This window comes from Meriones unguiculatus, chromosome 6 (assembly GCF_030254825.1).
Source record: "Meriones unguiculatus strain TT.TT164.6M chromosome 6, Bangor_MerUng_6.1, whole genome shotgun sequence".
In the NCBI taxonomy this organism is placed as follows: domain Eukaryota; kingdom Metazoa; phylum Chordata; class Mammalia; order Rodentia; family Muridae; genus Meriones; species Meriones unguiculatus.
In genome coordinates this window covers 110,460,889-111,037,604 of record NC_083354.1, presented here as the reverse complement: position 1 = coordinate 111,037,604, position 576,716 = coordinate 110,460,889, and the positions used below count along the sequence as shown (strand labels likewise).

The window sequence follows — 576,716 nt, the reverse complement described above, 5'->3', positions numbered from 1 at the left end:
TTGATGTGGCCAAACAAGTAGGTGTGATAAAGTGTCTCGGTAACTCGTTGTGGCTTTGATCTGCATTTCTCTGGTAAACAGTTGGATTGAGTGCCATTCCCTGTGCCTGTTCTGGCCATCTGTATACCTTCTCTGGAGAAATGTCTATTCATATCTTCTCTCCATTTCTTACAGTTGGTTTCTTTTTCTTTTTTATTATTGACCTAGAAGTTTTTAACTATTCTAGACACAGTTGCCTTAACAGCTGTATGATTTACAAATATATTCCCTTATCCTGTGGGGAATCTGTTTTACTTTCTTGATGCTGTCCTTTGATACAAAAGTTTTTAATACTAATGAAACCCAATTTATTTGGTTTTCCCCCATTGCCCACATTGCTTAGTGTAACACCACAATGATCTGTGAGCATGCTTGTTTCTAGGGATACTGTAAGCCTTGGTACAGCCACATCTAATGAAAACAGCAAAAATCATAAAACCTGCACAGCTGCTTGACAAAGATCCAGAAAAGCTGAGCTGAGTGGTGAAATCGCTGTGGTGCAGTCTCCCATTCTTTTGGCCTTGATCCTTGATCTTTATGTGTCACATGCTTGGGTGTTTAAAAAGACTGTTCATACAGTCTCCCCTTGAATAGTGTTGATGCCCTGATCAGCCTGTTGATGGGGATCCAGCAAATAGCAAAGTAGATAAATCACTTGTCTCACAAGCCCGACAGCTAGACTTCAGATACCCCACACCAGGCTGACCTCAAACTCACAGAGATTCATCTGCCTCTGCCTCTGCCTCTGCCTCTGCCTCTGCCTCTGCCTCTGCCTCTGCCTCTGCCTCTGCCTCTGCCTCTGCCTCTGCCTCCCGAGTGATGGGATTAAAGGAGTATGTCACCATCTCCTGGCTCTATGGCTTTCTTCCATCTTCCCATTCTGCTGCTGAGACTGCAGACACAGTCTCCCCCCCCCCCCCAGTTTCCAAGGCCAACAGTCCACAAGGGAGTGGGTACTGAGAGCAGTCTGGGCTGCTGTGCCACTCACTTAGTTGAAGCCTCTCCTAGTTCACTTTCTTAATGCTCAAAAAAAAAAAAAAAAGCAAACAAACAAACAAAAACACCCTCTAATCCTAACACAGGACCATCTCTCCAACTTCCTCAGTTTACAGAGCAGATTTAAAAAAAAAAAAATGAGTCTCTAAGATGAGTGACTTCAAACAATAACTGGCTAATAATGTCACAGGTGGACTCTCAAGTGCTCTGATTCTAACTAAAAGAGAGGGCAGGATCTGTTCAGGGAGCCCAGACTAGCCTAGAGCTTGGGCGCTTCCTGCCTCAGGCTTCCAGGTGTTAAGATTACAGGCATGTGCCTTCACACCTGGCTTCACACCTGGCTTCTCAGGGCTGAGGTTATAAATCCAGTATTCCAAATCTGTGTCACTTCCAGAACCACACATTTAAATCATGAAGTTTTGTTCCTTCTGCTGATTATATTTTTTCAAGCACTTAAGCTATTGTTTTCTCTGGAAATATGTGTTCAATTTTATTAGTGAAAGAAAAATCGTTTTATCTATAGAAACTTGGTATACAATTTATTCTTCTAAATTCCATTTATCTCAAAAGTGAAAGGATTTTAGACCAATTTTCTTCCTATAGCTCAAATTTCCTTCCAAAACTTAAACATTACTATATTCCATCATGTAAGGTACTTATGGAAAAGTGAATTCCTCGATAAAAAGGATAAAAAGGTTAACTACATTTATATCATTGCCATGGTGATGGCACATAGTGAGTCCCAGGTCAGCCAGGGCCACATAATAAGAAACAATCTTATTATTTATTTATTTGTTTGTTAGTTTTTATCTTTTCTTTTTTTGTTTGTTTGTTTTAAGACAGGGCTTCTGTGTGTAGTCTTGGCTGTCCTGAACTCTCTTTGTAAACCAGGCTGGCCTCAAACTCACAGAGATACACCGGCCTCTGCCTTCCCAAATGCTGGGATTACAGGCATGCTCCACCACACCCAGCTCATTCTTTTAAAAAAAAATTAAATTAAATTAAAAATTCCATTCTATAGCAGTAGCTATTTAACTTTTTGTATCTCCTAAAGAATTTGGTATTTACATAGTATATATTTTAAATAATTTTAAGGAAGATGTTACTGCTACTCTATATAAAACAAATATATACTAAGTATCCTACAGGAGAAATTTATACCTATCATGTTTCTAAATGTCACTTAAGTCAGAACACAAACTAATTAGAGCATCTTTTTGCAAATACAGCTTATAAAAGGACAATGACTCCAAGAATCTGGCAGATTGAAATCTGATTGTTCTAAGGGTAAGATGGCTACTGGAGTCTGTACTGTGCCTCTGGCTGGGGGAAAAAAAAAAACAGCATGAGCAGAAACTGAGCCTGCCAGCATAACAATTTTTCTGTGGTCCACTCTGCGATGGTTCAGGTTACAAAAAGACATCGCTTCACCTTCTAATAATGGCTTAGCATGTTTTATTATTTCTATAAAAAGAGTAAGGTATTTCTTGTCTGTGTGGTAGCAAGCATTTCTTGTCTACACTGAAGAGCCAAGGCATTCATTAGCTGTGGATGTGATTTTTATGTGTTACAGAAATCAGTTCTGAGGAAATGAGAGAGGATGGAATGTGCTGGAAGTGAGAACAATTTGTCATTAGCCCTGTGAGGCCAGCCCTTGTAGGCCAGGAGAGCTTAAACAAGTACCTGCTTCTTTATTTACTTGCCTATAACTGGGATATTACACTCTGATCTTTTACATCCTCTTATGTGTGCTTGATGAAAGCAGAAAGGGGACCACGAGAAGACAGAAACATATTCCAAGGGAAGGGAGAGAGTTAAAACATAGAAGCAGAAGGGGAGGACATTTGGGGGGGAGGGGACCAACAAGAGGGAAAGGAAAAAAAAATGGGGAAAAGGGTGGGGTGGCAAGGTGAATAAGAAAAAAGGAAAATGATGAATAATAAAAATGCCATAGTGAAACCCACTGCTTTGTATACGAACTTAAATATCAAAAAATGTTGTATGTTCAAGTTCCAAAGAAAGGAAGCCTCCAGCAGTCCTCTGCAGCTATGACTCCTATGAACCGCAATAACCAACAGTGTGGCCCAATCCTAAGGATGCAATAGTGACATGTGTATTTTAGCAGGAACCAACAACTCTCTAACTGGACTCAAGATTTGCTCCACAAGAGGGATAGTTTATTCCTGGTACTCGAAACCTAACGAACTACCCAGTACTAGTGAAATAATGGGTCACTAAAACAACATATTTCCTAGCTGCATTCTAAGCACTTGTCCTTATAAGCCCAGGTATGTATAGTCCTCAACTCTCTATTAGAAGACTCTTCTTCGCAATAGATAGAGACCACTAGCTAAAACCATAACCCTGTCAAAATGCAGAGTTGTGGATCTCAGTTCCAACTGAAACATCTACAAAATGACTCTTGGGCTTCACGCAGCACTGTAGATGAAGATGCAGAAAGATCTTAAGAGCCAAAAGGTCACGGAAATAGATGTGAGATTATATCTCGTAGTATCTTCAGAAGCTACATCCATAAAGTCTCACCAATATAACAAGGATGGCACCAATAGGCATGTAAAAGTAACTTGTATTCACCTGATCTTACTGTCATCTTGGAGGCATATAGCCTCCTCTACTAATGTAGGCCTAGTCTTGGAGCATTTAGCCTCTATACAATCTAATTTAGGTCTGGAATGGTTTCAGTCTCTGAGACTTACTGCTAAATAAGCTCACCCTTTCTTGTTCTTTCTGAATTCTGGCTGGCTGGTTCAATTCAGCTGTTCTAGCTTAAACTCCTTTCCAAGATGACTGATTCAATCTGGCTTCTCTCATTTCTCACTGAATTGCTTTGCTTGGCCTCAAACTAACTCTAGCAATCTGTTCTAATCTTCTGGCTCTTTCTCATTCTCTGGCTCATTCTGTTTTCACTTGTGTCTAGCTTGTTCTCTCTTCAACCTCTCTGTAAAACTCTCCCCCATAAAACTACCTTTGAATTCCACAAACTGAACTCCACTGCACTGCCTCTCAACTCACGGACTTAACTCAACAGAACTCACTAGAATCCAGAGATGTGCATGCCTCCGTCTCCTGAGTGCTGGGATTAACGGCTGGGATTAACCACCACACCTGGATCTAAACTGGCCTTGAACTCAGAGATCTGCTTACCTCTGTGTCCTGGATTAAAGGTGTCACTGTATTCCGGCCAGACCACACAGACCTAGAAAGTCTTTGGATGTGATCTCTTGCCATGTTCTGAATTAAAATTCCTCTACATAGGCATAGCAAAGTAGATAGAGAAAGCTCACATGGCTTCCACCCCACACAAAGAACATTAGGCAACTGAAGAATGCTGAGTGGAAGAAATAGTCTTCCCCAGGGAAGAGCATACCAATTGGCTATCCAACACCAAATGGTAAGCCCTGAAAAACATACATGAGTACTGTTTTTTTTTAAATTATTTTTTTATTTCTTTTTTTTTCTATAATTTTATTTTTCTCATTAGTTACATCTTGTTAATTCTGTATCCCAGCTGACATGAGTACTGTTATACATACTGCTCAGTTTATATTTAAGAATATTATATAATACCTATATCAACAATTAATCTTAAAAAAAAAAGAAGCCAACAATTTGGAAGAGAACAAAGGGGGAACTTTTGGAGTAAGGAAGCAGAAAATAATGTAATTGTATTATAAACTCAAAAATAAAAAAGTAAATAAAAATGATTGGTGTATTATAGTACATTTATGTATAATTGTTATTACTTTATATGGAGGTAAATCTATGTATTCAGAAACAAAAGAAGAATAAATCAGTAAAAATGGCTTCTGAGGGAGGAAAGAATCGGAGGAAACCAAGATGGAATCAAAGCTTCTCTGAACGTACTTTTTTGTACAGCTTCTATTTTTTTTTTTTAAATCCTACAATATTTTCCGCAGTTTAAAACATAAAAAGAATGTCCTCTCTCAAAGCTGGAAACAAACAAACTCACAATATGTCAGACACAACCAAACAAACCAGGATTATTTCAAGCAGAGTTAAGACACCGCTTGTGTGTGTGTGTGTTGGTGGTAAGAACCTTCATAATTCAAATAACAGGAGCCCCAAAGCTACAACTGGTCTTCCTTTGTTGATTGTGTACTGAGAGTGCGCTTGGATCCCTACGTACGTGTGCACATGTCGATGTGAGCTTGCACAAAGTGACTGTGTTAAAGTCATTAGGGAAATGATTTTCAGCACAGAGGAAAGACATTATGATAGAATACTGTAATAGTTTGTACAGTTATTATTAGTTAATACTGTGTGTGTATTATATACAATATAATACTGGATCGCATCATTGCTACGATGAAATAGCTTATAAAATCAGCTTAGGAAAGGAGGAGCTTTTCTGGTTCACAATGTGACGCTACAGTTTGTCGTGGCAGGGAAGCGCTGGTGGCAGGAGTCTGAGGCATCTCCTCACACGATGTCTACCAGCAGAGAGATGAGTACTCAGGATCAGCTCACTTCCTCCCATTAATCAGTCCAGAATCCCCGCCCAAGGAAGGGCTACCTAAGGTATGGCTGGCCCTGCTTCCCCCAATTAATCTAAATTAGAGAACCACTCATAGCATGCCCAGAGGTTATCTCCTACCCAGTTCTAGATATTTGAGTTGATAACATTAGCCACCATGAATATCAAAGAAATAAAGTCATAATCATCCATAACCTCAAGTTGGATGGCCCAATATCATGATTTTGTCTCTTCCTTTTTTCATTATTGAGATAAGGTCTCAGTTAGCCCAAGCTGATCTTGAACTTCTGATCACTTTGCTTTTGTTGTCAAATCACAGGTGTAGTATATGCCAAACATGGGCCACCACACCCAGTTTCTACAATACTGGGGACTTAATCCAGGAAAAGCACAATAAAATCTGAACCACATTGCCAGTTCTTCTCTCTCTCTCTCTCTCTCTCACACACACACACACACACCAAACACACATATACATTATATATATATATATATATATATATATATATATATATATGACATAAATAATATCAACCTTGTAGCAAGGAGCAGACTTCCTGTCCAGATAGAAGGTTGTTTCCAAATACCGCTTTCTTTACAAGGCACCAAGATTCCTTAAAAACATCTAACAGAAGCCCTCTATGGTAGGCTCCTGTCAGGTTTGGGATAGATATATACAAAGCAAAAGTCATTTCTGTCATGTCAGAAACCATGAAGACCACTGAGGTTGTGCAGAAAGGGTACTTGATAATCAATGTAAGAAGAGCACGTCAAACATAGAAAGCCATGAGCTTCCATAGCAATATTGTTTTAAATTACTGGTCACTGTATGAATTTACTCTTGAGTCAGCTTGACTCCAAAACTTTAGTAATAAAGATAAAGGAGAACAAACACACACACACACACACACACACACACATACACGCACAGTGATAAATTGGTAATTTGATAACCTGGCCACCCAGAGGCTACAGCTGGTGAGTTGATGAAGAGCCATCAAAAAGACACACAAAGAGAACCATAATCCACTGTAAGCATGAGTATCCTTCGGCAAATCCCTTGCTGTCTCCTGCCATCAATGCTATCTGCTGCTCTACTCCAATGACCAATATTTAAAAGAAAAAAAAGCTGGAGAGATGGCGCAGCAGTCAGGAGTACTGGCCACTCTCTCAGAAGCCAGCGACATGGCTCAGCAGGTAAAAGCACTACACCCCTACACGCTACATGCTTAATTCAGGGTCGACATGAGTTCAATCCTGAAACTCATATAAAGATGGAAAGAAAGAAGCAACTCCAAAAAGTTGTCCTCTAACCTCCACACACATGTATAATATTCATACAACCATATCAAACACAAACACACACACAAGCACATGCATGCATGCACACATACACTCACACAAACACACACACAGAGATGCACACACAGATGTGCACACTTATACACACAGACACTCTCACAATCACATGCACCCACACATACACAGGTGCACACACACAGGCATGAGCACATACAGACACACATGTACACACTCTCAGACACATGCACACACACAGAGACACATATAATAAACACCTCCCCAGACACAAGAATAATAAAAAATTTTAAATTAAAAAAAAAAACTTTTTTTAGAGACAGGGTTTCTCTATGTAATCTTGCTTATCCCGGACTCACTTTCTAGACCAGGCTGGCCTTGAACTTACAGAGATCTGCCTCCCCAAGTGCTGGGATTACATGAAGGCGCCATCGCATGCAAACAAAACAAAAAAACCAAAGAAACAACAAAAAATACTTTTCTTGAGCACTAAAGATAAATACTTCTGGGTGTCATGAATGTCTCTCTACTCAAAGACAAAGAGCCCTTTATAGTTCCTACAGCCCATGGGATTAGTGAGAAGACTCTAGCCGTCTTGCTGTCTTGCAAGCTGTCTTGCAAGCACAGTCCTCTTCCTTCTCTCTTAGATGCACGGGTTTCTATGTGGTACCAGCAAGGCTCTCGGAGTCAATGCCATTGCTTAACCTTGGAAAGCAAAAGGATTCTGGAGCATCCTTACTCTCTATTTAAAACAAAACATCAATGCTCAAAAGAAAATATATGCCTGTGTTTATAAAATTACTGAAAAACTGAATGTTTAGCTATCTTTGTAACATGAAAGAACTAGCTTTAGGAGAGCTGCAAATGCGACACAAGTCTAAGGAGGTGCAAGCTGGCCCTGTGTCTAAGATGTGGCGATTGTCAAAGGCTTCCGTGTAAGCTCTGGGGTACTGTTTTATTTTAGCTACTACAAATCAGTAACTAAGATATATATAGCAAAGCTAAAACAATAACAACAAAATCCTGACCTAATCTTCTTCCTACAGTAATGGATTTGATTATTCTAGACTGGAGGGACAAAACAATTCTCCGGAGTTACTGTAACATACGTTTGTGTCTAACTTTTTGTCACTATGTACACCCAAGGGTAGGATGACAGGCAAAGGTGACACAGAAAGGTCACAATGCTTCAGAGAAAAAAAAAAATGCTGCTGACCCAGCTCAGCAGTGAGGACTCCTGCAGAACAGGACAAAAGCAAAGCACCATCAGAACATGTCAGAACAGTGAAAAACTAAATGAACATGATGACCATAACGTGTGCCTTTCCTACTGTTTCGGCTAAGGCAATGTGATGGCCAAGAAATACACAACTCCAGCATTTATTTGCCTTTAAGCAAGTTCCTTAAGCCTCCCAGATGTTGTTTCCTTCTTTGGAAAAAAAAAATAGGCATAATTAACAACACCTACAGCACAAGCTTTAATTACATTGATTAAACAACGCCCATCATAGGAAAATACTTAGTGTCTCATACTTTGTGTGCAAGAAATGCCATGTGTAGGTATGAAATTAGAAGGGAGAACATAAGAGAGAAGGAATTGCTCTCAGGGTAGGACCAGGAAGCTGCAGGTGCCTGTGGTGTGAAAATAGAAGGGGAGAGACTAGTAAAAGGTCACAGTGTCCAACTGGTATTTCACGGTTCTTCCCACCAAAAATATCAGCTTCACAGTACTTTATCCAAGCAGTGTGACTCTGATTGGGTTAGCAAGGAGACTGAGCACATAGGAAGCGGGTCCTGAGAAACAGCCCTGCCACTGGTTAGACATCCACACAGGACTGCTGCGGGTCAGAGTTCACTGTGAGATGACAGTCTCATCAGGGACTGACATCATCATCTGTACAGGGGTCCTCCAGAGTGACCATCGTAAAGCAAAGTAGTACTGCCACTCGCTGAGAAAGCCCTCAGGCCCCCATGACTGAAAGTGTGCTCATAGCTGCCTGCCTGCCTGGCTCCTCTATTTCCCACCTTCCAGGAACTGCTCTCATTTATTTTTTTCTTTATTCCCCTCCCCCCCCCATAGAACCAGCCTTATCTTCTCCCCTCTCTTACCCTCTACCAATCTGCTTTACTATTTCTGCTCTCCCAACCCCAAATAGAGTATTTGATAGATTATTAGATAGATATTTGACTATTAGATAGATAGATAGATAGATAGATAGATAGATGATAGATTAGATGATAGGTAAATTGATAGATTCATACATACGTATATACATAGATGATAGAGATGATCAATAGATAAATGATAGATAGATGATAAAGATGATAGTTGGATAGATAGAAATATAGATAGATGATAGAGATGATAGATAAATAGAAGATAGTAGATGATACATACATACATTCATAGCTTGGTTATAGATGTTTTTGTCATGAAAGCCACTCAGACATCATTACCAGCCAAAATGATGATCTCTGGAGCCCAAATCTTCTATCAAAGCAACCTGGTGGGGGTGTCTATTTTTAGTTATAAAATGTAATTAAACATTTTTATATGGGGTAAAGTGATATGCCCATATACATACATTTCATTTAATTATTAAATAAAATATATCCATAGTGCTAAAGTGTTCTTTTGGTAATGAGAATATATAAAACCCCCTTTAAGGAATATCTAAGCACGTATTAACGGTTGCCTGTAGCTGGCGTTCTGTAAGTCAGCTCCTAAGCAGCCTTTCCTAACTTACTTCGTAAGTTTTGTCTCTCCTGCCAGCCCCATAAGCAATGGTAGGCCTGGTCAGGTCTTTATATTTTCCAGTCCTCTCCAAGGCACTGAGCCCCATCCAGTGCTGGTGTGGAGTGACAACATGAATGAGCCAGTGTTTACAGACTTGCGGGGCAGTTTTTGATCCTATGACACAACACGAGAAATTTTGTGGGTTGAGATAATTATCCAATACCTTTCCAAAAATGAAGGATAAGTCCAGGGTGATGGAGGGCTAGGTGATGGAGGACATTCCAGCACACATGGTACCCTAGGTTCAACCAATCAATAACAATGAAAGGATAACTTAAATTAAAAAAAAAGTTAGGTCAGAAATTAACAGTATTGTAAAAATCTTTTTTTTTCCCTAGAAAAATTTCATGAATCTTCATTTCATTCTGCACATATAGAAAGGGCTTCAGAGAATAAAACAAAACAAAACGATGACGACAAAAACATCAAAGTCCTTCAAAAAATTAAAATCTATGCCCAGAGGGTGGGAAGAACTGATTTATGACAAGGCAGAAATCCCAAAAGGAGTTTTAAAGAAAACATTATTCTTTTAGTCTCAGTGTAACTTATTAAAGCACCTCTGTCCTGAAATATTCTTGAATTTGCTTTTTGTCCACGCGTCAAAGGACAATAGTCAAGAGAAAGCACTCTTGGGCCATTGGGAAGCACAGGAGACTGTGACCACTGTGAAAAGCACTGACCATGATTTTAAAACGGAAGAACCGCTGACGATAACGGCCGGATACTGCCGGATGCTGTGCCGAGAGTGGAACTGTGCTTGGTCACGGGGCTTCGCTCACCCTGGAGTTATACCGCCAGGGAAGGGTAAACCGCCTTCATGAGCTAGCCTCGTCTGGACAAGTGTCTCTACCCCACAGCTGGGGTCTCTACCCATAACCCTCCAGATCCCACTCAAGTTTTTCCTCCACTTTTTTCTCAAAGAAAAATTGTCTAGCTAGCCTCTCCTCTATCTGCACTTAAGAGGTGGCCGCATTCGTCTGCGTTCAGTTCTCTTCAGCTGCACACTGCCCTGGAGGCCGGGAGTGAAAACTGTAGAGGGGAACGGCACACACAGTTCTGTACTTCCTGTCTAGGATAGGGACACATGTGATTGAATCCCCACATTTCGCCAAAGAAAAACCGTTAGCTGGAGAGATAGGTTTCTGTACAATCTGATGGCTCACACACATATGATCCCTGAGGCCAGAACTTCACAGGTTCCAGGCCATCCTAGCCGCACAGGGAGCTCACTTTCAAAACAAATTAAATGAAATACTGAGACAGTGTCTGTCGGTCTGTCTTTCTTTCAGACACATACACACACATGCGCACTAAATAAGTAACAATGGCATCCTTCCCTGATGAATAAATAAAAGGCTGCTTTGCAGCCCAGTAAGCCTGGAGAAACACCCCCTCGGGGTCTCCCTCTGGGAGTCTCACAGAGCATGGTGACATGCTAACGGTGACTGAAAAAAGAGGATCTGCCCTGAGGAACCCTGTAGCGCTTGCTTTAACGCAGCAAGCACTAGATCTACTTGGCCATGAACCTTCTTCCCATTCGCACCTTTTCGTATGAAAACTGAGGTTGGGGACCATTTGCCTGAGCTTTGACTCTAGTCCCAGCAGCAATTAGCTCCCCTGCCCAGGACTCACCGTTCAACAGAGGCCAGCGTGAGAATTACTGTAGGAACAGGGGCCTTTGATTTTCTGTGAGCCAAGCTGAAATGTGATCTGGGGATGTTACAGCAAGAGAGGAAAGCATTTTTGAAGGCAAAGAGGGCAAAAACACATTCTAACTCACAAGGTACAGCGGCCCACAGCGATATGTTACTTAGCAAACAATTTACAACCTCGGACACACAACCAGTTTACACGCCCTTCTCTATACAATATGAAGCACACAGAGTGATTGCCAGACAAGCTAACAGACATTTCAAATCAACTTCTCTTTTTACAGGATATAGGTTGTTGGGTTTTTTTTTTTTCAGTTTATTTTTAGATAATCCAAGCCTGCTGGGTTTATATGTAGGAATAAGAAGGAAACCACGCTGTGTGAAAACTTAATATTATGCAAAATATTGACTCCTCCTTTGTTGATAAACTGAACTCTCCGCAGGTGGAGTCATTGGCCGCCTTTACTACTACAAAGGAAGTATTTAGAATATCACGTAACCCCCTAGCCCCCCCCCACCAATATCTGAGACTCAGTTTCCCCACGTTCCTAGGTATCGTATTTACCATCAGAGGAGGCTTAAGGGCTAGTCCCCTACACAGCACACGCATCGGAGACTTAAAGGGTCAGCTTGACTAGACACACATCATCGAAGCCGACGTTCGGAAGACGTCCTTTAAACGTCTTGCGTGGAATCTACGCAGGTTTAGGGACGGAAAACCCCGACACCTGAACGTTTTTACGATCCGCGTTAACCCACGAGAAGATCCACACATGTTTAAACTCGAATCTCGTCGCGTATCACAAAAACGCACACATAGGCAGTACCCTCCTCTCCCCAAAACACAGTTAGCAAAGACATCCCAGGAATGTAGTCAGAATCTAAGAAAGCGCATCCCGTCACATCCCCCGCGGCGGCAGGAGCCCGCGCAGCGCGCTCCTTTGGGTGTGAGGCCGGACTTGACCACCACTCACTCCGCCAAGTCTAGGACCGTGTTGCCACGTCGCCCTAGTGGCAGTGCCTTACCAGTGTAGATGCTGGCATTGGAAGCTGGGATACCAAACTGTGACTCGATGAACTTGGGGATGAAGGTAATGAAAGCAGTGACAATGGCACTCTCGGCTGTGTACGACAAACTCACAAAAAGGAATGTCATGTTGCTTAAGATCCTGACAGCTGCTCTCGGTAGGTCTACAAAAATGACAAAAATGACACATGCATGTTATAAACAATGGATGGGAAACAGAAGAAAACTGAGCTTTTTTTTTTCTTTTTTAAGATTTATTTAATGTATACAGTGTTCTGCCTGCCTGCCTGCCAGAAGAGGGCACCAGATCTCACTTTAGATGGTGGGGAGCCACCCTATGGGTGCTGGGAATTGACCTCTGGAAGAGCAGCCAGAGCTCTTAACCTCTGAGCCATCTCTCCAGCCCCTTGTTTTTGTTTTTTAACGAACTGAAAATAATCTCAGGCAACATTCGCCACAATAGAGTAAAAACAGAAAGGTCTGATGACAGTTTTTTGTTTGTTTGTTTGTTTGTTTTTTGGAGAGGGGGGTTTCGAGACAGTTTCTTGGTATAGCCCTGGCTGTCCTGGAACTCACTATGTAGAACAGGCTTGAGTGAAACTCAGAGGTATGTCTGCCTCTGCCTGCTAAGTGCTGGGATTAAAGGAGTGTGCCACCATTACCCTGCTTCTGATGACACTTGAAACCAGCTCTGTTCACAGAGTTGGGTTTCTTAATTCTCAACCAGAATAATGAATGAAAAGGCATATAAAATTGTACCCAGGCACAAATGTCTTCATAAACAGTATTCAGCCTATCTATGATGCCTACTTTTTAAAAAATGTTTAAAATGAATTATTTGTTTTTTCACTAATTAAAACACGTCTTTAGATCCTGAAAGTTGTTTAATATACAAAGTACTTGTGAATTAATCCTATATTATACTTTCCAGTTCACCCAGCTACCACTATCCTGAAATGATGCATTCCTCTTTTTTTTAATCCAATATATATTTACTGTGTTTGTGTGTGAGAGAGAGTTCGTGTATGAATAAGTGTGTATGGGTGCTCTAGGAAGCAGGAAGAGGGTAATAGATCCCCTGGAGCTAGAGTTACTGGTTGTTGTGAGTCACCCGAAATGAGAGCAGGGAACTGAGCTCAGGAAGCGCACCAAGCACTCTTTGAGCCTGAGCTGCATTTCAGAGTCAGCATGTCATTGGTCCCACACTGCAGATGCCCAAAGCAGAGCAGCAGGATGGTTGTGGACATTCTTTCGGCCTTGTTTATGAAACAGGAAATATTCATAGCTAAAGCAATGGCAAGGCCTGACATTGGGTCAGGCACTCCCCAGTACTTTGAATTGAAGAACAAAAGGCCACAACATCCAAAGGGGACAGAGAACCCAGAGATGATACTCTATGCCTTCTGGGCAGCCTCTCGAGGAGGAAGATCTCATCCTTAGGTGTAGGTACTTACTTCGTAGAATGTGCTACAGATGCATCATTTGTAATCTAAGAATGTGGCATGGCTAAATGACCATCAATGAGAAATGCTTAAACAATTATATGGTATAGCCATATAATTGAATATGAAGTGGTCATTAACAATGAAACAGATGTATGTGCTAGCACAAAAGAATTTTAAAAAGTAATACTGGTAAGTAAAGCAAGCTATGGAAACACACATAAATATAGCCATATAGCCATATTTAAGTAAAAATAAAACAGCCAAAAGAATGTGTTTGTAGAAGATCAAACGAGGGCTTCTTAATACATTAATACCAAATACCTAAGGGCTAAAGCTGTGAAACCGTGACTAAGTCCAAGAGGGGGGTAAATGGAAACCTATAAATTTCTACATTTTTTGTTTTTACAAAATGAGTGGACGCATACTTGTATAATCGTTGTGCCTCCGTGGAAAAGATCATCTTAGAAAACACTTATCTCTTACATCACAATAGTAAGGTAGGATTAGCCAATTTTTATTGACACTATAATTCATAACCTCCCACTAACCAGAATCTAAGATTTAGAAAGCAGAGAGTATTAGCTAATATCATTTCAAAATATAGTGAAATGTAATATTCTGGGTCTTATCTAGTCTTATAAGGTTCAAGATGTTAAGGGGAAAGCTAATATGCAGACTTGACCTTTAACAAAGATAACCATTTCATATTTTATCCTATAGACCTTAAATTAAAACCATCATATCCGAAATTTCTAAGTTGATAAATTAAGTTTATCAACATTCAAAGATTCTAGTTAAGTTTAGCTGGCAAAAGATTGAATCTGAAACATCTGGGGGGAAGGGGAGAGAAGAAAGGCTAAACACACAAGATGATAACACTTGTATCACGAATATTTTAAATCATATACATCACCTCACATTGTTGTTTTGTTTCCTAACATGTTTGTTGTTAATTGTGTGCACTGTGTATGTCTATGTGTAGACATAGGCACACACATACAGGTGCCCTCGGAGGCCAGAGGAATCAAGATGCCCTGGAGCTGGAGTTACAGACACTTGCTTGCACAGGTTCTGGGAACTGAAGGCCTGTCCTCTGCAAGAGCTGTATATGCTTGTAGCCTGCTGAGCCGCCCCTCCAGCTCCTATATTGGCTTCCCTTTAGAGACATTCAACTTGATAAAATGGTCTTTTAGCTTCAAGGGTAAGAATGTGTGTGTGTGTGTGTGTGTGTGTGTGTGTGTGTGTGTGTATACATACATATGAATGTCCACTCATCTATTAAAAATATATTAGATAACTAAATCTAAATAAATAAAACCAAAGTCAGTTGTTATTTAAGAAGAATCAACAAAGTTCAGACTTCCAATAACTCTTCCTCTCACCCTCCATATCCATTGACTGGGGCTTGGTTTTCTGCCCAAATGCCCTGAAGAAGCCAAAGGATGTAGGACCGTATCTTAAGCTGGTGCCACTGAGTATTTTTACATGTTGAAACTGAGTTAATAACTATAATGAAGAGTAATGGAAATTAAAGATCACTAACTGCCAGAAAAGAAGTGTGGAAAGAACCAGATAGATCCTAGAAAGCGCTCGGATAAATCAGTTAGAGGAGCAGATGCGCAGAGAAGTGATAAATACATCAGATGGTAATAGACGGATGGGTAAATAGATATGATACATAGATGATAGATAAATGATAGGATATGAAGGGCTCCATGACACGGTACGATAGAACAGATTGATTGGCAGATTTGATTGACAGACAAAAGACCTAACAGGTTGGCAGACAGGTAGCAGATAGATGCGTACACACATGCATGTGTCTGGGTGTGTACGTGTGTCTGGGTGTGTGCTCGCACTCTCACGAACAGGACTTTGACATGAAAACGCCCCAGGAGGAGGGAGCCCACTCACCATGAAGTTCTCGGTTTTTAAAAGTTATTTTCTACTAAAAGGAACAGAGACATGTCAGACTTCAGAGTTGGAAGACAGAAACCACAAGATGAGCACCGAAAACCTTATTGACAAAGAGAATCACTTCAATGGACATTGACTTTTTCTTTTTTCCTAGTTCGATGGATGCTAAAAGAAGTGTGCGAAAATCCAACGGGAGCAGTGTACATCCAATTTGTGTATTGTACCGGCCAGTTTAGCTCCTTGCTAAAATCTACTCGTAAGCCTAAAAATTAATACTTGTTGCACTTTCACAACCACACCCAGGACAGCAAAAGCTCAAGTCATCCACACTTCCTTTCCTGGCATATGGAAAACGTGTTCGGCTCTGATTGGTAAAGATGGGTCTTTGCCATAATAGTTTGTCAGTTTTCTCGTTATGTTTTTTTTTGTTGTTGTTTATTTAAAAGGTTCTTAATATCATACTTCTATGCCTCCAGTACTTAGAAGGCTAAGACACAAGAACCCACTAGTTGAGGGCCATCCTTGTCTATACAGCAAGACTTTACCTCCAAAGCATAAAAGGTAAAATAAGGAGCCGCCAAGGGAGTCACCCGTGATGCCCCTAACTTCAGGGGGCTGTGATGAATGAGTTCAGGGGGAAATACATACTCAGGCATGGGTACTCAGGCATGACTTCCAGGCATTTGGTATAACCTCAAACTTAATGAACCCAGCAGCCATTACATGTGAGTGATTAAATACAAAATGAGGTCACGTGCAGATGAGCAGTTGATCACATGTGACAGAGCCACCCCTGTGTATTCTCTAGAAACAGTACTTCCATGTTTGCTGATGATGGTGTTCATGGTGATGTCACAAAGCATAATGGCTATGAAGAACGGGAGTTCGTTGGTCTTATGTAGCCTCGAAATATTCTTCTATAAGGCACTTATAAATTATGTATTGGTTTATTACTCTACTAACTAACTTTCGCATGGAGAAACCTAGCAAATGCAACCTTGTCCAGGAATCAAAGGGTTAATCTATCAGATTAATGGGCAGATATCTGCCTGGTTAGAGTGTGTTCAGGGTAACATTGATTTTGTGCTAAGCCTTAAAAAGCACCTAGACCAGAAGACAGCACCAAACCCCCAGGAATAGGCTTTGAAGATAACAGCCTACGCTTTTGAGAAAAGGTTAAGATTGAAGAACTGGAAGATGAGGATCTGACCAAGACTAAGAGAGACCCCCAAAGACTAGGTACATGTCGAAGGATTGGCCCTTGAACATAAAGGGCACCTTTGGGGAGGCAGGCCTGTGGTTTAGATAGTGAAAATAGTTCATATCTCTGAGTTTTGATGGCTGTCCAATGGGCATGCAGGAAGGTGCCCTTGCACTGAGGAAAAACACAGGAGAGTGTGAAGAGTGTGGGTGAGTGTATGTCTGCAACTTCCAGGAGACTCAAAATGGCGCTAAGTAGCCAAGACTCCGTGCGTCTTCCTGCAGCCTTCACATGGACCTAACAGCATTTCAGAGGCATAGCTTTAACAAGTGAGTTAGCTAAGAAGTTGCTAAGTCTATGGATTTGCAATCCAATATCTAATCTTAAATGCTACAAACTATATTTTAGATTTGTTCCTTGGTGCCATGTATAATGTGTTCTTATACAATCAAAGATGCCGTGAAGACCGAGAGAGAGAGAGAGAGAGAGAGAGAGAGAGAGAGAGAGAGAGAGAGAGGTGTTTGGGAATGACGAATGACAATGATGATCAGGCTTCTGATCATTTGATACGAGAAAAAAATTTCAACTTCAGGGCTGACAAGACAACTAACAGGTAAAGAAAGATGTGTACCACCAAGCCAGATTCGGTGTTAAGGTGAAGCCAACGCTAAAACCAAGAGATGGCCTTCTTCCTTACATAGAAGTAATTGTAGGAAGAAACATGCAAGGAGAGGCAGCAAAACTCGAGAGAACGTAGCATAAAATGGTCAGTATCTAGAAAACACTTGTGGCCAGACCTGAAGAAGACACCTTGAATCCCAGCACCCAGAAGACAGATACAGGTAGATTTCTGTGAATTCTGAGGTCACCCAAGGCTATGAAGTGAGACACTGGTTTTGTTTTGTTTTTTTAAAAAAAGAAAAAAGAAAAGAAAGAAAACACTTGTAAAAGACATATTAACCGTGTTGGCAGGTCCGCTGCTCCCTCCAGACAGATGCCAACGGCAGTTCGGGTGACCCTCCCATCACGCACATTTAGACAAAAAGGTCAACTGCATTCTACTCACCAAAGGGGTAAGCTGCAATGAATCTGATGGGTTTTTCTCAATGACCTTGCAAATCTTTAGTCAAAGTTTTAGAAAACCTGAGATGTAGTGTGAGGATGTTCTTGTGGAAATTGACAAGGGACATTACTTATGAGAGACAGATCAGGTCCCATTGCAGGTGAAACTATAGCCCGTGAGACTGCAGCTGGTTCTGACCAGCCCCAATGCTGGGACTGATCAGTGGGCCTGATCAGTCTTGATTCAGGTGAGACTACAGTTGTTTCGGACCCACCCCGCTATGGGTGGAGCTACAGCTGGTTCTTCTCTGAAATCTCGTAAACAGCAGATATTGGCATGCTCTCCGTGACCCAACCACTTGGCAAGCATGCTCCAAGACATATGAATGTTTTAAGTAAGACAGGGCTGAAGCATGTTAGACGAACATGCTTTGAAAGCAGCAAGCCTCAGATGGCAGTCATTTGCAGCAAAGACAAAGGTACAGCCATCTTTTCAAGAAGAGAGGCACTTACGAAGAACTTACTCTCAGTGGGAAACACATCCCTTTGTCGAGAGAAGTGTGAGCACCTGTCACCCTAAAGACCCCTCACCGTAGCTGCTCCCGCTAAAGCCACAGTGGCTTTTATCGTGAGCCCACAGGAGGCACTAAAACATCCTTAGGGTGTATTTATTCACTAGTGTTCTTTATTATACAACAGCAGTGTATAGTAAAAATGACGTCTGTGTATGAGAAAATGAAATGAATGGGCCAGTGCACCATTTCCTTATGGGAAATGGGTAGTTCAGAGGGTGCTGAGTTATGTGTTGAAGGGCTACACGGGACACACTGAGGGCTGCTCCATACGTCAAGTCCATTGAAGAATAATTACAATGCTCTTAAGGGAATGCCGTATTCACGAATCCGGTGTTTTGTTTATACGGCACATAGGTGGGAGAGGTCTTCCATAAGCTTCGGTTGTGAGTAACTGAGTAATCGCCTCTGTGAAGCACCAGCCCCAGGATACTGACAATCTGGCTGGTAATACTAGACAATCCGTAATTTAATCCGACATCTTCCTCTAGATCCGAATTCATGAGTATGAATGCTGATTACTTGGTGCTACGCTCAGTATATTTTAACCGTCCATTTACATTCTGATTTTTTTTTCCTTTTTAGTTACAAGAATTCCTGCCCTATGATCTGCTTGTGTGTTCCTTTCCTCCCATTGACATCCAGCTTCCTCTGTCACATTTTTCTTTCTTTTTTTTTTAATTTTATTTTATGTACATTGGTGTTTTGCCTGCAAACATGAGGTGGTCTAATCCTCTGGGATAGGAGTGACAGACATTAGTGAGCTGCCATGTGGCTGCTGGGAATTGAAACAGGGTACTCTGGAAGAGCAGCCAGTGCTCTTAACCCCTGAGCCATCTCTCCAGCCCCCATATTTTTCTAAAAGTAAATATAACCCATCAATTTTATTCTTTCAATATTTTTTTTCTAATTTTACTTTCCCGAAGAAACCCCGATTATGGCTCTGATCTAGCTTTTGGCCGCACTCCTATTTCTGCCTCCTGGGCAAACCCGCTACCTTCCACACCTAAGGGCCCTGCAAGGTGTGCTAGCCTCTTCAGTGGCCTTGGCCTCTCTGCAACCACTCACTATCTACACATTAAAAATCGCTTTAGAGTAGCTTTGTTGAACATCTCTTCCTGAAATCTCCTGGCTCTCTCTTTGACAAGTACTGGACGTGTGACACTTTCCCCTTATTTCACTTATTACTGTACTTTTAAATCCGTTACTCTGTTATGCTTGTAGCCAGGAGCCTAGCATAACTTCTCTGAGTGGCTTCACCCAGCAGAGGATGGAAACAGGTGCAGAGACCCACAGCCAAACATTAGACAGAGCTCAGGGAGTCCTATGGAAGAGTTGGGGGGAGGATTGAGGGAACCAGAGGGGTCAAGGACTCCACAAGAAGACCTACAGAGTCAACTAACCTGAGCCTGTAGGGGCTCACAGAGACTGAACCATCAATAAAAGAGCATGCATGGACTAATTCTAGGGACCCTGCACATGTGCAGCTTGGTCTTCATGTGGGTCCCCCTACAACTGGGGCAGGTACCCTTTCTGACACTGATGCCTGCCTTTAGATCCTCTTTTTCTAACTGGGCTGTCTTGTCTGTCCTCAGTGGGAGTGGATGTGCCTAGTCCTGCAGGGACTTAATGTGCCAGGGCAAGTTGATACCGATGGAGGAGAAGAAGGGAGAATGGGGGTAAGATATGTGTGAGGGGAAGACTGGAAGGAGAGGAGGGGTGCTGCAATCAGGATGTAAAGTGACTACAGAACTAAAACAATGGAAAAATATTGAAAAGGTCTTTATAAAAAGTCCATGGAGGAGTCAAAAAAAAAAAAAAAAACCTGGTGGAAACACCAACCAGCATCAGATTTATCTTGCATTATGAGTGTTATCCCCACTTCCAATACATTATCCTTGAAACCAATAACTCTAGGGGCTCCCCAAAATTAAAACCCTACAAAAAAATCCTAACTCCTGAGCCTCCCCTCCAAGGCACTGTGCACAGCATCCTCTGCTCTGCATTGCAGTGACCTTGCAGTCTAGCTGCAGAATCCCCGAGCCATTAAGCTAGAAACACAGATGGAAATGGAAATGCCAGGCCCAAAGGGCATCTGTAAGAATCAACAGACCATGGCATGCCCTTGCTTCTTAGATGCAGCAACAATGAGCCCTGTCATCTGTCTTTCTCGGTGGAAACTTGTCATGTGAGTAAATCCACAGTCACTTTGTCCTGGGCATTAAATTTCATCCCTAGGGCCTCTTTGCCAGGCCTGTTTTCATCTGCCTTTTAGCTCATAATTTATATGCCCAAATAAAGGAAGGGAATTAAACATGGCCGCAAGACTGAGCCTCCTGGTCAGCAAGGTAAAAGGTTATCCTCCATCATCATCATCATCATCATCATCATCATCATCATCATCATCACTCTAATTTCTTTGTGGAAAACAAAGCCTTTCTCATTATTGTATATTAAGAAGCAATGATCTTTTCTGTGGTCTTGTAACCCACTGGTCCCTCAACCCACCGCACCAGTGAGACCTAGGTAGCTGTTTAAGATGCTAAGGTCCAGCTCCCCTGAATCAGGAATCCTGGAGCTTCCTGGTGATGCTAACATGGGATGAATTTGAGTGTCACTGTGTGAAGAAGGCTTCTGAAAAGTATTTACCCTTGTGTAAGTACTGGGTCTCCAACAACAGCCTTCAATTAAAGGTGCTAAACAAAAAAAAAAAAAAAAAAAAAAAAAAAACTACAGGGCAGCCCAGTGACTCTCACACACAAGATGGCCAAGGCAGTGCAACCCAAGCTGCATTGCTGCAGCATTTTGGGAGCTACCTGTTGAGCTAAAACCTTGGCTTGACATTTTAGTGCTGTACTTTCTTTGCAGCACTTAGCAAAGGCCTCGCACACTAAGGCTGGGTAGTTTCGGAAAATCCCAATTCAATTCTGTCCTTCTGCCTCTCTCTGCTAATCCCTGTGCCTGTTATCTGAGCTTGAAACCCTGGTACAACTTCTCCCCTATCTGTGATGGTCAAGTATCACTGTCAACATGACTGGATTTAGACTTAACCTAGAAGACAAACACCCCAAGCTTACCTGTGACGCTGTTTCCAGGGAAGTTTATTTAACTGAGATGAGAAGACCCATCCTGAATAAGGGAGGGATCATCCTATGAGCTAGGGAGAGAAAGACAGAGACAGAGGGGAAAGGACAGGGGAGGGGAGGGGAGGGGAGGGGAGGGGAGGGGAGGAGAGGAGCAGGTAAAGGCAAGTATAGTCTGAATACAGGCATTCGTCTCTCTGCTTCCTGCTTCCTGTGTAATATGACCAGCCACCTCATGATCTGCTGCCATGCCTTCTCCACCATAACAGAGACCAGCCCTCCAAACTATGAGTCAAAAGTAATCCCCTTTCAACCCCCTTTTCTTCAGGTTTCTTCTTGTCAGATATTTGGTCACAGCAATGAAAAAAAGCAACTAATCCACATCATTTCCACGTCAGCTGTCACAGCCCACAGGAATGACCTTTCTTCCTTTCTCTCATTCAACAACTCATTGTGCAGGAAAGTATTTTAAAGACAGGTGTGTGTGTGTGTGTGTGTGTGTGTGTGTGTGTGTGTGTGTGTGTGAAGATGGAACCCAGGGTCTTGAACATGCTAATAAGCAAGCATTGTACTACTGAGCTACATTTTCAGCCCTGGAAACATAAATTTTCATCCTACAACCCATAGTAGGAAGAGCCCTCAGTTATGAGTGGCTTTATGAAGCAGAGTTAAAAACTAACATAGAAGAAGAGAAGTAAGAGAAGATCTGGGTTCATTTAGTCTGCATGATAATGATGTACTCTGTGCTGGAGTGAAGGTTCCCTGATATTTTTATTGTCTCCATGGCTTCCGGGAATTATACAATGCTGTGTAAATTATATAAGAAACGACAGAGATCCATTTTGATGACTCTGAATGTTTTCAGACCTTAAAATAAATGCTAAGTTGAACAATTGTTCATTAAATATTTACTGAGTTCCACTTTGGGATTAACTCAGCAGTGTAATATGACGAGGGGGGAGAATCTTTGCCTTGGTGGGGCTGGCTTTCTCACAGGAGAGAAGACAAAGTAATGATACAGGGAGGTTCCAGTCAGCCCTGAATCACCCTGGGCTCTGCATCTGTGATCTCAACCAACCACAGAGCAAAAACAAAGGGAAAAAAATGCATCTGCGCCAAGCATGTTGGGACTTCCCTTGTCATTGTTCATAAACAATGTAGCCTGTGTGGTCCTTATGTTGTGATGAGCGCTATCAGAAATCTAGAGATAACCCAACGTCTATAGCAGGGTGTCAAAATGTATGTGTAAACACTACACCTTGAGTCTTCCTGGAGCCTGTGTCTCACGGACACCTGTGCATCTGCTGCTGCAAAGGGGTCAGCATATGTCCGGAGCAGAACTGAGCCCTATGTAGTTGAAGCACGCTTTATAGGTGAGACTGAAATAAGGAAATGGCATGGAAAATACAGCCAGGGGTTAGATCCAGGATGTCCTGTGGGGCAGGTGGCTTTGAGTGTGGTGACAGAAGATGGAAGCTGTTAGCTGAGGAGTTATGTTTACCTGGAGCCTCTGGCAGCTGAGCGAAAAGCGCCTGAACAGGCAGGGGCCAATGCCACAACCAGGCTTTTTTCCTTGCCTTCTGGGCAAACCTCACCTAGGTTCTGTGCACAGCTTTCTCCTTGGGCCCTTCGTCCATTGCACTCCTTTACCTAGATCTGCCTCTCACAATGTTTTTGGCAGCTGTCTCGGAGAGAGGAATTCCAAGAAAGGCTGGAGAAAGGAATTCCAAGAAAGGCTGGGGTTCCTGAAGGCAGGTGCTTCACAATACGACCCCCAGCACACACACACACACACACACACACACACACACACACACCCATCCCAAGCCTTACCACGCCAATTTGTTCAATGTGTCAAGCGTAAGAAAACTATTCATCATTTCCAAACACATCTAACCTCTGTGCTTCATTCTCTACCTGGGGTGTTTGGCTCTCCCATCTCTACAGGGATCAGGTGGCCTGCTGTGTGTCCTCTTTCCTGATTCCTCCATTAAATGCCCTGTCTCCTGCCCTCAGGCAGTCCTATCCCCCTTTCTGGTTCTCTTGTGGTGCTGGGGGATGGAATCCAGAGCCTTGTGCATGTCACACTGTACTCTCTTTGTGCTCCTCCAGTTGTCCCCCGTTCTTCCCCCCAGAGAAACACAGCTCACTCACTTCATTACAGCCACAACCAAGTCTGAAACCATCTATGGGATCTGCTTATCCTCATCCCAACCCCGCCACACCCACACCAAAACTGCACTGAGTGTGCACTGAAAAACTCCAATTTTACAGATTCTGGAGGTCCAAACCCAGATCCTCATGCTTGCTCAGCAGGCATTTTACTGCCTCAGCTTTCTCTCAGGCCCTAACATTATCCTTTAATGGCAATAATAGTGATAATAATAATAAATCTATAACCTTTAGTAATTCTTTTAAAATCAACTTATCACCTCAAACTAACATTGCCTTTTGGTTAGGCTTAGAAACATATTGCACAGCAACACAGACAGAATTTTAGCTAGAACAAATTCCATTTATACTAAATTAATAATGCCAAACAATTAAAAGTAGGCACAAAGGAAAACTGACAGACACCATTTTCCCCCTATACAGGAAGATGTTCAGTTAAATGGAAAAAGTTTTAAAATTCTAGGCCTCAAACCGCAGGAAAATTGATCCGATTAAGTATTTTAAGTGTTTATTTTTGTTAAGATTTCACTGGAGTCAATGTTAATCTCTTTGTTGAAAGGCGGCAGAGACACACTGAGATTTTGGCTATCCTCTTTGTGGTGTTTTACAACAGCCTCATTCTACATAATTTATAAGAATCTAGGAACTTGAGTCAGATTTTCCAATGTCGGAATCAAAATGGGGAAGCAGAAAATAGAAAGGAGAAGGGGTTTTCTTCAGGCATCCTCAGCAAGAGAGCTTCTAAAAGGCACCAAGCTAGCAAGTGTGCTGGCCCTCCTCATCCCAGGTACTTGGGAGGCTTAAGCAAGAGGTCACCTAAACCCAGGGGGTTCAAAGCCAGCTTGGGTGACCCAGCAAGACCCTGTGTACAAACAAAAACAAACCAAAAAAGGCACCATTCTAGAAAGCCTACATCGTTTTCTTCTTAAGGAAGTACAGATCGATAGCTAAGCTATCTATCTCCTCTTTAAAGGAGCTGGTATTGATGAGCACAAGAAGTAAAGAGGAAAGGAAACGCTGCTTCAGAAAACAAGAGTATGTGGGAGTCAAACTCAGATTTTAACTCAGAATGAAATCTAGACCATTTTGCAAGACCTTCCCTAGGAGCCTCAGCTCTGTAACGTGAATCATGCCAAGCCTGAGTTCATACCCAAAGGTTTTATTTGTCCTTCTGCAGGCTGGATTAAATAGTACAATGTCACTTCTGACAGCTGCTTTGCAGCAAGTACTCTAAGGGAAACCAGTGTGTACAAGATAAGTGAAGTGATTCAAATACCTTAATTAAACATCATTCCAATAACATAGTGTGGTTTAAGTCATTTTTAAGCAAGATCTTTCCAGTCAGTCCCATTAAAATAGTGTTACTGTTTAATAAGAAAAAGTGAACCATGGCGGGAGTGGTGGCATGTGCCCATAATCTGAACATTCAGAGGCAAGAGGACCAGAGGTCCAAGGGCAGTTTCAGCCATATAATGGGTTTAAGGCCAGCCTAGGCTACATGAGACTCTGTCTTGAACTCCCAATCTACAAGCAGCTAGAGAATCCATTCTGCACAAGTAGAGAAGTGAATTACCAGTGTATCCCATCTAGGAGGTTTACCCAAAAGTGAGGTCGCTCATCACAATCCAGAAAGGGAGAATTTACCAGAAATATGAGCAAGAAAATCAGACCGGAAACTGATTTCATAAACCAATAATACACAACATGTTCAGAACACACATACACACACACATACACCTGTAAGGAAAGCCAGAAACTCACAATACGGTACAAGAAACTAACTAATAAGTCTTAAATACCAGAACAAATTCTTCTCATGTTGATATGATAGTAAAACCCCCCAGGAAGAGCTCTGGAAGTTTTTGAGAAGCATTGGGAAGAGAACATGGCAGAGATCCGTGAAAAGAAAGGGCAGCTGAAGCATCTAGAAAGAGACTCTGGGACTGGAGAAATGGCTTAGCAGGAAATAGTACTTTCTGCTCTTGCAAAGGAGCAGGGTCTGTTTCCCAGTACCCACCTAGCCGCTCACAACTTGTTATTTCTGTTCCAACAAACTTGTTATTTCTGTTAATTCTGGCCCTGCACCTGGCCTCTGCCGGCAGCAGACGCACAAGTAGTGTACAGAGAAGCATGCAGGCAAACACTCAGACACATAAAATATAATTAATAAATCTTTAGAAATAATATCAGCATTTGTATGGGGTTCCTGTCCACTTGATACATTTCACATTAAAGTCTTAATTTACAAACTATAAATACTTTCTAACCATACCTTATCTCTTCTTTTGAGTCAACCTTATATTCCCCCAAATTAAGATTCTAAGTATATTTGTATGTTTTAAATTTCTTAGCACTGAGCTCATCTCAATTAAGTTGTAAAAACCAGTTGTGGGGGCTGGAGAGACGGCTCGGTGGTTAAGAGTGTGTGCTGATCTTGTAGAGGACCCAAGTTGAATTTCCACATCTAGTATCTTATAGCCACTTGTAACTTGATCTCCCAGAGACCCAGTGTCCTCTGGACAGGTACCCATACCCACACACACACTCAAACACACACACACACACACACACACACACACATGCATAATTAAAAGTGAGTAAATCTTTAAGAAAAATTAGTGTGTGGTCATCACAATGGTCCCTAACACAGCTGTGAAAATGATGGGCTGGCCTACACCAGAAGTGCTACCTGAGCATCCAGAGAATTCCTTTAGGTTACTGGAGTATCAGAAGTCAGTTTAGCAGTTACAGAAGAACACATTGTCACAAAGTCATGAGAAGGAAGAAGATCAGATCTACAACTTCAATGGAAAGAAACAGTATTTTCCAAATGCTGATAATGATGTTCCAGTCTACCATCCTGCTTAGGCTGTAGGGACAACTCTTATGGAGTATTAGTAATTCTACCCCACCCCTCTGTCTCACTGTGCACAGTCAAAATGTCACAGTCATTTCACCATGAGCATTTGACAAACACCATGCTCTATAATCTCTATAAAGATGAACTAAGAGAATTTAGGAAATAAGACTGAAGAAAATGAATGGATTTACTGTAGGTTCCTTAAACAAAGGGGACTTGTTGTCATTCAGTGGATCAAAGATTGGCTACTTAGAAACAATCTATGTTGTTCAGGTTTTACATTGTTCAATTTAACTTTAGTGAACTCTTTGTTGTTGTTACTGCCATCATTTCCCTCTTTGCAACAGTGTTGCACTGGCTAGCTCTGTCTGGCTTGGAATTCCCTATATACACCAGGCTGGCCTCAAATCCTCAGAAATCTTCCTCTCTCTGCCTCTGCCTCACAGAAATCTCCCTGCCCCTGATGCCCTGCCCAATTGATAGAGCCAACAAAGAATGACGATCCTTTCTAGTGAATTTTCATACTTACATAAGGATCACTCGTACTACCATACTGCTTCCCTAAAACAGCAAATCTTTACACAATGTAGTCACGGGGTTAGAAATCACACATCAATAATTGCTGCAAGTGCTATATCTGGATACAGGTGTCTTTATGACCTAAAGCAACGATTCTCAAACTTCCTTCAAGGTGGACCATTTCTTATATTATTTAATCTATTATCTACTAGTAATTTTGCAAAACACTTGAATTGGGTTGTTAGAATTTTTTCTTTGCTCTGGATTTTTTTTTTAACTTTTCACTATTAGTGTGTGTAAGTGTGTATGACGTGGGCTCAGCAGTGCCAGGCCTGTGTCAGAATGCATGTGTTGAGATCAGAGGGCATTCCTTGAGAGTGTCTCTCTCCTCCCACCATGGGGTTCAGAAATGCAGCTCTGGTCCTGAGGCTAGCCCTCCTTTTAAAGACTTGCAAAATAAAAGCCTAACTTTTTATTACCATTATCAAATTCAACAGATAAAACTATTCCCTAAAGTTCTGTTTTTAAAATTAACTTACAAATTAATTTGTTTATAGCTTTTTTATGCACACACATATCTACATATATATGTATATATATATATACATATATATAAATGCATATACATATATGCCAGTATGTTTTGCTCTTATTTGTCCCTCTCTTTGACTGCTGCTCTGTGTCACAGCCAGACCTGCGAGTGCTGTTCCCTCCTCCCCTCAAACAGGCCATTCTCTTAAATTTCTAAAGTGACGCTCGCACGATTACCTCGCAAATCTAATACATATCTGGCCAGCCATCACCAATCACCTCCGAGGGACACTGGTGTGGGGCCACACAGTTCATATTTAGGGGTCCTGCTGAGCATCACACTCAAAGCCCCAGCCCTAGCCCCTACCGCTGAGCCACACTTGACAGAGCGCTGGCCTAAAGCACCATGCACGTATTTACTTAAGAGATGTACTTTACCTCTGACATTCTTTCCAAAGCCCATTGAAGATACTTTTTTGTCCACTTGTTCGCTTGTCTTTGATTTCTCCTTGATGATGTCATCGTCACTAGTGACGCCAGCAGAAAATTTTTTCTTTTTCTTGTGTCGAGGCGGAAGCTTTTTTGGAAAAGTAAACATGGGGAATATCACAAGAAACATTGCAATGGCACAAAGGAGGAATCCACTCCACCTAAAAAATTGGGAAATGTGAGTAGCATTTATGGCTTCATTTTTGGGAGTAAGAACAAATCAGAGAAACAAGTTTGTCAGGATAAAACTGCAGAGAAACAGTGTCACCTTCATCAATTAAAAGGCAGAAGAAAATCAAACAAACTGAGAAAAATAAAGATATTTGCCTCTCTCTGGTATGAATGGAAAAAATTCCTAATTATGCTAGGACTGTAGTGACTATTGTAATCAACATCTTGATTAGAATGTCATTCAAGAAGTCTGGGTAGCTATGGATGTGCCAGTATGGGATGTGCCAGTATGGTCAGTTCGCTACAGTGTGCACTTCATGATAGTTTTGTTTTGCTTTGTTTTGTCTGAGCCTGAGTCTCAGGTAGTACAAACTAACCTAAACTAACCTCAATAGATTATCACTTCAGGGTGACCTTGACTTATCTGCCTTCCTCTACATCCCAAGTGCTAGGGGTGACAGGCATGAGCCACCACACCGGGCTACAGTAAGTTTACTAGGGGAAAAAAATAAAAGACAATACCTTGAAAAGCACCACGCTGTTTTGTTTTGTTTTTGTGGTGTTTTTGTTTTTGCGTTGTTTTTTTTTTTTTTTAAGTTTTTCAAGACAGGGCTTCTTTGTGTAGCCTTGGCTGTCTTGGACTCACCTTATAGATCAGGCTGGCCCATTACTCAGTGATCAGCCGGCCTCTGCCACTTTAGAAGTGCCAGAAATAAAGGCATGCGCCACCACCACCCAGCACACCCTTTTTATTTCTTAAAAGAAAACAAATAACTCACATGAATTGTGTTTTGTTTGTCTGTCTTTTTGATGCTAGCAACTGAAGCTAGACCCCCTAACTTCATGTCTAGTATAGTTTTGATTTCAGATGGGGTTCCAATACTTTTGCAAGTACTTAAGAATGTATTGCTTGCCCCCACTTATCTACTCCTCACAGTATTTAACAAACATGATGGACAGCAAGACATTTAGAATTGACCTTTGTCATGAAGAACTTAAAGCTACTGTAAGCCAAAGCCATAAGAAAAAAAAAACCTCTCAGGAGTACAAGAAAGTATACAGCTGAGCTTGAATCTCATTTTGTAGTTTGTATGCCAGAAAGCTTCCTAGGGGGTGTATTATTGGCAATTTAGTGTTTGTGGAAGGTTAGGGATTGAAAAAAAAATTGTTCAATACATAAATTGAAAGAAATTGGTTTAAAATGGAAGGTAGGTATCAGTGTTGGGGAACATAGCTAAATGAGCATAGCTCCTTCAGAACTTGGCTGTTCACAGGTTTTCATCAGTCACTACCCCTAGCACATCCCTCTTTACCCTCTGTCATTAGAGTTCTCCATGCCCCCTCAGGAGCTAACCCTCACACACACCCTACTTGAGAGGGCAGGCAGTGAGCTCAGGACATCCCTGAGCTGCGCCTTAGATACATCTGGTTTTGGATCCTGTCCTCACCGCTTACTGACTATAACACCTTGGGGGAATTATTTTCCTTTTCCCAGTTGAAGTTCTCATCTGAAAAGAAGGTGAAAAAATGCTTCTGAGAGTCCTCAGATTTAAATAAGATGGTGCTTATAGTAGACCTAATGAAATACCCACTCCAAACCAGCAGTTAATGTGCAGATCAAATAGATATGATCTTGAAATGGATTTCCAAACTTCCTCTAGCCTGTGACAATGCAAAATTTCAGAAAATCATTCAAGGTACTCTCTCTCTCTTTTTAAATTTCCAGATGTTTATTTAATACCAGTGTGTTTTGATATGGGGTAGTGCACATGTCACATGACATGTGTGGAGGTCAGAGGACAACTCTGTGGAATCAGTTCTCTTCTTCAACCTTTATATAGGTTCTGGGGAGTGAATTCAAGTAACCAGGCTTGCACAGCAAGCAACTTTACCCACTGAGCTATTCTGCTAATCCATGAGAGACACTCAAATGTATTCCCAGAAGGGAAGAACTATAGCAAGGAAATAAAAAAGGGACAGCTTGCAAAGCAAGGCAAACCAGCTCATATTCTTCAGCTTCAAGAGTGGCCATATGAAATGAGATAAGGCCATCCCCTGAGCACACTGCTCAACAGGATTCCGAGAGAAGCCATGACAGGAGAATGTCCAGCGTTCGCTGGAAAAAATTCAACCCAATAATAGTTAACATTGAGAGGCCCACATATCTAAGCCCCTTTTGTGAGCCATTATTCAGGCCAGCCACAAGGTAGGCAGTAGACTGACAAATGGCTCCATTCCTGTCATTTCCTTCACCCAGCACACCACACTGAGGCTTTATTCAAGTAATTCAACTCACCTAATAGTAATTTCCTGACTTATAATGTGTGTGATGTTAAAGGCTACACTTGATTGTTAAAATGGCTTAAATGAATATGTGTATAAAGTTCTTAGTATAATGCTGGACACAGAGTAATAAATACCAGCATGTTTAATAAATACCAGCATGATTTCTCCCTTCAGTCCCTCACTTCTCTTTAATAAAAATTCATCTTTGCTGTTGAGTACTGCATTCAATGGGAAACCTATTACCGGCAAGACTACTGAATAGGAAAAAATTCAAATTCATTTTTAAACAGACTTGGATAGTTCTAAACTGACAATCATTTCTAGAACTAAGATTTAGACATCAAGCAGATAGATAAAATTATCTGAATATTGGTAAAATTCAAAGCACTGAAGGTGCCTTCATCGGGCAGTGCAGGTCCATAATTCCAACTACTCAGGAGGCTGAGGCAGGCAGACTGCAATTTCAAGGCCAGCCTTGGCTACAAGTGAGTTCAAGGCCAGCCTGAGCGACTTGGTGAGACTGAGTCTAGAAATAAAAAGCTAAAAGAGAAAGCTGGGAACGTATCATGGGGATAGAGCGCTTGCCAGGTTTGTGTAGGACCCTGCATTCAACCCCCTTTTGAAATGAAAACAAAACAACAACAACAAAAAATAAAAATAAAACAGACCTGAAGGCCAGGACGTACTAGACATCCAAAACAAGACAAACTCAAGAGCTCTCCATAATCAACTCGTTCCTCACAATAACCCTCTACAACCAGGCACCCCAAGTCCACAAGTCTAGGAACACACTAGAGAAATGAGACATTAGTCTATGCTCCACATAGAACCATTTTGCCACTGGTTGGCTAAGCCCCTACCCACTAGAAAACTGGTAAACAACAGCATAGGGAACAATCGGGCTAAAGCCATCCTTTCATCCCGTTACCCTGCCATTGCTCCTTCTGTCCTTTTCTCCCTGTGTTCCCTTCCTACCACCCTCATCTCCAGTTGTCTAAGTAGGACACTGGGCATACATGGACATTCGTCAGTATGTTTTAGAAATCTGTTTTCTAATAATGAAAAACTATTCCTATTCTGAGTCATTCCAGAACCGCAGTGAAAACAGCTGAGATCAAATTTTTCACTATCAGTCAAGCCGTCAAAGCCCATGTTATTCCCCCGCCACTGACATGCATGCTACTCTTCCTAGTATGACTCAAACACTCCCCAGGCCAAGTCCACGTGGCTTAGTCCATCAAGGTTTGATGAAGATTACAATAAAAACCAAACTGTCGAACGGCCTCGTAAATATCTGTTAACTGCTTAGAAATTTGTGTTAAGCGTATTTCTCACCAATCATGGGAGTTACAGGGTTCTCATCCTATAATAAAATAGGGTAAAGCTTCTAAGCACCCCTTCAGAAAGTAATTATATGACACATGTAATTGCTAATACAAAAATATTGTTTCGCCATAAGATGAAAATCTGTCAGTATAGACCTGCTATGGATCCTGCAACATGAACTCAGGACAACAATATTTTTAGTTAGTGGCTTTGCTGTCATGAAGAAATAACCTGTTTTACTGAAGCTGAGGACTGTGAAGAACTAAAACTTAAATCTGGCTATGCAGGTAAATAGTGCACCACCTAATATTGAGAGTCCTGAGCATCACTTCTATGGCAGGACTCTTAACGTCTAGCAAGTGAGGGAACAGCTAAGTGTACAGCCCATCTTAGGAAAACAAACTATTCCCCAAAAGAAAAGATGTTCGCAGAGGGGAGCAAAGGAAAAGGGGGGCTGGAGATCGAGCCAGAGAGGGCACGCACTTTTTAGTCTTGTCAGCGTCATACCGACCAGAGTCACCAGGAAAGGACTGTCAGCTGGAGAATTGCCTCCCTCAGACTGGTGGGCACTTTCTCTGTCCATGATGGTTTTGAGGGGACCCAGCGTACTGCGGGTGGCAGGTAAAGCTGTAAGCTGAGTGAGCCAGGAGGAGCATGTCAACAAGCAGCATGCCTCCGTGTTTTCTGCTTCAAGCTCCTGCCTTAAGAGTTTCTGTCTTAGCTTCTCTCAATGGAACTGCAAACTGACACAAATCTTTTGTTCACCACCACTACCACCCCCCAAGTTAGTTTTGATCAGTGTTTTATCACAGCAACAAAAACCTAAGTAGAACAGAAAGCACTTTTTTTTCTCTCTCTCTAAAACAGAAAAAAAGATAACGGGAGATATGGTTTAAGCAGCTTCCCAGGAAAGTCCCCTCGGGGTCACAGATGTCCTCTTCGCATACTCTGCTTTAGACACAGTAGCCCAAACACCTCTGTGTTCGTTTCCTGTTGCTGACATCACAAGCTATCCCACGTGGAGCAACTTCCACAACACAAGCGGAACAGCTCCAACAACACACTGGATCAGCTCCCAGTTCTGGGCTCGCATCTACACATCTGAAAATCCAGGCTGAGGAAGAGCCCTTTTTTCCTTTCTAACTTCGAGAGGCCCCGCCTGTATTCTTCAGTTCACAGCCCTTCCTCCGTTTGCAAAGTGAACTTCCATGATCTCCACTCTAATCAGCAGATCTTCTGAATCTGGGTGTTTCTCTCCCTCTTCACCTAAGATACTCCTCCCCTCTCCCCCCCCCCCAATAATTACTAATTTGATCCCTTCTTCAAAGTCCTCTCACCACATAAGGTCCCATATTCATGAGCTCTGGAGATAAAGAAATGCTGGTTTGTTTGTTTGTTTGTTTTTGGGGGGGGAGGTTATCCTGCCTGCCAACTGTTACAGGTAAAATCTCCACACGTTTTCCCTCTTTGCTGGAGAGATTATACCTACAGAGAACTACTGACTGGCCGCCTGTAGTAAGAGATGGGATGCAAAATGTGGGAGACACTCACCAGTTTCCGATGAAACGAGGGTCGTTCTGGTCAAGGTGAACGGGGTTTCTGGGATCGACATAAAAGCCAATGAGCAGCCCACCCAGCAGGTACCCTACTGCAGGGCCAAGTGCTCCCATGACGTACATGATGGCTGAGGAGACAGAAGGGGAAGGTGACAGATAGCAACATCACACAGAGCTGAACGTTCTCTGCCCTTACTGTCACGCTGAGTATGTCACAGCTGCGTTCACTGGCTGTCACTGGCTGTCTTCTGACACGCTCACTATGACCTCAGCCTCCACGCTTTGCCCTTTCCTGCGCGGGTGCCTATTGCCTTCTTTCAGCATCAGAGTCACTTATGGAGCTTTGCAGTTGCTTCCGTTTGACTTTAAGATGTGATTCCAAGCCCCACCTCAGAACCACCAGATTAAAACTTCTTTTTTAATATTAGCATATGTTGACTGTGTATAATAATGCATTTCATTGTGACATTTCATGCATGATGTGTTTTTATTATAGTCACGCCCCTTACCTCTTCTGTTCCCTTCATGCCAACCCCCTCCTCTTCCCACCTAGTCCCTCCACTACTTTACTTACATGCCTTTATTTATTTTTTTATGACTTCATAAGTTTCATCGGGGTTGCTTACAGGGTCCTGGGTGAGGGATTTAAATTCAATTTTTGAGAGAAGTGTCCCAAGCTAGTTAATGAGACCATCGTTGGCTAACCAGGGAAAAGGGAAGGGAAGAGAAGGGGAGGGGACAGGAGGGCAAGAGAGGGGAGGGAAGGACAGGAGAGGGAAGGGAAGAGAAGAGAAGGGGCGGACAAGAGGGGAAGGAAGGAGAGGGGAGGGGACAGGAGAGGGAAGGAAAGGAAGGGAAGGGAAGGGAAGGGAAGGGAAGGGAAGGGAAGGGAAGGGAAGGGAAGGGAAGGGAAGGGAAGGGAAGGGAAGGGAAGGGAAGGGAAGGGAAAGGAAAAGGAAAAGGAAAATGGAAAAGAAAGAAAAGGAAATATCCTCCAAGAAGAAAAACAATGGGTATTATTTGTCACCTTGGAAGATTGTAGCAAGATGACAAATTTGGGGGGCAGAGTTGTCCTGAAGGCTGGATTCGGTTGAACTGGCAGGCATTGTTCAAGTGCCCACCACCTACTAATATTTTTGCTAACTACCATTTTACAATCAAATAACATATTAGAATCTATTCAGTTCATTGCTAATTGAGGAAGCTTACTTTAAAAAATATAAACATCCCTAAATGACACTACTTAGAAGGTCTAAGTGGGAAACATCAACCACAGATGGACCAGAAAATAGTTTGTTAAAACCCATCTAAACAGCCAGGTCAGGATGTCTCACTGTACAGGAATAACAAACACCGGGGTTAAGCGTTTCTCGTTTCTACCAGTGTTGTAACCACCAAACAGATAGGATGTTTAAACACCTAAACGGCAGACGGTCACCAGAAAATTATCAGAATGGCTTCGCTCTACTTTATTCTCTACACCTGAATAAATGTTGACCTCGTCGCTGCTGTTAAGGTCGTGGACGAGACCACGACTGCAATTCAACACCTTCTCTCACCTTTCACAGTGAGAGAAATTACAAATATAAATCACAGTACTCGCTGAACAGAACCATCCACAGAACGAAGCACGACTGTGGGTGCTTCCATCCCCAGTGAGAGTGGAGAACGGAGATGAGCCTCGGATAAGCAGCACTCCTCCAGAAGCATGTTTTTCATAGATAAAATTGGGATTTTTTACAAACCCCTTGATAATAGCCCCGTCTACAGCCTCTACTGTCAATCAAAAACAGGAAGCACTTCTTTAAGGTATGGGCGGTCGTGCATGCACAGGAAGGTAAAATTAATGTTTACCACTCCGAGCAAGCCACACCCACATAGAACTTAACACTGTATTGAGGCCAAAGCGGGACATAAGCCACCATCCCCAAACAATTCTGCTGTGGGAGAAGCTGTCTTGCACACACAGACCCGGAAGGGGTACTGTGGCCTTGCCGTTTACACCTGGACGCATGGCATGGACGAGTGAAGAAGAGCACGTGTGTACAGCAAGCCCACACAATTGCTCAGGGGATGGAGAATCCATCAGAGAACAGTCACCGGAAGACCTCAGCTACTCTATAAACTAAAGCTGAAACTTTTAAAATCCAGGGACTTAATAAGAAACATTTGCTCTTACTTCGCAGTAAGCACATGAAGTCCAACAGAATCACATATGCACACATATGCTCATGCACATACATGCACACGCATGTACATACGCACAGCACATGCACATGTGCACACGAATGCACTTGAACATACACACTCATGCACTCACTCAAGTACACACACAACACACATATGCACACACTTCTGCCTTTGCCAAGCTCCCCCTCCCTAGCCAGGGTTTTCTCCGAGCCTCACAGCCTTCTTGAAACTGGAATGGATTTCCGAGCCATCATTGATCTGTCATGTATCGACTTCTGCCTCTAAGTCTGCTCCCCGCCTCCAGCTTCTCACTGCTCTTTGCATATAGCTCCTGGTGTTCCCACTGGGCCAGGACTTAACCTTCTCAGCTGCCTCATGCGACCATCACTAATCTCAAAAAAGACCTGATGCAGACAATGAGCTATAAATGCGAGTTAGGTCCAGGCTCAGAATCGGGGCTTGCACCTAAAACCACAGACTCATCCTTAGGTCCTTAGATGCCTACTGAACCCAGCATGGGACACAGTAATGGAAGGGCACCTCTGCCTCTGCGGATGCTTAGTGACACAGCTACAGGAGACAAGAAAGCAACCCACACTCCTCGGCAGCCATACCAGCTCTCATTCTGATTACATTCAAGTTCCTGGAAGACTGCCAACACACTCCATTGTATCAGGGCCCCAAATTTAAAGAAAATGTTCCTTCCCTCGTTCCTTCCACTCACCAGTACAGACAGGGATAAGGGCCCTTTATTCTCAGTTATTTTGAGAAGTGATTCTTTCCCCCTTTTAAAAGATTCAATTACTTTGACACAGACCTGACAGCAAAAGACCAGCTGCCACAGCAGTAGGGGAACAGTCTGTCACTTGCTAAGGCAACCAGGGAGCATCTCGGGTCATGAAGGAGAGGGGCAAAGAAGGCCTTAAATAGATTCCTTGCTTCTCCTGCTAGCAGCAGCCACTGGTTCACATCAAGAACCATCCTGTGCCTTTTCCTCCTACTGGGCTGCCTTGTCCAGCCTCATAGGAAGGTTTGTGCCTAGTCTTATTGTAACTTGTTAGGCCATGTTCGGTTGATATCGATGGGAGGCCTGATCTTTTCTGGAGAGACATAGAGGAGTGGAACTTGGGGAGAGGAGAGAGGAGAAGAAAAGACTGGGATGAGAGGAGGGACGTGAAACTGAGGTGAGGATATCATATATGAGAGAAGAACAAATGAATACATTAATTTCAAAAAGAGTTGTCCCATAGAAATCTGAAAATTGTTTAGGGTGTAACTTGTCCTCTCAAAGATAACGTGCAAGAATCCATTTGCCCTTAATTAGTATCTGGGGCCTAGACGGAGGCTTGTCCAGGTGCTGTGACTTCAAAGCGTCAATGTGGCCACCTGTGAGTATGCACAACCTGTGGCCAAGGACAGGCCCCAAAGACAGCTGTCAGGAAGGCTGAGAAAGGTTAGCCCATTTTTCAATTTTTTTCCCCGCTCTCAAAGTACCTCGATTTTTATTAGTGAGCTAGGAGAAAGGAAGAAGGAAACAAATCGACAGTTTTATAAAAAGGTAAGAATGAGTTCTCTAATAATTCAAACAGCAACTGCACAAAGCTCATCAAAAGACTAGTGAAAAATATGAGAGAGAGAGAATGCCAACAGTAAAATGTGAAGCTAACCGGTAGCCAACAGAGAGCGGACTAGCGACTCTTACAGGTACCTGGTGCAGCCCTGTGCAGGCAACCTCTTAACGTGCTGATGCACGTGGGTGCAGGTATGTCCCTTGAGGTTTGAGACCGCCTCGTGTCTTCCAGCCTGACTTTCAGCTGGAGAGCTGAAGACAGCTTTGCGGTCCCAAGTATCCACATTCCCCTGATGCTCCCGCTTGAGTCATGCAAGGCATGCTGGGCACGTACGCCACCACCTGAGCTCCAGCCCAAAGACAGCGTTCATCATTATGCTCTGTACATAGGGAGACACAGGCGACAGCCGTAGCAGGGAGACCAAGTAAACAGAGGGACGGAGAGTGGCTGTTAATATCAATAGTTAGGAAAAGCTTTTTACCTTGGGAAAGTACTTGTCCCTAAAGTGTGAGTGAAAATAAAGAATACAAAGTACTTTGACAGTGTGGTTATATGTTTTCCAGAAACATAAACTTAAATTAAAAATGCAAATTTTTTAAAAATCAATATACGTAAATAAAGTTTAAAAAACAAGTTCATAAAAGCCAGGCGTGATTGTGCACGCACCCTTAATCCCAGCACTCAGGGAGGTAGAGGCAGGCAGATCTCTGTGAGTTCAAGGCCAGCCTGATCTACAAAGTGAGTCCAGGACAGCCAAACCTACACAGGGAAACCCTGACTTGAAAGAATAAAAAAGTTCATAGAGGTAATAAACAAGTTTGGAAAGAGTGAAAGATACAGATGAATATTAAAATCTACTATATATATATGATATGTATTTTATATATATATGCAATGATCAGGAGCTCAATACCATTTTCAAGGGCATCAAAAATATAAGAATGCAAAGTATGTTGGAGCATATGTATTATATATGTTACATACACTATATGTATCTACACAGACATACACAGTGAGCGGTGACAAGATGGTTCAGTAAATAAAACTGCCTTCTACCCAAGCCCAATGACCTGAGTTCAATCCCTGGAACCTACACCAAAACGCCAGATGCAGCAGCCTGCTTTTGTAACCCCAGCACTCTACAGTGAGATGAGAAACAGAGACACAGGCCTGGAGACTTGTGACCTGGCCTGAATTACATAGCAAGGCAGAAACCAGAGAGACCCTGCTCCAAACCAAAGTGGAAGGAGAGAAAAGATATATACTTTATTCATGGCTTGGAATGGTCAATGTTGGTAAGCCTTCAATTCTCCCAAAATTGGTATATAAATGCAATGTGATTCCAGACAAAATCCCAACAGTGTTTTTGCAGTATCTGACAAACTCATTCTAAATTTTGTATAAAATACAAAGGACAGGAAACCTCCAGTAATTCAGGTGGAAAATCTAGACACTTCAAGATTTTTACATGTCACTCTTGGGCCAGTGTGATACAGGCCCACATAGAGACATATAAAGCCAGGAGATGGAAAATAAAATGTAAAGACAGACCAAAATAACCGTGTATACAACTAACTGGCTTTTGACCAAGACACAAACATAATTCCCTGGAAAGGGAACAGTATTCTTAAGAAACAAAGTTGAAACCAGTAGATCGGCACAATTCAAACCAAGACAAATCATAGAGTGAAACATTTAAAGCCTGGGATAGTCAAAGCTTAGGAGGAGATAACTGGGGAACATATAATTGAGCAGAAACATTACAAAGAAGACTGTGGGTGGCAATCAAGAACATGGAAATGTTCGGGATCTTCGGTCAGGAAAACACACACGAATTATTTACTTTTCCGTTGCAGTGATAAAACTCTCTGTCAGGCAACCAGAAGGAAGCGCTTATGCTCCCAGGGAAAGCCTGTCTTGGGGGAGGCATGGCAGCAGTGGGGCAGAGCAAAAAGCTGGGAGCTCGCTCCTTCAACCACAAGAACTGAAGCAGAGAGGTGGAGGGGAGGGGACGTGGGCTACCTCCAAAGCCCAGGGATGTGCTTCCTCCAGAAGCCCCACCTCCTAAACCTCCCCAAATAGCGCCTCCACTCTGCCACCACGTGTCCCTGCATCAGCCTAGAGGGAACATTTCTCACTCAAACACTACAACACATTAAAAGCCACAATTAAATACTATGAAAATAAAGTTAAACAGCAAGCACCTGTTCAGATGGTAAAAATCCCAAGATAGTAAAGTAACTAGAATGCTTACATGATGCTGTAGGAACATAAAATGGTACAGTTGCTCTAACACTCTGGTGGAGTCCTCGTGAACTAAATACATACCTCATGGACGATACTCCTTGCGTTTTGTTTTTCCACACAAGAAATAAAAGCACATATGCGTACTAGAAACAACCAAAGTGTCCATCTCAAAGAGAAGAGGAAAGTTACAAACGTTTCTTACACCACAATGCTGGTTATCATCACGGAGGAATGTTTAGTGACGTACACTAAAACCTGGATACATTTCAAGGTAAGTGAAAGAAAGACATTTTAAAAACACGTCTTACGTGATTTAACGTAGGAAATTCTAGGTAACTCAAGCTGGTCCCTAGTAATAAAGGCATATCTGTGGCTGAGGACCATGTTAAAAGACACACAAGGAGGCTTTTCATAATACTGGATATGTTCACGGACAATTTCCATGAGTATGAGGCTGTCAAATCTTTTCAAACTGTATGTTTATTTATATCCATAATTATTTTAAGTCAATTTTTAAAACTTTTTTCTCCCTTATTTCAGTTGACTTACGTGTAGTGTTTTGCCAGTATGTAGGTCTATCTATGTACCATGTGGGTACAGTGCCTAACGAGAGCAGAAAAGGGCATCGGGTTCCCTGGAACTAGAGATGGAAAAGATCATTTTCTGTCTGGGAATGCTGCTCAGTTGCTAAGAGTGCTTGCCTAGCATACACGAAGCCCTGGATCCCGTCCCGAGCACCACATAAACTGGCCATGATGATATGTACCTGTAATCCCAGCACGCAGGAAGTAGGGGCTGGAAGAGCAGAAGTTCAAGGCCAGCTCGGGGCGCCAAGTCCTAGGGAAGTTGAGGAGCATCTAGCAAGTGGTACAGTTTTAGGACCAGGGCAAAGCCTGCCCTTGTTCCAATTAGGATCGAGTGTCTTCAAACTACAAAACAGTGGTGAAAACTTAATAAGTAGCACCCAAGTGTCTATGGCTGAAGAAAGTATAAGAACTGGGACTTTCTAAATGTTTTTGGAAGAAATCATAAGAGCATCCTCAGTGAAAAGGAAGCTCGTTCAGATTTCCATCCGTCTCCAGTGTTATCACTAATTGGCTGCCATGGGATGGCAGGAAAAGACGCATTATCTGAAAAACACATTCTAAGTATGTTGCATGACATTTTCTCCAGTAATTACAGGGAACACTCAGCAAAGCACTCCAGATGTTTAATTTGCCTCTTGGGAAGATTAAGTCACTGCCAGGAAACCCCTTCCAGGTAAACAGGCACAGAGTGACACAGCCGAAGCGCCATCTCCATGGGAACACCTAGGCACAAGTGGAGTGATGTCATGTGCAAATATTGCTACAGGCTGCTGGTAGTTAGTCAGCGCCCACAGTTATGGAGAGGACAGCATTATAATCCTAAAAGCTAATGTTGGACCTTTATTAGTGTAAGATCATAAGACTTCAAATGTGTCTCCTCAGTTATCTTCAGAACAGCATATATTTAACTATTCCAATTTAAAACATTTCCTTCGTAAACCCTTCACTTTGTTAGTCAGGGAGTTTTCTTAAGCTAATACACCTAATCTTTTAGCATTTCCTAGTGATATAGTAAAGATGGCAAATGACCAAACGAATACCTAGGATTTTATTTTAAAATAAAAAATAAGGGCAAAGAGATAGCTCAATTGATAAAACGCATGCCTAGGATGTACAAAGCTCTGAGTTTCATCCCTAACTTCATTCCTGAACACATAGTAAGTTCACAGCCAGCCTGGGATACATGTCTCAAAAAAACATGTGATTAAAATAATACGCAGTATTCCATGGTCAATGACCACTCAACCCAACATTCAAGTGGCTCATAAGAACTCAGACTACTGTATCAGATGTCCATGTAGGTCTATTTGGGAAACTAGTTCTGGGATCCCATAAAATTACTCGATCTCACTGGTTAAGAGTGGATTATAAATTTTCTGCTTCTGTTAGAAGCAAAGCTTAATTTCTGTGGCAGAGGAACGCACAAACAACGCAAGAGTGCCTGGCAAGGCAATCCTTTTTTGTAAAAGAGGTATACCAGAACTCAAAGTAGGCCATCAGCACCCTGTAGCCAAAATAGCTCCCATCTTTTATTCCTGATGTTGGTGGTGAGCTTGGTCTCATCTCATTGGAGGAAGGTTGACTTTTCAATCTAAGGTGATTGACTAATCAGCACAAAGGGAAAGGTTCAGGAAATATGAGTTAGTCGGGCTAACTACCTCAGATTGAAAAAGTAAAGCCATTTCTCACACTTCCAACAGTTACTGAGGCAAGAAAAAGCAGAGAAGGACCAGTATCAGTATCAGCTGTAACAATGATTATTATTATTATTATTACGGTTTCTATCATCACCTTTAACTCCACAGTTACAGTCTGGGTCTGTAAATGATCTTAGAGTAGTTTCAGAGCCACCAAAGAATGATGACAATAAACAATGGTATATACGCATTTCATGGTCAAGTGTATGTCATCATTACCAAAGTCTATAAATATGGAAGTTTCACATCTGATTTTCTAATAACCAGAATTTTCATTTACTCACAACCCCCTGTTGTCCAATCATTAGTCTATCCGTCGTTATAAAACTTAGCTATGCTTTGTATGGAGCTTTTTGCTCTGGTCATAACAAGCTGCCATTCTTGGACTGTGCTCTTGTTGCCATAGCAACTAGACTGGGCTAATAGAGTAGTGGCCGGGTCTTTGATAATGGCAGTACAGCTATAGACTCTTTCTAGGAAAGGTCAGGAGACCTAGCCTGGGATTCCAGCTATTACTCTCCCTGTGCACCTCTGCAAGTGACCCTAAAACGCTTTCACCCGGCCACAGTTCTCAAAATGTAAGTTTAATTAGTTCTTACTTTATAAAGGAACTAGCCTTTGAAATGCTAAGAAATATATACCCAAGTCCCAAGATTAATAAGGCATGAAATGCAACCCATTGTCTTCCTAAGTCCAAGCATTCACACTTTACTGTATCCTGAGTGATCTGAATAAATCCATGAATGAGATAATACCTTGAGCCCAACAAACATCGAATTCAAATCATAAAAAGCAATCAACCTACCATTAGCACCCTCCCAAGAGGAAGACAGCAATCTGTACAATGGAGAAATCATGCATAAGGAATGTCAACACCAAGCCATTGTCTTTCATACAGAAAATCCTGAATTATCACACAAGCAGTTACAATCTTCACCGCAAAAGCATCTTAGAGATATTTTTTTTCATGAATTTGTAATATTACATTTTCCAGTTTACTTATTTGCTCTTGGGGACATTTCCAGAATTGTCTCACCGAGAAAGCATTCATTCTGGGAACCGGTTAGAAAGAATAGAGCTGTCATGAAATATTTAACAGTTCAAAATGGGACGTTAACAGTTCTAAAAGTACCGAAGGAGCTAGCATGAAAAATGTCAGCTGTGAACACCAGAATTTGCTCTTTGGAAGAAACACCAAGAATGGCCTAAATCCAGTGACATCCCAGACCAAGGTAGCACCTCTAGCCATCTCAATCTATTCTCAACACACAGATAGCCTCTGCTCTGTGAACTCCACAATCCAGACAATTCCCTTCAGCTTCCCTTTGGCAAATCTCATTGATGGCAAATATGGTGCCAAAGGATGGAGGGACACTGACTATGAGGATTAAAAATAATTCTAAGCAGGACATGATGGGAGGCAGAGGCAGGCAGGTCTCTGTGAGTTCGAGACCAGCCTGGTCACATACTGAGTTTCAAAGCAGACAGCTACATAGTGAGACCATCTCAGAAAAAAATAAAAATACTAAACCTAAGTTGTACCTGGCAGGCTTCAGTACTTAAAAAGCAACATTTAACTCATGCCAGCACCAGCTCTTTGTAGCTGCCATGTGTTCACAGCTGAATGAAAGGGGTTTTTGTAACGTACCCATCAGAAAGAAATTCTGGAAATGACCAAATATTCATCCCTCCCAGAAGAGTTGCCTTGGGACAGCAAAATGGCTCAGAGTATAAGAGGGAACAAGTCAGGAGCCTGACACAGAGGACCTCGGAAAGGCTCTGCCCTGCAGACTATCAATGCAGACGCTGAGACTTATGGCCAGCCTTTGGGCAGAGTGCAGGGAATCTTATGAAAGAAGTGGAAAACAGTAAGATCTGGAGAGGACAGGAACTCCACAAGGAGAGCAACAGAACCAAAACATATGAGCACAGGGGTCTTTCCTGAGACTGATGCTCCAACTAAGGACCATGCCTGGAGATAACCTAAGACCCCTGCACAGATGTAGCTCATGGCAGTTCAGTCTCCAAGTGGGTTCCATAGTAATGGGAACAGGGACTGCCTCTGACATGAACTGATTGGCCTGCTCTTTAATCAACCCCCCTGACGGGGAAGCAGCCTTACCAGGGCACCGAGGAAGACAATGCACCCACTCCTGATGAGACCTAATAGACATGGATCAGAAGGAAGGAAAAGAAGACCTCCCCTATCAGTGGACTTGGGGAGGGGCATGCGTGCAGAGGGGAGAGGAAGGGAGGGATTGGGATGGGAGGAGGGAGTGAGCCACAGGTGGGATACAAAGTAAATAAAGTGTAATTAATAAAGAATTTTTTAAAAAAGCAATTGTCGCTGTGCCCAACAACCCGAGTTTGAGAACCGAAATTCCCATGATGGAAGTCAAGAACTGACTCCACAAGTTGTCTTCTGCTCTCCCCATGCACGATGGCACACCCAAACGCTCACACCCACACTTGTGCATAGACACACTAAATAAATTCTAAAAATGGAGAAATGGAGAAATAGAGAAATATAAATATTGAAATAGAAAAGGAGAAATAGAGAAAAAAAGGGGGCCAACAGGATGGCTCAACAGATAGACACTATGTCAAGCCTGATGACTTGAGGTCAGTTCCTGGCCCCACACGGAGGAAGAGAGACCCGACTCCCTCAGGCTGTCCTCTGACACACACGTGTGTGCACTGCAACACGTAAATGTGCACACAAACAGCTAAGTAAACGTAACAAAGATTTGTTTCTAGTACATGACCTTTTCATAAGTCATCAAGTTTTCACAGACACAAAACAGCAGGAAGATATATATATATATCTATATATAGATATATCTATATATATATATCTATATAAGATATATATATATATATATATATATATATATATATATATATATGTAATCTGTTGGTAGGAATTGAAATTAATATGGCTGTTATGGAAAACAGTGCAGAGATTCCTCAGCAAATCCAAACAGAATAACTATGTGACTCGGTAATCACAATATTGGCTATGTGTCCAAAGGATTTCAAATCCCATGGCAGGTGAATTCTTAAGCTCGTTGCTTGTTGCAGCATCACTCGTAAGAGACAAGCTGTAGATTCAACTTAAGTGTCTATCAGTGGCTTAAAGAGGACAGAGTTTCTTTGCCTCACAGCTTCAGAGATTCCAATCTATCGTCAGTTGATGCTGTATAAGCAGAATATCACAGTGGAGTGTATCGGAAGCAAAGCTGGGAAGCGGGAAGAGAGCACCGGGTGGCAGTGGGAAGCTGGAGAATTGGAGAGTGAAGAGGAAGGAAGGGGAAAGCAGGAGTGGTCTCTAAAGGGCACAGATTCAATGAGCTAACTCCCTCCATTCAACTCCCAAGAGTTCCTCTCCCTTCCAACAATGCCACAGGCTGATGACCAACACAAGGCTGTTAGAAGGCACCGAAGTACCAAACGGTTACACTTCTGAATGAGTTCCTTCCAGCCGCTGACCTTGGGAGAAACCATCAGCTTCATAGACAGCCTTCAGTACAGTAAGCTCTCGTGCTTCCGCACCACCATAATTTACAAGACTGCCTAGACTGCATGATAACATCAAGTCATGTCTACAGGCCCTTAGCCTAAAACCTTAGAGCCATATGTGTCCCGGAACTCAATGGTTCCCCGTTCTACAAGTGTAGTGATTTAATGAGCCATCCTGGTATATGCTTGGAAGACAAGAATGCTGAAAGAAAAGCAGACAGTGGTGGCCAAGTTCCTGAGATTTCAGAGGAGGACAAAGACTCTATCAGGAACTTGGCTTGGGGCCATTTGTGTGATATTTTGTCCAAGAATCTGACTTCATTTTGCCCATATCCTGATAATTTCTTTCTTCCTCCACTCTAAATCTTGTGTGTGTGTGTGTGTGTGTGTGTGTGTGTGTTAGTATAGTGTATGCCTATGCCTCTGTCTGTGTGTGTCTCTGTCTGTGTGTGTCTATCTGTGTCTATGTGTCTGAGTGTGTGTGCTGTGTGCATGTGTGTGTATGTAGATACACGTGCACATGTGTGTGCTTGTGGAGGATTGAAGTTCACTTTGAGCATCTTCCTCGTCATGCTTCATGCTATGTTTGGAGTCAGGGTTTCTCTGAAGCAAGGGCTCCCTGATCGGATACATCCACTCTTCCTCAGAGTTTCAGGTGTTCCCAGCCATGGTGGGGAGGACAAAGCAACACAATCATGGAGAAGAACAAGTACAGAGGGGAAACGACTATGTCGGGCTTTCTCTTTTCCCCTCTGGAATGGTGCTGGCCTCGTTCTGGTCAGATCTTTTCTGCTTAGATAACCCTCTTGGGTGATTTTTACTTAACCTGCCATGCACTTCATAAGCGCATTGAGATGATGGAGAAAGAACTCAGAGGTGTAAGCCGTGCTGACTCAGGTCACAGGTGTGACCCAGCCCTGGCCCCCTCAGGCCCCAACCACATTTTGAAGGAGGTGCTATTGCCAACCTCCCTGACAGTGCAGACTGCCAAATGCAACTGCCTTAAGTTTAAATCCTTAACAAATAGCCCTGTGTCCTCCTCACCCGCCACACTCTGTAGCTGAAGCGATCACGAGGCCGGAAAACACCGACTTCAAGTAATTCCATCTGGTAAAACACTAACATCCAAGAGTTTTATTATTTTTGGTTTGTTTGTTTTATTTAATATTGTTTTCATTCTTTCAAAAAATTCCGAAGAGATCCCTGGATATGGTCCCAGAACTGGTGAGGTGGAAGAGGGAGGACAGGTTACTCGGGGTTTTCCTTAGCTACACAGTGAGTGTGAGACCAGCTTTGGCTACATGAGACCCTAAGCCCCTGCTCCAACCCATCCTGCCCTCCAAAAGAAAAGGAGGCGGGGAGGAAGAAAAAAGAAAGTTCGCCAGAAGCACAGAGGGAAAGAAAAGCCACTGCTAATGAGCATTACTGTTTATATTCGAGGCAGCAATGGGCTGTGCAGGAGTGGAGGAGCTCTCTCACAACATTTTCCCACACAGTTCGTTACCATAGAACTGAGTCTTTATGTGTTTCTTATTTCCTTTACCAACAAGCTTACGATTTAGAATCCCATACCCGCTGACAGACTTTATTTTAATGACTTCTCTGCTAAGGACTGACTCATTTGCAAGCAACAAATAATCTCCACAGAGACACCTGATGAGTTTGATTTTCGTGCGCCTCTCCCGGTGTTTAAAAAAAAAAAAAACTCAGTACCATTGTTCATAGTGCCCTGAGGGACCTCCAGGAGCAGGGAGTACTTGAACCCCAGGACTACAGAGGCAAAACATCAGAGCACAGACCAAAACCTACTTTAGCCCTAAAAAGCCAGGTTCTTGCTCTCTGCCTCCGTCGCCCAGGTCTCTTGAAAGGCACACTTAACACTGACCTACTGCTATTTCCCAAGCGCATATCAAAGCACACCAGCGTCTGAGGTGGCTGTGGGATTAAAAGTTTCCCAGCGGCGCAAATTTGAGAAAGGTAAATATCTTAGTCTTCCCTAGTAAAGTGATACCAGTGCAGCAACGGTGCTCTGGTTTAGGTAAGGGGTGTCCCCACAGTTCCTTGTATTGGAAGCCCAGTCCCCAGTGTGGTGATCTTGAGAAGCATTGGGGGCTGGAGAGATGGCTCAGAGGTTAAGAGCACCGGCTGCTCCTCCAGAGGTCCTGAGTTCATTCCCAGCAGCTACTGGGCGGCTCACAACCATCTACAATGGGATCCAGTGCTCTCTTCAGGCGTGCAGGTGCACACATAGGCAAAGTACTCACGCATATAAAATACATAAAGAAATAAGTCTTTAAAAAAAAAAGAATTGTTAGGACAGTTAGGAGGTGGAAGTGGAAGGTTTTCTGAGGGCATGTGGGACATTGCCCTCTGAAGGGACCCACACAGCTCTTGTGGGGATTCAGTCTCCTTCTGGCATTCTGACTCACCACGAGATCTCTTCCTCTCTCACACACACACTGCCACAGTGACTCCATACACCATGAGGTGACAAGCCAACAAGGCCCTAGCCGGAGCCCGTATGGATTTTTAGCAACTAAAACTATCATTTAAATTGAAAATTTATCATCTCTGAATTACCCAGCTTTGGGTATTTTAAGATATTGATTTTTAATAGACTTAATACAAAGGTTTGAATAAAACCTGGCTGTTGATGAAACCAGGATTTCATTAACTTTTGGGCCCAAGAGTGAGCCTTGTTCTTCCGTTGCCTTCTCTGTCCCATCTCCTGCCATTTTCTACTTCAAGATTAGTCTCCTTTCTAATGTTTCGGCATTTTGTTCAAACGCACCCAACACCTTCTAACCCGAGGCTCTCACACCAAGCTGCTGCCAATTGGGCTGACCTCCTCCTTGAATCTTCCCTGGCCTCCGCTCTTCTAACAAAGTGTCCCCTTTGCTTGGCTTTCCTTCATAACCCTCATCCCCACTGAACACAGCTCCATGCACCTAGTCTCATTTTGTGAGTTTTAGTGCTTATAAGAGAAAATGGTGCTGGCAAAATAAAAACAAACCCCACTTCCTAGGAAACTCCTCTACAATTTAGCCTTTTGACACGACTCTCCATCACGTCACACACCCGCTTATTATCTGTCAAGTGCACTAACCTAGGGGTTCCTGGAGCCGGGAACTCTGCCCTCATGTCACCATAACCCCAGCTATTTAAACACCATCTGCAGATAGCAGGACTGACTTAGTAACTGCTAAGTCAATGAAGACCCACTGCTGCGGTCACCTCACGCTCTGGCCTCCCGTGACACTTGGTCTCTCACTGGGAATGCAGCTTCTCAGGCCCCGCCCTCAGGCTGCTGTCGGAATCCCAGTGTTTGCTGGTGTCAGAGCTCCTGTCATCTTCAGACATCTTCAGGCTGCACCAGCCACAGATTTGTAAAATCCTGTTGTCTGTGAGCAATGCTCTTCAGCTACTCTGAACATCTAAGGGAGGAATGAGCAAATTCCCAGTTTCGTTAGTCCTAGGATTGTCATATACAGCAGCACGCTAGCATACTGATTTCCCTGACAATCGAAATAACACTTTAATTAGTACACAATGTCCCCCTGAGAATTAATCAGCTTACCAGCTACCCCAAAACACTCGAGGGCTAGTTTACCATCTGCTCTAACTTAAAAAAAAAAATCAGTTACCCCAGAACAATTAAAGTCTAACAAAAGTCATGTTCCTCCAAAATAAGAAACATTCACAACACACGAGCGCGCACACACAAACATATACAGATATACAAACACAATCTTTCTCATCCCAAGACAATCATTTGGTTATACTGCCAATGATAATGCAAAAAAAATTGATTAATGTTAATATAAAGAAACACTCACGAGAATAACATTTTGTCGCTTTTACTTATTTTCCTTTTCAATAACAAGTTATTGAAGTTAGCAGTTAGCAGTAGGTCAATCTTTTTTTCTTTTCTCACTGGAAGACACTAAGTACATGTCATTAAGACTGTGTACAAACCACAATGACTTCTAGAGCATTCTATACCCTGACAGGAGTACTAGGGCCAAGCATGTCCAGTAAGTCCTGCTTTTCAGCCCCTTCTCCTCATTTGGTCACATGACCCTCTCTCCCTTCTGCTATGGACCAGGCTTTAACGCCCCAGCAGGCGCGCTGCATGATGGGAAACTACTGTGTACTGTTTGGAGGACGGACGGGAGGGCACTTTCCGGTGCAGGTGTTGGGATTTTTGCCTTGTAATGCTGCTACCGTGAACACTGTGAGCTGGCCGGGGAAGCTGAGTGCATCTTTAAAGGGGGGTGTGTACGCGTGCCCGTGCGCGCGTGCGCGTGTGTTCACTTGTGGGCATGTGGAAGACAGAGCTTGTCATTCTGTGAAAGCAAACGTGCAGCTTTTTCACTGTACTTCTGCCTTCTTCCTAACTTTGATTTATTTTGCAATATTTGGTAAAACTGGTTTAAGAGATGATAGCAGGGAAAGCTTTTCTCTTGGGATCTGCGGGTCTATAAGAGCCCAGTGTGAGCCCTGGGGACAGGGAACCAGGAGTACTTCCGCTTGACTATTCCTCCTGGGGCGTGTAGGAAGCTGGGAGCCGTACATATGTGAACACAGACTAGCTGCTGGGACTTGCCCTTGAGAGGTTTTTTTGTTGTTGTTGTTTTGTTTTGTTTTGGTTTTGGTTTTTGTTTGTTTGTTTGTTTGTTTTTTTGTGCTCCTGTGTATATTTCAACGATTCTCTCTTGCTTCGAGCTATATTTTCCAAAGATTGGTTGCTAGCAGCCTGGTAGTGGGAAGGTGTGGCTAGACACTGATAATCTTTTGAAATTCGACTTCTGCTTCAGGGGACAACATTCTCTTTTCCATTTTTCCATGTGAGCTCGGTAATGTGCTGCCAGCCTGCCTGCCTGCCTCCTAAAGCAGGCAAGACCCTGTCTCCAAAATGCTTTCATTCTGATTTTAACAACAATAAGGTAAGAACCTTGTCCATTAAGGAGAAGGGATACCTTGTGAACCGAGCCTTTGACATGACTGCTCTGTATGTGGAGAAAACCTATTTCATCACAAGAAGTACAAGTTTCATAAAAGCACAAGCCATTGATAAGCTTATTAGCACACTGCCAACTAGTTCTTCTTGGTTGGTTGGTTGGTTGGTTGGTTGGTTGGTTGGTTGGTTGGTTGGTTGGTTTAGTTTCTTGACACAAGGCTGGTTTCTTTGTGTAGCTCCGGCTGTCCCGAAACTGACTCTGTAGACCAAGCTGGTCTTGAACTCAGAGATCCGCCTGCCTCCTGCCTGTGCTTCCCAAGTGCTGGCATTAAAGGCATGCCCATCTCTGCCTGATTAATTCATTTCAAAGAAACTAGTGAATTTTTAAATAATATTGGCTCTAAAATGTATATCTAATGAAAATTCCCAACGAAAGGATAGCACATTAGAGACAAAAGATCATAGCAAATTGGGTAATAAAGCTGGCAATGAAATATCTAGCCATTTTAGGGGGAGATGGGGCTTTTATTAAGTACATTAGCAGACACAGTCACCTAAGAGTGGTCTCCTGGGGTCCACTTGGAAACATTAATTCAGATTGACTCACATTAGAACACACAGAAGCCTCACATCAGTAGGAGTAAATTCAAGCAAAGGGTATAATCAAGCAACAATGACTGAGGAGGTGCGGAAGATCCCTGTGGGAAACCACAAATTCAGCAGTTAAGACTGTGCTGTGGCCTTGATAAAAGGATTAATAGCCCTCAAATTAAAATCCCAGAAGATAAAGAAAAGGAGGAAACCCAAGAATGAAAGAGCCATTCATTGGCCAGATTCTGTGGTTGGTAAGAAATAAACCCCTAGATTGAACATACACTTTAGCAAATGGACACCCTCCTGGAAGCTACACACAATTACACAAGTGTAATTGTGAATTGTCTTAGCTAAAGGAACCCAAACCAAAGCAAAAAAGCCCGATTCCTATTCCATGTATAGTTATTTAGGTTTATGTTATTTATCTTTATAAGAAGTTCACCTTTCTATCTGAAAATATTACATATTCTGTTTTTATTTTTTGTCTCTCAGTGTTTCTCAAAAAGGGCAAATGTGTAGAAGTTCAAAAATGAGCCAGTATACTCTAAGATCAAGTGTTTAAATAAATGTGTCATAATCACCTTGTGCTTTTTAATAATTCAGACGGGTTGACAATCCATCATTTAAAAGTGTCTGAAAGTATATCAACACCAAAGACAAATGGAATCATTAAATTTCTTTCTTTAACCTAAAACATCTGCCACCAAAGCAAGAATGACAATGTCTCACACAGATTTTTTTTTTTGGGGGGGGGGGGTTGTTCTGATTTTCTGAAACAGTACCTTGCTGTGCACCCCAGGCTGGCCTTGAACTCATGGTCCTCCTGCCTTGGCTTCCTGAGGCTAGAAGTAAAGGCATGTGCCACCATGCCCAGATCTTGCCTGTCAATTTTAAAATGTGAAGAACGACAGGCAATCAAGCCAGATGTAGACAAATTTGCCGAACAAAATGTGACGAAGACATAAAATTGCCTGAGTCCTTTAAAACCAGCCTGGTCAGAATGTTTAAAAGCCCTGCCTCCCCAGAGCTGCTTACAAGATGACTGTAATCACCATATCAGAGGTGCGATGCCAGTTGATTATTATTATTATTATTGTGTTATCTTCTGTGTACTGAAATACCGCCTCTGGCCCAGGCTGGGTGCATTCTTGTATCTGGGTTTGGGTTTTACCTTTGCAGCAGGATGGGTGAGTCCGTCCCATCTTTCCTGCCTCCTAGAGATAGGCAGCTCCGTCTATAAGTTGAAGACAAGGCCAAAACAGTGCAGTGGCGTCCTGACTCACAGAGAGCTCACACCCAGGGTCACAAACCTTATTTACACCTGCTCTGAGCTCACTAGCCACTGGCACAAGACAACGCCAACTGAGGACCATAGCTGCCTATGCAGAAAGAAGCACCTGTGCACGCTTTTCCTATCTGAAATCCAGACCAGGTAGGGGTGCGCAAGTACCCTAAACCCAGTGAGTGGCAGAGAGCTTGACAAGGTCACCAACAGCGGGACGGCCCAAGCTTTAGGGATGGCAACAGAGACTGAAGTCAGCAGTCTGGAAAGGTCACTAATTCCATCTGCGAAAACCGTCTTCTGGGATCCACAGGGACCCAGCTGAAAGCGGAAACGGAAGCCCTGGGCAATGAGCCTAAGGTGAGACGCACTCGGGCAGAGCAGAGGTAGAAAATCTGCCGGTAGGAAGTGGAGCCTGCAAAGACAGCCTCGCAGACGGCTGAGAGGTATCGCTGCAGTCACGTGGGGGCAGGACAGAAGCCGGTCGGGTGCCTGCGTCACCAGAGAAAAAAAGAAAAGGTAGCTTGTCTCTGGAACTAGGTGACCTGGAGTTAGCCCAGCGCTAACTGGGCTTAGCCCAGAATCAATGATGAGCCTCATCTCGGACGATGTTCTCGCTAAACCTTAGGAGAGGACTTAAGGAGAAAACTCAAGTGATCGGGCCTTGACTCCCTTGATTTGCAAGGGAGATCCGAGACATGGTAAACTCAATGACTTAGAGGAAGCAGGGGAGACTTCGACATTAATCTATCAGCTATAGACTCACCCTGAAGAAAGACGGTTTGAAGCAAGCCAGAAACCGTTCTAGAGCCATTTCCTATTTAGTTTTGCCTCTGTGCCCTCAACTCTGCCGCTCACAGTCACGTGCTTATTACACACAGAGGGATGATGTGCCTCGGTAAGGGCAGTGGAACAGGAAGACTCAAGCCTGATTCTGCTTCTCTGGATTGTCTTTCCCAGCGTCCCGCTTACACCAAAGCTCATGAGTCAATGCACCATCCAGTGAACTACGGGCGTGATCAAAGGCCCATCCCAGAAACTGCAAAAACTGAGGAGAGACCCAATCAGAGATATTTAAATATCTCTGAATATAAGATAGAAAAGGGCTAAGAACAGCCTGAGTGTCTGCGTTTAGGGATGCCTCCCTATGCTCCTTAGCAATTAAACTTGATTATAGCCCACAGCTCACATCGTAATTATCAGGGGCCTATAGCAAGAGCAGCTCTCCTTAGGAAGCTATTTATAATCTGTCTTTACTTTTATAGAAGGGTTATCAGCAATCACCTCAGACACAGGACAGCAAGCCCCAGGCATCCCTGGGGATGGGGTACACATTCCTGTAGAACGGCAGCTTGCCCTGCCAAAAACATCCTGATGGACAAAAACCTCATGTTCAGTCCCTTCTGGCCCAGGGTCAGTCGAAAACACAGAACCCACAGTAAACACTGACGCACCGTGAGGCAAGCAACCAGTTCAAAAGAACCACAGTCCTTCCCTGCCAGCTACAACACAGCTCACACCACTCTCTTCTGGGGGGAAAAAGTTTTCTCTTTTTATTTTAGTCCTTTGTAAAGTTTATTTATGTGTTTATTTGTGTGTGTCCACGTGAGGAAGGGGGTGAGGATTCGCATGTGCCCACCAGAGGATAACTTGCAGAAATTCCTTCTCCCCTTCCACTCTATGGTCCCAGAGATTGAACTGCGGGCTTGGCGCTGAGCACCTTTACCTGCTGAGCCATTTTGAGGGCTCTGATTTCTTTTTTTTCGTTGAGTCTTCAATCACTTGCCAGGCCTAACCTTGTCTCAAGTGCTTCATATTCGTCAACATCCTAAGGCAGACGACCATCCATGTATTAATAGGGGCTGAGATATTATGGCTTCTATCCCCTGTTAAACCACCAGCCAGGACAGAGCTGGGGTCGGGGGTTGATTGGAACCTAGGCAGCCAAGTTCAACCAATCACAAGTGACAACTCCCTTACATCTACTTCACCAGCATCTATAGCACGGTAGGTGTGGGAGAAATAGAACTCTGCCTCTAATGCAGTTCTGCCCATTTACCAATGCCCAACCTGAAACCCAATGTATCATGTGACATGCAGGAGTCCGCACAGCCGACAATCATTCCAATCATCCAGTTAATGGTGCCAGAGAAACCATCAGACTAGACACTGAATTTCCACTGGGTCAGGAACTCACCTCGGCGCTCGTGTTAGAAGCGACACCCACACCCAGTGTTTCCCACCGTCCCTACTCAGACCTTACAAACCACAGATTAGATGAGAAGGTGACTGAGAAAATGTGCTTGGCAGGAAAGAAGAGCAAACTGCCAAACTGCCAAAAGGTTACATAGTTTGCTCAGTCATGGAACTGAGTACAGTTGAGTTTCTGTGAGATGACAAGCCAGCCACCTGTCTAGAGCTGACCATTGCTGAACAGAATGACCAACAAAGGTCAAGGCCTGACTAAACCACTTCCAAGATGCAGCGAGCCTCTCATAAAAGTCAGTGTGTGTGTGTGTGTGTGTGTGTGTGTGTGTGTCCCACCAGAATCCTCGGGAGGGTCCTGATGTCCTCTCTCTAGCAATAGTCACCAGGCTACCAGGAAAAACAAAAACAAACAACAACAACAACAACAAAAAAAAAAACATTCCACACCCAGAACCATGAGCCCAGTGACTCAGAAAAGCGCAAGCATGGGTGTTCACGAGCCCGTTCCCTCACCTCGGGTGTTATTCTCCTATCTCTCTTTAGCCTGGAATGCACCAATTAGGCGAAGGTTGCCAACAAGCATCAGGGATGGTGAGTCTATGCCTCAGTGGTGCCAGGACTACAAGCATTTGTCACCACATGCTGCTGGTTATTTTCTTTTCTCTTTTGAACTAGGCTCTGGGGCTATCCTTGTGCCTGCAAGGTAAGCGCTTTACCTGCTGAGTGTGGCCACAGTCCTGTCAGTGTTAGCACTGTCAGCACCAGTCCTGAGAAAGAAATCAAACTGCATTTCCCTCCGAACGTTTCGCAAGACCAGAAAACAAAATACTAGAGGGAAAAAAAAAAAAATGTCAGAGCCATGATTCTAAGAATCTTTTTCTATTCATTTTGTTTCCTTTTTTTTTTACCTTCAGTCTTTCCCAGAGGTGATTTCTCAGACTTCTCTCTGAAAGTTTCCCATCTGTTCAAAAGTTGCTGCTGTCTTCCATCATAAGAGTAACCATTAAAATGCAGTTCGAATTAGGATGTGTGGGAAATTAAACACAGGCGGTATAAGCATATTTCTAGGCAAACCTCTTTTGCCCAATAATACAAAGACACTACCAGACGGGGACAGTTGTTCTGTCAATATGCAACATTGATCACAAATCATTTAACAGCCAGGACATTTAAGATCTAGGGTTCACTAGAATCCTGTTCAGTCAAACCCCTCCCCTTACTCAAGACAAAGCATCTTTAAACCATCTCTGACCTTCATCAGAATTCAAGTCTGAAAACAAGAAAAATACTTAATAAGACCAAAACCTACTGTTATCATCATCAAAGCTCTATAGCTAAAAGTCTGGAATACAGGAATGCCAGGGGCAGTAGAATTCTGTTTCAGTCACTTGCGGATTATTTAATTTCATCCTGCTGTGAATATTAACTACATGAGTATGCTCTTTACTTTTAAGGGAGAAGAGCCTGCACCTGCCTTTCTAGGTTATATTTGGTTCCAGGGACCAGTGGTTTCTGCAGGGTGGGAGCCTCTCAAGGAATCTCATCTCCCAGGAGGGGAAACAGTCTACATTTACCATCAGGTGATACACAGCTGCTGGAAAAAAAGATCCACAAAGAATGTCTGAGTCCCAGAAGACAGCTGTCACTCGGCAACTGCGATGCAGCTCAAGCCACCAGGGTGGCTTGAAAAGTCCTCAAGGAATAGGCTCCAGATGGCTCCCGGAAAAGCAGGCTGCCTCCACATCCTTCAGACCAGAGTGCCAGGTTCCAAGAGGGGTGAGGATCGGGGGGAACCATAAGCCAAGTGGTTTTGTTTTTTTTGTTTTGTTTGTTTGTTTAAGGCACTAGACAGTATAAGGGGTGACAGGAATCAAGAAAGTTGTTTTGGCTGCCTCCTTTGCAAATGTTGGAAAGTCCATTACCTGTGTCCCCTCTGAGGTCAATGACTACAGCTTTGTAGCTGCAGCTTTGCATGAAGCCTTTGAGTCCAGATTTCGATGGTTTTGGGGGTGACTTTGCTTAACACATTGCTTAACCTTGATTTCTTCAACTGTTAAATGGGCTCTGGGTTGGGTAGCTGTGGACCAGAGCTCTTTTATAGATAATATGTAACAGTGACACATGTGTAATGATGGCATGTTTTATACACCAAAAATTTTGCTGGGCAAACAGCCCTTGTCAGACTTCTCCCATTTGAAACTACATCAAAGTTTTTGTTGATGTTGTTGTTTTTGTTCCTGGCTGTCCTGAAACTTGCTTTGTAGACCAGGCCAGGCTCGAACACACAGAGATCCGCCTGTCTCTGCCTCCCAAGTGCAGGAATTAAAGTTCTGTGCCGCCACGTCCAGCTAAAGTTGTTTTTGTTGTTATTGTTCATCTTAGGGTTCTGTTTGTTTTGTTTTTCAACAAACCAAGCACTCAGTTATTTTAAGAAAAGTTAGGTCTTTTATCCCCCACCCCATTAAATCCATCCTACATCTCCTCTGAGGGACCAATTATTTAGGGTGTAAGTTCTGTTTTAAATACTGACTGGCTGTTTTAAAGTTTTGCAGAATCCCTTGCCTAAATGTTTTAATTAAAGTCAGCATTTCTAAGAGAGAGCTTGGAAATGGAGATGCTTCCCCACTTTTTTTTATTAGACAGTTACACACATACATACATACACACACACACACACACACACACACACACACACACACATACCAAGATCACAGTATTCTCTACTCTAAGAATGTGGTCCAGAAAGTCTAAGGTCACCATAGAAATCATGAAAGCCTCAGTATTTTTGCATCCACTAACTATGATGCACTACAGAGACTGAAGAAATGGCTCAGCAGTTCAGAGCTTATGCTGCTCTTGCAGAGGACCTGAGTTCAGTTCCCAGCACCCACGTCAGGCAGTTCACAATGTCTTGTTAGAGCCCAACCTAGTCTACATATCCAATTCCACGCTAGCCAGGGATACAAAGTGAGAGAGACCGTGCCTCAAATAATAATACTGATAATAATGAAGAGGAAGAGGAGAAGGAGGGAGAAGAAAAGGAGGAAGAAATCTTTTAGCTTTTTAAAAGTTTTGTGCTTTAAATATGTGTGTTCCATTCAGAATACCCACAAAGGTTAGGTAGGTTAAGGGACCAGGAGGAGAAGAGGATCTTCCAAAGAAGGGGGAATGGAATATGGTGTTATAAAGGGATGAAGGAGAAGCTAGAACAGAAGAATTAAAGAGGTGGAAGTAGGAGGACAGGGTAGAGGAGGGAGTATGGGGGAATAACTAATGATAAAGTCCTTCTAAAAAGCCATGTGAAAATGTGCTATTATAGGAGCTTCCTAAAATACACACATGTATAAGGTGAACTTAAATGGAGTCACCATGTAATGGGGTGGGGACAATACCTCCCAACTAATATCATATGCCACCAACTAAAACTTATAGTTTTTAGTTGCGTTTGTCTTTCTGTTTTGTTTTGTTTTGTTTTAAGAGCAAAAAAAAAAAAAAAAAAAGAACATGAAGTTGTATAGGGAGAGAAGAGAGGACTGTCTGGGAAAGACTGGAAGATGGAAAAGAATGTGATAAGAAACATTGTATGAAATTCTCAAAGAATAAATAAAATAATAATAATAAAACAAACATTTAAAAATAATCCACTATCACATATTGTCTTTTAGCACAATACAATACAGTATAGACCTACATATAGCAGGAAATAGTACAAATAATTTATGCTTCCTCTCTGACTTGCTAGAACGCCTTCCTGTTTATGTACTTTCTTTTCTTGATGCTCTTTTTCATTCAATGAGTTCAATCTTTTTGAGCCTATGACCTAGAGACTTTTATGAACATGACACAGAGTTCCAAAGAACTCAGGAAATCATAGTTAGTCTGAAAAGTTAAAAAAAAAAGGTGTCACTACTGACAATTCTCTGTTGGCTAAATCATTGAAGTGAGTCCCTTTGGGGTCATTGTAGCATAGTTAACAGCATCGATAGCCTAAACATCACTAAATGCCAGTGGGCCTTCTCCATGTTGTGAGAATCAAAAGTGTCTCCCACACTGCCTTATGTCCCTAGAATACGGGTGAAAAGTCACACTGACTGAGAAATGCTGATTTGGAATGAGCTAAAACTTCTGTAGTTTTCCACAGGGACACAGCTTCAGAACCAGCAATCCCTGGCTGTTAACTTCCCGGTGATTTCCCAGAACTACCAGGCAGCGGTGGAATCCCCATCTTTTTCGACTGTGGAATCCCCTACCTGATTTTTTTTTTCCTGGCAATGAGAAACTGAAAACGCAGGATCCCAGCACGAGTTACAAGGGACACAGCAGCACCTACTGACATCAGTCTCACCATCCCAGACTCGCTGGAAGAACCCTGGGCCCTTCCTCTTGCCTCCTGCGTTCTCTGCCTGATTGCTGCCCTAAAATACCTGCTCTAAACCCTCCTTTCCCAAACCCTGCTTCTGCTTCTCAAACTCATGCCCAAAAGGAATGCAAAACTTCCACATACTCTTGGAAAAATAATTCTCAGAGCTGAAATAAAGACATGCATTGGCTGACACAGGTTGCACGGGCTCAGAGGTAAGTCTAGCACCCCAAGACTTGCACTCTTCAGAATTTCTATGCTAACAGCACTAATGACTTTGGAAAAGACATTTGGGTTCATCCTCCATACACCAAGCCGTGGTGATGTTTAAGACCTGGATGGATCCTTTAAATGTTTATCCACCTTCACCCCCTTTAAGCCCACAGTCAGTGACATCAGTATATTCAACGTCATCGGACGTTCAATCACCAGGACTTTCACCTTGCAAAAAAACCTCTCTGGCTGTTCCAAAACTAACTTCCTAGCTGCCTCTCTTCTCAGCCGCTGGCAATCATTGATTTCTGTTTCTAGGAATTAGCCACTTTAGACAGTGTATAAACGGAATCATGCAGCTTGCGGCTTCGTGTGAATGGCTAATTTCACTAAGACTTTTGCGGCTATGCCGTGCTGGGTGTCAGAATTCCCTCCTTGGCGTGGTTGAATGATATTCGCCGTCTGTATGCACCACAGTTTCTCCTCTGCTAGTAGACATTGATTTCCAATGAGGCTACTGGTATGCAAATATTTCAAAACTCTGCTTTCAACTTTTTTTTGTTTGTTTTAAATACATACCAGAACTGGGGCTGTCGGGTGGTGTTGAGGAAAGACGACACTGTTCATAACACTAATATTGTAATCCATTGGAAGCTTTGTTTCTTTGCCCATTGGATCATAGTTTTTTTACAAATGGGACTGAATGGTTTGAACCCTAAATCGCATCTTGACTTGAATCCTATAGCGCTGAAAAGATTCTCTGCATGGGGCCAACACATCCCCCTTTCTGTGTGAACACTCTATACTGTCCCTCGTTGTCCAAAACTTCATGCAATACAGACCTCATGTGTCTTCCCAGCGCCCTCAATGTACTGTAATTGTTTCTAGATTATCAAGAAAGAAACAATCAGCCCAGACAGACAGATTATACCTGTAGTCCAGCACTTGGAGGGTATGAGAAAATGATCAAGAGTTTAAGGCCAGCCTTAGCCACCTTGCCTCAAAACACTAAAACACAGAGACAGGAAAGAAGCAGAAATGAGCTGTGGGTGCACTGGTATTCCCCACCTTCAGCTGCAGTCTGGCGGCACCAGGAGCCCCACCCACAGAGGGAAATGCAACTGCACACAGCCTCTGCTGAGAAGGAGAGAGGAAGTGCGGCCTGCCTGCCTCCTGACATACAAGAGGCATTCTATGCACTGAGCGGGTTGTCTCTATGTGTTTAGGAACATACACATATGTAACAGCAATTTTCTAAACTCCACGAATTTGAAAGAGCAAGGGGATGGTACATGGGAGAGCTTAGAGGAAGGAAAGAGAAGGGCGAAACAATGTAGTTACATTATAATCTCAAAAAGAAAAACAAAATTGAAAAGGAGCACCATTTGTTCCAAGTTGGTTCTCTCACTGAACCCTCCTGTCATCATGCTATCACACAACTGTGCCATTCTGAGAAGACACCAAAACCTAGGAAGTACCCCAAATCGACTTATTGCTTTTGGAGTCATGGGAAGAAACCGTGGTTTTATTCTAGGACTGCAAACAGTGGCTGGCCTTACTGTGGTGGCTCCAACTCCCAGGCTCCAATGGGAATGTCCCAACTGAGTTGTAGAGCTCTGGGCTGCTGATTCTACATGCTCAAACTGACCAACTTCAGTAGCATCACCCAAGTGCCTATCAGAAAGACAGCATCTAAAAAGACCACTCTCTTTATCAGCAGACAGGCTGAAAAGAAAAAAGAAAAAAAATCAGCATGCACCCAGCAACGGACTTCTCCACTGAGAGCAGAAACTCACACTGTTCAGCTTGACCCTAAAGTGGTTCACTGCTCAGCCTCATCGAGCTGATGACCTGCCTCAGAGGCCCAGACCAATAAAGACACCAGCATACCAGCCAGCAGACAAGTCCAGGCCCTGCTAGACACATGTGATCTAACACAGCTTAGCTGTCCCCAGTATGTGAAGAGCTCTTGCCCAACCTCCCAGGGCACTCCTGCCTGTCCCCAGACCCCAGCTGTCCCAAGCTCTTCTCGTGGATTTTCTCCATGAGCCTGAATTTGTTTCCTGTTCTTCCCTAACATTCATTCTCTCACACACTCATTTTCAGTGGAGAATTATTTTTTTTCCATTTACTCAAGATTTACACAAAGCCTACTTCCAAAAAGATCTTAGATGGTTCAGAAAGACAAATGTATTAGAGGAGAGTATTAGGCAGAGTTTTTAAACTACTCAAAGGTCTTTAGAGAAAATACATTCCTACTCAGATGCTTCCCTTCTTGATTCCCACCCATCTTCTCCCCTTCTTCCAGAAAGACAGGTCTTTGTTACTGTGCCTCTTCTTGCTTCTTGAAAGTGACGACACACCCAGGAAGTAAACTCTCAGCCCAGCCCCTTCCTGCTTCCCAGGTTGCTGCAAGCTCCCTGGGGCTAGAAGGCCACTATTATAAATTACATTTGTTCAAAGCATAGTCCACATAAAAAATAAACAGTGGTGAAACTGGGCCACCCCAAACGCCTCACACTTAAGGAGCTTTTGTTGTGTTGCACAAGACATGAATGCACTTGGTGACGTACATTAAAGAAAGACAGTCACCCAAGATTGACATGGTGGCAGGGCCTTTAGTCCCCATAAAATGTAGAAAGGAAACGGCATTGCTGAAATGATGGTCATGACTTTCCAGTGTTCTGTTCTGAGGGAGTGATTTCCTCCACAATCCTTTGATCTCTTGTGCAATACTTCTTTCCTCTTTCTTATTATTAGAGAAGACACATGCAGTAGCAATCCGCCATTTACGCCATGGTCCATAGTCTAGGCTGAGCTTGAATTCTGCCTTGACACGAAGTGGGAGAAGTGAAAGATTGTGTAAAGTGCTCCAGAGCAACATCAGGATAGAATGTGGGCCTTTGCCTCCTACTCAAGAGCCCTGTCTATATGGTTTGAACCAACTCCAGTCCTTCCAGAGATGTGAGCCAGGGCTGATGATGAAGGAGTAGCGCCAGGGAGGCATCAAAGCTGCTGCCTGCACTTGCTTGACCGCCAGCCAGCCCATCCCAATCACCATTTATCATGATCGGCATCCAAGTGTTCCAGTAGATTTTAAAAGGGTTTTAGTGTGCGTCGTTTATTTTGTTAGGGGTGGAAGAGGGGGGCATGTGATGTGACATGTGTGTGGAAGTCAGATGACAGGAATAATTTTTCTCCTTCTACAGGGTGAGTCTCAGGGATCAAACCCAGGTCATCAGACTTGGCAGACAAAGCTTTTAACCACCAAACCATCTTGCCAGCCCCACCAGTGACATTATTCGAGAAATGTATCCTTTCTTTCTATTCCCATAGGTTGTCCTCCCCCCCCCCATCTTTTCCCTGTGGTTTTGGTTTGGTTTGGTTTGGATTTTTGGCCAATGAAATATCACACACACGCATACACCCCTCTGAGATATAATTACAAATCATGGTCTAGTTGTCCAGCCCACTTCTTAACAGTACTGACAGTGCTTTCTCTATATAGCAGGGTCAGGGCGGTTAGTGAGTAAAGCCCTGTTCTCAAATCTATGTCTTCATTTCTTCTTCAGCAAAAGCTACCAGAATGCTAACATGGAGCCTTGCCAAGATGAAGATGTACCACTATATCCCCATCCATTATATTGATGGTTTTAATGTTGCTTTGGATATTTGTTCCTGGCCACAGTTTGTAAGTTTGCCTTAGGTTTTCTTGTTGCTATTTGATGGAAAGACTGACTAGAAGGGTCAGAAAGGAGGGGAGGAAGATGGGTGATATAGAACATCAGTTGTATGAAGAAAATAATATGAGGTGTTTCCCCATCATTACTCGCTAGAAAGGAAATCACACATTTGGACTGGTTACCATTGTTTGTATCCTGGGGAAGCCGTCATCTCCTGATCTTAGATTGTTCAGAAGGAGCCTAGAAAGCTCATTTTAAAGGTTTTGGATCAGGTGTGTTGGTGTGTGTCTGTAATCCTAGTATCCAAGGAGCTCTGAGACAGAAGGACTGCAAAATGTAAAGCCAGCCTGTACTTCATAATGAATCCTGGACAGCCTGGACTACATCATGAATCCTGGACAGCCTGGACTACAACATGAATCCTGGACAGCCTGGACTACATCATGAATCCTGGACAGCCTGGACTACATCATGAATCCTGGACAGCCTGGATTACACTATGAGCCTCTTTCTAAGAAAAAAAAATATATATCCTGTTTTGATTACTAAAATTCACTTTATGTAAATCAGAATTATCATGGGTTTCCTTAAGAATGTATCCTAAGGCAGTCACCAACTTAAAATTACTTCAAAAAAAGAAAGAAAGAAAAAAAAAGCAATTCAGACAACACCTTTTTAAAAAGAAAGAAAGAAAAAAAAAGTGTCACTTCACACCTGTCCTGAAAACTTCTCAAGTGTTATGATTCATGACATTTCCTTTTTCTCAAATGAGCATGGAGCTGGAGGTGCAGCTCAGTGGTAGAGCACATGGGAAGCACAGGAAAGCCCTGGAGCCTATCTTGCACGGCTATGTATGAATATGTATTTAATGTGTGTTTGCTCTTTTCTCCAGAAAAATCAACTCTCAGCATTCTGACACTAGATGTGTTCCCTTTACACGAAGCCCGTGACTCTGATGGAGGAAGCCTGTGTCCATGACAGTTGAGTGCCTAAAGCAGGATGGAAGGGAGCTGATGTTTCCATGTTAATGGAAATAAAGGCCAGCAGAAATATGGAAACGTCCTGCGAGAATCACACGGATGTGAGACATCACTCTGAAAATTACAGATTATTCTTAAAAGGAGGAAACTATTTCTCCATTGGATAATCATCCACTCCGTTAAGTGATTAAATTTAGCATCACCAGTGAATGTCCAGATGGAGGTAATATAAGAGATACAGCATCACCTATCAAATGGTCTGACCCAAATGATCTCACTGAGTTTATAGCCACCACAGTGAAATGATCAGATAAGACAAGAATGTGAACATTCTATCAGTCAGCTGGCCTTCACCCCTCAAAAAGTCTAAGACACATACATACATACAACAGTTGAAACACTATTTTGCATTATGGAAGCTACAATGACAAATGGCCAAACATAATTATATTAATAAGTGTCCTTTATGGAATTCTTGATTTCAACATTAGTAAGAAAAAACATTATTAAAAAAAAAACATTATTAAAAACATTATTTAAAAAACAAAAGGGTGGCAATTGAAATCTGAATTTGAAAAGGTGCTTGATGGTATCGCGGTAACGGTTCTAAACTTCCTTAGCTGGTATGGAAAAGAATGGATTTGTTGGGTTTCCCTGTTTGTTTGTTTACATTATTGGTTGTGCTGGAGAGCAAATCCAAGGCATCTTTCATGAGACTAGCTCTCTACAGCTCAGCTGCACTCCAATCCCAGAACGCCTTTATTTCTACAAGAGGTACCTGCACACTTGGCTTAGTTCTGCACATCAAATACACACACACACATGTATTTGGGAAGAGGTGCTGGTGAGCATGACAAAATGAGGGTTTTGTTGTTGTTTAAGACTGTATCTCACCAAGTAGCCCTGGTTGGCCTGGTACTTACCATATAGGCAAGGGTGACCTTAAACTCATAGCAATCCCCTTACCTCAGCCTCCCAAGTGCTGGAATTACAGGTGCAGGCCACCATACACAGCTGATCAAATGAGGAGTTGTTAAGCCTAGTGAGTGGATATACTAATATTTATTATACAGTTGTTAAAATTCTCCACATTAAATGATAGTACACAGGGAGACACAGTAACCAGTCTCCTCCATACGCAGGAGAAATCTTGTACTGACATTTAATAACAAAGTTAAGTTATAAGCACTGCACTGGGCCAGTTATTGGAGAGACAATTCAGAGGCTTGTTAAGGGCAGTGGATGTACTGAGGACAGAGTATAGCCCTCTTGCATTGACCACCTTTTTCACTCTCTTTGAAAACCTAACTCACTCATCAAGGTTCCTACTAACACATAGCTAAGAAGTTACTAAGTAAAAGAACTTTTACACTGGCCAACCAACCTAGCCACTTGGTGAGTTCTAGGCCACGAACCCTGTCTCCGGGGAAGCAGGGGTAGGGAGGAAACCTGATTAACAACCCCCAACTATACACACACACACACACACACACACACACACACACACACGCAGAGCCTTTAGGTGTTTTAAGTGTTTAGGTGAACTCCAGTAGAGAAACAGAAAAACAGAGCACTCAGCTAGTATAACACTGATCCTTTCCAGGGCTTCAAGTTCATCTTTTAGTACACTTTTGAGCAGTTACTAGTTACAGAGAGACACTGATGACCATCAAAGTTTCTTCTAGGAAGTCAATTAGCCCTGTCCTTACCTGCCTGGCCTACCATGGGCACCCCACAAACACGTCTGTCCACTGATGCTCTTAAATGCAAGACAAGGAACCAAACCCTAGAACCTGTCTGTATTCTTCAGGAGAAAGCAGTGAGGTCTCCAAATTCCAAACACTGAGGTCTTCTAAGCAAAATGAGAACAGCCTTGGATAAACCTCACAGACTGTACTGTTGCTTCTTCGTGAGCAGATATGACTTACTGTTATATCTGTTATATCTATAAGCTGCTGTTATTCAGGCTTTGTTGGTGTTGGGTGATGGAGACATGTTCAGAATACAGGGATGGGAGTGATACTGTGGTCTGGCTACCCCGTCTTCTGCTACTGGTGATGAGAAAGAGACGTAAAAAGGAAAGCAATGTCTCAAAACTGCTGTGAGCCCTCTTGTTTTCTAGTCTCTTCTACGAAGAACATCTCTTAGAAGAGAAACTTGACAAATTATAGAGATTTCCCAAAGGTGGATGGCAAGAGAAAAGGGCCCTGTACCTACCTCATTGTTGAGAGTTTGTATGGGGTGGGAAAGCACAAATGGGAAGTGCATCTGAAAATTAGCTCCAAGAACTCTTTACCCCAAACTGAAAACATCACACCAAAAATAGAACTTAAAGCCGGGCGCGGTGACACACACCTGTGATCCCAGCACTCAAGGAGGGCAGAGGCAGGTGGATCTCTGTGAGTTCAAGGCCAGCCTGGTCTACAAAGCCAATTCCAGGACGGCCAAGACTACACAGAGAAACCCTGTCTTGAAAAGAAAAATAGAACTTAAAAGGCGTGAACTATAGCGCTTATTGTATTTGAAAATACAACAGATCATGTCCCTTTGCATTCGGGAAGAGAAGGAAAAATCTCTGTGCGCCAACTACGTGACTGAGAATAGCAAGTCTTACCTAGGTACAAGGATGCGTTGTCTTTCTTGACATTGTCATCTAAATAGGTTGGTCCCAGGGTGTAAATAGGTGTGGAGCCCATTCCAATGAGAACCTGTGCACAAACGAATAAAGCCACATACACCCAGTGACTGTTTCCTCCGGAGTCCTTGGGACAGGGGGGAGGATCTAAGGTAGCCGTGGAGTTGCCATTCTGACAAAGGCCATCGTTGGAGGCAGAAGCGTTCAACTCTTGGATTTGGTAGGGAGGTGAGATGAAGTGAGGTAAGGCGAAGAGGGCAGCCCCGATGGCGATGAGAAGTCCACCCACCGCCAGCCATAAGGGCCTTCGCCCGCGGCCGCCGAAGTAGCTGACAAAGACCACCACTACCAGGTTTCCTATGTCGAAGCAGCTGACCAGCAGCCCTGACTCAGAACTCTTGAGGCTATAGCGCCTTTCGATGGTGGTGATGACACTGCTCAGGTACCCGGAGACCATCAACGCCTGGATGAAGGTCAGAAAACACATGCACACTAGGAAGCAGCGAGAATCGGTGAGGACCACATAGAGACACCTTCTCTCCTGGAGGGCGGCCAGAGTCGAAGACACCGACACGGGTTTGCCCGGGTCCACCCTGTGGTTACAGTCCATGAGTTCCGCTGCAGTCCCTGCCGAAGTGGATGGGGCGGAAGGACTAGGGACTATCAAGCTCCTTCCTTGATGCTTCTCCCGGTCACCCATAGCTTCAGGGCGGCCCAAGGCCAGGTTGACGTCTGCATTCTCAGCCCTGAGATTCTGCCGGCAGGAGGCACTGTGCAGGACCGGTAAACTCTTCGACCTGAAGGTCTCTGACTCACACTTCCCTTGGACAGCTCCTACCTGGGCAGGTGCCTCCAGCTGCTCTTGGCCCGGGGACTGCGCAGCCCCTTCGTCCATGGCTCTTAAAAGTTGATCTCTGATCCCATACAAGAAGGTCTCCGGCACAGTTCATCCACCTACACAAGGGGGCTGGAGCCGGGCCCGCTCAGTCGTGCCCACCTGAGACCGGGGATGGCGATGGCAGGATCTCGTAGCAGAACATCTCAGCAGCACAGAGCATCCTGAGCGGAGGCGCCGCGGCGAGGTTTCGCCACCTCGTGCCGGGGGAGGTAAAGGTCCGCGCGGTCCTTCGAGGAGCCCCGCTCGGTGTCCACCTCCCGGGGATGGCTCGCGGCAGGCGCTCTGGGCGTCCCGTGCTCATCCCCACCGCCGCCGCCGCCTCTCGGACGGTGGCCGGAAGCTCGAGCGCCCTGCGCCCAGCTTGGGTCACTTAGCTCCGCTGTCCGGACGACATCCCGTTGGTGGTCCCGGGGATGTTCGGTGTCCACCGCAAGGCTTGAGACACACTGGGTCGCCAAGCTGCCGAGCTGCAAAGCAGAGAAGGAACGGTCAGGGAAGGGGGCAGCTGGAACTGGCGTCCCCGCGCCCCGGGGGCTAGATCTAAGGTAACCCCGCGGTCCCCAGAGGGACCGAGGTGCTAGCCTGGAGCTGAACCCTGCAGGAGGAACCCTCCGAGGCCGCAGCCTCAAGTCCCGGAACAATGAGCAGCAGGCGGTCCGCCGAGGCTCTCGCTCATTGTCTGCGGCAGGCCTGCCCCCGCCCCGCCCCTTCTGCCTTAAACACCGCGTTTGCTTTTATATGTTAATAATTATCAACCCCGGCAGCTCTGACTCAGAGGCGTCTTTTCTTCGAGTGAACTAATTGCAACCTTTTTTTATACTCCTACTCCGTGACTCAAAATAGAAGATCCCCAAAGAACAAAGGAAACTTTCTCTCTCTCTCTCTCTCTCTCTCTCTCTCTCTCTCTCCTACAAACACACAGTGCATTCCCGGTCTCAAATTTTAAAACGCACCCCCCCCCCCCAGCGGTAGAAAGAAAACTGCGTGTGCACGCCTGTACTCCGGCACGTGGGAGCGACGAGAAATGGATTTGCCTGCTCCATCAGACACCTACTTATTCAAAGCCGGAGGCAGCCGGAGGGGAGGGGTGGAGGGCTGGGGTAGAGGAGGAGGAGGAGGAGGAGGAGGAGGAGGAGATCAACATGCTCGCCTGGTTATTCTCCACACTAAAAATAGCCCCCTTGCCGGAAAGAACTATTCAATTACAAGTAACGAGGGCATTCAAGGCTGCGGCCCGCGTTAGGTCCCAGAGCGCGAGGTTGAGCGAAACCGAAAATCAATTTGCCTTGCAGATGCCTGGGCGAAGCCACAACCAAACAAAGAGACGCCGGCGTGCGCGGGGAAACCCACTGAAGCGACTCGGCACGGGCGCGCTGGCTGGCGGGGAGGTGTGCTATTTACTGAGCGCACCCCGAGAGCGTGGGCCCTGAGCCGTGTGGACGCCTGCGCGGACACACATGCGCGCGCGGGCACACACACACACAAACACTTGCACACACGAGTTCCCGTTGCAACTGCTGGCGCGATCCAGCACGCGGCTTGGATTCGGCGCGCCCCCTCCCACCCCCGGCTGTAAACCCCAACCCTAATTTTGGGGAGCCCTCCCCTCCTCCCGCCCCGCGGCGACGCGCACCGGGTGGGAGGGATCGGAGCTCCGCGGCGCTGGGGTTCGACCTAAGCTTTTTGTGGTGCTGCTGAGAAAAGGAATAAGAGAGAGAGGGGCGGAGAGGCTGACCGGGGGTGGGGGGGCGGCCACCGCATCTCCCAGGACTGTCCCGGACTCTCGCCCGCTCCCGGCCTGCCGGCGGCTCGCAAACCAGCTTTTGGGGCTCCGCCCGCTCGCCCCTGCGCCTTCCCAGGGAACTCCACCCGTGGCTGCGCGCCCGACTGGGGAATCCCGGCGTCGGAGCCCCTGCTCCGGGGGAGCAGCCGCAGCGCATCGCGGCGCAGACTCGGATGGGATGGACGCGCCGGTCCCCGCCCGGAGCTCGCGGAATCCCAGGGACACCCACTGCGCGCACAGGCACACGCACACACACACACACGCACACACACCCAGCCCGTGGGAGGACAGAACCTCCGGGGACGGCTCTCCGCTCCTCCGGGCGCGCGAGCCTCCGCCACTCACTAGCGAGGGTGACGACCCGTCGGTCTGCCGGGCTGGGAGATGGAGCGGCCGCGGTAGGACGGCGGCGGTGCGGGAAGGTGGGCCAGCCTCTTGCGGTCCCGCCGCCGAGAAATCAGGGAGTGAGACTGCCACTCGGGCGGGCTAACTCTTCCCCCAACCCCTGGCCTGTCACCCAAGCCTCTTCTCTCCAGACGGACACACGCGCGCGGAGACGCGCCAGGACTGGAGCAGCAGAGGGCGCAGGCGCGCGCGGGCCAACCCAGCCCACAGGCAACCAGCCATCCTGCTGCCCTTCACCTGCATGTTGGGGAGACGACCCGCTCCAAAGCCCAAGCGAGCGGGTGTCTTAAAAAGCCATCAGCTGGGGCAGAAAGGCTGTTTCATGTAAAGTATTTCTGTTCGTTTTCACCATGTTCACATGCGCTGTGTCTTTTCTGCCATAGCAGATTCTGGGGACCAAAGTGGAACCGAGATCCCTGATGTACGGGAACTTGTCTTGCCAAGAAAAAAATTTTTAAAAATCCACGTAAATGGCTTGAACCCATGCGGTACCTTCTATAGAGGCTGCTCTTGAGGAACCAGGCACCCATTAACCTTCGTTTCCAGAGCAAGAAGGGGGCTGGCACGAAGACAAGTAGATTGGAGAGACGGGGCAGAGGACCGGGCCGGTTTCATGACTTGTGTAAAGTCAGTCCCATGCTGTCATGACGTTCTACCCTTCTTACCAGAAATATCTTTGTCAATGAGTAGACTACTGTAAAGTACGGAGACAAGCTAGGTGGAAATACGAGTAAGTGACTCTGTGATGAGGCAGGGGCCAGGGAGATGTCAAAAAAAGGTAAGGTAGATGTGGATAGCTTAGCTAGGCCAATGCAGGGGGACTCCGGATGAATAAAGCTCAATCAAAACATGAGAGGAAAAACGAACCGGTTGGTCTCACTTTATGACGACAGTTGAGTTTGAAATGACACACCTGGTAAGCTACTGCATACAAGATGCTCAGGGGGGGTTGGACTAAGCATGTAAATTAGCCACTAAGATCGCATGAGAAAAGATAAGTGGATAAGGCAGATTCCAAACCGGGAAGAGGTGCAGGCTAAAGTTGGGCCCCTGGAAACATTAAGATCTGAAGAGAAAAAAGAAACTTAAGAAAGGGGAGGGAAATGTAGAAGCAGGAACCGAGAATTACAAAAAAAGTTGAAAAGAATAGGTGTCCTTGAGGCTAGAGGAGCAGGCAGATTAAAGAGGGGAACAGAATGGGGAGGGCCTGCTTGAAGAAAGAAAGAAAGAAAGAAAGAAAGAAAGAAAGAAAGAAAGAAAGAAAGAAAGAAAGAAAGAAGCTGTGGAGCCTGGAGAGATGCTCACTTCAGAGGCCCCAGGTTTGATTCTCAGAACCCATACGGTGGGTTGCAATGATCTGTAACCCCTCAGATCCTAGTTCCCGAGGATGGGATACCATCTGGCCACCAAGGGCACTGCACGCCCATGGAGCACGGACATACATGCAGGTCAAACACATAAAAATAAGTTAATCTTAAAAAAAAAAAAAAACTATTATGTAGCCCTGTCTTTCCATTCTCTTCCCTCTCGCTGGCTGGTATCTTGACTTGTGGCTCTTGAGAATCGTACTTCAGCCAAACAACTGCCATGTCGATAGTCTTTAAAGAGCAAATGAGATCAGGGGACACCTACGAAGAGCCCAAGAGTGCTTGTAGCCACACAGAGGCAGCACTGACCTGGCAGGGGCCAGACTGACTGATAGTTCTTTCCTCCTTCCTTGTCATTCATTGTCCACGCAAGCCTGTGGTCACTTATCCCCAACTGACAGTATGACCCCAACTGCCCCTCCCTTATTAGACCCTACTTCACTCTACTGATGAACAAAAACATGTACTTCCTGTACCTGACTATTTTTCAGAGCTTATTCTGGATCTAAACAGAATTGATCTGCATTGTCTTATCTCCCTCTAAACACTTTGTCCCATACTCTCTGTCTCCAGACATCAGCTGTTCTGTAGCAAATTTGATCTCCTACATCAGGGCTTCCCTACTGAAAGCTAAACAATCGTGTTCCTGGAACCCCGCTGTGTTTAGTCATGGTCAATTACTATACTCGAACTAGAAGTGATTCTAAGAGCCTACAGGATTGTGTTATTGTTTAGCCAGTTAACATAAAGGTCATAACTTATAGACAGAATTTAAAAGGTCCAATTAGTTGCTCAAATAAGAAACATTCAGGATGAAACATATCCCTGTGTGTCTCTGCTAGTTCATGTGTAATGAACATTATGGTGGGAACAACGTGTAATGAGCAATATAGCTCACTTCATGGTGAACAGGAGACAGTGAAAGAGAGAGAGAAAGAGGGGGGACAGGAAGGGAAAAGGAGAGAGAGAAAAGAGTTGGGACAAAATACACCTTTTTGTAGCACAGACCTCAGTGACACAGCATTCCATTCTCCTAAAACTTCCGTCACCTCTGGAGACAATACTGCCATTAAATAAGAATTGCTTAAATCAGAGTTGTCATGATTAAACGGCCTCACAAGAACTGGACCCATTAGGTAGGGGCCAATTCTTCAACACAGGAGCCTTTTATGAGAACACTTCAGATCTGAACCATGGCATCAAGTCTGCCTTTATCAACCCCAATCTTCGGTTTAACAGAAAGAAATGGAATCAGATTACAGAGTTCTGCTACCCTGTGCCTTCTTTCATTCTGAATGTGGTTGCTTTGTTTGATACGTTGGTAGAGGAGGCATGTGACCAGAAACTCCCTTCAACATTCTAAGTTTTCTGAGTTTCTTCTAAGTCACTTGAGAACTGTAACAGGGCCCCAAACCCTGAACACAACTGAGTCCATGATGGATGTACCATCCAGGCTGTAAAACTCAGCAGGTAGACAGCACTACCTGCTAAAACTAAAACCAAGGCCTAACCAATCAAAGCCCTGATAGTTCTGGGAAAGTCTCAAAATGTGTTAACCTTGCTTTTTAACTTCTGTAGTTTCTCTTCTGACTAACTGTGCTTGTTAACTGAAATATGTCAACCCAGAACATGACTTTTAAAGCTCGCTCTGAGAAAAGCTCAGAGCTACACTGGGATCCTGAACACCCAGTATAGTTGCCAGCCCAGCTAATGAAGACTTTCTATTGGTTTAAACCCATGTCAGAGCAGTCTTCTCTGACAAATACCCCACAACAGGAACAACAGACACTATAAAAATAAGCCGGGCCTGGTGCTGCGTGCCTTTAGGACCAGCACTCAGGAGGCAGAGGCAGGCAGATCTCTGTGAGCTGGAGGCCAGCCTAGTCCACAAAGCAAGTTCAGGACAGCCAGAGCTACACAGAGAAACCCTGTATTGAAAAAAAAAAAAAAAAAAAGACTATAATAATCTGGCCATTCAACACAGGAGGGTGAGGAAAGCAGGAGGAAGAGCTCATTACACCTCTCTCTCTCTCTCTCCTTCCAGCCACTCGGCGCAGCTTTCGGGAGGAAAACTGAGTTTTACTGAAAAAGGGTTTCTGAGCAGAAAACAGAACTGAACTATAGTAGTTAATCTTCATTGTTACCTTGGTTAGATCCAGACACTCCCAAGAAGCTGCCTCTGAGTGCGTCTGTGGGGGTGTTTCCAGAGACACTTAACTGATGAGGGGAAAATACAGCCCACACCGTCCCCTAGGCTGGAGCCAGGGCCTGAATAGAAAGGAGGAGGAAAGATGAGCACCAGCACCGGTCTCTGCTTCCTGACCGTGGAAGAAGGCAGCCAGCTGACTCACACTTCCGTCTGTCACCATGATGCTGTGCCATGGTACACTGTATCCCCACCGTGAGACACAGTGAGACAAAATAAACCCTCAAGTCTCTTCTCACAACGTTTGTGCACAACAACAACAACAAAGCAACTAATACACTTGATATTATCATTGAACTAAGCACTGGTTGTTTATGACGTAAAAAAAACCCGTTTCCCAGGAAGGAACTTCACTGCATTCAGCATTTATGCTCACCCTTAGAAATGAACTCCAAGCTGGATGAATCAAAAGAGGGACAACTCTAAGACGGTGGCCCACCGTAAATCGCCAGGAGATGCTGCAAGTGATAAAGAAGTAGAAAGTCACACATGTTCACTTTGATGCTGTGAGCCCCGAACCCTAAGACACTGCAGCCACAGTCCCACAGAGGAGCCAAGCAGAGAGTCAGCCTGCACCACATCAGTCACAATAAAAGAATCTACTTTGGATCCCTTAATAAGATTAGGCCAGGTGCTCCAAGGTTTGTCATGAGGATGATTTGCCTATGAAGAAGAGATACTTGTCCAAGAAGCTTCATGTTCCCTTGAAGATTATTCCGTAAGCTGGGTGTTATGGTTGGGTACCAGCAACAGGAAGTAGAGGCAGGAGGATCAGTCATTCACACTCGTCCTCGGCTGCATAGCAATTGAGAAGCCAGCGTGGGCCACATGAGATCCTGACTTTAAACGGAAAACAAAGCATTTCATAGCTACCACCTGGGCCTAGGAAGGACAGAGGCAGAGCACAAGTGATTAGGAAAGAGGTCGGGAGACAGAACACTCTTCTGGTATATTCCTAAGAGTTCACAGCCCTAAGTGCTCCTTGCCCAGGCCATTCCTCAAGCATATTTGATGCCAACAATCATGAGGGATGACCAAGACTTGCTAGTCCATTACCAAAAAGCAGTCTTCCTCCCTGTGCCATGTGCACAAGCATGAATAATGAGCTCTTCACACCACCCCATGAAACCTCCTGACACTACAGGACCTTCTGATACTGTAATCCCCAGTACCAGGAAGCAGTAGCAGCCAGACTCACCCTATTGTCCATGGGGTTACTTTCCAGACCCTAACAGTTCTTAAAAGATACTGCCCAATAGAACACACTCCACCAACATACTAAATTACTTTATACTGGGCAATGTAGCTCAAATCCCAATGTAGCTCAAGACCTGGGATTTGAAACAAATCTTTCCTTGATTGACCTTAAGCATGTTCTTTCTTAAACCATGATGTATGGAAAGTTAGCTTTAAAAAAAAAAATGGCTAGGCAGTGGTGGCGCACACCTTTGATCCTGGTACTTGGGAGGCAGAGGCAGGAGTATCTTTGTGAGTTTGAGGCCAGCCTGGTCTACAGAGGGAATGCCAGGACAGCCAAGACTACACAGAGAGACCCTGTCACAAAACAAAATAAAACAAAAAAATCATCACACCCTCCAGACCTGGGTGCGGATGAGGCTTTAAGAATGGAAGCACCAGGTGAGTGTTGGAAGGCGGGAGGAGGCATGGCCACGTTTTCAGATGTCTCACAACAGCAAGCACCTCATGAAGATGTGGCTCTTTTCTGCTTGGACAACCTACAGTCCAAGTCTGGCTTCTCGGTGTGAAGAGGCCAACACAGCGATGACCACTTCCGACCTTTGTCTTGGGCCACAGCAGAAAGTCCTGTGAGGCCTCTAGTTCCCCATCCTCCAGGCAGTAGAAGAGGTACCAGGCTCCCTGTCAGAATGCCTCTGAGTATGCCAACCGTCCTCCCTAAATAGCATCTGTCAGGCCCTTCTGGACATTCGGTGGTTCTGTAACGGTTTCTGTAACCAGCCCAGGCAAAGATCATCACTCTGGATAGCAGAACACTATGTCCCACTCACCTGCAGTTTGAGGGCTCTCCTCCCAACTCTTAGCTTCCCTGTCTGCAGAACAAGCATTTTGAGTCCTTATTAGGACCGACCTCAGAGCCATCGGGACCTCCTATTGGAGAGTCTAAATCTACATTAACAAAGCAGAGCCCAAGGACAGCCTGGATTGCTCTGTCCAGCCTCTCTTCTGACTCTCTTGCCAGAGCACATGCCTCCTTCCTCCATGACAGGAAAGAGTCATATTTCAGGGGTGAACTGGCCGCTATGACCTCATCCCAGGGCATAAGACAATGAACTAAGGTGCTAAAAAGGGGACACCATCCCGACAGTGCATGCTGGCGTACCACCTTCAGAGCAGGCAGGCCACCTGGAGGGTTCCAAGTTCCTAACACCTACTCAAAAGAAGGAAGCCCCGGCCTTCCTCAACACACAGCTGTGATCCCGAGATTGCCAACCGCGCTCCGCTCTAGTCCAGAAGTGGTTTCATTTGTGGGTCAAAGCAGAGCGGTTAGGAATCAGGGTGCTGGCACAAGCCATTTAGCTCTAACTAACCGTCTAGGAAAGGGCAGGTGTGTCACTTGCTCCACCATCATTCATTAAGAGGAAGCTGCCCCAGTGCTGACGAGTACTGTTAGCCTGGGGCCTGCTGTCATTTACAGCTGTTGGGCTGTGGTCAACTTATCAACCCACTCCATCTCACTTTCCAAGTCGGGCTCACTTCCAGCACCAATGTTGTAACACCGATGAAGGCATCAGATAGGTGATCACATGCATGGTACATACGGGACGGGATCTGGACCAAACAGATGTTTTATGAATGTTCATCATCATCATAGCTGGGAGATGAGTCTTGTGTCCTCTCAGTCTTGTATCTTGTCCCTGATTTGGGGGAACAAGAGACCCATGTGTTTTAGATGGGCTATCACTTCTCTAGGGCCAGCTCCTGCCAAAAGGACTGTCAGATTAATTATATCTTATTATTATTATAGAGCTATAATAATATATTCTTATATAATATATTATAATATATTAATAATATATTAATAATATATGTTAATAATTAATATATTAATAATTAACAATATATAATAATTCTTTTGAGTGCAGAATTTAGTTGTTTATTTTGTATTGTTTTTACTCATCAGCTTTCTTGTGATTAATGCACTCAAATTGAGCAGAAAGTGTCTCTCCCGTTTATCAGATCGTCAGCACAGGCTTCCCACGTATAAATCCTCTTCACAAACAGGTAGATGCTTCCTCCTGCTGCTCCTCCCTCTACTCTTCCTCCTCCTTCTCCTGACTCTACTCCTCCTGCTCCCAATGCTCCCTCCCCCCCTGCTCCTCCTGTGCTTCCTCCTTCTGCCTCTCATCCTGCTCTTCCTCCTCCTCCTGCCTCTGCTTTTCCTATTCCCCTGCTCCTCCTTCCCTTTTGTCCCCCCTCTCTCCTTCTTCCCCCCTACTCCTCCTCTTCCTTCTTTTGTTTTTACATTCATTTGTGATTTTGTTTTCATGAGACAGGCTCACATAGCCCAAACTGGTGTCCATCTCACTGTGTTGCTAAGGATGGCTATGATCAAATGATTTTCCTGCATCTCCTTCTCCTTCCCAAGTGTTTAGACCACCAGCACACACACACACACACACACACACACACACACTGCCTTCATGTCCTGCTCTTAGGCTTTTGACAGAGTGACTGACTTTTTAACTCCGGCCCACCTGTCATGCATAATCTTTCTCGCTCAGCCACCTGGATGCTGAGATGACAGGTTCCTGAACCATCACCCCAGGTTGGCTCAATCCCTTTTACAGAAGATGGAGTTGAGGGTAAGAGGTGACTAAGTCACACAGAGCAGAAAATGTGAAGAGTGATCTAAGAGCAGAGCCACCCTCTACAGAACTGACACTTTGGCTGCCTCGCTCGTGAGACTCCCAGTTTTGCTGTAATCTTAGAAAGCCCCATTGGTCAAGCAATGCAACTCTCTAGGCATGATGTCCTGCCTACACGGCAGAAGCCTCCTTGCATATCTTCCTTACTGGAGAGCCAGAGACTGCCAGAGCCTTCCAAAACAAAGATGTAGTAAAATACACCCCCTAGAGCACTGCTATGCCACATCCCCCATAAGCTAAGAAATTACTAGTTATCCTGAGGAAAGGGAAAACTTGACCTTGTCCCCTGAGAGTGAGCCTTATAAAAAAAAAAAAAAGAACTGGAATTAACCATGGCTTCCTGAAATCTTGAATCACAAAGGCCATATAAGACAACTTTTCTCCACAACAGCACCCCATGGAAATGTGGGAACAGTGCCCGACAACCAAAACTCACCATTTAGAAGCTGCACGGCTGATCGTCATCAAATAATAGCACTTAAATAAGAAGTGAGTTGTCACACCCCTCTCCCTCTGTGGACACTGGAGCTGCTAATGTCCACGTGGGGCGGGGCTGAGCTGAGAGATGGAAATGGACGCATCTGTTGACGGGGTGGAGATGTCATACCTGCTTAGACAGATCTGCTGCTCTTGCTTTATTTGGCTGCATATGTGACATTCCAAACCAGGAGAAAACTGGATTTCCAAAATGAGTCATTGTGACAGTCAGGTCACATTATATAAGATGGATTAGACCTAGGGGATGCTGTGACATATGCTCCGAAAAGAAATAGTAAAAGGACACATACACCTTGCACCCATGCTTAATGCCTTCTTCTTCCCTTGTTTGTTTGGATCTGTGTTGCTCTGGTTGGCCTGTTATTCCCTACACAGCCCAAACTGGCCTCGAACTCACAGGAGTCCTCCTGCCTCAGCCTCCCCAGTGCTGAAGACTACAATCATACATGTTTAGCTTACTTCATCACTCCTTTTTTGCATTTGGACTTTATTTATTTTTGATAAACTACCTAGACTATGAATAGTTATTAAACAATCAGGAAAGCCATATTTAAGAGTCACATCCAAAATGTTTAGCTCATTTGTATTTGGCCACCTTGAAGAAAATACTATCCTATCTGGGTGAGTCCAGAGTTTTGTACCTAAATCATTCTCTATCACATCTTATCTTTATCAACTTCAAAAATGTCTTTCTAGACCTTAAAACATTTTCTTAAGTCCTAAACAACTTAAGCCTTACTGTGAAACTGTAACTATCTAGTCTTCTAACCCATCAGAGACTTGTTAAAAAGCTGCTACTACAAACTGTCCAAGATAATTAACTTATGCAAGTTAGTGGTTAATCAGTCAAACTCATGGCCATGTCAGATACTACTTTATCACAGAAATATACATCCTAGGTTAAACAGATAGTAAATATTTAGAAACAAGCAATATTGGCCTATTTAGATTTACTATAAATAGACTGATGATAGATAGATAGATAGATAGATAGATAGATAGATATGATTATACACTATGTAAATATAAATGCAAATAGATAGAAGGTCCTCAAAAACTTCAGAGACCTACAGGGTGTGGCATTTAAAGATTTTTTTTAATTAATTTAAGGCCTTTTTGACTTGAAACATTTCAGCTCTTGGCAACACCCCCTGCCTCCCTCAATGAAGATGATAAAATCTTCTTCTGGAGATAGCTTCATTAATGGAAAGCTAGCCACTGGGCAGAACTGTTCCAACTCTCTCTACAGACAATACGCTGTCCAAAATGGAAAAGACTCGCGCATAGGCTGAGTTGACTGCCGAGCTCTGCCATGACAGGATGAGCAAGCCCTTCATATTTCTTTGCTTCACAAACATGTCTGCCAGATAGAGTGGGCCAGAAGGCTGAAGATGATGCTCCAGCGTTACAGAGAGAGAACGGGAGACTGGCCAGGCAGTAAACCGTCTCTTTCATTTCTTAATAGTTTTGGAAGCTGCTCGCTAGCACTTCCTACTTAAGCAATAATTTTATTCCAACTTCTTCACTCTTTAAGGAAAAAAATTATTTCTAGAAAGAAAGGTTAAGAATTTAGATAACTGTTTTTACTGCCCCTAGAAAATATCTTTTTAAAAATTAATTAACGGTTTTAACAAAAATGACCAAACCAAGAACAACCGAGAAAATCCAATCTTTTTTTTTTTTTTTTTTTTTTTTTGAAAATCCAATCTTAAAAAAAAAAAAAATCAACTAACAAAATTAGCTCCAGCACAGGCTGGAGATGCTTGAATACAAGCCCGACTTGTGCCAGATACGGAGATACAGTGCAGGACACGTACAAATGAAGAGGAGTCCCTGCCAATCAACAATCCACCATGGGCTGAGGAGCCAAAACAAACCTCCTTTCATGCAAGTTAATTTCCTTGAGTGTTTTGTCACATGTACGAAACACTGACGGGCGCAGACAGCCCAACACCTGATAAGGTAGCCTGGAATAGAAACAGACGCTCTTGGCAGGATGTGGCACCAACAGCTGAACTGTTGGCAGCGCTGGAACTTTAAGGAGAAAAACGGCAATTAAGGTAGGAAAGCTGGTCTGCTCTGGCGTAGCCGAGCAGTGGTGGGGCTCGCCTGGAGTCCCAACACTCGAGGGGCAGAGGCAAGCAGATTGCTGAGGTCAGCTTTGTCTACAACGTGAGTTCGAGGACGGACAGGACTACACAGAGAAACTCCGTCTCAGAGAACAAAAAGAAGTCTAGAGTCTCATGTTTAGGAGATAGAAACCCATCAGGGCTTTCTAACCAGAGCAGGGACTGTGGCAGGCAGAAACTTGGTGAAGATTTAAGTTCTCATGAAAGAACAGGAAGGAGCAGAGTAGAAGAGGGTAGAAAACCGCGCCTGTTTCTGTCCGAAGCTCCTTCTTCAGGTGTCGGGCTGCCTTCGCCAGTCACTTTTCCCTGCCTGCAAGACTCGAGATAATTAACTTATATGAAAGGAGGATTGGTTTTGACTCTTCCACCATGTCAGCGCTGGGAATTGAACCCAGCTCCTCTAGAAGAGCATCCGGTGTACTGACCCACTGACTCAACTCTCCAGCCCCAGTATTTCAGTATTTTATGGCAACAATTTCCTTGGATCTCCTAAAACAACTGAAAGTGGATTTGAGCTGACACTGTATTTTAAATTCCTACAGAATTCAAATTCTGGCTGTTTCCATCTCTGACCACCCTTTTTTGTGACATAAAGTCTAACCTTTTTGCAAAAGAGTCCCAGTAAATTTGGGAAATGGTGGTAGGAATAGAAGTGACATTTAGCATTCCGAATGTTCTACTTTGGAAGGCGCAGCACTCCTCAGGTTGAAGACATTTTAAAATGTCTTTTAATTAATCTGCTTTTAATTAATCCTCTTGGTGTCGAACACATGACAGGGGCTTTGCTTGGTCACACTTTTCTCTTTTTACTTTTCAGTTCTTGTTTTGATAGAACCTCATTGTGTAGCTCAGACTGGCCTTGAACTTGGGATCCTCCTAACTCTCCCTTCATTAAGTACTGAGGTTACAGACATAGACCACCATGTCCTGATTAACAAGTGACAGTGACATCAGATCACCTAATGGTAAGCAAAACATACAACCACTCCACCACTTTTGGCTCCTACTGTAGTTCTTGTGCTTGGAAGCTTTCCAAAGAGGCCTCTGGGTGGTGGATCTTGTAAACACAGGGGCTGGATGCCTCAAAGTGGGACCTCTCTTAAAACAAGCACTAATTGGCAGCATTCAGGAGGCAGAGGCAAGGGGATCTCTGTGAGTCTGAGACCAGAGTTCCAGGTCAGCCAGGCTGAACAGTGAGAGCTTGTCTCAAAAAAAAACTAAAACCATATAACCTGAACCAGTCCCCGTTTCCCCCTTCGGTTTAATTGGCTTCTTTCTGAGATTCTAATCCAAATCCAATCTTGATCTAAAAATCAAGTTTTAATTTATAATCTGCACTGCATATTCTTAGATAATGTTTGGAGCTTGTACAATTTTTTTTTCTTGCCAAGACAAAACTGGACAAAATCCACAGCATAAGTCAAAGTTCACACAGTTCTCCTTTCAGAATATGGAACTCTCCTTACAGATGGAAGAGAATTAATGTTAGACTTTGCCCATAGTGAGTATTTTGGGTTTTGTTGTTGTTATTGCTTTGTTTGGTTTTGGTTTGTTTTTTGTCGTTGTTGTTGTTGTTGTTTTTCTGGTACTAAAGACTGTACCCCAGGCCTCAAGCATGCTGGGTAACTGCTCCAACCACTGAGGCACTCTTCTGCCTCATTTCTTCATTCTTGTAGGAAGCATCAGATTTATATTTAGGAAGAACTTGGAAAGGATAAAGACCATTTTAATCATACTACCTTAAATAACTGAGAAGCCATTTTGCAAATATGAGCTCGCTGTTGAGTGGCAGAAGGGCTTTAGATTACAAATCATCTTGCAAACCTCGAAAAGAATCAGTGATGGTCCATTGCTTGCTCCCTCGACCTTGGGGACAGATACACAAAATACAGTGTGAGGGATGAACTTCAAAGTGATACTTGCCGCGTCACCTAAAAGGTGCACCTCAGGCTTTTCCAGAAAGAGATCGCTGAGTAGGAAATACCCACCCTAACATGAGCAATCCTGTCAATTGGTTGAGGTCCTGCACCAAAGGAAAGAGGAAAACAGACAGACCAGTACATGCCTCACGATTAAGAGCACTGACTGCTGTTCCAGAAGACCCAGGTTCATAGGCATCTGTAACTCCAGTTCCAGGGGACCCAACACCCTCTTCTGGTACACAAACTGTGCAAGGACATACAGGCAGGCAAAGCACGCATACACATGAAATAAAAAATAAGTTGAAAAGGAGAAAAGGAGCTGGGTGTGGCGGCCCAGTGGAAACAAGCCCTTTCTTCCTCAGGACGTTTTTGTCAGGTGTTTTGTTTTTTGTTTTTTGTTTTTTGTTTTTTGTTTTTTGTTTTCTGCAGCCATGAGAAAAGCAACTAACGCACACACTAATTGCCAGTAAGGCACCCTCAAAAAGTTGGTGGCTAAAGAGGAGTGCTTTAAAATTCTAACACAGAAAGTGCACTATTTATATTCAATTTTTATGCTGCTGTGGCAGAGCAGTTAAGCCCATGGAGCAGTTTGGAGACCAAAGGTAGAACATGGGGGTTTATAATCAGCCTAAAAGGCGACTGTGTTGACGTGAATGTCAAGGTCAAGCTAGCCTAAAAGCTTCTAAATGTAGCCGTTCTATTTTAGGTAAAATTGTCCCTTCTGTTTCCATAGCTTTATGTAAAGTATGTTCCACATTTATTCCTAAAGCTCTACTATTTAAATGAACAAGAGTCAGAAGCGCATCTTAAAACTCTGCTTCTGCTTAAAGGCTCGAATAACGAGTCCTAGCAGATCTTTCTTCGGGTTCCCGTGGCCGGGAATCATCCATAGGAAGGTGTGTGCTTGGCTGTGGGTGTGGGGGGTGTGGCTGAACCCAAGGTCATGCCATGCCAAGAAAACGCTGTACAACGGAGCTATGTATCAGTCCCTTAGAAACCTAAATGTGTTTGGTTTGGTTTGGTTTGGTTTTGTTTTCTAATTTAAAATGTTTCATTTTTGGAGAAAGAGAGAGGTGGCGGGTACAGACACACATGTGCCATCCCAGCCCTCAGAAGGCTGAGGCCGGAGGATCATGACATTGAGGCCAGCCTTGGCTATGTAGCAAAGGTACCTAAAAATTTGAAAATCTGAAATAGAAGCAGTGTGTATATTAATGAATATCCTGAAGACTTTAGTAGGAAAAAAATGAAATTAAGAGAAAGAAAGAAAGAAAGAAAGAAAGAAAGAAAGAAAGAAAGAAAGAAAGGAAGGAAGGAAGGAAGGAAGGAAGGAAGGAAGAAAGAAAGAAAGAAAGAAAGAAAGAAAGAAAGAAAGAAAACAGAAATGTCCCCGCAGTAGGCCACAGCCTAGGTGATGAGTGGCATCACAGTTAGTGTGAATGGAATCATGGGCCACCAGTCCTTTTATAATAGTCAACATACAGATGTCCCTTGGTATTCACAGAAGACTGGCTCCAGCATACATTGTTGAGGCATTGCCCCACACCCAACTAGTGGATCTAGTCATTGAGACGTGTTTGGAACTTGAAGGCTCTGACCTAATCAACTGATTAATCTATTGACGAACTCATAATTTGGTGACCTGGCTGGAGTTTGTAGAAGGAGCTCACTGGGGTCTGTCTTTGAAGATGGGCATACCCTGTCCTTGAACTCTTCGATTTTGCCTATTCACAGCCCAGAAAGCAATGGATGCAGTTTACCATGGGCCAAAACCCAATACAGGCTAACGGTTACACCCTAGGATAAAGAAACTGAAGACGCAATGGTCTGAATGTACATTGCAGTTTGGGAAAATATTCTGAGACACGGTATTGGGTAGCTCCACCTGGCCTTGAACTCTCTGTGTAGCAGAGGATGACCTTGAACTCCCGATACTCCTGCTTCAATCTCCCAACTGCTGGGATTACCAGCATATGCCACCATGCTTGGCCTTCTGCATTGCATTTTAATAGTTAATCTTTTACCATCTCATTTCACAATCTTAAAAATCTTGTGTGATGCATGTTTCCATAGTGGGATTATAAATCTTAAACTTGAAGTACCTAGTGAACTCCTATAAGTATTTGTCAGATTGAGTGTATAAAAGCCATATATTGCTATCAAAAGAAAAAAAATCTGCTACTGATGTTCTCCCTGCAGGCTACTGTGTAAGACCACAGAATAGTCATGGACATGAATGGTGCCACCAACACAGGGGAGCTAACATTCACTTTCACGCTTTAAGCCCTGATGCCTACTCCCGCGTCAGTGTGTATTCCCTGCCTCTTTTCTCCATCCTTTGGCCTACTTTCCCACTGTTGCTGTCTTATCTAGATGTCCACAATATCTCTCTCTCGCCTCTCTCCTCCCCCCAACAACAGTAGCTTCCTAAACGTCCCTTCTCCTTGGCTTGACCTCCAACCATCCTTCACACCACTGGACATTTTTCCCTGAAGCTTGTCCCAACCCAACCCATCACTCTTCCCAACCCAACATGAGATGACCATATCTCCCCAACACATTTCCATATTTCCCCAATGCTGTCTATAGTAGCACAACTGTGTTTTCCCATCATTTCTTTCATTTCTTCTTCCATTTCCTTTTTCCTGGAGGGAAAGATTGAACCTTCTGCCTTACCATTCCCTCTGCTCTAACTCAGGACTTAGCAGACAAGGCGTGATAAGACCTCAAAAAAAAAAAAAAAAAAAACCAAGGAAACTGTATGGAAAAAAGACTTCAGTTTGAGAAGAGAAACATCGGACACCACAACTCAAAACCTAGACAACTAGGAACTGGCTGGAAGGTCTAGGGTGAGCTCTGCATGAATCAGGCAGGGGCCCACATCGGAGATAAAAGCAGGCGAGCAGATTCAGTTGCTGTAGACTGTCCTTAATCTACTGTAGCAGATCCTCTTTTCCATACTCCTACAGAATAGCAAGGAGATTAAGGAGCCCCTGCGCTTTTCAGTTACCAGGTACTGACCTAGGAGATTTTGATAAAAGTGACGCCAGAAGTATAAAATGGAAATTAGTTTATTAAGTCCTAAAGGATCAGAAACAGAGGAGGGAGGAAGAAACTTCCGGAAGAAACACGTCATATTTTAAATGAGTCAGGGGAACATGGAAAAAAAAAAAAGAGATGCTTTGAATTTGTCCAGTTTGAGGCCAGGAAAAAAAAACGGAAGAGATTAGGCCGCGCTTCATTCAGCATGCGCAGTTCTTGTGAGCTGAGCTGGTTGCCTAACTGGACCCCAGGGAATCTCGGTTAACATTCATTACCATGGAGAATCCAGAGCCTGGGGACACTGCGCAGTGGACTGTGAAGTCACGTACTGTCTCCAAATCGCTTTTCTGGGGAGGGTCTGCACAGCTGGGAAGATCTGCCTTTGCGTCTGGTGACAGAGGACGGCAAGACCCCACGGTAGCCGAAAAGCGACCAAAGAAAGGCAACCCAGCTCTCCCCTGCTTTTGAAAGGCTAAGGGTGTCCTTTGGCTCTGTCTAGCTCCAGAAATTATACACTCCGATAACCGCTCGGCAGCCTCAGACAAAGGAGACCTATTTTTCCATTCTTCATCCATCCTTACTCCAGTCCTCTGGGGCAAAAATAGGCTGCCGTCGTAACGCTGGCCATAACAAGGAAGGGAATGCCTCGGGCAAACTCATCAAGGGAAAAAATGCATTCCATTCAGCTTATAAAAGCCGCAGTCGCGGTTTGCACAGCATTGACAGAAATAAAATGATAGCTGCACACCGATGAGCAGGCCTCACCGAGTCAACAGTCTTAATGAAGGAAACGTCAGTGAAACGTCTCATCATCTGCTTCCTGTCTTAATTAAAAAGCACTGTAAGCACATTGTAAAGTCTTCACTGTTTTGTTTTCTTTTTTTTAGTACGTTGACGTGGGTGGGGTGCGTTTGCAAGTGTACCCCACTCGCAGAGGTCTGAGGACAACTTGCTGTAGTCTGTTGTCTCCTTACACTGTGTAGGTCTTGGGGCTCAAACTCAGGTCACCAGGCTTGATAGCAAAAAAAAAATAAAAAAAATCCCAAGTCTTCACTGATTCGTCAGGACAATGACTATAGATTGCCACCATCATCTCCCAAGTGAAAGTTTAAACAGTGAAAAACAAAATTCCAGAGGAATTCTGCGGAGCCTTAGGTGCAGGTAGGAAACGGCTCCCTGACACGCGGAGCTGTGACCAGATAGATGGGAAGAGCTGCCAATCAAGGCTCGATGCCTCACTGCCCCAGGTCTGTTGGTGCTGCCACCACGCCCTCCGCCCTCCACCCTCCGCCCTCTGCCAGAAAAGCTGGTTTAGAGAGCTGGGAGTGCAAGTTTTATAAGTTTTCTTCACAAAGACCAGTTCTTTAGTCTTAAAACTAAGATGGGAACATGGCTCTGTAGATGAAAGTGCCTGCCATGAGACCTGACAATCTTAGCTCAGCCACTGGCACCCACGTGTAGAAGGCAGGAAGCAACCAGTGACAAGTTGTTCTCTGAGCTCTACACATGTACAACACACACATACAACACACACATACACACACAAATAAATGTAATTTTTTAATATAAGATTTATATGGTCTGTAAAGAAGCCAGAGCATAGGATACGTAATTTTATAAATTTTTTAATATTTTGACAAATTCTGTTAACCAAACTGCCAGAGAAATAAGTGGCTGGGATCCAACAATGTTGACACAAAAGCATTTAGGAGAAATATATGCCCTGTGGACCTAAATCCCCACTGTTTTAAAAATTCTTTATAATCCTCGGATTAGATGAAAATTCCACTCTAGGAAAAGAACTGTAGCCATCTTTAAATAATGGCTGTATTTTATATAGATGGACATGGTAATATAAAATCACCATATACTATACAAATAATTATATTATATGTGTATGTCACATGTAAATAACTACCATTATTTTGTATGAGTATATGGCCTCCTATTTAACAAGCAGCAAATGTGAAAAATGAGAAATCCTCTGTCCTAGTTTCATTCTGATACTATGATAAAACACACTCCTGACCAAAAACAGCCTGGAGGAGGAAAAGGCTTATTCCAGTTCATGCTTCTGGGTCACAGTCCATCATTGATGGAAGTTGGAGCATGAAGGAATGTGTGTGTGTGTGTGTGTGTGTGTGTGTGTGTGTGTGTGTGTGTCTTTCTGTCTGTCTGTCTATCTGTGTCTGTGTCTCTCTGTCACTCCCCCCTCTTCCCCATCTCTCATACGCATAAGAAATGAAATATCTTTAACACTTCGAAAAGACGCAAGCAATTGTCACTAAGAGACAATTTGCTCAATAATATCTGAAAAGAATGATTATCTTCAATTCATAATAGCAGAAGTACACATTAAAATGCACTGAGATATCATTTCAAAGACAGGCAAATTCTCAGAGCTTGCCGGTCCACTGGGAGGGTGAGGCTCAGGGGCCTGGTTCCTTCCTCTACAGTCTGATGAGATAAATGACTTGGGTTTACTATGAGCCCATGGTCTTACTTTCAGGAAACCACACTGCAGCTATGTAAACACCAAACAATATACAAGGTCAGTCATGCATGGTGTTGTAATTGCAAATGTTTGGAAACAACACAGATGTTTACCAAAAAGGAACTGAATGGCTGGAAAAACCTTTAAGAGACTTCAAAAAAAAAAAAAAAAGTAAGAAGTTCCCAGACTTTAAATTCTTCTTGGAAATGTATATATTGTTTGCAGCTTAGATTCCCAGTGTTTAACAAGATACCTGGCCCATGCTATCCACAAAAATGGGTGATACTTGCTACAGTGAAGACTCCATCCCACAACTCTCTGTCTCTTCCATAGCACAGGATAACGTTTTAGTTAAAGAGAGCAGTGCACAGAATCAAGACCACATTTCCCAAGCCTGCTTTGATTAGAGTAGATGTGACCATATCAGGAAGTTCTGACCGATGGTACAAAACAGAAGTATCATCTAATTTCCTCATTGTTTCCTCCTTCTTACTTGCTGGAAAACAAAAAGTCTGGGACTCCACCAGCATCCTGTACACTGAGCAGTTACATGAGAGGGGTAGAGCCTGAATTCCTGACCCACGGGGTTCATGAGAATCCAGGGGAGCTCTTCCTTGGGTCAGGCATGGTGGCATATGCCTTTAATCTCAGCACTCTGGAGCCAGAACCAAATGAATCTCTGTGGGTTCAATGTCAGCCTGATCTACAGATCGAGTTCCAGGACAGCTACACAGAGAATCTCTTATCTCAAAACAACAACAACAAAATCCAACGGAGACAAGCTTACACATTCATATATGTCAATAAACCTCTGTTTTCCTTAAGTTGCTAATATATGGGGCCAAGGGACTTTATAGATGCAACTGACCCATGAACTCACCACCTTAGGTCTCCGGTATTTCAAAAGAAATTAAGGCCCAGCATGGTGACACCCATCTTTGATCCTACCAATCTGGAAGCAGAGGCAGACAGATCTGTTATGAGTTCCAAGCCACCCTGATTTACATGGCAGGTTCTTAGATGAGCCGAAGAGACGTGGTGAGAACTTGTCTCAAAAGAATAAAAAGAAGCCTAGCACAGGCAGGGAGAAGACACCCAGAAACTCACCAGACACTTGGCCCTCCTGCAGTGGGAGCCACTATGATAAGCAAGTACGTGGTGGAGAGATGGAAGGGGAAGAGAAGCCAAACAGTTTCTACACTATGAAGAAAGGCAGAGCAGGAGACTGGAGATGAAGTGGAATGGCCCTCTGTGGGTAGCCTGCACTGCTACCTGAAGCCACGGTGAAGTCCTGGCCCTTGCAGCCACTGAGGGCCGTGTCTGGGAACATGGCCATTCTGCAGCGGAGGTCTGTGTCAATGTCGGTGGCTCCTACTACCACCAAAAGCCATGGGGAAGTCCCTGGTCTGGGAGGTCTCCTGGGACAATGTTGAGGTCCTAGTGCTTCAAAGGGCTGCCCCCACCCCTTACTGGCTGCTGTACTCAAGAAGAGCAAGCCATGGGCCTCCCCTGGGCAGCACAGCCGAACTGCCCTGGTGGCAGGGGTGTAGGTGAGCGGGTGAGGAAGTGAGAGCGGGAGAGCTGGCCCTGCCCATTGTCAGCTGAGGCATTGGGCAAGCTGGCCAGGGCACTGCTGGAGAGTCTGCCCTGGTGGTGTGGGCGCAGCAGTGCTGGAGAGAGATGGCCTGACCAGCTCAGCTACCCCGCCCGGGCCCAAACGCAGGGCTTTGAGTTGGCCCACCCCAGCATCTACCCCAACTATGAACTTCTGGAACCTGTGAAGTAGCAGGTCCACAAAATCTTCATGACTCAGGGCAACGACAGTATATCAGAGAGGAGGCCCACTGAGGATCCAGTATTGATGGTGTAGCAGAAACCAAAGGCCTCAAACCAGACTAATGACTCATTGCAATGAACATTGCAAGTAAAGATGTGTGGGCAAAAAAGTACAATGGGTGACATACTGTGACACACTGAAGCTTCCACAACAAGACCTTTTTTTTTTTTTTTTGGTTGGTTGGTTGGTTGGTCTTCTTCTTCTTTCTTCTTCTTCTTCTTCTTCTCTTCTTCTTCTTCTTCTTCTTCTTCTTCTTCTTCTTCTTCTTCTTCTTCTTCTTCTTCTTCTTCTTCTGTGGGAACAGTTGCTAGGGTGGGTGATGGAATCAATAAAAAGTTAAAAAAATAAAGGAGGAGGGGCAGGGAGGAGGAGGAGAAAGAAGCACGGAAATGAAAATTAGTGAAGAAAAGTGGATTTACTTCAAACCAGGAGAAAGTCTATTAATTTTAAGAATGCACTGATGCTGGTCCTTTACCATAACTAGATGGTAAGACCCTATCGCTGAAAATGTCATATGCCTTCACTGCAGGGCGTGGAATCTCACGGGAACTTGGATGGAAGCTTCCTTCCTGGTGCCAATCTTCATCCATCCAGAAACTGCTAGGCAGGCTGGAGAACTGCCATCAACAGTATTGCTCAGTTGTGGACACTAAGTGCGAGAAAACTGACGAGCTGGACAAGGTGAGCCAACCGGTACAATAGTGGCAAGTCTGTGGGAGGATAACCAACCACTTTCTGATGGGGTTTAATGCACATTCCATGGGAGGAAATTCACATCTGGGATTACAAAGCAAGCCATAGGTCCGTGGCCAGGGAGGTCATCGGTCCTACTGAGGAAGCCAATGCCGTTGTTTTCATAAGTGGACAAGAAGTGCCCACCAGCCTGCATTCTAAATAACTATCTGTGTCCATAGTGGTGCTGCAGCCAGGTTAGGTCAGAGAAGGTTCTGCCAAGAACAGCGGTGACTATAGAGACTCACAGCTAGTCAAAGGACTGAGAATAAATAACCATTGAATGCTCAACCGTCAAAGAGGCATCTGTATCCAAGGCTCAGGAAACATCTTGAAAGAAGAGCACAGAAAGAAAGTGGGAGTGGGTGGAACACTGACTTCCGGCAATCACACAGCCGTTACAGCCTGGAGCTCGCAGCAGCCTTGAGCTGTAGAAGATCTGCACAAGATTTGGGCTCACCAACAAGCAACCTGTCACAGAGGTGGGAGGGAGGACTCATAGAGTCCCATGTCTTCCCTGAGGATACAAGAGGAGAGGCATTTCCTTCAGTGATGTGTCCACTGGTAAAGTCCCCATGCTCCTGTAAACAGACCCTCAACTTGTAGACAAAGCTAATGGAACTCACTGGGTCACAAAAGAGAAAAGAAAAAAGGACATGAAAGTCGAGGGAGGGCCGATAGTTGGGAAGAGGAAGGGATTTAGCAAGAGCTGAAAAGGAAAAGAGAGTATATGAGGGAAATAGATTATGCGTGTGACTGAAAACATAATGAAACTCATTATTGTGTGCATATTTTAAAATTTATTATCACCATTTGTGTGTGTTGTGTGTGTGTCATGGGTCCACTGTAGAGATCAAAGAGCAGTTTTTCAGGAGTCCCTCGTCTTCTTCCTCCATGGATTCCAGGGACTGACTTCTTCGTGGTCGGGTTTGCCATGCAAGTGCTTTTATTTGCTATGCCATCTGGAAGGCCCTACCATGTTTAATTAATATACACTAATGAAAAGCATTTTTTAAAAGACTCCTAGTTTCTATCACTCTCATGCCAGTGTTATGATTTTATAGAAGAGATAGAATGAAATCGGGGAAACGAACATATCTTAATTAAACTTTGAGATAAACCATCAAAACTTCTTGACAACTCTTCCTAGGAGGCTAGGTGCTCCTGGGGTGCCAAGACAGCAGCTTTTCTCTCCCCTGCACAGGGTTTCTAGTGGAATTTTATTTCTTTGAAGTCTAGCGTTTTAGGATTCCTACTGCAATTCCCAGTCTTGTTTATTCCTCAAATCCAAGTGACGTCAGAGATACTGTGCCATTTGTGGAAATGTGAAAGGTCCCTGAGATGTGTCTGAAGCTGAAAAATATCATGGGTAGAATGCAAATAGGAGCCATAGTTAGAAGACATCTGTTAGTGTCAGGTTGCCACACTTGAGGACCTTCTCCTGTGTCCTCTCCACTTCCCTTACTCTTTCTTTTTTTTTAAGATTTATTTATTTTATGTACATAAGTACTCTATTTGCATGCATACCTACATGCCAGAAGAGAGCATCAGATCATATTATAGATGGTTGTGAATCACGATGTGGGTGCTGGGAATTGAACTCAGGACCTCTGGAAGAGCAGTCAGTGCACTTAACCACTGAGCCATCTCTCCAGCACTTCCCTTACTCTTAAGAGCAAAGGCTGCGGCGGCGGCGGCTCCACCATCACTGCCGTTTTTCCTCTCTTGTCTCTAAACAATTTTCTCTGAGGATGGAGCTGCTTAACCATCCCCCAGTTCCATTTCTAACTGTTCTTCACCCCAGGATGAGGCTTCTTCCTCGTTGACACAATCCTGCAGCAGAAGGGGGAATGGCAGGCAGGCAGGGAGACTGTACCACAGAGCCTTTCCTTGGCCAATCAGGCAACTGAGAAGTCTACAAAGAAAGGCTGTGTTTACCTGGGCATTCTGAAGAATAGCGGGTGTCCCGGTGGAAAGGGTCCTGTTCTTTCTGCACTTGGCGGAGTCCTTTGTCTCTAGATCCATTTACCTTTTCTTTGACAGGTAATGAGAGGTGGGGTGGGGAGAGGGTCCTTATCTTTCTTGCTTTGAATGTCAGCTTTAGTTCAGCCTCCTGGGCTATGGGTCAAGTACATTAACTTCAGCAAACGACAGCTACAAAGGTTTAGAAGGAAATGACAAAGCAAACTAAGACCGCTTTAGCGATTTACAGAACAGCGTTCTTAGTTTACTATACCTAACCTGTCGCCCGGAGAGCTTTGTTTACTGAACCTAGCAAAGCAGCAGGAGTTGGAACCAGCAGCTGAGCCTTTCAAGCTATTGCAGCAGCACTATCCAAATGTGGCAAGCTCAGGCACATCTTCCTCAAAATGCTCATCTTAATATATTTGGGAGCACCCATCTGTCACAAACGCTCGTCACTGTTAATAATTTCATTAGTACGACACCAGCCTCAAACAGCATTTGGAAGCTTTGCATACTAGAATTGTCTACAGGAGCATCATAGGCTTATCAAGAAAGCAGCAGCATAGCTGTAGAATTCTTAGTTTTGAAGCAGAATTTAGACCATTTAAAGTTTTCAGACACCTTACAATTTAAATGGTGTCAGTGACCATAAACGAACCTAACACACAAGAGCACCTCACATGTGTGATGGTCTTTATCAACGACAGCTATAAAGCGCTCATTTGAAAACTCTACCGAAAGAGCTGGAGAGATGGCTCAGATATTGAGTGCTGACTGTTCTTCCAAAGGTCCTGAGGTCAAGCCCCCGCAGCGACTACATGCTGGCTCACAACCGTCTATAGTGAGATCTGGTGACCTCTTCTGGTGTGCAGGCAGAATATGTTTTTTTGGAAACAGGGTTTCTTTGTAAACAGTCACGGCTGTTGTGGAACTCTGTAGACCAGGCTGACCTCAACGTACTGGGACTTAAAGCCCAGCTACTTTAAATAAAAAAATAAAAAACACTATGTACTCTGGCTAGCTTGGAACTTGCTGTCTAGGCTCGCCTGGAACTCACAGATATTTGCAGCTGTTACCTTTATTAATGTAGATTAATATTCTAAGGAAGCTGTGGAGATTCAATTGAGAAATGTAACCACTCAGTACCCTAGTTAATAGTGATGGTTGGACAGGTTACAGAACCTGTGGGGGGTGTGGCCTTGCTGGAGGAAGCATGTCACTGGGCGTGGGCTTTGTCTGTATTGCCTTACCTTCAATTCTCTTTTTCTGCTTCCTGTTTTCCATTGAGATGTGACCTCTAGCTGTCATTTTTGGCTGTCCACTGTCTTACCTCATCCACCAGTATGAACTCTTCCTCTGGATCCATGAACCAAAATAAACTTTTTCTTCCATAAGTTGGTATTTCGTCATGGTATTTTATTACAGAAAAAAAAAAAAAAAACTTAACTAATGCAAAATATAAAGTTTACGTATAAAGCATTAGAAAATCTTATAAACATTTTAATTATAGCCAGCATAACTACATATATTTTCTCACAAAATTTATTCTCTATCTCCTCTTTTAGCTTTATAAAACTTCTGTAACTGATTCAGACAGATCTTTTAATATAATCCTCAGATTGCTATAAAGTTATTTTGTCCCATAAATCAGAAAGTGTGTTCGTGCTGTAGTGTTATTTCTTGTTTATTTATTGATTTATTTGGTTGGTTTGTTGGTGTCATCATTGAGAGTTTTAGTATGTAGTCCTAGCTATCTTGGAATGCTCTGTGCAGACCAGAATAGCCTCAAAGATGCAGCTATCCTCCTGCCTCTGCTTCCTGAGCACTGAGATTACAGGTGTGCAGCCCCCCCCTTCAGTATCCATTAAATTATTGTTTTGCTTTGTTTCTTTTTTTTTTTTTTTCAAACGTTGCTTTGGGGAAAATTAAGAAAGAAAGAAAGAAAGAAAGAAAGAAAGAAAGAAAGAAAGAAAGAAAGAAAGAAAGAAAGAAAGATGGGGAGGAGAAGAGGGAAGGGAGTGTCCTACCAGGATGTAAAGTAAATAAATTAACTAATTAATGAAATAAAAAGATAGATCAAGTAAAATGAGACCTTTCTCAATATAATAATTCTAATATTATGTTTCAACACACTTAAGCACTAAACCTTCAGAATTTCAGTTTATGTCTAAATTTAATGCAATACTCATATGAATTCATCTATACTCAAGACAAATTCTGGATATAATCTACTGATGCAAACATTATATATTAATTAAAAATATAACCTCTGGGGTGTGAAAGTCAAAGACTTTGTTTCTACGTCTTTTTACATAGTGATGTTTGGCAACATGGATATTTTTTGTCATGTAAAGAATTATGTGCACTAGTTCACACTTATTTGTAAATCACTAACAAAAATTAACAGAAAGTCTAATAACGTTTCCATCCTGTTGCGGACTCCCTTGCACAGCACCGTGCTGTAGGACATCTGTATTAGATGAGCTGCATTGCATTACACACCGTATAAGCACATGTCCTATTTACAAACACGAAGATTGAGTCCAAAGATCTAATGAGCTTAGAGACTTTAACTCTAATGCCACATTTTGGCGGACAATGATGTTTTGTCTTCGTAATCTTGTAATGTACATTTTCACAAGATGTAATTTTGAATCAGTTAATATTGAGTAGTAAACTTTATCAGCCCAATACAAAATAACCTAAATATACACATAGATAGAACATACACACAGAGAGACCTACACACACACACGTTTCATATGAAACAAAGTCCAATAGCTATGAAAATCTCTCTTCACACACAGAATGAGTTTTTAAAATTTTTTTATCTTTTATCTCTTAAATTTGCATTTTAAGTTAGTCTAGCAAAAAAGCAGCTGAAACTTTTTCTGAGTGTTTAATAAGACTATTATAATAATTTAATTTAAATCAACCCTTACTTTTTTTTTTTTATTTACTATGCTCTGGGTCTACATACATGTGTGGGTGCATGTTATCACAGTGTGCACATAGAAGTCAGAGGACAACTGCAGGAGTCTTCTCTCTTTCCATCATGTGCATTTGAGGCTTCAGGCTTGGCGCAAGTGCCTTCACCTGCTAAGCAGCCTGTGGCCTATTAGAAAGCTCCCTTCTTCTTCTCCTTCTTCTCCTTCTTCTCCTTCTCCTTCTCCTTCTTCTTCTTCTCCTTCTTCTTCTTCTTCTCCTTCTTCTCCTTTTTCTCCTTCTTCTTCTTCTTCTTCTTCTTCTTCTCCTTCTTCTTCTTCTCCTTCTCCTTCTTCTTCTTCTCCTTCTTCTTCTTCTTCTTCTTCTTCTTCTTCTTCTTCTTCTTCTTCTTCTTCTTCTTCTTCCTCCTCCTCCTCCTCCTCCTCCTCCTCCTCCTCCTCCTCCTCCTCCTCCTCCTCCTCCTCTTCTTCTTCTTCTTCTTCTTCTTCTTCGTGTTTTTCAAGACAGGGTTTCTCTGTGTAGCCTTTGCTGTCCAGGACTCACTTTGTAGACCAGGCTGGCTTCAGACTCACAGAGATCCTCCTGCCTCTGCCTCCTGGAATGCTGGGATTACAGGCATGCACCTTCTCTTCCTGCTTAGAAGCTCACTTCTTGGTAAGATCTAATAACATTGCTATTTTGCCCATTATAGGAAATATTAAAGCTTGCCCAGTCCTTGAATTTCACTGCTTGTAGCGGCTAGACTCTTCTATAATCCCATCACAAAATAAAAACAACATAAAGATTGATAAAAAATACATATCTTTGATTTTGTAAATGTCACAGCTTTAATGAAAATCTCACATTTATCAATTACACATAAAAAATAACTATTCCTGCCAGGCGTGGCAGCACAAGCCTTTAATCCCAGCTCACAGGAGGCAGAGGCAGGTGGATCTCTGAGTTCTGGGACAGATTGGTCCAGACATAAGGTTCTAGTACATCCAGGGCTATATAGTGAGACCCTGTCTTTAGAAGAGAAGGAGGCTGGAGAGATGGCCCAGCAGTTAAGAGCACTGGCTAAGTTCTTGTAGAGAACCCACATGACCGCTTACAACCATCTATAACCTCAGTTCCAGGGAATCCAATTTTCTGAAGTCTTCAGGTGCCAGGCATACATGTGGTGCACAGATATGCGTGTAGACAAACTACATTCATACATACACACAAAAAATACATACATACATACACAAAGTCATTCATACACACACACAAAAAAAAATTAGTAATTCTAAGCATTCTGAAAAGAAAAACCACATGAATAATTGACTAAAATAATTTTGTATTTACTTATTTATTTGTCTGTGCATATGTCCATGGAGGTCAGAGGTCAACCTGTGGGAGTCAGTCCTCTCCTTCCATCATCTACATTGTGGAGATTGAACTTGAGTTGTCAGGGTTGGTGGCAAGGCCACCTCAAAGACCTAAAGGCCTTCCACTATACATCATTTAAATGTATAATTATTTTTAATTAAATAGTAATATAGTTGTATGTCACTGAAAACTCATCATTGGTGCCCTCCATACATCCAAAAACTGTCACAAAGCAGTTATACTTGGGTTATTAATATGTCAGATTTGTGGAGGGTGGTTTGTTTGTTTGTTGTTTGTTGAGACATAGTCTCACGTAGCCTAGGTTAGCCTCAAACTTACTATATAGCTGAAGATGATCTTGACCCTCTCTGCTCCTTCCTCTTTCTCCCAAATGCCAGGGCCACAGGTGTGTGCCACACAATTTTTTGCCCTTTTGAAGACTATCCTCTTTTCTTAATGTTGACACTTTTTTAAATGAAGTACTTCATTCTCAACTCCTTCACTTTATTCTTCAACCTGACGCTCTCACTTTCTGGCTTCCCCCCGTATTTCAGTAGTTCTAGAGCTCTAGAGTTAAGATAAGCTCTTGCTTATCTTAACTATCAATCCTGTGATTGTATTCTAAAAATGTTTTGTTTTGTTTTGTTTTCTTGAGGCATGGCCTCTTGTAGCCCAAGCTAACTTCAACTGCCTGTAGCCAAGGTTGTCCTTGAGCTCCTGGGCCTCCCAAGAGCTAGGATTTGGACATGCACTGTCCCTCCCTGGTGACCCAATTCCTTCAGCCTTCCCTTCTCCCTACTTTGTTCCCACTCCCATACATTATTCTCCTTTTTGGTTTTTTGGTTGTTGTTATTGTTTGGTTTTTTATTTGTTTGATTGGTTTTGGCTTTATTGAAGTGGGGTTTCCTCTGTGTAGTTTGGCTATCCTGGACTCTAGCCTCGAACGCACAGAAATCCACCCACAGAAATCTGCCTCCCAGAGCACTGGGATTACAGGCGTCCACCACAGCGCCTGGCTGTTGTCTGCCTTTTTCATTCTACTCTTATACACGATCGACTTTTCTTAGTGCAACAAGAGAGTGCGACAAGCTGAGTTCCATGCTGCTGCCTGTAATTCCAATACTTGGACAGCAAACAAGGACAACTGAGCAGGAGACGCCAGCCTGGGCTCCATCGTGGGATCCCATCTCAGTTTCCAAAACCTAAGGCACCACAGTCAACTCGCTTTAAAATTAAAATAATTGGGCTCGAGAGATGGATCAGAGGTTAAGAGCACTGGCTGTTCTTCCAAAGGTCCTGAAGTTCAATTCCCAGCAACCACATGGCGGCTCATAACCATCTATAGTGAGATCTGCTGCCTTCTTCTGGCCAGCTGGCACACGTGCAGGCAGAACACTGAATAAATAATAAATATATTTTTTAAAAAAATTAAAATACCTTAAAATGTCTAGACATTTGCCAGCTGCCAACCAGGGAAACTGCTAACTTGAAGCGGTTCACAGTTTCAACATTAATACCTATGCTCCTTTTTGAAAGTGTCCTAGGTTTTCCAGTTTCACTGATAAGAAGCAAGATTGCACAGACATGAGCATAGAACAGGAATCAAGGGCATCAGTGTCCAATCTATTCTAAAGCAGAGTCCAAGGTACACGCATCCTATTTTGTTGTGTTTTGAAGGTATTTTTTGTTACATTTACTTGTTGGAGGAAGGGATGACCTCCCAAGCCTCAGCACTCACGTGCAAGTTTCTTTCTACCATGTGGGTTCTGGCAATCAAACTCAGGCTATCAGCCTTGGTGGCAAAGGCCAATCAAGGTGCTGCACTATCCCAGCAGTTTTGTTTTGTTTTGTTTTGTTTTGTTTTGTTTTTTTTGTCCTTTCAATTAATTTATCTGTTTGTTAATTTTTCCTTTATTTATTTACTTTACATCCTCTCCTCCAGGTTCCCCCCCCCCTCCTAGTCCTTCCCTCTCACTTCCCCTTCTTCCCCCTGCAGTGCACAAATTGTTGTTACAGCTATTTAATAAAGTATAATTATTTCTTTTAACCTTTTCACGTACATATTTTTAAAGAATGTCTAATGTCATTACTGGTTGTAACTGGGGAGGTTTGAGAACTCCTTCTGTCAGGAGTTTACTCCAGAAATAAAATGTCAGTTCTGAGTGGCATATGTTTTATTTTACATTGTATGTTAATTGTGAGTAATATTCCTAAGACATAGTTCATGCTCTCTATGGATAGAGAGAACCCACAGTTCTCATTCTTAAAGAAAATATAAAGTAGTTTGTTCTGGAGCCCTTTTTGTGTGACCACAACCTGGGAACACAGATTTAAGTTACCTCTAATTCCATGTTCCAATGTGGAAGTAGTTTCATGAAGTTTTAGTTTTACAGAACAACAACAACAACAACAAGAAAAAAAAAAACCCAAATCAAGACATGATTAAAATACATTAGTGACGACATCAGAAAGGCAGGTACAGCAAGATGCCTCAGGCCCAAGCTGTTATCTGATGACATTCTTACCTTTGGGGTTTTTTGGAAACTAGTAGTCTGCTAAGAGACCCAGAAGTGGGCAGGCAATTGCTGTTCCAGAGGGCTAAAACTAGCCCAAGATAAGACAATTAGGTCTGGACTTGAAACATTCCAATCCCTCCACAGTACTGAAATTCTGATCAGTCAGTCAGTGTCTGCAGGGACAGCTTCTTTTCCAAGAACTATCCTTCACATGTGCAAATTACAGTGCATTATTAGATGTGCCAATTCTTAAGCAGTTTTAGAAGCTTGGTGCTATCAACTCAACCTAGTTCTGAAGAGTTGATGGTGGACTGAACGCTCATTCTACTGTTTATAGGTTGCAGTCCTATAAACAGTATTTAGAGACAAGGCCCTTAAGGGTAATCATGTTGAAAACAGGCCATGAGGGCAGGACCCATGGTGAGATTAATGTCTCTTCTATTTTCTTTTTTGTTGATAGGAGCCTAACTCCGGAGAGGAAATGGGTTGTTTTGGTTTTTGTTTGTTTGGTTGGTTGGTTTTGTTTTTTTCACTTATACTTCCAGGTCCCAGGCCAACACTGAGGGCAGCCAGGGAGGGAACTAAAGCAGAAACCACGGAGGAACTGCCAGAGCCCGCCAACAGAGTCGGGAGTGAGGATTAAAATTAAAACAAGTTAACACACAACACATGGGACCTTTCCGCGAGGCTCTAGTGGAGACTAGACTCGACCATCCCCTTGGCTTTATTTCAGAATGCTTTTAAACCGGAGTAAAAACAGCTCAGCACAATGAATTAAATTCACAAGGAGGTGAAACAAGAGGTGTGATTTTGACAAGCTATCCCACCTGCTGTCACAAACAAAAGGAGATGGTGTTGGAAATTCTTCCCTGACTTCAGTGAAGGCCTGGTAAAACCAGTCTTTCTGCGGAGATTTAAATATCAAAGCAGCTGCTAGAACAGCGGCTCCCAACAGGGAACCTTACATGCCAGTTCACTTAGAGGGACTAGGCCAGGACCATTGCCCAAAAACCTGGGCTGCTCACAGTGGGCTGGGCCCTCCTTCATCAGTTAACAAGACAGCTCCTACAGCAGGTCTTCAGGCCAGTCTCTTCTGAGAACTCCACCAGCTCAGACTCCTTTCTAGACTGTGCCAAATTAACCGTTAAAGCTAACCATGGAGACACCTTTACTCCTTCCCCAAGGTCCTCTCCCTTCCCTGCCCTCCAGTAGTCTATCAGCTATGAAGTGGAGCCTTTACATAAACTAAACCCTGCAGGACCCTGGTCTTGAACTTAGAGGTACCTTGGTTTTGGTTTCTTTAAAAACTTATTTATATAATGTAAATATGTTTTGTTTTAATCCCAAGCGTGGGATTTTAGTTTGGGCTTTAGTTTGTCCACAGCTGATAACTGCCTCCTGCAGGGTTTGATCTTTGCCAGGTGGTAAAAATCTTTGCCTCAAGCAGCATGGAGAGGGGCGTGGTCTAGGACTCTGAGGGATATAAATATGGGATCCCAGAAAGAGAGGCTGTGGCAGTTTTGGAGAGAACCAGAGACAGTGTGGCAGCTTAAAGGAGACAAAGAAAAAATGCTTCAGCACAGCTGCTTGGAGAAGACTGCTTGCTGCATTCGTTGATGAAGAGTGGTATAGCCCCCCCCCAAAAAAAAATTTATCAACCCTAAACAGCCGGGAGTAGTAAAGGGGTCCGCCCCCCCAACTAACATTCTCTCTCTTACCTATGGTTAAAGGGTTGGTGGAAGGGAGGTAGAAGCTTAAATATCCCAAATAAAATAGATTTTTGAAACAAGCACAACAGTACCTAGCCTGTGGTCCTCTGTTGGGGTGCCCTGACCTGACATAGGACATTTCAAAAAGACTATACAAGGACAGTAACAGAAACAGACGTTACTCAAGGTAGGAGTGGATTGAAAATGAAAAAGGATCGAAGTAGATTTATCACTCCCCTTCCTCAGATGCTTCCAGAGCAGAATCAAGAGCAGACTTGATGGGATTCCTCCAGACAGCATCTGTGATGCTGGGGCCTAGCTGTCAGGTTGGCACTCCTGACTGGAGGGAACCTCAGCTGAGCAACTGTCACCGTCAGACTAGCCTCTGGACATGAATGACTGAGGGGGCCCTTTCTTGATTGCTAATTGATGTAAGCTGTGCCATCGCTGGGCAGGTGGGACTCGGCCGTATTAGAAAGGTTGTGAAGCAAGCCAGGACAGGCAAGCCAGTAATCAGTGTCCTTCCGAGGTCCCTGCTGCAGTTCTTGCCCTCGGGTTCCTGTCTTGAGTTCCTGCTTTCTCTCCACTTGATGACAGACTGGTAACCTCTAAGCAAAATAAGCCCTTACCTCCAAGCTGCTTTTGATCAGTGTTTTGTCATAGCAACAACAACAACAAATCCAAGAGCAGCATCTAGGCAGAGATTCGGGGGAGGTAGGGACAGGTGGTACCAACCCAGCACCACGGGGAGAAGCAAAATTGAAAGAAATGGCTCAAACTGAGAGATTTAGGGAGGTGTAAGATCCATTCTTGAGGGGGCTTTTTAAACAGATGATGTAATTAAGCATTATACAGAAGCTGGTTTACAGTTTCTTCTGTCGTCCCTTAGCTACAGTTTAATTTTCTAAGATTTTCTAAGTCACTCTCCATCAGCCTTTGTATTTCGAGACAGGGTCTCATCATGTAGCCCTAGCTGTCCTGGAACTCACTCTATAGACCAGGCTGGCCATGAACTCAGAGATCCGACTGCTTCTGCCCCCGGGATTAAAGATGTGTGCCACCATGCCTTGATCCAAAAAAAGTTAAATAGAAAATCACAGAGGTAAACAATTTATAAGTTTTAAATAGATAGAAGGGCTGTGCACGTCTTCAGTTACAGCAAATGGGAACTAAGGCAGGGCAGTTGAAAGTTCAAGCCTAGCCTGGGCTACACAGTCTGGCCCTGTCTCAAAGAAGCAAGCAAACAAAAGGCTACAAATAGCTGTTATTAACACATGGTGTTCTGACCGCTCTACTGCTGGTTATTAACTTCTCACTGTGTCCAATTCAAAAATACCCTTTGTCTCGTATATCTGTGAGGAGACATTATAGTTGCATGGCTAGCAGTGTAGCTCAGTGGTAGAGAATATACCTTATACACAACAGGTTCTGGGGGTGGGGGCGTCTATCACCAATGCCAGAGCAGAAAAAAAAAAAATTGTGTATGTGGAACTGGCACATGTTCAATCCTCAGCACCAAGACTGATGCACACAATAATGGTCCCAACTTAGAAAGATGTGGCTTATAATGTATCATTCTGATGATGGGAGTATTAAATCCATTACCTACTTACTTACTTACATACATACATACATACTTAAAATATCACTGTTGGGATGTAATCCCATGGCCAGTCATGGAGTTCACAATGATTGGTACTTCTTGTTTCAGACTAACACTGAGATGCTCCTTCATATGTCTGCTCCTGGCTATTTTCGTGTGCGGTGTTTTAGAGATGTGGTCTGTGACTAACCACGATAGCATCCTCTTGGCTTCCACAGTACCCTCGCTGACCTCTCCAATCAGAACTGGGCCTAGCTCCAGAGTCCTTGATCTGCCAAGCACACGGTTCTGCTCTCTGCAAAGTTTATGTTCTGTCTAGACAGTTTAAGCATGTCATCCAGGTTTTCTATAAACTCTGTTCCTAGTTCACACAAATCACTGATACATTGGTGTGTTCTGAGAAAGTTTTGGGACACTCTTTTTAAAACTCTTTTATTACCCGTGAGTATGTGTTTCACAGCGGAAAGGGGAACTAAGAAGCAATGTAAAGGCAAAACCACATGGCCACTGCCATCACTGACTCACAGCAGCCCGGGATGCCTGCACTAGGCCTCGGGAGACCTAGCCCTCACTACTGAACTGTTTGCTACAGGTGGATTCAGAATGAGGGGGGAATCAGTGTCCTCAGTTGAGTGCTCACTGATGACTCTTCTGGGCTTCAGCGGACACTTCCAATCCAGTGTTCACACAGTTGGTCCTGGTTAAAATGAATGCATCGCCAAAAAATGAAACCAAAATTCATGAATCTGTCTCAGTGCAGTAGTGTAAGCCTTTAATCCCGGCACTTGAAAGACCGAGAGAGGAAGATGGATCTCTATGAGTTCTAGGCCAGTCTGGCCTCTAGATCAAGTACAAGGCCACCCAGGGTTACACAGTGAAAATCACACAAAAACAAAACAAAAAAACCGAAGTATAGAGAGCTGTATGTGGAGACACATGTTTTAATCCCAGTACTTAAAGGACCCAGGCAGGAGAATTGCCAACCTGGGCTACCGAGGGCTAGCCTGTCTCAAGGTAGAGAAAGTCTAAGAGAAAATAATGTACAAAGGTCATAGGCAGAGTGTACAGCATTTTACATAAGTGACTGGGTTTTGGCATCCACAGAAGATCCTTGAGTCAATTTCCCAGGGGTATCATTAATCAACCATAATGACAAATTCCTTAGGGGTAGGTGTGAGATCTGAGATGTTGAAGGACCCACCAGAGAAAACATGAACGTTGAAAGAGTATTCTGATCCAGTGTGTGGGACACAGGCTCCATGTTCTTCATACAAAATCTGTCACTGAGGGGCTTGAGTGGGACACAGGATGTCCAGAGTATCCAAGTGATAGAGTGCCAGCAGAACAAAGGGTGCTCAATGGCTGTAGAGGAAACTGAGTCACAGACAGAAGAATGTTCTTTGGAGCTGGCCACTGGGCCGAGCCCACGGCCACCTCCTCTCCATTATCCAAACAAGTCCCTGCCAAAGGTAACCATAACACAAGTGAGCCAGGTCACTGCCAACGAGGAAAGGGTTGTTCGAGAAAAACTCCAAAACGAAATGTAAGCACAAAGGCCTAAGACTCACTTTATCTCTATGGAACATACATTTGTCATCATATGCCTTTCAGCAATTAATAGTGCCATCCTCAAAGAGAATGGATTGCTAGAAGGATTAGGAAATCTTCAAGAGAGCTGTAGGAGTCACTCAGTGGAAGAGAGCTTGCTGAACACACGCAGTGCTCTCAACTAAGTCCCCAACACCACACACACACACACACACACACACACACACACACACACACACGGAGGGGGTTGATGGGGGGTAGAAAGATGGAAAGTAAAGACACACCCTTCTACTTTGGAAGAGCTATCCCTGTCTCCTACTTGGGAAGTTTTTAATTAGTAAAACCATATTTCGGACTCCTGATGTCCAATATGTATGAAAACTAGAAAGCAGCATTCCTAGATGACCAGCTTTTTCATGAGGTGTATTTTTGTTTTTAGTACACGGACGCCAATGATGGTGCTCACCTCAAATCCCAGCACCCTGGAGGCAGAGATCCTGGGATTGCCAGTTTGAAATCCATTGGGGCTACAGAGTGAGACTTTCACTCAAAAAGTGTCAGGGACAAAACTAAATTTAAGCAATATTTGAACAGCAACCCAGCCCTACAGAAGATACTAGAAGGAAAATTCCAATCCAATGAAAACAAATACACCCAAGAAAACATAGGTTAAAGATAATTTCCAACAAAAGTCAAAAGCAAAGAAGCAATGATTCACAGTAACATCCATCGCCAACTCCACAATAATAGGAAATAACATTCAATGGTCATTATTATCTATCAACATCAATGGACTCAACTCTCCAATAAAAAGACACAGACTAACAGAATGGGTGCGGAAACAGGAACCAACATTCTGCTGCATCCAAGAAACACACCTAAGCAACAAAGATAAACATTACCTCAGGGTAAAAGGCTAGAAAACAGTTTTTCAAGCAAATGGACCCAAAAAAAACAAGCAGGAGTGGCTATCCTAATATCTAATAAAACAGATTTTCAACCAAAACTAATCAAAAAAGACATAGAGGGGCACTACATTTTCATCAAAGGAAAAATTCACCAAGAAGACATCACAATTCTAAACATCTATGCCCCAAATACAAGAGCACCCACATTCATAAATGAAACATTATTAAAGCTTAAACCACACATTGATTGCAATACCCTAATAGTGGGTGACTTCAACACCCCACTCTCACCAAGGGACAGATCAACTAGACAGAAACCAAACAGGGAAATAAAAGCACTTACAGAGTCCCTAAGTCAAATGGACCTAATAGACGTCTACAGATCTTTCCACCCAAACTCAAAAGAGTATACCTTCTTTTCAGCACCTCATGGAACCTTCTCCAAAATAGACCATATAGTTGGTCACAAAGCAAGCCTCAACAGATATAAAAAGATTGAGATAATCCCTTGTATTCTATCGGACCACCATGGACTAAAGCTGGACATCAACAACAACAAACAACAAAAAGCCGACACGCACATGGAAACTGAACAACTTACTACTCAATGACAGCTGGGTTAAGGAAGAAATAAAGAAAGAAATTAAAGACTTCTTAGAATTCAATGAAAATGAAGGTACAACATACCCAAATTTATGGGACACATTGAAAGCAGTGCTCAGAGGAAAATTTATAGCACTAAGTGCCTTCAAGAAGAAATTTATAACATCACATACAAGTAACTTAATGGCCCAACTGAAAACCCTAGAAAAAAAAGAAGCAGATACACCCAAGAGGAGCAGAAGGCTGGAAATAATCAAACTCAGGGCTGAAATCAATCAATTAGAAACAAATAAAACTATTCAAAAAATCAATGAAACAAAAAGCTGGTTCTTTGAGAAAATCAACAAGATAGACAAACCCCTAGCCAAGCTAACTAAAAAGCAGAGAGAATCTATGCAAATCAGCAAAATCAGAAATGAAAAGGGGGACATAACTACAGACACTGAAGAAATCCAAACAATCATTAGGTCATACTACAAAAGCCTATACGCCACAAAATTTGAAAATTTAAACGAAATGGACAATTTTCTTGATAGATTCCGTCTACCAACATTAAGTCAAGATCAGATAGAAAGACTGAATAGCCCTATATCCCCCAAGGAAATTGAAGCAGTCATTAACAGTCTCCCCTCCAAAAAGAGCCCTGGGCCAGATGATTTCAACACAGAATTCTACCAGACCTTCAAAGAAGTGCTAATACCAATTCTCCTCAAACTATTCCACAAAATAGAAACAGAAGGAACATTACCAAACTCATTCTATGAAGCGACAGTCACCTTGATACCCAAACCACACAAAGACCCAACAAAAAAAGAGAACTTCAGACCTATCTCTCTTATGAATATTGATGCAAAAATACTCAATAAAATACTTGCAAACCGAATCCAAGAACACATCAAAGATATCATCCACCATGACCAAGTAGGCTTCATCCCAGGCATGCAAGGGTGGTTCAACATACGGAAATCCATCAATGTAATCCACCACATAAACAAACTGAAGGAGAAAAACCACATGATCATCTCCTTGGACGCTGAAAAAGCATTTGACAAAGTTCAACACCCATTCATGTTTAAAGTATTGGAGAGATCAGGGATACAAGGCACATACTTAAACATAGTAAAGGCAATATACAGCAAGCCTACAGCCAACATCAAACTCAATGGAGAGAAACTTAAATCAATCCCACTGAAATCAGGGACAAGACAAGGCTGCCCACTCTCTCCATACCTCTTCAACATAGTACTTGAAGTCTTAGCCAGAGCAATAAGACAACTAAAGGAGATCAAGGGGATACAAATTGGAAAGGAAGAGGTCAAAGTGTCACTATTCGCAGATGATATGATAGTATACATGAGTGACCCCAAAAATTCAACCAGAGAACTCCTTCAGCTGATAAACACCTTCAGCAAAGTGGCTGAATACAAAATCAACTCAAAAAAATCAGAAGCCCTCCTGTATACCAAAGACAAAAGGGCCGAGAAAGAAATTAGGGAAACAACACCCTTCACAATAGCCACTAATAACATAAAGTACCTTGGGGTGACACTAACCAAGCAAGTGAAAGACCTGTTTGAGAAAAACTTCAAGTCTCTGAAGAAAGAAATTGAAGAAGATCTCAGAAGATGGAAAGATCTCCCGTGCTCATGGATTGGTAGGATTAACATTGTGAAAATGGCCATCCTGCCAAAAGCAATCTACAGATTCAATGCAATTCCCATCAAAATACCAACTCAATTCTTTTCAGACCTTGAAAAGAAGATTCTCAGCTTCATATGGAGAAACAAAAAAACCTACAATCTCCAAAACAACCCTGTACAACAACAGATCATCTGGAGGTATCTCCATTCCCAATCTCAAGCTGTACTACAGAGCAATAGTAATAAAAACTGCATGGTATTGGCTTAGAAACAGAAAGGAGGATCAATGGAACCGAATAGAAGACCCAGAAATAAACCCACGTACCTATGAATATTCAATTTTTGACAGAGAAGCCAAAACCATTTAATGGAAAAAAGGTAGCATCTTCAACAGATGGTTCTGGTCTAATTGGATGTCTACATGCAGAAAAATGAAAATAGATCCACATTTATCACCCTGCACAAAACTAAAGTCCAAGTGGATCAAAGACCTCAACATAAAACCAGATACACTAAATCTGTTAGAAGAAAAAGTGGGGAACAGCCTAGAACTCATTGGCACAGGAGACAACTTCCTGAACAGAACACCAACAACACAGGCTTTAAGAGCAACAATCAATAAATGGGACCTCATGAAACTGAAAAGCTTCTGTAAAGCAAAAGACACCGTCATCAAAACAAAACGACTGCCTACAGATTGGGAAAGAATCTTCACCAACCCTTTATCTGACAGAGGGCTAATATCCAGTATATATAAAGAACTAAAGAAGCTGAAAAGCAGCAAACCAAGTAATCCAATTAAAAAATGGGGAACAGGGCTAAACAGAGAATTCTCTGTAGAGGAATATAGAATGGCAGAGAAACACTTAAAGAAATGCTCAACGTCATTAGCCATTAGGGAAATGCAAATCAAAACGACCCTAAGATTTCACCTTACACCCATCAGAATGGCCAAGATGAAAAACACAAATGACAACACATGTTGGAGAGGTTGTGGAGAAAGGGGAACCCTCCTCCATTGCTGGTGGGAATGTAAACTGGTACAACCACTTTAGAAGTCAATCTGGCGCTTTCTCAGACAATTAGGAATAGCGCTTCCTCAAGACCCAGCTATACCACTGCTAGGCATATACCCAAAATTTGCTCAAGTACACAATAAGGACATTTGCTCAACCATGTTTGTAGAAGCTTTATTTGTAATAGCCAGAACCTGGAAACAACCCAGATGTCCATCAACGGAGGAATGGATACAGAAATTGTGGTATTTTTACACGATGGAATACTACTCAGCAATCAAAAAGGAGGAAATCATGAAATTTGCAGGCAAATGGTGGGATCTAGAAAAGATCATTCTGAGTGAAATATCCCAGAAGGAGAAAGACAAACATGGAATATACTCACTTATATAGACCTAAAAGATAGGATAAACATAATGAAATCTATACACCTAAAGAAGATAATCAAGAAAGTGGACACAGAGTATGATGATCCATCCTCATTTAGAAAGACAAATGGGATGTGCATTGAACGTATGACAGGAGTCTACCGCAAAAAGCATCTGAAAGACTCTACCTAGCAGTGCTCCAAAATAGATACTAAGACTCACAACCAAACCTTCGGCAGAGTGCAGGGAATCATATGAAAGAAGGGGAGTTTGATGTGGAAAGGATAGGAGCTCCACAAGGACCAAACATATCTGGGCACAGGGTCTTTTCTGAGATGGACACTCAACCAAAGTCCATGAGAGGATAAAACCTAGAACCTCTGCTCGGATGTGACCCGTGATAGCTCAGTAATCAATTGGTTTCCCATAGTAAGGGGAACAAGGACTATTTCTAACAGGAACTCAATGTCTGGCTCTTTGACCTCCCCACCTCCCAAGGGAGGAGCAGTACTGTTAGGCCACAGAGGAGGACTTTGCAGCCAGTCCTGAAAATACCTGACAAAAGGGAGTCATATGAAAGGGGAAGAGGTCCTCCCCTATTAGTGGACTTGGAAAGGAGCAGGGAGGAGATGAGGGAGGGAGGGTGGGATTGGGGAGGGAATGAGGGATACAGCTGGGATACAGAATTAACAAAATGTAACTAATGAGAAAAATAAAATTATGGGGAAAAAAAGTGTCAGGGAGCTCACAACAGCCTTCAAGTCAGATGCAGGTGATCCAACACCCTCTTCCACTAGACATGGGCACCTGTACTCATGCCTGCACACACATATATACAAACGATTTAAAAATAAAATAAACATTTTGAAATATCCTTTTCCCAAAAGGGCAAAACCACCCAAAATATGAAGGTGCAAAAGGAATTAGATTGGAAGCTGCGCTCTATTTGAGCCTCAACATGGATAGAGACTAGAACAACCCAAACAATAATCCACCGGGAGAGTCAAATCGGAAGAGAAAGGAAGAAGTGAAGGGTGAAAGGTCAGGCAAGGAGAAAGATAAGAAAAGAAACAGTCAGTGAAAGGCCACATCCTGCAGCAGGCACGTCCTCAAATATTATTTCCAAATTGCATGACCGTAAAGTCAGAAATAGTCCCTCTGACATTAATCACATCGAACAGGGCCAGCTTTTTTTTTTTTTTAAAAAAAAAAAAAAAAAAGCCTTCCTAAAGCTTTGAGCACGAATTAATTTGTTCTCTAAATCCAGGTCTCTCTTCAACAAATGTTGCTAATGCATCTGAGTGTTATGGGATCCAGAGCCGGGGAGTGTATTTAAATTCTTAGTCCTGCGTCAATTCCAAAATAGATGTCCAGTAGAGAGCCTTTAAATCTGCTTAAGGGGTGTGTGTGTGTGTGTATGTGTGTGTGTGTGTATGTGTGTGTGGTGTGTTTTCTTTCCCCATTTCTGTTTTCTGGGTAAGAGAAGACAGAAATGGAAAAAGAAAACACCTCTACCTCTGATAGGCAGAAGATGCTGAACCCTCACTATTTTTTGTTGTTAAAGAGCCTCGATCACTCTTAACCTTAATTTGTCTATGTCATATGAGTCTCTCTCAAGAGCGAACTAAAGAAATTAGAGCTGTGTGTGCCTTTGCGAAGGCAGATGTGACTGGCGTCTTCGGATACTTGGAGGACTGACTCTGAAGCTATTTCATACTGTGTCTCTACAGAGCTCAGGGGCAGGACCTGGAAAGATCAGGAGCTTGGGACAGCATGGTTCTGATAGGTCCCCATAGACCCTCGTGTTACAAGCTTGGCCCTCAGCTGTATGTAGCACCATTGGCACAGCTGAAACTTTTTAAGAGCCTCTGTCCTAGAAATAAAGACAAGAACAAGGCCAGGATTTTCCCCCAGAGCTCACTTGGCTGAGCTTGGAGGCCTGTTCTAGGTTCTGAGATGGCTCAGAATTGAGCCTTCCTCACTTGCCACTGTGGCCGTCTCTTCCATGAAGGGCCAGCGTCAGGAGATAATGACACTTGTTCTTTGGTAACAAATTTAGTTGGCAGAAGAAAAACAATCACTATTCCGCCAGCTGCTCCAGTGTTCTCCTCTATTGTTGGATCAAAGGAATGAATTTGAGAAACCACTAGATAAAAATAAGTTTAAAACGCTTCCAGTTGAGGATGAAGAGCTCACTTGCACTCTTAGAGGTGACCCTGGCTCTACCCACTGCAACCACACACTCCCTCATTCCCACCTATAGCTCCAGTTCCAGAGGGATTTCTTCAGCACCTGGAAATCATCATCCGGCATACTTACAGACAGGTAGGCAAACACTTGCACACATAAAGCAGAAGTTTAAAATCTCTTTAACATTTTTTGTCCGGTTATTAAGGCCCAAACCACAGCCATCCTCGCATCTGCCTTTTCCCTAATGCTCCCATCAACCGTCACCCTGGCATGTCCATTCCCTGTCCACACTTTGTCCCCTTCCCTTCTGCATAGTTTCCCCAGCCCAAGCCCTCACTATCTCCCGACGAGCACTATGACAGGTTCTCGACAGCATCCTTGACTCCACAGTTCAACCCCCGCTTCGGTTCACTCCTGTTCAGCAGCTAGAGCAAGAGGAAATGCCAACTAAGTCGTGGTCTCCCCTTAAAGCCCCTGACTGTCTCCACAGTCCACTTAGGGTGAGAGCAGAAGGCCTCATAGCTTTTGTTTGTTTGTTTTTATATTGCTGTGAAGAATGATGACTTATAGGAGAAACAGTTTCTTGAGCGCTTACAGTTCAGAGGCTAAGTCCATGGCTACCGTCAGCAAGCAGACTTAGCACTAGAGCAGTAGCTGAGGGCTTACATCCCAATCCACAAACAGGCGCTAAAGGGAAAGGGCATGGGCTTTCGAAACCTCAGAGTCCACCCTCAGTGACTCACTTCCTCCAACAAGGACACACCTCCTAAACCTTCCCAAATAGTTTCACCGACTAGAGATCAAGTACTCAAACACATGAACCATTGTTGGCTTAGCTGGACCACAGCCTGTAATTTATTTTAATAACTCTCTCTCTCTCTCTAGATATATACATATATATATATACATACATATACATATATATACTTACATATGTATGTATACATCTAGAGAGAGAGAGAGAGTTCTGCTCCTCTAGAAACTCTGATTAACACACCAGTCTCATGTCAGGCCATCAAGGATCTCAAGCTGTTTCTGGCCTTTGGTGGGATCAGCTTCTGATGTCTTTCCAGCCTCTCAACATAGCAAAGACAAAAGAGGGAAGGCCGTCTTCATTCCTTCCTCCCGCAGTGATTAATTCCAGTAATGTATCTGTAATGTGCTATCATTTTCCATAATGCAGGCCAATTTTTAACTTTTGTGAAACAAAGCATAGCCTAAAAATATGCAAAAAAAAAAAATTGTTGCAATAGTGACAGGAAAACAGAAGAGGAATTCTCCCTTATTATCACAGCCAGCTGCTGCGCAATGACCTTGCCAATGGGCCGAGGGGTCAGGAATTCTTTTAGAAAATAATGCACCCAGCTGGCAAGCACCTGTCTTAATTAGGTTTTCTATGGCTGTGCAGAACCTGTTAGACTCGAGCTAAGTAACAAATGCCTGGCATGTATGTGTATGAAATGAGTGTGGAGGTGGTGGGAGTAGCCTTGCCTAATCTCTAATTAAGATGATCCTAGAGTTCATCTTTTTTTTCTAGTGATTGAAGTTTATAATAGCTCAGAGGCTATGGTTATCTTAGTCATTGCATTGTTGCACTCTGTTTAATATAGTGCCTGATATGTTTAGTAGGTGTCTCAGGTTTATTGCTGTGAAGAGACGTCACGACCATGGCAACTCTTACAAAGGAACACGTTTAGTTGAGTATTGCTTACAGTTTCAGAGGTTTAGTCTGTAATCAGCATGGCCAAAAGCATAGTGACCTGCAGGCACACATGGTGCTGGAGAAGGGGCTGAGAGTTCTACATCTGCAGAAAGCAGGGAGAGAGAGAGACACTGGGCCTGGCTTGAGCTTTTGAAACCCCAAAGAGCACCACCAGTGACACACTCCCTCCAGCAAGGCCACACCTCCAAATACCGCTCCCTGAGCATTCAAATAGACTCTGTTTATATTTAAACCACTACAGCACCATTGCCTGCCTATAACCCCAGGGAAATAGATTCAGAGGATTTCTGAAGCAAGCTGGCTAACCAGACCAGCAGGACAGCAAGTGCAAGATTCAGTGAGAGATCCTGCCTCGTTATGTAAAATGAAGAGCAGTTAGATTCAGCCGCTACATTCACGCACACATATATGGCACATGTACATACATACATACATACATACATACATAAAAAATTAAAATAAGGGGACTGGGGAGACGGCTCAGCAGTTAAGAGCACTGGCTGCTTTTACAGAGGACCCATTTTTAGTTCCCAGCACCCACATGGCAGCTCACAACTGTCCAGTTCCAGGGCATCCAACACCCTCACACAGACATACATGTAGGCCAAATACCAAACATACATAAAAATAAAAGAAATAGAGCCAAGTAATTGTGGTAATGATACTTGCTTTTTTGCCCAATGCCGGAATGCTAGTGAATTTAGGTATGCCCTGGTTACTCGCATGCCTCACTGGGTGCCTGTGCCCGTTGATGCCCCTCACGCTATGACTCTCTTCAGACAGAAAAGGGATCTTGGAATTACAGCCGCCATTGTTACTGCCATCTCATTGGCGGCTGTTGGAGCTACCACCAAGGCATTAGCCATGAGTCATACTATGCAGACTGCTCAGACCCTAAATAATCTTTTAGCCAATGTAGCTTATGCTTTAGATGTACAAAAAGGAATTAATGCTCAACTAAAAGGAGACTTGATGGTATTCAATCAGAGGATTGATCTCGTGCAGGAGCAAATTGATACCCTATGGCAAATCGCTCAACTTGGCTGTCAATGGAAGTATGCTGGACTTTGAGTCACTAGCATACAACATGAGAATTTTTCCTGTGCTGCAAATCTGTCTAAACAATTGTCGAGCTATATTTTAGGTAATTGGACTGGAGAATTCGATACTACGATGGAGCAGCTGAGAGTGGCCATTGTCACAGTAAATTCTACCAGAGTGGACGCAGGACTAGCCACAGGATTATCAACATGGATTGCTGCAGCCATGAATCATGTGGGGGAATGGGCGGGCATGGGAGCGTTGGCGGGCCTTCTGGTGTTGGTCTCCTTGGTTTGCCTGTGGTGTATATGCAAGATTAGAGTCTCACAACAGCGTAATGCAGCCATGATCATTCAGGCCTTTACAGCCATTGAAGCAGGACAGTCTCCCCAAGCATGGTTGGCTACCATAAAAAGCTAAAATGTTATGCTCAGGATGCGAGGCTAAGCACTGCACTCAGGGTCAGCCGCTTTGGACCCAGAGAAGAGCATGTCTGATTGCATGCGGGTTGATGCCCCAGGTCCCGCCTCTGAGAAAAAGGTATCGGACGGGTCTGATGCTCTTTGGGTTGATGACACCTAAATGAACATTGGTACAAAGTCCCAATTTATTTCTAATATCAGAGATCAGACCTCTACTCTTGCCTGATGCGTCTAAAACAAAAAGGGGGAACTGTAGAGAGCTGCGTAATGCCTCGCCTTAAAGATGGAGCTTGTTTCTGCCTTCCACCTTCCCGATGGTGAGTGCTCTCTGTCACAAACAACTCCATATTTGGCTAAGGCTGAGGATCTGGCTTGCTTCCGTGTATGTGGACCTATCTGCATTGCCCACGTGGCACGCTAGGGTTGGCTACCCAGAGGCTATTTAAGCTGTGGGCTGGCTTTCCCCAGGGTCAGAAGATTGTTCAAGATTCCTGAATAAACTGCATTGAGAAGAACAAAAAAAAAAAAAAAAAATCAGAAAGAAGGAGAGGAGGACCTCCCCTATCAGTGGACTTGGGGAGAGGCATGCATGCAGAAAGGGGGGGAGGGTGGGACAGGGAAGGGAGGAGCGAGGGGCTTATGGGGGATACAAAAGGAATAAAGTGTAATTAATAAAAGTTAAATAAAAAATTAAAAAAGAAATAAAGAAATAGATAAATAAATAATTAAAAAGTAGAACTTCATTTAAACTAAATAAATAAAAATTAAGTGTTTTTAGATTAAATGATAAATTTATATATTTTTTTTCAGATAGGGTTTTTCTGTTTAGCCCAGGCTGTCCTGGAACTCACTCTGTAGATCAGGCTGGCCTACTCATAGACGTCTTCCTGCCTCTGCCTCCCAAGTGCTTGAACTAAAGCATGCACCATGCACCACCCACCATCACCTGGCTTGTTATTGTGTTTTATTATTGTTTTTATTATAGTCTGAATGACAATGGCCTCGTAGGTGTCATTCTGTGTCCAGAGGGAGCCTGGGCTTTGTCGGGCACTGTCCCGGGAAGCTCAGGGTTCCATCCAGCACCAAACAGGAAGTACACTCTCTGGGCAGAAAAGCGCAGGGTCAAAGGAGACAACCTGAGCCAGGAGGCAACAAGGGCCTGGCTTGACCTGGGTGAGTCAGTGGCTGTTCAAGGAGGCTCACTCAGAGCTCTGAAACCAAGAGGGGCAGAGGTGGAAGCCCGGTTTTGTTAGGAACAGCCAGCCGCTCGTTCCAGTAGGTGGGCACTGTGGAGGGCAGAGGGTCCGTAGAAAGATGGCGGCAGTGATGTGGGCTGGCACAGAATGGTGGACGCTCGCAGCGGCTGGCAGTGTGTGCCTGCCTTACTAGAAGTCAAGCCCGGGGCGTCCAGCAGCAAATTCTTCAGGGAGGAATGGAGCCCATCCTTCCCCCCAGAATAAATGACGAGTCTCCAGCAATTGTGGTGGAGGAATGGAGTGAGAGAGCTAGCATTTATTTTGTGAATCTTGGGCCGAAGGAGGGGTTTGGCGGGTGACTGTGTTTGATTTGCTGAGTCTGAGGGTTCTAAGGTACTTCATTTCCATGCAGCAGTACAGTCCTGTCATAAAAAGGGGACCACAGTACTTAATTATCCTATGGGTTGGGGGAACAACTCCAGGTAAAGTCAAAGGTCATTCGTTGAAAGCCAAGACATCTCATTAACATGGAATGGATGTTTCCAGGATTCCCCACTGGAATCCTGAAACACACTGGATGTGTTTCTTATCAGGAAAGGATGGGGCCTGTAATTTTCCCATAAGGCTAAGTGACTTTCCTTAGTGGACCTAGGGTTTCCCCAGATCAGGGGGAGAGAAGAGAACCCAGCTGAGGAAGGGACTCTGTCATTTTTGCACCGAGCTCAGGGGCTATCCAGTAATTCCAGACTTCAATCTTACCAGCAGGGTCCAACACATAGGCTCACAGGGTGTTGCATTATTAGGAGGTGTGGCCTTGTTGGAAGAGGTGGATTACACGTAGGAGGCGGGGTTTGAGGTCTCAAATGCTCAAGCCAGGTCTAGGGTAACATTTACTTCCTGCTGCCTGCAGAACCAGTTAGAGAATTCCCAGAGTCTTCTCCAGCACCATGTCTGTCTGCCCACCCCACCATGGCAATAGCGGACTAGACATCTGAACCGGCCAGCCACAATTAAGTGTTTTGCTTTGTAAGAGCTGAATGATGGGTGTGAGAAAGCTGCCCCAGCCCCTGGCCTGAGCAGCCTGGGAGCTGGCCCCACCCATCGCTGGGGTGGTGTGGGAGACATATCCCTGCCCCTCACTGGCTGTAACACTCAGGAGAGCTGGCCCCACCCCTTCCTGGCTTCTGCGGTAGGTGAGATAGAGGGTGCAGCGCTGGAGACTCGGCCCTGGTGATGCAGGCGCAGGAAAGCCGACAACTGACCAACTCGGCTGCCACCCAGGCCCAGATCCAGGGCTCTGAGTTGTCCAACCCCAACATCTACCCCACCTGTGAGCTGCTAGAGTACGTGAAAGGGCCAGTCCTACAGAACCAAAGCTGCAGGATCTCCATGACACAGGGCGATAGCAGGGTACCCGAGAAGAATTCTGATGAGGATCCAGGACTGACGGTGTGGCAGAAGCCAAAGATCTCAGACCACACCAATGACTCATGGCAATGAACATTTGCAAGTAAAGCTGCTTGGATAAAAGGGTATACTCTGTGACATACTGCGGCCCCCACAGTGAGATGTTTTCTTCCCTTCTTTCTTTCTTTTTATTATTTATTTATTAATTTATGGGTTTGTTGTTGTTGTTGTTGTTGTTGTTGTTGTTTTGAGACAGGGTTTCTCTGTGTAGTCTTGTTTGTCCTGGAAGTTGGTCTGTAGACCAGGCTGGCTTCAAGCTCAGAGAGAGACCCACCTGCCTCTGCCACCCAAGTTCTAGGATTAAAGGCCTGTGTCACCACAACCCAGCAGATGTATGGATTCACGGCAGATAGGGATGGAGAGATGAGTAGGATTGAGGTGCATGATGCGAAATTCACAAAGAATCAGTAAAATGATATTTACAAAAAAAAAGAGGTGCCATCGTCATGATCTCTTCACAGCAAATAAAAACCCTAAGACAATTTGTATGTTCAACGCATATGACTAAACTTTTCTATGTATTTTCACATATAAGTAATTATGTCAGAATTAAAGTCTGAGGAGCTCTCTATTGACTTTGGTTTCCCTTAGGAATAGATATAACAACATATATTGAAAATAATACTAAATTATACACTTACTTATTGAACAAACTATATATAAACAATGCCTAAAGGATAAGCTTTCATTTATTTAACCAAAATATAAAGATAATAAACACTGTGAATAAATAGGAGGAGTGGGGAGAAGTGTGAAGGTGGCTGGACATATAGCTCAGTGGTCGATCATTTGCCTAGCATGCTTAAGACCTTGGATTCCATCTGCAGACTCTCTCTCTCTCACACACACACACACAATGGGAAAGAGGCATTCTCCACTGTCCAAGTGACATCCAGAGAGCCTCATTCAGAAGCTTGAAAAGCTCAGGACAAGTCCACAGCCACTAAGCACAGGACAACCACTCCATCGTCATTAACAAAATGGAGGAGCAGAGGCTGCCCGTGGTCTGGACTCTGCGCACATGCCGAAGCTGCCAGGTTTGAGATCAATTTCATAATGGCCAGCATTAATGGATTGGCGTGGAGAGCCTAGAGACAAATTCCTTTTATAGAATGTGGTCTTGCTCCAGGGGATGCTGCAGGCTGGCTTCAGATTACTGTCTGGCTTTTGCTTCTGGAAGATCTGATAAGCAGGTTTTCAGCTTCTGCTTTTCCAAGATGAGCTGCAAATTTAAGTAAATGGCTGCTCTGGGATGTGGGCATTCCTACTGCTGTGGCAACTGTACACACCTGAATGAGGAGAAAGTAGATAAATAAATATACATACACGTACACATACATATATGGCCTTGTATTTGTAGTGTTTTATTATTTTATTTCATTGTGTGTTGCCTGCATATATATATATATATATATATATATATATATATATATATATATGCCTATATGTTTGTGCCACACGTGTATAGTGCCTATAGAGGACAGAAGAGGGCATTGTATCCCCTGGAACTGGAGTACCAGAGGTTGGGAGTTGCCATATGGGTGCTAGGAACTGAACCTGTGTCCTCTGGAAGAGCAGCTTTTGCTCTAACTCCTGAGCCGTCTCTTCAGACCCCAGGACTTGAATGTGTAATCCTCCTGACTCAGCCTCTTGAGTGCCTGGGATTCTAGGACTTGCATCCAGGCCCATCCTATCTGGGTGACTTTAAAAGAGCTACACAAACACATGCCAATAACACACCCCTTAAACTTGCTTGCAACATCTCTGACATTGCATACAGGAAATAGTGCCATGCCCTGAGTAACTTCAAACCCCAGCAATCCTCCTGCCTCAGTTCCCTGAGTAGTGGGATTACAGGTATGAGCCATCGTTCCTGGATTAGGAACTTCTTTTTTTTTTTTACCATAAATTCTAAGATTATTATTATTATTATTATTATTGAACTGTGATCATCACCAAGACCCCAGTGGTGGGGTAATCTTGACCATCAACTTGACAGAATTAAGAATCACGGGAGAGACGCATCTTTGGATATCGGTGTGTTTTCAGGAAAGTTGAAAGAAGACCTTCCCTTTCTGTGGCCAGTGTGACCCTGTGGGCTGGAGCCTGCCCCAAATGAAAGACAACGCTAGCTTGAGCACAGGCATTCATCCCGGACTGTGTCTGAGGACTCAGTGTGGCTGGCTTCTCACAGTCCTGCCACAGAGCCTTCCCCAACGCCATGGCCTGTCCCGCAAACCTCAAGCCAAACATAACCCTTCCATCCTTAAGTGGCTGCTACCAAGTGTTTTGTTGCAGCAATTAGACAGGTAACCAATGGACCCAATTTTTTAAGGGAAAACGCAAATAATACAAATGTCTGCTATGTCAGTACTGAGCACTCCAGGAAAACGGCTGAACCCCCAGAAAAGGGAGTTCCTCCCACCACCGCTGACGACAACATAAACAGGAATTCACTTTGTCTTGAGGACTGAGAAAAAAACATTCTCCCCTCCCCCCACCCTTAAAAATGAGCGAAGAACACGCACAGAGCAGAACTCTTTCCCTGCCAGGGGTCTCGATGTTCCAAGGTCTCAGCAAGTCTTTAGAGCAGAAAGACAAAGAGCAATGCCTGCTCTACAAATGAAAGTCTTTAGAGCACTTTCATACAGAGGGGGGTTAGACAGACTTAAAAACAGATGGATGAGCTGGGCATGGTGGCGCACTCCTGTAATCCCAGCACAAGGGAAGCACAGGCAAGCAGATCTCTGTGAGTTTGAGGCCACTTTAGTCTACAGATCAAGTCCAAGACAGCCAAGGCTACATAGAGAAAACTTGTCTCGAAAAAGGAAAAACAAAACAAAACAAAAAATAGATGAATGTCACAGAACCAACTAACCAGGGCTCGTAGGGGCTCACAGAGCCTGAGCCGACAATCAGGGGGGCCGCATGGGTCTGACCTAGGCCCTCTGCATATAGGTTATGGTTGTGTAGTCTGATATCATTATGGAACTTCTACCAGTGGTAGCGGGAGCTGTCTCTGACTCTTTTGCCTGCTCTTGGGACCCTTGTCCTCTTACTGGGGTTGCCTCATCCGGCCTTAATATGAGAAGAGGTGTCTAGTCTTATTGCAACATGGTATGCCATGTTTGGTTGATATCCCAGGGAGGCCTGCGCCTTTTGGAAGGGAAACAGAGGAGGGGCACATCTAGGGGAGAAGCAAAGTTGTTGGGGCCTGGGGCTTACAGGAGAAGAGGGAGGGGAAACTGCAGTCCAGATGTAACATATGAGAAAAGAATAATTAAAAGAAAAAGATGAATGAATAAAAATATGTGGCATCCCCATGAAAGAGCACACTGATTGGTTGTCCAGTGCCAAACGGTCAGCCTTGAAAACACACATACAAGTAACATAATATGTACTGAGCAATATATTTAGGAATATATGTATGTAAATACCTAGGCATATATGCATGCAATAACAAATAAATGAAAAATAGGCCAGGAATGTGAAGGAGAGTAGGGTGTATGGGGGGTTATAGAGGAGAAGGAAAGAAGAAGTGTTGTAATTATATTATTATCATCACAAAAAATAAGTAAATAAACTTTTAAATATGGCACATACACACTGGGATTTGACTCAGCTGGAAAGAAAAATAAAACATGGCATTTGCGGTGAAGTGGATAGAACCAGAGAGCATCACATTATCCAAAAATGGTAAACTCGGGAAGTGACAGAAATACTGAGTATAGACCATTTGAGAGGAAGAAGGGTACCAGCAAGAGAGGGGGAAGAGGACAAGGGGGCAGTAGGGGGGTGAATTAAAAAGGAACAAAGTACAATAAGATATTTGTGTGTGAAAATGTCACCGTGAAGCCCATTTCTTTATATGCCAGCCAAGAATTAATATTAAAAAGCCACAGTTCTAACCCCCTCCCCTTTATCTACTGAACTCACTTGTCATTGGCAGGATGGGGTAGGTGGCAGGATCTCACTTCGTGGCCGAGTTCTAGCTTGGGGCACTCCTGTTTTCTGTCCACATGCTGGCATGCACAGACTGGCATTTCCGTGCCCAGCTTTACAGACTTCGGTCCAGGGTCGGCACTGCACAGTCAGCGAGGATCAGGGTTCTTTATCTTGAAAGATAGGCTGTGTGGCAAGGAGCAAACAGCCTTTCCAAGTTGGCCATTAAGGAGATTAATTTTGCTTTATTGTTTACAGGAAATGTTTACTGCTGAGGCCAGCCTGGCATCCCTAAGCAAAGCAGTAGGAAACCAGAACCCAGGCCTCTGTGTGACTGGCAAGGAAATCAAAAAGATCCAGGCAGACCCACTAGGAGAGGATCCGCCTCCTCTATATCCACTGCACAGCGGTGTTGCAGGCATCGGTGTCAAGGGGATTTGGCTTTGAGAGCACGTGCTGGCTAGTTTTATGTCAGTGTGACACAAGGTAGGGTCACTGGGAGGAGGAAGCCTCAACTGAGAAAAAATGACTACCTAAGATCAGGCTGTAGACAGGCCTCTGGGGCATTTTTTAAATTAGTGACTGATAGGGGAGGGCCCAGCCCATTCTGGGTGGGTTCACTTCTTGGTTCTCTAAGGAAGAAGGCTGGGCTAGCCATGTGGACAAAGCCAGTAAGTGGCAATCCTCTGTGACCTCCGCATAAGCTCCTGCCTCCAAGTTTCTGCCCAACTTCCTTCAATGATTTGTGGTTTAGAATATGTGAGCCAAATAAACGTTTCCCTCCCCAAGTTACTTTTGGCCATAGAGTTTCATCACAGAGGAAAAAAAAATTTTTTTTTAAATAGTTGATTATGCAAAGCAGTTTCTTTTTTGAGACAGTCTGGTATAATCCAGGCTAGCTTCAATCTCTACTCACTACATAGCTAAGGGTGATCCTGAACTTCTGATTCTCTCCCTTCCACCTCCCGAGTGAGTGCTGAGGTGATGAAAGGACACCATCATGTGAAGGTTTATGAGGCCGAGCTGGCCCTGAAGTTGTGACATCAGGGAGCTAACCCCGCCTCTCACAGGCTGCAGCTCTCTGGAGAGCAGGCCCTGCACCTCCCCTAGGCAGCACAGTAGAGCAGGCCCTGGTGGCAAGGTCACAGGAGAGCTAGACCCAAGGGTGTGAGAGCGAGACAGCTGCTCCCCCCACCCCCACCTGACCCCCGTGAGCTCATAGAGGTAGTGCTGGAGAGCTTCTCTGGCCCTAAATACTCTTTTGATGACAGGGTTTTCCCAGGTTCCAGCCATTGTTCCAAATAAAAACCTCACCGTACACTCTTCCTTTTCTGTTTTTGGTTTTGGTGTTGTTTTTCCAAAGGCAGGGTTTCAATGTGTAGCCCTGGCTGTCCTGGAACTTGCTCTGTAAACCAGGCTAGTCTTGACCTCACAGAGCTCCACATGCCTCTCTCTCCCAAGTGTTGGGATTACAGGCATGAAAATGATAAACAGCTGAATGCATAGCCACCTCAAAACATTCTTTGAATTGTTTTAACAAAATTGTTTCTAAAAATAAAAATCCTAATGTACCTAGGCATGTATTTCTAATATTTCTAATCCTATAATTTAGGAAGCTGAGACAAGACTGAGACTTGGAAGCTATCCTGGGTTGCAATGGTAAAGCCTTGAATCAAAACATAAAAACTCCCTTTGTGCTTTGTCCTAGATTTCTGCTCTCTCACGAGAACAACCCACAAGGCTGGGCATAGTGGTGCACACTTTTAAACCCAGCACTTGGGAGGCAGAGGCAGGTGGGTCTCTGAGTTTGAGGCCAGCCTGGTCTACAGAGAAAGTTCCAGGACAGCGAAGAAGAAGAAGAAGAAGAAGAAGAAGAAGAAGAAGAAGAAGAAGAGGAGGAGGAGGAGGAGGAGGAGGAGGAGGAGGAGGAGGAGGAGGAGGAGGAAGAAGAAACAACCCCAGGCAGAAAGAAGAAACTCCACAAGCCAGGCAGCTTGCTGGAGATGAGAGAAGCCATAGGAAGCAATATCAAGTTATCCTAGCCAAGGCTAGCCCCTTGCCAATATCTGAACAGAGATTAGCCAAGACTGATGCAGGTTCACTTAAATGTTTCACATCAGTGAATGATTTCTCACATTGTCACACTCTCTCCAGCAGCAGACATAAGGGCAAAGTTTTGCCAACTACATGAGCAAAAACAATAATTCATTATTAAGACATTGGAGAGTATAGGAAGCCAAGTCAGGAAGGTCAGGAGTTCAAAGTCAGGGGCTGGAGAGGTGGCTTTGCAGTTAGGAGCACTTGCTGATCTTGCAGAACACCCAGGTTCAGTTCCCAGCACCCACACGGTGGCTCAGAGCTGTCTATTAACACCAGTTCCAGGGGAATCCAAATGCCCTCTTCTGATCCCTGTGGGCACTGCGTGCAAAAACAGTCACACTTTTAAAATAAAAATAAGTATATTAAAAGAAGAGTCTCCTTATCGGCAGTGGGTGCTCGTTGCCAAGGCTGACAGCCTGAATTTAATCCCTGGCACCTACATGGTGGAAGGAGAGAAGCAACCTCTATGTGATCTCAGCACTCATGCCCCACACACAGGCACACACAAGATCAATCAATCAGCCTTCTAAGGGTGCGAGGGTCTGACCTAGGCCCTCTGCATCTGTTACCAGTGTGTGCTGTCTCTGACTCTTTTGCCTGCTCTTGGGACCCTTTTCCTCTCACTGGGTTGCCTCATCTAGCCTTCATATGAGGGGAGATGCCTAGTTGCACTGCAATTCGTAGGCCATGTTTGGTTGATGTTTCTGGGAGGGACTGAGAGGAAAGAAGAAAGAGGAAACTGTGGGCAGGTTGTAACATGAAAAAAGAATAAATTCATTCATTAATTTTTTTTTAAGAGAGTGCATGTGTCTTAGTTACTTTTCTATTGCTGTAAAGAGACACCAGGACCAAGGAAACTTATAAAAGAAAGCTACTTTCTTTTTTTTTTTTTAATTTAAATTTTGCTTCTTCAAAACAGGATTTCTCTGCATAGTCCTGGCTATCTTGGGCTCACTTTGTAGACCATGCTGGCCTTGCACTCACAGAGATCTGCCAGCCTTTGCCTCCCAGAAGGTTGGGAATACAGGTGAACACCACCACTCTCAGCAAAGAAGGCATTTCATTGAAGGCTTGCTTACAGTTTCAGAAGGTGGGTCCGTGGCAATGTGGCAGAAAGCATGATAGTAGGCAAGCAGCCCTGGTGCCAGAAAAGTAGGTAAGAGCTTACATCGTATCCTCAAGTTGGAGGTGGAAAGAGACTGGACTTGGCATGGGCTTTGAAACCTCAAAGCCCACACCCCCAGTGACACACCTGCTCCAATAAGGACACACCTCCTAATCCTTCCCAAGCACTTCCAATAACAAGGGACTGAGCCTTCAGATATATGAACCTATGGGGGCCATCCTCATTCAAACAGCCACAGCCTATATTTACCTAAATCAATATTCAGCAAATAACTTGATTGTTTGCTAATGCACCAAGTGCTAAAAAGTAACCTTGGTGTTGGGGACAAATTTGGAGACTTCATATAAGGAATTCCTAGTTAACAGGAGTTCTGCTGTAGTTAATCATATCAGAAAATAAGCAATTTTCCGTCAACGTTTGTGAGAATAATAAAAAAAAGACTTCCTCTTAATTGCAGAGGTCTGCCTCCTCCCAGCTGTGAAGGAGAGTGATGCCAGGCTGCCGTTGAGCAGGTTGCTCTTCTACCTAGCAACAGATAAACAAAGAAAAGAGCTTTTCATCATTGGCAGGTCTGTTTTTAGCTATTTGGCAACTGGCATGAACACACTTGTCTTAATTTTAGCTCCTGGCTCTGCTTCTTAGCACAGAGATGGGGAAGAATGTACTTTTTTTTTTTCTTTCTTTCTTTTTGAGAAAGGATCTCATGTGGGCTTTGAATTGGCTTTATAGTCTAGGATGACCTTGACTTTCTGATCCTTTTACCTCTCAAAAGCTAGGATTATAGGTGCATGCTAACACAGTTCACAAGTTTGGAGTGCCAGCCCCATGGTTTACCCAGTGCTGGGGATCAAACCCAGGGCTTTGAGCGTGATCAGTAAGCACTCTGTAATCTGACCTCCATCCTCAGCCCGAGAGTACAACTGCCTCTAACCAGTGTGAACTCCACTGGTTAGTGGGCTACTGCAGACAAAGGAAGAGGAAGAAAAGGCCTGCTGCTGCCTCTTCAGGACACATTCAGAACTGTAAGTCAGACATTTGGCCTAGTCCTAAACCTCAATGTGGAACCAGGGAAAGGCTTTCAAAAGCAATGGCAGGGCTGAAGAGATGGCTCAGAGGATAAGAACACTGGCTGCTCTTCCAAAGGAGCAAGATTTGCGTCCCAGAACCTACCCATATGGAGGCTCACAATCACAGGGAACTCCAGCTCCAGGGCATCTGGCACCTTCTTGCTTCTGGCTTCTGTAGGCACTGAACATACACGGTGCCCACATGTACATACAGGCGAAACACCTGCACACATAAAATCATAAAATTCAAAAACGGCTTCCCTTCCTATTTGCTATAAGACAAGAAGAGCTTATCACAGACCTTGTGGAGAAGGCCCTGCGCTGCCTGGTGGGGGGCGGGAGGTGGGAGGCAGTTTCAGGTAGGCAGCAATGGGGGGGTAGGCTTCTCTGGAGAATTCCCAAAGTTAGCACTGCCAGACTTACCATGAACATTGCACAAGACATCCAGTTAAAGCTGAAGTTTGTGTAAGCAAAGCTGGTTAGGTGGTAGAAATACCGCCCATACACTATATGGGACACGCATGTACTAAGCATGTATTCCTTGGTTTGGGCAGAATCTTGGGAGGTTTTGTTTAGGTTGAGTTTTTGGTTGGTTGTTGTTTCGTGGTTATTGAGATAGAGTCTCACTAGGTAGCTCTGACAGGCCTGGAACGGACTTATTTGGTGTGGGTTGACCCCAAACTAACAGAGATCCACCTGCCTCTGCCCCCAAGGCGCTGGCATTAAAGACATGCACCCCCATGCCTGGCATTATCAGTCATCCATGTGTTTAATGTCCGACACCCAGATTAACCGAGTGCCCTTCCTTGTATCTGGTGGTCCACCGCCACCATTTCTACACCAGTGCCCACAGATCTAAACACGTGAAGAAGAGGAAACTCACTCGGGACAGAGAAGCTGCCCCCACATGCTTTTCCTTCCAGCACCTGGGAAGGTAGGCCCCAAACGGGATCTGTAAAATACTGCCCTACCCCTTCTACCAGAGAATTCAGCTTCTTGGTATTTTGGTTGTTGATGGAGGAGGAATGGGATATATCTAAGCAGTTATGTGCCTTAGGGGGGGCCTTTGTGTGTGTTTGTATATATACTTGCTCTCTCCCTTTCTCTCTCTCTCTTTCTCTCTCCCTCTCTCTCTCTGCTTTTCTGTCACTGGGATTACACTGAACATACCCACACTGGCCTCTTCACATGGGTTCTCCGGATCACACATCATGTTCCATAGTAAAACACTTTACTGACTGGGTCATCTCCAGGCTTCTTCGCTATCTGATGTTGAGGGGCCCAGCTGCTTGGGAGTCTGCAGGAGAAAGATCAGCTAAGCCCAGGAGTTCAGAGCTAGCCTGGGCAACTTGCCAAAATTCATCCCCACCTCCTAAAACAATTTTTGAATTGATTTATGCCTATCAGTTGCCTTTTTTCCTAATTATTAAAAAGGTGTGAAATTTTCACAGATGGCTTCATTGACAACCTCCAGTCTCACCTTTGTAATGTGACTGAAAGACATTTTTTGTGCCTCTTTGCCCCTTAATATGATTTGTCTGCTGAAGTGACCACTATGAAACTGCCAAGGCTAAGCTAGAGTAGGCCATCCAGAGGGCTGGAGAGATGACTCAGAGGTTAAAGACACTGGGTGCTTGCTCTCCTGTGGGACTCAGATGCCTGCTCCATATGGGGTCTAGCAACTGTCTGCAACTCACTGGCTACAACTCTAGTCACAGAAGAGAGAGAGCCTCTTTTGGCCTCATGGGCACCAGGCATGCACACAGTACACAGACAAGACACAGATAAGATATCCATATACATAAAAAAAAAATAAAAAAGGAGTAGGTTTTGTTTTACTTTGTTTTTCCTTAAAGAGGAGAGCCAGGAGAGGTGACATACATCTTTAATCCCAGTGCTCAGGAGACAGAGGCAAGCCGATCTGTGAGTTCAAGGCCAGCCTGGTCTACAGAGTGAGTTTCAGGACAGCCAAGGCTACACAGAGAAACCCAAGCTCAAGGCAGTGGGGGAAGATGAGGAAGAAGAAAAACTCGAAAAGTGGGTTTGTTAGGTGGAAAGGCCCGTATATATTTTTAGTGCTGTTTGTTTGTTTGCTTGTTTGTTTGTTTCATTCCTGGATGCTGAGGATAGGACCTGGGGCCTCAGGCACGTCAGGCAAGCACTGTACCTCTGAGCCACACCCCAACCCTGGCCTGCATAGTTACTGACACCCTTGAGACACATACACGTTTTCCCCAAGAATCGAGTACTCTTTTTGCTAATTGATTAAAATCTTCTCTGTCCTTACAGCAACAGTGGAAGGCGACTCGTGTTTTCACACTGCCACTGGCAACAGACACTCCGTGTGCATGGCAGAAGTCGATGGCGGTTGTCTTCCTCGGTTTTTCTTCACCTGTCGGCATCCGGGTTTCACACGATCTGGGCCTTGCCAGTTCTGTCAAGCCAGCTGGCCGATGAACTCCAGGGAGCCTCCAGTCTCTGCCTCCTGTACACTCCAGGGTCTCCTAGAACCAATGATCCTCCTGCTTGCTGCAATTACAGGTGTAAGACACTACACCCTACTTATATTTCTTTGGGGGCAAAATTTACTTATGTTCTTTTTCCATTTTTCTACCGAAATGGTCTTCCTAACCTGGCAAAATATCCCAGAGGGTAAAAGCACTTGCCACTGAGACTGACAACCTGAATTTCATGCCCAGGACTCACACGTTAGAAGAAAAGAACTGAATCCTACAAGCTGCCCTCTGACCTCTACAGGAGCACCGGGGCATGTGCTCCCCACAGACATGAAAATAAATGAATCAATGTGAAATCAGTGATTTCTGAGCACTCTTTGAAAGGTAATTTTGTTGATCCTCTCTCACACATGCAGAAATTAAGTTTTAAGTTGGTCAGTTTGTCCTTTATTGAATATCTAGTTAAAGGTTTGTTTTATTTTTAGGTGTGTGTGTGTGACAGTAGAAGCAGAGGCATCATCAGATCGCCTGGGGCTGGAATTGCAGGTGTCTGTGTGCCACCTGAGGTGAGTGCCAGGGATTGAACTCTGGTCCTCTGGAGGAGCATCAAGTGACTTTCTGGATGTGGCGACCCACGCATTCGTTTGATCCCAGCATGAGTGAAGCTGAGGCTGGGGGATTCCACGAGGTAAGGCTGAGGTGAGGAGCTGAGGTGAGTTCCAGATAATGAATCTGGGCTGGAGGAGGTGGAGGAGGAGGAGGAGGAGGAGGAGGAGGAGGAGGAGGACACATGATTCTTCCTCCAAAGTAGCAGTTCTAAACCTGTAGGTTGGGACCCCCTCCCTAGGGAGTCCTAAACTTCTATCTCAAAAAGAAAAAAATACATTATGATTGATAACAATTGCAAAACACAGCCATGAAGTAACAACAAAAATAACTTTATGGTTGGGGTCACTGCAACAAGTATGAAAGGGTCGCAGCATTAGGAAGGTTGAGAACCTCGGCTTCAGGTGTTGGAGGAAACTGGGCTGAGGGTGAGACCCACAGAGGCGGCTGCGCAGGAGAGTGGGGTTATGATGTCACTGGCTCACAGCCTCCACACTATAATGGGAGATTAGAACTTCTTGTTCCAAGCTTTCAACACTTTCACGCAGATCATTTAATTTTCTGCTCAAGGTCAGAGAGACTCCACACCCTTTGGGTTGCGTGTGTTACAGCTGAGCATTGAGTTCAGTTCCCAACCACCTATAATGATTTCTGGTATCCTTTTCTGGTCCAGTACTCAGGGAGGCAGAGGCAGGAGGGTTGCTGTGAGCCAAAGCGAGTCCAGGACAGCCAAAGCTACACAGAGGAACCTTGTCTTGAAAATATGTATTTATTTTGTTTGTTTAAATCATGTCATAATATGATGTCCCATACAAGGCAGGAGAAATCAGGCATGCTGGCACAAATTTATAATCCCTCCAGAGGCCGGGCAGGGGATCAGGAATTCAAGGCTTGCCTGGACTGCGTGAGACCCAGCTTCAAAGGAAGCGGGGAAAGGGATGGGGCTGGGTTTGGGCCGGTAGAGTGCTTGCCTGCTTGCCTAGCACACATTCAATTCTGGGGTCTGCGCCTCCGCAGCGCTGTAGCACCCTGGTGGGATTACACACATAATCCCAAACCAGAAGTTTGAGGCCCGCCTGGGCCAACCAGACCTTGTCTCAAAACAGCACGAAAACCTGTCTTTTCCTCTCAGCTTTCCCCGCCGGTTTATACTTGAGGCCAGTTCTGAGCGGTGACTCTGGTCCCTGGCAAATCTCATCTTTGCGTTTCCATCAGTTCAAAAGAGACCTGTGAACTGGCTTCGCTGCTCAACCAGAGCAGGGTGTGGCTTCAAGCTCTCGCTGACGACGGAGTCTGATGCCCTGAGCTCGTGTTTACACGGCTCGGTTACCCCGGGTGACCTCTTCCTCCCCACACGGTCTATCCTGCTCCTTCCTGCTCCTGCCCCTTCCACAGCGATGGGGCGGCAAGGATCCTGGATGAGGATGGGCGTCTCCAGTATCCGCTTCACCCCGAAGCACGGCGCCTCCTGCAGGATGCTCTCAGCCACAAGACAGAACCGAACCCACCGCCCGAAATGCCAGCTTCACGGGCGAACTGCGTCCCCACGCGAGGGGGAGAGGTCTCAAGGAAGAAGTGGGAATGCTTATCTTTCCCCACACTGAGGAAAAGGGACCACCTTCCCTGCTAAGCGGGAGAAAGGGCCAGTTCCTGGAGTCTTCTTTTTCTCCCTCGGGACTCTCCTTACGTTGCCTGAACTGCTGTGGAGGCTCTAGGCTTAAACGCTGCTTCTGCCCCAGCCTCCCCATCAGCTGAGTTTTCAGCAGCTGCGCACAGCGTCCAGTTTAGGAAACCAAACCGTGGTCGCTATTTCTAGACATGTCCAGCAGAGGGCGCTCCGGGTCAGGGAGCCCGAACAACGAAGCCGTCCAGTTTCTGGGACGCAAACTCCAGACGACTAGTTCTGCTCATCAGAGTTTGCAGAATGTGTGTGAACGAGCCTGAGGTCGCAATCCAAGGCGAGTGGGGTTGCACGGGCAAATCGCTGCCGTCGTTTAGAACGAGCCTGAAGCACAGAGAGGTGGCTGACTGTAACCCTAGCACTTTGGCCAGCCTGGGCTACCGAGCGAAACCCTGCCTGGGATGGAGGGGAGGGAGGGAGGGCCACCTGGGGTGTTCTTAGTACTCGTTAGTGGTTTCCTTTTTTCTGAAAGACGGTGCTGGGTTCCTACCTTTCTTCTGTAGTCCGTTTTCACGTAGGTCAGCAGGTTGGCATCACACTTGTGACAATCCTCCTGCCTCGGTCTATTCAATCCTGGAGAGACAACGCTTCGAAGGGGCAAACTATTCATGATTGGTGCCGGTTCGTTTTAGTTTTCCTGTCAGTTTGACACAGCTGGAGTCATCTGAGGAGAGAGAACCGGAGTTGAGGTTTGCCTCCCCTCAGATTACCTGTACGTCTGTGGGGAATTTTCTTAATGAATGGTTATGGGGGAGGGCTCAGACCTTTCCGGGCGGTACCACCCCTGGGCTGACGGCCCTGGGTGGCACGAGAAAGCAGCTCTAGCAAACCTTGGAGAATAAGTCACTGAGCAGCCCTCCTCCGCAGGCCCTGCTTCCCTTTCTCCTCTCTCCTCGTTTGGCTAACCGAAGGACTGTGCCCTGGAAGCCACGTAAACTGTCCTCCCCAGGTTACATTTGGACTTGGCTAGCTTTTAATTGTTGCTTTAGTGTATCTTATGTATATGGGTGTTTTGCTTGCAAATGTATCAGGGTCCCACATTCATGCACACTGGTGCCCAGTGATTCCAGAAGAGGGCGTTGGAGCCCCTGGACCTGGAGTTTCGGACAATTGTCAGCTTCCCTGTGTGTGCAGAGAATCAAACTCTGGCCTTCTGGGAGAGCAGCCAGTGCTCTTAACTGCTGAGCCATCTCTCTAACCCCTTGTTCGTGGTGTTAATCACAGCAGACGAAAGCAAACTAGGACATGATCTAAAAGAGTCAAAAGCTTAGTCGAAGGATTTGGGGGGATGGAAAAGGAGACTTTTGTTAAGTTGAGCCTGACATGCTCCCCCAGAAGCAGGGGGCCCTCTCTTTCCTTTCTTTCTCAAAACCAGTAGCTACCATCCATCCACATTTTTTGTGTGTGTGTGTGACTGCGTTATTTCTCAATGGCCTCAAGAAAATGAAGCGCCTGGTGCGTTTCTTCTCTGAAAATCCTGTAGGTGGCGCACAAACACCAGTTTCAATTGAGGGATCCCAGCTTTGACTCTTTAGCCAAGTCTGGTCCTCTAATCCTGCCAGGACTACAGGAATGCTCTTGGCTCTGAGCTGTTCTGTGGGAGTGAGAAAGCAAGCAACACCCGCAGCTTCCCTGCTGTCACCTTCTAACAGGCTGTGCTCCTCCTGGGAGGACACAGCAGAGTCACCGAAGGGGACCTCTTAGCTCCCTCTTAGCACCTCTCGGAGGCTAAATAGCAGAGGAACCTTGCACCATCCCCTAACCTTAAGGCTCATAGTTTCTCTAGAGAGCAACCAGGGTGGTCTGGAGAAACACTACGTCCCTCCTGGCTCCTGAGTTTTATTCGCCCCCTACATAAAAGCAAGAATTCTAAATGGTCTCTGAGAAAAAAAGACTGGAATTTGTGATACTGGAATCAAAACGTGTTATTACGGACCCAGCCCAAAGGCTAGTCTTGCCCTGGAAATCTTTCTTCTATTATTATTTTTTACTGAGGTGGAGTCATCAGCTCATTGACTCACAAGGGGGACTTCTTAAAGTCTTCTACGATGGAACTCCAACCATGTTGGTCCTAACCCTTCACTTGAGGGAGAGCCTTGCTCCTCTTCCAAGGACCAACTTGTTAATTGGCAGAAACAGAAACCCTGTGCAGTCCCTGCTTTACAGCCGAATGGTCATGGCTCTTCCAGCTGCTGAGACAAAACGGACAGCAATTTAAGGAAGTGAGGATTAATTGGGGCTTGCTGGATTTTGTTGCTTGCTTTGTTTTGAGCCAGTGTCTCACTATGTATTTCTCCCCACCAGCCTGGGACTCCCTAGGTAGACCAGGCTGGCCTCAAACTGACCAAGATCCCCCTGCCTCTGCCTCTTAAGTGCTGAGATGACAGTACATCCCTCCTGGTGGAAAGGCTTGGTAGCAGGAAGTTCCAGGAAGAGGGTCACTTTGCATCCAGCAAAGACAAAAGCTGGTGAGAACTGGTTCTCAGCTCCACTTCTTTTCACTAAAGCTGGAACTCCACCTCAGAAAATGTGCTGCCTCCATTCAGGGTGGGCCTGCGTGCCTCAGATAGACCTTTCTAGGAACATCCTCTTAGACTCACCCAGAGGTGTGTTCCTTGGTGACTCTTGGTTTTGGTTTTTGAACCAGGGTTTCCGCTCTCTCTGTTATAGCCCAAGTTGGCCTGGAAATCACTACCTATCCTAGGCTGGCCTAAAACTTCTGGCCATCCTTTTTGCCTGGTGAGGCTAAGATTACAAGTGAGGGCCAGCATCTAGAACCAAGATGATTCTAAATACAGTCATCTTGATAACGTAGGCTCACCATCGCATCAACTGAGGAATGGACTCCATTGAATCGGTCCTGAGCATGTCTGGGGGACACTTTCTTGGTTAATGATTGACTAGAGGCAGTGTAATTTCTATGTGGGTGGTCCTGGGTTATGTAAGAAGGTAGGATGAGCAAGCCAGTAAGCAGTGTTCCTCCATGGTCTCTGCTCCAGCTCCTGCCTCAGGTCTGCCTGGAGCTACTGCCCTGGCTTCCTATAATGATGTCCTGTAAGCCAAAACCTCCAAGTTGCTTTCAGTCCCACAGCAACAGAGAAACAGACTAGAATGCCATACAGATACCAGTGGGAGCTGAGGGCCCTGGGGATTGGGAATATGAGCAAGGTCTTGGACAGGTCTGTAAGTTACACTCTTGAGGCATCTAACAAGACAAAAACTACACATCAGCTGAGAGAATTAGACTCTGGCCTGAAAAGGGGGTTTTCAGACAACAGTGTGACAAGTACAGGGGCCACCACAGCTTGGAAGGTAAGAGCTAAGGCTTCTCCTCCAGTGAGCTTGCGCTGTGGGGTCAGGCAGCCTGGATGGACATTCAGCCTGAGCCTGCATTTACCTTCAGCTCTCAGTTCGGGTCACCTCGCTCATCTTAAGATCACAGGTGCCTAAAGTCAGAGGAGCCTTGGACATCCTTTCACTCTAAGTTCTGGGCTATTCTGCATTGCCTAGGCAAATTCAACAATTCTACTATCCAGTGGTGGCTAAAATTCACCAGCAGAAGGCTCACTATGCCGTGAGAACATGCCACATTTGCAAAAATGCCTGACCACCCCATCCCCTTTCCTTATAATAAGAAGAAATCTGCCTTTCTGGTGCGGAGGGAAACAGTATTTGTTGAGACAGTGTTTCTTACTCTGGAGCCAAAGTTGTCCTAAGGAGTCCAAATTGACCTTGTGCTCATGGCAATGTGTCTGCCTCAGTCAACACCACCTACCCAACCTTCCTGTCCTTCCACACCATCTACCTACCTACACACACACACACACACACACACACACACACACACACACATGAGCACACAGCAGTGTTGAGGTTACAGACATGAGCCACCCTATCTAATATGAAGTCTGCTTTCTTGCAGCCACTGTTTGCTATCTCTCCTCTAAGTAAACCTAATTCTTTAGCATAACTCTCACCTTCCTTTCTTTTATTCTTTCTTTTTACATATCCATTTGTAAATCTTCTTTATTCTTCGACAATATCCCTCCCCCTCCAGGGCTGGGATCAAAGGCATGCCCCACAAGCCTCCAGCATCCTTTGACAATTTCATACATGTCTATACTATAGTTTAATCAGACTTACACACATACCCTATTTCCCAATACATGCCTTCCTGCTTTCCTGTGTTTTTGTATAACCCACAGCATTTGCTGTCTACAAGACAGCGTTTCACAGCACTCTTCCTAATCATCTGCCTTCTACATTCTTTCCACCCCGTCTTCCTCACTGTTCCCTGAGCCTTTGGGGCTGGAGGGGTTATGACCCCGTTTGTGGCTGAGCATTGAGCAGTGTTAGGGCTCCAGTGGAAGACAGAGCTGCAAGTGTGCACTCTATCAGGAAAGCCCTCTACCACTCAGACTCTTTCTGTAGTCCTTGGGTACGCACACCACATGCCCAGACACAGACACATAATTAAAAACAAAATGAATCCTTAATTTTTATTTTTATTTTTATTTATTTTTTTTTCAGAAAGGAGTAGATGGAAGACCAAAAGAACCCAGAGCTATTGTAGCAGGAGCACTGGCTGGGTGCGGTGGTGCATGCGTGTAATCCCGGTGACATTTGAAAAGGGGAAGCTGGAAGACACCTGTGTGTTCAAGGCCGCCCTGAGTTGTATAGTGAGAAATCTTTCAAAACAAAAAAGAGAAAGAAAAATGTGGGAGTGGGCTTGGAGAGTTAAGCAAGAGCGAGAGATCTGCATCTTTTTTCGGTCACAGAAAGTACTCATAAACTTTAGTGTCGTCCACTCACCCCGTGTCAGCTCACAAGCGAAGGATGTGCCTTGGGTCTCAAAGCAGCCATTGGGATGGTTTCAGGGCATCAGAGAGTCTAAGAATGAGGATTTCCAAAAGCCCAGGCTTAACCCTGGAATTTCCTCTATCACAGGTCAGAGGTCATTAGCACAGAATGGTTCTGAGGCAGCCTGGCTTATATGGAGGCATCGCCCCAAAGAAATGGGTATGGTAAACAGGTAAAGCAATCCTTTCACTCTCCCGGCCGCAGTAATATCGGGGATGTGAGACTGCAAGGCAGTCTATTCTCTAATTGAAATTACCCAAAGACAGCAGGGTGATAAAGTGCTTTGCACACAGAAGCTGCAGAGAGAGAGAGATCCATTTTCCAATCCAACTAGGAGGCTAATGATTTTGTGTCACTTTGGAAAACCATCACCCCTTTGTCGAAATGAAAACAAGTCCAAATATATGTTGTGTTGTGTTGTGTTATGTTGGGTTGGGTCAGACCCAGGAACCCATAAGAGGAGCATCAAAACCCCACCCCTTGCCCTCAACAGAAGAGCAAAACCCTGCATACCAGCTGGCTCTAATGTGTAGAACATCCTGTGTGAGAGAGGAGGCCCTAGATGGCCAGTGTGGTGACCACAGAGAAGGAGGGTGCCTCCAGGACCCACCAGGTGAAGTCTAAGAGGCCAGGGACACTGCAAAATTTGTTTCTGTGACTCTTGAAGCCAAGGGAACCTGTGCCTAAGTGGGCACAGGAATGTGAAATGTGAAAAGTAGGGTACTTGTTTTCCAGAACGGCTCTTGAACAAAGTATAACCCGAGCACTGCAGCAGCTTGACGTGTGTGTGTGTGTGTGTGTGTGTGTCTGTGTGTGTGTGTGTGTGTCTGTGTGTCTGTGTGTGTGTGTGTGTGTGTCTGTGTGTATGTGCTCAAGTAAGCAAATGCAAGCATGCATACTGACCTGCTTTTCTGCCTTAGAGAGAGACTTTGATCCTCAGCCCCCTCATCTACAAAACAGACAATAAATGGCATCCAGGTCAGAAGGAACAAGGGTGAAGACCTGAGGCACAGAAAAAAGGGTACCATCTTGAGGAAGCTTTCGAACAGGCCACTTGATGGTCAGCAGCAGAATCAGGACCTTTGTCAACAGACACAGCCTCGTGGAGCATTGGACAAAGACCTCCCTGGGTCTGTAACCGAACAGAATATTTAATAATCGAGGAAGCTCCTGGGTGAGAACCTACAGTGACTCATCAGTTCCGCCTCCCCCTTCCACAGCAGCAAGCCAAAAGCAGGAAGGAAGAAACACTAGGTGCTGGTGACACAAAAAAGAAGGCTTGTGAGATGCCTCATCAGGAAAGAGAGCTTGCTGTGCCGTACCCCACCATGGAAGGAGAGAAAACACACACACATTTATTTTTAAAAATATTGTACGGAAGCCCTGATCCCATAGTTCTTATGCACGGGTGAGAGACAGAGATGAGACAGAATAAATCAGGGTTAAGTACCCTGCAAAGGAGTAAGTATTGGCAGGAGCAGTGGGCTAAGGAGCTGAGGACTACAAGGGAAGCATTGTAGTTAAGTGAGGAAGAAGACCTCAGGTTCCAAGACACTAACACTCAGAGAACTAAGTGATAAGGAAACTGGGTGCTCACCCAGGAACAAGGATGGCAAAGGGCCTGAGGCAGAGAGAGAGCTTGGGAGTTGGTGTAGGGAAGCCCGCTGGGCTGGAGATGAGCAGGAAGGACCATCCAGGCGGCTTCTCTCAGCTACTGCTTCCTCTTTTCAGAGAGCGGGTCACCTTTTACAAACCTTTTGATTTACACTTGCATTGTATTTGTTTTCACTCTCAACTGCTTCAGTGATCCATCTCAAATATCTAAAACTGGTCCTCCACAGGGCACAGAGCATGCAACAAACAGCCATGAAAATGGCCTGAAGGACAAAGTAAAGCCTGGGGCGTTATCCTGGCGGGAAGACTGAGCAGGAAAATGACATGAACAAATGTATAGAGTTTGTTTAACAATTTGTTTTTATTTCATGTGCGTTAGTGTTTTGCCTACATGTGTGTCTGTTGGATCCCCTAGAACTGGAGTTAAAGACAGTTGTGAGCTGCTATGTGGTTGCTGGGAATTGAACCCAAGTCCTCTGGAGAGCAGCCAATGCTCTTAACTGCTGAGCTATCTCTCCAGCCCATCAAATGTATAGTTTTGATGGTGTTGGGAAAACAAAGGAGAAACAAAGACTGAATGGGGAAAAAGGGAAAGAGGGATGAATGAGTGGGTGGATGGATGGATGGATGATGGCTGAATGGATCCCAAAGGTCATCCTTCTAGATTTGGGAAGGAGGGCTTTTCAGATGCATTTTAAACTGGAAGCTACCATGCTTCATTTGAAAGTTGAGGGGTATTCCCACCCTTTTCCCGTGCTTTGGATAGATATCAGTGAGGAACTCAGGCAACAGAACAAAGGAGGCAGGTAATCCTCCTCAGATCAGGTGAGGGCTTTCCTAACCCAGCAGACCCGAGCAGCTACAGAGACCACATGGTGTCTGGTGTGAATCACCATGGAGCTGCAGAGAGAAACCAGGGAAGAGGCAGTGCAGCCTCTTGTGGAGACCTGGGATGCAGATGCTTGTGTCTGGTCCTCCGACAAGATCCATGCTCTCTTGAGGAACTGGAGCTCCATGCCAAAGCCACACTCTAGGGTCTGTGGTTCATCCTCTCCTGCTTCAGCCAATAATAGTTCAAGAAACAGGTCTGGCCAACTGGAAAAGAGCTATTCTTATAAACTTTACTGATATCACTACAAAGCCTCAGGGAGGCAGAGGCCAAAGGATGATTGTGAGTTCAAAGCCAGCCTGGTCTACAAAGTGAGGCCAGGACAGCCAAGGCTACACAGAGAAACCCTGTCTCAAGAGCTGACAACTTCATGGGCTATAGGTTATTGAAATTTACCTTTTTATTTTCCTTTCTAAAAAGGGCCTCACAGTGTAGCCCACCCCAGCCATGAGCTGTCAACAGCACCCTTCTTCAGTTCTGGGGTTACAGTATGAGCACAGGTATTTCTTGGGGAGAGAGGAAGGTAGAGTATCACAAACACACACAAAGGCTCTTACAGGGGGTCAGCATTGCCTGAGAGAAGGGAGACATGGGGGAGCCAGAGCAGTGTCCTGGCAGGGACAAGCTGCCCAACATTCCTTTTCTCTGCTGGATCCACAACTACCACCATTGGAGTCCCTGACACCCTCTTGTCTGCCTGCTAGCCGTGACGCAGCACCCTCAGTGATGGAAAATTCCTACAAAGACTCCGATGTTGAAGAGAAATGCCCCCTCCCCTAGAACAGTGTCTTCCTACAGTCCAGGCTCTGAGGGTCCAACACACTGTCCCTGCCAGGTGATTTTCAAGTGTCTTGCTCTGTGTTAAGTCCCAGACCCTGGAACAAATGGCTGAGAAGCCCATTTCACGTCTCAAAGTGGACCTGGCCACCAGGCTCTCCCAGAATGTCCCTCAGACCCTACCTGTTACAGAATATGGCTGGCATAACTCACCCTCCACCCTGAACTCTCCAGCCCAGGGGCTGGGCTGCTCTTCCCCCAGAGACTCTTCCCTACCATAGTCCACCTCTTTTGGATCTTTGACCTCCTGACTGCTGCACCTGGTTCCTGTCTCTTCCCTCCCTCTTCCCCTTCCCCCCTCCCCAGCAAGCTCAGCCTGATCACTTCTGCTCTGGACTCTACCAGATGCCTCTGTCCCTGCCTCTGACTATGTCCTCCTGCGTATCTATAATAACTTTCTCCTCCGCCATACTTAGAACCAGTCCTTTTTTTTTTCCTTTTCATTCACTCTGCACCCCAGGCAGGCCTGAAACTCACTGTAGCCCAGGCTAACCCCTGTCAGTCAGCCTTCCAGGGGCTGGGATAACGTTCTTGTTTCATTTTCAGTCCCTCGATCCATGTCGGCCTTTGCTCTAATTAAGCGAATGCTCGCTTGTCTGTTAGAAAGAACTCAGGCAGGTGCGATCAGAGGAGTCAGGAGGATGCTGCTCCTCCCAGCAACCACGTTGTTCTTGCTCCTTTCGGCTTTCTTATTTCCTCTGTGGGCATCCGTGATCTTGTGCAAGGGTTTCTTCACATCTGCTAAAGCCCTTTAAAATAAACCCGACAGTATCATCCTTCTCGTCCTGAAGAAGAAATTGCAGTCTTGTCTTTTACTCACATCATTTTATGGACCATTAATTGAATAGATGTTTCTAAGCAAAGGTTGAAGGGTCATTTACTATTTCAACTTGACAATTCCCAGAGATCATGACAGAGTGATCCGGGGAGCCTGTAACACACCGGGCTGTTGCTAAGAGCTCAGATCTGAGTAGAATTAGAAAGTGCTGTGAGCTTGCGTTTACATGTGAGCCGGACTCCTGATTTCTCCACTCAAATGAATTTCTGTTTAAGTTGAAAAGTCTCAATGTAAAGGAATATTTTTGGAAAGAAGAGGGTGTGTTCTGCTTTTTTTTAAGATTCAACAAACAAAACCAGAAAAACGACTCCGTGAGAAAAATGGCTTGCCAGCCAGCACAAGCCTGAATTCAGTCCTCAGAACCCACAGAAAGGAGGAGAGACCCGGCTCCAAAAGGTTGGCCTGTGACTTCCACAGGAGAGCTGCGGCACACAGGTTCTCACACACACACACACACACACACACACAGGCTGAACAAAGCAAAATAAGGGTAGGGTAACGTTTAGAGATACCTTTAAAAAATATTCTAGAAGTTAACAAAATCATCCCCAAAAAACTCACATTTCCAACGCCCAGCCCTCTGCGAGGGTCTGTTTCTAGGTAAAGACTCAAGGGTGGAAGGGTTTTCCATCCCAGTTCAGAATGAGCCCTTGCGACTCTCCAAAATGAGCACTTGCAAGTGCCCAGGGCAAAGGGAGGAAAGCCGTTCTGTCTTAGGAAGAAGCTAAGCACACAAAATAAGACATCTCAGCCAAAATTGAATGCAGACAACATAAACTGTACTGTCAAATCACCTTCCCTCCCCTTAACCTCCTCCTCCTTCCTTTCTCCCCTCCCCTTTGCCCCCACCATCCCTTTGGTGGGAATTTAACTCATTGCACATGGCACGAGCATCTCCAGGCGAGGGCTTCACTATGTAGTTCCTGCTGGCCTAGAACTTGAATCCTCCTGCCTCCCCAGTACTAAAATCAGAGGTGTGTGCCACTGCCTTTTTTTTTTTCCTAGATCACACTGTATAGCTCTGGCTGGCCTGAAACTCGTCCTGTGGACCAAGCAGGCTGTGCCCCAGCTCACAGGGCTCCTCTTCTCTAACTCCCAGCTGCTGGGATTAAAGGCATGCTCCACAACAACAGGTCCAGTAACCTTGGATCATCACAGGATACTTTGTAACCATCTCAAGCAAGTCTTTGGGGAAACAGAGGCCGGCAAGTCTCTCTGAGTTTCAGAGACTAGCCTGGCCTACAGAACTAGTTCCAGGACAGCCAATGCTACACAAAGAAACCCTGTCAAATAAATAAATAAATAAATAAATAAATAAATAAATAAATAAATAAATAAATAAATAAATAAATAAATAAACAAATAAATAAAAAGGCTAGAAATAATCTCCTAATCTCCCACCCACATGGCACCGCTACACCATTCCTTGGTATTTACCAAGGAACTCTGCTATGGGGAATCTGAAGAGGAAATTCTCTAGAGGCCTAAGTAAGTCATATGGAGTCTTTATTCACCTCTGGTGTGGGGCTGTCCCAGGCAAGTCTGACCTCCAGTTTGCCTAAATCAGCTCATTACAGACACTTATACATAAAGGTTGACTGTAGCTAAGATACGGAACCAGCCGAGGAATCCATTGGCAGAAGGTAGAGAGAGAAAAATGCAATACATATACACAAAGGATATTTTTCTAACGTAAAGGAACAAAGTTATATCATTGGCAAGAAAATGGATGTAACTGAAAATAATATTAAGAGGATCATGTCATAAAATGCTATATAAATATAGCATTTTCTCTTACTACTTCCTATATTTCATATGGTACATTTATACTAAAAGAGGAATGTAACTAATCTGGGGAGGGAGGGTGCTGGCCAGTCTTAAGTCAACTAGACACACAAACTAGAGTTAAGAAAATGTCCCACAATTTGCCTGAATCAGCACATTACAGACACTTGAACATCAGTGTAGACTGTGGCTGAGATGTGGAACCAGCCGAGGAATCCATTGACCGAAGGTGCATAGAGAAAATTCACTAATTGAGAAAATGTCCTGATAAGATCCAGCTGTAGGACATTTTCTTTATTAGTGATTAATGGGGGAGGGCCCAGCCCATGGCCGGTGGGGCCATTCCTGGGCTGGTGATCCTGGGTTCTATATGAAAGAAGGCTGAGCAAGCCACGGGGAACAAGCCAGTAAGCAGCACCCCTCCATGGCCTCTGCATCAGCTCCTGCCTCCAGGTTTCTGGCCTGGTTGAGTCCCTGTCCTGATTTCTCTCAATAGTGACCAGTGCTGAGGAAGCGTAAGCTTTTTGGTCATGATGTTTGGTCACGGGGGTCTCAATAGAAACCCCAATTATTGCAGGGCAGGGCAAAGGAGGCGTGTCTCCTTTCTTTGTGTTTTATTTCATAGCTATGGGAGTGGGCACACATGTGAAGGTCGCAGGACAGCTTGCAGGAGTCCATTTTCTCCTGCCAGTATGTGGGTGCCAGGGATCAAACTCAGGTCCTGGTATCTCCAAAGTGAGCGCTGTCCTCTCTGAGCTATCTTGATGGCTTTTTCTTTTTCTTTTTTTTTTTCTTTTTTTTTTTTTTTTTTGGCTTCAATGGGCTTGTGTTAAATTTGAGACAATCTTACTTCAGCCCAAGGAGCAGGGATGCAGGAATGTGTCACCAGGATCAGCTCCTGAGGCTCTTCACCTATCTAAACCTTTTCATACTTTCTTTGCTCGTTAGTATTCGCTGGCTTTTTGTGCTTTGTGTCGTTCTTCCTGTAGACCTGGCCTCCAAGGTCACACGAGTTCTTTAATATCTGGGTGTTATCCGGGTGTAAATGTCATATAGAAGATAGGCTACCTCACAGCAATAACACACAGCCTCCACTTTGCATAACAGACACAGCACACAATGCTGAATATTTTGCCTCCGTCTCCTCAATCCTCTCACAGTTTCTCCAGTCGGTTGTTGTCTCTGCTGTACTGAGGAGAGCCTGAAGGTGACTAGTTGAGGAGCCAGCCCGAAGTCACACACTCATTAAGAGAATGAAAGGGGCCAAGATAAGAGCACAGTGCTAAAACAGGACTGTCAGAGGCTGCTTTTCACACCTGCCCTCTAAGCAACACCCACCAGACAGCCAAAGTCTTTGAAATGTGTCCCGAAAGCCACCAGAAGCATCTCCTGGCCCCAGCCCTAACAATAGCGTCTGAAAGTAAAACTTGAAATCTTTCTTCTAGGTTTGATGCTATTTAATGCTTCAGCTCATCACTTCCCCTTTACCCCAAGACAGGGTTTGGCTGTCCTGGACGCACTTTGTAGACCAGGCTGGTCTAGAATTCACAGCGATCCATTTGCCTCTGCCTCCCAGAGTGCTGAGATTACCGGCATAAGACACCACATTGGCTTTCATTAAAAAAAAAAAAAAAAAAAAAAAAAAAAAAAAAACTTTTTTTTTTCCAATGCAGTTTATTCAGGAACCTTGAACAATCATCGGACCCTGGGGAAAGCCAGCCCACAGCTTAAATAGCCTCTGGGTAGCCAACCCCAGCGTGCCTCGTGGGCAATGCAGATAGGTCCACATACATGGAAGCAAGCCAGATCCTCGGCCTTAGCCAAATGTGGAGTTGTTCGTGACAGAGAGCACTCACCATCGGGAAGGTGGAAGGCGGAAACTAGCTCCATCTTTAAGGCATAGCATTCCGCAGCTCTCTACAGTTCCCCCTTTTTGTTTTAGACGCATCAAGCAAGAGTAGAGGTCTGATCTCTGATATTAGAAATAAATTGGGACTTTGTTCATTTAGGTGTCATCTACCTCTTTCTTTAAAAAAAAATCAAAATGATAAATTATGGGTGATAGACTATTTCTTACACAGCCCAATCACAGCCAAGAAGTTAAAAAAAAAAAAAAAAAAAAAAAACAAAAAAAAACGAGTCCTTTACGGTTGGGTCCCTAACTAGAGGGATGGAGTGCTTAGCTAGAACAAGCCCTAGGGCCTAGCCTCAGGACGGCGTTAACCTGGGAGAGGTAATACATGCCTGAATTGCAGCAAATTCGAGGCCAGTCTGGTTTACGGAGTAAATACTAAGGCCAGCGGGACTGCGGAGGAAGGCCTTGTCTGAAAAACAAAACAAAACACCCAAAACAAAACAAAATCATAATAATAATAAACCGAACAAAACAAAATAAAAAAAAAAAAAAACGAACAAGACAGGGGAGCTGAGGCACACCCCTTTGACTCCCCAGCACAGGGAAGGCAGAGGCAAGTGGATCTCGGTGGGTTTAAGGCCAGCCTGGTCTACCAACAACAGAGTTCTAGGACAGCCAGGGCTACAAACCAACAAGCAAACAGAGTGTCACTGTGTGGAGATACAATGTACTCAGACTCTCCTGCTCTCCCTCTTCTTCCTGGCTCTGTAACAACACAGCAAGCAAGTGCCCAGCTATGGAGGCACACAGACCTGCCAGCCCATCCTTGGGCAGTTTTATCTCCACAAATGAAGGACAGTAGTAATTTCCATCTCTACTTATTAGGATGAAAATCTAGTGTTAACAACCCCCACAAATGCTTCTGTATCACCTCCACCACTCCAAATAGTCTACTATCGAATGGCTAGGGACATTAAATTTAAAACATTTTAACGGCTTCTTTTTCCGGGTATGGTGACGTTTGTCTGTAATCTCGGGAGACAGAAAACAGAAAATTGTGCATTCTAAATTACCCTGTGCTACTCGATCTTTAAAAGAAAAAAGAAAAAAAGACAAACAAAAACAGAACAAAAAATGTAAAAAACCCAAACCTCTTTTTCTTGTACAGTTACTTGCCAATTTACTTAACAAAACCTTCTTAGTCACCTGTTCAGTCTTGAGAAGAAACCCCAGGGAACGAATTTGCAAGCAGACAATAGCTCAAAGGGATGGGGCTGTTGGAAAGTGGGTGCTTTTTCTTTGTTTCAAAGGTGGCCTGAGTGCTTCATTTTAAACTAAATAGATCCCCACAAACACGGGCAACTTGACAGCGAGGATCCCAGCCACACCTTCAGGCAAGTACAATTAGGCGTAGACCTCCGAAAACCCCTGAAGGTTTTCAAAACTTCCCCCACACACTCTGCCTCCAGACCCTCACCAATCACTGTTCCCGAACCTACAGGCATTTTAACACCAACACAAGACGTTTGTTAGTTCTTCCAAGCATAGGCCCGGTCTTTCCTAAAGCAACAACCAAGAAGCTCGATCTGTAGGTTATTAGCCAAGTGGGTCTAATAAGCGTCCAGAAAGTTCATCCGACCTTTCTCCTTTCTCCATGGCGTGGCAGTCAATGAATAGATTAATAGGGCCACAGAGGAAAAGAGGCACTCGTGAGCTGTACTTTCTCCTCTAAAGAAGTGATTAGCTGACAGAGCCTATTGAATGTCGAAATCTAACATCAGATTTTATTCTTAAACTGATTCAGCTTAGTACAGTAATTATAAAATAAACATTTTTATTAGCCCACGGAGAATGCCTAGAGATACTTGGCATAAGCTCGATTCAATGCTCATGATATTCAATTAATCTCTCTCTTCTCTCCTCCCTCCCTCTCTCTCCTCCTCTACCTTCTCTCCCTCCCTCTCTCTTCTCCATCTATCTGCCCTGCAGGCGGAATCCAAGGCCTCAGGCATGCCAGGCACTACCCCCTCTATCTCAGCCAATCTTTTAATGTCCGTGTGTGGACTAGTTCACAGCCACCTGAGCACTGTACAAAACTTCCTGGGGGCACATCTTCCCACAATCCTCACCAGCGACCCTCCCAGGCTGTGTCCTAAAACTCACTATCTTTAGCCGAAGCTGGCCTTAAATTCTCAATCCTCCCACTTCAGCTTCCAAATTCCGGCGTGGCCCCGACCTTGCCGCCCCCCCATGCTCACCCCCACTGTGCGGACAGATCTGTTCTCTAGTTCTTTTCCTATCCCACCAACAAAGCTGAATCTTAGACTCTTCTCCAGCCTCAAGGCAAGGCCAAAGCAACGCCGGCAAGTTTCCTGAGAGGGGGAACAGCTTTGCAAACTGGGTTGGGGCTTTTGCTTCTGTCTGTGTGTTTTGGGGGGTTCTGGAGATGGACATCAGGGCTCTTGAAAGCCCAGTACACTGTGCCACCCCGCTATACCATCCTGCAGGACGTCCATTTTGCTGGATTTTTTTTCTAATGTCTTTAAGTCTGATTTCCTCTGGTTTGTTTTTTGTTTGCTTGTGTGTTTGTTTGTTTGTTTGTTTTTCAAGACACTCCTTGTTTTTCAAGGTTTATTTGTGTAGCCTTGGCTGTCCTGGACTCACTTGCACCAGGCTGGCCTCGAACTCACAGAGATCCAGCTGCCCCTGCTTTCGGGAGCCCTGGGATTGAAGGTGTGTGCCACCATGCCCAGCAGCTTGTTTAGGTTTTGAGACAGTGCCTCCCTCCGTAGACTGAACTGGACTTGAGCTTTTAAGGGTCCACCTTGCCTCAGCCCACCTAGGGCTACGCACACAGCTGAGAGCTACTGTGCTGTCTCTCTGCTTAGTTCTTACAAGTCCAGTTCCCATACACCTTTTCTTTTAAGCGTCTCGTTCATTATATTCTCATGACAATCCACTAGAAAGTCCTAAGAGCAGCCAGATTTCGGGCGTAGCAACTCAAAGGCAGCTTCAGCTACGTAGCAAGTTCAAGGGCAACCTAGGCTATGTAAAGTCTTTCAAAAAATAAAATATAATAATAATAATAATAAACCCTAAAAAGAAAAAAAAAGGCAAAACACCAAGACCTGATTAAATGGCATATTCCTAGAGTAACAGCAGTAGGGGAGCAGGGATGGAGGCAGGGGGATTGCTCAGCCTGAGGAATAGGCTCAAGCACTCAGCTCAGTTTATGCCCTCATTCTCCAAAAGGTGAAGTCTCCAATATTTATTTTTCTTTGATATAAATATGCCTTTTCTTCCTAAACGTAAAGTCATAAATGAGCATTTCTGAATTTCTTTTTTGATAAGTTACTTTCTTTTCCTAAGGTTTACACCTTCATTTCACACAATTAACGGTTTCACTAATACTCCTGTTTCCCCTCACGTACCTGCTGGGCCTTCAAATACAATGTTGCTCCCAGATCTGATTATCTCTAAATGTGAGTGGGTTCATATGAATTTTCTCTGTGTGTTTTCTTTTCTTGTGCTTTTAGACAAACAACTCTCTGGGTGGCTCTGGCTATCTAGAGTTCACTATGGACAAGGCCAGCCTCAAACTTTCAGCCACTCTCCTGCCTCTGCCTCCTGAATGCTTGGGTTTCAACTGTGTGCCACCGTGCCAAGCTACTATAAGTTCTGTTGATGATATTTCTATTCCAGAGAGGGAAGGTCTAAGAAAGTATCATCACTCCAGGCAGTCCTGAAGAGACTTGACAAGCCCTGGGCAGATGGCAAAGGAGGAGAACTCCCCCTTTCAGTGGACTAGAGGAAGGGGATGGGGGAAAGAGGAAGGGAGGGTGGGACAGGGAGGAGTTGAGGGAGGGGGCTTCAATCAGGATATATAATGAATAAAGTGTGAAAAAAAAGAAAGTATCATCACCGTTCCACAAATGATAACTACGTTAAACCATTACCTGCATTGTTTTTCACAAAAGTTACTTTAATTGTACGTATGCGCTCGTACACATTAGGCCAGACTAAATTAACATCTCGTTCCTGGCCAGAAGGAAACTAAGCAACTAAAAGGTAATGAGTTTTATTAACTCATAATGTCTCCGGGAGCCCTGCATCTCTGAATCGGATCCCCTTTTAGTCACTCCCCAGTGAGCTGCTCACAGGACTCACACACACTCATGCATAATTGACCAGCCGCAGGCAGAAGCACTTTGCTTCCAGTCAGAGGTTAATTTCCCAGTCTGTGAGTCTGTGAGAAGGCCAGCCAGCCAGCTCTCAGTACTGTTCTGGGATGGGCCAGACCTCTTCCAAATCCTTACATAAACCTTTTTTTTTTTTTTTTTTTTTTTTTTTTTTACAAAAAATTGCCCTGTTGCATCTGAGGAATGTAGGGTAATGGCAGAGCTCATGCGTGAGGTGAGAAAATAAATGGTTTAATCTCCAGCACTGAAAATTAATTACTAATTCCATTAGGTAAGAAAAGCAGAAAAGCAGATTTGGGGCTGGAGAGGTGACTCAGTGGTTAAGAGCAATGGCTGCTCTTTCAGAGACCCAGGTTCAATTTTAGTTCCCAACACACACACACACACACACACACACACACACACACACACACACACAGTGACCAACAATTACCTGTAACTCCAGTCCCAGGGAATTTAGCACCCTCTTCTGGCTTTCTTGGGCACTACATGCGTGACACAGACACACAGGTTAAAACACATACACATAAAATAAAAATAAAGGTTAAACAGGGCAAGGTGGCGCACACCTGTAATTCCAGCACTCTGATAGGCAGAGGCAGGTGGATCACTGTTAGTTCGAGGTCAGCCTGGTCTACAAAGCAAGTGCAAGACAGTCAAGACTACACAGAGAAACCCTGTCTGGAAAAACAACAACAATGAAACAAAACAAAAAGGTTAAAAACAGTAAAATTAGACTAAGAAAAGCAAAACAGACTGCACTCTGTCAGGAGGCTGGAGATATCAGTCTTCCCTAAACACCCTCTCTCTTTTAAAAAATATATTTATTTTTATGTATATGAGTGCTCTATCTGCATGGATACCTGCACGCCAGAAGAGGGCTAATCACATCATAGATAGTCATGATCCACCATGTGGTTGTCCGGAATTGAACTCGGGACCTCTAAGGAAGAGCAGCTAGTGCTCTTAACCTCTGAGCCATCTCTCCAGCACCCCCTAGGCATTCTCTAGTCACTATGTCTGTGCATATGCTTATTTGTTTAAGACAGGGTCTCACTATGTAATCGAAGCAGGTATCAAAATATCACAATCCCCCTGCATCAACCTCCCTGTTCTGGAGTTATGGGAAGCCTGATTACTGTGGAGTTTGGCCCAAGTCACACAAGTGTGGCCATTTATCTGCCTCACCCATCACTGTTTCTTCTGAAGGTTAACTGACTTTCCCAAGACACCACAGAACTAGGCCAGACATGGAGCTGTAAGGTACTCAGAACAGCAGCCTAGAACCTGACTGAAAAAAATGCAATTTTAGGGGGCTATCCCAGGCTGAATAAAACTCCAAGGGTGGCGCCAACAGTTTAGAGTTGTTTCCAGAACTCCCTAGATGGTAAAAACAAAAAACAAAACCCTAGGGTTACCATAAAACTTTAAGGCTCAAGAGTCACCCAGAGAAGAGGTTTGTATCTGTTTGAAACAGGATCCCACTGTGCATTCTAGGCTGGCCTGGAACTCACTAGGTGGGCTTGAACTCATGGAGGTCCACTCTTCCCTGGCTCCTAAATGCTGGGATTAAAGGCCTGTGGCACCTTATCTGCAAAATAAAAGTGTGGTTTACTCAGCAGCCCATGTCTTTTCACCTGAGCTGAGTTCACAGGGAGCTACTTCTTGATCGCCCGCCTTCCCATAGTTGGCTGATTTTGAAAACAAAGAGGACAAAAGTGAGAATGAACCAGGCCTAGAGGGAACCTTCCTTTCAAGCTGTGCAAGGAAGGAGGAGACTACCAGAGGCAGGTAAAGAGATTGCGTTTCTATTGGCTGAGTCCCCTTGGCAGGCAGTTTTTTGGGGAGAAAACAAGTGGAAGGCAGACTTTAGTCAAGCACAGAAGTGGCCTCACGCACCATTCACCTTGACCTTTCAGCTAGACAAAATATTTCTCAAGCAGGTGGCACTCTGTCCCAGCCACTGTTACCTCCAAAGGTAAAATGGAGCACAGGTAGAAAATATTGTGTTTTTGTAAGGCAGAATTTGTTTCTGGTTTTGTTGTTTTTGTCTTGTCCTGTTTTTGAGACAGGAATTTTTTGTACATAGCCCTTGGCTGTTCTTGGATTCAAGGTATGTGCCACAATGCCTGACTTTTTTTTTTTTTTCCAACTAAATAAAAGTATTTGCATGAACTAGGTGTGGTGGTGCACACCTGTGATCCCAGCCATCTGGGAGGCAGGAGCAGGCAGATCTCTGAGTTCAAGGCCAGCCTGGTCTACAAAGAGAGTCCAGGATAGCCGACGCTACACAGAGAAACCCTGTCTCGAAGAAACCAAAACAAAAAACAAAAAAGTATTTGCATTACTTTACATTACTGTATGTTATAGGTGATCTGGCAATAGTAGTGGAGATGCTATGTGAAAGCAGAGGCTTTTGCAGCTAACCAGGGCTATGGTTGCCCTGCCCCAAAACTAAACACATAGGCCAGTCGGGTCTACAGAGCAAGTTCCAGGACAGCCAGGGCTGCACAGCGAAACCCTGAGTGGGGGACCAAATCCTGTAATTAACTAATGAGCTTAAATACACAAAAGAGGCGTGCAGACACTAAGACATGTTACATAAGCAATGAGCATCAGGGGAGGCTGGTCTCTGCAGGGCTCCTGGGGTCCGTACAGCAAGGGGTACCACCATTTCCTCACCACAGCTCTGCCACTTTCTGTTAGCATTTGCTGTTTTCTCTTTTCACACGTATTTATTTATTTTGTTTGGGTGTGAGTATAGGTGGGCTCAGCCGTGCTGCAGTATACCTGTGCGGTTCGGAGTACGGCTTGAGGGAGTCCGTTCTCTCCTCGGTCATACATGTTCTGGGAAGCAGAATCAGGTCATCAGGCTTGGCCATTAGCACCCTTGCCAGCCAAGTCATCTCTCTGGCCCTGCTTAGTTTGTTAAGACAGGGTCTCTTGTATCCCGGGCTGTTGAACTCCTGATCTTCTTCCATCTACCTGGACCACAGGCAGTAGAAGCTGGGGACTAGGGATGGGGTACAGTTAGTAACTCGAGGGTTTGCCTAACTTAAGCCTGGGGTTCAATCTCTGGCACTCTGTAAACCAGGTGTGGTGGTCCATGCCTGTAATACCAGGAAGGTAGGTACAGGTAGGAGGACCAGGAGTTCAAGGTCATTCTCAACTACATGTGAGTTCTAGGTAACCTGTGATACACTGAGATAGTGTATGAAAGAAAGAAGAAAGGGATAGGGAGAAAGGAGGAGGGAAGGAGGGAAAAATGATGCCTAAACAAAGGTTAGCTTATCTAAAGAAGTCTGCTACTGATCCTGTAATGTCCAACCCTTGTTTTGTTTTTACCAAGCCTGGCACAGAGCTTAGGGCCATTCACACCCAGACCAGCACCCTGCCACGACTGCACCCCAGGCCCCGCCCACTGCAGCAAGGAGCAGACCACCAGACCCGGCTAAGGAAAAGATGTCTGCTGTCTGAGGCGGTTTAAGAGAGCTTTTAGTGCTGTCTTGTTTGTTTAAAATGGATAGAGAACCAGGTTAGAGGGGATGAGGATAAATAATAAATGAGTGACAGCTCAAAACCGCAATTAGACCAAGGTTAATAAGCTTCAATCCCAGAGGGTAAATCTCTGGCTGCAGAAAGAGCAACTACATCATTCATCTTACTGTTATACCTGATGGTGCATTTAGCACTTAAAAACAAAACTATATATATATATATATATATATGTGAGGATATATATATATTTTTTTCTTTTCTATGAAATTCAAGAGCCCATTGGATTTTTGTCAGTTAATTTCTTTGGGAAATAAACAGAAATATTCATTCATTCATTTTTATTTCATTTTAGAGACAGGTTCTCACTCTATGTTTAAAGTTAGCCTGGGCTGCAGTGCAAATCCTAGTCTCAAAGAAAACAAAGAGAAGGGGCATTGAGATGGCTCACTCAGCAAGTTAAAGGCATTTGTGGGCCAGCCTGACAGCCAGGACCCGCGGGGAAGATGAGAAAAATGACTCTTGCAGGTTGTTCTCTGATCTCACATGCTCTCCACGATGCAGACCCTGGAACCCCAGTACAGAGTCCTTGTTCACAGAGCTTGTGGACCTGGGCTCAGACTCTAGAGCTCAAGTACAAAGTGGAGCATTGCCGTGCGTTTACAAACCCAGCCCTGGGGAGACAGAGACAGGCTGGATTCGATGGCCAGCGGTCATAGCCCAATCAGTGAGCAGGCCCATATCAAGCCAATATATCCCCATGTCACAGGTATTTTAAATATTTTATTTATTTTGGAAGATTACTTTTTTGGTTTTAAAACCCTTTTGGTTTTTATTTACTTTTTTTATGTGTGGGGGTATTTCTGCCTGCATATATGTTTGTGCAACATGTATGTGCTTGGTACCCTCAACAGACAAGAGCCTTGGGTCACTTGGAACTGGAGTCACAGAGACCGTTGTGAGCTGATATGTGAGTGCTGAGAATTGAGTAGGGGTCCTTGGGGGAGAGGAGGCAGTGCTTTTAACTGCTGAGTCTTCGCTCCAGCCTGTTTCTTAATTTTTAGTGTGTGTTCTGTATGTACATACGCCATGCACATGCAGGTGCCTTTGGAGGGCGCTGGGTCATCCAGATTCGGAGTTACAGGCAGCTGTGAGCCACGCACTGTGGGTGCTAGACACTGAGCCAGGGTCCTCCGAAGATGCAGCAAGCGCTTCTTAACCTCAGAGCCTTCCCTCCTGCCCAAGGTGTGTATTCGGATAACTGAGGCAAGACATGCAAACCTTTGGTTAGGCCAGTGAGTGAGTGAGTGTGTGTGTGTGTGTGTGTGTGTACAGGCAAAAGTGTGTACCCACTTTGCCTTGGAAAACTTGTGAGAAAGTTAGTTCTGCTCTTCTACCGTGTAGGCTTCCGGGTTGTACTCAGGTTTTGAGACGTGGCAGGAAGTGTTTTTACCCACCGAGCTCTTTGAGTTCCAGCCTCTTAAAAGTAAAAAAAAAAAAAAAAACCCAAATGCATGAGACCACAGTTATGCTGGTCATGGGCTGATTAGACGCCAGTCCATCTTATGTAAGGGGAACATACGGACAGCGATACACTTCATGCCACCTAAGCACCGATGGTACCAGATGCCAGGTAAAGACTCGGGCTGGTAACCCCCGAGTTAACCCACCAACTTCATGGTTCTTGAAGCCAGAAGTCTGATAGCGAGGCACTGAGCAGGGAGGGTGTCCTGCCAGACTTTCAGAGGGAAACCTTTGTCCTTCCACCTTTTAATGGCTCCTGACACACTGGGGTTTCAAAATTCCAGTCTATCTGAGTCAGGATGGCACACACCTATAATTTCAGCACTTGGGAGCTAGAGGCAGGACAAACAGGAGCTCAAGGACAGCTTCAGCTACATACTTACTGAGATCTGAGGCTTGCCTGGGCTTTATGACACCGTGATTCTAGATAGATAGATAGATAGATAGATAGATAGATAGATAGATAGATAGATAGATAGACAGACAGATAGAGCCATAGAAATTCTAGCTTCTGACTGCATCTTTTAAAAAAATATTTCTCATTGTATACACTACAATAGGACAATTTTACAGAAAACTGCACTTCAGGGGCTGGCAAGATGGCTCAGTGAGTAAAGGTTTCTGCCACCAAGCCTGATGACTTCTTTCTGCTCCCAGGACTCACACAGTGGGAGAAGAGCTCCAACTTTCATAAGTTGTCCTCTAACCTCCACAACATGCATGCACCCTGCATGTGTGTGCGCACACACAAATAATTAAACAAATAAGTGCGATATAATGAATTAATTTCTATAAAGGAACGCAGCGTAGGACAAGCATATCCCTGCGTCCCCACCCACCTGTTTCTTACTCCTCCCCCTCCCATTAGATGTTCTTGCTGCACTAGACAGTTTCTTTTCTTTCTTTCCTTCCATTTTCTTCCAATGCCTGTCAGCATCTCCTCACCACCTTTTCCTTCCCTGCGGCTGTATTCACCACCCAGGTGGGTAATCCATGAAGGGTCATCAGAATGCTCTTCTCTTGAGTACATCCAAAAATAACAGGGGTTTGTTTTGGCTTTGGTTCTGTTAAAATCCAGACAGGCTGTTGTTGGGCAGCCCAGCCTGGTTTTGAACAAGAACAGTCCTGCTTCGGCCTTAGCCTTGCTGGGATTTTAGGCCAGCAAGATCAGGCCCAGAGGCAAAAATTTTCTCCAGTAAGGCAAAGCTTGTGGGAGTTAAGACACGACACATTTTGGAGAACACTGTTCAACCACTAAACTATTGACTATTTATTCCTATGCATGAAAAACATTTTAGTCTTAGATGAAAAACAAAAATAAGTGCAGTGACAAAGCACAACAAAAGACAAGCTCCATGATTAGACACAGCACAGAGAAACTAGGGCAAATGCCTTGAATACACTCATTTATATCTTCTGGCTACTTCTTTCTTATTTTTAGACAAAAGCAAAGTCAACTAAAACTGGAGTAAGCGATGACAGCCAAAAACCAGTGACAATAAGACCTTCATTGTTTGATTCTTATGATATTCTTTATTATAAAATTCAAAACAGTGGATGCAATTTGGGGGCCTCTCAAGATCCCCCCCCTTCAATTATAGGAATAAAAATAGCTAACACTTCATGAACTTGCATGCCATCCCTGTCTGCAGAAGGGACTGTGCTACTCTTCTCTCTCCATCCCAGTTTTAGAATACGTGCTGCTGAAGCGAGCGCCGACAGCAAAGCCACTTCTCTTTTTCTTTCTTCCTTTCTCTTTCTTTCTTTCTTTTTCTTTTTTCCCGATATTCTGGCTCATGTAGCCCAGACTCGTCTTAAAGACGGAAAAACCAAAGGTGACCGTCAGTGTCTGATCCGCCCACATTACAGGTTTGCATCACCACACTCAGTTCACGAGGCTCTAGGGACTGAGCCCAGGGAGTCTAGCGTGCCAGGCAAGCGCCCTGTCAGCGAGCTACATCCTCAGCCTCAGAAAGTCTTCTTTATTTTATTTTTTGACTTTTCTAACATTTCCCTTCCATCCTTACACAGGGGCTAGAGTCTATGGCTTCGCTAGGCATGTGCTTTCCCACTGAGCTACACCTCAGCCCTCCAGCACCTTTATTGGGATCTGCCTGTGCCCTGCTCTAAATTCCTCCATTGTGTGTAAAATGCTGTCTCTCTAGTTCCCTCCCTCCCTCCCCTCCCAATCCCTCCCTTCCTCTCCCTTCTCCATGAACTAGAGAGGGGATACAAAGTAAATAAAGTATAATTAAAAATAAAATAAAATAAAAATTTAAATAAATGTGTAAAAGTGTGTGTGTGTATATATATATACATATATTCAAACAATGAATGATAAATGTACACATAATTATCAATATGTTTTATATGTTATTTTCACATACATGACAATTATGATATGACATTATAAACAATAGTATAATGAATATATATGAATAATAATTATGGCAAAATACATCTTAATTATTGAAGAACACTTAATTATTGAAGAATTTAATTACTGAATTCAGTGCATGTAAGATGTTGAGAAGAGCAGGAGAGAAAATTTAACCTTTAATAGCTTTGCTCTGTAAACTTTCTTCAGACCACTAAATTTTTCTCAGAAATCCTTTGAAAAAAAAAAAAAAACAAAACAAAACAGAAAAGTAGAAATAAAGGAGTCTCAGGCACTTTAACAAATATTTAAATTTTTTTCTTATCAAGTCTCCAAACTTCTTAGTCTGTTTCAGTCATATATGTATAGCCTTGTATATTTGGATTGAGTTAATTTAATCTTAGCTACCACAATATCATATTCCTGGTGTTTGTCTTAATTATTGCTATTTTATATTGAGTAGCATATTTACTGTGATAAAATAGATTATTATTTACTAAATATCAAAAGAGTACAGATCCAAAAGGGATCAACTTGACCCTTTAAATTGTCAAAAGAAATATTCATCTTTACAAAACTGAATTACCATAGGCACTGTGGGATAGACTATTGTATGCCAGCTGTTTTATTATACTCACTGTTTCCTAAAATGTTTCTATGTATATTACTGTTTGATGTATTTCAGAAACGGTGGCTGGTTTTATTTCTGTTACCTACAGTAAAATTTTCTGACATGCCTTAAAAAAAAAAATGCTGTCTCTCAGACTGTGCCTTGTCCTGAAAGATAACATTTTATGAGCAGCTTGTCACTTTGTGGGGTATCCACCAGAGAAGACTGCTAACACGTGGGTTTAAGCCACCAGAAAGTCTTTATTAGCCAGTCAGGGCCTCTACTGGATGTTCAGGATCCCACTGTAGCCCCCAGCCTTTCTCAGGGTGAATTTGTCTGTTGTTTTTAGAGACAGGCTTTCTCTGTGTAACGTTGGCTGGCCTGGACTTGCGTTGTAGATCAGACTGGCCTCAGACTCACAGAGATCCACCTGCTCTGCCTCCCCCAAGTGCTGGGATTACGGGTGTGCACCACCACGCCCAGCTTTCAGGGTGAGATTTTTTTGTTTGCTTTTCAAGACAAGGTTTCTCTGTGTAGCCTTGGCTGTCCTGGACCTCACCTTCTAACCTGGCTTCTATTTGCAATCTTACGCCTATAATTAAGTGTGCAAAATAATCATAGTTATTATAAGAAGGAATGTAGAAGCAGAAAAATGATTATACAGTCCAATCAACTCAAAACGCAGAACTACCCTCCCTTCCTCCTACTAAACCCATAAGCCTCCTGCTCTTGAGGCCCATACAAGAAAGCCTACGCACTAATCAGGCTCTTGAGGACTGGCAGTCATGTTGCTGGCTGTCCATCTTTGCAGCATGTACCTCTAATCTGTACTATCAGTTTGCTTTGAGTAATGCATTCTTGGTATTTTTTCGAGTCTGTATGTGCCTTTGAGTAGGAAGAAGAAACGGGAAGCCCTGACCATCATAATAATCAGAATCTTCAGTCACCGAGAGGAAACCTTTTTTCCCCATTTATTTGCTTGTTTTTTTATTATTTTTACAATTTATTCATCATATATCCTGATTGAAGCCCCCTCCCTCAACTTCTCCCTGTCTGTCCTTCCTTCCTCTTCCCCCATCCCCTTCCCCTAGTCCATTGAAAAGGGGAGTTCTCTTTATAGACATATAACATAGGATAAACCTACTAAAATCTGTACACATAAGGAAACTAATCAAGAGGGAGGACTCTGGCTAAAATGCTCAATCCCCATCCAGAAAGGCAAAGAGGGTGAACATCAGAAGAAGGAGAAAACAGGGAACAAGTTAGGAGCCTGCCACAGAGGACCTCTGAAAAGCTCTGCCCTGCAGACTATCAAAGCAGACGCTGAGACTTACGGCAAACGTTTGGGCAGAGTGCAGGGAATCTTATGAAAGAAGTGGAAAATACTAAGATCTGGAGAGGACAGGAACTCCACAAGGAGAGCAACAGAACCAAAATATCTGAGCACAAGGGTCTTTCCTGAGACTGATACTCCAACCAAGGACCATGCATGGAGATAACCTAGAACCCCTGCACAGATGTAGCCCATGGCAGTTCAGTGTCCAAATGGGTTTCATAGTAATGGGAACAGGGACTGCCTCTGACATGAACTGATTGACCTCCCCCTGAGGGGGAAGCAGCCTTACCAGGCCACAGAGGAAGACAATGCAGCCACTCCTGATGAGATCTGATAGACATGGATCAGAAGGAAGGAAAAGAAGACCTCCCCAATCAGCGGACTTGGGGAGGGGCATGTGTGCAGAAGGGGAAGGAAGGGAGGGGCTGGGATGAGAGGGGGGAGGGCACTATGGGGGGACACAAAGTGAGTAAAGTGTAATTAATAAAAAATTAAATTAAAAAAAGACATCCAGGTTGTTTCCAGATTCTGGCTATTACAAATAAAGCTGCTATGAACAGAGTTTAGGAAATGTCCTTGATGAATGGTAGAGCATCTTTTGGGTATATGCCTAGGAGTGGTAAAGCTGGATCTTGAGGTAATGCTATTCCCAATTTTCTGAGAAAGCACCAGACTGATTTCCAAAGTGGTTATACAAGTTTGTGTTCCCACTAGCAATGGAGGAGGGTTCCCCTTTCTTCACATCCTCTCCAGCATGTGTTGTCATAATGAGTTTTTGATCTTAGCCATTCTGATTGGTGTAAGATGGAATCTCAGAGTTGTTTTGATTTGCATTTCCCTGATGACTAAAGGATGTTGAGCATTTCTTTAAGCATTTCTCTACCATTTGGTATTCCTCTGTTGAAAATTTTCTGCTTAGCTCTGTACCCCATTTTTTAAATTGGATTATTTGGTTTGTTGGTGTCTAATTTCTTGAGTTCTTTATATATTCTGGATATTAGCCCTCTGTCAGATGTAAGGTTGGTAAAGATATTTTCCAGTCTGTAGGCTGGAAAAATACAATGGAAAAAAGATAGCATCTTCAAATGGTGCTGGTCTAACTGGAAGTCCACGTGTAGAAAAATGCAAATAGACCCATATCTATCACCCTGCACAAAATTAAAGTCCAAGTGGATCAAAGACCTGAACATTAAACCTGTTGGAAGAAAAAGTGGGGAAGAGCCTTGAACTCACTGGCACAGGAGACAACTTTCTGAACAGAACACCAATAGCTCAGGTTCTAAGAGCAACAATTAATAAATGAGACCTCATGAAACTGAAAATCTTCTGTAAAGCAAAGGACTCTGTTGTCAGAACAAAACAAGGAAACCCTTTTTAAACTGGTTTTCCTCACTCATATTGGTTCAATCCAAAATTTAAATTAAAATGGCTCCAGGTGGAAAGCAGAGCTGTTCTCCATTGTACATGACAGTCTTTAATTTCTAGTCTTTAATTTCTTTTTAGCCTGGGGCTAGTTGCTTTGCAAAAAAAATGATAGTAGTTTTCAAACTCAGAAAAAAGTAAAAATTAAGATAAAGTCTCCCTGTGTTGCCTTGACTGGTGTGGAATTCACTGGACCAGGTTGGCCTCAAGTTCATAGAGATCTGCCTGCCTCTGTCTTGGTGCTGAGACTAAAGGCGAGGGAGGACACTACCAAACCCCATGATGAACAACCAGAGATTCTCCTCCATCCCGTCCTTCCTTCCTTCCTTCCTTCCTTCCTTCCTTCCTTCCTTCCTTCCTTCCTTCCTTCTTGTCTTTTTTTAAAGACAGATCTCACTATATAGATCTGGTGGCCTAGAACTCACACTGTAGACCCAGCTGGCCTTGAACTGATGGGATCCTTCCATATCGGTGCTAGGATTACATGCATGTGCTAATACAAGCCAGTCCAAAACAATAAACTCTGTACTCACTGCAGAGAGAGAGGAGAAAAAGAACATGTTCGAGAGCCTCCTCTACTTTCTGCTGTCCCTGGTAGTAGCAGATGGTCAGGCTCTAACTCTCCTGTACAATCTTGGTCCAGGTACACAGTAGAGGGCTCTGTACCCAATCAACCTACAGGAGTAAGTATTGGTGTTCTTAAAGGTTATGGGGGTTTTGCTGGAGAGAGGTTGTGGGCCCTTGGGCAGGTTGCTTAAGCTCTAGCTCTATATATGTCCAGCTTTCTTCATTTGTAAAAGAATACAGCATTGCTTTAAACATAACTGCCCGGCTTTGATTTTTGTACCTAGGCTTTGCAAGATATGAATTTCAGGAAAACCAGAGCGAGGGTTTGTTAAGAGTTGCCTGCAGTACATTTCAGCTCTGCTGAAAATACTGTGTCAACTGCAGGTGGTTTCCAGGGAAGGAAAATGCCCCCTTCCCATTTTGTTGGATTTTCTTTCTTTCTTTCTTTCTTTCTTTCTTTCTTTCTTTCTTTCTTTCTTTCTTTCTTTCTTTCTTTCTTTCTTTCTTTTTTGGAGACAGGATTTCTCTGTGTAGCCTTGGGGGTCCTGGACTAGCTTTGTAGACACCCTTGAGCTTGCAGTTCAACTTACACTGATGCCGGCCATCTTTAGGTGCATATCAAAAAGTGGTTTATTGGTTGGTTCTCTGGTTTGTTTGAGACAGTGTCTCATTTTGTATGTAGCCTAGGCTGACCTAGAAATCACTGTGCAGCCTAGCTTGGCCTCACACAGAAACAATCCTTAAGCTACACCTAATCTTCTCCTTTTTTTTTTTTTAACTTAGTTTTTGGTAAGACAGGGTCTCACTGTGTATGCCTTGCTGCCTTGCTGTCCTGGAACTTGCTGTATAAACCAGGATGGCCTCAATCTCACAGAGAGCTGACTGCCTCTGGTTCTGAGCAGTGTTTGTTTGTTTTGTTTTAAATTCAGCAGCTTCAGTTGTTTTTTTCCTTCTATGGCCATCCACCTGTCTTCACTCATCGTAAGCTAGTGCTCACATGTGCTGATAATCACGTTCACAGAGCAAAGCGATTCTTAGCTTAAGGAGAGGCCAACTGAAACATTCTTGGGGGAACAAGATGAGTCAGTTAAGGAGCCTCATGGCCTGGCCTTGATCCTCACAGTGTACATGGCTGGTGGAAGGGGACAACCAACTCCCCAATATTGTCCTCTAACTCTACATGCATGTTGTGGCATGTTCATAAACACACAAATAAATGTAATAATATAAAAAGAGCTTCTTGTTGCCTTGTACACTGATGCCGCCATCTTTAGATGCATATCAAAAAACAAAAAACAAAAAACATCTAGTTGGCTTTAATAATTAATGATGCTACAATCCCAGCCCCTGGAATTTTGATCTGTCAGATCTGGGTAGGCTGGACTCCCATCAACTGAAAAATTGTAGGTGTATTTCTCTCTGACAGGTAAGAATAGCATGGCTCATCAGGGTGGGTTATATTTGTTATCTTAGAATTTGAGAGTCTGAGAGATGCTGCCGTGAAGGCTACAGACCCTCTGTTCAGAGAGACAGGACAGCAAGGCTCTTCTGCAGGAAGCAGTTTTATTACGTGTTCACTCAGACTCGTTGGAGTACTCACTGAAGGACAGAGTGCTGAGCACAAAGGGACCTGCGCACAAAGAATGGCCCCCATGGGCCTGTGTATTTGAATGCTTAGTCACCAGGAGCGGCACTATTTGAAAGGATTAGGAGGTGTGGCCTTGTTGGGGGAAGTGTGTCACTTGGGTCGGGCTTTGAGGTTTCAAAAGCCTATGCTAGACCCAGTCTCTTTCTGCCTGCTGCCTATCCATCAGGATGTAGCTCTAACACCATGTCTGCCTGCATCCCGCCATGCTCCCTGTCATGAAGATAATGGAAACTGTAAGCTGGCTCCAGTTAAATGCTTTATTATATAAGAAGTGCTAGGCTGGAGAGGCGGCTCAGAGGTTAAGAGCACTGTCTGCTCTTTCAGAAGTCTTGAGTTCAATTCCCAACTACCACATAGTTGTTCACATCTATCCTGGGACCTGGTGCCCTCTTCTGGTGTGCAAAGTATACATGCAGAGCATTCATATACATAAGATAAATAAATTTTTAAAAATAAAGAAAAAAGAGTTGCCTTGTTTATGGTGTCTCTTCACAGTAGTAGAACAGTTGTTAAGATAGGACCACTCATTTTCCTGGAACTGTGGGTGTTGGGAATCAAATCTGGTCCGTAGTATTCCCAACCACTGAACCATCTCTCAAGCCCCAATGATTGTTGTTTTGTTGTTTTATTTGTTTTGTTTTGTTTTGTTTTTCGAGATAGGGTTTCTTTTGTAGCCTTGGCTGTCCTGGACTTGCTTTGTAGATCAGGCTGGCCTCAAACTTACAGCCATCCACCTGCTTCTGCCTCCCTGAGTGCTGGGATTAAAGACATGTGCCACCACACCTGGATGCAACTGGGTATTTTATTTTATTTTTTTAAGATTTATTTATTTATTATTTATACAGCGTTCTGCCTACTTGTGTGCCTGCAGGCCAGAAGAGGGCATTAGATCGCATAGATGGCTTTTAACCTCTGAGCCATCTCTCCAGCCGACTGGGTATTTAACTTCCGGTTTGGAAGGAAAAAAAAGACTGAACACGAAGGGAAGGGGAGGAGTGGCAAAGTTGCACGTTCACACTAGACACTGGGTGGATCATGTGGTTCTCCTGCCTCGGCCCCTGGGGACTCCTACCACACAAGTTCCAGACTAGCCTGAGCTTCAGAATATCTCAAAAACAAAACAACAACAACACATTCTGCCCTCAAGCTTCAGACTCACTCATTTTGAGCACATGGGTTTTTGGTCTCAGGTCGAGCTGCCGTGGGCTAAGACTCATTCAGGCGTCTGGCTGATTTTCGTTTTATTGTATTGATCTGGCCTCCAATAAGCATCTTTCTGTTCCTATGTTATTAAAAGCTCTCACGGCCTCTGCTTCATTCCCTGGGAAGGTGTCTAGAGGAAGTTTCCCTGACCTTAAGCAACTTCACCCGAGGACTCCTGTGTTCTTCCGCAGCAATAACTAGTGAGTATGCAATGACTTAGCCACTTTGCTTTTCAATATTTAATCATGTGTATGTTTGTATGAAAGGGAGCGTGTGTGCCGGAGTGTGTGCCCTCAGAGGCTAGAAGAGGGTGTTATAGTCCCTACAAGCTGTTACGAGCTGCCTAATTTCGGTGCTGGGAACTGAACTCAGATTGCCTGCTAGAGCAGTACGTGTTCTTAAAAGTGTGCTGGCACATTCCTTCAGTCACAGCACTCAGGAGGCAGAGGCAGGCAGATTGCTGTGGGTTCAAGGCCAGCCTGATCTACATAGAGAATTCCAGGCCAGTCAGAGCTACACGGTGAGATTCTGCCTTGAACAACAACAAAAAAAATATTTTAAAGTTTTTTTTTCATACGTTCCTGTGTGGATGAGTGTCTATGTGTGTCTTTGAGTGTGGCATGTGTGCATATGTGACGATTTGTGCTCATGGTTTCAGGCCAGGAGAGGACACTGAGTGTCCTCTGCTGTCACTCTGCCTTACCCCTTTGAAATGGGGAATCCCTTTGCTTCAACGGCTCTTCTTTCCCAGCTAGGCTGGCAGTCAGCAAGCCCTTGTCTCAGCTCTCTCTCAGTGTTTATGGTGTGCTGGTTACACAGAGAAACCTTGTCTCAAAAAAACAAAAAAAGAAAAAAAAAGACTTTCTATGAATATCTTTTATCTATTCTTTGACAATTTCATACATGTATACAATGAATCTTGGTCATATTAATTCCAACCTCACTCCTATTTCCCTCAAATACCCCTCAACACATCCCACCGTCCTGCCCTCCTTTCCCTCCTTCTGAGTCCCTCAGACTGAGTCTAATTACTACTGTTTGATGGAACACTGGCTGGTCTCATTGACTTGTTCGGGTCTTGTGCACCTATCTGTGGCTACAGTGAGTTCGTGAGGGATATGTCCATTGTCTCAGCTAGGGATTCTATTGCTATGATGTAACACCGTGACCATGGCGTATGCTTCTACATCATGGTCCGTCCCTGAAGGAACTCAGGACAGGGAACACAAACAGGCCAGGAACCTGGGCGCAGGAGTCATGGAGGGGTGCTGCTTACTGGCTTGCTCCCCATAGCTTGCTCAGCCTTCTTTCTTATAGAACCCAGGACCAAACCCGCTGGGGTGGGCCCTCTCCCATCAGTCACTAATTAAGAAAATGTCCTGTAGGCTTGCTGAGAGCCCAGCCTGATGGGAGCATTTTCTCAACTGAGTTTCCGTCCAATCTGATGACTTTAGCTTGTGTCAAGTCGATAGAAGACTGCCCAGCACAGCCATGCTTATGTCCAGGAAAAAACAGCACGACAGACACAACATTCCTCCAATGCTCTAGCTCTTAGCTCTTACAGTTTTGGCCCTTCTTCCATGCTGTTCCCTGAGCTTTCGGGGAGGAGGACTGATAAAGATGCCCATGTACGGCTGACTACTCAACAGCCACAGAGTCTCTGCACTTTGCCCAGGTAGGAGTCTAGGCTTGGCTGTCCACTGCAGAAAGGGCTTCTCTGATCAAGGCTGATAGTAGCGCTTCTATCTATGGCTATAAATGTAAGTCTTTAGACGGCAGATTAGTGACGTGACCATTTAGCAAAGCAATGTTAATAGGTTTTCTCCCAGCCTGGATGATGTCTCCAGCTTTGGTCATGTTTACAGTCATGAACGTGCTCCTGTGCAGAAGGCCTCAGGTTTCACCTGAAGCGGCTGGTTACCCCGAAAATCTTGATGCCATTATTGGACCAGTGGGCAAGCTTGCCTGGAAGGTTAGTGCAGTAGTGTTCAGTGTGTAGGCACTGGGTAAAATCGTTGATGACTCTTCTCCTCCAGCAGACTGCACAGCATCTTTCAGCACTATGAAAGCTAGCCAGGAGGCTTTCCAGTTTGATTTCCATAAGTCCAGCCACCAAAGTACGTGGTACATTCAGTAATAAGGCCTTCCAATCTAGCTGTGGTGGCAACTAAGAGCAGTGGCAGCTGGGCAGTGGTGGTGCACACCTTTAATCTCTGTCTCTCAAGAGACAGAGGCAGGCAGATTTCTATGAATTCAAAGGTAGCTTGGTCTACAGAGAGATTTCCAGGACAGCCAAGGCTACACTGAGAAACTCTGTCTCAACAACAACAAAGAGCAGTAGAGGTACCCTGCGATATTTGCAGGGGGCTTCTGGAATGTCCCTAACCAATAACTGGCTGGGAGGTATCCCATAGCTAACACTGGGATATTCACTTAATAATGCATGTCTTTGTGAGGAAGCTCTGTCTATCCATGCAAGATCCGTTACGTTCAAACTTCTTTTTTTTTTTTTTTAATTATACTTTAATTGGCATACAAAGCAGTTGGTAGCCATAAAAGGTTTGTTTATTTTTTTCATATATTCTTGGGCTTTTCTGTCTTTATTCTTACTTCAGTATTGCAAATTGGACACATCAGGCAAAGGTATGTCTTTGCTCATCTGTATCCTTGCCCTCGGCTGCTCCTCTGTTGCCATCCTATCCTGACAAACAAGACAGTTATTAAAAAGCCAACGCAACTGATGTTTATGAACCTTGAACCCAACCTGGAAGCCCCATTTGTTGTATGGATGGAAGTCTCTTATACATTTGGATTTCCAGGGCAATTAATCTGTCACTTTTTGACATCTGATCAATTTTCTGATAATTAAAGTTTAAGAGGAATGGGTCTTTGTACTCAAGCTGTATGAAAATAACACATGGATGAATTTCCCTGGTCACCAAAGCTCCTATCATCAAAACTTCTAATCAACTGATAAAGATTTTAATGGAAAGAAGGCACAATTATGCATACTTATAATCCCAGCATTTGGGAAGTGCAGAAAGGAGGATGAAGAATTCTGGCCAGCTGTGGCTACATGAGACCCTTGTCTCTGTCTCTCTGTCTCTGTCTATCTCTGTCTCTCTTTGCATCTCTCTCTCTCACACACACACATACACATTTTACTGTAACAACCAAAGGATCAGAGTTTTCTGTGAGACTGTGTCTCCTAGTAATTTCAGAGGCCACATCCATAAGGTCTCAGCAACACAACTGCCTAAACACGAGTTGAACAAGGACAGTGCACATGCCAAAGTGAACAGGAAAAATTTCACAAGGCCCTCATACTCTACAGAGAACTGGCATGCTGGGAGAGAGAGTAATAGTCTTCTTTGGGGAAGAGCACACCAGTTGGGTATCCAACACCGAAAGGACAGCCCTGGAAACATATATACAAGTAACATTATACAGACTGAGCAGGTTCTATTTAGGAATACAAAATCATAAACATATATATGCATACAGCAATAATAATGCAAAAACATGAATTTTATAGAGAGCACGGGGGAGCATTATGGGAGTGTTTGAAGGGAGGAACGGGAAGGGGGAGGTAATGTAATGATATTATAATCTCAAAAATAAAGGAAATATCAAAAATGTTGTTTTACACAGAAATCACTCTAGAAGGGGACCTATAACTGTACCCTCAAGAGAAAGTCCCTCCCTTAGGGAGTTTCACTTCACATACTGAAAACGAAACGTGCCTACCCTACGGGTGAAGGAAGCCATTTGAACACTCAGAGGAAAGGAAAACACGAGTTAGCATTCAGCCATGGCCACCAGCTGCAGGCTTTGGAGAAGAGCCTTGCAGAGTCTCCACTGACCTCCCACACCCTTGTCGGGACTGCTCTGCTTGTTTCCCAGGCAGGGAAGGAGCCTTTGGGAGCAGCACCCTGAAGACTCCTTGTTGGTGATCCTCTCTCTACCTGGCAACCTCACTGTCTTTTCACTATGACTCTCAGCACACGCCGTCTGCATTCGAACGTCTGAGCATCCAGCGTGGCTGCCTACCCCTCCCTGTGGCAAAAAGCCTATGTAAATATCATAACCTAAAAACCTTTCATTCAAAAGACATTTTATGTGACTTGGAATAATGTGATGCCAGAACTTGCGACCAGGAAGCTTTGATAAAAGCTAGAACTCTCAAGCAAGCCCCTGGCAGGCCACCAACAGTTCAGTTTTCTCTGTGTATCCCTGGTTGTCGTGGAACTTGCTCTGGAGGCCAGGCTGTCCTTTAACTCAGAGATCTTGCCTGCCTCTACCTCCCGAGTGCTGGGATTAAAGGTGTGTGCTACCATGGCCAGGCTTGTTTTTAAATTTTATTTGTGTGAGTATGTGCAGGAATGTTTAGCCTGCATGTATGTGTATGCTCCGTGTGCATGCCTGATGTCTGCAGAAATCAGAAAGGGGTTTCGTGTCCACTGTAACTGGAATTATGGATGGCTGTGAGCCACTGTGTGGGTGCTGAGACTGGAACCTAAGTCTTGTGCAAGAACAATTAGTGCTCTTACCCAGAGAACTATCTCTTCCTCTCACACACTGCTTTTTTTTTTTTTAATTATTTTATGCATACGGGTATTTGCCTGCATGTTTGTCTGTGTATCTTGTATGTGTCTTGTACCCACTGAGTCCAGAAAGACGATGTTGGATTCCCTGGAACTGGGGTTACAGACAGTTGTGAGCTACCTATGAAGGTACTGGGAAGCGAACCCTCAATATTGGACCCTAGTCCCCTGGAAGAGCAACCAGTGCTCTTAACTGCTGAGCCAGCCTTCCAGTCACCCCTCTCCTTCTTATGGAAGGGTCTTCCACAGCACAGGCTTAACCTCAAAATAGCTTCGCGGTGAGAATGCCTCAGCTGCCCAAGTGCCCAAGGGTGTGGGACTTACCCTGACTTACTATAGTTTTGCAAAACATTTTAATGTTTCTTTGGGCTTTGCCTTTTATCTACTTATTTTCAGAAATTTCCCCGCTAACCTGGGACATTTACTTACATTGACTAAATTCTTAAATTGACATAATTCTCATTCACATTTTAATGAGATTTGGTACATTTTAGAGGCAACCAAGGAGTTATTTGACTGGAGAAAAATAAGGAGAATTCTAACGTTTATCCATTCCACCAGTTCACACTGACACTGTGCTGGAAGAGAAAGAAGGAGAATGGGGAGACTTTAAGGAAAAGAGGCAGGCAGACAGACAGGCAGCCTCCATCCCCCTGCAACCTGGGTTCTGTTTTCCCCAAACATTGGAATGTTCATAAAAAGGATTCTGTGTTTGTTTTCTTAGAACACTGAGAATAGTCCCCAAAACGCCACAATGCTTTGCAGAGGGCTGTTGTTACTGTTAAGATCAGAACAGTTTCAGTGGCCACACCCCTCTTTCAGTCTGTCTTTTAAGCCCCAGGTATCTAATTCACACATAACAAAATTACCTCTACTTTTACTCCAGGCTCCTTTCCTTCACATCATCCCCATTCCATTCTTGCTATCTTGAAAGGAAGCAAATGTGGAGAGAGATGGCAACGTTTACCTTTTAGCATGTTGTATGTGAATAAATGCCTACAGTTTGCCTTATAGCATGACGTACCTGAACACCCATTGTTTGAAAGGTCTCGGGTGTGCTGCATGAGTCTGGAGGCAGGATGCTGAGAGTTCACTGAATGACCAACTACTGAATTATTTATCGCTTGATTGTCAAAATCGCTGTAGCCCTTAATGACAACTGCAGGTTATCCTAAGGAACTCATTTCTGCAGAACCTGGCAAGGACTGTATTTGTTATCCACAAGTACAGTTTCATTGACATTTAGTCTAGGCCAAGTAAATGACCCAATGAAGTGATTTATACATTCATCCAGCCTAATTCTCTGATAGGAAGCTGAGTGATGCTCTGTGATCATTGGGGCTGATTTATACCAGAAAAGTGTACGAAAGAAAATGGAGGTTCTCTATGTCGCTCGGGCCTCTCCCGGGCTCCGGATACTATATAACAGGCATCCTTTTCTTTTAATTACCTTCTTCATGGCTTGAGAGCTTTGATGACTTGATTAAGCCTCGCAGTGCAGTTCCAGGCCCTACCCATCTGATTCATTAGCCCAGACCTTATTAACTTCCTAATTCTGATCAATAAGCTAGTGGTGCTAAGCTGTGCAAGGACAAACTAAGGAGGCAATTTTATTTCGAGACAGAGCCCCCCTGATGTTTGTAAAATTGGTCTTTTCTTTATTTTACTTTTAAGCATTGGCCGTATCCCGTATAGTGAGGCCAAGGTCATTCAATCTATGAGGGTGGCACACAGCTGTTTCTCTTGCCACAACTGTTCTACTTCATAATTAGAATCAGGGTAAATTTGCTTTTATTTAAAGATAGATGATGATGATGATGATGATGATGATGATGATGATGATGATGGCGGCGAGGACTGTCCAAGATAAACAAAGCACATCACAGCAAGTAGTTGAAGGCCAGCTGAAACCTTGCTTAGAACAAATAAATAAATAAATACATTCCAGTAGTCCCATGTTTGTTTTTCTCCCAGACCCCCATGTAGAGTGCACTTTTCCAGCATTGCGGGACTATTTCAATATTCGATATCCCAAACCAGTCTTCTCCAATGGAACTATTTAACATATTCAAAGCTAGGCACGGTGGCACACACCTGTAGTCTCAGCACTTGGGAGGCAGAGGCAGGTGGATCTCCGTGTGTCTGAGGCCAGCCTCATCTATACATCAAGTTCCAGGTCCATGAGATCTTGTCTCAAAATAAAAATAAATAAAGCTGGGACATGTTAATGTATGCATAGAACCCCAGCAACCAGGAAGTGGTGGCAGTAAGATCAGGGATTTAAAATCATTCTGGGGTGGGGGGTGGATCTAGAGAGATGGCTCAGAGGTTAAGAGCACTGGCTGCTCTTCCACAGGTCCTGAGTTCAAGTGTGAGCTCACAACTATCTATAATGAGATCTGGTGCCCTCTTCTGCCCTGCAGGTGTATATTCATACATAACATTGTATACATAATAAATAAAATAAATCTTTAAAAGAAATAAAAAATAAAATAAAATGATCCTTGGTACAAGGCAAGCCGACAAGTAAATGCATCTGATGAACAGTGGTGGCACACACTCAGTCCCAGGAGACAGAAGAAGGTGAATCTCTGTGAGTTTAAGGCCAGCCTGGTCTACAGAGTTAGTGGCACAGCAGGGCTACACAGAAAAACCTGGTCTTGAAAAGCAAAACAATAACTAAATCCTGAGAGTAATTATTGTTGATGTTTGTTTCTTGAGATGGGGTCTTACGTGGCTCAGACTGGCCTTGAACCTTGATAATGCAATTTTCCTATCTCAACTACCAATGCTAGGGGATTGCAAATGAGTGCCATCATGCCTGGCTAACTGTCACATTTTATGTTTTTAGTTTTATTTATCTGTATGAGGACTTGCTTCTATGTAGGTAGGTATGTGCACTACGTGTGTGCAGTACCTGTGAAGGCCAGAAGAGGGTGTTTGGTCCCCTGAAACTGTAGTCTCAGACAGTTGTGAACCATCATATGCAAACTTAACCTGTGTCCTCTGCAAGAGCAGCATGTGCTCTTAACCACTGAGCCATCTCTCCAGCCCCTAATAGTCACATTTGAAAAGTTAGGCTGGAGGTGTAGCTAAACTGTAAAACACTTGCCTAGCATGCGTAAGACCCTGGGTTGAATCTCCAGCACCACAATGATGATGATGATGATGATGATGGTGATGGTGATGGTGATGGTGATGGTGATGGTGATGGTGATGACTTCTTGTTATTATTATAAGTGAAATGAACTTGAATAGTATATACTCTATATAATCATAACTTATCAAAATATTATCATTGTAGCATGCAACCTAAATAAAAATTAGTAATGAGCGTGAGCTAGTGTGCTTCCTTTTCCTACGCTAAATCTTTTTAAAGGGGGGTATGTATTTTATATTTTCAGCTCACCTAAATTATGACTAGCCACATTCTGGAACTCAGTGACTACATCTAGTTAATGGCTACCATGCTATCCAGACAGCTCCTGGCCAGGGCCTCAAACTATCTGAGTTTATGGACGACTCCTGGACCTCATTCCCAGCATGTTTGATACGGGGTAAACTTATGCAAGAAAACTGGCATTTCTTTGAAGTTCTACACCTGCCTCTGGGGCTGCCTTGAGAACCATACCAGCACTGACCTCCACCTGTCCTCCCCAGCTCGCAAGACTTTTACAAAGTCTTTCCTCCATCAACACTGGTTGAGAACTTAATTTTGATTGTATCTCTGTCACTTCTGGAGTGGTTCCAGCTTTGACCATCTAATTTGTTCCTAGATTACATTGTTCTGTGTGGCTTCATCAAGTGAACAAAGAATATGAGTATGAGAAAAAAAAATCCGAGTACCTTTCCTGGAGAGAGGTAGGAAACTAGCCTTTCACCTACTTCAGTGGATACAGAAATTAGCTTCATTTTACAGCTCATCACACTCAGCTTAAGCGTCAACAAATGGATCCCTGTGCCCAGAGACCAGTAAAATCCTTGTCTCCCCTGGGGAGTCTCTGCAGCATTTGGTTTAGGACATTAATGGATGTTCCAACCAGCCCATGCTTCCTAAAGCAATGACACTTCAAGGTCATTCTCTGAAGACGAGGCATGTTCGATAGGATGACTGCAGAACGCCATGTCTGTGCAGCACGCAGACGTCTCTGACTGTGCTCATCATTCAAATCACTTTTTTTCCCAATATGAAATATAATGGGAATTTTTATCCTAAGAGACATTTTGAAAAGCAACAAATCAATTTCTAGTAAGGAGCCTTTTGTTAGAGTTAGCGCAAGTATTTAGTCATTGCCTAGGGTTTGTGCAGAAAGCTGGAAAATGAAAGTACCAATGTCTTTCTTTCTTTTATTAAAAAAAAAAAAAGTTAGCAGGGAGGTGGTAGTGTACACCTTTAATACCAGCACTTGAGAGGCAGAGGCAGGTGGATATTTGTGAGTTTGAGGCCAGCCTGATGTAAAGACTGAGTTCTAGGACACCCAGAGCTACATAGAGAAGCCCTGCCTTGAAAAACCATTAAATACTAATAATAAAAGTTAAAGAGGAATGTCTTCTAAAAAATTAGGCCCCAAATAAAAAATTTAAAAATTATCATCTGGGGCTGGGGAGATGGCTCAGAGGTTAAGAGCACTGGCTGCTCTTCTAGAAGTTCTGAGTTCAATTCCCAGCAACCACATGATGGCTCATGACCATCTATAAAGTGCTCTTTTCTGTCATGCAGGCAGAACACTGTATAATAAATAAATAAATAAATAAATCTTTTTAAAAAAGATTCCCATCTCTGCCAAACTGCTTCTTACCATCAAATTTCTAAGCTGGGGAATGGTGGCTTGTGTCTTTTTTTTAAGATTTATTCATCATTTATATAGTATTCTGCCTGCAGGTGTGCCTGGTGGCTTGTGTCTTTCATGTAGCACTCCAGAGGTTGCTAGGCGGGAGTTTCAAATTCAGAGGCTAGTCTGCATTACACAGTAAGTTCTAAGTTCTAGGCCAGCCAGGACTATAAGGACTCTGTGTCAATGGAAGAAAGGAAGGAAGGAAGGAAGGAAAAAATCAAGAAATCAGGCTGGAGAGATGGCTCTGAGGTTAAGACCATTGGCAGCAACCACATGGTGGCTCACAGCTATCTAGATTTGGCACCCTATTCTGATGCACAGGTGACATGCAGACAGAACATTGTATGCATAATAAATACATAAATATTTAAAAAAAGAAAATCAAGAAATCAAACAATTTTCTATAACAATTCTTTTTTGTTTCTTGTCTAGGAAAATTATTTCTATATGTTTGGCCTAGGGAAATGAATTGATCAGTAAGGATGAAGAATGAAACATAGTTCACCACAGAGGCTGTGATTTTTAAAAAAAGGGATAAGAGAAATGCCTGAAATAAAAGGGGAAATAAATGAGAAAGATACAATTTGGAATTTGAACATGGTAAAGTCAGGCCTTGGGGAAGGGCCTTTGATCCCAGCACTTGGGGTTCAGAGGCAGGTAGATCTCTTTAGAGTTCGAGGCCAGCCTGTTCTATATAGTTCTAGGACAGCCAGGGCTATGGAGAAAGACTGTGTCTGAAAAAAAAAAAAAAAAAAAAACAACAAAACTAAGTAAACAATGAAAGAAATAATGGTGAAACTGTGCAAACATGGCACAGTAACTCATAGAAAGGGCCTTCCAGATGCTATAGAAAATCTCTACCACTGAGCTACATCACCAGTCCCAGCTCTCTGCACGAACATGACAAGTAGACTAACAAGAATAACTCAGGTGAACAGTATATATATATATGTGTGTATATATATATATATATATATATATATATATATGGGCTGGGGTGTAGCTCACTTGATAGAGTACTTTCCTAGCATTCAGGAATCCGTGGGCTTGATCCCCAGAACCCATAAACTGGATGTGGTAACCTGTGCTTGTAATCCCAGCGCTCGGGAGGTAGAGGCAGGAAGATCGGAGTTCAAGGCCACCCTCCTCCGATACACAGAGAAGTTGAGGCCAGCCTGACATAAATAATCGATAAACAATAACAATAATGAAATAGAAATCAGTACCTGTGTAACTTGGATGTGTGTAGATGGCTTTATCCTACTGATAGTTGGATAGCCAGGTTTGGGGCGCTTTTAACATTTATTTTTACCTTCTGTATGTGAGTGTTTGCCTGCATTTAAGTATGTGTGTGCCATCCAGAGCCTGCCCAGGTCCGAGGTCTGAAGAGTGAAGCAGATTGCAGAGCATTGTGGTCTGCCTGTGGACTTGAACAGGATGCTTGTAACCACCACTGAGCCATCGCTCCTGCCCAAACGGGGGTACTCTATTTCTCTCTCTCTCTCTCTCTCTCTCTCTCTCTCTCTCTCTCTGGGATTGATCACAGTCTTTCACACGTGTGGGGCAACCATTCTACCCCTGAGCTATATGTCCCCAGAATAACAACAGAATTTCTTTTACTCTGTCTTCAAATAAGCTGCTGGGAAGTGGGGGATGAAGAGGTAGCTCAGCAGTGAAAGACCAAAAGGCTCAAATAGGCTGCTTCTGAGTGGTGTGATTATTAATGTATACTTGTCACTCACTGTCTGGACTAGAGAGGAGCCGCGGGCTGGAGTCACACGATCGCTCTAAACTGTCTGCAGCTTTGATTGTCCTATGGCTAAGTAAGATTTTATCATTGGAGGAAATGAGGAGAACAGCACGTGAGAATTCGATGTAGTATTTTAAAAAACCTTTTGATGGGCTTTTAAACGTTTTATTTGTGTGTGTGTGTGTATGTGTAAACGTGCTCGTGTACCTGAGCGCGTGAGTGCAAGCGTGCTAGTAGGTTCCTCTCGAGCTGGGGTTACAGATGGTTCTGGGAAGAAAAGTTGGGTCCTGTGCAAGAGCAGCGCCGTGTTTTCAAAGCAAGTCTGGGTGTTTCGGGATGCAGGATGAACAGGGGGAAGGAGGGGAGGCGCTGGGCTTGGGCTGCGCGAGCTGCCGGGGTGGCGAGCACCCGAAGTGGGCAGCTCTGCAAGGAGAAAGAGAAGGGAGCCAGAGGGAGCTTTGAAAGAGCGACGCTGGCCTTCGCCGCCCGGGGCCAATCCCTGGCCACACCCTGGGCGGAGCCGTCTGGCCCTGGGCGTCACCTGCGCAGGACCCCGTGAGCCCCGTCGGTGTTTTTCTGCCTCCCTAGTCTCACCAGCATTTGCGGCTAGTGTTTCCTACCGCGGGAAACTGTGGATAATCAATAAAGTGCAGGTTTATTTTTTTCAGGGCTCAGCACCTGCGTGGCTCCCGAGGCTCGACCTGATCTTTCGGGGAGCGGAGGGGGAGCCAGGGAAACAGCCACCGGGACTCCGCGCTTGACCTGTAGTTCCCCCTACGCGTCCTTCCGCGCACCCCATCTTTTACCCTCTCTCTCGCTAGGTTCGTTTACGGTTTGGGGACGTACTGGAACGGAAAGCCATCGAGACGTAGGCAAAGGTCCCCAAGGAGGTTTACTGTTTGAATGATACTAAAAACTGGAAGCTACCGAAGTGGCTAGCAGGCAGCTGATTTTGAATAGCGGTGATACTGTACGTGGAACGTCACGGACACGTCCGAGGGGATTTTAAAAGAGAGTACTAACGAAGAACCGCCAGCACGTCCAGTCTTCTCTGCCTGTTAAGCTGTTAACTGAACCAGTCCCGGTGGAGGGGGAAGAAAGGGAGGAGGGAAAGTTCACAGAAAATGGTCACTATTTATCAAATTCGCAGAAAATGATCACAATATAATAATATCAAACACGGGGGCATTTGCAATTCTGGTTTTAAAGGAATGCAAATAATTTTTTTGTACGTAAAATAAAAAAATAATAATAATTTAGAGCCGGACATGGAAGCGCACTTCTTTAATTCCAGCGCTCAGGGAGCGAGAGGATCCTAAAATGCCCCAAGCCAGCCTGGGCTACAGACTGACCCCCAGACCCGCCTCCCAGACGCACCGACGTCTCTGGAAAGCAGAGCGGGCTGGAGATGTATTTCCAGTGGCTGGGTAGCATGGCATAAAAGGCCCCGGCGAAGCGTGCACACTTAATCTCTGCTACAAGCCAGTGGGCTACGGGAGAAATGTCTCAAAAACACCCAGAGAGGGAAGAAAAAACAAACAAAACACACACACACACATACAACCTTAAGTGGACATTAAGAATGGGAAGTTTCTGGATTTCGAAGGTCTCTCCCTCCGCTCTGGCTGGGTGGGGTCAGGAGCTGCAGGGAAAGAAAAGGCTGTTTTGGCCCTTAGGAGTTGTTGCACAGCTGGCCTGCTGGTCCCACCCAGATCCTGGCATCAGCTCCCCTCCACTCCGCCCTTCTCTAGGCTGCCCTCGAAAGGACTCAAAGGCTGTGCGTGCTCTAAAGCGCGCTGAATTCGGGAATCGATGAGAAACTACAAGGCCAATTAAAACGTCCTCCGACTTAGAGCTCTGATGGGGCCTGAAAAGGTTCCAAATGGCCCCTTGGTCCCTAGGGGGCTCCTCCTCGGTGACCTTTCCTGTCCCCTATCCAGAAATCTTCCATGGTTATCACTGAGCTTGAGAGAGGACAGTGCAGCTGCCTCTACCTGGGGCACGTTCCTGCAGCTGACGCTGGGGACCAGAAAACTTAAGGAAAGGTGAGCCCAAGATGGCCCGGGGTCCCAGAACACAGCTCTGAGAGGGTGTTTGGGCCTTCCGCTGCCAGGGAGCCATGGTATATTGTCTTGCACCCCAAAACTGGGACACCTCCGTCTGTAATTCTGTCTCAGTTGCTTGCTTGGAGACTGCTAGTGGCAAGGAAGTAAAACACAAAAACACCGACCTTTCTTGAGTTTTTTATTCAAATGCCCTTCGATTTTTCCTGCTGCCTTACCATTTATATGAAGCCACAGGGCATGGTACGTTTCTATACTTATTTACTTACGTACTTGTTCAGTTTTTGTTGTTGTTGGGTTTTGGGGATTTTGGGGGTTTTTTGGGGGGAGGAGAAGAAAAGGGGGTCAACACAGGGGCTCACTATATAGCCCTGGCTGTCCTGGAACTCACTATGTAGACCAGACTGGCTTCGAACTCAATGTGGCTCTGCCTCCTGAGGGCTGGGATTAACAGCGTTCACCACAGCACCTGTCTTTAAAATATTTGAATTTTATTAATTAAATGTGTGTGTTTGCGTGCACGTGTGTGTATATAATTGTATACCTGAGTGCAGTGTCCTCAGAGGTCAGAAAAGTGTATCAGACCCCCCTGGAACAAAACACAGAAAAGTCAAGTCAAATTCTAAACCCTTATCTCAGAAAACAGGGTGGTACTTCACCTCCTTTCTCTGAGTCACCTTTTGAATTACTAATCCCTAAATCTTCCCCAGCAAAACTGATCGTGCCAATCACCGGGGCCCAGCTGTGCAAGTCACCGGTGACCGGAAACAGTTCAAATTATGTACTGATTGATCGTAAGAGGACAGAGGGAGGAAGAGAGGAAGCAGGCAATCCTTCTAGCAAGGAGCTCAGTTTAGTGGAAATCTGCTTTTAGAAATTTAGCCAGGTATGGCGCGGTGGCACACGCCTTTAATCCCAGCGCTCAGGATGCTGAGGCAGGGAGATCACAATGAGTTCAAGTTTTAGGTCAGCCAATGCTACAGAGTGAGACTCCTTTGTCTCAAACTAATAAACAAGAAACATAGCTAGTTGCAGTAGCACACATATCAAATCCCCAGTATTTCAGAGACTGAGGCAGAAGGATCAGTTCAAGGCTAGCCTTGGCTATAGAGTGAATTCTAGGATGGCCTGAGCTATAGTGTGAGTCTTCTATCTAAAGGGGAGGGAGAGGGAGAATGAAAATGATAAGGTTCTTATTTCCTAAGAAGGTAGATGGAAAAAAATCTTTAAGTGCTCTTTATATTCATATATGTATGTATGTATATATATATATATATAGTATTTTTTTAATTTTATGTGCATTTTTGTTTTGCCTTTAAGAATGTCTGTGTGAGGATGCCAGGTCTTGAAATTACACAGTTGTGAGCTGCCATATGGGTGCTGGGAATTGAACCCAGGTCTTCTGGAAGAGCAGCCAGTACTCTGAAGCCATCTCTCCAGCCCCTCTTTATGTGCTCTTAAGTAAATGTAAAATGCTTTACATGACATGAATAATTTGAATCTGTTGGAAATTTGAAGGAAGACTCAACTCATTCTGTGTCATAGCAGGTAAGCCTATTTCGCTCTAACAGCTTTTCAGCCATTTTATCAGCCAATCATTAACTGAATTAACACTAAACTCAGAGAATGCTGATGGCAGTGCTAGGCTCAGATACGCTAGTATGTGCAATAGCCAAATGAACAGATTTTCCCTGAGTGGAGTCTGTCCTGAAGATCGTAGTTTTTTCCAAAAAGGAATCACTTCAGAACCTAGAGAGTGCACAGCACTGATGTTGAGCCCTGGGTCCGGTGTGTGGGCGGGAGCCTGAAACCCATTTGCTTTGGCAAAGATTGTTATTGAATGAAACCGGGGGCGTTTATGAGCCCATCTGCTAAGAGCCCAGAGCTACCATTGAAGAGCCTTCCCTCCACCTCTGTGGCTTTTAGGGAATCGATTACAGGTAGTATGTCATCGGTGGTCATCAGCTGTCTCAGAGGAAGAAATGAAAAGTGACGGGTAGCCACTTAGAGGGTCTGGGATGGACACTCTGAAAAGTGTGGTTCCTGTCCAGGGGAGTATCTGGCCCTCTGACTGCAGCCAGGGCCGGGTTATGACCCCAAGGCAGTAGGAGCTCCAGCTGGACTCCCTTTTTAGGACCCCAGAATTCAGTGGCCTTGTCCACTTCTACCATTTACGTAAGTACCGCTTTTTAAAAACTATTCAGAAACATTCCAAGGTTCATACATACTTCTAAAGAAATAGCTCAGCTGTCAAGAACACTTGCTGTGCTTGCAGAGGGCTAGAGCTGGATTCCCGGCAGCCCCATCAGGTGGCTCACAGACACCTGTTACTCCTTCAGGGCATCCTAGGCCCTCTCCTGACTTCCTGGGCACCACATCCCATGCATACACATACCCTATAAAATGCCCCTTTTAAACGAAAACAAGACAAAACAAAACAAAAAATTCTACCGGATGCACAGATATCAATCAGCTCAGGTATGGAAAAGAAGCATGAGCCGAGAAGCTGATGTAGCAATATCTCACTTCCGCACTGCTGGAGGGTCACTCCATTGCTGTGGTGTCCCCAGTCTCCCACAGCAAAGCAATCACGTGATCTGGGATCCTCAGCCATTGCACTCTGCATTCCGAGGCTTTCTTCTTGTGGTTTCTCGAAGCCCCCTTGCTGCTAAACTTCACCCGCTGCTCTAGTTAAGAACTGGGGAGCCCCAAGGCAATGGTTCCCAGACTTAGCGCAGACTGCTGTCTACCTCCACTTTCTGATCCGCAGAGAACACCGTTCATTTCTATTTGGAGACTGTGCATTTTAAACAAGTCCCCGGGTGATGTTGACAGTCAAGGAACTATGTTTTTGAGAATTGATAGAACGTGTATCATCAATAAAATTCATATAATTGTCTTTATTTTTCCTTAACAGGTCTGAGGGAACACTTAGCAAATATCCAGCATTCATATGCTATCATTTAATTCTTCTAAAACTTTACGACATAATTACTGTATTATTATAGGCGAAGACATTAGACCTCAGACAGCAAACTACTTGCCTCGTGCTTGTACACGGAGGAAAGTTGGTGAACGGGAACAAGTCTGTCTTCCTCTACTGTCTGTATTACTAAGCTATTGAACTGTATTAGCTCACAGTTGTAACTAAGCTATTGAACTGTATTAGCTCACAGTTGTAACCCCATTCAGCTTTGTAAGTTCTGTTTCCCCACGAGATGCTTGTGCTCTCGTCTAGCCTCTTCATTGTTATTAGCCGGCTCAACTCACCACTAGAAGAGGTGACTAAAGTCTAACTTCTGAAGAAGTAACCCCAAGTGTTTCAGGTGATCAACTCCAGAAACTCACTATGTCCTCAAAACTGAGACATACAGGGCCAAACCTCCCAAAGCCAGAGTGAAAGAAACGGCCCTTAAATTCTCCGTTAGTATGGAAATGTATGGGTTATGTTAGCACATGATCCAGTGTATTTGGCATGCACAGTGACGATTAGAAACCACACACACACACACACACACACACACACACACACACACGCAAAACCTTTCTGCTTTTTTCTATTCAAGTTCAAAACAACAAAATGCCCTATCTGGTTTATTTAATGAGTGAAAAAATAAATAAAGACCGTTGAGTTGTCTTACTGTTTGATTTAAAAATAACATTCAAACCCCTAAACAGTAAGAAAATGTTTCAAGCAATATATATATTCGGGAGCCAGCAGTCAAGGAAGGCTGCTTAATTACACGATGAGTCCAGGACCTTCTCAAAAGACCATTGTTCTGAGTTAATTAACATGAATTAAAACAGTCCTAAAACAACAGGGCACATTCCCATTAGGGTCAATTACTCAGCCCTAGTCAAGGCAGCAAGGAATTCCCCAGAGGAAAATCTGTCACGGCTGTTCACCTGTGAGACATCCATTGCTCACTCAGAGGGCTGCCCTACAGCCGCAGACATCTGCTCCATATTGAATTTGCTGCACCGATGGGCATGCGTCCTGGGTGGAGGTGAGGCCAGTGGCCTAGGCGGTCAATAGATCCCCCTGCAGGGGTAGGAAACATCCCTAGTGGTTTGCTTGTCCAGGGAGCACTTCCGCCTCGCTTATTCTGGCTTCAGGCTTGCTATATGAATAGTAACGTGAGTTTGTGGTTGCAAAGCGATGAACGGGCAGGGAAAGGCTCCTCCCTTCGCTGGGTCCAGCAATGGTTTCCTAAGAGTTTGGCCTTTGAAGGAGGGGGCGTGGCTTTAACTCAGGGACACGTGACTCCCTGCCACTTTCTCCTTCTCTCAGCTTCCGTATCATCTGTAGTGGGGCAGACACAGGGTTGTTTTAAACCGATAAGGCTCAACTTCAGCCTTTTTTCATTCAGCGGGCTGTGTCACCCGCTCAACAGGTTTATCTCCGCATTAGCGACGTTGACTGCGCACTCAACGCCAGCCTGGAGCCATCTTGCCCATTTTCTTCCCTTTTTTTATCCTAAGGTCTAACCCTATAGTTCTGGATGGCCTTGAAGTCAAGGTGATTTTCCTGCCTCGGCTTCCTATTGGCCAGAATTCCAGATGTGAGTTACCACACCTGGCTAAAGCATAGCATCCTTTTCAGCTGGTGGCTCCCCCTCCTGTATTACCAGGAGCCACTCCATTAAAGAGTTGAGGAAAAATAAAATATACTTATAAAAAATTTAAATAGAAGTTAAAAAAAAAAAAAAAAAAGGAAAGAGGAGCCAGGCAGTTGTGGCACACAGGAGGCAGAGGCAGGCAGATCTCTGAGTCTGAGGCCAGCCTGGTCTACACAGAGAGTTCCAGGACAGCCCGGGCTACACAGAGAAAGCCTGTCTTGCCCTAGTTGTCCTGAAACTCACTCTGTAGACCGGGCTGGCCTTGAACTCACAGAGATCCATTTGCCTCCATGCCTGGCTGAGAAACCCTATCTTGAAAAAGCAAAATAATAAAAAATATAAAAAAAGTAAAAGGGAAAGAAAAAAAAGGAATCAGCTTTAAAACGAGAGTAGCATACATGTTTATTTTCAGCCTTTTTTCATTCAGATATAATTTTTCTTTCCCAGTTGGTAAAAATTAGATGTCAACAAGAATACCTGTGCCCTGGAAGTGATTTTGTCTGTGCTAGATGTATTAGTTGGCATTTTTTTCGTGTGGTCAGCTAGGAGAGAAAGGAATGAAAATGAAGATGAAACAGTAATACACCTCAGAAGATTTATAACGTATTAACATATTGAATCTCTAGCTAGTATGAACTTGCTCAGGTGTGATACCTTATTCCTATAATCCAGCACTTGTGAAAATAAAGAGGATCAGGAGTTCAAGGTCACTATCAGGTATATCACAGATGTAAAGCCAGCGTGGGCGACCAAAATAAGACAGGGGGAGAGAGAGAGAGAGAGACAGAGAGACAGAGACAGAGACAGAAAGATAGAGAGGCCAAACCAACAATAACACTAAACCAAAACCCAGAACCAGGACCTGGAGAGATGGCTCAGCAGTTCAGAGCACTGGCTGCTCTTGCCGAGGACCCGTGTTCAATTGCCAGTACCCACATGGTGGCTTGCAACCATCCATAAATGCAGTTCCAGAGGAGCTGATGGCTTCCTTTGGCCTCCACGTGCACTAGGCATGCAGCTCACATACACACGAGGCAAAACACGCATGCTCAGAAAATAAAATCAAATCTTTAAAACAAAACACCTTTTGTCGTTGCTCTGAAGAAAATAGTCACCAGCTACGGACATTTTATAACTGGGCATTCAAGGCAAACAGGAGAGGAAGGGCCTTCTTTTCTGTTATCACAGGATCCAGGACCTTATTCCTAGGGTTTCAGGCCAACCACTCCATTCTCAAAGTTCTCACTGAACACCACAACCATCTGTCCTTGTGTCACAAGCCCGTCAGCAATTAGTCCCTGGTCTTCCCCTGGCTCTGCCCTTGGAGAGCCATCAGGCTTTATGAAGCTTCATGTGGGCATAGAAAGCATCTTGATCCAGGAAGCCTTTCCCACAAACACTGCAGGAGCTGTGGTCATCCTCCTTGTGTGAGCGCCGGACATGGCTGTCATGGGCGGCGTGGGATGCGAAAGGCTTACCGCAGTGCTTGCACTTGAAGGGCTTCTCGCCGGAGTGCTGGCGGATGTGTGTGCGAAGGATGCTGGAGGCGGTGAACTTCTGCAGAGGGCAGAAAGGGGAAAAAGCCAACTTTGCACCATTCAGCAAAGGGGTTCATTTCACCAGAATGGGCAATCGGCCTTTTATTTCTTTAGATTGAAAATTCTGATTATGCATGGCGGTGGTGGCACACACCTTTAATCCTAGCACGTGGGAGGCAGAAGCAGGTGGATCTCTGTGAGTTCGAGGCCAGCAAGGTGTACTGAGTTCCAAGAGAGTCAGGACTACATGAAAAAAATCCTGTCTCCAAAAACCAGAGAGAGAGAGAGAGAGAGAGAGAGAAGCTCTGATTTTAAATCTATAGATAACATTTGTGGCCAACAGCTGTGAATTTAATGAGCCTACCACCAAGCCCAATGACTTACGTTTGATCCTTGGGACAAAACAATAAGGAAACTAATTAGAACCTGATGGATTCGCTTAAAATGTGCATTGGCTGGTAATCTGATGTCTACCCAAGCTGAATTAGTTACAGGTGAGGCTTTATGCTCCCTGTTACAGATGGCTGGTGCCAAAGGAGGTCTCACCTACCTTGGTACAGTACACACACTGGTACGGCCTGTCGCCAGAGTGGACTCTCATGTGCTTGTTCAGGCTGGAAGACTGAGAGAAACTTTTCCCACAAGTTGAACACTATGGAGAAAACAAAAAACAGGGTTGGAATTTCATCTTCCCCCAACAGTTCTGTCTCAATATATTTGTCATTTGTTTGTTAGAGAAAGGGTCATTCTAGGTAGCCCTGGCTGTCCTGGAACTCTCACTAAGGTAGACCAGGCATGCCACAAACTCACAGAGACCTGCCTGCTCTGATGCCCATGTCTGTGTCTGGCTAAAATGTACTTAACATTAGTGTGTGTGTGTGTGTGTGTGTGTGTGTGTGTGTGACATGGTACATGTGTGGAGATCAGAAAACCAAACCACGGTTGGTTTCCAGAATCGAACTCAGGCTGCCAGGCTTCCAGGGCAAGCATTTTAACACAGGCTGCCAGACTGACAGCCCGAGAACTCTTTTCTTCATCCCATGCACATCTATGGGTGTCCACGCTACTGGCTGAGTGTGCCAGGCTTGCCTGAGACCAAAAAGCTCAGGTCAGCCTTGAAGCCGCCTCAGGCATTCCCAGCTGTGAGACTGCAGAGCTCCCACATCTGGCAGAATGAAGGTGTCAAGGAGGCACCCCGCATCTTTTGATGTTAGCCCTTGGCTGTTGCTCAGTGGTGGGGCACCTGTTCAAAATGTGCTCAAACTGCGTGCAACTACTAATACCCAAACTGAAAACAAACCCGATATCCAAAGTTCTGTGAGTCTGTTTCTTCTCCCTCTGGTGAAATCAAGTATTAATGTTGACTTTTAAAAACAAACAAAAAGCCCATGAACTCCCAGGACAGGACTGTCATGGGAAATCAAGGGAAATTCAGGGTGTGGCATTCTTGGAGTGGCCTCTTGCTTTTGGGAGGCATCTTGGGTGGAGATTTAAAACCCAGGGTTGACCAGCGCTTGAAGGAGGAAGCAACTTGGCAAACTCCTGTGAAGAGAAGGGACCCAAGAACCTTCCCGTGGCTGGGGAGATGCAAAATTGGGTACAAAAGCATTGAGGGGTATGTCTTCAAAACCCCAGCAGCCATTTAAACAGGCAGGTGTGTGTGTGGCCAACCACATCTTTTAACCCCAGGGATCTGGGAGGCAGAGACAGGATGGCTGGGCTTTGCTGACTGCCAGGCAAGGTCCAAGTTCAGCAAGAGACCCTTTCTCAGAAGACTACGCGGAAAGTGACAGAGAGAAAATAGGCTCCAAAAAGTCACACCACCCCCATACATACACACACACACACACACACACACACACACACACACACCTGGGGCAGCTGGCTCTGGTGAAGAGCACTTGACTTGCTATTCTAGCTGAGGACGTACTCTGGTTCTAGTATAAAATGTTTATCAAAAACTACTACAAGGGGCCGGAGAGTCAAATTGGTTGTTAAGAGCATGAACTGCTCTCTCAGAGTACCCAGGTGGCTCACAACCATCTGTAACTCCAATTCCAGGGGATGCACTGGCCTCTTCTTGCCCCTCAAAGCACTCTAGTCACACATGCACAAACCCACACCTATGCACACAACTTTAAAAATACTGTAACAAAACCACATAACCTCATCTTTCTCTAAGGACAAGGTTGATTTTGTCCTTTTGACCGAGCCTGTCAGACCAATGGGCATCCAGGTTGGAAGGTGGTGGCCGCCTGGCACTGTCGCTGCTTCTCATCCTCACAAAGTCTACAGTCTGTGATAGTAGCCGTCCTTTCTTTGGAACCTTTCAATGCTTCCTCTGTGCCTGTGGCTTGACTATCTAATGCCTGACTGGGTTGAAGCAAGGCACAGTTACCGAGTCCTTTCCCAGCTCCAGGACAATCTCTGCCCTTCTGTGCTAGACTCACCTCCAGGGCCGAGCACCTCTCCTGACCCGGGAGCCCACTCCTGCCGCTCTCTTCTCCTCTGTCCTGGGCACAGAGCCTGACACAGGCCCACCTGCCTCCTCCACAGTGCCATGGTGAGGTGGGCATTGAATCTTCCCACCAGCCTCATTAACTCTTCTACATGTGTTCAGGAGGATAGGGGGAGTGGGAAAAGGGAAAGAGGGACATTAACACCACCAACTGCTCACCAGGTAGGGCCGGTGCCTCTCGTGGACATGGAGAACGTGGATCCGGAGTCGGTCACGCTTCTCAAAGGATCTTTGACAGAAAGAACATGGAAACTTCCTGTCCCCCTTGTCCACGCAGGGAGTGTACTTGAGGTGCTTGTCTCTGTAGTATCTGTATGTAAACACCTTTCCACAGCGTTCGCATCTGTAACCTTCTGCAGACTCTGTCAAACACAGGGATGTGAGGGATGGAGGGCGCGTTAAAGCATCGTTCCCCCGCCCTTCACTGCCTCAAACAGGATCTGAAAAACTATAAATAGACACCATAGCTGAGCACTGTGGCGCACACCTATGAACCCAGGCAGAAGAGGAGTGCAAGGCCATTTCTGGCTGCATAGGACGTGTGAGGTCAGCCTGGACTACACCATCAGACATTGAAAGGATCTTGCTTCATTAATTCACAGGTGCTGATTCTAACAGTTACTGAGTCTTAACATGCCCCTCCCTCCAAAAAAATCAAATGCAGGCCTGGAGATCAGTTCAGTGGCACAGCGTCTTTGTGGCATTCTAGCATAGTCTGAAGATTCAGCACCACGCTTCCCTTAAAAACAGCAGAGGCCAGAGAATTATTTCTACAGCAGGTTGGTCATCCTCTATATCCTTACCACTCAGATCTAATCCAGGGACTGGCAGTGTCCCCTGGAAGCTGAGAAAGATGCATAGAGTCTCAGGCCCCACACATGACTAGAACTAGCTAGCATCTCTACACACACACACACACACACCCAAAGCTCAACAGTTGGAAGCACTTGGGAAGCTAGGGTAGAAGTTTCCAAATTCAAGGCCAGTCTGAGCTATAGAGTGAGACCGTGTCAATAAGAAGAAGAAGAAGAAGAAAAAAAAAAAAAAAAAGACCAGGTTGGTCTCAAACTCAGAGATCTTCCTGCCTCTGTCTCCCAGGCGCTGGGATTAAAAGCGTGCGCAAAATCCCGGTTTAGAGGCTAGAAGTATATGTAGCTCAATGATATGTGTATAGGAAGCAAGAGGCCTCAGTCAGAGAAAAATACAGTATTAACTGGATACATGATGCTATGTATAATGCATCTCTATAAAACAAAAGGTTAACTACGCTTACTATTTCTTAAGTGATTCTCATCAATATTTCCTATTTTCTTTTCTTTTTTTTTTTTTTCTTTAATGCCGGCCTCAATCGCTAAATTGATTTTCCACCCCCACTAAGTTCCTGCAGCTCACCATTCGAGAAAGCTAGCCCGAGCAGGGATGAATCAAACTGGCTCACCCACAGTATAACTGGCACGCACTCATTTATTTTACTTTTTTTTATTCTGGGGTGGTGGTGGTGGGGGAATGATAGATATTCATAAAAAGAGAAGCTGCAGGAAGATGGCAACACTCTGTCTCCACCGAGCAGTCTTATTTGGTTTCCCTGAATTCCAGTTAGGAGTCTTTAGGGAACAAGCCTAGCCTAGGTTCTCGCTGGACGGGTCAGGCAGGCACTCACCCTCAGCCGGCTCAGGCAGCTGCTTGCATGGCTCCGAGGCGACCTGGAGGCTCATGGGAATGTCCAGAAACTTCTCGTAGCAGCTCCCGTACCACACCAGCAGCTCCTGGTTCTGGGAGATGTCTTTGCAGCTCTCATAAAATATCTGCCCTTGATGCTGCAGGGCGGCCAGGTTCTGCTCCATGGGGAACCGGGCGCAGTTGACGTAGGACATCCAGTTCCCAGAACCTTTCCCGTCGATAAAGTGGCTCAGGTGGCCATCCTCAAAAATCTAAATGGAATAAGATTAGAAGTAGCACATAAACATTTTTATTTTTATGCTTTTGGACCGGCTTTCCTACAGGGCTGTACAGGGCTGGGGACTGAACGCAGCATTTCAGGTAGGGCAGGCAAGCGGATCTCTGCAGTCCCTCCACAGATTAGGTAACACACTTTAAAATGGATTTATGCCCTTATCACATTCTTGATTCCTGCGTTTCTATGGTTATCTTATGTTAATTTAGTTGGGCTTGGTGGTGCAAGGCTGTAATCCCAGTACTCTGGGAAGTAGAGGCAGGTAGATCTCTATGAGTTCAAGGCCAGCCTGGTCTTTTAAAAAAAAAAAGCCTATGGATAAAGGTAAGAGAAATAAATGGGTTTTCTTTGACCGCGGCTCTTAAAGGGTTCTGAGGCGTTATCTTGCGTCTAGTGAGCAGGCACTGGAATGAAGCTAGGGTTTGACCCAGTGCAGCAGCTTTTCGTGGTTTAGTGTAAACAACTGTTCAATCCCGGTCCTCCACAGTGCCAGAATTTCAGAGTATCTTCCTAAACTCTATTCCTAGAAGCTCAAGGCCAAAGCATTTAGAAGATTTTAAGTTACCTGGTACATTCTGTCAAACGGTTCCTGCAAAAAGCTGCCACCTCAGTAGCCTCCCTGAGGCAGCCACTAACTTGGAGAGTGTTGGCTTCTCTTTGTTTTGTTAGTCCTTGGCTAATTTTACAAGAAAGTAATATGAGAGTCTACAATTTATTTCTTCCCTTTTAGCACTCTGCCGTAATGAAATCACTTGGTTTTGTTTGTAAATATAACATGGAATCCTTAACCGGATTCCACACTGAGCGGTGCTGGTTTGAGGGAGCCCCAATTGTCTTTCTCAGCAGGGGGTGAAGGGCCTTCAAGCTACCGGTCCCTGCCCCCACCACCACATCAGGTCTTTCAATTTCATCAGACCCATCCATCCCCAACACACTTACTTCCCACATCCGAGAATTGTCCCTGTGGGTCTTCACTTCGCTGGCATTGACCACTTTACCCTGGAAAGGCCCAAACCTCACTCCTTTGGCAATGAAGTTGCTACAGAACACGCCAAAGTGTGGGACATCACCAAACGCTGTCTGCATGAGGCAGAGACCTAGGCGAACCCAAGGCAGGAGAGGAGAGGAGAGGAGAGAAGAATGAGCAGAGCGGTGGAGCATTAGTTCTGGGAAATAAATCCAGGCAAAAAGTGCAGCCTACCTTCTGGAAGCTGAAGAGGGTCTTTGTCCGGGGTTTTATTAAGATGATTAGACCCTGGAAAAAGACAACCTTAAATTATTCTAATTAAAACTAAACGTATGAAGAATTGCCTTCCTGAGAGGGTTCCCTCAGTCCTTAGAGACTGCTTTAGATTCAATGTGTATTATCTATCCTTGCTCCTTTGACAAAGGCTTTTTTGTACACAATTGTTCCTTTGAGACTCAGAACACCTTTCGAGGCAAGGTTCGGTAGGCAATGGACTCCTATTTTGCAAACTTGAGAATCATAGGCAATGCTTTTCTGAGGCAGAGAGCTGCCAGGTAGACATTTCTAGAGGCCATCGCGTAGATACTTTGTACATCCCCAAAGCCCACCCAGCGAAACCATTTTGCTCCTAGTCCTCAGGGCTCACTAAAACCAGCCTCAGGAACTACACATTTGAGCAAGGAGGACCCGAGAAGCCAGCCTAGAGCCCGAGGTTTCCAGGTACACATAACCCAGACAGAGATCACCTTTTAAACACCGCATGGCTAGGACCTGATCCACCCAGCCCCGACCGCCTTCCCCCTCCCCCCATGCAGATGTCCTTACCAGAGCCGTCTGTGGGAACCAGGATGCCTGAAATTGCGTGGTGTAGGCCGGCCGGGTGCCCCGGGGTAGCGATGGCTCCGTACAGAACGAAGCGCAGCTCCTCCTCTGTGAAGCTGAAGCCGCAAAGAGGCGGCTTCCCTTCTTGGTTCAGGGTTTGGGGGGCAGGTAGTGACTGCGAGGTCTTAAAATCAGTTGGTAGAGAAGCAATACTCGGGGATGGCAGACGTAAAACTTCTGCTCCCCACCACTGACTTCTGTTGCTTTGGCCACCGACGGGGACCAAATTCTGGCTGCTGGAACCGCAGTCAGTGCTGTACAGAAACCGTGGGACCTCAGGAGCAAAGCGAGGAATTGGGTACCAAGGTGACAACTTGTTGAACCAGGGCAGATTGTAGAGCGCCTCGCTCTGCAAGGGAGGAGCCATCATCCGAAAAGCATTGAGGGGGGCCATCGCCTGAGACGCAGACACTGCAACCGCCAGCTTCCGAGGCTGAAAATCCTCCTCGGTGGCCGCGAGGTTCCCGCAATGGCCATAGCCAGAGAGAGGGGCGTAGCAGGCAGCCAGGTGCTGGCGGGGTGCTGGCAGGTAGCTCGCCTGGTCCTGGGACTCGGTCTCACCCGGAGGCGGCAGGGCCATCGCAGGCTGAGCTTCACGGACCTGTGGGAAACCGAGGTCGCTGAGTTCGGGAGCCCAGCCAGCCCCAGGTCAAAGCCAATGGGCAAACTTCCCAGCTCCATCCCGCCAACCCTAACTTGGAAAAATAATGCAAAAGGCACACGTTGTTATATATATAATCTCACTGGACATGGTGATACACCCCTTTAACACCAGTACTCAAGAGAGGCAGAGCCAGGCGGATCTCTGAGTTCGAGGCCAGCCTGGTCTACAAAGCGAATCCAGGACATCCAGGGATACACAGAGAAACCTTATCTTGGAAATCAAACCAACAAAAAAAGTCGTTTGATTTTTCCCAAGTGAAGACTCGGGATCCAGATGCCGGGGTGAAAACCTGCTAGCTCAGAGGGGCAACCAGCTGAACCTCCCTACTCCGAAGGGGGGAAAAAAACCAAAACGTAAAAGCTAAAAACCAAAAGCTCAAAGCCCTAAAAGCCAAAAGCGTGCTACTTCACCCCCAAAAGCCAAAGAGCTCTTCTTCTTCACACTGTCTTAAACACTCTTCTCTAAAAGTCCTTCCTTTTTGTTTGATCCCCGCCGTCTGCCTCAGCGTCGCCAGACGGGATGGTGCTGGCTCAGGTCGCCTTCTCCTTTGCCCCTGAAAGTACCTTGGACCAAGGAACGCCTGTTTCCGATACCTCCTGTCCACACCGACCCCGCAGCTTGGCTCCTCCTCCCTTCTAACTCTCGCTCCACGCTCCGCACGGGCCCCTTCCACCCTTCTTCAGCCGAGATCCTAGGGCAAGACCGCGCACCGGCTTCGGAGCAGGCGGTGGTTCCGGGCGCTCTGGAGTACCGGGCCGAGAGAGCGGAGGTGTGGGCTCCGGGTGGCACAGGGCAGATGGGGTCCCGAGCCGACTCCGAGGCGAGAGCCAGCAGGTCCCGGTAGCACTTAGAGGAGCAGGTACGCGTCGCCTCCCTAGAGATCCAGCCGCCCTTCTCGCCACATCTCGAGTCTCCCAGTAACCCCAGCCATCTCAGCCCAGGTCTCCTCTGGCGACCCAGCGACGGCAAGTCCCAGGCCAGGCAGCAGAAGGCGCCTCGGTGGTCGCCGACCTTCCTCCGCCGCTGCGGCACTGGCTGCGTCTGTCTTGTTGACCACGCCGGTTGAGGAGCGAAGACCCCCTTCAGGGCCAGCCGGCCCCGGGGGGGCAAGATCAGCGCGTCCAGTAAGAGAACCACCGGGGTCGTGACTCCGAGCGTCAAGAACACAGGGTCAGGGAGAGGGGTCAGCCCCCGCGCGGGCCTCTGCCCGCCTCCCCTTGAGCCTCGAGGGGCGCCGGCTCCAGCTCCAAGGACGTGCAGCCCCGGAGGTGGAGAGTCCACATTCAATGCCCAAAGTTCAAAGCCAAAAACCAACCAACCGATCAAATCCACGACTGCAAAACGAACTCCGAGAGCTATTGTAGAGCCCGGTGCCGGGGTCGCGTGGGAGCTCGCGGCCCTCGGGGGTCCTTCCCGCGCAGCGCCCCAGGGACCTGCCTCCCGGGTGCTGGGAGGCACCCGCTGAGTACTGAGACCCCGGACTTCCGAGAACCCCCCACCCCACTCCGAGGGCAGCGCGGACTTTAAGGCGTGCAGACAGGGCCTCAGGGCACTTGGAACCGGTAAGGGAGGTCAGGCCCACGACGGTCCCGCTGCTGCTCTTCTCCCCGCCCACCACAGCCATTGGCGAGCGCCCGATTCGTCCTTAGGTCCCCAGCTGCCACCTACTTAACCCAACAGTTCTGCAGACCGGTCCCCAGCCTTCCGTGAAGAGCGATTGCCCGTCTTGCTCAGGCAGGCGCTGTCGCTGCCCTGGCGGCGTCAGAGAGCCAGCGTGGGGCAAATGTTGCCCAGGGTCCACCGTAAGCCCTTCTGTGCGCACACACACATCCAGAGTTGGCGTCGTGAGACCCGAACAAGCCTTCCTGGGGGAGGGGGGCGCCCAATAAATTCTTCTACCACCTCACGCACAACAATACCCTAACGTGGTGGGTGTCAGAGGCCGAGAGGGACCAATGACACCTATACACAACCCCTACCCTCACCACACCCTGAAGTGACCTGGGGAGCTGAGCGCAGGACAAGTGTTGCCCATGGTCCACACCACACACACACACACACACACACACACACACACACACACGTTGGTTGCTTCTGGCTCTGGACTCTCGTGGAGCTAAGAGTCTTCTGGAGTCTCGGTCAGCTTTGCCAGCGAACCTGCTGAGGAGATGGGCATAATCCCAAAGGCCAGAACCTGGCGCGTCCGGAGAAGGGACAACTGAGCTGGTGGGCCCCGTGCTCCCGACCCTTCCAATGTTGCAGGGTCCCTTAGCCCTCTCCGCGGCCTTTACTTCTTGGGGACCGAGAGCCTCACAGCACCCCTCCCCGACCAACCGAGCCATTGTGACCTTGACCCGAGGCTCCGAGAACCTAGGTCCTGACTTGTTCGATTGCATTTCTATTCCCCTCGCAAGCGATGAATAGAGAGAAAGGAGCGCTTAATCCCACCCTCAACCGCAAATCAAAGCACCTAGGGTGGAGAGGACCGCAGCTGGTGACCTTGGCTAGGTTCCTCAGCACTGCAGTTACCTCTTCCTCTTGGAGGAACAGGGCCAGCCCCCTGCCTCGGGGAGGGCTGAGAGCAACGGGAAGAGAGACTCACTCTCACCTAGGGGCCGCCTGGCAGTTTTTAAAGCTGGCGGAGGATGGAGGTCCCCTCGGCCCCTTCAGAGCCCGGGAGAACGGATGCTGCGGTGTGTGAGAAAGGCAGGAAGGCACCCGACCCTAAGGTCCTTCCTGCCCAGCAGCGCTCTCCCCCCGGCTGAGCTCCCAGCCAGGTCCCCAACCCCGCGCATCAAATGCGGCCGCGAGGTTTGCACGACAGATCCGAGGCAGCGCATTCTTTTCCCAAGCGAGGTGGGAACGACCAGAGACTCAGGGACCCGCCCTTGCCATGAGATAACCACTGTGGCGAATATATCCGTACATAGTCCAGGCTGGTCTGGTCCTAACGGCCAAGTACCTCTGGGGAAAGGTCATTTACTAGGAGAAGGAAGGAAAGTTCCGCCGAGGGTCTTCACCTTCGGGCTGGTGGGTTCTGGGGGGAGGGAATCAAGGCTTGCACTGCAAAGCGTTTAAAAAAGTGGGACTTGGGGATGCAGGTCGTTAATCCCAGGACTGAAGAGGCAGCAGCAGTTGGATCCCGGTAGCCAGCAAAGCTACCTAGAGACCTGGTCTGAAAGGGGGTGGGGGGCGAGCAGACCCGGAAGCAACACTGAGAACGGTTTGGTTACCATTCTTTGTCCCCTTCCACCTCTTCTCTTCTTCCTTTTCTTTTCAGCTGGTCTCACCCTGTAACCCAGACTTACCCTCCTGCCTCAGTCTTCCAGTTGCGAGGGTTAGAGGGGTACATTACCATACAGCACTTAAAGTAGAAGACAGAATTATACTTTATATTTTAAGACTTAACATGTGTGGGTAAACTCTGGTCTCTGGAACTGCATTTAGAGCTCTTGATCAAGAAGCCTGTCACCCCTGCCTACTCTTTGCTGCACTTCTTCTTGGCATCTAGATGTCACCATCCTCATTAGTATGTTAGGATCAACATTATCCCTACTGACAGCTGTGTGGCATTTAAACTGTTGCCATTCTTACAATGCGCCAAGCAACCTCTGGGAACAGCTATACAAACATCAACCTGTGTGTTCCCCAACCAGCCTTGAAGCAATTCCTAGATATAAAACTGCTGGCTTCCTCAATTTCAACACCAAACTTTTATTTTTATGGTAACTTTATAAATTTTATTAGTTCTTTGGGAATTTTGTACAATGTGTTTTGATCATATTTATCCTGTCTCCCAACTCTTCCAGGTTCACCCCTCCTTCCCTGTCCACCAAAAGTTGTGTTTAAAAACAAACAAACAAAGAAAAAGCCAGGCTTGGTGGTGCTCATTTTTTTTTTTTTTAAGATTTATTTATTTATTATGTATTCAGTGCTCTGCCTGCATGTATGCCTGCTCACCAGAAGAGGGCACCAGATCTCATTATGATGGTTGTGAGCCACGGTGTGGTTGCTGGGAATTGAATTCAGGAATTGAATTCCTCTGGAGGAGCAGGCAGTGCTCTTAACCTGAGCCATCTCTCCAGTCTGGTGGTACTCATCTTTAATCCCAACGCTCAGGAGGCAGAAGCAGGCAGGTCTCTGTGTTCAAGGCCAGCCTGGTCTACAGAGCGAGTTCCTCAGACAGTTCCTCATGTTTGGTGGCCCCAACTATAAAATTACTTTTCTTGCTACTTCATAACTGTAAGTTTTCTACTGTTACATGCTTTTTTGTGCTGTTGTTTAGTTTTTTTAGAAACAGGTTTTCTCTGTGTAGCTTTGGCTGTACTGGACTCACTTTGTTGTCCAGGCTGGCCTTGAACCCACAGAGATCCACCTGTCTCTGCCTCCCAGAGTGCTGGGATCACAGGCATGAGCCACCATGCCCGGCTTCTGTTATAAATTATAATGCAAATGTCTGTGTTTTCCAACCATCTTATGCAAGGAAACTTTCTGTGGAAAGTTCCTTGGACTCTCCAAGGGAATGCTTTAACAAATGTCCTTAGCAGTCAGTTTAATACTATGCTCAATTAGCAAAGTAATAGGTTCTCCTCTAGGGCCTATCACCTGCCTATATAGGTTCTTGGTTGCATATTCACACAGAACTTTTGTTTTGTTTGCCTTTTTGAGAGTGTCTCTCATATATAGACATGGCTGTCCTGAAGCTTGCTATGTAGACCAGGCTAGCCTCAAACTCTCTAACATTTTCCTCTGCCTCCCAAATGGGGGGATTAAAGGCATGTGCCACCACACCAGTCACACAAACCTTTTTTAGGGTCATCAGTATGTTTCATCCCTAAAAAAACTTTGACTATATGTTTAAAAGTTAATATTTATGTAAACATTTGTTGTCTGTTTTTCTAATTTTTTTATTTACTATTTATACAGTATTCTGCCTGTGTGTATGCCTACACACCAGAAGGGGGCACCAGATCTCATTATAGGTGGTTCTGAGCCACCATGTGGTTGTTAGGAATTGGACTAAGGACCTTTGGACCAACAGCCAGTGCTCTTAACCTCTGAACTATTTCTCTAGCCCTGTCGATCTGTTTTGACACGAAGGTCTTGTGTAGCTTAGGCAGCCTTGAGCCTGGTATATAGTTCAGGATGGCCGACACCTGTAACCCAGCACGTAGGTGTCCGAGGCAAAAGGATAGCTGTGAGTTTGAGGACAGCCTGGGGGGGGAGGGATGGGGGGGATGGTGAGTTTATGTCCTTCCCAAGTAATTCTTGCCTCTACTCCCAACAACAACTGTTGTTTTTTTCTTCTTCTTTCCCCATTGACAATTGTCTTCCCCTCCATTCTCCTTCATATAAAGAAAATCATATAGTAAGTACTTCTCTCTTTCCTGCCTTTCTTCTAAGACAGGGATTCTCTGTGTATCCCTAGCTGTCTTGGAACTCACTCTGTAGAGCTGACTGGCCTTTAACACAGAGATCTTTAACACAGAGATCCAAGTGCTGGAAATAAAGGAGTGAGGTACCATGCCAAGACAGCGGGTATGCTTTAAGGAAGTGCCAAGGCCTTACTTAGCTCTTTCATAGGGAGATGTTTTTAAGAAAGCAAACAGCGATGAGCCCATATTCATACTTCCCCACAGGGGGCTGAGTTTGCTGATAGAACCTTTGCATTCTTTCATGCATGAAGCCCAGAGTTTGATCTCTAGTAGGAACCAGTCTAGAGGGCTTGCTCTTGGCTCACACCAGCCTTTAATGTCTTGACTTCCCAGGAATGATGGGACAGCAGACGAGACATTCTCTGCCACAGTCTCAGAGTTTAGAATGAGACCTGCTAGGTCTCAAAAGCTTCTCCACGAAGAAAGCCCTTGTACTTGCAAGAAGCTGTAGCATCCCCGAGAGCACAGTTTGCATCCAGATCTGACTCCACACCTTTTAGAGATAATCATAGCCAAGTCAAGCCTTTGGCTGCTTTGGATTTGCTCGGGTTCATTGGGTTTGGAGTTAGGTTGGTGTCCAGTGCTTTTGTAAAGGAGTCTGGCTTTGGGTAAATGATTGGACAGGACACTTCCCTTAGCAGTTAGATTGAATGAAAAAATAAAAAAGAAAAGGAAAGGAATATGATTAGTCCTGAATTTTGTCACCAGATGAATGAAGAAAGAAAGAAAGAAAGAAAGAAAGAAAGAAAGAAAGAAAGAAAGAAAGAAAGAAAGAAAGAGGCCAGAGGCAGGGACATTGGGGAGAGTCCAAAGCGGACATAACTAGACTATGCTGTACTATATGTGTGTGTGTGTGGGGGGAGAAGCGGTGAGGAGGAGGGAAAGAAAGGGGAACCAGGTGCAGCAGTCAGGAGGCCCAAAGGTGCAAAAGACAGGGGTGGGAAGGGGGTAACCGAAATGGTTGGATTATATAGGAAAGAGCAGCCCAGACCCCTGGGCTGGAGAGTTCAAGGTAGGGGGCCTGCCAGGAGGATCTGAGGGATTGTTGGGTAGGCACTGAGGGAAGCAGGGAGAACCTAGCAGCCAGGTCTGCTATGATACTTTAAGTGGGCACAGCAGCCATTTGTCCTGGGTTTGAATCCTAACCTAGACCATACTAGATGCTACTATAGTAGAGCATTTTACAAGTCTTTGACCTTGACTGGAATCTGCTCTAAGCTAGCCCGCCTATTTCCAGGGCATTCCAGTATTTTAGATGGCCCAAGCAGTATGCAGTATCTGACTGTATTAGTTACATTTCTCTTTTCTTCAAGGAGAAAAAATAAAAATTTTTAAATGCTTTTTTATTAAGCATGTATACGGCAGGAATGAGCATTAGACATAGTCCGGCTTAGCATTTTCTGTTTCAGAAAAGGAATGTTGGGTTATTGAAGAAACTACACGGACGGATGGAGAGAGCTGTAAGTGAAAGGAAAGTATTCGTAGGATCTAAGCTAGTTCAACCGTGAACAAGCTATAGTTTATTACACAGCTGCAATGACATAGTTTGGGTCCAAGGAAGTTTCTAAAGCTGCAACTCTAACTGCCACAGGTGACGCAGGTCAGTAGTCCCAGTACTCTGGGAGGCAAGGCAGAGGCAGAGGCAGAGGCAGAGGCAGGCAGCTGGAAAAAAACAAAAACAAAACCAAACAAAAACAAAAACAAAATAAACACCCAACCTGCTATAGCCTCCAGCAAGGTAAATAAATACTTTGTTAAATCCTATGTTGCTGGAGGGGGTGGCTACGCTGAGGGAGGGCTCAGGCAGCTAAATTGAAACAAGGAAGACTTGATCAGATTGTTTGTGAACAAACCAAAGTTTTGAGGTAAGACGACCCCAGGACAGAAAGGTGTTGGAGATATGCTTATGCCGGCCTTCCCAGAAGCCTCTGTTGCCGAGGACAGGAGTCAGGACAAGCAAGCAGCTTCAGAGAAGTTGGGTCTAGAATCCCTCTAGGCCCAGCAGGCTTCTCTCAGTTGAAGGGGGGCTTGCCTGAGCCAAATAATATCCTAGAAAGTGAAAGAATTGAAAGAATTTGAAAGAATTGCAAGATTTTTTGGGGGGGACACCTACAGCCTTTTCTGCTAAAACATTTGGGGTAGATAGAATTTATTTTTACTGAATATCTAATCTTTTTTAATCTTTATTTTTTCTTTTCAGTGTCGGGAATTGAACAAGGGGCCTGTACACTCTCACTATGTACTTTGCCACTGAGTGTGTTGGATAGTTTTTATGTCTCCTTGACATGGGCTGTTTTGGAAGAGGGAGCCTCAACTGAGAAAACGCACAGCAGCCTATTGCATTTTAATTAGTGATGGATGTGAGAAGGCCCAGCCTCGTGCAGGCTCTCTTCTGGGGCCGTGGTCTGGGGTGCTGTAAGAAAGTCTGCTGAACAAGCCAAGAGAGGCAAGCCAGTAAGCAGCACCCCTCCATGGCCTCTGCGTCACTTTCTGTTTCCAGGTTCCTGCCCTGAATGCCCTCAGTGGTAAAGTGCGAGTTGTAAACTGAAATAAACCCTTTCCTCCCCCACTGCTTTTGGTTATGGTGTTATCACAGCAATAGAAACCCCAAGACACTGGGCTCTACTCCCAGCTTTCAGCTTGCTTGTCCAGTATGGGTTTTATTTGTTTACAGAATTTTGGTAGTGTTTGTGTTTTGAGACAAGGTCTCATCTAGCCCAGGCTTAATATGAAAACTAAAATAGAAGAATAATTAAACATTTAAAGTGGACATGGTGGTACATACCTATAATCCCGTTATTTGGGATGCAGAGGCAGGAGGATCAGGAGTGCAAGGGTCTCCTTGGCTACAGAACAAATTTAAAGCCAGCCAGAGTTATATAAACGCCTGTTTTGAACAAAACAAAACACCAACCAACCGTACTGTTAGCTTTCAGTCCCGGGACGAATGGCTGGGATTAAAGGCGTGACCTACCAACAGGAGGTTGCACTTTTTACAAAGATTTGTTTTTTATTATTTTAAATTATGGGTGGGACTGCGTGTCTGGTCCATCTGTGGTGGTACACACCTTTAACCTCAGCACTTGGAAGGCAGAGGCAGGAAGATCTCTGAGTTCAAGGCCAGCCTGGTCTACACAGAGAAACCCTGTCTCGAAAAGCCAAAAACCAAAAAAGTGTTTGTGTCTGTGGGTGTGCACATCAGTGCAGGTGCCCCAGAGGGGGGCCACAGCCATGAAGTGCCGCCGCCGGAGCCACAGGCGGTTGTGAGCCTGTGGGTGCTGTGAACCGGGTCCTCTGCGAGAGCCCGGAGCACACACCGTCTTTCAGCTCTTTGAGTAATTTATTAACACATGATAAATTGCTCTTACGTGCAACGCTACCTCAATGAACATTTCCCCTCCCCTTTCCACGCTGGACAGCTATAAAAAGAGACAGGTTTGTCCATCTCTGTTGATGGCTGGGTGCAAGAAAGAAACTATACAATGATCTGCCCTGGAAAACTCAATACAAAGAACGGAGAACAGTGGCTCACAGATCGCAGCAACAGCAGTTACAGCGTGCGGTCACGTAATATACTGTCGTGTGACGCCTTATCTATCTACCGCTCCACACGCTGTGGGCTGAGAGCTGGAGCTTGTGGAGAGTTCATCTGTGCCTACTGAAGGGCAGACCAGTTCCTGGGGTGTTCCACCAGCGGAAGCTGCTGCAAAAGCGTCCTCTGGTGGACCGGAAGGCTGTTCTCAGGACCGCGTCCAGTGGAAGTCCAAGGCTTCAGGCCTACTCCCTGCAACTTCTCTCCAGCGCCCTCTGTTGGTCATAGCCAGAACCAGCAGGCCAAGCATCTCCCTGAAGCTGCCAAACTGGGTGAATTGGAGAACTAAGCCCTTTATTCTTTCAGATCTGTTTTAGCCCCTACCTTTTATAAGAATGAGTGATATAACTTCTGAATTCAATCCTATTAAGTCATATTTGACTGGGGTTTTGTTGTCGCTTATTCCTGGGGACAGGGGCTTGCTGTACAGTCCTGAGTGGCCTCTGACTTGTGGACCTGCTACCTCTCCGCTCCTGATGTCAAGATAACAATTGTGTGCACTAACATCTGTTATTATTATTATTATTATTATTATTATTAATGTTTTTTTTCAAGACAGAGTTTCTTTGTGTAGCTTTGGCTGTCCTAGACTCACTCTGTAGATCTGGCTGACCTCAAATTCACAGAGATCCACCTGCCTCTGCCTCTGTAGTGCTGGGATTTAAGGCGTGCACCACCACCACCTGGCTTCATTATTATTTTTAAACCATATTAGTATTGAACTCTTGTCTGCCATTCTTTTTTTTTAAGTGTAATTTAGACTTTTTTTCCATTTAAAAAATTCTATTTATTTAACCACTTTACAGCCTCATCCCAACCCCCTCCTCCTCTCCTTCCAGTCCTGCCCTCACACCACCCCTCCCCCCACTTTCCCCCCTCTTTCTCCTCAGAGGAAGGAAGGCCCCTAAAGGGTAGGAACCCACCTTGGGACCTCAAGTTTCAGCAGGACTAAGCTCATCCTCTCCCACCGAGGCCAGACAAGGCAGCCCAGCTAGGAGAAAGGGATCCAAAGGCCGGAAGCAGAATCAGAGACAACCCCTGTTCCCATTGTTAGGGGACCTACATGATGACCACGCTGCTCATCTGCTACATACGTGTGTAGGAATCTAGGTCCAGCCCGTGTAAGCTCTTTGATTGGTGGTTCAGTCTCTGTGAGCCCTCGTAGGCCCAGGTTAGTTCACTCTGTAGGTCTTCTTGTGGTCCTTGACCCCCCAGGCTCCTTCAGTCCTGCCTCCCACGCTTCCACCCAACTCCCTGAGCTCGGCCTATTGTTTGGCTGTGGATCTTTGCATCTGTTTCCATCAGCTGCTGGGTGAACTGTCTCAGAAGACAGTTATCTAGGCTCCTGTCTCCAAGCATAGCAGAGTGTCATTAGTAGTGTCAGGTGCTGGCTCTTTCCGTCTCAAGTTGGCTGGCCATTTCCTTAACCCCTGCTCCATTTTAAAAAAAATATTTTATTTATACACTATGTGGCCTGCATCATGCCTGCATGCCAGAAGAGGACACCAGATCTCATTATAGATGGTGTGAGCCACCATGTGCTTGCTGGGAATTGAACTCAGGACATTTGGAAGTACAGCCAGTGAGTGCTCTTAACCTCTGAGCCATCTCTCCAGCCCCCCTGCTCCGTTTTTATCCCTACACTTCTTGTAGGCAGGACAAATTTTGGGTAGAAGGTTTTATGGGTAATTGGTGTCCCCCTCCTTCCACTAGAAGACCCACCTGGCTATAGGCGGTGAGTTCAGGCTCCTCCATGTTTGTCTGCCTCCCCCCAGGCAGGGTTTCTCTGTGTAGACTTGGCTGTTCTGGACTCACTTTGTAGACCAGGCTGGCCTCACTGCGCTCAGTCTGCCTCTGCCTCCCTGAGTGCTGGGATTAAAGGCATATGCCACCACACCTGGCTTTGTCTGCCTTTCTTCATTCCCCCTTCCCAGCTTCTGCCTTCCAATACAGGGTTTCTCTCTGTGTCCAATACTAACTTTGTGGATCAGGCTGGCCTTGAACTCACAGAGATCAGCCTGCCTCTGCCTCTTGGGACCAGGTGTCACTGTGAAGATCAGCTTAGTTTTCAACTCCTGATTCTGTGTCCTAAACTTCCTGATGCTAGAATTACAAGCCAGGGCCAACATCCCTGTCCTTTGTTACTTTAGCTGGTTCAAGCATTTCCATCTCTTGGAAAACAAGGACACACAGATTTGTTTGTTCTAGGTTCCCTTGCTCATGCCTGTTAGGGACTGTTCCTGTTCGGGCTGAAGATGGGGCTCGGTTGACATCCTTGCTTAGCATGCCCAAGCAGAGCTCTCGGTGGACACTCCATTTCTATTCCCTTCCAGGCTCTGCCTGCCGTGCTTCAGGGGCATGTCCAGATTTCCCCCAAACTCCTGACTTCTGCTACAGGAACCCCACAGAACCCCTCTGCCATCCTGTGTGACTCTGGTGTCATCGCTCCTGCTCCCACACGAACATTTCTGACTGCGGACTGGCTGGAGCGCAAAGGATGCAGAGTGACCTGCTGAGCTGCTCACACAGGAGCAGCGGACCCCATTGGGCTTGTTGCTGTCGTTTTTAAACATACCTTGTTGGCATGTCCGTATCCAGTCAATCAGAGCCCAACTGGGCACAGCTGGTATCCTATAGATGCAGTCTTCAGACCCTGGAAGAAACTTCTGTAGGAGCCCACTGAGAAGGAGGCACTCAGACTGCATGCCTCTGGGCCAGTAGCCATGTTCCCATTCTCTTTAGGAGAAGCCTAAAGAACTGAGAATGTAGCTCTCGGCTGGCTCACTCATTGGAGAGGAAAGACCATCCAGGAGCAGGAGAGTTCCCATACATGAGGCTTCTGCCCCAGGCAGGGAGCTTGCCTCAGCCAACCTCCAAGGCTCCTTCAGCGGCTTCGGGTAGTAGGGACTCCTTCTAAGACTGCACACTTCAGCCGCCAAGAGTGGGGGGATCCATATACCTGGGATCAGAAACAGATCAGCCGGGCACGGTGCCACGGGACTTTAATCCCAGCACTAGGGAGGTGGAGGAAGGCAGATCTCTCTGAGTTAGAGGCCAGCTTGGTCTACATAGGGAGTTCCAGGACAGCCAGGGCTACTAGAGAGATCCTACCTCAAAACCCCCAAACAACAAACAAAAGCATACACAAAACAAACAAACAAACAAACAAACAAATAAAAACCTAAACCTAAATAACACCAACAAAAATACCAGAGGTCTTAGTCACCGACATAGTGTTCTAGTAACTGTAAGAGGTTTTGTCTGGCCACCTGGCAATGAGTACCCCAGGGCACAGGCACATACAAGGGCTCTGATTTACTGGGGCCAGTGACCGTTTGTTTTGTTTTGAGTTGTGGTCTCACGTAGTCCAAGCTGCCCTCAAGCTTGCTGTGTAGCCAAGGCTGGTCTTAAATTCCTGATGCACTTGCTTCTGCCTTCTAGTGCTAGAACACGCATCACCCTGGCTGGCTTGTGTCGTTTTGTGAAAACCTCAGTTACAGGTAAGTAAAAACATGAGGAGATGTTTTGGCTTCACTGTCTGTAAATTGTGAGTGATTCTGGGAAGTCAGGGAAACAAGATGTTCTTTGTACTAAAATGATAATCTCAGGGGATGTCAAGTGAATTATTTTATTTTTGAATTATTTTATTTTATTTTATTTATTTTTGAGATACATTTCATTCTCTCTGGGATTAAAGATTTATGACAAGATGCCTGGCTTAAGTAATGTAATTTTTTTAAAGACCTCAGGACTTTTAAAGTTATACTGTTTTGTATTGTGACATTTACCTGAGATCTTGGTGATAAACCAGAAAGGAAAGTTTCCGGTTTAATAGTGGTGTGTTTGTCAAGTAGACAAGGGGTCTATAGCGCCTGTTAGTTTTTGCCACAAACTTGACACAAACTTAGAGTCACCAGGAAGAGGAAACCTCAGTTAAGGAAGGACTTCCACCAGTCTACCCTGAGGGCTTGTCTGTGGGGGCATTTCCTGATTAATGATTGATGCGGGAGGGCCCAGCCCACTGCTGCCTTGCTCTGCAGTATCCCTGACTTTCCTTGGTGATGAGTGATTACCTGGCCATGGAAGATAAGTACCCTCCAACCCCCTTCTCCCGCAACCTCAGGTTTCCTTTGGTCATTTTTTTAAATTAAATTTTTATTTTTTTTATATTAATTATACTTTGTATCCCAGATATAGCCCCCTCCCAATCCCACCCTTCCTCCCTCTTCTCCTCCCATGCCCTTCTCCAAGTCCATGGATAGGGGAGGTCCTTCTCCCCTTCCATCTGACCCTAGCCTATCAGGTCTCAACAGGACTGGTTGCATTGTTCTCCTCTGTAGCCTGGCAAGGCTGCTCCCCTCTCAGGTGGTCAAAGAGCTAGCCACTGAGTTCATGTCAGAGACAGTCCCTGTTCCCTGACTAAGGTACCCACTTGGAGACTGAGCTGCCATGGGCTACATCTGTGCAGGGGTTCTAGGTTATCTCCATGAATGGTCCTTGGTTGGAGTATCAGTCTCAGAAAAGACTCCTGTGCCCAGATATTTTGGTTCTGTTGCTCTCCTTGTGGAGCTCCTGTCTTCTCCAGGTCTTCCCATCTAGCCTTCTTTCCTAAGATTCCTTGCACTCTGCCTAAAGTTTGTTTATGAGTCTCAGCATCTGCTTTGATGCTTTGGTCATTTTTATTACAGCAACACAGAAGCAAAGCAGAAAAGCCAGGATGGTGGGGGGGAGGGCAGGGTTGGGATGGCAGGAATGGACAGGACACGGAAGGACAAGTACAAGTATGTACACAGACTGACATATGGGGACTGGATGGGACAGGACAGGACTGGAATGGACTGGATGGGATAGGACAGGACCAATGGACACAGGCTGAGATGTCTTGTTCAGAGCAGGGTCTAGGTTACAATTCTCTGTGAGAAGTCCCTGGCGAGGAGTATTATTTACCAGAGGATCTCCTGAAGAGTCAAGCAGGCATCTCCCGCCAGGCTAGGGGAAAAGGAAGCCTTTAAAGGAAAGACCAGGGAGCAGATCTTGCCAAATGAGCCGTCAGCTACATGCTGGGACACGCGGCCACCCTTGCAGCTCTGCTCCCTCTTCTGGTCACCAACTGATGTTTACTTAGCTTAGCGTTTGGGGCCCCCCAGTGGGCAAGTGTTCTGCTGTCTTACTGGGTTTATTGCCGTTCCTAGAATGCGTCTCGCAAGCTTAACAAGTGGATCGCCTCCCTTAGAGAAAAGCCTCACCACTGGGCAATGCATGGGCTCTGTCTTGGCCACTCGGGTCGCACCATTCCTGGGCCAGCCATGACTGCAGAGGCTGGTGAGGCCGCCTGGCTTGTGTCAGCCAGCCAGCGACCAGTCTCCCTGGCTGTGTGTGGTGCTGTTCTCCACTCGGAAGTGCTTGAGTCCACACCCTTGTTCCAGAATGTGGCCTTCTCAAAGCACCTGTCCTGGTTTTCTGGTTTCAAGCCTCCGATCACATGGTCTGACCATGGGCCATCATGACCCAGGGCACCTTTTTTTTTTTTTCCACATCACACTCTTGGCATAGACTAGCCTGGAACTCACCACACCAGGTGTCTTGCTTCAAGGTCCTGGCAATCCTCCTGCCTCAGCCAGCTCAGTATTGAAATTACAGCTGTGAGTAACCAGGCTGGGTGAGGAATTTACACTCAGTTTAGGCCACTTTTCCTCCTCTTCCTCCTTCTGCTTCTAATGATTTTTAAAAATTTATTTACCTTTATTTTTTTATGTGCACTGGTATTTGTCCTGCATGTATGTGAGAGGGTCAGATCTTGGAGTTACACACAGTTGTAAGCTGCCGTGTGGGTCTGGGATTCGAACCTGCGTCCTTTGGTTCAAATACACTCTGGTTCAAGTATACGCAGGTCCTGATGTGTATACTAGGCCTGGGCTTTTCATTCTTCTTGCAGGTCATACAGCTCCCTCTGGAAGGCAGGGCATGGAGTCACAGCAGGAGCATTGCTGCACCTGGGGCATCCACTCATACAGCTTCCTTGTACATTTTAGCTTTTGTGAGGACTTGATTTTTTCCCCCCATTTATTTATTTTAGCAGGAGGAAGTGCCCACACTAGCACCTGTGTGCTAGGTCAGTGGATGTGTGGGCTAGTTTTACGTCAAATTGATACAAGTTAGAGTCATCAGAGAGGAGGGGAGCCTCAACTGAGAAAATATTTCTGTAAGATTGGCTGCAGGCAAGCCTGTAGGCATTTTCTTAATGATGGCGGAGGCCTAGCCCATTGTGGGTGGTGTCACCCCTGAGATGGTGGTCCTGGCTCCTCTAAGAACAAGCCATAGGAAGCAAGCCAGTAAGAGGTACCCCTCCATGGCCTCTGCATCAGCTCCTGCCCTACTGGAGTTCCCGTAACTTCTTTTGATGAAGAACTGTGATGTGGGTTCATAAGCTGAATAAACGCTTTTCGCACCAAGTTGATTTAAAAAGATTTATTTATTTATTTATTATGTATACAGTGTTCTGCCTGCAGGTCAGAAGAGGGCACCAGATCTCATTATAGATGGTTGTGAGCCACCGTGCGGTTGCTGGGAATCGAACTCAGGACCTTTTGGAAGAATAGCCCACTCTTAACCTCTGAGCAACCTCTCCAGGCCACCAAGTTGCTTTGGTCACAGTGTTTCATCATAGCGGTGAGGTCCTAGTAACCCCATCTAGGACAGAGGACAACCTGCAGGAGTCAATCTACCATGTTGTTCCTGGGGATTGAACATGGGTTGTTAGGCTTGGTGGCAAGTGCCTTTACCTGCTACCTTGCTGGATCAGAAAGGATCGTGATTAAACCATTCCTATTTTATGATGCTGCTGGGCACACGTAACTTGGCAAGCAGTAATTCCCCCGGCTGCCAAGTTCTCCTTCCTCATTACCATGTCACCAGGCCCTGGGTACAACTTACTGGGTCCAAGAGAACCCAGTTTCCATCAGTCGCTTATGGACATATGGAGGACTGGCATTTGAGGTTGCAGGAACACATCAGCGGTGTTTCTCGGAGAGGACATAGCCAGGCTGTGATGAGGCACACTAGTAATCTCAGCACGCAGGAGACTGATGCAGGAGGAGCTCACATTTCGGATGCAGCTGGGGGAGGGTGGATATGACAATCCATGCCTTCTGTAAGCTTTTTTTTTAATTTTTAATTATGTGTATGGGTGTTTCTCTGTATGGATACGTGCACCTGAGTGCAGTGTCTCCAGAGGCCAGTAGAGGGCACGGGTCCACCTGGCACTAGAGTTACAGGCACCCCGAGCCTTCTGACCTGGGTGCTGGGAACTGAAGCCAGGTCCTGGAACTTCATCTGTAGACTAGGCGGCTTTGAACTCACAGAAATCTGTCTGCCCCTGCCTCCTGAGTGGTGGGATTAGCTAAAGACGTGTATTACCGTTCATGCCTGGTTCAAGAAATTCTTAAAGGACCGTCAAATCTTTCTTTGAAAGTTTTCTAAGGTCTATAAGTAGTTTGTTCACATGAAAACTGCACCATGAGGTGCTGATGCCTGTGGCAGCCGGAAGAGGGGGTTAGATCCTCTGGAACTGGAGCTACAGATGATATTGAGATGAATCTGTGGGTGCTGGGAATTGAATCTGGGTCCTCTGAAAGAGCCGTCAGTGCTCTTAACCACCGAACCAGTATTTCTCAGGTACAAATTTAAAAGCTTAAATTCCAAAAGAAAATACGGTGTCACCACATTAAAATCTCTAAAGCCATGTAAAACCCGAAGGCATTAAAATTTATTAAATGATGCAGTAACAACAGATTCTTTATTTACAATAGCATTATTTAACATCAAATAAGCAAATAGCATCAGCAAAGCAATAGTAACTTGCATAAATGTATTTAAAATTTCTCTGAATATATCTACCTTTGCATAAACTGCTCACACTAGAAATACAAACATCAATGCAGATGAACAAAGTGATGCTCAGAGTCAACTCTGTTTTGAAAATAAATCCACAACCTGAAACACTGTAAGCTTTCTCCTGAAGAACCATAGTGAATATATTGCTTAAGTTTACCCTTGTATAATCTTTTCATATACACATATCTCAGATGCAACTTCATGAGGAACTGTACAAATAAAACCCACGAATGACAAAGAAAAAAAAATGACAGTTAAATGTCTGAAGAAATGGGTCGTCATCACTGCTCAATAACATACGGGTAAGTGATGACGTACTTATTCAAAAATTGTACACAATTCACTATACAAATATAATACATTGGACAGCTATGTAGGAATATACAGGACTTAAAAACAGATCTAAGGCATTATGCTAGGTTTTAGCATTTTGAGGTTCTTGCACATAGCTTTTACCTGTAGTAAGAAACTTAAAAGATTTTGTTTTAGTCTATAAAGAAACACCAGGGAGAAAATTCTAATTAAAATCGAAGCCACTACAGTATTTTCTTTTGTGCAGAGAATGCTTTGCTCTTAGGCAGCGTACTACCATACAAACACTAGAAAATTTTAAGTTCACACCAACAATTAGTTAATGGCTTAAGTTGCATTTCAAAATTGATTGTGTATCTTTGGGTTCTGCAAGTGGATCTGTGCCTCCCAGTTCATGTGTCAAGCCCGTGGGAACTCCGCTTTGAAACACAGATGAAAAGCTGCAGCTTCAACTGCAAAAGACCATTGCTTTCAATTATTACAGGTCGTAAGAGATACACGTGGGGTTGTTTTAGTCTTCGTGTCAAACGAGTCTGCTCTAGTGGCACAGCTCACTTCACTTTTAAAACCACGCTACACGAACACTTGAGTGGGTCATACAACCAAGGTGAGGTGTGTATGCTTTTCACATTATGTTTTTCACATTGAGTAATATAAGAAAACACTGATTATATGTTCCGCTAAACAAAAACCAAGGACAAATTTATTGTGTGTAGCATGAGAAATACTGATGATGAAGGGAGTCGATTTGGCATTTGCTTCTATGGTAACATGATCAGATGGCTCCTTCACTCATTTTATTCTAATTAGATGTCAAATAAAATGCATTACTACTGCTTGGAACTGTGAGAGAATGTACGTGCTCTTCTTCATGTCATAATCACAGGCTGCTCTAACTGCCAGGCTGGTACACTTGTCTGGCTTGGGATCGCCATTAGAGAACAGTGGTGGATTGGATGAATGTTGACAGATGTTATGGCTGGTGTTATAGTGAAATGGGATTTAAGATTCAAAACAAAACAAATCTGTCTTAAACTCCATCTTCTCTTGGGCTGTGTGAAGTTAAAAGTTATCCTGCCTCCCATATTTCTAAAAAAATGATCTGAAAATGGGTCGTGCTCATTCCTGGGGCGGGGTCTTGGAGTTGTGGGCTTCTTCTGCTCCCTTTACAGCACAGCTGTGCTGTTTTGGTGGAGAAAAGTGGAGCCTCGAGCAGACACATGAACTGGTGCCCACTGGGAAGTATTGTTCCTTGGCCACCTCCCTGCACTGAGATTCCTCTCAAAGCAGAAAAAGGTCTCGAAATGCAAATTTCCAGAAAGTTCTTTAGCATGAAGCAACACTTTCAGATGACTGACCATTTGTCTTCGGGCCATATCTCTTTCTATATTTCCACAATCTGTAGATATATAGGGAGATACACATATAAATAGGGTAGTTTATGTTTTTTACCCTGCCAGGAATAAATAATTTCAAGGAAAAACTTCTCTGTTCCTAGAAAGCTTGGATAATGAGATATTATAAAATGCTTTGTTTTTAGACTTCAAAAAGATATCATTCTGAAATTTAGGTAAGAAAGTATCAGGGGTTGGGGAGAATTGAAAGGTCTCAGTTCTGGGTACTGCAGTTGTCTGAAACTGACACCAATTACTAAAGGTTATCCCCGACAGAGAGGGCAGAAAAACAACCATAAAATGGGCTGCTTAGTAACGTAGTCTTTCTAAGGTTTATTAAGAAAGAATATAAACATATAAAATCAAGACTTGGTTCCTATAGCGGCTGCATATCATATAGATTAGATACGTGATTCGTGAGCAGAATCTTAAGGTTTAGAAAACAAAAGGTCTTAAGTCTACAAATCAGGTCTAATCAAGGCATTGGCAGCCTTTACAAAACGCCTTTAGGAGACATTGCTATGAAGATATCTAATTTAATACTGAAGTACCTCATTTTTTGAGTCAATCCCACAATATGTATACCTCACAAAATTATACAATTAAAACACTTAAGTTCAGAACTTAAATTATTGCTTGTTTACATATAAATTGGATTTTTATGTACCTTACAAAACTTCGGCTTTATCAGCACTGCTAAAAAACAAAATAAAAAAACACATGGCAGAGGTTATATCTGTCGTGATGTCTGCTGTCGGTTTCATTAGCATGTTCTCTCATTTTGGAGGCCTGAGGTGACAGGGCGGCCCAGGCTTCGCAAGGGTGTCGGAGCCTGACCGCACCACACCCCCACTTTGCCCCTCTCCTTCACAGGAGATACTTTCCATGGTAAGCTGCTGTAAGTGGCCGGCAAAACACGGACAGAAAGGAAGGGCTTACCTGGTTTCTACAGTTTATGCTGTTGCTATTTTAAAAGAATACAAGTGGGAGGGACAAGAGAAGGCAGGGAGGGGCAGGGAGAAGTCAGGATCGAGAGGGGCGGCGGATGTCAATTAAAACTATGGGATCAATCTAAAAACACCGAATTTAGAAATAAGTATTTCTTTCCGATTCATGATTTGGGGGAACTAGTTTGGTTTTAACAGAGAGAAAAAGTAGAACAGATACTTGTCGATGTTAGCTGCCTCTTTCAGGAGCCTTTCATCTGTTCAGGAACCGACACTCCTTCCGGCACGGTTGTCAGCTTTGTGTAGGACAGAACTCTGCATGTGTCAGCTGTCGGCCACTGGCTGGGTCAGCACCCACGGCATTGTCCACAGTGTCTGCCCTGCTTCCATCCCAAATGCAGGCTTGAGCTTAGAACACCTGGTGTCTGACTGTTAAGATGCCTTTCTTTCCCCTAGATAAGACCATAATGTTTTGTACTAGACTGATTAGCCACAGAAAACAAAGCAAGAAACCAGTGTCTGGAGCCGAACAGGAACAGAACGAGAGCATGGTTCTCCTCAGATACACACATTTAAATACATTCAATCTGAATGGGGATGAAGTTTGCCTGTCGACATTTACTTTGCAGGAGATCTAAGTTGCACTAAGGTGAATGCAGTGAACAGACTGCGGGGTGGTCTGGAGGCTAGCTGCAGGCTGTCAGGAGAGGCAGCTCTTCCGGTGGCAGCCAGGCCGCCAGGCCAGCGCGCTCGATGCTGGGGGCCAGGGCCCGACTGTCCTGATTGTGTCCTGGGAGAACTGGTGGTAGGTCAGGAGGCTCCAAACAGACGCAGCTTAACCAGACTGGTTAAGTGTTTTGAGCAAGTAGCGCCCAGTGGGTTGAAGAAAGAAGAAAACAGCCTCCCGCAGGGTCAGCAGTATTTCTGGAGGGAAACAGAAGAAAGGCAGTATGAGAACAGAGGGCTCTTTATGTTTAGTTGGCTGTTTTTGTTGCCACTCTCTGGCCTATCTCAAACTCTCCATCCCCTTGCACTAGTCTTTCAAATGTGCACACCACCATACTGGCAATATCAAGAATTTTCTTTTTTTTCCTTTTTCTTTTTCTTAATGAAAACAATGCAACGACCACCACAAAACACAAAATGTTGGCTTACTATAGAGAACACAAATCATGAAGGCCCCACATTTAATGAGTAGATGTGTTTCTGACACAGGAATGCAGCCGGTGAACACGACACGTACAAGCCCACCAGAGCCTCGTAAAGCTTCCTGCAGGTTGCAGTCGGGATGGACTGTAGGTCTCTGCAGAATGAAAATGACTTCTGCTTTCTCATCAAACATGTCCCTCCAGCCAGGCACGGTGGTGAAGCCCATAATCACAACTCAGGCTGGATGCACTGAGCTTGAGTGATCTGCCCGCTCCTCCACTCTTCCAAGGGCCTGGCTTACTTACAGTGTGTGCTCTCGTGGCCAGCTTTTTAGTTGGGAGCCGGGGATTTGAACTTAGATCCTCACACTTGCCTAGCAGGTACTTTACTCAGCCAGCCTTCCCCAGCTCCAGAATATGCCTTTTGACGTCTGTTTGTTGGTTGGTTGGTTTTTGAGACAGGGTCTATGTGGTCCTAACTACCCTGGAACTCACTCTATAGACAAAGCTGGCCTTGGTCTCACAGAGATCCTACTTTTGTCCCCTAGGTGCTGGGATAAATAAATGTGTCACCATGCCTGGCTTCTTTTGACTTAAAAAAAAAAAAAAATCATTGGGGCTGGAGAGATGGCTCAGTGGTTCACAGCACTGTCTGTTCTTCCAAAGATCCTAAGTTCAATTCCCAGCAACCACACAGTGGCTCATAACCATCTACAGTAAGAGCTGGTGCCCTCTACTGGTATGTATGCATATATGCAGGCAGAGTACTGTATAAATAAATCTTTAAAAAAAATTACTTACACCAACATGCATAAAATAAAAATAAATAAAAAAGGGAAAAAATTATTTAAAAAACTTAATTTGTATGTGTGCATCACACACACATACACACACACACGTCCAGAAAAGGGTGTCTAAACCCCTGGAAGTAGAGTTCCAGGCAAGTGTGAGCCACGGACGTGGGTGCAGAGCACTGAGCCATCTCTCAAGTTCCCCTCCCTACTATTTAAGGCAGGGCCTTGGAACTCTACATAGACCAGGCTGGCCTCTAACTCAGAGTCCACCTGTCTCTGCTTTGAGTACTGGGAATAAAGGTCTGGGCAGCCTCCCACTCCCAGCCCATTGTTGAGCTGCTTTCCAGGTTTAGGGAGGGTGTGCTCCCCCTGGCTTCATTAAGCTAAACACACCCTATCCTCAACTTACACTCTAGATGACTACATGCCAAGGCCAAGGCTGAACTGAGCGGGAGGTACTTGAGGGCCGAGAGGTTATCTATTTGGAGAAGGAAAGACGCCAGCCTGAAATAATATATGTACCTTTAGTGTCCTCACTAAGAGTACTGGGCAATCTACAGCCAGATCATGTATGACTTCTAGTAATCAAGGGTGGGATTCCCAGCTGGGCACATGGTGCCCGCCTGTGACTCCAGCACTCAGGGAGGCAGAGGCAGGCGGATCTCTGTAAGTTAGAGGCCAGTCTAATCTAAAAGCAAGTCCAGGACAGCCAAGGCTACACAGAGAAACTATCTCAAAAACAACAACAACAAAAAAAAAAAAACAAAAAACAAAACCGGGTGGGATTTCCTTAGCCTGGCCAGAAGAATCCTCGTGTTGAGGTTTCTTGTGACACAGTCAATGCTTGAGGCTCGCTACCTCAGCTGGGTTGGCTGGGTGATCTTGGGCAGATTCCCCCAGTCCTCTGAGGGTGTCTCCTGGACTGAAGATGCCGAGATCCCCTGATATCCATGTACGGCCTGGCAGAGGCCGAAGGGGACACTCTGTCATGGCTTTGGGGCTCTTCCCTCCTGAGGCGAAGCAGCTGGATGCCTGAGAGGTAGTTAGGGCTTTGCTGGGTCTCCTTGACCCTGCCTTCCTTCAGGGCCCGAGTAGAAAGAGGGGGAAGGGTGCAGAAGAAACACGGTGCCCCTTCGGGCTTCTCCACTGAGGTTGCAGAAGCCTGTAGAAAACCCTCATGAGAACCCAGCCGGCTCTCTGGGGAGTGCGCAGTAGGGTTCAGGTTAAGAAAGGACATTCAGAGCTTGGCTTACTTGGGCTTGCATTCTGACCTCTCCAGACCTTGGGCAAGTTGTTATAAATAAGGCAGTAGTTTGTACCAGACAGTGTGGTCTTGACTAAGGGTTGGCTCCTCATGCGATTTTCTTTTTCTTTCTTTCCTTCTCTCCCTCCATTTTTGAGACGGAGTCTCACTATGTAACGCTGGCTGGCCTAGAAAACTCTATGTAGACCAGGCTGTCCTTGTAGCAACCTTCTTGCATGTGCCACTTATGCTTGGCTGCTTCTGCAACATTCAAAGACATAACACGGACTTCCACATTCGATTTACAGGATCTAAACTCCTCCTTCTGGAGGCAGGAGCGCAGAAGACACAAGGCAGGGCAATTCCTAGACAACGTCTGGGCCTTTGTGCTTTGGAGGGCTTGGCTGGCAAAGGGCCCTTTCTGGATAGCTGTTCAAACGCTAGCTGGCCCAGGCCGGCGGTCGCATGCTGAGGTGAGGGAGGCTGAGCTGTACTGTGCCACCCTTACGGATGGAAATGAGACCCTGTCCTCAGAGGACGGTATACTCTGCTGTTAGGCTTCCCTGGGCTGTCCTCTCGAGGGCCTGACTGTCACCTGCTATCACTGTGCCTCAGGCTGCAGGCCTCTGCTTTTGCAAGTAAAGTCACCCCTGAGCTCTGTGCACTCGCTTGCTAAGAAAACTGTGGCTTCAGGGGAGGTGTCGGATGCTGGGAGGCGATAAACTCCAGATGAAACATGTGCTCAATATGGAATCGACCCCAGCGTCTGACATACATCTGTACCTAGGAAAGGCTTCTAAGATCTAGTAACTTTGGTGTACCTAACCCTACATTACCCTGTCAGCATCTCCGAAACCCATGATCTGGGCTGCAAAATCCAGAAAAGCTACAGGGAGAAAACAAATATGAGACATTTATAGAACATGGGCTAGGTTTATTCTAAACCTGAATACTGTTATTAACAAAAGCACCGGCACCAGGAGTAAGGAAACTCAACATTCATTTAATACTACATTTTCTCCACTGGATCAAGTTATTGTTTGTTTTTTATATATCCCTGGGTGGGCCTAAAAGGCTGTTTAGTTAAGGATGTTATTTTAGTTATATGCGTTTGTGTGCAGGCATTCAAATGGAGGTCTGAGGACAACTTTTGGGAGCTGGTTCTCTCCTCCTCCTGGGAGTTCTGGGGATTGAGTTCAGGTATCTCTCCGGCCCTTGCTCCATTTTTTTGAGACAGGATCTCTTGTAAACTGGGCTGGCATAAAATTTGCTAATGCTCCTGAATTCTTGCTCCTCCTCCCTCTACTGGACAGGACAAACTTTTTTTAAGAGCTGGGCATGGCAGTGCATTGCTCTGATTCCAGCATTTGGAAGGCTGAGACAGGCAGATCTTCTGAGGCCAATGCAGTCTGCAATAGCAAGCTCCTGGACAGCCAGGGCTACAGGAGAGCTCCTAGCTCAACAAACAAAGCAAAACAGAAGTTCTTATCCATGAGGTGGGGGTGAGAGGAGGTGGAGGGAGGGCCCCAGCTTTTTCTTCCTTTTTTGTGGTGCTGAGGAGTCAACGCAGGACCTCATGCTAGTCAAGTTCTCATATCCCTAGCTACAAACCCAACCTTAAACAAAACAAACAATGGAAACAACTGGCATGACAGCACATGCCTGCAATTCCACCACTTAAGAAGCAGAGACAGGAGAATCAGGAGTTCAAGACCAACCTGGGCTACCCCATACTCTATATTAAAACAAACAAAAAGGCCAGGCGTGGTGGCACAAACCTTTAATTCTAGCACTCGAAGGCAGAAGCAGGCGCATCTTGGAGCTGAAGGCTAACCTCATCTACAAAGCAAGTTCCATCACAGCCAGAGCTGCTACAGAGAAACCCTACATTGAAAAACCAAATCAACCAACCAACCAACCCAACCAACCAACCAACCAACCAACCAACCAACCAACCAACCAACCAGAAAACCAATGCCCCCACCTTGAAAAAAACAACAAAGTAACTATTTACACAAAAAGCAGTCTAAGACAAATGAAATTAGGAAGAGCTTTACATGTCTGTCTGATGTGCTGACTGAACAGAGCACTTTGTAGGCCCGTTCCGGCCTACAGAAGGTCCCCAGCCGCCTGGGCTGCGTGCTCATGGCTCCTGCTGCTTACCCGGGACGTATCTCCCTCCTGTTTGATCATGTCCATTCCAGGCAGTGGGTTTGGGAAAAGGCTGCCTCCCCTCAGAGCAGGGTCATTTACCTAAGGGTGACAACACATGGCATATTTCCAGTTTACTGTTATGTCCCCGGGGAAAACAGGCTCTGTCTCAGTGACTTCATGGGCCTAACCACTCTCCCGTGTGCACATCTGTGGTAAGACAGAGGAGGCTGAAGACATACCGGTGGTATGATGCGGTGCTACTTGCCTTCAAAAGTAAATCGTATTTGCACATTTTCATTTATAGCTTTTTTTTTTCAAGCTGGTTCGAATTAGGCTGGTGACTCATTCCTGTGACTGAAGCGCCTGAGATGCTCCCGACACCTTTGCTGCTCAGGCAGTTATTAATTAGCAGGAGCGATGTGTGAAGAGCCAAACAGAGCCGGCTTTTGTGAGCAGACTGGCCAAATAAACTCCTCATTAGCATTTATAGACTTCCTTAAAAACTTTTCTTGTCAGGCAATGGCAGTGCATGCCTTTAATTCCAGCACTTGGGACCCAGAGGCGGCTAGATCTCTATGAGTCCGTCCTGGTCTACAGAGTGAGTCCCAGGACAGCCAGAGCTATACAGAGAAACTCTGTCTCAAAAAATCAAAACCAACCATCCAAACAAACAAATACAAAACAAAACAAACCTTTTCTTTTTATTACTTTCGGGTGTGATGGGGCATGGTTGGGAGTGGAGGCAGAGGTGGGTTCTCTGTGTTGTGGGGGTTCTGGGGACTGTTCTCAGGTTGTAAGGATTGCTGGCAGTGAGCCATCCCACTAATGCTAACAGGGAAGGGTTTTTTGGAAGACTAGCTAGAGTTGTGCTTTTCTGGCTTCTCCATTAACTCTGCTACTCTAAAGACTTAACCCCACGCGCACATGGTCTGGCTGCTGCGTGCATTAAGCTGTTCCTTGGTAGGCTTGCCTGTGACCATGGGGCCGTGCCAATGTGTGCCTCACTCTGAACACATGCCTGACAGAGCAATTCAGAAACCTCTACTGTCCATTTGTGTGGGCTCTTCAACAGCAGCCTCACAGGCTCTTTCTCTTTCTTTCCTTTCTGTGATACGGTCTCATGTGGTCCAGGCTGGCCCTGAAGTAAAGTGCTGGGATTACAGGCATGGGCATACAAAACAAAAAATTCAAAACAAACTGTAGAGAACCTGTGCTGCAGCTGCGGAGAGGGGCAACAGTGTGTCAGTCTTCTCGTGGAAATACAGGCAGTGTGGCTCCTGCCACCGTGCCCGGCAAAAAAGTGGTTCCTAGCCTCCATGGCATTTACACTCCATTTCTGAATTCCCCAAGTCATAAAAAATGATGTCAATGATGTGAAAGTTAAGAAATAAAAACAAAACCAAAGCAAACCCTCAATCCTTAGCAGCCAGGAATCCTCTTCAAAAGTTACTTCATCATTAACAAGTACTTCTGCTAAATCTCACTAGCACAGGTGAAAATAAGGTGAAAAAACACTTTCAAAATAGATATGGGACTTGAGGTAGAAACAGACAAAAAGCAAAGACTGGAAACCTCCGAGCTGCTTCCCTGAGGTGCTCACCTGCTCGGGACCCATGGAGGACAGCCCCGATGTAGGCACGGAGGTCACTGAGGTCATGCTCATCTGTCCTGTCATCTGGTTCATGGTGCTCAAGCCAGCTGTGTTGGTTGCCATGGACACACTAATGTTCATGTTGTTATTGTACATGCTGGTGTTTGCTTGCTGCCCGAAGTGTGGAGGAGACTGCTGTGAAAACATGCTGGAACACAGGGAAAAGGTGTTAGACCCTGATGATGGACTGAGAAGAGTCTTGAATGCTCGCTCTAGAATGAATGCAGCTAGATGTCGTGAGGCCAGGGCAGGCCTGTGATGCTGGGGCAGAAGCATCAAGCCTGCTTTCTCCCTTGCATACGTTACTGAGAGGGCACACATCCTTTATGTTCCCGGCTGCTGGGGCTTGCTGTTTGCTTTTTATCATAGGCACTGATAAGGCCTAATTCTGTGTCACTGAAGAACAGGAGGCTCTACCGTTAGGAGTGGAACCCGCTTAGAGGGACTGCTTTCGCTCCAAACCAAGAGCACTATCCTAGGCTTCTGTGGACTTGTGCTAAGGAGTAAAATGGCTTCATTTAGCAGTTCACTTATGATGATTGCTCTAGCAAGACTAACCCAAGAGTCATCTCTCCTATCCCTCGAGCAAACACATTTTAAAAAATATGGATGAAAGGGCTGACTATTCTGTAGAGTTTAGGGCGATCGTTTCGATCAGACTCAGCGATGTGATGTTACCTGTTCCCACCCATGCTGCCCTGTGCCCATCCGTTCATGTCTGACGGGGGCTGGTAGGCTGGGTTGGCTGGAGACTGCTGCATCATGGGACTTTGGGTATGCGCCATCCGGGGAGACATCAGAGGACTCTGGGGAGTCGTAGCTCCAGTAAAGCCGGGATCAGGTTGCTGACTTATTCCTGAAAAACAATACAGAAGTCCAAAGGAGACGGTCAGCGGAATCACAGGGGGAATATTCTAAATTAAGTATACACAGAAAAATTACTTTCAAATACCTGATTATGTGCAATTAATTACAGTCAAAAGATTCAAACTGAGACAGAAGTGCATGGAGAAAAGTCTCCATACTTGAAATCTACTACAAGGGTCACAGGAGGCCTAGCACAGACTGAACATCAGGACAAGAGTCAGAGAAAGGACACTGTTTCCTTAATCCCTGTCTAAACTGACAGTACTCAGCTATGTATACTTCCAGTTTATCTGAAATAGTCAGAATTTCTAAAAAAGTATCACTGTAATTGTGTTGTTTAAATTTAGGTTAAGCTCATTAAATTCAACTATATAGTGAAAGTCAACATATGAATAACTTTACATGAAATTAACTTAACTTATATCATCCCAGTATGAGATGATGTATTTTAGAAAATACATATGTACATGCACAGTGGCTTGTTTTGTTCTGAAAAGGGCTTGTGGTACTTGAGTGCAGTCAGGATTAGCATTCGGGGACAGTCAATGTGTCGTTTAGTTTCAGGGTAAAGAACTCACAGTAAAAGGTAAGAATTCGCAGGAGATTTTCCTCCTGTGGAAACCCAGCAGAGGAAGGGGTAGAGGAGGAGGGTGTGAAGGGCGTTTCAGGGATGGAGTAAGAACATGTTTGCTTAAAACTTATGTAGCACTTAATGTTTAAGGTAGCCACAAAAGAAAAGTTTAAAGAGGGAAAAAACAACGCACCATGTCTGCCCTTTAAAGAGGAAGGACATCTGTACAAGGCAACATGGTCACTCCAGAGCACTCAGAGCCACGTGCCACATTTAATGTCCAAGGAAGCACTTATGTTTACCAATAATCCCACTACTAATTATAATATTAATACCTCATCTCTTAAAGAACAAATCAATACTAAATAAAGTACGAGGTCTCTCACTGTGGCTCTGTGTAACACTCTAAGAATTACCTATTCCGTAAAGATTTGGTATAATCGTTAAAGTTTTTATTTTCTTTTTTCATAAGTATCATCAGCAACAAACTTTTATTTTTCAAAAGTTATAGGGTATCTGTAATATTTAAATTGATTTACGTCTTCCAACATTTCATATCTAGCTATTGATTTCTTTGTGTCAGACTCACACACTCAAATGTAAGGAGTGTATGTTTGTGTATGTATTATGTTCATAGACACAGACCTGGCAGATACCCTCATGCATGCTCATATGTCCAGAGACACAAACACACTTAACTCTGGTCATTCTTAAAGTAAGGTCTGCAACCAGAGATGGGGCAGGGGAGGGCCTGAGCTAAGAGGTAGGCACTGTGCCTGACCTGGAGACCCCTGCCAGGCCCCAACTGTCCTCCCAAGTTCCCCATCCCTGGTTTGCCATGCCTACGGCAGCTGAGAAGAGAGCTGTGACCCAGGACAGAGGGGAGCAGGAGAAAGGATGGACGAAGGGCGGCCATCTAAGTTCAGTACCGTAGTTTGGAGGAAATGGAAACTGCTGGGCATTGGCCTGGGGAATCCGGGGATTGCTCATGGCTGCTGGTATACCACTAGGAGCCACCATGCTTGGGGTCATATTCAACCCTTGTCCTCTCATCATCAAAGTTCGCTGCTGCACCTGCTGCTGCTGATGTATTTGTCTCTGGCGGAGATGCTGGTTGAGGATTTCCCGCTGCCTCTGGGCCAGCATCTGGGCATTAATAGGAGCCTGAAAGGGGGAGACAACCGTGAAGGAAAACCAATTGACAGACAGGTTAGACAGGGTCCCAACAGCATGCTGCATGGACAGTCATCTGGAAAGTAAGGTTACATGAACGGTGGAACAACTGGAGCGAGCACGCGTTTCTTAGTTTAGCCTGTGTGGTGATCCTGTCATCCTGCTGATACTGACTGGATCGTTTTTTGAGGACATAGTCAACCAAAGGACTTCAAAAGAGCACAGGCCTTTCTACATGAAGACTCGTCTTGGTTTTTGGGTTTGTTTGTTTGTTTTTGTCTTGTTTTTTTGAGACAGGGTTTCCTGTGTAGCCCTGGCTGTCTTGGAAGTGGCTTTGTAGACCAGGCTGTCCTTGAACTCAGAGATCCACCTGCCTCTGCCTCCTGAGTGCTAGGATGAAAAGTGTTCCCTACCACTATGCAGCTATAGGAAGACTCTTTGTTAATTTTTTGTAACCATTTGAATACAAAATATTTTTATTTATTATTTTTTCTTTGTTAATTTTTAAAACTTATTTTATGTGTTATACATTATGTGTATGCAGTGCTCACGGAGGCCAGAAGAGGGCATCCAATCACCAGGAATTGGAGTTACAGGTGACCATAAATTGCTATGAGGCTGGTTGGAATTGAACCCTGATTCTCTAGAAGAGGAACCATCTCTCCAGCTCTAAGTAGCTCAATTTACCATCAACTCTATTCTATTCCCTCAGCCTCCTGAGTGCTGGGATTACAGCCTGTGCCTGGCTCAAGACTCTGCATAACTTGAGGACACAGTTTATAGAGTCTCTTTTAGGAAACACTCAAGTCTAACAAGAAAGCATCACTGCCAAAGGTGACTTGGTGCACATCACAGAGATGGAGGTGGGGTGATCCGACAGTGACTTTTGTCACTTCACTGATGTCCAGAGCTGATTCAGTTGGCTGCCCAGGTGCCCCCTGCGACCCTTGCCATTTAAGCCAAAGAGGATGACCCTTCCCAGGAGAGAAATGTTGTTGAGTAGTCCTGGCCTATGGCTGCAGCAGCCTGTGTGCACCTGATTGAGGAATGTCTCCTGTGAGAAGCCAGAGAAGTAAGACGGATGAAGAGTGGGGCCCTGGCCTTGCGGTAACTAAGCTGTGAGGTTGTGTACTGGCGCTGGAAGGGCATATCCTCGTCACTTGTGAGGCCTCCTACGCTCAAGTATTTGTAATGCTGACATCACATGCACAGCATTGCCATGGCCACTTAGGACCGCGAGGCGGCGGTGAAAGACTTCAGATGCTGAGCATGCGCATCTCCTGCCTTCTTGCTTATGCTCAGAACAGTACTGAGGTTTCTTATGTGGCCCAACAGAACCTGACAGGCTTTGTGCTGGTGCCGTACTGTCCAGTGTTCTGAAGTGGAAGACACGGGTGTGCTTACGGAGAAAGCCCAAGTGTCAGACGAGTTTAAGTTAATGAGTAAATCAAACACACGTAAAATGTCTTCAAACAGAAGCTCCCGTAGAAATAGGCTACAAATGGATGTGCTGAGAACAAGGATGTGATCGGAGGCCTGTAGGCCAAGCCGATGTTCTTAGGAGCACTGGCCAGCACTCACAATCCAGGGTTGGCTGACACTTTCTGCAACACAACTCTTGTGGATATCAATATCAGTTGACCCTGGCAATGAAGACCTAAGAACTAAAATGGAGCCAGAGGAACTAGGAACAGATAGGCTGGGGTGAGCAAAACCAGGGTACAAAATCACTCAGCCTGTCCAGGAGGAAGGACGACAGGAAGAAGCTGGCTGGACACAGTGGACGCAGGCAGCGGGTGGGCTCCTCACCTGTGTGGGCACTCCAGGCCTCAGCGTCAAGTTCACATTTGAAACGTTGCTGATTTGATTCATAATAGGCTGGCGATTCTAAATACAAACATGTACAAATCAATACTTTTTTAGGAGAGGGAGGGGTAAATTGAGACAGGGTCTTACGTACAGGCTGACTTAGAATCAATCTCTCTAAAGCTTTTGAGACAGGATCTCTCTATGCAGCCCTGGCTGTCCTGAAACTAATTCTGTAGACTAGGTTGGCCTCGAACTGAGATCTGCCTGTCCCTGCCTCTTGAGTACTGGGATTAAAGGTGTGCCTCACCACATACAGCTCCAGGCCTTGAATTCTCCATCTTCCTGCCTTGGCTCTCAAGTGCTAAAATTAGAGGGTATGTGGCCATTCCGAACTCGGTACATTTACAAATGGGGAAACACTTCCTTCAAATCACCTTTTCCAATTAACAGCTCTTGTTAACTCAACTCTAAGGCTCCACTGCTACTCCAACCACCACTACTCTTCCTGAGCCCCAGCCACTGGCGGCCCCCAGCTCGGAAGGTCCCATGAAGAACTAACCTGCTGTGCTTGGAGGCGATGCTGAAGCTGAAGTCTCAGTTGGTTTGGCTGGTTCTGCACGAGGCCGGTGGGCCTGAGGCCTGGTCGGGGCTGCATTCGGAGTGTGGTGTAGTTAGGCCGCTGGCCCATGCTGTGAAAGTTTGGATCTTGCATGGGATTATAGCTCCCCTGGGCCATTTGTGCCTGAGATGCGTACTGCTGTGGGAAAACAGGGGCCTTCTGCTCCAGCATCATGTTGGACTCTTGGCTGGAGAACTGCTCTGGATCTACAGCTTGACTCTGAAAAGAAGCCCAGATGAGCACATAAATAAAGCTGCTAACAACAGTGTTCTAAATGCAAGGCTGCTTTCTCTCCCTCCTATATGTGGTGTTTAAAAATACTGTACCCATTACACCAAGGTATTTTTCAGCTTGCCTCTACTTTTCCTTCTACACAAGGCCTCTCTGCAATTACCCAAGGGAGGAAGCAAGGGTCAAGGCCACCTCCCTGCAGCACTTCCTCCAGGGGGTCGGAGGAAGGGGCTGTGACTAGGCAATGCTCCTACTCTCCCCAGTGACAACCTGGCAGCACCGCAGTGGGCAGGCTCCTGCAAGTGCTTCCGCCTTTGACTGAGCACACAGACCTGTGTCAATCATTTCATTCAATGTTAGCCTTAGTCAGCATTAGCAGTGTTGGGGAGCCGGCCACCACTGTCCTCTCTCTCTAGCTAACAGAACAGACTTAGAAACACGAAGGAAACTGTAGGAGGTCTTTCTGGCTAAGAGAAGGTAGGCTGTGGTCCACACTATGATGTGGGCCCTGAACGCCTCAGTGAGGTGATATGCTGCCTGTTGTGTTTGGGGTAGGGACAATTTGATAGAGTCTTGCATAGCTCAAGTTGGCCTCTTAACTTACTATGCGGCCCGGGTGGGTTTCAAGCATGCGCTTCGGCCTCCACCTCCCGAGTACTGAGACTACAGGTCAGTGTCACCACGCCTGCCTCACACTGTTCCGTTCGCTCAGCTGTTCCGTAGGGCTGGCAGAATTTCTAACATGCCCACACTTTGCTACCATTCATTTACTACATGCTAGACATAATCAATGTGCTTGTCATTTTTTTTCTTTTTTATCTTTATTATTATTATTATCATTTATTACAATTTATTCAATTTGTAACCCAGCTGTAGCCCCTTCCCTTGTCTCCTCCCAATCCTCCCTCTTCTCCCCCTATGCCTGGTCCCTAGTCCACTGATAGGGAAGGTCCTCCTCCTCTTCCCTCTAACCCTAGCCTATCAGGTTTCATCAGGACTGGCTGCATTGTCTTCCTCTGTGCCCTGGTAAGGCTGCGCCCCCCGAGTGGAGGTGATCAGAGAGCCTGTCACTGAGTTCACTGTCATTTGTTTTTTAAACTGCTGCTTCTCCCACCAAAGACCTACAGAAGGAAAGGAAGGGAAGGAGTAAAGATGTTTAGCATATCCTCCCTTGACTGTATCTGACAGAATGTCTGCAAGACTGGCTAGTATGTATTTGGCTAATTTAATTGTCTGAGAGCTGTAACTCTCCTTCTCCCCCTGATAAAACAAGCACTTATTATGTAGCCCTGGCTGTCCTGGGACTCGCCATGTAGACCAGGTTGGCCTCAAATTCACAGATTTGCCTCTCTCAGTGAGTACTGGGATTAAAGGCATGAGCCACCATTCCTGGCTGAGCTGTGTCCTACAGAGAGAGCCGCATAAACTCCAGCTGCGCCTTGTATTAGCTGTGCAGTTTTTAGGAATGCGTGTGCACACGTGAGTGTGTGTGCGGGTTAGAGGACTTCTAAGGATGCATGCAGTTCTCTTTCACTGTGTTTCTGAGGTAAGGTGTGTCGTCCGTCATTTCCGCCACTGAGCTACACGGGAAGCTTGTGGCGGATTCTCCTGTTTCTACACATAGGAAATCTAGAGCGTTCTCATGGAAAGTGTTTTAAACCTATGCAGCCCCAGGTGTAAATGTGAAGCTCTAATAAACCCGGCCAGTCCTTGTCCACTTAGAAGCCCCTGCTACAAATCTGATGGTCTTTAGAAGGGCAAGACCTCAGCAGCCATAAAGTCTCAAGCCGCCTTCAGTTTACTGCCAGGGCAGCCTGAGTCCTGGCTGCACAGCATCTTAGGGCAGATAGCACTGGCCGTGGCCTGCAGTCAGCAGGACAGCTTCAGCACACTGCCATTCCCCTGTGCATGGAGTATGAGCAGGGGATCATTCATTGTTGACATAGCTCAGGACTTTCTATTTGCCCATTTTTAATAGAAAAAAAAAATACCTAACTTTCCACATTGATCTATTTAGTTTTGTCTGTTTGTCTGAGACAGGACTTTCTTTAGTGTAGACCTCACTGATTACTCCAGACTGGCTGGTAAGCCGGCGTGGTATCTTCCTGTTTCCACCCGCACACTGACCCACTGCTGGGGTGGAGTGTGTGCTGAGCCTGGTGTCTTCTCTTGGGTTCTGGGGAGGTTTATTGACTGTGCTGTCACCCAGCCAGCATTTTCAACCCTGTATGCAACTCTGGCTATTATTAAGTACACATCGGTATCACAATTCTCCCACTCTACCTAAGAATGCCATCTACAGTTCAGCTTAAATGACATGGCAACCGACCTAAGGAGATGTTAGAGAGCATATAAATTAAAAAGGGAAGCAAAAACGCTGTGATGACGCGACACTTGTTTTAATTTTTTAAAAAAGTATTCTAATATTTTAGAGGACAAGACAGGTGAGCTGCCACAAGTCTGAGGTGAGGCTGGGCTAGGGATGAGATAATCTCTTAAAAACAAAAACCCTTCCAGCCCCTCTAGCCCCACAAGTGTTACAAATCACTCAGCAACTCCAAGAACACTTAAAAATGTCACTTGGACAAACTCAAGAATAATCATAGAGAGCCGAATTCTAGCTGACGGCAAAGGCAAAGCCACCCATTTCCACAGGAAACAGTTACCCCTTTTCCTTTCCGGCTTTACTTTGGGGTATACCATGTAACCGCCAGTCATTTCTTTCCATGATGCTGTTTTCAAAATGACTCGACAAGTCTGAACTCCCACTTGTGTCTGCTAAACCATGGGAATTATGACAAGTCTATTTTTAAGGTCTCAGAAAAAGTCTCCAATTACTCCATGTCACCTTCCTAAGGTGTAGTGACATGCTGGAGGCCCAAGGAGGCTGGCCTTGGGAGGTACTTCTGACAAAAGGATGAGTGATGCTGAAAGGAAAGGAAGGCAACAAGGGCAGGAGGGCTTCTCTTGGTCCTTCTACCTACAGCCAACCTGGAAGCTGTATCACAGGAAGGCAGCTGCAGGGGCAGCTTCAGACACTGCCTCAGCAGGGACACAAGGTTAGTTAGCACAGCAGCACAGGTGTTCTCAAATCAGTGCAAAGAGTTAGGGAAGTTTATTACTTCTTCAAAGAAACTAACCCGGAAGAAGAGAGCTAAGGAAAGTCACTTTGTTGGTTGACATCTGTATACTCTTATTTGTTTAAATAGTCTTAAAATTGTTATGGGTGACACCCACATAAGGGCCAGAGTGTTTAGTGACATCTATGATTCTGACTCCTGCCAACTATGTGAGGGACAGTGCTTTCTAAGTAGTGGCTGCCTGCCTCAGTGCACAGGCCTGAGCAGAATGGCGGACTGTGCTCACACTGTCTCCCTTCCCAGAGGCTGCTAGGAAGCGGAGCCTGTGATTTCTCTAACCTCTTTTCCTCATATGCTCTATCAGCAAGGATGGACAAGAGGCTCTGGGCTTTAGCTTCTGCCTTCCTGCTGTAACTCAGGTCTTATGTAATGGGCATCCCCAGGTATTTGCTTCTTGGGTCAGTTTTCGAGAGAGCAGTGGAGGAGGAGGAAGAGGAGAGGGAGGAGGAGAGGCTAAGGGCAGGCCACCCTGTTGGGAGACAACAGCACCCCATAGAGCAGCTTTTAAGAAGGGAGGGGCACCTTCCACCTATGGAGCCTGTGGCCCCTGCAGTGCGCTGGCCTACCTGGCTGACCAGTTCTGGTATCCCCAGAGCTCTATCAATCTCCTCGAGGCCATCGAAGTTCCGCAAGGCCAAATACAGCTGGTCTAGAAGAGCGCCCTCATCACTAGGCGACTCTGCCGCAGGATGTGGACACAGCAGGTCATCGGGGGAGCTGCCAAATGGCTGCCTGCAAAGAGACAAACTTCACCACGGGCTCATGGAAATGCCAGTTGACTTCCAGGGTCTCCGCAACAAACTTCCTTCAGCGGAGCAATGAACTAAATGAAGACTTTTGAGAATACGCACCTGAAAACGCCACTCTATTTAGTGCTAGTAAAGACCAGATACTAATCAAAGCAGTTTTCTCTCTATATCCTCGCACTTTATAAGCTATCCAAGTAGGGGGTTAGCCCAGCCAGGTGCCCACAGCTGTGCACAGTCCGAAAGGCTCTGCCACAAACGCTACTTAGATATGCCTGTGTTCAGGGCTCACCTGCCTAACTCAACAAACCTGCACTGTTCTCCAAGTGCATCTACTTTGCATTGACAGGAAGAAATATTCTGGAGTTTTTGGCGGGAAGCAGTGGCCTGTGTCACAGCCATTTCTATAGGAGGCTACCACATAGGAGAGAAGAGCAAATCACAGCACAAAAGTTACACTCACTCGAACTCAGTCCGGCTCCAGTGAACTCAGCTGAGCTACTAGGAAATGTCGTATTTGTGCAGAAGCAGAATTTGCAAGCATTTACTAAAACTCTCAAAAAGTGTAACTGTTAGCCCTTCTGAGTTGGGTGCCAAGGGAAGGGAATCACAAACTTTCTAACCATAATCGCTACAAGGCAATACAAGATATCATCTTGACATGCATGGAATTGCCATTTCTTTGGTATATAAAATTATAATTAAATTACTGAACAAATTAGAAGAGCTTCAAGTCACGTGAACCTGATTGAGGAAATGATACTCATATTTCATCAAAGCCTCTTTTGCGCTGTAGACGTACTATCTAGTACTGTGGAGAAAACAGAAGTTTACCGATGAGCTAACTTACTTTTATTGTGTGTGGTACTGAAAACTGAACCCAGGGCTTCGTGTGTGCCAAGCAAGCTGTGTTCTAATCCAAGAAAACTCATTCTTAAACAAGTGGGAATACATTTATCAAGGGACAAAGTTGTCTGGCCCAACTCAGTATGTTGTATTTTCTTAGGCAGTCTAACACATTACTTTGACTTAGAGCTGTAATATGATTTCCTGCTGGGCACTGAAGCCAACAATTAATTTCAAACGGTGACAGTAGAATGCATCAATGTGCAGTCTATATTCCCCATCTGGTTCCACTTTTAAGAGAAAACCACCCAGTTGAGTGTCCCTTTGATGCCTCTTCTCACTTGCTGTCCCTGCTACATGACACAGTCCCACTGCTTCTGAGCCGTGGTCAGCTGGCTGGGAGGCCAGCCAGGAGTACCACAGGCTGGAGGTACTGGGCTCATCCCTGCCCTGGCCTTCTCCTGCTGCTACGAGGCTTGTGGAAGAACAGCTTGCCTGCACTGGACATGTTCAGAATGTGCCACCCACTTCTTTCCCACAGTCCGCACTCCTCCAACTAATCTTTAAAACACAGATTCGATCAGATGTCTATTATAATTTAGGAGCCGAAGAAAGAAACAGTTACAGAGAAATGGCACAGTGAGGAAGAAAACCACATAAGTGCACATCATGTGTGGGGTGTGAGGAGAAAACCCCAATACGAGGGCCCAACAACTGGGCAGAGTGGGGCCCATAGAAACTTCTCGTGGCCAAGAGCCAAGGCTGGTCTTGATGGTGTTCCCTCATGCCTGGGAAGCTACTTAGTAAGACACTGAAGTGTCACCTCTGTGCTGGACAGTTTTGTGTCAACTAGGCATGGACTACAGTTGTCAGAGAGGAGGGAGCCCCCGCTGAGAAAATGCCTCCCTGAGATCCAGCTGCGGGCAAGCCTGAAGAGCATTTTCCTGATTAGTGATTGATGTGGGAGGGCCCAGCTCATTGAGGGGTGTGACCCCTGGGCTGCTGCTCCTGGGTTCTATAGGAAAGCAGACTGAGCAGGCCGTGAGGAGCAAGTTAGTAAGCAGCACCCCTCCATGGCCTCTGCATCAGCTCCTGCCTCCAGGGTCCTGTGCTGCCTGGGTTCCTGCCTTGAGTTCCTTCAATGATGGACTATGATATGTAAGTGTAAGCTGAATAAATCATTTCCTCCCCAAGTTGCATTTGGTCACGGTGTTTGTGGCAGCAGTGATAACCTAAACTAGGGCAGCCTGTATCCAGCTGTGTTAACAGTTGTCAGCTTCTGTGAGAAGCTGCACTGCAAAGCAGTGTCCCTCCACTGACGGGAGACAGGCAGTGTGAAGTCTAACCATGAGAGACTATTTGGAATCTGTATCCCATTGAAGCTAGGTAGCTCAGGGAGACCTAGTTCAGCCTCATCCTGTAAAGGATGACCGCTTGATCCTGCAGCAACCGAATACTTACAGCAGAGGACAGATGTGCATGCTTATCCAAGTCAAACACACCCTGCTCCAAATAAAATACTTTTTTGTTGTGTTTTTCTGAGGAAGGGTCTCACTGTGTAGCCCTAGTGGGCTTGAAACTCACTATGTAGGAAAGGCTGGCTTTGAAACTGCAGAGATTCACCTGCTTCTGCTTCCCAAGTCCTGACTGGTTTTTTTTTTTTTTTTTTAAACTAAACCGGCTGGGGCTGGAGAGATGGCTCAGTAGTTAAGAGCAATGTCTGCTCTTCCAGAGGACCTGGGTTTAATTCCCAGCACCCACATAGTAGCCCAAAACTATAACTCTGGTTCCAGGGGATCTGACAGCCTCACACAGACATATATTCAAGTAAAAAAACACCAATGCACATGAAATAAATATAAATAATAAAAAAAATAAATAAAAACTCCAAACATATATAATGTGCTAAAAAGCAAAGCAGGCTCAGTGGGTGGGAGCTTGCAAAAGCACACAAGGCCCTGGGATTGATCTTTAGCCCTGGGGGAAACACAGAACCCCAAAGTAAGGCAGCACACGCAGCCCCCTTCCACTGTGGTCCAGGCTTGGGACCTATCCCACTGCTGTCTCTACGACTCTAATACAAGGTCCTCAGCTGCTTCTTCCCAATCACATTTTACTGACACACTGTACTAAGCTCTAGATGGAAAATGTCGAGGTACCTGGGGCAGGGTGATGGCGGTGAAATGCAGAGACAAGCCTGTGGTCGTATCAGACCTTTCCATAAGTCACACAAGAAATTCCCACGAGTCTTAGCCACCCTGGGTAACATCCTTCTGATGAGGAACACAAACACACATACTTCCTACTTGTCTCTCTCACACCTCACAGGCACTCCTGACTGCCCGACTCTCTTCTTATACTAGACCACCGGCTGAGTGGACACGGCACAAGTGTTCAAAATTAGGCTGTGTTGAGGTAGAAATTTTATGTCCTACCTCTGTGCTGACCTGGTGCTAGAAAGTAAACCATATACTTCTAGGCATTTTCTACTCGACGAAAACAAAAGATTCCTGGTTCGGCTGGATTAGCATGTTACCAAGCATGTATTACTAAGACAGGTACACTTTGCCCTGGCTCAGTGTACAACACATACTTCTCTAGTCCCCTCAGAAACAAGGTAGCGCTGGGGAGATGGTGGCCCAGGCCTTTAATCCCAGCACTTAGGAAGCAGAGGCAGGCAGACATCTGTGAGTTTGAGGCCAACCTGGTCCATAGTAGTTCTAGGGCAGTCAGTGTTACAGAGAAACCCTGTCTCGAAAACCTAGCATTTACAATGTGAAGGCAAGTCCTCTGCTTTCTGAGACCAGCTCCTGCTACACAGCCAGGGGCTGTGTACTCACTACTTGTAAGAATCCTCGTCCGCATGCTGCAGTCAAGCAAGTACAGGACTGTAGGTATGTGGAGATGGCTCAGTGGTTAAGTACACTTTCAGTGAGCCAGGGTTGAGTTTCCAGCACCTGCATGATAGCTCAGAACTATACCTCCAATTTTAGGGGATCTGGTACCCCTCAGACCTCCATGACTGAATGAAGGACAACAAATGAATGGGGGAGAGGGAACAGCCAGAATTTGGAAGTGTATCTTTAAATAATAAATAGGGTTGCAAAATGTACTACATATTAGTGGCTTTAATGGCTGTATCTTTGAAATGAATGCATAAACCAATTCTGGACTCATAAAACACTAAAGAGGCTGTGGAGATGGCTCAGCAGGTAAAAGTTCTTGCCACCAAACCTGAGATCAATCCCAGGACCCACCAGGTAGACGGAAAAAACTTCACATGCATGCAGGTTCACTCCTAGCATATACATGTAGTAATTAAAAACATATTCCTAAATATTAACTGATGACCCGTGCTTGTAGTTCTAGTACTTGGGAGGTTAGCTAGGAGACTGTCACCTAATTTAGGATCATTCCGGGATACACAGTGAGGTTGAGGTCAGTCTGTGAGACACAGCAACATATTATGCTTCAATAAATACAAATCTAGACTTCGTTTTATTTTTCGAGAGAGGGTTTCTCTATAACTTTGCCTGTTCTGGACTGGCTTTGTAGACCAGGCTGACCTCAAACACACAGTGAGCCAAGTGCCTTCCCAAGTGCTGGGATTACAGAGGTGTGCCACTAACTGAAATACTTACAATGGAGACTTAAAATTAAAGGGCACTTATTTTTTCTTTAACGAAAAAAATATTTAACCTTTAATGAAAGGTTAAATCTCTAGTCTATTACTTTTGAATTTTCATGAAAGTATATTTTTTACTACCTTATAAAGTTGGTCATTCATTTCTTCTAAACTAGACTATTTAAAATAAGTGAGATAAATGGTTTATAAATCTGAAATAACTTCAGAAGTGGTGAGACATTCTGACAACTGTCACAGAAGAAACAGCGGACTGGGCAGTGCTGGGTTCAGGACATTGGACTAAGTACGATTCTAGAATTAGTTCTGTCTTTGCCTATAAAACTCACAGTTGTCTGTTTAGCAGTAAAAATCTGAACTTTAGGCCTAGTTTCCTTGAAAGCTGATCTTTGGTTTCATGTAAAAACTATGAGATACTACTGTTTAATTATTACTGATTTGTATTCTGTAAACACTTCTATCAAATAAATCCCATTCATTCACTGTCACAATGGAATAGGGTCAAAGATCTGAAGGACCCTGAGGAGTTACCACCTATAGAGTCACCGTGGCTTTGTGATGCTGTCTGCAGCCTATAGCAGCCAGGAATTCTCAGGAATAGTAGACAATCTCAGGAATAATAGACAATCAGAGACAAATAGGGTGGGGCAGGAGACCTCAAAGATATTCAAGAAAACAGTGTCCACTGTCTCTAACAGTCAGTCTCTGGGGAAGCATCCTCAGTTCAGAACCCAGGTATCCCACTGACCACGATTAACTATGAGCCCTAAGGAAAGGGCATCTAAACGCTGGAAGGGACCAGAGGGAGGAAGGAGTAAAGAGGGGTAGGTAGACATGATCAATGGATGATTTATCTACATACGGATGGCTCAGTCAATCCCATCTGTGCAGTTCTGCTAATTACAGTAAACTAAAAAGTAGCAAATATGCAAAGTTTAAAACAAAACATTCACAGAAACAGGCCATCAGGGGTGAGATTCAATATTCGGATTTAGAACACCAAAGAAGCACTAGATTAAGAGATTTAGAAAATAACTATGAAGACACAAAGATGGAATAATAATAATAATAATAATAAAAGACCAAGTAAGCCACAAGAGTTTCTAAAAAAAACAACTAGGCAAGCAACTGTTAAAAAGAAAGATATAATTATATTTAATGTAGTTATATATAATTAATATACAGGATGCAGTTAGGGATAAATTATACTGAATATTATGTATAGAAATTAAAGTAGCAAAACTATATTAATTAAGAAATATTAGCTGATTGTGGTGGGGCACACTTTTAATCCCAGCACGGCAGAGGCAGAGGCAGAGGCAGAGGCAGGCAGATCTCTTAGTTCCAGGTCAACATGGTTTACCTAGAAAATTCCAGGCCAGCCAAAAACAAACAAACAAAAAACAAACAAAAGAAAAACAAAATTTACAGTCCCTCTGCCTGGGCCTCCTGAGTTCAGGAGTTACAGGTATGTACACTAGGCCTTAATAAGTCATTTTTAACAGTTCTACAAGACTTTCAGCCACTTTATGTTTCCACACTTCCCTTTGTTTTCACAGTTCTTTGGAGGATTCTGACAGATTCTGTCAAACCTCTTTATTTCATCCACACATACTGTTTTCCTTTTTACAACACTTGTTTTATGTGTTCCTCTGCCTCCTCAGAGCTGGGATTACAAACACATGCCACTACAACTGGCTTTCACAGGGGTTCTGGACTCTCAACTCAGGTTTCCATCTTTATGCAACAAGCACATTATCAACTGTGTTATCGTTCTAGCTCCTGCTTCAATTACATCATTTCTCCCTTCAAACCCTCCCATACACCCCTCCTTGCTCATGTCAAGTTTACAGTTTCCTTTTTCATTAGCTGTGACATGCACTTATGTGTATGTGCATAGACATATATTCATACATATGACCCACTCCGTCTGTATAATGCTACATTTGCAGGTGCTTTCAGGGCTCACCATTTGGTACTGGATAACTAACTGGTGTGCTCTTCCCTGGGGAAGACTTTCTCCTGTTCTCAGCATCCCTAAGAGGCCTGTACTTCTTAGTGTAGGGTTGAGGTCTCAGGGTCTTTCTCCAACTCCTGTCCACGGTTGTCCTCATGTTTAGGCAGTTGTCTTGGGTGTAGCCTCCTGATACTACCAGGAGACACAGCCTCTCCCTGATATCTGGAGAGATCAAACTTTCCATTTCCTCTTTCACAGTGTTCCTTGAGTCTTAGGTGTGGGTGTGTCTTGCAGATGTGTCCATTGAGACTGGGAGGGTTCCACAACTCTGCATTTTGATTGGTTGTGGTTTTCTGTAATGGTTTCTGTCTGCTGAAAGTTTCCTTGATGAGGGGGTGAAGACTACACTTACCTAGCTAGACCCTGAGGAGGAGGTGGCTGCCCTGTTTTGTTTTGTTGTTGTTAATTGTGGTAAAATATAAATACAAAATGATCATTTTCTTTTATCCTAAACATACGATGTAACCCCTAGGCAGGCATGGTGCTGCTCTGTCGTGAGTACTGGGCTGTTCTGCCCCTGCACTGGTCTCCAAGACTCTGAAACCTTGTCTGGGAGGTTTGCTGGACAAGCTACTGAAACACAGTTACCCCCTCACAGCATCTATACTAGGCACTGCTGCTTAATTCTGCTTAGCATCACCAACACATTTTCCCCACCATTGTCAGGTGTTTAAAGGAATGTCTGGGTCACCCTGGTTTCTGTATCTTCCCTCCTTTCAGCCCATGTCTAGTGGATGACTTGGTCTGAAGAAATGACAACTAGGTAAGTACCATTTGGGCAGAAGGAATTCATTCAGACATATGTGAAACAACTAATGGAACCCATGAGCCCTGAGCTAACACCCTTTCAGCTCTCCTGGTGCCCAGACTCACCTGTTCTGGCTGGCGAAGGATGCCTGGTCTATAGGCAGGATGCTCTCAGGCCATGGGGCAGTTTGGTTTGGAGGAGCCTGCTGTTGGTTATACTGAGGACCTCCCATGTTCATCTCTAATTCAGAAGGCCCTAAAAGAGGGAGGACAGAGAGAAAAAAAAACCTAAATCTTGTATCTTATAATTTAGAAAGCACACATGTTTATTGCGTAATAGCAAATAAAACTGCTGGTTGATGGAAAATACAAAGGCTTCTGTTACACAGAACAATTACACTGTTCTGGTGTGAAGTACAAATGAAAGCAGTAAATACCCAGGTTCATAAACCCACTTACCTTAGGGCTTATCCAGATCAGCAGTAACAGCAGGAATCTCTATGCTCTTACTTGAAGCTTTTGTTTGTATGGAAAAAATACTAACTCATTTTTTTTAAGATCATGAAAATATGAACGTAAGTAACTATGGTTTTTATGGCATGGTTTAACACTTGTGCAAGAGTTTGCACATTCAGATTAACAGAACTCCCAGCTCACTTCCACCCTGCAGCCACAGTGCGAGACTCCTGCCAGACTCCACTGGGTGCCTGCGGAAGATGGAAATGAAGAGACCTCCTATCTGCTATGCGGTGCACACAGCCAAGGTTCTGCAGACGCGCTGCAGGGCCCAGAGGAGCAGCACCTGCTCCAGAACCTTCCCAAGTGGCACCTCAGGTAGCTCCTCCACAGCAGGGCATGCGCGCGCGCACACACACACACACACACACACACACACACACACACACACACACACTTCTTTCTCTGAGGTTCTGTTTGTGGCCGCGAAGCACCATGAGCTTTCAAGTTACTCCCTTATCCATCAGCCTGACCTCCACTACAGCACACAATCTTCTGCTGGGCTGAATTCACAGCTTTGTTGAGTTTATTCACAGCTACAGAAATTCAGCTACATACTAAACCTAACAGAACCATCCCCATTAGCAAGGACTGGGAATAAATTAAATGTCTTTATATGAAACCTCTTACTGTGACCTTTATAAACATCTTAACAATGTTGCTGTTTAATTTTCCATAGAAATGTTTTTGTTTTTAATTTTTGGCATTTCAAACGGTACAAATTTAAGTTTGGGAACTACTTATTACTTTGAGTATATATGTAGAAAAGTAATTATAAATGTCACTCTCAGAAATACTGCGTCAAAACACACACAGCGCTTCAATACCTATGGAAGGAGCCTGATGTCAGAGTTCTGGCCAGAAGCCTGCTATTCTGTCAAAACAATCTTGCATTTTCCTGTGAATGAGTTAGTACTTCCTGTGCAGTATCTAACATGAAAGTTTACAAAGACAGACTCTTCAGAACTGAGCTAATGTACAAGATCAGAGGAAGGTCCTATGTCTGTAGGAGTTGTACAGACCACATCTTTTCTCCCTTCGAGGCACAGTCTCAGTTAGCTCCATCAGGCCTCCAATTTGCTATGCAGCTGAGGATGAAGCCCTGATCCTCCTGTCTCCACCTCCCAAGGGTTGGCATTAGAGGTGTGCACACTAAGATTTCAATAACAAGTTTTCCGACATAACTCATGCATCGTGCAGTTCATGAATTTCAAGGGTGGTATCCACTTGTATCAATATGTTCAGGTGTACACCACTACCACATCCATGCTGGCGCAGCCGCGCCTACCCAAAACAAACAAACAAACAAATAAACAACACTAATTGTTGCTAGGCGCCGCTTCCCACTTCTCAGGCCTTCAGCCGTAAGCGACCAGTGATGATCAACACTTCACATGAAGGTTTTGCGGGACGCACAGCAAAGGTCATCTCAATAACAGGCAAACTGTCTCCAAATAGAATCCTAGAGGTCCTTGGGTGGTGTGCCACGTTCTCCAAGAGGCAGTGTTTTCAGTGAGGCCAGGGATGACTGAACTATCTCTTTACCTTTAAACTATCATATGCATGCTAATATGTGTGTGTGTGTGTGTGTAGCATTTATAATGTACTTTTGCCTCCAAATTAAAATTAGGCAATTATTCTACGATTTTATAGGGTTCTAGCAAAATGCCAAAATGCTTCACAGCAGAGGATTACCTATGTTCCAAGCCAGAAGCAGGTCCTGGAGGGACTCATGGAGCCGACAGTTCATTTGAAGAAAGGTAAAGTGAGCAAAGAACGCTGTGCTGCCTTACCTATGTTCATGACCTGAGACTGGAGCATCTGTCTTTGGCCAGGCTGGTTGTTGGCTCGCATGGGGATGTTGGCTGTTGGATTCCGAATCATGCCTCCTTGTATTGGCCGGTTCATGGCACCAGTGGTCGCAGCGCAAGTAACTCTCACAGCCGAACTCTGTGGTGCCCATTCCCCAGAAGGCATGGTGGGCCGGGAAGTGCTACTGCCAATCATTCCTGCATGCAAAGCAGAGGAAGCTGAGAGACACAGACACTGACAACAGCGCATAAATGAACGCCAGACCTACCTACCTACCTACCTACCAAGACTCAGGCCATGACTGTAAACTGCAGTCACCCAACAGCAAACACCCTCCCTGGGGCAGGTGTGGGCCCTTGGCTGAGAAATAAGAATTGCCAATTACTACAGCTTTCACAAAGTGAACCTGCTACTCTGTACGGTTCAGAAGAGCTGTTCAAAGTGCTCCCATTTGTACTCAGAACAGGTGCTGCCGCAAGTGGATAACCCCAACTTCCTTCCTCAGGAAGTGAATCACATTAGCTGACACACACGTCAGAGCCCTACTTTCCAAAAGAGAGGTGAGGAGGAACAAGCTGCGGACCGATAATCAATTCCACAACCATAGACCCTAATCAGAGAGCATCCCTCGAAGCCTTCGCGAGAGGTAAACGAGCTCACATTCCTTTCAGTTTATCTAACTTCTGCAGCATGCAGGCGTGTCCACTGTACGAGCAGTAAGCCAGGCTGGCACACACACACACACACACACTTTTGCCTGTATGGGATACTTCAGCAACAACTTCTATTAAAAAAAATTGGTAAATTTAAAAATTTACCAAGGGTAAGCCCCTAAGTCCGAGTGAAATTAAAGAGCTTTCTGATACAGTCCTTGTAGCTAAGGGGTTCCATACTCTTGGGAACACTGCAGTCTACTGCACAGAGGCAGGATGGTTAGGGTCGGTGTGAGAAAATTCTTTCACACTTGGCATAGGAGCACATGGGACAATTCGGGGGCTGTTCTGTTAGTGTCTAGGATGTTGGTAGTGGCCAAACAAACGCTGCCCAAGACTTGCTGAAGGGGAAGCCTCAGAAATGACATTTCTGTTTTGAAATGCGTCATACAGGGAATATAAAGATTTGCTGTCAAATGTATGGCTTGCTTTCATTTACTTTATTTGGGGTAAGCAACTACAAATTTGGTATAATTAGCATGTGGACATAACATGGGTGTTTCCTCACATGTGAGATGAGGGACGTGCTAATGGTGTTAAAGGACAAAGGGTAATTAGAAGAGTTTAAGAAATTGCCACAATATTAACACATATTTAAAGCCATTTTATATTATATTTGAGCTATACAAAGATATTATGAAAGAAAAGGCATTTTCTTTTTCAAAATCATCTACTACTGACATAGCATAACAAGATTATAGACAGTAGGAGGGTGAAATTATCTGTAACTCAGCAGTATCAGTGTAAGGAAGTAAATGATGTTCCTTTTGTTTGTTTTCAGGAACAGAGGAAGCCCACCCTGTGATCGTTATAGCCTGGGTACCGGTAGGCCCAGGGACACCCAGTTTGGGGGAGCCTGTTCCCATGGCCCTACATAGAACTTCTCCAACAGTGCAGGCCTCCCTGCAGGCACGATAGGGAGCTGCTCTTCACGAGCAGCCAGCCGCTGTTTATACCAACGATATTCACACAAACCAGTGTATCATTTTTAAGACCGACAAAGTGAATATGACACTGGTTTTGTGAATCTATAATCCAGTGAGGTAGCCAGCACATGGCACGTAAGTAAACAGTATTTGATGAAGTAAATGGATACAGTTCGGCTCATGCTTCCCATTAATTCTATCTCAGTAACAGGAAATCAAACATTCCCCTTAAATAGAACTCTCATCTTCACTTAACTAAAACGGCAATGTACAGGGGTTACAGACTGAGCTAAAAATAAAACAGCAAGAATTGAAACTCCCACAACTCTAAGTTCTTTTTATAATATCTACTTATTTCTATGCCCAAGCCTCCACTCTGTCATTGAGACAAGGGAAGAAAGCTATACATTATAAGCAGCTCTCCTTTAGAAAAGCTGGCATGCTCCCAGATCCATAAAGGATGCTGTGCCAAGGCTTGGGCGCTGTGAGTTCAGTCTGAAGTCTATGGCCACTGCGGCAGAAGCACGCATCACTTGGGAAACGTCCCTGGGTAACATGGAGGACTTTAGCAGGTCAAAGTGCCAGCTCGATCACAGGTAACCTCTTCAATGTCCAGAAAGGTGCCTTGAATTAGGGCAAACCACTAAAGTCACTATTGTTATGACAATTTTGAAACGGTGTGGTCTCAAACAAGTGTGCTCATTTCATTTTGCCCTGACCCAAAGCTATTAAAATGCATTCAACATTAAAAAGACCAGAAGGCAAAAGCCAATAAAACAAAACACAACAAAATCTACGGCTCAAGTAGACCTCCAGATGCAGCCCCCTGAATAGCTCAGACTACAACAGAAATGCTGAAAGATACGCAAAGAGGTCTTCACTATTCTTTTCTTTTCTTTTCCTTTTTTTTTTTTAACCTGAGTGGAAACAAAACCTGGAATTGTGAAGGAATGATGAAATTTTAAACTTCCTTTCTGAAACATTCCAAATACATCAACACAATTTTGGGGGCATCAGCAAGATCACCACTGGACGCCAACAGGCACCAGTTATTTTACACACACTCTTCCATTTATTTTGCATTCATTTCCCATGCTGGAAGTGAATTAGGTCTAGACAAGAAGACTGTTTAGAAACCTCCTCAACACAGCAGTTGAAGAATGACCTGGTTAGCTTGCTGGAGCGGCTTCTCACAGGGGATCCGGGGGGTTTCGCATTGCACCTGGGAGCCTCAATAAGGCTCTGGTGAAGTTCCAGCATTCTGATGTGGATACACACATTGTGAAATTATACAACCCACCAGGAAGCGGCAGTGCCGTTGAGCCCTTACCTGTGCTATTGTTCCCTAAGTTTCCTTGGCTTCCTAGCATCCCTTGGTTACCCATCATTCCTGGCTGAGGTATCACTGAGTAGGGACTATTGTTTCTGATTGGTGGGAAAGGTCCAGCACCAGTTGGGCTTTGCAATGTGATGTCAAGTGGTAAATTCTGGTTTGGCAATAACCTGCCCAGCTGCCCTGGTCGTGGGTTATTAAAAGCTAAGGAGAAAACAAATGAAAATTGAAGGTTAATAAAGGACAATGGAAAAGAATATGAACAGTAGTAGTGTTTAGGGGGAATGTCGCCTGTAAAATGACGGAGATGCACACCAGGGGCCAACTAGTGACACAGAAGACAGCTCACACACAGAAACATATGCAGCACTCTATGCAGTATCCTCTAGGTCTCAACGGCCTTGCAAGAAGGGACTATGTTTCTCTCTCCAGTAGTTTTAATACTGAAAAGTTTTTACTAAATAAACTATAAGTATGATGTCGTTCATGTGCTATTATTCAAACTTTGGTGTGTGGTCTTTTTCTTCTTCTTAGTTTTTCCTAGGCAAGGTCTCCCTCAAATTTGCGATGCTCTTGCCTGGTTCAGGAGTACTGATTTTTACAGCAATTAATTATAAACATCTCTTGTGTGCAGCAGCAAACCTACACATGTGGCCTGGCTGTCAGATTATTATGTCTTAATTGGGCTTTCAGGGCTTAGCATGAAGTTACAGGTGGATACTTTTATTAGAAGTCGAAATCTTTGAGTATACACTGTGTTATCTGAATCAATACTACAGGTTATGACTACGAGTATGGCTTCTTTAAACTCCGGGCATATATTTAGTTTTGAAATTATTTTTATGGCTAGTTCACAAGAATGGACTGTGTACTGAGCAATAATCTAGTGTCAATTAGATGACCTGTAATTTTATAACAATTACTAAAAAATTTAAATATTATACACACAATTTACAGAGCTCCTTTATTAGGTAATAATCAAATATTTCACTTTCTTTTAATTTTATAAACATAGACTGCAACAGCACAGTTAAGAGAAGGAGGACTTAACAAGCTATGGTAGAAATAAAACATTCAGAAAAGCCAAGGCTGGGAATGGACATTATTTATCACGCTCAGTCCTGCCTTCCTGGGAGTCAGTTACCTGGCCTCTATTTACTAACCCAAGTCCCATTGGGAGTTCCAGAGAGTAGTAGCTATGAGCCCCTACCATTTTCTTTGCTAGTTCTATGGGTTAATGTGTAGTATCTCATATTTTTTTTGTTTTGTTTTTTACCATATTCTCTCAAATTTTGAGCTTTGTGATTGTCCTAGTCAAACAAAAACTCATTTTTCTTTTTTTTTCTCCCTTTTCAGAATGGTCAGGAACCACCCAAGAAAGGATTTGGTTTCTAAAGTACTCATCTCTGATTTGGCTGTGGCTTGCCTTGCTGGTAACAGTGCTAGGCACCGGCTGAGACTCCCTGAGGTGGAGACCGTCGTGTCCCCAGCACCTGGAGAGGCTGACTTTCTGTAAAGCATGGCTGCGCTCTGGAGAAGCTGCCTTCACTCAGAACTGGACCCTCAGCCACAGGCACGTTCGTTTGTAATCTACTCAGAGTGAAGAGCATTTTTTTCTTCGCTCAAACAAATTTAAAGTAAGACTGCTAGATGACAGAGCAAGGAAAAGAATCAGCTTCTTTTCTTTGAGATAGGGTCTTACTATGTAGCTCAGCTTGGCCCTGAACTCACCATCCTCCTGCCTTAGCCTCACGTCTGGGACTACAGGCATGAAGTACATGCCTTGCTTGGATTTTCCTCCCCAAAGGGAACTGTGACAGTCAGCAGTCTGAGCACTTCCTGACAGACCGGGACAGTAGATGGTGCTGTTTTATCACAAACAAAACAAAACAAAACAAAAACCCCCAAAGCCTCCAAGGAACTAAACTGTTTGAGGCAGACTTTAATGATCTCTCTCTGATGGAGACTAACCGGGGAATCTCTGAGCAACAGTGCATACTCACTGCTCTGTGACATTCGCAGCGCTGTTTTCTGGGCTCCAACAGGTGTGACGGGACCGCTGTCAGCGGTGAGTTGCATGAGGTCATTGATGATGGCTTGCTTGTCCACTGACCCAGCGGGGGCCCCTGGCCTTGTGTCTGGGAAAAGCTGTGGTAACTGACTATTCTGCAGATCATCCAAAATCTCTTCCAAGTTGTCCAGCTCGCTGCCAGGCTGCAGTCAACAGACAGAAGTATACATCCAGGCTCATGTGACAAGTGGGCGCCCCAACCCCGTCCAGCCATTGGCTACTACAGACCTAACCATCACAAGGCATCCCAGCCAAGAGAGAAGAGCAGGTATGTGCAAATGTCAGGACTAAGCATGCGTCGACCACCTTTCATAACTAAATCTACCAAAGGCTGCAATCTAATCTCTGGACCCTGACTCCCTCACCTAGAAACCTGGTGTGGCTGAATTAGAAAGAAAGCTGTTTCCTGCTTTGTGACTCACCGGCACCTTATGTATGTGAACCACCCCCTTAATGATGAATATACATTTTTATGCAATTTTTATAATTGGACTATGATTTACCGTTTGGGTCTAGAATTGGTGCTTAAGTTTTCCTAAGAAACAACAACAAAGCTAGTGTAAAATATGGAACAAATAAAAATGGCTACTTCCCTTGTGTGTGTGTAAGAGAGACAGATGGCGATTGATCTTGCTGGTCCTGGGATATCTCTTGACTAGACACATGTTAAGTAAGTAAGTTACTGGTTGATGTGACTCTGAATTTGGTTCTTTTCAGAGGCAGCTGCTTAAGCAATGAACTTAGCAACTCATTTTTCAGGGACTTCCTCACGTACTCCAAGAACAAGAAGACCATTTTTGTGTCACCCATTTCCAACAGAAAGATAAGCTCTTTCTATGGGACAGACAGGTCATGTAACCCTTAAAGCTCCTGAGGAAGGGACAACACTGCACGGCCCAGAGCAGCATAGTTTTCCATCAGAGCCTGGATCCCTTTGTTGCTTTGACTGACAGGTCCTTCAATGGTAATGCTTGTAGTGTAGGGTGGCACGCAGTCAAAAGATGAATTCCTCTCATTATTAAAATGAAAACAGAAGTTCCTACAGCCTCCACTGACTCCTCAGAGAAGGGTTTCACATGCTGAGACACTGTGATAACTGTCTGTATAGTTTGTCTTCTCACATGACAACAGGCCTCCGACAAGCCATCTCTGTCTTTGAAGCAGTGTCCTATGACAACAACGCCTCTTCTCCTGAGGACTTGTAAAGATCAGTGTGCAGGTGGGGGAGAAAGTGGAAACAAATGATAAACTGCCTCTGGAAAAGCTCGGCACGTTGCCCATGAGGAGGATTATCCAAAATAGCCTCATGCAAACAAACCCAGAAGTGTGTGTGTTCATCATCTTGGTGGATGCACTTGAATTTGCCTGCAACTAGAGCCATGACAGAGTGTTTCCCTGTCATAGCCTACACAAACAAAATTAGGAACCACCTTAAACAGAATAAAAACCTTTTCTTTTTGAGACAGAGGTCAGTGAGTCCAGGCTGGCCTTGAACTTGACATGTTGTACTTAGCCTCCTGGGAGCTGGGGTTATAGGCACAGAATTCTAGTGACAAGAACCATGGCTCCTAGCTCTTTCTTGCTCTCTCTCCTTCCTTCCTAGAGTCTCTCTCTGTCAGTGGTTCCCACCTTTCCTAATGCTATGACTCTCTACAGTTCCCTGTGTTGTGGTGGCCCCAACTATAAAATTCTTTTGTTGCTATGTCCTAACTGTAATTTTGTTACTGTTATGAATTATGATGTAGGTATTTGTGTTTTTCAATGGTCTTCGGTGACCCTCCAAAGGGGTCTTGACCCACAGGTTGGGAACTGGTGCTCGATGTAGTCCTGGAACTCTCTGCATAGACCACGCTACCTACTTCCTCCTGAGTGCTGAGATTAAGGGCGTGCACCACCATAGCTGGCCCTTCTTTTGTAATCTATGCTTTACACAGACATGTTAAGATACACTTGAGTAACTAAAATCAAGTTATTTAGGAAAAAATTCTGAGACAGGCTCTCATGTAGCTGGACTTCAACTTCCTATCAGCAGAGACTGGCCTTTAATTCTTGATCTTCCCAGCTCTATCCTCAAGTGCTGGAATCACAGGAACGAGGAAAACATCTAAGCTCAAATAATTTCTAAGTAAAAAATTTCATAGCCATCATACATATCTGATCAATGTAAAGTTTTTTTTTTTTTTTTTAATTTATGTATGTATTCATGCAATGCTGGGGACCAAACCAGCTTTGTGCGATATGTGCTGAGCTATCCCCAAGTGTTATTTTTTTTAAAAGAAATGCAACGTCTTCTAGCTTTTGATTTGTCTGATTTATGAGTTAATCAACCATCTGTGTGGGCGCGGCAGTAAGTCAGTGGTAAAGCCTGTACAGGAGGCCATGGGGTCAGTTTCCATTAGAGGAAAGGAGAAAGGAAGGGAAGGAGGAGAAAGTAGCATAGTTCTGACTAGAGCAGCAGCACGTTTGGGTGCCCTGGACACTGTCTGAATTCACTCTGGGTAACACACCAAGATGCACCAAGAATGTTTAGAGTTTACTCCTTGACAATTTTTGTCAGTTTAAATTTCTTTTTTCCTGAGATGAAGTTGATCTTGAATTTACAATTCTCCTGTCTCAGTCCTGGAGTGCTGGGATGACAAAAACACACCACCATGTCAGGCTTTTTTTTTTTTTTTTTTTTGGTAAAATGATTCAGTTAGTATGTCCTAATATACGACAATGTAGTCTTTTTATTTCAGTTATTTGGATGAAAGAAAAAAATGGAATTATATATAGTATATGTCTCCCGAAGTCATGTTTGTTGGCTTTTTCTTTTTTTAAATTTATTATAATTTATAATTCATCACTTTGTATCCCAGCTGTAGTCCCCTCCCTTCTTCCCTCCCAATTTTACCCTCCCTCCCTCTTCTCCTCCCACACCCCTTCTCCAGTCCACTGATAGAGGAGGTCTTCCTCCCCTTCCATCTGACCCTAAGTCTCATCAGGACTGGCTGCATTGTCTTCCTCTGTGTAAGGCTGACACCCCATCCCTACTTCCTCAGGGGGAGGTGATCAAAAAGCCAGCCCTGAGGTCATGTCAGAGACAGTCCCTGTTCCCATTACTAGGGCACCCACTTGTAGATGAAGCTACCATGAGCTACATCTATTCAGGCGTTCTAGGTTATCTCCCATACACGGTCCTTGGGTGGAGTATCTCAGAAAAGACCCCTGTGCCCAGATCTCTTGGTTCTGTTGGTCTCTTGAGGAGCTCTGTCCCCTCCAGGTCTTTTTATCACCACCTTCTCTCATAAGATTCCCTGCACTCTGCCCAAAGTTTGGCCATGAGTCTCAGCATCTGCTTCGATACCCTGCTGGGTAGTCTTTCAGAAGCCCTCTGTGATAGGCTCCTGTCCTAGTCTCTGTTTTCTCCCTCTTCCAATCAATGTCTATCCTGTTGGCCTTTATGAATGAGTGTTGAGCTTTTTACTCAGAGTCCTCCCTTCTTGCTTAGCTTCTTTAGGTGTACAGATTTTAGTATGTTTATCCTATATTAAATATCTAATATCCACTTATAAGTGAGTATATGATATGTCTTTCTGCTTCTGGGTTACCTCACTCACAATGATCTTTTCTAGTTCCCACCATTTGCCTGCAAATTTCATCATTTCCTTGTTTTTAATTGCTGAGTAATATTCCACTGTGTAAATGTACCACACTTTCTGTATCCATTACTTAGTTGAGGGACATTTGGGTTGTTTCCAGGTTCTGGCTATTACGAACAAAGCTGCTACAAACATGGTTGAGCAAATGTCCTTGTTGTATACTTGTGCTTTGTATTTCTATCTCTCAGCAGTTCTTTTAGACCCTACCCACTTTGCTGGGCACATTTCCTTTGCAAGACAAAGAGATCAATGATTTCCTTTAAAAGACCTCACACACACTTCAAAGTTTCACTTGGGCATCTATGAATGTTCAGATTAGCCACATCAGTTTGGATAGTTTGTTTCAACTATTTCTGGCAGAGAATGAGTCAGAACAAGCTTTTACAAAGTTTTACAAAAGAAAAAAATACTTGATTTCTTTAATCTTTCTGTTTTTATGATATTTCATGTGTCAAATCAACTCGTTCTCCGGAGGAAATAAAGCAACACATGAGTTTTAATGACAAGCATTCTAATAAATTACAAAGTACCATTTGAAAATATTTTAAATAAAAATATAGTATTACACCATTTGCTTAGCACAGGGTTGTGAAGGAATTCTAGTGTACAGGGAAACTTCTCTGGGCCCTACCAGTTTCAAGCGTGGTTTGCCTCCTGAAGGGATTCGAGCAATACGAGAGCATTTCCAAGCCTTCATTGCAGAGCATTAGAAGAAAAGCTGGAGTCGAGAGTCTCGCCTGGCTGGGTACCAGCCGGACTCTACTGTGTCAATAAGCACATGACTTACAGCAGTAAACACACTGGAAACACTGTCAGTTTCTGTTTCCTGTTGGCTAAGAAATGTCGTAGAAGCATCGTGTTTAAATGCTCTACCCAGTAAAAATGTGCTATTTTAGGTATGATAATACAGCACCTTTGAAGCACTTCCTGGCCTTAAAAAAGCTAGTAATACTTAAACACACATCCAGTTTAAAAAAAAAATTTTTTTTTTCAGTCAAAATAACAACACGGTCAATTGTAATCCAGGCTCACTCTCCGTTCTTGTTTACTAAACAATTATTGCATCCCTCTGCAATGAAGAAAAAGCCTAAATGACCCTTGGCAGGTGTGAGGGGATCTTCCTTAGAAAACAAGGCAAGAGAGCAGGAGGTGAAAGAATCATCATTTTTTTTTCTTTCCTCATGCTAACTTTGATCTAAATTTAGGTAAATCATACTTCCTGTGGTAACTCTTCTCCGTGCTAGGTTTTTGATGCTGAAATGGCTCTGAAGAGCTGTATTTCAGATGGTGTTTGGGAGAGAGTGGAAGGAAGGTGAGCAAGGCGCTAGATTTTATTAAGGAAAAGAGACTTCCTGTATGTGTGCCTGTGTACCCAGCTTTATTTCCTTCAAACAACAGATCTATACTTATTACACACTAGTCTTTGTTTCTTGGATAATTCTGATTAGAAAATTATTTCTTCCAAATAAGGAAACACCAAGAGATTCAAATACTTGAAAAACAAAACAAAACAAAAAAAACCAAACCACAAATCTTTTCTTGTTGGCGAAACTATATGCTATATATAAACTATATATAAAGTAATGACAAAATGATTCCTTTCATTGTTCCTCTAAGTCTGAAACAAATTCTGCTTTTGAAGGAGGGGCAGCCAGGTTCTGTGCTGAGCGTCACTAATCTGCCCTCTAGCGTGTAAAGACACTATCTGTGCCTGCCGTTCTGAACTGCCACTATCTGTGTCATTCAATCCAGTAAATCTCCAAAGATGAAAATACAAGTTGTCAACAAGGCTTTCCACTTCGCATCACACAAGACATTGCTACTAACTTTCTGCTGAGGCCTCACTGCTCCAGCTAACAGTTTCACAGCATTAGAAAATAACTGTCGCACAGACCCCAGTGCTGACACCCAGCACCAAAAACGTTAACGTAATTTTAGTCTGCCTCCCGTGTAAGCAGCTCGGATGCCTGCACGATGGTATCTGTTCTTAGGAATGGCAGCAGCCATCCACATCAAAGTGAAAGAAACAGGAGGTCAAGTTCTCAGAAGCTGCTGGCTGCAGGGACTGGCTTGAAGAACACGCGGCCTTTGTAGGCACGACATTCCAGCCTCTGTGGATTCAGGGGGCTCACAGGCAGTGTGGGATGAGGGTGCGGCCCTCTTGGAGTTGGTGACACACTACCTTCCTACTTGTAGCACATCTTTCAAGGGCAAACTATCCGCCATTTTAAGACAGGGGCCCTGGTGACTTTCTCACGGTTTAACCAATCATGACTCAAAAGAGTCTGCCAGACAGGACATTTTTCAGACTCGGGAAGGCAAGGGTGGGTCACTAACCTTTATCCAGCCAGGGCTTCCACCGAAACAGTTGCTTTTTTAAGTAAGGGAAAGTATCAATGGTTTACTTCCTCACTGTGGTGCCGTTCTCACCAATGAGTACTATTCAGAATGGCGGAGGGGCCAGGGTAAAATGTTGGAGAGGGCTCAAAATTTCAGTCTGGATGAAAACATCGCAGAGATCCGTTTGTACAGCATGGTGGAAACAGTAAGAAGTGTGCATTGCAGACCACTGAGTGTATTTTTAAAAAGTATTTGTGCCTTTGTACCACAAAATGACCAGCACATGAGGTACTAGATTGTGTTCATGAGTCTGAGTGCTATTCTGTGGTAGATCATATTGTGATTGTGAAAATTTCTTTTTGTCAAAAAAAAAAAAAAAAGATGATTCTGAACATTACTTCAGGTCTCCTGGGCTGTTTTCAAGATGTTAACTTTGGAGACAAGAGCAGGACAGAAGGTAAGCCATTACTTTGGTTTTGAATCACTACATAATGGCTTCCATACGTCTATCCATTTCTTATAAACCAGCGGTCAATGAGATTCTGTACATTACTCACAAGTGTTCACGCAGAGGCAGAAGGATCTTTAGTGCGTGCGCATGAGAAGCAGCTGAACTCTGCTCACAGTGAGGCATCGGGGAAGGAGACGTACACCTGCTCTGACAAAGCCCTAACCAAGGGAAGGCTTGCCACCGGTTCAGGGCTCAGCTAACAGCAGCCAGTCTGCAGCTCCTCCTGCCTCCCCTTGTCTATATATATAACCTATGACCTAAGGATGAACTTATTTTCATCACAGCAACAATAATGACACCCTCCTTCCAAAAACCAATCACAAGAATACTTTGTGCCCAGCACAACCATCTATTCAGGTTCCGTAGGTAAAACCGTGTCAGCATACAGCCACAATTACTTGCGCAGTATCCACAGCTGCTCTGGCCAACAGTGGCAAGGGGTAAATGTCTGAGAGGCAAGCTACAAACGATGTCACTCTTTGCTAGGGGGAGTGTGCAGAATACAATTTGCTGCAAAGTAACTGTTATAAGAAAAGGTCCACAAACAAAAACACTTTTTTACAGAGTCACAGACTGTTTCCTTGGAGAAAATCTATGATACAGATGAGCAAACCTGGGAGACATTAGAAAACTCACCTGGTCACTGGGCTCAAAGCTCACCTCCTCCTTCACAGTTTTCATAGCGATTAGCTTTGTGTTACTGGCAGGCTCTGTCTTACTGTCCAGTCGCTCAAGTTTGGGGGTTATTTCCGGTAAACCGATATCTTTAGTATCATCTTTATCGAGCAAATATCGAAGTAGTGCATTCTCTTTCTTCTTGGGGCTCACGGGCTCCTGTTTGACAGTCACGTCTGACCCAGGAGCTGTGCTGCTGGACTCCTGGCTCAGCTCTTTGCCCGTGGCCTCTGCTGTTAGCTTGGCCAAGTCCACAGGGGAACTGCTGTCCTGTAAGAGTCTGTGCAAAATCTTATGCTTCTCCTTGAGCGAGGTGCCATGTGTGGACCCAGGCCCAGGCAAGCTACCCGCAGAGTCCTTATTTGTGTCCGACAAAGAGCTGGGCAAGGGTGAGGGCTCCATCTGGTCGGACTTGGTGGTCAGCAGCTGTAGGAGCTTGGTCTGCCCTTTGCTGTCATGCAGCCGGCTGTGTCCCTCAGCCCTGTCCCCACTGGCCGCCTGGGGCATGCTGGAGTCGTTGGGCTCCTTTTGTTCTCCAGGATGGCAGCTGGTCTCTGCTTGTCCAGTTGTACCTTCTGGTGGCTCCCCATAAAGTCCAAAACAGTCTTTGGAGTCCAAGCTTCCCATCTTGCTGAGTGGGGGAGGATTCATATTAACTGGGGAGTTTTGCAAATTGCCCATTTTTAGGTCCGGTGAAGCCAACGATGACCCTAATGAGACCCCATGGCCCTCACTGAGGGCTTGCAGTGCATTGAGGGAACTGTTGGTATAACTATGGCTATTTCCTGTGCTGCTGCAAACTCCCACAGGGGAATGCAAGCTTCCTGCAGGGGAAAACTGACTGGGTGGGATGCGAGGACTGCCAGCCACGCCGGGGCTCATGCGATGCCTTGGTGAGAGCATGGAGGTGGGCTGCCCTGGGTTCATGCCGGGGCTGCTTTGTGAGGGACTGTTCATTTTGAGTGCATAGTTACTACCCTGAGGAGTGGTTGCTTGCATGCCTGATACATGGTTCATGCCCCCAGAACCACCAAACCTGCCCATCGGCATGCCCATTTGTTCCTTTGGGCCATTCATGGGAAAATTTATATTGCTACTGAGGGTCATATCCTGACCTGGGTTCCCACTGCACATGGCCTGATGGGCAGGGCTGCTAGAGCTAATTGGATTCAATGGCTTCCCCATCGCTTGTCCAGTCAGATCCGGATTCATTACACATACATTCTGCTCTCTGTATAATGAGGAAAGAAACATGTATCAGATAAAAGGAAAAACACAGAGTAAACTGTTATTAATTTTTAAAAAATGGGAGGGTCTCTTTTCTTTACAAAAGCAGACTACATCTACAGGATAGGAAGACTTGGATGAAAACACCTGCAATTACAGGCTAGACTGAACATGTACAGTTCTGGACCAAGAGGGATGTTTTTCAGGCAACTCATCAAAACATCTGTGGTTTTACTGAAGTGTATGTGTGGGGGAGGGGGTTAAATCTGACTACTTCCATATTGAAATTTCAGTAAGTAAACAGGATATTAGGAAGATTCCAGTTATACATCTCCTTCATGAGCGCAAGTGAGAGTTTGCGCAGCCTTAAAGAAATCACCCATGTAAGTATTCCTCGATTCAACTATTTGCCACAAACTTTCAGCTCCCAGCAGTGTGCGCATCTGTATGCCTAGAGGTTCTGATCTGTCACTTGCTTCCTGGTGGACAGAGGCCAGGTAGAGAGATGGCCAGTTCCACACTCAGCAGAGTTATTCTGACCAGTATTAGGCACATCACCTTGCTTGACAGATTCCTGCTCCTCTCCCAATTCAAGGAAGACAGAGAGTAGCTGTGGTGGGGTCCTGGGTTGACAGTGTGTGACTCTATCTTCCACCCCCATTCCAGGAAACTTCCAATCCATCTTCCTAACTGACGCTTACAAGCAGGTCTCCAAGCCCCACGGGCTTTTGCTTCAGCCTTGGCAGTTGCTCATGAGTTAGCAAACATGTTCAGCAATTGTCAGGTACCAGCTGCAGTTGGGCTGGGCGGGTGGGGGAACCTGCCACCTCACAATCACTTCCAAACTGTTTCAGTTTGAGGTCAGATTTACCAATAGTTGGCCATCAAGCCTGTTTCATAGTTTTTATCCCTGTCCTAGAAAGCAACATAACTGAGAAATGCAATAAAATAGGACTCTTTAGGCAGAGCAACTGTATATATCTCCTGGCGACACCTCATAAAGTTTCCCTCAGCGTATACATAAACATTTATAGAATTTGAAATTCAATCATTTCCCCAAATTAGTATCTTTAACAATATGCTCTATGACATTTATTTTAAAATCAACATTCAATTTGCTTTCTTTTACTACAAAAATGGTAATTCTTTTTCTGTCTTTTTTTTTTTTTAAAGACATGGTTCTCTGTGTAGCCTTGGCTGTCCTGGGCTCGGTCTGTAGACCAGGCTGGCCTTGAAATCACAAAGCTCCGCCTGACTCTGCTGGGATTACAGACATGTGCCACCAAGCCCTGCTTAGTAATGGTAATTTAAATTCTAATGTGAGGAAATTAATTTAAATCCAAAGAACAAAAACCAAACTAGTCTGCAGATATACATTTGAAAGTTTAAGCATATAGGATTAGAAATCTTAGCAATGGCTTCAATTTTTCTGCTCCTGACTGCACTGACCTTCTTGAGTGTAACAGGAAGGTGCAGCCAAGCCCTGAGGGTTCTTTTTCTGTTTGTTTGTTTCTTCCAGACAGGAGCACTTTATGGAGTCCTGGCTTTCCTGGAGCTTGCCCTGTAGATCAGGCTGGCCTAAAACTCTCAGGGATCCACCTGCCTCAGTCTCCAAGCATTGGCTCAAAGGTGCCCGGGCCTAATCCCTGTGTTCTTAAGAGCAGCCTGCCTTGGCTGGTACAGTGAGGTGTTTTTTAGCCAACACTTGAGAGCAATCTCATTTTACATTTTATAAAGCCTTAATCAAAAGGCAGGAGCCTGGGGACCAGAGGCTCTTTGATGGCATATTGCTTTTGCAGCACGTCTCTCAACATGGAAGGGAAACTGAGGCTTAGGGTACGATTACCTGTGAAGCATGTGTAAAGATATTACAAGCTGAGGCTCATTAGTAGTCTGAGAACGGATGAGTTTGCTCTTCGTTTGTGCAGCAACAAGAGTGCCATCAGACAAAGAAAAACGGTAGATTTGACTGAATGCCAATCCTTGTCTCAGAACTGCAGGCAAAAAAGAAAATAGAAGGCAGGCATATTAAGAAGAAAACTAAAAAAGAAAGAAGGAAAGAATCAGAAAAGTGGAATAGGGTAGACCGCCAAAGGCATAATCCTAGTGATAAACTTCATTATATTTTCTACCTGCACGTTAAAACGATACTGGTCATGAAACATCCACTTTAAAAGCACATTTACTTTTTATTCAAAATACCAAACAGTGGCTTGTTTTTTTTTTTCCCTGTATGACAACGAGTAACAGCTTGAAAACTCAGACTGTCTTCTATTTTTTTAAGATTTGTTATTTTTACTTTTAGATTTATTTTTATTTTATGGACGAGTATTTTGCCCAAATACATGTAAGTGGAACAGGAGCTACAGATTGTTGTGAGCCTTCTATCATGTAGGTGCTGGGAACCGAACCGCAGTCCTCAGGAAGAGCAGCTAGTGCTCTTAACCTCTCTCTGGGCCATCTCTCCAAGCCCCCGAACTGCTCTTTCTTAAATCAAACTATCTTCATTAGGTAAAGAGAGTGTAAGCTGTTTATCAGGTCAAAAAAAAAAAAAAAAAAAAAGCCTTCCCATAATTTCTTAGTGATATTAGAAAACACTGCAATTGCAACACAACCCCAAAACATGGTATCTCTGAGTATAATCTGCCTTTGATTTCCTTTACAGTGTAACGATCAGGATGAGACTTAAGACACTGCACTGTCTGAATAATCTTCTCCAGGTGACCTATCCAACCCATCACCTCTAACTGCTTTTTCTCAATTTTGTTTCTCACAGTGTAGTAAGTATTCTTTCCAGGCTTAGGACAATAAGAAGCAAAGTACAAACCATCATCTGGCAGAAGAAAATGCTAAACAAAACTGAAACCCAAGCATAGACCTAAGTGAGTGCAATTGCTTTAACTTTTAGATAAAGGCTAGATGCTTCTATTTTTAAAGACAAGAAATACAAAGCAAATCAACTAGCTTAATTTAATTTCTCTTAAAATAACCTTTAGATTTATGTTCTCACAGACCTGGACTTTACAATGAACATCTTACATAAAAATTTGGCTTCAATTCATAAAAACAAAACAGTGATAAGGCTTAGCTGTTTCTTAAATAATTTTAAGAAGACTGCCATGTTCCTAAGACATAACTGTTGTATTGTTGTGGGTTAGACTACTAGCCCCAAGGTGACCAAGGACATCCACCATGCCAGAGACTTAAGAGCTTCACTCTTGAGTTTGTCAAACAGACCCTCCAAACAACCCCAGGTAGACACACTATTGGCCATGGCTGTCTGCTCTACGCTTCTGCCTGCAGGGATGCTGAAGGAGATGTCCCGGGAATCAGTTACTGTGTGTGTTGTGTCTTACTCAATAAGCATGCGTCTAAAGGTAACAGAATCACAACTGTGGAAAAGACTAACATTTCAGTGACTTATAATTTTAGATTTTCTTCTGACGTTGGCTGTGCTCTCTAAAGATTTCGATTCCACTTGGTCTGTATGCTACAGAGCACTTCCCCGACTCAAAGAAACGTTTCTAGCATGCTGCTACTACCCGGGCAGGTGGAGACTTCTAGAATTACATGCTTCCTTATAAAAATATTTATATTCATTTTTGTTTTGCTATGTATGAGAGTATATATATATACATATACATACATACATACATATATGGTATGAGTGCACCTGCGTGTGCCTAGAAAGCCCTAGAAATCTTGTCTCTACCCACTACAGTGCGGAGTTACAGGTGAGCATGCAACCATACCTGGCTTTTTAAATGAGTTCTTGGGATCTGAACTCAGGTCCTCATGACTGACAGCAAGTACTCTCACCCACTGAGCATCGCCCTGGGCTCTGGCATCACCCAGGTTGTACTCTATGTGCGGTTTCCTCCCAGTGGGTCTGTCTCTCTAAACCTAGTGGAGCACCTGAGCATCTATGTAGACTCTCCCGTGATGAACCAGGAAGCTAGGGAATTAAACATAGGGCATTCAGGACCCAGGGACACTCAACATGTTTGCCAAGGGCAGTTCCTTAATTTATGCTTTTATTCCAAGCCATTATCTAGAGAAACGGTAGGTTAATCACTGATTTATGTCAAATGTAACATCTTTCTTTGCCTTTATTCTAACAGTAAAAACATATATGGGAAGGAACACAATGTTTGATTATTTGCTTAAGTTTTAAGAAATTAGGGTGAAAAAGATGCAGGTGTGGGGAGCAAATGGAAGTAAGAGTACATTTAGTATGTCTGTGCTTCTTCACTTAGTGGCCTCAAAAGCGTAAAGCTTCAATACACAAACCTTACTAGTCAAAAAGCCAAGGTCACAGATGCACACTCACTACAGCTCCATTTGCCACATATTAGTTACAGATTGTTTTCTGCGGAGGCAGACCATTGTCCATGCTGAGTGCTGAGAGGCCTTGCTCTGCCAGCGGAGCGCATGCTGACCAACTGCACGCTGACCAGGCCTCCTTCGCCGCTCAGCACTTGTTAAAGCAAAAGATTCTTTGCTTTGTTTTCAGCTCTTTAAGAGAAAATCAAAACGTGCATGAGAAAAAGCGGCTTTGGGAGAACATGCAGTGTGGCCAGCAGAGTGGGTTTGTGGCTCAGTGCAGATGTCATCAGCAGACTCTGAATGCTCAGGAGCTGGTCACGTCTCCTGCCTGGGCCTCCCGGGAGGGCACAGGGGGGAGGGCTGGGATGTCTATCTCACTGGCTTGGTGTGGGGGTCCATAAGATGACAAAGGACAAGGCCATGCAAAGGCAGTGTTCATTCAGGGCTGGAATGAGTTCGTTTCCAGCTGTCCTCCTGGTCTGTGACCCAGAGCAGAGGAGGCCGTCTGGAAACATCGAGAGTCTACTGTTTGTACCTTGAGCTTTAGACGTACTCATTCTTACAAATTTCATCTCTTCCTCCTTTTAGGCTGCCCTTAGGCTCTTGTTTCATTAGATGACACAGAACTCTGTTATCTTGTCATACATCTACAAGTATGAGGATTACAGAAAAGGACCTCTTTCTCTGTCCATCTTTGTGACATTAGCACCCCTTGCTTTAGTTCTTCAAGTAGCTTACTGGCCAGGCAGGGCCAGCACAGGGCACAGAAGCTCTGTGAGGGAACTCATCTTAAGGGAACTCCCCCACAGGAAGCAGCCATGTGAAATTCGTATAAAGTAGCGCACAGAGAGGCCTACCTTCATGATGATGCCTCTTGGCGTATGACAGAGACTCCCCTTCGTGCTGTGTGTGGAATTTCTGAATGCATCGCCTCACCAGATCTTCCCAGCCCGGTTTCATGGCGGCTCTCATGGTGCTAGTGTCCAGAGAAGTGATCTTGCCTATGAGATAATGGCAGGCAGTACATTCATGATACCTGTTTTTTCTAGACAAACAATTAACATTCAGGAGCACACATATTTCCCCAGTCATTGCCTGCATCTGTGGGGGTGGGCATGAGGCTTCATGGATCCTGAAGTGCACCGGCACTAAAACTTCTCATGTGAAATGGCAAAGGATGTGTGTGTGGCCTCTGTCACCCCATGTAGTTTTTGTTTTATTCATCTTATTTATTTTGATTTTTTAGACAGATTTTTTAGATAATCTGGAACTCTGCCTAACCTTCCGAATATGGGTTTGGTTTCAGACATGCGCTATCATGTACTGCGAATCACTGTATATTGTAAACACTGCAAATCACCTCTAATTGATATTAAACACAGAGCAATGACGGTTCGGATCGTCTGATCTGGGGTTGCTGGACAGAGCCGCTCTGTGGAGCTGGCAGCGCACCTCCAGGGAGAAACACAGTGAGGGCAGTGGCTCCCTCTGTGCAGAGCCTGCTGCTCCCCAGCACACCCACCCTGGCAGGCAGCACTATCACAACTTCTCAATGCAGTGGAGACAGTCACCTCACCGTTTTCAGTGACCTGGCTGTTTTGAAATGACCGCTGAGGTGTTCTCTGACAAGAATTTACCTTGGAGGTCCTGGCGGGTGGTAAAGCTCTCTGATGAGGGAAGGGCCGGCCTTTCCTTCATGGGGACTCTCCGAGCCACACAAATCAAGCAGGACTGCAAATCTTAAAGAAGACAGAGTTACTCATCACACTGACATTTTTATTGTAGTGATCAAAGCGACGTAAGTATCTATGACAGCACTGCCTGCATCAGTCCGAGCTGCCACAGCCCCCAGCCTCTCACTGGCTTAATTCTGGGGTCAACTATAGTGGGGGGCTGCTGCTAGGACGAGCGGGAGCTGAGGGAGGATGCTGACATTCCACAGCACACGTGGTTAAGAGTCCACCCAGACAGCTAGGGACTGCAGACCACCTGCCGGGTGAAGAGAAAGTACGGGCTTCATTTTTGTAAAAGCAAAATTAATAAATTAGTTCATAATGAAGTAAACAAACCACAACGATGAAACTAAAATCAGATACTGCTGCAAAGTTCTTAGCTTCAGGGTCACACTTAACAAACTATGTAGGCACTTGACAATGGCAAGATGAATTTTAACCGAGGACTGTGAACTGCATCTGGAAGCTGATTCAGAGCACAACTCCACTGTACCTAGCAGATGCACCAGAACCACCGCCCTCCAGCTCAGCAGCTGGGCATGGCGAGCTCCTCACACAGCCAGTGTGAAGCCAGTGTCAACACTTCAGTTGTTTTAATTTTTATTTTGTTTGTTTGTAGAGCTGTTTTGCCTGCAGGTCTATGTAGAGCTTACATGCCTGGTGCCTGTGATGCTCAGAAGAGGTTGACAGATCCCTTGGAACTGGAGTTGCAGATGGTTGTGGGCTACCACATGGATGCTGGGAATTGAACCTGGGTCCTCTGGAAGAGCAGCCAGGGCTCTTCACTGCTGAGCCCTCTCTCCAGCCCCCACTCTCACTGTTTTCTGCATGGGGCTCACTTCTGGAGAATAGTGACACGTCTTAATGTTTTATATACCCATATCACATGTAGAGCATACTGTATGGCTCTTTCAAGTAAAAAAAAAAAAGGCCCGACAAAAGGCTACTTCAAAAATAAAACAGACTGGGAAGGAATGAGGGAGTGGGACACGGCTGGGATACAGAGTTAATAAAATGTAACTGATAAGAATAAAATAAAATTCAAAAAATAAAAAATAAAACAGGCTCTTCACGCTTTTTTATACCACTGGTCTGTAACAATTCACCTTTATATTTGGGAAGTGTTCTTTCTTTCTTTTTTTTTTGGGGGGGGGGAGAGGAGAAGAAGATTTCAAATAATAGCCAGTATCTTTAGATTAAAATGTAGTCTTCATGGGACACATGGCTCAGGGATTGAACACTCCCTACCATGATTAAGGCGGTGAGTTCAACCCTCAGTATTGCAGCTACAATAAAAGGAAGAGAAAAAATGGAAAAGAAGCCCTGGCTACATTTTATAAACATACAGAAACTTTTTCTTTAAAGGTAGGAGTCTTGCTATGTCCCTCTGGCTTGCCTGGAACTCACTTGTAGACCAGCCTGGCTTCATACTTACAGTGAAGCTCCGGCCTCTATCTCCTGATCACTATAGTGGTTCTATCTTAAATGCACCTGATCACATCAAAGGATTAGGAGTGAGGAACACCACCACCCTCTGCCTCCACATCCAGTCTCATTAACTTACGGTAAGTCTTCTACATCTCAAGCTGCCGTCACACTGTGTGGCCAAGCATCACCTTGACTTTTCTGACTCACATGTACCTATCTCCAGGATCCTAAGAAATATGAGTACATCACAATGCCTGATTTTACGTGGTTTGTGGAACTGAGCCCAGAGGTCTGCGTGCTAGGCAAGCAGTTTACCAGAAGGGCTACCCCTCAGCCAGAAGCCACATGTTTTTATCAGCACGGCTGTACCATCTCTGCCTTTGGAGTATCATGGATGAGTCTGCAGGCTTCCCTTTTGTTGAATGAACAGAATGAAACTGATGGTCACACCTAAGCAAAGGCTGATTTTAAAATATATATTTCTACAATAGCTCTTCAGAATTCCTTTCTGAAAAAAATGTAAAAACACTGACATATTTTTATTAAAAAGTACTAAGCTGGTAATCAGTGGCAACGATAGCTCAGCCATAATCCTAAGCAGAACTCATGGCCTCATGTATGTCAGGTAAGCACTCCACCCCCAGCTGGCATGCAGCCCCACGCTGTACCATAGTCTGATATTGGCAATTTGACTTAAAACCTTGGTACAGAGCGAAGAGAAAGAATTTGTCCACAGCCGGAGCTAACGGTGGCAGTGGGGGGCGGGCCTGCCTGATTACCTGCTAGACCATCTCCATGCACTGGCAGTCAAGGCTCATGCCCCTGTGTTACTCACAGTGGTCTCTCCAATGCCATTGGGGACAATCGGCTGTGTGGGGTGGTCTGGCATCAGGATCTCAGCATGGGGAGCAGCCTGGTAAGATTGCGCATATGAAAGCCCTCCATGCTCACTCCCATGTCTGTGTACCCTGCTGTTACACACAATGAAGGCCTGGTGTCCACAGGTAATTACAGGTACTCAGTTACTCCCTGGAAAATCTGTGAAAAATGCTGGTTGTACCCATGTATGTTTTTCTGTGGCTATGGCAAATAAGGTTTACTTTAGGTAAGGTATTCAGAGTGACCCTGGACCCCCTACACAGCCCCTGTCAGCTGCAGAAGTGCCATGGTCACCAGGAACAAGTGCTATTTAAATGACCACTGAACTGGAAACAATCGGGCCCCTTGGTTGTGCCACTGCTGGTTCAAATGTGAATCGTGGCTGCTGTGCTGGGCCAGAGATGTGGCACAGACCATTTTCACATGGAGAGCAGCTTAGAGGGAGAACACTGCTTAGCATGTGCAAGTCCAACCCCAGTGTTATAGAGGAAAAGAACTGATATGCAAAACTAGTCAAACATGGGAAAGAATCAAGACATGGCTTCCTGCTCTTCTCTGCTATGAGCAGCAGTGCATGAGAATAAGCCCGAGACCAGCAGAGCAAGAAGGTACACAGCCGTGTGTTCTCTCTCCCAGGCCCAGTCCTACCTTCTCCTTCCTCCTTGATAGACTTTGGCTGAGAAACAGCGAAGCACTGCATAGTCTCGTATTTCTGGTGTGCTTCTTGATTATCATGGCCTTCCTCTTCTGAGTCTGGCAAAGGCTTCACCAGCATTCGACAGTTGAAGGTATGGCTGTTCCGCCTGGGAGGTTCTCCAGACCAAGATCCTCCATTCACTGCGAGGCAAAAGGGACCCGGATTACAAGGAGACAATGGCTGTAGGGCTGCTAAGGTATGAAGAGGGCGCAGGAAAAGCCCAGGAGTTTACACCGCAGGAACATGAGCTTTTTAACATGTCTTTATCTGGAGCTTCCACCCTGGCCACTTCTCTCCAAGGTCATGCCCTGACTATCTATTACGACGATGCTGCGCCCTCTATTTTTGGGCTTCCATCTTTGATTTCTTGGAAATTTAGCTCAGTAAGCCACCTTCTGGTTTTCAAGGTGCAAACTCCACTCAAAACTGTGCATAATTTTTCAGAGGACTTGGACTGTGGGAGACAGAGACACGAGAGTAATCTCAACATATAATCAAGCCTCACTGAGCAGCCTCACCCATGCAGTTGGTTGGATTGTCCACGTCCAACCCTTAGTAGCACATGGATGTCTGTCCTGCTGTTCCTGCTGCCGTTTTTCCCACCTGAGCTACAGCGTACCGTGCCAGGGTGCTCTGTGAGAGACACCCCAGCATCTCGGGCCTCCTCTCATACAGACTGCTGTCAGAGTGCTCAAACTTTACAGTGTTCTTTCTGCTGTATCTGCTCCTGACCCACCTGATTAGAGCCTCTCAGTGCTTCATGGAGACCTTCTCAGTGGGACTGAAAATTCTCATGGGCAAAGTGCTGACACTGTGTCAAGTGAAAACAACTCTACTTCCTGTTCTAGTGTCCAAATTATTGTATATATTAAGAAAGAGTTGCTGAACTAAAGGAAAGATATCAATGTCTTCTGAGACACATTAGAAAAACCAACAAAAGAAAGGAAAGGATGACTGAAGTATGGGCTGCTAAAGAGTGTGGACAGGTCAAGAGAGAGAAAACTGACCTCCAGAGAAACTTGCAGCTATCGGAAAAGCCCAAGTCGAATTATCTTAACTCATTCTGGAATTCTTTTCTTTAACCTCACCCCATGGAAATGGAAACCTTAAGAAAAGTCACTGGCTGGATAACATGAGGGACACTGGTTGCCACAGGGGACCTAGGCTAAAGCCTGCTCACAGGCTGGAAGGAAAGTAGCTCTGGAGAGCAGAAAGTCATGTTCCCGCTAGCCATTGCTGTAGTTATCCAGGGAGACAAGCTAGCTTTAGGCCTGTCTGAAGACGAGAAAGCTCATTGCACTAGCACTTGTGAAATCTATTTACATAATGGAGACTACACAGAACTATCAAAGAAGTTCTTATTAGTTTTGACTAGGAAGTAGTGGGCACTAAAAGAAAAGGTACAACGTGAAGCACGTGGAGTAAGAAGCCTAAGTCCTCAGAGGAATGGAAAATTACTTCAGAGACTGAAAAATTGGGTACTTCAACCACAATATCCATTCTTATACATTTAGCAGAGACTGAGACGGAAGAATCCCATCCAAGTGCTCACACAACTTAGATGAGTGTCGCAGTTGCGGAAAACACAGGGTTTTATGATCATGAGGCAAAGCTGGTCATAATGCTAGATAAGCAAGATCTTGTCCTATTTACTGGCTAATTTTAAGACCATCACATACAGTTTTAAGAAAAAGAGAAAGACTTTCCAATTCAGGAGTGACATTACAACACATGGAAACATGCATCCCATTTTATCTGTGAAGATGTTCTTAATGGTTTAAGTGAGAATGTTAATGAACCACTAAGTGGGGACAGCGATCCTCTAAGGCAGGTCCACACCCATCACATGCAATTCTGCACAGTATCTCTGAAGCAAGCGGAAGTCAGGGAACTTGAGGAGCAGAATGACATCCAGCAGATGGACACAGATGGGCAGAGGAGGCTGTGCCTTCCAATGACATCTGCAAAGCTGCTCAAGAAACTAACATGAAAGAGCCCACTGGGTCAATCTGCCCACTCTGTACCACTGTGCCTCAGTGTGCATTTTTAGAATGCTCCGTACACACGTCACTTCCTTTTTGTACACAGAACTCAGCGGCAGTCAAATCTCAAACATGCCATGGTCCACTTTTTAGATGCCAATAAGCAAAATGGATTATCAAAGTTGGTAGGCAGCGGGAGAAGGTTGTAACTTGTTTTAAAATATAAAAAATACCTCTGCCAGTAGTTGCTAGAAGTACTCTCCATAGTTTATATATAAGATCAGCATGGTCATGCATTTAGGACCAGCACCTGCAGATGTCCTTTCCATGACTCCTGTCTTGGATACTTACAGTTGCTGACATGTCTATGACACAACAAGCCCTCCTGACTCACTCTCATCCAGCAAGTATGTGAGAGGAGGTAGTAGGATCAGCTGACATTTACCTATGGACTTTGGCAGCAGATTCTTGACAAATTCAGTGTGGTCCCCGACATGCAGGATGCTGTACACACTTTTGTTCATCAGTTCTTCCTGATTATACCTTAGATACTGTGTCACGTTCTCGGAGACGAACACCACATTGCCTTCCAGGTTCACTACGAAGAAGAACCCATCGAGGGCCTAAGGAAAGAGACCAACCATGTCAGAGAGGCCACAACATAAACACATGCAGCTGCTATACAGGGAACCTGCTCTTCAGGGGACAGAGCTCTTGCTTGCCCTTCTAGTTTTCAGAAACAACTAACACACTTGCTCTTGGGAAATAGAAACTAGTCCATTCTAGTCAATGGAAAAAAGGCTAGATAAGGGTCTCTTGTTAGAATAACAACAACAACAATTAAAAACAAACAAACAAACAAACAAACCAAACCAAAACATTAAGTTTGTTAATCTACCCAGAGATAATTGTTGGCAAATAAACACGCATAGGCCTTCGTGTGCTTCTCAGAGCAGAATGGAAGGACTTGAGGGCTGAGCTCACACGTCACAGCAGCAGCCCACACACCATCACTCTGCTCCATACTTCTGCATGGTATGCCGTGAGAGGAAGGGGCCAGCGATAATTATTTTTCTCAGTTTAAAAATAAGTATCAGAGAAAATTCCCTGAAGTTTTCCAACTTTTCAAGTGGCCAGGGTTTAAGTGAAGTCACAGATCGTCTCAGACCTTCCAAGCAACACCCGGCCTTCATTGTCTGGTGCGCAGGGAAGGACCTGAGTGAGCAGGGCTTCTGGCATGGTGCATGAATGGGATGGCAGTCTGGGCTGAGGGTGCCCCAGATTAAGAAGTGTGTGCCTATGTTATCTAAGAATTGGTAGCACACATCTTGTAACAGGCTCACTGTCTCACTCTGTGTCACTTTGGTCTAGGTTACAGAAGGAGATGAGTATAAACATTATAGGAAGTGAAGATAAATGGTAGCTGTGGGGCATGTTTACTCTGTCGTGGGCACACCGTGTTCTTCCAACGTCCTCTTTCCAAGTTACAGGAGGGGAGTTAGGGTTTACAACCATTCATTGGTCAGTAGCAGAGCTGCTGCTGAATCCAGAGAAAGCGGAAGCCTAACCCTTTCAGGCTGCACTGTGATGGCTCAGTGTCTGGCTGCTTCTTTCCTACTCTTGATACTTGCTTCTCAGCATTGTTTCATAGGCCTAGTAATATTCTGGACTGAAAAAGGCTGCACACGATCACAGCTAAACTCCAATCAGTTCTTATGATACATTCCTATCATATCTGTAGCATGAATGTAACTTGCCCAGTGGTCCATCCTAGCCTGTTTATGTAAGAGGCTTCTGTTTTGTCAGTTGCTTTGGAATAATATATTCCACCTTTAATTCAGTTTTCACCACAAAACTAGGTACTCTCTCAATCTAAAACTGATTCCATGTATAAGTGAGAAGCTGTTTAAGAAAAGGTAAACTGGATATGGTGGCACACATCTCTAATCCTAGCACCTGGGAGGCTAAGGAAGCACAATTACTAGGAGTTCAAGGCCAGTCTGGGCTACAAGTCAAGAGCCTGTCTTGAAACAGTAACAACAGCAAAAGCAACAACACAAGCAAAGACCCAAACCAAATCAAACAACACTGCTTGGATTTAGAGTTTTCTTAAATACTCTCTTTGTTTTTCTCTATAATATAAACCATATACAGGGTCAAGCAAGACTATACATACACACACACACACACACATGTGCGCGCGCACACGCACACATACACACAGCCACTTACAGACCTTGTGTCCCTTCACCTCACTGCTGCTGCTGGACACTCAGCAGAGCTTTTCAGGCTTTCAATGCTGCATTACTAGTGCTGGCTTTGGAAGCACATTTGTCTTCTTATGGCATAGTACCTTCAGAAGAAGGTTGATTTGTGGCCTAATAAAACTGAAAGATGAAAGTGGCTCATCTTCTGAAACTGTTTGTGTTTTCTGAAGCTCACTGTGAGATGCTCTGATGAAAAAAGCTGACATTAGCTTGTTGCCTAGCAACCACTATGCTATGATGCAAGCATGAGTGTGCATCTATGCCTGGGAAGAGCTCTACAAGAACATGCTTTCCCTGTTTAAATGATTACATGCAAACAGGGCTAAAGGCTTCAATTGAAGCCATAAGCACTGGATTCAGGCACTTCCTCTCTCATATTTATTTAGTACCAGGACCCTATGCAGGTATTGCTCCACGCACTCAATTCTCAGGAGATTATTTTCAAACAGCAAAAATCTTGGTTTGGTTTTATAAGATCAGGGTCACTGACATCTAGCAATTCAATTTCTACAATTAATGAACTTGTTCTCAAAGGGCTGACCTTGTTCTCTGAAAGTTACTCTAAGTTACTGTGGTTACTCTAAGCATTCCTTTTTAGAAGCCTCAAAGTCTTCCTAGGTGTTCTAGTGTTATTTCCCACTCCCCCATCATGAAGAATAAACATAGTTATATGGAAAAATTCTCATCAAATTTCTGCTTACAATTCAAAAGTTTTCGTAAAAGACGCTGCCCATTTTTTTTACGTGATTTTAAATAGTCACCTAGACACAAACCTCCTTTACTGCTTGTCAGAAGAACCAAGTGGGAAGTGCCCCTCTCTGGCTGTGATGACTATGGAAAATCCAATTAAGTGTTGGGCCCCTGAGCCCCAGGGCAAACCTGGGTCATTCAACACAGGTCCAGCCCTGGGGAATGAATTTTTTTATATCTAAATGCAACGACTGGGTCAGCTGAGCTTCCTTCTCCCATCTCCAGCCCCCAATTATACAGCAGATTTCCAGGGAACTAGGTTTTCTAAAAACAAAAGCTGTCTTGTGAGAAAAGGGACTATAAGGTCGAGGGAGTACTAGCTAGCTTTGTTTTAAAGATCCTAGTCTCACTTCCACGTGGCCGCTGCTGCAGGCACAGTGCAGGCAATGCCGCAGCTCTGGCCACGTGGTCCTCTCAGCTCAGAATGCCATTAGCACAGCAGAGTACCCAGAGAACTGACATAATTTATGTCTCAGGCATCTCTGTTTCTTTATTCAGTGATATTTCTTCTCTCATCTTACCATATCCCCCACGTCTTGAATTTTAATTTTGTGTTTAGTCCTACTTAATAAAAACAAGGAAGATTTTATAAGGCTGAGACAGTAGCTGTCCTAAGGCTGCTAATATCAGACAGTCCGTTCAAAAGGTTCCTTGTTTCTATTTCAACCTTTAATTTTATGAGAAAAAAAAAAAAAAAAAGCTAGTTTGAAGTAACAGCCCTGAAAAAAAAAACATAAACCTCTTTGGTTCTCACATTTTAAGCTGTCTATACAGGCAGAGGTATACGGCCCACATGGTCCTTGAACCAGAGGATCAGGATCCCACAGAACTTAACAGGACTTAGAAGTGCTCAACCGACAAACAAAACCTACTGCTTTGCATTCTCATCTAATTTAATTCCTATGTTTAACATACATGTGCTGGAGGTAAGAGCTCAAACACAGAAATATCCGCATACATCAGTAAGCGCAAGTGCAAGCGCATAGATTCTCCTTAAATTAAATGAAGCAGGTGAACACTGAAAACATTTGCAATGCAAAGCCAACTGAGTGTGTGGTACCTCGAGCATCATGGGCCCCAGTGCATCCTTGTCGATGACGCCCTGCCCTGTGGACGACACGTCTGCCTTCTGTACTTCATCTATGTTGGCAGCTGCTGCTTTCTCTGCAACAAACATAAGAGCAAATTAAATAGTGGTGCTATTTCAAGGCAGACTAACACCAAAATCTCCAGTGGGGTCAGATGTGCCTATAAATGAATTAGAGTGCATCCCAACTGCCCCTGGAGGACAGGAATGGCTGGGAGGAGGAGGCAGATGGTACCTTTCACCTCCAGAATGTATGCGTCGGATCCCCTTTCAGGCTTTTGAGAAAATGAGGTTAGAGGTTTCATGCCATCCCTAGCAGACATTTAAAAAATATAGATTATGAAACTGTAGTATCCTATGTCACAATTAGTTTCCACTCAAGAGATTCTCCAAACTGGGGTGTACGTGTTGTGAGTCGTGTTGCTAAGAGTTCAATAGCATAATTAGGGACATATCTGTAGACATTCGAGGAAGAAACAACGTGAGCTTTGACTGAACCTCAACAAAGGACTCAGTCACTGAAAGTAGAGGGAAGAGCGTCCCCCTCAGGCCATCAGAGGGCATGGATGGCTCAGCTCTGAGTTTGCATAAAGGAGCTGCGCAGCATTCCTGGGCCCAGTCTCTCAGGGCTGAGGACCTGCCATCAGCATGAAGTCACTTTGTAAAAAAGCTCACAAGAGAAGAGATGTGTAGATATCAATACATGTGTAAATGAGTTCCTTCAAGGATGGCAAAGTGAGTTTACAGCATAACATACACAGCCATAACCTGCTAGAAAACAACACAAAGGGAATGTGCCAATTACTTGTAAACTGAATAAATTACATCCTTGTTTACGCTGCATGTTTTCATTATAATTAAATGCAAAAAAAAAAAAATTAAAATCCCAACCAACAAACTAACTCAATTTAGCATTAACAATCAACTTGCTTTTCCATGACTATAGTAACTTGTTTTTGGTAGAAACAATTTTATGCAGTATTTTAAAAATCTGTTAAGGCCCAATTTATGGAACCTAAAAATAGCTGGGAATTATGTAGATCCTCCCAATCTTGCTGCTCGCAATGGGAAGTGCTCATGCCGTGTGTCTGCGGCATAGAGAAGATGACTATGTAGCTCAAGTTCAAGAGCACTTAGTAGGAGTAGAGCCTGGAGAAAGGCACCAAAGACCTCACTTTCAGTGTCTGCCACTGTGCATGAAGGCTTGGGCCAATGAGAAGTGAAAACATGTAAAATACACATTGGAAGGGTGAGATGGCTCAGTGGATAGAGAGCCTGCTGTCATGCCTGGCGATGAGAGTTTGGCATCTGAGACTCCCATGGGAGGAAAGAATCAACCCCTGCCATTTTGTCTTCTGATCTCCATTCTTTCTCATGCACTCACATAAAATAAGAAGCAAAACAAAAACACTCAGGGTTGCTTACAAAGATGACTGCTAACGCATACAGCGTTTGTATTTCATTCTCTTATTGGTCTCACAGGCAATGTTTTCTTGAGGGCTGACCAACGGCACACCATGCTTGCTTCTCTGAACCACACCATCTTACCTGTGGCATCTTTTGCTTCCTTCCCTACTAATTCCCTAGAAGCTGTCTCTCCACAGGCTTTGTCTCAACCTAGCAATCCTCAGAGTGCAAGAAGCATCATAGGACAGGAGACTAGCTCAGTTGCTTATGGACTCCCTTCTCCCTGCTATGTAAATCTTAAACAAATGCATAGAGGCATACTTTGATTTGCAGCCAGTATCCTCACTCTTGTACCCGTAAGTACAGGATCAGGCCCTGTGCTATCACACCCTCTGCTGAACTTCTCAGGGGACCCTTGGCTGAGGCGCTGAGCACCCCCATGCTGTGCTATGTGCAGTCCTCCCCCCCCCCCCCCCGCCGCACTGCTTTACGGAGGCCTTTGCGTGCTTGGTATTAAGCCTCTGTGCTCCAAAATTCATGCATCGTGATTGTGGGTTTTCAAGGCCCTCTGTGCTGTGCAACCTTACTTGGTTTTCAGTGTGGAGGAGCAGGGTGCTGATGACCCTTGCTCAGGATGACTACACTGTGGTCTTTTCCTCACCGAGGGCTGTGAGGAACCAGCAGCATTCCTCAGCAGCAGGATTTTCCAGCAAAAGGGTACAGAGGAGATACCCTCCATGTAGGCCTCAGACCATAGGGATATGGGTACGGGCTGGAAAGCCTGCCCTACAGGAGAGTGTGATATACGTCTAGAGCAGGGGTTCTCGCCCTTCCTAATGTGCAAGCCTTTAATACATCTCATAATGTGGTGATCCCAACAATAAAATTATTCTAGTTGCTACTTCATAACCATAGTATTGCTAGTTAGGAATTGTAATGTAAATATCTGTATTTTCTGATGGTCTTAGGTGACCCCTGTGAAAGGGTCATTCACCCCCCCCCCCAAAGGGGTCATGACACTCACAGGTTGAGAACCACTGGGTATCTGCATGTTCCTTGCCTCCTTCAGTCCATAAAACAGAGCACTGCAACAGGATGCTGGCCCTCTGGAAGGCTGCCCCATTTGAAGACACATTAATCAGAAAGAGAGCCACACCTGTATTCTCACTGTAGGTCAGGAATGTCGCTAATTACTGATGTCTGGCTGATAAACAGGACTCTCCCTGGTCCTAACTCCCACAAAAGTGAGAATAAGGGAACTGAAGGTTGATGGGGATAAGAAATTATTCTTCCCTTTGTTTCCCTACCCCTTCAAGATGCAGGCAGAAGACTGGGAAGAGAAGAGATGGGCAGGGTTTAAACAAAAACAAAAACAAAACATGGTTCAGGGTTCCTAGAGAATCAGCTCTGAAGAGATTCATTTGTCTGGACATAGTAAATGTCAAAGCATGTCAACCTCTGTCACAGTTCATTCTTCCACTATTAAATTTCTTTATCCTGCAGGGTGCGGTGGTGCACACCTTTAATCCCTGTGCTTGACTGGCAGAGGCAGGTGGATCTCTGTGAGTTCCAGGGAAACCTGGTCTACAAAACCAGGGTGATTACACAGAGAAACCTTGTCTCGAAAAACAAACAAACCAACAAACAAATCTCTTCACCTCTTTCCCTTAAACAATGGACTTTGGTTTGGCATGCAGCTCAGTGGTAACCATGAGGCTCAGGTCAGAGAAGGAAATGTGGAGACACTTGATTGAAGTTAATGTTGGGGGAGAGTGAAAGATGAAGCTGCTCATTGAAAGGAAGCTCTGTACCTGTCACTGGCATTTCCAAGAGGGTAGCCAGTGTGCTCAACTCTGGATCCTTCTCCCCAGCCCCTAAAAGGTTTTAATCTTAAAATGAAAAACAACCAACATTTAGCTGGGCACGGTGACTCACGCTATAATTCCAGCACTCGGGGGAGGCAGAGATAGGTGGATCTGTGTGAGTTTGAGGCCAGCCTGGTCTACAAAATGAGTCGAGGACTACACAAGAGAAACCCTGCCTTGAAAAACCAAACAAAAGCAAAAAAACCCCAAACCAAACCAAAACCAAAAAAAAAAAATAACAAAAACGAAAAGAACAAACAAACAAACAAACAAAAAAAACCCAAAAACAACCAAATAACATTTTCTCCCTAAATCCAATAATACTACTTGAACTTAGGAGTACGAAAACTAGTGTCAAAGAAAATAACCCTCAAATATATGTTACCCTGTGTGTGAGGTACTTTTTGAGGGTCCATCCACACAGCGGAGAAGGCAGTGGTGATGATGGCAGAGCCTGAGGCAGCTGGCTACAGTCAGGGAGCAAGCATATAGGTGAGGGCTGGGGCTCAGCTTTTCCTCCCCCCCCCACTTTCTAACTGCCTGCTAGAAAACCTAAGGCTGTTGTCATATGAGATAACACAGAGGAGTGAATTATTCCTTTCTGTGGGGGCTGCATTGCTGTTGCTTTAAGAGTAAATAGATATGGCTTACTAATGTTTGGAACAGTTGTCAATGTGATCTCTCCAGTTTATGAGATGTATATCTAAAGGACACAATATATTTCTGAGGAAGCAAATTCATCTATTAATAGTTTTGTGTAATTTACACCACTTTCTTGATGATCATTTAATCAGGCCAGTACCTCCAACACTTAGAAGCCTCATGCCTGGGTGCTGTAAATGTTGCGGCAACCTGCTCAGACAGAGCATTTTACACCTTTAGGAAAAGACACAGATAGGAAGAAGTAAAAGCAAATCGGTACCAAAATTTGTTTTTTGGGATTATCAATCAGATATCATGTGGAACAAGGGCCAGGAGATGACTCACCTCTGATAACATCTGTGTATGGGAGACTTCTGGAAAGCTTGAATAAAAGCAAGTATTCCCTGAAAAACTGTTTATAATAACAAAATATGCTGTGTTTTCTCTTTATAATTTTCACCTGGTAAACCCTTAAAAGGAACAAGCTAGCAGGTGATTCTAGTTTCAGAGTCCACCTGAGGAAGTGGAGATGAGCCTATGAGCATCAACCATCTTTATTGGCCAAGAGCTCACACTGCCACCAGGAGGTCAAAACAGGTGCCATTCAACAGAACATGAAAAATGGAGGGCTGACCTGCAAGCAACCACTTTTAGTTCAGGGAAGGAGGAATGGGTGGGCACGGGTGAATGTGTTTCATGTATGGTGAGATTGGGTATATGGATGGGTGTCATCAGGCCACCAGAAGTCTCAGGCAGGCCTTAAAAACCAATATTCTTAAGTGTCATCAAATGACCTAAACTAGAGCTAGTAAGTGATAACAAAAAACAACCAAGATGAGAATGAAGTTCTATTAATGGACACGTGGCTTGAAAGAAAACACAGAAGGCGTACAGAGAAGTGGCAAGGCTAGCTGTGCTGAGAGCACGAGAACTTTCTGTTGCTCACTGTCAGACAGATAAAAGCCAGACGGGAAGAAGCCAGCTTTTCAGTCCTATAGCCCTGAGTGTTTGAAACATGCATTTTCGAGACAATTTTTTGTGTTCTTCAGTTCTGCATTGAATTTATGCCTGGGTCACTTCTCAGGAGTAAAATAAAACAGGGGGGATACAAAGTGAATAAAGTGTAATTAATAAAGAAAAAAATAAATCATAAAAAAAGAGTAAAATGAAAAGTAGTCAGTAATATGAAGTGATGCAAAGCACCCAGAAACATGGCTTTATTAATGCAACTGGAATAAAAATTAGACTGGTCCTGAATTTATGATATTTGGGTACTTTTCACTTCTGTTCAATGTGCAGGGAGGCAGAAGAGGTATGGAGAAAACAGAGGGAGGAGGGGGAGGAAGCTGAAAAAGGAGGGGGGAGGAGGGCTCCTCTGAGACGGTGTTAACTGGACACATTCTGTATCTGGACAATGCAGCGATGGCATGCTCTTTGTATGCACCATATGAAAATAAGCTTCAATTCTCAGGTATTTATACTTGCATAAGTACACAATTACTATACTAAAACATACGATTTAATAATTTTAAATTAGGCAGTTTTCTCAGCGGTCATAAACTATATTTAGTTTTCTATATTTTGCATCCATTAACTATAAAAATACATTGTTATAAAAATATCCTTCAGTAGAGGCACCACAGTGGAAGGTTTGGTTCCAGATTTCACATGATCACGACTTATGATTTATCTCTTCGTAACACTGGAGAAAGGGATGCTAACATTTAAATTCCAGCCTCTGTGCTTTGACTTCATCATGTGGTCCCTGCTGTGCTTTAGCCATTATGGTCAGTTTTTTTAGATAAAGAATATGACCTGAGAGAGTAATAGTGAACGTCATAATTTTCTCATTTTATTTTTCATTCTCTAAGATTTTTGAAAAGCATGAAAAGCTGTTTAACAGCTCTGTTTTACAAACTCTGAACCCCGACTAGAGAGCCCCTCCTACCACCCTTCCAGTGCCTTTTGACTGCCCTTGTCCTCCTGGGTGGCTGCCTAGACGTCCTGCCTGCCCTCTCCCTTCTCCATTTGCCTGCACTCCAGAAATCCAATACCAATTAATTAGATTTCCAGTTTCAAAGCAAAGAACAAAGTCTCTTCAGGGACTGTGCTAAGATGAGTCATACCACAAACTGGGGGAAATCATTAATATTAAATTCCATATTTTTTCATAAGTAATTATTATTCGTGCTTTCTCTGAGAACAAAAGAAAAGGTGGGGCACTTGAGCTCTAGAAACAAAACTGACTTAACAATACAGAAAAACATTTCTTTGAAGCAGCTGGATTAAATTGCTCTTTATCACTGCCATGTAAAGGCATAAATTTGAAAGTAAAATTCCAGTTTTCTGGTGAGAACAGCAATAAATCAGAAATACAGCCTAGCCAAAAAAATTAATCTGTTTTTAAAGAAAGTATAGGAGGTATTTGGGAATATGAAGTGGTTTTGATTTTCCAAGCCCTTTATACATTCCTCTGGGTGTATTCACTGGCCTGTGGCCGTGTACCGACGCCTGTGCATCACTCTTGTGTGTTTGTTTACTATCCAAGTGCATCGAGAATGTGAAAGCTCAGTCTGTCCACAAAACACTGCCAGAACTGAAGGACCCCTCCCTTCACAGGGTGACTGTGCTGATGGCTGGTCACATGACTGTTCTAACTCTGGCAGGGCAGTGGCAGCCATCAGGGGTCGCTTAGGAACCTAGATCCCACTTTATGCCTACCCATTACAAGGATAAGGTGATGCATCCTCATGGGAGAAGCGGATGCTCATTCCTTCTCTACTTTCTTCTTCTTTTTAAACAAAATAACAGAAAGCGGATGTGGAAAGCCTATGGACATCAGCTTTAGAAAGACAGAATTCAGACAGCAGCCACTCTGTGAAGTGTTGTTGGCTGAAGGAGAGCCCATAGAATTTACACACGGAAATATTCCCAAGATGCTCGAGTGGAGATCCACCCTGGTGGGAGAGCCAATTAAAAGTTCCAGTGACTTTCACATGAGGCCAAGCGTGAAGGGAACTGCCTTCACTGCAGTTATTTAGGGCATCAGAATCCCTGGCTAAAATGAACCAGATACACTGTATAGGCTCTAGAATTAATTCCACTGCTTTAAAATAAGTAAACGCACTTACTCAGAAACCTACCAATTTTTCAGTGGGCTGATGTCAAACACAAGTCTAAACACCTCCACAGCAAATGCTAAGATCCTACTGGGATGCACTCAGGGCCTGGTTGGTCTCAGATGCAGTGATTTCTGGGAAACCCAGCATCAGTTCAACCTGTGCAGACCCAGGCGTGACAAAGAAGTCATGGAAACGGTGACAGGCGGTATCTGGCCAGGCACCACGGACTCAATGTTATAAGAAGTTATGCAGCATCTCAAAGGTTCTAGAAGGTAAAAGCAGAGAATTATGCATCTGCACCCAACTAAAATTAGAAAAGCTGCCATATGGCTCCGTGAAGGCGGCAGCACATTCTTATTCATTAGGAAGCATTCTGCTAACATAAAAACACAAGGCCCTTCCTGAGCTCTCCAAATGTGTTTATCTTTTCAGCATTAATGCACTATATATCATCATCATGCTGCTGAAATCTCCTGCCGTGCATATTAAAAAACTCGCAGCTGCACTTTAGCAGTGGCAGGAACCTCAGCCCCAAGTGGCCTCCCTCACTTTCAACATTGAGTTTCTGTACTAACCTAGCAAACTCAACCGATTTCAAGGCCATTTCCACCCATCTTCAGAGAAAGAAGCCTTGGTTTCACTTCAGTCTTAATTAGGGTTTCTATTGCATCAATGAAACACACTGACCAAATAGCAAATTAGGGAAGAAAGCATTTATTTGGTTCATACTCCTACACTGTAGTCTATTATTGAAGGAAGCCAGGACAGGAACACAAATGGGGCAGGAACCTGAAGGCAGGAGCTGAAGCAGAGGCCATGGAGGGGTGCTGCTTACTGGCTTGCTCCTCATGGCTTACTCAGCCTGCTTTCTTGTAGATCCCAGGACCACCAGCCTAGGTATGGCATCACCCACAGTGGGCTAGACCATCCTCCATTAATCACTTAAAACAAAAAAGAAAAATCTATAGTCTTGCTCACAGCCAAATATTATGGAGGCATTTTCTCAATTTAGAAGCATTTTCTCAACTGTGGATCTCGCCTCTCTGATGACTAAATCTTGTGTTGAGTAGTCATAAAACTATGAAGCACAACTCGTTTTAAGACAGTATACTACTACACTTATCAAGGGAGGTCTCAGGGTAAAGCTGCTGGAACCTGCCTGCATCCCTAAGAGCTTTATCCACTCTTCTATATCTACAGACAATATTTTTTAATTAAATTATTATTTTTTAAATATTAGTTACAGTTTATTAACTTTGTATCTCAGCTGTAGCCCTCTCCCTCATTTGCTCCCAAGCCCACCCTCCCTCCCTCATCTTCTCCCTGCCCCTTTCCAAGTCCACTGATAGGGAAGGACCTCCTCCCCTTTCATCTGACCCTAGCTTATCAAGTATCTTCAGGCCTGGCTGCAATGTCCTCCTCTGTGGCCTAGCAAGGCTGCTCCTCCCTCAGAAGGGGGGGGGGGGTGTCAAAGAGCCAGCCATTCACAGATAATATTATTTAGCACCCACACCTCACCTGTTGGGACTCACTGACAGGTAACATGGACATTGGGTCATCTTTCTCTTGAAGTCATGTGAGTGTTTAATAATTTGCTCAAAGCGTTCTCTTTTATATAATTTACATTCCTGTGTTTGCATTGCTTAGGTCCTGAAGGAGCTTAAAAACACATCACAGAGGGGAAAAAGGAAAAGGGAAACAAAAACCCATCAGGTGAGCAATAAACCACATCGGTACCGGAGGCCCATAGACCCATAGACTTGGCCCAAGAAGTTCTTCAAGGGAATAAACCCAGAGGCAACAGACACACACCAAGCTTGTCATGGAATTATCCAGTACTGAATTTATGATGTGTGCACCTCTAGCTCTGCTTCTATCAATCACGTTTCCACTGATCGCCTGAGTGAAACTGTCCCTTCATCTTCCAGAGCAAGAGTTTGAGAGGCAAAGGTTAACCACCCATGAAAACTACTTGTTTAAAGTATGGACCACGGAGGTGGCTCAACTCCACCAGCACCAAGCCTGCTGGCTTGAGCCCGAGCCCAGGGACTCACGTGGTGGAAGAATAGACTCCCACAAGTTGTCCTCTCCCTTCCACATGTGTGCCTGGTACATGCTTGCACACACCGACATGTGCACTCAAAAGAAATAAAACTGTAATTAGTGGAGGCTTAAGTAGCTCTCTGAACAGGAAGTAGAAGACTCATCATTTATTTAGCAGGTGGAAGGGCACAATGAAACTAGAAAGAGAGACAGAGAAAACACAAACTCTCAAAGGACCAAACTGCAAACATACCCTTCTTACAAACATCATGCTGCTGGCTGTTTTTTTGGAGGACCCAGGTTCCACTCCCAGAACCCACATGGTCTCACCAACAGGTGTAACTCAGATGCCCTCTTCTGGCCTCTGAGGGCACTGTACACACATTGTGCAAATACACACAGCCTCCCCACCCCCCATTATAAATGCTAGCTCAACAGCGAGGTTCATAAAATTATACTACAGAAACACAAAAAGCTTCTCAAAAATAGGTTAAACTATGGAAACTAATATGGTCACGACAGCTCAGTTGGAAGGGCATTAGACCGAAAAACAGAAATTGCCTAAGAAGTTATTTCTAAAATCTTGAAAGACAGGGCTAAGTCATGCAAACATTTTGTTCAAATTGTTGTCCTGCTCATCACTATGGAAAACCCTTTCCACACTCTGCTCTACTAGCACTTGTGCTCAGGAACATGGTAATACTGAGCAGTTCAAGGCAGATGCTGAAATTGAACTCAGTTTAGTCAGGATCCACAAATCCTGGGCAAATGTATTTTACAGAGCTGTCCTGTGTTGTGACACAGCTGGCCAGAGGTGTATGTGAAGACTGATTTTGAGTCATCATAATAAGAAGAAAGTGAAAGGCAGAGCCATCCACACTTACTCCTAAGGCTGTGGGGCTCAGGAAAAAGCATTCCTGAGGAAGAAAGCGCTCCAGAGGTCACCCTACACCTTCAGAGGGCAAGATCCCAACAAACCAATTTTAATAAACTTCATCTAGGGAGCCACAATATATTAAAAAGTCATTTGGGTATCATAGGCTTTTTACCAGACCAGAGCCTTTCTTAGTCACTCACAGCTCTTAAGAAAATAAATCCAGCTAGGTGCGGTGGACCACATCCTTAATTCTAGCACCCAGGAGGCAGAGGCAGGTGAATCACTGAGTTTGAGGACAGCTAAGGCTACAAAAAGACCAAAAGGTTAAAAAGAAAAAAAAAGAAGAAAAGAAGAAGAGAAGGAAGAGGAAGAGGAAGAGGAAGAAGAAGAAAAAGAAAGAAAGAAAGAAAGAAAGAAAGAAAGAAAGAAAGAAAGAAAGAAAGAAAGTAAAAAAATAACCCTGGGGGATGGGCTCGATGGTAGATTACTTAGAACACATGAAGCCACGAATATAGCCCCCAAAACAGAAGGTAGAAGAGGAAGGGCATCTATGGTAAAAGACAGTGCTACTCGTTTCCTGTCCTTTCTAAAGCTGGAAGCTTTGGCCAGTAAAGATAAAGCCATGCCCAAGAACTATCTAAAACAGTTGATCTCAGCCTGTGAGGGTCTCCTTACATAGCTCAGTGTCACCTCTTCAAGGAAGCACCCAAATCGTCCCGGAGCACCACGGGAGACCGGAGACCCAGCCTGGCTCCTGAGCCATACTCTCTCAGGGTCTCACTGCTCCTGAGTTTTGGTTGAACTTGACTCAGACCAGCTTGCTTTTCTCTCAGTGTCTTCTCTGTCTGGGTATCTCTATTCTAGTTTTTCTCCACAGCATCACACCGGATTCCATTCTATACTGCAATGACCAGCTGTGTGTATTTTCTGTTTCCCTCCCTGGGTCTAGCAATGTTGTAGGGGCTGAAACTCCCTTCTGTTTACTACTGTCTATCTCCAACCTTTGCACATCCATGGGAGCACCTCACGACCCAGTGGTTTAAAAGCAGGTGTTCCCACTTGAAAGCCCCTATTACAAAAAGCTAATAATTAAGCAGAGAATCATCTAATTTAGAGACCTCAAACATCAAATTATGCCAAATCACACCATAAGAACAGAGAATGCAGCACTGACAAGGAAGGAGCATGGTTTGGCCACTCCAGAGTTTAGCTAAGCTATAATACTAATCACTGAAACAAAGGCAGTGGCAGGAAGGCAAGGCGGGGACAGTGCCTCGTGTTTGGAGATCCTCAGAAACGGACGAAGAGGACCAGGTCTAATAGAATCCACTCCCAGGGTCACAGGTCACACAGTGAAGGAGGGGTTTTGTTCCAGAAAAAGCTTATACACAGTAGCTCAGGCTAACTCTGAACTCATTCTGTAGCCCTGGCTGCTGGAGAATCCTGTGGCAATCTAGTTGCCTTAGTCTCTGGGGTGCAGGAATTACAGATTCAAATCAGCACACTAGTTCTCTAGAAAATCTTACAATCTGAGAGTACCAAGTCTTTCACAGTCTAGCAGATAAGAACCTGGTTTTATCTGGTTCTCTTCAACAAAATGATAACCAAGACAAAAGAATATGAGTCTAGACAAACATGTAGTGACTAAGAAGATGTGACAAAAGTTACTGTGGGCGGAGCTTATAGCTCAGCGCCTCCTCTGGTCCTCTGTATGTTTGCTTTCGCTTTGGTTCACAAAGAAATGTGTGTGCACACACGCACACTGTTTTTGTTTTTTGTTTTTTAGACAGAGTCTCACTATGAATCCATTGCTGGCCTGGATTCATCACTTAGACCAGGCAGACCTCTGACTCACAGTGATCCCCTGGTCTGCCTCCTGAGTGCTGGGATTAAGACATGTGCAAGCATTGCCAGCTGGTAAAGACTATAAAACAACTCTGTTAGGAACCATTTACAAGAAGGAGGCCATCTAACACTTGATAGGCAGGCAGGCAAGTATACACAAACGATGTGAAAAAGAATCTCAATCCTCACTATAGAGAAACACAGCTTGGAAAAAGAAAAATCTCACATTTATTCTTCTGAAAGAAAGAAGGGATAAAAAGTGTCTCATCCTGGGAGGTGAACTGTGAAAAGGTATTCTACTTTTCTGTCTTTTGAAAGTTAGAAATGGTGATTATTTCACTCGGGTTGCGCGCATGTGCAGTGTGGAGGTCAGAAGGCACTTTGTGGGTGTTGGTTCTCCTTCCACCATGTGGGTTTTGGGGATCAAATTCAGGTTTGGCAAATCAGGGGACTGAATCAGGCTTGGTGGCAAGCACCTTTACCTGATGAGCCATCTTGTAGGCCCTGTCTTTTTTTTTTTTGTTTGTTTGTTTTAACATAACAAAGAAAATCTACTTTGCATCTGTTGATTTTCTGATAAGTACACTCAAAGTATGGTTGCAGAGAACATCACTACATTGGGTAGTGGCCAGGTGACCAGTGCAGACTTAAAAACAAAGTGGCATGGCAATCCTCTCCACGGGGGTCTTCTGCATTTGCTGACAGTGGGTGTTTCCGTAACTACAGACAGTGTACCTGTGTTCCTTGGACATCCTAGGAAGAAGGTCTACCGAGTCGTTACTCAGTAGGCACCACAGGGAGACAACAGGGTGCACTGAAATCAATGTTTACAGTGACCCTTCCAATTGTTCACAGCACAGTCTCTCTAACTGTAACTGAAGCAGGAGAGGCAGTGACCAAACCATGAAGCAGATGTTCCCAAGTACTTCAAGCAGCAGGCAATTGCAAAACAAGCGAGTGGCCAGCTTGCCTCGGAGCCTGCCATGTTTCAAACAGGTGGCAGAAGCAGGGAGAACCTTGCTGGCACCTGCATATTTCAGAGTCCAGGGAAACTACAGGCAAAGAAGTGGCCAATTTGCATGCTGAGGTCAAAATGAAACTAACTAAGGTCCCTTTACAAAGTTTGCTAAATTTGGGGTCATAGCTACTTCTCTCTACCCAGGTATTTTCCTTTTCATGTGCATGCCATTCTCCAGCAAACTTTGAAAGTTTGAAGGGAACATACTGCACGTTGATAATTCCCTAGGGTTTTATAAAGGTTCTATGCTCCAAAATACATGGACTTTTAAGCAGCCAAATCCACTTGCAGGAAATCAGAACAACTGTCCTATGACAGTTTAGGCTCCAGTAATGTCTCCAGGAAAGTTTACACTGACACAGGTGTACAGGTCACCAGTATCCTGGTTATCTGATGGTTACGACAGAAAGACAATCCCTCAGAAGGTGAGAGGCCGGAACACATCACAGTTTAGTAGCCATGAACAGGAAAATATACCCCAGCAAATGAAGCTGTCACTAGCAAATTCACGTGCTTAAATGAACTAAAAGCTATTATTATTTTTTATATAAGTTGACCATAAGGGATGTTTTCCCAACATTGTTAACTACTTTAATAATGAACTAAAAGTTAAACCTGATAAAATGTGTTCTTCTTTGAATTTTAATAATGACATTTTGAAACCAGTGTAGTCTCAGCAAAGATGGACAGTTTGCAAGTAAGACAGACACCTGTTTGGAAATGTGGCCTACCAGGTGATGGCTTGCAAGTGAGCTAGACAATACAGCTGAAGATGTGATAGGGTGGGAAGACCCAGTCAGAGTCCCTCCGAAAGAAAGAGGCAGCCCTGCTCTGCAGATTTCTACCCCAGACTACAGGAGACTCTGGCCCCATGTTCCCTGAAATCACGTGACTATCGAGACCACACACTGTCAGATATGCTTCTTCAAAATGTGCTGTTTGTTATCTTTTTTAAAAAAATTGCATCAATGATCAAGCGCACTTGTGAGAAAAGAGAATAGTGGCAGGTGTCAGCTTTGAATTGCCAGGGAAAATATTTAGTTGCATACTGGGTTTCCCCAAGAGCAAGTTAGTACATGACCTCAATCTTTTCTGAGCTTATCATAATGCTGTAAGGCTGTGATGACTCAGCAAAGCAACCCCTAATCGCTTGCAAAATGCCCTGCTTTCCTGGGGTATTATTAGGCTTCAGGAAATAATGCATGCAGACTGTGTGAGCTCCTATGGAAGACAGGTGCCAAGCAGTGTGACTCTGCATGTATGATTACAAACAGCCTTAGAAAAACAAGTCTCTATCTATGGGAGCTGTTCACAAATTACAAATAAAAAGAGACGCTGAAAATGTAAAGACAATTTTATAGCAAAATCTGAAACTATTCAGGCTTAAAAATGGAATGGACAGCTTATAATTTTAAGTCACAGAGGACATAGACAGGTTTCTTTAGAGGGAAAAAGCATGGCACACCTTTGTAATGAGACCAAGACTGAATCAGGAAAACATATTGTCAGAATCATTTTGAGACACTGCTATTATTGAAGCATTTCTACAGTTCTTCTATCAATAAATGTAAAGCCAAAGTCAGCAAAATAATAGCTTGTCTTTTCTTTAGTTATCAATAATCAATAATAATCTTGAACAGCGAATACTAAGACAATACAGGAATACTTTACTGAAAGTAATTTTCATTTAAAAGAATGACACTGTGTGAGACCTGTGGATTTCACAGCATAACATGTGGGCTGGGTTCTCCCCTACCACATTGAGTCCTGGATGCAGCTTGTCCAGCAGGGCCTCTTCCCTGCTAAGCTGTATCACCAACTCACAGATTTCTTTTTAAAATATTACAGTAATGTTGCTTTTGAATAATAACATTTATCTTAGATGGGGAAAGCCCTCTGTCACTTCCCTCTGGACAAGACCAGTCAAGGTCTCCTACAGCTGGAGAGGTCCAACTGAGTGGGCTGGGTTAAAGCTCCAGCACGGTGGGGTCAGGAGCCATGTCTTCCCTGGATGCTGACATAGCACTTTTTATTCAGCTGGTGCCATTTCCTCCAGGAAATCTAAAAAATCCAAATTGGTTTCCCTGTGCATGCCCTTAACATGGCTGAGGGTGTTTGCTATGTCATATGGAAGCTATCTAGCTGAATCTGGATAGTATCAGAGTTCCCAAAGGACTGTCAAGTCTCAGAACCAGACGTTGGTTTTCCATCTTTGACTCCCTGCAACCCTCACAATTGCTGACCATGTAAACACACCAGAAGAGCATCTACTCTTTGAAAACAAAACAAAACAAAACAACAAAACAAAACAGAATTCTTCACATGTGATCAACTTTAGACCCAAGCACACAAATCAGCTGAGGAATCTGATTGTGTAATTTTCATTCCAAAAAAGTACTATTTTCTATTTTTGGAGGACTCATGATATTGAGCAGTAGGAGAGCAAAACCCAAAACGAACAAGGCTTTGTCCTGCTGCGAGTCTGAGCGTACTGCCACAGTTAAGGTGAGCACTGCAGTAGAGTGAGCTATTTTTAACTAACGCATGGATGCTTTATGTGTTTAGCTGGGAGAGCCAATTGTCTGAACAGCTGAGTTTAGGAAACTGCACTGATCAGGAAGCCCAATGAAGAGACGCTAATTCTCTAAGATCTCTTCCAAGAATGCTTTCATCTGAGAGGGAACATGGCAAGGCTGATTACTTAGCTCAAAATAACCTTCCATCAGTGTGCTAGAACAATGCACACACCTCAGGATGCTAACAGGATCCAATCAGTTCTCTCAAGCGTAGCAGTTCAAAGTTTTGGAATAGAAAATGTGAAGGCTAATAATGATCTCTTCTGTTACCCTTTCTAGATAAATCCAACTGAAAAGGAAATTAGGCAATTGTCTCAAAAATTCAGATTAAAAACAAACTCTATAGGGATAAGACTAATTTGTTAAATTCCCAAAGTTAAACTCAGTTGAGTTATGGACTTAAAGAACAATGCAGTCTCACTTAATGATCAAAGTCTCTATAAGCAATGAAGATCTCTCCCAGAAAAGCTTGAGCTACTAAATCCAGAGTAAAACAGGAACACACACATACCCAGCTTCTCTGTATGTGTGTGTGTGTATCTTAATATGAAAGCTGGAAACACACTTGGAATCTTGATCTTCAAAAGAGATGTTTTAGGTTCCGTGGACAATATCCAAAGGGCTGACCCAGAGGACAATGAAGACGAGCTATGTGGCATTATCTCCTTCTAGGAAGAAAAGCTGAGGACAACTGGGAGAAGAGGAGCACTCAGCTCGACTATTTGATGGAAAAAGGAAGTGGGGGTGGGGAATCTAAAGGACTCCTGGGGAATAACAGGTGATTTGGGTAAATACTCACTAGAAAGGAAACTAGCCAAGGTGGTCATGACAGGCACATGGTCCTGGGACTAATGCTCTGTACCCTGAATTCATATACAATCCCTTTCTCTCTACCCAAAATATCATTGCAAGAAAAAAAAAATCTAAACTGTTCATGACTGGTATACTTAAAATATATGGAAATAGCTCTGTCATGTCCTACAGGCTGACAATAAAACAGTAACAGATGATTGTCTAGTATACTGGATCAGAAATAAAACTGCCAGGCTTTGGAAAACACTAAGGCAGGGATCCCGACCTCTAATGTCCATCTCAGTCAGATAGTGTGTACACACTTCAGTATTGGAAGATCAAACATCAGCCGGAAAGACTGTAGCTTCCTCCACACCTCTCAGATTGTAGAGGCTTCTTCCACGTCTCAGTCCCCCATAGGTAATATCTTTTGGCAAAGAACCTCCCAAGAAACCAGCCTGCAGTGCCTTTGAAAACAGATGGCCCTTTCTTAAAATTCTTCAGTGTAATCCAAGACTCACTGGCATGCTCCCTCAGCAGAACCTGAGGAAAAACAGCTAGGCATGTGGTGCAGGCTGGAATCCTAGCAACTTGCGAAGCTCAAGAAGGAGGACTGTGGGTTCAAGGACAGGCTGGGGCTACATAGTGAGTTCCTGGCCAGCCATGGTTATATAACAAAAGCTTGTCTCAACCCTACCCCTCTGGGGGCAGGGTACACTAAGAAAATGGACAGGAGACAGATAGAGTGGGGAGGCAGAGACATGGAGACAGACAGTCAGGTGCGTATTCACAGAAAGCAGGCGGTGCCTACAAACATCTCTGGTGAGATGATATGGAGCAAACTGAGTTTCTAAAGATGAAGAGGAGCATGGAGACAAAGATCACTGACATTTCAGAGAACATCTGGAGAAGGACCCAAGCGAGGTCTTAAGACTTCCATAAATGCTGGCTTTCCATCTGATTTTATGTGTTAAACTTTCCTTTTCACTACAAGCAACAATCCTGGAACAATCACAAAGAGTTGAGCATTTTGTTGAGGACAGGGGCCAATCCAAACTTGTGGCAAACCAAAAAAAGAAAAAAAAAATTTCCCAGAAGTGAAAAGAATGATTAGAAGAAGACCAGCAGAAAGGGAGGAAGCTAGCATATACTGGGGAAATGGCACTGTTTCAGTTGTTGAGGTCTGTTGCCCCATCAGGACACATGGTGCCCCTGGTCTGTACACTGATCACACCCATGTCTAGACCTTACCCCCACCACTTGCCCTTCTGAAGAGAACTAATATCCTCAGACTCTCAACCCGTGATGGAAAGGCGAAACCAAGATGGAAAGAGAAACAGCAGAGAAAGGAAGGAAGAAGCTGTTTTTAAGGCCTCTCCGGAAAGCCAGAACACATCTTTCTCAGAATTATAGCAGTGTGTGATGGATTAGCCAGTTTCATGCACATCAGTGTATAATAAACACCAGGAAGTGGATCCATACCTGAGGGTATAAGGGTTCCTTCCAACACTGATAAAAGTGGAGGGCACAGGATCACACCTGGACTTGGATACGACGGGAAGAGCTGATAGTAAACTCAGCAATATCTCTAGTGTATGGTTTGCTTATGTCTGTAGAATATCTCCATACATTTACTCCTCATAGAACAAAAGATGCTCAAGGCAGAAGCCTTATTGGTGTTAACGGACTTTAGGGAACTGGTTCAAGAATCTAATCACCCACTCATTTACCCACACACACTTACACACACAGACAGGCACTCACTCAATCCCCAAAAGTAAAACAATAACAAAATCCCACTATATTGTTTTGATGGAAAAATAACTTCTGTCCCAAACTACTAACTTACAAGTAAATCTTAGGAAAGAATAGTTTTTAGGTTGAAGACTGCTACTTAAGAAAATAAGACAAAGGGAAAAACAGACTCACAAATCCAATCAGAAATGAGATTAGTTTCATTCAATCTAGGAACCATTAAAAAAATACTTTGTTTCTTTTAATCTGATAATTTAAGCTGTTTTCCTTTCCTGACCTGATCTGACATTAGATCAGGGTCTATCAAATTTTAAGAAGGCGAGCTTAATTTTGGAGTGGTTTAGAGTTATCACGTTAATATAAAGGCTGAACCCCCACCAGATTGATAAGCTAACTATAACATTTAGAATCTTACAAAATGCAGTGATGTGCACACATCTATCGGTAAAGACAGACATAAGCAAGGAATCATGACTATACTGAGAGACTCTTCAGGCCCAGAGAAGAAGAGAAAACACACCCAGAAATGGCGTAGGAATTGTGAACGTCCACCACTGTCCGTGAGGGTGCCAGGACAATACGGGCATTTCTTATTTCACTTTCCTTTCTCTACCCTGGACAGAAGGTGTTACTTATGCAGTAGACAGGTCCAGCGGACCACTAATTCCTGCAGATAAGACGGACTGAGCCTCCTCTCTCTCCCGGGTACTCAGTGTTCTTCTGGCTGTGTGACATGTTAAATAGTGGCTCTCTTTTGAACAAAATGACAAAAAGAAGAAACACAGGCATGCTGTTACAGATACTGAAAATTTAAGCATAAATACCTGAAATCTATAATGCCATTTGCTAAGCAGCACTTTACACAGCACTGCACTTTAGAGTTTGCTAGAGAATGGCCCAATCTTTTCCCTCACAAGCAGTTTTTACTTTTGGCTCCTAAGGCAATGACTACTGAGGTGGTCACATTGATTGCCAGCAAGATCTGCTCTGTCCCCAATATACTTCCTGAAATGGGAGCACATGGCTTCTTATCAAAGCCAGACCTGCCGTGAATCTGCTCAAGTAAGATGGAAAGATAAAATGATGAGACAATAGAGCTCTACCCTGACAGACAAACGCCTTCTTTACCACTAACAGGGAACAAAACAAACATCCTAAAGCAAGTGTGGAATGCAACACTTTTGGATAATACCCAGAAGGTTTTTCTTTTTCTTTTCCCTCCCACACACAGCATTCTTCTTGGGATTTTTTTTTCTCCCCAAACCACTTGTGTGTGTGTGTGTGTGTGTGTGTGTGTGTGTGTGTGTGTGTGCGCACAGGCACTAAAAACCTGACCTGCCTTGAACATGCACACTATCCTTTAAAACAGAGATCTGTAAGAAATATTCTTCTCAGTAACTGGAGCAGCCTAAATAATAGCCGAGTCCATACTTACCCAATTCACCCAGAACAACTTCCTCCAAATGGCAGACAAAACCGCAAGAGCAGAGCTGGATGCCAGGCTCACTACCCTACCCTGGACACACAGGCGTGAGAACTGGATGGAGATCTAGATCTGAGCCCTAGCTCTTAGCTGTGTAGCTTTGGACAAGACTAGCCCTGACCCCTGAGGCCTTCTGAAAAACTGGGAGAGTAAGTGAGCTTACTCTACAGAGTATCATACAGATGAAAGGATGTGACAGGGAGGCGCAGCAGTGCCGAGGACAGAGTAAGCACTCTGCCAGTATGGTCTCTCACCTCCATGGTGGCAGCTGACCCTGGCCTTTTGATGAGGGCAAATTAGAGACAGATAGTTATGGAACCTACAAATCATAGGTACAAAACTGGAATAACAGAGGGAAGGGCTCTCCTTAGGACAAGTATAAAGGTTGGCATTTACACAGATGAGAAAAGAAACAGTCCTGTATCAATAGAGCTTTGTTAATTTGCATCTGTCTTCTGAGGTCTCTGTAGATAGGTATCTGAAATGCATATGAGGTGTTTCCTGACTGACATGAGGACTGTTTCTAGAACAGCCTGTGACCCAGCACTGATGGGATCTGTGTGAGCAGGGTCCTGTCACTTTAGCTCCATCACTATCACAGAGGCAACAAATTCTCCCATTTTAAAGTCATGCAAGTCTCTTGCTTGTAAAACTCATTATATTTTATGTCCTGTATCTTATCTTTGTGTGTCCAAATTCCTGATATTTAAATGGCCCTAAATATAAGTGGTCACATGAAGTGCTGCGTTATCTGGAGAGCCCTGATAGCTGTGTAAATCCCTTTCCTGCTTTCCATGCTAAATGCTGTGCCTTATTTCCAGGAGTTCTCTTATCACATCACTCTCCTACCTTCCCAAGACTCAAAAAAAAAAAAAAAAAAAAAAAAAAAAAGGAAAGAAAGAAAGAAAAAAAATGCGCAGATGGGAAGAACATGCAGGATCCCAGGCTACAGATGCTCTATCATACCCTGGAGGTGCTATTGGTGTGTTCCCTCCTCAGCGTCTGGAGCCCCATGGCCCTAGCATACATGGAGATAAGACTGGAAACACTGAGTGTAAAATCATCAAACTCTGTTCTCAGTATCATAAGTAAAACTACCTCTATTCCCACTGAACTAACTCCTATCAATCTTGCCTTTAGCTGGTTTTGGAATTACTCGGTGGAACACTATTTTCTCTCCTAAAAAAAAAAGGAAAAGTTTCAAACATGACTATGATTCTCAGAGGCAGGTGCTGGAATACAGTAGAGAGTGTACAATCTTTGCAAATACCAAGAATTCTACTGGTCTGAATTCTACTTTAGAGGAAGAGAAAGGGAACAAGCAACTGCATCAACATGGCCACAACAGTCTTTTAATACTGCTGAATAAAAATGTATCATTGGGGGCTGGAGAGAGGAGCACTTTATACTCTTGTGGGGGATCTGAGTTTGATTTCCAGCACCCACGTAGTGCCTTACAACCACCCCTAACTCTAGTTCCAGGGGATCCAATGCCCTCTCCTCATCTCCTTGGATACCATGCACACACACAGTGAACAGACATACATGTAGGCCAGACACTCACACAGAAGATAAAATAACTCTTTAAATAATTAGTTAAGTAGCCTTGCCTACAAAGAATTCTGATTCTTAGGCTGAGTGTATTTAAGCATTACCCATGTGGCAGACTGCCGTGTCCTATTTCCTTCTTCCTTCCTTATCCCACCTGCCTGCCTGCTTGTTTGCTTCCCACTTACTGCTTTGTTGTGATTCTATCTCTCTTATTCAATTCAAATATTGGCTCCGTCACTTACCAAACACAGGTGCCAACCCTGCTGGACAAGCTCAGGCTGCACTAGGGAGAGCTTGCAAACCGGGGCAGAGGATGAACTGAAGATGAAACACGTGCTCCCATGGGGCTGTCTGGGGCAGACAAGCTCGGCTGGAGGGCTACTGCTCTGCCTCTCCTCATGCTCCCGGAAGCCTATGGCTGTACATGGCATATAAGCCATCTGTATATGAGTGAGAATACATGAGAAATGTCAATTGTTTAAGGAGGCTAGTTAAGGCAAGGCTCTTGGTCATTCCTTGACAATTGACACAGAATTTTATTTCAAACTGACAAGGAGATGATGATGTGTAAATGCTGCTAGCCCCAGGCTATTCATAGCTTCTTTAGAATGAAGAAATTATTGAGTTTCTTGCTCCTTGAACATCTTCTCTAAGCCCTGCATATCTCCTATGTGTGAGAAAGGCCGAGAAGAAAAGACATAAAAATTAATAAGTGGAGGTCCCTCCTGAGCTTGTGGTAGGAGGGAGTTCGGTGTTTTCTTTTCAGCTTAGACTCTATTACAAGCCAACATGAAATGTGTGCTTTATGATTCAGTGGCACTATAGCTGGGCAGCTACCAGCTCAGTGCTCATTAAGGTTTGAAGATTGCTTTAGAAACAGGGTCGTCAGAGGGAAAGGGCAGAAGACTGCTCCCAAATATGCTAGGACAGACGGTGAAGGCCTTGAACACCATTAGAAAGACATTTTACTGTTTTCCACAGATAGCCTCACAAAGTCCCCCAAACAGGCATTCCAAATCCAGTCTATTTTTAGGGTGCTACTGTTGGTTGGGAAGGGGATGGGTTATAGAAGCAGAAGCAGGGAAAGTTGATGGTAGAGATGTCTTAGACACTGAGGGCGAGAACTGGGCAAGGGGGCTCTTATCACAGTCAGTGAGCTGGGGGCAGCAGTAACGGGTGGAGTTGGAGCGGCTGTAACCAGAATGCAGGTGTCGAGCCTAAAAAAAGCAAAGCAGCTGTTGAGTGTGCAGCAGTGGCAGGCACTAAGACTGGCCCTGGGAGAAAGAAAAAGTGACCCTGGGGAGTGACAGTTTATGGTGTCTATGGCGCATCCCTGGATACCTGGAGTCTAGATGGACAGCTAAACGACATGGGTGTGGGACCTGCAAACAGGCTCTCAGCGTGTGGGAAAGGTCAAGGTTGGCAATTTAGTGCTGCAGGAATGAGCGAGATGTGAGGACAAAGGCCCTGGTCCTGAGAGAGTGGAGAAAAGGCTGTGGGCAGACGAGGAGAGTCATGGCTACCAGAGGGAAGGCTGCAGGGCAGGAGGGGAGCCACTGCTGCGGTGGTCAGGAAGGACGTGCGGACTTCCGAGGCACTGTAAGGGCCGGGGGTTTTCAGGGAGTCTGGCAGGAAGGGAAGAACACGGAAGAGCATAGAGAGAAGGACACCATCAGAAGACCTCCCAGCCACCTGGGTTGCTCTTGGTCTTAGGTCAGGCTACAAGAACTCTCTACTTTCTTTTTATTAGCTGTAAGGTTAACTGCATTCACAAAGACCCTACCCGGCAAAAAAAAAAAAAAGCTTCTTTTCTATCTCATTCCATGAGGCTTTTCCTTTTGCTTATAAGTGGTGTGTGTGTGTGTGTGTGTGTGTGTGCGCACAAGCGAGTGTGCCAGCCACAGGAGGTGCACATTATACCATATGCCTTTGAGGGAGTGTCTTTCACTGAAAACGGAGCTCAACTGGTGGTCAGCAAACTCCAGAAATCCTCTTGTCTGGAGCAGCCTAACAGTGCTAGGGCTACAGGCAGAAGCACACCTGGCCTCTTCCATGGGTTGGGCACTAGGAATTGAATTCAGAGCGCTATGTTTACACGGCAACATTCTCACCATTTTTCTGTGCCCCTAGCAGTATTTTAAACGTGTCTACAATGTATTCAAGACAATGTCTCTACTTTAATTCAGTTGCGTGCATATGCCGTTATATATATGTGTATACACTATGTATATGTATGTACGTATGTTGCGAACTTAATTCTGCCTTCCGTTTTCATTTCTAGCTGAGAGGGCAAAGACTACCTGCTCTAATACCCTTGCTGGCCATGGTATAAAGTGTGAAGTGGAACAGTCTGTAAAGTAGCCTTTAATCCCAGTGCTCAGGAGATACAGGCAGGTGAATCGCTTTGAGTTCCAGGCCAACCTGGGTTACACAGTAAGTGTCTGTGTGCATGCATGCACGTGACATTTACTTTTCTGTGATCAGGTTTTGCTTCTACCAGACTGCAAGCCCATGAGAGTGGCAGCCTGTCCCTCCAGACACTCAGCAAAAAGAGACATTTAAAAAGTCTTTTCTAGCTGACACTGTGCATGGATAATTCTGACTTGATGACCTACTCAGGAGGCAGGACGGATGGTACAATTGCTACAGCATGTCCAAATTCAAGGACTTCACACTAATGAAATAAACGGGCCATACAAAGTCAAGGAATCATGATTCTTCCACTTACATGAGGTGCTCAGAGTAGCAAAGTCACAGAAGGTAAGTACTGCTAATGGCTGTACAGCAATCCGAATTTCCTTACCATCACTGACCTACATACTTAAAAATGATCACTGCTATATTACATATAGTTATCATAATAAAAAGGTCAAATTAAAATCAATTCTCAGGTGAAGTTAACTGGTATCTAGAGCTGCTAATCAATAAGTATTAAAAGAAGTGCAGTTCTTGTAATATACTCAACAGCTCCATGGTCTTAGAAACCTGTAACCAAATGTGACTCAAAATATGAAGTACTGATAATAGCAACTCCGGAGTAAAACCTGGAGTTTAAAAAAAAAAAAAAAATCCCAGCAATTATGATCTCAAAGGGTAAAACTACAAAAGGTATGTTTCCATTGAACTTTGCCCTGATGGAAAGAACAGGCTATGTGAGCCTAATTTCTAAGAACAGAGCTGGCCCTGAAAAAACCAAAACACTATTATTGTTTCCCTAGAGTTATTACCTCAAAAACTTTTTTTTTTTGGAGGCATCAAAAAGAGGTTCCAACACTTAACAGAAATTCCCAGTCATCAGTAAAAAGTAAAATCTTCTAAGCAGAAATGAGTGAAAACACTTCAGAGTAAACAAGTCCTAGGAAGGAGGAAAGCACCGAGAGAGATGATGTGGTCATCCTTCCCCCCTAAGATGGTAGAAGATGAGCAGAGAGATACTGCTGTGGTCTCTGCAGCCACACAGAACCCGTCTGCAGTCTAGGGGAGGAAGCCTCGGGTTGTGAAAAGCATTAAGAAGGAAGCACACTGTCCAGAAGAAAGGTCTCCACACTGTTGTGGCTTTCTCTCATTGTCCAGCTGACCTCAGATACGCTTCCTTCCTGCACTTGAGAACATCTTCTCTGTAGCCTGGCCGAGTCTGGTGCCCTGAACCACTGAGCAGCCATCAGGCATGATAATCCGTTATCTGAGCACACAGGCATTCTGCGCTGCAGTGCCACACGGTCTTCCACGGGAATGCTCTCTTGGGAAGTAAGTTCAACATTATCAACCCCTGAAAAATGCAATTTCATAACGGGATATGATCCTCTGACCCACAGGATAGTTAGAGTCACACATATCCTCACCCCAAACAATAGGGGTGGCAAGAGTGTAGATAGGCAGAAAGTGGAATTATATACATTACTGGTGAAATGGAAAAACAGTGCAGATGTTATGGAAAGCACTATGCCCTTCCTTAAAATATTACAAACAGAATTACCATATATATCTATCTCATACACACACACACACACACACACACACACACACACACACACACACACCCCAAGTTGTGGAGACAGTATCTTAATGAGAATCTTTAAGATACCCATGTCCAGGGCAGCATCACAATCTCTACGGAAGCAACTACAATGTCCATTCACAAGTGAGTAGATAAACCAAGCCTATGATCCCAGCAGCAAGATATGGTGACAGGATACCAACAAATTTGAGGCCTGCTTGGGCGACATAGTGAGTTCACAGTCAGACACAGTCTTAAAAACAAAGGACTGGGTATGTGGTTCAGTGGCAGTGTCCATAAGGGTGATCCATAGTACCACAAAGAAAAAAAGATATGGTTGCACTTACGACAGGCATCCAAAGCGTCCAACTTCAATGAGTAGAACATAGACAGAATTCTGTAACAGAGGCTAGGGAGGGACGGGAGTAGAAGGTGATAGGCCACTCAGTAGGTCCTACTGCAATCCTGCCAGAGGGAAAGAACCTGGAGACTGATAGAGACCAACTGCCACTGGCAACAACACTAACTCCAATACTCACAGGTTCTTAAGAGAGGAAGTGTGTGCAAAGTGCTCCCCCACCTCCATTTGTCTCCCCACAAATTATCTTCTTGGGAGGAACAGTTAAAATAGGTGTAATTATTGCTGGCTAAGTCATCTTGGCCTAAAAGTTAAGTTTAAGCTTAACGCTCACAGAGACAGTCACATCCCCCGCTCTTGTTTTAACAGAACAGCAAGGTGGATGGCAACACAGTTCTCACCTGTTTATAAGGGAGCAAAAGCCAATACACTTAAGAAGAAAAATGCATTCAAAGTAAACATACCGATAAAGGATAAGGAAAAGAGCAAAGCTCCCATCTGAGCCCCCAATACCTTTTCTCCTACACTTAAATTACTACATACACTTTTAATCCTGGCACTCCCAAAGCAAAGGCAAGTAAACCATGGTGAGTTTGAGGCCAACCTGGTCTATACAGTAAGCTCTAGGCCAGTCAGGTCTACATAGTGATAACTCTATCTCAAATTTACAAACAAGCAAAAAAAAGTAAATATCCATCCATCCATCCATCCATCCATCCATCTATCTATCAGGTAGGGCCTCGCTATGTAGTCCAAGTTTGCCTCAAACTTACAACCTCCTTGCCTGACCATGCCCAACTTTCATGTAAACTAAGGTCATTAAAATATAAACATTCCTGAAAAAATCATAGCCATGAGTGTTAATATCTACAGAGCACTAATATCGAATATGAACTTGCTATCATGTATTACAGACTGATACAAAATGTCTAATTTAAGTAAATTAATTTCATTTACTTAATTTAATTTAAAGGTTATAATTAATTTTAATTAATTTAAAGGTCATAATAAAATAATTATAATACATTTCTTAGGATTTCAAAATATACTCTAGTTGATAAGCTGGTTAGTAACAAGGGTTCCATGGCTAAACTTGTCAAGAGCTTGTTAACAGTTTGTCTCATGTTGCTTTTTAAAAACACTAATTTGCTTCTAAGAGGAAACCTAAAATACGAATATTTGCCATGCAAGGCTGAAATTGGTAATCCTTGTACAAGAATGAAAGTACTCAAACCCTAAAATTTACAGCCAGTATGAAACCATCACACAAGGCTAGGCATCAGAATAATGACAAATGCTCATTTCACATAAACCACAACAAAATTTACACTTAGAACTATGACAGGTGCCACCAAGAAATGTCCACCAGCTGGAAAGACAGAGAGGACACACAATCAGAATAAAGCTAGACCACACATAAATGGCGTCAAGTGTCACACAGTAGGTAAGCTTATTTTGCTCAGGTGATTAATAAATGCTTTATGAAGAGGTGGAAAATGAATAGTAGGACAGAAGGAGGAAACGGGCATTTCAGGTAGGGAGGAAAGAGTGTGAAAAACAAGATACAAAGGCATGAGCCCCTATTTGAAACAGTGCTGCTCTAGAGAATTCTCAGGGCAAGCACTCCAGCGAAATGCAAGAATGTGGGGGTTGGCCACACTGCTCAGAGCTGAGCTCTGGGGTCTTGCTAAAGTCTTCCACTGCCCCTCATCCTCGGTTCTGTCACAGTGTTTTAGAATAGAGAGTGATACAACACTCCATATTTTAAGTAAGGGAAGGAGAGGCAAGCACCTCAGGCAGGAAGATCATACACGGGCCCGGCGGATGTTGCAGTGCTGTCTATAGATACGATGGGTAATGGCTCTTATCTCGACTCTTGCTTATAGCTACACTGGCAGTCAGTATAGCGGGGCCACAGCAGAATGAGGAGTTTGGATCACTGAGTGAGCAGGGAAGTTAGGAAATGTCCTTAGCTGGTTCTTGTGGTGGAATGGGCCCTTCCCTGAGGCATAATTCTTCCCTTGGGTTCAGAATTCTTCTCTTGGGTATAGGACCCCTCCCCTGAGGTGCAATGATGATGTCACTATCTCTGAGCTCAGACAATGAAAGAAGCAGGCATGGATGCCATACTGACTCAGCTCCTTTGTGGGCACCGCAGTGGGACTGAACAGTCAGGAAATATGTGTGCACTTACCATAAAGCTGTGGTGGGTCAGGACTGAGGGGAGGGCTGGTGCTGAGTAAGGTTTAGCCCAATATTCTTCTGTGTGTGCCTACAGTTAGCACATTGAGTCATTAGTGGATGCTTCCGTACTTTTAAGTGTCAGAATCTGACTCTGCACAAGAATGCTCTGAACATTTCTGCTGTCATTCTCACTGCTGTCCAGGTCACTGTCGGTCTGTCCTTGTGATCTACCTTACTGCTGTTCTCGGATCTGCCATTTCCAACTCCTACAATATCCTCCTAATTCTAAGTTCCCTTCACAAGTTACAATAAAATACTAAAACTAGTTGTTTCTGTTATTGTTACTATTTTTAACCTAGGGTCTTATTACATAGCCCAAGCTAGTCTTGAACACACAATTCTATTGCCCCAGCTTTCATGGCTTGAAAGGCTGTTTTATTAAAACAGCATTCATTCTTTCTTGTTGGAGGTAAATAACGCATGTTATGCTTTGCCAGTTTTTTAACTATGTAGCCTACACCTCCAAGCTTTCAATAAACTCTAACTATTGCCTATTCTTACTAGACTCTACATAGATCCAATAGAGCATGGGAGGCAACCAGAAGCCAGACGTGCAGTGCTGACCGCCCCAGCCAGCCTCAAATGTTACTTTCAATAGCCAACTGCTTGAAATACGCTTTACTGGATGACACTGTGTGCTCCTGTGCCCCACTCGGGTTCCTCTATGTCCTGTTTGCGATGTCTCTTCCTACACCAAGCTTACACTTTCCTACTTACTAAAACCCTCGCCTGACACAAGGCCCAGCTCAGCCTTGTCTTGAAAGGGTGCTGCTCTTCTTTTATCATTTCTACTGCCGCTGATGGTCCCACAGCTAACTATTAATGAGCTCTTTCCCCTAAATGAATGAATGCTCCAAGAAAAAGAACTGCAAACCTCCACATCATTGGACTTCCCTCAGTGAGTAGCATGCCTTCCAAGTATCTACTCAGTACATATTTAGAAAATGAATGTTTGCAATTGGATACTGTATATTATATATCTTACATATGTTATACATTTATATATACATATATAAAATGGGGTATCAGAATTAACTTCCTTTCACACTAGCACAAGGTAATCATTGAAACAAGGGAACAAGGGAGTCTACTTTCTACTGGGAGACAGCTGACATCTTGATTGAGAGCTCATATCATATCCTAAGGCATCAGGGAACACTGAATGATTTAAATCCTCTTTACCCAAAAGCTATCAAACCAAGCCAATCTTCTAAGTACTTAAGAGATAAAAGAAAACAATGGGGAGGGAGTTTCCTATGAAGAAAGAAGGACAAGAATTGTACCCCTAGCTCACTGATTTTAAAGACTTCATGAATAATGTGAGCCATTGGTCCCTATTCAAGTCTGAAAGTGAAGTGTATGCAATGCAGGGGGAAATGCCTCATTTCCACCAACAACTGCAATGTCAGTGATGCACTGTTGACACTGGTTAAATTACTACTGACGGAAGAAAATTTAGTGGTTTTTCTGGTGGCAGGAAACACAATAATTTCTGATCTTTAAAGGTAATCAAGGGGCCAGATTCTTTTCTGCATTGAGTGAAAACTGCCAACACTCTAGACCTTCTTAAACTACAATTCTCGTAACTGTCACCAAAGCAAGGTAGATAGCAAGACAGCCAGGTAGCAGAAACAGCTATTGGCAAGTGGTCAAGGCAGTAACACAAACAATCCAATCTAATTTCTGTCTCTGACTGAACACTTGGATAATTTCTATTTACTTATTTTTGTATTTAAACAACATGACATAAACATGGGCTTAAAATGACAGCACACAGAAGACATAAGAATGGCTTGTTTCCTTATCAATATGGAGGCCTTTGAAAGAGAATACTGGTTTACTGGAAGACACCTCCAAGTACAGATGTATTGGTACAGTATGAAATTACTGCCAATGAAATAATCCAATCTGCCAAGCATGAGGGAGGCTTTATAAGCCTACCTTTCAAAAGGACTTTATGAATCAGGCATTATTATCCCAAGATAATAATGATCCCAAGACGTTAACAGAGCTGCATGTGGTCTGTTAAAGATAGAATCTCCAGATTTTAAATAAAGACCTTATTCTTAATGGGCGCATTAAATGGAGAATTTCAATTTATGCAATCAACTGGATTTGGGGCATAAGCTGCTCTGTCTGCACACAATATTCTGTCGGCCCAGGTTTACATCTGGCTGACTTTGACCACTTAAAGATGCCCAATATTAAGAGTAGGCAGGGTAAGAAAGCTAGTAATTGAGACTTAAACTGCATGTAGCGTAAAAAGGATTTCTTTTTGAAAGGAAAGTTAGAGTACATGTCATTGCAGTCTCCTGTCATTCTCCAAATACTGAGGTCTTTGTAGTGTCACATCTGACAGGCAAGCCAAAACTCTGAGCCCTACCCTTAGTATGAGCATCTCCAGGTGCATGCCAACTACCTGTCAAGTCTGATAACTCAGCCCTTCCAGCAGATACTTGCCCACCACTGTACGGTTTCATCACATGGCATATAAGCCATGATATAAAGCCGCCCCTCCCCCAACCTGACTTACACACAGCTCCACTGTGAAAGGGAGTTGCCATTAGTCGTTTTTGTTAGGTTGTTTGGTGACAGCTGTGACAATTTGGCTCTGAGTAACGAAACTCCTACCCTAAGAGCTTTGTGCACTTACCATGGCGCAGGGAGAGAATGGAGAAGAAGGGAGTGTAAGTTTAACAGCTCCGCACTTTGTTTATATTGCTGCAGTTAGCTCATTTCCACTACTACTTCCTCCAAGTTTTAAGAAATTCTGTTAGTTCATGATTTCCACTCTGATTCACCTCTATTTCCCTCTGAAGGGCATACTGTCAAAGGCTTAAAGCCAGCTCTTTGAGGACGTGGAGTACATCAGAATTTTATGACGTATTTCACTAGTGTGAAAAGTATGTAGAACATAATTTATGAATGAGAATAACATGTACAACTCTCATTATAATAAATAAGTAACCACTTGACTCTCAGGGAATGTTCTTAATGATTTTTGCTGAATTCTTGTACAGTAGCTATCTACCCTCTGATTACAACTGATGAAAGAGTATGGACATTGGTTAGTTTAAATTAATTAATAAGACAAGAGAAATAATGGCTATATCATATGCATGAATGACTTTTCTGCTCTCTAACAGGTTCTGTGTGTTCATGTGCCAGCTACCTGTAGTTAAGATGGAAGATAAATATCCCCCTCCATCCCACTTTACTGTTAAGTATAGATGACAGCCACCAATAAATGACAGAGTGTCCCAATCTTGTGGTAGGGATATTGTCTTCATGGTAGACTTCCATATCCCATGCCACATTACTGACATCAATGGGAGAGGTGCTCGGCAGGTACCACCAGGCAGGACTTCAGCCACGTAGGCAGAGGCACAGCCTCTAGTGCCTCACAGTACAGTGCAGCAGAAGAACAAAAAACTTGAATGTCATTTTCTTTACCTTTGCTTGTTATACCATCCCCCACATCCATACGGTTACCAGTGCTGGCTATGCTTAACAACTGACAGGGGCTCCACGCTCCTAACACTAGGTGGACCAGGCTGGTCTTGAACTTACAGAGATCCACCTGGCTCCAGAGCACTGCTATCAAAGGCCCACATTACTACACCCGGCCTAATGTTGCTGGCTCCAGCAAGCCACTGCCACCTCCTGCCCACTTCCAAATGTTTCTTACTTTGTGATGTTGTCTTGTTAGATAAAATTCACATGTCTGAAGGAATCTAGAATCCCAAATCCTCATGTCAACACCACACATTAAAATGTTATCACCACAATAATTGTAATGAAAATTTAAATGACATGTATATCAACAAATTCTCTTGAAATATATTCTTGAACATCTATTATGTGCCTCTTCATATTTGCTGATATTCACTAAAACTACATTAGACAAAAGTATGAAACCAATTCTCTACTAACCGATAAATAAATCTAAATATAATGTTACAAAATATATTTTGATGATTTTTTTAAAGATAGTGTCTCATATAGTCCAGGTTAGCCTCAAATTTCCCTATGAGCGCTTGAGTTCACCTGATGGTCCTGTCTCTGAAATCCCAGGTGCTGGGATTACAGGCCTGTACTACCATGCCCACAGACTAATATAATTTTCAAATGACAAAACTTACTTTATTTTGGAAGCTTTTTAAACAAATGTATGACTAGTTTGGAATAATGAAGAAGACATTACTTTAAATAGGAGAGTAGAAATGTTCTTAATTTTAAAACTCCCTTAATTTTTCTAGACATTTTACACTTTGATTGTAGTTTTATAACATAAATAGGAATCACCATGTATTCTACAAAATATTTAAGTTTTTTTTTTGTTTTTTTTTTTGTTTCTGAATGGAATGAAATTGGACATAGTAATCTAAAATCAAAGCCTGTATTTTTCCGCATATTTGGCATTCTGTGGAATCTGGTAGCAGCAGCCCCAGTGAAGGCAAGTAGGTTATTTGCTACTAAAGACAACCCTAAGTCACACAGAGAGGCAGAGACCTTAACTATCACCACATTAGAACACGAAGAAACATTTGTTATGATGGGTCCCAGGCAGCTCTCAGGGCCAGGCTGCCGGGATCCACCCTAGGCTTTCCCTTAGAGCACGAGGTTTTGCTACTTAACCACCATGGCTCAGGTTTCCATCGGTAAGGGGGAAACAACAATTCAGCTGGTGTGTTTGGAGAATTAAGTAGCCAACAAAACCTAAGTATAGAACAGGGCCCCAGCATATAGGGAGTACTGGCCACCACTGAAAACTTACGAGGAGAATGTCATCACAACAAAAGGGCTCAGTCAATTACTAACTGTTCATAACTAGGGCTCTATGGGTGTGGGCCCACAGGGAGCCACCAACACAAGCGGAATTCTGAATTTAATGGTGGTCACATCAGTGGGCTCAAACCCCCGTGCTAAAAGCCCTGCTAGGTTTCTACAGGGTGCTTCCAGTCATCTGTTCTTGGACATTTGTTTCTTGGAGACAGAATTTCATTATATAGCTCTGGCTGGCCTAGAACTCTCTACGTAAACCAAGCTTGACCTTGACCTTGTGGGGATCTTGTGCCTCTGCCTCCCAAGTGTTACCAAATCTGGCCAGAGTACAGCATTTCATATAGGTGGGCCTCATAAAGTTTTATGCCTGAAACAATGGTTATTAAATTAAGCACTGGGGAATTCTCATTCCAAATTCCTGTCCTGCAGGCCATTTAAAAATTTTCTTTCCACTTTCCTCAAGTTACAAGGTGTTTAGAGAGTTGAGGGACAGAGCCTATGACATTAGACTGTCGCACATGGCTGGGGAGAGTCCTTCAAGATGAGCCCTGTGTTCCTGGTTTCTCAGTGGTCCTTAGTCCAGCACCTGGCACACAGCTTCACTTCTCTGAGCAGACACACAGGCTCAGCGTATCGTGGGTATTTTCTCCTCGAATTGTCAATTAAGTTATCTAGGCTGACTGGGTGACTGACTGAAATACAAGTTAAATTTGGATGATAGCGGAAAGGTGGTAGTTGGGTTTTATTTATGTTGATAGTGGGGGGAACAGTCCGGGACCGAGAAAACAGAGTAAGGGGGAAAGGCTCAAGCCTCCTGGATGTAGTACTTTTGAACCTTGGCTGCTGTTGGCTATAGAGAGAAATCAAAGTGGCCTGAACAGATCTATTCCAGAGAGTTCTCTGACCCTAGGAATTTTTTTTTTTAATTTTTAAATCTTTGAACCGCTCTGGGAATCAGGTATTAGTAAGCACTGTCAGTTACCTTTCTTTTGGTTTCCATCTGAAGGAAGAAATAGCTGTTCAAGGATATTGGGCCGGCTTTGTTTGTTCTGTGAGTGTCTGCTCGATGTGGGAGAGGAAACTATATGTGTTGAAGGAATCTACTGTGAGCGGCTGAACCCCGCACGCTTCCGTCAGCAGCCATGTGCGCCAGCTGTGGCCTCTGCTCAGGTGTAGGTGAGAGAGCTGCAGAGAGGAGAAAAGCTTTTGCGTAGGTTCGAAGGGCTCCTCCACGCACTGGTGCAACCCTGGCTCCTTTCTGCTCTGACTCCTAAAATGCACGAGGTGGGCTGGGAACGAAGAGCGTGTTCCCATCCTTGGTATTTAACGGCTGTGTGTTTGGCACTTCACTTTTGCTCCCCCTTTCAAAACCCAAAGCCTTTCAGATCACAAGAGCTCTGCTGTGAGAATATGACACGTCAGGCCATTTACAGGATCGCTGCTTCTTGGGTGGTGGTGCTGGGCGCCTGACGATTAACGCTGTGCTGAAGGCATGGCACAGGCCCAGCGAGACACATCTTAACGTGTTTTCTGGTTGGGAGGGGGATTTACCAAGGTTGTGCAAGACCTTCTTAGTAGTTGAAAATACGTGTATGAGTGTTTTAAAACACAAACCCAGTAACACGAAATGCTAAGAGTATGGAATCGTTCACAGTTTTAGAAGCCTGCAGCAGCAGGCTAACGTCTTCTATTGTGATGGCGTCAGCAACCAAAAGCAGGAAGTGCACTGTGCTGCCTCCACTTAGACCAACACTTCTCCCGAGAGGCCAAGAATATCGTTTGATCCATGATGTCAGAAATAAGGAAGGTACTGAGATGATTTAAAAGTAACTGCTAAACCCCACAGCAAAGAGAGAGACTTTGATAGTGGCTTTGATAAGCATGGAGGTGAAATTTACAGCAGGACAGAATAAGGTCACGGTGGGTTTTTCATGGGGGGTTGATATTAGAAATGTGCATGTTTTGTGTATATGTTTAAGTTCTCAGAAGACAGGACTGTATCTGAAAAGCTTAGCTACACAGTTAGTAATGGAAAATGCCATGTGCTAGTATGCTAAGAGGTAAGGCTTTATGATTCGTAGGGGAAACAGCGTTTGGGGCTTGGACATCTATAAAGACAAGGACGTTATTTTCCTGAAATTGTTTCATCAACTATTCTAAAAAAGGCAGTTTAAGAAATATACATTTTAGGAAGATGCATCAAAAGCATTTCAAGAGATAATCATCTCTGGCCCTGAAGGAAGGCAGCATGTGGACACTTCAGAGCATGCGCCAGCCAGCCCTGGGCACCAAAGACTGTTCATACATGCCTCAGATTTATTTTTGGCACTACAAAGTCAAATGTGTTTTAAAAAATATTATTTTCTTAATTTGTTTTCTGTAGGCAAAAATATCAAAAGAGAAGCATAAAATGATTTCAGGGAGAAAGAAAACCGCAGGAAGAAAGCTGCCACGTGATGTGTTGACTTCACAAAGGAATCTTTCCTGGCGATCAGAGCCTTTGAAGCCTCCATCATTCAGTGTGTGAAATTCTAATCCAGAAGCATGCCCAGTTTGGGGCTACGACTTCATCAGCCATGCTGGCTAGCTGAAACAGAGGTGCTCCTTTGCTTCTTTCTTGGGAGAATACACTGAAGACCAGCCCCTCACTGGTAATTGCACCAGCCACTTGCTGTGCAAGCTGAGAAAGCTCTGGGGATGTGGGGGAGCCGGGGGCACCAAAGCTGAGTTTACCAGATGAAAAGTTCCATCACCGCTCACCTCCGCTTCCTTGGCCTTCAGGGAATGGCTGAATTTTATATAAAGCCTATTTATAAACCGCTGCAAGTGATACTTGCATTCATCTCATAATGTGACATCATCTCATCAATAATTTACACATAAAGAAATAGATTCAACGGACTCTGAAGGAGCTTCACATACGCGAAGAACAGCACCCGCTCCAGTCCTCTTACCTTGCTCTTTGATCTGGCGAATCTGCTTCACAGTTTCTTTTAAGATTGCACATTTGTCAGGTTTGAAGTTGAAGTTGTCGATATCATTAAAATTTGCAAAAATCAGCTCGGCAAGTTCTTCTATGTACTTATTTTCCTGTTCACGATTACGTTTCTCAGTGTTTCTTTTAGGGCTAAGGAGGAATATGGCATTATTATTATTTATTTGAAAACAAAACACTGTTATGAAAATAATAAACATGTTAAACTACCTTTAAGGTGACTACAGACAAGGAAAGTTGCTTATGAACTAAAACAGTTAAGACCAAGGTGTAAACATGTCCTAATGATCTATCTCACCGTTGTGCCCAGAGTGGGTGCTGAACTTACTGCTGGACAGAGAGGGGTTTCCCAGGGTTAGTGAGGAGGTTATGGTAACAAAAAATTCAAATTCTACTTAAATTTTAAAAGGGGAAAGTGAAAGTTAATTAACCTAATTATAATTTGGAAACAAATTTCAATCACTTTTAAACTTTTACTTTGGTAAATGCAAAAGGTAACAAAGACAAATCTTTATAATTTCTTTAGAATGTTTCTGATCCAATTAGGTAAGGTAAAGAGTCCCAACCCAGCTAGGAGCAAAGTGAAGTGACCTGGGCTCCATGTTAACTGTTCATGCCAAATGACAGGCAAATACAATGAATAGAGAAAAATATCAAAATTGACAAAAATCTCTCATTTGAATTTGCCGAAGTAACAAAACTCCCAAGTTCCTCTCAAAAACTATACAATTACTTGTTCAAGCGCAGTACTTTTATGTGTAATTATTTATATATAATATTAATTGCAAATTCGGGATTCTCATGTTGTAGTCTAACCATCAGCTTCCCTTCTTAATAAACCTATGATGTTAACACATTCCCCCCTTATAGTGGGCTGAACAGCAGGGTGGGGAAGAAAGTCTCTGTTTTCTAGGGCTCACTTCTGGGTGTTTTCCTACTTTATTAAGCAAAGTCATAGGAAGGAGGTGGCTGAAAGGCTTAGAGGAGCCCAGCTCCCACGCTGGCCCTGCTCCTTTTTCTCTTGGACTGGGAGAAGTAGGCAATAAAGGGAACTGAGTTATCAGACCTCCCGAGAGACCACAGGGAAGAGCCTGCTAGCCCAACTGGGCCCCAGGCGAGAGAGGGTGGCCTTGGAACCTTTCTCTCCCCAGACAGGCTCTAAAGCATGAGGGACAACTGGGACCCAGCAGTAGGTGCAGTGTTATCAAGAAGTCCAGGGGACCCTGGGGACAGAGAGGAGGGGGGCAGGGTGTGGAGGGCTTGGATGGACCTGTGACTAGCAGGCCCAGGAATAGCGCCTAAACCATCCATTTTCAGATCTCTCTCCAGTTGGTAACTTTTCCTAGCCTGCAAGCCCACTGTTTCCTGCCTAATGTTTTAATCACACAATCTAGAAGTGTTGTTTTATTTAACTTTAAAAATGATTTATATGATTTAAAATATCAAAAGTCTGGGGAAAAAAATCTCTCTTTGTGGTAGGTTAAGTGAGAAATGTGGCCCATAGGCTCAGTCATTTGAATATCTGATCCCCAGTTGGCGGCATCGTTTATGGAAGCTTCGGGGGTGAGGCCTTGCTGGAGGAAGTATGTCACTGGGGGTGGGCTTTGAGAACAAGGGTTTGCTCTCTCAGCTTCCTGCTCCCTCGGCCATGCCTGCTGCCTGCTGCCCTGCCTCCCTGCCATGATGGAGTCTTAGTCTTCTGGAATCGCAAGCCAAAATGAACACTCTTTCAGAAGTTGCTTTTGAGTGTGGTGTCTCATCACAGCAAGAGAAAAACAAACCAGGACACTCTCCATCTTTGTTTCCTTTTTGCCTGGCTCTAACCCACCAAAACAGGTAGCAACAATCACTGCTTCCTGGTTACCCTACAACACAAATGCAGATGCTTCCTCCTCCTCAAATTCTTCTTTCTTCAACACGAAGGGCAGTATACCCTATAAAAATCTTTTGAGCTTTGCCGTTTCTCTCTCACAACATCTTTTGGGATAGTATCTAACTTTGTATGTAGCATAGGCTGGCCTCCAACTATGTAGCCCAGCATGGTCTTGAATTCTTTCTGCCTCAGACTTTGGAGGTACACCACCACAACTGGCTCTGTGCCCCCATATTGTAGGAGACATTAAGAAAATACTAATCTCATTGTTTATCATGGTTACGCTGTGTGTTCCAGGCAACACTGCCATCGTAAAGTGTTCTCTGCAAAAATTAAACTAAGGTAATCAATGCCTACGGTATTCTGCATATATAGATGACATCATTCAAAGAGTACATGCACTTGAAATGGTGATATTGCCAAATTGGCATACAGGGCAGCCTGGCCTAGTGATGCCACCACCACACAGCAAGAGGCACAACTTGTTCCAAAACTGTTTGTTTTATCCACAATTTGTCTTCAGCAACTGGATTTTAACTTTATATTATTTAAAAAAAAATAAGACAAAGAAGATTAAGTATCAAATTAACAGCAAATCTTTTCATTACAGAATTTACTTGTTACAGCATTCTATGACCTAATTGAAAAGAAAACACGGAAAACTCAAAGTTGATAGCAATGAACTGACTATAAAAGTGAAGTACACAAGGGCAGTAAACGTATATGGGGGATTTCCTTGTCTTTTAAAAAATAATAGATTCTCCAAATAATCCACATATCCAAAATTTAAGCTACTATGTATAAAAATTTCGCTGTTAAAGAGAAAGGCCAAACACAATATTTATATTGAGAGTAAATCAATACCAAAATAACAAAGAAGCATTTAGACAGCTCTAATAGACAACGCTGTTCTTTTCGTAAATAACCTAACCTGGGTCCGAGCTGGTCAGGACATTCCTTGCGTTTTCTTGTCTCTGCCCTGGACGGGTCAGAGGTATTTTCTCCCATCCCACTCATCTTGAACACATATCAGCAACTAAAACAGAAAACAGGTGGGAAAAAGGCATGAAGGGTAGCAATAAAGTGTCAGATGATTCTGCCAACACTTAAGGAACTTTGACTTCAATCAGAAATATGGCAATGGTTATGAACACACCATTCTGACATACACGCATGTATAATTTTAAATTGAAAAGCAGCTCTTCCCCCCTTCTTTTTCAAGTCTTGCTTGAAGACTAAGCAGAGGAAAGGTTAACAGTAAGACACAAACCCTCCTACCTCACCAAGCCCAGGCTCTTCAGGCAGAGATAGACTCAACAGCACCATGAGCTACTGTCTGCCAGCCTGGGCCCAGCCACAGCATCTGGTTCCAGGGAGTGCTCTGCACCATGGAAATGGCAGGTGTTGTTAGGGGTTCCTCTCAGTGTCTTTTGTGGGTTGGCCCATGTGTAGTGTGTGCTGCAATAGCTCAGTGACAGACAAGCTGGGGAGGTGGGCAGGAACACTATAAAGGGTAGAACTGCCCCCTTGCAGTGGCCTGCACAAGGCCTCTAAAATGGAGGTTCTTCCGCCTCCCTCCAGGCTCCAGGCTTGGCTCACAGCTCCTCCCTCTTCCTCTCTGGGCTGTTCACCTCCCTCTTAAGCTCCACAAGGTGGCTTCCTTTCTCACAGTCAGCTAGACTGACTTTTCTTCCAGCTGTAATGACCAAAGGTCTTGAGAATGGTTGTGGGAGAAGGAGCCTGATAAATCTCCCGATTGCTGAATCCCTTTTGGTGAGAAAATGAAAAGAACATACAAAAAGAGACCCAATGTCCTCAAGCTGGCCATCACTTGGGCCAAAAAGTGACTTTTATGCACAGAGAAAGTGACAGTTCTAAAAGACACAAAGGGTCTATCACAGATTCAGAAGAGGGAAAAAAACTGCTTCAAGGGGCTTCAGTTAAGGAAAGTAGCACAGCCCCATGAAATCAGAAATCAGAAATACATCTTTCTTAGAAATACAATTCTATGCTCGCTCTTCTTCATTTTGAATGATTGCTGCCCTTCTTTACTCTGGGTAGATTAAGAAAAGCCACTGAGAAGGTCAGTAGAAGCCTATGAACCTCAGAAAACCACTACAGACCAGTGGGGTCACCAAGAACAGGGGAAAAGAGCAAGACGGGCTAATGAAATAAGTGGAGAAGAACTGGGCATCATGGCCACCTACCAGTCCAACTGCCTGTGGTCACCTTGGGTGTAATCCCGGACCTCAGAGATCCACAGTCACTCCTCTGGCCACTGTTCTGATCCAAGTGGGCAGTAGGGCCAATTATTCTCTCTCATTTTGAGAGTCATGTGTTTTAGAGAACCAATTGTTTTTAGGGAGTCAAAATGAAGAAATGCTGCATCAGCAAGAGGGAGGTGGCACCAATGGTACATTCAAGTTAGGAGGTCACATGGAAAGTACAATCTGACAACTGATGTCCCAGTTTCCTGTGGGTGGGAGCAATGTAACCAAGTCCTAAGGTCCTGTTCTGTGCTTATTTTTTGCCTGATAACACGTGCTGTATTTAGTTACTATTCACTTAGTTTACGCTATGTACTAAAGCCCATTTGTAGATTTAAAGCCTGACTATGGACTCTGTATTGCCAGGCACCCATGGGCTTACATTCAGACCCAAGCTTCACCACTTGGTTAGCCATGTGACCTTAAGACTTGCTACTTATAACATTAATGATGTTCTGCAAAATGGAGTAACCACTGGCATCCATAGCACAGGTTGCCAAGAGAAGGAAGAAGGGGCAAGGCCTGGGTGGGACCTACAGGGGAGAGGAACCCTGCTCTTCACTGGCATGCTTCTGCTGAGACAGTCACTCCTTTGGTTAGTGGCACAGCCCTGCCTCTTCCCTGTTTTGCCTGCCATGGCTGAGCTGTTCTTCATCCACTACAGGCAGAGGCCCGTGGAAGAAGTCTAAACCACAAGGGCTTCTGTGCATGATGTGATTGTTACTTCACTATACAAAGCCTGCCTTCCTGTCACTGTAGATGGACATGGGGAGGGGGGACAGAGAGAGTGCTGTTGCTCAAGACAGAGGCGGGGCAAAGGAAGATGAATTCACCAACAGGCAACACTCCAACACACACAAACAGGCCTCACAGTACTGCGATACACTCCTGTATTGAGGTCCAAGAGTGATGTGCTGGCTTGGATAAAGGTGGGATGGATGATTTCCAACAGAGGGCCGGGGAGCCAGCTGCTACAGTAGGTGCAACAGACAATGTGCAACCAACATTCATTTTGACAAATTCTTTCTGAATCATAATTTCGTAAATTCTCAATCCAAGATCTCACTCTTAACCATGCAAGAACAAGCTTCATACCTACTAATCTTCCAACAGATGATCCAGGTAATTTCCCCCTAGAACTGACTGTCAACAAATCATAAAAATACAGGTACGATTCAGTCATAACTTCCCTAGACAGCAAATCACAATCAAACCTTCAGTAGGTAGCAAAACAAAAACAACCCGCCCCCAAATAGTAGGTGTGGATGATATTTTATTGATGATAAAACTTATGTAACTATCACCATGTCTATTGAATCATAATATCAGAAAGGCCAGAAACCTTCTCAACAATTAAAATAAATGCTTGTTAGTCACAGAGAGTCAACTCGGAGTCAAGCATTGGCTTTAAACTCATACACAGTAACAACTAAATGCACACCAGGAGCCAACACTCACAGGTTTCCACAGCTGACTTGAGGGACCAAGCGGATCAGTGTAAGAGTAAAGCCCAGAACATACTGATGTATCTTACTTGTACCGCCTCCAGATTAACTTACAAAACAATCCATTTGTACCATTAAGACATCATTTGTTTCCTCTTGCATTTACTTAAGGGCTACGTTTTCCTATTTATTATGTGATGGTTCCTTAAATACATTTTCTCAATATATAAATGTTTCCACGTTTTGAACACAATGGCTTCCCTACTTGACTCTAGCACATATATTATTTTTTTTTCTTGGTAATTTTTCTGGGTTCAGCTCTTAAGCAGACAAATCTAACAGCCTTCCCATCACAAAAAGGAGAGGGTAGCAGGTGTGTGTGGGGGGGCACCTGTCCATGTTCCTTCTCACTGGGAATAAGCCACGGTGGCCCAGCCAAATCACTGCCAATCTTCCAGGATAAATAAAAAAGACAAGGGTAAGGACCTCTACCTCATGGAAGGAGAGTAGATGGGAGAGGGGACAGTTTCAGGTTGGAGCAGGAAGGGAAGAGGATAAAGAGCAGAGTGAGAACCAGCGGCCAAGGCTTCTGCCTCAGAGCATGCAGCTTTGTGACCCGCCCTTTTGTGGGCTAGACAAATGAATACGCCTCACTCATGAGGGTTCACAAACAGCTCTGTGGACCTCTTAACCTGGGGACGCTCTGGCATTTTCCACGCCCCATGTGAGGCAAGATTTTTACCTGTAGTATGTGGTGGGTCAGAGATGACATAGGTACTGAGTTCAGATTTATTTACAGAAAACACCTAAAGCAAAATAAACTACGTAGAGAGATGAAGTTAAATATATTGTTGTAGATCCAAGTTAGAAATTAATTTCCAGTGTAAAAGTAGGGAATGGGAAATACAGAAGGCACCTTGTACAAGTGAGTAAACAAACAGATGCTGCATTTCTGCATATCTTCACCATTCCCACGAAATTATAGCTCTTGAGCATGTCACTCAGCTCTGAGACTGTTCAATGTGAATCACAGAAACTGATCATGACACAAATAAAGCTTGAGGTAGCTGACATAACTGAGGGCAGCGACTGAGGGCAAACTGGTTCCCACCAGATTATGGGGTTGTGAAGGACAAGTCTAGAGAAGTTTCTGTTTGTCCATTCTTGTTATCAATAGTCACACAATAGCAGTGCTTTCACTGTGGCACAAGGCTCTTCCTCCCATCCCTCCACATCAGCTTGGACATACTAGATAGGAGAAGAAAGAGATACAGCCACAAAATTCAGCAAGCTTGTCTTTTAAAAGTTGCAATATTCAGGGAGGGAGGGACAATGCCCACGGTCAAGTTCTCAGCAAATGACAAAAGGCAATGCAACATGTCAGATCTCAATTCAATTAAAGAAAGCATTCTTCTTACACCGAGCTCATCCATCTAACTTAGGAGGCGGCAAAGCTGCTGTTTGCAGAACAGCCTCACCGCATTAAAGCTGGTTAATCATCCAGAATTCTTGCAAGCGATAATGTGCACTTTATCTCTTATCAGCACAGGCCATCTTCCAAACAAAGCCTGTAAAACTGTCAGATTTACTATATGCTGAACAAATTCAGTTAAAGGATAAGTTAAGGATAACACCCTTGCTTAAATCCACACATAACAGCATGATCAAGCACTAGGCTTCTTCCTAGTTCTACAAAGAAAGAGTTTTAGAGTTGGGCCCCTATGAAGTCCCTGACTTTGAGCTGGAATTCACAAGGAAATTTTCCTGGGGCAGAGATATGCACAGAGAGAGCTGAAACATTTCCTTTAATCATGGCCTCCAAGAGGAAGGTGGGCCTCTTGGATCACAGAGCTCTTGACCCAAGGCACAGAGGTCCCCTTGTCCTCAGCTTACAAGGCTGGCCTGGAACTCAAAGATCGGCCTGCCTCTGCCTCCCCAGTGCTGGGGTAAAAGGCGTGCGCCATCACCTCCTTGGTCTTTCCAATCTTTCTGGTCTCACTTTAAAAGATGCATGGAACTGTTGCATACTAGCAGCTGGAACCTGCACAAATTTTTAATGTTGGGGGATCAAATCCAGTGCCTTGTGACTACTAGGCAAAAACTCTACCTGCCCTTGGTTTTCTGAGACAGGGTTGTCCTCTGTAGCTCACACCAGGCTTAAACTTGTAGTCTTCCTGCCTGTCTCCTGAGGGCTGGGAACAAACTTTCAGAAGACTGAAAAATGTTCAAGCATTACAGAAAACACACTTAAGTTTGTTTTCAGACTGCTTTCAGACTCATTGTGCTTTCCCAGTTTATCAAGTCATGTGAAAACAGCTGATTCTCAATTCCCAACAGTTCCTCCCTCAAGATCTATCTACTGTGTTCCAGGGAGGAGGATCTCTTTTATTATACAAACTCAAATTCTTGGGCCCTCTCTGATATATCTAAGGAAACATAGTATCAAATACTTGAATGAACAAAACATACTTTTTGCCTGTAAATACTGGGAAAAGAAGAGGAGAGAAAGGACAAATGTTTTGGAAATACCTGCTTTGAGTTGTGTTTGTTGGTCAAAGTTATCCCAGGAAATATTATTCTGGTAAGACTTCAACTTTTGCTAACAGTTAATTAAATAAACACTTACTTAACATAGTAAACATGCAGATTATGCAAAATATTTTGAGCCATACAAACAAAGCAGCATGACATACACAAATCAAACTGAAGCAGAACTGGACATTAACTCGACGTGGGGTGAAAGCACACAAGAAAACCACACGTCTTATTCTACCGGGCACCACGGAAAGAGAACACCATATAATACTCCAAACTGTTTCAGATAGGAAGATGGTATATTATTTCCCTGCAAGGGATATTACTCTTTTTACTAGAACATAGGATACTTTAACCTCACCTTACACAACACTGTGCCACTTCTTGGATTTCATACAAGATTTTAATTTTCCTACGATGTCACAGTTTACCTACACGTAGACTCACAAAACTGCACACCAGCGGATGCAGTGACAACTGCTAGCTTGCAGAAGTTTAGAAGTCACTTCAAATGAATGCAGGATGAAAGACAACTTACTGAGAAACAAAGACTCGGCAGAACCTGACTCCTCTACGGTAACATATTGCATCCTTGGCTTTATAAAGAAGCCCAGCAAGTCAGGCACACACTAACCTCATTAGAAAATGGCTTCAATACTACAACACCAGCAGTTGCCAGCACTAAAGAAAACACATCCCACAGCTACTCTCCAAGGAGATGGCCTCAGCAACTGCCTTCCGCACGCTGCATCCTCTTTCATGTAAGAGTAGGAATATTGTATAAACAAATGTTTAAGCTGAAAATTCCTCCTCCTCAAAATGCCTTGCTCTTAGATTTACTTTGGTGTAATGGCCTTAAAGTGCTCTGTTAGACAGTAACTAGAAGACATATTGTACTTTCTGACTGAAAGCCAATAATACTCATGAATTTTTTAGTGAAAGACACTTCAAGATGCCATTGGAAAGCAGTAATAAACACATTAGGCTGCAAGCGGGCAGTGGCTCTTGAGCGTGCACTGCTATAATCAAGTGAATGGCTTGACTCTGCTCACTGGTGACACAAATACTGTGCTGGGGCATCTCCATCATCTCCACCTTTCTTAAAGAGGGGGAAAATTCCCCCCAAGGTCTCACTGGCAAAATTCACTGCAGAATATGTAAGTGGAGCAGGGATAAGGGTGTTCAGTGTGACGTTAGTGGCTAGAGCCAGTTTCTGTTTTGAGTCCGGCTCAGGCAGTCACTGGGCTCCTTGAATCCAGCAGGTCAGACGAGCAAATATGGGCAGAAATAGCTGATGAGGTTTTAATAAGGCCCCAGACGAGAAAACACGGAAAGAACACCACTTCTTGCATTCCATAAGCCTTTCTCTCCCCCACTGCGAGTGAGGTGCCTGGCTCCAGTTAACATTTTAGAATCCAATTTGCTCCAAAGGCTTAAGTATAGACTCTGTAAAGAAGTCAGCAATCCGAGAACAGAAAAGTAGGGTTTATGTCAGGCTTTCATAACTTGTCCAAGGTAAAATTCAATTATCTTTCTTTAGTCTTAGCATCGTTACAATTTCTCTGAGACTGAAAAGCTTTCCTAATTTATGTGAGAAACTGACTAAAATGACAAGGGCAAGGCAGTGTGAAGCAATACTAAAAGCATTGCTACTGAGCTGTATGCAGTTCCTGTCCCATCCTACAACATGTTTTCTTTCTTCTATCTTTTTGGTTGATACTTAGGAGTGAGCGGGCTGTACACAGACTCTTTGCACACTTCACTTTGACTGAAATCTTTCTGAGAAGGTCTTATATACACCTTGTAGGTTATATAAGTTTTCTGATCTGCTTGCAAAGTAACTTCAGTTGCACAGATACCAAATGACAGATGGGATTCAAACTCAGGTGTGATTTGATAACAGGCATCTGCAGAGAGCCTCTTCCAGTGAAGCACAGGGCCTACACTCTTGCCCTGTATGCTATGAAAACAGTAGCTCATAACTACTGTACCAAGAGCTCCTGTGACCTGAGCAAGACACAAAAGTCTAAAAGTCATTTTAGAATTCAAAAGTTAATCCAGCCAGGCTGGTGGCACTCGCCTTCAATCACGGCACCCAGAAGGCTTAGAGTTGGAGAAGAAAATTAATTTATAGGAAAAAAATTTAAAAAGTTACTCCAATATTAGCAATCAAATTATTCGGATGGGAATTATAGATATAATTTAATTTATATTTTAAAGTTTATTCTCATTAATACATGTTCACAATTTTTTTTTTAAAGGAAGAACCAGCAAGATGACTCAGAGAATGCAAGGTATTTGTCATGCAGCCTGGCAGCCTCATTTTGATTCCCAAACCTATGGAAGGGTGGAATGCGGGAACTAGTTTGTGATACTTGGTTTATTGTCAACTTGCCACAAATTAGAATCGTCTGAGCAGGGAGACTCAGCAGTCCTCTGACCTTCACATGCACACTGCGGCATACATGTCTGTCTGTCTATCTGTCTCTCTCACACACACATTAATGATAATGATAATTTTTAAAAAGGAAGACAGGAAGAGGAAAAGTCATAGATGGAAAGTCTTCTAAATAACCCGCTCCTAAGAATTAAACTGTTAGGTGCAAACCATTTTCAGGAAGATACCAAACAAAATATGGTGAATTTACACTAAAGAAGGCAGAAAAAAAAAATCACTTACAATAAGCAGGATGGGAGATGGGGGAAAGGGAGAGGGGGGGAATTACTATAAGGCTATGATTGTCATTAAAAAGGGAAAGGCACAGGGCCTGGTGGTGCCATTTGTATAAAGCAGGCTGAGGCAGGGAAGTAATGAGTTTGGGCTCAATCTGGACTATGTAGAAACTAAATCAGTCACACACACACACACACAAAAGCCAAGGCAACTCTGGATCAGCAGTGTCCTTCCCCTCTCTCCCCCCATCCAATCTGGTTTTACAGAAATAAATTTTATTTGCAAATAGCATAAAACTACAGAATAGTTAACTGATAATCAACAGAATTTTTAAATTATTCGTAAAATTCAGAACTTGAAAGAATTTTCAAATTATTTTAATAACAAAATGGGTTAAAATGCCAACTTTGGTCATTTTTCCATCCTTAACATAGTGGACTGTGGTATTGCCCAAACTAAACAAAGTGGGGAGGTGGCCCAGTGGCGATTCCTTGCCTACCCCTGTGGGGCCTTTGCTTCAATCCCCAGTAACCCCCTCACCAAATCAGGCACTCCGTAAGTTTTTCTGAGCAATGTTCCGTTCCGGTTATAAACTTGGGCCACAGGCAGCTGCCTGCAGATGCACCGTCTCTGTCGGGCTGTGCGAGACAGACTCTAGTTGTAACTAAGTGAGCAGCACAGAGTTCACAGCTTCAGGTGGGGAGCTGCAATGCTTCACAGAGTGACAGTCTCTAATGACCTCCCGTAGCAAGTATAAACTTAAACCCAAACGAATTTGAATGATGCGACAAAAGGACAATTTGATGGACTGAGTAAAAGTAATCTGGAATAGACGTTGAGGAGATGAAGACACACTTACTCATGCACTGTTCACAGCTTTTGATAGCTCTAAGATATTTTTGCACCAAGAGACTAAGGAACAACTGTTCTGTAGAGCCTATTAATAATGATCTGTAATGTTGCTGCATCTTATTTAGCCACAACTAGCAAGTACCAAGCATGTAATTATCAAAATGTAATCACCTCGAAATGAATTAAGATAATTGCTTGGCACCGCAGAAATGGCTAACATTGTTATATTTCTTCTGTCTTGTACCAAAATCAGAGGACTCCTGATTCACGATGGTGAAATGGAATGCTTGCTTCCAGTTGGGTTAGGCAATATGGTGAGCAGGAAGCTCTGAGACACTGTGACATACCACAGGTGACTTCAGTGTGCTATTTTCTTTTGGGCCAACCACTTTTACATTTGGACAATTAAGTATCAGAAGGCTCGATTTATCATTTAAACAAAAGAAGTTTCTTTTTGGTATTAAACACTGAACGTAAGTGACAGGCTTTTGTCTTGAAACCTGTTTTCATTTATCACCTTCTAATAAAGGAACGGTCCCGTTTGCTGAGCACTCCTCTATGGCCACCTTGATGCAATTGGCCTGGAGGAGCAGTTAACTTGCCAGGGAATGGAAGATGGAAAAAGAGCACACAGGCCACAGGAGGGGCTGGGGGCAGTGTCCCCGTACCTATGAGGGTACAGGGCCTAGGAGACTTAGTTGAATTGGGATCTGGGGAGCAGATGGGATTCTCCAGGGGAAGCTAGGCGCTGCTGGGCTCAAAGGTCAAGCAAGGCTGTCTGAAGCAGCCATGGATGGTGTCTAGGCAGTGCTGAGGCCTGAGCAGCCCTGGGAAAGGTGAGCTGGCTCCAGAACAGACTTCCAGTGAGCAGCTGCCTGCATGAGGGTGTAGCTTTTGGCCTGCCTACCACTGCTGAGGATGAAGAACATAAGCTTCAGAGTTTCCTGACCTAGCCAATCTGTCCAGTGACCCCAAATCCAACTGACCCAGAGCCTTCCTCACTGAGGAAGAAAGCAAGAACATTCTATCCATTCAGTTCTTCAACTTAGGAGATAGTGAAGTATCCTGGTGGGGCCTGATTAACCTGCAGGGCTCCCCTGAGTGAGTTCTGGTTAATAAAACATGGCACACTATCTGATGCCGGTCAGGCACAGAGGGCACACTGGAGAGTTTGTGGTGCTGGCACTGGAGATGCTTCTGGCACAGTGAGGAGGGGACTAAAGTGAAGCTTAAACATCCAAAGCAGCAGCAATCCATGGAAACAGGAAGAAGATGATTGGCTAGTGGGGAGGGAAGGGGAAATGGAGGGGGAGAGCTGATGAGCTCAGAGCTTCTCTTAGTGTGCGCATACACCTCTCCTTAAGACAGCCCTTCTCTGAATTAGCAATGAGCAAGTGTTGTCTCAGATGTATGAGGCCCTCCACAATGGACAAGGGTGATGGCTGTACAATTTGAATGAAGATGGAATACCACTAAATTCTATGCTGTAAGAGGCTGAATTTTATGTCAGTCAATTTTTTAAACCCAATATGCAAAACAGACAAACAAGCCCCATAAGCTATCAAGTTTAATTGTGGTAGCCTGGTTAAGTCTGGACAGAGAGCAGGGCAGTGTACAGGGATCTGGGAGCCTTCTGGATTACTGTGAGTCGAAGGTCTAACAATTCTCATCTAAATGCACAGTCTGCATTCTTTCCCCGAGACTCGAGAAAGACATTGTATATATAATATATAATATATATATGTATAATATATATATATATATTGCTCAATAAAATACATGTTCCGGGAAGAGTTTAGCATATATATATATAGCATATATATTAATATTATATTAATATATATAAAAGAATAAAACAGCATACATTCTCACCACTAACTTTGAGAAACTTTCCCGCTTAATGTTTAAAATGTATGTGCATCGACAGTGTCTATCTAATTTTCCATTTGATCACTTTTCTTAAGATTGTCCACTAAGTTTTCTATGATATCAATATCCACATGAGCATGTATTCATTCATTCATTCATTCATTTTAAAATACTTAAGGCTGTCTTGGAACTCACTCTCTAGACCAGACTGGCCTCAAACTCAGGTCTGGCTGCCGCTGCCTCCCAAGTGCGAGTTAAAGGCACTCACTACCAAGCCTCCACCACGCTTTTAATGGTCTATAATAGCCCGTGATCAGTAAACTGTGCATATTAAACCATTTCCTATTTTCCAGTGTTTCTGTATGAGTGACACTGTAGTGAACTCTCTCTGTAACTAACCCCCCTCTGTCCATCTTCTTTAGATCTCAGAGGACTGGACCACAGAATGTGGCCACACCAGCTTGTTTTCCAAGCTGGCTGCACCCACCAAGACTTTTGCAGGACCTCCCAATCACAGCCCACACTGGGAATGGCACTGAGTTTTAAAAATGTTTTGCTGATTTGAAAACCACAGCACAATTCTGCTTTACAGTTCGGACTGATCATCAGTAACCAAGTGTAGTGAGTGTTTTGGTTTCTTTCAAAACTCAGTTAGGTAAACAAGTTTTTGTTTTAATTCCAATTGTGGGATAGGGGGGCTGCTTCAGACTGTCCACAGCAGCAGACTATTTGCTTCGTGTGGGTTGTGGGAAGGGCATGATCTTTGCCAGCTGCGTAGTTTAGTTCTGGGGATTCTGAGAGGAAATAAATGCCAGAGCCCAGAGAGGGACAGAGAGCTTCAAGGAAGGAAAAGGGCAGTGGCAGCTGTCCCCCCTCCCGCCCCCAGCTGCTCCTGGGTGCTGTTGTTGGGGATTGATGAGAAGTTGGGCATATCCTGAAACGAAGATTGGACTTGCCCCAAAGAATCTGATGACCTTAACCAGCAGGAAGCAGTAAAAAGATCTCAACAACCCTTCTCCCTACTAACCTTCTGTCCCTCCTACCTGATATTGGGGTGTTGGAAGGGATTGGGGTGAAGGGAGACAAAGTTATAAGAAACCCAAATAAAACACACATCAACAACTGAAGTGTCTCTGAGGCATTTACAGCACTTCATTGACATCCCCTAGAGGAATGCTGACCACACTGTAGAATGCTGTAGATTCAGAAGGCAGAAGCAAGCTAGACATCTATATGCTACTATAGAGATGAGAGTAACACAGGAGTCGGGTGCTGGGGAGAAGGCTGGCAGCACTTGCTGCCCCTGCAGAGAACCCAGGTTCAGTTCTCAGCATACACATGGTGGCTCACAGACATCCTTAACTCTAGGTCCAGGGGATCTAATGCCCTCTTCTGACCTCTGTGACCACCAGGCATGCACATGGTACACACTCAGACACATAAATGTTAAAAAAGTGAGTTGCTAGAGGTTCTCAAACCTGGGCATTAAGGAACCAGCAAAGGAACTTCCAGACAATACAGACTTCCTGGCTCCACTACAGACCAATAAAACAATGCCTTGGGCGAGGACAAGGGATCAGAAAGACTTTACGACTAGAACCACCAGTAAGATGATTATGGGAGTGAAGGCAAGTGTAGCAATATTATGTGTCAATCAAATACTGGTTCTTTTTGGCTCTGACAGGTTATGTCTTCGTTGTAACTCAGGCCCATAGAAGTTGCTGCTTTCTTAGTATGCAAAGTGTGGGCAGAGGACCTGGAAGCCATACTATCTAGTTCCTGCCGGCAGCCATGAGGCCACCATCCAACTAGAGGTGCTCTGCTCAAATGCCCTGCTCCTCAGAGGCACACTCTTCACCCACACTGTGGGCACCTTATAAGTTAGTCAGGCTTTTTTGGTTTTGTTTGGGTTATTTGTTTTTGTCAACTCAAACGAGAGGCATATGAAAAGAGGGAACCTCAACTGAGAATGAATGAATAAACAAACAAACAAACAAATATGTCCAGAGTGTTAAAAAAAAAAAAAAAGAAAGAAAGAAAAGAAAATGCTTTCAAACTGGCCTGAATGCAAGCCTGTGGGACTTTTTTGCTAACAACTGACGTAGAAGGGCCCAGAGCACTGTGGGAGGTGCTATCCCGAGGCAGGTGGTTCTGTGGTGTATAAGAAAGCAGGCTAAGCAAGCCACGAAGAGAGACCAGGTAAGCAGCATTCTTCCATAGGCTCTGTTTTAGTCCCTGCCTCCAGGTTCCTGGTACTGAATTCCTTTCAGGATAGACAGGGACTATAAAAAAAAAAATCCCTTTCCATCTGCCTTCCTTGTGCTGAGTTTTGTCAGCATCCTTTAGCCTCCTACAAAATACTGTACATTAGTAAAGAATTTTGTTTCTGATTAGGTCTTCCTCTCTAGTGAAAATCTGGTGTGACTTAGGGGCCGTGAGAGCTATTAATTACTGTCCCCACAGGCCTTTGTCTGATGACACTTCGACTTTACTTCAGCCCCGGTTGTCTCTGATCGTCCTGTCAGTGGTCTGCACTTGGATGTCACCTGCTGTCGTCTTCTGAAGGGACCGGTTTTCTTACAGTCTTCGATGTGCGGCTGTCCACGGTGTGGACAACCGGAATCGGCACCTTTTCTCCTTTACCTTCTTTCATTCCAAGTTCCCCTCACCTTCACTACTTTCTCTCACTCCTAGAAGGGACAGCTGGGGCTGACGGAGAATACCACATGGTTCTTGGATGGGGGCAGGGAGGCCAACAGATACCTCATGGTTTTCGAAACTGCTCTTGGTCCTATAGGAAAACCAGTTCATTCTCAGGTCAGCCCCATCTGTTTTCCTCAACCATCACTTCCAGCTTTCACAACTTCAGCATATGTAGCATCTCTCAATCTCAGCTGTTTCTTCTTAGGAAGATATTCATCTCTTTCCTCAATATTTCTGGTACCTCCGAGGATGCCTGGCTTCTTCCCCAAACCACAGCCAAGCTCATGTTTCCTTCCCATCCTCAGGTTACCCAGGATCTTTCTATAACAGTTATTGCAGGGAGGGGCATTTGCTACCTTCCTCTTCTTTAAACTATATGCCACGCCCACTCACCCCATTTCCCCTGTTCTTGAAAGTTTTTTTTCTATGAGTCTGAATCCCTCTCTAGTTACCACCAATTCATGTTCATGCTTTTCCTTCACATTCACACCTGTCCAAATCACTGAGTTTACTTACACTGTCCGATATCAGGGGCCCAATGACTTGTGCTTTAGAATTCATCTCCCCTGCCTGCCTCTCAACATAATAATACCTTGAAGACAGCTTATTTTGTAGCACCTCCAGGAGGGATCTACAGAAGTGTTCTGTAATCAAATTCGGTGTTATGTTGGCAAATGAAATACACGAATATTCACACCAAGCAGAAAAAATGAAGATATAAATCAACTCACACCCATTTAGGTCAGAGTTATACTGCAAATGGATTAGAAAGTCTTTCCATTTTCAGAGTTTGTTGTATTCAACAAACAAGTAAAAGAATGCAGGTCTATGGCCTAGTGTTATCCCTCCAATACATGCGCTGGTGCAAAGCTCACCTTTCTCCCATCAATTCTTCCTCTCTAGTCTTCTGGGACATTCATGCAAAGCTTGGACGGGAGGGGGGTCTGACTGCAACACCTGTCACCACATTGACTGCAGGGTTGATCTGGCTGGCTGGGCGGGTGCCTCTCCCTCCCTCACCACTCCACGCGCATCCTTCCCTAAGAGTCAAAGAGGATGACCAAACAGGAGGACCAGCCTCCAGTCAAGGGCAATGAGCAGCTGAGCTGCCGACTGGAACCTCCAAACAAGCTTAAAATGCCAAGCTCATAACACCTGGTATACAGTGTCAAACCCTTCCACTTCTGTGTAGTATTCACAATCACAGCCCTGAGTCTCCAGAAGCCCTCCAGGATTTCTCTCCTCTCAGCCCTAACATACTTAAGTGCAGCCTCACTGCATATGGGCCTCCGCGTCTCGTGTATTTTTTTGGTGCAATACTCTCAAGGCTCAGCAGCACTGCACCATGCATTGGGGTGAACACTGTCTTGTTTTTGCTTTTTGGATACTTCTTCCAGTTCTCCTGCACGCACAGTTTAGGAAAGAGTTCCTCCACTCATGCTGGTAGCCTCTGTTCGGCCTCCTGAAGATGTGTTACACTGATGCTCAAGTGACTACACTTGAATTTCCAACCAGCAGTGCGGGAACACTCCACATTACCACTCCTTTGTCAAGAGTTAGTATCATCTGCTTCTTTCATTATTATAGCCAATACATTGGTGGACTGACATTTTCTGAACTACTTAATGATACCAAGCATGTTTTCATGTGATAATTTGGCTATTTACATATATTCTTTACATATCTTTCTTTGGACTCATTAAAGTTCTATGGTTAGAAATATAGCACATGAGTTCTTGGTTTTGATCCCCAACATCAAAAAAATTAATAATTAATTTTCAAAAAGATTCCCAAAAGTATTGCTTTTGGGTTTATGAACATTTCTGAGAAACTAATCAAAGCTGTAAAGTAAAAGCATAAACATTCAAAATAAGACAAATTTTCCTAAAACGTCACTGACTCACTACATTATTTCTGAGCCCTGTGGATTTAACACTCTTGTTTTATAGTATAGTTTTTTCAACTATGGTTGCATGTATTTGTAAGTCACTGGGGGAACCTTTAAGACATATGATCCAACAATTTCATTTCTAGGTCTATGCTGCAAAGAACCAAAGCAAGATCTCAACAGGCAATATATACACCACAACCAAACAGCATGATTAGCCAAAAGGTAGCCAGAACACAAATGTCCACCGACAAATGAATGGATACAAAAAACGTACATATACATACAACAGTTGTGCAACCATAAAGAAGAATGAAACACTGACACACCCTTAGGCCTTGATGAACAACAGAAACTGCAGCAAATGAAAGCAGATGTAGAGGTGTATAATACAATCCCATTGATTCAGGGTGCTGAGAATAGCTAGGTTCACGAAGACAGAGAGCAGAAGAGAAGGATCAGAGTTTGGGAGAGGACAGGGGAATGACTGCTGTGTGCAGCTTCTGTTTGGGATGATGTAATTCTGGAAATGTACACCAGCAATGATTGCACAACCTGTGGGTGTATTAATGTTAGTGAATCATTCACTTAAAAAGAGGTGAAATAATCAATTTTATGTTACATGTAACTTGCCGCAACAAAACACTGTAACAAGACAAAACAAACAAAATAAATGAGATTAACAATAAATGGCACTTCTAGATCCATCAAACCACAGATGTTGGAAGTCAGGTTAGCCAGTGCTACTTGTCTTCAAGCTTTCCAGGTCATGTGGTGGCAATCTAGTCCCATGGTTTCCTCCAAGTCTTTCTTCCAACCTTAACTCTCATACCTTTCACCACAAAATGCCCCCTCAGGCACTGCACTCACGGTTCTCCCGAACCCCAGCATGCTGTTGAGTGGAGCATCCAGCTGGCACGTCTGTGTCCCTCCCCACAACTGTCCATACGGCTTCCATCCCAGTGCTTCACCACCCCTCACCCAGAGGAGCCAGCACAGGTTTCTTTGCATCCAGATAACTCCCTTAATGTCTTCACTCCCTGCATTATCTTGGAATGCACTGCGGGGCACCTCATGGCTTAGCCCTTGCCTGGGTTTCCACTGCTTTGATGAAACACCACGATCAAAAGCAAAGTGTGGAGGAGAGTGTCCTGTGTCGTCAAGACTCTTCCTCCCTCCACCCTGTCACCTCCCCCTTCCATATAACGGTTCATCATCAAAGGCAGTGAGGGCAGGAACTCAAACTGGACAGGGAACCTGGAGGCAGGAGCTGATGCAGAAGCCACTGAGGGTGCTGCTTCCCTGGCTTGTTCCCAGGGCTTGCTCAGCCTGCCTTCCTGCAGAGAAGAGTATTACCAGTTCAGGAACGGTACCACCCAAGTGGGCTGAGTCCTCCCCCATCAATCACTAAGAAAGTGCCCCACAGGCGTGGATACGGCCAGATTTTATAGAGGTGTTTTTAAAATTGAGGCTCCCTCCTCTCTGAGGACTCTAGCCCTGTCAAGTTGGCCTAAATTCTCCAGCACCCTGGGTTCATCTGCTCTTTTCTGTTTGCTCCTCACGCTTTCAGCCTGTTTGCTTATCTTGGATGAAAGCAGCCCAGTATCTCCAGTTCCCACTCATCTCGTTCACCCTTTAAGACCGAGCCCAGACCCTGTCCTCTGTCTGCTAACAGCGTGTGGGTGACACGGGCATCAACGCTCTCTCCCTCATCTTTCTCACGCCCACATTTTAAGTGCCTTCATATTGTTTTCGCTTTTCTATCTTAGGCCCTTATCAGCATGCTTGACACGACAATACTTAATGTTCAGGACCATTCACAAATTACCAAAGAGTTTGCTATTTAGCCCCAAATAGGGAAGACCATTTCCCAAGTTTTAGTAGTGCATCTATATTTTAAATCTTGACCTCACAACCCTGTAAGATAATTATTAACGTCGCCCCTGAAATACAGAGAAATGAAATAACACATCTAACGTCAGCTACGCAACAACAGGCAGAAGGAGTCTCCCTTCGTTGTCCAGCTTGAGTCACTGCACCCACTCCTGACAGGACACTCAAACTGCTCTCTGCCCTGTTAGTGCAATCTTCTCAAGTAAATACTTCCTTGCACTATTTTCATGTCCTGCTCCCCCCCCCCCCCCATTTGTTTTTTGAGACAGGGTTTCTCTGTGAAGCCCTGGCTGCCCTGAACTCACTTTGCAGATCAGGCTGACCTCGAACTCACAGAGCTCCACCTGCCTCTCTGTGCCTCCCTGAGTGCTGGGATTACAGGTTTGGGCCACTGCACCTGGCTATTTTTTTTCTTCTTTTCATATCACACTTTTTAGAGTTATAATCTGGGGCAGAGTGGTGGTGGACAGATGGCTCAGCAGGTAAGAGTACTGGCTGCTGTCCCAGGGGACCTGGGTTTGAGTCCCAGCACCCACATGACAGCTTACAACTGCTGGCAACTCCAGTCCTAGGGAATGACATCCTATTCTGGCCTCGGTGAGCACCAGCCACTCACATGGTTCACAGACATACATGCAGGCAGATGCCAATACACATTAAGAGAGAGAGAACATGTTAAAATCTGGGCTGGAGAGATGGCTCAGTGGTTGGGAGCATTTACTTCTCTGGCAGGCAGAGAACTTGGCCAGTACCCACTTCAGTACAACTACCTGAAACTCCAGTTCCTAGAAAGCGGACACCTTCCACATATCTTTGACCTGATGACTGGTTTACATCAATCGGTAGCCTGTGGCTTTGGAAACAGAACTTAACCTTGTAGCCTGTTTCTCTGTCTGTAAGAAATAACATTCACTGCAGTGTCCATGGAAGTTAAAGGAGATGAACAGTGGGAAGGTGGAGAGCCTGACATAGGACTTGTCTGACACAAATAAGCTTGTGATTCTTATTTGAAGTAATGGGCCCACTGCAAGCACTCCATCTGAATAGGGAGGCACTGCCCTCTTCGCTCTCTGACACTGTCCTCTGAAGCCCTCCTTTCTTTCACATTTGCAACATTGTGTCGGGACCGATTGTGCAACATTCCTCAGAGGGCTATGGAGTGCCCTAAGGGGAAGACCCGTTGTTAGCCTTATTCAGGTAGGAGTTCCAGTCCAGTAGACATGAGCTCTGTTACCCAGCAACATACACTGTACACAGCCTGCACCATGTTACGTGATCAGCGGCTCCTTGTCAGTTCTTGCTGGGATGTACTAGAACACCACTCCTGTCAATAAGAAGAACAGATAGCTGTATAGTCCTGACAATAACAAGGTATAGGCAGATTCAGGGAGACGGTGTAGGGCATGAAGTTAGAAGGGTAGGTCTTGGTCACGAAAGAGTCCTTCAGGAGCCATCAAGAAACGATACCATAAATTTAGGAAGGCATACAGTCGCTTTCCTGTCCACCACTAAATGCCTGGTGTCTGGCACAGATATGTAGCTACAATAAAAACTACTGCTCAGCTTCTGTTCTTTCATAAGTGAGCAGCACTAGCCAAATAAAAACACTGTGAGCCACAAGCTGCCCAGGGGCCATGTTCAAAGTGGAAAGAAATATGCAAAGTGAACACATCACTCTGTTTGACCGAATGACATAAGGGCAGTCAATATATGGACAGCTCCATGTGTAATCAATATTCCATAATCTGGTTGTGTTCAGTGTTCATCCTGGAACCAGCCATATTTCCAATGCACCTGTACCTGGTAACCACCAACAGGGCAGTCAAGCCTGCACACCTTGCATATTCCCTGGATCTTGAGGCAGCACTGTCTAAAGAAGCCACCTCTTCCTCATCAGGCCTCACTGCCCAAAGAGGCGGTTACTTCTTCCATCCTTGTGGAGTACCTGACAGCATTTTACAGCAAACAGTTGCTAAATCAGTTAGAGGATTTGAGAATGAAACCAACATTGGTTAATTGTGCATGTCAGAAATAAGCCAACACACTGGAGGCCATGTGAGAGGACAAGTGATAAAGTTACATCTCGTTTACTTTGCCTGTCATCCCCAGAACTTAGAGGGGATCAGACATGCTGCCAGCAAGAATGACATGACCAGGAAGAGAATGCACAGCTGCCGAAGTCTGAATACCCTCCACTCCACATGTCACAGGCCAACAGTAACAGGAGGCTGAATGATCGGAGTGTGGTGTTTAGAGGGGCACTCTCTGAAAAATGGACAAGCTTAGATAAAGGCTTTGGACAAGAATCCCATGATGGAATCTTCGTGGCTTTATGGGAAGGAGAGGGAGCAGACACAAACACACATGCTCTATTTCTTGACACAGGATGGTGCTCTGTCCCACCATGAGACTCTAAAACCATTGATTTAAACACAGAATCTTCTAAATTATGAGACAAAATAAAGCTCTTTTCTTTATAAAGCTAACATGACATAGGCATTATGTCATAGCCATGAGAAAGTGACTAATGAAATGTTAGAGCATTAAAAGTGTGACAAAGTACAAGAGATCCCCCACCTGAAAGTCCATGCAGACAGAACTCATCTCCAGGGGATCTGCATGGATGTAGGAGGACTTAGAGCAAATCTCAATAAGTGGTTTGCATTCCAGAGTGTTCTCATCGCCTGAAAGCAGACAGCTTACTGTGGCTCCTCTGTGGTTTCCTAGCTGAAAGAGCAGCATTCTGATGAGTAAAGGGCCTTGGGAGCAAGCAGTCTCCACTTGCCAAGCAAAGGAGGAGGGCAGCACATGCAACAAACCTGTTTCAGACCCCACAACTTCAGGGCCTTCCCACCCATTACTCTCTTGGCAATTCAACCTATCTAACAATCTCTGCCACCCTACGGGACATTCTCCAGACCTCGTTCCTCTATAACGTGTCTCCACCAGCTGTGTGGTAATTTCCATGAGCAAACAGCTCTTTTCAATGCAGACTAGGCATCCTTTATGAAATAACCTTATTCTTGATATATGTACAGTGAAGGCAGAAGTAAAGTTCATTAAATGCACAAAAATAAGAAGCAAAACTCTTCAATCTTCACTTGGCCCTCTCCTTGTCCCTATGCTCATCTTACCCTCCCTCATTCTGGAACAAATCATCAGCTACCCCCGAACTTCAGTATATAGCAACTTAAGAGCATAGATGCTAGAGTCAAGTGACTGGGGTGTAAACCCTATTCGATGGCCTGTTATTTTTGTATGTACTCATGACCTGATCTCTTTCTGTGTGTTTCCTCAACTGCAAGACAGGCACCGGTCAGTGGTGTGAGCATGGAACAAATAGACACCTTGGTACAAGTTCAAGTCAGGGAAGCGCCATGGTGAATAGTGTTTGGCCAATGTACTCTTTCTCATCATACATGGGAAAAAGAAAGCCCACAAAATATTATTTTTAGAAAGCATGTGTAAAAATGCATAATGGGTATTGTGTCAATACATGAAAAATGAAAGTAAAATTGGTAAAGGCCAGTTAATAAATGTTATTTCATAGTTCTGCTATCTGAAGTCTCAGTGGAAGATTTGCCATTTATTTCAGCTAAATTCTAATGATTTGCGTATTTGACTAGAAGCCTCACAGCACACGTCTACCATCCTCACACTAGCCAGTAAATTCATCATTCTGAGCGGACATCTAAGATGATGAAACCAACATCCAGCTTCTAGCTGCAGGTAACCATTCCACTGGATCCGCCTTCCAGGAAGAAATAATTCTTTTACAGTCAAGCACAGAATTTAGTTGTTTCATATAAAATCACTGATAAAATGCAAAAAGTAGGAACTTAGTTCCTTCACAATTATAATATGGCACACCGTTTCTGCTGTAATCTTGTGATTAAGTACTTGTACACTTAGTATGAACTTGGCCAAGAGTCTCTGCTGCAAATGAAATGAACACACAAGAAATGCTCAGGCTACCTACCTGTGTCAAGGACAGACCACGTCAGTGAGCAACAAGTAAGGCCTTTAATGTTCCAATCCTAGAAACTGTGCCCTGAGAAAACATGCTGGCTACGACTCTCACACTTCATAAATTTTACAGTAACCTGGCTTCTTAAGAGTTAAACTGTGCTTAAAACACATCTGTACTTTAAGTCTGACTCAGTTTTCCTTAAATGTTTACTTTCTCAGAACACCAGGGCTCCATGGCCATCACTGCATCTCACCACTGTTGGTGAGCTCTGCTCACCCATCATTTTCCCCACTAATTAAACCTGACTCCAAGGAATGAAGCCCCTCAGCTGACAAGATGAGGCCTGGTTATAATATCTGCAGTTAATTGCTGTGGCTAAGCTTTGAAGTGCAGTGGGGTAGCCAGACTGGTTGTCTAGCTTGGTTAGACACTATCCTGATGTCAAAACTTGCTCTTCACTCAGTGAGGCTAAGGGCTTTCCTTGCTTCTTTCTGGGGCACTAAGGCTTTGAAGGGCACTCCACCTCCAATCTACAGTACTTTCACAAACAAATTACTGTATTGTATTACCTAAAAGTACCTTTACTTACTGAAGGTAGAGTGCCCTTCAAAGCCTTAGGTTAAATCACCCAGCACCACAGAAATAAAACACACAAATCAAGCAAAACTAAAATAATTCAGCAAATTATTGTGTTTTAGGGTATTAAGGACCTTCCAGCTCGGCTCGGCCGGATGAGGAGCGCTTCTGTTGTGCTACAAAGGGAGTATGGGCCAGGTGTAGACTACTTTCTTTATACCATCATCTAATCCTGTCCCTGGGGCCGGCCACACACAAAGCCACCGGGAAAGCACGCTCTCTCCCAGAGAAATGCTTTGCATAAACTCCTTCAACCATTCAGAAGATTCAAGAAAACCATATTCATGAGCCTAGGTGCCAGTGCCAGGTCCTAAGTTATCTCACTGGATTAAATATCTCATTTGCCCCTGGTGGCTCACAGACTTTCAGAGTGATGATGAAGATGATGATGATGAAGATGATGATATTAGTGCTCAATAAAAACACCTTTCATTATTACAAAGTGCTGAAGATTTTACATGAGAAAACACAACACATTATAAATTAAACAGCACAAACAACAGAAAACCAACTGATTGTCCAAACAATTTAGCTTCAATTTTTTTTTTACTATTAAAATATTTTAGTATATATATATATCTGTTGTTTGTGGAGGGGGGCTTAAACTTACAATGTGAGTGATTTCTGTAGTTTTTTTTTTTTTTTTTGATCCAGAATGATAAAGGCGTCATTTATTTAACTGTCTCGCGCAGAGCAGACTGAGCCATGGTGCCTCCTCTGCACTCCAAGAGCCTGTGCACTAACATAAGTGACTTAGCCAACTACTGTAGAGTACCCTGTCTGTAGACTGGATACACAAACAGAAGATCCTCAGCGCAGCCTAATGAAAAATTACGTCTGAGTTGCTTTTATTGAAAAGACTTATGCACATTGCATGAATATCTTGCCTGACTTCTCAGCTCCTTGGCTGTCAATTTTTAAAGGGAATGCTATAAAATGCCACTTAGTTTCAGAATTACTTGTAATTTGGACACACACCTGAAACTGAGCATCTTCACTCTTGAAAACGCATGAAGAAACTAGTGGATCAGTTCCTGGGCTGAGCCCCATGTGACAGTTAACCCTTCAGATTGCCCACGATATCTGTCGCCAGCTGCAGAGTTTTGAGTATTATGCTCTCTGAGGTTAAGAGGAAGGAACATACTACCAGGAGAATCAATAGCATTAAAATGGTCAAGTACAGTCTGAAACTAGATGTATACTATTTGGTTTTCTGCATATAACAGAATGAAGATCAAGCAGAGAAAGTTAAGTACTCTGTAACAAAAATCATCCAATGGAAGCTTCTGTCAAAATCAGAAAGCTCAATTTTGTTACTTTGAAATCATAAAATGATTTTAAATTCACTGCAAAGATCTTTTTTGAGCTTGAAATTATAAAAGAATAATGAAAAAAGAGACACAGCATAAAGCATATGATAATGACATTTATCTCTTAATAATTAAGATTTGCACCTTAAAGATTTGTCTGAATTTCAGAAAATGCTTACTCAAATTACTTCCCTCAAACAAGCAAGAGGCCATACTTAGCAGCATAGAAATCTGTAAATACTCTTTAACCACTAAATAAACACAAGAGAATAAGGACCCTAGAGTGAATCTGGACCATGCTGTATCTATCTATCCGTTCCTAAGGACACGGTCACTGTATGCTTGTGCTCACTTCTCCCTTCCTAAAGTTCACCAAGCCCAGAGTACACAGAATTATAGGAACATTACCAAATATTAAGTCAGAGCACTTCTGAAACACACCTGGTAATTGTCCCCAGCCGCTGCAGTTCACATCTGTATGTTCACGAGTGATGCTCACACATACCGCTCTTCAAAACAAGCCCTCTCTGGATTAGCAATAAGCAAGTATCTTCAGATGGATCCCTCCATCAGTGCCAGCCATGTCAGTTGTGTCTGGATGTAAACTGAAACACATGCGTGCATCCTGCTGCTCAGCTCCTCCCAGCTCCTTCTCACGGAGGGCTGACAAACTAGATCCTTTTTCAGCTGCTGACCAGACAGATCCCCCTTTGACAATCCAGCATGGTGGAACACTCGAAAATTCTTCCTGCTTCTATTCTATCGCTTGCTCTAAAACTGGCTTTCTTTTCATTGAGATAATAGCTTTTTCTGCAGTCACATGATGCAGAAGCTACATTAACAGAGCTGTTTGATAACAGACTGAGCGAGCCTCTGCCCCTCCTGCTATTAGGAGACGTCTTCTCCCCCCTACTCCCCCTACACGGAGTCTATTGCGCAGGAACTCACTCTCACACAAACACACATGTGCATGCATAATATACAAGCAGGCACTCACATACCTGTATAACACTCTTCTTAAAATGCTTGGCATAAAGAAAAAAGTACGGTTTCTAGACTTGCTACTAAAAATAACTGCTCAAAGCAAGCATTTTGATTCAGGGTTTTCCTTCTCTAGATGTGGCATGCTGAAGGCTTCCTAGGAACCACGACATGGAGACAAGGTGGGACAATTAAAAGGAGCATGCACTCCCCCCCGCTCCCCCCCAGAGCCTTGCCCTCAATGACATAAATCTGTCAAATCTCACATGATGAGCACTTTGGAGGTATTACAGCTACTCACATGCTGGGAATGAATTCCCCGTATTACCAAAATACTCATAAACATACTTTCCAATGCCAAAGTGTACTCTTATCAGGAATTTATTCTCAGTATCTGTTTATATTTACAAGTTGCTCCAAAAAGAAAAGTACTTTCGCGGGTAACACAATCTAAAAACACAGAAGGCTCCCTTCATTACTCAATTTGATCTATTTTTGATGAAGAAGAAAAAGAGCAGCAGTACCACCACCACTCCAGGAGACGGAGGCAGGCGGATCTCTGTGAGTTCAAGGCCATCCTAGTCTACAAAGTGAGTCCAGAGAACCCCTGTCTTGAAAAAAAAAAAAAAAATGTATGGAACTGCCAGCACAGAGCCTGATAACTGGTGGTTATTTGGTAATTTTTCAAATGTCCCTAAAGGCAGTGTTTAGAAGTAGCAGGAATGTTGTATGTTACAGACTATTGAATGTTGTTGTTACAGACTATTCATTCTTTTCTTTCTTTTTCCTTGTTTAATTTTTATTCAATTATAAACTTAGTTCTGCAACCCAGCTAGACATGGAGGTCAATGAGGAACACAGGAAGCATGCGGGAGTATCAGGGTACATGCGTTCTCTACAGAGGACTGGGAGGAAGTGTGGGTGGTGACTCTCCTGGCCTGGTGGCTGAGGTGGCAATGGTGACCGTATTTATGGCCTTTCTGTTCCTTAACTCAAAGAGCTCCATGGCTTCCATGATGCTTGGGCCATTTTTCCCCTTCCCAAAGTCCACATGCATGCCCTCCAGCCACTCAGGTGGAGAAGACGGCGGGATAAGTCACCAGGGCCTGCTTTAGGACGTTGTTCTCATCCTCCCGTTTCCCACAGGTGGACTTGCTGCCAGTGCTGTCAAGGAGCCTGAACCCTACACCACCTGTACCGTACCCCAGGATAAGTCTGTGAGAGGGATTCTCACATCCAAATCCTTTCTCTCTGCGGCTCAGAGCACGAATGCTGTGTTATCTTTAAAGCTTTGCCTGCGAGCTCGGCAGAGACTCAGCAATTGTCGAAGAGCACAGAGGAGCTGGCCATGTGTGACAGGAAAATGGCTACAGGGTCTGCAGAGTGGCTCTCCTTATTGTTATACTTTATATTTTTATCTCTTTAAGAATTTTAAAAATATTTTAAGTGTGTGCATGTTCACGAGTATGTGTGTGTGTGTGTGTGTGTCTGTGTCTGTGTGTGAACCAGGCCTCCTGGAGCTGAAGTGGGTGTTTCTGAATGACTTGACAGGAAAGCTGGGACTTTATTTACCTCAGGTCTCTGGCAAGACCACGGAGTGCACCTAACTGTTAAGCCATCTCTCTGGCCCATTATTTTTTTTTTCTGACATATGTTTGTACATATTTATAGGGTATAATAATAATGTCTTGGCTCATGTGTTTGTCGAGTACTTAGTATATGCATTAAGCCATACGCCCTCACACCCAGTGTGTTAACCATCAAGTTCAGTAGTATTGAGTGTTTTCAGATTGTAGCACAATTGACCTGTAGAATGTTTCATCTTGCAAAACTGAAACTTCAGATCCCTCCAAAGCTCCCTATTACCTCCTTTCCCAGTAGCAACCATGATTCTACTTCCTTTTTCTATAAAGTTGATTACACAGACACCTCTTGTGAGGTCATACAGTAATTGTCCCTTCATGTGCAAACATTTTAAAGAATAAATATTGCTTTAACACTAGATCCAGACATATTCTCACAAATAAATTTATATCATCTACGTTATTCATAAATAATCCAAGCCAAAGTCATAGAGTTTAATACAGAAAATAAATAAATTTTACAGAAACTACTTAACAAAAGGTATTACTACCATTAATTATCATGTAGTACTTATCTGTATAAACACTGATTTCTAGGAATTCAAAGAACTGGCAACTCTACTTTCGGATCACTTTAATAATTTAACCACACAGCACTGAATAACCACAGCGGACCTAGTGGATGCTTGCTAACTCTCCCTGCCTCACTGCAAGGGGCTATGGCTATTCTAGAGGACAGCCTTCACAGGAAGGCATCCGAAGACAGTGAAGTTAGACAGCGATAGAGAGAGGGAACATGGCTTTGCATAATGAGCAGCCCGAGCAAAGACAGACTCAATTATAAAATTACATTTTCCCCCTCCAGAGACGAGAAAATAAATTCAAAAACTTAAAATGGCAGCTTATGACAACACCTTGCAATAGAAAGCCAAACACAACTAAGAATTTTAGAAGAGAATTGAACTAAGAGTTAAAGTTATGATTTTAATAAATATTTTCATTATACACTTGGACTCTAATGTTAATGTTAACAATAAGCCTGGACACCACAAAATTAATGCAATGGCTGGTAGAGATGAGGAAAAACCATCTTATAAGTTGCGCAGAGTTGGTGACATCTGGTCTACCTGAATGGGCCCATTTTTAGCTTATAAACCTTTGGTGATCTTGCAGATCATTTTCACAGAGGTAGGGTGAGGTCACCAATACCCAATATTAATACCATGTGTCCTTTCTTAACCACAATGATGGAGTTTTACAGATTCTTCTCAGCCAGACCAAAGGCAGCAGCAAAACTGCATTCTCTGATCAGAAAACTGCAAGAGAAAAATGTCTCCTGCCAAATGCATCTCAGTAAAGCGCCTTTATCAGATTCCATGCTTACACTTCAAAATGTATTGCTGTTAGCAAATCTGTCTCCCAGCCATGTTTTCTGCTGGCATGCACAAATTGGTAAAACCGTCTAAGTTCCATCTTGAATGCAGAAGGTGGCTGTAACAGATTTTATCGTTAGTAGTTTTAAACTTTTTCCTTCATCAAGGCAGCAGTATTTATAAGAAAATCGGATGAGAAAATTTGTTGTTTCTGGTGTTAACATCTATAGTAACAGTAAGGTATCATCAGTGGTAATGTACAACCTATAGCAATATGCAGTTGAGGCTCAGGTCTTAATCCAAGAGCTTGATGAGTAAGAGAATGACTCAGCAAAATAAAGTTCTAGTTTGTAAACTGAGACACAATTTATATTTGGTGCACTCTACAGAACTCAGAACTCATTGAGCAGAGTTTAGACACTGAGACCAACAAAGGCATAGCAAACTCAGGTTCTCTGAAGCTAGAACACTTTCTCCCTCTACAGTTCTCTCAGCTCAACTTCCTTATCTGCAGACAGTGCTAATGTCCCGATTTTCTGTTACTGCAGACCAGTTTTGCCTTTCTGGAACTTCAAATAAATACAATTGCATGGTAACTATTCTTGGGCTTCAGCCTTGAGTTTCTACAACTCATCCAAGGTACTGTATACATTAAGTGTGTCCCTATCCATTGCCAAGTGTTCTGTCGTGTGAGTATATGACAGCCTGCTTGTCCAATCTCCTACAGAGGGACACTAGAGCCATTTCCAAGGAGAAAACTAGTTATACAAAGAATTTCAAAATGGTTCAATCAATATTCTCCACTCTCCTGTGTGCATATCCCAGATAATAAATAGGACTGACTTTTTACCACATTCATCCGTTTATGTCTTGTGGCATCACAGCTTTAGGATGAAGACTGTAGGGGGGGGTCTGAGCCAAAGAAACAAGGCTTCCTTGTTAGTTCATCTGAGAACTAGGCTCCTCAGAGCAGAGCACAGGCACCTAGGAGCATGGAGCATACCTTTTAGTCCTTCCTAGAATCCACTCTGGTGCTACTTCTATCTTTCACTCACAAACATATCCTTCTCCTTAAAAAGATGGTTATACAGCAAGAAGGGCAAGGCTTTTGGCAAAGCTTTTTCACAGGGAGGAAGAACGTGGTTTTCAGTTCATATGCTGCACACAGAGATGCCCAAGCAGCATGCTGACTTGGCCTATATGGAAAGCTAACAACTGCTACTGTTAAAAATCTGGGAGTTACATGGATAACAAGCAGCCAGGCCTGATACTCAAACACTTCAAGTAATGATAGCTATTACTACTTCTCAGGTTGACAAGGGTGCTGGCTAGTGTTATATCAACTTGACACAAGCTACAGTCATCAGAGGGGAGGAAACTTCAATTGAAAAAAAAAAGCCTCTATAATGTCAAACTGTAGGCAAGCCTACAAGGGCATTTTCTTAGTGATTGATGTGGGAGGGCCAAGCCCATTGTGTGTGGTACCACTCCTGGGGTACTGGTTCTGAGTTCTATAGAAAGCGGGCTGAGCAAACTTTGGAAAGCAACCCAATAATCGGTACCCTTCCATGGCCAGTTCATCAGCTCTTGGCTTCAGTTTCCTGCCCTGTTTAAGTTCCTGTTCTGACTTCCTTTGATGATGAACTATGACGTGGAAATGAGCCAAATAAATCCTTTCCTTCCCAAGTTGTTTTGGTCATGGTGTTTCATCACACCAATAGTAATCCTAATTAAGACAATATTTAGGCTTTAGAATTGTAAGAAAAATTAAAGTACATATGTAAAATGAATTGGGCTAATGTAGCTGGGCTCTACCCTTCACATTCCAAGTTCTATACTTCAAGTAATGTGTTCATTCCTTAAACACACAGAAGAATGTCAAATGCAAATAGTGGCGCACACCTTTGATCCTAGCACCAGGGAGGCAGAAGCAGGAGGTAGAAGCAGGCATCAGCCTGGTCTACACAGAGCATCCCAAGACCACCAGGCATACAAAGAGAGACTCTGTCTCAGAAACAAAAACAAGAACCAAAACACTAATTTTACTATACCCCCAAATTAGAAATTTCTAACCTAGAAATATTCTATATAAACTGTGACACACATTTGTGTGATTAGGAATGTTGTAAGCTCTAAAGTCTCCTATAATATATTCCTATAATCTATTACCATTGAAATTCTATCATTATAGTTAGCTTAGATTTTAAACTACTTAAATAACTATGGCATAAACTACTCCACTTTCCCAACCCCCGAGACAAGGTTTCTCTGGGTAGCCTTGGCTGCCCTGGACTCATTTTGTAGACCTGGCTGGCCTTGAGTTCACAGAGACCCACTTGCCTCTGCCTCCCTTAGTGCTATGACTAAAAGTGTGCACCACCACACCTTTTAAGTCTGCTTTAAAATGCAGTAAGCAGTTTCAGGAATAATTATAAGGAGTAAAGAAAGAATGTCATTTGGATTCCTGTGTATAGTAGGTGTGGAAGTACACAGAGATATGCCTCTTGGGCCTCCAACATCCTTCCTTTACAGTGAGCAAGTGTGAGGCCCATCTCTTAACTCGGCTTGTGGGTATCACCGTATGGACACTGACTGGGGATCGCATACTTTCTGTATGGAGAATGAGTCTTAGAGAAGTACACCCAACGGTAAGTACTCTGGGTGGAGACTGCTGTTTTGCTGGGTTGTTTTCAGGAATGGCTCCTGTAAAGAACAGTGAATAAATGTCTCAGATTCTACTGAACAAGGGAGGACTGAGGAGGACTGCAGACTGCCAACTGCCTCTAAATACGATGCTGCCAAGTCACACTTCACAATGAAATCATACACAGAGAGCATGCCAGTCCTTGGACCTCATTTAAGATTTCAGAGGCTCCAAACCATAGCATCGGGCTTTCATTGGCACAGCTATAAACAATCTAAAGCTCCTTTAAGGTGAGTTTGTTCTTCAAAACTACAGGACTAAAACTGAGATTAAGTGACCTTAATTAAAATCAACACAAGTGTTAGTGGTGTAGGAGAAATTAAACTGTTTTTACCTTGGGCTCTCAAAAATGCCCAAGGCTCAGATATGATTCTATGCCACAGGAATTTGATTCATTGATTAACCCAGCCCTCTGAGATTGGCATTACTCTCTGAGAGGCATGCCAAGTTTCCATGACTAAATAGAGCTGCAAACCATCTGGCTAAACCGAAGGTGAGCACCATCTAGTACTCAGTCCCTCATTTCAAATCCCCCAGCCTACATAGTTCCAGACCCAGCCAGATTCTTTCAGCACCTAGCTTTAAAAATGCTTACATGTTAACTAAAGAAAACAATCTCCCAAAGTGTTACTAAGCACTGAAAAAAGTGAGCAAAGGTAAGACTAGGGCATCTTCCAACTTTGAGGTAGAGAGATTCAAGGTGGCAGACAGATTACAGGAGTGGCCACAGACTTTTAACCTGCGGCACACACCTTCCTAAGATCCTCCCATCTTTAGTCATTCAAGGCATGTGATGGCTATTCTTGGCTGTCCACTTGACACATCTGGAATTAACTAAAACCCCAAAACAGAGGGCGCACCTGTGAGGGATTTCAGCTTGATTTGAAGTGGGAAGACCTTTAAAGCAGAAAGACACACCCAAATGTAATCTCAGCCACATCTTCTGCTGGAAGCCTATATAATAGTGGTTCTCAGCCTGTGGATTGTGACCCCTTTGGGGGTTGCATAGCAGCTATTCTGCACATCAAATATTTACATTATGATTCATAACAGTAGCAAAATTACAGTTATTAAGTAGCAATGAAATAATTTTGTGGTTGGAGGTCACCACAACACGAAAAACTGCATTAAAGGTTTGCAGCATTAAGATTGAGAGCCCCTGCTATAGAAGGACATGGAAGCCTTTTGTTCTTTCCCTTGCTCTTGCCTGGCTGAAATGAGAGCCTACTTCTGGATTCCAGCATATACTAAAGACCAGCTGAGGCATCCAGCCTTGTGGGACTCAGCGACCACTAGAGTCTTGGACTTTCCATTCTTAGCCAGCCATTGTTGAAGACGCTGAACCACAGCTGGTAAGTCATTCTAATAAATCTCATATATATGTGTAAATATATGATTCGAGAGAGAGAGAGTCAGTCTAGAAATTGCTACTTCAGAAAAACGTAACAAACACAGGGCACAGGATCTGCTCTTCTCACTTGGCTTATCTATGTATTACTTTCTTCCACAGAGAGTCCAAGGTGCAATGCACATAGATGACACTTGCCCTTCCTATCCTATGATGAAGGATGCTACTCTGAGAAACCCCTAGGCAAGTACATACTACTACAGAGTAATATCCTTTACACACACACATCCTTTACGTCTTTTGTTGACAATCTGTTTTTGTTCTCTGAGACACGGTTTCTCTGTGTAACCTTGGCTGCCCTTGAGTCATTGTAGACCAGGCTGGCCTTGAACTCACAGAGATCCACCTGCCTCTGCCTCTTTGAATGCTGGGATTATAGGCCCACCGCACCCAGCTGACAATCCGTTTTAACAAAGACCACTTTTCCTTTATTCAAAAATTGGCCAAATAAACAGAATCATCAAGATCAAAGACCTACTTTTTGTGGGAACTAAATTTATTCAGAGGTAAATAATTATTCATCTTTTCCAGACAGACCTCCACAAGCCCCAGCATCACTTGTGAAAGAAGGTGCTAAGGAGCATGTGCCTTGTACAGAACCATGCCCAGGGCAGAGCACTCCAAAGCCAATGCTATCTCTACTTCAAGCATCACTTGATAAGACACCATGAGAAGGTGGCTTTCCTTCACCTCCCCCTCCACTTCCCTTGCTTTCTCTTCTTTCTCTAAAAGTATTATTTATCTGTGTTAGGGAGAAATTAGTAATAGTTGCAATTACAGCAGCCAGTGTAATGTAAGAAAAGAGGAAAATGCCATCAGTGGAGCAAAGAAACCTTTCCTCAGAGCGCTGGGAGCTCAGCGACAGTGGTGCTACTGCAAAAGCCTTTCTGGTCCCCAGCCGTGTGCCCTCCAGTTCTTCCTCTTTCATCTCTAAATAATGAACTTCATCCACAAACCCTAGCACTGTGCCAGGTATGTTTACAGTGTCAACTCTCCATGACAAACAGAGAACAAGACCCACAAAACACCATGAATGCCTTTGCAGAGGTGTTTGCAAAATGATACCCAGGTTATGGAGAGGCAGGAGGCCTCAGCAGTAACACCAAGGATGATGACATCAAATCCTTCAGTGTCAGCCCAGAAATAGGCTTCCACACTCAGAATCATATTTATATACACGTTACCTATCCAAACGATTATGACAAATGTGATGCACTGTTCAATGGGAAGTGGACTTGATCAAACATTTCTTCTTGACTACCATTAAGCAGCACTGAAATGTAAGCCGGAGCACAGTGAGGCACTAGCATAAGCACCTGAGAATGGCTATCCAAAGGCTAGAGGCCAAAATGTGATAGTGAGGACCTAGAAGCTGGATCCCTTGTGCACTGCTGTTGTGCCATGTAAAATGAGGTAACAACTGAGGAAAATGGGCTGGTGACCTAGGCTGTGAGCAGATGCAATTGTCAACTACAGAAAGAGGACTTATCGTTAAAGACACTATGTTAAGTGAAATAAGCCAATGGGGGAAAAAAATCCCTGAATACTGTATACTTTCTTGTACCTGAGGTACCTGGAATGGTAAAACTAGAGCTAGAAACTAGAGTAGTAGCTGGCAGCAGACAAGGAGAGAAGGCTGGGGCTGTTCTGTGTGCACTCATAGCTAGAGAGGGCAAAAAGTTCCAGAGACTTGATGTGGTTGCCCAGCAATGAAAAAGTGCTGAATGTCACAAAAGTGAACACCAAGAAATGGTTAAAATGGTAAGCTCGGGTATGTCTGATATTTTTAAAAAATCTAGTACATATACTCTTTAGAAGATTTCTTCAGTGTTCTCTTATATAAATGTTCATTAATTTTCAACACTACTGCCTGAGTGGAAATATTTCTTTCCAGTTACTAAAATAGGGATTCCTAAAAACAAGCCAAAACAAAATACAAGAAGCATCCTGGGACTCAGTGGTCAGACTGAGGAATACCCATGTTCCACCTGAGAGGCCAAAAGGCAGCACACTGCCCAAGTCTCAGGTGACTCGTGTTAACTTATTGGCCATTCAAGAAACGAAATATTAGGGCTGGAGAGATGGCTCAGAAGTTAAAAGGACTTGCTGCTCTTCCAGAAGACCTGGGTTAGGTTCAAAAATTTTTAAATTAGTAAATTACTCAAAATTTGTGAGTACTTTCTGCTGAACCATGTACCAACTAGGCAAAAAGAAACCCACGGAAAGCTCAGAGAGCAGCTTTATCTCAAAGGTCACAGAGTTTCCCTAAGTGAGGCAACAAATACATGTAATTTTTATATGGGCCAACTGAACAAACGATTCCAAACTTGTTTTTATTTCACCACGGAAAAATAAGAGAGATTCATTCAAAGACACAAAAATTACCGGCACAAAATGAGGCTTTGCATCTCAGGGCTGCACCGCCCCACGGAATCCTTCAGGCTGACTCGAGCCACATGCTCACCCTCCCACCACTCCCTGTACTCAGAGGGCTCTGCCACTCGGTCATTTCTAGAGCCTGTCGGTAGCTTCTCAGTTCCTTCCACACTTCACGCCAGGCAACTGATCACTGTGATCAATTGGAGCTGAAGCCAGAATTGTGAAACCAGAGCTGGAGGGAGGAGGGAGGGCAGGGAAGGCAGGGAAGAGTCGCCAGGAATGTCACAAAGGATCCTAAGAGCCTCTGCTAGTGGGCTGAGGGCACCAAGGTAAGGGTAGCTTGGCACAGGGATGCAAGGTGAACAACTGATAGCAGCTGCTGCTGCCTTCTCTTCCTGCTTTAGCCATGTCCTCCTAGAGGCCATCAGCATTGAGGCTCTTTTCTTAGACCTCTTGTCCTTGACAGGGTTAAGGAGATGAGGGCATAAAGATAGAGTTTTGTTTGAAAAATGGTTTGCTAGTAGAGACAGCCTTTCCCAGTCAGAGGGAAGGTACCAGATTGGACTGTTAGAGGCCAGCTGTCCCTTCAGCACCTCGTTCTCCCTGCTCTCTTCATGCTCCACATTCCCAACACTTCCTAGTGAGCAGCTGGCAGAATAAGGCGCCTGGGATATGGAGTTGGACTGCAGATTGCCATTGCTGAAGAGGGGACACTGGCCAGCATGGAGGGTGAAATGGAGCCTTTTCCACTGCTGTATGCAGAAAACCACAGATGATTTCCCCTTAAACGTGGTCAGCTTGATTACAAAGGAGCCTCCTTCTTTACAGATGACTTGTCCTTCCTGTTATATCAGGTTGCAGCCATCTACAAGCTGGGGAACGGGAGGCAACTGCACATTTGGTGCAGACAGTGCTCCATTTTTCTCAGAGCAACCACATGAAGTGGGTACTAACACCTCTCCCAGTCTGCAGATCAGAAAACAGGCACAGAGAGGTGAGGTCATCACTGAGCCCTACGTTGAGGGTTTGAATGCTTGAGAACTGCTGCCCCTTAGACACTGCACAGAGGGAACATGGTGGCTTGTGCTCACCCGCCTCCACTGGAAGAGGACAGTAGCCGGGCACTTGCAAATGGTGTTTGGTGCTAAGTGAGCTCAATCATCCCCTGCCTCGGTGCAGTGACCTACTCAAAGCTACACAGTGAGAACGACTGCTGTGAGCACAGTGCCAGCTTCTGCTGTGCTTTCCCTCTTCAATCCTCCACAGCCAGGAGACCAGGATTGCTGTCCTCAACACTACAGCTGTGGACAATGAAGCTTTGAAGATGTTGGAAGGTCCACTGTGGTCAGGTTAGCACCAACTGAACCCCAAATCTCTAGTGCTTTTCTTTTGACACAGTTGTAAACTTCACACGTCAGCTTACAGAGATGACTGGACTCCACCGAATATGTCTGGAGGACAGATATGCAAATCACTACCATTTCCATGCATCTGTCCAACAACATTCATGGTTGAGTGTGGAGCACTATCTAGGTTCCGCACACAGCAAAGAGATAAAGGTCTCTGCCCTCTTGATCTATAAGCTACAGATAAGATGGCTGAGCACAAACTGTAAAACCATGAGAAAAGGGGGCATGAGCGCTCCCTTGGTGGTCCATACTACCAGCCAAGCAGCATGGTTCTAGTCTCTCGAGAGTTACGGCACACCCACTCCAGTCTTTCCAAAATTCAGTTAGCTCCTGGAGGACCAGAATGAACATGGCTCCTTAAGTCAGGCTCAACCCAGCCCAGTCAGAACAGTCATCCGTGTCTTTTGGCTGTAAAGGCACAACACTGTCTTCAGTCTTTCTCCTCCCTGACCTCTGTGTGACACCTAGCTCTCACACACTTCCACCACCAATCTGGGTTCCTGAATGTAGCCTATTTTTTTTTCTCCCCACTCTAAATGCCACTCCTTGAAATCTACAAGCTGATGGAGTTTCAATGATCATATCTATGTAAATGAGACCCAATTTACACTTCTAGCTTCAAGGTATCACCTTAAGCTCCAGGACCCACTTTCAGCCTCTCATCAACATTTCTCTCTCTCATTAGATGCATCCAAAATAGATCTCCTGACATTCCAAGGAACCTTCTGGTGTCTGCTGTCCCTCACTCCATCAGTCAGCAATCTTCTACAAACGCCCTCCCCAATCCTAAAACCCACCTATTCTTCAAACTCTCTGGATCCACTTCCAGATCTTCTGGATCTATTTGGACTCTCTTGATCACAGCAAGTATATACAGATTCCCCTGCAGTTACCCAGATTTCCTTCTTTTCAGGATCTCTCTGGAGACCAATTCCCACAGTGGCAGAGTCTTCTGGCTGCAAAGGGAGAGCACCTTCTTCAGTCCTCCTCCCCCAACTGCTGTGTGTGCTGGCACTCCCACTCCCCTTACTGTGGTTTAACCTGTAGTTGTTTCAAATTATGAGAGCGTCTGAGCCCTCATGTTTAACATGTGTTGGAGATGATCATGGAGGGTGCTGTATTAACTGTTCGTGGCAGTTCACAACACATCACAGGAACTCAGTGTACCTCACTGTGGAATCAAATAGGGACCCAACACCAAGGAACCTGTGCAGTCTTCAACTGTTCCAGCTACATCCAAACAGCTCCAGTGCTGTATAGGCTAAGATCACAATGGCCTGGATCACTGTTCGTACTTTCTATCTGCTTCCATTCTAATGGCCTCTGTGAGAGCCAAAGTTAGGTTTTAAGTTTTAATTGCTGTGCCTCAGAGATCCATAAAAAAAAAAAAAAAATGTCTAACCTGTAAGCCCCTTGTCCAAGGACAGATACTTACTGAAATTCTAGAGGCTAGCATTCATGTTTTCGCTCCCCTAAACAAGTTTGTTTGACCCAACTGCACCAGAAGTTCTTGATGACATGTATGCGGAGGTACATGGGCAGGATCTACGTCAGGATGCATGCTTGCTCCTGATTGGATGTAGGTGGCAGGTATGCAGGCTGGAAGTATTTCAGGATATATGTTTGCCCCCAGTTGGACCTGGTAGAAAATACACGACTTTATGGTTTTGCCTTTTTAAGTCTCTGCAAAACGTGACTCATCACCATTTTCTGGAAACTGAAGAACGGCCCTAGCCAGAGTACATCATCCTGGACAGGATTTAATTAAAGCTTCTTTTACATTTAGCTCAAGATTGTGGTAGTAGTCTTTTTCTCTCCCACTGGCATTAAAGCTCCTCACAGTCTTCCTGTCCAACTTATTTTACCCTGGGTAGATTGTGAACATGGACTTGCATCAGCACAGTAAGTGTGAAGTCCGATGTCCAGAGTCTCTGTTACGCATCTTTGTGTTCTGACAGCAATGCTACAAAATATAACTCAAATACGATGGCAGTCATAACGTTTTATTACAGAGACTCTTAGAAGTTTTCTTAAGGCAAGATGACCTACTAGTAAAAGAATCATAAGAGAAAGGACTATTTGTAAGCTTCAGATGAAAAAAATAATTATGTAGAAATATTGTGTGTTGACTCTGCTATAAGTTAAATATACAAAACTACGAATATAATTTACAAATATAATTTAGAATCTTAGCTACTGACACCAAACTTCAGATTCTAAGATATACAATAAAGCAAGGACTAAAAGGTACTTTAAAAAAATGTTTGCCTTTTTGCTTTTGAGTTACCTCACTCAGGATGATCTATCTAGTTCCCACCATTTGCCTGCAAATTTCAGTTTCCTTGTTTTTTATTGCTGAGTTGTATTCCATTGTGTAAATATACCACAATTTCTGTATCCATTCCTCCGTTGAGGGGCATCTGGGTTGTTTCCAGGTTCTGGCTATCATGAATAAAGCCGCTATGAACATGGTTGAGCAAATGTCCTTCCTTGTTGTGTACTTGAGCTTATTTTAGATATATGCCTAGGAGTGGTATAGCTGGATCTTGAGAAATCGCTATTTCTAATTGTCTGAGAAAGTGCCAGATTGATTTCCAAAGTGGTTGTACAAGTTTACATTCCCACCAGCAATGGAGGAGGGTTCCTCTTTCTCCACATCCTCTCCAGCATGCATTGTCACTTGAGTTTTTGATCTTAGCCATTCTGATCGGTGAAAGATGGAATCTCAGAGTTGTTTTGATTTACATTTCCCTGATGACTAAGGAAGTTGAGCATTTCTTTAAGTGTTTCTCTGCCATTCAATATTCATCTATTAAGAGTATTCTCTGTTTAGCTCTGGTATATACTCACTTATAAGTGGATATTAGTCAGATAATATAAGATAAACATACTAAAATTTATACTCCTAAAGAAGCTAAGCAAGAAGGAGGACCTTAGGGAAGTCGCTCAATCCTTACTCAGAAAGGCAAATGGGATAGACGCCTGAAGCAGGATAAAACAGCGAACAGGACAGGGGCCTACCATAGAGGGCCTCTGAAAGACTCTACCCAGCAGGGTATCAATGCAGATGCTGAGATTTCATAACCAAACTTTGGGCCTAGTGCAGAGAATCTTATGAAAGAAGGGGGAGATAGAAAGACCTGGAGGGGACAGGAGCTCCAGAAGGAGAGCAACAGAACCAAAAAAAATCTGGGCCCAGGAGTCTTTGCAAAGACCTATACTCCAACCAAGGACCATGCATGGAGATAACCTAGACTCCTTGCTCAGATGTAGCCCATGGTAGCTCAGTATCCAAGTGGGTTCCTTAGTAAGGGGAATAGGGGCTGTCTCTGACATGAATTCAGTGGCTGTCTCTCTGATCACCTCCCCCTGAGCCGGGGAAGGGAGGCAGCCTTACCAGGCCACAGAGGAAGACAATGCAGTCAGTCCTGATGAGACCTGATAGGCTAGGGTCAGAGGGAAGGGGAGGAGGTCCTCCCTTATAAGTGGACTTGTGGAGGGGCTTGGGAGGAGAAGAGTAAGGGAGAGGTGGATTGGAAGAGGATGAGGGAGGGGGCTACAGCTGGAATAAACTGTAATAATAAAAATGATAACTTTATTATTTATATAATTATATATATAAAGTGTGTATATAGCTACATATCTGCACTACTCACTGTACTACAAACACACCTCAAAGCCCCATGGCCAAGGGTTACCAGCACACAGACAAGTACAACTAAGAAGAAGAGAACCAGGGTACTGCGCTAGGTCTGGGTCTGCTACTATACACCAGTTTATCAGCCAGAGGGGGGAGTCAAAGACAGTGTGGAGACAAGCAGGCAGAACACAACCCTTCTGGCTGGAGAGGCGGCTGCTCTTCCATAGGACCTGGGTTCAATTCCCAGAACCTATGTGGCAGCTCACAACTGTCTGCAACTCCAGTTTCAGGGGATCTGACATACTCACATACACATACATGCAGGCAGAACATCAATGTATATAAAATAAAGTTATATAAATTATACATACATACACACACATACATGCAGGCAAAACATCAATGTATATAAAAGAAAAATAAATTATATAAATTACACACACACACAAAACTGACTCCTCCTCTTGAATTCAGTGCATGAGTAGGGGCTAGAACAGCACAGAATCTGAGAGAAAACCAAATAAAGGCTGACAAGAAGCAGCAGCTTAGACACTGCAGATACACAGGAAATGCTCAGAAGGCCAAGGCAGGCCTTAACATCAAAAGAGGGTTGGGGTTATGTGACAGTCTTCCTGTGTAGTTTATGTTGGAAAGTCATAATCCTTCTGCCTCAGGTCTCCCTTCCCCAACCTCACCATCACCCCATGCTGGGATTTTGTGTGTACACCACATAGCTGCTCTCAATATTTGGAACTGGGACCCTCAAAGCCGTGTTAACTGTGACTCGGCAGGACAGAGTTGGACGAAGATCCACAACTTTCTCTGCCCAGTACATTCAACATTGTTATAAATAAATCAGTAGTGTAATTTCCAGTGTTAAATATCACAAGCATAATCAAATTAACTAAGAATCACGAAATAGCATGTTGGAATCTATGTCCTTTTTCACATACTAAAGGCTGTCAATTTGTTTTTTTAAAAAATACAGCTCTACTTATTTTGAGAGGTAATCCATTCTTTAAAAAAGCATATCTGCAGCCAGGAATATAGCTCAGTGGAAGAGCACTGGTCTAGCAGTCATAAAGCCTTGGGTATCTATTCCCAGAACACTCTCTCTCTCTCTCTCTCCCTCTCCCTCTCTCTCTCTCTCTCTCACACACACACACACACACACACGAGTGCGTGAGCACAGACACACATGCACGCTTCTAATTAAAAATGGTCACCAGCTAAAAGCTCTTTACAAAGAGTTTATATAAAAAGAACAGCGCTGCTGTAATCACTGGGACAAAACCAGGAGAATAAGCAGCCACCTTGCGGGGAATGGCACACTATGACACAGAAGATGCAGCAGATGAAACAGCACAGCACACACGAAAGGAGAACCTTCAAAGCTCACTTCATCCCTTGCTTACACAACAATGCGAACAGAACAATGACAAAACCATGTGCCCATTCTAGACACAGGTTACAGCAAATAACGAAGACCACAGAACAGTGCAGAGAAAGAACCCTCACTTAGTAAACCATCCAAGATCAAAATTCTATTCTAAAAATGTCAGCACATACAGCAGATGGCATGAGGATAACTATGATAACAAAAATAAGACCAACAGCAATTAAGGAAGGCACCCAGGACCCAAAGTGAACCTCTGTCTGCAGCATATGTGGACATACATAAGAATTAGCTTCTGGACTGGAGATTTGGCGCAGAGATAGAGCCCCTTTTTCTCATGTGCAAGGCCTTGGCTTCCATCACCTGCATCACAAAACAAACACACCTACCTTCCATATACAGGATATTTCAACTAAATGTTAATTTTATTACAATGAAGTTTATAATACAATTTCTGTATCCTGCTCTATAATCCCAATCCTCAACAATGGGCTGTTGGGGGAAACAGGGTCTCTTAATTATGCCTCTATTACACTTTGTTATGACTTAAATTGCCAGAGTGAAGAGGTCTAACCAGTTAGACATCTGATGTTCTCCAGCCATTCTATGAGCAATTTTGATTGCTTTTGATCTTCAGAGGTTGTGGGCTTGGGCCAGTGCCTGACACCAAGCAGATCCCTGCCTGAGTATATAGTTCTCTCCCTTAGATTTTCAGCTCAGCTCATCAATGGCTTTCTCATTTTCCATGGAATCATACTTCTCTGACATATGATTTGACATGAATATAGTATTTTATATGTTAATAAATTTCAGAGCATATGGTTATTTTAGGATATATGAATGTCTACCATTCACTACATCACATAGAACATAAATATATTTTTACCCTTTTATTTTTATTGGAAAGTTACTCAACCTGGCCTTTTTTTCACTTTCTAAATCAATGCTGTTTTGAAGTTGTGCATTCAATGGTGTTAAATACATTTTAACAGAGGTTCACTTTGGGTTCTGGGTGCCTTCCTTAATTGCTGTTGGTCTTATTTTTGTTATCATAGTTATCCTCATGCCATCTGCTGTATGTGCTGACATTTTTAGAATAGAATCTTGATCTTGGATGGTTTACTAAGTGAGGGTTCTTTCTCTGCACTGTTCTGTGGTCTTCGTTATTTGCTTTGTTATTTGTTGTGCAGCTTTTATCTCCAATCATCTCTAGAGTTGATCTTCCTGAGATGGAACTCTACCAAATAAGCAACCTGTCACTTCTCTTCTGGCCACCGTTTGCTGACGGCCAGGCTCTTGCCTTTTATCCCTCCTGGAGCAGTGGCAAGCATGTCCCCATCAGAAACTCAAGGACTGCATGGAGGCTGTCCCTGTTGCCCTGTTCCAAAGAAGAAACAAAATGGCCCCTGTGCGTACTAAAAATCTGCATCAAAGCAACACAGGATACTGTTCCCACTCTCATCATGGAAAGCACCTATAAAAATGCCTTATATGCTAAATGCAAACCTGTACTTCAGGTTGCAGTGGAAAATTTTTGCAACTTAGCCCTGGAGTGTTATTCTTCTAGGTAATGGCGGAGGAAATTCTCATAGGTCTACAAGGTATCAGGCAGAATGAGGTCCTTTGTCAAAATGCACAAGATCACCCTAACAAGGAACAAGAGCAAATGAAGTGTGTAGTCACAGAATGGAGGGCACACATCATCTGCCGACCTCTACCCAGGACTATTACCTTGAAAGTATTAAGGGGGAAAAGCAAGTTACAAAACAGTGCAGCAAGTAGGACTTTAAAACAGACTATCACATCATATAAGCTGGGTCCACAATGGGTGGAAATTTTTAAGGTCTTGGTGCACTGAACAATGAATTCAAGCTGGCAATTCCTCTGAGGAAAAAAAAAAAGAAAAGAAAAGAAAAGAAAATTGTATAAATAATCCATAGAAAAGGAAATTTAAAAAAATCAGAGTAAGTTTCAGAACCCCCAATCTGCACAAGTTAAAATCCCAACAAGGTCTGTGACGGTATTTGAAGGGGGAGTTTGGGGAGGTGACGTTACAGGAGGTGAAAATGAAACAACAAAATCCAGACAAAGAGTTATACACCTCAGTATTGCTCGTACAAACATAGCTAAGATGGTGATTCTTAATAACTGGATTAGCATCCTGTCTGTGTTTTCTTTCTATCCATGTACATATAAGTAAGTATATATTCTATATTAATACCCTATGACTCCTATTTTTAAACTTACATAGGTATTTAATACACATACATTAAATTTCTTTTCTCCAAACCAATCAGTAAAAGGCTCTAGCAAGCTGGCTCTAGCAAGCAAACCTTCCTCCTGACACCTGTAGAATAAAATAAAAACTCCATCCCAAATTAAAAGGCCCCAGAGCCTGGCTCAAAGCTGCAGCTTGTCAGCCCCGTAAACATGGCTCCCTCTAGTCAGGTTGCTTTACTCAAAGATCTGCGTTTATCTGCTTACTCCCACCCTTCTTTGGTCATGCTGTGTTTCTTGCTTCAGATGTCGCCTCTGAGACTCTGCTTTCATTGTTTTGCTGAGGCCAAGTCTCCCTCCTTCTTCTAACAGCTTCCCTAACTACCTCACCCTAACTTTGACTTCCTCATGTACTCAATGAACATGCACTTGATGTCCAGCACTGGACATAATTCAGGAGATACCTGGAGAATGTCCACAGATAACAGACATGAATTAAATGTTCCTTTCCTCTTTTCATTGCTGTTCATGTCGACTTTAAATGTATATCATAAATGTCTTAAACACAATTTGTAAGTAGTCACTGTTCAATAAATGTTCTTCGCTAAATGCATAATAAAGGCATAAGGTAATAAACAGTTTAAAGTCTATCCTTTTTGAATGCATGCAACATTTTCTTGTGATGTGTATTATCTATTCAGTAGAACAATGGACTTGGAGTCAGAAGGTCTGTGTGGAACTGGGCCTCCACCATGGACCACGGCTAACCGTGATTCCATTTCAAGAGAATACATCTTCTGACAAGATGTTCGTAGCTGTTATGAGGAATGAATGAATTAGGAGAAGACACCAGAAGAATGCCTAGAACTTCATTATTACCCAACAGACATTTACAAGGCTGTTCTCAAATGATGTCAAGATCCTCATTTACTAAAAGGTCTGCTTATAAAGACCCATTTTCTCCTTGTCAAGTGATAAAAATGCTACTTTTGCCTAATAAATAAAAAAGGAGTGACCACAGAGATACTCAGTTAAGGGAGTTTAACTGTTTATGTGTATGAATATTTTACCTGCACCATGTTGAGTACAGTGCCAAAGAGGCCAGCAGTGGGGATCAAATCCCCTAGAACTGGAATTAGCAATGGTTGTGAACTGTCATGTAGGTGCTGGGAACAGAAGCCAAGTCCTCTGTAAGAGCAACAAGTGTACTTAACTCTGAGCCACCTCTCTCGCCCTTTATATATGTTGAATGTTTTTACCTCTGAAGGCCATTCAATAACTCTATCCCTAAACTGTCTTTATTCTAAGTATGACACACAGAGTGGAGGACTCAGAGCCTGTCCCCAAGCCTGACTATCTGAGGTGGAAGGAGAGAACCTTGTCCCACAGGTTGTCCTCTGACTTCCACACAGGCACCCTCACATAACACACACACACACACACACACACACACACACACACGCACACGCACACGCACACGCACACACACACATCCCAAATGCATAATACATACATACCTGATATACAAATAAAAAAATGTTTTAAATTTTTAAAGGAAAAGAGAGAAAGTTAACAAAATCACCAATTAGAGTAATTATAAAAATCAGTTGATTTCTTCTTTCATAAAAGTACTCAACCTCCATTTAAAGTGAGATAGATAGGAAGATGTCAGTGGCGATTAGAACATGTGTGTCTGTTTAAGGCCTCCCAATATGCCTTACACGCTATCTTTTACATTTGTTTATTGTGTGTGTGTGTCTGTTGAGAGAGACAGAGAAGAGGAGAGAGAAGAGGGAAGGGGGCAGACAGGCAGGCAGATTGCCAGGAAGACAGATAAGGGAGGCAGATAAACACACTGCTGTGTGGCCTCATTGGGTCTTGAACTCATAAAACTGCCTCTGCCTCGGGGTTGCTGGGGTTATCGCATACACTAATGTGCCCACACAGGGTAATTTTTATCAGCACATAATATTCCAAGTGGCACTCATATTTTAAAGTAAACCTTGGCAGAACTTTCTCATGAAAACTACGACCACACCATTGCCTATTGGCTCACTGTATATGCACACATGATTTTAATGACAGCATCGACAATCATGGAAAGCAGATTATTTTCTGTAGCAATCACAATGCCATCTTTCCAGTATAAGAATCACCAAAACAATGATGGAGTGCCACACATAAACACAAAAAAAATACTTAACAAAACTATGGCATCAGCTAAAATGTTACTATTCAAAGAAAATTTACCCCAGGCATGGTAGCACACTTGTAACCCCACCCCAGGCATGGTAACACACACATGCAGCCCCACACATGGCATGGTAGCACACATTTGAACCCACCCCAGGCATGGTAGCACACCTGTAACCCCACACCAGGCATGGTAACACACACTTTTAACCCTACACCAAGCATGGTAACACACAGTTGTAACCCTAACATTTGAGAGGTGACGGCAGGAAGAGGTCAATCTGAACTATATAGCAGGACACCGTGTTAAAATAATTAGCATCAACAAATATATAACACATTTGCATTCCAATTTAATGGCACGTTAAGTTAAGTTCATTCAGGTGTTTATATAGAAACTCTAATTTCCCATGTAATGGCTTAAGGATATTATAGCTTAGCAGATTTTAAAAAAATACATACTCATAAATTCACTGAAACCCAATCACTAATTTTGTCAGTCTCAATACCTATCATTTTTATTGACTAACAGTAATGAATGAAAATGTTTTATCTGGAAAAGCAGTTAGAAAACAGCCAATTTGCTGCAAGGAGCCACGGAAAACCAGAACCAATACAAGGATCCCAGCAGTGCCTGTTGCTCCCCGACAGACAGCCTGACATCATTTACCCACGCCAGGCCCTCGCTTTACAGAAGCCCCTAGAGCTTCCCAGCTCTGAAAGTTAAAAGGCACAGTTAATAAGAGGACCATGAGCTGTTGTGCAGAACCCCTGGCTGCCATGGGACACAGGACTCTTTTTGGTGGATGTCACATCCTAAGTAACCACAGGTTATGTTCAGAACTGTCCCTGTCTGCGCCTACTTGCTGAACAGATGGACAATATTCTTAAAAATAAAACACTAAGACCGAAAAATTCCACTTGTTTTGAGAAACCTGGTTTCCCCAATCTTCAGCAATAAAATTAAACCACCTTGTAAGTGCCCATGGGGAGACCTGCACTGATTTTTTTTTGTACATACAGAAGCCTACTTTGCTATGTGCCCAGTCAACAGACACTAACAGTATCTGCTCCAATAAACATGCTCCCACAGTTAGTAAAAGAATGCCACATGCACTCATGCTTGGATTCACTTATTTTGAACACGTACCTGTGAGTAATTACTTTAAAGATAAAGACAACAATATTGAATTACCTACCTCATATTTATTGAAAATAGAGAACTGCTTCGAGTTTTCCAAGCACCTTAAATTAGCAACTGAAATTCTCATGAATGTACTCTAGGAGACTAAGTCTGTTAATTTTCGTTTGTTTGTCATCTTCAATAAAAGAGAAGATACATGCTGAAATACATTTTGTCTCATTAAAAAGCCAACACATGAAAATGCTTTTAAAAGTTTAAAAGCAGAGGAGCTCTTCCAAATATACACAGCTTCTCACCCGGTTCCGCCAGTGAGTGGCAGTTCTGCTACGTTTCCATTTAAGTTAAAATAATAGAATCAAAGAAATGGGGGCAAGGCAAGCCTGGCACCGGAGCACTGCAGAGGACACTATGCTTATTAATAATAAGGTTTACACATGTGCCAGCTGACAGAGCTGGGTACCTTGGTATAAATCTTCAATCTTCAATGTGATGCTTACCTGAAGGCCAGGCAGGAGGCTGTCTATTATGCTTTCTTTGTGTTTGCTAGTTGAGAGACTAAGAATTTCTTTTCCATTTAAAAATACAATTATTTAAGGACTAGGAATGTGGCTCAGTGGGAAACGGTACTTACATAGCATGCCTGCAGGCCTAGGTTCAATGTGCAGCACAGCAAAAATAAAGCAAAAGAAAACAAAAGCTTTAATAAACAAAAAGTTCACGGGCACAGGCGAACAGTTCCTAAAGGCTGCTGCTTGTGCACTTGCTGTGTGTTCTAGAAACTCCTGTGAGCAAATGCTTCTCATAACCTTCAGGTTAGTGCTTTGTATGCCTAAGGCGGGAAGAGCAGCATGTCAGCACCCTGCTCCAGGCTTAGGAATACGCAAGCCACAGCAGAGTGGTCAGGTCCTTACTACTACCGCTGCAAACAGGCACGCCTTCAAAAAGGAGCCGCCTTCTCCGGTCATGTGCCTGGGAGCCAAGTGCCTTCCACGCCCACAAGCCAGTGTTTGCCAAGGGCAGAACAATATACATGAGACCAGCTGATTTCTCCCCTGATCCTGAATGACACTGCCTAGGGAAGGAAGCTCTGAGCTAAAACCTTTCAGTTCGCACTGAAAATACTTTCTATAAGAAGAAAAACAGAGAGTACTGATATTTAGTAAACTGAAGTAAGAAAACAGGATTGCAGGGATCTGCACAAACACAGTCGCAGAGAGAGACAAGAGAAAGAAAGCAGTTACAGTCGGTCAAGGGGCGGCAGAGTGGGGGGGGTTACACAGACGCCCCCTTTCTGGTATGAAGTGTGTTTTCCTGTGCAGTCTGTGCTCTCAAGCACTACGACTCTTAACTTCCCTCACGTCTTTAACTTGCACTAAACCTTCAACACCAGCACTCTGCTACAGGCACAGACATGGCTAAAATGCATCGGTTCATCCTAGAAAGAGCGATGGTTACAGACTTAGCCAGATTCTGTCAACATGCTCCGACATGCAACCCTACCCTCCTCCAGACCTCTCAGAGTGCTCATTCACCTTCACAGTCTACACTGCTGCCATTTCTCTCATTCTTCTCTGTTGGCTTCCTGTTTACAACACCATTTTCCCCTTTCCTTAAGACTAATTTTATAAGGCTGAAACAACGCTTTTAGTCACTCAACAGTCTCCTGAGTGACTGTTCCACAGGCAGAGAATCCTCCTCTTCCACCTCCTGACATATGCCACGGCATCAGATTACACCCACCCAAACGAGGGACCAAGGAAATGAAAAGTGGGTGATGAAGTCTTTGGAAGACTTTGAATGACACAATTTGGGCAAAAGAATAGCATGTTAGAACACAAAAATAAATGTTAATATTTACAAAAAGAACCTTTGATTTCCCAAATAATTTTTCTTTGGAGCTCTAAAGTAATCATCTATTTATTATTTAAGCTACAGAGCTTAGTTAGTAACTTATAAGGTAAGAATTTAATATTTGCAATGAAACAGAGAACATTCCATGATCCCATTGTCTTTCAGAAGTTTTTTCAACTCCATCAGAAAACAAGTGCAATCTGTTGATTACAACACAAATCATACTATATGTCACCATCTCTGCTTTTGATTAAGGCAATTTTATCTTGGTAGATCAATGTTTTGAAGCCAATCTGAACTTCCTGTAGTGAATGTGTTCATAAACCAGAGACTCTCTCAATGGACCAAAACAACCACAAAATACAACAAACAAAACAACACTTCTGGTTTTTAAATGATGATAAGGGTGGCTGAGGGCAGTCGGCACACATCTCAGAAGTCTGAGACTGCATAGTTGTAACTTGGAACTTTGTGACAAAAACAACTTGTCAGGGAAGCAATAAAAAAAATAAATAAATAAAAATTAAAAAAAAAAACAGAAAAAACTTTTTTTCCTTTTCTTTTCTTAAAAGCACCTGAAAAAGAATCCAGGTCCAATTTCACCCACTGAAAGAGCAGTTTGCAGTAGACACAGGCAGAGCTCAGGCCACTGCGCACTGACCTACCATTGCAGGCCCTTTACACAAGGCTGCTTCATTGTTGTTTCTGTTCTCCCCCTCCCCCACCCTGAGTAACATCAAAAGTTTAGAATATTTTTCAGCTAACTAACAACTACAAATTTCATTTTTCTCCATGGCACCTTTAAAAATTTCTCTTGACAACTTCAGGTCCGTTGTGAAATTGTTCAATTAGCCCTAACGCGCACTCTGTTTCACATTTGTGTTATAGATCTGGCCTTTAATCATGAAACAAGTAATATATAATTCTATGTTTGTCAAAATGGTTGATAATTCTCATCTAAACAATGATTTTTTTTTTAATATAGTAAGTGTTGTAAGATTTGCTTACTACTCCAGCAATTCATGTAAAATAAGGTTGAAAATGTATGACCTGTGGGCATGGTCCTGCCTGGGCCCTCCTAGTTCAACAGCTCGAGGCCAGCATTATGGTTCCAGGACCCTGACTCATATTTGGGCTGCAGAGTGGATCTAGCATCCTCAGACCAGATTGTATCAGTTTTGAACATAAAAACTTCCAAGTGTAATAATGCCCAGGATGCTAGACATGCTGCTGTGTGCCTTTAATCCTAGCACTTGTGAGGCCGAGATGGGTTTATGGAGTGAGTTCCAAAACAGCCAGGGCTACACAGAGAAACCCTGTAGAAAAAATAAATAAATAAAAATAAATAAAAAATAAACTGAAACAAACTAACAAAAACCCACCAGGAATAAATAAAATATGAAAGCCCAGGATGTGGCAGGGCATGGTGATGCACACTTTAGTCCCAGAATCAGAGGCCAGAGGCAGTGGACACAAGTGAGTTTGAGGCCTGCTTACTCTACATGGAGAGTCCCAGGCCAGAAACGGCTACAGAGAGAGACCCTAACACAGGAAGAAGAATAAAAGCGTACACGATCTAACAAAAAGGCATTTTTACCCAGCGGCGGTTAACTTGTAGTCTTAGTGATTTTAAACCCACAGACTGCCTAAATTTCAAACATAAATGCAAATACGCCATTTTCTAAAATCCTCTTATTCTAGTTTTATTCCTTTCATTTGTAGTAGTCAAACTTAACTGGACAAACAATTATTCACAGGAAATTTCCAGTAAAATGAAATTGCCACCAGAAATTCAGGGGCCTAATGGGAATGCATCAGAGGAAAAGTCAGCTGGAGTCAGAGCCAAACTTACAAAATGCTTCCCTAACCACACACTGTACAAGAGAAATTTAATTATGTAAGAGAACCCCCGCAGTCTTTTTGATACCTGGGTATCCTTGAGTAATACAAATGGTCAGCGTCTACTGAGGTTATACACAGGGTTAGGTCTATACAGCAGTAGTCTGAGCTAAAGAAAAAAAGCAGACTAGCCAAAGGCAAGCTCGGCAGATGAAATAAGAGAAAATTTGAAAAGACGTTTCTAATTGGCAAGGGTTTTCTCACAGATTTAAGGCAAAACTTCCCTTTCAAATTACTTAGAACCCCACCACAGAGACTCGCTCCTACCTGGCAGTTCTAGAGAACCACCATGGGGCGACGCTCCAACAGCAGCACATGTGTTCTTCCATGACAAACCCTCATAGAAAGCTCCAGAATGGTAGCACACTGCGATGCGCATGCTTAAAGAGCAAAACTCTTGAAAGCTGCAGGCCGTGTGGCTACTGGTATTGCTGAAATATTCGGTCCGAAACCACACCAACTGTGTGCAAAATACCTGAACCTTGCATCAACTTAAAACTTAAAATGCCGACTGAAGAGAACTCTGTCCCCTAGTAACAACTGTGTCACTGGTAGGGACATAGTTTATCATTTGCACTAACTTTAATGGGAGAATTTCACATGGTCCTCAAAGAACACTTGCTTCTTCTGCCAGGAAAGACAGCTCGCTATGGGGAAAGGGTGCACCTAGATTAAATGAACAGGGAGAAAGAAATTAAGGACAGGACCCACAACAGCACTGCAATTAAACAAAGACAAGGAGAGGAAATGCCCAGGAAACACAAATATGTCCTCCAGCCTTGGAGACAAGGGACTGGCTGGCTGGGAGACTGCGGAGGATTCCTGTTAAAGAGCAGCAACCTGAGGCTGTAAGACACAAAGCCAAAACACTGCAGCAAAGACTTCTGGATACCAGGCTTAAATACAGGCTCTCACTACACTGAGCGATGCTCTTGAACTCCCATAAACAGACCTTTAAAAAGCAGAGGTCAGGCAGGCAGGATGGCCCAGCCTGGTGTTTCGGAACGTCTTTAAAAAGACTGTGCTCTGACTTGCACACCCACACCAGGCATGCAGCCCCCTCATCCACAAGAGACCATGCACACACACATACAACAATGACAACTTTAAAAGCCAGGGGCATCATCTACATGTACTACATCAAGTTTTGGACTTCCTGTTAATTTTGTTACCTTACACTTTGCTGTCTGAGTTTGCAAGTAAAATAATCTTAAATTGAAAACAATCAAATATAAACTAAAGCCAAAACACTGTCTTAAAAACATTTTTTTTTTAAGAACACTTAATGTCCCTAAAACTCTTCATAAGCAGAGCTTAGAGCATGTTACGGTTTGGATCTGAAGCACCCTTCCACAGGCTCACATTCTGAATACTCGTTTCCCAACTGGCGGTGCCACTGTGGGAGGCTCTGGAACCTTCAGAAGGGAAAGCCTTGCTGGGATGAGTTGAAGATTTGGGCCTGGCCCTGGTTCACGTGTCCTCTCTCCTTCCTGGTCAGGAGGGATGTGAGGAGACTTCAGCACACATCCCCTTCACCATCAACTCTGCCATGCCTTTCCCACCAGGAACGAACATAACCCTTTAAAACCCTGAGTCCAAACAACAGTATAACAGTCTTGTTATACTGATGCAAAAGCTTACACAGAAAGCTGGTCCCAGGAGCTGGGTGGTTGCTACAGTTAAGCTGAACAGGCCTTTAGAACAGGTTTGTGAGAAAGATCTGACATACTCTGGAGATCCAGGCCAGAAAAACCACAGGATGAAGGAAGCAGAGTTTAACGGGTGATACGGTGGAGTTCAGAAGAGCAGGGTGGCAATATACATGCAGACAGTAACAACACGCTCTGGGATTCAAGATGGAAACACTGACTCCACTGGAAATTACGCAGCAGGCTACTCACCTTACAATCTCTGTTCTTCCCAAATCCTGAAAACTTGTGCAGCCTAATTCAAAAGTAATGAATTGATCTTGCGGAGGAAATGTCAAAGACAGCCTAGGATTCTGAGTCTGTTATGGGTACCGTCAGCTGAGTTTAGTTAGGTTTACAGTCAGAACGGAAAGGAGAAAGTGGAACATAAAGATGTGCACGCTGGCCAGGGAAAGTATGTGAGCACATTTAACTTTCCTGACAAAGCAACTATAATGCGTAAACGGATCAGCACCGAGGATGAAGCCAGGTACTTTGCACTGGGACAAAAGAACGGTGTTCCGTGACTGCTTCTTCAAAAGTAGCAAGAGATCACCCTCGAAAGCAGCAAGGTATAAAACTGAAAGCTCATTTTTAAAAGACTTTTATTTGAAAAGGTCCAAGCACTGTGGTACGCTGTTGAAAAAGGGCCGTCTAGGAATGTGTTATTCCCAGTCACTCTGCAGTTGCTACGGTCCACTGCAGCCTGGCTACTTCCGAAGTCTCCAGCAGAACCTGGTGTCCTACAGGTACTGCTGGTTTGTGAAGCACACACAGTGCTTGCACAAAGATTCTGAAGAAAACCCTGAGAGGATAGGCAATGGATACCAAGGTCACATCCTCAGTGAAACCCGAAGGGGCTACACCTGGAACTTTGGGGTGGAGCTGAAGCCTCTCAGGGTGCCAAAGATACCAGAACATGGGTGTTTGCCGAGGAAAGCTTCAGACACCAAGTAAAGCCATCTTAAGAGACAAGCCATGTGTGCTGCAGGTGACTGCAGGGTGTGGCTTCGCAAGCTCCACATGGCTCAGAATTACAGACGGTCATTGGTGGGTTTTGTTTCGGATCGGCGCAGTTTCTTTGCTATCTTCCTGTTTTTCCATGTTGAATAGAATCGTATTGCCACCACTCTATACTGGAAGAATAGTGACTTTTAAAAATTTGAAGGACTTGGCTAACAGATTGCCCTGAGTGCAAGCAGATTTTGACCTTTGCACTTCTGAACTGTCCTGGAGCTGCTAAGGCTATGGAGAGTTCAAGCTGGAATAAATGCATTTTTCTTTATGACATGGCCACGTCTTAGCAACGAGGGCCAGAACAAGGTGGTTTGATTATGATAGACCCTCCCTCCAACAGACTCATATAGTCTGAATAGCTGTTTTCCAGCTGGTAGTACTGTTCTGGCCTGTAGGACGTTTAGGGAGGCAGGGCCTGGCTAGAGGACGTAGATCAGGAGGGACCTCTGAAGGCTAGATCCTATTCTCTGGTGCTCTAGCCATGCTGACATGAGGAGCCTTTCACCACACAGTCCGGCTGCCCTGAGCTCCATCCTGACTTGCCCAGCAGACTGAAAGTCCTGAAACTGGGAGTAAAACAAGCCGGTCCTCTTCAGAGCGGGGGCTGGGGGACGGGATGTATGTAGTCTGCTCACTCTCTTCTACTCCATGCCATCCAGGGGCAAACTCACTCCTCATTTCCTCTGTTCTCTTGTCCAAAACAAGATCCTCAGTGGATTAGTAATGGCGTAACACCAAATGAGTCCAGGGGCAGCAAATGGCTTATAATGCATGCCTGCAATAAAAGCCATGTAAGAGCTGGGCGACTCTGGACTGAGCTGCTTCTGAAACCTTGTTATTCACACACAGCATCCCCTTTCTCATTGTTTCAATACACAAATAATCTCCCTTTTTATCTAACCTTAAAAAAATCAGTTTAAAAATTCTTTTTTTCTTTAAAGATACCCAATTTTGTATACTGTTCAATTAAATGAAACTGAACTAGAAATTTTGTTTAAATGTTGAAAAACATAATAAAATCTTTGTTCTAAAATCCATTGTTTCTTTGCCTTGGATGGCATTCTTTGGTAACATTAACAACAAGGCTTCAGGCTAGAAAACTGAACAAAGATACTAGATCTATACGAGGAGTTCCCACAAATGCTATTCTTAGATTATATCTATAAGTGATAAAATTTTATGTGGCTATGTTAATTACCAGGAGAATTCATCTTTTTAATGACTTCATTACAATTTACCTTTTTTCTTATTGCTTACATTGCTTACCCTCAGTATTTCCTCACTGACATTCTAACAGGTTCTCCTTGTGGGATTCTACGATATAAGTTTGTTTTCTAAAAACATTTATGGGGTTAAATTTAAATGTCTTAGCAAGAAGATGACCCTTGATCCCACTAACGTCTCCAAGTTTGCTTAACTTGTATGGCATTTACAAATAACATTATGCTGGGAATGACAGTCCATTCCCATAATCCCATAATCCCAGCATTTGAAAACTTAAGGCAGGAAGAATGTCCCAAGTTTAGTAATACCCTAGGCTACATAACAAGGCTTGGAAGAAAAACAGAAAAAAACATACACAACTAATTGCCCCAAAGGCCTTGCTGTCTCTGGATCTTTTCACATGGCTTTTCCCTGTCTACTGGGTACTACCTTTCCACGATCCCATGGAACTGCTTGAACTGATGAGGGAATGCTTATCAGGGATCAGTAAACCTGGATAGCTCCTGTGAGTAGCAAGGAAACAAAAAAAAACATAACCCTTTGCCTCGGCTACTTCTCTACAGCATGGACAAGAACTTCTACTGCCAGACCATATGGCCTATACTGGTGTGTTTGACTTGGATTTGTAATGATGGCCGCCATAAACAAGTAAGGGAAACTCACAATCCATGTACTTGTTAGCCTGTAACTGGCATCGAAGTGAGTGATCACGTCTGTCTTTCAGCAGCCATCTCCACAAGTCCCTGCATATAGAAGCCGAAGGTCTGGTGACACATCTGGTCACCTGCTTCCTTCCGTGGGTTAACGTAACCACAGTAGCTGCGGGAGCAGCATCCTCGCCCTGAGAATGTGAGGGCCCATAAAGCTTTCACCCATGACGAAAAAAATAATAAATCCAGCATCTGCGTTTTTAACTGGGAGTACCTCGGCCCCGAGAATCTCTGGAAAGCTGTGAAGATGCACAGCCTACCTTCATCTTCAGACACTTAAAAAGAAACTAGCTCCATGACTGTAGAAAAGCAAGTATTCCTCTGCTTTACAGGCAGTCAGCTTGCTTGAAGAGTCAGGTTTGGTATACAGAATTCCCTAATTTCATCTCAAGCTGTAAGCACACTGGTTCATATTCAACCACATCCTTACGGGTTAAGAAAACAGGGCAGAATCAGCTTTACTAAACAAATTGTTTGTGGATTGTTACAAAATTAGTCATATGTCTGAGCTAAATATCTTTTCCAGCACAATAATGAAGCTGAGTTAAGTCTGTGCCCTGGGTAACTGGCACCCATGAGTGGGATGAACGGGAAGACGAGCACCAATCAGAAAACCAGACAAGTGTCCAGCCTTAGGACTTTCCTTCCAGTGAGCTGTCCTGCACAGCTCACTGCGTCCAGACCCTTTATCCTAATGGTGCTTCTGCATCAGCATTTAGTGGCTTCTCACTGCACTGAGAGGGCGGTATGGTGTTGAGGAACAGCAGCCACCCAAGATGAAAGGTCATGGGGAGGAAGCAAGAAGTGGAGCTGGAGAGACAGCTCAGTGGTTAAGAGCAATGGCTGCTCTTCCAGACGGCCCGAGTTCAATTCCCAGCAACCACATGGTGGCTCACAACCATCTATATTAATACCTTCTGGAGTGTGGGTATAAATGCAGATAAAGCATTCATATACATAAAATAAATAAAATATATATATTTTATATATATATAAAGAAGTGGAGGTGGCCTATGTTCTAGTGTCCTGGCCCTGAAAACTACTAGGAAAGCTGTTACTACTTGAGTCATCCCTTAAAACTTGGAGGAAAATATATCAGAAATTCCAGGCATTAGAATGCAGCCGACATTGTGGCGCACACTTTTGATCCCATCATTCAGCGCTCAGGAGGCAGAGGTAAGCATATCTCTGAGTTCTAGGCCAGCCTGGTCTACAAAGTGAGTTCCATGATGGCCAGGGCTACAAAAAGAAACCCTGTCTCAAGAAGAAGGGAGGGAGGGAGGGAAGGAACAGTACACCAAGTTCTAGGCGCTAAGGAGCTTATCATACTGGTGTCACAAGCAGCCAGCAATACAGGAGACGAAAGCAGGGCTGTAAGTCCTTTATTCTTTAGGTTATTAAGATATTTTATTATTTGAAGCCATCTAAAATACATTACTACAACCTCCTATCTTGCTAACTTTAACATTCTAAACATAATTTCATATTTCTCTATGACTTGGGATCTAGCCTTGAGTCCTCTGCTCTGATTCGAAATATATGCTACTAATATAACATATGGCTTAGGAGGCCTACGGAATGCTGAACAATCCCCAAACCTGAATACAAATCTATCTTCTTGCTTTCTTTCATGAGACAAATGGGTAGCTGGAGAGATGACTCAGCTGTTAAGAGCAATGGCTGCGCTTCCAGAGGGCCTGAGTTCAATCTGCAGCAACCACATAGTGCTCGCAACCATCAGAAACTCCATCAGACTCCAGGGAGTCTGATACTCTCTTCTTATTCTATGACCACAAATACATATGATGTAGACATATGTATGTGCTGGTAAAACAGATATACACGTAATAAAACCAAGGAGAGTTGTTTGTTATTAAGAAAAAATAACACAAGAAGAGAAGGCCACTTGATTGAGCACCTCAGTGCAGAGTTCATGCCCACAGAACATACCAAACTTGGTTACCAGTTTTTAACCTTTTTACCATGTACTGAGCGAGTATAACATCAAACCAGCCCATATCTGACATGTGAGGGACAATGTTTCAGATTTCAGGGGGCATTTAGTTTGCGTTTTACAGATTTCCTTTTCTTTACCTTTTTTGGATGTGCTGTCATTCAACAATGAGGGTAGTTCAAAGTCACCTGTGAGTGCTGGAAATAAAGCTTGGGCCCTCTACATAAGTAACAAGTGCTCTTAGCTGCTGACCCACCTCTCTGACTCCTTTTTTTATTTGGAATATCTGCATAGACTTTATAGGGCCAGTGTCCTTAATTTAAAGATCTGAAGTACTTTCAAGTTTCGAAGCGCTAACATCTCCCAAGAAGGGCTGGCTCTGAGAACAAAACTGAGGAAGACAGGCCAGCTGCCCTGAAGGGTCCCAGTCCTTGTGATCCACCAACATTTTCTTGGGTGACCAACCAGATTGTGATTCAGAGTCAATACTGAAGTCTTACTGTTAATTCATCCAGGAAAGCAAAAGGAGATGTCCCACAGAGATCTGCAGTAAGAAAGCCTACAGAGGAGCCTGGGTGACACAAATGTGGATCGTTTTTAGAGTCACAATAGCTCGATAACATCATGCTTTACACTCCACGCTCAAGCAGATGTGCTTACCTGTTCTGACAGAATGAGTCATCCAAAGGTCACTGGTGAGTTTTTACAGCAAGTGCAGAGTCACGGGTGCATTACCAGCGCTATCACTCAGACTCTCACATGTGTGGCGGCAAAGAGTGCAACCTGCACAGGATCTCAGAGGCAGTAGTCTGGGACTGAGTAGTCAACTTTTAGCGGCTCCTGTGTGGCTTGGCTCACCCATGTCCTCTCCAGCAGGAAAGGGAAAGATATGGAGATCTGGGCTCTGCATTTAATCTACTACACCAACTGGCAACTCAACTAGTAAATGGGGCATCAAGAGACTCCATGCTGTCTAACTGGCAGATGTTTAAATTGCGAGCACACTGCTCAAACAGCACACTCTGGCAATGAGTCAAATACTATTTGCCTCGTATTTGCTTCATTTTTCTTCTTCCCACTGAAGGTTACTACCACAAATTTAGAAACAAGGATGTTCAAAGTATCCCTCTTGAGAGAAGGAGCCACACCCACCGTCTCTCTCCCAGGTAACTACCAATGGCCAGCCCACCTCTTAAACAAAGAGTCATCAAAAAGATTAAGAAAGACCTGCTGGACCTTAAGGGAGGGTAAGTGGGCACTATGATTCCTCTTTAACCACTCCTCAGAACTCATGGACTGTGCTTTCCAGTCAAACTGTATAAACCCTAGGTAGGTAGGTATAAATCTAAAAATGTTTCCCTCTGTTGATTTCTTAGTTCTGTTTTCCACCACAAAGAGTAATGACCAGGGATAAGCAGACAGACATCACAACGAAGTGTACATTAAAAGGAAATACCATAGAAATAATCAGTACCTTTCAAGAAGGAAAGCCCAGAACTGGCTTTTCGGGCCAGAACCACACTTTGAGGGTCTGAGGTCTCATAATATTTCATCAGCTCTTAACAGGCTTGGAAAGGAAAAGATTTGGTGGGAAGGGATCCCAGCCCTCTCAGCCACTCTGTCCCATCTTCCTTTTGTTGCTCAAGTTTAACCTGCAGCTAACATTGAGTGTTCTTTCTTTCATTCGTTTTTGTTGTTGTTTTAGTTTTGTTTTTTAAGACAGGGTTTCTCTGTGTAACCTTTGCTGTCCTGGACATGCTTTGTAGACCAGGCTGGCCTCCAACTCAAAGAACCTCTGCCTCCTCTGTTGCACAGAGAAACCCTTTACCAAACAAACAAAAATGATTGTGTGTGTGTGTGTGTGTGTGTGTGTATGTGTGTGTGTGTGTATAAACTTCTTGGAATAAGAACTGAGGTGAGAAACTGAAGTACTTGAGAAGGAAAGGGAGGGAACAAAAGGGAGTGGAAAGAGGAGAGAAGGAATAAGAATTGAGGTGAGGGATCTGGAAAGATGGCTCAGTGGTTAGGAACACTGGCTGCCCTTTCAGAGGTCCTATAGTTCAATTCCCAGAAATACTATGGTGGCTCACAACCATCTATAAAGAGATCTGATTTTCAGGTGTACATGCAGACAGAGCATTCATATCCATTCGATAGATAGATAGATAGATAGATAGATAGATAGATAGATAGATAGATAATCTAAAAAAGAGAATTGAGGTGAGAAACTGAAATTGAGGATGAATAGGAAGGGATGGGAGGGAGAAGAGGGAGAGGAAGGGAGGGTTGGGTGAGATGAAGGGGGAAGATAAAGTCTGATGTTAAGTAATGATCTACATGCTGGTCTAAACACTTTTTATGAATTCGCTCAACACAAGCGCACAGTGTCAGGAATGAGAGCGGACGCCTGGGTGAACAGGGGAGTGGGATATGACTAGGAAGGATAGCCTAGACAAACCGTGGGGCCTGGAGGTTGCTGCACAACTGGTGTTCAACCAGAGTGGACTCCACCCTCTTCCCAGGGGACAGGGCCTGAACCTGCTGCCTAGCACAGGAAGTCTCTCCCGGCAGCTCCCAGCTGCAGAAACCTTGTCAGCATCCTGCCCGGCCAATGTGCCTCCTCACCAGTGTCATCTCACTTATAATTTATTAATAAACCTTATACTCTAATTTATAAAAATATTTGGACTGTTTAAAAGGACATGAGAATTTTAACTACCATCAATCACACATAAAGATTCGGTGTCTAAATTGTAAAGTTAGATTCAGTGACTTCAGAAACAGCATGAATTGAGACACCAGAAGAACACTTGACAGCCTTGATAAAATTACAGCTTTACTATGAAATCTGCTTGGAATTTTTTTTTTTTTTTAAAGAGGACCAGAACTGGCAGGTGTAATCAGTAAACTCAGGTGGAGAGTGATGGCAGTCCCTCTGTGCCTGTGAGGAACACTGCGGTTATCCCACAGCGCTCCTCAGCAGCCACTCTACACTGTCTGTAACAACTCAAGAAACCCCACAGGCCAGGAGGGCCGAATTGTTTTATCCGGTATAAAAGCCAAGTCTGTTACACAGGCAGGCAGGAAGGCGTACAGACAGATAGACAGGCAGACAGGCAGGCAGGAAGGCAGACGGGCAGGTGGGCAGGAAGGGTTCATGGAGGATTCAGGACAACCTGCAGGAATGGGTTCTCTACTCCTAAGTAGGTTCCGGAAGTGGAGGCCTGAGCTCAGGTTATCAGACTGCAGCAAGAGCCTTTACCAGCTAAGCCATTTCACCAGCCTTAAGTATGTAACAGTTAAGAAATCTTTTTTGATTTGAAGATTTCTTTCTCTGTGCAAGAGCCCTGTGTAGATTTCTGATTATATGACTTCTAATTTACAGTATTTCTTACCAAGTAAAAATGTGTTTTATTTTGAGACTGGGTCTCATGTAGCTAGACTGGCTGTGAACTCACTTTCAGGCAGAGGGTGATCCTGAACTCTTAATCTTCCTGCCTCCATTTCCTGAGTAATTGGGATTAAAGGCTGTGCCAGCAGATTAAGTTTATGGATTGTTGAAGGAATCAAACTTGGGGCTTGTACATGCTAGGTAAGCAGTCTACCAACTAAGGTATTTCTTACATCACCCCCTAGTCCTGAAGCTGTTTGCAAGCAGAAGAACCTGAAAAAAAAGTTGGACTGGTAGCCTTTTCTCAATCTCTGGAAATAAAATAACCAAGTTAATAGAGGATATGAAAACAAATCCCAGTGAAAGCATTCTCTGTGAAACATCACTTGAATTGTTCCTTCCTTTACTAATTAATGACTGAGGGGTATAGTTTCTGATTTTAAAATGGGCCTTCAGCTTCTCCAACAGCCACAGTTTAACGGGCCTGCAAACCCTCACTGACAGAGAGGATGGGTATATACAAAGCCAGCTCGAATTTTTGAAATGTACTTTGGTGAGAGAGAGAGAGAGAGAGAGAGAGAGAGAGAGAGAGAGAGAGAGAGAGATTCTGTGGAGAGCCAGCTCTCTCCATCTGCCCTTACATGTGTTCCAGAGTTTGCCCTGCTCATGGGGCCTGAATAGGAAGCACCCATCTGCTAAGCCAGCTCACGGGAATTGTCCAAGTTTGCGGTTTCGTTTCTAAAGAAACAAACATCCCCAAACCAATCTCAATTCAGCCTCTAAGGAGCTAGTGAACTTGGATCCATCACTGGAGCATCATTTAACATGCCAGATACTTTTTTTCTTATTTTAAAATGTGATCACTGGCTTCCTATGGGCCAATGAATCTCAGCGCTGAGGAAGCAGAGGCAGGCAGATCTCCAAGAATGGGCCAGTCTGGTTTACATACCAAGTTCCCGGACAGCCAGAGATCCGCAGGAAGCTCCCATCTCAAAAGCAAAACGAAAAACCAGCCAAACACGCACCGCCACAACAGCGAGCCCCTGGGTTTCTGAGAGGAAATGTCTGAGGACACTACCTGCTTCATTCAGTGTGCACAGGCCAGCACATGAAGTGCTGACCAGCGCATGAAGTGTAACAGGGAGCATCCTACTGCGGCTTCCGTTCCTGTCTCTGCACTGACACTACGGTGCTGCCCGTTCTGACAAATTTATCAAACATAAGTCAATACTCGGGTAGGTAACCTTAGCATAAAAGGGTTAATTTGTACTTCTATGCTACTCTTGGAGCTCTCGTGATTATTCATCTTTTATAATACAGTAATGCTATTTTAGCTAAAATACATTTATATTCAAGGAAATAAAGACCTAAAGCAATGCTGTAATACTAATACTGTTCCATAAATAACCAAGAGGGCAGATCTTCAGGGACACACTGCTGTATATAAACATACGGAAGGACTTACACACTTTCTCTCAAGCCCTGTCACAACCTCCAGAGGCATTCTCTCACTCGCAGCGTAACTCATCTCTGTGATCGTTACAAGATCAAACTGAAGAAGACAAGCTGCACAGTACACACTTCTGCTACCTCACCAGCTAAGCTACCCCCAGGATGCAAAGCAGGAGCCTTTTCAAAATCAAGTTGTTCTGCCTCTCCTTCAAAGAGGATTCAGAGAATCTAAATCTACTTCACACTCTGACAGGAAGAATTACCCAGTTTAAGTGCATGGGACAGCCAAGAGCAGAGTCTGCCAAAAGTAACAGTAAATGTTTGTTTTCTCTCTTCTCTCTGTCATTCTATGCAGCCTCTATCTGTCGCTGCTTCAAAACATCTGTGAACACTTTAAGTACCTTGGGAAACTTCACAGGGCTATGTAAACACACCTATGTTGTTCTCACCGTCAGTCCTAGGAACCCTGGAGAAAACAAGAGGCTTTATCAACAGAGATGTCTGTCAAAGCAATGACTCAATTAAAAAGGAACCCAAACCACAAATATCATGAGCCAAAGACATGAAATTACAATGACATACATATGTACATGCCCTAAACACACACACTCACTCCTGAAACACACTCCTGAGATCCAGAGGTAAGGTCAAAGACCTCTGGCTTCTGATGAGCAGGCATATGGCTCAGGGAGAAAGGAAAGCCACTGTGGTCCAACAAAACAGTTTTTATTTTGCTTTTAAATAAGCAGCAAGGAAACCCGACCGTAGGAAGGAAACCTACTCAACACGCACTATGGTTAACACAGTAATGAACTGGCCTTTGGAAGCTGTTACAAATACATTATAAAGAAGACACCCTTGTCTCCCACGTCCTATTTTCTAAAGATACTTCCTTTTTACAGCTAGAACCTGCACGGACGTGGTGACACACAACAAACCCAGGCCTTAGGAGGCAGACAGGCAGGGTTCTGTGAGTTCGAGGCTAGTCCTGTGAGACCTTGTTTCAAAAACATCTAGAACCTGTCTTGGATTATACATATCTCAGTGCCCAAGTTCAAGCATTAGTAATCAGAGTGTTAAATGAGAAATATTTATAAGGCTTTATATATATTTTGAAGTAGTGCCCCATTGGGTGACTCACCTGAAGTACCCAAGAGCACCCAGCTCTGCCTGGGTTCTGAGGTGCAGTCTACTACTGTATGCCAAGACATTCACGAAACCAAATTCGTCTAGCCAAAAATCTAACTATAAATCAGTAACTCCTTTGGTTTCCTCAGAATAGAGGGTCTTAAGATAGCAACAGAAATTGAAGTGGAAGTAGTTCTATCTAATGCCAAAGAATCACACAAAAAAGTATTGTAAAGATCCACTCAGTCTTGTGGAAATTTTTCTGAAGAAACACTTTCTTTCTTCCTTTTTAAATATTTATTTACTTTATATGAGCTCAGGGTAACATGCCTGTAGCACATTGTGTAGACTCAGGTTTGGATAGCTGGTCCCCATGGGAAGGGTGAGTTTGGCTGTATACATCTGCAGTGCCGACACAGGAATGAAGAGTGGGGGCTAGAGAACCTCCAGATCTTGCTGGCCTGGAAGCCTAGCCAATCAGTGAGCTCTACCTCAGAGGAAACCCTTGTATCAAAAATCAAAGTGGAAAGGAACAGTGGAAGCCATCAGATATCAATCTCTGTCCTCTATGCACGCGCATGCAGACACAGACACAGACACACACACACACAGACACACACACACACACACACACACACGGAACAGCAACTAGAGACGATGCCCAAGGATAACCTTTACAATTATGAGTATACACCTGCACGAGCACCTGTACACACACACACACACACACACACACACACACACACACACACACACACGTGCACACAAACACGCACACACACGCACATGCATATAAATATATATATACATATATAAACAGACACACCTATATGAGCCTGTATGAGCACCTGTGCCCACACAGATAGCTATAACAGAAAAAGAAAGAAAAGAAAAGGGTGAGGGAGGTAAGGGAGAGAGGAGGGGAGAGAGGAAAGGAGGGGAGAAAGTATAGGTAAACTTTCACTGATGCCCCTCTGAATTCAGATAATTTTTGGTAATCATGCCTTCTACTTTCCACTGCACTTAGACTAGCACTATACAAAAAAAAAGTGTCTGGAAATGTATGAGGGTGAAGGAATGGCTGCCTTAGGGAAAAGGAATGGCAAGAAAGAATGGAGCATTGCGCTATCACATGAATTTAATTTAATGATGAAAATGAAGCTAGTTTTTTTTCTAACTGATGTGGACACGGGGAAGAGAACAAGGCAGAAGAAAACAGAAAAACAAAACAAACAAACAAAAAAAACCCAAAAACCTTAAACTAACCTGTCGCGATTTCCAACTGATTTTGTCAACTGGCTGCGTCAACACCAGAAGCACAAGGGTGTGGCTAGGCAGCATGGGCCTAGCATGTTAAGACCACAGCAAGGAGAAACTAAACACTCGCCTCACCAATGAGCATATGCTATGGGGTATGCCATCCCTTCCCAATTGGGCGGGGGGAGGGACGGGGACACATGGGGGGTGGGTAGTGCCTGTCCTGTGAGGTGAAAGTCCACGCGGAATACTTAGGCTGAAAGTCACTTCTTCTCTAGACTGCAGTACCGCCCATGCTGGCCTTTGAGGAAAATATCCTAACAGCGGCGATACAATGAAACATAACCAGATTTTGCTGCAGCAAGATGCCCATCTTTGTGCTAATCTGTCCAATTCTCAGTCAGTGTCTAACACAAATCTCATTAAGGAAGAGGGGATTCAAAATCAGCATTCCTGTGAAATGCACTTCCTGCCGTGCCATGTCCAATACGCTTAGATATGCTTAATTTAGTTTTGTGTTCAGCAGCATGCAGCACACACCACACTCTGCTGTGGGGTAGACAAATTCTCTACATACATGAGTAGTGAACAACGCTTTACCTGCACACACTTATAACTGCTCCTCAGATCAACCAGCACAAAAACACCGACTTGTAAATAACCCATCACCTATATAAATCCAACGTGAGCTGAATCTTCCAGAGCAAAGAGGTACTGTAGTTTTACCTAACTTGCAAGTTTGAGCTCCAATTCAAAGTAAGCTATTTCAGCTGCCTTTAAAGATGCAGATTGTGGGGCTAGACTGAAAACACTGGCCTCGTTATAGGTCTGTTAAAAAGTTTTACCTTTTAAATTCAAACTAGAGAATTCTCCATTCCCTACACTCAGATCTGAAATTCTCATTTATACTCACAGATACACTCTCTTCAGAAAGTTTAAGAAAATACAACTAATTCTGTTTTCCAAAATTAACAGTATATTAGGCCAAGTTGCCCTCAAGACACTTTGTTCAGAATATTACAAAAATAAAACCCACAGTACCTTTTTATAATGAGCTATGCAGCCCTGAAGGTGAGCTAAGCAGGGCGGAGCTATCTGTCTGAGTATGCCCTACCTAAACATCACACCAACTCACGTTCTAACTAATTAAGTAAAACTTCCCTAAAGATCTAAGATATCATGGTCCTGAAGAGGAAATCATCCATTTATTATTCTGACATCACGAAACAATATTTGACTTTCTGTAGCACAATTTAAATAATCTGTTTTTGTGATGAAGCAGAGTATGGCAGGGAAAAAAAGCCACGTCTGTTTCCAGTAAAAATTTTAAGTGAAAACTTAAAATTAAGTTTTTCAAAGACATATTATCGAGAAACAAATGCCGTTACACAAAGTGAGATTTCAACCAGAAGAGTTACTTTCTGAGCCAGGTCTCACAGCTTGGCCCTGAAGCTCGGGACCCTGGAAGTGCTTTATCCCATCCCTTGTGGAGGAGCTCTGCAATTTCCAAACCAGTTTTCTGCAACCACACTGGCAGCCTTCAATGGGCATTTCAGTCACTTAAAAATAAACTGAGGAATCCTTTAGCTCTTAAATTTTCATCATCCCAAGACATCCAGTTCATTCCCAAGGTAATTCTGGTTCCGAGTAGACGCATGCGGGCCAGTAATTTGGAGAGCCACTCCAGAGCACTAGGCAGACGAGCCTTGTCTGCCCTGGGGAGGTGGCAGTGCAGAGGGCAGCGCAAACGTGTACTTGTATGTTCACTTGTTTCATTAAACCTCACGCCCTCAACCCTCTGTTGAAATGCAACCACTGTATCCGTGGGTTTTAATTGTAAGAACTTAAGCTTCAAGAAAACTAATGCCTATTTTGTCCTCCAAGCCAAGAAGTGAGGCAGATTCACCACCACTGGAGACTGAATGCACACAGACATCAAAACTTAAATAGTGAGCTGACGAATATGAAAAATGACTATCTGCACATACAGGTGGTCCTTCAGGGTTCTGACCTGTACACTTGTCAGCGAGCATTATTCAATGTTTGGAGACAACTGCAACTCTCTGAGGGCACAGGTGAGTTCTTCCACTTACCTGGGGTCTCATTTCTCTCAGTCTTGAAAGGCAGGCAGCCATTTGTTTTGGTTTAAGTCAAAAGTTCTAAACAATTTTGTAGTCATTATATTTCATACTATATAAATTATGTATACATTATATTACATAGACATAGAATTACCACTGAGCTACACATCCAGCTACTGTGAGGGCATGTGGATTTCTTTTGCTTTGTGTGCTTGGGATTTTTTTTTTTTTTTTTTACAACAAAGCACTAAGGAGAGCCTTAAACTCACTGTACAGCTAAAGATGGGTTTGAACTCCAGATCCTCCTTCCTCTGCTTCTATCCCCCACGCCTTATATCCCCATTCACCCACCCTCACACGGCCCGACCCTTCACCTCGCAGGCTGCTGAGGTTCAAAGGCATATGCTACCACCCCCAGATGGTTTGCAAGTTATGCATCGAAGCACAGATGCTACCTATAATCTAAACACTCTAAGGGAGAAAGAATGCCAATTCCTAACACAGCGTGCTTACAAAGGAAAAAAGACTGCATGGCTGTGTCCCGTGTCCCTAAATCCCAAGTAAGTCTGAAACAGAAGCCGCAGAGTAGCACTTTTAGCCCTGATGCAGTCATTCATTTTCAAATAAGCCATCCTGCTTCAGTTTGAAATGAAGGTTAGACGCTCAAAGTTAGGCTTCATTAATAAAACATAAGGAAAATAATGTCTGATTTTTCAAATTAATTTTGAAGTCCGCAAATAAGAATTTTTCATGTATTACACTTTATTACCACAAATATGAGTGCCACCGGGGCTGTTTAAGCAGAAATGGAGCTCAATGGTTAGGATCACAGTCTTCAGAAGGGCAAACCTCCACTTACTTGATAGGTCTTTGGAAAAGTCCCTTAACCTCTGGGAGCTCCCTTATCTGCTATCCAGACATAATTAGAAAATAGTTGTAGCTGCTGGTGCTCCAGAGAGCGCTCCAGAGCTGATGACCACTCAATGCAGCCCATACAAACTGAACCTGTAAGTGCATGTGAATCAAAAATAGGTGCAACAGCTAATATTTTATTTAAATAAAAGTGAAAGGTCATAAGAGGAAAAATAATAACCCAGGCAAATACTCATGAAAAGAAAGCAAAAGCAAAGCAAAGGTCTTCAAGGAGGCTCAGAAGCTAAAGGGTTTGCTGCTTATCCTGATGAGCAGAATTTGTGTCCTGGGACCCACATGGCGTTAGGAAAAACAACAACAACAACAACAAAAAACAAAAACAAAACAACCAACTCCTGCAGGCTATCTTCTGAGCTCCATAAATGTCCACTGTAGCAAGTGCACACCCACACAATAAACAAGTACATGCAACAACAATTTAAAGAAAACCAAGAAACAAGAACCCAACAAAATCAGCTCATATCTCAAACACTTAAAAGTGCCATGAGCATGAGGAACTGGGCACCGACTTAAACCAGTGTCTCGACAGCCACACTGAAAACTAATGCCAACATTAATACACAAGGAAAATGAACAGATTTCCCAAGCTGGGAACAGAAAATGAAGTATTGTAAATCCAGTGATGGATAGCAGAAAAGGTTTAACTTGTCTGGTTGTTCAGAGATCAAAATTTAGTATCACAAAACAACCCAAGATGCTATGATGGTTAAAAAAACAACAATAACAACAACACAACACTTTCAAGGTCTGTGTACTTTGCCCTAAGAACCAGAGCACTGACAAAGCAAGCGGGCATCAGAGGCCATACCCTGCGAACCCTGATCAGCCATCTCTGAACGAGCATGTCCAACATGCTAACTGTGTGTTACATTTAAGCGTCTTACACACTCTGTGCAGATTATTTCTATGTTGTGCTTACAGAGGTGCAGTTCTTAGACTCTAAGTGCATTTCAGAGGTTCATACTCAATCATTTAACAGCCTTTATTCTGTTAACTATAAGGTAGTCAATGTTCCAAGGACTAAGGATGTCTTTCGACAGAAACAATCCCAGTGCTGGCTTATATTCTCGTAAGAGATGTTACAAATGAAGAAGGGTGTATCGAGTGTTAATAAATATCATCAACATACAATATGGATGTGTGATGAGAGTCAGTGGCAAAAAAAGGCAAGTACAATACTTCACAGTACCTATCTACCAAGAACGAGATTTGCTACCAAAACCTACAGTAGTTTTTCTTTTCTTCTACATCACACCAGCTTAATAATGAGTGAAAAACATAAATGAAAACATTGTCTAGGCTCTCAGGTTAAAATTTCATGAATTAACTCATCAGCTTGTCCAGAGGGTACACTCCGGCCTCTTCTGGAAATAGTGACCACCAACCAACACACTTAGCATTTTGCCTTCAAGCATCATTTCAACAAGTTCATAAAGAATTGTCGTAACAAAAACATGCAGGAAAAGAGGTAATTTTTATTCTGTTTTTATTTACATTCCTTTAATTCACTTATTACATTTCTAAAATACCTGATAATTAGAATATTTAACCTCAGCAACAGTCAACATATTGCAACATGAAAGATTGAAGCATCCCCTCACCTGTGCCTGTACACAGTGCAGAAGGTCTTTAATGTGAAGCCAAATCCAAGAGAAATCTGTAATGTGAACAAAACAACAAACATTAGTGGAGATGCAGAACTGGGCTGGACTCCTCAGAGCACGTAAAACTTTGCAATGGCTACATGGCTAGTACTTGGTCATCGTTCCCGACACACAAGTAGCCTTCGTTAGTGACAGTCCGATGAACTGCACAGGAAGCCCGGAGGCGGAACGACTATGCATTACGTCTGCTTGCACAGTACAGCACGAAATGTACAGGGGACATCTCACTGTGAAACGGCATCTTCAAGACGGCCAGCCCTCGGCAGCAGGGAAGATGATCACTGCGGAGGTGGCCTCTGCTACCCATGGCTGCTCTGCAGTCCTAGAGCCAGCACAGGGCCCGCACACCGTAACATGCTTTCTAAGTAAAGCAATAAATTACACAGAATGACCTAATGTCCCGTGCTTACAGTTTGCCAATACAGAACTGAAAGGCTTAAAATTACTGAAGTCAAACAAAAATCTATGAAGTAACGTTAAAAGCACAGAAATGACAGAGAAATCTGCCAGAGTGGAGTATACTGTGCATGACAGCCACCATCATGTGCTAGCAAGAAATGCACAAGCCAGGGGAGAGGTGCACACTAACCAGGTGGCTCCTCACGGGTCCTCAGGGTCCTCTGAGAACAAAGGCCTCAAGTGTAAACTGGCAGCAGCCTTTGCTTTGATCCTGCCTCCTTGCCACACAAGTGTATTACCAGATGCACATGGAGAAGCAGAAGACAGGAAATGCATGCTTCTGCTACTTTCTCTAGACTCATGCTATTCTAGATTAATTGTATGTTTTATGGATGCCTGAAAAAAAAAAAAACTGAGTGCTTGTTACTGGTAACAGTATTGAAATTGTGGTCTTTTGGAAGAGCATTAATGCTGTCAGACTTAGCTTCAAGGAATGTTTTTACAACTGGGCTTGAAGGTTTCATTTACTTGACGTGATAGCAATCTATAACTTTTCACTTTAGATTCGTTACAAACTTAAAACAGTGTTAATTCCTTTAAAGCTTTTTTTTTTAAGAAGAGAAAAAAGAAGATGAAGCAGCTAATACCAAATTAATGTTCAAATTATTCTTTTTCTAGGACACTGGAAACATTTGACCTCATGATGTCTATAAGGTGAATAGAGGAAAGAAATTGACAAACATGAATTTTGGTTTTCACCAGGACGGAGTCTTGAAATTGTCATATGTAATAAAATGCCATATGGGTATCAGAAATAACTGAATGAAAATAACAAAAAAAGGTATATGCAAATAAGTTATCACAGTAAAATGGATGGGTTCTGCTCAAGCAGCAGTCAGTGCCATTGAGCAATAAACTGCTGTGGATGGGCCCTTTGTCCTTTCAGCAAGACACGGGAAGACTTTAGACTACTCATCACGCAAGCCCACGCACACCCTAACACCAGCCCGACGGCGCCATACATGCAACAACCATGAGCTAAAGCTCATGAGCTGGTAGGGCACGGCCTGCTTGCTCTGTCCTATTCAGGAAGCTTTAGTAAGGCTAAGTAGCAATTCACTCCCATAAAAAAAAAAAAAAAAGATGCATAGGAGACCAACACCTTTCTAGATATCCACGGTATAAGATTTCTTAGTGTGAGTTCTAAACAGAAAAATAAAATATAAACACAGAGTTACAAACTAACTTTTAGGTTTACACACTACTTTTAAGAATCATTTAAAGTAGCAGTACATGGCATAAATTTCTATAATTAGTAATCATCTAACTTCTCCCTCAGTCTGCCCAGTCGTCAACTTCCCCGTGAGGATGCTAGTCAAAGAAAGGAGGAAGGAAGGCAACTGGCCTGTGCAGAGTCACAGAAGATGGGAGGCTGGCAAGAAGGGCAAAGGGGCTGTAATCTGTGTTCATGACACATCTGGGTGCTACCTAAGAAGGTCCACAAGGCACAGAAGGACGGGTTAGACTCCCTTCACAGAACAGGTATCGGGTACTGACTGGCCAAACAAGGACTACTGCTATCCATACTATGATTACCATGAGGCCAGGATCACAACCAGGCACATTCATTGCACACTTCATTATGAAATGAGAATAACAATGCTCTCTTTATGGAATCTTGAAAGAAGCAAAGAGACAATTATGTAAAGCGCCTAACACACAGCAGCATTATAACTATGATTCTTTAACACAGTGGGGGCTGTGAGAAATGACTCAATCAAAGACATAGAAGCTCGGGCCCACCCACCTCAAGTACACCTAGTCTTCCCTAGCGTGTCCTCATACATCTGCCCTTGAACCCGCCTGTGTAACGAGAACAGAGAATGCTAAAGCTCTTTAATAGTACTCCAAAAGTTACAAGTTGAGTGAGCTACTTCCAACTCAGTAATCAGCAATCAGCAGAGTAATCAGCAGACCGGCGGGGTATCCGTGTAAGTTAAGCAACAGGACAAGACTAAGTCTTGGTTCACACTACACAAAAGTCAAAGTAACTGAACAAGGAAAGGCCGATCTCTGCAGAAGCGCTTCTCAACACTGGCTGTGCGCTGCAGAGAGGTGTCACAGTGCATCGTGCACAAAGCCCTGCTGGAAAAGAAGTGGGCACGAACTGTGAAGACTGCACCCTGAGGCACGATGTAGCTCAAGGATAGAACACACTGGCTAGTATGTCGGAGCACCTAGGTTCAAGCCCCAACACCACACAGACAGGCAGACAGGCAGACAGACAGAGACCCACTCAGGCACACACAGTTAACATAACCAATTCACTGAATCAGCAATATTGTCAGAAGTGACAAGTACAGTTCATAAAAGAAACATAAACTAGACATTAAAATTAGTTCTGCATCATAATAGTTTTAGATAACAAGCCCACAACTCCAACTGGAAGAAAAGATTTGTAAAGTTACCTTTACGAGACATAAACTTGGTATGCGAAGAGCTAAATGCCCACCTGGAAAGGGACTGTGTCTAGAAAACACGAAGAACTCCCACCACTCACTAATGAGAAAAATAACTTAAATTTTAACGACAATTTTGAAAGCTTCTGTGTGGGGCTGGAGATCTGATGGCCCAGAATCGAGAGCCAGCATATGCAAGGCAGCTCACAACTGCCCGCGACCACAGTTACAGGGGACTCGACGCCCTCTTCTGACCTCCACAGGTCCCTGACATGCACACGCTACACAAAAACCCATGGAGGTCAAAACTCACACGGACAACATAAAAATGGATCTTTAAAGGGAGCTTTCAAAAAGATGTGTGTGCATGCCATGTATGTGCAGGTGACCACAGAGGCGCCGGAGTCCTTGGAGTTGGAGCGACCAGTGACGGAAGTGCTGGCGCCCGCAACTCCAGGCCTGTGAACAGCAGCAGGTGCTCTGGAGTGCAGAGCTGCTCGACAACATTAACTTGGTTTCTTGGAAAAAGCAAGATACATGCTTGCTCACTATTACGATCTGGGTCTTAGAAGACCCAACTATTTTTAAATACCATCGCTGTGTGTGTGTGCGTGTGTGCATGTGTGTGCATGTGCGTGTGTGTGGTTTGTATGTAGCGTACATGCATGTAAGTATGTGCAAAGCAGCCACAGAAGGACACCAGTTTTCTTCCTCTATCATTCTCTGCCTTACTCTCCCAAACCTGAGGCTCCTGTTTCTTGGCTAGACAGGCAGCCAGCCCCATCCATCTTCTGCCACCAGCACTGGGGTCCTAGGATTCAAACTCCAGTATTCATGGCAATGCAGCAAGTGCTCTCAGATGCTGAGCTCTCTCTCTAGCTCCCATCCAACAAAGCTCTTAAATGATCTCCAACCCCACGCAGCCCACAAGAGTGCAAGATTTGTGCAGGTATGTTCTTTGTTCCTGTTGTAGTATGAAGGCAGCAAGAGACAGGTAGTTCTAATACAGATGTTCTGTGCACCCTCCCAGTAGATCAACACTTAGCACGTCTGCCAGCAGGACCGAGTCTATTCTATGCACAGTCTGCTAGAGGCACGAGGCCTAGCGAGTCAAAGGCATAGGTGAGGAGCAGCTACACTCAGTATCTTCCCTTACTTTGTTAATAAATGATTATAAATAGTTAGCAAAAGCAAAGGAAGTTAAGGAAACGAATGAAGTGCAGGTGCAACACTGACCAGAGGGCATTTTATTTTTCCTGAAGAAGCTAAAAAAAGAAAAAGAAGAAAAAGAAATAGACCATAGTACCACCTTTTGAGATAGTTGCCTCGGGTGGTCTCAACCTCCTGAGGTGCCTGGACCACAAGCACATACATGATATGTCACTTTAAAAGCTTGATATTCTTGAATACTGACAGCAAAAATTCACCACATACTGTTACAGGATATTTGTTTATTATATATAGAAAATGTAACTGTTAGCAAAATATGAAAGTCTAAATAGATACTGCAATTTGTCAGATGCCGTCGGGTAGACCATGAGGAGCTGCAGTTGGGTGTGCCTCTGAAAGCCTCCAACGATAAGAATTCTAAAGAACGGAAAGCTCCTGCCTATTTGAAGGCCAGTTGCTCAGGAAAGGTCTTGTGGTCTTTGCCCTATGACCCAAGGCAAAGTCAGCTGGGTGGCCTTCGGCTATTACCCGTGATGACTCGGGGCCCTAACGACTTGGCTTGGAGCTCTCCATCCGTGCCAGTGACATGGTTCGGCCTGCTGAAGGTGCAGGTAAGAGCTAGAGACTTCTCTTAAAGCAACTGCACCTTCCATAGCAACGCTCTTTCTTTGGCGGGGCTTGGAAGGGCCTTTGTGCAAGGAGCTGTCTTTGGGCTTGCAGGAGTGACAGAGAAGCAGCTGGCAGGACACAGGTAAAAGAGAATCCTAAGAATTCTAAGAGTTAAGGAGCCCTCTCAGGTTTGGAGGAGCTCAAGAGAAAGGTAGACTAGCTAGACAGAATGACACAGATAGAGATTTCTAAAGAACTAGTAGTCTAGTTGTAGAAACAGGATTATAAATAGATATTTTGTATATAGTTCAGAAAACAAAGTTACCCCGCTGAGCTAGCAGGTTTTTCCTCAATTTAAGCCTCCCATGTCTTTATTGGTATAAATATTAAATAAAGTTGTAACATATATGTTGAATGTTCGAGGCTTAGATTTAGAAGATGAATAAAAGATACTATTCAGAGTCTACACTGAAAACATAAATCAGAAATGGTTCAGATCTTCAGAGCAAAAGATACAAAGAAAGGAGAGTTATAAGCTTAGAGCTAAGCGCAGAGAAACACCAACACTGGAAAACAAATACAAACAAAGCAGGGACAGGGGGAGGGCCAGCATAGTCAGGTGAGGACCGCAGAAGATGATGCGTATCATTCCATTCCACGAGTTGAGAAAGTTAAAGAAGTCACTACTTGATTCGGTAACCAGAAGGTACTGCTCCTTTATAAGAACAGTTTCCACAGAGACAAAAGATATAAATTAGATGAGAAAATGTGGACGTGAACAGGAAATAAGGATTTGGGCTTATTAGATTTAAACCAGTTAAACATGCAAATGACCTCTATAATTACCTTAAACTAAGCTTTATCGTCCCATCTACGTGGGAGATATTTGAGGACGGGGTAAGGAATCAGGCATCCTTGAACAGGCAGGTGTAAGGATCAGCCATCCTTGTGTAGGGCAGGATTAAGGCATCAGCCATCTTTGAGTAGGGCAGCCAGGCGCTCTTAGGCACTTTGAAATCTAAGCACAAGGCTCAGGTTTGTCTCCCATAACTACAACATGCCACATGGACACCCAACCAGCTCCTGAGATAAAGGCCCTGAACACAGGTCTTACTAACTTAGTATCAATCATGTGGACAAGCTCAAATTCTAAGCTCGCTTCAGGCATTCACCTTCCCTTAGCTTGTTTGTTTGTTTGTTTTTAATCCCTAATTAGTACAAATAAACGAGTCCTTTACCCATACTTCTATATTCTTGAATTTAAGGTAGACAAACTTTGGGACGCTTCAAAACTGCCCACGACATATGACAGAACATCTTTACACAATGAGGTGGCAAAGGAAATGCACCAAAAGTAGCATTCAAACACAATGATCTGTCCAAACAGGACAGGGACAGTCTACCAAAGGCATCTCTGTCAAATGATGTTATTGACACATTAAGACAATCATTTCAATATAAGAGAGAGAGAGAAAGAGAGAGAGAGAGAGAGATATGAAGGGAGGGCAGTGGTTAAAAGAATGACCATGCCTTACCTTCTTCTCCCATCCCTTTTGGATTTGGGGTTTGGGGACTCCAGATGTTCATGCTTTCCTATGGATGACATTTTTCTACTCACCCTAACTAATCAAGTTGTTATGAATCCTAAAATCTTTGGCCTGAACATCATTTCTTAACCAACTGCTACCCAATATTTCCAACCTGGGTTAGTATAATGCTTGCAAAAGGTCATGAAGCCTTGGAATCTAGAATTAATGGACGAGATATCTAAAAATACAAAGTATGAATGAGACTGGAAAGATCTGGAAATGCCTGGTCTAGCGTCTGAAGTATACAGTCATGGGAGCTGCTTGACCTGACATGTTTTAATTACACAGTGATCTAGAACACTCTTAACTCCGTACATGCACACAATAGGCATGTCCTGAGAACAGGACCACCGCAAATTTAACCTCTCAAATAATATATATTTGTAATGGGAACAGCCAGGATCTTTCACAGGAATGCCCAACCACAGCAATCCCACTGTGCTATAGGAAGGTACAATTTATTCTTCCCATCCACTGTACACACTAGCTGTGCCTTCCAGGAACCACTACTCTAGTCTCCAGTCTATGAGATCAAGTTTTAAATTTTCACACATAAGTGAGAACATATGGTATTTGTCCTTCTGTGTCTAACTTACTCAGCATAACATAATGTCCTCTGGGCTCATCCATGTCACACCAATCCCATGTGTTATATCCAAAGAAAAAGAAATCAGTGTGACAAAAGATGCCTGAACTCCTGTGTACACGGCAACAACATGCATAATGGTTGATTCCAATATACGGGATCAACTCAGGTGCCTACGTGCACACAGAGATAAAACGCAGAGTACTTTACTGTCCTCTGGTTAAAGAAGCAGGAGCTACCATGAGGAGAAGAGATGCCGCAACTGAGTACCTTCCACAACTGAGTACCTATTAGTACCAGTAAAGTGGTACTCACGTTGAAGAAGGACCAAGAATGACCTTCCTGCTTCCATCTCTCTCCCCCGCTACTTTCTCCCCTCAGAAAATACAGCTGAGCATCACAAAGATGCTTTGCAATGCCCAGCCTCCCACAGCTTGGCAGCTACCTACCAAGGAACTGCAGAGTGTCACACTAACAAAATCACTCAATCGCTTAAACCAACAAAAGCAAAGAGGACATAAGAAGTAACAGTGCAGTGCTAGAGAACAGAAGGGAAGGAAAAGGCTCTGACAAAACAAAGACTTTATCAGATATAGAATATGGTATTTAAAATGAAAGTGAAACAATTCTAAACCCTAACATAAAAAAAAAAAAAAGCACCAGAAAAATAACCTACCATTGCTCAGTCTTCCTCCAAACTGAAGGCTGCTGGGATGCAGACTGCATGCAAATGTCCCAAAATATCCAGGGTGGACGTTAGTGCAGTCCCGTCCTTTGATTTAGAGGAAAACGTAAAATGATCAACTGACAGATATGCTAAGACCTAGGGCTGCAGGTCTCAACCAGCGAGTCGCAACCATCAGAAAACACGTACTTCAGGCCCACAGTAGAAACCACTGTCCTACGGTGGCCACAGCCGCCATTCCACCTCAGCCTTGTGTTGGTACATGGCCACCACTGGTGCTAGCTTCATTTCTTTGATATCAAGCGTTGGGGGACGATGTTCTCTATAAGTGAAGGAAAGCAAGGAAGACTGGAATACTGCATGCACATCTACTAAAAGCAGTGCTTGGGAGGAGGGGAAATGAGGCAAACATATCGCAAAGGTATAAAACTCTCAACAAAAGAGCAAAGGGCACACTGAAATTAACAGTGCCTGAGTTCTGCAGGTGTCCACCTCCATCTCACACTTTGTGGGCCTCACTTTGTATCATCCGTCCTACTGAAACCAAAGCCTTCAGTGAAAGGAATCGAGTGACACACTAAACTTGTTGCTTTTTACAGAAGCTCCTATATAAGTTAAATTTCCCCATTATTCACAAAAATAAACATGGATATAGAATGTGCGTTTAAAGAAAATCACTAATCCAAGAGGTTTTTTTCAAAAACCTTGTTGACACAACAAATTAAGGACCAAATGGTGCCCTGACAGTGTGCACCAAAGTACAATAAAGAACAAAGCTGCTATAGTTTAAACAAGTGTTAAAAGAAAGAAAGAGAGAGAGAGAGAGAGAGAGAGAGAGAGAGAAAGAAAGAAAGAAAGAAAAAGGCTATGCTTTCTATGAAGCTAAATGCTATTGAATTTGAAGGCTCTGCCTTCAAATGGGATACGTACTATCTGTGATGCTAACTGCTCTACCATTTTCTTGTTTTCATATGATGTCAAAATCCAAAGTCTGGTAACCCCTTTCAGTTTTCTGGAGCATTTTTAATAGCATATGAAAAGACAGTACCCAGGCACCATTGGCTATCAAGCAATGGCATAATCACATCATAGATGCACCGCCGCTCAGGGACTCTGGTTCTACAGGGCGAATTCATGCTGAGCACCCGACCTCCAGCAAGGTGCTCAACACTGTCCCTCCACCAAGTACATCAAGTCCCACAGGCAGGCAGCCGCAAACCACAGAGCAGAGACAGCAGCTATCTCTGAGCCCTACACTGAAGCATGTGTCCACCTGATAGGCAGCAATTATGGTAAGGTCTCAGGCAAGGCCAAGCGATACAGGAAGAACATGCTCCCTGCACAGAATGGGAAAGACTGAAGATGGCAACTACCTTGGCATCTTCTCCCCTGGAGACAAGAGGTTAGCTGCCCTCCCATAAAACTGGACAGCCTCGGTGAATGGCTAGGGACATCACTAACAAAATGGTGCCCAGACTTGTGAGCCTCACGCTTCTGCCTCAGACCCCTGTGGTCTTGGTCTCAGTGTTCTGAGCTACTTAGGGCTCCTGGCAGCACTCTGCAGAGGATGTCGAAGGCAGTGAGGCATGATGGCGGGGGGGGGGGGGGGACTTTAAAGCCAAAAAAAAAAAAAATTCAAGATCAGAGAGAAGCTGACCAGAATGGTATCAAACACAAGAAAGGCCCACAATGACTGAGGGTCTGTCATTTGTTATTGATTGATTATGTGTCATTTCCTTACAGTGGCAAGCTCTGCAGATATTCAGGTATTCATCACTTTACAATGCGGCTAGATCCAGACAAACCAACCCCACGGTTGACCTCCCACAGCCCAGAGTGACTATACACTGCCTGCTGCTTCTGCTTCTGCCCATGGCTGACTTGGGCCTACAATGGGCTGCCCTGCCCAACACCTCAAAACTAACCACACCACCTAGCAGCAGCCTGGGGAAGATCCGAACTCAAAGTCTGACGTCAGTTTGCAGCAGTCATCAGTCCATGGGTCAGCACGTCACAGCACTTTCACACCATCGTAAAATAGAAAACTCACGAGGTCCAGCTACGTGAAGTCTTGGATCCCCTGTGATGACAACTGAAATGTCCTCAGTGCTGGAGCTGGAGAGGTGGCTCAGCAATTTAAGAGTGGATACTGTTTTTCTGCAGAGGACCTGAGTTCAATTCCCAGCACCTACATCAGGCAGCTTACAGCCACCTATAACACCAACTATGGAGATTCTACAACCCTCTGACCTCTGCAGCACATGCCACACACATACACGGCACACAGAGTCACACACATGCACAGAGGGACAGACACACACACACACAAAATTTTTTCAGAATACCTGACTTTAAGAAACTTAAATTTAGCTGGGTGCAGTGGCGCACGCCTGCAATCCCATCACGCAGGAAGGCAGAGGCAGGCAGAGCTTTGTGAGTTCTAGGCCAGCCTGCTCTACAAAGCAAGTCCAGAACAGCCAAGTCTACATAGAAGAAAAAAAAAAAGTCTCAGGGAAAAAAAAGAAAAAGAGAAAGAGAGAGAGAAACAAAGAAAAAAGGAACAAACAAACTTAAATTTGGGGCTGGAGAGATAGATCAGCTGTTAAAAGCTAAGTTCACAAACAAAAAACATAAATTCAACGTATGCTTCATGATGTCTTCCCATATATTTTAATTTTTCCTCCCTCACAAAATAGCTATCCACAGGGAGCATAATTAAGAAATCAACCAAATTTGATCAAATCAAAACATGGACCAGTCTCAGTATCTGAGACTGAGTTCCTTCCATGATAAGGAAGTAACGATGGCATCAAAATTCCACAAAAGGTCACGTATAGTTTGCAGAATTACCCATGCTTTAGTTAACCGTACTATATGGTAATATGTTTGGGTTCTCATTTCAGACTATAAATTCAAGGCATGCATAACTAATCCTTTTTAGGTTTTCCTCAATGAGAAACCCTTTCAAGATACATTACCAACCAGCTAAGAGACTCCCTCGCTTTGCTGCAGCTGTGCCTCCAGGACCCGGAATGGAGAAACAAGGCGAGCAGTGAGCGGCTGCTTTGGTGGGATTTATTTCTGTCTAGGTGTGCTGCAGTTTAAACAAACACTATTCCAGTGGCTAAAATAATTCCAACCGCTACTTTTATTAAAACACAGACAATGTAACCTTTCATAATACTATTTTCTAGGTTCTAAAATTATTTACAATTTTTTTCTATTTGTAGCTGTCTCTCCTCAAATATCATATGGTACCAAAGGGAATGCAAATAAGAGTCAATATTCTACGAAGTATTTTTAAACATAAGAAAATCACTTGCTCCCATGTTGTGAAAGAACAGTCATCAGGTAATTACAGTCGCCAGGGTAAAGATCACAGTACGTCTAGCCCTCACCTATTTCTTTTTCCTTTTCTCAGCCTCCACCCCGAAGAGATGGACTCTTGCCATGCTGCCCAGGCTGGTTTGCCTCCCTGTTACAATTTCACTGTTAGCACAATACTTCATACTACGTCAATTTCCTTTTTAAAACATAATGCAAGAGGAAATTTCTCAGTGTTAACTATTGGCTCATTAGTACTTTGTTCACAATACTGTAAAAGTCAAAACTGAGTTCTGAGCCATAACCTAACCTTGATACCAATCACCTTCAACCACAAAGAGGACTGCCAGGAGCCACTAACAATGTGAGGCACCAAGCCTTACTACCTGAGTTTGGGCCCTGAGACCCACATGGTGGAAGGCTAGAACTTTCGTCCTTTAGTTGTCCTGACTTCCATGTGTGTGCCATGGTATATGTGGGCATATGGACATATGCACACACATTAAAACTCAGTTAAGAAATAACCCAAAGAACACTACCATCTGGAAGAGATGCCTCAGGAGTCTGCAATGACAGACTTGAGGTCCTCTCTTCCTGAGGGGCCACCACACTTAGCAACTGTAGGCCTCGGTTTCTCACTGACAAAAGAACCCCAGCACAAAGATCTTCAAACTCCTGAATCCCTTTAAAAGCAAAAAGACCCTCACAGTCCTCAAATAGAGACATTCCTTTCAACAGCACAGTATAGCTTTAAAGCACATACTTCATTTGTTTAATTAAAAGGTACAATTATTTCTCTAATCTTACACTAAACCTGATGCCGTTTCTCTTATTTTTTCATTACAGTTTGCAGATCTGTGAGGTGTGATGAGCCTATAATTATGCCCTGCAAATGCCAAGAAGGTGCTATGATGCCACTGGATGTGACTGAAGCCACCCAAGCACAGGATAGACATGTGCACACGTATTATCAACTCAGAGGACATGAAAGTCCAAGACTCATGGAACCGCGTGGGAATGGGGTTGGGGGACAAGTAGGATTAAGGGGTGAATGAATGAAGACACTGTTGTGCACCAATTCAAACACTGGAAAAAGAAACACTGAGCCAACAAAAGTCTACAATGTAGGTCTTTAGACTCTTAGTTAGTGTTCACAGGAAATGTCTTTAAAACGTCATTTGTGGTTGGGTTTGGTGGCACATGCCTAAAATCCTAGCACTTGGGAGGCAGGCACAGGCAGATCTCTGCGAGCTGGAGGCTAGCCTGCTACACAGAGCAAGTCCAGGACAGCCAAGGCTACACAAGAGAAACCCTGTTTCAAAAAAAGTCATTTGTAAACAAACAGGAGCTACAAAATAAATTTTATAGCCCTATGAACAACACATCATTTTTAATGGATACACTGTTTCTTTAAGTTGCAATGTTATGCCTTTTTTGTTTGTTTTTGTTGGTGCTTTGTTGTTGGTTTTTGTTAACAGCCTTGGCTGTCCTGGAACTCACTCTGTAGAAGAGGCTGGCCTTGAACTCAGATCCGTCTGCCTCTGGTGGGATTTTACAATTTTTTTGCTTGACATACATTTAGAGTTTCTGAAAATATCAACTGTCATTCTAGAACCCTTTTGCTAAGCATCCTGGAAAACATTTTGCACATTTCTAAAATATGTTTACTTCCTAAATAACAAATCAAAATGGTTGGGTGTGGTGACGCACACCTTTGATCCCGGCGCTTGGGGGTAGAGGCAGGTGATCTCTGAGTTCAAGGCCAGACTGGGCTACATACTGAGACACCTTTCACCTCAACCCCCCCCCCCAATAAATAAATACCAAAACAATTGGTTTATATTTATTCCTAAAAACATACATTTCTAGATTAAAAAGCATGTAACTTTACAATTTTCACCTTTAACCCAACTCTGCAGTTGTCACCTTTATCACTGCATGTTTCTTGCTTAGCTGAAAGGCTGATAACCAGTGTTATACTTCAAGGTCAAGAGCAATCACAAATAAGACCCTGAAATTGCTCTCAAGACTGCAAGGCACAGGTGCTGACAGGAATGGTGGTCGAATGGAATAACTCGCGTTGCTGAATGAAAATCTAGAACTGAGGCTGAGGAACCTGCAGGCCCTCTGTTCATAAGACGTGTGCACACTTAGCACATATCAGCACAGAAGACAACAGAGGAAATGTCATGAGGGAAGCTAAACTAAAGGCCAGCTTAAGCTTGCAGGATGCTCTGTGTCTGCACCTGGAGCCAGCACTCCCAAGTGAGGCTTAAGCATAGGCTCAGCCACCTAACTGGGCCCAGAATTCCTGACAAATGTCAGGTTTGCCTTAAGTGTAAAAGAGAAAACTCCAAGGCCAAGGCTAATGAACTAATCTGAATTATAACACAATTCCCAGAGAAACCCGACATTTCTAGCCCTTCCTTCAGACAACTGTGAGCTCCAGGACAAACCAACCAAACACACTTTCAACTAATAGTGCTATAGCGGTTGGCAAATCCCAAAATACTTCAAAGGCTTTGAAAATGGAAAGCTGCTTTCAAGAACAGCATCTTTACCAGTTCAGGGCAGAGGCATGGCTTGTCACTTGGTTAAGTAGTGCCTTGGGAGGCTGACAGAGCTATGTGGAGAACAGAGACAGTGGGTTCTAGTCTCAAACCTTCTCATCACCATTACATATAATAGTATTTATACATATGAATGCTTACATAATATACAAACAAACTTCTGCTTTTGAAGGGGCTATAGCAAAAACAGGTATGCATTTATTTCTAAAAATACAAAAATGTTTAAACTAAAACAGTAGTAGTCTGTCCTGGCTAGAAGATTCTTAAGACCTTCTAGAACATAGTCCTTGAACACTTACACCTTCCCCCATCATACATATTTAGAACTGAGATGATGATTCTGCCAATAGACCACAAACATGTGAAAATACAAAGTGCGTTTCAATAGCAACACTGTTTTCCACAAATACACAGCAACCCACAAAAAGACTTCAGGAAAGACACCACAGAGGACAGCACATGTGACCAGCTACAGTTAGCCCATGTCCTGACATAAAGGAAAGTTCTGTGAAGTCACCACTCTGCAAGTAATAACACAAATCCAGAGCTACTTGAGACAGTAGGTAACTGAGGCATCTTTGAAAAATCACACTAAAACGATGAAACTACCCAAAATCCATGAAATCACAACAGGCTCAACAGAGAAATAACCTGAGATTAAACTGCACTCCGCAGACTGTTGAGAAGCTTCTTCACTATCAGCTCATTTCAAGGAAAAGTGACCTGAGGCCTTCTGGAACATTCTTTAAACAGGACACACAACAGCATTCACTACAAAACACAAAATGTAAGTTTAAAAAGATGTCAAAATATTTAATAAGTCTGAAACTGTTTTTCATCAATAGCTGAGCTGCTTTAAAAAAATCATTAAAATGTTTTTTGTTTGTTTGTTTTTGTTTTTTTGTTTTGTTTTGTTTTTTTAAGCTACCTTTAGCTGGGCCTGGTGGCTCACACCTTTTATCCCCAGCAATAGAGAGGCAGAGACAGGTAGATCCCTAATTTCAAGGCTAGATGGGGTTCTCAAACAGCCTGGGCCACAAAGAGAAACCTGGTCTTAAAAAAACAAAGGATGAAAAAAATGCTACCTTTCTCAGCAGTGAAATAAATGGTACGCTTTTCAGCTTAAAAAAAAGCTGCTGTGAAAAAAAAAAAAGCTACTGTGTGTGTGTGTGTGTATGTGTGTGTGTGTGTGTATGTGCGCGTGCGTGGCCCACACCACCTTCAAGCATGATGGCCAGTCAGAAGAGCACGGCAGCTGTGGGCAGGTCTGACCTCCTCTGCAGGAGCAGCAAGCAGTCTGAGCATGTGATCATCTCACCGCCCTTTCACTTCCAAGAGCAGAGCCTTTTCCTACTGGCCTTCTCCTAGGGGTCAAAGGCCAGCCAGCGCCTTCCTGAAAGACAGTGGCGTGCACTGACTGCAGTCACCATGAGAACCTGAGCCTTCCTGAGATTTGCAGCTTGAAGTATGGAGTGTAGAAGTGACCAAGGTATGCAGGTTGAGCGCACTACAGACATGAACTTGGGTGCAAACAGCAACTTAGCAATGAACTCACCTGAAGTAGGGATAAGCCACATCTTCTGGAAATTTCAACTGAAAAGGTGCGACGACCCAAACTTTCCATTCTAACAGACACCCCTGAGATAAAAGCAGTGGCATACGACTTGGTCCACCTCTTCCATGTTTGACTCACCCTCTATCTACTCGCCATTCTGGCACCCAAAACCTCTCAGGGAAAACAAAGGTTGCACTCCGGGTTAAAGGAGATCTCTGAGCTGAGAGAAAGCACAGTAAGCCCCAAACGTGGCTGTGCAAGGATGGCGCCACTGGAGCACATCCTTCAGTGTCCACACTCACCTAGTAACATTGTTATCAGTTGCACTGAATGCCAAATAGCAACAAGAGAACTGCTGGGCTTGAAGGAAGTCCAGCCAACCGTTCCACATACCTAATTAGCTCAGGTCTCTATAGGAGAGAATGAAAAGGAAGTGTCCTACAGAACTCAACAGTGTAAACCAGCACAAAGCCACCTCGGGATTACTCCCTTCTCTCATGTCATGTCATGAGTGGGGGAAGGAATAAAGGAAGAGAAAGCCCGGAGCACACACTCACAAACCCAAACCACAAGACAAATAATCTAAAACCAAACCATAAGAGGCCAAGGGAAAGCGAGACATCTGCACGAGAAGTGCTGTTGCAACAACACTCCCGGGTGAGACCGCGATCCTGCCACAAGCCTCAACCAGAGCCCAGTTCAACCAGGCCACAGCTGGCAGCTGGGAGGGCCTCCAGTTAGCCAAGGCTGCAAGGGAAATGTGCAGACCTGGGACCATACTGGGCCCCGGCCTGGCAGCTGAAACGGCGCCACTGGCGTGGAGTATTATGCGGCGCAAACCCAGCGAGGTGCAGAACTGTGACTTGTTGAAAGACCCTAAGAAAGCGCTCGCGCTAGGGAGCATGTGCACCCTGCCATGGAGAGTCACCCAAACGACAGCGCCTGCGCACACAGCTTCAAGGACGTGACTACTCTTGACCCTAAGAGCCCGTGTCTTCTCAAATCAAAGGGCCTAGGGTTAAAAAGAAACTTGTTAGACTGAACCTAGCCTACAAGGACTCGGCTTGTTTAATGAGCTCTTTTAAAGGCAAACATCGTTACCAAGGCCTAGGTGTGCCCCAGCAAACCACTCACCCCAAGTCCAAGAAGCTACACGCCTTCCCACACACATTCCTGCAGCACCTGTAATTCTCCAAGGAAAAGCAGCACGCGGTTTGCTTTTCAGCAAACACCTGAAATCAACTTGTCAAGAGATATGGTCCGGTGGTTAGGAGCACTGGCTGCTCTTCTAAAGAACCCCTGTTCAGTTCCCAGCACCCACAGAATGGCTCATAACCATCTATAACTCCAGTCAAAGGACACCCTCTTCTGGCCTCCGCTAGCACCAGGCAAGCACAAGACCCACAGATGCAGACAAAGCACTCACATGCATTCAATAAACATTTTTAAAAGATGTATCTGTATTCACAGGCTCTGCAACACTAGTCACAAAGCTGGGTTATAGAATCAAATTAAATGATAGTGGATTAAAAACAGCAAGACACACGCTGCCTTAAAAATCAGACTGCTGTTTGTGGCAACACAGACAGAACCTGGGGTGAACTGTTCTAAGTGAAGTAAGCCAACCACAAAAAAAAAAAAAAAAAAAGCTAAATGGTCTTGCCTTCTGACATAAGGAAGCAGAAACAACGGGACACAGGATGCAGAGTGAACAGTGGCTACAGAAGCCAAGAATGGAGGGAAAGGTCGGTGATAGGCCAGAGAACCACATCCCACGGAGGGAAGAATGATGGGTTGGTTGTTCCTGGAGAACTGCACAGTAATGATGGATGTAGCTAGTAAATGTGCTGTACATTTCAAAACTGTCAAGAATAAATGTGTCCTTCCCATAAAGCAGGTACGATTCTGAAATGATAGTTAAGTTCATTATTTTGATTTAACAATTCTACATTGTATCAAAGACTCATAACGTCACTTTGCCTCCATAGATATACACAAGTATAAATATATAATTTTGCCAATAAGAGAAAGAGAACTGAGGGTACAGCTCAGTGGCAGAGTACTTGTATGGTATGTATGAAACCTGGGTTTAACCCTCAGCAACACACACAATGTGATTTACATAGAGTACAAAGAGTACGCGTCTTATATTAGACAGGAGATATGTCACATATATAGTATATTGTGAAACTCCTCACGCAAAGGCAACCTGAGCAGATGCTTGAGGGGAAATGAACATTCATTTATAGTCTTAATACAGCCACTCTTCACCAAACAAGAGCAAAACTGCAGTTTTTCTTATGAACTCAGTCTGGGTTTTTTTGTTTGTTTCATTGGTTGGTTTGGTTTGGTTTTTGAGGCAGGTTTTTCTATGTAGCCCTGGCTTGTGTGGAGTTTGCAATCTTCCTGTCACAGCCTTCCCTAATCTGCCCAGTGCTAGAATTACAGCAATGTGCTAATAATATCTTCTGTTCCTGTGAAATATCTGATTCTTTAATCAAGAATGAAATCTTCCTCCACTAAAATATGCCTCATAAATTTGATTTTTAGAAACGCCTTCCTAAGTTACACAATACAGACGTGGGGATCATTTTTCACTTTGTATTTTGATTAGATGACCTAGCAAACAAAACTATCTACAACTGCTGGTAAGGCTACTTCTTTACAAATCCCCTACATTCAGAACGAGCAGCACTGCCATTGAATCTGGGGGCTCCGACAGCTTTAGCTCATACTTCCAACATGGCTCTACAGACACTGGCTCTACCTGTCGGCAGGTCTTAGTCAACATTAACAGGATTTCATTCCTGCTGTAGAGACGCACTGGTGCTTAAATTGCAGTCACTGTGTAATGCACACGGCACAGATACACATCATAAACCACCATTCACTAAAATAGCAGGTTTTCACCCCACGGTGGTGGCGTACACCTTGAATTCCAGCACTCAGGAGGCAGAAGCAGGAGGATCTCTGTGAGTTCAAGGCCAGCGTGGTCTATAGAATAAGTTCCAGGACAGCCAGGGCTACACAGAGAAATCCTGTCTTGAAACACCAAAAAAGCCCAAATCCAAGAAGCAACAATGAAGAGATAACACGGTTTGCCCTAGGTAGAGGGAAGCTTAGGTTTCTGTGTAAAATACCAGTTACTGCATGGTTGTAAACAGTGCTGTAAGAGTGACACAGTACTCGCTGGTATTCAGAGCATTAGTGAGTAACAAACAGCAGTACGTACTTTCAATATAGCTCTTTTCCCAGGGCCCTCATGCCTGAACATACTTAACGTTCACACAATTTTGGGGCCTGACAAACTGCAGCTCCAAATGTTGACTTATGCTACATACCCCATGTGTGATCCTCACTAAGCCAATTCAAGGCCCTCGACCCGAGTACTTCCTCTGTTGTTAAAAGGATAAATAGGGAAGTGGACAGGAAACATCCACAGAAGGGTCTCAGTCATAGGGTGGGAGATGAATAACGATACCAGTTACCATACCTGTTGCCAGTTACTACTACTCCAACAGCCAGAAAAGTAAAATGTCCAGGACCTTCACAGAGATTGCACAGCACTGATTGTTAAAACATCTGCAGGGAATAAGATGTGACTGCAGGGTGGAGCATGTGGTTAGCACACGTGAGTACCTGGGTTTAGCCCCCTGGGCCAAAAGAAAAAAATGAAAATAAAGGTAATGCTAGGCCTGTATTCCTGGAGTTGACAGTGTCCAAATGGCCTCTTGTCATGCGCGAGTCAGGCTGGCAGAGGGCTCTGCGGGTGCCACCACGACACAGGTATCCCATTATTATGTGGAGGCCGGACTGCCCACTCCTGACTCACACGAGGCTCACACAGAAACTACTCGGGCTGCTCCCAACACCCTGGAAGCACGCAGCAATCTCCAGTAGCTACTCAGTGAGCAGAGTCCACGGAGCACGAGGTCTGCACTGGGAACGCAGCACACTGAGCTGACGATCAAACACAAACCTTCCTCAAAATCCTTTACTCTCTAAGAGACAAGGGCACAGAAACAGTGTAAACATGCAGTATCCTTTAGTATCACAGTTAGCTAAAGATGGGAATGACTGTGGAACAAATAAACTTAGCTTAAAAAGCTTCTGAACCACTGAGTTTTGTTTTGTTTTGTTTTGTTTTGTTTTTTTTAACAGGAGTGAGGCTGGGCTTACAGCTGAGTGGCAGAATACAGGCTTAGTGTGTGTCACACACACAAGTGCAGGAAAGAAAAAACTAAAAATAGGGGAGAATATCATGAGTCACCGTCGAGAGATGGCTATAAATACAAATTACAGTTCAGAGAGCACGTGTAGCGACTGTAAGAAAGTGCCCCAGTGCTGGCTGAGACAAGTTCCACAGTTAAAAAAAAAAGAAAAGAAAAGAAAAGAAAGGCAACATTATTAAGGACAGGAAAATAACAAAAATAGCCAAATTCAAAAAGGTTACCGCTAAACAGAGTGAAAGACTGATGGGGGATGCACCATAAGCTTTTAAGTGTTTGATGTGCTAGGTTCTCACTGCTTCATCCTGTGGGGACAGTAATGTCACTGTTCCTACAAGCAACAGGTATGGCATACCACCAAAGGCATAGATAGCTAAAACGTCATCCCACTCAAAAATATTAATGACCCAAACTACTGAATTTTTGCCACTTGACATGACTACATAAATGTAACTTGGTGGTGGTGGTGAATTGTAAAATAAATTAATTTTTTAAAAGGTAAGATAAAGTAGGCTCCTAAGAAAGTTCAATATTCAAAAACCAGTAGGCATATATTCATATACCCATTCAACATTCCACTGTGAATTGGCTCAGTGTTTCCAGGGCAAGCCTGATCAACAGAGGGGGATACTGGAGTTCTGATTCCTAAGCCTGGCCCCGTCCACAGACACCCCAGATTCACGCTGAGTGGCTCTCCCTCTACTCTGCTCTCCCTCACCTTGTGCCCAGTCGGTGGCAAGGGAGTCTGGTTGCCAAGACTGGCATGCGTACATCACAGATACACAGTCTCGGGACCCTGCACTCCAAATGAGCGGGACTATTCCACCTCAAACACCTCTGCTGTCTCTAGCTCCTGCCAAGTGCCAGCACTGCCAAGTTGATACGGCCACGCGGATCAGTCTGTGTGGCATTCGTGCATTCACCTGCTCTTTTCATGAATTTATCAAGCACCAGTGCCAGGGGTACAGAGACCCTCCCACACAGGATGCACTTTAAAAGTCAGCGACTTCTAAAAGTTCTTCCTCACCCCCAAACCATGCTGCTCTCCCTGGAGCCTGCTTCAGCGATGTCACCTTGTTTCCTCTGGCCTCCTGATCGAGTCAGGTCTTCCTCTGTGCCATAGGTCATGCTGTTCTCTTCCGGCTTCAAAGATTATAACGTAAGTGAACAGTCATGGAAAATGGCAAAGAAGTTCCCCACCATGAAACATCTGTCACTATTTTAAATAATGTTTTGTTCTCCGGCTTTTTCAGATGGTTGTGGTGTCAGGGCTGAGCACAGTTCCACGGAACTCGTACTATTCACTGCTCTCCCTGAGCACTGCTATTGCCACTGCTGACCATGGCACCGGCCACCTAAGGGGTCTTCCATTTCACAGAACTGCCTCCATCCTATGTGGGAAAACTTTGCACTCAAGCATTACTGGACCAACTGTAAAGATCAACTGTAAAGATTTTGATTACAAAACCACAGTGATTTTCAGAAAAATGAAATCAATTTCCACTGGAATGGTTTCTGAAAGTGCTGTTTCGATGAGAACCTTAATAAAAAGGTTCACCCCTTCACTTTATCAATCATTTAATAATTTAACAGAAAATAGCGTGTTAAAGGCTAATTTCATTAAAACCCTAGTCTTTATATACTCTAAAAAGGATGCTACACACACACAGGATGGCACAGCTGGCCTACTAGCTGCTGGCCAGAGCTCTGGCAGTGCTGCCTCATCATCTCATAAACTGAGGCCATTACCACCACTGTAAGCAGCTGACAGCTCTCGCTGGGACACACCTACCATTCCAGCCACAGTGAGTTCAGATGGAGCCACCAGGAAGCCAACCCAGGCTACTCCCCACCTCCCCGCAACTCGCAAGACAAGCCAAACACCCAGTTGGGGTTTTAACAGACTTCTACCGAAACTCCTGCTTCTTAATGACACTTCTTTTCAGTTCTTCCTGCTTCCTACATATGTTCTTTCAAGGTAGGTACTTACAGCATGAACTGAGTCTGTGCATACTCCTGGATGCAGAAAACACGTTCCCCGTGTTTTCTCTTCCTTACAGTTCCCCACACACATGTGAAATGACACAGCCATTTCCCTGCTGTTCAAAACAACAGCAGCAAAATAAATCAATACAAATTAAGCCAAGGAAAGTGTTTTTTCCTGCCTCTGAGGCCCCCTCACCCTGGAGCTATGATCCCTAAACTTATACATAGACCTGACATTGAAGGATGCTTCTTTTATTAAATACAGAACAAGGAAACTCCAGATGAGGAAAACTGCTAAGTTTTCATTTCTTAAAATGTAACTATTTGTTTATTCAATCGTTGTTACTATCTTGTTTGTTTATTTATTTACTTATTTACTGCTTGTCTGCGGCAGGGTCTTACTGTATAGCTGGCCTGGGAACTCATATCCGCCTACCTCTGCCTCCCATGGGTTGGGATTCCAGGCATATGCACCCATGCCTAGTTAACTTTTTTTGAATATACTAAACATCCTTTTACTCAAATCACTGCAACTTAATAGTTTTTAATCTCTTGTGTTACTTATGTAATAAAGAATCATGCCGCTCACCGATCACAGCCTCCACTGTGTAGAGAAATGCCCGTGAGCTCGACTGGAAGGGAGGCTGGCTGGAGCTCTCAGGCCCTCTCCACCGCTCACAAGGCTGCAGACGCACAGAGGTGGATGAAGAGGCCAGTCAGTATTTACCCTTCACCAACATTAGTCCCTAAACTCTAAGTCACACAAGCAGAATACCCCTAAAAGATCCCCAGTGCGTCAGTGGTAATAATAAATAACTCACTGGGTTTCTCTAAGGCTCTAGATGGGACAATCAGTAACCCAACAGTGACTAAGCTGTTTCACTGCCTTTGCCTAAAGTCCTTACCAAATTTCAAAGTTTTCCATCCCTGTTACAAGGTGGCATAGAGCCTTGAAATCTGCTGTAGCCAGCCTACACCTGTGGCACTTGCACATAACCAGTCTTCAAATGAACTACCCTGGTGTGTATTCAGTTACATCCGGATAATGGTGTTATGAAGGAATTGGTCTGAAATAAATTAAGTACCTTGTAACAAAAAACCAAACAGCAGTGTGTCACCTCTTCCAAATGCTTACCTACACTGGCACAGTCTGGAGGAGTCCGGCATTTTTACAGAAATCATAGTAACCATAGCCCATTAAGATACTTTTCAATGACACATGAAAGCTTGCTAAATCCAAAAGCTGCTGTATCTAACAGTATCTCACAGATACCTGTTTTAAGCAACTCCTCGATCCATCGCACATAACTAAAAAAAAAACCACATACACACACACAAAGTGGCATAAGTCACAGCACTGACAAAGTTCACTCAGCTAAGAGCCAACCAGTTCAACAAAACAGTGGATAATCTCGACATGACTGTCTTCACAGCCAAGCAAACAACCCAATGAAACAAACCTGCTGACCATGAACAAAACTCACCTGATTTCCAAAACGCGTCTCAGTCTTGCTAGAGAACACAGGCACCCAGCCGTAATTTAGCCAAACACTGACGTGTTGAGAGAGTTTTTAAAAAAAGACAAGGTGAATACAGAAATAGACAGGACAGAGAGACAGATGACAGACAGACAGAAGACAAAATAACCTGCCACAGATACCTCCAACAAGTCCCAGTCCTCTGGCAAGGAGTAAGTTAATGAACTAGCTCTGCGCATCCCAGAGACTCAACCCACAGTTCCTGATTTCTATGACAAAGATTGTCATTAACCCTCCAAGATCACCAGGAATGCAGTACCAGTGTGGCCACACTTAAGTAAACCTTTCATCTACTTGGAGCAAAACAAAAACACTGTCAAACTGGTATGGCAAGTTGTACAACTTAGCACTATTATACCTTCCTTAGTTTCAGATGAGACAGCCTAACTAATTAGATACCTCAGACACAGAAAAGTGGAACAGACATGGCTTGTGCCGCACTTGGGACAACTAATCAATTCAACCAAATTTGAACAGCAGAAATAAGATCAGGTAAGCCATCTAAAGAATATGATTAAGTCCCAAATATTGTACGTAGCTAAGACTTCTGTCTAAAAGAAAGCCAGAAAGCAAACAAAAAGACCACCTTTAATTTTCCCAGCTATAAAGGTCTTTACTGTGTTCTTTTATGACACAATTTTACATCTTTAGTTATAATTTCCTAGATGTAATTTTTCTAGTCTTCAAGCCATCTTTGTATATTTTGCTTAAAACTTGACTCCCTGGGGTCTTAAGAGATGTCTCACTGGTTAAGAGCAGTGGCTTCTCTTGCAGAATACCTGGGTTTGATTCCCAGCATTTACGTGGCTGCTCACAACCATCAGTCTCTCTAGTCCCATAAGATCCAACACCCTCTCTGCATCTTTTGAATTTGATTCCACAGATAAAGGTCTTTGTTGTGGTGGAGAGAACCAGCCTAAAGTGTACAAGGCTACAAGCTCTATGAGATCTGCTGCTGCACAGGATGGGGGTAGGGGAGAGTAACCATTTAATCTTCTTAAACCAAATTCTAAAACAGCTATTCCGGGTGGCACACCTGTAATCCCGGCGTGTGAGTGGCGGAGGCCACCCACAGTCGCACAGTGCTTGAGGGTAATCTGAGCTCGCTCTCCCTCTCCTTCTCCCTCTCCCTCTCTCTCTTCCAGACTGTCTCTGTCTCCCCCACCCCCAACAAACACACCCAAGTCTAAACTAAACATGTTTCTAGACTACTGAGGAATATTTTCTATTCCCATGACTATTAGAGGAAGACTTTCATTAATATCAGTGATCAAATAAGCAATCAAGACTGGCTTATAAAAACAGGGGCTACAGATGGGGCCACAGCACAACTGGTAATGCATGTCACAAAGTCTAAGGACCTCAGTTTGAATCTCCATGTAAACACTTGGATGCAGATCCCCAGAACTGACTCACTGGCCTACTAGTCCAGCTGAATTAATGAGTTCCAGCTTCCGAAAGAGACTATCTCAAAAGACAAGGTAGTAAGGGGGTGGAACATGACAATCTGGCCTCCATACATACTTCTGCACACATGCATGAAAATGCATCTACTACAACACACATCAAAACAATAAAAACATATGGGCAGGAAAAAAAACATCTACACTCAAAGACCATCTATATACCTATTAATCTCTATACATGAATAACAGTACACTTTGCACATTATGTATTATTATTTTAAAATATAACTTACAATTTGCATTTCCTTGGTATCAAACTAGATTTTTTGTCAGAGAACTAAAATGTAAAGAAGAGGGAAAAGAGGCCTGGCAATAATAGTAAGTCAGAGCCCCTCCTGCACTGCTGATGAAAAAATGTGTCAAACTGGAAAAAAGAAAAAAAAATCTGGTGGCACCGTGGTCCGTGCGGAAGGGGGTAGGTCCCAGGACCCCTGTAAATACAAAATGCTGTCGCTGTTCAGGTGCTTTCTACAATGCCAATTACTGTTTGCACGCAACCCCAACTCCATATACACATGCAAAAGCAGCTCTAGATGACTCACAACCTAACACTGAGTACATGCCGCATCAGCAGTAAGCTTACTAGCACGCGCGTACACACACACTGCACAAAGCAGTCTTTTGTTTGGCACATTTTCAATGCATCTGGTAGAACTGGTAGATAAAGAAAGTTGCCTGGGGTATCTCAGTTGTCAACTAGAGTCACCTGGGAGACGGACCTCTGGGCGTGTCTGTAGGATTGCCAAGGTTAGGTTAACTGGGGTGGGAAAAGCAGCCACTACAGGTGGCATCATTCCTTAGGCATCATCCCAGACCACATAAACAGAAGGACCATGAGCTGAGTGCCAGCATCCATGTCCTCTGTCTCCTGGTGCTCTGTGAGCAGCTCTCACAAGCTTCTGCCTCACGCCTCTGCCATGACAGGCTCTATCTGAAACTCAAGATACACACTGCTTCCTCGAGTCACTTTTCTCAGGATGCTTTATTACAGCAACAGAAAAGGCACTAGTCCCTGGATTATACTTAGTATATAGCTCAATACACGTTAAGAATAGACAATTTTTGGAAGATTTTCTTCAACAACATATACAGTAATCTTCATAGTAACTTTATTCCTAACAGGCAAAACTGGATGTGCCTCAAATATTTGTACAAATATTAATAATTCATAAATGAGACAGTTCACAGCAATGAAGAAACTATAAGTCAACAACATAGGTGAATCACACAAATTTAGTGTTCTGAACACAAAAACATGTACCCCACATGATTCTATTTTTATGTAGTTAAAAGTCATCTTTGGGACGTTACTAATTAGAAAACGGAGCTTTCTGAGCATTGGAAACATCCATTCGTGCATACAGGCAATGCCTGTATCTACTGCAGACTGACTCACTAATCTGGAAACACACCTCTGCACTGTACACCATCTTCACTCACGTGTGTCCATACAGCCTTCAGCAGGCTATATGGAGCATCTACACCTGACTTTCTCTACATGTTGAGGACGATGCTTGTGAGACAGACTGTTATTAAGATTGTAAACCACACAAGTATGTTTGATTTCTTACTCGGGTTCGTATTTGCACCACACAAGGAGCACGGAGACAGAACACTTAAAAAACAGCTATAAAAAGCAACAGCTGACAATTATGAGCAAATATTAGGAAGAGAAACACAAACCTTGGACAAGTCTGGTGTCTCAACCTAAGAGCCAATGCTCAGCACAGAAACAAAAACCATGGGTGTGTTTCCTCACGTCACAAGAAAAAAATAACTCATCTTGTGGAATCTTAAAAGGCTTGAATGCAACACACTTAGGGGGGGAAAAACTAATCTTTGAAGTGGTTCTAAAAGGAATTCTAATTCCAAAGAGTGGGTTATCTTCAGTTACTTAGAAAAGACAGCTGTGAAGAAGGCTGGCCAGCTGTTGTGACAAATACCTGTAACACCGATACTCTAGAGACAGGCAGTTCCAGGCCAGCTTGAGCTACATGGTGAGGGAAAAAAAAAATACAGCAATTTCCCCCTTTCTTCAATACTTTTGACTAGCTACTGTGTTTGAAGGGTTCTCTGACGTAACCCTCAGCACAAAAAGGAAGTTCTGAGACAAATAGGGAGTTTACAGAAGAACCTACACTGTAAAGCTTTTAGTTAGAGTATACAGTCCAGGTTCACAACTTCAGTTATGCATTATCTGCTATTTAAGAAGCTTCAGATAACAACAATTCAAAGTAAAATAATTGAGATCTCATAACAGAACAAAAAAACAAAACAAAACAAAATCTCTAATCTAACTTGACTGAGCCCTAGTGAATCTTTAAAAGGTTAGAGCCCCAAGACAACAGAGCACAGCACACAAGGGGCCAAATCAGGACTTCTCAGTTCCAATCCTAACATCAGCTTTTGTCCTAATTCACTCTAATCCAAACTCCTGGGTTCTCATAGAATATACAACCTTACTAAAAGAAACTCAAAGTCATTTGCCAATCTGGTTAGCATGGCTGCTCCCTCATAAATTAGGGAAGGCAGTTTCCTATTTACAGTCCTCTGACGTTTAGAGCACTCACAGCTAGAGCAGCCGAGGTGACCTGGCTATCTGACATCACTGCTGCACATTACTTTGTGCCAACCTTTAAATCGGTGGGTTCTCATGCTATTTCAGAGCTACACTTTCAGGTTCTATTGCACGTTGCCTAGAAGAATCAAAGTACACTCAGACTCAGCCCCTTGCCCTTAAGCTGAGCCCCAACTGGCACTGGCAGTGGCATCTTCACTGCTGCCCTTTTCTGAGAAACCGAGGAACCACCTCTCCTGCTAGCCTTCACCTTCCATCCTTCTGCCTCAGTCCCCCAAGTGCTAGGATTACAGGCGTGTGCATGAAGTAAGCTTTACTTTTAAATGCTTACATTAAATTTTCAACTGAAAAATTCTCGTTGTACAGTAAGGTGGCAACCACATATTGTGAACAAAATAAAAGCATTGTGATGTCAGAGTCCTGGCAAAGGTGCCGTTTTCACACACAGAGACAAACCACAGTTACCACAGTTTAAACAGCAAGCCATGACTTACGCTTTGACACAAACAAGCCCCTTCTGAGGCAATTCTTGTTTTGTTTTTTTTAAAAAAAAATTATTATTTTTAATTGTGTGTGTGTGTTTGTGTGTCTGTGCGTGTCTGTGTATGGGTGTGCGCACATGAGCAGATGCACACGAAGTCCAAAAGAGGGCACCAAATTCTCTGGAGTTTTAACTGGCAGTTGTAAGCCACTTTGCCATGGGTGCTAGGACCCAAGCCTGGTCCTCTGCAAGAGCAGTAAAGGGCTCTCAACCATTGAGCCACCACTCCAGCCCCAATTCATTTTCATAGTCATGTCTCCTAGACGCCTTTATTAAGATTCCAAAAAATTAATCTTAGGAAGAGCAGGAACTCAGTGAAGCCATTAGGACCTGTAAACCAATTACTTGACCACAATAACTGCAATTAAAGGAGATCAGGGAGCAAAAAACAGGACAAAGTGCTCATTCTAAAATCTTTAAATGTCTAGGAATTTTTAAGGCTCCGTATTTTCAGTTAAACAATTATACTGTGCTTTCAGGGTGTATGTGCCAAGTTCAGTCCCCTATATTTGCAAGCAGGTTTCAAACTATGCTTAATAATGAAAACCAACATTTGACTAGTCGGGACACTACATTACAGGATACAAGCATTTCTGAGGCCCTGGCTAGCTTACTGGTCTCAAGGAAACAGCTTCCCAAACAACTCCTAACTCTATGAAAGTAGGCCGTCCTCTGCGGAAGTTGACAGACAAGTCTGACAAAACCCCTGTGACTATTTGAGGCACAAATTCTGTAGCTGGTGAGGTAAGGTGGACACTACGTAACACGAATGAATGTGTGCAAGATATGTCACTATTTAAACACACTTACCCATAGATCTTAACATGCCCATCAATTTAATGTTCCCCCTTTAAGCAGCTCAAAGCGGCCGCACCCTTACTTTCTTCACTGATGGCTCGGAGTATATTCACTCTCGAAAACTCAAACTCCAGGAGTCCACAGTTCAGGGGACCACATGCTTTATGCAAGTATGGAGGAAGACAGAGTACCCGAGGCATCACACAGTAGAGGCGACAAACACTAGTTTTTGTTTGCTTGTTTGATTTTTGACAAAGAACAGTGCCCTGCTTTAACCATTAGCTCAAGTCATCGGCAGGTCTTGGGCTAAAGGCTCCCACCTTCAAAGAAACAGAACTAAGCTTAATAGCTGGTCCAAGCCTCTCTACTGGCCCAAAGCAAAGAGTACAGCCCTGTTTCCTACTCCTAACTCCACTCCTCAGTCTACCGTTATTCAACAGGTATCTAGCAACATCATTTCACAAAGTGCTGGCCGGACTACACTTTTTACAGGCACTTTTTACAGTTCTTTTATTCAAAGAACTTTATACTTGTACACTTAAATGAATTAACTTAAATCAAAATTAAACAAATCCAGAATAACCTGAAATAAACACATCCACTAATATGTAATCTGGGGTGCTGGGACATGGAGTCAGCATGTGGCAGCTTTAGTCACAGAGTCAGCTGGATGCCCCTTCCATCCTGAAGCTCCTGAGTTGCGGCACTGAGCAATGTTGGGCATGGGCCTGCCATTCTGAGCCATCACTGCCCTACTCAGCACCACCAAGAATGACCTGCTGTATTTCAGCCTCCTTCAGAAACCATCAGGCAACCATGGATGGCAGTTTACAGAAACATTCACACCACTGTGCAGAGTCATGGAAGGCCTGGCATATCAGCGGGTGGAGCCAACAAAGCCAGAGGACATGGAGCTGATCACCATCCCCTATTCCTCTCACTTCCTCGGGTTCTCAGCACAAATGCCCATGAGCTGGTTCCGCCTGAGATGTCCCTGCATAGGGGAGACTGCAGCAGCTTGCCTGAAGGCACAGGACCATTTAAGGTGGGCAACATGGGTGGGTTACAGCCATGCCCAGCACATGGAGCACACCTGCTAACTGTTCCTGTCCCTCCATGCACTCAGTCCTCTCTCTTTCCATGTGTGTGCTCAGGTCTCCATTCGGTCAGTAACTTCCAATCTACACAATTTGTTCTATTCGCTGCTGGCCACTGAATCTGAAAATAGTCCCTATCATGTTTAACTCTGCCTCAAGCACTAAAAGCTAGGTTCACAACCCAAAGGTCACAGTTGATGCTCTCAGAATTCTAGGTGGCTCTTGACTGTAAGGCTGACCCATTCTTCACACTGCTTCTTGGGACAGTTTGCTCCTTCACACTGACCTGTCTAAGCTGATTATCTTTTTCAGATGGATCAAAACGCTAGCTCAGGCTCACAGAGCCGACCAACTCCACTGCTGATCATGCCTTCCAACACCAGGAGGCCTCAGTCCACACCATGCCCATACTTCAAAACATCCAACAGTACTGGAGGAGTCTAAACTCTAACACAATGCTCAGAATCCTCTCTACCCAACTCCACGCTGTATCTTTAATTTGAAATTTTAAAACCTCCATGTGAGATCCCAAGTAGAAAATTTCACACCACAAAACTTCCTGACAGGCATACTTGGCAGGCAGAGGCATGAGGATCTCTGTGAGTTGGAGGCCTACATGGTTAGGTTAGCAAGTTCTAAGCCAGCCAATAAGACCTTACTTTAAAAAATTAACACAATTCATGCCCCCAAATTATTTAAAACATTGGACAAAATCACCTTCAGGCCATGTATATAAGTTACATGAATGAAATGTATGTCTGTGCAAATATTCCAAAATCCAACACAGTTATAGGCCAAAGCATGTTAGATAAGGGATCTCGGGGTAAAAACCAACACACATCAACCCTACCACGTCATGGCACGGCGTTCTCATAGAACACCCACCCCCCGGTTCTGTGAAAGGGTAACATCTCAGTCCTTAGCAGAAGCTATCAAATGGTACTGATAAACGGATGAAGGGAAAAAATTAAAGAAAATTGACAACACCCATCATGGAAAGGTAGGGCCATGGTCTCTGGCCCATCCCTTCTCTTAGCATCTACCATGAGCTCTTCCTAAATTGATAAAGACATTCACATCGGTACCATAATGGGATCTAAAAACCCAGCTAGTTGCTCTCAACCACGATAGTGTTACTAAGTATCTGTCAATTTAAAGCAAAACACTAAGCAAGCTGAACAGATTCGCACTATACCCAAGGGTGTGGGCCCACTGTTTTTTTGTAACTGAGATAAAATACACACACCATAAAACTACCATCTCAACCAGCCCCACCCACCCACCCACTCAGACAGGTTCTCTGTGTAGCCACTGTGGTCCTGAACTCACTTTTAGACCAGGTTGGTTTCCAGCTCAGAGATCCGCCTGCCTCTGCCTTGAGAATGCTGGAATTAAAGGTATGCACCACCACTCCCTGTTCACCTCAACCATTTTTAAGTGAGAGTTCAACATTGCTGCCTGCATTTCTGTATTCCAATTGTTATGCAACCAAGCTCCAACACTGTTTTCATCTTGCAAAACTGAAACTGGGTACTAAACCACTCCTAGCCCTCCCCCACCCTGATCCTAACCCCTGGCTACCAGCAATCTACTCAGTGCCTCTACAAAGTTGACTAGATACCCTATTTCAGATTTGTTTTATTTTATGTGTATAAGTGATTAGAACAAACATGCTTAGTTCACAGCTGAGATACTGTGACAAAAGTGGGGGGTGGGGGGCCACCAGGAAGGCGCTACAACCACCCTGAAGGGTACATTCCCAGTGACCAGAAGATTTTGTTGCACTAGGCGCCACCCAATTCTTCTTCGGCCTCACAACAGCACTGCACGGAAGAACAGGCCTTTCTTTAGCCCGTGGGCCTTTGCAGACACCGTGCATCCACACTGCAGCATTCTCTCTGCCGAGCTTCTACCAGAAGGTCTCTCACTCTCTGTCCTGCGCACAGGACAGTCTCTACTGCAGGCTGAGGACTGTTAGGGCCTTTCCATAGCCGGTGGGGTCAACTCCCAGAAGCTGCCTCAACCGCACTGCCTAAGTCATAGCCAGGACAAGAATACCACTGTACTGTCACTCTGCCAACTTGTGCCTGTAAGGAGAGGAAGGGGTCAGAGCCACCAAAAAAGAAATCCACTTGCCCACAGCAAGCTTTCTGAACGGGCAACAGAACAGACAAGTCAGGATCCCAACTCCAAGAACGGGACTCTGACAACTGAAGAGGGGCTCTCTGATGGCGCTAGCTAGCTTCAGTAAGTTAGGTCACTGGACAAATGCCACCTGTAAAGGAGAGCCAGACCCAAGTCCCAACACTGGTGCTGGACTCTCAGCGAAGAGCCAATAACAAGAAGACTGGCAATGTCTGGTTGTCGCAACCACTGCAGGTTTTTAAGAAGTAAATAAATAATAAATAGGTAATAGCCAGGCGGTGGTGGCGCATAGGCCTTTAATCCCAGGGCTTGAGAGGCAAAGGCAGGCAGATCTCTGTGAGTTCAAGGCCAGCCTGGTCTACAAAAGGACAGCCAAGGCTACACAAAGAAACCCTGTCTTTAAAAAAAAAAAAAGCGAAAAAGAAAGGGGAGGGGGAGGTGATACCTTAAACTTCTTCAAGAATGGGCAAAGTATAAATGCAAAACACTCAGTGCCTCAAACAAATGTGGGATTGTTTTGCCTTCTTTCTGGAGCTGCAGCTGGGATAAAGGACCTCCGAGGGCTAAGCAGAATCTAACTTGAGCTACAACCCAGTGTCAGACAATTCTTAACTGTCAGATTGCTTGATACACACACACTGAGAATGTAAGTTTAACTATCGACAAATAGTCAAACTCTAGAAGTGATGCAGGGGTCCCCAACGATGGCTCTGACTGCTTTGTGAGTTAGTAATGATCTCTGTGGTACAAAAAAAAAAAAAAAAAAAAAAAAAAGGATGTAACGCAGAAATGGCAGGCCTCAGCCCTACTTGCCCGGCACCCAGAACCTTACTGAAGAGCTATTGTCCTTACATGTATTGAGTACGAATGCCACATTTCAATCACACAAAGACGTTTAACTCAACACACTTTAGCCTCACCTTCTTCTGTGACAAGAGCTTCTGAATGTGAAGGACTTAAGAAACTCTGAGGAGTCTTTTCTCTTAAAAGAACTGAAAGCTTCTCTGAAATGCTGCCAGAATCTGAAGTATGGTTTAAAATGTGTCATCACTGCTACAAAAACATCAACCTCACTTTACATGAAAGTATGTAATACACCAGCCATTTCTAGATGATCTATGTATTTTGACAAATGAATGGCATTTAACTGAGTTTCTTTTACCTTTAAAATTCAAAGTACTGGAGTTTGGGGGTTATTTGTTTGTTGTTGGGTTGTTTTGTTTTTTAATTTTACCACACTTACACAATCAATTTCAGGATCCTGAAAACTAACTAAACAGAAACTAGCCAACATCATGGAAACACCTATAATTAATTGCCCTTTAGGCCCTTTTTTTTTTTTTTTTTTTTAAGACAGGATTTCTCTGTGTAGCCTTGGCTGTCCTGAACTCACTTTGTAGACCAGGCTGGCCTCAAAATCACAGAGCTCCACCTGCCTCCTCTGCCTGCCATAGTGCGCCACCGCACCCATCTTATGGGTAAAATTTTTAGCTTTTATACAATTTGAAATAAACTGATCAGTTCTTTTCCTGAGTTTAATGCATAAAAAGATTTTTAGTTCTTCCTAACATTTGTCCAATTTGAGTAAAACCAAGACAGTTACGGCACTTCATGTTATTTCTGCATTAATCGCTGCCCAGAAAAAAAATACAAGTAACTCAGCTTCTTTACACATTTTCTGCTTGGCCATCCTCAGTCGAGCTGCCTACACTCTCACATGCTGATTTCCTGACAACTTTAGACATTGCAGAACGCACCGGATACTGACAGAAGACCTGTTCTATACGCTACTGATATATTCTTGTTCTGTTCTAGCTGGGTTTAAAAAAAATATATTCTTCACGGGCCACTGCTCATGTTCTCTCTGGCCTTCCCAGCTTCATAAATACACGCCCTGCCTAGTTATGACACATCTTTCAGAATTTATGTTTCCTTTGGAATACACAGATTCCAAGCTGGGCATGGTGGTGCACGGCTGTAATCCCAGCGCTTGGGGAGGCAGAGGCAAGCGGATCTCTGTGAGTTCAAGGATGCCAGTGCTACACAGAGAACCCTGTCTCAGAGACAAAGAAGAAAGAAAAGAAAAGAGAAAAGAAAAGGAAAGAAAGGAAAGAGAGGAGAGAGAAAGAAAGAGAAAAAAAGAAGGAAGAAAGAAAGGAAGATAGATTCCAACGATGACCTTTAGCATAGACAAAATATAAAGGCCCCCACTGGACAGACTACATGCAGTTAGCATCTCAGCCATTAACCGTTAACTTGTATTCTGTTTCACCGCAAACACCAAGGAAAAGTATCCTCAGGTGGTCGATTAAGTTTGAATTATTCCAAGAATGATGACAATATTAGTAAGGACCTATAGCTATGAATCTGGAAATTGGTAATAATTTTCAAGATGCAAAACCACAAGAAGAACTGAAATTTATTCAAAAATTTCTTTAAATTTAACATTTCTTATTAATCAAATTGGTCAAAAATTTTTTTTACTTATGCCTTTCCCTAAAGTTCCATTTTGTTGAATGTAACTTCCTTCCCAAATATCATTAGAAACTTACTAAAATAGTGAATGACCTGGTCTAACACAATCACCATTTCAAAGGTGACTTAAAACCTCCAGCAGCAGTACTGAGCCATAAGCACTTTAACAATGAGTGATGACAGAACTCAAAAGGACAAAAACCCCTACCACCCTTTAAGTATTTGACTGGACCTGAAACTTTTTTCCACATCCAAATTAAGAAAAAAAAATAAGAAGAAAACATTCAATATAAATTCTAAAGGATAATGAACTTCCCAACACCTACTCCAGGGGACTGTGTGGAGCCTGGGACTCTGTTCTCATGAACAGTGCTGCAGATGGTGGCTACGTTGCCCTAGACCGACAACATAGCCTTTTTAATCCATATTCTATACACACAGCACAGAAAGGCACTTACATACAGTTCTACATACAGTTCTATGAAAGGTAGTGAGCAGAAGGAAAAATTCAATAAAAACTCAGAACCCCAGTTGATACTGTCACAATTCCACCCCCAGCCCTAGCACACACAAAGACCCCTGCTGACATGAGACTCTGCCTCCCTCTAAAGGAGGGGAAGGTCCAGGAGACCCCTGGAGATGGAAGGCTTGCAGCAGGGAGGGCAAGCAAGTGGGCACTGTCTGGGAAAAGCAGGATGCTAGCACAGTGGTGTGAAGGCAGGTACTGAAGAAGACAGCCCTGGGCTAGGAGCAATGAGTGCAGAGACCTCAATCCCCTCAGCAGCCATTCTCTTCCCAGGGTCGGCCCTTTAATTCTGCCTCAGCTCACTCACCTGTTATCTCGGCCCAGATTCTGCCTACTTCTTCTAGCCAGGTGAGTAGACCAGCACAATGCCTCCCAGCTGGCTCCATTAACACGGCCAAAAAGGCTCTAAAGTTTTTAGCACTGACACCAACAACAGAGCATTGATGGACAAGCTGGAGAGTGGAGAAAGACAGACTGGCAGGGAGGCAGATGGACAGGTGGACAGGCAGACAGGCAGGCAGGCAGGCAGGCAGGCAGGCAGACAGACAGCTTCTCTTTGAACCCAGGAAGGGATCAAAGCAGGACAGGGGCAGGAAAAGAGAAAAGTGGAAAAAGACATCAGGTCAGCCAGGTTCTGACAGGGGGAGAAAAGTCACGATTATGTATGTCAAGACCTACTCATTAACAAAACTTTTAAGAATTCGGAAGACAAACACAGCTCTAAACTGCATTATAAAAGATAATAAACACTAAACTGTCTCAAGAAGACAGTTCATTTATTTGATGTAAAGTCGGTCTCGAGTGAAGTTGCTGTTTAACACGCTCTTCTCGGTGCCGGAGCCAAACTGCTGTTGTGTAGTGGATTACAGCAAGCAGGTAATCGACAAGTCATTTCACAGCCAAGTGCCTCAGCCACACCTGGAAGCGTTTAAGCCCGTCGCGCCATGGATGTTAGTACTTAGAAGCGAGGCCTGAAGATTAACCACATCTGAAAGTTAAAGTATCATTTCATACAGCTCCAAAGGATCACCAACAATGCAATACGGCAGCTCCCCAGGGGGAAGAAGGCAGCAGGACGCTTGGGGACACAGGGCTAATCACCTCCAAGGCATTCACAGGCAGTTCTATCAGAGAATTTGTAAATGTGTCACACATGGCTTCTAAACTTCGCCTTCAGCCCAGAGTGTTCCTCAAATTCAGAAATGTCACTTTTCAGCCAGATCAAATTTCAAAGCATTTTTAAGGAAGTAGAATTCGTGTAACTTATGCCACCCAGCCAGTGACCATGGGCATGACATGACCCTCTCTCTCCACGGTAGTAAACAACTCTAAAGGGACACAGAGACAAGCAAGTCAAGGCAAGGGCTACAAAGAACAATTCATAGTAGTCAGATGCAACCAAATTCGACTTCTAGAGAGAAGTACACTCGCCTGGCCCTCCTCCAGGTACCTTGTATTAATAAGAAGAATCACTTAACAATCACTCTTAATGTTCAGACTGTTATAGCTATAAGACCTTAAATGCTGGACAGGCTTTCTCACTAACATTATGTGCCTAACATCCTCTGCCAATGTTCTCCAAAGCACAAGGGAGTTTTCACATCCACCCATTTGCATGCTCACACACTCTCTCTCTCTCTCTTTCTCTCTCTCTTTCTCTCTCTCTCTCTCTCTCTCTCTCTCTCTCACACACACACACACACACACACACACACACAAAGAGATGCAAAGTAACTTGCCAGTACCAGGTAGCTGCAAGTTCAAACAGCTGGAGAGAGGAGGACTGAGACGACCAAAAACCTTAAAACTAGGGACCCACACCCAAGCATCTCCCACTACACTGCAAGGCTGCTCCATGCCCACCCTGGGGTGCAAACCCAAGCAGTTCAGGCTGCTGTCCCTGAAATGGCCTTCCCTCCCAGACCCCCCTAGGGACTCGAGTCTACAACACTATGTCTGTCCTAGTATGATCAAAAAGTGGGTCACCCGAGAGGTTTTCTAATGTGCAGAAACCAACAAAGGTTTGTTTTCTATTTGTTTTGGTTTTGGCGACAGAGTCTCACTATGTAGCTCTGGCTATCCTGGAATTCACTGTGTAGACCAGGCTAGCCTGGACCTCACAGAGATCCACTTGCCTCTGTTGGACTAAAGGCGTACACCAGCAGGCCAGCTACAAGTCTACCACTCCTTTAACCACTCAGCATTTCAGCAGGAGCACAACTTTTTTCTGTGGATTCAAAGCTGCAAACAAGCCTGCTTTCCTGGCCCTCACCCTGGCTCTGCCATTCTGACCTGTGTCACAGCTTTTAATAACTGTTTACAACCACTGGGTGTAAGTATCAAAGTGGCTGCTGAATGATAATTACTTCTTGCAACATCCCCGTTGACAGAGACAAGCAAAGTGAGACTTGGGTCCAGGCCTGGGTCTGCAAGGAGCACGATACTGTTTTGCCATGCATGCTACGTACTGTCGTCTGCTAAAGCTGGAATTTCAGATTATCAGTGAAATGACTTAATCTGTGTTTTCTTTCACAAAATCATCTGCCTTATCACAGAGGCAGAGAAGAGATACTCCTCAGCCAGGCCTGCTTCGGGTGGCTGGCTAGTGTCTCCAGGCTGTCAGAAAACAAGGGCTCTCGAGGCAGGCAGGGAGGGAGGGAGGGAGGGAGAGAGCAGGCGGAAGTTAGGGAAGGAAGGCAGACACAGCAGTCCATCTCAAGCTGTCAGGCTGAGCTGGGGCTGAGGAGAAACAAATGAAAATGTGGTGGCAAATTCCACCTCGACGTGACTTCACAGGTATCCATCCCCAGTCATTCCCAACTGTTCGAACAGAGTGGGATTTCATTAGGCTCAGCTTGCTGACAGGCTAAGGGACAGGCTAATCATGATTTCCCCTTCAAAAGCCACCACTTCAATAAGTGCTGGTACCATCAGCACAAGCTGCAATGACAGATCCATGGTCAGCTGGCCAAAAAGACTCTCCCTAATGTGAATAAAAAGAATCTCATCTCTTTGAATCATCTTTGTTCTACAGGCAAAGGAACAAATGAGGGCAATGGGATTTGCTTCTGATATATACAAATCTGTACTCAATTCACACACAATGGATCTTACCTTAAATTTTATAATACTACCATGAGTTGTTGAGATGCTGTACCAAAAGGAATTCTTTTAAAGGAAGGAAACATAAAAGTTAGGCCTGCTAGAGCATCATCAATGACTGCCCACTTCAAGCCAAAGCCATAGTATGCCATTAACAACAAAACAAAACAGCCCGTGGCTGCTGGCCACCCAGGAGCAGGGCTGCACAGAAGAGGCTGTGTCACTGGCATGGGTGAGTTTTATGCCCTTCGAGGTGGCAGGGTAATCGGGCTTCTTAGGGAGAAAATGGTTAGGAGTCTCATTAAAGGAAACTAAACCCAACTGCAATCAGTTTAATTATTCTCAATCAATATTTCCGGTCTGTGCTAACTGCTTAGACAACAAGAAAAAAAAAAAAAGAAAGGCTGAGTAAGAGACAGCTCCGCCCAGTAGGAGCTGAGCAACAGCTGGGGAGAACAGCCGGCCACCTGCACATCACAGGACTGACATGAATTACCTCCAAAGACACATGTTCTGTGGGGTTTGGGAAGGCTGCAGGAGAGGGTCCTTGACTCCTCTCCACAGCAGAGATGTGGTCAGTGTGATTCCCTGAGAAGCTGAGGAGATTGGAGGGGGAACAAAACAGAAAATGCTCATGCTAGATCATGGGACCAATGAGTTCAGCAAGCCCACACAGGTGTTCTAGAAAACCAGGCAAAGCAACCAACTCCCTGCTTTACTTTTAGTCAGAGTATAGTAAGTCCCAAGGGATGGTCAGGACACACTGGCAGCTGAAGGGATGCCATGAGCCATACTCATCTGGGAGGGACTGGGAAGTGGTCTACATGAGGAAGGCAGGTGAGCCCAGACAAGGGAATGCAGAAAGAAGCCAGATGACGGCTCTGAGACAGGTGTGCAGCAGTGCCAGTGCACAGAAACCGGGAGAGCTGGGGCGGAACTGGTTTGGGTGGGGGAAGTGCTTGGTTTCACTCTGTTGTGCGACACTGAAGGTGTAAGCAAGATGCCAGAAGTGTCAAGCAAGCAGTCAGAGCTTCAGGGAAGGTCAGCCTGCACTATGTAGGTTTGGGAGCTACTCATGCAAAGGTGGTAACAAATGCCTGAGAGGAATACAGTCACTTGAAAAGGAGCATACTGGAAGAGTAAAGAGGAAAAGTCATTTTACAAATGATGAACTGGGGTTTCCTAGTAAGGGGAACAGAGATTGTTTCTGACATGAATGGCTGGCTCTTTGACCCCACCCCCACCCAAGGGAGGAGCAGTCTTGCTAGGCCACAGAGGAGGACATTGCAGCCAATCCTGAAGATACCTGATAAGCTAGGGTCAGATGAAAGGGGAGGAGGTCCTCCCTATTAGTGGACTTGGAAAGGGGCAGGGAGGAGTTGAGGGAGGGACAGTGGGATTGGGAGGTAATGAGGGAGGGAGCTACAGCTGGGATACAAAGTAAATAAACTATAACTAATATTAAAAAAATACTGTGAAAAGTATTATTCTCTATTCTGTAAAATTATTTTACATAGCTATCTTTTCTAATGTTTACATTAAATATGAAAAAAAGGAAAGCTAGCCCCCCACACACATACACCTAGGCACACTTTTAAGTGAGTGAAGAAAAGAGACACTGACCTAGCATGAAGGTCAAAGCTGGTACATGGTGATGCACATTTAATCCCAGCACTCAGGAGGCAGAGGCAGGCAGATCTTTCTGAGTCCCAGGACAGCCAAGGCTACACAGGGAAATGCTGTCTCAAAAATCAAAACAAAACAACGCCAACAAAAAAGAACATCAGGGTCAGGTTCATCAAGGACCTGGTGGCCATGAATGTTATGCTTGGGGCAAAGCATTAAGCATATGATGCCAACTTGAGTGGGTAGCTCAGTGGGGGAGCACTCGCCTAGTGTGCACAAGGCTTTACGTTGACTCACAGTAGGAACAGTAAAACAGCAACAGGAAAGATGGCAGGTGAAGAAAATCAAGTGGGGGCTGCGATGCAGCACAGTGACAAAGGTCTTGCCTCGATGAGGGAGACCCTGGAGTGGGACAGCTGGGACAATAGCAACAAAGAATGTCACAGAAGACCTGGAGCTGATCCTTGAAAATGATGTACAACAGAATATGTTGTAGGAAGGCTACACTATTGTCCTTGCCTCAATACTAAATAGAAAACATGAAATGACCATAAAAACAAATTTACCGGAGATTTTCTAACACATAAAGTACATGGCACATCAACAGCTGCAAATAAGGAGGGAAGGGGCGTCCCAGCACTCCATGTGGATTAGGCTGTAATTTACTGTACTGAGTTTTAGTTCAAGAAGTGACTGTGCGGTCCAAGCCAACACCCCATCACATACTGGATGCTGACACGGAGGAATCCCTTCATATCATCTTACAAGTGAAAAACAAAATCTTGTCACTACCTCTTTCACACTGTATTATGGATGTGTCATCATGAACAGGTTCTACCTTTATACAACATGGAGCAGGATGAATTTCTACATGTTTACACTCCATGCATAAGGTAGCTCTTTATCCCAAAACTAATTTTTGTAAAAGTCACTCTTCCCTCAGTCTCAATTCCAAACTTGACAATTTAAGGAATTTATCCAAGGTCCCCAACCAGTCACATCAATTACACCCTTCTTAATATTCTTAGCCCTAAAAATTATGAATGTTAGCATACTGCTGATGTCCAGTTATTTTTATTTAACATAACATATACCATCTATTTCAGATGTGTCTAAAGACTTACTTTGAGTAATGGGAAGACAAACTGTTTCCATACTTGCACAGAATGCATTTAATGCCCTAAGCAGATTATCTATAGAAAGTCTGCTCTACAGTGGCTATGACAGCTAACCTTGGTTATCAACTTGACTGGATGTAGGTGGGTGGGCCTACAAGGTTATTCCCTAAGGGTTAGGTTCACCGAAGGAAGACCAGCTTCCAGAGTGGTTCAAAGTTTGAAAAGCCACTGCTTTTTGCCTGCCCGCCTACACTCTTGCCTGGTGTGTGCCTCTACTGCTACTGTGCCTCTGCCAGCATCTCTGGCATTCCAACATGAACTGATCACCACCAGCAGCTCTCCAGGGACGCTCCATACCTTCAGCACTGGGCTGGGACTACTAAGTCCAGCACCCACCCAGACTGAGCAGCAAGAGTGCTCTCATAAAGGGTTTTTTCTTTCATAAAACCAGAATCTATAGTGAGAATTCTGGAATTTTGGTTTCTTTAAAAACCACAAAAATATTAAATGAATGTTTTCATTTTAATTCCAGGTGTTGGAGATATGGGTCTGCTTCACAGTAGCTGACTATGATTTGTCTCATGCTTAGGTGTGGTTTTACCAGCTGAAGATGGTTTCTGCAACTGTATGGTATTTGGAATTCTGGGAATTTTTCATATATAAATGCTAGAGCTCCAATAGTCAGGGTTAGTGGTTGGTGGTCATTCAAGGGGACTGTTTGCTGTATGTTAGTAGTCATACTCAAAGAAGAAACAAGAAGAAAGTAATTAGATTCACGGATCTCTCTCCCCTTCTATCCTTCTTTCTCTCTAGTAATAGGGAGTAACATGGATGGGAAGGGGGATAATGAGTAGGGGAAAAAAAAAACCACAAAGTAGCAAAAGACAAGCTACAGGAGTCAAAATTTTCTTATTAAAAAATCCTTAAACTGTAGCAAGACTAACCAGTATAAGATTGTCAATGAATCCTCTGAAAACTTCTTACAACAAAGCATACTGTGATGGCCCATCATACTTCGAACACAGCTGCTATAGAATGTATCTAGTTAAAGCCAGGCATGGTGTTTAGCTAAAGCAGGGCATGATGGCACCACCTTTAATCCCAGCACTTGGGAGGAAGAGGCAGGCAGATCTTTGTGAGTTCAAGGCCACCATGGTCTACAGTTCCAGGACAGCCAGAGCTGTTACTCAGAGAAACCTTGTCAAGCTGTACACACAGCCACTAGCTCTAATTAAGCCAACATATTCAGAATAGAATACTTTCAACATTTATTTTCTGCTAGTAAGTATAAAAGAGAAGTTAGACAAAAATCTCATGTGCACATACTCTTAATTTTTCATCCCTGAGCAGATATAATTTATACATAAGTATCAGCCAGCTCAAATGGACTATTCATTAATCCTCTTCCGGGTTTATTTCCTCAGAGTATTTATTTATTTATTTATTTATTTATTTATTTATTTATTTGGAGTCTTGGCAAGAGACTCACTGATTTGACTTTGGTCTACTTATTCTCTAGTTTGTATCTTGCATATTTATAATTTCTTATCTGATCAATCTTTGGTTTTTATCAAAAAAGAGTGATTTGTAGGACAGAGAGACAACTCAGTGAGTGAAATGTCTGCCTGCCTTGTAGCAAACCCAAGGACCAGAGTTCAATCCTAAAAGCTCAGTTAAAAAATAAAAAGAATACCACCACCAAAAAGACAGGAAGACTCCTGGGACTTTCTGGCCAGCCAGCCTTGCCTAATCAGCCTGGTCCAAGCCAGTGCGAGATGCTTCCTCAAAAAAAGTCAACAACCCCAAGGAACAATGCCCGAGGTGGCCTCTGGCCTCCACACACAATTTGCACACGTGCACAAACACCTTTCAGACAAACATGCACATGCACGTACACACAAAGAATGCATTCCTCTGTAATTACAGCTCATTTTAAGTCTTCAGATGAGCACAGAGAAGCTCTGCATGCATGTGGTCCAATTAGTCTTGTCATTTATTTTTCAACAGAATACTCAAAGTAATGTCTTAAAATAATCACTACTAGTCTAGTGTGCTTTAACACCCTTTTAACTTATTTAATAAACATTTCAAAACATCTACTATATTCCAAAGTACTGGGTGCTTACAGCATTACTATCTTCACCATGAGGTTAGTACTATTTCTTTCCTTGAGGAAGTTGAGGCTCAAATTGTTGAAAAGAAAATCACCAATGCTCCCCAAGTTTATGTGCATCAAGATTTGAGACTGGAACCAGTCTTTCTAGCTCTAAAACGAAGGCTCTCTCGCCATGCACACTGATATAAAATAAGTGACACACCTTCCCTATGCCCAGAATGTTACAGCAATGTAACAAAGCTACCTATCATGACGTGTCAAATCCTTCAATTTTCCCACTTGTCCAAAATTGTGTAGCTTCCCCTCCATGTAACTCTACTAATTTTTGTATAATTAGACACTTATCACTGTCTATTACTTTGAATGTACTATAAAGTACACTAGGTACTCACAGTAAAGATTCGAACAGTTAAGAAAGAAACACATCTTTTTGTTAGGTTGGTGTTTCTCATGACAGGGTTTCTCTCTGTAGCCTTGGCTGTCCTTAAACTAGCTCTATAGATCAGGCTGGCCTTGAACTCACATTCCAAGTGCTGGGATTACAGGTGTGAACCACCACCGTCCAATACACAACAGAGTGATGCATCTTAATCACAGACCAATGCACTTATAATAGTTGAAACCCAAGCTTCCCCTAGGGAGAATTATTGTTACTATATGTAATATACTCTCATATTTTCTATTCTATTCCACATTTTTCTAAAATGACAATCTATCTACAGCTCAGTCTCCCGAATTTTCAAAATATCGCCCTGATCAAGAAGGCCAGGCAGATGTTTCTAATTCAACCAGGCATCCTCTGCAGAAGCACTCATAGCAGGTAACACAAGGAGCAAGTTTTCCTTCTGCACATCATGTCAGTGTTACAGACCATCCAACTGAAAAACACCCTCATGTTTAATGATGTGTTTGTGTGTTTATTGTGTTCTATTTTTCCCATAAGAACACAGTAAGTTTAGCATAAACTGTTTAACAACTGCTGCGATCTGACTGTTGAGATCAGATGGTGTTTATCACCAATAGTTACAAAAACCTACCATCTTGGTGTTTGAAGAAACCTAACTGAGCTTTAAATATTATGATTAATGGGAAGTTTTAAAAAGCAAGTTTGAAAACCTGTTTTGGCACAACTGGTGGAAGCAACCTTAAAAATCAAAAATCATATAAACTCAGATGAAAACAGAAAAACTAAGGTATCTACAGGACAAGGACTACAGGTCAGTGTGTACAAGGCTCGCCTAGTGTGTGCAATCTCAACACAGCCAAAAAGAAAAGAAACTGAAGGGTTAGAGTCAACTGTCCAAATACATGCATTCCTCTTCTGGGAGAACGTGGATAAGAGCCTGTCGGCCTGCTCTCTTTCTGCTGCCCACCACAGATGAGCACAGTGCTAGCATCAGACAGCCCAGTCTTCCCCATTACTCCAAGGTCACTGCTGCTTGAGCTCTACAACTTGTGTACACTATGATGTGACCCTGTAAGCTCTAGTCTAATGTCTTCCGGGGGTATACTTCAGCACTCCAATGACCTTCAGGGTGCTCCTAAACATCCTGGCTACATGTAAGTCTATGCACAACTACCTGACATCAGTTTTCTTTTTAATCTGCATTGCACACATTGCCTTCTGCCTTCCCAACACTCACTCTGGATTCCATCACACATACTGTAACATCAGATGAAAGCCAGGACGGACGGACGGACGGAAGGAAGGAAGGAAGGAAGGAAGGAAGGAAGGAAGGATCTTAACTGTCATTTTAAAAAAATTCACCACTATATAACCATGTAACACTTTACAATACTAAATCATACCCAATTAGATGCCTGTACCTCTTCCAAGGTAGTTCCCACACAGAGTTAGAAAGTGGCCTGTGCTGCGCATTCTTCTCCTTTAGGGTGATCACAGGAACAAACGAGTTCCTCAGAAAGCAGGCTTCCCAAAACAAACACCAACATGAGGTGCATACACACGATTCATTGTCTCTCTAAATGTAACTGATGTAATTGAAAGAAAAAGGAAAAAAAAAAAAAGACCGAAAAGGAAACAGGGGCTGTAGTTCAGCTGTGAAGGCTGTGTCCAACCCCCAGCACACACCTCTAATCCCAGCTCGTAGGAGATAGATGTAAGAGAGTTCAGACTTCAGAGTCACCCTCAGCTACAAAGCAAGCCTGAGGCCAGCCTGAGCTACATGAGACCCTGTCTCATAAATACAAAAAAACAGAAAGGAAGGAAATTTAACAGTGTTTCTAAACTTCAAGTACAAATCTAGTCAATGGTGTCTGTCAGGGAAATGTTTGCATCTCTTAGGTGAAGAGTTCAATGCTAAGGATAATAAAAACAAGCTTGGTCTACTGAAGTATCTTATAAAAAAATGTTTGCATAACAGCAATCTTGTGATGCTAAGGTGTCTTGGGTTAAAGATGATTGCTCCTGATGACCTGAGTTGTAACCATGGGACCGTAACGACAGAAGAAAGAAACAGATCCCTGCAAGTTGTCCTCTGACCACCACACATGCAAAGGGACATGTCTACACCCATGCACATGTACATGTGCTCACGTGTGCACACATGCACATATGCACACACACACAAACAAATAAATTGTAGATTTTAGAAAGAAAATAACAGCTGTCTGCCGCAAGCAGAAGATGTGTGCTGTGTGTGGCAGATTCTGGAAAAGCGGAGGATTATCATAAATTCAAGCAGTTCCGATATAATGAATTTATTTATGGGGCAAATCAACACGATCAAAGCCTGCTGTAATTAAAGGTGTTTGGCACAGATGTTGGTCCTCAAATGCCTGCTTTGTCAGCTGTCTAATCCATACTGACACTGTGGCAATTAGCACACTGTCTATAATATTGTAAATGCAAATTCAACAAAATTAAGCTATTATATATTAGGAAATGAATGCTGATTGAGCAATCCGATGTACTATATCTCTATTACTATGTCAGCTGTATGTATGGCACATGGCCAAATCAGGCATGATCAATGAAGAACATTAAAAAAAATATTTGAAACAAGATGGGCTGACCCACACTACTAAGCCCACACAAGCACTCCTCTCAAGGAGCAATGACTTTAACCACAAACCAGAGATGGTGTTTTCACAGGCACTTTCAAAGACACACATTCAATCCTTACTCCTTTACTGAGGGTCTACTACCTGCCAGCACTACTCTGGGTCCCGGAGACCCAGCAATAACTAAAATAATGGGAGGAAGAAAAAAAAAAAACAAAACTATCCCCATGGAATCTTTATTCTACTAGAGACTGTCATAGTTTAATTCCAAAATACAGTCCGAAGCCCTCAGCTAAGAAATGTCCCCAAGCCATGCCCCAAGGTCAACAGAACTGCCACTGACAGCAGTGCCTGGCAAGGACACAGTCCAACTGTGAAAGAAACAGGGGCACTAAGGCCTGCCATCTTGACTCTGAGGAGCAACTCTCTCCAACATCTACTACGCTTCTACCCATTGTCACGCGCTTCCCTCTGCGAACAGAAGTGGGCGGACAGGGCACGGTTCGATCTACTAGGTGAGAGCTTGGCATTTTCACACGGAAACTAAGGCATCTACCTGCCTTAAGGTTTAGAAAGACTGTGGGAGACAGTCTTGAAAGCCCTGTCTGCCTTGTAAAAAAGCTTTACTTCCTCAAAGCGCTCCTGAAACAGCAAAGCAATCGCCCACCAATGTAGGACAGGAAGACCCCAGGAAACCCAGGAAAATACCACCTACAAACTCCAAATAGTACAGAGACCACTGTCCAGACTTAAAATCAGAACAGAGAAAGAACAATGTCTAGAAAATATCAAGCATTCCATATCTCAATCTAAAAGATGTGTTTAACTGTTGTAAGTACCTTTCTTTTCTTCCTGAAAAGCAAGACAGTCATCAGTTCTGGGTGCTTAATATTTTAAAACCAGCTGAAACACTTAGGACCAGCTGAAAGGGTCCTTATTGCCTGCTTCACTTGAAAGGGGATACAGGAGGGTCTTCTTACGGCAAGTCCCTAGGCCCTCGCCAAGGCTTTAGATGCACAGGCCATCACTGCACTGTGAAATATGAGGGAACCGCTACGAAAGCTAGCTGCGTTCACTAAACCAGGTTCACTAAACCTGGCCATCTCCGGCACTCCCAGCATCGATCTGTTTCTCTAGGGTTAGCATGTGCTTCTCCCCCATAACTGTTCTTTCCCCACTTTGAGTGTGTTGTGATTCTGTTTTCTTTGCTGACGGTGCTGAAGGTAGAAAAGCTGAGTTCTAGCTCAGTGAGTTTCCTCTGCTTGAAATATGCTTGTATTTCCGCTATCAATTCAGTTGTGTTTCTATATGACAGCAATGAACAGTCCAAATGACTACAACACTCAGGGATAATAGTCAAGGAGGTGAGAACTGTGCCCTGAAAACCACAGCCCACTGCTGACAGAGAACCCAGGGACTGAAAATGGAGGACCACCACCATACTTTTAAAATGACAAATACCCAAATCAACCGGAGAGCCAGTGAAGTGCCTATCAAAATTACAGTAGTCTTTTGTATAGAAAGAGAAGCCAGCCATGGTGACACCTTTAATCCCAGCACTTGGGAGGCAAAGACAGTCAGACTTCTATGAGTTCTGATATCAAGGCCAATCTCTGTGAGTTTGAGGCTAACCTAGGAGTTCTAGGACAGCCAAGACTACAGAGAAACCCTGTTTCAAAACAAGAAGGAGGAGGGAGGAGGGAGGAGGGAGGAGGGAGGAGGGAGGAGGGAGGAGGGAGGAGGAGGAGGGAGGAGGGAGGAGGAGGAGGAGGAAGAAGAGGAGGAGGAGGAGGAGGAGGAGGAGGAGGAGGAGGAGGAGGAAGAGGAGGAGGAGGAGGAGGAGGAGGAGGAGGAAGAGGAGGAGGAGGAGGAGGAGGAGGAAGAAGAGGAGGAGGAGGAGGAGGAGGAGGAGGAAGAAGAGGAGGAGGAGGAGGAGGAGGAGGAGGAGGAGGAAGAGGAGGAGGAGGAGGAGGAGGAGGAGGAGGAGGAGGAGGAGGAGGGGAGGAGGAGGAGGAGGAGGAGGAGGAGGAGGAGGAGGAGGAGGAGGAGGAGGAAAGGAAAGAACTAGAGAAAGACTCCTCAGATTCATATGGAGATGCCAGAAACCAAAATAAACTAATACTGAAAGGGAGCAGTGCTGAACGAGCTCCAGTTCTCGGCCCTAGAACTACACCAAGATGCCACAATCAAAACAGTTGTCCCAGAGCACAGAGCAAAAGCCAGCCTGCATACCTGGGCCAAACGATGGCCAACCATGCCAACATGATGGTGGTCCATTCAGCAGGACAGTCACATGTATTTCGCTCACACCAAATACAGAAACACTTAGCTGTACGGAGCAAACCACAGAACCCTCACCATCCCACACAGCTAAGCCTCTGCAACCTTGAACACAGCACCAAAAGCGACATCAAGGGTAACTAGAACTTTAACAAAATTAAAAGTGCTTGTTTATCAAAAGACAGTATTAAGACGGTGACAAAACAGTCAGCAGAAATGGGGACAATGTCTAGGACAAACAGATGCCCCACCTTGAGACCAGATTGTGGGGGAAACCTGCTGTATATTAAACACAGCAGCAGCCCACACTAAGCAAACTCATCCATCCAGAATCCAGCAAATCTTAATACATCTTTCATGCCTCCAAAGTTAGCTTAGGACCAATGAGTAAAACAAACAGCAAGAAAAACAAGAAGTTTAGGTGTGTGCTGCACAGCCATTAGTCTTCAGACAAATTGGTTATTAGCTGAGAACTTAGCACAAGATTCTGATACTATTTACTGAAAATTCACTGTTTATCACTTTAACCCACCTTTCAGGTTACTGAATTCCCAAGACAAAGCACATAAATTGCAAACTGCTCTGCCAGTCTTCATCGTGAATTTAATTCACAGCACAAAAGCAAACAGAACCTTGCATTCAGGGCAACTCATCACACACAGTTAAGAGGCCACAGGAAGCGCTGGGACCCTTGGCCAGCCCACCAACCCATCCCTAGCTCTATTAGTCAGGGTTCTCTAGAGTCACAGAACTCATGGAATGAAATATATGTCAACAAAAAGGAAATTAATTGGCATGACTTATAGCAACTGCTAGGTTCTTGAACTTTGCATTCAAGGCTGACTATTGTTGGATTAGAACTAGCTAGCCTAGAACTCACAGAGATCTACCTGCCTCTGCCTTCTAAGTGCTAGATTAAAGGTGTGCACCATGACCCTGAGACAAACTTTTTTTAAGGGCCAAACTTTTAAAGATAATAATAATAAAACAATTCAAAATTTTTGTCTAAAACTGCTCTGGGTGATTTTGAAGCAAAGAGCCTGATATTAAATTCTTAACAGTTTTTAATACTACTTATGCATCACTAAATTCTTTGGCTGTAGAGAAAATGTCTATAGAGGAAATTAAAAGTGTAGCTTCATGAAAATTATCAAAGATAAAAATCTTAACAAATTTTAAATAAAATTGTGGTTTTGAAAACTTATTTCGGGGTTAGGGATCTAGCTCACTGGTAACACTAAGCACAAGGCCCTGGATCTGATAATCAGCAGTGAGTCGGGGGGGGGGGTGCTCAATTTACTTTAAATAATGTATTATATTTTTTAATTCCTTAAGGAAAAAAGGACTTTTGCTATATATTATCTCTTATTATCCAAACAGTAGATTGTATTTCTAGCTTTCTATAATAATTTATCTTACAGGTATTAAAACCAAACCTCCCAATATTACAAAATCTGAAACAGTTTAACAGTTTAATTATGAGTAAACACATGTCTAAATGTCCAGTCTCCACACAGAATGCCAATATTTTTGAAGTGCAATCCTTTGTCTAACTGACAACAGTGGGTCCATTCAGATACTGTGTAACCATCAAGTAGGGGTTAATGGAAACGAGAAACTCAGAGCCCTAGGAAGAACCAAAGGAAACAGTAACTTCGGAAAATTCCAACTATTATAAACCAAAACCCAGAACATAGCCAGTTTTAACAATCCATGTGGCCTGGCCTAAGGCTTCCACCTTCCATACCTGACAAAGAACAGAATCGCTGACAAAAAAGGGCTGAGTTTTCGGCACAGACTTAATATAGTGCCCAAGAGGATCCAAATGAAAAGGGAGGATGGGGGGGGTGATTATGAGAATACAGTATGATGAAGAAAGCAGGAAAGCTGTCAATCAAAACTATACCTAATCATCAGTGCACACAAATGCAAAAGCCCTTCTCTGGAAAGCTACTTGGCACTTAGTTTTAAAGTTTCTTTACAAACTTTTGTGGCTTATTGAACAAATTAAGTAAACAGGTTAAAATCTGCCACAAGCCCAATTGTAGAGATGAAATCTATGTAATGTGAAAATTTATTCCAGACATTTAATAGATATACTACTCTGCTGTTGCTGTGATAAAACAACGTAGGCAGAGGAGCTTATTTTGGCGCAAGAAGCTGGTATGGAGGCTGGAAGAAGCTGAGAGCACACATCCCTCCACGGAAACCATGAAAGCTAAGAGAGCTCACCAGAAGTAAGGGAGGCTTTTTAATCTCAGAGTCCTCCAGTGACATACCTCATCCAGCAAGGCAGCAGCATTTCAGCCTCCCCAACCGGTGAGCAAGTGCTCAAATGCCTGAGCCTTGGTAGAACATTTCTCATTCAAACCACCAGAGCAGGCAAGCGCTCAGGGCAGCTCTGCCGCAGAGAGTCTAAGAGCAGCCCGGCGCTCTGGACATCCCTGGACAGTGGATGAGCAGGCTGGGCGTGATTGCACTCTGGAGCGCTGTCCACAACGAGGAAGCACAAACTAACACTCAACACCCAGGGCCAGAGGTACTCACGCCATAGAGAACTCAGATCAGGGTTGTTAGTCTCAGGGTGACAGCAGGGATGATTTAAAAACACAACATTTCTAATTATATATACTTGTATATATAATTATATATATCTATATAGCTCATTATAAACATTTGTCAAAGCTTACAATGTTATATTCAGAAAGGTGGATATATATGCATATATATATATATATAAAATCTTAATTGTTTGATGCTCAAAGTTTAAAAAAAATGCTGATTATCCTCAGGAATATTACAGAAGCAAGACATTCTTTATTTTATTGTAAAATAATGTTTTTGAGCCAGGCATGGTGGTTTACACTTTTAATTCCAGCACTCTTGGGGAGGCAGAGGCCAGCAGATCTCTGTGACTTTGAAGCCAGCTTGGTCTACACAATTAATTATAGGCCAGGCAAGGCTACATATCCAAACTCTGTCTCAAAAAGGAAACAAACAAAAATTAAGATGTTTCTCCCACAACCAATACAGTGTACAGTACGGGTGGGCGCAACAATGCACTGGGGAGGCGTGAGTAGAGGAGACACAAAGAACGGCATGGAGACGAGGGTGAGAGCGCCAGGTGACACGGCATGGAGACGAGGGTGAGAGCGCCAGGTGACACGGCATGGAGACGAGGGTGAGAGCGCCAGGTGACACGGCATGGAGACGAGGGTGAGAGCGCCAGGTGACACGGCATGGAGACGAGGGTGAGAGTGCCAGGTGACACGGCATGGAGACGAGGGTGAGAGCGCCAGGTGACACGCGGCTCTCCAGCTAGCGGCAGGGCAGAAGGCACATGGCTAAAATCTCCAAGGCCAGGAAGAACACGGATACAGAGAGAGCACTATCCTAGCTGTTAACACAAGGACACTATGAAAAGGAGGTTTTGCCTAAAACATTCAAGTTTTAAAGTTAGGGCTAAAGAAGGAAAGAAGTGTGGTATCTGAGGGCAAAACTGCACACTCTTAAACAGGCTGCAGACTGGGGAGGGGGATGAAAATAGTCTGCAGGGTCAGGAGGGCATGAAATGGAGAAGACCAGAGATAAAGCAGTGCAAGAAAAACCACTGAGACACTCCAGGGAAATGGTTAATCAGCTGATTAATTTGAAAGCAGTGATTCTGAAATTTTTTTGGTTTCTCAAGACAGGGTTTCTCTGTATATCACTGGCTGTCCTGGACTCAATTTGTAGACCAGGCTGGCCTCGAACTCACAGAGATAGACATGTCCCTGCCTCCCAGAGTGCTGGGATCACAGGCTTGGCCACCACACCCAGCTGTCATTCTGACTTTTTAAGTAAAATTTTTTCAAAGAGAAACCATGTTAGGTTGAAAACAGAAAGAAACAGAAACAATGGATCCTTTTTTCTTTCTTTCTTTTTTTTTAAATGAGACAGGGTCTCTGTTTTATGTAGCTCTGGCTGTCCTGGAACAGACCCACCTGCTGCCTCTGCCTCTGCCTCTGCCTCTGAGTCTGGGGTTAAAGGCATGCACTCCCATGCAGGGCTGGATTTGGGGAGAACTAAATCAGGTGATGCATACTGAAGAGTCAAAGTGTGACTAGTCTTGTTATACCCTTTCTATGCTAAAACCAATGGGCGGGAGAGTGCTTGTGCTAGTTAGTTAATCCCACAGATGACTACAGTCACAGGGCCATAAATAGAAGAGGTCAGACTCAGAACTACATGTGTGGGACATCAGCCTCTCCAGCACTCTACTATGCTAGTTCCTGGTAACACTAGAAAATGAACACTATTCAGTGTGTTCAAGGGGCGAGGCAGTATTCCGAAACAGCCGGCAAGTCCTATAAGGCGACAGTTGTGCGTCAGTGTGTTCATGCCGACAGTGTGGGAACTCTGGGGTGGGTATTACCATTTCTGTCTGGTGCAAGTATAGAAGGGTTTCATGACAAAAACCAAATGATGCATTTATTCAGCAACACTTCATGATGCCCTGAGCCTTTCTTTTTTTTTTTTTTTTTCATTTTAACACGCACTTGAGACAAATCGGTATTTGGTAGAGAAAGAAAATGGTTGCTTTCCAAACAACTGGAAAAAATACATTCATTTCAACCTAATAAATATGTATGAACAGACACAATATTGTAGACAGGCCTAACAAATCTAGAGCTCTTTACAAATTCTTCTGAGTCTCTAATTCAAAGCCAAATTTATGTCACATTATCTTTTTCAGCTTTATCTTCAAGTAGACCACAGGTATTCTTTCAGAAGAGAATACCCCCATTTTCTGTATTTCCAGAATGTTCACCATGGAAGTTCAGTTTCCCACAGTGCCCTTTGAAACTCTAAGCAAATGTCTTCAAAATGTGTTGAGTGTTCTACATGGGGACAGAGGCCACACCACCAGCAAGACAAAAACAGTTCTTTAAGTTTGCCTTCAAAGTGGAAAGGGAGAGCAAGAAGGGTGAGTAGTGCCAACAAAAGACAATGAAAAGGAGAGAGAAAAATTATGCAGCAAAAACATGAGCTAAAAGGACTGAGTAGGCTCTGAACAATCCCAGGCCAACAGGTACCTTCACATTAATGATGGACCCAGGGAACAATGGGAGACAGAACAAAATGAGCTGTAAGGGCCAAATGAGTCAACCAGCTGGGAGACTCCTAAGCAGCATCAAGCCAAGAGCAGGGGCTCCGTCAACCATCGCCCACATTGTCCATTCCTGGCCTCAAGTGCCACAGACCCATTCTGGCTTGTAAGCTGAATCTAGGCAGATCCCAAAGATCCTAATGAGAGCCTCTTAGCACAGAGTTCCTAGGACACACAGTGAAAAAACCAAGATCTGCACAAGCAAGGAGGGCTGAGGAAGGGCACAGGCTGGTCACAGTAAGCTTGTAAAAGGAGGGAAAACACTTTAGAAAGCTCTGCAGTAGCTTCTCGTGGCATTGAACAAATTATGAATCTAAAAAATAATTATGTTGAAGCTATTAAGTGTTTCACTCTGTGGCTTCACTCTGGTCTTAATCCAGTATTTAAAAAAAAAAGGTATTCAAAATCAAAATATTACTTTAAATTCTCAGGGGCTTTGGGTGAAAGGCAGTGAATACCTTAAATGTTTCAATTATTTATTATCTTGGCTTTTTTCTTGAGCACTCTATTCAGAATTATATATCTAATGCCTACGTTTGTTTAAAAAATACAAAAACCTTTTTTAATCTGGAGCCAAGCCCTTGGCGTGGGCTTTTCCTGCAAGCTGCGTGGGTGTGGATGGCTGAGGCAGAAGGGGCTCAGGTTCAAAGGCTGCCTGGGATACACTTAGACCTGTCTCAACACAAAGAGGCGGGCTGGGGTGCTGCTTGGAGGTGGAGTGCTTGCCTAGCAGGCGGCAGCCCCTAGGTCCATCCCTGGCACCAAACTCCAGTAGGTTATGTGGAAGCTTGGTGTACTAATTAAATGATCACTGTTCTTGAACTCAGAATTTTAGACAAAAGCAGAATTCCCAGAAAACCCCGAGTAACCCAATGGAGACATTTTGCAGGGGCTACTCAAAACACTATCTCTTGACAGAAGAGGCTTTTAACCCTAGAAACATTGAGTGTTCCTAAAGGCGAGACTTCTGAAGGCTCCTAGGACTGTGTGTACCCCAAATCTACATGCAGTGACCCCTCCTGGTAAGCACTGCAGGAGCCTCTGTGCTGCTCCCAAGGGAGAGCAGGAACACCCACCCACACCCGTGATGGGGGGAGACCACACCCGTCTCCCCCCACCACAGCCTCCTCCTTCCAGGTGAAGCTCTCTAAGCCATTCTCTTCTACCTCTCCTATCATGCTGACCCTGTTTCTGCTGCTGTGTCTCATTAGGAGACACTCACTGAACACTGTTTTGAAATGAAACAAATTCAAAATAACAGCACTTGTGAGATTAATGTAAAAACTCGTGTGCCGATTTCTGAAGCACTGTGGGAATAATGGCATTAATTGCTACTGTTTCTTCTCTTTTGTCCTCAGGAGGTGGACTACATTTCCAGATACACTGAAAGACTACCAGCAGAGTAATAGTTACACCAATAACATATATAAATACAACTGCTGAGAGTGTAACTCAGATTGTGGAGTCACCGCATATAGGGACCAATAATCACAGTATTCCAGCTCTTGGTAAAAACTAGCTCCTGGCACAAACAGTTTCAACTTAAATGTTTGATTATCAGTTGCCATGTATTAAATAGTACCATTTAAAATGTTAGAAATTCTTAGTATAAATTATAAATCTAAATGCTAAAGATGTTTTAAGAGCTACTTTTCAAAAGTAAGTTTAAAAAAAAAAACATGGCAGAGAGAACCGCTGTAATAGAAGCAGCTCACAGAACAGCAAGTCTGACCATGCTGAGGCTTCAAGAAGACACGTGGGCCAGAAGAACACGTCCACAAGAAGTGTTCTCAAATCCAGGCATGTTTGAGCAACAAATCTCCTCAGGATTGCCCTCGTTCTGAATACATTAAGCAGAGACACTCTGGACATTACTACAGACTCAGAAGCAGAAGATCTGGGGGCCTCTGTTCTTGCTCTATTTGCAAATGAGAACTAGGGAGTAAGACAGCTTGTCGAGGCTTTCATAGTACTGCAGGACAATGCAAAGCCTGACAGCTTTCACACCAAACGGGAGGCATGGGGAGGCTGCAGCAATTTAAGAAGTGAGGCTTTTGAAGGCCCGAGTGAGGTGATTCTTCTCAGCTCTAAAGCATGAGCAAGGCTTGGAGAGGACATCATTCCAGACAGCGTGCCCTCAGCAGGGGGGCCCATGTGAGCTGAGAAGTTTCATGAAGTGCTTCGCTGGCTGGAGGAGGCACTCCGGGGGTGCTGCAGAAAATCCTAGGCCAGGCTTTCCCCCAACAGGCAACTCAAGACACAGACAGGCTGCCAGACAGACAGGGTGGGGTTTTACAAACCCTCCTCTCTAAGGGAACTGAAGGTGGGTGCAAGACCAGAAGAAATGAGTGGGGACAGAAACACAGTCAGTACTTAAGTTTTTATACCGAGAGAGATATGGGCCTGCAAGTTTGCTCAGCAGGCAAAGGGTTAAAGGCACTGGTTACCAAGCCTTAGGAACTGAATGCCATTCCTGACTCTCAGGTTATCCTCTGATCTCAATGTGAGCATGATGCAGTGCAACACCACACGCGCGCGCGCGCACACACACACACACACACACACGCACTAATGGCTCTATTTATTCCCTTTAAAAATTGTTACTAGCCAGACATGGTGGCCCACACCTGTAATCCCAGCACTCAGGGAGGCAGAAGCATGTGGATCTCTGTGAGTTTGAGACCAGCCTGGTCTACAAAGCAAGTCCAGGAGAGCCAAGACTTCATAGAGAAACCCTGTCTCAAAAAACTAAAACCCAAAACAAAGAAAAAAATTGCTACTGAAGCCTAAAGTAATCCATTACAACATCCCTGAAAGGCATCAATTCTGTTTTTCTTACAATGGTGGCAAAGTTTGGTGTGAGTAAGGTTCTAATGGCTTACTATAATCTTCCACTGAGGTGTCAGGTATCACCTAACAAACTCTACTGATATGATAATTAGGACAGGAGTCGCTGGCCTGAAGCTTCAACAGGAAAATACCAAAGTGTTTAACTAAGTCACATCCTAGGCAGGGTAACCACCCCAACAGCAATGGCATCCCTCACTCTCTAAGGCAAAGTCCGGGTGCTTTTTTCTTTTTTATTTTTTTCTGATAGGATCTCATGTAACCCAAACTGCCCTTGAACTTGCTATTAATAATAATCACAGGATAATCCTGATCCGCCTGCCTCTCCATTTCTAAATTCTGGGATTATAGGAACATGCCACCATAGCCAGTTTATGAGGTGCTGGGGATGGAGTGTAAGGCCTCTAGACTAGGCAAGCACTCTCGTGCTGAGCTACATCCCTATCCTGGAAATCCTATTTTTCATGTATCCTGTAAATCTAACATATAAAACAAAATCACCATCTCTTCTATAATGGCTACTGAACTAAATAAAACAGTGACAGTCCTCCAAGGAAGAGGAACAGCAGGATGTTCTGTATTTACACATTTGAGTCCTGTCACTTTAACTATTCCTCATCGTACATTTACCACTTTCTTTACATTTCTTCATATTGGGAAGTATTACTAAAATAACAAATTTAAGTAACAGTTCAAACACGTTTGTAATGTTCCTATCATTAACAAAATGGCTAGATTTCCTGGAAACTCACAGCTCATTTGACACACTGAAAAGATTACACACAAATTCAATTTTTATAACTCAAACAGTTTAAACATAGTTTGGAAAATACTCATTTAAGAAAGCCTTAGAATAACTGGTTCTTTGATAAAATTGAATGCGTAATTGAGTGGATAAAATTGAACATACACCAACATAAAATGAATAAATCAGCCCTGATTAATCTGGTTTTCTAAGTCTGGATTTCCTTAAAGTTTTCTTGTCTTTGACAGTTCTATAAAAACGGCCTTAGAGGCAGGTGAGGTGGTATGGATCTGCAATCCCAACACTCCAGAGACTGAGGCAGGAGAATGGCAAGTTGCAGGTATGTCTGGGCTACAAGGCCAAACTGTCTCAAAGTCAAAGCAGACAAACGAACAAAAAGGCTTACTGTAAACATGGTTCCAAAATGACACCTAAGAGCCTGGACCACAAAAGTGGGACTGACTAGAGGTCAGGCTTGTGTTAGGACGGCACACACGACTAACCCACAATGTGACTCGCTGGATTCTGAACCCTGGTTGGCTGTGACGACATGAGCAGAGGACCTACCATCATCCAGTGAGAAGGCTGAGGTAGTGCTCATCTTACTCCACAGGGAAAAGTACGCCTGACAGCAGTGGTTCTCAACCTGTGGGTCCACTGACTCTTTCACAGGGGACCCCTGCCACTATCAGAAAACACTGATATTTACATTATGATTCATAACAATAGCAAAACTGCAGTTAGGCAGAGGCAACAAAAGTAATTTTATGGTTAGGGGTCACCACAACGTGAGGAACTACATTAAAGAGTTGAGGCATTAGGAGGGTTGGGAAGAACAGACCGAAAGCAGTAGCCGGAGGCTTAAATCAGATTGGAAATCCAGTCTGGGTACACACAGGCTGCCTGGATCTCAGGCCCTACCTATCACTCTGTGCTTGCTTTCCCTAAGGAGGGAAATAAGAAGACACAACACGCAGGCAGAAACCAACTCAGTGTTTTTGCAGGATTCCAGATACCTCTGGTCACCCGACTGTGGAACACGGATAGTGCAGGCAGTGTGGAGAGTGATGAAGACTGCCTGCCAGAAAAGCCCCGGCTGCCTTTTCCTGTGAGAGAAACAATTACACTGTGCATCCAGGTGCATGCTTGCTGTTAAGCAAACATGATGGCCCACCCCTGTGATCCCAGCACTTGGGAGTTGGAAGCAAGAACATCGAGAGTTCAAAGCTGGCCACAGCCACATAGGGAATGGGGCCAGACTGGGATACATGAAACCCTATCTCAAAAAACAAGCTAACAGAAGCTGCTCTAATTGGAGAAAGGGAAGGGAATGCAGATGGGAGCCCACTCCAAGCCTAAGAAGCCTGTGATACCACGAAAGGGCAGGTGAGAGCCTGCAGTGAGGAGATCTTACCAGCAACAGTGAAGAGAGACTGACAAGCGATTTAAAATCCAACCCTGCCCAAGTGCTTTGCTAGCATGTGGAAAGCCTTGGGTTGGTCTCCACAAGAGAGGGGTGGAGCCAGTGTGGTAGGAGGCAGAGGCAGGAGCTCTGTGAAGCACTGACAGCCGTCTACAAAGCAGGTTCCAGGCCAGCTAGGGTTACAGAGTGAGACCCTATCTCAAAAACGAAAAAGCAAAATAAATGCACATAACATTTGTCTTGGTTAGTAATGATTTGTTATTTACATTGTTGAGCCAAAGCGTAAGCGCAACCATGTACCCATTCTCATAACCTACATTCTTAAGAGTTCGAAGACAATACATTTTGAAATGCATTCTGTATTATACAACAAAAATATACAATAAAGGCACAGCACAACTGGGAATTCTTCACAATACACTTAAACAGTAATATCAAATGAACAAGGGCAGTACTAAGGCTTATAAAAACTTCTAAAGTACATAAGAAGTACAGAGCACCTATCCAGAAAAGCTTAGCCCTGAGTGGGAAAGCTTAACCTATAGTTTTGAGTTTTGTTTAAGCAACTAATCACAATTACAGTGGGAACACTTCAGTCAAAGGCATGAGAGCCCTGCCACAGGCTCCAGGCCAGACCAAACCCCAGATGGAAACTCCCTGCTCTCTTGACTGTCACGACAGGGACCTCTGAGGGTCTAAACGCTGAGCTTCTAAGGCAAGTCTATTAATAGGAAACCAGAAAAATCCAGTGGTTAACAAAACATAAATATGAGAAAATATATACTATATATCTGTGTTTTTAATATTAAAGGATTATGAAAATATCAGGCTAAATCACATTAACTCTAAATCTACTTAACCAAAGAAATGTGGAAAATTAGTAAATTAGATACTGAATTAATGCGCACGCAAGAAAAACAAAACAACAAAAACTATAACTCAGACTTATGAGTATAATCATTTTGAAACCCTATAGATACAAAATAAAAATCTAAACAGAATTTAAAACAGTATTTCTAGAAAACAGAATCTGTTCTAAAATTCTCAAAAGCTCAAAGATCATCCACCCATACAAATCAGCTCCCAAACATCTCTGTTGTTAGGAAACAGGGGAGGGGATGGAGCAGCATATTAGTACAAAAGTTAGCGCGGAGTACTTAGTACCCAGACTGCTAAGACCAGTTAATTGTGCAGAGTAAACACACCTTATCAGGTTCCAAAAACAGCCCCAAACCAAGTGCCACAAATACTAATTTAGGTGACTTTATGACTGAACCAAGGCCACGTGTAACCCTGCAGGGGACAGAGTCCACCTAGAGAGGCCTTCCCTCTCACAGGAAGCCACCAACACTGCTCTAAAGCATGCCTGTTCTCAAGGAGGGAGTGCCACAACATACAGGCTACTCGGCCTTCCAGGGGCTCGCTTTACAGTCTTTCCCCGCTCCAGCAACAAGCAATCCTCTTGATTTCTGTTCCTGTACCTCATCTGCTCCTGCTCCAAAATTTCAGAGAAAAAGACAAGAGTGTGGTCTAGTTTCCTTTACACAGCAGCATGTCTGACAGCCCATCCACGGGACTGTTACCTTTCCCACCCACTGGTTGCTTCTTTTCACAGCTAAATAGTATTCCATTGTGTGACTCTCCCCTTTGACAGACACTTGAGTTTCTCCAACCTCTGGCTGGGTAAGCCACTCTAAACATTCACTCATAAAGTCTTGTGGACTTGTGCTCACATCCTCAAAGAAATGCTGAGGAACATGCTGAGAGTCTACTAGCTGCTTTCTAAGGAACTGTCAAACTTTCGCAGCATGCTCTGCCTCTGGCTGCCTCTCTTCCCCAGCACAAGGTATGGTCATTTGCTTTTTTTTTTTTTTAACTATTCTGTCTATGCAAATTTCAGCCAAGGTGAAATGGCTCCATACACTGAGCTCTCTTACTCACTATACATCCTGGCATTTGCAAATCTTGCTGTTAATGACATCCAGTTTTTCAAACATTTTAAAACTAGATAGACTAAAGTATAAAAGACCTTGTTTTCTTTTGCTTTATTTTTTTTTTTTGAGGGGGGTGATTTTGGTCTTTTGTTTGTTTGTTTGTTTTTACTTGGTAGGTTGGTTTTTCAGTTTGCTGTTCTTCTTTTTCCAGACAGGGTGTGACTCTGTTGCTCAAGCCAGCCATGAACTCAACTGAAGCCCAGGTTGGCTGTTAACTTCAATCCTCCTGTGTCAACCAGGGCTAGAGTTACGGGCATGGGTCTCCACACATGCTCAGCACTTCTTTACAGATTTTATGTGAGTCTTTTTGCTGTGAATATTTCCTCCCAATCTGTAGCCTACATCTTCATTTTAAAGAACAAACAGCTTTAATTGTAGAGTCCAATTTATCATTTGTTCATAATTAGCCCTCTGACGTTCCAACAAATCCTTGCCTATGCCTGTCATATTATCTTTTTTAAAGCTTTCATAGTTTAGCTTTTCTATTTAGGTCTATGAAACACTCAGGAGGAAAAGTTCAAGTAGACAAGATTCATTTTTGTGTATGGAAGAAAAACTTATGAGTTAAAATAATCCATGCAGAAAAAAATTGCTGGGCAGTGACGACATGCCTTTAACCCAGCACTCAGGAGAAAGGGCAGGTGAAGCCCTCAGTTTAAGGCCAGATTTCTTGAAATGAGTTAGTTCTCACCAAAGAAAGAAGTCATAAAACAGCAAGGGTACCAACCACTCTGGCTTCCTGGTTCAGCATGTGATGCTTCATGCTTCTATGACATTAGCCGTGGGTCCTCAACCATAGCCATGGCATTGGGCTAGCTGACCTTGGACTTCCAGCCTGCAAAACTATAAACTAAATATCTTCTTTAAAAACAAAACAAACAAACAAACAAACAAAAAAAACCCTCATTGTTGTTATTTGTGCCTGCATGCACACCACTTGCATCCTTGTGGGAGCCAGAGGAGGGGGTCAGAGCCCCTGGAACTATAGCTAGGAAGCGCTGTGAGCCACCATGTAGTACTAGGAATCATTGGTGCCTGGGTCCCCTGGACAAGCAGTCAATGCTCTTAACCACTGGACCATCTCACCAGCTCCTCTCTTTACAAAGCACTCCACTTCGATTATCTTGTTACAACAAGGAAAAGGGAGTAATATAAGCATCAAACTCCATTGTATCAAAAATTCCAACTGTCTGTTAGTTGAATTTTGTATTAAAGAAAAGCTCTTGCTTGGCTAGGAATTTGCTTATGTCATGGGATAGCACAGCTCTTTTAAAAACCCAAAAATTCCGAGCATGGTGGCTCATGCCTGGGTGCCTTTAATCCCAGCACTCAGTCGGATCTCTGTGAGTTCAAGGTCAACCTGGTCTACAGAGTTCCAGGACAGCCAAGGCTACACAGATAAACCCTGTCTTTAAAAAACAAAACAAACAAGCAAACAAAAGGAGTCATAGGCTGGGGAGATGGCTGCTACAGTGCAAGCGTGAGGACCTGAGTTCAGATCTAAAACCCCACAAGAAAACTGGGCAATAGCATCTGTGACCCCAGCACTTGCATGGCAGACACCAACAGGAGGATGCCCACAGCTCACGGGCAAGCATCAATCCTAGCAAATGAGCTCCAGGTCCAGCACCGGAAAAAGACAACACTGACCTCTGGTCTCCATGCATGTGTAAACAGCTACGTGCACACACATGTACAAAATATACTGTGAGTGGTGGTGGGGGGTGTAAATACTCGAAAATCATAAGGAAGCAGGACATCTCATTTCAGCAAAGCCCCGCCAGAGCTAAGAATTCAAACAGAACTAGAATGCGATGTAGAAGATGAAGGGCTACATGCTGATACGCCTGTGAGGGTACAGGTGCCGGGAAACAGAACATCTGAACGGACTGCCATGATGCTATAGGTACTTAGGTCACATCCTGTGATGCTGATTAGACTTGAGAGCTGATGAAAAACTACAGATGGACCTGCTATGGCTACACACCAAGGTCATACTCAGACATGCTACCTGGAAGTCATAGCACTTCTTTCAGGAACTCTGCCCTCAGAGAACCTGGAAATACCGATCTAGTAAGACGTCTATTCCAGAATTATAGAATACAGTACACCAGGTGTAGACATCTGAGGAGTCAACGAGCCAGACATCCCCAGAGAGAGAGCCTTCCCAGGAGGGCCTTGACCAAGCTAGGCAAACACCACTGTAACAGTCCTGTGGGGAAATGCGTGAGCACACACCTGAGCATTCAGCTCGGCAGTTACCTGAACTCTGTGCACGCTCAACTTTTCTTTTATAGTCCATACCTTTCTTTTAGTTTTATACTGGCAACAGCCAACTAAAGTGATTTCAGGACTCATGGGTTATAAAAATTCAGTTTGGAAAAAAAAAAAAATTCTACTAAAGAAATGCGAGAGAAGGTGAATGGATGGAACATCTCTGAATTCTGTGACGTTATGAAACAAGCACAAACGCAGCATTTCCTTAAAGGTTTATGCGGGCATCTTACCCAGCAGACCCTTTCTTCTGTAGCTCAGGAGAGCACCCCCACCCCATCTGCTCGCAGTACCCTGTAACCTCTGCTCTCACTGAAATTCTTTGGGCTCCGTATTTTCCTCATTCCCCTCCAAGTCTAGTTGGGTTGCAGACTTAAGTTTATGATTATGAATAAAAGGCAAATTTTTTAAAAAAGGTTTATGATTGGATGGTTTATTTTATTTATACTAAAATGTCCATAAAAAACGGGCCAATGAACTTCAATTTTAGTGGACAGGCAAAATCTATTCACTATAGCCCAAGGTGGCCATGTTAACGGTACAGATCAGCCCAACACTTATTTGATGCCATTTCCTGTCCAAATCTTCCTCAGGTACCCTTTATCTTCCATCAGAGAGCTCCAAGCTCACGCTGGGAAGGGCTGCTGATCTCAGTCCTCTATGATACAAAAGCTGGGCTGGCCTGATCTTGACCCCTGGAGTAGCCCCCAGCTCCAGCTGACACCAGCAGCAGACAACCATCAATCTAAATTTTCAAAAGTACACATTGATTTTCTAGTGATCATGACGTGATGGCTTTCTGCGGCAAAGGAGCTCACACAGTGTGCATGCTCTAGACACAATGGCATGACCAGTGCGGGCATCAGCAGTGTGCTGTGGGCATTTATTCTTAAGAATTGGAAATCAAAACTCTTCCCATGAAGAGAAAACCAAACCAAACAAACAAAACCACTAACGAAAGACCTCTAATAGCTCTTATTATGTAAATATGTTCCCTTAACATCTTGATTTCACAGAAACTCTAAACAATATCAGCCCACCTTTCAAAGAAATCTTATTTTGGATCTATTGGACATCACCTGTAATTCTAAAATATTTATACTTTTGAGGAAATAAAAAAGGAACAGTGAGTCTAATTATATAAGCACATCAAAATTTACTATTTATTATGTTGCACTGATCAACAGTATCAACACTATTTGTTAAAAAAAAAACCATATCTTTGAATACTTCTCATATCTTTCATTATTTTGGCAATTTTTAGCCAGCCATCTTTCCATGTAGAAAAGTCTGAATTGCTTAAGCAGAAAACAATAAAGCTTTCCAATATTTAACACGCACACACGTCCTGTCTTACATGCTTCTGCCTGATGAAATGGACTTTTCAGCTCAAAATTCCAGGTACTGAGTTGAAAAGAATAGTTCCCATTTCCACAGCAGTAAAAAACAGAAATACATAAATTAGCTCACAGCAGAATCATTAATTTAGACAAAAAGTTAAAGAAATAAAAAGCGCATTAAGAACCAAAAATGTGACACTTCTTGCACAGTCTAAAAACGAGGCAGCTGCTACCACTGGAGCTGATAAACCCAAATTAAACAGGCAGGAAAGTGTGGGGTTTGGATCTTTTTGTTTGCCAAGAAAATAACATGTCTGATAGTGCTTCACTCTACAACTAATGCTGATAAGTTTGCCTCCCGTGCAGCAGACTGATGCTGGCCTAGGCACCAGAGCCAAAATCGTCGACTGGGTCTTTGATAAGAAGCAGAAAATTTCACCCTACGTTGGAACCACAAGCCATCAACTAAAACGGATTGATTCCCTTCAGTTATCTATTTCCTAGAAGATTTGTGTCAGTGACACAGCCTAAAACTGTGTCCACTTCATATCTAGGGCCTTGAATACAGGGGCTACCCACTAGATCAGAATTCAACCCAAATAACTTATATTAACAATTGAATATGCAGTTATTTAGTCAGACCCGTCAGTGCAATACATTTTTAAAATGTCACCCTAAGCATTGTAGGTGCTGTATAAAAATATTTCTAAAAGTTAAAAAAGAGAGAAATTTGCCCTCAGATTAAAAATGTCAAGTCACCTACCCACTGCCATTATAGAGTAGACACCCACACATCTGTTCACAAGACCTAACTATGCAAATCAGGGGTGGGGCCAAGGGGAAATGTTTAAGGAACATGGTTTGCGGTTTTTCAAAGGAGTCCAACAATTCAAAAATAATCTCACTGATTTCTTATCAGAAGCCTATGATGTACTATTCAAAAATAAAGACAGAGGCCTTATACATTTAGAATACTTTTCCCAAGATCAACAATTAGTGAAGTAATAACAACAACAACAACAAAAAACTTATGTAGTCCCAGCTCTTACAGTAATAAGTAAAGATAACATCAAGAGAACATACTGCTATTTAAGTAAGCTTTGCTTAGAAGCAGTCTGATGGTCTGGCTATGACTGTTAGCAGTGGCTTGGCTAATACAGTCCGACTAGCTTACTCTGGTCCACAGAACTCTTCAGCAGCTGAGCTGGGATTCAAGGCAGACAGTATGGTTCCCAGTCCATATGCCCTTAACCAGTAGGCCAAACAGTTAACAGATACTACTACACAATATGGGAAGTCTTTTCTAAGTCTCTTAATACTTTAAGTAGCATTTTAGAAAGTAAATACTGTATGGTAATTCGTGTGTGTGTGTGTGTGTGTGTGTGTGTGTGTGTACATACTCATGCATGGGGACAATCTGCATTTGTCATTCTCTCCTTCCATCATGTAGGGCCTGAGGATAGAACTCGGTTGTCAGTCGAGGCAGCAAGTGCCTTTAACTACTGAGCCATCTTGCCAGCCTTATTACTCCTTCTTTTAGCTAAAATATAACACCATGCAAGACTAAATTACCAAAAATAGTTAGAACAATTACCTGGCTTCTAGAAGTTTTGGGTAAACCGAAAGTTTTCTACCCACCTTCTGTCTAGACTGCCACCATCTTCCACTTTAATCACACTTGAGAGAAGTACAGGAGAAATCCAGTGTCTTGGAAATATTAATTAAATGCATTTAGCACATGACAGGAGAGGAGAAAGTCAAGCCTCTCAAAATCACTGAAAAATAATTCTCATGTGGTTGTACACAACCTCCCTAGGTCCCTGGCAGTCTCCTTTTCCAAGAATGGGTCTAGACAAACACCTCATTGCTTGACGGAGTTATCACACTGTCTGCCTATCGGTAGCTAATGTTGTCAATGACAACAGTTTCTGCTGTCATTTTAGTTTACTGGTGACAGTAGCAGAGAAAAAGGACTCAAGCCAAGTAGATAACCCATTGCAGTAATCTCAAAACTTGGTAGGTGGAGGCAGGATCAGTACTTGGAAGATAGCCTCCACCATGCAGTGAGTTCAAAGTCAGCATGTACAACCACACAAAGCCCTATCTCAAAAAAAAAAAAAACAAACACCTCCATGCCCCGGGTTATACACAGCATATCCAAAGGTGGCAAGGCGGAGGGGAATACCCTTGTGTCCTTGTGTTCATTCAAAAGTATATTATGTGTATATTAAAGTCACCACGTCATTTGCCTTAACTTTGAGCAACTAAAATCTCTCACTCTACCAGCTGTCTCTGAGGATAGTTTTATTGTTGGCTGGCACAGCAACTAATACACGTACAAAGATGACCAACCACTCATTACACACTGAAATGCTGTCTTTCCACATTAACTTTCCCAGTGAAGGATATCAAAGTGTCACTGATCACAAAGATTATAAATAGCTCACTCTGGCTTAAGAAAAGGTAAGTTATTTTAAGTGTTCCGAATATGCAAATATGGCTACTTAAAGCATGGCCTGCCTTCTATATATAAGACAGAAACACTGTCAAGCGGGTCCTAATGCAAAACAAGAAACTAAGAGTCACTACTGCCATATGCTAAGGAGCAACTAATGACCACAAGCTTCACTGTTATCTCAGTCACAATAAACAGGTGACCACCAGTGTCCGCACCCCCACACTTCGGACCCTGTCCAAAGCGGAGCTTAGTAAGTTTCTGAAACTGCGTTTTGAAGCAAATTCTCAATTCATTTTCTTTTTGTTTTTAATTAATTAATTAATTCTGTGTGTGTGAGTGGTCTTTATTTTATGCATAGGTGTGTTCTGCCTGAGTGTATCTATGTGCATTGTGTGCACGGTTAGTGACCTTGCAGGAAAGCAGAAGGTATCAGATCCCCCTCAGCTGGAGGGACAGCTGGGCGTGAGGAGAGCTGAACCCAGGTCTTCCGTAAGAGCAGCCAGTGCTCTCAGCTGCGGAGCCCTTGATTCACTTTCCCAAATGACACCAGTCGCTGATAAAGACTCATCTTCACGAGAAACCACTTTCACTATCTGTCAGTATTATGATGTTCCAGGCACAAGGCTGGGCAAAAAGGCAAGACTTCCTCCAGCAGGGCCTGGAATTTTGTGTGAGCCCTAGTTGCATGTGTGTGCCTCCACCACAGGCTCAGCTGGCAGCACTCCACAGGAGGAGCATGGAAGTTCTGTCACTGAGCACACAGCACCACAAAGGCTGGGAACCAAGACTTTGTTCTCCACTTTGCATTTGGACTTTCAGAACCACTGCAGAGTATTCTGCTTGTTTGTTGAGAAAGAACTTCCCTATGCACCCCTGACAACCTCAGAGCTCACTACGTAGAGCAGGCTGGCCTTGAACTCAGAGATCCACCTGAGTGGATTTGCCTCCTGAGTGCTGGGATTAAAAGTGTGCAGTACCACACCAGGCCTCTTTCTTAATACTTACAGAATGAAATGGGAACGTGGAATTTGCCTCAAACTAGTTGGGGCTGGAAAAAGGTGAGTGGGTATGCTAAAGTCTTTTTTATTATCCTACTTGCTAAAGATTTTTACGTGATAATGCTGTTGCTGTTGTTTTGGTCTTGTTTGCTTGTTCGGGGCTGCTTCTTTCTTTCTCCTTGTCAGTCTCCTCACTCAAGTTAGCAGTGAACCAGCACATAGTTGAGGCTGACTTCAAGTGCCAACCTTTACCCTCAGACCCTGTGCGCCTGCCTCCCAAGGATGAGAAAACAAGACAAAATCCTGTAGAAGAACTTTCAGCCAACACTAGAAACTCCGAGGAATTTCAGGAGGCACAGAAACAAGAGGCCACCCTGCTTCCATCTCTTTAACTTGTTTTAAATTTTAACTTCCTGTTGTTTCAAATTGCTCCAAACTGATGGCAGCAGCAGTGCTGATCTGTCCCTGAGGAATGTGTAAGGACGTGATGGCAGATGTTACAATGAATCCTACAAAAGTATGATGCTAACACTCCATAGACAGTGACACTCATCAAGCTGCAAAGTCATAATTACGAATCTCAAACAACGTTATGTTATTCACGTTTAGATAGTAACAAATGCAAAACCCAACTTGATAAAAACTAACAGATGAGAATAGAACGGATTTTACTTACAACCTCCCAAGAATCTCAGAATTTCTCATTGATGTCAACACCTGGTCAAGGGCTGTGAGGTGTAAATGTGCAAGGCTTCCCCTGATACACATCTTGGTGTTTTCAGTTAGGGTCTATGTGGCCCTGGCTGCCCTGGGGCTCAATATGTGGACTGGGTTAGCCTGGAACTCACAGAGATACACCTGCCTCTGTGCCCCTGAGTGCTTGGAATAAAAGCATATACTACCATGCCTAGCACATGGCTTCTTGTAGGTTAAAAAAACAAGCAAACAAAACATAAAATCTTGCTTTCTTCACAAGAACATATGAGTAGTGTTATCACACAAAATCCTTTAAAAGCTAACATTTGCCCATTGTCAACTAAGGAGTCCTCTAACCCCAAAATCTCATACAAAAACCCAACTACATAAAAACAAAAAATAAAAGCCAAAATAAGGCTACTGTAGGGTCAATAGCTATATTCATGCTCTGGAAACTCAGTGACAATCAGAGAGGGAGAGAGCCATCAATGAGGGAGGCATTAGGAAAGTCTTCTTAGAGGCTCTCTTGATGTTAGCCAGGCAAGGATGCCACCCACATGCTCTTAATCACTAAGCCACCTCTCCAGCCCCTCTGGGAAACTTTTACAGCCATGAAGTTTCCAAGTTTCTAACAATAAACCAATTGGCTAAAACAAAGGCTCATAAAAGCACATAGACGTTTGTATCGAAAATGTTTTATGTCCACAGAGATGAAGGGAAACAAACAGGACACGGTCCCCCAACGTTCATAAAAGATGATTATTCTATGTTGGAAAAGGCTGAGGTGTGTTGCTGCAGCCCCATCTCACGTCTGGGAAACCTGAAGCTGCTAAGCATTGTGTCCAGGAATTCTAGACTGTGACCCGGGGATGGAAGGGGCCATGGCCTAGTCCCAGCGAAAACTGTGGTTTCATTTTGTTCTAATCTATCCAAGACAGAGCAGGAATGCTTCCTTGATAACATACTATCCTTTCAATTAACTGCTATTGCACACTTTGGAATTAATACGCTGTGCTGGACGTGTAGTCTGTTAGCCAGAGTCCTCTGTTAATAATGCTTCACAACTAACTGGCTCTTCCCTGCTAAAAGCTCAAAGCTGACTTGACACGGCCCATCACGAACTACACAGATGGTCCTCTACAGTCTTCGTGGCTCCGACTGGGAAGATCATCTGACTTACTAATACACAGGACTGTTCAAGATTTAAAAACAAATAGGAAAAACTAAGGGAAATAAGAAACAACAGAGACAGGGACATTCACATGCGGCATCTACCTAAAAGGCTACAACAATCCAACCCCCGAGCACAGGCTAGTTCCTGCACTGTGCATTGGGGCAGCAGACAAGTATGGCAGCAGGGGTGATGTCCTGTGTCCACCAGTGTGCTACACCTCACCAGTAATTCCTCACTTAAGATACATTGTCACAAGAGTGACCAAAGTAAGGCGCGGGCATCAGGCTGTCACACCGTAGAGCTCCTGAGTTATCACTCATATTTAAATACAACTGTTGGGAACCCAAATTGTCTAAAGGGTTTATGTTTTGTGAGGTACACACCAAAATCACTTTAGAAGTGCCTTTCAGTGATATTCACAAATGTTCTTCTAGTACCTTATTAACCCAGAATGCGTTTGTTCCTGAGAACTTCATAAACATAGCTTCTATTCTCTGGTAGCTATACCTAAATACCTCATCTTTCCCTGCAGATCTGCAGTCCCCACTAAGGAATTCGCTATATAAACGTTCCCATAACCTCCGAGTAAATAAGCACATTCCACCCAGCAGGTAAACAGAGTTCAATCCACCTGACTGCTGCCATCCTCTATCACCACAGAATCACAGATTTTTATTTGCAACTGCCAGATAAATTTCAGAGTCAATTTACCCTGCCCCCTCCCACGGTTGCTAATTCAATTAAGCTGTCTGAAAACGTCCATTTTGAAGGACAGGGACGAGGAGCTTGGAGATCCTAGTGGTTCTGAAACTTCAACCTACGAGGCTATCTTAGAACCCCAAGGAAAGCAGATACCTGATTTGGGTGAAGTTGTCCCACCATTTCTAACAAAAGCTGAAATTTTTTTGGGGGGGGGTTATTAAAGAATAAGCCACAGATTCAACTACTCAAAAGTAACATCTAGTCTTATGCATTAATTTTCCCAGAAGAAAAGGGGTTTTATTTTAAATTATAATCAAACCAGCCAAATGATTTTAACACTGAGTTCCCATTAGATATTTCTTTGACAGATCTAAGTATAATCTCTCTGCAGAGAATAACAGTGTCTGCATCTAAGACCAACACTTAGATATGTCAGGCAAGCAGACAATCTCCCAGGTTAAGGAAATGTGAATTCTATGTACTTTATTCTTCTAATAGTTTCAACATAATTTACATTTTCTACCACCTCCAGGTAGTTTAACTACTTTTTTCCCTTCAAAGTCAGACACTTACTGATTTAGATCACCATGTTCTCAATCTTCTGCACAGAACATGCCTCTCGGCTGCACCACTGGAACCACGTGGACACAAAGGGACAGAAATTCCATAACCAGACGATACACCAAATAATCTGTCTGTTGAGAATCACACAAAAGTAAAGCTATTGAGTACCAGAAGAATAATCAAAGCCATCCTCTAATCTAACAAAATGGGAGCACATTTACTCTAAACAGTTGATCTCCAAAATGGCTTTTCACGGACTCCAGAGTGCCAATAACCCTGTGCCCTGCTGGACAGTCCATTGCCTGGCAAAGAGGGAGAGCTAAACAAACCGCTGGGCCACTGAGAACCCCAACGCAGGCAGTTCTTGTCTTCTGGACTAACTTCCCAACTAGCCCTTCATAACATCCTCATTTAAAAATTAAAACAATTACTTCAAATTAAAATCCCAAAGACCTAGCTAAGACTGACAGAACATCAATGTGTCAATACTGATCACCACAGGCAATTAAAAGTAGTAATAATAAAAAATATTTAAAGAAATCAAGACAGGAACTCCACGAGAACAACAGAGCCAAAACACCTGGGCCCAAGGGGCCCTGCAGAGACCAATACTCCAATCAAGGACCTTGCATGGAGATAACCTAGACCTCCTGTTCAGAGGACGCCCACTCAGTGTCCAAGTGGGTTCCCTAGAAAGGGTTACATGGGCTGTCTCTGACATGAACTCAGTGGCTGGCTCTTTGATCACCTCCCCCTGGGGGGTGCAGCCTTGTCGGACCACAGAGGAAGATCATGCAGCCAGCCTTGATGAGACCTGATAGGCTAGGGTCAGATAGAAGAGAGGAGATCCTCTCCTATCAGGGGACTAGGGAAGGGGCATAGGGGGAGAAGAGGGAGGATGGGTGAGACTTGGAGAAGATGAGAGAGGGGGCTGCAGCGGGGATACAAAGGGAATAAACCGCAATAAATAAATGATTAAACAAATGAGTAAAATTAAAAAAAAAAAGAAATCAAGACACAAGGTCACCCATATACAAATACAAGGTCACCTATCACTACACGGCACTAGACACAGTGTTAACCAAACTGCTTTCATAGAACCGAAAAGGAAGCAAACTACTACATTCAAAGAACTTGTGCTGGAACTTGGTGTAAACACAGTCCAAGAAGGACACTACAACATTTTTATTCTCTATATGCACCTGCATCATTTCACACTCTGCATGTTAGTGACATCATCTCCCAAGAAGATCTAAAAGAAAATCCTTGTGGCACGATCATGTTCGATCCCTGACGTTTAAACGCCTTTTCCAGAGGCAAGTTTGGAAGTGGTGGTACATGAGATGCCATCAGCTACTTCTGCACACCACAGTTTTCTTATGTCTCTGCTACTGCATTTCTCCCCACACTATTGGGGGTTGAACCTAGCACCTCACTAGTCATAAACTAATCACACCCTGAGCTACAATATTTGTTCATTATTTAGCAATCTAGCCTTGAACCTGAAACCCCCAAGGATCTGGGATTACAGGTTTGGGCCATTAGGCCTTGCAAGAGAGATGTCTTAGTAAAGACTGAGCTCAAGCACTGTCCATTCTCCACAACGACTATAACCCACTACCTTCCAGGCTACTGGGATCCAGCCCCAGCCTCGGTGCTGGGGTCCAAACCCGGAACCTTACACACTAAAGCATTGCAGCCAACGGCTCTGCCTGTAGCTGTTGATTCCTGGTGGCCCAAGGGTTCTTCACAGATCACAGCCCACCACATTTGTCAAGAGCCATTTGAAGAGACTCCTTTAAAAGAACAAAACAAAACAAAAACTCTATATCTAATCCTGTGACCGTGGAGCTCACCTTTGATCCCAGCACTCGGGAGGCAGATGCAGGCGGATCTCTGAGATCATGGCCAGCCTGGTCTACAGAGAGGGTTCCAGAATAGCCAAGACTACACAGAGAAACCCGGTCTGGGGGGGGGAAATAAAAAAGTCTATTTCTAGACACATCCATATTTTTTCTCTACAAATACAACATTGGAATTTCATAGGCAAAGTAGATAGCTAACATACTTTAAAATCTGCTAATTCTTGGAACTGTGCCACCAAAGCTTGCCACATCTCTCAATAAAAGGCCAAAGCACTCTGAGCTTTCAAAGGCACCTGGTTAATTATAACTCAACCCCTGAGTGGCTCCACGGGCTACTTCCTCTAGGCAGAGTTCTGATTAGACAGTCAGACAAGAGTTCCACACAAGGAACATGGCGCTATATGCCTGCCATCCCAGCACTCGGGAGGCTGACGGAAGATCATGAGCTCCAGGACAGCCTGCCTGGGTTTGAGCCACACAGCAAGACCTTGTCTCAGACCAGCAAAGCAGAAAGAGTTACACATGATATATTCCTAACTTTGAAGAAACAAAAAGCATATTTGTCTTTTAAGTCTTTTAAGTCCAGAATTTAAAAGGTAAGTTAAAAAGACATGTTTCTGTCGGGAGTACAGTTTTAATTCTCCTTTTGTGATAAACCAGGAAACTGGAACAGGAGATTCATCTTAAAGCCAGATTCCTAATTCATTAAAAATCATTAATACAAGAAAAAATCATTAATAATTAAATTGAACTTAACAACTATTATCATCATTCAACAAAAAAGGAATTGGAAGCAGATGGTTGCACATAACCCCCAAATCAGGAAACTAAGGCAGGAGCACGTCCAGGGGTTGAAGGCCAACCTTGGCCACATAGTAAGTACCACGCCATCCAAAGCATAACAAAACCTCAAAAGATGAAGGAAACTGTCACTAAGAAACATTAAAACACTTGCCCAAAGAAACAAGTCTAGCCAGAAGCAAACTCTTAACTATTAATTGATTAGTGAACACAATATATGAATAATCATTAATTTAAATTATTTAAAACAGAGGTGGTGGTCAGCAACCATTTATCAAAAAGTTCTTCTAAATGTCTCGCTAGATCCCGTGGATTAGGACTCTGGTTTTCGTGAACTAAAAAATATCTGCTTAAGTCTCATCCTGAATCACTTGTTTCTCAACAATAACCTTTTCTAGTAATACCTCCATTGTCTACACGTCAGTGTGTGATGAATATGGCTCAGAGAAGACTACAGCTTCCAGTCCCCCCGGGCTCGTGTAGGCTCCCTCCACTGGCCAGCCCTCTCAGGAGGCTCACACACACACAGGGACGAGGATACACAAAGTGAACGACAGCCTCCTTAAGACAACTGGTTTTTAATCCCAGCTGCCAAAGCTGTGGGGAAAGGATGTGTTCTGGGGTTCTAACTTACAGCCCCAGGTTACATCTTGAGACCTGAACCAGGCCTGGCCTAACTGAGATACAGCTGTCATGGAACCCAGAAGCCATGTCCACCTTGGGTTTCTATTTTTTTTTTTTTTTTTTTTTTTAGATTTATTATTTATACAGCATTCTGCCTGCACAGGAGACGGTTATGAGCCACCATGTGGCTGCTGGGACTTGAACTCAGGACCTCTAGAAGAACAGTGAGTGTTCCTAACTCCTGAGCCATCTCTCCGGCCCCGTGTTTCTAATTCTTACTCCCAACATCTATGAGCACCATGACACCAAGTTTAGAGTGGCAGCCACAGTAAGTTGAGTATAACGAGGCTCCTGTATGGGAAAACCTCAGGTTCTCTTTTTGCTCCTGATAAAAGCACTTATCAAATAATAGGAACCAGGAAACAGGAATGTTTCCATCTACCTCTTTCACAAATGCCACTCTTTGAAGTGCCTTTCTAAGAATACCCACGAAATCTTCATGGAAGTTGTCTGCAACTCAATTCAAAACTAAGGCATCCCTCCAGCCCCTCTTCACCTAACAAGCTGTACTTCATTTGCTCACAAGGGCCCGTAAGCCCTGCTATTATCTACTGTAATGTATCTGCACAGTAATTAAATCTCTTTCCTTTCCTAAACCATAAAAGCTTCCATGACAGGGCTATTTCTTTCCTCTTTACTCTGTATTACTATGCCTGGCATATAAAGGCACTCATTAAACTTTTGCTGAATAAACAAAACAAACCTTGTTATCTGGTATCCAAATCCACAGCTGATAAGATGCACAAAATTAGAAAAAGGTAATTGTTATTTCGACCGCACTTACACAAAATCCATTTTACAAAGGGTCACACTCTAGCTGGCAATGTTGACAGGAGAGTGCTTGCCTAGCATGTCCAGGGTACCAAGTTTAATTCCTGGCATTATGAAGAGGTATATATTTAATTAAGTATATATATATATATCATAATACAAAAAGATAAGACTAACAAGATTATTATGTCATAAACCAGTAAAACACTACGAAAAGTCTACAAAATGAATTAAAAAGTAAATATCTTTGATAGTTGTCACTTGAAACCCACTGTTACCTTAATAAAATTGCCCTGATTTGTTAACTGCAAAGTCTGGTCACCAGGTCTCCCTTTTCTCTCCTTCCCTGATGCTTCCAGTCTCTTGAATATGTTCTTCCTCTATTGAAATATTAGCTATTAATATAATGAAATAATACCCCTCATTCCTAGGCAGCACCTGTCAGGGATAGGAGTGTCCTTTGAAAATGGTGCAGGACTTGACTCAAGGCATTAATCAATACTCCACCTCCAGCAGCACCATGCTGTACCAGAAGACAGAATCCCAGTGTTGGTGGTTTTGGTTTTTTCTGACCTTATATTCAAACTAAGATTTACTTTGTAGTTCTTGATATCTTAGGCTACCTCTCCATTTCTTGGGTACTTGTGTCTTTCTGAATCACAATTCCTACACTGAAGTTTGTAGATTTACATTAAAAATAGAACTACTATTTCTCGTGTCATCAGAAATGGGAATATTTCATTTCTTGGTATGAAATCAGGCAAAATTGTGTTAACAAGCAAATGTAAGTTGTCTGTGGCTACTGATTCGTAAAATATAGTTGTTAAAAAAAAAAAAAGCAGTGAGCCAGGTGGTGGTGGCACACACCTTTTATGCCAGCGGTTGGGAGGCAGAGGCAGGTGGATCTAGGTGAGTTCAAGGCCAGCCTGGTGTACAAAGTTTCAAGATGTCCAAAACTTCACACGGAGAGAGCTGTCTCAAAAAGCCAAAGCTGTGACTTCTGCTCTATAAGCTCTTATTCATACAGAGTAGTGTTGTTGCCTAAGCATTGAACACACTGACTAAAAGGAAATAATGGTACCCACTGCTACACCAGAGGAGGAGGTGGATCAAGCAGACAGCTCTGGTTGTGTATTACACCCCTGTAAACGACTCTCTCCTCCACAGTCCTTTGGTCAAGGTGAGAATGAAGCTCCTATATTCACAGTGAGTTGAGGGCTCCACCATTGTTCCAGACTGTTCTCAAGCAGAAGAGAGAAAAGACATGGTTGAGGAGAAACTAAAGACACTATGAAGAATTTCAGGGTTGGAAAAGTAGGCAAAGAGAACAAATGAAGACTATGAAGAAAAACAGAATGTTCAAAATGAAATTAGTCAAGTATGCAAGAAATGCAAGTTAACTTCTCCAGCAAAGAGCAAGAAACATGAGGAATTTAGCCAAAGGCTTCCTATTTGTCCAGGTGACTAAATTAACGCCTCAGGCCTCATCTTCCCCATGCCTGTGCCTGAAACAAAGACTGACTTCTTCCTGGAGGTAAAAGCAGACCTCATACTGGTGGATAGCAAGTGCCCTCCAAGTCAGCTGGGGCCTTTGTTTGTTTTTCCTTGTGATCTGTAGTATGGTTTGTGTGGGCTAAACTGACTGCGGGAAGACGAGGTGAAAACATCCATGGAGCAATAAGGTCTCCCAGGTAGTGCCTCTTGGGCTATGATCAACTTCATTCATCTAACAACTTCCAAACTGTTCTGGGGAAATGTCAATCAACACGCAACAGAAGACCAAGCCGGCAGGACGAGCATAAAGACTCTGACAACAGATCTGGACTCTTAGCGACGTTCAAAGGAGTGAAGGTAGAAAGCAGAAGTAATGAGTGGACTTGGTTACATTCTGAACTGGATTAGGTTCTGCTTGGGGAAAACCAAAGCTCAGCAGGGTATTTGGGGACGACGTAAAAACTGACAGTTAGAAGAGACCAGGCATGAATTTAAGGTTTAGTAAAGCACCACGTGCGTTTCTGTGGTGACACAGGGCAGTCTGCTTGTAAGACACTGTTCTTTACGGATGAAGAATCCTATTTGCCACTTACTATGGAATGATTTATCCTACACACACACACACACACACACACACACACACCAGAGACAGTGGAGAAGAGATAAACGTACAGATGATGATGTTTGGACAGAATGCACACAGACACTCATTGCACTAGCCTTCAAATCTCTCTGCATGTTTGTAATTTTTCACAATGGAAAAAAAACGGAGCTGGAGATGGAAAGGGAGGGAAGAAGGGAGGAAGTGAGAGAGGAAGGGAGGGAAGGATGGAGGGAGAATATACTTAGGACCCTCCAAACACTATAAACTCCAATACTTTTGTAGTTTATAACTTTTCTTTTCAGAAAAACATGAAAGTAAGTGGTTCTTGGGACAGTCCATGAAGCTAAGAACAAGAGAAATACGTGACGCTGTTATCAGCAAGTGCAACGAACCTCTTCAAACTGCTGGATTTAACATGTGCCACTGGCTGCTGACCAAATATTAACAGATGACAGACAACCTTCTGACTTAACTCTGAAGATAAAATTATCCCATGGGGTGAGGAATTACAGTTAAAAAAAAAAAAAAAAAGCCAGGATTGGTGGTGCACACCTTTAATCCCAATGCTCTGGGAAGCAGAGACAGGAGGATTTCTGTGTTTGTGAGGCCAGCCTGGTCTACAGAGAGTTCCATGCTAGCCAGGGCTACAGTTTTGAGACCCTGTCTCAAAACAAAAACAAACGAAAACTGAAATTAGGGGGTGGGGACGAGGAGATGGCTCCAGGGTCAGGCGCACTGTCTCCCCTTCCAGACTAGTGGTTCTTACCACCTGCACCACATGCCCATGACCACCTGACCCCAGCTGCAGGGGACCACGGCCGCCAGCCTCCAGGAACACCTGATTCACAGGCACACACACAATTAAAAATCTTAAAAATAGATTTTTGTAAGTAAAATTTGGAGAATCAGAATATTTTCACAAGTGTTATCGCAGTATATATTAACGCGTGGACTCTAAGGGCTCCTAGGCTCTTCGGAGAGTTATAGAATTTCATTATCTTTTGAGATCTTAGCCCTTCAAGGGACACTTCCATTCTCGTGATTGCTTCTTCAACAGAGGTACTCCAGTGGGAAGCACTCCCGTGGCAACCCTGGCATGCTGGCTTCACGTTCTGTTTGCTTTATTACCCTTCTAGAGCCACCAGGCAGCCCCACGGTTTCAGACACGGCTCCTCCTCTCCGCTGAGAACTGAGGTTATTAATCCCTGTTTTCTCTACAGTGGCAAAAACTATGCAGAAGAAAAACCAATAAATCCTGGCATTAAAAAAAATTATTTTATCAAAGTGACTAAGCAAAAATGTGTTTATTGTTTCTGAGGTGAACGGATTTGCTTCCGTTTCTCTAGGACAATTCTTAATCTATAATTGATTCATTAAGCAACTTAGTAATGACTTTGGGATATTTTTGGACTCCTGCTTTTGTTCTGGTTCATTATTTCAGTTTTAAAATTAGCAATAGGAATTCCTAAAATATTTTTTATGTCAAAGGCATGCTTCCTATGTTTTAGAATAAGTGATCTACTTTCTCTAGGCAAATCAAGAGAACACAAGGGTACACCACGCATGCGCTCCCAGGAGGAACGCACTCCCAGGAGCACAGGTCCGTGCGCACAACAGCAATAGAAAAGGTGGGTTCATGAAAGACTCAGAGGCTAGCACTCACAGGTACCGGTCCATAGCGAGTAGGGAATTACATTATTAGGGAAGGGATGCCGTGGGAAGATCACTCCATTAATGGCTTGCAGCAGGGAAGGGGATTTGAGTGTCAGTCAAATAAAAGTTTAGAGAAATAAAGTCTTGTATGCTGTTCAGCTGCTCTACACACTGTCCTGGGTAAAAAGATAAACCCACACATATGCTCAGGATATGTGGGGGTGTGTGTGTGCGTATGTAGAGCATGTATATGTATATACAGTATATGCAGAGCATGTATGTGTATGTACAGCATATTTATGCATGTATGCACACACATGTTCTGAACCAATGAGAAAGCAAGTATAAATTCCTGAATCATTTAAACATACGCAGTTTTACAAAAAAAAAAAAACAGTTTTACCAGATAAATCAAAGAATTTTAGTTCACAGTCTTATGATGAATATATATTGACATGTGTCTTAATTTGTTCCTTTATGCTCTGGTGTCATCATAGATTTGTAATTAGTGATTCCCTTTGCTTAGGGACACCTGCTCTGTAAACTATTAATACACGCTTTCAAATCTTTACAGATGCAAGGGGACATACTACTCTTGCTTTACTCTCTGCCTTGATTATTTTACAGACTTCTCTCTGCACAGCCCCTCTTCACACGAGTTATACTCGTGTTTTCCATGTGCATGCACATTAGAATGACGTGCACATGAGAGTAGTCCAGGTCAGCTCCTGGAGAAGCCAGCTGCAGAAAGCTACCGTGCTGGTGGCCATCAAGGGGCTGACCCAAGCTTCTATAGAGCAAGAGTCAACGATCCTCTTCCGTTCCTCCCTACTACACCCATCCATCCACCCCTCCTCAGCAAGAGGCCTCTCTTACTGATGGTATCATGATCTTGAAAAGAACAGGGCCAGGCCAACCCAGGTATGCCCAGGCCCAGGTGCTTCCTGCCTAAACGCTGGTTTTGTTTTCCAACTGACTTCAGTGTTAAAGCACAATGTCGGGGTTTTGAAGAGGGCTTAATTGTCAATACATATGTTCAGTTCACAGTGATAACTGTGTTATTTCCTTCTGTTACATCAAATACCTTCATCTTCCATTTCACTGGGATTCATAATTACATATGCCACTTGCTAATGATATAAGGTACACTATATATATCAAAAAGCTCTACTTCCTTCACTGGTTTCTACTTCCTTCACTGGTTTCTCCTCCTCCTGCTCCTCCTCCTTCATCTTTTCCTCCTCCTTTTCCTTCTCTTCGTCCTCCTCTTCCTCTTCCTCCCTCTTTTCTTTTTGGCTTTTCAAGTCAGGGTTTCTCTGTGTGGCCTTGGCTGTCCTGGACTCACTCTGTAGACCAGGCTGGCCTCAAATTCACAGAGATCTGCCTGCTTCTGCCTCCCCGAGTGCTGGGATTACAGGCATGTGGCACCACACTTGGCTTACTGGTTGCTGGGGGTTGAAAACAGGACTTTGTGTATGCCAGGCAAGCACTCTATCAGCTCAGCCCTCACAGTCGAGCATTATTTTTCTTTCTTTGCTTTCTTTTCTGTTTATTTATGTATTATTTCAGTAAGGGTCTCACTTTGTAGCCTGGCTAGCCTGAAAACACACTATGTAGGCCAGGCTGTCCTCAAATTCACAGAAATCCAGCTGGCTCTGCCTTCTGAATACACAGATTAAAGGCATGTGCCATCACACCTGGAAAAAAAAAATTTAGAAGCAACCATTCTTAAGAGTTTAACATTTGGTTGCAGTTTTGACCCATCTTAAATCATTTCAATATTTTCAATTATAATGTGTGAACCACTTGGATCACCTAATATTGAAGTCTGTAGCAATATCCCTAAAGCAGAGAAATACATAATAGCATGAAATATAACAATACAACTAAATTGCACACTCAGTGTCCCTACTGCTGGCAAAACATCGCCCAACAGCCAGCTAATTTCTAGCCAATCAATTAATAACTGTTGCAGCTGGGCTAAATGATTTTAAGCATCACATTCTTAACAGAGAGGGATAGCTCCTTACGAAGTGCTGCAAACGGGTTAGACCTACTTACTAAAGGGGGACACTATCTACCATGCTCACTCACATGAAAGCCTCAAAGACAGTAGCAGACGCCCCTGCCCCCATCATCTTCACTCTGGTTTCTTTACCTCTGCCCATCTTCCACCTCCACATCTCCAATTCTATTTGGGAGTTGGGGGAAGGAGGGCGGGGGAAAAAATGGGAGAAAAAAAGAAAGACAAGATGAAAAAGGAGAGAAAAGCTGTGCAGAGCCTATGCCCAGCGGAACAGTGAGAAGCTCCAGGCGCCTCCTCTGCACACAGCCCCTCGGCACATAGGGCAGGGACAGGCAGAGGAACCTTCTCTGGAGCAGGCCCAAGACAGCAACCTAGGGACATACCAGTGTACACCTGCAGAGCTTCTCAGTGAAGTTCTGTACTCCAGAATTTCCTCCTCGCGTCCCAGCAACAGCTACTCAGAAGTGACTACATGTTAAATGAATGTCACTAATTCTAATTATACGCACGTTAGGATTTTATATATAACATGGACCTAGTGCTTAGCACATTAGAGGACCCGGGCCTGATGCACAGCACCACAGAAATATATAAATACAATGTAACAGTAAGGAATAACACAATATACACGTGCCTTAATACATTACAAGGTATCACTAAAAAATGTTCTTTAGGCTAACAAGATGGCTCAGTGGTTAAGAGCACTGGCTGCTCTTTCAGAGTTCCCTGGGTTAAATTTCCAGCACCCACAAAGCAGCTCATAACCATCTATAGCTCCAGTCCTAGGAGATCCAGTGACCTCATCTGGTCACTGTATGCATCAGACATGTACATGGTACATGCAGGCAAACACTTATACACACAAAATAAAAATAATTTTTCAAAAATATTACTCATATGACTATCTAAATTCTCCATTTTGACAGACTCTCTAAAGATGGCCTAGAACTGCTGACATAATGATGAAAGATCCTTAGAAATTCACAATCACATTGGTGGAGGGGGGAAGGAGGGGTCCTGAGCTTGAACCCAGGCTCTTGAACATGCTAAGCAAGCAGTCCATCAATGAGCAAGAGCCTCAGGCCACAGTTCAATGCATACATACAAACAAACCTACATATACATACAAACACACACATACATTGTTGCTTTGTTTTGTTTTGTTTTTTGAGACAGGGTCTCTCTACATAGCCCTGGCTATTCTGGAACTCACTATGTAGACTTGGCTGGCCTTTAAAGGCCTGTGCCACCACGCCTGGCACAATTCAATATTCTAACTTACATTTTCAAAATAACTCAAAGGTTCTACTCTTTCAGCATATTAACAGTGGAATTACAATTTTTAAGATAATATTAAATGTTCTTACAAAATCAAACGTGGCAACAAAGGCAGAGGATATTTGTTCATGACGACCTAAGAGCAAATTCTGTAAGCAAGATGGGGCTGCTGGAAGAGCCCACGCTTGTCCAGCTGTGGCTTAGAATGGGCAGAGGGCAGTTCGCAGCAGCAAGTTCTGGAACTCACTCTCCAAGTGAAGCCTGTAGACATAAGCGACCAACAGAAAATCCCATGCATTGCATTTTCATCTCTGACAACAGGCCTGGGTCCTGGCAACTGGAACATTACAAGCAGTGCGAGCAGATCCTGGCAGAGCACAGGAGCGAGTTTCCTGAAAGCATGCCTGCTCCCTGCAAACAATTGAGCAGACAGAAGAATTCCACAAATAGCATAGCAGAAGTCAGATGACTGAATATATTATCAGCCTCCTTTCGGGTCTATGGTATCTCAGCGGAGTCATCCATGCTACATGGAACGCACAACACTCACCAAAATGCACCGCACAATCTGTGCCCCACAGTTAAACAGACAACAGTAAATCTACTTGAAGAACTAAGAAACCAATTATCTAGGTCAACTCCCTGTCTTTTCCAAACCTATATCCCTGAAAGCGTTCCCTCAGTCTGTTTTCTACATATCCCCCACAATCAAGTTTTCCGTAGAGAGAACAATGAACAACAAAATATGCTTTCACAGAATAAATGGATCGATGTTGTCTTAACAAAGCCCTGGGTGAGAGCCTAACAGCCAATAGGAACCCCAGCTAAGCGGGCCAGAAGCAAGAGCTGCCTGGGTTCCCATGTGCTTCAACAGCCAGACTCTGTGACCCAGGGAGTTATGGGACAGCTGGGCGTCCATTTCCTCCCCAGCAGCACGAGAAGGATGCTACAACGGCCAACAACTGCTTCGCAGCGACCAAGTGAGGCAAGAGCAGAGAGCACAGCCAAGGCACCTGACCTAAGCAAACATTTCCTCAACTCCGTCATTGCTGTTCCTACTTCTTGACATTTAAAAGACAAGAGGATCTTGAAAGTTCGGGAGTGGTTGAGGTATGGGCTAGGTCTGACTTACAGGAGTTAACCTCTCTGTCCAAGGCTTGCAGCATTGGCAGAACTTTAACTGTTCAGATCTATACCTTCTTACAGACTGAACAGCTGAGAGTCCTGAGGGCTATAACCTAGACTCTTGACAGGAAGCCATCGCCAGACTTTCCCTTGAACGCCAACCTCCTGGACCAGGATAACAACTTCTAGTTATGTGTTTGTGGCCTGAAGCGAAAGAATGATACACTCATGAAAAAGCCTAGGAGGTAGCTGGCACTCTCCCTGTTAAGTTCCATCCATAGACACTGTGGCGCTGAACAGGAATGAGATGTAGAAGACCCACAGACAGAGCAGAACACCTTTACAAAGCTGGGCACGGAGCTGAAGCAGGGGAAAGAGGACCGGGGGAGGCAGCACAAAGTAATGGCTACGGGAGGGGAAGGGCACAGAGATGGGGGACCCACCTGCCGGCCCACCCGTCACATCCTACCAGCTTCAGAGGACTGCTCTGATTTTATGTCGTACCATATGGAGTTCACGTGAGGCAGCAACTTGTCTTCAAGCCAAATAAAACTAAACTAGTCGTGTGTCCATATTTTTATAAAAGGAAAACTACTTAATTGTACGCTCATCTATCAAGGGAACATTTAGAAGACTTGGGGATGATATCTGAGAGTATGTATTTGTGTGTGCACATGTACATGTGTGCATGTGAAGTCCAGAGTTTAAAGCTGGGTGTCTTCCACTTTGTTCTCCATATCATTAAAATAAAAATAAAATAAAAACATAAAAAAGCAGGGTCTCTCCCTGACTCCAAAGCCCACAATTGACTAGAATGGTTGGCTAACGAGCTCTGGGTCTCTGCTCTAAGATTACAGATGTAACCATGTCAGGCTTTCGCATGGGTACTAGGATTCAAACTCAGGCTCACAAGCTTGTAGAGTAGATGCATTGACTGAGCCATCCCCCCAAGCCCCACAACTTTTTTATTCTAAAAATAATGCCTTTATCAGGAAACAGAAAACATGATCCCACATCCAAGCAGAATTTGCTGGACAGTATAAACCTGAAATTACATACATACAGAAGGAAAGATCTGAAGTACCAAATCGAGGTGCATCAAAGTAAATGCTTCGTTCTCTACCACCAAGATGTACCTGTCAACTGCCACCCAGATGGAAGGCTTGTAGTACATTCAACTAGTTGTTAACATCTACACTTGCAGCCTCCTCCTGACACTATGTCAAAGTTCCAAAGCCAAGTGAAGCATCACCATACGTCCTGCGCTCATTTCCGTTTGCTAGACACTTCCAACCAGGGAACCAACCAAATGAACACTCTTCATCCTAAAATAAAGTTTACCATACTGCCTTAGCCACTCACGCCAGAATGTTGTGAATGAGCAACACTAATTGGTAAACACAGGGAATCTCTGCTCTAGAAGTCAAGTCTTGTACACTACCTACAGACAAGCCGAGCAGTCTTCTAGCGACCCCTTCATTTACCTGGTAAGATGCCGACACCCCTTTACTATTAGCTAGGAAACTTACATAGACTTCTAAGGCGACCACAGAAGTCACACTGTCACCTCTATCTAGAAAGTGTCACCTAGAACCCACAAGGTGCATATTTTCCTCATGCTGTCTGAATTAAGGGTCTGTGGCACTGAGCTGTACTTTACAGGTTTCCCAGATGGTACTCCGTAAGAGGCTTTAGAGCGTGGTATGACAAGGTATCACTTCTCTCTTCTCTCTGTAAATCCTAAGTCTTTCAAGAAGTAGAAAAAAAAGAGAGAGAAATAAGTGAATAAACACTAAGAGCCTCTTTTCCATTAGAAGAAACAGAGGTAAAAGGCATTTGTGATAGGGAAGGGTGAAAAAAATAAATAAATAAAGGTTTTGTTTTCCATCCCATGGCTTCTGTGATTGCTGTGCAAATCGGCATCATTTCACTAGGAGGAGAACCCCTGATTTGCTCTGATTTCATGACCCAACCTGTCAAGGTCGCAGTTCCTTACTTTCTTCTGTTTTACTCACTTAAAAATCAATATAGCAGGTCTGAAGGCATGGCTCAGCAGGTAAGAGCACTGGCTGCTTGCTCTTCCAGAGGACCAGATGGTTCCCAGCACCCACAAGCAACTCACAACCATCTGTAACTCCAGTTCCAAGAAACTCAACACCCTCGCCTGCCCTCAGTGGGCACCAGGCACCGTGTGGTACACACACACATGCAGACAAAACATAAAATAAAATAAACTCTTCTGAAAAGTCAGCAAAGCCTGTAATAATGTAACACCAAACAAAACTAAAAACAGAAAGTAGTAAAAAAGCTAATAATGTCTTAAACATTGGTTTTGTCATAAGCAACACATTACACTTTTAAATATAACTTCAACCATGGCACAACAATGATCAAAATATCAAAGACACCTGCACATGTCAGAAAATTAATCTATTAAAAAATGCTTTAAAGGGCCACTCTTCATTCACTCTTTTTCTTTCCAACAATATAAGGACTGCTTCAAGAATAGCTTCTGTATCCAATATGACAAAAACAATTTTTCTTACAGATCCAAGCTGTCAAAAGTATGGGTCACATAGCAACCTGCAGTAATCTGAAACAGCTAAGGCAGTAAGTCCTTAACTTCAACATGCAAAACAGAGCGCTGACCAGAGATCCTGGACTCCAGAGACTCAAAAGCTTTAATAAGATTCAACTGTGGGGGTGGGGGAGGAATAAGATGCATCAACTCTCTATGCAACCCAAGACCCCTCTGTCTTTTACATTTCCAGTAAAATGTCTCTTGCGCTGAAAGTCGTCTAAATCATATTTAATCAATGAAGGGTTAAAATTTTTTAAAAATTATTAAGTACCCCAAAAGCATTAAATTCACATCAATGATGTCTGAGCTGCCTTGAAGCTTGGGTCTCAGTTCCCTGACATCTAAAAGTCAAAGAAATCCTCTCTTTTAAGAGGGAAATTCCCAGGAGGAAGGAGGCTCAGCTCCAGCTAGAGAGCACACAATGGAATCACCGCTGACAATGCACATCTTTTTCTAGATGTCTCCATATGCTTTAGAGGTTTTCCCCTAGCCAGGCATTATGGGACTTGCTACTCTCTGCCACCAAGAATCTAAGAACATTTTGAGAGATTCTTATAGAAAATCAAGTGAAATAATAGGTTGCTTCTAAGAATTCAGGAAAGAGAAAAGGGCCTGCAGCAGAGTGGCCCTCAGTAACCAAATTAACTAATGGTGGGAGTGTCTGAATGCTGCTGGGTTCTGAGCATTAATTTACAATACTCCCTACTTCTGTCAGTCGAAAGAAATGCTTGCTTTATCTTTTTGCTTGACTCATTTATCACCAAAATAACACTCCAAAAGATACAGAAAATGCGATTTACTTCTACATGAATGTTCAAAATTACACTGGATGGGGAGTCCACAGCATAAATTTCAAAGTCACATATTACAGACTACTGTTTCCTTACTTTACCATCTCTCTCAAATTCCTTCTTAATAACCCAATAGTAATAGAAATACTGAAGAACCCAGTATTGAACCATAAGTATGATGCCTATAAAATATTTATTTACTAGCAAATTTAAATTCATGGGTGACAGATTCCAAAACTGAAAGGATTCTTAGTTTAACACTATTCACTTTTGAACCCCCAAAGATACTACAGATTCCAGCTAGGAAAAGGAATGTCGCTGCTGTCCTGGTGGACTAACCTCACCAACAAAGAACAGGAGAGCACGCACACACACAAAAAGCTCCGCAGCAGCTGCTGTCTTTTTAACAGACCGAAATTCCCGCTGAGCAACCTAGGATCCTCAGAGGGAACCGCCTCCGCCCCCCTTTCCTGAAACTCAGGAGTCCAGAAAGTCACTTCACTGGACCCAAACAGTTAAAACAATCAAAGGCAGCTCTTGACCTCCTACACATTAGAGAAGCAGCCACACACTGAGCAATTCATCGTCGTTTAAGGAAACTAAAATTGTTTTGTTTTGTTTTGTTTTAGGATCTTTTGTATGGGAGAAATCTGAAAGCTATACTTTATTTCCCTTTTTTTCTGCCGACAAATATTCTTTAGCTTAGTCTTGCGCTTTAAATACTCACGGTTAGTGTCTTAGTGGTGCTTTGGTTCATAACTTCATTTTGTTTACCCAAGAGCAAGAGGGGAAAAAAAAAACAAAAACGCTCAACATAAACCGCAACTTTGTAAAACGTCACACCCAGACCAAACACAAAACTTTGTGGAGTACGCTTTGGGAATTGGTGGTGTGATTAAACAGGCACCCTGTAAAGCCATTCCAAACAAGAATGCATTAGCACTCCCAATAGTCACCTGACTTAAGGCCACCCTGCGCCTTCGCTCTCAGGGTTGCCCTCTCAATTTCATCGCCCCGGTGCTAGACAGGAGCCCGGTGGAACTAACGCAGACCTTCCAAGATCCTCAGCACGTCCACCGGGCGCTGAGGTCCAGAACACGATCACTACCAACATATGCTATTTTAAAACCGGGCCTCGCAGTCACTGCCACAGCTCGAAGTGGCTTTAGACTTTGTCACGTCTAAAACCACGCCTCTGGCGGCACCAGGGAAAAAGCTCTCTCTTCGCGCACCTCTGCAGGTCTCCCCAGGTCACAGGTTCTGGGAGTGACACTATTCCACAAACCGAGGCGCGGGTGACCCAGGGACGCGCCAGAGTGGATGGCTCTCGGCGTCTCCATGACTCCCCCGCCCCGCGTGCAACTCAGCCCTAACTGGCCGGGAGAAACCCCGCCCCCTTCCTGCCTCTGGCTCCAGCCATTGGCTCGCCGAGACCCGGCAGGTCAGCTCCCGCCTCCCATTGGCTGACTGCCCCATCAGTCAGGCACGGCAAGATTCGGGTCGGTGGGAGGGGAAGGAATCGGAGGAGGTGGAGTGGGAGTGGGATTAGAGGACGAGGTGGCGGAGGAGGGTGCTCAGGCTGCGGCTCGGGTTTGGGAAAGTTTCCCCTGCCAGTGACAGGCCCTCCGGGCGTGAGGCCCAGCGCCGCTCCCGGCGCGCGAGGGGCTCGGATCCCCGATTCCCGCCCCCCAAGTCCGCAGGCCCCGGAAGCCACTTGGGGGAGGGGAAAGGGAGGGACCATGGAAGCAGGGACCGAGCCACCCCCCGAGCGCGGCCGCGGCGCCTCCAGGACTCCCCCGAGGGGCGGGGTGCGGGCCCTCCAGCCCGCGGCGCCGAGCCCGGCCGCCTCCCCCCGGGAGCCCTCCAGGGACCCGGAGAGGAGGGTCCCCGGTCCAGGGCGTGACCCGGGAGCGCCGGCCGCGGGGACCACTCCCGCTTCCCGCGGGGGGCCCCCACCCCCCGAGGGCCTGTCCCCGCAGGGGCCCCCCGCGGAAAGGGGGACCGAGAAGGGGGCGCTGGCGAGCCAACCCGGAACCTCCCCGGCCCCGCGGCCCGCCTCCCGCCCCCGGCCGCGGCCCCAGCGCGCCTCCGGCACACATGCCCGCACCCAGAAAGTTAAGTCAGGGGCGAGCCCGGCGCGGCACCGCCGCCACCCGACCCCGGCTCCCCGCCCCCACCGCGGCCCGGCCTGCGCGGCCCGAACGCTGCCGCCCCGCAGCCACCCAGGCCCGGCGGCCCCCCGCCCCGCCAGACGCCCGAGCCCCCGCCGCCGCCGCCGCCGCCCCTGCCGGCCGCGTCACCTTCACACACCCCCCGGCACTTCCCGGGTCCTGCCTCCCCTCGCCCGGCTCCCACCCGTGCAGCGAGCCGCACGCCTCCCGGGAAGAAAGCACCGGCCGCGGCTGCGGCTGCGCCCGCCGGCCCGGGCTCTCCCCCCCCCCAACCCCGGCCGCCCTGCCCGGGCTCCGCCGCGAAGCCCCGAGGGAAGCCGGTGGCGGGGCCCCCCGCGGCATAGCCGCCGCTTCTCGGCCTGGTGCTCGCTCACCTCGGCCGGCGCCGCGGGCTGCAGCCTCCGCCCGCCTCGCGCTCCGGAGCTCGTCTCTCTCTCCTCTCTCTCCTCTCTCTCTCGCTCTCTCTCTCCCCTCTCTCTCTCTCTTGCTCTCTCCCTCTCTCTCTCTCTCTCTCTCTCTCTCTCTCGCCCGGCGCCCGAGCGCCTCCTTTCTCTCCCGGGGACTCGGCGTCTTCCCGCCCTCCCCACACCCCCCCTCCGGGAGCCGAGTCCCCGGCTCGGCCGCGCCTCGAGGATGCGCGTCGCGGGGGGCTCCGCACGCCCCGGGGCCGAGCGCTGCCCCGCGCACGCACACACACACACACACACACACACACACACACACACACACACACACGCACACACACAACAACAGCCTGCCCCGGGCCGGCGCGCGGCTCCGCGGGGGCTGCGCGCACCAAGGGCAGCGGCCCCGGGGTGGGGACGCGGCTCGCCCCCCCGCCCGCCTCCCGCCGGCCCCCCGGGGGAGGCGCGGTTACCGGTGGGGGCCGTCACGCCGTCAGGTGCCGGCTGCCGTCGGCGCTGACCTTCGCCGCCGCCGCCGCGGGAGCCCAGGCTGCGGCCGCCATGTTCCCGTGTTAATAACTGCTGCCTGGTTGTTTATTTCAATGGAGATCCTCCCCCAGCTCCCTCCTCCTCCTCCGCCGCCGCCGCCGCCGCGGCTCTGCACTTGCGGAGGGAGAGACACAGACCGCGCGAGCTGCTCGCGAGCAGGGGAGGGGGCTCGGGCACCGGGCCGGCCCGCCCTCAGCCTCCCGGCCGCCGCCGCCGCCGCGCCGAGCGGGCGCTGTCACCGCCTCGCCGGGGACGGGGCGGAAACTTAACGTCCCGCGCCCACCCACCACCACCACCGCCCCCAGAGCGCCCAGACTACCCCAGCCGCGGGGTCCTCGGCGTCTCCCCCCGGCTGGAGAGCCTGGAGAGCCCCGGGAGTTGGACGAGATGGGTGGCTCAGGTCTAGGGACGGTGACCCGTGGGGTGACTGGAAGTGGAGGGAGAGTCAACAGAGGGCTCCACGCGAGGGCAAAGGGCAGTGCCCAAAAGAAAGCTGGCGGAGGGGGCTGGCCCGGGGCCGGGGAGTGGAGGCCGAGGGAGCGCCGCGCCGCGCCGCCGACGGCGGGGACGATGCTGGGAGAAGGTCGCGGAGAGCCTGGCGCGGGGGTCGCCCCCAGACGAGCCTCCAGCGCGCGCGCTCAGCCCGGGCCCCGCTTGCCAGCAACCTGCACCCCTCGCCCGCACCTCAGACGAGCTCCGCACCCAGCCGCTGTCCCCGCAGGCACCCCGTAGCCACCGCGTCGTCGCCGCCCCCTCCTCCGTTCCCTCGAGGATACGCCTCCACGGTTGCCCGTCCCCTGTCCCCAAGGTCCCTGGAGGGGATGGAGGGGCGTGACCGCGGGAGGCCAACTTAGCCGGGTGCCACCCTGCGATTGCTTGACAAAAGCCAAAGGCTGCACGCGCCGCGTTTAGAGAGACCGGGTGGAACGTTCTCGGTACGCCGCAAGACAACCAAAGTTTTGTTTTGGTTTTCTTTTTTTTTTTTTTTTTTTTAATTGGGGAATCTATTATCAGATCCTCAGTGGAGTATTGGGAATGAGGAGATGTGGAGGAGTGTTGGCAGAGAACCCCCTTTAAATGTTGTTTGGTTTTAATTCTGGAAAAGCAACTTCTTTTTCCACTTAGATATAATTAGTTGGAAGAAATGAGCAACATTTGTTTGCTTAACGGAAGTTATCAAAATATGACAGAAACACGTTTCCTTACTTTAACTCTTATGAAAGGTCACTTGCTATAGACAATAATAGTGTTTATTGAACAGTAACGACTTGGCACTGCGTTAAGTGATTAACACATACTCCAAATTTTAATCCTCAAACCTTAAAAAGTAATTGCTATTTTTATACTTCACAAAACATTGACGCCTAAAGAAAAAATTTTTGTAGAGTCACACAAGCAAGGTGGAGAAATATTGAGCCCAGGTCCATTAATTGCAAAACACATGCACTTAAATCATGTTTTCAAGCTCCAATTTATTAGGACAAATAAAGTATATGCCTGGTTGGCTATAGCTGGAAAATACTTGGAAAGCTGTAACAAATATTAGCATTGCTGAGTATGATCAGGAGGAGGAGGTCTGCAAATGGGATATTTCCACTTTTTATTTCAGGGATATGTCTGGTGTTTGGAATGTTTGTTTTTGACCATGTGTTAACAGTAAATTTTAAAGATTTTTTTTAAAGTTAAGTAGAATAACTAAATTATGTTTCCAGAAGACTCAAAAGCCTTCACCAACTTGGGAGCAGAACCAGGAAATAGAGGGTGTTCTTATGATCTGTCTTCTTCCACTTTTAACCCATAATATTCTTGCAGGGAGGTTGGGTTCCTCTGAAAAATGCCCTCATTGCCAAACTTAGACTTCTTCTCCTGTCCTCCTGAATTCTTAAAAGTTAAGGACAGACTCTTTATGGTTTCTCTTCCTCCCTCCACCCCACCCACCCATACCCCCCCCCCTTTTTTTTGGCACAAGTCCAGAGTCCATCAGTGCTCAGTGGCAACAGAATTAACACTTTAAAAAAACTACCTGTGATGTTTATGCAAACAAACGACTCCCTACTTCATTGCTCCACTACAACTTCTTACTGCTTGCTCAAGACACATGACTATTTCCAAAAAAATAAAACAAACCAAAAGAATCTTACAGTGGCATAATGAGTTCCATGTCCAGCTGTTACTGAGTTACTCCAGTTGAACCTGGAGGAATCATGCAACTTTTGCTTTCTGGAATACTGTCGGGATTTCACACCAATGTTGTAACTATGGTATTTTTTTATTTATTTTTCTTATAAAGTTAGATTGTTAACTTTTTGTTCTTAGAACCAGCCTTATCAGTCCATCTTCACTTTGAGGTTCCTTTGAGTAACAATCTTTCCTGTATGTATCAACACGCATACTGAACAATGATTTCTGGGTTACAGAAGACTATTTACTTTCTGTTCCTGTCTGTTAAGTCATTGTGCCAGTTTAACAAACGCAACAGTATTACTATGTTCTGTTTGTACAAAACAGGGCATGTGGCCTAGTTTATGCGTGTGCCTTTCTCATTCATGAGACTGTAAGCTCCTAGGACCCAGGATAGCCCCTCTCAGCCCAACCCCTGTAATCCCTTCTAGTTACACTTGAAATCACAGCATACCAAGTTCAATGCATATCTTTTCTTTACCTGGGTTCCTGTGATAAACCTAAGAGGTTGTAGTTAATACAATAAAACAATGATTGTTATGCTATAAGCAATGTTATATAAATTCCCGTAGGCTTTCTCACAAACACACTTTTCTGTATTTTCCACAGTATGTTTACAGATTTTCCTAGCAGATTTTGGTAGCCAAAAAAGCCTGTCTAGTGAGGACAGGCTACACAGAGGAATGGATTTGGTGCAGAGGGGTACAGATGAGGACATTGTGAAATCTCATCATGATAGAATGGCAAGCAATGTGAAAGCTGTGAATTATTTATGAAATTTTTCACTTCATGTTTTCAGGTTGTATTTGATCTTGGATTAGTAAAGCTGCAGAAAGAAAGCAAAGGAACTACTGTATCTGTCCCACTCTTTATGTCCTTTTACATACCTCATTTACCAATACCCCGATCAAAAAACAGTCTCATTAAAAAAAAGAAAAAGATTTTCCATATTTTGAAGAATCAATTCCTGAGACCTCAAAAATAAGCATTTATTAGATCTACCTATAGTCAACTAGACATGACGGCACATGTTTCTAGTTGCAGCACTGAGGAGGTAGAGATACTAGGATGAGTTCAGAGCCATCCTTGACTACATAACAAGTCTGAGGCCAAACTGGACTCTACAAGGCCCTTTAACATAAACTTTTAAAAGCTAGCTATAATTATTAGTACACCATCACTGTGACTATGTAAAATAAAAAGTCAAAAAGGCAGTAAATAACACGACTTTAGTGATACAAAGGAAGAGGGAAGCGGAGATACAGGAAGTGTGTACATCTGAGAGAACAACCCAATAAGGAAAAAAGTTAGTGTGCCACTGTAAAGGGGAAAAAGTCGTTGAAATTTAGTAGGAGCAGGGAGTTGACAGGCCATGCATGGACGACTCAAGGGAAGGCCCCACACACACTCCCCCAGCAGCAGAATCATAAATGCAACATAAGCCAGCAAAGAAGGAAAGGACATGGCAAATTAGCCATGTAACGATTCACTAAAAAAAAATCATTAGTGGGCTGGAGAGATGGCTCAGCGGTTAAGAGCCCTGGCTGCTCTTCCAGAGGACCTATGTTCAATGCCTAGTGCCCATATGGCAGTTTACAACTGCCTGAAACTCCAGTTCCAGGAGGTCTGACACCCTCACACAGACATAGACGTACAAGGTGTAGGCAAAACAATACACATAAAATAATTTTTAAAAAAAAACCAGTAGTGTAAGACAAGTCTATCTTCTAAGTATATATAGTGTGTGCGTTTTGGGGAAAGGGAGATGTATATGTCACAGTATGTGTTTGGAGGTCAATGACAGCTTTTGTCAGGAAGTTGGTTCCCTCCTTACACCATGTGATCCCAGGGACTCAGTCCAGATCACCACAGCAAGAGCCTTTACCAACTGAGACGTCTTGTTGGTCTGTTATTTAGAGTCTTTCCCTTATGTGTATGTGTATATGATATGTGCACGTGTGTTTATGCTCACACGGGTGAGGGTGCACACTCCGCATTATTCTTTGAGGCAGGGTCTCTCACCTGAGCCCAGAACTCAAAGATATGTCTGGTCTAGCTAGGCAGTTTGCTGCAGGGAAACATCTGTCTCTGCCTTCCAGGTGCTAGAGTTGCAGGTGGGCCAGCACACTCACTGTGAGTACCGGGGACACAATCTCCAGTCCTCCCACTTACAGCTGCCTCCTTAACCACTGAGCCATCTCCCTAGCACCTTTTATTTAAACTTTTCTTTTTTTTTTTTTTAAACAACAAGGTCTTGTGGATCCCAGGCTGATCTCGGAACTAACTCAGCCTCCTAAACTCTGGGATTATAAGCACACACCCATACACCACTGTACCAAAGCAAGCAAATGTAGCTATTTTTGTCTACCTTCACTTCTGGGTTCAACTTTCAAAATGCTCACGTTTTCCTTTTTCTTTTCTTTTTTGAGACAGGGTTTCTCTGTGTAGCCCTGGCTGTCCTGAACTCACTCTGTAGACCAGACTGGCCTAGAACTCACAGAGATCCTCCTGTCTCTGCCTCCTGAGTGCTGGGATTTAAGGCATGCAACACCAATGCCCAGCTCACTTTTTCTATACAAAAAAAGAGATTCTTTACTCTCTTGTGCTAGTTTCTTAGTATACATCATGTTGTAATGAGGGTAAAATAGAATTGCAAAAGACTACATAAATTAAGTGAATAAACATGAAATAGACTCTTACTAAAATTAAGAAAAATAAGTAGATGAATTGTGTGACTATAAAGCCATTACCAAACACAAATTCTTCATGGATACAATTGTCAATGACTCAAACACAATACTATAAACTGTATTTTGTCATTTATTTTAAATGGAGATCTAAAATAATGCAAGGCTGGGTGTGGTGTGGTGCAGCCTTTAGTCCCAGCACTCAGGGAGCAGGAGCAGGTGGAGCTCTGAGTTTAAAACCCAGCCAGGCTACACGGAATTTCTGTCACCAAATGCCAAAACAACAAAAAGTAACAAGCTGAGTGTAGTGGCATGCCTGTAATCCCAGCACCGGAGAGCTGGAGTCAGGAAAATCAGGAGCGCAAGGCCATCCTGGGCTACCTGAAACCTTGTCTCAAAAAACCAAAAACAAAGCTATAACTATCACAGCAATATAAAGGTAACAAATGGACAAAGTTAAATATTGATTCGATTACTGAATAAAAACATTTACTCAAAAGCATTGATTTCTTCAAAACCCTTCAAAAACAAAACTCACCGTTAAGTGTTTAATATGAACCAAGCATATTCCATACATTCCTATCTCTAATGGAAGGAGCTATTGTATGGATTATTCCCATTTTACAGATCAGGAAACTGTGGTCCAGAGTTATGCAATAATATTCACAAGGTCATAAGGCTGCCTCTTCAGGTGGCTGACAGATTGGCTAAGGTCCTGTTCTTTATACCCTCATGTCTACAATACCAAGCAATAAGGTATCTTCTCCTTTACCTTCCTGTACCTTTAACAATTCCTGCAGCATAACGCATGCTTAATAAATGCTCGTGAAATGACTAAGTGAATGGACTGGCTCCCTTTGAGCCATACAGCACACCCACAAGATTTATCTTCTCGCCTTTCTTGTTTCTTTCCCACTTAAAAGCATTTAATGATTCCCTCATTATCTACAGGATACAATTCAAACTCTTTACCTTACATTAAGATCTTCCTCCACATGACCCCATTCCTCCAGCTGTGTCCTTCTCACTGCTTAAACAACAAATACCTAATATCCAAACTGTCATTTTAAAGTCCTGGAATCAGGTGAGTTTCAATCCTGACAACGTCTATGTAAATGTAGGCAAATTATTCCGCATTTCTGATAAGCAAGTGCAGCGGGTTGGAGAAACCCAAAAGGAATAGAACCATTTTTATTCATTGATGGCATGGTAGTGTACATACAAACTCAAAAGCTCCTGCAAACCACAGAAGTGAATTTGTTGCTGGGTAGAGGATCCAACACAGAGGTCAGCTGAATTTCTGTATCCGAAGAAGAAACAGAAAATGGAAAAATGTAATGCCAGTGACCAGGACAAAACACTTAGGAATGAATTTACTGGAAAAAAATACAAAGACCTTTACATTAAAACAAACAAACACACTGATCTCTACGTGGTGGTGGCAGTGATGGTGCATACCTTTAAGCCCCGCACTTGGGAGGCAAAGGCAGGAGCATGTCTGTGAGTTTGAAGTCAACCTGATGTACAGAGAGTTCCAGGACAGCCAGGGCTACACAGAGGAACCCTGACAAAACAAAGAAAAACTGCTGATAGAAATCCACAGGTTTCATTTTAAAGGCAAGATGGTGTCAGCTTTCCCCAGTTACTCTGTAGTCAGTCTCGGCATGGCTGGGATACAAAATGTCCCTCAGAAGGATCATGTGCTAGTGGCTTAGGCTCCAGCTGGCAGCTCCAATAATTAAGAGCCCATTGAATCATGGGATTGGTCTCATACTTTGGTGGTATTATTAAGGGGAAGGGAAATGGGATGTGGGGCCTCGCTGGAGGTCACTCGGGAAGGGTGCCTATGAAAGGTATCCTGTCCCTAACTCCAGGTGACTCTCTGCCTTCCTTTGGAGTGCTGGGATTAAAGGTGTGTGACACTATGACCAGCTACTACTTAAGTGTTTGAAACAGGATCTCTTGGTAATGACAGATCTCCTCCATTTGGCTGGCCAATGAACTCCAAATTGTCTGCTGTAGTAAAATTATGGTAAAATGGGCATTGGGCTATAAAATGTATATTATTATTTGCCCTGGGATTATCTCGGCAGTATTGTTTAACCCGCTATCACAAATAATAAGACAGACACCTGTTAGATTTATAATTGCCTTATTTACCCTTGGGCTGGCAGATATTACACTGTCTCAATATCCTCAGCATCCATCTCCCAGCCCCCATCCAATGCCATCCACCTTAATCCTCCTCAACTGGTCTACCTTTCATCCATAATCCCACAGTATTTGCTTTTATTCTTTATCTGGGCCTTTCCACAGTATCATTGAAGTCCCTTCTCCAGTCCCATGTCTTTTTTTTCTCCACACTAACCCGTGGTGGCCTCCTTTCTCCTCTCTTCCCGTCTGCCTGTCCTTCCCATGATTCCTCGTGGGTTTCTCCAAAACCCGGAACCTTAGCCACAACTACCCCATTCTGCCCTGCCCAAATATCAGCTGTTTAATTAGCCAGTCAAGTGCAATGACTTAGGCAGGTTTACACAGAGGGCCAGTAATTGGCCTTAGACCAACCTCCAACATATGTCTGTCTCTGCCCCAGTGCCACAGCAGCATTGAGGTGACAACAGTAGTCTGTTCCAATCACCTTCTACCTGGATAATGAGACGTTGAACTCAACTCGAAGAGATCCACCTGCCTCTGCCTCTCTGAGTGCTGAGATTAAAGGTGTGTGGCTGAGAGGTTTTTTTTTTATTTTTTGTTTGTTTGTTTCGAGACACAGTCTCTTTGTGCAGCCTTGGCTGTCCTGGAACTCACTCTGTAGGTCAGGCTGACCTCAAACTCACCGAGGTCCACCTGCCTCTGCCCCGCTGAATGCTGGGGTTATAGGCCTGCACCACTACACCAGACTAGGATTTTAAAATTAGTAATAAAAAAGTAAAACTGTCATGCAAGTGATATGAATGTCCACATTTAAAAAATCCTAAATAATCTATAAGCTGTTTAAATTCAACAAGGACTATAGATCAACATTCAAAATTGTTTCTATATGTTAGAGACGATTACAAATGAACCTTTGGAATGTAAATTGGAAGCTGTTGATGGCTGTCAGAATGCGGTCCAACAAAAGAGTCATATGAGGAGAATTCTGAGTGCTTGTGAGAAAACCCCAAGAAAACAAGACAAGAGTCTGTGACCTCAGTTTCCTCGAAAGCACAGGATTGTTCTTGGAATGTGCTTTCGTGCCCCTCCCAGGCATATTGGAGGGGAGTGAGTTTACTTCAGATAGCTTATTACAGCTGTTTTTATTTATTTACATGCCTCTGTGGAAAAACATGTTTTGCCACACAGGACTTCCCCTTGCAATTGTACACTTTACTCAGGTGACGCTTCTTAACCCTTAGACTACAAATTGTCTGATGCTCTGAATAAAGTCGGCTATTGCATGAGACTTTAGTCAGCCTCATTTTTAGGCCCTGCTCTCCTAGGCTCTCACCGCCAGCTAGAGTAGGAAGGGATGGCATTCATTGTAGCAGAGCATATATGAATGATGACTCAATAACTCTATTCCTAAGTATGTAATGTATATAGCCATTAACCATAAAATTGGCATCTTATTTAGTTGAATACTATACAGTCATAAAAATGAACTATTTTATTTCCACACAATAATATACATGAGTCATATAAAAATAATCTTGGGCTGGAGAGATGGCTCAGCTGGTAAGAGCACTGTCTGTTCTTCCAGAGGTCCTGAGTTCAATTCTCAGCAACCACATGGTGGCTCACAACCATCTATACTGGCATACATGCAGATAGAGCACTCACACGTAAAATAAATAAACAAAATCTTAAATAATAATAATCTTGAAGCTGGGTGGTGGTGGCCTATACCTTTAATGCCAGCACCCGGGAGGCAGAAGCAAGCAGAGCTCTGTGAGTTCAAGGGCAGCCTAATCTACAGCGCAAGTTCCAGGACAGCCAAGGTGACACAAAGAAACCCTGTCTTGAAAATTTTTAAGAAAAAGAAAGAAAGAGAGAGAGAGAGAGAGAGAAAGAAAGAGAAAAAGAGAGAAAGAAAGAAAGAAAGAAAGAAAGAAAGGAAGGAAGGAAGGAAGGAAGGAAGGAAGGAAGGAAGGAAGAAAGAAAGAGAAAGAAAGAAAGAAAGAAAGAAAGAAAGAAAGAAAGAAAGAAAGAAAGAAAGAAAGAAAGAAAGAAAGAAAAAAGGAAGGAAGGAAGGAAGGAAGGAAGGAAGGAAGGAAGGATCTCGAATGAAAGAAACCAAGCACAGGATTTCACCACACTGTTCTCCTCATATAAACCATGAAGAGAGATGAAACTAATCAATTATGACAGCTATCAGGACAGTTGTTATCTCTGGGGAAACAGGTTGGTGCCCAGGAGGGCACAGAAGAGAGATCTGAGCCACTGAGACTCTGATTTCTTGTCTGAGTGAAGCCACATGGTCATGATCATTATCTGAGGTGTTTTGAGGTCCATCTGGGACATATGAATAATGAGTTTGCCTATGTATACCACACTTGGACTTCAGTAATTGCTGTAACTGGGTGCATTTATTGAGATTGCCATGACTGAATACAGGCTCCTAAGAGGGACGGTGTTTCAGATGAGGCATCAGGTGGGTGCCTGGAAGACCAGCAAGTGCTCTTAACCACTGAGCCATCTCTCCAGTCCCTGGTGGGTCCTCTTGTAGAAAATTCTAGGCCAGAATGTGGACCCATAATCCAACACGACTCAGGCATGTGTCTCTGGGCTTTTTCACCTTTAAAAGTATGGTAGAATACACAGAGCTGACATCCACCATGCCATGATGACCATTGTCGAGTATAAAATTCAGTGACACTCCATGCATTTACCTTGCTGTACAGACATTCATCTGTGGAACTTTGTCATGAAAATGTTCTTGACAGGTCATTAAATGCATGATGGGACTCAGATTTCCATCAGAATCTTACATTTTATGATTTCAGAGCCTTGAAAAGTGTCTGCTCCGGAAAGGAGAACTAAAGCATGCTTGGCGGAGAGAAAAAAACCAACAAGCTTTTGCATACCTAAAATCTCTCCTCCGCCTCTGTCTATACTCTTCCCAGCCCCCTCCCTTCCTAGGCATCACACAGATATTTCTTCTTCCTTTCATGAGAGTTTTGTTTACAGTATAATCACTTCTTTCATCACATCTGGATTCTACCCTCTCAAGACTTTGTTGTTTCTTCGATCTAAAACCCTTCCTGCCATCTCTTTTTATTATCATTATTAGCTTTTAATCATTATTATCATTATTGGCATGATGTCATGGGACTCATTATGGCTTTTTCCTATCTGTGTCACTTTTTTGTTTTCAGTCATCCACCCCCTTTACTGATCTTCCCCAGCCCTTCATATCCTGTGGGTCATCTTCCTCCCCCTAAATGGCCTCCCTTCTGCTCTCCTGTCACATGAACTCTATAGCCCTTTCATAGGTCAAGCAGGTGGGTTTGAGCATTCTTCTACAGTGTAGCCATGTGACCTTGACACAATTCTAGTCTGTGCTTGACAGTCCCTGTCCAAGTGCTCCTAAATTCTGCTTATCCACAGATGTACCCCCAAAATGCTCAAGCATTGTATGTGTGTGATCTCTAGTGTGTGTCTGTCTCTCTCTCTGTCTGTCTCTCTGTCTCTCTCTCTCCCTGCCTCCCACCCTCTCTGTCTTTTCTGGTGCCAGGGACAGAGCCCAGGGTCATGCTCCTGTTAGACCTCAGCTCTTAGCACTATTTTTTGATGTCGCATGTCAGAGAATTTGAGCCCCCAACAAAATTTTGTTTCCATGCAGAAATAGGATCTGACTCTCCACCAGTCAATGCAAAACTTAACTTGTAGAGTAAGTCCAGAAAGTTGCTTGTGTTTTAGACGCTATACTTCAAAGATGTTCACACACAAAAAAAGTCTCTGCATTGATAATAGTCATTAATGAACTTGCTGCTTTTGCGATAAGCAACCTGTATTAACCACCCTTAGACAGGGGAGATAAGGCACAGAACTACCACAGATGGCCTGGAATAGGTTTCTGTCCATTTATTAATCCAAACAAAGCTCCCATCTCTTAATAACACATGCTAGGCACACAATAAGTATTTATCGACTGAGCGATTGTGGCTAATGAAACCATAACATCATGATACATACATATGTCTTATAAAATTCAATGTAACTGAGAAAGGGAATGCAGAATGTATGGTTGGCTGGGCAATTAAGGCAAAAGATTTCTCTATTCGTTATGAAGTAACTCTGGGTGGGAATACCGACTGGTCGTGGCCAAAAATGGGCAAGTTCAATGTGTGAGCCCCCAGCTTCCTGCTCCTGCCAGCATGCCTGCTGGTTGTTGCCATGTCCCCCGGGGCCACGCTACACTCTTATCCTTCAGGACCCACCTCCCCACCCCCACCAGCCAAAAATCCTCTGCCTTCTAATAATTTCCCCTCATCCGGGTGTTTTTATCACAGCAACAGAAACATAACTAATACACTGGGTTTCCACGTCGACTCCAAGGCTTGTTTCGGTTCCTGGGATTTATATTAGAAGACATAGCCATATTCCACGGAGCAGAAGCTTTAGTCTGTGCCCACTGGAGTGTGTTTTATCTGCATTGCTAAGCACACTGAGCTACATCTGAGCTATCTGGGTTGCCTTTTGAACGTAGCCTACCCTCATAGGGTGTGTTAAGTACATTCATTCTTTTTTAAAACCCTTTTGTACTTTTATTTTATGTGTCTATGTTTTGCCTATATTCATGTTTGGGTACCACGCTACCCAAAGTCCAGAAGACAATGTTGGAGCTCTTGGAATCCCATGTGGAGACTGGGAACCAAACCCTGACCCTCTGCAAGAGCAGCCCGTGTTCTTAACTGCTGCGTCATCTCTCCAGCCCCTATTCTTAATCCCTAACGTCATATGTCTAGAGTTTGGAGCTGAGGCCTTTGGGAGGCGTTAAAGATTAGATGAGGCGTGCAGGCTTGAACAGATGAGTGTTGGAACAGGAGACGAGAGATGGCAGGCTTGCTCTGTCCCACCTTGCGATACCCTGTGTCACCCTGAGACTTCAGCATCTCCCTCTGAAAGAAGGGATGCACCATACAATTTTATATTTAACGTTTGATGTTGAATGCCCCAGCCTTCAGAAACGTGGGCCAAATGAAAACTTATCCTATATAAATCACTCAGCCTGTGTGGTATTATAGTAACAAAGAAAAAGTCAAAAACCAAAAGAACGACTAAGACACTCAAATGTTTATCAGAGTCCTTCAGAGAAACGGCAATAAAATGTGCACACATTATATATATGTGTGTGTATATATGTGGAAAGTGAGAAACACACTTTATATACAATATGGATATATATGTGTGGAGAATGAACAGGCTATGAAGCCTGAGGTTTTCATATCAAGTCATTCAGAGATGAGCCAATACTTGAGGAAGAGGAACGCCCACAGCATGAAGAGTAATCTTCTTTCCCCTAAGTCTGCTGATTTGAATGTTAACCACATCTGAACACCTTCCACGTCCAGAAACATCTAGAGAGTCATATAACTAAAGTGAGTGTCCTGGCCTAGGCAAGTTGACACATGCACCAAAGCAGTCCGCTCCTTATCAACTCAGCCTTCATGCGCAATGCCTCAAATCACACTTACTCTCCAGACAAAGGCAGCAGCAAGATCACACTCCTGCCAAACAGCCATTTTCTGTGCAACCACAAATACGCTAATCCAGAGCCACTGGTCTGGTTCACGCTTTTCTGTGGCCTGTAACCTGAATACTATAATACAAGACTAGTAACTCTGAAACAGTGCAAGCAAAACTAAAACATCTTTTATCCGATAAGGGGGTACAGGAAGGAAAGAACAAAAATATTCACCATGCACACATGCATGCATCATAATAAAATAACAAATACTGATAGCATATGTGGTCCTAATTCTGCCGTTTATTGGATGTTAGAAGTTTGTTTTCATATCCGCCTTCTTCCACAATCCAACTGCTGCTCCTCAAGCACCTCCCTTCAGCTGCTCATGGTTCTTTCCGGGATAGGACAACCCAAACGTCACTCAGGAAGGACCCAGTTTGTTACTAGTTGTGCTTAAATTAAATTGTATTTGCTGTGGACTTTGAATGCAGGGTATGGTAGGCCGAAGAGGTACCTGGGTGGATCTCAAGTCCTCTAGACGCTCTTTTGGCTTTCCTGTGATGGAGCAAGTTAGTTTCTCCCAGAAGGTCAGGGCCAGTTGCTCTCTCTCTGCAGGATACTGACTTCCTCTCTGCCTATTAATTCAAGGTTTGAGATGTTCATATTTTACTTCAGAGTTGACGATAACTCTAATTCATGGAATTGATGGCAACAATCTTCTTCGTCAAATCTTCATTGTCAGCCAGGCTTTTAATCCCAGCACTCAAGAAGCAGAGGCAAGTGGATCTCCATGAGTTCAAGGCCAGCATGGTCTACACAGTGAGTTCCAGGTCAGCCAGAATTGCATAGTGAGACTGCCTCAAAAATTCAACAAAACAGCCAGACGTGGTGGCACAAGCCTGTAATCCCAGCACTCAGGGAGGCAGAGGCAGGCGGATCTCACTCCACAAAGTGAGTCCAGGACAGCCAAGGCTACACAGAGAAACCTGTCTCAAAAAACCAACCAAACAAATAAACTTCCTTGTCAACTTGATGGTGCCTAGAGTTTTAACTGAGGAGAAAGCACTGCCCTGACTATGTGTGGCACCATCCTGTGGGCTGGGGTCATGGACTGAATAAAAGCAGAAGACCAGCTGCTTTCTGCTTCCTGGGTGTAGACAGCATGTGACCATCCACCTCACCCTCCTCCTGTGGTAATTTCCTCACTATGGTGGACTATATCGTCAAATCGTAAGCTAAAATAAGCCCTTCCTCTCTTAAGGCGCTCTCACAACAAAAAAGTTGGGGATGAGACCTTAGATTGGTGAGGAGGTTCTCAACCTGTGGGTCGCAACCCCTCTGGTAGTTGAATGACCCTTTCCCAGGAGTTGCATAGCAGATGTGAAGTAGCAACAAAACCTTTGGGGATGCCATAACATGAGGAATTGTATTAAAGGGTCACAGCATCAGGAAGGTTGGGAGCTGCTGGATTAGCGGCACACACATTCTCGTGACTGGGAAGAACAGATAAATGTATTTGTCAGGGGATCTGAATTGCTAGGGTGGCATCCTACTCATTCCCGTTGCAGGAGTTCTGAACGATGGATGCTGGCTGTGAGAGAAACAGGCACAGCTCTGCAGAACTGTCACCTAGCTAGCGCTACTGCCGAGTCTTAGGGAAGCCAAGACTGCTTCAGGGTGGTGGAGAACATGAAAGCTCACGGAACTATGTGAATATGAGGCCACTGCCGCTTAGTGACCTTAAAATGACTTCCGGCATCAGGGAAATGCTGTGACCAGGAGGATCCATAAGTTCTGTGACGTGACTGACAGCTGTTTCCCCAGCTGTTACTTTTACCTGGTGGACTCCGTGCCCATGGTTGCCAACACAGGCTCCCAAGCAGAAGGTGCTGAAGCTGAGGCTCCTATCTGCCAACATTAAAGAGCAATGCTGAGTCTCAAATGGGAAGCCATCTCTGTGATCAGCCAGATGTTTGGGAACGAGCTGACCACACTAGAAGCATGTCCTAGCTGGAACAGTGTGCCTTTTGAGCATTACCGTATTTGAGTAAAAATGGTCACTGGGGATGATTTTGCTAACAAATATTGCCTCTTGGCAGAGCGTTATGCACAACAATGAAATAACAGTGACAATAATCACATTTAACATTCCTTTATAAACAAAAAAGCCCACTTTTCTACCAGCAATGCATTAGTTTTAATAAATTCTCTCTAAAATGCAAAATGTCCTCTTCACAAATGACCATTGCTTATGAACATACCACTAGCAAGGTGCAGTGACAGTAGCCATGAAGAAAAGGCTGCAGTCAGTGTGCTTTCGCCAGGGCATGCAACCACCCCTCAGTGCCAAGCTGAGAAGCTTTGAATCCCCTCAGGCATGATTTCAGAAAAGAATCTATAGTGCAGTGGAACTTTCTGGAATGTTATAAAGAACCAAATGCTCATTTTTTTTTTTTGAGATGATCATATTCTTTATTGAGAAAATAGCCCAAGTGTTTTTGCCTGATTTCACTGTTGGCTCCTGATTGCTTCTATGTTTTTTATATTAAATTTTAAGGAGGCATAGTGTCACATTCTTTTCATTATTTAAAAAATTTAATGTTGCAATTCTTTAAGGAGTTTTTGTGTTGGGTCTATTTATTTAAAAAATAATGTGTTTTTTTTTTTAAGTGATCTAACATGATCTCCAAATGGCATGCTTTGACTAGTCAGTGAAATTTTGTGTGGTTGGAGCTATTTTTAAGTGCTATGCTATTATACATAATTTGTTTTCTTAAAAATTTGTAACTAGCTTTCCTGCTTTTAAATTTATTGACGCTGGTAAGATGGCTCCACAGATAAAAGCAAGGTCTTTTGATCTGAGTCCGTCCCTGGGGCCCATAAGATGGAAGGAGAGACTAGAGCCTGGCAAATTGTCTCCTGACCCCCTCCCTACACACACATACACCTTATACACCCAAGCACACAAACACACCACACACATGCATGAGCCACACACGCACTGAGTAAACACATAAGTAATTTTTTAAAATGGCAATAACATGATATTCTTAACTGTATTTTAACTGTAGCTTAGAATAACAATTTTTTCCACAATATTGTTTTTTGTTTATTTATTTGTTGGTACTATTATGGTTGTGAGAGGGTCTTGTGTTTCCCAGGCTGGCTTCAACCACCCCAGGTACCTGAGGATGGCCTTGAACTGCTTTGGGTGGGTGTGGGATAGGGTCTTCCACATTCATGCTGTTTGTTTGTTGTTTTGAAATAGAGTCTCACCACGTAGCCTAGAACTATTCGTGTCTGCAAGGTTGACCTGGAACTCAAGGATATCTACCTGCCTCTGCCTCCAGAGTGCTGAAATTAGAAAACCACCACACCTGGCCTTCAACTTGTCTTTTTGATGCAACATGTCTGGGGTCTGGTGCTCTGTATTTGATTGTTAACTATTTTGCTCCCTGAGGTCTATTTGATATCTTTTATGAGCAGACACTCAACAACCCCAAAATGAGGTTTGTAATCCTTGCCTCTAAGTTATCCCTGATTGGCTGGATAAAGTTGCTTACACACCTGGGCAGGGCAGAAGTTAGGTAGGCATGGCCGAGGTTCTCAGGCTTGGGGAAGGTACATGAGCGATGGAAGAAGGGGCAGGAGAGTGGAAGGAAGCAGGGCCATCGTGAATTATAATGAAGAGAAGCATGTGGCTGGATTGGTGGTGTTGTAGAAAAGCATGTCCAACTATTTTTGGAGACACTGGATAGGAAGTAGCGCAGATAGGAATGACTAAAGCAAATGGCTTGGGGTGTGGGGCTGGGTGGTAATGAAGTCATTTAGGGGGTTTATATCTGCCCAGTCCCACCTGAAATAAGGCTTATCTAAAAATCTATCAGGTGTCTGTGTCTTTTATTGATTATGATAGAGGGGTAGATAATACTTTTACAATCACTATAGGGTTTTACTAATAAGCATTATTAGCTTCTTATATTTTATACAACAGTAAAGGGGGTGGCTGGCCAGCAAGGCCAGGGATTCTCCCATCTCTGCATTCCCGGCGCCGGGATTTTAAGTGTTTCTCGATACTTTAGCTGATAAGCAATTGCCCCAGCCCGACGTTGAATTTGTGGTCCTCCACCCTCTACTTTGAGTGCTGGGATTACGGGCTTGCACCACCTTACCTGGTTTCTACAGTGTTGGGGATTGGATCCAGGGCTTGCAACGAGGAAGATAAGCACTCTTGTATTCCAGCAGCATCCCAGACCATGCTATGTTCCTTTCCTCTTTTCTACATATTCTTTTTTTCCTTTCCTTTTTTCTTTTTTTGGTTTCTTGAGACAGGGTTTTTCTGTGTAGCCTTGGCTGTTCTGGACTCACTTTTTAGGCCAGGAGGCTGGCCTCAAACTCGCAGAGATCTGCCTGCCTCTGTCTCCCAAATACTGGGATTAAAGGCGTGTGCCACCAGCCCCAGCCATATTGTTCCCCTTTCATTGTTGGTCTCTCCAATTATTTTCCCATATATTTTTCTTACTTTTATTTTTGGTTTTTGTTTGTTTGTTTTTTTGAGACAGGGTTTCTCTGTGTAGCCTTGGCGGTCCTAGACTCACTTTGTTGAGCAGGCTGGCCTTGAACTCACAGAGATCCCCTTGCCTCTGCCTCCCAGGGTGCTGGGATTACAGGCCTGCGCAGCCGCACCTGGCCTACTTTTAATATAACTCAATGAGTATCTGTTCCTATAATTCAGAGTAACACGTCATATATCAAATGAATTTTTACTATTTTGCCTCAGTAATTAAGCAGCTCCTCTGTCCCTCCAAGGTATGCTCTAACTTGACTCGGTGTCAAATAACTTTCCCTTTGCTGTTGATGCCTTTATAGTGTCTGTTTACTTCTCTCTTTCACAGTAGTTTTGTTTTTGTTTTGTTTTTCTGGTGCTGAGAATGGAAATCAAGGCCTTGTCCAGGAGAGACAGTTGATTCGTCACTAAGTTACTATAGTTTTAAGACTAATTTTGGTAATGCCCAGTGGCACATACCTGGAATTCCAGCAGTCCCAAGAGCAGAGATAGGAGGATTGCTGCATGTTCAAAGACAGCCTGGTCTACATAGCGAAAGACAAACCTGACCCCTTAAAATAAGCAGATAGACAGAGGCTCACAGAGGTGATTTGCTAATACCACAAGGGAAGAATACACTTTTATTCAGGCTGTGGCAGTAGCTGAGATGGTAGTGTGCTTGTCCAGCAAGGGTGAAGGTCTGGGTTCCATCCCCAGCACCACACAAGACTGAGGGTCATGCCACATAGCACTGAGGAGGGAGCGTTCAAGATGGGTTCAAGGTCACCTTCAGCTACATATGAAGTGTGAGGGTAGTCTGGGATACATGAGGGCCTGCCCTCTCGCTCCCAAGAAAAAGAAAGAAAGGAAAAAAAATTTAGCAACATGCTTGTAATTAGGTCTTAGCATATTGTATATTCAAGCAAAGCCAGAATCCTCCCCTTTACTGGGCACATGAAGTTTGTCATTATATTTACTAGAGCACTTTTCCTCTTGCTACTAGATTGCAGGGCCCGTGTCTAAATCCCTACTGTAGGCACAATACAAGTTTTGAGGGTGAAATTAGTCTTATGATTTCCACGATCTTGTCCAAAGATTGCTCGCTCTGCCAACTCCCACTGACACTGAATGAAATTTCTTTTACAGATGCCAAGCCTTTTACTCTCCCAAGCAGACTTGTTTTACAAGATCCCACTTAGAAAAACACATTTATTTTAACCCTTTCCTTAAGACAGAGGCCTCAATCTTGGCTGAATATGAGAGTGCTGTCTTTGATTCTGGCACACCCCTCTCTTCATAGTTCCAATGTCAGGTGACTCTGGGAAGCTGTGTGCCAGGACAGAAATGACTGATGGCACATTCTAGAAAAACAAGCAGAAAGGAGGTCCCAAATGTTTGTCACTGACAGGTTCTTTGCTGGGGGAGAGAAGTGGGGAGTTTGAAAGAGTCCAACACTCCCCTTGGGAAGCTGATATCGGCTATAGAAAGAGAAGTATCTATTGTCTTAAAAAAAATTAAGAGAAAAGATTATAAGCATTCTCTAAAGAGACAAACTTTGTAGAGGAAAGAATTTAAAATTTAAATTTTCAAATGAGGTCAGAGATTCCAAAAATGCTAGTAAAAGAGCCCTTTGAGTTTTCTAAGCTTTTTACAGAAATACTTCTCAGAGGCACACAGCTGAATGGCAATGGAGGGGAAGTTGCACAGAGACCCTCTAAGGAACATGGCTAAGGGGTGTGGTGTTTAAAATACATTTTCTGCAACTGAAGTTAAAATATATATATATATATACCTCTAGGAAGACAAATGGCCAACTGTACTAGGTATACATTTGGGCCAATATGCTAAGAGGAAAGAAAGCATAAATGAAGAGTCAGAGGTGGGATGGCACCTAAGAGCTCTTACTGTTCCTGCGGAGGACCCAGGTTCAGTTGCCAGCACCCATGCTGGGTGGGGCACGACTGTCGGTAACTCCAGCTCCAGGGAATCTGGATGCCTCCTTGTGGCCTCTGCAGGGTTAGGGTTAAGGTATATACATGGTGCGCAAGCAGCTGCCTCGGACTCATACACACACATTTAAAATATCTTCTTAAAAGAAGAGCCTGCACTCTCAGGAAGGAACATTCTTGGTGTCATGTAAAGAAGCCTCTGAATCAAGCACAAGCAACCTGGCATGCTGGTTTCTTTTTTGTAGACAGAAATTTGGCCATGAAAACCCCTAACTGGGCTAGCAAGCACAGCAGGGCAGGAAGTTTGCTTGGCCTTTGAGTCTGATGCAGACAGCGACTGTCCCATCCCATTGGTGGGAGCCTGACCTCACAACCTGATGCAATTGGCTCATTCATAATTATCACAAAGAAAACGAATGGAAGAGGGAAAAGGCAAGTGCTCCGGGTAATCAAGTTGCACAATACAGCTTTTATATAAACAAGTTTTACCAAGGTTGAGGAGATTAAAAGATTTATATACCCGGGTGAGGGGGCCTCACATCTGTGATTCCAGCCCTCAGGGAGGCAGAGGCAGGTGGAACTCTGTGAGTTCAAGACCAGCCTGGTCTACAAATCAAGTCCAGTACAGCCAAGGCTACATAAACAAACCCTGTCTTGATTATTTAATATCTTTCCTATATTTTATGTTATTAAAACGTTGATCCTTTCATAATAGCTATACAATAGTCAACATATGACTATCTTATCATGCATTAACTTCTTGGTTTACTCACTGTATACTCCATACAGTGTATACTGTTTACACTGTTTTGTTTTGTTTTTGGTTTTCAAAATAGGGTTTCTCTGTGTAGCTCTGTCTGTCCTGGAACTGACTCTGCAGGCAAGGCTGGTCTCAAACTCAGAGATCCACCTGCCTCTGCCTCCCTAGTGCTGAGACTAAAGGTGTGCACCACCCTGGCCCCCAAGTCCTTTTATCTTCGTTGTGTTATTTCTACTTGGCTCCCTGCAAATGCTGCTAACATTTTTTTTTTTCATTTTTCCTACTTGAATCTTCTGTGATTCAGAGATCATAAGAGAAATGTCTACTTTCTGTTGCTATCACAGACATAGCAATTTATAATAAACAAAGGTGGAGCCAGGCGGTGGTGTCATGTGCTTTTAATCCCATCAGTCCGGAGGCAGAGGCAGGCATTGGATCTCTGAATTCGAGGCCATGCTGGTCTACAGATTGGATTCCAGGAGTTCTTTTTGAAAGCGAAGGCTATTCGAAGAATCCCTGTCTCAAAAAACAAACAACAACAACAAAAGAAGCAGCAGCAGCAGCAAGGGCAGGGCTACAGCGAAGACTCCGGTGTTAAAAGCATTTATTGTTTTTTTCAGGGGACCTGATTTCAGTTTCGAACATCCATATCAGGTGGCTCATGACTTCAGCTCTAGGGATTCAATGTCCTCTCCTGGGTTCCACAGCCTCTACCCTCAGGTGTGCACACAGACACACATATGTGTACATTCGTTTTTTTAAACATTTAAATAGAAAAGGTTTGGAGCTGATAAAAAGGCTCCCTTGCCGTGAAAGCATGACAATCTAAGTTCAATCCCCAGAGCCTACAGAAAGGTGGAAAGAAGGATTAAATAAATAATTGTCAAAAGAATATGTACAATAAAAAAAGCAAGCAAAATTGTGCTCAGCTCACAACCCAGGGCTCTGGAAAGACCAGGTAAGGATCTGGATGGTGAAGGCCTACATGCTGATAGGATTCTGCAGAGTCCTGTAGCAGCACAGCGCATTGAGAGGACACACACCAAAGATAACACCAAGCTGGCCTTGGTAGCAGGGCCATCCTCTGTATGAGCCTTCAGTCTACCAATATGTGAATGAACTAGCACCTTCATGACGTCAGAGCTGCCAGGTCTCTCTTCACCACAAACATGAAAATTCAACACGGATTTTGGTGGGGACATTCAAGCCACAGTCATAATTTATTATTATTAAATGTTCTCTTGGTAAGTTGTAATTGGTTGTTTATGGTGATCTTGCCGTCAAGAGAAGGAAGTGAGTTAACATAACTGAAGACTGATGACACACAAGGTCTTTGGTAAAGGTTCTCCTCAGTCATTACACAGAAAGCTAACGCACATATCTGCTTTATGGAAGGAGCCATGGAATGTAGTAAAGATATGCAGAGCAGTGCCTGGGTCTTAACTGAGTCTGACCGCTTTATACAGGATGTATCAAGTCGGTGGAAGGGGACCCAGGATGCAGGTCAGTTGATAGAGTTCTTGGTTAGCATGCATGAAGCCCTGACTTCAATTCCCCGGGTTTGATCCCCAGCACCATATAAACTGGGTAAAATGGTGCACGCTTGTAATCCCAGCACTCAGGAGGTAGCGGCAGCAGGGTCAATAGTTCTGCATTATTTTGGGGCTACAGAGGGAGTTCAAGGCTAGCCTGGGCTCCATGAGACTGTCTCAAAAACAAACACAGAAACAAATAACCAAGTTGGGGCTGGAGAGATGGCTCAGAGGTTAAGAGCACTGACAGTTCTTCCAGAGGTCCTGGGTTCAGTTCCTGACAACCACATGATAACTCACAACCACCTATAATGAGATCTGGTGCCCTCTTCTGGCATGCATGTGTGCATGAAAATAGAGCAGTCATATATGTAAGATAAATAAAGAAATCTTAAAAAAAAAAAGAGTATGAGAGCAAGTTTATTGTGGGAAGCTTTTGGGCGAGTTCACAGTCCCAAAGAATGAGGCCAGATTTTTTTTCTTTTTCTTTTTTGAGACAAGGTTTCTTTGTGTAGTGTTGGTTGTCCTGGACTAGCTTTGTAGACCAGGCTGGCCTTGAACTCACAGCAATCTTCCTGCCTCTGCCTCCCTGAGAGCTGGGATTAAAGGCACAAGCCAGCACACCTGGCTGGTTTACAACATTCTATAATGTGATCTGATGCCCTCTTCTGGCATGCAGGTATACATGCAGATAGAGCACTCATATACATGAAATAAATAAAATAAATCTTAAAAAAGAGATAACCTAGATCCCCTGCTCAGACGTAGCCCGTGGGCAGCTTAGTCTCCATGGGAGCTCCCTAGTAAGGGAGCAGGGGCAGTCACTGGCATGAACTTGGTTGCCTGCTCTTTGATCACCCTCTCTGGTCTTTTACTAGGCCACAGAGAAAGAGGATCCAGACATTTTTATGAGACCTGATAGGTTAGGGTCAGATAGTAGGGAAGGAGGGCCTTCCCTATCAGTGGGCAAAAGGAGTGGCATGGGGGGGCGAAGTAGGAAGGAGGGTGGGACTGGGAGGAAATGAGGGAGAGGGCCACAGCGGGGATACAAAGTGAATAAATTGTAAATAATAACAATAACGAAAAAAAAACAAGAAAAAAATGGGTTGTGCTCTATTATCATGGACAACACAGAAGAAGGCACTGTGAACCTTAGTCTATGGACCACTTACTCATTTGAGAGTGTCCACCTGTGCCCTTAGACAATTCCAAATCGATCCAAGCTGACAATCTCACCTTGAACCTTAAATGCTAAGAGAGGGATTGCGAGTGATGCAGGACATACACGCTTCACTTGTAGCAGTGGTGGAATGGCGGATCAAGAGTTGCCATCAGCCCACAAGGTCATTGCTTCTTCGTGGTGAGTTCATTTGAGATTCAGTGTTGCCAACTTTGCAACGTTCTGCCATGTTTGAACCTTATCTCCAAATAAAAAAAGGAAGGAAGGAAGAAAGGAAGGAAGGAAGGAAGGAAGGAAGGAAGGAAGGAAGGAAGGAAGGAAAGAAGACCGGAAAACAGCATCTAGAGAGCAGGCAATAAGGAGTTCCTGGGATAACATACAAGGTTTGAGGCATTGTGGGAAGGAGGAACCTGGATGGCATGGACTAAAGAGAAAGGGTGGCGCCGTGCTTTCTCTGCCTCTCTGAGCTAGCAGGCTCTCACCCCAGCATCTGGCTCAATGGTAAAATTGAGCCTCAGTCTTCACTGGTAAAGTTGAGATTTTGTTAAAGACAATATAGCAGTCTGCAAGAGAGAAGACTATCTGGTAAAACCCTTAAGGAAAAAACAAAACAAAACAAAAACAAAAACACCTGGACGTATGCTATTTATATTTGGGTTACTTAAACTAATCTACTCTCTCTTAATTTTGGTTTGTTTTTCCTGACTTGATCTTACACTCATGTAAAGTAGCTAGCTATAACTCTAGGAGAGACTGGCCTTTAAAATACATATATAAAACAGGACAGGTAGGCTCCTGTCCTGTTACTTGTTTTCTCCTACTTCTAATGTCCATCCCATTTGTCTTTTTAAGTGAGGATTGATCATCTTACCCCGGGTCTTCTTTCTTGTTTATCTTCTTTAGGTGAATAGATTTCAGTATGTTTATCCTATCTTATAGGTCTAGTACACACTTATAAGTGAGTATATACCGTATATGTCTTTCTGCTTCTGGGATACCTCACTCAGGATGATCTTTTCTAGATCCCACCATTTACCTGCAAATTTCATGATTTCCTTGTTTTTAATTGCTGAGTAATATATATATATATATATATATATATATATATATATATATATATATATATATACTACTATATTTGGTATTATATATATATAATATATATATAATACCAAATATATATATGACAGGTTAGAAAGCAGAGATGAGCCCTGTCAGATGTAGAACTTCATAATTCTCACAGGCATGACCACGTGTTTTGTTTTAATGGTTAGAAATAAAAATGGGACTCTGGAAGGAGGAATCGCTGTAGTTTTATCCATTTCCTTTTTATCAACAAGCTATGAATAATATTTAATTATTTTTTAAACCCCAGATAATTGTATTATAGGACACTTTAGACACTAATTTAATCAAGAAAACTTAGTACTTACGATATAAATGAATAAATGTTGTTGTTGCCAGAGATTAATGGCTCTTGTATCAAGTGGATAACAGTTAACCCAAATCTTTGGATGTCTCTGGCTGGAGTAAATGAAGTTAACGTCACATTGTTTGCTAAACATCTGAATGTGTTATAGGACCTTTTACGGTACTTAGTTTAATATTTATAACAATGCAGTTGTTTGGACCTAGTTAATAGTGTGTGCCTGTGGTTTTTTGTTTGTTTGTTTTTGTTTTGTTTTTTTTATGGCTCTCATAAAACACAAGGCCAACACAATTTATAGAAGGGAGCTTTTGCTTGTGCTTATGGTTCGAAATAGTTAGAGCCCATAATGGTGGAATGCAGTGAGAATTTTGGAATTTCGGTTTCCTGAAAAAAAAAAAAACCCACAAAATTATGAAAATATGTTTTTGTTTTAATCCCGGGTGTGGGGATAAGAGACTGCATATAATTTGCCTCGTGCTGTAGCCGAGGTGTGATTTTTGCCAGCTGCAGTTAGTTTCTATGATTGTGTCACATTTGGAATTCTGGGGACTTTTCAGAGGGTGTGTAAAAGCATGGGGGTTGTTGGTTGGTTAGTTGTTGGCTGCTCTTTGCTGTTGGTCGTGCACAAAGAAGAAATAACAACAAGAAGAAATTAGACAGATATCTTGATGGTGAAGAGCAAACTTGCTGTAAGGAGCCTGACACCCTTGACCCTAATCAGCCAGGAAGCAGTTTAATGATAACATTGTTAACCCACAAAGTAGCCAACACAGGCTACATTGGAGCCAGAGGAGCAGCAGGTGGCTGACAAGGCAACAGGGTGGGGCTGGAGGCTGAGAGAGCTGAAGGCTCACATCTGTCCTTACAAGCAGGTAACAGAGAGGGTGGATTGTGAGTGGTGTGTGACTTTAGAAACTTCAAAGCCCACCTCCAGTGCCACAGGTCTCCCAGCAAAGCCACAACTTCAAAGCCTCCCCAAACAGTGCCAGCATCTAGAGCCGAAGTATTAAAATGCCTTGGCCTATGGGGGACATTCGCATTCAAGCCGCCACAATCTGTTCATATGTTTTCTATAAATAGATATTTATGTATGTGTCCATAACCTGTTTAGGAGATGTTTACCGAAATCTATGTATAGCATTATATTTTATAGCTTAATGAAATCTTTATCTTAGCATTACATTTTATAGCTTAGTGAAATCTTTATCTTATGACTCTAACGTGCTGCTTTGGGGAGGTGATTCTCGGCAGAGTCTAGCTGTTCTGTGGTGTAGGCGCCTAGCTAAGGACATATGGGGAATCAGCTCTTATGATATCCCCCTGCCCAAAAGCATGCATATTCCATCTAATCCAGAAACAGAGTGGATGAATCTGGATGGGGGTTATTTTTGGTCCAGTGGCACTAACAAACACTAGTGGGTCTCTGGCCAGAAAACAGAAGCAAAGAAACCAAGTACAGCATGCAAACAGTTCCAAGGGTAGACCAGTCAAGAGACAGGCAAGAAAAGTGACCAGCTATGCTTGGGTCTTAACACAAACCTCCAGGAATGTTAGCCCTGAGGGGACAAGGCTATAGCTCTGCATCACCATCATCATCATCATCATCATCATCATCATCATCATCACCATCGTCATTATTGTCTTTAACAACCTGAGGTGTCCTCTAAGCTTTAGCCACCTCACTGCAGGCCAAGCTGGACTTGGACCTTCAACACTGAAAGGATGTTTAGGACCAGCTTGTACAATGAGGGCATATTAACACATTCGTACATATGAGGGCTAAAGGAAAAAAGTAAGACACATTAAAGATGAGTATTGCTTCCTAAGGGAAATAAGATTTGGGATGAGGAGGAGGTTAGGGTTTGAGACAGGGTCTCATTCTATGGCCTTGGTTGACGTAGGAATGCACCATGTAGACCAATCTGGCCTCATACTCAGAGAGACCACCTGCTTCTTCCTGAACACTAAGATAAAAGGTGTGGGCCATCATGCCTGCTTACAAATGGAAGTTTCTCTCTCTCTCTCTCTCTCTCTCTCTCTCTCTCTCTCTCTTTCTCTCTCTCACACACACACACATACTTCCTTTCATCTTAAAAAAAATAGACCCATAATAATTTCTTAATATGGAGATAAAGAATAAAGATGCAGGCAGACAGAGAGCTCGAATTTGAGATTGGGTCCCTCCCCTCAGGGCTCCGGGAACCCCACAGAAGAGGGGAGGGAAGGATTCTAAGAGCCTGAGAGGTTGAGGACACGAGCAGAACAAAACCCATTGAATCAGCTAAGCAGGGCTCATAGGGGCTCACAGAGACTGAAGTGACAATCAGGGAGACTGTGTAGATCTGTTCTGGGTCCTCTGCACGTAGTTACAGTTGTGTAGCTTGGTGTTCTTGTGGGACTCCTAACAGTAGAAGTAGGTGTGTCTCTGCCTTTTTTGCCTGCTCTTGGGACTCTCTTCCTCCTACTGGGTTCTCTCAAAGAGCCCTGATATGAGGGTTTGTACCTAGTCTCATTGTATCTTATGTTATGTTGTGTTTGGTTGATCTCCGGGAGGCCTGCTCCTATCTGAAGGAAAGTGGAGGAGTTGTAGATCTGGGGGGGAGGGGAGGTAGAGGGAAGTGGAGGATGGGGAAACTGTGGTTGGAATGCGTTGTATGAGAGAATAATAATAATAAAAGAAGAATGAAGATACACATTCAGAAAAGGTGACCAGATCAGGAGCTTAGCTTCAGAATTAATCTTTGGCTGAATATCATTTAATAATAAAATATTAATTTAAGACCTTTAACACATGTAGTTCATGCAGTTCTCATTAAATGCTGCAAATTACCAAACTTATCCTTTTAGATGATTTAATATTCCAGTGCAAGCAGGTTGTTCGTTTGTGAATAAAAAACAAAGAACGCCAAAAACTTTCATTGCCTAAGACTTTTAGTTGCCTATGGGCTTTTAGCACAAAAAAGAAAGGGGGGGGAGGTGATAAATGTCCCCCCCCCAGAAGAAATCTACTTTGATGGATATTTTCTTTACTTTTCATTTTTGTGAGGTTGAATTAGCACACAAATCAAACATCAAAACAGCTGGAGGGTAAAATGCCTCTTCTGTTTTCTCCTAAAGTTGCCCTGATCCTTACAGCAGTGTGGAAGCAGTGTCAGGGGTCATGGGAAGCAGAGTACCGGTGAACTTAACCCCACATGGTTCCCCGGGTCTGAAAGCCGGGAAGCAAGGAAAAACAAACGTCTAGACGGAAATGTTTCCAAAGCAAACAAACAAAATAGATACCTTCCACCAAATACTCTGAAAGCAACCCCAAACAAAAGGGTATCTATCAAAGGGGATCCTTAAATAACCCCAGAGTAAACAAATGGACCTCCCACCAAATCCAGGGTGGGCGAAAGAACTCACCGCAGTCCACTGGAGGACATCGCACAGATGGCCGGGACTCCTGGGTCTATGCCTGTACCTGGATTCCGTGACTCCTTCTGTGAAAAGTGGTTTACTGTGAGGGTGCTATGATGAGAGATACCTGTTAATGCAAAAACACAGCTTTCGCCACAAAAGGCTAAAGGATAATTTGTTGTGAAGCCAAATGAGTGACTGTGACACAGAAACACAAATTTAAGTTGACCCAAACTTTATGTTCCAATGGGAAAGCAGCTTTATAAAGATATATATATATATATATATATATATATATACCATATATAACAGGACAAAGAAAGTCATAAATCAATGTCATTTTCAATGACATTGGTGGAACCATGAAGTACGCTTTACCAGAGAAATCTCAGCTACAGGTCTCAGGTGCTCTCTGATGACAAAGGCTTCTGGTTGGCAGCAACTACTATTTTGTTAAGTGAATACATTTTAAGACGTTTCTCTCCCTCTTTTCCCTTGGAGATCAGGTCTCAATGTGTGGCTTGGCTGTCTTGGAGCTCATGCAGACCAGGTTCACAGAGAACTGACTGCCTCTTGCTTTCAGTACTGGGACCAAAAGTGTGAGCCATTATGCCCGGCTTTGTGCCATCACGCCCGGCTTTGTGCCATTGTGCCTGGCTCCCAAGAACTTCCTATTCATCAGTCACTGGCTGTTTGTTCTGACAGAGGGCAAAGAATGGCTCTTTAAGGGATTAAAGATAGCCCAAGGCTCTGGTTGGCAACACACTTAGTTCTCCACACCACTGAAGCGCTGATCAACCAGCCTTGAGAAGGTTTGGTTTGAAAGTGTGGCTGCTTTCTGGGAACTTGTTTTCACATGTGGATTTGGCAAATATTTGTAAGCCCCACCTTCTCTCTCTCTCTCTCTCTCTCTCTCTCTCTCTCTCTCTCTCTCTGTATGTGTGTGTGTGTGTGTGTGTGTGTGTGTGTGTATGTGTGTGTGTGTGTGTGTGTGTGTGTGTGTGTCTTTCTTTCTTTTTCAAGACAGGGTTTCTCTGTGTAGCCCTGGTTGTCCTGGAAGTCAATCTGTAGATCAGGCTGGCCATGAACTCACAGAGATGGGCCTGCCTCAGTCTCCCTAGTGCTGGGATTAAAGGCAGCATGTGCCACCCCTGCCACCACCACTACCACCAACAGAAAGAAAGAAAGAGAGAGAGAGAGAGGGAGATGGGGGGAGGGAGGAAGGAAGAAAGGAAAGGAAAGAAAAAAAAAGAAAAAGAAAAGGACAAAAGTAGGGTGATAAAAAGATGAGTTATTATTAAGCCTCAAATCCTCTGTGCAGGCTGCATCCGGGGAGTAGCTCCTCCCCTACTCCCACAAACCTTCTTGACTTGTTGGTGCCTTTTGTGGGTTGGGGGGAGGTAGAAAGACGACAGGGGTTGCCTGAGACCATCAGAAAACAAAGATATTTGCATCGTGACTCATTGCAGTAGCAAAATTGCACTTACAACGTAGCAACAAAAATGATTTTGTGGTTGGGGTTCATCACAACATGAGGAACTGTATCAAAGGGTCAGAGCACTAGGGAGGTTGAGAACCACTGTCTTAGAGGAAGTGTTTGTGAGTGAGGATGGACCCTGGACACCTCTCATGTGCCTGAGTCCAAGGTTCATCTCCTCTTCCAAGCAGTGGTCCAAGGCCCAGTTCAAAGAGGGAATGTAAACAGATCTGACTCCTCCACAAAACTATCTCCAATTTCTTGAGCCTTTTCAAGTATGTTTTTTTTTTTTCATGGAATAAATAGAGGCAGAGGGTAAAAATTAGATGCTAGCTAGATACATGGCAACGCTTCTTCTCTCCATAGTTAGATAATTTGTGGCTTGTGGGCCAAGAAGAGCGGTGACCTAGTACTTCCTGCTGGGAAATAACAGGGTTGGGAAGCCGACGAAGGCTTCTCATCCATGAATGATAAGATGAGCGAACTGAAATGCTCTTCGACATACTGGGCATGTTCCAGAAGAAGCGAGCATATGCAAGACACGGGCCTATCATGTTGACCTTGAAAACACTCAGATCTAAAGAAAACCAAGGGGGGAAAAACACAACTGTTTTTAAGAGAGAGTGGAAAGAGAATAGGCAGAGAGAAGGCATCAGACAGTGCCCATTTGATCCCTGTAAGGCATCCTACAACCATGTGGAACTGTATTGGATAAATGAGTTCCAAATGAATTCATTACGGGTACTGGGAGATGTACTAAAAACTGACTAAAAGTGCTGTAGGAAATGTTTGTGGTGTTTATGCTTTGAGAAATCTCCCCTGTCACTCCAGCTGGTCTCCAAGTCCTGAGCTCACGTCCTGCTTCAGCCTCTGGGAGTAGTTGTAACTGTGGCCTCACGACACCGGGCCTGGTGACGGCGTCTTGCTTTAAGTTAACAGCAACGCAAAAACACTAGCAAAAGGCTCTTCTGTCTATCTGTTTAATGCTATTTGATCCAAATTCTTAGGGGCCAGGGGCCATTGCTATGTGCCTATTTGATTTTTTTTTTTTTGATAAGGTCTCGTGAAGCTAGAGAGATGAGTCACTGGTAAAGGGCACTTGCTGTTTTTCAAGGGGACTTAGGTTCTCAGCAGTCATGTCAGGGGGCTCATGACTGTCTGTAACTCCAGCCCCAGAAGATCTGATTCCTTCAGACATCTGCATTCATGTGTACATACTCACATGCAGACACACATCTACACATAATTTAAAAATAAAAATATGCTCCTATTAGCTTTGAATTTTGGGGTTGTGGATACATGCCACTGTATTGTCTTTTATTTGTTTTTTGCTCCTAGCACTATTCCTGGCATGTAGTAGTAAGGCTAAAACACAGCAAACCTATGAACTGGTTTTGTTTTTAAACCAAGAAAGCCTAAATTCAATATCTAATACATTCTCATTTTAAAAATACTGCTAATCTGATATTGTGCCAAATAGTAATTCTCAGTTAAATGTGATACGCTTATTTTTTTTCACAGCTGAAAATTAGGCAGTTTATTAGATGGTAGAGCAGGTGCTGATATTTTAAAAGATGGCCTCGAAGTTGAGAGCTAATAGCTCTGCTTCACTTTATAGTGGAGAAGGGAAGAACATTTCGGTTAGTAAAATGATAAGTTTCTTGAAGACCAGCTTGAGATAAGATTCTTGTTTTGTTTTGAGACAGGGTCTTACTCTGTAGGCCAGACTGGCCTGTAAATCACTTGGAGAACAAGCTGCCATCAACTTGTGGTCGCCCTCCTGTCTTTGTCTCTCAAGACTGGGATTCCAGGCATGCGTGTCACACCTGGCTAAAACTCCTACTTTTAACTTTTCTTTTTTCTTTTGTTTTCTTTTCTTTTCTCTTCTCTTCTCTTCTTTTCTTCTCTTTTCTTTCCTCCTTCCTTCCTTCCTTCCTTCCTTCCTTCCTTCCTTTCTTCCTTCCTTTCTTTCTCTTTTCAAGACAGAGTTTCTATGTGTAGCCTTGGCTGTCCTGGACTCACTTTGTAGACCAGGCTGTCCTGGAACTCACAGAAATCTACCTGCTTCTGTCTCCTGAGTGCTGGGATTACAGGTGTGCACCACCACACCAGGCTAATTTTTACTTTCAATAGGAAGTATAATCTCTCCACATAGGTGCTATGTTCAACAGAGGCTTTCTTTATCTTTCAAATAAATGAGACATGATCACTCCTTTGCATCTGCTAATCTTACACTATTTTTTAAATGTGTCCACTTCTATTTTTTTCTTTTATAATTTATTCACTTTATATACCAACTGTAGCTCTCTCTCTTGTCTCCTTCTGGTCCCACCCACCTCCCTCTTCCCTCTTTCCCTTTCCCCAAACCACAGAAAGGGGGAGCCCTCCTCCCCTACCATCTGAACCTAGCCTATCAAGTCTCATCAGGACTGCCTACATCCTCTTCCTCTGTGGCCTAGCAAGGCTGAGTCGCCAGGGGAAGTGATCAAAGAGCAGGCATCAGAGTCTATATCAGAAACAACCCCTGATCCCCTTACTAGGAAACCCACATGAAGACTGAGCTGCCTCTTGGCTACATCTGAGTAGGAGGTCTAAGTCCTTTTCATGCATGGTCCTTAGTTGGCGCATCAGTTTCTATAGGCTCTCCTGGGCGCAGATTTGTTGGCTCTGTTGGTATTCTTGTAGAGCTTCTGTCCCTCTCAGGTCCTTCTATCCCCCCACTCTTCCATAAGATTCCTTGTGCTTTGCCCAAAGTTTGATGGTGAGTCTCAGCATCTGCTTGAACTGCTGCTGGGTGGAGTCTTTCAGGGAATGTTTATAGTAGGTTCCCATCCTGTTCCCTCTTTTCAGTCACTTCCAGTGACTATTCTGTTTGTCCTTCTGAATGAGAATTAAGCATCCTCCCTAAAGTCCTTCTTGTTATTTAGCTTCTTTAGGCCTGTGGATTTTAGTATGAGTATCCTGTATTATATGGCTAATTATCTACTTATAATAATTATCTACTTGTAAGTGAGCATATACCATGCATGTCTTTCTGGTTCTGGGTTACCTCACACAGGATGATCTTTTCTAGTTCCATCCATTTGCCTGCAAATGTCAGGATTTCCTTGTTTTTAATAGCAGAGTAGTATTCATTGGTGTAAATGTACCCCAGTTTATTTGTCCATTCTTCAGTGGAGGGACATTTAGATTGTTTCCAGATTCTAGCTATTATGAATAAAGCTGCTATGAACATAGTTGAGTAAATGTCTTTGTATGGTGGAGCATCTTTCAGGCATATGCCTAGGAATGGTATAGTTGGGGCTTGGGGTAGTGCTATTCCCTATTTTCTGAGAAAGCACCAGATTGATTTCCAAGTTTGCCTCCCACCAGCAATGGAGGAGTGTTTCCTTTTCTCCACATCCTCACTAGCATGTGCTGTCACTTGAGTTTTTGATCTTGGCCATTCTGATGGCTCTAAGATGGAATCTCAGAGATGTTTTTATTTGCATTTCCCTGATGACTAAGGACATAGAGCATTTCTTTAAGTGTTTCACCATCAACCTCCTGAACAGAACACCAATAGCTCAGGCACTAAGATCAAAAATTAACAAATGGGACATCATGAAACGGAAAAGCTTTGGTAAAGCAAAGGACACTGTTAACAGAACAAAACGACAGGCTACACACTGGGAAAAGGTCTGTACATCTGACAGAGGGCTAATATCCAGAATATATAAAAAAAACTCTTACATTAATTTACTGACATTAATCCTTTTTCTCCTTCTTCTCCCTCTCCTCCTCCTGTTGTTATGGGGCTCATTCTGTAGCCCTGCAGCCCAGGCTGTCCTGGAACTTTCTATGCAAACCAGGCTGTTCTGGAACTCACAGCAATCTTTTTGCCTCTGGCTCCCAAGAGGTGTCCTTGCTGGTTGTGCCAATGCACCCAACTACTTGGATTAGTTTTCTTTAATGTGAATGCTTGTCATAAAAATCAGTGTCATATTGTACATGTATTTTTTACCCTCAGACAGGAGCATGTAGCTCAGTAACTTGCTTCCGGAATGTTCTAAGTGCCCTTCCAAACCGTGTTTTTGGGGAAGATGGATAGTTATATTCCACTTTCATGTTACTAGTGGAAAGTTCTGAATGCTGGCTGTAAAGGAGAGTATTGCAAGAGCCACCCCGTGACCCTAAATTGATGCCATATTCCAAGCAAAACTCCTCAACATCATGCCAAACCACTGGCTTACACTCTCTAGGAAGCCAAACCAGGCAAATATAACTGGGATGGTGTGGCTTTTCCAGCTGATATATGAGGTATTTTAGGTGGGAATAAACAAATGTCACAGTTAAGCATCAGTTTACACAAGTTACATAAGCCTGTCTATGTAAAGGATCTTTTAGTGAAAATGGGGAGAGAGGGAAATATTTTAAATGCAGTGCTCATTTAAAAAAAGGTTTTAATTGTATTTTTGTGTTTGTGTACACATGTATCTGTTTGTATGTACACTTGCATGCAGGCTATCAAGAAAGTCAGAGGAGGGTGTTGGGTTCCTTGGAGCGAGAGTTACAGGCAGTTGTAAGCCATCCCACATGGGGTCTGGGAAGCAAACACTGATGTCCTGCAGTAGCTGTGAGTGCTCTTGACCACTGGAACAGATATCTCCCTAACTCCCAAATGCAGGAGACTTAAATCTCTGGTCAGAGTGATATCAAAATACACAAAATATACTGATGAAAATGTGGTTTCTATGATGGAGATAAGATTAAGATATTTTCTCCTAGGGCTAAAGAGATGGCTCAGCAGTTAAGGGAATTGGCTGCTCTTCAAGGGACCCGGTTTCAATTACCAGCACCCATATGACAGCTTACAACTGTCTGTAACTCCATTTCCAGGGGATCCGGCACCCTCACACAGACATACATGCAGGCCAAACACCAATACACATGAAATAAAAAAAGATATTTTCTCGCTTAAAGTGTTAAGATATTCTTTGATGTGTGATGTGTATACAAATGCACATATGTGTGTATGCATGGAGGCCATAGTTGATGACAGGAATCTTTTCTACTCATCATTTTTATTTACATATATATGTGTGTATATATATATATATATATATATATATAGAGAGAGAGAGAGAGAGAGAGAGAGATTTTATCACTTAACCTGAAGTTCAGAGATTGGACCAACAAAAGCCAGGCCTTAAAATTTATGCTGTTTTTTTAGGTTAAATCTATCTGACGGACATGGGTCAAACTCTCCTGGGGTTGTGGTGATTGGAAAGTCACTCTGAAGAATCTTGTTTGGAGTCTTTGAGCTGGCTCAGCAGATGTCTTAGTTAGAGTTTCCATTGCTGTGAAGAGACACCATGACCAGGGCAACTCTTATAAGGGAAAACATTTAATTGGGACTGGCTTACAGATTCAGGGGTTTATTCTATGATCATCATGTAGAAGCACAGCAGCATACAGGCAGAGACAGAGCTGGAGAAGGAGCCAAGGGTTCTCCATCTGGATGGACAGGCGGCAGGAACAGAGAGTGACACTGGGCCTGGCTTGAATATTTGAAATCTCCAAGTCCACCCTCAGTGATGTGCTTCATTTAACAAGGCCACACCTACTCCAAAAAACCATGCATTCAAAGAGTGCCACTCCCTGGTGGCCAAGCACTCAAATCCACATCTATGGGAGCCATTCCTATTCAAACCACCACAGTGGGTAAAAGTGTTCAACAAGTTTCGTGACCTGAGACTGATCCCTGGGACTCACATGGTAGAAGGACAGAACCAACTCTCACAAATTAACTTCTGACCTCCACCTACACACCATGGCTCCAGCATAAGTTACTTTTCTATTGCCTCGAAAAACCCACAATGACCAAGGCAACTTACAGAAGGAAGGGCTTATTTGGTCTTACAGTTCCAGAGGGTTAGGTCTGTGATGTCGAAGTGAGGGCACCACAGCAGAAGCAACAGCTGAAGACTGGGATTTCAAGCGGCAAGCAGGAAGCAGAGAGAAGTGGGATTGGCTCAGGGCTTTTTTTAAAAAATTTTTTATTTAACTTTTATTAATTACACTTTATTCCTTTTGTATCCCCCCATAAGCCCCTCCCTCCTCCCCTTCCGGTCCCCCCCCTTCCTGCATGCATGCCTCTCCCCAAGTCCACTGATAAGGGAGGTCCTCCTCTCCTTCTTTCTGATTTTTTTTTTTTTTTTTTGTTCTTCTCAATGCAGTTTATTCAGGAACCTTGAACAATCTTCTGACCCTGGGGAAAGCCAGCCCACAGCTTAAAATAGCCTCTGGGTAGCCAACCCCAGCGTGCCTCGTGGGCAATGCAGATAGGTCCACATACATGGAAGCAAGCCAGATCCTCAGCCTTAGCCAAATATGGAGTTGTTTGTGACAGAGAGCACTCACCATCGGGAAGGTGGAAGGTGGAAACCAGCTCCATCTTTAAGGCGCGGCATTACACAGCTCTCTACAGTTCCCCCTTTTTGTTTTAGACGCATCAGGCAAGAGTAGAGGTCTGATCTCTGATATTAGAAATAAATTGGGACTTTGTACCAATGTTCATTTAGGTGTCATCTACCCAAAGAGCATCAGACCCGTCTGATACCTTTTTCTCAGAGGCGGGACCTGGGGCATCAACCCGCATGCAATCAGACATGCTCTTCTCTGGGTCGAAAGCGGCTGACCCTGAGTGCAGTGCTTAGCCTCGCATCCTGAGCGTAACATTTTAGCTTTTTATGGTAGCCAACCATGCTTGGGGAGACTGTCCTGCTTCAATGGCTGTAAAGGCCTGAATGATCATGGTTGCATTACGCTGTTGTGAGACTCTAATCTTGCATATACACCACAGGCAAACCAAGGAGACCAACACCAGAAGGCCTGCTAACACTCCCATGCCTGCCCATTCCTTCAGATGATTCATGGCTGCAGCCATCCATGATGATAATCCTGTGGCTAGTCCTGCGTCCACTCTGGTAGAATTTGCCGTATCAATGGCCACTCTCAGCTGCTCCATCATAGTATCAAATTCTTCAATTCAATTACCTAAAATATAGCTAGACAATTGTTTAGACAGATTTGCAGCATGGGAAAAATTCTCATATTGTATGCTAGTGACACAAAGTCCAGCATACTTCCATTGACAGCCAAGTTGAGCGATTTGCCATAGGGTATCAATTTGCTCCTGCACGAGGTCAATCCTCTGATTGAACACCATCAAGTCTCCTTTTAGTTGAGCATTAATTCCTTTTTGTACATCTAAAGCATGAGCTACATTGGCTAAAAGATCATTTAGGGTCTGAGCAGTCTGCATAGTATGACTCATGGCTAATGCCTCGGTGGTAGCTCCAACAGCCGCCAATGAGATGGCAGTAACAATGGCGGCTGGCTCAGGGCTTTTAAACCTCAAAGCACCCCCACTGACACACTTTCTCCAGCGAGTTCACACATCTACCAGACCAAACACATCTACCTACCCAAACAGCGCCATCTACTGGAGACGGAGTGTTCAAATGGCCAAGACCATGGGGGACATCTAGTCTAAACTAACATAGAACTTCGCCACTACCACAACCACCCCACACAAAATAAGTAAAAAAATAAAAAGAGAGAGAGAGACAAAGAAAAAAATTTGTTTGACATCTCATTTTCCTTGCATGAAAGGAAAAGACTTAGATGCATTAACTGTGAGCAATGTATAAGCGTGGGATAGTACTCGATGCCGACACTTAATGGTTAAGTGACTATTATAAACAATAAATTTAATGTTATATTTTATTTTGTATAGGTATGGATGCTTTGCCTGAATGTATGTCTGTGCACCATGTGTGTACCCGGTACCCGAGGACGCAAGAGGAAGGCATAGGATTTTTGGGAACTAGAGTTTCGATTGTTTGTGAGCAATCATGTAGGCACTGAGAACTAAAGCTGGGTCTTCTGGAAAAGCAGTCAGTGCTCTTAACTGCCAAGACATCTCTCCAGCCCCTGTACTTTGCTTTTTTTCTTTTTCTTTTTTTTTCTTTTTTTTTTTTTTTTCTATTTTTGAAGTCATTTGGAGTCTAGACGCTAGCTCAGGCTGGCTTCAGTCCTCTTGTTTCAGTGACTTAAATGCTGGGATTATAAGCGTAACCCGTTATGTCCAATTGGGGGTTTAAATAATCAGCAAATAGATTAGCAACAGGATTAAAGTTTAACATAAGAAAGATATCGGCAAAATATTACTTGCCTATTCAAAAACTGTGCATGGTTTCAACAAGTGTTTTGTGTTCATGTTAAGGTCCCATACTAGTTCCTTGTCTCTTCTTTGCTACGAAGTACCTGACAAGCCCACCTCAAGGGGCCTATTTTGAAGGGATGCTCTATTACACGGGAAAGCCTAGCAGCAGGAGCCTGAGGCCACGTTGTTTCCATAGTCACCAGGCAGAGAGTGATGATGCTTCTCCCCACCCCTTTCTCCTTGTTATGCAGCGGAGGACCCTAGCATGGAATGGTAGTAATATGCTAGGCAGGAGAATGTTCAGCCACAACTGACATGATCTACATGATCCCCTCAGACCTACCCAGAGCCTTGCCTCAGGAAACAACACGATTCCAGACGATATCAAACTGACCAATGAAACTAACTGTCGCAGACCCTTTGCTTTTCTGGGGCTCACTCACCTGTGCTAACCCCAGGCTGAAGCCTTAGCCCTCTTTTTTGTTTTTTGTTTTTCAAGACAGGGTTTGTGTATCTTTGTGTAGCCCAGGCTGACCTTGAACTCACAGAGATCAACCTGTCTTTGTCTCCCTGAGTGCTGGGATTACAGGTGAGCACCACTGTGCAAGGCCATTATTTTTTTTTTAAGCCAAGGTCTCTCTATGAATCGTTGGCTGACTTGGAACTAGCTGGGTAGACCAGGCTGGTCACAGATTCACAGAGTTTGTGCCCCTTGAGTGCTGGGATTAAAGGTGTGTAGCTTGTGGTGATGGCAGTAAGTTCCAGCTCTGAACTCTAAAGCCAAGCAAGCTAAATGCCATACAGAGGGTCATGTTTGCCTTTCCTAAGCATGCCAACATGTTTAATTGACCATATTGGCCAAATGAGCTCAAACGGTGGAGAGCTTTCACACACACACACACACACACACACACACACACACACACACACACACGAGGAAAAGAGCACAAATCCCAGGCAGTCGATAATCGCTTTTACGTCAATAATTCCCATTACCTGTAGCATCACATTTCCTGTAGTTTTATTAGCTGACATTTGGCAGTGCCATCAACGGCACATGGTTAATTTGTGCACTTGGGGAAGTTTTGAAGTTTTGACTGAGTCCGAGATAAAGGTGGTGATCACAGGATTCCCTTGAGCCCTTACACCTGTGTGGAATTCCTCCCTCAGTTTCCCTCTTCCGGCCCTCTTTCTGGGCTGCAACCATTACACCATTAGCCCAGCATTACTCTTAATAATATATAACTAAGCTACAACGATCCCTTCCTCTCAATTAAAAGCTTCTTTTATTTCTTAATGAGAAGGCAAAGTAAGAAAGGAGGAAGATACATGAGTCATTAGGAACAACTTGTAATTGAGTCATGATTTGAGGATTATTTTTCATATTCTATAGCCTACCGTTAATTGGGTTACAGACCCAAGAATTCAGGAAATGAAGTAAAAAAGAGGTGTGCTGATTTTAATAAATACTGATGTTTTTCCTCTCTCATTGATCAGCTTCCTTCTAATTAATAAATGGATTTGAAAAACCTGACCCAAAATGGAGAGCAACATTGATAACTGTTCAAAACAGCTATGTGCAGAAACGGTATGTCAACAATCATTTAAGTTGCATTTCTGAAAAGAGATTATGATATTATATAAATTGTATCTTATAAGAATATAAATGTATTATGGCTTATGATTAGAACATGTAAAAGTTATGTATTCATAGAAGTAAATGACTAAAAATGTTTCAAGCCTATAGTTGGGCAATCTTGATACTTTATGGCATAAAGTGAATTTTTTGTTTGTTTGTTTGTTTGTTTGTTTTTTGAGATAGAGTTTCTTTGTGTAGCCTTGGCTGTCCTGGACTGGCTCTGTAGAGCAGGCTGGCCTCAAACTCACAGAGATCCACCTGCTTCTGTTTCCCCGAGTGCTGGGATTAAAGGTGTAAACCACTATACCCGGCTCGTAATAAATAATTTATTTTAATGTGCATTAGTGTTTTACCTGCATGTATGTCTATGTGAGGGTGTTGGATCCCCAGGAGCTGGAGTTAAAGACAGTCATGTGGGTGCTGGGAATTGAACCCAGGTTCTCTAGAAGAACAGCCATTGGAACAGCCATTGCTCATAACCACTGAACCATCTCTCTAGCCCTGAGGGTATTTTTATAAGATGTGATACTCAGTACGAAATCAATACTTCATTTTATAAACAGCACATTTTTCATTCTCGTGACATCATCCAAGAAAAATGCTATACCTTGGGATCCAGAACAAACATGGACCTAGTCCCTCTGGAATTAATACATGTAGTACTAATGCTCCTTATTGATTACCACAAAGGTGTTTTCTTTTTCCCTTTAAAAAGCTCTTTCACTAGAAAGCAAGAAAAATATATATAGTATTAATGAAAAACTCTTGCATTAGAATGTTCTCAAGGGGCAAATGCCTATTTCAGACTCTTAGGAAGCATTAGTCTTTTACAATGAAGTATGAGTTCTTTAGGCTACATGCATTTCAATGCTTGAGAATTCTTAGTTAATTTTAATACTTAGTGTCTATTTTATGTGTGGGTTTGCATGACGATTTTAATTAAAATATGTTTCAAGTGGGCTATTCATTCTTGTAACTGCTCATTTTACTGTTGCAGCTCTTGGTATAATTTCACAGTCTTGTTAATGTCTTTTATTCGTATACACCTGGGTTCAAAGTTCAAAGACACAGAGTTGGGCTGGGGATGCGCCTTGTCTGGCACAGTTCTTGCCTCGTGTGCGCGAAGCTGTGGACTCGGTCCCCAGCACCACTTAAACTGAGTGTGGTGCCCACCTCTAATTTCTTTTCAGGGTTTCCCAGGCTATGGGATGCCCTTGTCTTAGGGTGGGTCTTCCTCAGTTAAGCCTTTCTGGAGACACCCTTAAGCACGGCCGCTCTAGTGTGTCTGCTGGTGCTTCTAAATCCCGCTGAGTGGAAAAATCAAGGTCGTTCCTCCTATCTGGAATAGACACTTAAGTCTGTAAATGTAAGTGTGTAGGATATGAAAGTAGGAAGTGGGCTACGGGAGGAGAGGAAGAGGTATAAAGAGAGGACTGAGAATCAACACAGAGTAAAAGAATACTTGCGATGCAAGAGCAAGAGGGACTCTGGGGGGAAGGGGATCGGCGAGAAGAGGGAAAGGTGATGGGGGCAACAGTGGAGGAGAAAATAAGAAGAAAATGTAGTGATGTGTGTGAGTGTAAATGTCACACTGGAACCCATTACCTTACATGTTGTCTAAAACCATTACAATTAAAAAAAAAAATCCTCAATCTTCCTGCCTCAGTTTCCCGAGTGCCGGGATTAAAGACATGCGCCACCACCTCTTTATTATTTACTATTAATAATTATATTACCAATTAATAATAATTATTAATTAATTAATTGTTTTAGTAATTTTATCATTTATTAGATCTTTGATTTTGTTCACGGATGGAGACTGACTTGTGTATTCCTACAGACAAGTCCTGCATTACTGCTACACAGAGCTGTTTTCTGATGCTAAAAGATGGACAAGATACTGTAATTCTGTCTTAGCTATTTTCAAATTCATTAACAATTTCCCAGACAGGTAATTCTGAAGTGGACAGTTTTCACTTAGAAATGTAGTGCTCCTGCAGGTCTCTGAGTGTGCTCTGCAGTGATAGAGTTCTATGGAATATCTTTTCTATGACTACTTTTTATGTTAGTTTATTTCTGAGACAGGGTCCGCCTTGCCCAGACTAGCCTCCATCTTGCAATGATCTTTCTCTCTCTGCCTCCTGCCTGCACACTTGACCAGTATTTCAGAAGACAGGACCTTCATTCAAGGTTGCTGTAGACAAAGCTGTCACCTAGCTTAGAAAATCCTGGAATTCTTGGGATTAATTCAAAGAGATTTTTTTTTTCAAATTCACAATCATAATTTAACTTATAAACAATGAATAATATAAAATAATATAAAAAAACAAAGTTCCAATTTTAATGACATTTGTAGTGTGTATTTAAGTTTTATTTTGAAACATATAAATATATATATTTATGTATGTGTCTTCTCCAATAAGTTTAGGTTTAGTGAACATGCTTTAAATTAAGGGTGATTCAGTATTTTTTTCCTGTGAATTTCAAAATCTATTATTTGGTTTATGCAGCAAATTTTTAACCCAAACAGATAATTTACATGTATTTCTTTGGGAGAAGTATGCTTTGCTTGGAAATTCTGTTGTTTATATATTGATTGCGGGCTATAATTGCATTAAATAAACTGAGAAAGCACAAAGTGGCTTTAGCAATAGCTGTATTTTTACATAATCTGTCTTTGGAAAAAGCTGGTCTGAATATCTATATTTTACTTACTAATCTCTCAATTTCCTCAATAAGTAAGTCAGTAAATTGAATTTATGGTTTATTTTTCTTTCCTCCCATCAAATTACATGAAGAAGAAAAACTGTGGCCTTATAACATAATTCTATTTCCAAGAGAAGGAACACGTGAGTAGGCAGAAGACTGGGTGCTGGGCCTGGGGAAGAATGTATTTGTAGGGCATCTACACTCTGCAGGGAGGGTGCAGATTCGCTGCCCTTGATGTCTTTCCTTTCAAGCTTAAGAGAGAGAGGCAGGGGTCCATTTCAGGTGCAGTCCATACTCAGACCAGAGAACAACGCAGCTCTGGGCCACATGTCAAAGGTGGCTTCAGCGGGGACACATATGCCACCTTGGACTCTCCATTTCAGACGCCATCTTATTAACTACTTAGAAACATGTTGCCAGCCTCAATAGTTTAGGGGATGGGTGGCTATATCCCCAGTGGGGTCAGCTCATAGAGGGTTGCGAAGCAGGTACGATTTTGTAGACAGAAGCGATGAAACTCTTGAGTCTCCTAGCAGCGGTTGGATTAGACTGTAGATGTGAGAAGGTAATGAATCACATATGTCAAGGCTTGCTTGGTGACTGATGATCAAAGATTGCTAGGTTTCTGGGCTGGACAATGAGGTGAATAAAGCTACCTAGTTCTTTATTTTTTTTGGGGGGGGCGGTGGTTGAGACAGGGTTTTCCTATGTAGTCTTGGTCGTCCTGGATTCGATTTGTAGCGATAGTGAGCTCACAGAGTTCTGCCTGCCTCTGCCTCCCAACTTCTGGGATCAAAGGCATGTGTCACCATGCCGGGCTGGGATGCCACTTTTTAAAGGCAGAAACAGAGCATCTGGGAAGAGAAGATGACTCTCTTTGGCATGAGCTGAGTGTGAATGACTTGAAGTCTTTGGGATGAAATGTCCCCCAGACAGGCTGATCTCTTGGGCTTTCTAGGAAGAATGCTTTGCTAGAAGAGGGGAGTGGTGTCACAGGCTTTGCTGTAACTATAGTGGTCAAGAGGAAGGAGCAGGGGGAGAGTCCAAGGCCAGCCTCTTCTACATAGCACAGGCCAGCCCGGGGCCCTGTAGTGAGGCCCTGTCAGTGTTAGGGAGAAAGGGAATTCCTTGCTAGTAGATTTCAGAGTTGGGTCTGATCAGATGGCTCAGATGGTAAAATGCTTGCTATACATTTCATGGAATCTACATGAAGGTGAAAAGGGAGTAAACAGAGTCCATAAAGGTGCCCTCTGACTTCCACATTTACATCAGACACATGCACTACCACTGGTAACAACAATAATAATAGGTTTTACTTATTAAGCAAATAAGACTCATTAGCATACTTGATGTCATTAAGATCACAGGAATGGATGCCGTTGTTGCAAGGCCATGCAGTGGATGTTTGTGGATCTAATGAGTAAGTAAATAACAAGGGAGATAAAAAGAAACAACTAAGACTCAGTTAAGTAAAATTCCTAGATACTCAGAGAAGTAAGTAGCAGCATAAACCGAACCCATTTTAGTACTTTCCCTAAGGGTCACTAGAAGACTATCAAAAACAACATAAAATAAATGCAGTAACCCCCACCCCAGATTATAATGGATTACTTAAAGAAAGCAGATCCCTCTATTTTGCCTCCTTTAGGCTGACGGAATCCACATTACTTCAGGGCTAGTGGGCCTGTATTATTAGTGAGTTGTGGGCATTATCCTTCCAGTCTGGCCTCTGAGGGAAAGATGCACACAATGTGAAGGCTGAGATTGTTACCAAGCTGTAGCCAGAGCTCTGACTCACCAACCAGTGAGCTCTCCCAACTTCATTATTGCCTCCAGGCAAACTTTCCAGGTGTATTTCAACTTCACTAATTCCCTATTTAAAAAAAAATAAATACAGTTGATACGCAGAGCTGTTTATACCCTGTGACTCATGATAAAACAATGTGGGCTAAGAGTTTTGTTTGTTTGGTTAGTTGGTTTTTTGGTTTTTTTTTGGGACAGGGTTTCTCTGTGTAGCCCTGGCTGTCCTGGACTCACTTTGTAGACCAGAATGGCCTTGAACTCACAGAGATCTGCCTGCTTCTGCCTTCCCCAGTGCTGGGATTACAGGCATGCGTCACCTTGCCCAGCTCATTTGTCCTTTGAAACAGTGACTCGTGGAGCTCAAACTGGCCTCAAATTCTTGATAAACTCAAAGATGGCCTTGAACTCCTCACCCTCCCATCTTTTATACAAGTTCCCAAATGTTTCTTTAGAGCTTTAATCACAGAGGAGCTTTCCCTGGCTTTTCCTTGCCCCTAATCCTAGCACAATAAATGGGTTTCATTATGATAGTCCCATATGCAAATTCAATGTGCTTGGATTGTTTTAACTCCTCTTTACTGCCTACTGTCACCAAGCCCCAACCCTGACTCTTCCCACCCTCTTCCAAAATGGTCCCCTATGTTCATGCCTTTTTTTTAAAATCTAGATTCTTCAATGAAAGAAAAGATAATTTCTTTTCTTTTTTTTTTTTTTTTGAGTCTGACTTCCTTCACTTACTTCCATGTATTTTCCTGCAAGTGACATAATCCTGTTCCTCTTTCTACATGAAGAGTCTCCCGTTGTGGGTAAGATCCACATTATCTTTATCCGTTCAGGGACGGGCACCTCGGCTGATTCCAGTTGTTGGCTTTTGTGGATAGCGCTGCCAGTCCCTCAACTACTAGCTGGCTGTGTGACGTGCAGCAGTCCGTGAACACAGGCATCTGTATCACTTGATTGTGTCACTGCTCGGTCAATGTCTCTAGTGGATCATAAGCTCCTTGAAAATACCAGGAAGTGCTTTTCCTCCCTTGAATTACCTGGGTCTAGTGAAAAGTTTAATAATGACTGCACGCTTAATAACTAATCGTGGAGTGAAGAAATGAGTTAATATGATCCAAAGAAAGCAAAAGGTTCACACAGACAACTGCACATAAAGGTACACACACATATACACACATATATACCCATGACATAACACAGGCATATACATACACACAACACATATATGTGCAAACATACACATATACATACATACACATGTGTACATATAGACCTACATATATCCACATCTGCACACATGTACATGCACACATGCGTTTAAAAACTGGTGATTTTGTTATTTCTTTTTGGAACCGGATAGCCTCAGACAAGCTGTGCAGCTACGAGTGACTTTGAACTCCAGATCCTCCCAAGGACTAGGATTAGGGGTTGTCCCATTGTACCCAGCTTGCAGGGTGCTGCCAGCTGGAGCCGGGGGTTACTGTGCGCTAAGCAAGCACTCCACAAATCGAGCCACGTCCCCAGCCCTAACGGCCCACAGATTCATCCACAGAGACGATGACATAAAAATCGCACAAATCCATTTCTCTGCTGGAACTCACCAGTGCTCGATTTTCCCACATAGAAACAGCCCATCAGTGAATAGACTTCGCTACTGAAACTTTTCCTACGGTGTTGGCTTCCGAAACACCAGAAGGCCATCAGCTAGTTTTTTTTTTTTTTTTACCTCTCCTAGAAAATAGCAAAGCGGTCCTTTCGCTGCTGCGTCCGCAGCCATGAGTATGCTCAGGCTACAGAAGAGGCTTGCCTCTAGTGTCCTCCGCTGTGGCAAAAAGAAGGTCTGGTTGGACCCCAATGAGACCAACGAAATCGCCAATGCCAACTCCCGTCAGCAAATCAGGAAGCTGATCAAAGATAGGCTGATCATCCGGAAGCCTGTGACGGTCCATTCCCGGGCTCGATGCCGGAAGAACACTTTGGCCCGGCGGAAGGGCAGGCATATGGGCATAGGGAAGCGGAAGGGTACAGCCAACGCTCGGATGCCCGAGAAGGTGACCTGGATGAGGAGGATGAGGAGGATGAGGATGATGAGGATCCTGCGCCGGCTCCTCAGGAGATATCGTGAATCTAAGAAGATTGACCTCCATATGTATCATAGCCTGTACCTCAAGGTCAAAGGGAATGTATTCAAAAACAAGCGGATTCTCATGGAGCACATCCACAAGCTGAAGGCAGACAAGGCCCGCAAGAAGCTCCTGGCTGACCAGGCTGAGGCTCGCAGGTCTAAGACCAAGGAAGCACGGAAGCGTCGGGAGGAGCGCCTCCAGGCCAAGAAGGAGGAGATCATCAAGACTCTGTCCAAGGAGGAAGAGACCAAGAAATGAAGCTTCCCTCATGTCTGTACATAGTGGCTTGGCTGTGGCCTCGCGTGGATCAGTCATTAAAATAAAACAACAAGCCTTAAAAAAAAAAAAAAAAAAAGAAAATAGCAAAGCGAATATTTATCAAATAATACTAGGAGAAAAAAGTGAATCAGGATTGGCTTGACAGCGTAGCCATTACAGACGAGCCCATAGGTGTGGCATTGTCTGTGCACACGGTAGTTCTATTCTAACGGGCTGTTTGTAACTGCTGTGCCTCTCTTCCTACTGCAGTGATACACAACGGATGGGGCGGGATCAAACATTCACAGGAAGAATATGAGTACATTAAATCACCCAGATAACCGGAAATGTTATCATTTTACAGCTGTAGACAAGACCTCTGTGAGGTTAGATGCATTTTCCACTTTTTATCCAATTGTTTCTAAATCATATATACCTTTAATAGCTTAATATCACCATGGCAACCACATTCCATGTGTAGGATCTGTTTTTGCTGCATACAGATTATCTGAAATCAATTTAGGATTTAAAATTATTACTATACTAGCATCCTCTAATTGTTTAGAGAATGCCATTCCTTTTGTTTCTATTTTCATTTCCCCCTCACTATGTTCTAATTCAAAAGTTTCTGTTGATCACAGTATAACTACAAACTCTTATTTGTTCTAGGATTTTCTTTTCAAATCAATTACATTTTCCTAAAGTATTCATTTTATTCTGTTTTTAGCTTTATTTTATTTAATCATGAAACTATCTTCTTTTATTTGGCTTTATATTAGAATAGTCCAATATATCATATTGACCTCACCAAAGCTAGACTTATATACAGCATTTACTTAATTGAACCTTTCTGGCTTGCCTTGTTCTATACTTAAGCCACCATTAGGCAATGCTGTTTACTTGATTTATTGGGCTTGGCTTATGTGTTTTATAAATTGTGACTGTTGGGAAAATTCTAAAGAGATTGACTTGGCTTGAGTAGGGCGTTTTGTATTGAGAACTCATTGCCATTTAAGTTCCATTTATTTAAGAAGATGTCCATTTTAACAAGGTCCTTGATCTAGTAAGAAATAATGCCGGCTTGCAGAAGCTGGAGTAAGGCTCTCTTCCAATTTTAGCTTCTGTATTCCAACATTAGAATTTGGTTGATGTCTGAAGTCTGTGTGAGACTAGGCATCAGTCAGGGCAAGGAGCTAGAGTCCCCGTCACTCAGGTGTCAGAAGGCCTGAATGGGGTGCATTATGTGGGGACTGGGTTTAGACGGGTTTCTATGTTGCCCTCTTTCCATTCAGAAATTTGGGTTTCTGCCTAAGTCCCTCACTAACAGCCAATGTTCTTTCTCTAAGGCCACCTTTATATAAAGCAGGTTGAGAGTCACAGTTACCTCATTAATAAAGCTAGTGGCAAGTACTGTGTGTAGGTCCCTCAGTATCCTCTGATGAAAAGGACTAATTCAACATGAAATACTGGTTTCTTTTTTAGAGATTTATTTTTAATTATGTACATGTGTGTGCTTGTGGGAGTGGGTGGAGCGCCCGAGGAAGCCAGGGCATTGATCCTTTGGAGCAGGAATTACAGGCAGTTGTGAGCTGCCGGATGAGCATGCTGGGAACAGAACCTCCTATTCTCTATAAAAGCAGAAGACGCTCTTGACTGCTGAGCATCTCTTCAGCCCCTGGTGTTTCTTATTGTCTCTTTTTTCTTTGTTTTAACCTCAAGTCCTAACTTTGTTTATCTTTTACTCTACTTAGCAAGACCTAGACTGTGGTGCAGCAGGACTCAGTGGGCTCAGGGACAGAGGCAAACTGCACGTTGGAGAAAGGTTAATGTAAGTCCAGAGTTTCATGATGGTAGGGTCTGATGTGACATGTGAACACTGGAGAGACAAGACCACCGAAGGTTGACTGGGACAGCACAGCCCATTACCATGGCCATTAGCTGCCATTTGCTTATTTTTGTTTTTTTTTTTGTTTTTTTTTAAGATTTATTTATTTAATATGTATACAATGTTTTGCCTACATGTGTGCCTGCAGGCCAAAAGAGGGAACCAGATCTCATTATAGGTGGTTGTGAGCCACCATGTGGTTGCTGGGAATTGAGCTCAGGACCTCTGGAAGAGTAGACAGTGCTCTTAACCTCTGAGCCACCTCTCCAGCCCCTACCATTTGCTTATTATAATAGCATCTCAGTTATGAGCCTGAAATTGTCCTCTCCCGCCAGGTCCCTCAGGCTATTGTCATTCGCAGAAAACCCTCTTGAGAACAACCAAGAAGTATAAAGACTATTTGAAAATCCCTACACATTCCTGGAATGTTCTGCCTGAACTCATGAATAACTATCCTTCCAGTAGTTTGTCTGTACTGGGAGCTAGCCAAGACGCCACTGTGGAAATGCCTGAAGAAGCTCCGGAGTGTGTGCCATTGTCTTCTGATAAACTTCATCTTGACCCTTTGCTTTATCTTGTGTTGGTGCCACTTTTCTATTTTATTTTGGTTTGTTATACCTCTACCGCCCTTCCTCCAACCCTCCAACACTAGGGTTGAGAAAGAAGGTAAGAAGGGATAAAGGATGTCGACCTCTTTAGAATTAGTTCCTTGGGGGCAATTCCAAGCGTTGTGGTCAGGATATCCAGCAGTTCAGCTAACCAGCTAACCAGCAAAGGCAGTAGCAGAACGAACCAGCAGACTTCTTCCTTCAACCATCTCCTCAAAGCATTCCTGTCTCTCTCCAGGCTCTGGTATTTATCCCTCTCTGAGGCCTCAGAATTCCACTAATTGCAGCTGGCAAAGACCATGCTCCTCTCCAAGGTGCTTGAGACAATTATCAGCTGTGGATAAACTAAGCCAGGCATGGTGGCACACGCCTGTAATCCCAGCCCTCAGAGAGGCAGAGGAGGGTGGATCTCTGTGAGTTTGAGGCCAGCCTGGTCTACAAAGCGAGTCCAGGCCGGCCAAGGCTGCACAGAAAAAAACCCTGTCTCAAAAAACCAACCTAGAGCAGTCCTACATCCCACACTTGGGATAAAAACAGACGCATAATATGATTATATAACATAACCGAGTTTTTAAAGAGACCGAAACTTCCACTACAATCTTGCCTTCTTCTTGTGGTGGAGGCATGAACCTGAAAACACTGTTGGAGTCTCAGCGTGGTCTTTCCGTCATCCTCGAGTCTTCCCCAGTCCATCACTGTCATGAGTCAACCACTGTGCTAAAAGATGGAGACTCCCAACTACGTTCAGGACTCTTGCCATGAAGGAGCCCCCAGAGGCACCATGGCATGGGGGCGTTCAGGACTGGCCCTTAGCTATCACCACCTGACCAGAGTGGAGGAACATGGCAGTGGTGGAGGTGGGGGTCTTCCAGAAGAGGGCTCAGGCTGAGTCTTCTTAGAGACTTGTATCTAATCAGACTCCTATGATAGGGAGGATGTTTTAGGAGAAGAAGGAGCACAGTGGAGACGTGACACAGCACCCATCCAGTCATTCAGCAGACACTGCCTAAGCCAGTTCTGAGTGCTGTAAATAGAAAATACTAGAAAACATGACATTGCCTCAAGAAGTCTAGCGGGGAAGGAAGACCCACCCAGCAGATCATATAAATACTATCCTGTAAGAAAAATATATATACATCACAGGTTGGCACAAGGTTCGGAGGAAGGGCTTCCAGTACCACAGGCACGCTTGGGTGTAACATCAGGTCTCTGCCTCATACAGACTCCTACTGGCCACTCCAGCATGGTACCTCTTGAACCAAGGCTGAGTTGCCCGCTTACAGGAACACTGTAATTTGGTTCCCAGGCCTCCTTGACTTGTCAGTGAGCCTGCTCATTTGGGAGCTCGTGAGGAGTGCAGGCGCTCAGCTTTTGCCATAGCATGCGGCTCGGTATAGGACCTGCTGCTGGTGCGAAGCCCCTTCCACACTGCGGCACACCAGTCTCATGCACACAGGTCCACGGAGAGCTCCACTCAGCACCTGTGCTAGTCTGCTTCTAGAGCAGAAGAGAACATTTCCTAGCCCCACTCAGCCTCTTACAGTCCTGCTTTGGCTGTATATGCACACGGATCCCTCAAGCAATATATTCCAAACCTGATTTTGACCTTGGTTCTAACCTCAGTGGCAATGAAAATGGTGGTGCCTCTTGGATGTCAAACTTTCAAATACTATTTTTGAAGTGCTCCTTGCTGAGCTTATAATTAAGTTGAAAAACCTCCTGTTAGACAAGAAGAAAATTTTTCTTGACTGAGAAATTTTTTTGGATTTAAATAGCATAAACCTAATTGTGAAATAGAGGGTCAAATTTTGCCTCTAAGTGGTATTTACTCTCATGAGAACGCTTTGCCCACAGCTCTGGCTCATTTGCTTATAGAAGGAACTTTAAGATGGAAGGTTGCAGTCCCAACCAAAGAAGGCTTTTTTTTTTCCTCCTCTGCCCTGAAGTTTTCACAAACCACCGGCCCCAGTCAGTTCTGCTGGGGAGTGATTCAGACTTGATCCACGGTAGGAATGTCTCTCTTTCAACTTCTTCAGAGGCATAGCCATGCCTAGAGAACAGCTCCCAACTCGGACTTTGACACAGATAAGACTTCAGGGGGTCCAATTTTATTATCTTACAGTGCCCCAAACAAGGGCTGGGATGTGGATTCGGATCGAGGCTTGAGTGGAGCAAATGGCCTATCACAAAACCAAAACTTTCCTCTCTCCTCCTTCCTGTCTTCCTTTCCTGCTTTCTTCTTAAAACAAAACAAAACAAATCAAAACAAAACAAATATATATATATATATATATATGTGTGTGTGTGTGTGTGTGAATGTGTGTATTTCTTTTTTGAACATGATATCTATCTATCTATCTATCTATCTATCTATCTATCTATCTATCTATCGCAATTTATCCACTTTGTAGCCCCTTCCCTCTTCCCCTTCCAGTCCTGGCCTTCCTCCCTCTTCTCCTCCCCAGCCCCACCCCCAGCCCACTGATAGGGGATGTCCTCCTCCCCTTCCATCTGACCCTAGCCTAAGAGGTCTCTTCAGGACTGGCTGCATTGTGTCTATTTCTTCTTCATGTTTATGTGTGTGTGTAGAGGCCAGATCCCCTGGAGCTGGGGTCACAGAAGGTTGTGAGCTTCCCATTGTGGGTACTGGGGACCGAACTCCGGTCTCTAGAAGGGCAATGCACACTATCGGCAGCTGAGCCATCTCTGTAGCTTCCTTTCTGGCGGTGCAAGTTTCAAACCCAAGTCACTGTACATGGTAAACAAACACCCTACAACTGAGTCCCACGCCTCACCCCACAATTCTTTTGCTAACAGAAAAATGATAGTCGGGCAGCGGTGGCACACACCTTTAATCCCAGTGCTTGGGAGAAAAGGCAGGTGGATCTCTGAGTTCCGGGACAGCCAGGGCTGTTACACAGAGAGAAAAAAATTAAAGTGGAGGAGAAGGAGGAGGAGGAGGAGGGGGAGGGGGAGGGGGAGAAGGAGTAAATAAAAAAAAATTTAGACATTTTTCAAAGATATTTTAAACTATAGGAGCCACAATGTTATTCTGTTTGGCCTGTAAGTTAGAGTTGTCACCATCTTTAGGCAAAGGCGGTTTCCACATGATTATGTGTGTATGTAACGTTACCCACATGAACACTTGGCCTCAGGCAAAACTCTCCCAACAACGCTTTGAATCCATCCTGCCCGTGCCCACCACAATGCTTTCTGCTCCTGTGGAAGTTCCTCATGCCCGGAGGGTCCACCCTGTGCTTTCCATTTGGGACTTGGCATGCTGTCATTTCAAGGTTCTGTTCAAGTCTGAGCAGCTCCGTGAAATCCCGCTCCATCAGCTGGGCTCAGTTCCGTCTTTCAGCTCCACTGGTCGGCTCTGCCCGACCCTGTTTATGCGTGGGCCTGCCTCTGCAGTTGAACTGGTACTTCTTCAGGGACGCTGTGGGAGGAGGGATGAGTTAAACCAGTTTTAGGAACCTCCAGGCTCTTTATTTTCCACCAAAGTGTTTTTCTTCATGGACAAGGTTAGATTTTGTAAAAGCATAAATCACAATGTTAGACAGATCACCCTAACACACCTTTTCAGTACAGCAAGATGGCTTCGCAGGTAAAGGTGTGTTGCCAAAATTCCATCCCAGAGGGTGAGGGGACAGAACCTGTGAACAAACCTCCTGGGGTCACAGGATCAACCGAGATAGGATTCTGAGAAGGGGGTGCTCCAAAAGTTGCATGACGTCTGTCTTTTCCTCAGCCACATAGATGGAAGGGCCCCTCTGTGTAATCGATATATACTGTAACGAATTCCTGAGACCCTATGCAATCAGGGCAGAATTGTACAAACACATAGGAAGCAGTGGCTTACTTACACAACACGTGGTAGGGACAGAGTGGGGACCCCTCCACCCTCCTGCCCTCCCTTCTGTGAGGGGCTGTCCATCCTCAATAAGCTCATCCGGGGGTGATCTTTTGCAAGTGGGTGCAGCTGAGTTCCCCAAGATAGTCTTGGAGGCTAGTCATGTACAACAAGGTACCTGGGGCCAAGCTGGACACCTGAGTCAGATCTCTAAGAGGGGCCTAGTGGGAGGGGAGAACTGACTGCCACGGTCGTCCTCCAGCCTTCACACATGTGCTTTGAATCATGCATACACACACACACACACACACACACACACACACACATACAAATAAATGTAACAAAAAAATTTTTAACAGAATTTTATTGTACTTGACTCATCTTTAAAAGGCTTCCTTCATTTATCATTCCACCTGCCGAATTCAGGCCAGAGACCTCAGGCAGGAGCACCTGATCAAAGCCATATTCCAGGTCCCTGCCTACCATTGCCTGGGGCAAGTCATGCTCCAGTTTGTAAACTCTCTTACAGCTTATTTATTTACTTCATGGCAGGTCTCAGGTATACATGTAGCTGACGGTGACCTTTGACTTTTGGTACTCCTCATTCTCCTGCCTCTACCTCTCTGGAATTACAGGCATGCACCACGGCACCAGGTTTTATTTATTTATTTAGGTGTGTGTGTGTGTGTGTGTGTGTGTGTGTGTGTGTGTAAGAGAGAGAGGAAGGGATGAAGGGAGGGTAGTTTTGCTACATAGCCCAAGATGGCCTGAATCTTGGCATGCTCCCGCCATCATAAGGACTGCCGCGATAAAGCTCTGCCGCCACTCACAGCCGTCCTTCTGAAAGGAAGACGCAGACTGTTCTGTATCTCCCCCACTCCTCACAAAGTCTCCTGTTGTTCTGGCCGACCCGGCCCTCCCTAGGCGGCCTTGACCAGCTTTGGATTTGTTGCAATCCTCCTCCCTCCTTGGTCTCCCAAGCGCTGAGGTCACAGACAACAGCCACCATGCTGCCTTTCATCTTCCTTCCGTTTCCCAAGACAGGGTTTCTGGGTTTAGTCCTGGCTGTCCTGAAACTTGCTCTACCCACGCTATCCACGGACCTCGATGGTAGTCTTTGCTCTTCGGTCCTGTCAGCCCAGGCCCAGTTCAAGTCCCTGCGCATTTCTTGAGCAACCTGAGCTGCCACTTAGTGCTGTGACCTGTACAATGGGTACGAGAGTGTGAATCCTTCAGCATCCGAGTCTTTTCACTAGAACGGAGCCCCCTGAGGACAGAGTCTGTGCTGGTCACCTGTGGGGACGCGCACGCAGGTGCCGGGAGGCCGGAATAGGGTTCTGAACCCACCAAAGCTAGAGTTCCAGATCCTGACACGGATGCTAGGATCCAAACTCAGGTCCTCCGCAAGAGCAGAGTAAGCCCTTAAACACCGCACCGTCTCACATGGAGCTTCTCTGTGATGGTGACCACATACATCTTACCTACCTGTTGTCTTAGTTCCTTGTCTGTTGCCGCCTTAACACGCCACGGCGAAGGCGACTTAGAGAGAGAAGGGTTAGTTTGGCTTACAGAGGAGGAGTCCATAGCGTCAGGGAGGCAGGGCGGCCGGCTGCTGAAGCAGGAAGTTCGGAGTAGAGAGACAGGCAACCTAGAGTGCCAAGCAGAAGCCCCCCAAGCTCACCCCGCTGGGCCATAATCTAGTAATGTTGTTCTCTAACAGCGAGCACCACCACGCCCGGCTCGCAAATACTTCTTAACTTCCCAAACAGTGCTCCGAACTTGGGACCAAATGTTTGAGTATCTGAACCCCACAAAGGGCATTTATCACTCAAACACCCACACCCACTAAGTGTTCTGGGCATTTATCTCAGAGAAATAAAAACTAATTTTAAAAAATTGTTTTTTTTTTTTTTTTGGTTTTTCGAGACATAGTTTCGCTGTGTATCCTTGGCTGTCCTGGATTCGCTTTGTAGATCAGGCTGGCCTCGAACTCCAAGAAATCCGAGTGCCTCTGCCTCCTGAATGCTGGGATTACAGATGTGCGCTATAATGCAAACTTATGTTTGCAGAAAATGGATATGCAAAAGTTTACAATAGTTTTGTTTGTAATGGTGGCAATTTGGAAAACAACTCACAGTTTCTTCGATAGGTGAGTAATTAAGTAATAATACATCCCATGCATGGAATATTATTCAGCAGCAAAAAGGAATAAATTACTGAGGTATGCGGACAACTTGGATAGATCTCAAGGAACTGATAATGAGTGAAGAGTCCATCTTGGGATGCATGGTTCTGCTTCTATAACATCCTTGAAATGACGAAATGCAGAGGTAGAACAGTCAGCGGTCTAGCGAGGTGGCTGGGGCTGGAAGAGAGTAGCTAGCAAGAGTGTTCTTTAGGTGCAAGTGGGATGCATCTTGACTGGCCATGCTGATGTGAACACACACACACGTTGTGAAATTGCCCAGAACAACTCTTGGATGCACACAAAAAGAATGACTGCACCTAAACCTGTATAAGCCTGCTAATTTTTTTTTTTAATCAAGACTCATTTCCTGGTGGTGATATTTGTACTATAATTACACAGGGGGTTGCCTTCAAGGAACCGGGGCAAAGGGCAAACAGACTCTTACTGTATCATGTCTTAAAACTATCAATTCATAATGATCCCAAATGAAAGAGCCTGACAATTGCTCGGAACCTGGAGCTGTTTTAAGAACTGGTAAGGAAAAAAATATATATATATCTGATGTACTTCTTTGAAAAGCTCTCTTTGACTGTGTTCATCAGCAATGCCATCTTAAATTCTGGAGGTTAACCCAGCGTGAGATTTTATAACTCGAGATCACAGCACAGTGATGTGCCTACCTGGACCCTGCCTCTTAAATTTAGAGTTCGGGGCTCTATTAATTTTGTTTCTCACTCATTAGGGTCCATTAGGTGCACTACTGACTTCAGTAAGTGTTTCTACCACTGAAAAGATTTTGTGCGAGACGCTGAATGCCGTATTATGGGTGCTCTCTATAAATGCTGCTTAAAATTAGATGGCAAAGACTTCCAATTCACATCCTGCCAACTGTCTTACCACATTTTTTTCCCCTTGCCTGTTTGCCTGCCATGCTATCCTCTATAATGAGTGAGTTACAGTAATTGTAGCTGGAAAAATCATCATGCAAAGGAGGGGGGGGGAGGAGGGAGAGCAGCTCAAAACCTGCCTTCTTTTTAAATGAGTAAAGCTTCTGTCGTTTTTTGGCTGAGTTTCAGCTTCACAGCAAAGTCCAAAGAACCAGAAGAGTAAATGGCACGTGGGGAGGGCTCGTGGCCGCATAAATTAACCGGATTTCATTTTCCCTTAATAAAGAATTTCGGTTTTTCCACAGCTAACTGTATAATCAATTTGCTGCCCCGCTGCTTTGCTAACTGCCTGTTGGCCCCACTTCAATACTACTGAGCCGAGCCTATAGCCAGAGAGCAAGAGGAGGAGCCAGCGGCAGGGAGAAGAAACTCGCGGCCGGGCACCAGTGCGGTCTCCTTCCTGCCATTTTTCTGGGCTCTGGTTGTTTCCATCTGCTGTTTGTTGTTGTCGTTTCGAAGCATGGTCTCACAGAGCACAGGCTGGTCACACTAGTAGTGGAGGATGACCTTCTGATCTCCCCTGTTCTGGGGTTACACACAGGACCAGCACATCTGCTTTCTGCCGAGCCGGGGATTGAACCCAGGGTTCCATGTGTGCTATGCAAGCTACAGTTGAGCTAAATCCGGGGCCCTGAACCTTTTAGTCTCCTTTTCCTTCCTCTTCTCTCTACCCAAGTCTTTCTTCAGAAATTACATGCATTTAGGTGTCGAGAGGAGTGCGTGCGTGCCAAGGCATGGGTGTGGAGGTCAGATGACGAGCTGAGGTCTGGTCCCTCCACTGTGTGGCTCCCCAGTGACTGAACTCAGATTATCAAGCTTGGTGGCAAATGTCCTTACCCCCTGAGTCATCCCATCCCAGTGGCTGTCTGTCTTTTCTCTGTAGGGAGCAGGATCTGGCGATGGCGCCCAGGCTTGCCTTGAACCCTTAGGCTCGGGTGCCCTTGCTGCCGCAGCTTTTTGAGCAGCTGAAATGACAGGCGTGTAGCACTCGGTCTTTCATCCCTTTTGTAGAAAGGAACTGATTTTGTTTATTATTATCAGTGTGTGTGTGCCGGCTACTCTTCTATCAATCAACTGAGTAACCCCCAACTCAGTGTGTGTGTGCAAAGATGTGGTAGCATCCCAGTGCATGGAACCTCAGGAGTTGATTCCCACCTTCTACTTTGTTTGAGGCAGGGTCTCTCTGGTCCTGTATTCCCCAGGACTAGCTTACCTGTGAGCTTCTAGGTGATTCCTGTCTTTACCGCCCATCTCCTTGTAGGAGTTTAGGGATGACGGATGTTCATCATCTGGGTTCTTTATATGGGTTCTGGGGATCAAACTAAGGTCAATAGTTTTTGTGTGCAGGTGCTCTACCCACTGAACCACCTTGCTGGCCTCATCTTATATCCTTGACAAACCCAGACATGATGTTCCAAGTGTCCCCATCCCTCTGGTCACTTGAGTCCCTGTCATAACGTCTGATGTGGTGACAGAGCTTCCTCGATCACGTCTTGATGACTGGTTGACATTTCCTGCAGCTTTGGAGCACTCTGGAAGACTTTTGGTTTAAAGTTATTACTTGACTATGCAAGACTGGGAAAACGCGTTTCCCGTACAGTTGTTGCTGTGGGTGAAGCCGCTGAGTCTGTAGCGAACGCTCTTTGCAATCAGCATTTTAACGTTATCCTCCTGGAGGCTTGGAAAGAGTGCCGAGAGAACACATTCTCTCCTAAGTGCTGACTGTGTTCTTCCAGCCTGGCCCAGGCCTGGAAATTATACCCTATACGACGGGCTTGCTCACCAACTTACTTGTAATGCCGCATCTTCTCCCCAGCTCCCTGGATTACAAGACACAAGTTAAACATACAAGATAAACAGATATTATCTTTAGTCACAGAATCACCAGACAAAAAGCCCCTCAGAGCAAGCTGTCTCCACCCTCTGCGTTGCTATTTCTGCTCCTCGTTCTGAAGACTGCACTTGAGTTTGAGGACGGCGGACTTGGGAAGCTTCAGAAGAATGCCTTTGCTCTGAAGTCAAGCTGGCCAGGACATTCCCGTCATTCTCTGGGATGGGACCCTAAAATCTGATTTGCTGCTCAGGTAGCTTCATCATCTTTAACCCCTGAGGTACCAGGCCTGTGAGGATCGTACAACTTCAAGGGCTCATGGTATAGAAACCCACACAGAGCCCTCTGTCCTCAGCTGTGGCTTCTTCCTATATTTCCCAGAGTTGTTTCTCTGACATTTATACCTATTACTGTATAGCTTGGGGGGGGTCTCTGTGTGGGTCTCCCTGACTTTTCTTAGAGGATCCCCAAGATTATTGTAATTAGCTGAGATACTGTCTGTTTCTCTCATTTTCGCCATCTGGTGTGTATGAGCTTCTTTTCCTATGAGTTCTATAGGAAGGGGTAACAAGAACTGGAGAGGTAAGAGCATGTGTCCCAATGAATATGACCTTTGTGGCTCTGGCATCCACAGGGTCAGTGTTCACCCTAAGCTATGTCTGCAATGCAACACGGCATTCCTTAGTTTCCTGTGAACACAGACTGCTGAATAACACTTCACTCTCCAACGAGCTCTCCCTAAATGGACTTATTCAAAAGTTCATTCAATTGCCTTGAAGTCAGAGATTCAAGCACACCAGAGGATCTCTGATTGTAGGAAAACAAACACACAAAACAATCACAACTAACTTTCTGTTTGGCCACCATTGAGAATTGATTGGAAGTGGCATTGTTACTTGGTAAAAAAAACATTCTAACAGTCACGGAAGGAGACTGCTTAGCTCTACAGAGGCTTGGCCTGTCACTTGTCCTCATGGCACAGAGCAGAGTTGTAGCACTGGTCTCACCAAACCATCTGTCAAATGTCCAGATTGTGGCAAAGCAGACACAAAGAGGCATATTGGAGACAGTTGTGTGGTGGCCTTGGGACAGGCCATGACAAGCCCGGGCAATCATTTGAAAGAAACCGTTCCAAAAAGAGAGCATGTCCAATCCCATGACAGTGGCCACGCCCCCTGTGTCCCTGCAGATAACCGTCCAAGAGATTCTCAAGTGACTCACTCAGAGTCCACTAAAAACACGCTCCAAGAGCTTGCTGTGAGCCCGAAGTATTCAGTTTCCTGCTTCCTGGGGCAGAGTCAGCCTGTAGCTTCACTTCCACTTTTCTTTGCAGTGTTTGCACAAGATGCCACTGTGGCCTAAGTCTTTGGTCTTAAACGAGAACCCTAGATTTCTAATAAAATTTCTTGGCAAGGAGAACCTCAGAGGACTATTCTTTCTTTCTCTCTCTCTCTTCCAGCCTTCTTTCCTTTCTTTTTTATTCATTATTTCTCTATTCTATTATTTTTTTCCTTTTTTAAAATAAAAATTTATAAAACCAAAAATAAAAAAACAAAAAAATTTTAAATATATTTTGATCATGTTTCCCCCTCCCCCAACTTCCTTAGAGTCTCCCAACCTTCCTACCCCCCCAAATTTATGTTCTTTCTTTCTCTAAACCAAAAACAAACAAACAAACAAAACCTCACAAAACAAAAATAAAAACAAATGAGTAAAAGAGCCATAAGGGGGGGGAAAAGGCAAAACAAAGAAAAACCAAGCAAAAAGTCCACAAAAATACTACTGAGTTCATTTTGTGTTTGGCAACATCTCCTGGGCATGGGGCTTGGGTCATGGAGGGCGACTGATCTGCCCAGTGACATCCATTGGAGAAAACTGACTCTCCCTTTGCTGGAGGGATCAGTTATAGGTAGTTTCTTGGCTGGGTGGGAAGCTCTGTCCACCCTCAGTGTTAGGACCCTGTCTGGTTTAAACATGTGCCGGTCTTGTGCAAGCAGCCACAGTCTTGGTGAGTTCATATATGTTTAAGTCCTGCTGTGTCTGAAAGGGTCACCTGTCACCTCTGACTCTTCCAATTTTTCCAACTCCTCTTTGACATAGCTCCCTGAGCCCTGAGGAGAGGGGTTTGATGAAGACATGCGTGTAGGACTGAGTATTGCAAAGTCTGTTCCTCCCTACGCATTGTCCAGTTGCGGGTCTCTGTGTTGGTTCTCATCTGCTGCAAGCAGAAGCTTCTCTGACAATGGCTGAGGAAGGCCCTGATCTATAGGAACAGCAGAATGTCATCAGGACTCATTGGATTGCTGTGTTTTCAGCAGAACACTAGTATTTACGCTTTCCCCTGACCCCAGAAATGCGGGCCCAAAAACCAGAAACTCCTTTTTCTTTCCTCCTTTTTCTTTCAAATGGTCTTCACTCACACACACACACACACACACACACACACACACACACACACACACACTACACACTGTAAGCAAATCAAAATAGAATTTAAAAAAAAAATCAAAGTGAACTTAGAAAAAGCAGCGCTGAAAGAGTCAGGGCAAAGCAGCTCGGGCCCTTCCGGTGCCCTAGCCTCCTGGCTGGTGCTGTGATCAGAAGCACCCAGTGTGACAGTTGGCACAGACAGAGACATGGGTAACAGCTAAGAAAAAAACTGCAGAAAACAGCTTGAGGGGTTTGAACTGAGGAAAAAACTAGCCTTTCTCTTTTTCCTTTGATATTCAGCATGAGAACACTCCTCCCATTCTGCCGATATTGAATAAATTTGTCAAGAAACAAAAACATCCCTGTTTCCATACTCACATGCTTTATTTTTATTTTTATTTTTTTTGGTACATGGAAAATAGTAACTTAATTGCTATAATGACACAATAAGTCAGGTTTATCATGCGATGAGACATGTTACTTGTCTTTTAAAACTGGAAATAGAGGGGGGAGCCGCCGGTTACCGTGCAGACGGCCAAGTCCAAGAACCACACCACACAGGCCCAATCCCGAAAATCGCACGGAAATGGCACCAAGAAACCCCGGTCACAAAGATACGAATCTCTTAAAGGGGTAGACCCCCAAGTGCCTGAGGAGCATGCGCTTTGCCAGGAAGCACAAGAAAGGCCTGAAGAAGATGCAGGCAAACAACGCAAAGGCAATGAGTTGGCGAGCAGAGGCCAACTCTGACGATGCTTCTCTGACGAAGGTTTCTACCCCTTGTGAAACCTGAAGCCATTAAGCCCAAGAAGACACAGGGCCCCAGGCGCAAACTCAGCAGTAGGGCTTTCATCACTCACCCCAAGCTTGGGAGGCAGATTTGCAGCTGCATGGCCAAGGGTCATGGGCTCAGCCAACCCAAAGCCCAAGGTTCAAACCAAGGCAGAGGCCACAGCTCCAGCTAGGGCCCCGGCTTCAACCCCAGGTCAGGCTCCCAAAGGTGCCCCAGCCCCTGTGAAGGCCCGGTGGGAAAGGCTTCTGCTAATGTGAAGACAGATGAGCTGGTGTGACACACCCACCCACACACTATTTACAGATGGCCAGTGTCCTATGCTGTTTTTACAAGCAAACTCAAGGCAAGATTTCCCAAAGGAAAAATCGGTGTATGTACTAGGCACAGACTAAGGTATTAGCCTAGCTTTCATCAGAAGGCTCATCCTGCCCAAATCATCATCACGGGAAATAAGGTGATGCATAGCATCTGCTCACTATTTTTTTTTCACTTATTAACTATTTATCAATTATTTATTTGGTACCAACTATCATTTTGGGCATTACGGGGACTTGTGTCAAGAGAAGTTCCAAGAGTAAATAGATGCTATGTTCAAATCAGGATGATCCAGGGGGAGTTTCTTCACAAGAGAGACCACTGTCAAAACTTTGGGTAGGCGGTCATATGTTCTTGTATGACCAGAGACGCCGGACACGTGCACAGTGGGCCCCCACAGCTGAGCTCAGACAGATGCTAAGAGTGCAGGGCCTGCTGACTCTCTACTCGGGCCAGGAGCATGGATAGCGGACTCAGGGGTACAGAGCCGGGCACGCATGCTGAGGGTGGGTGGGAAGTCCTTTCCGGGAAGGCGTGATTAGGGAGCAGCTGGGTCAGAGTGCCTGGAACTAAGGGCAGGTGTGCCCTAGGGAGCTGCCCGGGGGGCTGATTTCCAGATGGGACTGTACGGAAGGCAATGTCACAGGCAGTCTCAGGTGACAGATTCTGGGTGACGGCTTTGCGGCATCAGGAGTACCGCAGCTATAGTACGACGGATGAATGTTTTCTTTGCTCCAACAGGGTGATAATGTCAGACAGGGAAAGGGAAGGGGAGAGTCACTTCATGAAACACAGACTACGTTGGCAATTCTCTCTCTAGCCATAGGACTAGCTGAGATGTCACAGCACAGGCACTTGCTGTACTGTCCTTGGTAACGGCTCTCGTGGGGATGTCTGTGTGTCTCTCTCCCCCTACCTCTGCCATTTCAAGCATTGGAATACCTAAAGCAATGGGATTAGAAGGTAGGGGAGGTGGTTAGGTCTTGAAACGTATGTACACGTTCATGAGTAGAACTAGTGGCTTTGTGAGAGACAGCTGAGGAGTAGCGAGTGCCTTCCGCCACGAAAGCATGTCGCAAGATGGTGCCATGTCCCTAGCATCATCTTCACATAAAGGACATCTTCTACCTAGGGAGCTGGTCGTTATTGGACATCAGTCTGCCAGTATCTTGCCATTAGGCTTCCCAGTCCCCAGAGCTGTGAGCAGTACATTTCCTTCATTCAAAAAACTCAAACCAAAGCAGCCTATGTTCCAGCAACGCCACTCCTGAGCGTTTACCCACCGCTAGATGAGCGGACAGAGAAAATGTAACATGTGTGCAGAGGTGTTTTACCCAGCTACACGGAACAAAGTTACCGTTTGGAGGAAAATGGATGGAATCAGAGATCACCATGTTAAATAAAATAGGCTAGGCTTGTCGAGACAAAAAATAGTTCAGTTTTCTCCCATATATTGATAGATTAAAAAAAAAAAAAACACGTACACATTATAAATGTAGATGAGGGACAGGGAAGAAAAGGACAGGCTAGGAGAAAGGGGAAGGGTAGTGGGAGTTGAACATGAGTAAACTATACGATACACATTTATAGAAAAAAATCTCATAGTAAAACTCATTGTAAAACCAACATTTTTGTTGTTTGTAAGATACCCAGCATATGGTATTTTTGCAAGAAAGAACAGTTCAGGGGATGCAGTCCATTATGGAAGGCACAGAGCGTGGAGTAAGGCCGTCTACGGTAATGAGAGTCTGGGACTTGTTCAAATCAGGAGGATCAGAAAGTAGAAATGTCTGGCCAGAACCGGAACTGGACTATTACCCTCAATAAATACCAGCCTATTGCTAGTGGCCTGTATCTGACAGTTAAGACCCTCGTCATAAAAGTTCTACAGCCTCCTTAGACAGTGTCATCAGTTGGGGACCAAGTGTCCACACACAGCCTGGGCGGCACTGCAAATTCAAACCTTACGAGACACTTTTGCACCTAAATAAATCATCACCTTATTGGTTGTTATGTGGCTTCCTTTGTCCTTTAATGTTGACCTTAAAGTGCTTAAGGGATGATGATTTTGTTTTTATTTCTTGAGCATCCTTGTCACAACGTCTAGCAATACAGGTAATGCAGGGAGGTTACTTAGTTTGATTGGCTATTGTGATGGCTACTACTTTTTACGTCCACTTGATACAGGCTAGAGTCATTTGGAAGGAGGAAGCTACATTGGCCCCTGGACAAGCCTGTGCTGCACTTTCTTACTTGATGGCTTGTGATTGCTCTGCTGGGTCCATCCCACAGGAGTTGCTGCCAGGTCTGGGTTATGGTCCTGGATGGTATAGGAAAGCAGCCTGAGCAAGCCAGTACGCAGCAGTTTTTCATGGCCTCTGCTTCAGTCCTTGTGTCCAGTTCCTACCCTGACTTCTCCAGTGAAAGAGTATGTACGACCTGAGAACTGTACGCTGAAATAAACCCTTTTGGTCATAGTGTTTTCTAACAGCAATAGAAACCCTAAGACACCTCTCTTTGATGGTTTGATTATCCTACTAAAATTAACATAACAGGTGCTGGAGATGGAGCTCGGTGGTAGAGCACGCCCTTGCCTTCCAAGCACAAAGCCTTTGGCTTGATCTCCAGCACATAAAACAATTACCAGGACATTTATTCTTCAATATGTTGAGTCAAGATCCTCCATAGGTAAGTTCCCTGTGGTCTCCTATTTTGCTGAGAAAGGTCTCAGCTTTTGCCTGTACTTTGAGGAACCACCAACAGTTCATTTCTGTCCAGCATAAATGTATACTAAAGAGAATATTTTAATCTGTTATAGCATGCCTTATATCCGTAGCATAGAAAGGACTCTTAAAAGTCAACAGTAAAAATGTAACTTAGAAGCTGGCAAAGGTGTTTACTTCTTCTCCACAGATATACACACAGCCAACCAGCACACCCCAGTCCCACACAGTAAATCAATGGCGTGTGAATGAACAAAAACCTCCTAAAGTTCCATCGAGAAAGTCCCACAGGGCATCTAGTCTCTTTAACCTTCTTCCTTGTCTCTTTTTTCTTTCCTTTTCCTTCCTTGGTTGCTCTTCCTAAGGGTTTTCTCCACCCTTGGCAGCCCACAGCACTTCCAGAGATAACGCTGATGGCTATCCCTCAAAGACCTTACAGTGAGGTTCAAGAGACAAGTCTCAACGTGTAGAGGGTGATGCAGGATGTTGGGCTTTAACGAGCCTCTGAGCACGTCACAAAGCAATGCGTGGCCCGCTCCTTTGAAGGGACACAGGGGAAGCCCATGAACCCAGAACAGTGAGGTGGAAAGGACACACTCAGTCACGTGTTATTTCAAGCCCCTCTCATTTGGAGAACCCTGGGATGGTCTATTGACTGGTGAAATGGGCTGCACAGTGACCGGGCCTGGAAACTGACTTTGATGTCTGTAATTGCAATGGCATTTGATTGGTACCGTAAAATTCTAAATATAATCTCTCTCTCTCTCTCTAACTCTGAATTGGATGGCCTCTTAGCATTCATGGTACAGGATCTGACACATAATACATTGTGTTTATATAACACTCTATATTTAGCATCAGATGGAAAAGTTTGCCAATAATGAGGTTTTGGAACACAGTCATTCCACAGGAACCAAGTCTGGCTCCTACCAGCTCGGCAGAGAAGAGTGACCGGATGTGAAAAGAGAGATTGTGCAAAGAGCTCATGTGAGGAACCTGTTCTCAGAGTCCCAGATCGCTTCTCCATCGCCTCCTAGAAACCTTGTCCCCCATCTCGGGATCAACACCAGATCATCAGCCTACGGTACTCAAGCCTTGCTGAGCAATTGCTTCATCTAGTCACCCATTTCTTTTCTGAAAAAAAGCAAAGAGAGAGAGAGACCCAATCAATTCCAAACAGAATCTACCGAAATATCACCATCACTGCCAATATCTCCAAACAAGAAGAACAAACGAAAATTCCAAGAAATAAAATTTCCTCCTCAGCCCCCTTTCAGCAATACGTTAGGGGCATATTTAGGGAGTTCTCTGCACTAAGAATGTTCTGGCACAGACTAAAGAGAGAGAACTTTTCCTATTTCAAGTGTTTTTTTAATTTAAGAAACAATTTTCCATATTGTGTTAGATCATTTTTTCCACCAAGACCAATATTCTACTTAGTAGATAGGTCAAAATGCGTTGAAAACGCAAATACTACATAGGGAGGGGGTGATAATGAGCCTGCATCTTTGGAAATTTATGCCTCCAAATCCTGGTTTGTGAAAAGATACTCTGAAAAGGACATTAAGCCTATAGAATAAACAAAGTATTTTAGATTAACTTCTTGCTTCTTTGCGAATACGACTTTAGCAAATAGGGTTTTTGTTGTTGTTGTTTTGCTTTGCTTTGCTTTTGCTCTTGTACCCAGAAGTGTTAAGAGTTACGGGTGTCTCTAGATGCTGCCAAGCATGTGTTTCGAGGCATTCTTTATAATATGGAAGTGTTTCTCGGGTTTGGCTCTAAAAGTTGAGTTAAGCAGTTTACATAGAACTAACTATAGGGCTCTCTGCCTAGACACGACATTGTTCATCCCTCCTTCCCGCTGCAAAGGGAATGGGAGTGGCAGAAAGCTTCATCGCCCCTGCTTATTTTGCTGTGCAGCTTTAAATTTGCTCCGAGAGCAGGAGCCTTGTTTTCCCAGATCTGTTTGCCTGTGGTTTTTCTCAGTATCATCATTTTGCCCTTAAACTACGGCAGGGACTTACGAGTAAACAGAAGGGCACAGTGTTGGCTCTCTCTGCCCTAAGTGCTGTTTACCCAACAGCTTCTTAAGATTAGCAGGACTGAAGACTGCATGGGGGCTAAGGGACTCCGTTCTCTTTCCTCCCTGCAAAGGCTGAAAACGATTCCCCCTTCATTCTTGTTGTTACTTTTACAAGGGAGCTCAGATTTTCCATTTCAGAAGTTTCCAGATAACTTTACCACTTGTTCTTTGTTTCATTTGGAATTGCTTAGGACATCTGAACACTTGCTTTCCTAAGCATCTCAAAGCAGCTAAGATTCTGACACTTTGAGGAGCTTGGATCTAACTACAGTTCTATTTGAGAGATCAACTAGAACCCACTCAATTTCTCCATGGCTGCTGAATAGAAGCGTTTACAAAACGCACACTCAGCCTGATGACCTGAGTTCAATCCTTAGACTCCACGTGGTAGAAACACAGCATCTGCTCCGAACGTTGTCCTCTCACAACCTCCTCCCCTCCCCCCCTCCCATTAATGAAGAAGTGAAATTAAAACAAAAATCCCCAAAGGGTCTTGTGATGTAAATAGATAAATGTTTGCCTCCCATGCGTGAAACCCTGGATTTGATCCGCAGCACGGCATGATATAAGGGAAGGGTGGTGGAAGTCTGTGGAGTCAGGGGTGAGAGCAGGAAGATCAGGAGTTCAATGTCATCCTCCACTACTACTAAGCTTGAGACTATCCAAGGCTATATGAAACATCATCTTAAAGAATCAAATAAAGGGCCTGCAGAGACAGATACTCCACCAGGGACCATGCATGGAGAGAACCTAGATCCCAGGCTCTATGTAGCCCATAGACTCAGTGTCCAAGTGGGTTCCCGAGTAAGGGGAACAGGGACTGTCTCTGACATGAACTCAGTGGCTGGCTCTTTGATCACCTCCCCCCTGAGGGAGAAACAGCCTTACCAGGCCACAGAGAAAGATAATGCAGCCATTATCCTGATAAGACCTGAAAGGCTAGGGTCAGATGAAAGGGTAGGAGGACTTCCCCTATCAGTGGACTAGGGGAGGGGCATAGGGGAAGAAGAGGGAGGGAGGGTGGGACAGGGAGGAGATGAGGAAGGGGGCTGCAGCAGGGCTATGTAGTGAATAAGTTGTAATTAATAAGTTAATTAATTTTAAAAAGAATCAATAACAGCAACAACAGACCAAGCACATAAAAGCAAGGTTGTAAAAATAACACTTTGTATTTCGTTTAGAAATTATTTTCATAATTTCTAGCTTAAAACTCCCAAATCATGACTTTGGTGAGATGGCTCAGCAGATCAGGGAATCTGCCTTGCAGGCTGGAGACTTGAGTTTAAACTATGGTACCTGTGTAAAGGTTGAAGAGAATTGGCTTTACAAAGTTATCAGCTGGCACACCCATTATGGCACGTGCACACTATCACACACTATCATGATAATTCCTGAAAACTTTAAATCCCAAAGCACTTGGCATGTAAACATTTTTCTATTCTTTTATAAATAAACACATCTGGAGGCTAGAGCAATTGTTGTATTGTACAATGAAACAAACTTAGCATTAGAAGCAGGATCTTTTTAATTTTTCAAAGCAGCACGCAAGGTTATAGATATTATTACAGCGTTTTGAGCAAAGTGTGTCTTCGGTAAATTAACCTCTCCATCTCCTCTTGTAGCTTCCGCTCAGTGTCTTTTTCTCTTTTGTATTCTCTGGTTCAGTCTCCTCAGGTTTTAACACAGTCGAACCCTGTATATATGTGTGTGTATATATGTATATGTGTGCATGTATGTATACATCTGTATGTATATATGTGTGTATGTATGTACAGCACATGCATTGTGTGAAAGTAGGGATGGGCTTAAAACCCAAAATGAGAACACATGCTTTTTTTTTTTTTTTTTTTTTGACTTTCTGAGTTTGGTTCACCTTGCTTAACATTAACCTTGCTTTCCAAATCTGTCTCTTTCCCGCAGAGTTCCTTTCTTTTTCCTTCACAGCTGACTAAAATCTCATTGTGTGTATGTGCTATGTGTATGTGCTATCGTCCATCTGTTGGTGAGCATCTGAGCTGGTCCCATGTCCGTGCTATTGTGTATGAGGCAACAATGAACATGGATGTGAAAGGGTTTCTATAGTGAAATATGGAAGGTTTTGGGCATGTGCCAAGGAGTGGCATAGCTGGAATGTACGGCGTGTTTATAGTTATTTTTGCGGGGGTGGGGCTCCATACTGACTTCCATATGGGAAGCAGATCTTTTGTTCTAGTCTTCCTTCCTTCCTTCCTTCCTTCCTTCCTTCCTTCCTTCCTTCCTTCCTTCCTTCCTTTATGCAGAACTAGAGACTGAACCCAGGACCTTGGGCATGATAGTCAGGAGCTCTTCTCTAGAGCTATGTCTTCAGCTCATATTCTGCCTTGAATGTGTCATGTCTGGCCTCGTACTAAACCTCCTTAGGCCATCATCTCAGGACCTTTAGAATGAGGGGTTTGATAGGCATTCTGTAAGCCAGCCTTTAGATGTGTGAGTGACCACCAGCACAGATGGGAATCGTGCAGAATAAATGGTTTTAGCTGCTTTGACGAGAACACCATCCAGGTCATTGGGTCCACCCATGTCAACAGTCCTGGGGGTTCTAGAGCCCTCCTAGCCTTGTTAACGTTAACTTTTTTCCTCCTCAAGCCGGCCTAACTCACCAGCAGAAGTAGTCACCAGGGTGATTAGGTCACGGTGGCCTTAAGTTTAGTTTTCCCGTTTTGCTCTTTAGTCACCCTCATTAGCCTTCTTCTCCTTGGTGTCAGTAGCAGCATCCTCATCAGCTTCAGCTAGCCGTTCGCCCTTAGGAGCTTCAGTTTCCCCAGCCCTATGCTCCCTTCATCAGTCTCACTGTCAGCCTCTCACTCCTGGTTTTCCTCATTAGCATTCTCACTGGCAGGTGGGGCTCTTCAGTTCTCTGCCTTCTCCACCAACTTCCTTCTTCTCCTTCAAGTTCTCGGTGGTGATCTTAGAGTTCAGAGCCAGCAGGTTCATAGCCACAGCTTTAAGTAAATAATTGCAAACAGTAAATGAGACTCAGCTTCCAAGTTAACTGACACCGCCTAATCACCGAGTGAGATTGCTTTCACGAACAACTTTAGAATCAGTTAGAGAACTTGACAAGTCCAATCAGGATCAGCCATGATTCCCTCACCCCGACAGCCACCGCAGACACTGTGTGTTTCTGTCTGAGTTCTTTCCTTGAGCACACATGCCATTTTTTTTTTGCTTTCAAATCCCGGATCCCACTGCACACATGCCTTTAAGCTTACTTTCAAATATTAATGGTATATTGCGAGCGTTTTTACATCATGTATGTACTTAAATAGTAAGAGGGTATTTTATCCTGATGCCAAACATCTGGATGAAAAGTTTTAAGAAATCAGTCAATTATCTAGATATTTTCAAATCCCCAGATGTTTGGCACCGTGTCGACAAAACATTAAAATCCTTGACCAACGTTTTCAGCTTTTGCACAGATGTCTGGCGTTGAGGAGGCAAAGTCTCTCTGAACTGACAGACATTTTGGCAGGCAAGAGGCAGAGCGCTTATTACATGCCCTGGGTCAGAAGTGTGTGGCTAACCTTTTCTCTGCTTCGCCAGAAGGAAATACAGTATATGTTTTTGGAAGCCTTCATCTGTTCTGATGAAAGCCTGCTGCCTCTGTCTTTGGTCAAACAGCCTGTTGGGTGTTTGTTGACCTTGAAAGTAAAGCAGAAGTCGCATTGCATTCAAGTCTTGGCCTCGTGGGTCCGTACTCCAACGTGGATTTTGTTTTGTCTCCTCAGTGTAATTAAGATGCTTCTTTCTGGCTGATGATTTTATTAACAGATTGTTCTGAATATTTAAATGTCGCATTAATATGCCAATATCCCTGACAACAGTCCTGCCGAAAATACATTAGGATGTTTTGGAGGATATTTTTGTTTTGCTCGTGGTGTTTTTCTTTGGGTTGTAATCCTTCTTCCAGCCCTGCATTAGTCAAAGTATATGTTTTTGTACCTATAACCCCTTTTTTGACTCATTGAAAGTGTAATTTCTAAAAGCTCAGTGTTATCCAATTTTTTTTGTAGTTAAATATCTATTTATAATTAATTTTCAAATTGCCACCTTGATATATTTTTCCTATTTTTTTTTTTTTAAGACTGAAAAACGTGTTTGCCTTTCTGCGTATGGGCGTAAGCCTGTGTGCACACGGGAACCTGGAGAGACCAGGGGAGCATCCCTGAGGCTGGAAATACAGGTGGAGAGGAACAGAAAGCACTCTTAACTGTGGAGCTATCCATCCTCTGTTATGTTTTTGAGACAAGAGTCTCGCTATGTAGCCTGACCTGAACCTGAACTTGATATGTGCCGTGGACTGGCCTTGAACTTGAGATCCTTCTGCCCCAGTCTCCTTCTCACTAGGAGGAGCAGGTTTGTGCCACCGCACCCAGGTCTCTTTCTCACCACTCTAGGCTTTAGTGATCTCTCTGTTTCTCTTCTGATTTGCTTTCAGTTAGCGCAGCGTTGCTTGTGTTTGTCTGTTACATCCGTGATGCACCTGTTAATATAAACTATCTTCCTTCTCTCATTGAAATAGGTGAAAACGATTACAGTGTCTATGCTACGAGAGAGGGGGCAGAGCGCCTCAGTGGTTAGACGTGCGAGCTCATTAGGTACACCCAGACGGCGTCTCTTTCTTTCATCTCACCCCCATGGAGCTGACTGGCCAGTTTCAGTGCGGTTTCTTTCCGGCTCTGATCTGACTTGCTCAGTTGCCACAGGCAGGACATTAGCCCGGGTTTTGCTTTTTGTTTCTCTTCATCCTTTCATCCACAAAAGACTGGAAGCTTTCGCATTACCGTGTTTTGAGGAATAATTTGTAAGGGCCCTTTGAAATTATACATATTAAATGCTGTTGCTGTTGCGGAATTTGGTTTATGTAAAAGGGAGACATTGAAAAATCACGTGACTAATGCTTTTGGCTTAAAAATACATACATAAGCCAGTGCACATTTGAGGACTGACTTCTTTGTTCCTTGCAATGCTCTGCAGTCACCTCACTTTCAGTTTTAGCATCTGGTTCTATGTGCTATTTTTTTATTATGAATCCTTTCTTCAGTTTTATTGGATGTCATGGTATGCTCAGTGCTCTTGCCCAGTTGCAGTTTACTGATGACTTGCTATGGCGGGTAATTTTCTGGAGTCTGTTCAGCCCTGTATGAGGTGGTCATTAGGGGCGATGCTCCATTTCTCTTCTGGTATGTTATTGCCTTCGCATTGTGGTTGTGTTTGTATTTTTTTACATGAAAGTGAAAAACTAAAGGGCAACAGAGAACTACAGTGATTTAGCCAGACGTTTGGAAATACCTACAGAGTCACAGTCTTTTCATCTTCATCCAAGGTTCTGTGCACTAATCCTTCAGCCTTAGAGTCTTCCTTGGACACAGAGGTGCTGTCGCCACCCATTTGTAGCACTATAACAAAGCACCTCGAGAGATGATTGGATCATGAGAGATCTAACCTCATCAATGAGTTCACCCATTGATGGATTCATAGATGAATGAGCTATTAAGAGGAAGGTGAGTCCTAGGAGGAATGAAGGTATTTACTATGGGAATTCTGTCCAGGTATGTCTATCCCAATTATACATTATGGAACTGGGGAAATATCCACAGGATGAGTCCCAGGACCCACTGGACCTACTGTGAGTCACACTTCAGCTAAAACTCTCTATCACCCGACCTCCATAAGCCCCCTACTTTCCATAAGCCCACCATGCTTCTTGGGGTCTCCTGGAATCGCTATCAGCTCTGAACCAGTATCCGATAGACCTGGGAAAGTCTGATTGCTTCCTTTCTCCCCGTAATGGTTTGATTAAGAATGTCCTCCCTAGGTTCCTATATTTGAATGCTTGGTCGTCAGCAAGTGGCACTATTTGAGAGGGATTAAGAGGTGTGGCCTTGTTGGAGGAAGTGTTTCTCTGGGGGGAAGACTAAAGTTTCAAATGCCCATGCCAGGCCCATTGGCATTTTCTTCCTGCTGCCTGTAGATCAGAATGTAGAACTCTCGGCTCCTCCTCCAGTACCATGTCTGCGTGCGTGCTGCCAGGCTTCCTGCCATGGTGATAATGTACTAACCCCCGGAACTGTGAAACCAGCTCCAATTAAATGCTTTCCTCTGTAAGAGCTGCCTTGGCCATGATCTCTCTTCACCACAGCAGAGCACTAAGACACCCTCCTTGAAGAGCAACCCTTTAAAAGACCTCAGGTCTCTCTGTGGAAGTGCTGGAGTGAAACTCTTAGGAAAGGCCTACCCAGGATGTTCTTTGTGTAGCTTTTTCTTTCCTAGCCTTTTCTTCAGTCTAGGGATTCTGGGTCTGCAAACTGTCTCAAGTCTGGAAATTGATTCCCGGGCTAAGATTTCCTTTTGCCGTGATCCAATGTAACCTTCCTTACATTTGTTTGAAAAAAAAAATTTTTTTAGAACAACTCAGCAAAATAAAATTCCAGTTTATTGTTGGACAGTGTTTTACAAATACATCAAACAGGCTAACAACAATAACAGTAATAATAATAACAAAAACAAATAGCAACTTCATTTTTAAAAAAGGAAAAAAAAAACTTTTCTTTTTGGCCTTTTTAACCATCTCATACAAACCAACTACTTACAATACAGCTAAGTACATATGCAAAAAAGTTACTGGAACTCTTGAAATAAGACTGGTTTTGTTTCGTATAATTTATTTATTTTCTTACTTTTATGTACACGTGGTGTTTGGCATGATGCATGTCTGTGTGGATCTCCTGGAATAGGAGTTACAGACAGTTGTGAGCTGCCATGTAGTTCTCGGAGTTGAACTCAGGTCTTCTGGAAGAACAGTTGGTGCTCTTAACCACTGAGCCATCTCTCCAGCCCAGTTGGCGTTTTGTTTGTTCTGTTTTGTTTTTGTTTGTTTGTTTGTTTGACAAGGTTTTTCTTCTCCTTTGAGATTATAAAGTCAGAAGTAGGACAGCTAATGCTCTGACATCTGGTTTGGTCACCTGTTATCATTAAAAATGGCTGACCCCTAACAAAAATGTAAAATGTAAGAAAAAGAAACCAGAAATATGGTTCTTTTTTTTTTTTCCCTCCCCTGTTGCAAATTCATGTTGTGGTTTTGGTGGGAAGGTGGAGGGCATTTGTCATCTGTGGCTGGCACTGCCCGCTCTGGATGGGGAAGTAGAGGGTGATTAGGTCACGGTGGCCTTAAGTTTAGCTTTCCCATCTTGCTCTCTAGTCACCCTCATTAGCCTTCTTCTCCTTGGTGTCAGTAGCAGCATCCTCATCAGCTTCAGCTAGCCGTTCACCCTTAGGAGCTTCAGTTTCCCCATCTCCATGCTCCCTTCTTCATCAGCCTCACTGTCAGCCTCCTGCTCCTGGTTTTCCTCATTAGCATTCTCACTGGCAGGTGGGGCTCTTCAGTTCTCTGCCTTCTCCACAACTTCCTTCTTCTCCTTCAAGTTCTTGGTGGCGATCTCAGAGTTGATGTCCGCCACTGCCTCTGCCATTGATGGGGCATGCCAGTGATCTGATGGAGCGAGGAAGAAAGAAATCGAGTTTGAGGAGTCCAGTAAGAACGCTGTGGGAGTCTTTGGCTGAGGAGGAGGCCAGCAGAGCAGGCAGCTGCAGTGAGCTGGACCTGGGAACAATGCGAAAATGGCTTTTTGGAGCAGCCAGTGGGTTATTTGGAGAAATTTAGTGCTTATCAGGATAAAGCGAGAATGTAGTAGGCTTCTTATCTATTCATACCCAGAAACATTATGATTAATTAGCCAGGATCAAAGGTCCGCACAAGTCATGCCAACATAAAATTGTCTTTGCCTGTGCTGCCCATCATGGGTCAGTACAGGCTTTCTCTACATCGCCCATGAAAATAACTACAATCACTTTGTCTTTGTCAGTTTACTGCCACCACGCGGATCCTGGTGCTCTGGGGTCTGGGATCCAGTTAAACCCAGTGCATTTAGTTCATCCGACTGAACAGCAGTGTCTCCAGCCCTGAGGTCAGGCTTGAGGAACAGGACAACAACACAGCTCTTCAGATGTGCTGGTGCCCCTCTCACTCTTTTGTCTTGTGTGGTTAGTGAAGGGCATGCCTTTTGGCCCTCTCCATTGTGGAGGATTAGCTTTTAGCTTTTACAGAATACCGACTTGAGTACTGCAATTTCCCTGAGCCTAAAATCTCTTCACAAACACTAAGCCAAGGCTCTCTTTTCTTTTTTTTTTTTTTTTGACAAATGCTTCAACCAACCATTCAAACAAACTTTGGACACCATTTTTATTTTTGACTGTGCAAGCTACGGTAGAAAGCCTAGAGTCTCCACTCCGAGGGCTCGTATCAATAAACTCATCCTTTCTGTGCTCCTTCCACCATCATCCCACACCCTTAAACCCATTTGCACACGCATATTCCCCAGACTTCTGCTTGAATGAATAAGAGAACTCATGGAGCTCTTTAGTGGTGTAGCGTGCCTCCTCACGGAATTCAATCTAGGCCTCCTCTCCTCTAGGCCCTTGCTTAAGCTTCAGTCTGGTTATAGGTCTAGCGGCAACTGTTAGTGGACCCTGACGGACATCAGTATTGCCTGGCCTAGCATTTCCTTCAGAGAAAGGCACTGCTGGTTTAGCAGACAATGCGGGTTCATTTCCCCAGTCAAAGGCAAAAAAGCAATGTTTTAGGGGGTGAGTGTGAGTACATCTCCTACTGAGGGTGGAGAGACTAAGATCTTCCTCAGACCCTTGAGGATCTGAGGGTTCAAAGTTCTCCACTTCAATAGGGCCTCTCACATCTCCCCATTCCAAGGTACAGGACTCACTGTTTACCAGTTCATGCCCTTACTTTAACCGCGGACACCCTCCGAGGCTGGGACTTGACTTTTTGCTGTAATTCAGCCACATTTATAACGAGGGCTTTGGTTTGATTTTTCTACAACTTAAACTCTGTGGCTGCTGGAAAGAAGGTTGTCTTCCAGGGCACGCTTAGAAACCTTTCAACTGTTTATGCGCCTCTGGAGCTGGTCAGTTTTATCACTGGGTTCTCTGTTGTCCTTCACCGTGTTCTGACATGCTACAAGTTGGTTAATTTTATCATGGTGCTGATTCTTTTTCTTTGTCAGTTTAAACAGAGGAGTTAAGACCAACCAACATCATTATTTACCTTAATTTCCCACAATTTCTCAAAAAAAATTTATATACAGAATTACCAAATTCCTCGCCGCTCACAATTGGTGAATTAAGATAATCAAACTCACATGTCTCTATAAGTTGGTAAAACAGTTTGTGCTGTGAGCTTTCAGTACTCTGCCAGCTTCTAAGAGAGGCTCTGGAACTGAAGGTGTGAGCAAATTGGAAAGCCTAGTCCAGATACTTAAAAAATTAATCCTTGTGATTCTATTGCTCTAGAATTGCTTCTAAATGTGTATATGTATATTACAGGTATATGTATGAGATTTATTACAGGTCATGGGCCTGGTAGTCAAACAATGGCTGCCTACTAGTGGATAGGCTAAGAATCCAGTAGTTGCTCAGTCCATGAAGATGGAAGGCTCAGGCAGTCTTCAGTATATGCCAGAATCCCAAAGATGTAGGCTCTCATGGCAGTGAAGGGAATGAACTTGCCAGAGAGAGCCAAGGGCAGGCAAGCAAAGAGCCTAACCCGCAGACCAAATACCCATACATGTAAAATAATGAAGGAATGAATGAAAAACCAAATAAAATTAAATTTCGCTTTTAAAAGTGAGAGGAAAAAAATAAAAATAAAAAAATAAAAATAAAAAGACCATGCCGAAGCAGGAAGCCAGTCTTCAGCAGTCCAACAAAGTGAACTCCCCCTCAGGATGAGGGCGGCCAGCCGTGCAAGCACACCACCACCGTCCGCAGCCCTCTAAACAAACCACACACAGCCATGCTCCCTTTTGGTTTTTATCAACATTCGTGTTGCTCTCAGCAAAAGCAGTTCCACTTTTCAGTTTTCTGTTCTTACGATGATCTTTTTCTATGAAATTTAGGAAGCAGAAACAGAAACAGAAGCCCTTTGAATTTGAAACGAAACACAGCATAGGCACACCAGTCAGGAAGGTCTGGGAGGCAAAAACGACTGGACTGGGGCAATGGGATCAGAAACAATGGCACTCTACTTTTTTTTTTTTTCAAATTTATATTGTGATGAAATATACGCGTACTGGCTGGTTCTGTGTCAACTTGACACAAGCCAGAGTCATCAGAGGAAGGGGCCTCAGTTGAGGAAGTGCCTCCATGAGATCCAGCTGCAAGGCATTTTCTCCATTTGTGATCAGTGGGGGAGGGCCCACTCCATGGCGGACGATGTCATCCCTGGGCTGGTGGTCCTGGGTTCTATAAGAAAGCAGGCTGAACAAGCCGTGAGAGCAAGTCAGTAAGCAGCATCCCTCCATGGCCTCTGCATCAGCTCCTGCCTCCAGGTTCCTGCCCTGCTTGAGTTCCTGGCCTGACTTCCTTTGATGATAAACAGTGCTGTGGGAGTGTAAGCTGAATAAACTCTTTCCTCTCCAACTTGCCTTTTGGAGAGGCAAAATTGGTAGGCAGCCATTGTTTGACTACCAGGTCCATGACCTGTAATAAATCTCATACATATACAGATATATACCTATAATATACATCTACACATTTAGAAGCAATTCTAGAGCAATAGAATCACAAGGATTAATTTTTTAAGTATCTGGACTTATCATGTTTTGTCATAGCAATAAAAAACCCTAACTAAGGCAACATTTAGCACATTCACCATCCAAGTGGCGTCAGTGGCATTAGATACTCAAAATGGCCCCTCACCATCACCACCACTCATCTCCACAATTCTTTTCCCCTGGAGAAAACACCAGAACTGTGCACATGTAGAACAATAACCCCCAACCCCTCCCCTGCCCATCAGCCCCTGGAAGCCACCATTCTGCCTTCTTTCCTTAAGATTTTGCTGCTGAGTACCAACAGCAGGATTCTTAGCTAGCCTTGTGGTGAATTGAGACCAAGTTCAGGTTCTTAATATTAGATGCCATCTACTGCACTAATGGCAATTACACTATAATCTGCTGTTTTCATTGTTTGGTTTTTTGTTTGTTTGTTTGTTTGTTTACTATATTATGGAAATAACAGAGATGGCTCCCTATATCTGTGGGTTTTGCAACCACAAGTTAAAAAAAAAAAAGTTTATAGAGCCAGGAGCAGTGGTACATGCCTGCAACCCTAGCGCCAGGGAGGCACAGAGGCAACCAGCTCTCTGAGTTTGAGGCCATCCTGGTCTACAAAGACAGTCCAGGACAGCCAAGGCTACACAGAGAAGCCATGTCTTAAAAATAAATAAATAAATAAAAGTTTATAAACCCTCCAATAATTACATCTGTACAAGGCATATGCAAAAAAACTGTCTTGTCATCATGCCCCAAAGTAACACAACAATTCACATAGAATTTGTGCTGCATTAGGTATTATATGTAATTTAGAGATGCTTCCAAGGGCAGAGGTTGTAAGAAAACATGTCTCATTTCATATGAGTGACCTGAATACATGGATTTTTGGATCCAAATGAGGCCTGGACCTATAACGGAATAAGGGTACATTTGAATTTTCAAGAAATCTTAGACTCATTATAAAACTCCTTCTAGCTTGTCTTATGCATCTCCTTGCAGGTCTAAAACAGAATAAAAATATTAGGTTCTGAGACATACTTTTTTAATTTTATTCCTATTTTCTTTCATTTATTATCTCAGTTCCAAGACACAGGAGAACAGCAGCAACAAAGCAAAACAGAACAAGACAAAACAAACAAACAAAAACCCTTCAAATCCAATGGTAACACAACATTGAATAGCATTTGGAAAATGCAGGTGGTCTTTGTGTGTAGATATTATTTCCTCATAGGGACCGTGCTGTGACACGGGGAAGCTCCTGACCTACAGTCTCCTGCTAGTGTATGCCAAGTGCAGGACTCAATAAGCTCCAAAGGCCATGCTGTATGTTTCATGGTGAAAAGCTCTACAAAGTGCACACAGCTCAATAGAGCCCTGCCAGGAGCAGTCAATAAACAGAAAATCCACTTTGAAAAAATCTGCCTTTTTCAATGGCATCTTCCTGTCAACTAGAGTACAAGTCTAAGCAGCGGGCGGGCATATTCACTGAGGATTCTCAGGATGATTTTCTTGAGGGTGTTTTGACAAGTCTGGGGCAGTTATTTGATGCCATCTTGATAGAGAACAGGAGGGGGAGGAAAAGGAGAGGTGGAGAAGGAAGAAGAGGAGAAGAGAGAGCAAGAGGAGGAGAGGAAGAAGAAGAAGAGGTGGAGAAGGAGAGCAGAGGAGGGAGAGGAAGAGAAGGAGGAGGAAGAGGAGTTGTTAGCCACAGGAGGTTTCTTACTCCCTTGTTTTTCCATCGTCAATTTTCCTGCTGTGCAAGCTAGAGATTAGAACTAGCAACAGCCTGCCAGCATGCTTGAGGTTCTGCTCCGTTCCCTCTGAGGGAAAAACAGCATATGTTCATGTGAGAAAGTGCCTGTGTAAGTGTCAGAAGTTACAACACAGTGCAACCGGCGGAGGCTTTAAGTGTGGACTGCTGGAGCGCAAAGCATGGAGAGGGTGGCTGGCATGACTTTCCCTCCAGTTCGTCACGGGGAGGAAGAGGACGAAGCATGAGCTGGGGACCTGTTCTTGCAGCCCCAGTTAATGATTAAGACCTGAGAAAAACAAACAAGAACACACAAGAGATCTGAACCTGATCTTGACGGCATCCTTGCTGGGAGTATGACCCTATGGTTGAGCACATTCATATCAGGTATGAAGCCCCAGGTTCTATCTTTAGCACCAACGAATGAAAGCAACAGCAACAAGAAATTTTTTTAAAGATTCCAAGACCCCCCCAGACCCCCTATATCAAACATCTCCCTAGCACTTTACAGCACGAAACTACCTGTCACCCTTGTCAATGACAGAGAGAAAACGGACCGTTAATTTCTGTTCCCTAACGCATGTGACAAGATCCCAAGCTTTACATCACGCTAGCGAGTGTGACAAGGCAGAGTGAGGAGCACAATTTGTTCTGGTTCATGGTGGGCAAAGAGGAAGTGGCTCATTTCTCCTTATATTACTGCAAAATTGACTGGGGGGGGGCAGTGGCCGATTTATCTGGACAGAACACTCAACCCTTGCTTACCTGGCCAGGAAGTTTTTACTTCAGAGCCTGGGGAGAGGTTTCTACATCAAAATAATTCAACCCTAAATTGCTCCCATCGGTGCTCAGAACAACTCCTGCAGATGTGCCCGTGTTTCACAGAATGTACTGGGCATCCATTAGGTTTGCTGCCCAGGGCAACAGCATCTCATGACCCCACCTCTCTGTGACGAGAACGATGGTGCCATTCAGATCTTGGGCTTCAAGAACGTGAAGGTTAATAATGACTGTCAACTTGACGAGATCTAGAAACACCTAAGAGACAAACCTGCAGCTCATGTGTTAGAATCTTTCTAGATTGGCTTATTTTGAGGTAGGAAGATCCACCTTAAATGTGGGTGTTACTGTGGGCTAGGGTACCAGACTGAATACAGAGAGAGCAACCTGTGTCCCATCAGTCACCTCTTGCTGCTTCCTGGCTTTGGGTGCGGTACGGTCATCTGCCTCAGACCGCTGACACCATCCCTTCCCGATGGGATGTACTTGTGTTGGGTCCAGGAACCACTGAAAGAAGACCTCAGACTCAGGTAGTATGCTAAAGCAAGGAGCCTTTATTCTGTAGAGACTGCCAGCACGCGGGGGCCACCATTCCATAGAATGGCAACCCTGAAGTGAGCAGGCAGGCTTAATTTAAAGACAGGGGATTTCCCTAGTGTGATTAGGTAACCTTTTTATTGATGAGTTGGTGCTGGTCTAGGGGATATGGGGAACTTATGATTGGTTCTGCATTTGGGGTGGCCATGGGGTGTCCAGGTAACAAAGCATCATTTTGAAATGCTAGATAAAGCATTTTATTTTATTTTATTTTTTTTAACTGACCTTTAATTTGATTGGTCAATTGCTTGGGGACTTACCGAAGTCATTGTATGTGGTTTTCACGGAGGATATTGAGATATTGTATCTGGTTTCCATGAACTATAGTTTTGTATTCTGAGAAAAAGAAACTCAGGCCTGTTTAGTCTGAGGCCACTTTTGAAGCCTATCATGGAGTCCGATTGGCTTATTAAAAATAATTTCCTTCATTTGAAAAATGTGAGCCAAAACAAACCCTTTCTTTCCTCAGTTGCTGTTGTCAGACATTTTGTCATAGCAATGCGAAAAGTAACCAACTCAGGGAGGCAGAGACAGCGACCCTCAGACTCAGAAACTATACAGAAGCCATGGACCTCTCCACTCTACACCTTCATTTTCTTTTTTAAGTGCTGGGAATCTAATTCAGGGCCCCGAACACTCTAAGTGGGCGCATCGTCGCTGGACTACATCCCCAGTCCTAGTTTGGTTGTGTGAAGGGTCTCACTACTAAGCCACAGCTGGCCTTGAACTCAGGATACTCACACCTCAGCCTCCTGAGGACTTTGGAGGTGAGAGCCGGCCCTCACATCTTCTAAGGTCCTTCTGCATAGGGAAGGGGGCAGTGAGGCCAGAGCAAATGGTTTGTTTCCTTAGCAAGCCCATCTTTTTAGGGGACAGTTTGCTTTCACCTTTGGAAGCGAATAGAAACCAGAAAGCATTTCGTCCAAGGACAGCATGACCATGACCTTCCTTAGCTACTGCTTCCTGCCCTAGACCTACCAAGGTTGAACTTAACAAGAGGAAGAAATAATGTGTTATAGGTTAAAAACAAATAAACAAACAAAAATGAATGCCTCTCAAAGCCTAAAAATAATCACAATCTCATAAAATTGTTGCCTTTATCCTTACCATAACACAGAAATGGTCTTTCTAAAAACTTCAGGTCCTTCCTGAAATATATTTTTTGTCTTCAAAATATCAGCTAGTTCTGTGCCTGAAGACTAACTCTTCTATGGGGTGAGAAGCCGCGTCAATCCCTTTGTACCCTGAGTTAATCACTTTTCATCACTGTACAAATATCTCTGAGAACAAACAAACAGGAAAGGGGTTTCTTTTAACCACAGATTTATGAGGTTTTGGTCCATGGTCCATGACTCTGTTGTTTCTGTGTGTTAAGTCAGAACTTCCTGGCAAGAAGACAGTCAGGGAGGCAAGAGGCTGGCCTCACCGTGGATGGGAGGGCAGAGAGAGCAGAGCGTATCTGCGCTGGTGGCCTCTCCTCCTTTTTCATTTTTTTCCCCGCTAGCACTCTAGTCTTTTGGATGGTAACCCTCCACATTTATGGCCGGACCTCCCCATCACTAGTCCCACTTATCTCTAGAAACACTCTCATAGACACAGCAAGTAGTGTGCACAAGTAGTGTGCTTTTCCAGTTCCTTAGCTGACTCTACAGTAACAGTCACATGGTCTATTTGAAACCTGTTTCTTTGACCACATCATAACCCTCTCCCATTCCTATGTCTGTTCATATCTTGTCCCTAGGACAGCAAAGTCCTACTCCCCACTTAAAGACATTTAAATAGGATGAGACTACATCACATGTGAGTTTAAGTTGTGAGAATTTAACAAAAAGAGACAGGGAGAGGATAATGCTGCCTGCCCTTTCCACTGAGATAAGGGGCTTGGCTCTGCTGTTTTCTCTGCCCGGATGCTTCACATGATAGCATAATGTGGAGCTTTGAATAACATGGCCCTCCTAGGCTCATATATTTGAATGTTTGATCACCAGGGAGGGGCACTATTTGAAAGGATTAGGAGGTGTGGCCACGTTGGAGGAAGTGGGTCACTGGGGGTGGGCTTTGGGGTTTCAAAAGCTCAAGCCAGGCCCAGGGGCTTTCTCTCTTCCTGCTGCCTGCCAGTCTGGATGTAGAACTTACAGCAACTTCTCCAGCACCATGTCTGCCTGCGTGCCACCATGATTGAGAATAGACTAAGCTCCTGTTAAATGCTTTCCTTTATAAGATTTGTAATGGTCATGGCGTCTCTTCAGGGCAATAGAACACCGACTAAGACACACAAAGATTGCACCACAGAGGGTGTCATTCCAGGGTCTCAAACCACACTGTCAATTAGAGGAAGCCAGTGTCTTCACACGAAGCTCCAAGAAGAAGCTGGAAGAAGATCTGCTTGGGGTTGCTGGACGCTAGCTATCCCACCCATCTAGATAATAGACCATATGGCGAAGAAGGAACTGACTTCGAACATCACTCTTTAAAGCCTGAGCTCTTAACAACATCTGACTCATTCTCTCAGCTTCAACAAAATGCCATTCCTCTTCACTTCCTCAAATGGGAGTCAGTCTTCCTTTGTTCCTATAAATAGCTTTGTTCCCTTGGCAAATTGTATGTATTTGTGCTATCATGTTAAATTGCCAGTTTTTATTTAATGTTCAGTCTCTGTCCTCTGGGTAATGTACTCTTCAAGGACAGAGGCAGTTTTCATTGTCCAGTGTCTGTGTCTGGTGTGCATTCTTAGTATCCAGTCCAAGGTTACATGTTCAGCAAGTACTTATGGATGGACACAGATCCACCTGTACCTTAGGCCTCTAACCTGAGGTGGTCTATGAATTGCCACTAACTTACTCCTTCCTTCCTTCCTTCCTTCCTTCCTTCCTTCCTTCCTTCCCTCCTTCCTTCCTTCCTTCCTGCCTTTCCTCCTTCCTTCCTTCCTTCCTTCCTTTCCTCCTTCCTTCTTTCCTTCCTTCCTTTCCTCCTTCCTTCTTTCCTTCCTTCCCTCCCTCCTTCCTTTCTTTCTTTATTTCTATGTGCACGAGTGCTTTTCCTGCTTGTGTGGATATCACACCCATCCATGATGCCTGCAGAGGTCAGGAGAGCAAACTGTATTAACTGGAACCAGAGCCACCACGTTGGTGCTGGGATCAAACCCAGATCCTCTGGAGGAGCATCAAGTGCTCACAACTGCCGGGCCATTTCTCCAGGCCACCGCTGATTATTTATTTATGTATGTATGTATTTGTTTGCTTGCTTGCTTGTTTGTTTAATGGCTATTGTTTCATATCTCAGTGCATCTTAATCCTTTGAGCACTCATTCCTTCTTTTCAACTAAATTTAAGCTTGGTTAAATTTAGACTCTATCTGCTTACCTCCATCTCAAGAATAAAATATGTCTTAATGAATTGGTTGATACTTTGTGATGTATTTAAAAAAAAAAAGAGTGAAGCTAGTGAAATTAATTTGGATGTAGTCACTTGTTACATCTGTTGACCCCAACTTAAAAAGCCTTTAACTGTGGTCCCATTTTGAATCAAACCATCTCCCCTGATTTTGAAAGCACCTCTGTTGATACACATACCATATCTGCTTTCATCTGTTGTCTGAAGTTGCTCAGTTGTTTCTCCGCCTGCCTGGCTTCCTTTCATCCCATCGTTAAAAGCTACACTCTTTCCCATGATCCAGGTTAATTTTTCCTAAAGGCTTTTTTTTTTTTTTTTTTTAGAGTGACTCACTGATTTGAGACAAGGACTTGCTGTCTATCAAGCTTGGCCTGTAATCCCATGTGTAGATGAGGCGGGGATTTTCCCAAATGTATAGCATTGGTTAAAGGATGCAGCGAACATGGAGGCGCAGCAGGTGTTCCATGGAAAGTAGAATGCAGCCGAGTTGACCTGGCCTCGTTGACAGCTTTTCTATTTAAGGCCAACAACATTAGGAAGAAATCATACAAAACCGTTTCACTAGAAGTTAGCTGGGCCGAGGAAAGGCTTGCCTTCATCGTAGCCATCGCTCCGGAGCACACAAGGCATTTGGGTTTACTTATCAGAGGTTTGCTGGGGACCCCAACTTCTCAGAACTGCAATCAATTATCCTTATCTTAAAGTTCTACATTACAACACACCAGAGACACTTCTTAGAACCTTGAGAAATTTCAAGAAATGTTTCATTTTCCCTCCTTGCACATTTGTGAGTGAGAAGGGGGAAGTGTTGTATGAAAACAAAATCCTAGTCGTTCAGTTTTACCAATGAAGACCTGGGGACAGATGCTTTGGTGAAAATTTGCTAGCTCAGAGAGGTAGCACCAGGCTGACCTTCCTACTCCACCAATGTCCTAGAAGAAAAGAAAAGAAAAAAACAAAACCTTTCTCCTTCTTTATACTGCCTTAAATACACTCAACCCCATGTCCCTCCTTCCTGTGTTTACTTAAGTTTACTCCCTTTTGACCGGTTGCTTGCTCTGCCTCTTGACCTATGGTGGACGTTATTTGGCTCTTGGGTTAAAGGTGTATGCTATGGCTGAGCCACACAACAAAGAAACAATTTTTTTCAGCTCACAGTCTCAGGCTTCACAATGTGACCAAATATCCTGCAGCAGGGAAGTTCAGCCAAGGAATTACGCTGTAAAGTTTGAGGCTAAGACAAAAGAAGTTCCCAAGCAGGTGAGTTTCAAACTCAGAGACCCAGCCATCCTGATGGGTGGATCTGTGCTTGCTGGTTACATGAGTGGCTGAGCACAAATCTGTCTCATCAGAAGTGGCTGAAAATCCAGACCTTTGGTCAAAAATCAAGAAGAATTGGAAGAGAGTGAATGACTCGGGCAGGCAATGTGGATCTCTCCTCTGCTTCTTTTCTGTTCTCTTGTTTCAGTTGTGTAGATTATCCCTGCACACTCTTGAGTGGTTTGATGGTGCCTTCCCCTTTTTTCACTGTGAATTGCCAAGACTGAAAATGAAAGTGATAACTTAAGAGTTAGCAGTGTAATAAGTTGTTTAGTAAACACAAGAACAGCACACCTTTAATCCCAGCACTTGAAAGGCAGAGGTGGGTGAATCTCTATGAGTTTGAGGCTAGCCTGGTCTACAAGTCCAGGATAGCCAGGGCTGCACAGAGAAACCCTGTCTCAAAAACAAAAACAAACACAGGAACATCTATACACTTAAATTAACAACGAATAGCACAGATAAATACCCATTCCCATAAGAGATACTTACAAAGTCACTGTCTTAGTCAGCACTCTACTGCTGTGAGGAGACACCGTCACCATGACAACTCTTACAGAGGAAAAACATTTTATTGGGGCTGGCACACGGTTTCGGAGGTTTCGTCTCTTATCTCCGTGGCGGGGAGCGTGGCGGCAGGAGTCACACAGGCCCTGGTGCTCGGGGAGTAGCTGAGAGTTCTACATCCGGATCCACAGGCAGAAAGAAGGGAGAGACACTGTGTCCCACGGGCTTTTGAAACCCCAAAGTCTATCCCTAGTGACACATTTCCTCCACGAGCCCATGGAGGCCATTCTTCGTTTGTTAGTTTTGTTATTTTTGTTTTTTTTCTAGACAGGATTTCTCTGTCTTCGTCCTGGACCTCACTCTGGAGACCAGGCTGGCCTCAAACTTCCAGAGATTGCCTGCCTCTGCCTCCCCAATTCTGAGATTAAAGGTGTTCGCCACCCCCTACCCCCAGGCATGGAGGCCGCTCTTATTCAAAGCACCACAGACACCATGTAGCATGCTACTCCATGTGCCACATAGAAGAGTAATAACTGTGGTTCACCAGAGATGCGTATCACACAGTCTCTGCCATACATGAATATGAACATACGCTTATCAAGGAACATTCGAGAAAGAGGTGTGTTGAAATTCAGTAACTCTCGCGGTGCTCACTTCTGCCAATGTGATGGAATGGCTTTGCTTTTTTGTTCACTTGAAATTTGTGATTTGTCTATAGTTAGGAAAATTAATGGCTCTGTAATAGAAGTGGCTTACAGTAGCCAGCAAAACTTTGTGTGTGTGTGTGTGTGTGTGTGTGTGACTCTTGACTAATTTATATAGAAAATGGCATCCGTTTTCTCTAGTTAATTGCACAACGCAATTCTCCCATTCTCTTATGGACATTTCTCCTTCTCTGTCTCTCATTTAAAGAAGGCCTGTTGTCCTGGGGAAATCACTGGTGAGAAATTTGCCAGGGTCTCTGGAGCCTCAGTGTGCCTTCGGGTAAAATCCAGATGAAATGAAAGTGTTGTTCCTTGAGGGATCTGTTCTCTGCCAGAAATAGGCCTGAGACTGCTGGGAGTCTCTCCCAATCCGCTTGCGTATAAAGGTTTTAACTTCCAAATGTCGATGTTTGGTGTGCCCTCCTTCCCAGATGGCTGATGAATGGTACCTGGCGACCAAGAGCGGACAGCTAGCTGACAGGAGGGGGCACCTTTCCAAAGCCGAACACTCCTTTCTCCTAGCCTGTTTCAGTTTTCCAGACACTCTCCACTCACCGCTGCTCAACATTTTCAGGATAACCCAGCAGCAGCCCTGGGTTCTCCCTGCTCTTTATCTGTGGCAAAGCAAGGCCTGTGACCTGAGAGGCAACGAAGGGCTCAAGGTCAGGCATGGCAGGAGGGAAACCATCAGTCAGGAGCCTGTAACGTCTCCCATCCTTCTAAGACTGCAGGCCCTGCCTAGGGGTAAAGGACTCTTGCCCAGAGACTGCACGCCCTGTTGTTAGCTCCCGCATTCGGCCCAGGTGACAGGACAGACCACACACAAATGCCCTCTGCCTTGGTTTGTACTTAACCAAACGGACAGTGTGGTATTTCAAATAGAACCGCTTAGAGGCAGGGTAAAGAGCCCCACAATACGGTACTCTTGGCAGAGCTAGTGGTGATGGGGGTGGCCAGAATTCTTTCCTAGATTGTATCTCTAACTTGTATGTCCTGGAGCTATTTCTGCGGCCTCAGCTTCTTCATGCATAGACAGGTAATAAACCGTTCCCTCCACTCTGGTTCTATGGGCGCTGTGAAGATCAAATAGCCAGTTAATGAGATTTAAAATAGGAAGAAAATGTTTTTGAAGCCCTCAAAAAATGCCGTGAGATTTTCAGATTCTGATTAAGTCGAAGATACTGTCAGGAGGAAAATCCACGTAGTTCATTGCATGTGCATATTGTTTTCTTTTTACTTTTGTTAATTTTTATTTAACAGACAAAACAATGGGCTTTGTTATGATGCCATTTTCTTTTATATTTATGTGTGTGTGTGTGTGTGTGTGTGTGTGTGTGTGTGTATCTATGTGTACCACATGTATACAGGTGGCCTGAGAGGTCAAAGGGCAGGGTTGAAGACTCTGGAAGTGGCCTTACAGATGGCTGTGATCCTCATAGTGTCAGTGCAGGAGATTGAACCTGGATCCTTCGAGGGAGCAGCAAGCTCTCTTAACCATAGAGCCACCTCTCCTCTCTGGATCCATCAGTATAACATTTTCACACATATATACTCTCAATCTTTAATAACTTGCGTTATAATTTTTTTAATTATTTATTTTTAGTTATTTTACCTACTTTGGTGTTTTCCCTTGCATGTGTGAGGGAGTCGGATCCCTTCAAATAGGAGTTACAGAGAGTTGTGAGCTGCCATGTAGATGCTGGGAATTGAACCCGGGTCCTCTGGAAGAGCAGCCAATGCTCTTAACCATTTAGCCATTTCTCCAGCTGCACACTATAATTTTTAACTTTGAGATTTTAATATGATTACATCATTTCCTTTCTTTCCTCCCTCTAACCCCCTCATGTACCTACCCCTTGCTCTCTCTTTCAAATTCATGACCTCTTTAATTATTGATTTGTGTGTGTGTGTGTGTGTGTGTGTGTATGTATGTATGTGTTCCCTAAACTATAAATATATTCTATTGTTCAGCCTGTATAATGTATGTATGTTTTCAGGGCTGGCCTTTCGGTACTGGATAACCAATTGGCGTACGCTTCCCCCGGAAGTGCTATTTCTCCAATGCTTAGCATTCCTTGGTGGTCTGCAGTTCTTTGTCGAGGGTTAAAGCCTCATGAGCATCCCCTCCCCATACACTCTGATATTATTGCTTTTTATTCACCCAATCACTGCTCTCGTCCTCCCTTCTACTGTGCCCCTTTCTCACCTCCAAGCAGTTTCCCCTCTACACTCGGGTCGAAGATGAGTATGTATTGTTTAATCTCGATCCTGCATGTGAGAGAAAGCTTGCCACGCTCGTCCTTCTTTTCATATTCTTTTCCTGAGTGCTGCATTTATCTGACAAATCATTTCTCCCTGCTGCACAGATGTGGAAGAAAACGGAGGCGAAAGCAACCTAACAAGCATGGCGAACTGGAAAGAGAGTTGTTACAGTTGCCTACAGCCTCGCACACGTTTTCATGGCCGATGCTAAAAGCTCAGGTCTCTGGTAGATTGGGGGGAGTGGACTTAATAGCAACTAAAATGTCCATGCTGGTCAGTGCACCTCTCACACAGAGAAACTAGAGCCGGTGAGGACACGATTCCTGAGCACATACAATACCAAGACATTTCCTGGAAACCCACTGACCTTTGCCTGGGGCTGTTGCGTCAGCCGCACATATTTGTGCTTCAGATTATAAGCATTATAGGGTGGAAGAGCATGGTACAACTGGGCACCAGATGGGAAATGGTAAGTGTGTTCCTATTAGTATGTAATGGAAAACTTCCCTCAATTTTATTTGTTCTCTACTTGCTTATCAGGCCCACAAATCAAGCAAAGTGCTCCTGAAACAAAAATTTCACTTAGTTGATTCAGGCTTTTAACAACACTGTTATTCCTTGCTTTTGTTCTAAAAATAATTCTAAACAGTTGAAAAATGGCCAGGAAGTGTCAACATAGTTTCTACTGGATTTTGAGTCACACGTGTTTAACTTAGAGTATGGACTCTAAAGCAACATGTTCTTTTATGAAGTGCTTTAAGAACCCCGTGTTCAACTGGAAGGACAGACAAAGCTAGCAGCGATGATCACTTGCTTTGGAGAAATGGAAAGCCAGAGGGAGGCTTTATTTTAGTAGATCACTATGCATCGCCCACCCTCAAGTTAGAACATGGCTACAAAAAGTGCAAAACAAGCAAAAAAAAGCTTTGCCTCTGTGGCAAGAAACTGGAATTAAAGAAAGGAGCTGCAGATAGATAGATAGATAGATAGATAGATAGATAGATAGATAGATAGATATAGATATCGATGGAATCATGTGGCATGGCAGCATGTTTGCAAGGCACGTGTGTAAACAGACGCTGTTCCTCATCAAAAAGAACAAGTGACTGAGCCTGAATCTAAATCTGTGCCTGGAAGTATTTGTTGCACTTGACGTCTCCTCCACCTGCTGAAGAGCTTTCCTGAGGTCATGAGATCAAGGGAAAGACAAAGAGGCTTCGGTAAGTGCTAGTCGGCAGTGGGGCTTTCTCCATACAGACATGTACAGTTACACATTCACCGGCCGAAGCTGCAGACAGATGGCACCCTTCTGCAGAACGTCCTACCCAGAAACTGGACAAGCATCTTACCGCTTACTTCAGACACTTTTACATGCTGGGACAGGGTGTTTGAAAGATCAACCAAATACACTGTTCCTAGGGACTCTTCCAGTGGAATTCTTCTTGAGCAATGTTGCTTTCCAGGAATTTAATTAAGACACTCCAACATGAAGCAAGATTTGTAGATGAATATCCTTTTAGAAACCTCCAGACGCTCTTCTAGTCCTTCGTCTTTCTAAAGTGAAAAATTGAAATAGATAATCTCCTTGACGTGGCAGAGAATCTCTGTAGAGTTAGGACACACACAACAAGACCCCAGCTTTGACAGTGCGTAACTGTTCAGCCAGTTGTCCGTCCACTTCTTCACTTGGCTGTTTATCTCACATGTGGGGAGGCACTCTGTGGGAGTCTCTGAAGATACAGAGATGAATGAGGCACAGCAGTGGGAGAGGGGGCTGGGTGAACCTTGGAGATGGCAGCCAGTATGATGCAGAAGGTGTCCCCTATGGCTAGTGCTGTGCTGTGAATGTGAAAGGTACCCCAAAGGCTCAAGTGTCTGAGCACTTGGTCCCCAGCTGGGGGTGCCATTTTGGAAGGCTGTGAGACCTTTAGGAAGTGTATCCTTGCTGAAGGAAGTGGGTCACTAGATGCTAATGTTTGAGAAACCCTGTCTACTTCCTGTCTGTTTTCTGCTTCCTGCTGTAAACACTGAGAGACCATCTGCCTCATCTTCCTCCCCGCTGAGTGTTCTCCATCAGAAGGGTCTGTAACAATGGTTCTCAACCCGTGGGTCATGATCCCTTTGGAGGTCGAACTGCCCTTTCACAGGGGTCACCTAAGACCCTCTGCATATCAGATCTTTACATTAAAGTTGATAACAGTAGCAAACTTATAGTCATTCAGTTGCAACAAAAATAAATTTAGGGCTGGGGTCACCACAACATGAGGAACTGTACTAAAGGGCCGCAGCATTAGGAAGGTTGAGACACACCACTCTATAGCTTTGCAGTCTGTGAGCCACAGGAATCCTTTCTCCCTTCATTTGCTTCGGTCAAAGCAAGAAGAAAAGTAATTAATGCAGTGAGACACAGAGAAAAGCAAGTTCCTAAGGGGCGTGGAGGTAAGAAAAGAAATGTAAGGCTGTAACATGACTCAGTGGTTGGGTGGTACAAAGCAGAGGGCGGAATATTGGTTCCCAGCACCCATCCTGGGTGGCTTACAATCACCTGAAACTCCAGCTCCATGGGATATGACACCTTCTTCTGGCCCCCAGAGGCCAAGTGAAGGCAGGGAGACCTTCCCAGGGACAATAGAAGCCAAGGTGTATCATCCTTGGCTGCGTCTTGATGTGTAAAACTTCAGACTGAGGAACTCTCAGAGAGGTTGTGCTGTGCTTTGTGGAAGAGTTGGCGTCACCTTTGATCTCCAACCATTAAGTGCCAGAAACAGTCCACAAGTAGAAACAACTCAAAAAGTCTCCAGAAGTTGTCAGTTGTATCCCAGGGGTTGAAACCCCTACCTTCAATAAAAGGAAACACCAGCTTAGGCCAAGATAATTTCTTTTTTTTTTTTTTGTAATTAGTTAGCCATTAAGCTGGAAATGGAAAATTAAAGTTGATAAAGGACCAACTTAAATATTTTCCTCTTGTTACTATTACCTCTAAATGTTTTGTGATGAAAACTAGCAAATTAACATGTCTGGAGACTGGCTGGTTCTCATTTTCTACTGCCAGTCATAACAGAATCTGAGACATGATCCTGGAACACGGCTCAGCCCTGACACAGGCATTGCTTACTCAGGACAACAGAGCTTATTCTAGTGTCCAGAGCACACACAGAAGCATAGTTTCCGTCATGCAGAGAAGCATGGCTTCCAGCACACAGAGAACATGGCTTCCAGCACACAGAGAGACATGGCTTCTACCACACAGAGAACACGGCTTCCGTCGTAGAGAGAATATGGCTTCCATCATGCAGAGAAACATGGCTTCTGTCATTCAGAGAAACAAGGCCTCCTGACCTAACACTGCTGGCTTCTCTCATGCCTCTCCTGCTGGCAGAAGGACTGGGCCCTAGAATTCTGAGTCAGCCTTTCATCATCTTCCTCTGCTTTGGATGGAAAACTGCAAAGAGTTAAGATACCCCAGAGGCTACTGGGGATTTTTTTTTTCTGTGATAATTCCATCCTGCCTTTCATACTCTTCGTAGCACATCAGTAGTAAGCTATGATTAAGTAGGACTTACTGAACATTTATCCTATCTTCTTTTCTGTTTTTGTGTTTGTCTGTTTGTTTCAACACAGGGTTTCTCTGTGTAGCCCTGGCTGTCCTAGAACTTCCTTTGTAGACCAGGCTGGCCTCAAACTCAGAGATTTACCTGCCTCTGCCTCCTGATTTCTGGGGTTAAAGGCATGAGCTACCACAACCCTATTTATCCCATTTTCTAAAGAAAAAAAAATCAAAGGACTTATGTTGATATTTTATATTAAAATTTTATATGAACCTTTCAATATAAAAATCCATTATAAGCAAGAAATTATCAATAGTGGACATTGTGATGTTTTGAATGAGAATGGCCTCCCTAGGTTTGAATACTTGCTCCTCAGTTAGTGGAATTGTTTGGGAAGAATTAGGGGGTGTGGCCTTGTTGGAGAATATATGTTATTGCAGTCAGACTTAGAGGGTTCAAAGTCTAAATTCTATACTATTCCCAGCCTCTTTCTATCTCTCTCTGTGTGTCTCTCTCTCCCTGTCCATCTGTCAGTCTGTCTATCTCTATCTCTGTCTCTTGATTGTGGATCAGATGTAAGACCTCAGCTACTCTCACAGTACCATGCCTGTCTTCCTGCCGCCCTGTCCCTGATCATAATAATCATAGGCTCTAACGCTCTGAAACTGTAAGCCCCAATAAACTCTCTTCATTAAGGCCCTTTCATCTCTTTTCAGCCACAAAAAAGTAACCAAGACAGACATCTTTCACAATAATTTGCTGAGATAAGATTGGTGTTTGAAATAGCCAGCTTCCTATCACTAGGACAAAATACTTGAGACAATCAACTTATAAGAAAGAAAATGTTATTTGGGCTCACCATTTCATGGGTGTTAATCCCTGGCCACTATTGTTTTGGGGACTATGAGTTTGGGGATTGTAAAACTACTTACTCCATGGCAGCAGAGGAAGCCCCTGGGGGTCTCCATGTGCCCTGCTAGGACACACCCTCAGAAACCTACTTCCTTTTCACTGTGTTCTGTTTCTGAAAGGTTTTGCCACTTTCCAATAATGAGCAAAGATTAAAGCTCTCAAGCGCTGGGCCAGTCAGGGCACTGCATAAAGGTTGTGCACTTTCTCTGTGGGTAGATTATACTATTTCTACTCTCCAGATGAATATTCAAGTATATAGAAATATGAATGACACCCTTTTTGCACTAAAATGCAAATTAGAGCACGCTCTTCATATTGCATGCCTTTACTTGGTATGTTGTTGAGACAATTCTATATCAATGAAATTCAGTCTTTCAAATAATTGTGTAATATTCTTTTTTAAACATTTATTTATTCTAAAACCAAGCAGTGGCAGTACATGCCTTTAATCCTAGCATTCGGAAGGCAGAGGCAGGCAGATCTCTGGGTGCCAGGCCAGCCTGATCTACAAATGAGTTCTAGGACAGTCAGGGCTACACAAAGAAACTCTGTCTTGGGGCGGGGGAGGTAATATTCACATGTAGGAGAAAACATACAATATTTGTATTTGGGGGTCTGGGTTTCCTTACTCAGGGTGATATTTTTTCAAGCTGCTGAAAGTTTTATAGTTTCATTTTTAACAGATGAATAAATTTCCATTGTATAAATGTACCACATTTACACCCTTCATTTATCTGCTGATGGACATCTAGGCTGTTTTTAATTTCTGGCTATTAGAAATAGCAAGGCAAAGCCTGGCAGTGGTGGCATATGCCTTTCATTGTAACCTTTGGGAGGAAGGGTAACCTGGCCCCTCCGAAAACAAACAAACAACAAAAAGAATAGAGAGGCAATGAACATGGATGAGCAAGTGTCTCTGGGACGGGACGCAGAATCTTTGGGGGGGGGGGACGGGGGGGTAAGCTGGATCTTGAGGTGGATCTATCAGCCACTTCCTGAGGAGCTGCCACGTTGCTTCCGATACTGGCTGTCCAAGCTGGTGCTCCCAAAAGCCATGCGTTCGTGTCTCCCTTCCCCCACACCCTCACCATCGTGGTCTATCATTTCCTTCATCGATTTTATCCATCACCGCAACCGGTGTAAGATCGAATCTCGAAGTAGTTTTGATTTGCGTTTCCCTGATGGCTAAAGATGTTGAACATTTCTTCAAGGGTTTCTCAGCCATTTGGGATTTCTCTGTTGAGAATTCTCTGTTTGATCTGTACCCCATTTTTTTTTAATTTTGGTTTTCTCGTTTTATTAATATCCAGGGTTTTTGTTTTGTTTTGTTTTGTTTTGTTTTTAGTTATTTGTATATTTTAGACACTAACTCTCTGTTGAACATGTAATTGGTAAAGATCTTGTCCCATTCTATAGGCTACTGCTTTGTCCGAATGATGGTGTCTTTTGCCACGCAGGATCTCTTCGATTTCATGAGATCCCTTTATTAATGGTTGATCTTAGGGCCCGCACCATTACTGTCTTGTTCAGAATGTTATACCCTGTGCCAATGTGTTCAAGACTATGCCCCACATTCCTTTCTATTAGATTCAGGGTATGTGGCCTTATGTTGAGGTCCTTGATCCATTTGGAGTTGGGTTTTATATAGAGTGACAAATATGGATCTATTTACATTCTTCTACGTGCAGCCATCCATTTTGACCAGCACCATTTGTTGAACATGCTGCTTTTCTTTCCAGTGTGTATTTATGGCTTCTTTGTCAAAAGGCAGATATCCATAGACGTGTGGACTTATGCATGGGTCTTCAGTTTGGTTCTATTCATCAGTGTGTCTATTTTATGTTAATGCCATGCTGTTTTTATTCTTATAGCTTTGTAGCACAATTTGAGATCAGGGATGGTGAGACCTCCAAAAGTTCTGTTATTGTTCATGATTGTTTTAACCATCCTGGGTTTTTTGTGTTTCCTTATGAAGCTGAAAATTGTCCCTTCAATTTCTGTGAAGAATTGTCTTGGGATTTTGATGGGGATTGTGTTAAATGTAGAGACTGATTTAGTAGAGCTGCCATTTTACTATATAATCCTACCCATCCGTGAGCATGAGGGATCTTTCCATCTTAGATATCTTCTTTAATATCTCAAAATTTTTATCATATAAGACTTTCACTTGCTTGGTTAGAGTTATCCCAAGATATTGTTTGAGACCATTGTTAAGGGTGCTATTTCCCTGATTTCTTTCTCAGTCCATTTGTCATTTTTATGTAGGGAAGCTACTGATTTTTCTGTGTTAATTTTATAACCTGCGAATTTGCTGGACATATTTATTAACTGTAGGAGTTTCCTGGTGGAATTTTTAGGGTCCGCTATGTGTACTATCATATCATCTGCACATGAAGATACTTTGACTTCTTCATTTCCAATTTGTAACCCTTGATCTCCTTTAGTTGTCTTATTGCTCTAGCTAATACTTCAAGTACTATATTGAATAAATATAAAGAGAGCGGACCATCTTGTCCTAATTTTAGTAGAAGTGCTTTTAGTTTCTTTCTGTTTAAGAAGCTTTTAGATGCAGGCCTGCTATAAATTGCTTTTAATATTATGTTGAATTATGTTTCTTGTATTCCTAATCTCTCCAGGACATTTATCATGAAGGGGTGTTGGATTTTGGCAGACTATTTCTGCATCTAATGAGATGACCATGTGATTTTTGTCTTTCAGTTTGTTTATATGGTGGATTACCTTTATTAATTTATGTCTGTTGAACAATTCCTACATCTCTAGGATGAAGTCTTTGATCATGGCGGATGTCTTGTTGGATTGGTTTGCATGTATTTTATTGAGAGTGTTTGCATCTGTGTTCATAAAGGATATTGTCCTATAAATTTCTTTCTTTGTTGAGTCTTGTGTAAACTTGGTATCAAAGTAATTGTGATGACATAAGAAGAATTAGGTGGTGCTCCTTTAGTTTCTTGTGGAATAGATTGAGGAGAATTGTCATTAATTCTTTGAAAGTTTGGTAGAATTCTGAGTTTACTTCATCTGGGCATTTTCTGGTTGGTAGACTTTTAATTTTTTTTGTTTTAATTATTATTGTTACAATTTATTCACTATGTATCCCAACTGTGGCCCTCTCCCTCATTCCCTCCCAATCTCACCCTCCTTCCCTCTTCTCCCCCTATGGCCCGCCCCTAGTCCACTGATAGGGGAGGACCTCTACCTGACCCGAACCTATGAGGTCTCATCAGGACTGGCTGCATTGTCTTTCTTGTGGCATAGTAAAGCTGTACCCCCCAGGGGGAGGTGATCAGAGAACCAGCCACTGAGCTCATGTCAGAGACAGTCCCTCCTTCCCTTACTAGGGAATCCACTTGGAAACTGAGTCAATGGGCTTCCTCTGAGCAGGGGGTCTAGGTCTTCTCCATGCATGGTCCTTGATTGGGGTATCAGTCTCAGCAGGGCCCCCAGGGCCCAGTTTTTTTGGCTCTGGTGGTCTCCTTTTGGAGCTCCTGTCCCCTTCAGGTCTTTCTGTCTTCCTTTTCTTTCATAAAATTCCCTGCATTCTGCCCAAAGTTTGACTATGAGTCAGCCTCTGCTTCGATACCTCGATCAGTAGAGTCTTTCAGAGGCCCTCTATGGTAGGCTCGTGTCTTGTTCCTTGTCTTCTCCTTCTTCATATGTCTATCTTGTTTGCCCTTCTGAATGAGGATTGAGCATCTTCCCTAGGGTCTTCCTTGTTATTTAGCTTCTTTAGGAGTATAGATTTTAGGATGTTTATCCTATGTTATATGTCTAATAGCCACTTATAAGTGAGTATATGCCATATGTGTCTATCTGCTTCTGGATTACCTCGCTCAGGATGATCTTTCCTAGTTCCCACCATTTGCCTGCAAATGTCATTATTTCTTTGTTTTTAATAGCTGAGTAGTATTCCATTGTGTAAATGTACCACAATTTCTGTATCCATTTCTCTGTTGAGGGACATCTAGGTGAAAATATGGAATGCTTCATGAATTTGTGTGTCATCCTTGCTCAGGGGCCATGCTAATCTTCTCTGTATCATTCCACTTTTAGTATATGTGCTGCTGAAGCAAGCACTGGTTGGTAGACTTTTGATGACTACTTCTATTTCACTCAGGGTTATAGGTTTGCTTAAATTACTTATCTAATCTTGACTTAACGTTGGTAGGTGATACATACCAAGAATTTTATCCATTTCTTTTAGGCTTTCCAATTTGGTGGAGTACAGAATTTTAAAGTAAGTCTTTATGATTCTCTCTAGATTTTCTCAGTGTCTGTTGTGACGTTCCCATTTTCAACTCTAGTTTTATTAATTTGGATCTTCTCTCTTCATCTTTTAGTTATTGGCTAAGGGTTTATTAATCTTATGATTTTAAAGATGGACTCTCAATATAGATTTTTTTTGAGTTTTGTTTTTTGAAACATGGTCTCTAGCTCAGATGTCAAATTTCCTCTCTAGCCAAGAATGATGTTGAATTTCAGCTTCTATCTGCTCAGTTCTCTGTATGAAGCCCAGGGACTCATGCATGCTAGGCAGCTCCCTCCCCAGCTCTGATGCAGCTGTAATATGCATTTTCCTGATAGAAAAAGGATGTTGAACTTTTTCACATATTTATTGGCCATTTTTTTACTTCCTCTGCCCACACTCAGTGACATACTTCCTCCAACAATGCCACACCTCACCTCATAATCCTTGTAATCTTTTCAAGTCTTTCCACTTCCTTCCACTTCCAAGCATTTAATCATTTGAGCCTATCGGAGCCCATTCTTCTTCAAACAACCCAAGAACCATAAAACTGATTTTTTTTAAAGTCACATAAAATCTTAAGAAAATTTATGATTTTGTGTTGATAATGATTTCTTTGGTGAACAAGGACACCAAAATCCTTAATAAAATACTTGCAATCCAGTATATATAAAGAACTAAAGAAGTTAAACAGCAAAAAATCAAGTAATTCAATTAAAACATGGAGTACAGAGCTAAACAGAGAATTCTCAATAGAGGAATATCAAATGGCAGAGAAACACTTAAAGAAATGTTCAACCTCATTAGCCATCAGGGAAATGCAAATCAAGACGACCCTGAGATTTCACCTTACACCCATCAGAATGGCTAAGAGCAAAAACTCAAGAGACAACACATGCTGGAGAGGTTGTGGAGAAAGGGGAACCCTCCTCCACTGCTGGTGGGAATGTAAACTTGTATAACCACTTTGAAAGCAACCTGGCGCTTTCTCAGAAAACTAGGAATAGCAATTCCTCAAGATCCAGCTATACCACTTCTAGGCATATACTCCAAAGAGTCTCAAGTACACAATAAGGAAATTTGCTCAACCATGTTTGTAGCAGCCTTATTTGTAATAGCCAGAAGCTGGAAACAGCACAGATGCCCCTCAGTGGAGGAATGGATGCACAAATTGTGGTATATCTACACAATGGAATATTACTCAGCAATAAAAAACAAGGAAATCATGAAATTTGCAGGTAAATGGTGGGATCTGGAAAAGATCGTCCTGAGTGAGCTATCCCAAAAGCAGAAAGATGCACACGGTATATACTCACTCAGATAGACATATAATATAGGGTAAAGCTACTAAAATCTGTACACCTAAAGAAACTAATCAAGAGGGAGGACTCTTCCTAAAATGCTCAATTCCTATCCAGAAAGGCAAAGAGGATAGACATCAGAAGAAGGAGAAAAGAGGAAACAAGTCAGGAGCCTGACACAGAGGACCTCTGAAAAGCTCTGCCCTGCACACTATCAATGCAGATGCTGAGACTTATGGGCAACCTTTGGGCAGAGTGCAGGGAATCTTAAGAAAGAAGTGGGATACAGTAAGATTTGGAGAGGACAGGAACTCCACAAGGAGAGCAGTACAACCAAAAAAATCTGAGCACAGGGGCCTTTCCTTAGACTGATACTCCAACCAAGGACTATGCATGGAGATAACCTAAGACCCCTGCACAGATGTAGCCCATGGCAGTTCAGGGTTTAAGTGGGTTCCATTGTAATAGGAACAGGGACTGTCTCTGATATGAACTGATTGGCCTGCTCTTTAATTACCTCCCCCTGAGGGGGAAGCAGCATTACCAGGCCACAGAAGAAGACACTGCAGCCACTCCTGATGAGACCTAATTGACTAGGATCAGAAGGAAGGAAAAGAAGACCTCCCCTATCAGTGGACTTGGGGAGGGGCATGCATGCAGAAGGTGGAGGAAGGGAGGGATTGGGGAGGAGGGAGGGAACCACAGGGGGGGATACAAAGTGAATGAAGTGTAATTAATAAAGAATTAAAAAAATACTTGCAATCAGAATGCAAGGAATAAATGGATTTGTTGTTTAGCTGGAGCCTCTCTGTGTTTCCCATCCTATTCCCAAACTCAGTTGTGAGCTGAAGTAATCCTTCTGCCTCAGCTTCCAGGTATCTGAGACTTACAGACATGAGCCATCATAGCTGGCTGTTGAATTTTACTTTAGGGTGTGTGTGTGTGTGTGTGTGTGTGTGTGTGTGTGTGTGTGAAGGTATGCCCATGACTAGGAAGATCTAGGGAGACTGAGGAGATAGTTTTCCCAGGTTTGCGTGTATATGTGTGCATGCACACAGGGCGTGCTTTTTGTTTTAGTGGATGTACACCCGTTGAGAAGCATGAGTGTGTAGAGGCCAATGGTTGGTCGCTATTTCACATTGCACGGCTTCCTTTATCACAATCCACCTTATTTTTTTGAGGCTGGATCTCTCTTACAGGGTGGCTCTCACAGACTGACTAGACTGACAGGCCAGAAGCCCCTTGGGCCCAGCTCGGGGCGCGCAGGCACACACAGCTGCACGGTGCCTTTTTCACAGGAATGGGATTCAGATTTTCACCAGTGTGTGGCGAGTCCTTTGCCATCCGAGTTCAGCCACCGTTTCTTCGTTTGCTTGTCTTTTGAGACAATGTCTCACTCAGCAGCCCTGGCTGGTCTGGAAGTCACTGTGTGGACCGGGATGACACCGCACTCACAGAGATCCTCTTCTGCTTCCCAAATGCTGAGGTTAAGGAGGTGCGCCCTTCCGGGTGCTGCTGGGGCACGCTTTTAATCCCAGCGTTTGGGAGGCAGAGACAGGAGGATCTGTGAGTCCGAGATCAGTGTGGTCTATCGTGCAAGTTCCAGGACAGCCAGGGCTACACAGAGAAACCCTGTCTTGAAAAACCAAAAAGGAAAAAACAAACAACAATACTGTCATTCAAAAGACTTGTTTCTGAGTCAAAAGGCAGCTGCAGTGAGACCACACTGCGCATGAGCAGCAAGTTTTAGGAGCTCAGAGGGAAAAGCTCATCCCTTTTTCTGCTGAAGCATTATCTTAATTCCACACAAGGGTGAGAATTAGTTGTTTGGCTCCAAAACTCAGAATTTCACCAAGTGATGTAAGCATTTTGGGGAAGACATTATTATCTTCTTCAAGGAAGAAAAATAAAAAAAATAAAAGCCAACCTCTCTGGGCTCAGTTTTTCCTAATCTTTCCATTCCAACTGCCTCACCCTCCTTATACATGTAGAGCTGAAACCGCTTCCAGGCTCCAGGGTCAGCACTTGGACCACCTCTTCCCGAGACACACCAGGGAGGCCTTCCTGCCAAGAGTGAACTAAACGCTTTCCAAATGCGGGTGAAGGAAGAGAGAGAGAGAGAGAGAGAGAGAGAGAAAAGGCACTTCGAGGACTTACATTTCAGAAAGTCGCCAGCCTTAAAGCTCCTTGGGTTCTGCTAACACGTACATGGGACGCAGGATGAGTGCGAGGGTCCAGTCGAGGCCAGGTTGCGAGGCCTCCATTTGCAGTAGGTGGAGCCCAGCGCCCCATCACCCTTCCCTGCAGCCTCGAGCCCTGCAGAACACCCCAACGCCTGCCTGCTGCCCCGCTGAGGACCTGATCTCAAGCATGGGGAAAGCTGGCCTTCTGGAGCCGCAGCAGTGACGATCTGACCCTTCGGGAAAGCCTGGTTGTTTGCTATCACGAAGCAATCAGTTGGATGTCTGATTCTTTTTCCTCCCACCTGCTATGTTTACACTGCCTCGGATTGTAACCTTGCAACAATGTGCACTTTAACTTTAATAGTCACTATTTATTTGAATCCCCAAACGCCCTGTGGAACAGTTAGGTCTGGTAGCATTATTGTAATTGAACAAGAAGTGAAACCAAAGCCGGAAGGCGTGATTGACTTGCTTCAGGTCATATAGCCTGTTGCAGCCCCAGGCGCCCTGACTTTATCTACGGATCTGGCCCACAGGTGCTTGGACGGCCTCACCTCCCTCCCTCCTATCTATACACGCCTTCAACATAGCTCCGAGTTAGGCGTTCCGAAAGGTGGGTAATTCCAAGTACCTGGGACTATGCGCATTTAATAAGAAATATTATTCGAGTTGAAAATACATTTTCATGGGGGAATAATTTCTGGAAATAATTTCCAGATAGCTTTGGAGGATTGATGAAGGCAAGTCAAATGCATTTTTAAAAAGATGCGAGTGGGTATATAACCTGCATTTTATGGAAAGGCACACATTAAAACAAATGCTTCGGCCTAGAGCTCTGACAGCCTTCAAAGTTCTTCACTGTGGAAAATTTTAAGCAGTCAGAGATAAAGGAGTAACAAGCTTACTAAAGCCGGCTTTAGTAATTACAAATGCGAGATCTTTTTGTTCCATGCTCTAGCCCTCACCCCCTCCCTGCACTATTTTAAAATAAAATCCGGACATCATATCATTTTATCCGTGATTTCAGTACATTCTAGAAAAGATGTGGGAATTTCCACCTGACTCAATACTATAGTTACAAGTTTTAATGTTAAGAACAATTTCTCAGTATCATTTCCTATCTATTGAATATGCCAATCTTTCTGTCCCTCTCCCAGCAAAGTCTCTGTACGGTTACAATTCAAATCACAGTCCAACCGAAATCCAAGACTTTGTCTGACTTAGTCATTGGAATCTCCCTTAATCTACAACATTTATGTCATGAGACATATTTAAATTAACTGCTCCTGGCAGGATCGTTTGGCATCTGGGGGAATCGTTTCATTTGTTTCTGCCGTGCCTGGCTACGTATGAAGCTGGGCTGTAAAGGGGAGGTGTTATTTTATACATTTTATTTAAAATGCTGCCGATGATTGTGCAGTGGTACTAATTGTGGATGCAGTTCAATTTCAGAGATTATGAAAAATGAAATGTTCACTTTTAGGATTATTGAAGAACAGGTGTCGGAACACGGCGAGCTCGCACGCTTTTTTGGTTTTAGCTTTAAAATGGGGTAAGAGAAGGGTGTCCAGGGCGTGCAAAAAGCCCCTGAAGGGGGAGCAGAGCAGTCCAGATGTGGCAGTGCTTCTCTGGGTTCGGAGCTTCGCATGCTGAACTCCTCTTCAAATTTGGCAAACAAGCTGAAGATCTTAGAATGCTCGCCGCTCATTTAATTCCTGTCAGATGTGTTAACATTTGCACAAGCAAGAAAACGCTCACAGCGTTGATTGCACAGATGTGAGGAGATTGGGTAATTCTGCAGCCAGAACACCGCTCAGTTCTTCAGAGCGCCTGAGAGAGGGCAGATGCAGAAACTCCTGCCTCTTCGCGTGTGCCATCACACACTCCATAGATGGGAGCAATTGTCATATAAACAGGATGGCACAAGAGGAAAAATGAGGCTGCACCAAAGTGCATTTGGCTTCAGATATGATGGGTTAGGTTTTTACGTATTAGCTGCTGAGATTACAGACTAGCCCCTGAAAGAATTTCAACTTCACCTTGCGGTCCGCTTATTCGCATAAGCCTGAGGGGCTGGGGAGGCATGAAGATGCACAGTCAAGGGTCAAAGGACACGGCTCAGCATTAGCACACCAACTCAGCATACCAGAGGGCCAGGTTTCAAAGTCCAGCCCTGCAGCAATCCCACCAAAAAATAAAAGTGGGTTATCTATATCAGCGGTTCCAGTAGTGTGGGTGGAAATGGGTTTTGCTCTGGGTCACTGCCAATTTTTGAAAAGTCAAAGACCTTTGATTTCTCCCTGGAGAGAGTCCAATGCAACACAAAAAGAATGTTGCTCCTAGCAAGACATGCTCGTGAGAAGGGAACACTTTGCTTGTTTACTAGATGCAAGGTAGCACAGAGGCAAGCTATAGTTCTCAGGGTCTCAGAAACCCAGGACAGAGACATTGTTATCAAGCAGAAATGTACCAGTCTGGTCTTTTTGAATGTATACTGTCTGTGGTGCAAAAACTAGCCTGTTCTGAGATAGTTTTCTAGTGATTTAGTTAGGTCTCAAGGAAGAATCAGAAGCCAAGGCTCCAGGCAGACCTGTAGTTAATGCCTTTCTGTGTTTGCCTTCAAAGAAACAACCTAGTTTCCTCAAAAGGGTTCTCAGTTAAAACATCGTGAATTGGCTCTCCCTTTCCGCCACCTGAGCTCAGGTCCTTGGATCAGCGTATTTGGAATGCTGCCCCAAACTTGCCTACTTTCCTTAAGCATCAGAGGAGAGATGGAGAAACTAAGTCTTTTTTGATGTTTTTAGCAGCCTGCTGTCTTAAGATGTCACACTGTCTAGCTGAGAATGACCCCTGCCCCTTGGCAGTAAGAATAGCTGGTGAAAGGGGGAAAAAAATCAAAAGCAACATTTACAAAGTTCAAATGCACACATGAACCCCGGGAGCATTAGACTCCCACCATGATGGACTACAATTGTAAGCTGAAATAAACCCTTTCATCCCCAAGTTGCTTTTGGTCGGGGTGTTTATCAGAGAGATAGAAACCCTAAGACACCAACCCTGCCTCAAAAATAGGTGAAGAGCCATAAAGAAAAACACCAACGAGCAGCTGTGACCTTCATATCTATACGCACAGATGAGGACACCGTACACACACACACACACACACACAAACACAGCACAGGCAAGGCCATTCTCACACATTCACACACATGCAAAAACACTCATAAAGAAGGAGTCACCATCACTTACTCTAAAGAAAGCTACTGTTCTGATTTCCTCACAGATAGTTAGGGGTTTGTTGTTCTTTCAAGAATCTGTATTCCTAGTTGGGCAGTGGTGGCTCAGGCCTTTAATCCCAGCACTTGGGAGGCAGAGGCAGGTGGATCTCATGAGTTCGAGGCCAGCCTGGTCTACAGAGTGAGTTCCAGGACAGCCAGAGCTATACACAGAGAAACCCTGTCTCAAAAAAAAAATAAATAACAATCTGTATTCTGGGATGCTGGGTGTGTAGCAGTGCAGTGAATTTCCAGCACTCACCCAGGAGGTAAAGGCACGAAGATTCTGCATTTGCAAGGCCTATTTGGCCTCCATAGAAAATTTCAGGCCATCTAGGGCTGCAAATGCAACTGTCTCAAAAGCAACAACATAAAACAAATATGTATTGACTTTGGATTTGTCTTTCATTCTGCTATGGACATTTATAAGTGACTTTTGGCACGTGCCTGTGTAAATTCTCTCAGCCCTACATAAAGTGTTGGGAGGTTTGAGTATGCTCAGTTCTCAAAGGTATGCTCACAGAGGTTTCCAAGTTGTATACATTTTCATTTCTTCCAGGAGCATATGAAAGTTAAAGGCCTGCATATTCTTGACAACACTGACTTGTTGGTTGGTTCTCTTGATCTTGGCTATTCTAATGGATGTGCACTGACTTGCATTTTGGTTTTGATGTACAGTTCCTGGCAATCAATAAAGTTAAGCACTTTCTCATGTTCGAATTGACTCTTTGGGTGTTGTTAGTGTTTTGTTTTGTTGTTTTTCAAAGTAGGGTTCCTCTTTATAGCCCTGGCTCTCCTAAAACTCACTCTGTAGACCAGGCTGGCCTCAAACTCTGCTTGCCTCTGCCTCCCAAGTGCTGGGATTAAAGGTGCGTGCCACCACCTGGCTTGGGTATCTTTTTTAATGAAGCTCCTTTTAAAAGTGTTTGTTCATGTTTTATTGGGTTGCTTGCATTTTTCTATTGCTTTTTATTGTTTTTAATCCGTGGATCTCAACGTCTTCAAGGTCACATATTGGATATCCTGCATATCAGATATTTATGTTAAAATTTATAACAGTAGCAATTATAGTTATGAAGCAGCAAAGAAATAATTTTGTGGTTGGGGCGGTCACCATAACATGAGCTACTGTAATATTACATCAAAGCACTAGGAAGGTTGAGAACCACTGCTTTATAGGAATCCTTTGGATATTATACATACAATCCCATTTTAAGTGTGTATATTATAAATATTCTTTTCCACTTGATAGCATTCCTTTTTATTATTATAATGTCTTTTGATACATCAATTTTCATTTTAATACAGTCCAATTCATCAATCTTGACCTTTATGGCAGGTGTGTGTGTCAAAGAGAGAGACAGAGACAGAGACAGACAGACAGATAGAGATCAATTTACCCAGGAGCTTTTGGAAAAAAGCTAAAACATTCTTTCCTCTTGATACTCCAGTGTATCTGGATTGAATCATATCAGTAATGGCAGTTTTGGTTTTTTTTTCCTTTTCCTTCACCCTTCTTGTATTTTTCCTTTTTCTTTTTCGTGCCTTATGGCTTTGGCTAGACTCTGGAGCTCACCATTGTTTCAGATGGTGACAGTGGCCCCCAGCGAGACAGGGAGGCGGTCCTGGTGGAGTGCGTGAGTAACAGCAGTAGCCCTGGTTTCACTCTTCAGCACCGCCTCCCTCCCACATTAGTTGTTTGATGTGGAGCTTGCCGTCCAGCCTTTTGTCACAGGGCCTTCTTTTCCTGGTTTGCTAAGCTACCTTTAAAATCGTGAGTGAATATTAAATAAAATGGCTTAGTTTTTTTTTTAATTTGAATTTTATATTTAGTTATTTAGTGTGTGCGGGCAGGTGAGTGTGCATGCACGTGTTTGTGTGTTGTGTGTGTTCATACATATGTGCTGGCTGAGCAGGGGCTGTGCTGTTTTTGTTTTTTTGCTGCTGCATTGCATACTCCAGACTAGCTGGACCACAGGCCTCCAGGAAATTCTACTGTCTCCACCTAGTGCTGGGACCACAGCTGCGCAACCCCACATCCAGCCCTCTGTGTGGGGGCACACCTCCACCACTGAGCCATCTATGGCCCTGACCCCCAAATCTTATTTTTTTAATTGAAAAATAATTGTAATTTATGGGACACAATGTGATTTTTTTTCCCTACCAGTGCAAATTAGTCATACTAAATATTGGGGTTTACTGTGATATTTTAATATTTGCATTTGCTTTACTTTGATGGTGCTTATTTCCCCATTACCCTCACCTGTCACCCTCCTACCCTTTCTCTTTCCTGGTGATAGTCTTCCAGTTTCATGGCACCCTACCACCAAGTTGGGACACCTTTACTTTAGCACCTCCTTTCTTTCCTTGATAATGGGTCTCACTTTGTAGCTCTGGCTGACCTGGAGCTTGCTATGTAGGCCAAGCTGCCTTCAATTGCACAGAGATAAGTCTGTCTCTAGAGCGCTAGGATTAATGGCAGGCGCCACCACATACAGCTAGCTCCTCCAGTCTAACTGTACTCAAGACTCACACTACTCTATTGCTAAGATTATGTATTAAAAAACAAAAACATGCTGGGAGCTTGGTGCATGCCTATAATCCTAGCACTCTGGGAGGCACAGGCAGGTGGATCTTGGTGAGTTCGAGGCCAGCCTGGTCCACAAAGTGAGTCCAGGATAGCCAAGGCTACACAGAGAAAAACAAAACAAAACAACAACAACAAAACAGAAACAAACAAACAAAAAACAAAAAAAACTTTACTTTTTTGGAGCCAGCAGTTAGCTGTGTAGCTCAAGCCAGGCACTTCCAACCTGAGTCTCCTATTCAATTTCAGGCATGTCATACCACACCTGGCATATCTTACATTTTTATGATAAATCATTATGGAGATTTGATCTGTTTTATTGCCACCATTCTGTTTACCACTCTATAAAACAGGAATGATAATAGTATTGACAAGAGTCTTGGTGAAGATGAAATGATTCATCGGAAATGTTTACGACGTTTGACATCTAGACAAACTGCTATAGACATCAGTTACTTTTAATAGCTTTTTCAGGTGAAGAAATTATATCAGGGAAAATGGAAAGACAACCATTTGTGGACGTAATCCAGGAAATGCTGGCTCTTGATTCTCACGTGCTGGCTCTTCGCTTTTACACTGTTTTCACTCAAGAGCACCTGGTAGCTGGTATCAGTTCCCAGCAGCTAAGTCTTTCTGCCACACTGAAGGGTTTCAAAGACTACAAAGTAATGCTTACAAACTGCTGACTATCACAGAGAAACCCTGTCTGGAAACAAACAAACAAACAAACTCAAACAAACAAAAAACACGGGAAAAAAAAAAAAAAGCCCATTCCCTAGCCAGTGCCTCTCAGCATATATCCTTCCTAGGTGGGCTGGAGGATAACAAAACTGTTTAGGGAAAAAGAATTTTTTTGTCATTTTTTTTTTCTTCTGAAGATTCTTCTTACAAGACAACCATCTCGCTCACAGTAGCCATGCAAGAAAAAAAAAATCTTGTTTTCAAGAACATCATTAAGGTAACTTTGGGAAGGAAACTTTTTGCCAGCTTCCTCAAACTCTGTGGCCAGTGCACAGAAAGAAAAAAAAAAAACATCGTGAATTACTTCCATATGGCTCAAAGCAATGAGAAACAGTTTTGATTAATAACACATTCACTATAATGAAATTGCTTCCAAATCTGCCAGAGGACAGCAACTTATCTGCTACATCTATTTCCAATTTGATTTTTCACTGTTTTGACTCACAAAAAGGAAAAAAGAAAGAAAAAAAGAGAATTCTACACTCCCAACTGGGTCACTTGAACAATGGTCTTTCCAGGGCAATCACCTGCTCCTACTTGCCTGTGCTAGCCCACAGAGAGCTGCCCCTATGCCAATACTAGAACCAGCCTCAAACATTCAAGAGACGGTTTTTACAGCTTCATCCGTTTGATGCAGTCATTAACATGTCATCTGCGTATGCAAGTACTGGAGTAAGCGTTTTCCGCCCCGCGTCCTTCTGCGCGTGCCTCAGCTGTGAGCCAGGCAGGTTAGGTCACATCTTAAGCTCTCTTCAAAAGGCTTTAATTGCTGTACAAAGGCCCACATGAGCACCCTAGTCTTCAAGTTTCCATTGTCTGCAAGCAGCATTGTTGCTGTCTCGCCACCCTGAGGAGGTGCCAGAAACTTACCCAACGGAAGCATGTCTTTCTCCTTCGAGAGCTTTTCTCCCCACCCCCCTCTCTTTTCAAAGGAGATAAAAATAAAAAGCTGACTGTCCTTTACTCTGCATATTCCAGTTTCTGCGGGTATAACAAAACCATCTGCCACCGCCGTCCCTGACCGCCTGGAAGGAATCCCACCAACTTCTCCGAAAAGACTGATAATCTCACAGTTATCTGCTAATCACATTGTAATCAGCACTCACTGGGGCTAAAGGTCCTCAGCTTCTAATCACTTGTAATCATCATTCTTGTGAGACAGCATTCAGTAAGCCCTAAATCTTGGGTTTAATTCTTTTTAGCTTCCTAATTATTTCCTGAGACATAGGTAGGAACTCTCTGGGTAGGAGAAACGGGAGCCCTCCAGCTTCAACTGGTAGAGGAGACAGGCACTCCCTCCTCCAGAGTGAGGGTTCGAATGTTTAACTGTGCCTTTAAATTTTGGATAAAAAAGATAGACCTTTTTTCTTTCCCCAAAGCTTCTTCCTTCTATTCTTCCTCTTCTTTCTTTTCTTCTCCTCTCCCTCTGTTTGTCGTTTCCTTTCTTATTCTTTTTTTGTCCGGTGTTTTTTATTTCAGATTTATTTTTTAAATTTATTTTATGAGTGAGAGTTTTGCCTGCACGCATGTATATGTACCACACCTGTGCCTGCTGTCAGACTATGTCAGAATAGAGTCTCAGAGCTCCTGGAACTGGAGTTACAGATGGTTGGGAGCCACTGTGGATGCTGGGACCTGAACCCTGGTCCTCTAGAAGAGCAACAAGTGATCTTAACAGCTGAGCCATCTCTCCAGTCCCTCTTCTTTCCTTTACCTTGTTTTCTGTTTGTTTGCTTACTTTTGTTTTGTTTTTCCTTAGCTTTACTTCTTATTTAGCAACTTTCTGGGTAAGGAGCCCCTTATTCCCTGCTGTGTCCTTAAGAGTTTTGTCTTCTGAATCCCATACTTTTCTTCTTAGTTTTGTTTAGTTAAATTGAGGAAATTATTCTGTAGCCCCAATTTTTGTTTTGTTTTGAGATAAGGTTTCCCTGTATGGCTCTGGCACTCACTCTGTAGACCAGGCTGGCCTTGAACTCACAGAGAGATCCACCTGCCTCCCAAGTGCTGTGATTACAGGTGTGTGCATTACCAATGCCTGGCCCTATAACCCTAATTGGGTTTAAACAAATGACTGTTGTAATAATTTAAGTGCTTTTTCTGCATCTATTTATAATGATCATATTACTTATTTTTAATCTGATGGAGTAAATTGTTTGATTTTTATTTTCTTGTATTCTCTGCTACAATAACTAAATTGTTTTTGTTTGTTTGTTTGTTTAATCCTGCATGCCAGAAGAGGGCACTGGATCCTAGTATAGATGGTTTTGAGCCACCATGTGGTTGCTGGTAACTGAACTACAGGACCTCTGGAAGAGCAGACAGTGCTCTTAAGCACTGAGCCATCTCTCTAGCCCAATAGCTAAATTCTTAACTATAACTATGTCATTTCCTTTTTTTTTTTTTTTTCTTTCCTGGTTGTACTTACTTGGAGGCAGCTGATCACACATTTCAGAGGCTTGCTGTCTTGTTAAACGGAGAGCATTCTTTTTTTTTAATTGTTTTCTACCATTTCTTCTATCCCAAGTTTCAGATTTTGTGTTACCATCTCATCAGTCAGTGGTTTCCTCTTTCATATAACGCTTGCCATAAAGTCTGCCTGGGTGATAAAAGTATGCCCTGTAGATAATAGCTTGCCATGCAAGCATGAGGACCAGGATTCAGATCCCTAGGTGTTGCAGCCCACAGCTAACCACAGTGCTCAGAAGGCAGGGAAGGGAGCCCAGTGCAAGCTGGTTAGCTGGACTAGCCGATCTGCGAGCTTTGGGTTGAGTGAGAGACCGCCTCTCGGGAAATGAAGTGAGAGCTATGGAGAAAGACAGCTGGCTTCAGTTTCGGGCTTGCACATGCTCACCTCCACACGCCCATGCACCCATTCGAATTTGAACATGGAATTATATTGTGGCGAAGGGTGCAGCATGAGAGTGAGGACCTAAGAGGCCTGAAGTGACAAAGCTTTTCTCCAGGAACCTAGATAAAGAGTAATGGCCTCAAAATTAGTCTTCGTATCTTCTGTTTCTCTCCACTCCTCCCATGGAATGACTATATATATATATATATGTACATTGTATATGTTACATACATATATAGTATGTATGTAGAGAGAAAGAGACGTACATATAATCTGCTTTGACTGCAAAATTTATTTACATTCATATTAATATTATACATAATTATATATATATATAGTCTGCTTTTACTCTAAAAAATTAGTTTTGAATATCAAGGGCCTATTATGTGTTCAGCACCAAACAGAAAGTCATTCACAATTTAGTCTGAGCTGCCATATCAACACAAATCTCTTGCCCACAGCTTCAGTTTAAATTTGTGACTTTAAAATAAACAAGTGAGACACCAAGCTTTTGTTCTTTGTTGATTTAAGTAATAATAATAATAATAAATGGTGAGGCAAGTTAGTGTAAACCTGTGATACTAGCAACTGGAGAGGCTGAGACAGGAAGATGATGAGTTCAAGGACAGTCCGAGCCACATAGCCATGGCTTACCTCGATAAGCAGGTAGATAGTTGAGAGACAGACAGATCAGTAGAATTTGGGATCTCCTTTTGGAAACATCCTTGTTTCCTGAGCTCCATCCTACAGCATATGTTCCATTTTTACTTGTTTGTTTGATTGGTGAGTTGGTTTTGCTGGTTTTTTGAGACAGGGTTACTCTGTGTAGCCCTGAATGTCCTGGTCCTCCCCTCCCCTCCCTCCCCCCCCATAGACCAGTCTGGCCTCAAACTCAGAGGCCTCTGCCTCTGCCTCTGCCTCAACCTCTGCCTTCCAAGTGCTGGGATCAAAGGCCTGCACCACCACCTCCAGGCCCTCAAACGCGGATTTAATCACTGTCTATATCGAGATATATATATATATATATTAAAATCACTGACAGCGCTTCTCTCCAGGAACCTAGACAAAGAGTAGTGATCTCAAAACTGGTCTTTGTGTCTTCTGTTTCTCTCCACTCCTCCCAGGGATCTTCATGAGGCACCTACTGTTTTCCTCTTCTACAGTTCCAGGGTCTTTATATTCCAGAGTTGAAATTGTCACCACAGTTAATTTGACAGGGTCTCATCTTCCTCCACACAACTGCACAAGCTCTCACCTCTCAATCTTCCTGTTCCCCAGCCTGGCCCTGGACAGTTACTCAGTACTGTCTCTTTGAATTTGCTTGGAATTTCATTTCATCTGGACATTTGGTACAAGAGGGAAAGACTATGGTAGTGTTTGTGATTGGCATTACCAAGGGCCAGTCAGCTAAGGTATGAACCATTATTTCATCCTTTATTATGGCAGACTAGTATTCTACTGTGTGGAGACGTGATAGCCAGCCCTAACCTGATGGGACTGTGCTTTTGCCTGCTCAGAAATGAACAACTCTATCTCTGTCATTGGATAATAATTTTAGTCACTGAGCAATAATTTACACAGGTCCCCCGTGATGACAAAGAAACTTCCTATGGGGCCAGGCATCTCTCACAGGCGTGGGCCATTTGCTCTGGAATGCCTGGGAAAGCCAGTGGCCTTCAGGTGAGATAAGAACAGGGTAAAGGGCTGGGAGGTATTAACAGCTGCCTTCACTTCTGTAAAACCTGCCTATTGCTAATGGGAAAGAGAGGAAATGGTCTTTTATTACTCTGTAGCTGGAAAGTAAGACACTGCTGAGGGAAGTAGAACAGTTTTCTTCCCAGTTGTGGATTCCATGCCTAGTTGTAATACACACCTTTCTGATGTCCTATTTGAAACCCCACCTTGACCCCGCTTCTGCATGGCATGCTGTTTGGCTCTAAGGCTGCCCTCCTTCTGCTAGTATAAATTTAATCTAAATTTAAGTTGAGCGTAAAGTCTTTGGTTTCTTCCAGTGGCTTCAAACATGACAACAACTGTATGATTACACCCACTCATCGCTTCCAGCCACTGATGGATATTTGGGTTTTCCCTCTGCTATCTGCTTATCATGACTATTTCTATGATAAGCATTGTTTACTAACAAACACACAAAAACTGACATTGCTTGAGCATTCAACAAGTGTTTAAATTTTGAGGAAAGCCACATTGCTTTCCAACATGGCTGTTAGATTTCATATTCCTGTGAGCTGTGTGTGAAGGTTTGAGTTTTCACAGTGTGATATCACCTGTTGCTATCACAGACCAGAGAGTGAGTGTCACTGATCAGGGTGCGGGAGGTGCTCAGAGGGTATAACCATGTGTTGTGGATATAAACATGGTTTTGTTTTGGTCCCAGGTGTGGAACATGGGACTGATTCAGATGGTCCACAGCAGCAGACTATTTGCCTCATGCAGGCTCTGAAAGGAGCTCTTTGCCAGCTGTAGATAACTTAAATATGAGGACTCTGGAGAGAGTATAAATGCCAGAGCCCAGAGAGTGGAGCTCTGAGAAAGAACAAGGCTGCTCCTGCTTTTCTCTTGCTGCTCCTGGTTGCTGTTGTGAGACAAGATGTTGGAGATCTCCTGAAACAAGGATTGGACTGGCTCCAAGGAACCCAACAATGACCCTAACCAGCAGGAAGCAGCTCAGAAAGAGAACTGCGCCCCTTCTCCCACTAACCCTTTCTCTCTTCTACCTGGTGTTGGGGTGTGTTAGAAGGGATTGGGGTGGAGTAGGGATGAAAAAGATAAACGTAAATAAGAGTTTTGGGGGTTTGTTTGTTTGGTTGGTTAAAGTTTCGACAACAAATGGTACCCAGATGTTGGGCTTAAAATATGCTACGGGAGAACACTCAGACCTCCCTTGGAGAGCCTTTCGGCTCTCAGGTGGGAGAATCAGTTTCTGAGCCGGCATCCGGTGACTTTGCCTAGCGTGTTCACGGGCTGACACCAACTGAAGCCCCATTTGGGTTTTGCTTCCGTTTTCCTGTGTTTCATTTTTGTTCTCTAGTGTCTGCTTGTGTTTGCGACGTCTTACTTGTTGCCTTGCTGTGGTAGTTTCTTGGAATGAAGTGTCTAATCGGGAGTTAAGCTATACCCCCTTGAGTTTAGTGCTGGAGTACTTCAACAATTTCCGCTGAATTGTGGAGGATTCCAGTTTGGTTGATTGCCTGGGTAAATGAACCACCTTTTGTGGGGAACCAATGGCCCACATTCAAAATAGGATGGCCAGAGGAGGGCAGGCTCTCCCTCCGGATCCTTTAGTGAACTCACCATACACCAGGTCAGGAGCAGCTCATCGGTATCGGAAGCTGTGACTCTTCCCTTGTGAGCCTTGGGGACCCCTGATGGTAACTCGAGACAAAAGGTACTGTATTCACCACCTTTTAATAGCAGTGATTTATGAATTGGGAACTACAGAGCTACACATCCTGAGAAGCCAGCTAAACTTACTGACGTCTTAGATTCCATCCAGGTGGGAGGATTGCCAACAACTGTTACAGGTCCTTTTCACAACTGGACAGGGACCGCATTCTGTCAGCTGCCTGGAAATTGGTTCCAGGTGCCCATGGAGTAATCACCCCGGTCCAGGCTGACATCGATGTGTCTTTTCCACTCACCCTCCCTGACGACTGGAATCGTAACAGGGCAGAAGGTAAGGAGAGGCTCCCAAGTTTACCGCCAGGTTCTCAGGGGGTGCTTCCAAAAATTTAAACAAAGTTAAACAGGGAAAAGATAGAGTCTGGGCGCCTTCCTGGAAAGTTTGCTAGAGGCATACCGCATACATCTATAAGTCTTTTGACCCTACTGCTCAAGAGAACCAGACTGTCATCACCATGGACTTTTGTCAACCAGTCTGCATTGGCTCTACACAAAAAGCTTCGGACAACTGACTTGGACCAGGCTGCCGTAAGGGCTCAAAATTTGCCCTCCATCTTCGTTGAAGCATTACATGAGGACTTGGGTGAGTACAGGCGTGCCCACCCAACATTAGTCTTTTTACAGTATGTGGATGACCTACCTAGTGGCTGCTTCAGATTTAGACGCCTGTCATCAAGCTGTGACAGACCTGCTGCAAGATCTGGCCAGTCTGGCTATGAAAGCTCAGCTCTGCCTTAAGGAGCCCATCCCTAGCACTCAACACAGCCACCCTTTTGCCAGATCCAGCATGAGCGCTCCATCATGCTACAACATCCAAAATCTGACTGGATCTGACTTACATCCCACGGCCAGACACAGCTTGAGTCCTCTTCACCGACGGGAGCAGCTTTGTCTGAGACGGCAGCAGGCCTTAAGAGACCAGCATCACTGAGGTGAAATCTCCTGGGAAGTGTTTTCCTCAGAGTTGGCACATAGAAGCTGTATTCCAGAACTGGGTAAGGATGTGCCTCGTGCTGGCATTTGAACTTGGTTGTGTAAGAGTCACCCAGGTGGTACTGGTTTGGAAGGCACGAGGGGGTTATGGAGAGCAGCTGAGGCTTGGCACCAGGAAAAAAGCCTATGAGAAGGCTGATGGTGAAAGAGCAGCCCAGTTGCAGCAGAAGACCCTGGTGTTTCGGAGATGTCAGTGCTATGGATGACCACCGAGAACAGCAGCAGCAGTGGAGGGAAGCCAGCTGGAGCCTAGAAGACAAATTGTGTGTGCTGCAGAGGGCAGGGCTGGAGAAGTGACCGGAATCCTTTGGAAGAGTCCAGGAGGCCATGAATGGATCCCAGACATTGGGCAGTTGGAGCTGATAAGGACTTTGCTCAATAGCTTCTCCATAAGGTTCACCAGGATACTACCTGGGCCAAAAGAAAATCAAAGACTTATTAAGGAGTGGCAAATAGAAGATTTCTCACCTAGGTTGATAAAATCATCTCTTACTCTCCTGTATGCCAGGCTGTCAATGCCACTGGCTCAAATCAAGGACTCAGCAGGACTAGGGTAAGAGGCCAAAGCCCAGGGGCCCAATTGGGAAATAGATTATACTGAAATAAAGCTAGGAATGTATGGCTATAAGTACTTGCCAGTCTTTATAGATACCTTCTCAGGATGCGTAGAGGCTTTTTCTCCCACCAAGAAGGAAACTGCCAATGTAGTGGCCGAGAGAAGATGCTGGAAGACATCCTATGCAGGTATGGATTACCCACTCTCAGAGGGTCAGACAATGGACCAGCTTTCATCTCTCAGGTAACCCAGGGCCTAATAAAATATGTTGGGGATAAATTGGAAACTTGATTGTGCTGCTCATCCCCAAAGTCCAGGTCAGGTAGAGAGAATGAATTGGACCCTAAAGGAGGCACTAACCAAATTGACCCTTGAAACTGGCGGTAACTGAGTGGCCCTCCTTCCATATGCATTGTACAAAGCCAAAAATACATCTTGTACTTTGGCTCTCTCTCCCTTTGAGATCCTCTATAGAAGACCCCTCGTCTTCCTCCCAATCTTCAGTCTGAGATTCTTGCTGAATGTGATAGCCAAAAGTTTTTAGAATCCCTACCAAGTATTGCATAAGACCCAGAAGAGTCTCTGGCCTTTCAAGAAAGATTTGTGTCCGTTTCACCTCCTAACCCACATTGCTTTGAACCAGGTGACAAGGTCTGGATTAAGAGACCTAACCATAAAGATTTTGGAGCCATGCTGGAAGGGACCAGACACAGCGATCCTGAACACATCAACACAGTGCTGGCTGAGGAAGTCTGCAAAAAGTGGGCAGGCAAGCAGAAGCGGGAGTCGGAGACACCCCTGCTGCCAGCCCTGGCTGTGAATGACCAGATGATTGGGCTTCCCAACTCTCTAGGCCCCACTGAGAGAGGCACTGGCAAAGAGTCCTTGTCTTTTTGGTGGGTCTTCTTGCTTGAGTAGCCAACTTTCTGTTCAGCTACTTCCCACTCCATCAGGAAGACCTTGATTTCGGAGTCGGTCCATGAGCTACTACTGGAAGGACCTTGAAAGCCTTTGTCCTGCCTCCTCCTTCCCCTCCATCCCACACTGGATTCTTCGGTGTTTCTTAAATGTTCACCTTGGTGTGCCTCTCTCTTTGTATTTTCCCTTCAGAGTGTGTCTGGAGACTGGAGCCCAGGATTCAGTATAGGGCTTCTGCATAGGGAGAAAACAAGGGTTCCTCCCTTGATCTCTTATTACAGAAAGTCCTGTGCAGGCCCTGCAGGTTCAACAGCAGGTAGAAACGGCTTTCCCAGCACCTCTGTCAGCAGGGCCTGAAGAAGAGCTGGGAAAGCAGTGTTCTATGTACTGTTGAACCTGCAGGGCCTGCACAGGACTTCCTGGAATGAGAGACAAGGGGAGTAACACTTGTTTTCTGCTTAAGCAGAGGCCCTAATACTGAATCTGGGGCTCTAGTCCCTAGATACACTCTGGAGGGAAAATGCAGAGAAAGGCACACCAAGGTGAAAGTTTAAGAAACGCCGAAGAGTCTAGTGTGGGATGGAGGGGAAGGAGGCAGGACAAAGGCCCTCAAGGTCCTTCCAAGTAGTAGCTCACGGGCTGACTCTGAAATCAGGGTCTTCCTGATGGGGTAGGAAGTAGTTGAACACAAAGTAGACTACCCAAGCAAGAAGATCCACAAGAAGACCAGGACTCTTTGCCAGCATCTCTGTGGGGCCTAAAGAACAGTCGGGGAAGCTGTTTCAACTTGTAAGATGATCCAGACAAGAGCAGCCAAAAGTCATTAGGTTATAAAAAAAACTTATCGATCCAAAAGTGTTTGGTTCCTTGATCATCTCCTTTTAAGAAAGCAAAAGCAAGTTTCATTCACATTAAAAGAAAAGCAGTTTCTTTTTCTTTAACAGAAAGGGGGAAAATATTGTGGATATAAACATGTTGTTTTGGTCCCAGGTGTGGGATGTGAGACTGATTCAGATGGGCCACAGCAGCAGACTATTTGCTTTGTGCAGGCTCTGAAAGGAGCTCTTTGCCAGCTACAGAGTTAAAAATCTGAGGACTGTGGAGAGAGAATAAATGCCAGAGTCAGAGAGTGGAGCTCTGAGAAAGAACAAGGCTGCTCCTTTCCCCTTGCTGCTCCTAGTTGCTGTTGTGAAACAAGAGATTGAAGCTCTCCTGAAACAAGGATTAGACTGGCTCCAAGGAATCCAACAACGACCCTAACCAGCAGGAAGCAGCTAAGAAAGAACTACGCCCCCTCTCCCACTAACTCTCTTCTACCTGGTGTTGGGGTGTGTTGGAAGGGATTGGGGTGGAGTGGGGAGAAAAAAATGCAAATAAAAGTTTAAGTACATCAACCGTTTAGAGGAATTTTAATTCATAACATGGCTGCTCTGGCAAGAGTTCACATCCAAAGACCTTCTAGGTCTGTGTGATCCACCTGGAATACAGGCATGCCTTCTGTCCCAGGAGACAGACAAGATCTCTCAGTTCAAGGCCTACCTGGTACAGAGCAAGTTTCAGAACAGCTTTAGATCCAGGAGTGGTGGTACACTCCTTTAATCCCAGAACTCAGGAAACGTAGGCATGGGGATCTCTGAATTCTATCTGGTTTTATTCAAGCAGTTCGGTTGAGTTGGGAGGTTGAGAGGCAGTTTTACCAGCAGAGTCTTAACAGAGAGGTTGAAGAGAGCAAGCTAGACACAGGTAAAGACAGAACAAGCCAGAGAATGAAAAAGGGCTAAAAGATTAGAACAGATTGTTAAAGTTAGCTTGAGGCCAGGCAAAGCAATTCAGAGGCCGAGAGAGAAGACAAATTGACTCAGTCAGCTAGCAGAGGAGTTTAAAACAGCTGAGTTAGCCAGCCAGAGTTCAGAAAGAACTAGAAAGAGTGAGCTTACACAGCAGTAAGTCTCAGAGACTGAAAACATTCTAGGCCTAAAATTGTACTGAGGCTAGAAGCTTCCAGGACTAGGCCTAGGTTAGCAGACAGAGGCAATAAGCTTCGGAGATGGCAATTAAATCAGGTAAATAAAAGTTACTTTTACATAACCATTTGGTCTGGAAGCAAGTAGACCTGAGGTTCAAATCCCCAGCACCCAGAAAAAGCTAAGCACAGCTGCACACAGCTCTAACCCCAGCACTGGGGGAAGGAAATGGAGCCAGATGGACCTCCAGAGCCCTCAAATCCAGCCAGGCTCACCCAAATGCTCAGGTTCCTATTCCAGAAGAGAATTTATTGGAGGGAAATAAGGCAGAGGGTAATTGAGGAAGACGTCTAGGGTCCTCCGGCCTTTCATGATGTGTGCACAGCATGTACCAAAACTATCACACAAGCTTCCCACCTTGGAGTGATAGCTCAGTTTAAGACTGCATTTTGCTTTTGCAGAGGCCGGGTTCAGTTCCCTGCATCCACAGCAGACAGCTCACACGTCCCTGTCAGTCTTTGAGACAGGTTTCTCTGTGTACCAGTCCTGGCTGTTCTGGACTCGCTTTGTAGACCAGCCTGAACTCTAACTCCGTGATTCACCTGCCTCTGCCTCCCTGAATGCTGGGATTAAAAGCATGTACCACCACACCTGGCTCTGTAACTTTTTTCCAAGACAGGGTTTCTCTGTGTAGCCCTGGCTGTCCTGGACTCCCTTTGTTGACCAGGCTGACCTGGAACTCACAGAGATGTACCTGTCTCTGCCTCCCTGAGCGTTGGGATTACAGGCATGCACCACCATATCCTTCTGTGCTTATAACTCTTATTCCAAGGAATCTGACAACTTCTCTCGTCTCTTCAGGGACTGTATTGACATAAATCTGTACAAAGACACATGTATACACACTTATGAAAACCGATCAACAACAAAAAGCCCATGATCCTTACTGGGCATCTCATAGTATATATTACCAGAAGCAAGTCCTGCTTTCCCAAGCTAACGCAGCCAACCAACCCACCTGCCTCTCTGTTAGGCTCACCTTGACTAACTCTTCGTGGTCCTTTTATGTCTCACTAGTCAGGTGGCTGTAAATCAGTAATACCTGGAAACCTTTGCTTAACTTCGACATTTTGTCTACTTGGGTTGTCTTCCTTCTTCCTTCCTTTTTTCTTTTTTTGCCTTTTTGAGACAGGGTTTATCTGTGTAGCCCTGGCTGTCTTGGAATTTCCTCTCTAGAACTTTTTCTCTAGAATTTGCTGCCCTTGAACTCACAGAGATCTGCCTGCCTCTTCATCCCAAAAGCTGGGATTAAAGGTATGAGCCGCCACCGCCAGGCTGGGCTTTGTTAGAATGTTCTTACCAATTGCTAATTTTTAGTAGTCACTTTCAAACCTTTCTGTCAATTTCCTTCCACAGCACAGGACTTACCGGAAAGCCTTCTGTGGTTCACCTGGCAAAACCCCTTAGCAGACACAGAATCCTCGTCCCTGCTACGCTGCGGCTGGCATAGCTCTCAGAGGTGGAGTTCATCCTGAACAGTGTTTTCTGTGAGTCCTTTCTACAGTGTCAGAATATTAAAAGAATCTTTGCGTGAGGAATTCATTATGAATGGCTTCTCTGTGTTCGCCATATTTCTGAGGAAAATTTGTCTTTAAAAGTTTGACTCAGTGCCGGGAGAGGCTCTGTATGCCTTTTTGCTGACATTCCACATCCCAGAATAATGATCTTTACAGCGGGAGTACCAAGCAGCTAGTGGCAGGGTTCTGTGCTAATAATTTCCTACAAACTATCTCCCCTTCTAATACCTGAAATAATAGTTTTAATATTTCAAGGATGATGTATAATATTTTTGTCAAGAAACTCTATTGTCACAATACACATAGCACTTTAAATATATGACATTACTTTTCAATTATATGTGGCTATGTTTTCTTAATAAAGTTTTTAAGTGCCTCTGAGGAAATGAGGATTATACAGGACATGTTCAAAGCCTGTCTATGTTGCCATAGCTGAGAGGCTGTTAGGTAGGAGAGTTAGGCTTTGACAAAGCAAGTGCTGCACTATCGGAGCTAATTGACATCTGTTTCCTAAACCTCATTAAGATAAAACTTTCTCAGTGAGCGATGAGTTGAGAAGGAAAGTCTTTAAAAAAAAAATATTATTACATTTATATTGATGTTTTGTGGGGGAGGGGAACTTATTCGTGCATGCCGTGGCACATGGCACATGGAATTGGAGGACAAAGTGTGTGTGGGGGGTGTCAGTTCTCCCCTTCTGTCACCCAAGTCACAAGAACAGAAAGTTGTCAGGCTTGAGCGCAAGCGCTCTTACCTGCTGTGCCGCCTCACCTGCCCCCAGCAGGTCGCTCCGGGGAATGCAAGTCTGCAAGTCACGGGTCTCCGGGGCTGTAGTCTCAGGCAAACCTTGCAGCTTTGAGCCTTGCTTTTCGCTGACTTCAGCAGTCTTGCCGAGTTTCACCACCGGTAGCCGGGGGAACCGTGGATATGCCTCTACTTTCCTATCAAGTAAAAGGAAAACAGCTACTTTCATTTACTGATGTGTACACAATTGACATCAGGTGCTTATCTGCTTTGTTGACAGAACCCAGAAGACCTGAGAGCAAAGACTGCTTAGCTTACTTAGCCAAGACTGGGTTCAATTGGGAGTTCAATTGGGAGAAACCTAAAGCCATAAAGGATTAAACAGGGGAGAATTTTTTCTTATGCACACGAATCTCCTGAGGCAAGCAGAGGGCTGTTTTCACCTTACTCCCCAGAGCTTGTCTCAAGAAACAGAAAGAAAAATTGCTACAGGGTCTGCAGTCCCCAGTATTCAGCAGGATGGCTTGAGCGTACCATTTTGGGGCCAGGCTGGGTAGCAGAGTAAGACCCTATCTCTTTAAATAAAAATTAATAAGCTGGGCACTGTGGCGAGCTCCTGTCATCCCAGCACACTGGAGGCAGAGGCAGGTAGATCTCTGTGAGTTCTGAGGCTAGCCTGGTCTACAAAGCGAGTCCAGGAGAGCCAAGGCTACACAGAGAAACTCTGCCTCAAAAATCCAAAATTAAAAGAAAAAAATTAATAAATAAAATTTAAAAGAGAAAATGTATTTGTTTTGTTAGAAAGCTTTTTATAGCATGCTTTTTCCTTTCCTCTCAAACTCATTGGTCACATAAACACTCAGGGGAGGGTGACTGTGTAACCAGCTAAAAACTTCAGGACCTAAAACTTGGAGAGAGGACAGTGACATATACTGGGGTAACTAGATTCTTCTATGCCACATACCAATAGCTCTGTTTTCTAAGTTAGAAACCTGAGCCTTACACGTTTTAATGGCCCCCAACGTAGCTTGGTTGATAAGTGAGAGTACTTAAAGTGGCATTTGTCTGTCTGACAGGAGCAAGCAGGGTAGCAGTGGTCAGTGTGTCTTCTAGAAGCTGAGTATACTGCCATAAACATAACATAAATATATAGATCACAATGCCTAACTTAATGAGCATTTGTTTAACTCACCAGATCATTTCTGCAAATTTGCATATATGGTGGCTGACCATTCCTTAGAGACTGACAAGGTGCCTTATGGCCTTATGGCCCTGGCTTATGGATAACTTGGCATTGCTCTATCTGGCTACCCTTGGATCTGAGTTGTTCTTGTGATAGAGCAGAGGAAAGAGATCCACATCACGAGAGGCTTGTTGTGTTGGAGGAAAGGTCTTATTACGTAGTCCAAGCTCCTCCTGCCGCTGCTTCTTATGTGCTCGGCTTACAGGTGTGACGTAACAAGCCTGTTTACAAAAAGCTTGTGGGGGTTCACAATTACGTGTACCTCATTGTGTTGGGTGAAGTAAAGAGTAGGATTAAGTTCAAGGGTAGGAACCAGGCTCCATATCTCTAAGAATCACAGAGTCACCTTGAAAAGAAAGAGTCATAGTTTAAAGAGATCACTAAGTGGGAAAATGAACGCAATCAATCCATCTGCCATGGATTATAAACGCTGATTGGAACTGAAATGGTAACCATGATCTTAAACCAAAGACCTGAATGCACTATGATTCCCCCCACACACACACACACACACTTTTTTTTATCCAAGACAGGGATTCTCTGTGTAGCCTTGGCTGTCCTGGAACTTTCTTTGTAGACCAGGCTGGCCTCGAACTCACAGAGATCCTCCTGCCTCTGCCTCCCTTGTGCTGGAATGAAAGGTGTGTGCTACCACATCCAGCTATGTGATTTTCTCTTTTTTTTTAATTTTTTTTAAACGTTTTAATCATTTTGTGTGAATGAGTGTTTTACCTGCATGCAGGTATGTATATGGAGCTCGTGTCTACCTGGTGCCCAGGAGGTCAGACTGCCAAAGAAAACCTAAAGAGGGCCTTAGAGCTGCTAGAGTCAGAGCCACCATATGAGTGCTGAGAATTGAACCCAGGCCCTCTGCCAAAACAAATACTCTTAAGCACTGAGCCATCTCTCCAGCCCTCTGCTTTTCTTCTTAAAGTTCACCTTTGGGCTAGAGTGATGGCTCAGAGGTTAAGAGCACTGGCTGCTCTTCCAGAGGTCCTGAGTTCAATTCCCAGCACCCACATGGTGGCTCCCAACCATCTATAAGAGATATGGTGCCCTCTTCTGGCGTGCAGAACATTATATACATAATAAATAATTAAAAGAGAGAGAGACAGACTCAGCTTCTACCGTAGTGCTTACTTAGGAATCAGAGACAGGTCCAGTGAAGAAAGGGTCCTTAGGTCTTAGAATATTTCCTTTTGCTAGACCAAACTTGGACTGAGTCTAAGAAGGGAAGAAAAGAGTCTAGGAAATTTTTTTATTGTCTTGGAAAAACATAATTTTGTCCTAGCTTGCCTCCCACCAAATATGTCTGTATCAGACTGTCATTCAGGGAGCAGAGGCAGGTGAATCTCTGTGAGCTCAAGGCTAGCCTGATCTACGTAGCAAGTTCTAGGCATGCTAGGGCTATATATTGAAACCCTAGCCAAAGAAACAAACATTAAAAGATGCCTGGCTGCTGACTGGGCATTTGTGGGGCTGGAGAGATGGCTCTGAGGTTCAGTACAAACCGCTCTTGCAGAGGATCTGTGTTTGGTTCCCAGCACCCCTATGCAGCAGCTCGCAACTGCCTCTGTGTAACTCTAGTTCCAGGAGATCTGACCTTCTCTTCCAGACTCCATGGGAAACTGCACAAAGTGCACATACCTCACCCCCTACACACACACACACACACACACACACACACACACACACACACAGGTAATCATTTTTTAAAAACAAAACTTTAAAATGTACCTGTACT

The 576,716-nt window shown here is 44.1% G+C and overlaps 4 protein-coding genes, 1 long non-coding RNA gene and 1 other non-coding gene across 12 annotated transcripts in view; 1 reads left to right on the top strand and 5 right to left on the bottom strand.

The window, feature by feature from the left end:
- Window positions 1-69,473, bottom strand: part of Slco5a1 (solute carrier organic anion transporter family member 5A1) — a 102,655-nt gene extending 33,182 nt beyond the window's left edge. The window contains exons 1-5 of one of the 2 annotated variants that reach the window (XM_021643864.2): window positions 69,287-69,473; window positions 66,240-67,625; window positions 33,530-33,662; window positions 28,145-28,356; window positions 12,344-12,508 (exon numbers count right to left, since the gene is read on the bottom strand). In XM_021643864.2, the coding sequence (XP_021499539.1) occupies window positions 12,344-12,508; window positions 28,145-28,356; window positions 33,530-33,662; window positions 66,240-67,155 (1,426 nt within the window). In that variant the 5' untranslated portion in view covers window positions 67,156-67,625; window positions 69,287-69,473. The remainder of the gene's footprint in view (window positions 1-12,343; window positions 12,509-28,144; window positions 28,357-33,529; window positions 33,663-66,239; window positions 67,626-69,286) is intronic. The other variant, XM_060385846.1, reaches the window with a different exon arrangement.
- A 109,459-nt stretch (window positions 69,474-178,932) lies between these two features.
- Window positions 178,933-186,039, bottom strand: Prdm14 (PR/SET domain 14). Its single transcript, XM_021654959.1, has 7 exons — window positions 185,403-186,039; window positions 184,812-184,865; window positions 184,550-184,707; window positions 183,317-183,587; window positions 181,816-182,018; window positions 179,689-179,790; window positions 178,933-179,157 (listed from the first exon to the last, which is right to left on the bottom strand). The coding sequence occupies exons 1-7, from the start codon at window positions 186,037-186,039 to the stop codon at window positions 178,933-178,935; spliced, it is 1,650 nt and encodes a 549-aa protein (XP_021510634.1).
- Window positions 186,040-202,873: 16,834 nt separating this feature from the next.
- On the bottom strand, window positions 202,874-454,334 carry Ncoa2 (nuclear receptor coactivator 2). 4 transcript variants are annotated; one of them, XM_060385841.1, is made up of 23 exons: window positions 454,129-454,334; window positions 365,893-365,948; window positions 298,169-298,273; window positions 295,324-295,496; window positions 259,983-260,086; window positions 256,351-256,528; window positions 253,875-254,063; window positions 250,824-250,925; window positions 250,044-250,187; window positions 246,707-246,854; window positions 243,595-244,864; window positions 236,399-236,609; window positions 234,393-234,599; window positions 231,405-231,620; window positions 229,222-229,351; window positions 221,663-221,828; window positions 217,666-217,944; window positions 217,107-217,184; window positions 215,054-215,288; window positions 213,365-213,542; window positions 212,636-212,834; window positions 210,939-211,134; window positions 202,874-206,620 (listed from the first exon to the last, which is right to left on the bottom strand). In XM_060385841.1, exons 3-22 carry the CDS (start codon window positions 298,252-298,254, stop codon window positions 210,991-210,993), a joined length of 4,437 nt encoding a protein of 1,478 aa, XP_060241824.1. In that variant the 5' UTR covers window positions 298,255-298,273; window positions 365,893-365,948; window positions 454,129-454,334; the 3' UTR covers window positions 202,874-206,620; window positions 210,939-210,990. The 4 variants fall into 4 exon arrangements, with proteins under 4 accessions (XP_060241824.1, XP_060241825.1, XP_060241827.1 ...); XM_060385842.1 differs by lacking the exon at window positions 210,939-211,134; XM_060385844.1 differs by lacking the exon at window positions 234,393-234,599.
- A 45,298-nt stretch (window positions 454,335-499,632) lies between these two features.
- On the top strand, window positions 499,633-500,336 carry LOC110559512 (large ribosomal subunit protein eL19-like). Its single transcript, XM_060385840.1, has one exon. It carries the CDS (start codon window positions 499,655-499,657, stop codon window positions 500,261-500,263), a length of 609 nt encoding a protein of 202 aa, XP_060241823.1. The 5' UTR covers window positions 499,633-499,654; the 3' UTR covers window positions 500,264-500,336.
- Window positions 500,337-550,346: 50,010 nt separating this feature from the next.
- Window positions 550,347-550,453, bottom strand: LOC132655031 (U6 spliceosomal RNA). The gene has a single exon (XR_009592614.1). It is a non-coding gene; the product is annotated as a U6 spliceosomal RNA (small nuclear RNA).
- A 15,695-nt stretch (window positions 550,454-566,148) lies between these two features.
- LOC132654752 (uncharacterized) lies at window positions 566,149-573,959 on the bottom strand. Of its 3 annotated transcripts, none has more exons than XR_009592463.1 (3): window positions 573,740-573,959; window positions 568,623-568,781; window positions 566,149-568,381 (listed from the first exon to the last, which is right to left on the bottom strand). It is a non-coding gene; the product is annotated as an uncharacterized LOC132654752 (long non-coding RNA). The 3 variants fall into 3 exon arrangements; XR_009592462.1 differs by having other exon boundaries at window positions 573,757-573,959; XR_009592464.1 differs by lacking the exon at window positions 573,740-573,959 and adding an exon at window positions 572,837-572,963.
- Window positions 573,960-576,716: the final 2,757 nt, after the last annotated feature.

Coding starts and splice junctions, on each gene's coding strand:
- Prdm14 (XM_021654959.1), bottom strand. CDS start 186,039: ATGGCCCTGCCGCCTCCGGGTGAGACCGAGTCCCAGGACCAGGCGAGC. Junction 184,708..184,811: donor CCCTCTTCAGCTTCCAGAAG/GTAGGCTGCACT, acceptor GGGTTCGCCTAG/GTCTCTGCCTCATGCAGACA. Junction 179,158..179,688: donor AGTGTGTGTACTGTACCAAG/GTAGGTGAGACC, acceptor TGCCCTCTGCAG/AAGTTCACCGCCTCCAGCAT.
- Ncoa2 (XM_060385841.1), bottom strand. CDS start 298,254: ATGAGTGGGATGGGAGAAAATACCTCTGACCCGTCCAGGGCAGAGACA. Junction 231,621..234,392: donor CTTAGGGAACAATAGCACAG/GTAAGGGCTCAA, acceptor CTTTGCATGCAG/GAATGATTGGCAGTAGCACT. Junction 221,829..229,221: donor TCCTTCGCCAGCCAGAACAG/GTGAGTCTGGGC, acceptor GTCTCTTTGCAG/GCAGCCATTTGGCAGCTCCC.
- LOC110559512 (XM_060385840.1), top strand. CDS start 499,655: ATGAGTATGCTCAGGCTACAGAAGAGGCTTGCCTCTAGTGTCCTCCGC.